Genomic DNA, 576,716 nt, shown 5'->3' with positions numbered 1-576,716 from the left:
TGCAGCAAAACCCAAATAAGCAGCTGAAAAAGGAGAAACTAAATTTCATTTTAGCCAACATTATTCTTAATTGCCTAAAACCCCACTCCAAGTTCATCCAACCGCTTAGCATACTGAAAAGACAGCTCCGAGAAGTGTTGCAATCCATAGGACCAAGTCATCAATATCCAGACCCTTTTTTTTTGGCCTGCCTTCTGTTCTGGCCAGAAAGTCAAGAACTAGATGAAGATTCCAAACTCATGGAAAAGTATGTTTCTTCCTTAAACAGAACCTTCAGGAGGCAATACAGGAGCATGTGCAGGTCCAAGCAGGCAAGCACTCTGTTTTATCTGGGAAAGAGGAAGGGGCTCCACAGTCTTGTTTGTAAGACTGAGATAGAGCAGTACTTCAATAAAGCACAAAATGTAAATTCCCTCTCGCCAAGTGGAGACCTGTGGAAAAAAAAAGAAGTCAAAGACCTTCTGTGTCGTCTAACTGGTCAAGCTGAAGGCAAGCTGATCTCTATAGAGTACGGAACAGAGAACAAAATTAGAATACCAGTGATACCTGTTTATTCAGGTCCACTCAGAAGTGGTGGGAATATAGAAAGAGTGTCCTTCTACCTGGGATTTTCCATTGAAGGCCCCCAAGCATATGACATAGAAATAATTTAAGAAGCTACATTAACTCAAATATTTTATTCATAATCTATGATTTTCTTCCCTCTCTCTATTCTTATGGCATTTTGATAATATTGGCTTACCTGTAAATCACAGGTTCTGCTTTTGTGAACTATAAGGTTTTTGATGGCATGAAATGTGTCTACACACGGAGTTTGGCACACAGTAGAGTTGATTGTTCAATGTTTTAAAATGCATTTTCAGACTAACATATTCAGCTGGTATCCACTGGTCATATCATAACTGGTTGTAGATCAATAAAATCTGTTTTAATTCTATCACCCTCTTGAATATTCTGAATTGTGAATTATTTTATTCAATGTGAAAGTAGAGATTTAAACAAGATGATTATGGAAGGAAATCTCCTCCTCAGTTTTTGGAAATCAAACCAAGGGAGCCACACCAGTGTTCTACTTACCTCATCTTGGTATCAATAAAAATGTATGGGAAGTAAATATTTCATTCTCTTCCTCCATCGACCCCTCCCTATGTACATATACATACACAATTCCTGGACTCCTTGCCCTTCTCCCAACTTCTTGCTTCAGGGAGGGGGAAGAGAAGAGAAAACAAAGTAGTCACAAGCTTGGACTCCCTCTGTCCTCTTCCTCCCATTTACAGATAAAACTCTCTTTGGCCACTCTTGCTTCCTGTCAACATGGTCTTATCTTCACCTGTTCTTTAGAGCCCATCCCTCCTATCTTCTGTTTTACACTGCCATCTTTTCCTTTTTTATTTCTCAACCTATGCTATGTGCTGTTCTCTCTGTCAAATATTCCCTTATTTTCATCCAACACTTTCCATTTGATTCTTCTGCTTTGTCCATCATAACTCGGTTTGAATCAGCTCCACCAGAAAATTTTCCCTGGCCTTTATAACCTATGCCTGACTTCTAAGATAACTTCCTCATGGCAGTATGCATTCCCAACTTTCCAATGCCAGGACTGCCATCCCAGAACCTTGCCCCTAGACTTAAACCAGCCAGAAGGGCATCAAACAGTGTTCCAGAGCTTGGATTTTAAGAGCTATCTATTGCTTATAAAGCGAAACACATGCCAATGTAGATTAAGTCAAATACTTAACAAATAGATGTTTATTTATCTACTTCTTCATATCTCCTTATAAGTAACTTAGGTATTTCAGGTTTCAAACCCAATTCCTCTTGTCATCAAGATGCCTATTCCCTATCAGTGTTCTTCTCACCAGTATTTCTATGACTCTCTGGGGAATGCTCATATGGCCCACGAACATGTCCCATTGCTAGAAGCCATATCTGCTGCTGCCCTTGCTCCAAACTGCAGCCTCCTTTTACCATGGCCCACCTGTCCATCTGGTAGCAGCCTGTCCCCCATGGCCACATCCCCCCGGACACAGGCCCAGCCCTTAAACCTTCCCAACTCAGCTAAGACTGAGCTATAGCATTTAGCAAGACTAAACTAACAGTTTGACATAAAAGAAAAAAGTTAAAATAGAAGGGGAAAATTGTTAAATATCCCTGTTATTCGTAACTATCCTCCTAGTTCACAGACCCAGCTCCTCTACGAGACTTTTTAGGGGCCTTCTCTCTTTTCAGTCTTCTTTCAACAGTTATATCATAGGATGGCTCTTGCTCAGCTCTTCCACATGAGACAACCCCTAAACATGAATCATTGACTTGGAGATTAGGATGCCAACCATCTCAGTCTCCAGAAAGAATTATTTTTTTTCTGAAAAGAACTATAATATGCAGAGATGTCACCCACCCACAAAGAGGACAGAGTTTTACATGATTATATAGAGCAGTTCAGCTCTCTATTTTAGAACAGATTCTTTGCTTTACAATTCTAGAATCAAAGAGCCCATTAAAATGTGTTTTTCCTCCCCAGAATAAATGCCTAGTCTTCCTTCAAAGGTGAACTTGTGTTCTACCTATAGAAAATTATGAAAATTTATAGTATCCTGGCACAAAAACAGACACATAGATCAATGAAACAGAATAGAGATCCCAGAAATAGACCCTCAACTCTATGGTCAACTAATCTTTGACAAAGCCGGAAAGAATGTCCAGTGGAAAAAAGACAGTCTCTTCAACAAATGGTATGGGGAGGGGCACCTAGGTGGCTCAGTGGATTAAGCCTCTGCCTTCGGCTCAGGTCATGATCTCAGGGTCCTGAGATCGAGCCCTGTATCAGGCTCTCCACTCAGCAGGGAGCCTGCCTCCCCCCCCACCCCCCACCCCCGTCTCTGCCTGTCTCTCTCCTACTTGTGATCTCTGTCTGTCAAATAAATAAATAGAACCTTTAAAAAAATGGCATGGGGAAATTGGACAGCCACATGCAGAATAATGGAACTGGACCATAGCCTTACACCACACACAAAAATAGACTCAAAACGGATGAAAGACCTCAATGGGAAACAGGAATCCATCAAAATCCTTGAGGAGAACACAGGCAGCAACCTCTTTGACCTCAGCCACAGCAACTTCTTTCTAGAAACATTGCCAAAGGCAATTTTGGCAACATTGCCAAAAGCAAGGGCAAAAATAAACTATTGGAACTTTATCAAGATAAAAAACCTTTGCACAGCAAAGGAAACAGTCAACAACACCAAAAGATAAACGACAGAATGGGAGAAGATACTTGCAAATGACATAACAGATAAAGGGCTAATACCCAAAATCTAAAAAGAATTTATCAAACTCAACACCCAAAGAACAAATAATCCAGTCAAGAAATGGGCAGAAGACATGAACAGACATTTCTGCAAAGAAGACATCCAGATGGCCAACAGACACATGAAAAAAGTGCTCAACATCACTTGGCACCAGGGAAATACAAATCAGAACCACAGTGAGATACCACCTTACACCAGTCAGAATGGCTAAAAATTTTTTTTTAAGATTTTTTTTATTTATTTGACAGAGAGAGATCACAAGTAGGCAGAGAGGCAGGCAGAGAGAGAGAGGAGGAAGCAGGCTCCCTGCTGAGCAGAGAGCCTGATGCGGGACTCAATCCCAGGACCCCAAGATCATGACCTGAGCCGAAGGCAGCGGCCTAACCCACTGAGCCACCCAGGCGCCCCCAGAATGGCTAAAATTAACAAGTCAGGAAACCACGGTGTTGGCCAAGATTTGGAGAAAGGGGAACTCTCCTACACTTGATAATGGGAATGCAAGCTGGTGCAACCACTCTGGAAAACAGTATGGAGGTTCCTCAAAAAGTTGAAAATAGAGTTACCCTAAGAACCAGGAATTGCACTACTGGGAATTTGCCAGACAGATACAAATACAGTGATCCAAAGGGGCATGTGCACCTGAATGTTTATAGCAGCAATGTCCACAATAGCCAAATATGGAAAGAGCCTAGACATCCTTCAACAGCTGAATGGATAATGAAGATTTTATATATATATATATATATATATATATATATATATATATATACACACACACACACACACATACACACACACACACAAACATACATACATACGTAGATATGGAATATTATGCAGCTATCAAAAACCTGAAATCTGGGGCACCTGGGTGGCTCAGTGGGTTAAGCCTCTGCCTTCGGCTCAGGTAATGATCTCAGGGTCCTGGGATCAAGCCCTGCTTTGGGCTCTCTACTCAGCAGGGAGCCTGCTTCCTCCTCTCTCTCTGCCTACTTGTGATCTCTCTCTATCAAATAAAAAAAAAAAAAAACCCTGAAATCTTGCCATTTGCAACACCATGAATGAAACTAGAGGGTATTATGCTAAGCAAAATAAGTAAGTCAGAGAAAGACAATTATCATATGATCTCACTAACATGAGGAATTTGAGAAACAAGACAGAGGATCATAGGGGAAGCAGGGAAAAATGAAACAAGACAAAACCAGAGAGGAAGACAACTATAATAGATGCTTATTTTCAGGAAACTAACTGAGGGTTGCTGGAGTGGAGAGGGGTCGGAAGAATAAGGTGGCTGGGTGATGGACATTGGGGAGGGTATGTGCTCTGGTGAGTGCTATGAATTGTATGAGACTGATCAATCACAGACTGGTACCCCTGAAACAAATAATACATTATATATTAATAAAACACACACACACAAATTTATAGTAGCCTTAAATTCCAGTTTACCCCATATCTACCATCTATGTTTCAAATATATTGGGATTCAATTTCTGCTCAGGGAAGTCTGTTGAAAAATAAAAGCAATAACTTTAAGCATTTTTAGAAATCAAACATCCTTTGTTTGTTGGTTTGTTTGCCTCTCTTTCCACATTGTCATCAGGGAAAACTGTTTGATGTCAGGGAAAACAGTTTGACATACAAGAAAAAGGTTACAGTAGAAGGAGGAAAATTGTTAAACATTTTTAACAAAAATATTTGTTAAAAACATTGTTGGATGGAGCACTTATCAGTTCATGATACTGCGTGTTTCCTTGGCTCCCTACTTTCGAGGACTCAGTGCCCTCATGTCTTCTCCTGCCTGTTCAGGGTCCCACCTACTTCATAAATCACTAACTCTACCCACATAAGTAAATTAACTCACCACTAATAGCAGTGCAACAAATGATTGCCCAATAGGTCTTATCACTTGGAAGGATGATACCAAGACAGCTACTGATGAATCAAGACCACCAACAGGAAAATCTCATACTTAGAAAGTAGACAGGCTTTCAATGCAAGCCCTGTGGTGCCAGTCATTCCTCAAGTTAGTGTATACAGGTGACTCAGAACCTGATTTGTCCTTTGTTTGTTTTTTACAGTTGATATAGATACACTTAATTAAAATGAAGCAGAATTTTATTATTATTATTTTTAAAATCTATCCATTTATTTTAGAGGGAGAGCATGCAAGTGGGGGAAAGGGCAAAGGGAAGGGAAAGGAAGAGAGAATCTCAAGCAGATTCCCCACTGAGCATAGAGACAGCCATGGGCTCAATCCCAGGACCCTGAGATCATGACCTGAGCTGAAATCAAGAGCCAGCCGCTCAACCAACTGAGCCACCCAAGTGCCTCTAAGTGAAGCAGAATTTTAAACAAGGTAAAGAAAATTCTGAGTTACTAAGTTTAGGCTCCTGGGTTTATATCTATTTTTTCTATGAATTTGTGGTTGATCTAAATCAAGTTATCTGCTGTTTTTAATCTCAATATACCAAATAACAAGTTTGTTAGCCCCAGGGGTACAGGTCTGTGGAATGCCAGGTTTACACAATTCACAGCACTCACCATAGCACATACCTTCCCCAACGTCCATAACCCAACCACACCCTCTCTCTCCCCCGCCCCCCGGGCAACCCTCCATTTGTTTTGTGAGATTAAGAGTCTCTTATGGGGGTGCCTGGGTGACTCAGTGGGTTGGGCCTCTGCCTTCTGCTCAGATCATGATCTCAGGAGCCATCAGGCATTCTGCTCAGCAGGGAGCCTGCTTCCTTCTCTCTCTCTGCCTGCCTCTCTGCCTACTTGTGATCTCTGTCTGTCAAATGAATAAATAAAATCTTTTTTTAAAAAAAGAGTCTCTTATGGTTTGTCAGGGAGAGAGAACCTTATTTTAACTTTAATTTTTTTTTATTAACATATAATGTATTATTAGCCCCCGGGGTGCAGGTCTGTGAATTGCCAGGTTTACACACTTCACAGCACTCACCATAGCACATACCTTCCCCAATGACCATAACCCCACCACCCTCTCCCTACCCCTACCCAGGAAACTCTCAGTTTGTTTTGTGAGATTAAGAGTCTCTTATGGTTTGTCTCCCTCCCGACCCCATCTTGTTTCATTTATCCTTTTCCTACCCCCCAAATTCCCCACTTTGCCTCTCAACTTCCTCATAGCAGGGAGATCATATGATAATTGTCTTTCTCTGACTGACTTATTTCACTAAACATAATACCCTCTAGTTCCATCCACATTGTTGTGAATGGCAAGATTTCATTTTTTTTGATGGCTGCATAGTATTCCATTATATATATAAAAAAGTGGTGTATATACACCACTTCTTCTTTATCCATTCTTCTGTTGATGGACATCTAGGTTCTTTCCATAGTCTGGCTATTGTGGACATTGCTGCTGTAAACATTCAGGTGCACGTGCCCCTTCGGATCACTACATTTGTATCTTTAGGGTAAATACCCAGTAGTGCAATTGCTGGGTCATAGGGTAGCTCTATTTCAACTTTTTTTTTTTTTTTTTTTTTTTTTTTTTTTTTTTTTAATTTATCAGAGAGAGAGAGGGGGAGAGAGCGAACACAGGCAGACAGAATGGCAGGCAGAGGCAGAGGGAGAAGCAGGCTCCCCGCTGAGCAAGGAGCCCGATGTGGGACTCAATCCCAGGATGCTGGGATCATGACCTGAGCCGAAGGCAGCTGCTTAACCAACTGAGCCACCCAGGCGTCCCAGCTCTATTTCAACTTTTTGAGGAACCTTCATACTGTTTTCCAGAGTGGTTGCACCAGCTTGCATTCCCATTAACAGTGTAGGAGGGTTTCCCTTTCTCGCATCCTCACCAGCATCTGTCATTTCCTGACTTGTTAATTTTAGCCATTCTGACCGGTGTGAGGTGGTATCTCACTGTGGTTTTGATTTGTATTTCCCTGATGCCAAGTGATGTGGAGCACTTTTTCATGTGTCTGTTGGCCATCTGGATGTCTTCTTTGCATAAGTGTCTGTTCATGTCTTCTGCCCATTTCTTGATTGGATTATTTATTCTTTGGGTGTTGAGTTTGATAAGTTCTTTATAGATTTTGGATACCAGCCCTTTTTCTGATATGTCATTTTCAAATATCTTCAGGGAGAGAGAATCTTAAGCAGGTTCCATACCCAGCATGAATCCCAATGCAGGACTTGATCTCACAACCCTGAGATCATGACCTGAACCAAAACCAAGAGTTAGGTGCTTAATAGATTGAGCCACCCAGAGGCCCCAGCCCATCTTGAGTTTAAATACTAGCCATCTTTGTCACTCTGTGTCTGTCTTTGGTTAATGGAGCTTATCCAAGGACACTCTAATCTGAGCCCTTTCCCCTAATCATAAAACCCGTGTATTTTCACATTGTATTGTTTACCTCTTTTCCAATACTCACCTTCACAAGTAGGTACGTTGCAGGATATTAGTTGATATAATTTTAAATAAAAACATTTCCCCAATAGTGGAAAGGCTGTCACATTGGGAACAAAGAACTGAGTAGTTAGATGAAAACAAAACAGAAAAAAAAAGCCTATAGTTCATTACCCATACCCAGGTTAAGTATGAACGAAAAAAAAAATTATACATCAGATGTTTCTTCAGACTATTTAAAATGTTGGGGTTTTTAAAAAGATTTTATTTATTCATTTGACAGAGACAAAGCAAGAGAGGGAACACAAGTAGGGTGAGTGGGAGAGGGAGAAGCAGGTTTCCTGCTGAGCAGGGAGAACTGTGTGGGGCTTGATCCCAGGACCCTGGGATCCTGACCTGAGCTGAAGGCAGATGCTTAACGACCGAGCCACCCAGGTGCTCCTGGACTATTTAAAATGTTTTATTTTTTCATTTTTATTTGAGAGAGAAAATACTATTCCTGAGTATCAAAAACATATGAGTAATCTGAGAGGCAGAATGTCTTTAAACATGGTTGGCTTGGCTTGTACTGAGCACTGTGAAGCCACACTACACTATCTCACGAGGGGCCAATAAATGCTGACCCTTCAGATCACTAAATCCCTTGGGGTACAATCATTCTATTCTCCAGTAACATGGAAAGCAATAATATGAAAAGCAATACTTTTCATATTTCCTCAGGACACATGACTTGATAAACAAAGAGGCTGGATTAGAGAAAATTAAACTTGCACTAAGCTTGGTATCACTCTGAAGGGATTACTGGTATATTAGCTTGGAAACACCTATGCTATGAAATACACAACCAACATGGGATTTATAATCATGTGAATAGTACTTAAAGTTACCAAACTGACTCTTAACAAAGAGAAATGTTATAAGCAGGAGGAAATTTTTAAAGCAATGTCACAGGTTGAAGTTTTCTGCTTAAAGCTGAGTAGCCTTTGGACAAATAAAACCATACCTATATGCTCTGGTCTAACTAATATTTTTTTTCTTTTAACATTATGTAAAATAAAGACTCTGTTGTCCAAAAATGCCTGTTCCCATGGCTTCCAAGGTGGACAGTTGGCAAAGTTGGCAAGGTGGACAGTTCCCAATGACTCTTGGGAGTTCTGACTCTCACAGGGCACAAGCCAGTTCCCAAAAGGAGTCAGCTCCTCAAGGAGCCTCATGTGTCTGAAAGACTGAAGGTGTCTCTTGGCCATAAATAGCTACCAGGAAATTCAACTTGTTCTTACAGTCTTAGAAAAGTGGAAAGCATTACAAATGAGTCATGGCATACAATTTATAGTTCCATCTAGAAAGACTAATTAGTAATAGATAGAGAATGAATGGGCACTATCCGTGTCGTCTGCTATTATTTAAAAAGTATCAACTGTGTGTAAAGGAATAATATCTGCTTGGTAGGATACCAAGCATATAAAGATCATATAAGGATATATATATATATATATATAGTCATATAAGGATGCCATATATGACCCTCATAACATCACTTTACCTTGTTCTTTCAACCAATTATATTAAATTTCTAACTGCCCACTCAACATGTTTAAAACACATTCGTTTCACTGGCTCATCTTGGGAGTTCTGAAATGATGTTCACTACAGATACTGTAAAAATATAAACATTTGCTACTGGGTGCCGGATCTTACTACTCGTAAGATGGTAAGAATGTAAGAGACAATTCTAACACCAGGCCAGGTATTATGAGTACCAATTAAACTAAAACATCTGTTACTCACAGATGTGGTGGGGTAAAATTGTGATGTTTGGCAGCTTTAGATTCTTGGTGTAGATGTGCCGAATATCATTATTTCTTTATTTCTAAATTTGTCAGGTGAGATGACCTCAGTTCATTTTGACTTATACAAAAGACTGACACAAAGAAACCATGTCTTAAAGAGTCTTGTTCCTGGTACAAATTTAGACAAAGGCTTGACAGTTTCTTATAAAGTTAAACCTTTGCCTATTTTGTCCAGCAATCCCATGCCAAAGTATTTACATAAGAGAAGGAAGAAACATCCACAAAGAGACTCATACAAAAATAGTCACAGCTTGTTTATGCATGACTGCCAAAAATGGAAATAATTCAAATGTCTATTCAAAGACAATTGGATAAACAAATTGTGATATATTGATAAAACACAATAATACTCAACAGTAAAAAGAAGCAAACTACTGATTCATGCAATAGTAGGCCCAATCACAGGAACATTATATTGAGTAAAAGAAGCCAGTCACAGAAGTCATACTATGTGCTTCCATGTATATGAACACCTGGAAACTAAACTATGGTGGGGAAAAAAAAATCAGAAGAGTGGTTTCTTCTGCAGGGGGTTAGTAGTAACTGGGGAGGGGCATGCTAATACAGAAATGTTCTATGAAATCAGAGAAGGAGACTCTAAGAGACTAAGAGACTCTGAATCATAGGAAACAAACTGAGGGCTGCTGGAGAGTAAGGGGGTGGAGGGATGGGGTAACTGGGTGATGGACATTAAGGAGGGAATGTGATGTAATGAGCCCTGGGTGTTACATGAGACTGGTGAATCACTACTTCTGAAACTTATAATACATTATATGTTAATTAATTGAATTTAAACTTAAAAAAAATTTTTTTAAAAAGAGGAGAGTGCTCTGGTAAGGGAACATTTGGTGTAGGTTACATACATTTTTACATTAAAGGTTGCAAATAATAAGAAAAGGACATTTCAGAAAGTTGCAGTTCATATCTGAAGTTTCTAGCATATTCAGAGCTGTATGAATTTAATCTTATGGGAAGGAGGGATGTTTATCCCTTTTTCTTATCTTTTGTTTTCAGAATAATCCTTTTTGGTTATTTTCTTTAATAAAGCAGATGTTCAATGTGTGCTGGGGGCAGAATTAAGAGCCCATGCTTTGAGGCTTTGCTGGGTCATCCCAACCTTGGTAAATGTTAAAGTATAGCTTCCCTGGAAGCCCAAGGACAGGGCCCACAAACATTAAAAGTTGAACATGTCTTTTATCACTGGTTTCCATATTCTGCAGGATTGTTTCAGGAAACAATTTCCCAAAAGAAATTTATATGCAATAGCAGGACTGAGCCAACAGGGTGGGTGAAATAATAAGAAATCCCAACAGTTGATATATGCAAGTCTAGATCATCCATTCTCAACTGGGGTACCATTACCTTCAAGGGGGTTAAAATTGGTTCTTGGGAGCAAAAAAATATTGTACCTTTCTTCATAGACTTTTTAAAAAAAGATTTTATGTATTTGACAGAGAGACTACAAGTAGGCAGAAAGGCAGGCAGAGAGAGAAGGGGAAACAGGTCTCCTGCCGAGCAGAGAGCCCAATGTGGGGCTCAATCCCAGGACCCTGAGATCATGACCTGAGCCAAAGGCAGAGGATTAACCGTCTGAGCCACCCAGGGATCCCACTATTTTTTAAATATAGTTGACACACAGTGTTACATTAGTTTCAGGTATACAGCATAGTGATTCAACAACTATAGCTTATGCCATACTCACAAGCAGAGCCACCATCTGCTACCATGCAATGAATGCTATTATAATACCACTGACTACATTCTCTATGTTCTGCCTTTTATTCCAGTGACTTATTAATTCCATAATTGAAGCCTGATCTCCCACACCCCTTTGCCCATTTTCACATTCTCTCACCCCCACCCCACCCCGCCTTTGGCAACCATCAGTTTGTTCTCTGTATTTATAAGTCTGACTCTGCTTTTTGTTTGTTTATTGAAAAATGGGCAGAGGACTTGAACAGACATTTTTCCAAAAAAGTCATACAGAGGGCCAACAGACACATGAAAAGATACTCAACATCACTAGTCATCAGGGAAACGCAAATCAAACCATAGTGAGAATCCTCTTACACCCGTGAGAACTGCTAGTACCAAAAACACGAGAAACAACAAGTGTTGACAAGAATGTGGGGGAAAAAAAGAACCCACATGTTGGTGGAATGTAAATTAGTACAGCTACTGTGGAAAATAATATAAAGTTTAATCAAAAAATTAAAAATATAAATATGATATGATCCAATAATTCCACGACTGGGTATCTTCCCAAAGAAAACAGAAACACAAATTCAAAAAGACATATGCACTCCTATGTTTATGGCAGCATTATTTATAATAGCCAAGATGTAGAAACAGCCAAATGTCCATCAATAGACAAATGGATAAAGGAGACATCATGTACACACACACACACACACACACACAAAGGAATATCACTCAGTCATAATAAAGGAAATACTTACTTCTTAGAGCAGTTTTATATCCACAGCAAAACTGAAAGGCAGGTACAGAGATTTCATATACCCTCTGTCTGCCCACCCCCACCACCCCCACACACAACCTTCTCCATTATCAACATCCAGCACCAGAGCAGCATGCTTGTTATAGCTGAGGAACATCCACGGCACATTATCAACACCCAACGTCCATATTTTACATTAGGGTTCACTGTCAGTGTTGTATATTCGATGGGTTTGGCAAATATATACCATACATATATGTATATATGTATGTGTGTGTATGTACAGACGGGCATCCACCATTATAGTATCACACAGGATAATCTCATTATCTTAAAAATCCTCTGTGTTCCATCAATACATCCTTCCCTTTCCCCCTAACTCCTGGGAACAGCTTTTTGCTGTACATTAGTTCCGTCTTTTCCAGAATACCATATAATTGGAATCATATAGTAAGCAGCCTTTTCAGATTGGCTTCTTCCACTTAATAATATGCACTTGGTATCCTTCCATGTCTTTTCATGGCTTGACAGATCAATTTTTCTCAGTACTGAATAATGTCTCGTGGTCTGGCTGCACCACATTTTATTTATTACTTCATTCACCTACTGAAGGACACCTTGGTTGCTCCCAGGTTTGGGCACTTATAAATAAAGCTGCTATACACATCAGTGTGCAGGTTTTGTGTGGACATAAGTTTTCAACTTTTCTGGCTAAATACTGAGAAGTACAATTACTGGGTTTTATGGTTAAGAGTACATTTAGTTTTGTAAGAAACCACGAAACTGCCTTCCCAAGTGTCTGTACCAGTTTGCTTTCCCACCAGCAATGAATGAGATTTCCCATTGCCACACATACTTGTCATCATTTGGTGTTTTCAGTGTTCTGGATTTTGGCCATTTTAATAATGTGTAGTGGTATCTTGTTTTAATTTGCTATTCTCTGGTGACATATGTTGTTGCCCTTTCATATGTATAAAGCACAGATATATAGTGTATCTGTAGCATTAAAATTTCAAGGGAGTAGGGGAACCACTAGATTGTTCCTTAAAGGGGCACTAATGGAATTTTTAAGAAATTGAGAACTAGTTGGGGCACCTGGGGTGGATCAGTTGGTTACAAGACTGCCTTCGGCTCAGGTCATGATCCTGGGGTCCTGGGATGGAGTCCTACATCCGACTCCCCCTGCTCTTTGGGGAGCCTGCTTCTCCCTCTCCCTCTGCCTGCTACCCCCCTGCTTGTGCTCTCTCTTTCTGTGTCAAATAAATAAATAAAATCTTTAAAAAAAATAAAAAAGAAAAAGAAATTGAGAACTGGTCTGGTGGTCAGAGAGGAAGCATCGGGAAAGAGATCACAGGACAGAAGAAGTGGCTCACTCGTAATGAAGGTCTACGATCTGGCCTCACAGGGAGCCTGAGCCACTAAATAAGCTACTGGAATAAACCTCAGTATGGAGAGCAGAGCAGATGTTAATTTTTATAATTTTGATTGTATTAGGGTTCTTCAGAGAAACAGAACCCATAGGATACATAAATATAAATATATGTGTATATACACACACAAATAGATAAACATTTAAACATATATATATAGAGAGAGAGAGAGAGAGAGAATCACATTACTTAACATCTCCGCGCCTCAGTTTCCTCTGCTCTAAAATGGAGATAAAAGTAGCTCCTACCTCAGAGAACTGTTACAGCGAATAAGGTAATATAAAACACCTGGAACAGTACCTGGTACATAGTAAGTGCAAGATAAATGTTTAAAAACCATATAAAACCAGTATGAATCAACAGTGGAAGGTGGAAATCAAAAGACTATTCTCAATAAACACTAGCACCTGATGTTAGTCTTTAAAACACTGACTAGTTTTATCACTCTCTCTCAGGCCATTCTCTACCTGGCCTGAGACTGACCTTAAAAAGAGAAATCCCGGGGCGCCTGGGTGGCTCAATGGGTTAAAGCCTCTGCCTTCGGCTCGGGTCATGATCTCAGGGTCCTGGGATCGAGCCTGGCATCGGTCTCTCTGCTCGGCAGGGAGCCTGCTTCCTCCTCTCTTTGCTTGCCTCTCTGCCTACCTGTGGATCTCTGTCTGTCAAATAAATAAATAAAATCTTTAAAAAAAAAAAAAAGAGAGAGAGAGAGAGAGAGAGAGAAATCCCTGCAGTGTGGACATCTGACCCTGGTCTGCCCAACAGAACTAACCCAGAGGCCTCCAGCACGTACATGGACCTCGAAGAGTCCCCAAAGCCTCTACATTTACATTCCTTTACACTTGAAAATGGAGATGAATGATGAGTCCAGTCTGGAAGGCCAATGATAAACCAACATCTACTGTTCCCTACCCAGAGCTCTGCAGGCTCCCAACAGCAAGGAAAATCACCATCTGCAAAGGGATCCACTCAGAATATCTGGGAGTTTGTCTGCAGGCAAGGCAATATGGCTCTCTGTGATCCTGAGAACTCTCACACAAAGAACAGATTTTTAAACTTTAGGATGTTGACCAAACAGACCGGACTGTGACAGAGTAATTAATGACTTACTAAAAAAGCATTTCATAGAGAAAAGTCACTTCCGTAAACTCAGATCTAGGAAACCAAAACTGAAATCAGATGCAGGCTTCCTTTCCCCCACCTGCCAGTTTTCAGCACACTCACTTCTGAGACACACCCTCTAGTTTCTAAGCCAACTGACGTAGGAGCAGAGGATAAATAAACTTTCGCAGAAACTCAAATGAAGAAAATATTTTCCTCTAACATTGTAGGAGGAAGAAAACACAGATGTGGTATGTTTTCTGCACTGACATACATAGTTTTCCCCTTACGTATGCAGAAGAAATTAATGACAATTTGGATGAGTATAATGTCTACTATTAATATTATTGTTATTATTATAGCATTTCATTGAATATGAAGGTGTTCACTTCTCAACTAGAAGATTGAAAGACAACCCAAAACAAAAAATAGTATTTTAAGCCTCGAAATTCTAGACTATTCATTACTGTGACAGGAGTCTGTTTTGCATTAGCTGAAAAATGAGTCATAACATTCCATAAAAGATGTCATTGAAAACTAGAGACACTTTTATTGATGAAATCTCCCAAGGATTAACAGCATCTTCAGAAAAAAACATATGATGAAAATTTAAAGATGTACTTCACATTGATCAAATGTATCTTCCACCATCTACTCTAAGGAGTAGGCAGCTACCAGAAAATAAAACTCCCCAATAGCTTCTCAGATGTTAGGATCAGACAATATATAGAGAAGGACAGACAGGCAGAAGCAGAGACAGACAGATTACTACAGCAAGTCCTTGAAATTATGGCAGCTTCCTCTTTCCGGCTTAAAAAAAAAAAAAAAAATCCTAGGTTTCTGCCTAACTTCCCCCAAAGCAAGGAACAAGGTAATGCAAGGGGGTGAAAAGATTACATTTCTGAATAAAGGCCCAATCTACAACTGTCTTTAGAAAAGCCAGCAAACCCTACAAATAACACTAGAATTAAGAAATGTATGTGGGTTCAGTTGTGTAACATATTTTGTTTCCTGTTTTGATACTGTTTGCTGAGTTCAGACCCAAGATTTCAGTCCCCTTCTAGTAAAGTATATAGAATTGAAAACAGTTATTTTAGGCACTCACTTTACTCCATGGCTTTCTTTCCTTTCCTACTTTCCCCCTTTAGCTTTCCCCTGATCTCATTACCCAAGGGTTTTCATATATGCGCAATCCCATATGACTTCCTAAATTACATAAAAACTCCTTTTGGGACAAGGGAGGGGATAAAGAGATCACGACTCTGTGAAATACCTATGAACTGTGGCATAAATGGAGAAAACCCAGATGTTAGAAAGCAGCCATTCTTCTAGGGTCAACAATTTTTTTGAAAACAATTTTTTGAAAAGTTAAATTATTGAAACATACGGCTATCAAGACTCTGACAAAGGCTATAGGGGAAGCAGCGTGAGCGTGAAAGCTGCTCGATCAGAATATAAAGATCCTTAATCTGGTAGAGAAAATTGTAGAAAGCCATTCCTTTTTCATTTGCTCACATTCCCAACCAAACATTCAGGCCTAGCTCCCCATCGCCCAACCCTTATTTGAGAACCTGGCTTTTTATTTTTCCATGTGGGTGGTATGCTGCTCCTGCATAAGGGCTGAGCTCATATTATTTCTCGTGCAAGAAACTTGGGGAAACTCCATGAGATGTGCACTGGTGGGATGGGTCAAGAGGAGCCTGATCAGGCAGCAGAGGGGTCAGGCCCCTGGTTTAGGTGTTACCGTGAGTGGTGTGAGTGCAACTGAAGTGAGCTGTGCTTGATGGGCTGGAGGAGAAGGCACTTCGCAGATGGACCCATGAAAACGACTTAGATAGAGCAACTGGAGGAGGGCTGGGTAAAAAGACAACTGTAAGACTGGTATGAATCAACAGTGGCATGTGAAACCAAAATCTTTCTGCAATTATATCTGCGTATAATCTGAGGCTGCGATTACAAATCTCCAGGGAAACCTTTAACCTTCAGATGCCCAGAATTGCATTAATCATGATCCTTGATTGCTAATACACAAGCATTTTTTTTCTACGCAAACATCTCTTGTAATTTATTCAGCTGTTTATTTTATCATGTATTTTGGAGGTATTATTGCAATGAAGTATAATGTGTATGAAAAGAACAAATCTGAAGGGTACTGCTCTACAAAACTTGTATGTCTTCATGAGTGTTGACCCGATCAAGACAAATATTTTTATATCAATTTTCCTTGTGTCCCTTCCCAGAAAGTATCTCCCTCCTAATAGGTAGCCACTATTCTGATTTCTGCTACAATAGACTTATTTTGCCTATTCTTGATCTTCATATAACTGGAGTCCTACAGTATGTTTTCTATTGTTACTGGCTTCTTTCGCTCAACATCATTTGTGTGAGATGTTGTAGTGCTCTAACCTTTTTCTTTTTAATTGCTGGTAGGGTCAGGATACATTGCAGATAGGGTCAGTGTACGTTTAACTTTATTAAAACTGCCAACTCATTTCCCAGATTGGCTGAAACAATTTATATTCCCACCAGCAATGTGACAGTTCCACTGACTCATATTGTCACCAACATTTGGTACTGTCAGTCTATAATTTCAGCTATTCTTCTGGGTATGTGGTATTACCTCATTATAGTTTTACTCTGCATTCCCATAGTAATTAAAGATTCTGGAGCACTTTTAGATTCCAATCCATTATATCCACTCGTGTGACTGTCTAACCCCCACTGGTTTCTCTCTCTCCCAGTATGCCAAGTCCAGTCCTGAACACTAGCCCAGAGTCAACAAAAGCTCTGAAGCTTATCTAGGAGGAGATCTCCCCTCCCTGGAATTTTAGCTCATGCAGTCCTTGTCATCAAGTCCAGCTACAACTTATGATAACTTCAAAAATAAGTAATTTATCTAATTTTTTTCTAGTTTTTGCAGTGGGAGTGTTGGTGCCCTGCTGTGACCTATGATATCACAAAGGGAAGTGGGAACTTCTCCGTTTCTTCTTTGGTCAGTTTTGGTAAGTTCTGTTTTTCAAGGAATGTTTTCAGTTCATCCTCGGTCTTCAAATTTGTTTTTAAAGTTGTTTGCAATATCCTCTAACCCTTGGAATTTTTGCAGCATGTGATACTGGTTAGCTGTGTCATTTATATTTTTTGGTTACTCTTTCCACAGATGTGCCAATTTTATTAGACTTTATCAAGAACTACTTTTGGGCTTCTTTTGATTCTATTGTAACTTTTCTTTTTATAGATTTCTACTCTAATCTTTATTTTCTCTTTACTCTACTTCCTTCGGGTTTATTCTATTCTTCTCTGAATTTATTCAGAGAATAAATTTATTTATTCAACTAAATTGACATTTAGTTCATTCAGTTGAATGGCTTTTCAGTCATTCTTCTAAATTTATAAAAGCATTTAGACCATAAATTCTCTTCAAGTATTGTTGACACTGTAGCTTACAAGTTTTCAAATGCATCATTTTAAATAAAAGCTGTAGGGGCACCTGGGTAGCTCAGTGGGTTCTCTGCCTTTGGCTCTGGTCATGATCTCAGAGTCCTGGGATAGAGCCCCACACTGGGCTCTCTGCTCAGCAGGGAGCCTGCTCCCCGGCCCCTATCTGCCTACTTATGATCTCTCTCTCTCTCTCTCTCTCTCAAGTAAATAAATAAATAAATATTGTATATATTTAAAGTGATCAACATGATGAGTTGATGAATATATACATAGTGAAATGATTATGATAGTCAAGCTAATAACATAGCATCTTTTCATGGTTACCATTTATTGTGTGTGATAAATGTAATTAAAATCTACTCTCAGCATATTTCCAGTGTTTAACACAGTATTATTAGATACAGTTGTCATGCTCGTACATTAGATCTCTAGCTTATTCCTCCTACAGAACCACAAATTTATACTCTTTGACCTACCTCTGTCCATCCCTTCCTCCTCCAGCCTCTGACATCCACTGTTTTATGAGTTTAACTTTGTTTTGTTTTGTTTTTAGATTCCACACAAAGGTGAGATCATATAGTACTTGAGTTTCTCTTTCTGGTTTATTTCTCCTAGCATAATGTCTTCCAGGGTCATCCATGTTGTCACAAAGGCAGGATTTTCTTCTCAGAAATGGCTGGGTAGTATATAGCATATGCTCTGTATGATCTGTCGATTGTTGAAAGTGATGTGTTGAAGTCCCTTACTATCATTGTATTATTTCTCCCTTCAAATCTATTAGTATTTGCTTAGTATCTTTAGGTGTTCTGATGGTAGGTGCATATTTAGAAAAATGAATTTCAAAATAATAAAAATGTTTGTAAAAAATTATGAGGGTAAAGTGATTTTAGGGGGAAAAATCTTAAGACAGGAAACTAGAAGCTAAAAAAGAAAAATGTGTATACATTTGCCTGTATAAAAGCAACGTATTTTTAATTTACTCATTCTAAGGTTGTTGTGTTCCTACTCTACATTACTGCTAGATGCTAGGAATATAACAGTGAACAAAACACAAAATTATCAGATGAGTAGAATAGAGAACCCAGAAATGGACCCTCAACTCTACGGTCAACTTATCTTTGATAAAACAGGAAAGAATATCCAATGGAAGGGAGTCCTGAGTGGCTCAGTTGGTTAAGTTCCTGCCTTCAGCTCAGGTCATGATCCCAGGGTCTTGGGATCAAGTCTCACATCGGGCTCCTTGCTCACTGGGGAGCCTGCTTCTCCCTTTGCCTGCTGCTCTCCCTGTTTGTATTCCTCCCCCCCTCTCTCTGACAAATAAAATCTTTTTAGGGGCGCCTGGGTGGCTCAGTGGGTTAAGCCTCTGCCTTTGGTTCAGGTCATGATCTCAGGGTCCTGGGATCGAGCCCCGCATCAGGCTCTCTGCTCAGTGGGGAGCCTGCTTCTCCCTCTCTCTCTGCCTGCCTGTCTGTCTACTTGTGATTTCTCTCTCTGCCAAATAAATAAAATAAAAAATCTTTTTTAAAAATCCTTTTAAAAAAGAAGAAGAAGAAAGAATATCCAATGGAAAAGACAAATGGTTTTGGGAAAATTGGACAGCCACATGCAGAAGAATGGAACTGGATCATTTCCTTACACCACACACAAAAATAGACACTGAATGGATGAAAGACCTCAATGTGAGACAGGAATCCATCAAAATCCTAGAGAAGAAAGCAAGCAGCAACCTCTTCGACCTCAGCCACAGCAACTTCTTCCTAGATACATCTCCAAAGGCAAGGGAAACAGAGGCAAAAATGAACTATTGGGACTTCATCAATATAAAAAGTTCTTGCACAGCAAAGGAAACAGTTGACAAACCCAAAAGTCAGCAAACAGAATGGGAGAAGATATCTGCAAATGACAAGTTAGATAAAGGGCTAATATCCAAAATCTATAAAGAACTTATCAAACTCAACACCCAAAGAACAAATAATCCAATCAAGAAATGTGCAGCCACTTTGAAAAACAGTGTGGAGATTCCTCAAGAAATTAAAAATAGAGCTTCCCTATGACCCTGCAATTGCACTCCTGGGTATTTACCCCAAAGATACAGATGTAGTGAAAAGAAGGGCCATCTGTACCCCAATGTTTATAGCAGCAATGGCCATGGTCGCCAAACTGTGGAAAGAACCAAGATGCCCTTCAACGGATGAATGGATAAGGAAGATGTGGTCCATATACACTATGGAGTATTATGCCTCCAACAGAAAGGACGAATACTCAACTTTGTAGCAACATGGATGGGACTGGAAGAGATTATGTTGAGTGAAATAAGTCAGGCAGAGAGAGTCAATTATCATATGGTTTCACTTATTTGTGGAGCATAACAAATAGCATGGAGGACAAGGGAAGATGGAGGGAAGAAGGGAGTTGAGGGAAATTGGAAGGGGAAGTGAACCATGAGAGACTATGGACTCTGAAAAACAATCTGAGGGTTTTGAAGGGGTGGGAGAGGGGAGGTTTGGTGAACCAGGTGGTGGGTATTAGAGAGGGCATGGATTGCATGGAGCACTGGGTGTGGTGCAAAAACAATGAATATTGTTACGCTGGAAAAAATAAATTAAAATTTAAAAAAAAGAAAAGAAATGTACATAAGATATGAACAGACATTTCTCTAAAGAAAAATCCAAATGGCCAACAGACTCATGAAAAAATGCTCAGCATCACTGGGCATCAGGGAAATATAAATCAAAACTGTAATGAGATACCACCTCACACTGGTCAGAATGGCTAAAATTAACAAGTCAGGAGATGACAGATGTTGGCAAGGATGCAGAGGAAGGGGAAACCCTTACACTGTTGGTGGGAATCCAAGCTGGTGCAGTCACTCTGGAAAACAGTATGGAGGTTCCTCAAAAAGTTGAAAATAGAGCTACCCTACAACCCAGCAATTGCACTACTAGGGATTTACCCCAAAGATAAAAATGTAGTGACCCAAAGGGGCACCTGCTCTCCAGTGTTTATAGCAGCAATGTTCATAATAGCCAAACTGTGGAAAGAGCCCAGATATCCATTGATAAACTAGTGGATAAAGAAGATGTGGTATATATAGAATGGAATATTACTCAACCGCCAAAAAGATGACATCTTTCCTTTTGCAACAGCATGAATGGAACTAGATGGTATTATGCTAAGCAAAATAAGTCAGTCAGAGAAAGACAGTCATCATATGATCTCACTCATAAGTGGAATTTAAGAAACAAAAAGGCAGATCACAGAGGAAGGGAGGAAAAAATAAAACAAAATGAAATCAGAGAGGGGAACAAACCATAAGGGACTCCTAGTCATAGGGAACAAACTGAGCGTTTCTAGAGGGCAAGGTGGTTGGAGAGATGGGGTAACTGGGTGATGGGCATTAAGGAGGGCACATGATATAAGGAGCACTGGATACTATATAAGACTGATGAATCATTAAACTCTACATCTGAAACTAATAATACATTATATGTTAACTAATTGAATTTAAATTTTAAAATATAAATAAATCTTTTAAAAAAGAACCAAGTTGGAGAAAAAATTTTTAAAAAACACTTAAAAAACAAAGATTTTATTTTTTGTTATTATGGTTTATAGTTTGCTATATATATAATCTAACTTATTTATTATATTTTAGTCTTTTTATAGCTTTTTGAAGCATAATTAGTACATGAAACACTACATTGATTTAATGTATACAATTTGATGAATTTGGATATATGCATACACTTGTGATACCACTACCACTGTCATCTCCAAAAAAAAAAAAAAAAAACCAAAAAACAAAAAACCAACAAAACAAACAAAAAAACCCTCACAAACTTGTCTACCCACTTAGTGACTGGGTTTTAGTAGAAGAAGTCTGAAAAAAAACAAGTTAATTGTTTAGTATTACCTAATGTAAGCCTAAGGAGAAAACTAAAGCAGAGAAAGGAGATAAGGAATGGCAGGCCAGGGAGTGTGGGTGGAAGGTTTATTACAATTTAAAACAAGGTGTCCAGGAAAGGCATCCCTGAGAAGGTCATTAACATAAACTGAACCCAAGCTTTGAGGGAAGTAAGAGAGCAGGTCATGTGGAATCTACCAAGCAGAAGAGACAATAAGTGCAAAGGCCATGAAGTGGGAAGAGACTAGGCATATTTGAAGAACAAAAAGGGAGCCAGCATATTTGAAGCAGAACAAGCAAGTGGGAAAGTGACAGGGCATGATGTTGGATGGTAGACAGAGGCCAGACCTGAGGAGTTTGCATAAGCCACAACAGGACATTGGATTTTACTCTGGGTAAGATGGAAACCATTGAGAGTCTCTGGTTGCTTTTAGCAAAAATTATCATATTAGGGGCACCTGGGTGGCTCAGTGGGTTAAGCCGCTGCCTTCGGCTCAGGTCATGATCTCAGGGTCCTGGGATCGAGTCCCATATCGGGCTCTCCGCTCAGTGGGAAGCCTGCTTCCCTCTCTCTCTCTCTCTGCCTACTTCTCTACTTACTTGTGATCTTTCTCTGTAAAATAAATAAATAAAATCTTTTTTAAAAAATTAGCATATTAGCAAACCTTTGTTGAAATTAGCCATCTTTGTTATTTCCACAAACCTTTATTTGGAGAGTAGACAGGAATTAGAGGAGAGGGTGTGCAGGAACAAGGAGGGAGAGAGACAGGAGACAAGCTATGGCCTATGGGCTATTGTGATCATCCAGGCCAGAGATGATGGCAACTAAATGTAGTCAGATTCTGGTTTTTTTTTTTTAAAGTATAATTAAGAGAATTTGCTGCCAGATACAATACAGGTTGGGAGAAAATAAGAACAGTAAATGATGATTCTTAGAGTTTCAGCCAAATTGGAAAGATGGAGCTTCCAGGAACTGAAATGGGAAAGACTGCAGATGGAGGTGATATTGAAGGAAGACCAGGGATTCCATGTTGGCCATAGAAGGTCTAAGATGCATATAAAAGAAAGACATCCAAGTGAAGATGCTGGTAAGCAGGAGATAAATGAGCCATATATAAGTTTGTATGAATGTAAAGGTATAACACAAGAATATTTTACACACTGACAAGAAAAAAGACCCCCTCCCCCAAAAAAATCCAGGAGAAAAAGAGACAAAAGAAACAATTTACAGAAGAAATCTGAATGTCCAACAAACACATGAATAGATGCTCCAAATGGGTAGCAAGGAGAAAAATGTGAATCTTCCTATAACAAAGAGAGAATAAATCACACCTATCAGATTGGCAGAAATTTTGAAAGGCTGCCAAGATTAGGTGTTGGCAGGCATGTAGGACAAAGGGAACACTGGTTCACTGCCAATGGAAGTGAAAATTGGAACAAACACTAGTGCAATCATTTAGCAATATACTACAAAGTTGAAGATGTGCCTGTTCTAATCCAGCAATTCCATGTCTAATTATATTCCCTTGAACGGTAGACCTTCAATCCAGGGTACTTGTGTTTTTTGAGGGTATATGGAAGCCTTTCAATGCCTACCAGGGCATGGGAAAAGAAATTAGGTTTAGACTTTCAATTTCATATCTATTCTTTCCTAAAAGTGATCTACCTAAAAACAATGCCCATTTCATTCACTCTAAGGCTCCTTTAATTTTTCCTGTTCTTCCAACCCTTTTACAAAACCCTTCCCATTTTAAAATGCCTGGAGCATTGACTCACCAGAGTAAACCACTCCAGAGCAATTTTTCCTTTGCAGCAATAACTGGTAACACTCCAGAAGGAAGCAGCTCTATCAGCCTGGGGCCCAGACTGGGGATAATAAGGAGCAGAGCCCAACAAACCTTCAACATGGAATGTGGGAGGAGAAATAATGAAACTTTGTTGTTCTAAGCCACTGAAATATGGGGGTTGTTTGTTACTGCAACATAGATTGACTATCCTGACTGATACAGAGGCATGCCTCTTCTCATTCTAAACTTTATTATGGTGTCTGGCCCCCAGTGTAAAAACCTCAGGGACACCAAACAAAGAAGCAATTTGAATTACAGTTTTCTTCTTTAATGATTGACTAATGTACCATAACCCAAAGGTCTTTCAGTGCTTTATAAATATTTGTCTTAAGATAGAGAAGTGGAGTGTAAAGAACAGGATATTTTGGCCCATGCTGGGTTATTGTGAACTTAAATTGTGGTGGAGGAAGATAGGAGAAATGACATTCATTTGACCACTTCATCTCTTCAGTCACGCTCTCCTTACCACACAAACCTTCTTGAGGGAAGTCCCACAAGAGCAGTGCCAGGAGAACGTTAGTAAGAAATAGTGAATGCCGAGAGGGGTTTTCTCACATATTTACATGAAGTTAACTTTCTTTTTTAAAAGATTTTATTTATTTTATTTGAGAGAGCATGCATGCACATGTGTACATGTGGGAGGGTGGGGGGGGTAGAAGGAGAGGGAGAGAATCTTAAGCAGATTGCATGCTGACCAAAGTAGGGCTCCATCTCAGGACCCTGGGAGCATGACCTGAGCAGAAACCAAGAGTCAGATGTTTAATGGACTGAGCCACCAGGAGCCTCGCATATTAACTCTCATCAGCTGGTCTCAAAATCCTCAAAATCCTCAAATCCTTAAAATGCCTTCATCTGAAAAGAAATAAGTCTTCGAATAACTAAAGCAGAACAAGTTAGTGATGTTGCTTCATTTACAAGAAACTGGAAAGTTATTTAAACTACCTAATATTTCAAAATATACTGCATGGAATGAGGAATGACAATTGAATGGCTATCTTTCAGATTCAGTGTACATTGTTCAATATAAACTTACTGTGACTCTCACTACGTGTAAGTGTTCAAAGTATTCTCTGTGTCTTAGTCTCCTTGGCTATAAAATGGTGATAAATACAAGAGCTCTCTCATAAGATTGTTATGAGAGATCGATCAGTTATCATTTACAGAGCACTTGGAACAGAATAAACACTATTTTCTATTAAACAACAAATAAATTAGTAAATAATTATTCCATAAGATAGTTAAAGCATATTTGCCAAATCATATTATGAAGTATGTATACCACTTACATAATTATGGAATAATTATGTAAGATTATATAAAATGATCTGATTTCACCCTATAAAATGTTTTTTACTCCTATTAAATTATGGTTCAATGTATTTACAGCAAATATACTCTTTTTTTAAAAAAAATGATTTTATTTATTTGAGAGGGAGCGAGCAGGGGGAGAGGCAGAAGGAGAGGGAAAGAATCTTAAACAGGCTCTCTGCTGAGTGTGGAGATGAAACCAAGAATCAGACACTTAACCAACTAAGCCGTCCAGGCACCCCAACCCTTATTTTTTAAATAGAGAGAAAAGATATGATGTCTATTGGAAGTATTAAAATTATTTCTAATTTTTCACGATTCCTAATTATTTCTAGAAGATAAAAATGGGAGTTTCAATACACACACAAACACAATATACACATACTTTCTTACCTAAAGAAGTCTCATGTCTTTGCTTACTCCTTTTCACATATATCATGTTATTTTGCCTACACATATATTGTGTTATTTCAAATTAAATAATGAGAAACATACTGTCCTACTTTATATTATGACTTATGAAAAGAATAATTTATATTAGAACTCTCTCTCTCTATATATATATATCACATTAACCTCCTTTTCTTCTATTAGTCTATTTTATGAGATGAATTTTTAGTTCTCATTGGCTGTTATAATATACCTTGAAAAGTGTATTAACACACATATAAATTTTTAAAAATGAAGTCACATTTTTTCTAACAGAAACTTTAATGGACTGATTAGCTTTGCAAATTATATTTCAGGTTGTCATTTTCAATGAATTGAATTAGATAAATCTACATTTCTAAGATTTTGATGAAAATTTCTTTAAAACATGAAATTATAGCTGTTTATAAAAAGTTATCATATTAGTGAAGCTGTATTGAAATTAACAATGTATTTATTTTCTCCAAACTTTCTGATTATATTGGTTTAAACAAGATGTCTCTAGGTAAAACAGCAACAGGTATGACTTTTCCGTAGGATCACTGAAGTCTTGCTTGTATATTTCTTGGGATCTGAGAATATAAATGACTATAATATCTGTATGACAAAATGTTTTGTAAGTCAGGGTATTTCCAAATCTTTGCTTTCAATAAAATTGAAGGCAAATCTAATTGAGTTGTCAGCTGACATGACATTAACATTTATGACAGATAATTATATTCATTTTTACAGTATAACTCATCAGAAGTTCACATAATTGAAATAGTTTTAGCAAAATACTCCATTCTCCCCCACTTTTTTATATGAACAAGATTCTTAGCAGCTTCAGCTATAAAAATAAAAATCATGAATAGGATTGATGCTGAACTCATAACTTCCTAGCAATAATAATTATTTTTTCATAGATACATAAATTAATTGAAAAACCACTCAAATATATTTTATCAAATATGCTTTTAATAAAATTATAATATTTATGCTTCATAACCATTGACCAAAATAATTATTATGTTGCCTTGACCAATTTTGTACTGCTTATAATGGTCCTAATAACTCAACTCAGAGTCAAATGTTTTAATATTCAGAGTCTTTCAGTCACAGAGAAAAAAATTTAAAAGTTTTTGATGTATATTTTTGTTGTAGAGAAATATGATAGAGCAATAGAGAAAATATTTTCAAACATCAAAAAATGTATTAGAATAAGACTCTGTAGAGTGCATTGGACACCTGAGTTGAAGTTGGAAAAGGAGCAATGTGAAATTTCAGATTATATATACAGCTTCTTATGTTTCTTTATTTTGGTGGTGATGATGCTTATCAACCTGCTTTGACATCTGAATGTTTTGAACGGTTTTATTTTAAAATATTGATATTTACAGTAAACTGAAAATCACATCATTTGCCACTATTCAAATTTTGAATGAAAATGTATAATACTATCTTTAAAATGAGTAAGAAGGGCGCCTGGGTGGCTCAGTCGTTAGGCATCTGCCTTCAGCTCAGGTGTGATCCTGGGGTCCTGGGATCGAGCCCCACATCAGGCCCCCTGCTCAGCAGGAAGTCTGTTTCTCCCTCTCCTACTCCCTCTGCTTGTGTTCTCTCTCTTACTCTATCTCTCTCACTGTCAAATAAATAAAATATTTAGAAAAAAATAAAATAAAATGTGCAAAAAATTACATAGTTTGCTAAAACTATTTTAGGGGTAAATAGACCAAAAAAGTTGCTTTAAAGAAATTCTCACACATGTGCACATGGAGAAAGGTGAAAAAACATCATTCTAACATTGCTCCAAATAAGAAAAACTTAGGGCAAAACTATCCATCAAAAGGAGAATAGGTAGAACAAAAATGTGTATATAACAAATGAAATACTACTACATAGGAATTAAAAGGGTGAAACAGATGCATATCAATGAACACAACGGATGTCCAAACAATAATGTTGATAAGAAAGATACTCATATAGATGCTTAAACGAGATTTTAAAAAAACATTTAAAACTAGAAAATACAAAATAAAATTTTAAAGCAAACGTGAAATTAATAAACATCAAATTCATAATAGAGGTGAATCCCTGAAAGAGAAGGAAAAATGAGATTGAAGAGGGATACACAAAGATTTTAACTGAATCTGTAATTTTTTTCTTATTTAATAAACCTGATGCAGTTACAATCAAATGCTAGGGTTATTAAAACTTCTTAAACCCTGGGGTACCTGGGTGGCTCAGCGGGTTAAAGCCTTTGCTTTCGGCTCAGGTCATGATCCCAGGGTCCTGGGATGGAGCCCCTCATCCAGCTTTATGCTCGGTAGTGAGCCTGCTTCCCCTTCCCCGCCTCTCTGCCTGCATGTGATCTCTGTCTGTCAAATAAATAAATAAAATCTTAAAAAAAAAAAAACTTATTAAACCTGGGAGGAGAGCATGTGGGGTGTCATATACTTATCTTTATAGTTGAACGATTTCATGATAAAAGGAGCTAAAAGAGGGGCACCTGAGTGGCTCAGTCAGTTCAGTGCCTGACTCTTGATCTCAGCTCAGGTCCCGATCTTAGAGTTATGAGTTCATGCCCCAAACTGGGTTACACGGTGGGGATGAAGCCTACTTAAAAAAAGAAAGAAAGAAAGAAAGATGGGTGCTTGGGTGGCTCAGTCATTGAGCAGTGTCTTCAGCTCAGGTCATGATTCTGGGGTCCTGGGATGGAGCCCCAAGTTGGGCTTCCTGCTAGGCGGGAAGCCTGCTTCTCCTTCCCCCACTTCCCCTGCTTGTATTCCCTCTCTCACTGTCTCTCTCTGTCAAATAAATAAATAAAATCTTTAAAAAAAGAAAAGAAAGAAAGCTAGCTAAAAGAAAACTAATAGTACAATGTATCCTAAAGGGTAGAGAAAATAAAAAATAGATAGATAGATAGATAGATAGATAATATCTAATATATATATATATATATATATATATCATTGGAAAAAGAAAAATAAAGTACAAAGAAAAAACAGTGAATTAGAAAAATACAAAATAAGGTGGTGGAAGTAAGTTAAAATGTATCAGTGATCAGTATTCATAAAGAGAAGAAACTCACTATTGAAATCACAGTATTTATAAAGAGAATAAGGTCACTGTTGAAAGACAAAAATCCTCAGATTTTTTTTTTTTAAAGCCAGCCACGTAAGGCTTGCAAGAGACACGACTTAGATAAAAGGACATGGAAAGGTCAATAATGATAAAAAGGACTTAAGAAATACCAAAAAAATTATTTCCCTTTCCCAAGGGAAGCTATTGTAGCAATACTAACAATATATAAAGTGGAATTTAAGGCAAAAGGCAATAATGGGGATAAAGAAAGACACTACATAATTTAAAAGACCACCTCACTAAGGTTTAAAAGCCATGAATTTATTGTGCACTTAACAATGTACATACAAAAAGCAAAAAACCTGACAAAAGTGTAATGAGCTTTGGATAAACCACAATCGTGGAGGAAGATTTTTATCTTATTTGTATCACAATAAAATAATTTGAGTAACTTCCCTCACCTCCCCCCATACCTCATCCTTTTGGTATAGAAAACATGGACAATCAAATTAGTATATAGACTGCATGGTTATATATAAGAACTCCCAGAAAACGCAAACAAACAAAATAAAAGTATATTTTCTTTCAAGGGCACACAGAGCAATGACAAAAAGCTAGCACAGGTTAGCTTTCAAAAGAAGTCTCAACAGATTCCAAGTCACCATCACACAGATCACATTTTGTTCCCACAATAAAATTAAGTTACAAATTAATAAAATAACACTTCTTAAGTACTAATATGTTTGGAAACTTTTAAAAAAGATTTTATTTATTTATTTGACACAGGGAGAGAGATCACAAGGAGGCAGAGGGGCAGGGAGAGAGGTGTGGCTTGGCCAGGCGGGATGCAGGCTCCCTACTGAGCAGAGAGCCTGATGCGGGGCTAGATCCCAGCACCCTGACATTATGATCTGAGCTGAAGACAGAGGCTTAGCCCGCTGAGCCACCCAGGCACCCCTAAACTTTCTTTTTAATGTAGTCTTAAAATAAGGAGAAAGAAGTCTCCGCTCCTACCCAGTCCAGTTTCCAAGAGCTAAATTGGAGTTTAAGCTCTACCTCGAACAATGGCAGTAACACGAGGAGCCCACTAGATGTCAGTGTTACTTTATATTTGTTTTCATTTGCCCTCATGGGGGCGTCAAATTTCAAGCTAGACCACCCAGTCCAAAGATTTATGTTTCAGACCCAGCCTAAAGCCCTTCAAGGTTTCATTCAAATATCTATAAATAATAATATTTATAGTAAATAATTCTAATGTTCCATACGAAAGTAAATTTTTATCACACAACACCTTCCTAAATCCCTGTGTATTTCCCATGGATTATTTTTTGGCTTGCTAAAGCTGTTTTGTATAATTTTAAGGCCTTTAAAGAGACAAAGTCAAGACAAAAAGTATTTCCTATTGCTTTGGGAACAAACATGCCTCTCTATAGTCTTTCATTCATAGATGTGCAGAAAATGAGTCCCTCTGAGAAATAACCTGTGGCAAAACTAATATTAATATTAAAAGAGATTTTGAAAAACCATCTATTCTAACTGCCTGCATCTTAAAAACTGAAAAAAAAATGGTCAACTATTCTATTTTTAAGGACTGTGGGGAAGGAAATCATCAGTCAGGAAGTTCTTCTTCCGTCTAATCTAAATCCCTCCTGGTGAAAATCATCCCATTTCCTTTAGCGTGAACCTTTCTAATGAGGTTGAAGGAATAAACTGCCCACCATCCTCATGGGGAGAATAACCCTTTACATTCTGGAACATGTGTACATTAGTTCTCCCACTCCTTAACCATGCAGGATACGTTCTAAGACACACACCCCCACCCCCGCCACCACAAACTGGGGATACCACTGAACCTTTATACAGTTTTTTCCTGTAGGTACATTTCCATGGTAACGCTTAATTTATAAATTAGGCACAGTAAAAGATTTAAAAGAATAACTAAGGGGCGTCTGGGTGGCTCAGTGGGTTAAGCCTCTGCCTTCAGCTCAGGTCATGATCTCAGGGTCCTGGGATCGAGTCCCGCATCAGGCTGTCTGCTAGGCAGGGAGCCTGCTTCCTCCTCTCTCTTTCTCTCTCTCTCTCTCTGCCTGCCTCTTTGCCTACTTGTGATCTCTCTCTGTCAAATTTTTTAAAAATCTTTAAAAAAGAATAACTAATAATAAAATAGAACAATCATAACAATTCATTGTCATAAAAGTTAAGTAAATGTGTCCCTTTCTCAAAATATCTCATCATACCGTCCTTGCCCTTCTGCTCCGGATGACGTGAGATGGTAAAACGCCTACGTAAGGAGATGAAGCGGGGGGAATGACGTAGGCACCGCGACGCGGCGACTCAGACGGAGGATGGTTTGCTTCCCCTCCGTGGTCGCGGGGATTCCTGGGGAAACGAAGCACAGAAGCCAAGCGGCGGAGACGCCAGGACTCCTGTGTGTAAGGCTTTCCTGAACGACGGAGTGGATGTCCAGACGGCAGGCTGCAGAGAGCGGCCGGCAGGTAAGGTAGAAGTAGCCGGAAAGTTACGCGGTCCAAAGACGCTACCAGAAACCGTGTCCTGAGGAGACCTATCCTCGACCTCCAGAGATGTGTGCTTCTATCTCCACTCGACTCCGTCAGCCGTCTCGGTTCCCTTAGAGGGCTGGATTCGATATAACCCTGATTGAGCACCTCCTGCGAGCGAGAGGCTTTCATTAATTCTGGTAGTTCTCACAACGGGCCTGTGCGGTAGGAGGGATTATGATCGCCATCCCCGGTACCATGATGAGTATAGCCGCTTCCACGTGAGGAGACTGGGGTTTAGGAAGGTTGATTACTTTGCCCAAGGGCACGCAGGTAGTAAGAGAAGGAGTGCGGACTTTCCGTTGTGGGGGACTCCAAGGCAGTGCCTCGGCAAGGCACGTCCATTCTTTTTTTTTTTTTTTTAAAGATTTTATTTATTTATTTGACAGAGATCACAAGTAGGCAAAGAGAGAGAGGGGGAAGCAGGCTCCCCGCTGAGCAGAGAGCCCAATGCGGGACTCGATCCGAGGACCCTGAGATCATGACCTGAGCTGAAGGCAGCGGCCTAATCCACTGAGCCACCCAGGCGCCCTGCACGTCCATTCTTAAAGACCTTACACTTTACAGTGTTGGGCTCTTAAAAAGGATGCATGAAAATAGGAAATGGAGGTGCGGTTCCTTATCCGAGTCCCTGCTCCTCCCATGACCTGAATATGGGTAATCGAAAATTAACAGTGTGTGTTAATATGTGATGATCGGCTGTTCTGTTTCTATATCAGGGACAGCGGTATCAGATATAAGAAAGTAATTTCTCATTATAAAGATCATTACAAATGAAAATGGGGAGCAGGGCGCCTGGGTGGCTCAGTCAGTTAGGCATCTGATTCTTGGTTTCGGCTCAGGTCATGATCTCAGGCTTGCGAGATCAAGCTGTGCTCCCTGCTCAGCAGAGTCTGCTGAAAGATTCTTTCCCTCTGTCCTCCTGTCCCATCTCTCTCTCATTCTGAAATAAATATGTGAAATTTTTTTAAAAAATGAAAATGGTTAGCAAGTGAAGTTGTGGGATCTACCATTCTGTCTTTAAAAATAAGAAATATTTGCAATTGGGATTGAATCTGCCCCTACCTGAAATCATTCTTTCCAAGTCCTGGTCAGTCATGAGCACTGACCATCGGGATCCTTTGGCTCTCAGATAACTGTTGTGTCCCTCCCTCCACTCCCTCCTCCCTCATTCCCTTCTTTCCTTTCTTCCTTCCTTTCCTTTTCCTCTTTTCTTTTTGAAACAACCAGAGGTGAGGTGGGGCCAGGAAGAGGAGGGGGTGATAGAGAAATGAATGAAAGTGGCCAAAAGGTATGAACTTCTAGTTATAAGATAAATTAAGTTCTGGGGATATAATGTACGATGTGGTGACTATAGTAAATAATACTGTGTTGTATATGTGTTAAGTTCCTAAAAGAACAGATCTTAAAAGTTCTCATCAGGAGGGGAAAAAAGTTTGTAACTATGTGAGTTGATGGGTGTTAACTAAGCTTACTGTGGGAATCATTTTGCAGTCCATACATATATCAAATCATTATGTTCTACACCTTAAACTAATACAATGTTATATGTCAATTACATCTCAAGAAATTAGAAAAAAATGTTAATTACAAAACAACCATATATTCATTGAGAAGAAAAATTAAGCTATGTAGGCATACAGAAAGCAAAAAAAGATTAAAGATCTCACCTGCCATCTTTCCACTCCCTTTCTCCAGGTGGTAACCACTGATAATAGTTTGATGGGTATCCTTTATGGCATTTCCTATGCATTTAAAAAGAAAAAGGAAGGAGAAAAGAAAAAGAAAGAAGGGAGTTATTTTTACAAAACCGAGATAATATTATTCATGTCATTCTATAGCCTGGTTCTTTCTCATGAAACTATCTCATACACATCTAATAGTTATACTTTCTTGTAGCAGCTGCACAGTATTTATTAACCTAGATGGCCATAATTTGTTAACCATAGCCCTACTGGTAGACATTTAACTGTCTCCAATTTGTTCTTATTTCAAGCCATGCTACGGTGAGGTCATTGCCCATATATCATTTTGCACTTGATATGACTATTTCTAGGGACAGGTTTTTACAAGGGGAATAGCTGATTCAAAGGTACAGCAGTTTCAGTTTTGACAGACCCTGCCAAAGTGTCCTCCCAAGTCTCTAAGAAGTTATGGGTCCACCAATTACTAGCTTAGGAGTTTTTATCTTTTTAATTCTTTCTGTGTAATAGAAACAATTCTTCCACAAAACAAGCAAATAGAAGTGATGAATAGAGAATATATTCTTTCTCTCTCTCTCTCTCTCTCTCTATATATATATATATAAGGCTTAAGGATCATCATTTAAGAATCCTTTTACATCCTTCTTTCAATATTTTATGAAATTGTTACGTTATCTCATAGAAAAAGAGTGGCAAGAATGAAATTGGTTTGTTTCTTGGCTTTTTAAAAAAATACTTTTTCCCCCCAGAGCAATTTCAGGTTCTCTGCAAAATCAAGGGGAAAGTACATAGATTTCCTATATATTCCAGGCTCTATAGATTCCTGCATTATATATATTTGTTAAAATTGATAAACCCACATTGACACATTATAATTACCCAAAGTCCATAGTTGACATTGGGGTTCACTCTTAGTATTGTATATTCTATGGGCTTCAGCAAATGATAAATAGCCACCATTATCATTTCCCCCCTCCCCAATCTCTGGCAACCAGCAATCTTTTTATTGCCTGCATAGTTTTGCCCTTTCCAGAATACCATCTGGTCGGAATCGTATAGTGTGCAGTCGATTGCAGACTTTCTTTCACTGAGGAGTATATGTTCAAGGTTCTTCGGTGTCTTTTCATGGCTTGATAGCTCATTTATTTTTAGTGCTGAGTAATTCTCTATTATCTGGGTGTACCATAGTTTATTTATCCATCCACCTACTGAAAGACACCTCGGTTTCTTCTAGGTTCGAGCACTTATGAATAAAACATCTTTGTGCAGGATTTTGTGTGAGAATAAGTTTTCAGCTCCTTTGGGTAACTACCAAGGAGTGCAACAGCTGGATCATAGGCTAAGAGTATGTTTAGTTTCTTAAGAGAGCACCAAACTGTCTTCCGCAGTACCTGGATCATTTTGCATTCCCACCAGTGATCAGTGAGAGTTCCTGCTGTTCCACATCCTCGTTTGCATTTGGTGTTGTCCATGTTCTGGATTTTAGCCATTCTAATAGGTGTGTAATGCTAGCTCGTTGTTTCAATTTGCAGTTCCCTAATGACAAGTGATGTAGAGCATCTTTTCATGTGCCTCTTTGCCATCTGTATGTCTTCTCTGGTGAGGTGTCAAGTATTATCCCATCTTTTAATCAGGTTATTTCGTTATTATTGAGTTTTAAGTGTTCTTTGCACATTTTGCATATATGTTATATATAATGCATATTTTGCATTTCTTTATCAGATGTGTCTTTTGCAAATATTTTCTCCCCATCTCTGGCTGGTCTTCTCATTCTCTTGACATTATTTTTCAATAAAATGAAATAATTTGAAATAAATGTGAAATTTTTCAATAAAATTCAATTTTTCAGAGCAAAAGTTTTTAATTTTTATAAAGTTTAGCTTATCTATTATTTCTCTCATAGATTATGCTTTTGGTATTGTATCTAAAAATTCATCATCATACCCAAGGTCATCCAGGTTTTCTCCTGTTATTATCTTTTATAATTTCAGTTTTACAGTTTCACATTTTACATTTAGGTTTTTGACCCATTTTGAGTTAATTTTTGTGAAGGGTGTATCTAGATTCTTTTTTGTTTTTTAAATGTGGATGTCCAGTTGTCCTAACACCATTGGTTGAGGAGATTATTTTTTCTACATTGTATTGCCTTTGCTCCTGTATCAAAAATCAGTTCACTCTGTTTTTTTTGTTGTTGTTGTTGTTTTGTTTTGTTTTGTTTTGTTTTTGTCAGAGAGAGTGAGCACAGGCAGACAGAGAGGCAGGCAGAGGCAGAGGAAGAAGCAGGCTTCCCGCTGAGCAAGGAGCCGGATGTGGGACTCGATCCCAGGACACTGGGATCATGACCTGAGCCGAAGGCAGCCGCCCAACCAACTGAGCCACATAGGCGTCCCCAGTTCACTCTGTTTATGTGAATTTACTCCTGGCCTCTCCTTCTGTTCCAGAGGTCTGTATGTTTTCTCACTAATAGTACGCTATGGTGATTACTATAGTTTTTACAGTAAGTATTAAAGCCATGTAGTGTCCATCCTCCAATTTGTTCTTCCATGTTGTGTGGGCTATTCTGGATCTTATGCATCTCCATAAAAACTTTGTAATCAGTTTTTCAGTGTCCACAAAATAACTTGCTGGAGTCTTTAGGGATTACACAGTATCTGTAGATCAAGTTGGGGAAGAACTGACATTTTGACAATGTTGTTGGCTTTTTAAAAAAAGTTTTGAAGTAAAATTCATATACAATGAAGCTCATACATCTAAAGTGTACAATTCAATGAATTTTGATAATTGTAATAGAGAATATTTGTATCACCTCAGAAAATTCCATGTTGGCCACTTCTAGTAAATCCCAAACTCCATGAATATTCTCATAACATCTTTTTGTAGACATATTTTCAATTCCTTTGAGTAAGTACCTAGGAATAGAATTACTGAATGATGTGGTGTTGTATATTCAACTTCTTAAAATAATACCGTATAGATGGTACTAATTTATATTCCCACTAACACAGTCTGAGAGTTGTAGGTATTCCACAGTCTCACCAAGATTGAATATGAAATTATATATTATTATGGCTTTAGTATGCAATTCTCTGACAATGAATGTTATTTGAGTATTTAGTCTTACACATATCTTTTCTTTTGTGAAGTATCTGTTCTAGTATTTTATCAGTTTTTAAATTCTTGTTTGGTTTTTGATTGTTGACTTGTAAGAGCTCTTTATGTGCTTCCTATATAAGTCTTTTCTCAGGTATGTGCATTATATTTTCTCATAGTCTGTGTCATATTGTTTTATTTTATTAATGGCTCTTCTAGATAAGCAGAGGTTTAAACATTCTGACAAAGTTCAATTTATAAATTACCCTTTTATGTTTAATGTTTTTGTCTCCTCATAAGAAATCTTTGCCAACTCATGGTCTCAGGGATATCTTCCTATGTTTTCTTCTAGAAACTTTCAAGTTTTAGATTTTAGGTTTAGATCTAAAATCCATATCAATTCATTTCTGTGTGAGGTGGGAGCTGAGATTCCTATGGTTTCAATGTTTATCCAGTTGTTCCAGTACTACTCATTGGCATAAAGGCATAAAACTCCCTTACTTTGTTTTATTATAATTTTAATATCTATAGGATCAATAGTTTTCTTTTCTATTCCATTCGCAATATTGGTCATTTGAGTTTCTCTTTTTTTCTTGATCAGCTTTTCTAGGAGTTTATAAATTTTATTTAATCTTTTCAAAGTATCATCTTTTGTCTTTTGTTAACATTTCTCTATTGTTTTCTACTTTATCGATTTTTGCTCTTTTAAAAAATTTTTATATATGGAAATTATATATATGTCTTAATTTCTTTCAGAGCAATTTAAAGTGAAATCTTGCATCATTGGTTTATCTCTTTTATTAAAATATAATCATTTAATGTTTATTTATAACATTTATGTATAACATTTATACATGTTATAAATGTAATGTTTATTACATTTAATGTAATGAACACGGATTTAGCTACATTCCACACATTTCGATGTATGTTCACTATCATTTATTTTGAAATAGTTTCTATTTTCCTTTTTTATTTCTCCTTTGACCCACAGTTCCTTTTGCAGTCTACAGGGTATCTTACTTGTTAAGTTCAACTTAACTCCACTGTGTAAGAAAATAATTTGGAAAAAATTTCAATCCTTTGAAATTTGACTTACTTTATGGCCTAGCATATGGTCTATCCTGATGAATATTCTATGTGTACTTGAAAAGAACATGTACTCTGAAGTTTTAGGGTGTAACATTTTTAAATGTCCATTAGGTTAAACTGGTTGATAATGTTCAAATCTTCTATACTCTTGACTTTTCACCTAGTTTTTCTATCAGTTACTGAAACCATGAAGTTCAGGTCTCTAACTGTGATTGTGGATTTGTTTATTTCTTCTTAGTTCTGTCAGTTTTTGCTTTGTATATTTTAAAGCTATATTATTAACTGAATAAACATTTATGATTATTATTTCTTCCCATTGATTTGAGCATATTATCATTATGGAATGCCTTTAAATTCTAATAATACCCTTTGTGCAAAGTCCACATTTGCTTGGGTTAACATAGCCACACCATATTTCTTTTGCTTACAGTTTGCATGAATGTCTTCAATTTTATTCTCAACCTGCTGGTCTTCTTATGGCTCTTATAGACTGCATATGGTTGAATCTTGCTTTTTTATGCTATTTGGCAATATCTATCTTTTAATTGGTGTTGAGTTTATTTATATTTAATATTGATATAGTTGAATTTAGGCTTACCATTTTTCTATTTGTTTTCTATTTGCCTCATCTTTTTCCCTTTGTTTCTCCTTCCTTACACTACTTGGGTTAATCACATTTTTAGAATATTCATTTTAATTTCTCTATGGATTTAAACTTTTTGTGTTGTTTAAGTTATTGCTCTAGGAATTATACTATGCAATCTTAACTTACCATGGCCTTAGAATGAGTATTTTACTCTTACATGTAAAATGTAAAAATCCAGCAACAGTAAAATTCCATTAATGCCAAGTTATATCTTACATATGCATGTACTATAAATACCAAAATACAAAATTCCAAACTTTGCTTTAAACAGTGAGCTCTTTTTTTTAATTGGAAAACAAAATATTTTACATTTATCCGCTTTTGTGTAACTATTTCTGGTATTCTTTCTTGCTTCCATTGATCTGAGTTTGTACCTGCTATAATTTCCATTGAGCCTGAAAAGTTTTCTTCATTGTATCTTCAGGAAGTCAAATATTCAGGTGCCTGGGTGGCTCAGTTGTTAAGCCTCTGCCTTCGGCTCAGGTCACGATCCTAGGGTTCTGGGATCGAGTCCACATCCTGCTTCCTGCTCAGTGGGGAGCCTGCTTCTCCTTCTCCCTCTCCCCTGCCTGTGTTCCCTCTCTCACTGTCTCTCTCTCTATGTATGTGTCAACTAAATAAATTAGTATCTTAAAAAAAGAGAGAGAGAAGCCAGACATTATCTTCATTTCTGAAGTTTTGCTGGATGTAAAATTTACATTTTATCATTCAGCACTTTAAAGACGTTTGTTTCTGTTGAAAAGTCAGTGATCATCTCTATCGCTGTCCCTTTATATGATGTCTTTTTCCTCTGACAGCTTTTCAGGATTTTCTCTTTATCGTTGGTTTTCAGAAAGTTGGCTAAATGCACCTAGATGTGGGTTTTGTTTTTTTTTTTTTAACTTACTTGCATGGGTTTCCCTAGCTGCTTGGATCTATAACCTGATGTTTTCTACCAAATTTGGGTGATTTTCCTCTATTTCTCTTTTTTTTTCTCTTTTTTCTCTTCTTTTGGGAACCCAGTGAAAATGATTTTTAGACTGATATTTTCCCACAGGACCCTGAACTTCTTTCCATATACTTAAAAAACATGTTTTTCTCTAATCATCAGATTGGATAGTTTCTATTGATATCTTCATATTTTCTGACCCTTTTTATTACTCTTAAGCCTATCTGTTGAATTTTATTTTAAATATTATCTTTTCAGTTATAGAATTTCCATTTGGTTCATTTTTATAGTTTTCATATCTTTACTGTAATTTCCAATATGTCTGGCCATTTTTATTATCCTATTCTTTAAGTCCTTTTACAAATATATAATAGCTACATTGAAGTCTTTGTAACATCTTGTGTCATTTACTATTTGACCACATTTTTTTGTTTGTTTCTTGATATGTCTAGTAATTTTTTTATTATATACTGGACTTTGTAGAGGATGCATTATAGACTCTGGTTTCCGTTATTTTCCTCTGGACAGTACTGAATTTTGTTCTAGTTGGTAATTACATTACTGGCTGATCATCCTGAACTTGGAGAGACTTGGTTTGAGGCTTTGATGGGTTCTGTTTCAGTTTTGTCATTACGCTTAGTGCAAATCCCCTAAATATAATATCTAGTCTTTTTATCTAGGGTATGACTTTCTATGGTTTTAAGTAAAAATCTTGAAAAATTACGAAGCTCCTCAAACTTGGCATGATTCAGATTCTACTCTGTCTCCATGCGGTAGACAGGAGCTGAAATCTCTGTTCTATTTTTTCAGCCTCCCAGCTGTAGTTTTTCATGCGGCAACTTGGAATCTCCCCTGCATGTGTGTAGTTCAAGGGTCAGCCAAGGATTTGAGAGGATGCTGTAAGTAGCTTTGGGGCCTACTCCTTCTGTGGTCTCTCCTTCTGGGATTTTCACATCCTCAATTTCCAGTCACTGTGATAGCTCCCAAACTGTATTCTCCAAATCTTCAGGCCAATAAGACTATGACTTTCTGCGTGAGCTTTAGTTGTCTTGTACAAAGTGGGCTCTAGAGCATCCTCAGGGAAATCCATAAACATATCAATCTTATCCAGTATGGTTTCTTACTTCAAGGATCAAATTCTCTCCAGTTTCTGCCTGTTTTGGTGTCTATCTAATACATTTAAATAGCTGTTCTTCCATATTTTTGTCTAGCCTTTCTAATTGCTATCTGTAGGAAGGATAGTCTAGTACATGGTACTCATTATGACCAGAGCCAGAACATACACCCATAACTTTTTCATTTGATTTCACCCAAGTAAGAGCTGCCTTCTTCACTTGCATCAAAGATTGCAGCAGTTTGAAATTTGGGATGAGCCTTTCATTTTTCCGTCAGTGATTTCCGCCTGTATATCATCATTGCTTTATTAAAAGGTAGGTAGATGCTCCAAACAGAGAAACAAATGCTTGCCTTCCTCGAGACACTCTCAAAAGAAATACCAAGTCTGCTTTTGTTTAATTTAGTATTTGTAATAGGGAGAAGTTGAGGACAATAGCCTTCTAAAACTCCTCAGCCTGGAAGTTGGGTGTTTAACTGTCCATGTGGCCTCTCCGTTTTACAAATAATCCTTTGAAAACATCTCTATCACTGACCATTTATGTAAATAAGGAAAGCCTTTGTTTTAATTTGTTTTACTGGGTATACTAGTCAAATTAGAGGAAGGAGAGCCAGGAAAAAGAATTTAGTAAGCTGGGAAATGTCGGGTGTTTCTTTTGTAGGATGTAGTTTAGAGATTCCTGGTTGGAATGGCCCATACCATAAGAGTTCCGGGTGGGTGCCATGCCACACAGGAAACAATTGTACCCTGGCCCTGGGAGTAAGCCAGAGAGCTAACAAATTCAGTGTGCATTGAAATGCTTCATCAACAGGCCTTCTGTAGGGCCTGCCCTCTCTGCTGGGTCACTGACCTTTATAAGTGCACAGTCATGGCCACCGCCTGACAGGCATGAAAAGAAGACAGACAATGGACGAGAAGGAGACATGCACAGAGGGGGAAAATGCACTCATTCAAGGGATTTACTGGTCAGAGATGTCATGTCCTATGTCCAATTCCAGAATGCAAGTGACGGTGTTTAAACTGTGCACCCCAGGCCAAAGAAATATAAGAAATGATTATTATTAATATAAATAGATCTCTGAGAATCATGATCAGCTTTGCGGCAGCAAAGAAAAATGTAGAAAGTTGTTCTTTGCTATAAAATTTTTTTTAGCAACTTCTAAAAGCTGTAGATCATTAAAATTGATTAGAGTGTCATAGAGCCTGATTTCAAAGACATTCCAGACTCCAAAGACAGCATCATACGGTGGCTTGCAAGTGGAAGAAAAAAAATGAATTTGGTTCCTGAGCTTGTCACAAAGTAGTTGTGTAACCTTTGGTGACTTGCTACAAACCCTCATTCTCCATCTCTGTATTAAGTTCTCTTACAGTACAATGACGACATTTCCCTAATATTTGAAGACATCTGTTTGCTACTGTCCTTTTGCATTCTAGGTGATTTGTACAGCTTCCTGTTCAGAAACTTTGAAAACCATGTTAACATGGTGGTTTTTGAAACAAGCTTCGGGAATGCTAAAGTTTTCCTCATTCAATAAGATGCCCTGGTGTTACTTTACATATTAGAATTCCATGTAGGCCTGCATTTATTTTTATCTTTTTTTTTAAGATTTTATTTATTTATTTGACAGACAAAGATCACAAGCAGGCAGAGAGGCAGGCAGAGAGAGAGGAGGAAGCGGACTCCCCGCTGAGCAGAGAGCCCGATGTGGGGCTTGATCCCAGGACCCTGGGATCATGACCTGAGCCAAAGGCAGAGGCTTTAACCCACTGAGCCACCCAGGCACCCCTTTTTATCTTATTTTTTAAAGGAGTCTCCTGGTAGGGGAAAAAGCATCTAAAAACCCATTCTCAAGGATGTTCTTTCTATTTCCAAAGGCCTGTAATTCCTGTAGTAAAAAAGGAATGCAGAAATGTGTACCTTTTATTGATAAGCATTTTTTGGAGGCATTTATCAGTGATAATAAATTATTTGGCTCTACTAGTCTTCTACTATTCTTGGGCAAAATACTACTCTGATAGAAAAATGATGTATTATAGATGCATATGGAGAGAGATGTGCATTCTGAGAAGCCCAGTCTAGCATAGGAGCCCTGTCCTAGATGGCTTTTACACCACTCCCCACTACAGAGACCGGTCCCATCCAATGGTGGTCTCAGTTGCTCAACATTCCCGGTACTCTAGGTCTCACCACCCTCATCTGGTTACATTAGCCTAAGAGCATCTCAAAAATGGCATCTTGCCTGGGCTTCCACCCATGAGTGCCTAACATCCCATCTTGCTACTTGGAGAACGTCTCTCCATGATCAGTTATTCGGGGAAAGTAATCTACTTTTAACACTAACTGAACCCAGACTTTATGTGCCGGGGCCTGCAGAAAAGATAAGCATGTGATGCGTTTCAAAGCCAAATATAAGTGATTTCTATTGCTAATCAAGAAGTTATCTTTCTTACTACTCCCTTTAACAAATACAAGGTAACTAAGGAGGTAAAGCATTTGAGCAATCTGCAAGTGGGTTCCCAAATCCAAAGCACGTAGCTAATATTTACAGCAGCTTTCACCCGAGAACCTGCTCCCATATGAGGTAGAAATTCTTTTTATTCCCAATGTGCAAAAGTAAAGAAATTTAGTTCTGGAAAGGGTGACATCAAAGTTCCTTTTAAGATGCAGGCAATCATCCTCCTGCTGAAGAGACTTGAATTATCTATGACAGAAGTGTCTGATTAAGGGTTAAGGTGAAAGCCTTGTTCATCTTCTGGAAGAAGAGGATGATACTTCCTTGTTAGTCTCTAAGCCTTTGTGACTGGAATAACCATTCCCGGGGCTTCATGAGAAATGCTGGAAGGGCAATCCTTGTGTTTAATATCTTTACTCCCCAGATACAAAGGTGCTGGACCACCCTCTAGGAGCTTTTATTCTATTGCATGAAGACGCGTAACATTCACGTAACCTAAAATACCACAGTCATATCCTGAACATTTTGCACAGTTAGGTTTTTTAGATACGTTTTTGGTTTGTTCTTAATTTTTCCATTCCTTTTTTGATTTCTCTATTCCTAAAGTTTTTCTTTCTGGGGCAAATGGGGAGCCACATTTAAACGTAATAGAGAGGACTGTTAGGCAGAATTCTGAGGGACTTGAGAATGCTAACTCCACCCACATCATCAGGAGAAGCTTCCTGTGTGAGGTGGGATTTAAGTCATATTAATTTGTCCCAGACCACACCAAAATTAAGCTGTTCACATCCAAAACATTCCATGAATTCAGTTGCGAGGAGGAATTTGTTCAGCCATGTTACGGATTCATATTTCTCTCCTCTCCCAAGAAGGTCTGGGTGTCCTTATAAGGGAGAACGCCCCTGTTTCCCACAGTGTGGAGAGCTAAATAAATACTCTCTCACAGTCATTGCAGAGGTAACTTTTTTTTTTAATGGATTAAAAAAAAAAAAAGCAGTTCTGAGAGCCCATCACTGTTTCAGCATCCCCATTCAGAGAGGGGGCTTTTGTCTCTCTCTCAGTGGGAGCTGCCATTTTAATGGGGCCTCCAGCGGGGGCCTAGTTTGATGATGTGAAGTAGGTCTGGAAGAATCGAGGAATTTTTTTTTTTTTTATTTAGATTTTGGTTAGTTTAACTATACCAGCTTTCAAGTGAACTGAAATTTTAAAAGTAAATACATGGTAAATGTCCCTCAAAAGCTGATACCAGATAATTTCAACAATTTCTCATTTCTGAAACTCTCTTGTTTGAAAACCAACCCCCTTGAAGTTCCAACAGACATTAGGACATCCCCCTCCATCTGTTTGTAAAAATGAAAATCAAGAGAGTTCATTCTTAAAAATAGGCCTACAGTGTACACACGTCCTTGGACACAAACATGCACTCCTAAGAGCTAGATGAACGCTTCTTCCAAAAATTGCTTTGAGCTTATTGGTGATGCCAAGCCAGAATTGGGATGGCTTTGTGGTAATTCTGGGGTTTCCCTTTGGCGTGAGTCAAGAGCACAGAGATACGTGGAGTCCTCCCCCGCTCCACAGCCCCAGGCCTGCCAAAGTTACTCCCTATGCCCTTGTCCTACTGGGGGGATTCCAGCCTCCCACAACACACTTTCTAGATAAAACTATCGCTCTCAGTAACAAGGCGGGAGCCTGCAGGGTCAAACTGGCCCACAGGCAGCTTTCTGCAGGCCTTGGTCTGGGACCTGCCCTCCCCCGTCCCAACCCCGGCCCACCCCAAGGCCGCAAGGCCACAACTGGCTGTTTCTGGCAGCTGTGCTCCCAGATGCCAACCACTGGAATGTGTTTTAGGTTCCTGAGCCTCTGCCTGACTAGCTTCGGGGGGAGGGCACTTCCCTGGCCTCACTGGCTCCAGGGCTGGGCTGCGGTTGCAAGAGGACTGTGGGGGGGAGATCAGTTTACAGATGGGCCTTTCACTCTCACAGAGCAGTTTGCCTGCACAGATTCTGAGCAGGGGCACACTGAGCTCCTCCATAGATCTACAGGATCATGGTTCTCCTTGGCGAGGTGTCTTTAATAAGTGGCTAACTGCCTGGCCTGTCGCACCATCCCAGTACCGGAGAGAGAGAATGTGTGTGCGTGTGTGTGTGTGTGAGTGTGCGTGTGTGCATGTGCCCAGTTGTGTGTGCTTGCACATACATGTGTGCATATGTGAGCTCATGTGTATACATACATAAAGGGGCTCATTCTTGGCAGAAATGAATGAATGGATGAATTAATGAATTTTTTTAAGTACAGTGGACACGTAATGTTACATCAGCTTCAGGTGTGCGACCATGATTGACCAACTGTGTTTGATACGGTGCTGGTCACAGGCATCACTGCAACTGTCCCATGCACACTACTACCACATCAACTCTCTTCCCTGTGCTGTGCCTCTCATTCCTGGGAGTGAGTGAATTTTTCAAAAGAGGGTGGAAGAATGGACGCGTTTCTGAAAAAGGCAAGTATCTGGGGAAGTGCAGCAGCCCCAGATGTGTTTTTATAAGCTGACTGTCCATGATTGCATTCTTGGGGAATTCACATAAAGATATCTTGCTGTCGAGCCACCTGTAAACCCAAAAGCTCTCCTTGATGGGCTTGAAAGTGGGGAGAGAAAAAAAAAGGAGAAAAATTGTCCCTGTGAAATAATTTTAAATTCAGCTTTGCATGTTTCTTTGTAACTGGGTTCCCAGTAACTGGGGGATGAGAGTGACGGTGGAAAAACCCACTGGTCTTAGTGCTGCACCTCTCAGAAGTGACCCTGAAGTCTGGCTGGTGGTCTGTAGTACGTGCCTGTGTCCCACATGAGGTCCTGGCTCTTCATATGTAATAATGTTTGCTATCATGTCATTGCATCACATCATCCATTGGCAAGTTAGTCCAAAGCTACTCCTGCCTGCCAGCGTAGCCCTTTGGAATATTGAAGTATGAACAAGAGCTTGGATGATGATTTTAAAAAATCATTCTACTCTTTTTTGCCTTTTCTACACTTCCCATAGAAATGACAGTGGCAGATTCCAGATGCTAGGACACAGCCGAGCGAGCGATAGAAAGTCAGACATTGCAGACCCAGTTTCACACACAATGTGCTTTTGGAGAAGGCACGTATAGGTGGATATCCACTCATAATGTACTATCTTGCCAGCAGATATGCTCTAACTTTTAAAAGAATTTAAATTATAAATGTATTACTTTCTTGTAAAAAAAAAATACAGTATAGAAATGTTTAAAATAGAAAGTGCACTATTAATTTACCCTCATTCCTTCTCCCCAGAAATGATCATGACAAATCTATGAGTATCCTTCCAGTCTTTTCATACATGAACATATATGATGTACATGTATGCACAATGTATATGTGTTACATCTACATGTAAAGTGAAATAGATATGTAATATGTGTACATAGAGAGGATCTGTTCTCTTCAATGGGATTTTATTAAACATATTGTTCTGTCACTTCCTTCTTTTTACTCAAAAATGTATATCAGGGCAGCTTTTCTTATCAGTAAATACGTTTTTAAATGGGTCTGTAATATTCCAGAAGATCAATGTGCTGTGGTTTATTTAGTCCTTCCTATATTTATGGTTATTTAAGTTATCCCGATTTTTTCAGTAACAAAAAATGCTGTCGTAAGCGTTCTTGCATATACATCATCAGTTTTAAGCATAGCATATTTGGATGCACTTGGGCTGTGCTAGCAAACTGTCAGCTGGGCAGAAGAAACTACAAGAAGTGAAGTATGGGTATCGGGTATCGTATCGGGTTTAAATCTGGACACTGCTAAGCAGTAAGTTGCCTAGGGCTTATAGAAACAGTAGATTCACTGAAAGTTGCATTTGGGTGGGGAAGGTATTATTTTTCATAGTCATGAGACTTTTTGTTCTCACCATATCTTCACAAGATAACGTATGTGTAGGTATGCAGAGCTCTTCTCCAAAGTTATAACTAACAGAGGTGTGGAACCGGCTCCGCCAGAGAACTTTGAGATAATGAGAAGGACGAGAATAGTCGTAGCGTTCTCTGCAGCTGAAAAAACCAGCGTTTTCTAAAACCTGCAGGTGTATTTGTCTCCATTTCTCAAGGCCAGGACTTGAAAATGACAATTTACTTTTCCTCCAGTTTCATATCCTCTCTACTCCACCCTTTTTTAATTTGTATTCTTTTTGAAAGTTCCTCACATGGTTATTAATTGGGCCGAGAGTCATTCCTTTATTCCTTTATTCAGCGATTTGAATTCATTCATTCAATGATTGATATACATCAGGTTATAATAGAGCTCAATAATCTCCAGGAAAAGGCTGTCACCATTCACAATCTGAGCCAATGAATCTTTTTTCCTCATTTATTTTTTTATATTTTTAAATGATTTACAAATAATTTATAGAAATAAAGGGATAGTTTAAAAAAAAAAAGATTTGGGGGGTGCCTGGGTCGTTCAATCTTTAAGGGTCTGCCTCCACCGCAGGTCATGATCCCAGGGTCCTGGGATCAGGCCCCTTGCTCAGTGGAGAGTCTGCTTCTCCCTCTCCCTCGGCCTTCTTGTGCTCTGTCAAATAAATTTTTTAAAAAACCTTTAAAAAAAAGATTTTGTTTGAAATCTTAATAAAAATTTAAACAGAAAAAATTCAATTTTTTATTTAATATTTTTCTCCATTTGAAAGTATGCATGTGCCAAAAGGGTAGTATCTTTAAAATTTAGCTAACTGTCCATCACCTGTCATGCAGGAGTCTGGATCATTTCTATACTATAAATACTGATTCAGGACTTCAAATACCTCCCTAGTAGGTTTTAGCTTATCATTATTCCTGGTTTGTGTTGTGTTTGACATTATCAAAATGCCAAACAGGTCTGTACATATATCTAAGATAAAATTGGTCTGTCACATTAGTTTCTGCACTGGATAGATATGGATATTAACAGGTTAAATAGTTTGCACCTACTAACAGGTTAAATATGTTTCCAGGACTCTTCCAGAATCTTAGTGTGTTTAGCAGTTTTAGTTTGTGTAGGAGTATGAATACAAAGTATTAAATTTCAGCGAGCCTCCTGCTGTGGGAAGTACCTGAATTCTAATGCCACTCTTTCCCCAGTGAAGGGTCCCTGATACTCAGTATAAAAATTTATAGGGTCTTTCGGAGCCTGCACTAGGCCAGTAACCAGGTCCTGAAGGACCAAGCACAGGTCTCTCACTCATTCATTTGGGAATTTCTCATGGGAATCAGAGAACCGTACTCCTTGCTGCTATACCAGAATTCTCCTTACCTGTTGCTCTTTGCCTATGCTTTTCCTCTTTTTTTTCTTACAACCCAAGATTCATATCATAATGGATTTTATGGTTTTGCCATACAGAGGTGGTTCAAACTCCCTTTACAACTGGACTGATTGCTTCCACGGAATAACTTCATCCACATCATTCGCAGATTATAAATCATCAGAGGATAAACTACAAGCCATTTTCAGATAGAAGGGAAAATCTAAACTGCTAGGGTTGTTAGCTACAGAGACTTGTGTACTAGCATTTGATCTAGTGAAAAAACTCTAGGCTAGAGGTCCTGATGCTGGTTCTCCCACCTACTAGGCAGCTGGCCTTGGGCCACTCTCTCTCTCTCTTTTAAAGATTTTATTTAAGAGAGGGGGAAAGAGAGAGAGAGTGAGCAAGCATGAGTTGGGGGAGGAAGAGAGAGAGAATCAGACCCTTCACTGAGTGGGGAGGCCGACATGGGGTCAATCCCAGGACTCTGGGATCATGACCTTAGCCAAAGGCAGATGCTTAATTGACTGAGCCACCCACACACCCCCTTGGGCCATTCTCTTGACCTCTCTAAGCCTCAGTTTCCTATCAGTAAAATGAGCATAAAAATCTATTTCTACTTATAGAGAAACGCTCTATAAATGTTCCTAGCACAGTGCCTGGTCCACTGTGGGAGGGGCCAATAGTGTTTATGAAGTCTAAAACGTTTTAAAAAGCAATCTCATTTGGAGAATAATAAAACTACACATTGCATGAAAATGATTAGCCCTTCCAAAACTCCATGATTTTAATTTCTAATAAAATATTTTGTTCTTATATAATAATACCATTTTAAGTGAAATATGATGGTTTTATATAAAGTAACTGGTAGAGGTTTGAATAATTTTTTGAGTGTTTATATAATTTCATTAGGTTTTTGTATATCCTAATTTAATAATAGAGGGAGGGGTACCTGGGTGACTCAGTCAGTTAAGCATCTGCCTTCAGCTCAGGTCCTGATCCTAGGGTCCTGGGATCAAGCCCCGCATCAGGCTCTCTGCTCAGCGGAGAGTCTGCTTCTCCCTCTCCTACTCCCCTTTGCTCTCCTTCTCATTCTGTCAAATAAATAAATAAATAAATAAAATCTTTTTAAAATATAAGAGATGAAAAAGGAAGTGCATTCATTTGATTACTGACAGAGAAGAGAATTTTTCAGTTAAGTTCTTACAAGCCAATTTCCATTTTTCCAGAAAATTCATTTTTATGGAATGACTCTAGTCTTTAGGCAGGTCATAAAGGTGTGTTTGACTGAATTTGAGACCTACCTACTTTGGGGGAGCTAATGTGCAATCTTGAATCTCGGTCAAGAAAGGATATGAAATTAGTGTGGCTTATTATGTGATTATTTCATCCTGTCAGAATGATCTTTTACTTAGAATTCAAACTGTTCATTTAGTTTTTTTCTTTTAATCCATTATTCACCATCTTTGTTCCTAATTCCCCCTAAAGCTCTCTCCTCCACCATCCCTACCAAACCATGAAATAAAGTGTCGTGATTTGTGAGAGGGGATGCTTTGTACTTCACATCCTGTCCCATCGCCAGTGTTTGAAATCTCACCTGCTTGTTTTTTGGTTTGTTAAATTTGATTTGTTAAATCTCAGCCCTTCTTCTTGTCCTGGGCCGTCCTTACTCTGTCCTTCCCTGATGATGGATGCACTGGGATTCTCCCAATTTGATCTTTCTTTTTCTTGAACACTGTTGACTATGGATTACTCCATCCCTCCCCACGATTACTCTGGCCCCTCTCCAAAGGAACACCATTCCTCTCTCTCACTTCGTCCTGCCTCTCACAAGGGAAATCAGACATATAGAGAAAAACTTCCCATGCTAAGATTTAGTGAAAGCAGACAGCAAGTAATTGAGACCCTCCACATAAAAGCAAAAAAACAGACATCTGTAGTTTACATGATACATGCTTCTAGGTTAAAGGACAGTGTATTACAAACATAAATGACACTTTCAGAAAAGCATATTGTATATATTAGAATTCCTAGCATTGTAAAACAAGAATGTTAAAGTCCCCTAAAGAGAGAAGAGACCATCTGTGGGTTTATGACGTGAAGCAGATGGGACAGTATCTGAGAAGGGCTTAAGTTTCTGTTCTTGATATTGTCATCAAGTCAGTCATAACTTGAGTGGTCTGAGAAGGGTGTTCTCAAATCCCCAGGTGACCTGGTATTGAGGAGGCACTGCAGCAATAATGGAGTACTTCAGGATTCACCCCAGTGGTTGAGCATCAGTTACGTTCCTGGCATACACATCCTCCCATGTGCTGTCAAATGTCACCCTGTACCCAACAGAGGCAAAACAGTTATGAGAACCAAACTTTTCCCTCCTAGTTTTTCCCTGATGTCGCTCTTTCCATTATTGTCTGGCCCAAGATTATTTCAAAGCTTTTGCATTGCGTTCCAAGGTCTTCCCGTGGAAAGAATCAAATAAACGAAGCCCATAATCTCACCCTCTCATCCGAAGGGACTTTGGCCCTATAATACAAACTACAGCTGTCTTAAAGCACAATAGCTACCAACTCTACCGTGGGTCCTCTGAATGGGAGCCCCGAGGGGCTTGGAATCTGCATTTTAACATACTCCATGGGTATTTTTTTGCACACTGGAATTCGAGAACAACTGCCCCAGAATATTCTAGTTCGCTATTAAAATATGAGAAAATGCTCCGCAAACAACATGTTACTATGTTCTTCATAGAATTGTAGAGGTTGAAATGAATAGAATCAGGATATTTGTTGTTTTGTTTGTGAAGTTTTGCTGTTGTTTTTTAAGGAGTGAAAGATATGCAAATAGTTAAAGAGGAAAGTATGTATGACAAAGATCTAAGGAAATGAATTGTACATGTCCTCCAAAGTGGGATTAATACAGTAGGACCTACACATTTTTACAACCCAGATTAAGCCTGTTCTTATGGTGTCATACAATTAGAATTTGTGAGAGAAGGATTACTTCACTGGGAAATCAAAGTAAAACAGCTTTCAAAATATCATATGTCTTTTCCCACAGACATAATACACAAAAAACTATTTAGGCAAATTTACCCAGTGGACACTGTTTATTACAACATACTTTCAGTAAAGCCTCTCTGGACTAGATTAGCTCATAGCAGCTTGACATGGAATGCCCAAACATTGGAACAGCTGCTCTATAAGTAAAATATCTTGTTACATTTTCGTTAACCAACCAACTGTTCAGAATGTCTTGTCAATGTGTCCCACAAACATACAAAGTCCCATGAAACTATTCAAAATCTGCTAACATCCAGTGACCAAGAACCGAAGATGGTTCACATTCAGTCACAAAGCCCTTTCCAGCATACTTTGCTTGGGTTTGCAGAATGAATTAGCTTATTTATTTGTTTGTTTCTTTATTTCACCTTGGACTACAGCTAGCTTCAAAAGTTCTTTGAACATTTTGAGGAACCTCCATGCTGTTTTCCAGAGTGGCTATGATCTCCCTGATATGAGGAAGTGGTGATGCAACATGGGGGCTTAAGTGGGTAGGAGAAGAATAAATGAAACAAGATGGGACTGGGAGGGAGACAAACCATAAGTGACTCTTAATCTCACAAAACAAACTGAGGGTTGCTGGGGGGAGGGGGTTTGGGAGAAGGGGGTGGGATTATGGACATTGGGGAGGGTATGTGCTTTGGTGAGTGCTGTGAAGTGTGTAAACCTGGTGATTCACAGACCTGTACCCCTGGGGATAAAAATATATGTTTATAAAAAATAAAAAAATTTTTTAAAAAAAGTTCTTTGAAGCTCCCTGTAAAGGTCTGACCTTTTCCTTGGTCCTAGGGGGCCTGCTGGGCTTCAGAGTGGCATCTGATTTCTCCTGTACCAGATGGTCTCACCGTCCAGCTCCAACCCCAAAAGATTCAGGTTGCTCTTATAAAAGGTTCCAGGAAAGACCATGACTACCCAGGTGACCCTGTTTACCCCTGAACTTCTCTGAGAAAAAGACTCTGAAGGCACTGGCCATTAGCCAAGCCAGATCTAGTCCCTTCTTTTCTGCCTTTGGAAATAATTGTAACCTAATGCAGAATCCTTAACAAGGGCTTGGTGGATGGGCTTTGCTGATTCCATAAAATGCTTGAGATAGTGTGTGAAGATTTTCTGTGCATATGTACATATGCATTTCCCCAAGGAGATTGTCTACAGCTTCCTACAGTTTCTTGAAAGGGTCTGTGACATTAACGGTTATGACACTTACATCCAAAGGTTGAATGTAATTGCACTGAGAACCTACCCCTTATGTTTACTGACTGACTTTATAGTATGAGCATTCACTTCTTTGTGTTGTGTGTACTACCCATGCACTGAGAAAAAATAAGCAGCCTGCTTTCTCTACCAGTCAGGAGCTGGCTGTGCCTGCTAGTAACAGAGATCCTGTCACAGTGGCTCAAACAAATTAGGGATTTATTCCTTCTTGTAAGAGGGGAAGAGAAACCCAGAATCTTTATGTAACCACTGAGATACCACTAGAGACGCAGGCTTTCCCCCTTCATTCTCTGACATCCTCAGCACCTTGCTTTGTACTTTACAGTGACAAGAGAGCTGCCATCTGTCTGTTTTCCATTTGAGGAACCTTTCTAGAGGTTCCACCAAATAAATTCACTTTACATTCCATTGCCCAGAACTCAGCAACAAGGGAGGTAGAGAAATGAAGCTTCCTAGGCAACTTGCTTCCCCCACACCCCCCCCCAATCAGGTTTTTGTTACTAAGGAAGAAGAGGAAAACATGTTCAGTAGGCAACAAGCAGTCATCTTTATCTCTTATGAGAACAGATGTTAGTGAAGTGCTTATTTTATGCTGAGGTTTCCTTCAGAAGTTTTTTGTAACCCCTATCCATTCAAGAAGGCAGAAGCATGTCTATGAAATACCCTGTTCTACAAGTTTGTGAATCTCTCTGTCCCTCTGCCTCAGTCTCCCTCACAAGCAGGTGCATGCTCACACCCACCGTAGAAAGTACACACATGCACAGGTGCACGACACTGCCGAGGCACCTGAAGCTAATTCAGGAACTGCAGACAGAACCCAGCTCCCACATTCACCTACCCCAAGCACACCTGCCTTCACACAGCATTCCACCTGCTGCCCCACACCACTGAAGGAAGAAGGGAGACTCCCTTCCTCCTGCAGCTCCATTTCTCTGTCTCGGAGAATTCCTTTGCTTTCACCCCCTACCCAGTCCCTACCCCTGCCCTGCCTCTAGGCCTGGCTGTGCTCAGCCTTCACTTGGATCCACCTGAGCTTCCTGGGTTGGGATCAGCCGTCTGAAGCCCGTTCAGCCATTTGGTGGGATGGAATTGGAATCCCAAACTCTGGGTCTCTCTCCACATTCTGCCTCACTTACTGGGATTTACATGGTAGACCAGATGGGCTGCTTTCCTGTCTTCTGTGAGAAAATGCCCAGAACCCCATTTATCTTTCTTCCCCTCAAAGGCTTCTGATTTATTACCCAGAATGAGTTCTCAAGATGACATCAGCCAGTCCGTGGGAGCAGGTGCGTGTGGCCTCCAGGGGTCAGATGGGATAGGAGTGTTCTAAGGCCAAACAGTTCTGTGTCCTTGAGCAAATCACTGCTGCTCACTAAGCCCCTGTTTTCTTGTGAGGAAAATGGCAGTGATGGTACCTGCTCCAAAGGTGGGGAGATGGCGCTCTTTCACCTGAAAGGTAGTGGCTCCATCAGTGTGCAGAGAGCATCCCATTGAGTACAGACCCTGGTGCTGTGGAATTTGCCCTGTAGAGTTTTGCTTCCAGTCCTTGGAAGTCAGGAGGGCTTTGAGTTCCTCTGGGGAAACAGGGAGAGCCCAGCCTCCAGTCCACTGGGCAAAGGACAGACAGTGTTCTGAGCTCCCTGGATGGTCTGTCATGTCCTCTCCGCCCAGAAACTGATGGCCGTTAGGATGAGCCCTGAGGCCCACCCACTCCCATTCCCACCCCCCCAACTCCCGTTCCAGAGGAGCAGTTAGGGGAGGAAGTGGTACCCCCAGGAATTGATGTGGTCATCCTGGGGAAAAATGGGAACAGCTTTCATCCAGAATGGTTTCTCTATTTGGTTTTCTGCCTCGAGAACTGCATGTGTAAGGGTCATGAGTGCTGCATGGAAGGGGCCTCTTTAAAAACAATTAAAGTCCGTAGATGCTGCCGGCTGAGCAGTCTCTCTTCTCTGTCTGCCAGAGAACACAAGCCCTGTCTGACTTCCTGTGAAGCTAGTCAGGGCAGAACATCTTTTCTCCGGATCCTCTTCTCAGCAGCGGCCACAGCAGTAAATCTTCAGAGAGGCCTCATTAGGCAAGTTCCTTTTTGAACTGCCTCCACCCTCCAGACCTCTCGAAACCACCACTGCCATTCTAGCATGTTATTATTTTTTCCTCCTAAGCTTGCATTTTCCTCGATCCTGGCACCTAGGCCTCCCCACGCAGCTCTCACTTTCCTACAAGGACGCTTCTCTAGCGGGAATCTCTCCAAAGGGTGTGTTCGTGCAATCAAAAACTTCCCTTTTTGTTTTATCGCATCACTGAACATACCAGATAAGGCCCGGGAAGGGAGGGGGTGAGGGAGAGAGGGAGGGGTCTGGCTGATTTGCCCTGGGGAGGGGGGCGCAGGTGAAGGGGACACAGGAAGAAGGCAGAGGAGATCTTCACATCAGCTCTTAGGTCCATGTAGGGACAACAAACAGACACTTGTGTGTCTTGCGTGGCCTCTCCCCACCCAACCCCAGCTGCCTTTCACGAAGCCACACACCGCCTTCAAACCTGCACCCAATGACTGTCCACAACTTGAAATAGCCTATAGCACAAAAGATACGGTGAGACACAGACACCAGGGCATTAAATAGTTAATTTTTAGCAAACGCAAAATTGCATTTCCATCATGTGCAAGCAGTCAGCTGCTATTGTAGGTCACCGAGATACAACGCATTATTTCTACAGTTTGTGGAAAACATTAGGCAGCTGTAATAAAGTCAATGGTATTTCCTTCCTTACTGAAACATGACTTCAGTAAATCCCTGTTTAAATTTTTTTTCCCTTTCTAAACATTTCTCTCCATCTGCACGATAAGTCAATAAAAGAAATTAAAAGTTAAAATGCCTAATGAAATTTTATCAGGCATGAAATGGCATTTAAACCAGAGTTGCCACCCGGGCTTAGATGCATGAAAGCTGACCCGAACTTGAGGGGTTTGTAGAAGGCAGGGGGAGGGTAACAGCAAGTTTCAGTGGCCTTTATGTATTGCAGCCACCGAAAAAGAAAATCATTCCAGAGAGGCATTCCATGAAACCGAGCCTCGCAGAGCAGTTAAGATTTTTACAGGAGGTACATCATTTCTGTAAACCTCCCAGTTCTCTCAGGCCGCCATTCGGTTTTTCTTTATTCGCATCTTGGTGCCCACTTGCTTATTTTGAAATCAGCCAGCATCTGTGTACCTCTGTCACGAGCCTAGTAAGAGTGGCAGGAAGAAAGCCTGAGAACTTTTTTAAGAAGAAGAACCAGATGGGAAGGGTAGGGGACTTAATTCTTAACCTTTCTTGGAGAACAGCCTTGGGATATGCCTTGTAGGTTCAGAAAGGGTTTTAAATAGATGGGCATGGGGGGGGGGATATCATTCTTCCTTATATAAAATTGTTTAGTAATTACTTATCACCCCATACTTAGGGCATAACAGACATCTCATTTTCATGGGAGTCTGAAAAGGAGCCATTCAGTGGGTGTGAGGATGGTTCTCAGACTTCACTTGAAAACCTTTAACTCCTTTAAAAGCAAATCCTGTAGTCTTCCTTCATGCAGAACACCTACTGAAGTCAAGGGGCATTCTGTCTAAGAAAGGACAGCAGTGGCAGACTCAAATTGGAAAGCTTATTCAGAACTTTCGAGAAACTTCAGTAGTTTGTAGCCAGAGGGCTGTGTTTCAAAGTGGTTGTCCTTACTGACTGTCTTGGCAGAAGGAAGCTGTTGTCCCGCCCGCAGGGCTGGGAGAGGCACTCTGTCCATTTCTAATGGCTCGGGATAGTGGTTTTCTCACACTGAGTTCCATTCAGCTGCACTTGAAAAGCCAGCTGTCGGAGTCCTGAGTCCAAGCAATGGAGAAGAGAAGAATCCCTTGCCTCTATCCAGACACTGACCATCAGGTAGATAGGGAAGTATGTTTGTAAATTGCTGGCAGCATCACAGCCCCACCAGGATTAGGTATAGATCTTACCAGTACCCACCTAAATGAAGTATTAAAATTCCCTTAATTCAGACAAGGTGATACAGTTTTCAAATATTTGCATTTCAGTGTCTCCCAAGTTTTCTAAATCATAAAAGAAAGCTGGGTCTGTAAGTCCAGAAAGAATGTGTTCACTTTTATTTGGAAAAAAAAAAAAATCCTGGCTTCCCATCATAACAAAAACAATTTGCCCTAAATATTCAAACTTTTGCCTTCCCAGTCTAACCCCAGAAATCCTGTAGTATTATTAGAATGGTTCTATGACACCAAAACACAAAAACACTTCCAACAATGTGCTTGGTAGTATTTGGAGGGACAGATGATTCAGAGAAAAACAGTCGTAAATTCTGTGCAATAGAAATGTACAGCTCCAATAATGGGGAGCACTGGAGATTTGCAGATCTGCACAGTCTCCCACATTTAACAGCCCAGCCACCAAACCCCTCACAAGGCCGTCACCCCTCGGCACCAGACCAGTGTGAGCACAATGTCTGAGCTGTTGCCTGCTCTGGGGGAGATTCAGGACTTACCTGAAATCTAAGAGGCAGAGAGACAGGTGTGATACAGTGAAACTCTGACTTCGGGAAATGCATTTCGGATGGTGTGAAGGTAGTTGCAGACCAGGAGGCAGAAGTAGAGGCAGAAACAAAACCAAGTCAGACAAACAGTGGAAACAGAAGGGTAACATTTAGACATGCGTGGTGTGGGGAAGACTACTGCTCACAAATCTGCCATTTCTGTCACATCCGCCACAGGTAGAAACCCCATTAGTAGCAGCTGGGTGACACCATGTCTTGTGGACCAGATTCTTGTATAATATTGGGGCCTTCTTTCAGGAAAAAAAAAATTTTTTTAATAACAAATACAATATTATGTACTGATGGGAAGAATTATTTAGAAGGGGCCCTAACAGGGGAAGGGCTGTGAGGTTTAAGCTTCTTTGGTTTACCAATCCATCCACCACTGGTAACAGTACCTTCCTCCTACAAGATGAAGGCTGTGTGGACACAGTTTGCGTCTGTTGTGGGACGCCAGGACTAATGAGGGGCTAGGTCTCTGCAGGAGGAGGTCTGCTGCGGTTTTACAAAGATTCAGGTCCTGTTAACATTTCCATATCATAAGGTGATCTCTTTAGCATGTCTTTCCAACTGACAGGGTGAGATTGAGAGCACCTAATCTCTAAGTCAGAGCAGATACCTCAACCTCGGGATTATTTTGATTAGAAGGACATGCAGATTTGGGCTGTTGAGGGCTAGATCAACCAAGCACACAAAGAGATCCTCCGAGAGGTTTCGAGGTGGAGTCTTTCATGAGATGCTGTATTCTTTTGTGTTCTCCCTCCTTGTAATCTTTTCCCCAGGCATCCCAGTATGATCCAGGGGGTCATTTGGCCGCTGATAGAACTTGTTGTCAGTGAAGTAAGGCGATTCAAAATTAGAGTCAACGTCAAGCAATTTGGAAACCTAAACAAGTCATTTTAAGCATCAAGGTACATTAGTATAATTTAGAAGAGGATGTGAATGCAAAACCAATCTAATAAATATTAAAAGGAGAAGTACTACAGATACTATTGGAAATAACTGGCCCTCCATGCTAAGACCCCAGATGTCATGAAAAAGGATTAAAAAATAATGGAAATAATTTTTAAGCAAGACTCTATCAAATCAAATATCTTATTCCATAGTAGAGACAGACTAATTTTATTAGTCTTAATTTTGTTATTTATCTCTGATGAAATCGGTGGGAAGTGGGGCCCCAGATCCTTCTCCACTCTCAGACCAATTGTGTTTTACTGAGTGATTCCAGGAGGAAAATACAGCTAATTGCTTTTAAATCTTACATTCTACTTTCATTTTTTGATTCAATGCATTAGCAGTTATGAATCCACTCCCCTTCAATCCAGCAGCAGTATGACAATGGTGATGTTGCAGCTGCCTTTGATATTAATACTTTAAGTAACATTTTATTAACTAGAAAGTGGCAAATAAGCTTTTTCTTTTTTGAGGAAAATTAGACCAAAGATGCCCCAGTCCCTAGAGAGGAGTTTTCAGCTGGGTGGGCACGAGTGGAATAGTTCACACTCTTCTACACAAAACTAGTTGCCTGGAAGTTCAGCCCCAAAGCTGGTGTGGCCAGTGGTCATTACAATGCTATCTGAATAACCATCTCTTCCAAAAGGAACTAGGGCATCATTCCAGGGTGACATAACACATTTCCCACATTGCAGAAAGAATTATATAATTGTCAAAGTTGCTATGAGTATTACCCATAAAACATAATAAGTCTATACGTTTTTTCATTAATTCAACTAAAATTTATTGAGGGATTAGTTTATACCAGACACACATATGTAGAGATACTCTTGAGGAACCTAAGATACATATTATGTGTGTATATATCCATGTATTTACCTCTCACATATTTAGCACATAGATACCATGCCAGGCCTTCCTGCACATGTGTGTGCGCACACGCATGCGCACGCACACACCACACACACACACACACACACACACACACAAATTGGTTATTTCCAGAGACTTTCAGTATTACAAAGCCACGAACCTCTGAATCACTTGGGGAGGCAAAACATGTCACAAAGTTTAATGAAAAGAAATCATGAACTCATCATAGGAGAAGCCTTCGGGCGCCACAAGACCCCATGTGCTCTTACTTCTTTCACAATTCCAGCAAGCTCAGTAACCTCATGTCTTTTGCAGTTTGCAAAATAAAAGGCCAAAATCAACAGGAGGGGAGGGAAGCTATTAAATGAACACAGGAAGTAAAAAAGCACAATAATTTCACACGAGGACAAACAACACTACATCCTCAATAGTGCCTGGGTTACCAGGTGAGACTAAATTTGTTCAGCATATTCCATTATGAAGACAGGGAAGGGTACAATTCATTTTAGAAAAAAATGTTTTGTTTTGAGGCTGGTACTTTGTTCCATTTCTTCAATAGTGTTGCTAAACAAATGAGCTGCTATTATGCAAAGACATTTGTTGCATTTGTCAAGTTTTGTCTGTCACTAGTTTGGGGAGAGAAGATTACAGATAGGAAAATAATTACAGAGTGGTAAGTGAGATATAATATACACTTCTTCAACTATGAAAATACTCTAGCCAAAAAAAAAAAAAAAAAGTTTCTATCCAAAAGAATCCTTTGGTGACAGAGGCAAGGTTTCCTGCATTCGAAAGACAAGGCTAGGGCTCTGTCTGCAGTGTAAATCCCTTTGCTTTGTGACATAATAGTTTGCATGACTAATGTTTTTGATTCCTCATTTCCATGGACTGAATTCGTGCAAGTAATTCTACTTTCCCTGGAATTCCTAAGACTTAAAAGTGAGCTCTTTGCTGTTTCAAATGCAACCTGCACAACCTGTTTTCAAAGCCTCTGAAGTGAGGTGCCAGGTTCCCATGCATCAGGAGGCCATGGGAGAGCAAGATAACTTGACAGTCTGAAAAGTAGAGCTGTTCAGTAATGCCGCCCACTTGCCTCCCACAGGGCTGGAGACCTGGTATTTGTGACCTCCATGACAAATCACACACATCATGGACATGAAATGATTCATTTAAAGGGTTCGTTCGCAAGAGAACATGAAAGCAAGAACTTATAATGAATTCTTAGGATACTTAAGGCTTAATAGCAACTGACATAAATTATTATAAGAAGCAAAGGATGTTTCCAGAATGTGTACAAGCGTTCAGAGTAATTATGTGAGAAAAAGTTCTCCTCTCAGTATTTCCAAATTTGACAACTCTATAAAGAGTGTAGTGAAAGCTGGAGGTTGTCCACCATCTGATTTCAAGATTTAGGATAAAGCTATTGTAATTAAGGCAATGTGGTATTTGCATAAGGATGAACAGAAGACAGAAATAGATCAACACATATATAACTGATTAATTTTTTTAAAGATTTTATTTGAGAGAGTGAGAGAGCAAGAGAAAGAGCATGAGCAGGGGTTGTAGCAGGGCGGGAGAGAAGCTGAGAGAAAGAGGGAGAAGCAGGCTCCCCACTGAGCAGAGAGCCTGAGGCAGGCCTCAATCACCAGACTCCGGGATCATGACCTGAGCTGAAGGCAGATGTTCAACCAACTGAGCCACTCAGGCGCCCCTATAACTGATTAATTTTTGACAAGGATTACTCAGTGTGGGAAAATAGTCTTTTCAATAAATGATAAAAGACAAATTGATATCCATATAAAAAAATTATGAACATTGGTCTTTGCCACCATATGCAAAAATTAACTCAAAATGGTTTAATAGAATTAAGCATAGGTGCTAATACTATAAAACTTCTTGGGAAAAAAGCGGATGAAAATCTTTATCTTGGGTTAGGCAAGGATTTCTTAGGACATAGAAATCATGAACCATGAAGGAAAAAAAATGGTAAATTGGACTTCACTAAGTCACTTCATTAAAAATGCCTTCTCTGGGGCGCCTGGGTGGCTCAGTGGGTTAAGCCGCTGCCTTCCGCTCCGGTCATGATTTCGGGGTCCTGGGATCGAGTCCCGCATCGGGCTCTCTGCTCTGCGGGGAGCCTGCTTCCTCCTCTCTCTCTCTGCCTGGCTGTCTGCCTGCTTGTGATCTCTGTCTGTCAAATAAATAAAATCTTTAAAAAAAAAATTAAAAATGCCTTCTCTTAAAAAAACAATGCCTCCTCTTTGAAACACAATGTTAAGGAAATTAAAAAGCAAGACACAGACTGGAAAAAACATTTACAAATTACACATCTGATAAAGAACTTGTATCAGGATGTGTAAGAGAACCCTCAAAACTTGTAAAAAAGCAAACCACCCAATTAAAAAAAACAGGTAAGAGATTTGAATAGACAATTCACTAAAGAAATATGACTATGGCAAAAAAAAAATATGGCAAATAAGCATATGAAAAGATGCTCAGTGTCATTAGTCATGGCGAAAATATAAATAGTATCACAAACCAGGATGTGATATCATCATACAAACATCAGAGTGGCGAACTTATTTTTAAAAGATGTATGTATGTATGTATGTATGTATGTATGTATTTGAGAGAGACAGAGAGCAGGGAGAGGGGCAGAGGTAGAGGAAGAAGGAGAGAAACAGACTCCCAGCTGAGCGAGGAGCCCAATGCAGGGCTCCACACAGGACTTGATCTCACAGCCTTGAGATCATCACCTGAGCCGAAATCAAGAGACCTGTTGCTTAATTGACCGAGCCACCCAGACACCTCTACAGTGTCTAAAATTTTAAAATAAGAAGTGTTGAGGTTTTGGAACAACTGCAATTCTCATACAGTGCTGGTGGGAATGTAAAATGACACAGCCACGTTTAAATGAGTTTAGCAGTTAAACATTAAATTTAAGCATAAACTTACCATACAATATAGGAAATCCATTCCTGGAATTTACCCAAGAGAAATAATGTACCTCCATGCAAAAACCTATATATACAAATGTCTATAACAGGTTTATTCATAGTCACCAAAAGCTGGAAACAGCCTACATGCTCAATAGCTGGTAAATGGATAAACAAATTTTGGTACTGCCATACAATAGAATACTACTCTGTAATAAAAAATATCAAACTACTGATAGGCAGAATGGTGAGTCTCAAGAGCTTTGTGCTGAGTAAAAGCCAGAGGCTTCCTACTATATGGTTTCATGTTTCTGCACTTAACCTCTTTAACATAACTAAAATTGTCACACAACACAGAGGCACATTTCAGACTGCAAGGTTTTTGTGTGCATTTTCTTTTTGGTTAAACTCATAATTGTTGTTTTCTCCTTAATGAAATTGCTTATCAGTGGAATTTAAAGAGCTTCTAATGTCAGCCAAAAGCTTTTTACCATCAGAGGTTCAGAGCTTAAAATTAATTCTTGGCCAGTTCAAACAACCTCTTTCCAATTTGAAAATGCCCTAACTTCTACCTTGCTTCTGTGTCTAATCCCATCAGAGAAGACAAATGGAGAAAATTGACTGTACGATTGATGAGGGTTGGGAAGAAAGAAACTTGAGAATTGAGAAGAGAGATGGTAGCTGGTACCAGATTAATACTTAACAATTTAGAATAGAAAAATCTGGTGCAGTGGTGGTACTTGTCACCCACCAAATTGTCAGTGAACTGTTGATTTCTAGTTAATGTGTTATGCAATTTAACCTTTTTCTGCAAGGCATCTAAGCACTTAGTCCTTCTTCAAAGTGGGAGTAGAGAAAAATGAAGGTCACCTCTATGGTGCAGTCACATGAGATTACAAGAATAATACAATTTACTCCTCTAAATTATTTGAGAATTAAATAAGATATTTAAATAACTTATATAATACCAGGCACTCAATATATGTTTGCCAAATTTTTATTTCCTTTCACTTCTTTTAGAAAAAGAGTATTTTTAGAACTGGAAAAACCTCAGAGGTTATCATGTCCAGTGCTTTAATTTTACAAGTGAGAAAATCAGATTCAATGAGATTAAGCGTATTATTCAAGTTTACACAGTCAGAGTTAAAAGTCCAGCTTCCAGTTCACATAGATCCTTTTCCTAAAGCACCTGCCTTCAACTGTAATGCTCCAAGTAACAGAGCCTGAGGGAGAGCTGAGGGAGAAGAGTTTTGCTCTATATATTATGCTTTGCTTCTGGCTCTGTTTCCTTTAGCTATTTTCCTTTATTTTTCACTTCAAGAATGGGAGACAATGGGAAGCCTTTCTCCTCAGAGATTCCCAGGTTTAGCAAATAAAATACAGTGCACACAATAAGATTTGGATTTCAGATAAGCAATGTATAGTTTTTAGTTCCATGAAATATTTATAACATATTTATACTGACAACTTATCTGTCAGTGCTATTAGGAATCAAACAATATTTTGCTCACAACTGTACTTTTTTTTTTTTGCCTTAAAGCAAATAAACAATGACAAAGTGGTCACCACCCTCATATATAGATCTCGGCTTCCTAATCACTCTTCCCCAGGAACGTTATTCCTCACCTAGGATCAGGACAGCTATGATGAACAGACGCTGTGGCTGAGGCTGAGGCTGATGAGGATGGTGATGGGGCAAGAAAAAGTTGATGATGCACCTGGGGATGCGTGGGGAAGACATGTTTTGCCAGACAGGAAGTACATGGTTATAGTCAGACCAGAATTCAAATCCCTCTCTCTATTATAGGGTGTGTGGCTCTAAGGACTTTGAGCAAGTTACTGAAATGCCACCACATCCACTCATGCACCCTTGGAGTTTACAAAATAAGGATACCTTAAGATTTTGTGAGGATCAAATGAGATAATAGGAAGAAGGCACTGATAACTGTGCCTAGAATAACTACTCATAATCACCATGTCTTAAACTGTGCATTGTGGTTTATATGCTTTTCTATGCATTTAGTATTGTTCACAATAAAAAAAGTTTAAGCAAAATTGCTAGAATAGAGCTAGACTGATGAGGGTCTTGAATGCCAAAATCTAGGGTTTGGATGCTAAATTTTATCCTGTAGTTATAGAGGAACCTTTGCTATCTGCATAGGATTTGGGGTCCTGAGTCCAGGAGCCTCTTTCTAAGTTCTCTTAAAAACCACCTGGAAAAGGTTGTAAGATACATGTTGACCCAAGTACACGTTAACTGACACAGGGTGAACTGACCTGCCTCCTATAAACATCCCCCGCTGTCCCCTTTGCTCCAATCTTGACAGAGAAGAAAATGAGAAGTTGTAACTCTTCCCATAGGTCTACTTTGTGGTATATGAGAAATTGACAGGCATCAGATACAACCAGGAATAATTCCTGTCCATCGCTTATTTATCAGCAGGATGGTCTCATCCAAATCAGTCAACCCTTTCTGAGGTCTATACAGTAGGGATAACATCAGGGTAGGGTCTTAGAATTAAGACTCTAGAGATTACTTGTTACAGGAGAATGCATTATATCTATATTTTTATTTCCACTTTGTTAGAACACTACCCCTAAGTTTTATGAGTCATAGATCCCTGGAGTGTTCTTTCTCACACCTGTCATAAAAGTCTTGTGGGGCACCTGGGTGGCTAAGTCAGTTGAGCTTCCGACTCTTGATTTTGGCTTGGGTCATGATCTTGGGGTCATGAGATTCACCCCTGTGTCTGGCTCCTGCTTGTCAGGGAGTCTGCTTGGGATTCTCTCTCCCTCTGTCCACCCCCAGCTCACATGGGCTCAGAAGGAAGGAAGGAAGGAAGGAAGGAAGGGAAGGAGGGGAAAGAGAGAAAGAAAGGAAAAGAAAGAAAGAAAGAAAGAAAATCTTTAAAAAATGAAAATCTGGTAACTCAGTTTCAGAAGACTGTCCAAAATTGAAGACCAGTTATTTAGGCCAACTTTGTTCAGAAAATATTTTTATCCAGGGGTACCTGGGTGGCTCAGTCGTTAAGTATCCAACTCTTGATTGCAACTCAGGTCTTGATTTCAGGGTCATGAGACTGGGCCCTGTATCAGGCTCTGCCCTGGGTGTGGAGCCTGCTTGGGATTCTCTCTTTCCCTCTCCCTTTACCCGTCCCCCCAACCCTCCACCTCTCCGTTTTACCAAAATACCTTAGACAGTTGATAACCTGAGTCAGTCAGATTCTTTCTCAACCTTCCACGTGTATAGGCTGCAGTCCTAAGGTTCACCCTTCCCTTGCTCCTGCCTTTAGAACCTACAGATGTGTGTTATCTGCTCCTTCTGTTTGGTTAACTTCAAGAGCTTCTAATCTTTTTATAACCAGTTCTGTTGGCTCTTATCTGGATTCCCTGTAGTGCCTTGTCAATTGTACCGTTTAACAGATCTCCACCCTCCTCCCTGGCAATTAGAAGAGCAATATAATTATTTAACAATGTGCTAGAGTCTTCTAGCAGATAAGGTCCTTAATTGGACCTTTACATCCTTTGCTGTGTGTGTGTGTGTGTGTGTGTGTGTGTGTGTAAAATAACCTGAAGGCTTTTCGTAAAGTTGGATTTTTACAAAATTTTCTGGACTAAATACCAAATAAGGGCCCCGAGTGCCCTTTTGTCAATAGTAACCCCCCACCCCACACCATGCTTGGAGAGACAGCTATCGTTTTCTTCAACCTGAAAAAATTAATCAGACCTATTATTTCAGTCTTGAAGCTCTCTGTTATTTTTTCATATAATTTTACATCTTTTTCTATTCTGATGTCTTTATTTGTGTGGCTCAAGAGACACTGAAATCTCCCAATTTCATACCTCATCACAGGATAACATAGGAAAAAGTAAGCTCTGGGTCAAGAGAGGTAAGTGTTCATCCAGGCTCTGCCCCTAACTGTGTGATCTTGCCAAGGCAGTTAACTGCTTTGGCTTTCAAACTCCTTACTTCTAAAATACCTAGAGAACACATTTTCTCCTTCAGCTTTGTACTCTGCACACCTTCACCTCTGAAACATCCTTCCTCACATTTATGGGTTTTCTGATTCATTCCCAGTAACCCAACAGAGAACTGCTTTTTTACTTTAGTTCAGTATTTGACTCTTAATTTTGCCAAATTTCTACTCATGTACTTTCTTGCTAACTCTAAGTCTCAGCTTAAACTTAACATGAAGCATCTAATACATATTTCTGAATATTCACTAGAGATCTGCTAACTATTCTGTCATTTAAAAAATAGTAGTCACAAAAATTTTTCTAAATAAATAAAAATGTTAGTCATTCAAAGTTTGAAGTTTAATTCACATTTTAAAACTGAAATCGTGAATTTCTTGGTTAGCTTGTGAAGTTATTGACAACATATTTTCTAAACAAAAAAGTGGAGTAAGAGAGGAAGGCTAGCTGTTAGTTGCCCTCATTCTATGCAGGATGAATTTGGAGGGCAATAACCAGATGTATTATGTTCATGGAAAGGCAAAAAAATAAATTAAAAATGTGAAATTGAAAACCCTCTCAGTCTTTCTTGGGATTTACAGGGTTCTTTTCTTCTCCAAGCCCATCTCTCCCGGTTGCAATTTCAGGAGAGCTGATTAGAGTAAAGCAATAGAGCTCAATATTCCAGGAAACTCCCCACGGTCTGGGCAGGAGCCTTAAGATAGGAAGTACCTACAACTCAAGTCCAAATCCTTGCTTTATCAGATACCTCCAGCCAGGGTGAGGACCAGGTGACCACAGTGACATGCAGAAATTAGCCCACAAATTTTACTGACCACAAGCTGCATCCCTCTCTGGAAAAACAGCCTCAGCCTCCTAACCCCATTCTGTGGTTATTCTAGGGGAAACAGAAAGGACAGGATCTTAACTTCTAAGACCAATCTGTGTTAAAATTTAGAAGAAGCTAAGTGTGTCCTTGGTGGTGTTTTCCTTTAAATTTAAGTGTATATCACAAGCTAACCCCTGTAAACTTGAGGAGAGGTGCCTCAGAAACTGCTTGTTGCTCTGGTTGATCTTCTCTCCAGCCCTTATTTCTTGGCTAGAGTCAAAACCCCCATCTCAGTAGAGCACCTATTCTGCTTGAAGAGTCACCCTGTCTTCAGCCTCAACTTGCCTACAAGGTCAGAGTGCTCTCCCTAAAAACTAATTCAACTGGGATTTCTCCTAGCCTTCACTTACTCCTGATCACCCTCAGGATTCAGTTAAAGTCTTCACCATTACCTACCCAAAGTCCTCCATAATCTTGACCCTTCATACTTACCTTGGCTCAATCTACATTCTTCTTCTCCCTCTTGCATAGTAAACTCTAGCAGTGTTGAACTTTTCATGTAGCTCTGAACACAAAGTACTACTTCAAATTTCTGGTACTCTCGATCCTTCTCTTGGATCCTTACCCTCTTGTCCACTTCATTAATTCACATTCAACTCATCTGATAGATAGATAGATACAACTTATTTTTTTTTAAAGATTTTATTTATTTATTTGGCAGACAGAGATCACAAGTAGGCAGAGAGGCAGGCAGAGAGAGAGAGGAGGAAGCAGGCTCCCTGCTGAGCAGAGAGCCCGATGCGGGACTCCATCCCAGGACCCTGAGATCATGACCTGAGGCAAAGGCAGCGGCTTAACCCACTGAGCCACCCAGGCACCCGATAGATACAACTTATATGCAACCTTCAAAACCTAATTCATAAAAAGTTAATGGAAAAATAGTATTTTGTTGTTATTTGTGGATGCAAAAATTCTTATTACTAGTAATATTCAAGGTTTTTCATGTTTATCAGCTACATGTTTCTTATTTGAATAGTTTAATTCTTAACTTTTATCCCTTTTTCTATTTTTATAGTATTTTTTTAAAAAAGCAATGCATATGAAAAAATAAAGTAAAATAAAAGCAGGGGTACCTGGGTGGCTCAGTCATTTAAGGGTCTGCCTTCAATTCAGGTCATGATCCTAGAGTCCCAGGATTGAGTCCTGCTTCAGACCTCCTGCTCAGTGGGGAGTCTGCCTCTCCCTGTCCTTCTGCCCCTCCCCGTCTGCTAATGTGCTCTCTCTCTCCAATTAAAAAAAAAAAAAAAAATCTTAAAAAAATAAAAACAGTGCATAGGATATTTATCTACAAAGAAGATCCATTTGTTTGCCATGTATGAACAAAAATTTTCTTCCAACTTACTGTCTTTTAATATCCTATTTCAATGAATACTTTTATTTCACTGTGAAGAAGTTGCTTGTAGTTAGAGCCTATCAAATTCTATTGCTGATGTTAGCTGCCTTGAACTATTAATTATAACAGTAATAAAAGAATTATTTTCTAATGTTTAATAAATTGATACATTGCAATTGACAAGAATAATAACAAAACCCAATTATAAATCACAGCCCTCAACACAGAGTAGGGGTTCAATAAACCATTGCTGAGTGAAATAGTGCACAGAAGGCCAGAATCCAAGTGGTAAAGTTACAACTTTCCTGTTTCTGTTTAAGTCCTATCTTTCTTCTGAATTTAATGGCTTTAGAAGTATCAAATACAAGATGCTAAAACAAGTATCTAAGCAAGTGCCATTTTTACCTCCAGTTCCTAGTATCTCTCAGATGACTATCCCATCCAGAAGAGATCTGAGAACACCAACCAAACCTTAAGTTTTCTCCATTCCAGAAGGACACAGGAAGTATTATTCCAACCTTACCAAGGCTGGTCAGTCAAACTGTATGACATTTTACTTGTTCTTTTGATTACACTTGGCCCAGAACTTCTAAAGCCCTCAGTTACTAGTACCTGCCCCCAGACCTGCTATGATATTCTGGGCTCTTGGCACATTTTCACAGTTAAATTTGGGCTAAGTTGGCCAGAATTTTTAGGGTCATTTCCACCCACACATTATCAGGACCTAGGTCCTGCATTAGGTCATGACTGGTGTCCAGACTGAGTGGGGGAAGGGGGTTCAGTGGTGGCCTCTGGCCTCAGTTTTCCTCATGTGGGTGCTCAAGGTTCTGAATCGTATTTTCCCAATACCTTTTTTTTTTTTTAAAGATTTTATTTATTTATTTGACAGAGAGAAATCACGAGTAGACGGAGAGGCAGGCAGAGAGAGAGAGAGGGAAGCAAGCTCCCTGCTGAGCAGAGAGCCCGATGTGGGGCTCGATCCCAGGACCCCGAGATCATGACCTGAGCCGAAGGCAGCGGCTTAACCCACTGAGCCACCCAGGCGCCCCCCCAATACCTTTCATATAATGTGAGAGGTTAGCTTTTCTAGGAGAAATTAAACATCAAAGATATTCATAAATTATACCAAACAATATAGAAAACCTTTTGGATTCCATTTTATAAAGATGGTACAAAAACATAAAATTCATGCCATTACCGGATGTATTGATCACTTCTCTGGGGATGGAGTAGATCTGGAAATACATAAAGCATAGTTACCTGTAATAAGTCATAGTAAATACATATAAAAGATGAAAATAGGAAAGCTAAAACTTTTAAAGTATAACAGCTGAAGAATCTAAAATTAAAAAGGCAACTCAAAAGGACATAATGTAGTAGTCTTAAAAGTCACCTTTTTATAAGCAATGCCTTCACCAATATTCTACAGCAACATGACTTACCACACTGTTTGGCTCTGATCCAAATTCTTATCTCCAGCCACAGCCTCTCCTCTGCACTCCAGACTCCCTGAGGAATTGAGTCTGTATGCCACCAAATGCTGCATTCTCACCTCAGAGCTTAATAGGTTTCTCGGGCTTAACACATCCAAAGTGAAATCCTAAATCTCCATCTTTACATTTGTTCCTCCAGTGATCTCCTTCATCTCAGTTAAGTGCTACTGTCATTTTAAGTGTACCAAAATCAAAAGCTTATACTCTTGACTCCTTACCCTCTTTCTCTCTAACATCCAATCCATCACCAAATCCACCTCCATTGTTATCATCCTGGTCCAAGTCACATCATCTTTTTCGTGGACTGTTGGAGTCTTGTCTTAACTGATCTTTCTGCTTCTGTCCTTGCCTTCTGTAGTCTGTCCTTAACCCAATAATGAAGGTGGTTGCCTTACAAGAGAAGCTAGGTTATAGCACTCCTCTACTCTGACCCCTTCAGTGGTTTTCCATGTCACTCAAGGTAATATCCAATGTCTACAGCCTACTCATCCCCCACCACCTCCCAAACCTATTTTGCCCCTTCTCTGCTTTCTGAAGAGCTACTATGATCTTGATATGTTACTACTTTCTAAAATATAAAGTTAGTCTTTCAAGTAAGACTAACCATATAGCAGAGAGTTGTATATCAGAACAAGAAACAGATGTCAACTGAAACTAACACTCCTGGTACAGTTGTATCTTGTGTTATCCAGTAACATACATTCTGCCAAATCAAACTTAACAGGGACCTTCAGAGCTAGATGGGAAGAACTCATCAAACTGTACTACAGCTTTTTGGGGGAAGAAGGGACAGAGTCATCCACTAATTTACACACACACACACACATTTCTTTTTTGTGGTAGAAACACGTGAAATATAGTCTTTTAGCAATTTTAAAGTATGTAATACAGCATTGTCTATAATAAGTATGCTATGTGTTAGATCTTCAAAATTTATTCATCTTTTAGTTGCAAGTTTGTATCTTTAAACAACATTTACCCAGTTCCCCAGCCCCTAGTGTGTGTGTGTGTGTGTGTGTGTGTGTGTGTGTGTGTGTGGGGACACAGGCTTTTTAAAGGGGTTTTCCAGTATTTACTTTATGAAAAAATTTTTTAAGTTTTTCTCTAACTTTTAATGAAAGCCAAATGTTATAAGTAGTAATTAAAATGTTTACATTGAAGTAAATTGCTAGATCTGTAGTGTAGCCAAGACTGGCAGCTTTTGATAAATTAGAATGAGCTACATAGGCTGGTCTTTTTTTTTTTTTTTCCCTAAAATGCCACAGTGTCCAGAAAGCAGTTCCACCCCACACACCATCCTTGTTTCAGATCAGATGAACTGAGCAAAGAACATGCTTCCCAACGTGGCAAATTACCCACTGTATCAAAAGAAACTAGAAGATATTACCCGTGGGAGGGTTGGCTTTGGAGAACATGAACATCAGGATTTTGATGTTAAGTGTGATCTCTGGGCTTTTCCCAAACTGCCCTTCATTAGGGGATATATCATTTCCAGGTCGTTCATGTGCCTGTCATTATATCTTAATCAGTCCAGATATCACTGACACATTTCAGAAAATAAAAACAGAAAGAGAGGGAGCAAACTTTCCTAGCTTCATCTCCACTAAATGCCCTTATGTGAAAAGATTTCCTAGACCCCCAGAAGCACTCGTTTCACACACCCCTGAGTGAAGAAACCTTCTTTAGTCTGGAAACATATCATTTTGAAAAGTTTCCACACTTTCTGGTGCCACAGATGTCTGGCAAAACATCTAGGGAGCCTTCACTTAACCCCGCATGCAGCACTGCCTTAATGAAATTGCCAGTGAGCAAACCTTGCTGATTGCCTTCCATATTTAAATCAGACCTTCTGATGAAGGAATAAATCATTTCACACTTCCCCAGAATTTGCAGCGTGTTGAGAAATTATCATGTAGATCTGTGGTGCTTAACACTGGCCACACACAGATTCTCTGGAGAGCTTTTAAAAAATATTGTTGCCTGCGATTCACTCCGAAAGACCTAGGAAGGACAGGTCATCAGTGTTTACTGAAAGCATTCACACACATACTTCCTCCCACTAATTCTGATAGATAGCTGGGCTAAGAACCACTGGTGGTTGAGAGATTTCTGGTATTTAGAACTCCTTGTTTTCATTGTTGGGAGATCTTCTTTACTAATGCCCACTAACTTAACTAACTTAAGCCTCTCATTTGGCCAAATCACTTTCATGAAGTATGGTAGGGTCAGAAACGTGAAACTGTTGTTTTTCAAGGGATTTTTAGGTATACATGTTATTACTGTGTCTGGAGAATGTTCTAAGTTTCTCTAGTGGTAGCCAGGTTCTCCAAAAGATAGATGTGTAACTTGATTGTTTTGGAAATATTCAGTAAGTCCAGGTGTTAGTATATAGTTTTCAAGTCCATGTTTAGCACCTTAAAAATCTATCATTAGTTGCATTAAAAAAAAAAAAAAGCCAAAGACTTATTCTTAGATATTAGAGGCCTTCTTCTCTCAAGTAAACTCAGTGAGAAAAACACAGGTTTTAGTTTACTTTACATAAGCGTGTGTATATTTGTGTGTGACTTAGATTTTGTGAAAAAGAAAAAAAAAGGAATATCAACAACATCCACACTTATACAAACATGAAAAAATATATAGCCTTATGAAAGTGTGAGTCACACAAAATGTGTCTTTATGCTGCTTCTGCTGCATTTGTGGCAGAGTAATTAAACGGTGCCGATCCATTAATGCTTAACCAAACCAAAAATCATTCTCTCCTCCACCATAATCATAATCCCTTTCAAATTCCATCTGAAAAGCTAGAAGAGACAAGTTTTAAAGGCAAATTTTTTAATGAAATAAAAGGGTTCTCTTTTTCATAGGACTGCTACTAAACAAGAAACTCTGTCGTTTTTTTTTTTTTTTTTTTTTTTTTTTTTTTATTTGACGGACAGAGATCATAAGTAGGCAGAGAGGCCGGCAGAGAGAGAGAGGGGGAAGGAGGCTCCCCGGGTGAGCAGAGAGCCCGATGCGGGGCTCGATCCCAGGGCCCTGAGATCTTGACCTGAGCCAAAGGCAGAAGCTTAACCCACTGAGCCACCCAGGCGCCCCTCCATCAAGTTCTTATTCCCCATCTAGGCATATGTATTTCTATGCAATAAATAAACTAGATCGTGCAAATCCCCAGAATAGAAAATTCCCAGCATCAAGTGGGTTTTTTTGCTAAGTGAGGAATAGGTCACATGAAGAATGTTTTTGTTTTTGTTTTTGTTTTACAAGAAGATAAGTATGTTCTCTTTTAGTTTGAGCTTATTTACCATCTCCTAATGTGTCCAAATGTGAAAGGGCTCTGAGAGTGAATATAATATGGGGTCAGTTCTCCTTTAAGTATTCTATTTCTTGATCAATACCTAGCAGTCCAGAAGAAAGGTATTTTCTATTGATTTACCAAGAAATCGACAGTGTATGATCAACACATCAAGCTTCCATTGCATGGTAATAAGAGAAAAGGAAATCATGAACGAAGGGAGGCAGTGCCAGAGGCAGAAAAGGAAAGGTGACAGTTGTCAGGGCAGTTAGGAAGTCTTCTCCAAAATTTGCTTTAATTCGTACGATTCAAATGTAATTTTATCTATTTGCCATGACAGTTGTGCTTTCCACTTGTGACAGAACGGACAGCCGCACCCAAAACATTATCTTCACAGTAGATCTTAAAGCTCATACGACTACTCAAGTCCAGTGTCGTACATCATCATGAGGTTAATTTAGAAAGTGGCACTTTAACGATATACTGAAAACCTCCATGTTGTAGGCCAATATTCAATCAACACATCTTATAGTGAAAAAGAGCAAATTCTGGAGCCAGAAGTGTATGGATTCAATCTGGTTTTCAGAAGTAACTATCCGTATGACTTTGACCAATCATCTTACCCTTCAGGACTTCACATTTCTTTTCAGTAAAATAGAGACAATGATAGCTACTTTGTAGAGATGAGATGTCCCTTTTAGGATTAGGAGTGGAGTATGTAAACTGCCTAGCACATAAATGATACTCCAAAAATAGTAGCTACTATTTTTTAATAACTTCTATAAAGAAAAGCAGCCTGGTGAATGGCTTCTAGAAGGTGCTCAACAAAAGTAGTTGCTTCTTAAACACCTTTGTCTAATATATTTATTCATCCTTTTGAGTGTACCATTGAAATCTAAGTTACATTTACCAAAAAATGATAAGATAAACCACATTTTTAAAAAAATATGAAATCATGTACCAAATACACAGTGGGAAGCACAATGCAACATGAGCTCTGATGAAATTGAGTTTACATGGCAGAGCTTGAAAATCAGGGAAAAGAAGTGAGTTTCTGACTCTCTCTTCCCTTCCCAGCTGTACCACTTGGCTGTGACATTAGCTTGGCACAGGCAGTCTTCAAAACCAACAAGCAGACAAGAGCTTCTAAAAAAGCCACATGACGGAGCTTGGTGTTGAGAGCCGGGAACTAGGAAGAGTAATCAAGATGATAATCAGAGAGACCGAGAAAGAGAAGAGCGGGAGAGAAATGTAGGAAGCAGGGAGAAGGGGGACAGACTAAGCAGCTGATAGCAGTCCTTCTCATTCTGGATGCCTATTTCAAAAACTTGTTATGATAAAATAAAACACAGAAGCCAAATACCATACCAAAATTCATACCTTAGTGAATTATTATAAGGTGAGTACCCTGTAACCACCACCTGTCCCATTCCAATCTGAATACCTTGTCTCATCCCAGAAGCAAGTACCAACCTGACTAGCATTGTAACCAGCCCTCTCTGTTTCCTATTTTTATTATCCAAGAGTGCACCTCAAACACTCTGGTTAAGATGTGCTCTTTTAAAAAAATGATATCTCTTTTAAGTCATTCTCATTCTAGAGATTTCCTCTCTACCCATTTCTTTTCTTTGCAATTTATCTACTGAAGAACCTGGGGCATTTGACCAGTAAAGATTCCCACAGTCTGAGTTTTGCTGATTGTACACTCATGATGTAGTTGACCATTTCCTCTGCCCTCCATATTTCCTGCATATTGGCAGCTGGGTCCAGAGGCTTGATCAGATTCAGGTTGTACACCTTTGGCAAGTTCAGAGGTGGTGATGTATTCTTTTATCAGGAGGCACATGACCTAGCTCTTTCTGTGATATTGAGTAGCTTCAATCCTTGATGCCTAGATACATGAATTGATTAGGGATTGATTAGGGCACCTGGGTGGCTCAGTTGGTTAAGCAACTGCCTTTGGCTCAGGTCATGATCCTGGAGTCCCGGGATCAAGTCCCACATTGGGCTCCCAGCTCCATGGGGAGTCTACTTCTCCCTTTGACCTTCTCCCTTCTCATGCTCTCTCTCACTTTCTCTCTCTCTCTCAAATAAATAAATAAAATCTTTTTTTAAAAAAAAGGTGGTGATAGTATAACTTTATCTTTCTCTTATAGTTATTGGCTGGAATACTTACTTATAGAAAGAAATACTTCTTTCATCTACTTCAGATTACTTAGTAGTATAATTCATACAAAGAAGACAGGATAGTTGCTTTATTCTTTCCTATTTACCAGTGTTCAAAATAATTAATTGATTCTTTATCATCATTTAAAGGTGACTGATTTGGGGTTTTGTTCAGATTATTATGAACCCATGAATTTAAACATACTTGATGAATTCTGGCTGTTTTTATCAGACTGCTCCCATGTGTACCAAGCTACCAGTGTTTTAAAGGCAAAGGTTGATACGTATGCCAGATAAGTATTTATTTCTTGGGTCTTTACTTGTATGTACCAGCAGAAGGTTGGAGTTGGATAGAATTGCTAATCCTTGATAACACAACTTTGATAAAACCTCGTTATGAACCTGTCCTTCTCATTTGTGCTAAATAAAATAAGTCTTCCAAGTCCTTGGAAAACATACTGTATCACAAATTCATTCTAAGTTGGTCATTCCCTAAAAAAAATATGCATAATTTTTAACCTCCCTGAAGTAAATAAGTCAATTATTAATTAATCAATTAATCACTCTTAGAGCCTGGGAGTCATGGAAAGAGAAATATGAGCCATTCAACCAGCAGAGGGAGTACAAGTTAGCTGACAAATGCAACCTCCCAGACTCTGCTTTCCTATTGGTGAAATCACTGATAATGTTTTAGAGAGAAGGAAGATACCAGGAACAAGACAGGACATATCTGTGCTTCTCTGTTGTCTGTTGGATGCAAAGAAAAACACTGATTCTTACTGAAGGGAAAATAAAACAGTAAGGGGAAAAGTATTCCCCTACATTGCATCAGATCTTTCTTTGCTCAGAGTTCGATACATCATTGCCTATAGTCTGATTGATAACTGTCTTGGTAGATTAGAAAGGAGGAAGATACGATTACCTCGCTCTTTGTATATTCAAAAAATAGAGGCATCCAGAAGTGATATGAGTTCTTTATAGTTAGATCAATTTAGAAGTAGAGGCAGAATTTAATAGAAATCATCCAAGTCCCTTCCCAGCTTTTCACATGGGGCATTAGTCAATGACAACTATTTTAAAGGGAAAGAAGTTACAAAAGTATTTTGCAGGTTTTCTACTTGCCTCTGCTAATAATGATCCAGTCAAGGCAAAAATAAGAACTTAAGAGTATAGAGCACACGAGCGCTCCCTGATTTCTTTGCAAATTCTCCTCTGGGGTTGGTGCTTTAATTTCTAATCAGTCTGAATCAATAACGTATGGTTGTCAGTACCATTGTTGACTCTCACAATTTCTTGTTTCAATCCCATAGTTCCTAAAGCTTGGGGGTTGGGGTCACTGGCAGGGGTTTTGATTTGGGGCTTTCTATGTTTACACAATAGGGCAAGTCAATATCTCTCCTGTATCAGTGAATTCTGGACTAAACTGATCTATCAAGCATTGTAGACAAATGAAGACCTTTAGGGACAGAAAGAAGGCTCTCTGGAAGTCTCCTCTGCTTTTACATTTCATTGAATCCACAGACTCTCGCTTGCTCCCCACAGAGATCTGAATGCAGCTGAATAAGAAAGGAAGAAAAGTCTCATGAGAAGAATGGAATGCTCTTACAATATTTTTAGGCTGCAATGTATACTGAATTCCATTCACACAGTCCTGCAGGAGGTTTGGCCCATCTTCACAGAGCATGCCACAACTCCTGCTTATTGCAACAGATATGTACATTTCTCAAGGACTGACAATAATTAAAGAAAAAACAAACTGGGAGGTTCTTTGCATAGGATTGTTGAGGCAGGCTTTCCCTTTTTCTTTTGTTGATGCCTGTTTTATAAAAAAGGATGATAAACTGGTGTTGGAAAGTTTAAATCTCTCTCCAACTTGATGGACTCTAATTGTGTACCTAATTCAAACCAATTTTGGAGATAATGGGACTCCTTCTAACTTCCAAGAAGCTAAAAAAGACTAAGAAGTTTTTGAAAAACCTGCTATCATTTTTAAAGAAATAACATTAATGTGGAAGTAACTTTTTAATGAAAAAAATGAAAATTTTTCCTTGGAGACAGACAATAAATAAATGAGGACTTCTTGGTGGTGGCCATAAATGAAAGAGTTCCATTCTCACTTTCACTGACCTCAAAAGGTACAGGTTTCTACTTGCATGTTCGTTTGCCTTTATTCTGTGCATCTAATTTGTCTATCCCACATCAACAGACAGCAGGGCCTCCTGAAGTCCTTTCCTTCCCAGCCCAGGAGACTTCAACCTAGAGGCAAGACTTTAATCACTTCCAAGTGTTCTAAGATACCAAAGTCTGTGCTAAGCTCGTTTAGCTGTGTGAAGTACTGTTAATGAAGTCAGGGTCATTGGCTCAGATATATGTAAGATGATTCTGCTAATCTTGTCCTCCTGTGTGTGAAATAAACACATTATTACCAAACATATATATCTCCACTGGCACTGTATATCCAGTACTCACTAAGAGAAGAGGACAGGTAGATATGGAAGGAGACAGATTGTATTAAACTGTCTCAGTCATATCATAGCTGTGTGAACTTAAGTACATTTCTTAGTACTTCTGTTTCATCACCATAACATAGGGATAATAATAGCAACTACCTCATAATGCTGTTTTAAGGAATCAGTAGATTATTCATGTTATGTGTTTAACACAAAGGTAGGTACATAGAAAATGCTCAATAAATGTTACTTTAATTTCAATTTAATGCTGTTGGTATTGTTGTTATTATTGCTGCTATTCTTGCTGGACATTTTAAAGCCCAAGTTCCATGATGCTAATTGCCCATAAGTGTCTTATAGCTTCCGTTTCTTTAGCATTGTTACATACTGGCTTTAAAACTCAGATCCACAAGGTACATAGAATTCAGAGAAGGCAATACACATTCATGAAAGCACAAGAGAGGCAATAAACCTCTACTCTCAGAGCCACTTCACGTATCACACACTTAAATCAACTAACAAAGCTGACCAGCAAGTAACTCACTTGTGCTATGACTTTTCAATCTACTGTTTAAGCTTCATGAGATGTTCAAGAAGCTTAAACAGGTGTTTAGTAATAAGGAGTGTGGGTATAATTATAGACATGAAATATATGGTCTTTCCTCCTAAGAAATCCAGAATACAGCCATTTATCTATTTTATCTTTTAGGAGGAAAAAAAGAAATGAAACCTGGTGATTCACAGACCTGTACCCCTGGGGATAAAAATATATGTTTATAAAAAATAAAAAATTAAAAAAAAAAAAAAAGAAATGAATTAGTAGAGTTTTCTGTTTTGTTTTCTCTTTTCCTCTTTTAAAAATAAAACATGTCATTAGTTCTAGACCACAGAAGTCAAACAAAGGAATTAATGATTTTCTGATGGTTTAGAGAGGTATCAATATCTATTCCAGATCATCCCCATACCAATTTCAAGTGCACATCTACAGAACTTAAATGCAGTCAAAAACTGTTCACTCTTCTTTAGCTTAAGTGTGTATCCCAGCTGTGAAGTTTATGTTTAAGATAGATGGAAAGAAAATGTTCCAAGTACTTGTTTACATTGTAGTAGAAGCAGTGACAAAAGGGGAGCAGTCATGAATTCTCTTAAAAATACCAATTTCTAGACAACTCCTCTAAGTGATTCTGATTCAGTAAGAATGGGGTAGCCCCCAGGAATCTCTGTTTTTGACACTTGTTCTGGTGATTGTTATGATCTTACACGTCAGGGACATCGATCATCTGTTGCTTCTGCTGGCGTGACATCTCTTCTTTCTTCTGATAAAAAGCACCTCAATTTTCTTTTGAGAAAGCCCTCCTTCCCAGCTCTCAGCTCCTGTGGGTGGTCTAGCTTCATAGGAGGTCTCAGTACCAGGCCTGTTCAATCATTGTAATCATCAATATCTCTGCTCACACTGATGGGTCCAGAGATAGGTGTAAAAGTGAATCCTGGAATGTTGAAACCATTGAAAAGAGGAGCTCTCTTTCCTCTGGCTTTAAAAAAAAATTATCCACCTGAAAAAGAAGCCAACAACAAGATGGAATAAGTGGAAAAAGGAAAGACAGAGAGATTCACACATGCACACACACACACACAGACAGAGAATGAAAATGAGTATCAAGATGACTTTGTTTAGATTCTAAAATTCAGGCAATGTTTTGTTCATGTTCTGGAAAACACAACCTGTAATGACAGCAGTCAAAGAAATAAAATGGAAACATAACTCAAAGTTTACAAATTCAGATGGAAATGTAAAAGAGTTAAGCTATATGACTCAAGAATGACTATCTTCTAAGAGTTTATTAAATAAGACATAGGAAACTGGTGATCAGATATACAACAGAAGAATAAATATGTTGTGGATTTTTTCTTAAAATATTTTTAAAGTTTATTTATTTAAGTAATAAATGAACCAATGTAGGCCTTGAACTCATGACCCAGAGATCAAGAACCACATGCTCCTCCGACTGAGCTAGTCAGGCACCCCAAGAGTGTACTGTGGTTCTTACAGAGTTTTTCAAACAAGAAAATTTCATTTAAAATGAAATGGTATAAGTCAGATAGAGTTATGTCAAAAATATATATTATATATATTTATTTCCAATAATGGAGCTCCTAAATACATGAAGTAAAAACAGATAGAAATGAAAAAAGAAAAACACAGTTTAGGATTAATAATTGGAGATTCCCATATTCCACTTTAAATAATAGAACAAATAGAAGATCAACAAGGAAATAGAAGACTTAATGCTATACATTAAGTAGAACTAACATATATCCATAGAACAATCTATACAACAATAGAATACACATTCTTCTCAAGTACATGTGAAATTTTCATTATTATGAAAATCATAATCATGTATTAGGGCACAAAACAAATCTAAGTAAATTTAAAAGACTGAAGTCATACAAAGGATGATCTCTAACCAAAGTAAATTGAAATTAGAAATTAGTAACAGAAGAAAATTTGGGAGATTCACTAATATGTGGAAATTAAGCAACTCACTGCTAAAGAATCAATAGGTAAAAGACTAAACCAAAAGCAAAATTAAAAATACTTTGAAGTAGATGAAAATTAAAATAGAACATGCCAAAATTTATGACATGTAACTAAAGCAATGCTTAGAGAAAAATTTATAGCAATAAATACTGGTTAAAAAAGAAGAAAAATCTCAAATCAGTAAACTAATTTGGAAACTATATGCAAAGAAAACAGAAGGAAGAAAATAATAATGATTAGAGCAAAAATAAATGACCTAAGAATAGAAAAAATAAAATCAATGAAAATTTGTTCTTTGAAAACATCAGCAAAACTGGCAAACCTTTAGTCAGAAACCAAAAAAAAGAGAAGACTCAGATAACTAAAATAATATTTTTTAAAGACTTATTTATTTATTTTATTTTATTATTTTTTATAAGAATTCATTTATTTATTTGACACAGAGAGAGAGAGAGAGAGATCACAAGTAGGCAGAGCAACACAGGGAGAGAGAAAGGGGAAAGCAGGCTCCCTGCTCAGCAGAGCTCTGGATGCAGGGCTTGATCCCAGGACCCTGAGATCATGACCTGAGCCTAAGGCAGAGGCTTAACCCACTGAGCCACTCAGGCACCCCATATTTATTTATTTTAGAGAGAAAGAAAGAGTGCAGGGATGAGGGGCAGAGAAAGGGGGAGAGAGTCTTAAGTAGAGTATGGAGCTTAATGCACAGCTCAGTCTCACAACCCTGATATCACGATGTAAGCTGAAACCAAGAGTCAGAGGCTTAACTCACTACACCACCCAGGCCCCTCTAAAAATAAGATTTTAAAATAATAATTGTTTCTTATCTACAGAAATAGGATGAATTATAAGGGAATACTATGAATTATTGTATGTCAACAAATTAGATAACCTAGTTGAGATGATCGCCAATCTTTTCACAAATTTTTTCAAAAAATCAGGAGGAAATACTTCCAAATTCAATCTATGAGGTCACTTTTACTCTGCTACCAGAACCAGACAAAGACATCATGAGAAAACAAAAAATTCCTCAATAAAAATACCAGCAAACTGAATCCAGCAACATGTAAGGATTATATACCATAACCAAGTAAAATGTATCCCAGTGATGGAAGGTTGGCTCAACATACAAAAATCAGTCAATCTAATATGTCATAATAATAGAAGAAAGCACAAAACCACATGATTATCTTAAATGATGCAGAAAAAGTATTTCACAAAATTCAACACTCTTTCAGGATTAAAACAAACAAATGAACAACCCCCCCCCATAAAAAACCCACCTCAACAAATTAAAAATAGAAGGCAGCTTCCCCAACCTGCTGAAGAACATCTATGAAAAATTCACAGCTAATATCATTCTTTGTGGTGAAATCATTTTGCAGACCATAATTCCATCAAAGAATACATGGAAAAATGCTGCAAACCCTGGAGTTTCCTAGGTCAAGATTTTAGATTTTATTCCTATCTTGATGAGAAGTCATCACAGAAATTTCAATCAAGGGAGGGTTATGATTTGGTTTTTATTTTTAAAAAGTACTCTGGTTACCACATACCCATTTCACTTGGATTCTGTTTGTCCTAGGGGTAGGGAAATAGGAGAGAGCCCTGGTATGGTTAGCAGATTATGGAAATAGTCCAGAAGAGAGATTCTGGTGGGTGGGATGGAAGGATACGTTGGAAACAGAGAAAAATGGAAGTTTTCAGAATACTTTTAGAGGTAAAGTTAGTGGGACTTACAGTGGGTTCAGATATGAGGATGAATGAAGGAGGAGAGGAATCAATGTTGACTCCTAGAATTTTGACTTCAACAACTAGATAGATGGTGATGCCATATACTAAAAAAGAAAAAGAAAAAAGACTCAGTAGGGTTGTACTTGAGAAAGAAAAATAAAAGCTTTATTTGGTCCACATTAAATTGAGGATAACCATTTAAAATTAATGTGAAGATGTCTAATAGGGACCTAGATATGTAATTTGGAGCTCAGAAGAGAAATCAGAGCTGACCATGAAGATTTGGAAATCATCAGCGTACAGTATTTAAAGCCATGGGATTAATGAGGTTTATTTGAAAAACTGCATAAAGAGAGCAAAGAAGGAAGACCAAGATAGAGTCCTAGATTGCTCATACCTATAGCATTCAGACACAGAAGGTGGAGCTCACAAAGGAGACTAAGAAAAGTAGCCAGTGAAATAGAAGGAAACCAGGAGAGAGTGGTGTCATGGACTCCAAGAAAAGTAACTGTTTCAAGAAGGAAGATGAATACATTCTAGGGATCTGCTCTACAACATTGTGCCTATAGATAAAAATACCGTATCATATCCTTTAAAAACTGGTTAAGAGGGTAGATCTTCAGTTAAGTGTTCTTTCCACAATGAATTTTTTAAAAGATTTTATTTATTTATTTGAGAGAGAGCATAAGAGAGAGAGCGCGTGCGCACAAGCAGCAGGGAGGGGCAAAGGAGGGAAGGAGAAGCGGACTTCCCACTGAGCAGGGAGCCCCATGCAAGTCTCCGGCTCCATCCTGAGATTCCCAGATCATGACCAGAGCCAAAGGCAGATGCTTCACCAACTGAGCCACCCAGGTGCCAGCGCAATAAATTTTTTTAATAAATACTTGTTTAGAAAAAAGGAAGGAAGTGGTGATCAACTTTGTTGAATACTGCTGAGAGGGCAAGCAAAAAAGGAATGGTGGAGTGGCCACTAATGTTTAAATTCCAGTGGTTATCAATAATCCCAACAAGCACAGAGTCAATGAAATTACAGAGACAGATGTCCAATTGAGGTCAGTTAGGAGAGAATGTGAGTTGAAAAAGTAAATGCAGCGGCTTTAGATAACTCTGAAGAAAATTTTAACAAAGAGTAGCAGAAAAATGGAACAAATTCAAAGTACAGAATCTGAGAGCAAATTATTCTAGAAACTAAGTCACTGGCAAGGATCTGGAACACCATGGAAGTCTTTGCCCAGGATGTCTTGGGCCAAGACACATCATCCAAAGCAAAAACCAGGAAGTTGTAGGAGTGATGAGGCAAGTTTTCATAGGAGAAGATGAGAGAGTTCCTATCTAAATGTTTCTACTTTCCTAAAAACTATAAGCTTATAGTCAGCAGGAAGGTAATGGAGAGACTGAGTGATATAAATAGTTTCAAAGAGAAGGAGTGAAATGATCAGTTGGGAATGGCTATGGACTGAATTGGGTCTCCCCCCAAAATTGTTATGTTGAAGCCCTAACCATCAGTATGACTGTCTCTGGAGATAGGGTCTTTAGAGCTAACTAAGGTGAAATGAGGCCATAAAGGTGGGACCCTGACATGATAGGACTATGACTTTGAAAGAAGAGAGACAGAAAAAGAGGAAGGGGGCATGGGTGTCTGTGGTTTTTTCCCCAGTCATTTCAGCTGCTCATATGCCAGCACAGCATCAGCAGACAGATGGGTTTAACCCAGATCATGACTTTGGAAAAAAGTCCGGCCAAGAGAAGACAAAGACTTAAGAGTATTCATAAGACAGTGTTTAGGTGAGATGACACAAAAATATTGATGATGACAACTTTAGAAATAAGTTCCTCTGCCTTCTTTCCGATATAAAGATTAGCTTTCTTAAGAAAGATTAGGCCAGATATTCTTTACCCCCATATTTGCAGTGAAATATATTAAATTTTGAACCCATTGCCATATCAATATCAAATAATACCATTATGACTCATAGTGCATCACTTTTAAATAATTATTGATGCAATTCATGTGTAATTTGCACTGCAGACTCCCAAATAGACTGGAGATCCAGGTAGACAAAAATCAAGTGAGTACATATTTGTTAAGAAACTTTTTCAGGGGCACCTGGGTGGCTCAGTGGGTTAAGCCTCTGCCTTCAGCTCAGGTCATGATCTCAGGGTCCTGGGATCGGTCCCGCATCAGGCTCTCTGCTCTGCAGGGAGCCTGCCAGAGAGCCTGCTTCCTCCTCCTCTCACTCTCTGCCTGCCTCTCTGCCTACTTGTGATCTCTCTGTCAAATGAATAAATTTTAAAAATCTGTTAAAAAAAAAAAAAGAAACTTTTTCAGAATAGAACTTTGGGTAACTCTCTCCTCACCCATTAGATTTTTCATTTCTAACAACTTTTTTTTCTTTAGAGTTTAATATGATTGATCTCAGACTGGTATCGTTATGCATAAAAGGAAGCAAAATTTTACAGATGAAATTTTGCCTTGGAAATTAAACTACATTCCAGTCCTTCCTGTCCAAATTTTGAGCTAAAATCCTGAAAATGAAAATCATTTCTAGACTCCATGAATGCTCTAATCCTAAATTCTTCCTGAATTGTGAAGTGGAAAATTAAATCATTTTTGTTGGAAAACTCTCTGTTCAATGGGTCCAGATCAGCACTCAGATGATGTCAGCAAATGTTACATTTTTTTCCAATTATGAAGTGAATTATGGGGCGCTAGCTAACCACAGTCAGTCATTAAATAAAGCTATTTTTGCTGATGCATTGTTGTCCTGCCAGAAAACACAGGTGTTTTGTTTTTAAAGAAGTTTTTAAAATTTGCTTTAAGAAAAGATTGCATTAATAATCCTTCAGCACAAGCAATATAGAAGCATAAATAAGAAGGTGCCATTTATAGAGAATTTGTGTGGCAAGGGCAGAGATTGTATTTTCACACACAAAATAAAGAGTTGCTTTATGTCCATGGAATTGAAACATTTGGGCTGTGATGTATGAAGACAGTGATATATGACCATGCATATTTAAACACATCTATACACAGAGTCTTAAGAGTTGAATGAAAGGCACCTTATAAACATGAATTATTATTGTGGATAAACTTTCTCGGATTGGTATTTTCAAAGAACTTTAGTTCACTCATTCTATGATGATTCCCAAGGGTTTCAAATTCATAGTCTTAAAATGATGGCATGTACATCTGTCAATATCAAACATGTACTTGTTAATAGTGGAACTAGAGCCATACTTTCATTTGGAGGCAGTTCTTTGAAAGATGAATGAGCATAACATTTTTTAATTGACCTAACAGTCATAATGATGATTTTTAATCATTTTGCATTTTTGGTAATAACCTTACACTTAACTCATTTTTTCTTTCAATCAACTGTCTTCAGTTTCATATCTCTAAATCGTTTCTAAACTAAGCAGCTGCTTTCAGTTGATTCATCTAGGAATTTGATTATCTCATCCAAACTATGACATCTTGGATCATGCATTAATGGCATGCTTATGGAATGAAGCAATTTTCTGTTCCAAATTGACTTTTTTCCCCCTCTGTGTGTGCAAGAAAGTATTAATGGCACATATCTATAGTCCTCAGAACTCAAAAACTTACGCAATAATGAACTTCTCATCTGGGTTAGAGCTATGTTTAAAAAGAACATTGATCTATTGACAAGCATACCTTAATAAACTGTTGTAGGAAATAAACCCTGGGTTTAAGTGTTGAAAATGCCATTTTAAGTGTTTTCTAAAATCCATTTCCAAGAACTAAAGTGACCATGTTTTATTTCAGAGTTCCTAAATTCGTTTATTGCAGACTTTAGAAAAATCTCCTCCTCGAAGTAATTATGGACATCTCCTTTTTGAATACTGACACATACCAAGATTCTTCAAATTTTCAAGAGTGTTTTAAAAACATTTTAAATCAATATTACATTCAGAATTTCACTAATTATTTATTCACAAATGTGTGGAGTTCACCTGAGGTACAAAAATATTTTTTTAAATACTGAAAAAACTTAACATTATTTGTGAAACACTATTGCTCATACAAAATTGAATGATTCAGTAACAGCCTGGTAGAGAGAACCACGAGTTAGCTGTTGTTCAGCTAAATGTTAAGGACAATTTGTAAAATGAGAAAACTCAGATCAATGACCAGATTTTACACCATGGAGACATGATTTAAAAAATTATTTTTCTCTGAACATGTAACTCCTACATCCCTTCATTCTTTCTGTTTTAGATGTGGCAAACCCTGGCATCAAGTGTAATTGGCAATATGTTGTTCTTAATCAAAGGTTCAGGTAAAATGATCATTCAACAAAAGCTTTATATAAAAATATAGCATATAACTAGATACATAATAGATATATAACATATATGCACATGTACATAACAACTTTCAGAGAAGTTCAGTGCCCAGGTGAGCCACTAAAACAAATAGTGGTTAAGTACTGTCATCCTAGGATTCTAGAACTTAATTTACATGTATGACAATGTTCCCAGGGAAAAAACACATATATAATAATTCTTGTCTGTGGTGACTAAAACTTTGTTCTTAGATAGAAGACTTTCCTTACTCCCTTTTTCACTTGCTGCCCCTGACCATAGGCTGGCAATGGGGACTGCCTTCCCGTAGTTTCCCAATGATAGTAGCCTCTATGTCCTGATGATCTAGTTGAGGAGGTACAAAGCCTGAGGGTAAATTTCAGAAGGCTAAAGAACTATGATGGAGTGACCAGTGGTTTTCCTCAAACTTCTAGGGAACTTTGAGGGGAGGAAGGCACACACAGAATACTTAATTACCTAAAGATAACTTTGCAGGCTAATAGATTAAAAGGTGAGATTGTTCCCCCATAGCAAAAGACTGACAGTGTGTCCCAGGAACATTTGAAGAAATACATTTTCAAACATTTGCTTAAACTCTAAATAATTAACAAAAGAGGACATTAAGCTAAAATGTTAGAAACTACTGATGATTTTCAAAAGTAAGGTTCACGGATTAGTTTTTTTTTCACATATTCATTTTTTAAAAATATAAAACTATTAACCACTGTTCACCATTATTGATAATAAACAATACACAGTTGGATAGCATTTTCATTACTGCGAAGTTATGTTTTTTCAGGCTTCTGCTGAACCAGCACCCCAAGTACCAAAAAGACTGAGCCCACATGTAAAGAATGAGTTGTGAGTAAAGAAAAACATGAGGATCAATGGTTTAGATTACAAAAGTGAATTCACTCACTCATTCCAGCAGATCCAAAATTGCCAGCATCTCTAACCATCCTATTATGTTTCCGTGAACAAAGTCTTATACACTAACCTTTTAGTTGATATAGCATAGGATTTCAACTCCTTGGAAAGTTTTGCTGGAAAGAACCTTTATTTTTTTTAATCAATCTATCTATTTATTTATTTATTTATTTATTTTTATTGTGTTATGTTAGTTGCCATAAAATACATCATTAGTTTTTTTTTTTTTTTTTTTTTTTTTAAAGATTTTATTTATTTATTTGACAGAGAGAGATCACAAGCAGGCAGAGAGGCAGGCAGAGAGAGAGAGAGGAGGAAGCAGGCTCCCTGCTGAGCAGAGAGCCCGATGCGGGACTCGATCCCAGGACCCTGAGATCATGACCTGAGCCGAAGGCAGCGGCCTAACCCACTGAGCCACCCAGGCGCCCACATCATTAGTTTTTGATGCAGTGTTCCAAGATTCATTATGTACAACACCCAGTGGTGGTGTACACCATACATTTTTTTTTTCATTTTATTTTATATCTTTTCAGTGTTCCAGCAGCATTCATTTTTTATGCAGCACAGCCAGTGCTCCATGCAGTACGTGCCCTCCATAATACCACCACCAGGCTCACCCAAACCCCTACCTCCCTCCCCTCCAAAACCCTCAGTTTGTTTCTCAGAGTCCATGGTCTCTCATGCTTCATCTCCCCTTCCAATTTCCCCCAACTCACTTCTCCTCTCCATCTCCCAATGTCTTCCATGTTATTCCTTGTGCTCCACAAGTAAATGAAACCATATGATAATTGACTCTCTCTGCTTGACTTATTTCACTCAGCGTAATCTCCTCCAGTTCCATCCATGCTGATACAAAAGTGGGGTATTCATCCTTTCTGATGGAGGCATAGTACTCCATTGAATATATGGTCCATATCTTCTTTATCCATTGTCCGTTGAAGGGCATCTTGGTTCTACACGGTTTGGTGACTGTGGCCATTGCTGCTATGAACATTGGGGTACAGATGGCCCTTCTTTTTACTAATCAGTGTCTTCAGGGTAAATACCCAGTAGTGCAATTGCAGCATCATAGGGAAGCTCTATTTTTAATTTCTTAAGAAAACTCTACACTGTTTTCCAAAGTGGCTGCACCAATTTGCATTCCCACCAACAGTGTAAGAGGGTTCCCCCTTCTTCACATCCTCTCCAACACATGTTGTTTACTGTCTTGTTAATCTTGGCCATTCTAACTGGTGTAAGGTGGTATCTCAATGTGGTTTTGATTTGAATCTCCCTGATGGCTAATGATGATGAACATATTTTTGTGTGTCTGTTAGCCATTTGTATGTCTTCTTTGGAGAAGTGTCTGTTCATGTCTTTTGCCCATTTTTTGAAGTGATTATCTGTTTTCTGTGTGTTGAGTTTGAGGAGTTCTTTATAGATCTTGGATATCAGCCCTTTGTCTGTGGTGTCATTTGCAAATATGTTCTCCCATTCCTTGGGTTGCCTTTGTTTTGTTGACTGTTTCCTTTGCTGTGCAGAAGCTTTTGATTTTAATGATGTCCCAAAAGTTCATTTTCACTTTTGTTTCCTTTGCCTTTGGAGACATATCTTGAAAGAAGTTGCTTGTCAAAGAGATTACTGCCTATGTTCTTCTGTAGGATTTTGATAGATTCCTACCTCACATGGAGGTCTTTTATCCATTTCAAGTTTATCTATGTGTATGGTGTAAGAGAATGGATGAGTTTTATTCTTCTACATGTAGCTGTCCAATTTTCCCAGCACCGTTTATTGAGGAGACTGTCTTTTTTCCACTGTATATTTTTTCCTGCTTTGTCGAAGATTATCTGACCAGAGAGTGGAAGGTCCATATTTGGGCTCTCTACTCTGTTCCACTGGTCTATGTATCTGTTTTTGTGCCAGTACCATGCTGTCTTGGTGATCACAGCTTTGTAGTAAAGTTAAAATCAGGCAACATGATGCTCCCAGTTTTGTTGTCCATTTAACTAAGTCTTGCTTGGCTAATTAAAACACACCAGGATGTGTCTGTTTTTTCTCTTCTTCAGGTGAGGGAAAGTTGTTGGAACTGATCAAATTTTCCTGTTAGAGGTTTTGCAAATAAACGTGCATTTATGTGACTGTAGATATAACTATGAATTCTAATAAGGCCATTTTAAAATTGTCTAATTTGAGTCATCTGCAATACATTTAAATTGTCCAATGAATGACAGAATCTCCTAATTTGAAATACTAAGACGTCAGGAAAAATTTTCAATGTAGCTCGGAGTGGTTTGTTTCTCAGGTTGCTTAGAGGGATGGCATTCCAAGAACATGGGCTTGTCCCTGGTTGTGAAAGGGTGTTTTTGTTTTGGCGTTGGTGAGAGTTAAAAAAACGAAAACCATCTATATGTGTATTTTATGTGTGTGCCCACAAAAAGACAAATAAACAAAAAATCTCCTTAGGCATATATGAGTTGAACACAAATCTTGATTGAGAAAGGACTATGGAGATCTTCTCAAACATTTAGAAAAAGCTGTTTTCTGATGCAGAGGAAATAGTATACCATGGTATCAAATGTTCTTTCCTGATAAGAAAGCAAGTAAGAAAGCTTTATTTATTTATTCAAAGCAACCAGTGCTACAGATAAAACTCCAGTTCCCACAACACTACTTCACAACAAAAATATCAAATTTGGTTTTCATTAGAATGTAGTTATTTCCTCACACTAATAAAATCAAGACCCAGATTTTATGTATAAACAAATAAATAATTATATAATATAATTACATATATAGTTGTGAACAATTATTGAGCTTCATTTTCTGGACAAGAATGCCAAGTTAATTTTTTCATGAAAAAGGATTGCAGTTTTTTTTTTTGTTTTTTACAATAATGTTACTTTTTTTTTTTTTTAAGATTTTATTTATTTGAGAGAGAGCAAGAGCATGAGAGGGAGTGAGAGAGATAGAGAGAAAAAGCATGAGCAGGGGAGGCAGAGGGAGAAGCAAGCTCCCCACTGAGCAGGGAGCCCTAATGCGAGACTCCATCCCAGGACCCTGGGATCATGACCTGAGCCCAAGGCAGATGATTAACTGACTGAGCCACCCAGGCGCCCTAAAAAAAGAATTGCACTTTGACAACACTTCATATTTGCCTCTTTTACTGATACTAAGTCGGCCCATCTGAATATTCCCATTTCATAGGAAACATTAAGTCTCCACTGCAGTCCGTGGCCCCCGTTATTCATCTGTGATCCTGAGCTCTGGCAAAGCCTCTTGTTTGGTCAGCAATAGCTCTTTCTCTGATTTGCTATCATCAGATTCACTGACAGATAAAGATGTTCTTTTTGCACCTCTTTTTTCTTTACCCAGTTCTTTGAGAACTGAGAAGTATTTTTGACAAACCCTGGACAATCTGTTTCTTCAGGTTGCCCATATTGTCAGCATGTGTATCACCTTCCACATCAGGAAATTTGCCTCTCCGTTCCCAGCCACTACCCACCGGTCCTGTGCTTTTTTCCACCACAAGTACTTCAGGACTTTTTACTGTTTCCATTTTGGTTCTTTCCCATTTTTGGTAGCGTGGTTTTGTTTTGTCTTGTTTTGTTACAAACCTGAAAAGCTATTATTTGCCTTCTCCAAGATGCCCTGAGGTCTAACACTTCTCCAGCCCATTTGGAACTCAAGCTCCATTTTATTTTTAATTTTCATGCTACTGAACATCTTTTTTTTTTTAAGATTTATTTAAATCTTAAAAATCTTAAAATTATTTAAATCTTTAAAAATTTATTTAATGACTCAGTCGTTAAGCATCTGCCTTTGGCTCAGGTCATGATACCAGGGTCATGGGATCAAGACCCACATCAGGCTCTCTGCTCTGCAGGAAGCCTGCTTCTCCCTCTCCCGCTCCCCCGCTTGTGTTCCCTCTCTCACTGTGCCTCTCTCTGTGTCAAATAAATAATAAAATCTTTAAAAAAAAAAAAAAAGAGAGAGAGAGAGATTTATTTACTTGAGAGAGAGAGAGGGTGGGGAAGGGCAGAGGGAGAGTCTCAAGTCTCCACTCAGGGCAGAACTTGATGCAGGGCTCAATGTCACAACTCTAAGATTACAACCTGATCCAAAGCCAAGAGTCGATGCTCAACCAACTGTGCCATCCAGGTGCCTCTGGGCATCTTTTTTTTAAGATGTGTGGCTTGGCTTTTTCAAGGTTGCTTGGGCTACTCAGAGTCTTTTGTGGTTCCATACAAATTTTAGGATTGTTTGTTCCAGCTCAGGGAAAAATGCTCTTGGTATTTTGATTGGGATTACATTAAATATGTAGATTGCTTTGGTTAGTATGGACGTTTTAACGATATTGTTTCTTCCGGTCCATGAGCATGGAACGTCTTTGTGCCCTCTTCAGCTTCTTTCATCGGTGTGTTATAGTTTTCAGAGTACAGGGCTTGCATCTCCTCGTTTGGGTGTATTCCTAGGTTTCGTATGGCTGTTGGTGCAATTGTAAATAGGGCATTCTTTAATTTCCCTTTCTGCTGCTTCATTATAAGGAAGCATTTCTAGTCCATGTATCATAGGCTGGCTTCAGGCTGGAGCTGCTCTAACTTGAGAGCCTTTCTTTCCAGCATATCCAGCATCCCAGTGTCAGGTACATGTTAGTGTGCAAGAAGGGCAAGAAAAGGCTCAGTGGGTTAAGCCACTGCCTTCGGCTCAGGTCATGATCTCGGGGCCCTGGGATGAGTCCTGCATCGGGCTCTCTGCTCAGCAGGGGGCCTGCTTCTCTCTCTCTCTGCCTGCCTCTCTGTCTACTTGTGATCTCTCTCTGTAAAATAAATACATAAAATCTTAAAAAAGGGGGGGGGGCAAGAAAAGATGCAATGTGGTTCAGTTAGATGATATATTTTCTAAATATGTTTTTACCAATGAGTTCCGTGTGTGGGAAAGAGTATTTATTAGGTTTTTGTCTGTTCGCAAAAGCAATGGAAGCTCAACTTTAGAAAATCCCCAAAAGCATAAGAAGGAAAATAAAAATCATATGTTATTTCACCTCACAGAGACAACTAATGTTAACATTTTGAAGTATTTCCGTTCAGCTCTGAGAGACAAGAAAGAGAGTTACCACAATTGGGATCATGTTAAATTATAAATGCATTTTTCATAGCTTGTTTTTAAAAATTTAACACTGCAGCACTCATTTAACATTCAACAAACATGAATGGTCCATTATAAATCAAAAATGTACTTGCATCTAAAAATTATGACCATTTTCTGATGACATTAACTACTCTTCAAAAGCATGATTTTTAAAAGCTAGTGTTCAAAAATTTACTTTTATATAACATAATTATATTCTTCTCTGACTTTTGAACATACATGTTCTTTTTTTTGTTGTATCAGCTTTATTAAAGTATAATAAACTGCACATATTTAAGGTATACAGTTTGTAAGTTATAACCTATGAATGTACCTGAGAAACTATCATCACACTCAAGACAATGAACATGTGCCTCACCCAGAAAATAAGAGTTTTTTTATGCTCTTTTGTAATCCCTCCCTCCTGCATGTTCCCACCCCATCACTGTCTCCAGGCAACTTCATATCTGCTTTCTGTTGTGCTAAATAGGTTTGAATTTTCTAGACTATTTTATGAATGAATCGATACACTGGGTGCCCTCTTTTGTCTGACTTCTTTCACTCATTATAAGTATTTTGAGATTCATCTATGCTGCTGTGCAATGAGTAGTTTATTCCCTTTTCTTTCTGAGCAGTATTCCATTGTATGGATGTACCATGTTGTATTTCTCTGTTCACCTGTTAATAAGCTTTGTTGTTTCCAGTTGTTGATTATTACGAATAAAACTGCTATGAACGTTGTGTGTGTCTTTGTGTAGCCATATATATGTTTTTCTTTTAGATAGTCTACACAAAGACTTATGAACAAATGTTTAGCATCCAAGGATGAAATGTCTTGGTCATGTGATGTGCATATGTGTGTATGTGTTTTTAAGATTTGTTTATTTGAGAGAGAGAGCAAGAGGAGAGGCAGAGGGAGAGCGAGAAAGAGAATCTCAAGTAGACTCCCCGCTGAGCACAGAGCCGCACGCAGGACTCAATCCCATGACCCTGGGATCACAACCCAAGTAGAAATCAAGAGTAGACATCCAACCAACTGAGCTACCCAGGCGCTCTGGGTGTGTGTGTCTAAGAAACTACCAAACTGTTTTCCAAAGTATTTGAATCATTTCCATCCCCACCAGCAGTTCAAGAGAGTTCCAGTTGCTCCACATCCTTGCCAGCAACTGGTATGTTCGGTCTTTTAAATTTTAGATATTCTAATTGGTATATGGTGGTATCTCATTGTGGTTTCTTTTTTTATATCCCTGATGACTAATAATATTCAGTATCCTTTCATGTCCTTAACTCAATCTGTTGGACAGATTTCTCAAATCTTAAATCAGGTTTAACCTAAAGCAATGACTTTCAGTTCCAGAAGAATACTTCAAAATGTAAGTTGTCAGAAAATTCTTTCTTTAATGATACACTTCTGCCATTTTGTCTCATTCCTATTCAAAGCATTTAAGGATGCAGTAGAAATAAAAGATCAATGTTATTAATAGGTGATTATCGGGTGATCATGGTGATGATTTAAAAGTCTTACCTAAGTCATCAAGTGGACAGCTCCAAAACAAATATATTTTAAGGAAGAACATCTCCATTTTGAGTACTGACTACCACTTTCTAAAAGACCAAAGATCCTTTGGGGCACCTGGGTGGCTCAGTGGTTAAGCCTCTGCCTTCGGCTTGGGTCATGATCTCAGGGTCTTGTGATTGAGCCCCACATCGGGCTCTCTGCTCAGCAGGGAGCCTGCTTCCCCCTCTCTCTGCCTGCCTCTCTGACTACCTGTGATCTCTGTAAAATAAATAAATAAAATCTTAAAAAAAAAAAAAAAAAAGACCAAAGATCCCAAGGTTATGGCAGTTATGATATTATTTTATATCTTTCCTCAGAAAGCTTCGCATTTCTTCAAGGTGAATTTTACTTAGCAATTCTGATATGGGTCTCTGATCACTTCTGGCTCATTTTCCTAAATGTATTTCTTTTTTTTCTTTTTTTTTTTTTTTTTTTTAATTTATTTGACAGAGATCACAAGTAGGCAGACAGGCAGGCAGAGAGAGACAGAGAGAGACAGAGAGGAGGAAGCGGGCTCCCTGCTGAGCAGAAAGCCTGATGCGGGGGCTGGATCCCAGGACCCTGTGACCATGACCTGAGCTGAAGGCAGAGGCTTTAACCCACTGAGCCCACCCAGGCGCCCCTCCCTCAATGTATTTCTTCTTCTCAAACTTCTTAACCCCCACCCTATTTTACCCCCCAACCCAATCTCCCTTCTCTGAATAGATGATCCGCTTCTTCTATCATCAAGAAAATCATCCGACTATGATTTCTACTTCCTTCTTTTCCTCAATTTACAAACACATCTACTTCTTCACTCATGCTTTCCTCCTTTGCCTTTTGTAAGAAACACATACTTCTTTATCTAAGGCCAGCACTGCCTCTAAGACTCTGGATCTTTCGCCTCCAAATCTGTAGGCATCAGTATTGAGTATCTGTCTTTTTCTTGTATTTTTAAGTCTTGCCTAACGATTGACTCCTTTCCTTTTGCATCCAAACCTCCTTAAGAGTCTTGCAGCTTAAGCGCCTATTTGGAGGGATCATGAGTTAATCAAGATATTAACTTATCTCATAAGATGTAATAAAGCACTGTGCAAATGCAGGAAATTAAAAAAAAAAAAAAAAAAAAAAAAAGAACCTTGCAGCTTAAGATCCAAATCTCCCTCTGTTTTGTGTTCTTTAGATAATACCTTCCTTCTCTTCAGAGCCAGACTCCCCGAAAACAAAATTACCCTCCACTGCAGTATGGCCCCAGTTCACCCCTGGGCCCATTTTTGCTAAGGACCTCAAAGGTCTCCTAGTAGTCAGAACCACTGGACATGCCTCAGCACTGATCTTACTTGACATTATAGCTGCTTTTGATCCTGTTGAGTAACTCCCTTCATTTAGTTTCTCTCCACATTTCTCCACAATTCTGTGCCACAATTCTCTTAAAATTGCTAAAGTGATTTCTGTTACATGCATCTGAATTCTAAATGATCCCACCTCCTTCTACACTTTATACTGCGGGAGGACTAAACAAACTCTACTCTACTGCCTCCACACATCACACTCATACTCCACAAGCTCTGTTTGTGGTCCTTCCACCTGGGAGGCCTTTCCCTCCTGATTTGCCAAAGTTACTTAAGTGAAATGGGAAACTTTGCACACAATTAAGGAGCTGTCAAAGAACTATGGTAGGGGGCACCTGGGTGGATAAGCCATTAAGCGGCTGCCTTCCGCTGAAGTCATTTTCCAGGGTCCTGGGATCAAGCCCCATATCAGGCTCCCTGCTCAGCCGGAAGCCTCCTTCTCCCCCTTCCACTCCCCCAGGAGTTCCTTCTCTTGCTGTGTCTCTCTCTGTCAAATAAATAAATAAAATCTTTTTTAAAAAAAAAAAGAGGAACTATGGTAGGTAAATCTGTCCTTGGGTTTGGAAAGCTTAAAGTTTCCCTGTACGTTTCTCCTAAATCTTTCTCCTGTTCCTGACTTACTAATGACAGTATGTCATGTCAGTTTCATATACATCCATAACATTCTGGCTGATTTCCTGTAGCTAGCTACCATCTAATTACTATCTCTTAAAAAAAAAATGTGTTTTTAATTCCATTTCTGTTTGTCTACCTCAAATTCCTAGGAGCAAACCAAAAATAAAAATCTCTGAAAAATACCTATTTTGCTCCCAGGAATACATTTTCTATGGTATTCATGGAAACCTTCCATAGCACAAAGAGAAATAGAAGTATTTACAGGCTTATTGGAAAATTCAGAATGAATTCTTTCCTTTGCTTCCCTGTGACATCAACCTTGAGAGCTAGAGCTCTAAGATCATGACATGACCTTTTTTGTATGCGGAATTAAAATTGATTTTTCACTGAGTAGTAGAACATTAATGCTAGAAGAAATTTTAGCAACCCTCCCTCTCCCTCTATGAATGAGAAGACAGAGACCGAGAAGAGAGAAATACCATACCTGTAAAGGTGTAGCACACTTATGGTAGAGTTGTGTCCTGTAATGCCAATTAAAGTATCATTTTCACTATTTTTCAGTGTCTTTCTTCTTCAACATTTGCAATACTGATTAATGGTCTGTAAGATTCAGTTGATAAATTTCATTTTGGAGCAACTGAGAAATGGAGAATTTTACACAATGCAAGCAAAAGCAAAGAACAACATATTCAAAACCAGGAAACCAGATGAATCTTTTCAGGTAATCACTTATTCTATCCTAGGCTGTGAGGGAGCAGGCCTTGGAGAATTTGTACATGATATAGGACAGTTTAATTCAATCTCGTCTTCTGTTTCTGCTGAGCTGGAAAAGGCAGACTTTCCGGTGACTGCTTAGATTCAAAGCTATCCTTTGTATGTACTAAAACATGAGTCTCTGATTTCTCTCATTTCAAGTGTATTTTTTGGGCTTTCCACACAGGGATTTCCAAATCTGTATTATTCTCAACTGAATTAACATAGCCATCAGTTTGTGAGGACTCTTGCTTAACTAAGTAAAAAGTAAATCTCTTTCAGCCAGACCTGTTCTATGACCATTCCCATTGCCTGATTTTGGAGCTTCCTAACTACCTAGGTATAGAGACAAGATCGATAGTAATTTGTGAACCTCCTCAAGTTAAGAAACTGGAAAAGAGCCGGGAAAGTAACTTGGCACTGTCCCAGATGCTCATGTGCAATCTCATATGTCTTTATCCCTTAGAGGATCAAGCCTGAATTGCCACCCCAAATGCTGATGGGTAGGTCACCATCAGACTCCAACTCAGATAGCAGTTTTTACAGATCTAACGACTGTTGCTCAACTGGGTGTCCATGGAAACTAAAAAAATTGGTTTGTTGCCTAGAGAAGTGGAAAGAAAACCAAGTCATTTGGTTTCTATGTGGTTTCTATGAAGCTAAGGAAATTTTTTGGCAGATGATAAAAACAAGGATAGCTAAAGCTACATGATTCCCTTGGTCAATTCTTGATCTTATCAGGAAATATTCCATATGTTTATTATTCAAAAATATGAAAATATTCTAAATGAAGGAGTACCAGATTTTCAGAATATTGGATTTTTCATTGAATTCGAAACAATTCCTTAAAAGCTTGACCAATGCATTCAACAAAATCTAATAGGTTAAAAAGTCCTTGGATTCACTACATATGGAAAATGTTTCTCATCCACAAATTCAACAGAGTTCCAAGAATGAAAGAAAAAGCTAGTATTTAATAAGGGTGGAGGAGACTGAAACACCTATTCATTAATCCTATGGAAATATTTGTCACTCATGTGTGGTTTAGGGAATTGGGTAAAAATAGCACCTTCCTAAGAATTTGTTCATCTGGTCATAGACCTGTATTATCTGAACAAGTAAATATGACATAACAGTAGATGGGACTTGTGCGATGAAGTCCCAGATAAAACAGGGATGCAGAGATGACAACTTAGCATATGTGGGCATGATTTGACAGCATCTGTTGGCTTCTCATCAGATCAGAAAGAATCCCTGAAATCTCCATTCTCAATGAATGCACAAAACTAGCCAGGCCGAGAAAGGTGGTATACATGAGTTACAACCGAGAGTTGGCCTGACCTTAATTGTTCAGAATTTAGGATAATCAATGCTATTTTTTAACTTGTCTAGAATACTTAGAATACCTATAAAAATTCAACGTCAGACAAGAAAAATAGAAATTGGTTTTATCCATGAGTCATGAGCTAAAAGGCCCACAGGGCCAAGTTAGGAATGGAAATCAATATATGGAACTGAGTAGGAACAAAACAATAGCACGAGTGTGACGATAAACATTGACCCAGAGGCTCAGGGTTGGAGAATAGCAGGAAGTCATGATGACAACTATAGCCAAGTATGGAACACATTTCTTCTTGGAAGGGAACAGTCACTGTTCCAGTCTAGGTATTTGATGCCATGTCTTCACATGGAGGCTAGGTTTCTCTTGCCCACATCTTGCTGGAGTCCCCACAATGATCTATTTATTTAAGGAAAGAATAGTAAAAGGGATGTGAACCCCACCAACTATTACAAATTCAAAAATCATTAAAATTTCTGTATAATTTTGTACAAAGAGCAAATTTATGTGAAACAATATAAGTTTGCATAAACTTATATACTGCTAAAAATATATACATATGTATGTATGTATACAAACACAGAATAAGCATACACACTGGTTCATGGCCTAGAGATAAAGGAAAGCTGACTTGGTTAAAACACCAAAAACTGAAACATGGGCTCTCCATCCAGTGGGGAGGAAGATGTTCTCTGGCTTCACTTTCCTCCTTCATGCTCCTGGGCCTTCTCCTGTGTGTGTTTTGGCTTTATGTCATCAAGAGGCTATAGTAAAGGATCACCTGGGATGATGGCTTATTCTCCTCTGCCTATAGAAGAGTTATTCATTATAAGCCATCCCACCTCATTCACATTATTTCCCAATCCAAGATTTTCCCTGATTTCTCAGTTCCTTTGAGACAAAGTCCCAGCTTGTTGGTTCAGGTCTCAGTGAGATTTCCATATGGGCTCCATTACCGCACACCACCTTTCGCCTGACCCTCCTCTTCACAATCCCTGGTAGTCTGTAGCCATGGTGCTCTCTTCTACCTCAGTGTCATGCTTTTACTCTTTCCTCTGACTCAAACAACTTGTCCTTTAAGATCTACTTAAAATCTTATGTAGGAATCCCTCCTAGACCAGACCAATCCAAGATGATATCTCTCTCCTCTAAATTTCACATGGAATTATAGTAACAGTGATGGTGGTCCCAACTGGAATGTGTGTTAAAAGCTCTAGTTGCTTTACCTTGTGCACTCCTAGCCCCTGCTTCTCTATGAAACAGATACTATTACTTATCCCTATTTTGTAGGTGAATAATAGGTGAGGATTCTGGGAACCAGGGATATGTAAGCCAGTGATATCTTTACTGATAGAAAAATAGGGGCACCTGGATGGTTTAGTCAGTTAAGTGTCTGCCTTGAACTCAGGTCATGGTCCCGGGGTCCTGCGATGGAGCTCTGTGTCTAATTCCCTGCTCAGCAGAGAGTCTGCTTCTCCCTCTTTCTCTCCCTTTGCCCTTCCCCTTGCCCATGCTCTCTCTCTTACTATATCCTGATAAAGCTGTATTAAAAAATGTTTCTAAAACCCAGAAAGTTGGCTTAGATATTTTTAATTTGAAATCTTCCTTTAAATGAAAAAATTTTAAGTGTAATAAGAACATTTATTGAGATGATTTCAATGACCAGCCTAAAACAACCACCAGGAAGTGTTAGGTCCCATGCTCCATTCTTGTTTACAGTCTCATTCTCACCACGTGAAAAGGCAAAAGGCTCAAAGTAAATAGCATAAATTAAAGGTTCAGAGTCATTTCAGTAGCAAAACATGGTGGGAAAACCCAGCCATCAGTATTGGTAATACCATACCACAGTGTATGGTAATAAAGGGAGACCAGACTCACAGAACCCACCCACAGGAGCCAGGATCAAGCTTTCCCTGGTGTAGATCTATTGTGGGGTCCTGGTCTGTCCTTATCCTCTCATTAGGTATTAACAGTGAGAGTAATAATAAACCTACTGTGAAGGATTTGTCATAAAGCAACTGTTCACTATTGTTTTGGGGGTATATTCAAATGATTGGGATTCAGATGATCTTGTGAAAAACAAGATCATTAAGGGAAAACTAATGACATTGATAATGATAATAATAATGATTCAGACCATGGTTTTTAGTGCTCAAAATGAAAAGAATCAAGTTAACATAAATATTTCTTTCCCATACTGAACCCAAAGTTCGAACAGACCATCCATCACATCACTGCTATGTGAATTTATTTGTAGTAGATTCTTAAATTTGTCTTTGTTGTGTTATTTGAATAAGAGCTCTAAGTATTATGAGTTTAAATCTAGCTTGATCGTTGTACCTATTATGAAAGTATGATATTAAAAATAATTGACCTCGACATTAGAAGTCCATGTAAATTATTTTCCCCTACAAAGGTTCTATGCATTTCTTTGTTGTGAGTATTCAGTGAGGCAGTCTGTAAAGAGCTAAGGCAAGAAATGCAGATTTTAGGGGCACGTGTGTGGCTCAGTTAGTTGGATGTCAGACTCTTGATTTTCAGTTCAGCTTGTGACCTCAGGGTCATAGGATCAAGCCCTGCATCGGGCTCTGTGCTCAGTGGGGAGTCAACCTCAATTAACTAGAATGATGGAGACTGATGTGTTTTGAATAACCAGAAATTCAATTTTCAGTTTCAAGTCCCCTTGGAAACATTTGTTAAGGTATTTGGGATGCTTTTCCCATTGTAGAAGATAATTTTACCTTTATTTTATGACCTAGAAAGAGTGCCTCAGTATTATCTTCCAATAATAAATTTCTACAGATCCTTAATTACAGGAAACAAAAAAATTACTCTTTAAAAAATACAGGCTATAAGGATTTTTTATGCAATTCCCCTCCCCCCATTTTTTTTTCAAGCAGTAGAGTGTATAACATGAGATTTCTTAAGTTCTAGTCCAGTTAATTGAAGTTTTATTGTGCATGTATGGCTACTTTGATGTAGGATAGATAGGCCTAACTGTGGGGGGAAGGAAAGGAGGTGAGTCATTTGTCCCTATGAGCAAAGCAGCCAGGAAAGTTTATATTCCATTTTATGCACTTAAATTGAATGCCTTCTATGGAAGAAACTGGGGGAGGGATGAAGAGAGACATAAAGAGATGAGTGAGATACTATCACCAATTTCTTAGAAATTTATAGCCAGAGGAGAAATCGAAACTTTGTAATCCTGTTGCTTCAGTGGACCTGAACACAGAGTTGCGGTGATTAATCCTAAAGCCAAGAGAACTCTGGATTCCGACATTACCCACAGTGGTGGTGACAGCTCTCTCTACTAGAAAGTAATACTGTAAACCCATCTAATTAATGGACTGATGTCAAGACAGGGCCAGTTCCTGAGGGGCTGCTGTGGGCTCTGCACAGAGCCCTGTCCTGCTCACACTTTTTGCAAACATGAGAATAAAAAGCTATTTTGTGAAGTTATCAGATTTGCAGTTAAAAACAAACCAGGACAGCAAACACAGGATGAGACTCAGGATCCAAAAAGCTGAAACATTTGGCTGAATTTAACAAGATGATTACAAAGGGGAAAATGTAAGTTCCTACACTCTGGCCCATAAAAAAAAAAAAAAAAAAAAAAAAAAAAAAAAAAAAAAAAAAACACTGCACAAATGCAGGATGGGAGAGGCATGGAACAGTGTGTGTGTGAGTGCATGCATGTGTGTGTGTGTATGTGTGTGTGTGTGTTTTAGAGTCAGACTTGAACTAGCTTGAACTGACAACCATACAAAAAAGATATATAAGTGATTAAAAAATAAAGAAAACTGTTTATCTCCATTATTAATCAAAGAAATTAAAATCAAAACAGGAACCCTCAATCTACCAAATGGATAAAGATGATAAAGAAAGAATAGTAGTCTTCATAAGTCCTTCTGCAACAGTTTGGCAGCATGTATTAAAAATCATAATACAAGCACCTGGGTGGCTCAGTCTGTAAGGCACCCAGGTCCTGGTTTTGTCTCAGTCATGATCGCAGGCTCGTGGGATCATGAACAGATGCTCAGCGGGGAGTCTGCTCCAGATTCTCTCCTTCTCTCTCTATGCCTCCCCTGCTTGTGCTCTCTCTCTCTCAAATAAGTAAATAAATCTTAAAAAAAGAAAGAAAGAAAATCACAATACTGTGCAAACCTTTGATCCTAATAATTACACTTCCAGGAATTTTCTTAAATAATTCAGAATGCATATAGTATTTAGCTACTAGAATATTAATCTCAGCATTTATTTTTTCCAGCTTCATTGAGATATTATTGATACATACCATGTGAGTTTAAGGTATGCAACACACACACACACACATATATAATTACACATATATATGTTGTGAAATGATTACCTCAGTAAGGTTAATTAACACATCCATCCCCTCATATAATTGCCTTTTTTTTTGTGGTGGTAACATTTAAGATTTACTCCCTTAACCACTTAAACTTACAAGTATATAATACAGTGTTGGTAACTATAGTCATCATGATGTACATTAGGTCCCCAGAATTTATTCATCTACAAACTGGAAGTTTGTATCCTTTGACAACATCTCCCCATTCCTCCCAACCCCTAGCCTTTTGCATCCACCATTCTACTCTGTATTTCTATAAGCTTGGCTTTTTAGATTCCACATATAAGTGAAAACATACATTATTTGTCTTTCTCTGACTGACTGATTACATTTAGCATAATCTCCTCAAGGCCCATTCCTTTTGTCACAAAGAGCAGGATTTCCTTCTTTTTTAGGACTGAATAATATACCATTGTGTGTGTGTGTGTGTGTGTGTGTGTGTGTGTGTACACCACGTTTACTTCATCCATCTGTTGATGGACACTTAGGTTGTTTCTATATCTTTGCTATTATGCATAATGCTGCAATGAACATGGGCATACACATTTCTCTTTGAGATCCTGTTTTCATGTCCTTTGTATATAAACCCAGAAGTGAGGTTGTGTATATACTGGATCATGTGGTAGTTGTATTTTTAATTTTTGAGGAACCTTCATAGTGTTTTCCATTGTAGCTGTACAATTTATATTCCCAACAGTGCATAAAGTTTCCCTTTTCTCCACATCCTCACCAACACTTATCTATTTATTGTCTTTTTTAAAAATACCTACCCTAACGGGTATGATAAGATATTTCACTGTGATTTTGATTTGCATATCTTTGATGATTGGTGATGTTGAGTGTGTACCTGTTGGCCATTTGGATATCTTCTTTGGAAATTGTGTATTCAGATCTTCTGCCCATTTTTAAGTGGATTATTTGGGTTCTTCTGTTACTGAGTTGCATGAGTTCCTTGTATATTTTGGATATTAATTCTTTATCAGCATATAGTTTTAAAATATTTTCATAGGTTGCCTCTTCATTTTGTTGATTGTTGCATTTTAGTTTGATATAGTACCACTTTTTTATTTTTGCTTGTGTTGCTTGAAATTTTGGTGTCATATTCAAAATTCCTAGCTAAGACCAGAAGCTTTTCCCCCATGTTTTCCTCTAGGAGTTTTACAGTTTCAGGTCTTATATATAAGTCTTTAATCCATTTCAGGTTAATTTTTGTAAGTGTGTAAGATAAAGGTCCATTTTCATTCTTTTTCTTGGGAATATACAGTTTCCTAGCACATGAAGAGACTATCACAGCATTGTTAGGAATGGCAGCACATACAGACACATAGACAGTTGTATGCACACAAATGTCCCAAGGTGGGAATGGGTACATATATGGTGTTTTTTTAATATATGCAATAATTTCAAATGAATTTGTAGAAATAAATGCATTGAAACTGTGAAATGCAAATAAGATCTACAGTCTAGTTAATGGTATTCTAATATAAATTTTCTAACTTGGATAGTGTAGAATCCTAGGTAAGATGTTACTGTTGGGGGAGCTAACTGAAGGATACTCAGGACCTCTCTGCAATATTTTTGCAACTTCTTGTGAGTTGTTAATAATTTCCAAATCAAAAATAGAAAAATAGACTTATCAAAACAGAAAGCTGTTCACAATATACCTTTGAAGAAAAGCAATAAATCAGAAATAATAATTCTTTTTATAAAATATACATACAATTCATGTAATTATGACAATGACAACAGAGTGCCATTTTCTGAAGTCATGTTTGTACTTTACAGACTATCTCATTTAAATCTCCCAACAATAAGGTAAATGTTATTATTTTTACTTTCCCAGTGAGGAATGGGATTAGGAGATATTATACAACTTTTTGAATGTCAAACAGCTAGCCAGTATTTCAGAATGTATGCTCCTACATGATTTTCTTTTCGCAGTCTAGGAAGGTACATACTAAAATTTTTATCATAATTCTCTCTATAATGAATATCAGTAGCATTATTTTTCTTTTTTCTTATCAGATATGTGCCGTTTGTGTAATTAAAAATAATAGGTATTTTGAGAGACAGTATTTTAGTTGAAAGCAAGGTCAGCATTAGTTCATAGACTGAAACAAGTTTCAAAATTCCTAAGTTTGGCTCTGTTGACAGAAAACTAGCATCTAAAATAGAGAGGCCATGTAGTGTTCTACAATGCAGAGATAAGATGTGATCTGGCTTGTAGAGCCCCTCTCTGATAAGGACTTTGATGTAGAGACTGAAGTTTATTTATAGAAAAGCAGTCAGAATGGTGAGAGCATCCCGAATCACATCATAATATAGATGGTGGAGAGAGCGAGGACCTCTGGTTTAGAAAGAGACAGACTCAGAGATACCATGATAGCTGTATGAAGGAGCTGAAGCTCTCAGAGGTCAGATGAGCTGTCCAAAGTCACACATACAATAATGATAAAGTCTCCATTCAAGCCCAGAACCTGTCTGCGCTGTTGACCATCACTGAGGGCTATCTCCTCCCAAAACCAAAAAGGGCCTGGGCTTGTTTGCATGACTCCTCATGGGACCACAAGAGAGGACCACAGAAGAGAGATTCAGAGATGCAGATATCAGCTTAATACTTGAAAGATTTATCTCAGAAAAATCAAAGCTATCCAACTATGGGTTGGGTTGCCTTGAAAGATGATGAATGCCTCTGTGCACATTTCATGTAGGTTCAGTGACTCAGCAGTGATGTCAGAGAGATCTCAAACTTCACTATGTATCAGAATCACCAGGGAGAACTTTCTGAAACACAGATTGCCAGGCTCTATCTCTGGAAATGCTGATGTAAATCTCCTGAGGTGGTGATATTTGTCAATTTACAGTTCTCTCAAGCTCCCAGGCAATGCCAGTGCTGCCGGTCCAGGTCACCCACTGAGATCCCTTCAAACCCACAATGTCTATGACTTTTTAAAAAGCATACTGTAGGGACACCTGGGTGGCTCAGTCAGTTAAGCATCTGCCTTCAGCTCAGGTCATGATCCCGGGGTCTCCACGTCAGGCTTCTTGCTTAGCAGGTAGCCTGTCTCTCCCTCCTCCTGCCACTCCCCCTGCTTGTGTGTGCCCTCGCACTCACTCCCTCACTCTCTCGCTCTCTGGAAAATAAATAAAATCTTTAAAAAATAAAAATAAATAAAAAGCATACTCTATAGCTGGGATACATTTTGTGTCCTTCACAACCTCTCTCATACAATGGCAGCCATAATGTCCCTAAGCCAGACAACAAGGTTTGTTTTTTTGCTTTTTTCTATTCAAGTTCCCAGTCAATAGAGTGTCCTGCATATTTTTTTTAATATTTTATTTATTTATTTCAGAGAGAGAGAGAGCATGAGAGGGGGAAGGTCAGAGGGGAAAGCAGACCCCACACTGAGCAGGAAGCCCGATGTAGGACTTGATCCTGGGACTCCAGGATCATGACCTGAGCTGAAGGCAGTCACTCAACCAATTGAGCAAATAAACATTATAGCTGTTGGTTTTTTGGTTGTTTTTTTTTTAAATAGTTTATTTATTTATTTGACAGAGAGAGATACAGTGGGAGAGGGAATACAAGCATGGGGAGTGGGAGAGGGAGAAGCAGAGTTCCTGCTGAGCAGAGAGCCTGATGTGGGACTCGGTCCCAGGACCACAGGATCATGACCTGAGCGGAAGGCAGAAGCCCAACTACTGGGCCACCCAGGTGCCCCTATTTTTTTTTTTAAGATTTTATTTATTTACTTGACAGACAGAGACCACAAGTGGGCAGAGAGGCAGGCAGAGAGAGAGGAGGAAGCAGCCTCCCCGTTGAGCAGGGAGCCCGATGCAGGGCTTGATCCCAGGACCCTGAGATCATGATCTGAGCCGAAGGCAGAGGCTTTAACCCACTGAGCCACCCAGGCTTTCCCCCTATTGTTTTTTTTTTTAAGGCCCAAAGTTTACTAATATATCAGAGACCAGGCCTTTTGGGGTTTTGTTGTCATTGTTTTAGAAATCCATCTAGATTTCTGATAAAGAATGGATAAAACCAAGCCTCATTAAATTATTAGGACTCTGATAAATTTGAGCATGTTCAGATAGTCCAAGAGGAAATGTACTTTTCTAATATGATTCACTCTTCAGCTGTCTAGTTCAATTTGGAATGGGAAGTAGAAATGCTATTGTTTGCCAAGAAATAAGGAGGATGGCCATATGTTATAAACTGTGTTTTATTATTTTCAACATTGGCAAACTGAGCATTAAATAGCGTTAATTTTTCAGAACTTCTGGACTCTATTTCTGTCTACCTTAAGGGCAACTTCCCCCCACCTCCCTACTTTTCAATGAAGTTAAAATTTGCCAAGTGTTTTTAGGGTAGGCCAAAACACTCCAAAATCAAATATTCTGAAGAAAGATTAGCTGCCTGTGGACCACACCACTGGCCCTCTGCTTTCTGGAAGGCAGCTGATATAGGGCCCACAGCTGCTCCTTGACACAGGGACTTGCCCCCGCCAACCCAAACAGCCAGCGTCATATAAGAACCACAAGTGGCTTTTAAGGCGATAAGAGAGTTTAGCTGCTGTATTTTATGACAGAATTCAGTCGGTGTTCCTTTATAGAGTGCCACTGGCTGCCTGACTTTAAACAGTCATAAACCTTTGATTGTAGAGTAATTTAATTTAATGATTTATTTGATCTTCAAATCACAAGAGACTGTTTTCAAAACACTTTGTTGCCACGTTGATCCTCGTTTAACCTACGAGATTAATAATTTATGTTGAAATACGGTTGGGAAAAAAATTGACAATGGACTTCTTTCTGAAGGAAATGACACCTGCATGAAATAGCAGATTTATACAATGACTCCCCAAGATAAGGGACACCTTAAAATGAACACACTTTCAAAATCACAGGCATTTTGGATTGAAACCTTTCTAAAATATCTTATTGCTTTCTTACCATCTTAAACAGAATAATGGAACATGCTTCTACATCCTCTGAGGGACCAACATAGTCCTTATGAATAAGTATAATTCTATGGTATGACTGAATAGTGTTATCAGAGAGCATAGTCAAGATTTAATGAACTCTTTGCCTTTAAAATGCCTTTAGAACCTGACACAATCTGAGTCCTGTCTCAAATTTTTATAGTATTACACTCTGCATTTCACTTAAATGTATGGACCACTGTTAATTTTTCCTTCCGTTTGATTTTCTATTAAATTTATTATTCGTTAGAAATCGAGCTTACTAAATTTACCAGAAGTGTGTATGAAGGAGTAGGGGAGTATTTCTGAGAATTGTTGGTGGCACCAAGTGCGTAGGGAACTTAGCTTCTCAAGGAGTTTAATTATTCCTCCTTCTTATCTATTGGCCTATAAATCAGGTTGTGTGATATGTGACTCCCTACTTAAGGAAAGTCTAGGGGCATGTGGGTGGCCGAGTGGGTTAAGCATCTGACTCTTGATTTCAGCTAGGGTCATGACCGCGGGGTCCTAAGATCGAGCCCTGCGTCCTTGGGCTCTGTGCTCAGCTTGGAGTCTGCTTTCGATTCTTTCCCCCTCCCTCCCCCACTTCTCTGCTCCTCCTCCCACTCACTCTCTCCCTAAAATACATACATACATACATATATACATACATAATTTTTTTTTAAGTCTGTCATCAAGCAATGATAATAACTGATACTTGTTTCATCACCATGCTTCTCTAGCCAGGCCAACTCTTTCTATCGAAATCTACATCTTAGAATGTAGCACCCACAATAGCAAGTAGAATCAAAAGGACTTTTCTTTTAAAAACCTGTCATTCCTCCATCCCTTTATCCTTTAGAACTCAGAAATGAAACCAGAGTAAGAGAAGAAGACATGACTTCAGATAGTGGTTTTACCACTCAGCCCTTAATACCTCATGAACTGAAGAAAGTCCCTAAATTGTAGTTTTTCATCCCTCCTAATTTCAGAGATTAAAAAAGGAATAGGAATAGGAAAACAAGGAAAAATATACCATTTTAGCTTCCTGAAAGTTTTTCAAAATTCTTTTCAAGATATAGGCACTTATTCTGGTGCCACTGTATGATCATGGCTTTCATCAAGTTAAAAAAAGAAAAAAGGTCTCAGTCTGGCCCTCAAAGGCCATATCATATGGCTCAATCCATCTTTCTAATAAGTCTGTCTTCCACTGTTGTCTTTATGCCAGAACAAACCCTCCTTGGATCCCACCGCTCTCACTTCTCTGCTTTTGTAGCACTTATTAGGGGCTAATATGTGCTCCTCGAAGGGGGGAGAGAGGGAGGGTGTTCCATGGTCACATGAATTTGGGAAATGCAGGATTTACCAGTATAAAACAGGTTTCTTTCACTAGAGTACTTCTCAGAACCTTTTAAAATCCTGATGTTCATTTAAATCTCCAAAAGGAGATTACGGTATAAAATAAGAGGAACCACTTACCCCACTTTGCTTGGGACACTCCCAATGTAGACCTGTTGTCCAGTGTCATGAATAGTGTCTCTTCAGCTTTGAAAGTACTTTCGTGCTGTACAATATGGCTTTCCTACCATAAGAACTACCACATGATCCAGCAATTCCACTTCTAAGTATACACCCAAAGGAATTGAAAGCAAGGACAAACACATACTGGTACACTGATGTTCGTGGTAGCAGTCACAAGAGCCAAAAGGTAGACATGACACAAATAGACTTCAACGATCGTCAAAATGCAGTATGTACATACAACGGAATATTTATTCAGCCTAAAAAGGAATGGAGGTCTAATACATGCTATAATGTGGGGTGAACCTTGAAGATCTTATATTTAATGTCTTATTTTGCTCACAAAAAAGGACAAATCGTGTATGATTCCACTTATATGACGTACCTTAAAAAGGCAAATCATTGAGACAGAAAATAGAGGTTTCCAGGGGCCAGGCGGAGGAGCTGTTGTTAAATGGATATAGAGTTTCTCTTTGAGTTGACGAAAAAGTTCTGGAAATGAATAGTGGTAATGGTTGCACAATATCGTGAAGTATTTAATGCCAGGTAATTGGACACTTTAAAAATGGCTAAAATGATCAATTTTATGTCATGTATATTGCATCAAAGTGGGGAAAAGGAAGAAAGAAAGAGAGGGAGGGAGAGAGAGGGAAAGAAAAGGAAAAGGGGAAGGGAAGGGAAGGGGAAAGAGAAGGGAACAGAACGGAGAAGGGTAGGGAGGGGAAGGGAATCCTTAAAGTATTGAAGTCCCTGAAATTAAAACGTTTGCAGTAAATAGAGAAAAATCAGTTTCATAACTCCCTTCTGTTCAACTAGACTCTCATTCTGGGGGAAAACCTACAATGGGGAAATCCCAACCCAGGTAGGCGTCCTGAGTAGGCATCTTGGAAAGAGCTTTCCACTTAACCTTATCTCTAGCCTTTCCGGTTGCACGGCCACACCTCATTCCACCAGCTAAAGCCTATTTTCCCAATAACTTAACGTTATATAGTCAAAGAGGTTTTATGTCATTTATAATTGCTCTTTGGGTGGCATTGCTTGAGTAGTTTTCCCTTAGGGTTTCTTGAGTACTCTCTTACCTTTCCCCAAGGTCTCCCTCTCCAGGAGGCAGTGATTTGTAAAGGAATAGATAGGCAGGGGGAGAATCAGCCCCTTGCAAAGTGAAGTAAAGAGGTACGGGTGATGTGAACGGTCATGGGTGGTTGGGAAAAAGCGTTTAAGGGTCCACTCCTGCATGCAATGCACAGATGAACTCTCACTGAGCATTAAGTTATCAAGGCTCAAGTTGTCTGCTCCTGGGCCAGTCTGCCTTCGGCTCAAGTCATGATCTGAGGGTCCTGGGATTGAGTCCCGCATGGGGCTCCCTGCTCCACGGGGAGCCCGCTTCTCCCTCTCCCCCTCCCCCTGCTTGTGTTCCCTCTCACATAAATAAATAAACAAAATCTTTTTTAAAAATTGTCTGCTCCTGGGATATTCTCTATTTGTATAATATTCTCTGGGGGCAATGAATGGCCTTTTTCCTATGTCTAGATTTTCTGAAACACCAGGGAGCCAAATCCATAAAGATGATTTCTCTGGCTTTGCAGAGGTAACCCCTTAATTGTTAGTATTTGTTAATGACATACCCATTGCCTGATAAGAAAGTCCTTATTCCCAAATCCCGAGTAAAGCACCTTACCCTCTCACAAAGTTTGCTGTCACAGGAGAAAGCCCCTAGTGTTTCAAAGTGTGAGCTTCTATTTGGTTTGGTAGCACTTGGGAGCTCCTTGTAAAATTTTCACTGAAGGGTAAGTGAGACGTCCAAAATCCTGCCGAGGTGGTTTTTACTGTTGAGAATTCGGTAGATTTGAGGGAGGAGGGATAAAGGCTCTGAGGCTTTTCAGTACTCCCAACTTCCTAGGGCCTGAACGTGGGCTGTGGTAGTGGAAGAGGAATGATTCCAAAACTATTAAAGACGTGAGAAAGGAGGGTACTCAGTATCTCAAACATTCGTTTCTCTGAGCATCTTACCCTTAGCTTTTCCGATCTACCTGATTCCACAGGAGAGAGCTCCCTGTTAGAATAAAGTTACAGGAAGCCTTCTCTCCCTTTTTTGATCCTTTAAAAAAAAATGCCACAAGAGTTCTTTACTCCCAGGGAATTTTGAGGTGATCCCATGAAACTGTGCGTGAATTGTGCCTCCTCCAAGGACACTCCCTCCTGCGCACGATGCTGGCCGGATTTTGTAACTGCATTTATGACTGATTTACGGAACTTTTACTTGGCAGGCCCTGCTGTTACTGTTAGCTGGTTACTATGGATCTTTCAACATGCCACTCTGGCATGTTGCATTAAAAATAACCTCCCAAGACTGTACAGAATACATAGAACAAGGGGAGTACAGTCAGAGCCGTGGACTCCAGGCTCTGCTTTGGTGCCTATGTATTCACACGTGCTCCCATGCGAAGCAACTGCAGGGAAAAGAAAAAAAAAAAAAACCTCACACACCTTCTAAAATGTCTGGTTGCACTGTAATTTTTCTAAGCTTCCCCAGAGCAGAGGTTCTCCAGGATCAGCAACATCCCAAAAAGCTGCCGGCCAAAAGAATATAAAACACCAATTAGGAGTATCTATTAAGGGCGCAGATCCAAAGGCAGACTGTCTGGGTCTGAATCCTGACTGCAGTACTAACTAGCTCTGGGATCTTAGCAAGTTCTGCCATAGCCACAGCTATCTCCTCTGCAAATCGGGGTGATAACATCGTGAATCCCAAAGGGTCCTTCTGAGGATGAAGGGAGATGCTCAGGCAAAAGTTCTTGGTTTAGTAGCAGCACATAGAAGGTGCTCAGTAAATAGAGATTAGTACCCTTTGAAGGCCATCCTTGTAGCGTGTCATCTTCATAACATTCATCAACGTGCAACTTAGGTCATAGTGTCTGGCACTGACTAGGTTCTTAACAGACCTCTGTTGACTGCAGGAGTGATGCCCAGGTTACTTACAAACATGTCTGACACCCTTTTGTAGATTAGACACTTCTTCAAATAAGAGCTGCATTTGATTCATCTTCGTATTCTCCACAGCTCCAGTAAAATAAATTTAATAAATTAATTTAATAAATAAATTTAGTAAATTTAGTAAATAAATTTACTGAAGTCAATGGAAAGAGCAAAGCTGTTACAATGTAAGAGGCCACAGTTAGTATGGAAACTGGTAGTAGAAAAGTTTTTGTTGTTTTTTTAAATCACAGGCTTCAAGAGCAAGTAGCATCCAGTGCCAAGAAAACACTGACGTTCCCTGAAACTAAATGACTATATCAAGCTACATATGAATACGGTATTTGTAATGCTGGATCTGGTTCAGTGAGGGTTCTAGCTGGTACTGCAGGGAGGAGGAAATCTTTTATCTCTAGCCCACCCCTGGCCTTGGCCCATGACTTTAGGGAAGAATTGCTCTTCCAGAGCCAGACACCACAGTCACCGCAAACGAAGTCGTTTCCTTATGCCACTTCAAGCATCACTGGATTTGGTGGCAGCAGCTTAAGTAGAAGACTTGAGCTGAGAGACATGGGGTCAGGAGTGTATAGACTCTGCCCCAGTTCTCACCACTGAGGCTTGAACTAGCATGAACAGAGCCATGCCCAAGTAGAGGTGAGAGAAGGATATTTCCTCCTGATTGGAGAGCCAGTGGGCCATTCTGGATCCTTGCAGGGAAAATAGTAATAGCATTTGGTGACTGTGGACTCCTGTCTGATATTCAGAGCAAAAATGAAAATAATACATGGGGAGGGTGTCCGTTTGCATACACACACAAACGTGTTAAGAATACCTTCTTTTCTGGCAGTGTGTGAACATCCTCCAGCCAAAGGCCACCAGGAACATACCTGTAGTTGACAATGCTGGGTTTATCACTTGTTACAGCAAGGGATAGCATTCCCTAGGGGAAACAATGGGGCATGTTAGTAAGAGGATGTTAGAAAGAACCTTTACAGAATTTATGCTTTGAATAGGTGACTTAGGCAAGGCTCTCTATTATCAGAGAGCAGGGATATTTCTATGATTAAGTATCTCAATAAATCGTATCTATAGAAAGGACAGACTAGGGTGAGGATAAAGCTATCATGGCCAAAGAAGCAGCAGTCACATTAGCTGGAAAAGGGCAATGTTTGGTAATCTATGGCTTGGACAGTGTTCATGTCTTGTTTGTGTTCAGACATAATTACAGAGTCATTATCTTGATCCACCATGGTCAGAGAGTGGCCTAGTCTGATGTTGATGTTTTGTGACATTGCTTACGCCCAACAGGTGAACACCAAGACCTGCCTATGACTGCCAGGCCAGTTGGCAATGTCTAGACTAGCTGATTACACCTAGTTGGATGTCCATTAATAATGTGGTAGATGAGAACAGTGGTAAACCAAGGGGAAATGTATTTCAGTGGTATTCCAATAAAGTCTCCTGGAGTTTGGTACAATCGTATAGAACTGACTGATAATGGTACCCCAATGAGAATTGATTAACTGGATGCGATCAACCTGGGCTATCTCTTGGCTTGTCACAGGCACCATCCTGGTTCAACCTTGTCAATTTGCTTATTGTTGAAGACATGTGATCAAAATCTAAACATATAGTAAATACATTAGGTGGCAGGGTTTTTTTTAAGATTTTATTTATTTAGAGGGAGAACAAGCAGGGGGAAAAGCAGGCTTCCCACTGAGCAGGGAATCCGATGCAGGACTCAATCCTAGGACTCTGGGATCATGACCCAAGCCTAAGGCAGACGCTTAACCAACTGAGCCACTCAGTTGGCAGATTTTTGAATAATAATAATAAAAAAAAAAAGTCTTCACGGGCCTTAATAATGGCCTGAGTCAGATAAGATGAAGTTTAGTAACAGTGAAAGGCCTTTAATTTGGGTTCAAAAAAAATCAGTACCAAGCGCAGAATGGGAAAGACCTGCCTGAGAAACAAAAGAAAGGGGCAAAAAACTAATGGTTGGCTGACTCTAAGTTTTATTACGAACAACAGTTAAATAAATAAATAACAGCATAGTTTTAGACTACATTAGTGGAAGTATGGAATCGTTACTGAGGGAATTGACAATCTGATCTATTCTGGACTGACCTGACAATACCTAAAATACTGTGTCCAGCTTTGGGCACCACAGTTTTGAAGGATATAATTCCTCAATCAGAGAAAGTAAGCGACTGTCCCCTTCACTTAGAAACTAAATATGGACCATGTCAAACAAAACTAAAACACAGAATCCTAGAAGGTAGGATGGATGATGTAGTAGACATTCAGCCTGGAGCACAGGAGATCCAGGGGAAACATGAAAACTATCTCAAGCATTTTAAGGACCATCATGTGGAAAAGGGATTAGACCATTCTTAGCTGGTTTAGGGACCTAAGATCAGTTCAGTTTAAAGGCAGGCAGATTTTGCTTTTAAAACACACACACATGCACTCACATACGATGACGTCAGAAAACATTGGTTGAATTTTTCAATGACTAGAATTCTGCAAACAGAAGCTGAAGGACCACTGGTAAGGATAGCGTAGGACAGTATAAGGTGTAGAAAACTAAATTTTTAACTCCTCCATTAGAGATTTTATATCGTAAACACATATAGTATGATATGCTCTTATATATTTCCAGATTTTGAATCTGCTTGACATTTCTAGCAGAAGTTATTTTTTTCTAGGCACACATTCCATTCAGAACCTTGTAGAACAGTCTGCGTGTTTTATCAAATTGCTGTATAACTCAGCAAGAATCTTAACAGGAACTTAAGTTTGTTCTCAGACAGTCCAGTGATTTTGGACTTGGTTAACTGATTTGGCTCTATTCCATCTGACTCCTATCTATTTGTATCTTAAATTATTTGCTTTATATCTGAATATGACATATTCCGAGTTACAAATTCTACTTATTGTTTTCATAGTTGCACTGATTGTGCTACCTCCTGCTCTTGTGTAGTGACTGGATTTACCTTCACTGCAATATAGTTCTAGTTCTGTTTATATGATCTGAAAGTCCCTAAAACTCTGTATCCCTCTCAAGTTAACAGTGAAAGATCTCCAAATACAAAAAGGAATCCTTTCTGAATTTACACAGTTGTCTCTACTTATAACCAACTGCACTGTTATTCTGTAAGTTTTCTTAGTGTAAATCTCACATGCAGCTGGTATTTTAAAACCATAAGTAAGCTTGTGTATATTTTTTAAGTAGGCCCCACACCCAGGGTCTGGGTTGAGCTCCTGACCCTGAGATCAAGAGTCACGTGTTCTACTGACTGAGCCAGCCAGGCACCTAAGCTTGTATAATGTTAACTCATTTTACATGAAGGCTTCTTTTAGTCTGGGATCTCTAGAAAGCAGAGCCTAATTGCTGATGTGTTGGTGTTTGTTATATTGTGATATAATGATATATATATATATATATATATATATATATATATATATATTATATTTGAGGTTTTGTCCCTGGCTCCTGGCCAGAGCTCCTAAAACCATTGTAATTCCTGAAGCAGTAATCGTGCTAGGGGCATCTTTTGTTCTAATATTTGGTCTTTAACAAAGCTTTAACAAACCTCCTAAACCCCTTGAAATTTCCTGGGTGGTAGGAAAATCTGTTGTTGTTATTGTTTTAAGATTTATTTGAGAGCAAGAAAGAGCATGAGCAGTAGGAAGGGCAGAGGAGAGGGAGAAGCAGACTCCCTGCAGAGCAAGGACCCTGATGCAGGACTCAATCCCAGGACTCTGGGACCATGACCTGAGCTGAAGGCAGATGCTTAACCAACTAAGCCACCCAGGTGCCCAAGAATCTTTTGTTTTAATGGGTAACTCTTGGTAGGTTACTGGATAGCTTCAGAATAGCTTAGTCACCACAAAGACTAAGCCATGATTCCAAAATTTGGAATTTTCAGCTCAATCCCCCATCCTCTGAGGAGAGGAGAGGGCTGGAGATTGAGTTAATAATTAATCACATTTTTATGTGAGGAAGCCTCCATAAAAATCCCTAGTCTATGGGATCAAAGAGGTTCTGGCTTGGTGAACACATCCATGTGCCAAAACAGTGACACATCCCAACTCAATGGGGATGGAAGCCCCAGCTCTCAGGACACTTCTGAACCTTGCACTGCATATCTCTTCACCTGGCTATTTATCAACACCCTTTATCACAGTCTTCATTATATAATAAACCAGTAAATGAAAGAAGTTCCCTGAATTCTGTGAGCTGTTCCAGCAAATTACTGAACTGAAAAAGAGGGTCATGGGAACCCTGAATGATAGCCAGTGGGCCGGAAGTGCAGGTGACAACCTGGAACTTTTAATTGGCCCCTAAAGTGGTGACAGTCTTGTGGGACTGAGCCCTAACCTTGTGGGATCTGATGATAACTCAAGGTAGATAGTGTCAGAACTGAATAAAACTGTAGGACATTCAGCAGGGGTCCACCAAGAATTGGGGAAATGCTTAATGTGTGGGGAGAAACCCCCACACATTTGGTGATCAGAAGTGTAAGTATGGTAGTACTAGAAAGTAAAGTAATAGCAGAGGACACGGAGGTTTTTCTTACAAGGTTTTATTTGGGAATACAATCCCAAACCAGCCAGAGTATAGAGAAAAGAAAATGAAACAGGAAAAGATGGTCATAGAACATGAAGGATTTCCATGGGGGGGGGGCATACTTTACAATGAGGCAGATACAGCAGGTCTCCTGTCTGACCTTCTGGAAAAACTGTGGGGAAGGAGGAATAAGAGGAAATGTGTCTGCCTTCTTCCTTCCTGACTCCTGGTTTCCATCAGCCAAAGTGGGACCCACAGGCAGTTAGCCTGCCAGCCCTTCCAGGTTGCCACACTCAGCCCCTCTGGCATCCTCTTGGAAAGCCAGACTACACACCCTGCCAGCTCAGCATTTCATTCAAGTCCAGAAGAGACAAGAGAAGCTCCGCAGCCCCGCCCTGCCAGTGACTGGTCAACACCTTAGATTCTAGCCAAGGCTGAGGCAGAGCAAGCGGCTAAGGGACCAGGAGACCCTGGTCCAGAGTAAGTCTGAGGAAGCACTGACTGTTGCGGATCTCCTTTCTCCGCCTCTCTAAGCCTCTCTCACTTTCCCCTGCTAGTGAACTTCTAGCCACTCAGTCTTATTAACTCTCCATGGCACAGACATCCAGTGTCTCCACACGCAATCTCCTCTCCCTCCTCAATACACAGGAAGATGACACTTCCTGCCTCCTTGCTGTCGGGTGGGGCCGTGTGACGGGTTCTGGCTAATGGTCAGGAGAGGAAGTGCTGTGTGTGCTCCTGAGCCAAGGCATGCGAGAGAGCGGAAGCTCTCACATTCTTCCCTGCTGCAGCGCCTTGGACATCAAGCTCACTTAGCGGAGCCGCAAGATGGAGACAGACTGAAGGCCTGAGACAGCATGTGTGGAAAGAAGCCGTGTTTGTACTTCATTAATCAGACTTAGCTGAGAAGCAACAGAAAACTTGCTCTAACCAACTCAGACAACATATAAAGGGAGGCCTGAGAGGCAGAGTCAGAAAGCAGACAGGAACCAGAGATGCAATCATAAGAATCACAGTCAAGTTCAGGCCATAGGAACTGTCTGGCTAAGATACTGCTACAGGTCACACCATCCCTGCCTCGACAGACACCACGGCTGCTGGACTCTCTGTGCTGCCATATATAATATCTAACCAATCCCAGTGTCTTTGTATTACTGCTGGCGGGGCGAAAGCCCCAAAGGGAGAAATGATCTCAGTCTACATCATTATGCCTACACGGTAGCTACAGGAAGGACAGGGAAAAGGGACATCTGTCCCACTCTTCTTCCATCCCACCAATACCACACACTAGTGCGTTCCCACAAGGAGGAAGGGGCTTGAACACTGAGCAGCCAATAAAAAAGAAAAAAATTCTTAAATCCTTCAAAGGTCCACTGTGGTCATATCCTGCTTTATTTGTGTTGTAGCAGTCATTGCAGTGGTCAGTGAATAAATATTTGTGATTGATAAAGAATGGAGTAGTTTAAATTTAACTATATAGAAAATAATTGGGAAGCCACAGAATTCAGCATCTCAGCCCTATCTTTATTTCTGAGGAGCACAAATCACGATTCAAAAAGAGAATGACACTCAGGGACAGAAGGCTCTAAGTCAATAGTACCTATTGAGATAGTTACTATGACCCTCCCTCATGGGCAGGGCTTTATCATATCTTTGTGGGCCCAGATATGTCCTTACTTTTTCCTTCTGAAGTCCCATTTTATGGGAGAAGTAGAAATCACCAGATCAGCATTTTTCTCCTCACTTCTTCATTGAAATAAACACATGATCTCAGGTATCACCGACCCCAGCTCTAGCTACCATGCTTTAGGTGATCATTTCCCATTCTCTACAGAGACCTTGAGATTAACCAAAAAAAAAAAAAAAAAAAAAAAGATTCATGTCCTTTCTCTTGTGGGACCCTCTCTGCCACACAGTAATTGACTATATCAAGAAACCAATCCTAAAGAAACATAGACATTCTAGCTATATTAGGCAGTATGTTATTAGGAAGTTGTTGGGAGATAACTAAGGTATTTTCATAACCTCTTTAGACTCCCCATATAATTTTCCTTGATGTAGAAAAAAAAAATACTGATACAGTTGGGCCCATAATCTGACAGGTTAGCACATCTTACCTCTTAAATTCTTGAAAGGGGTAATTAAACCCTGAACTCATTATTTGAAGAAGATTTTCCTGGTTATTTTTATGGAAAGAACTGGAACAAGGTCTGTGTAGGTAGATGATAAAGACCAAGATGTAGGCTGTGGAGATTTAAAAAGGACAGCATAGATCGATGAAAATTCTGGGGTCTGCTCCCGCAGGATCTGTGTGATAAATACCAGGGGAAAATAGCACCAGTGGAAGCAAGATGGCTTCAGCTGGACAAAAGTTGCATGCAGCTCCCCTGTTGCAACACGTTGGCAATCATCAGGAGGGCAACGGTCAAAGAAACATACCCCAAGGAAACAATGTGAAATGTGCTCACTGCCTTCGTACTACCCTAAAAATGTATGGAATGGTTGATTGCAAGTGTCCTAATTAAGAACAATTGGATCTTTGCCCCGAATAGTAACTAGCCTTGAGCAGCCACCATAGGAGGACCACTGTATTATTAGGTACTTGACATACACTACCTGCTATGCTGTTTCTGTCTTTCTTACAGATGAGGAACTGAGGCTCAGAAAGGTTCTATAATTTTTCCAGGATCTCATAGCAGTACGTGGCTGAACTAGGAAATGAAGCTAAGGACGCCTGATTCCAAGTGCATCCTCTCTACTGAACCACAATGTCTCAAAACAAATACAGTGGAAGAGAGGGAACTCGGCATATTGTTAAAAAAATAATGCCATTGTCCATTACATTGATGGGTGATTAAAATGGTATTTCCTTTGGTGGCATCATAACTCACCAATGACAAAGCAAAAAACACTTTCATGGTAATAGTGTCATAATCTTTTAATAAATGTAGGGATCTTTTGTCAATGGTACTGGGAATCCCTAGTCATAATTCTTTGACAAGCCAATCATTGTTTTGTAGATATGTATTCTTTATTTAACATAAATCTTTTGCTTGGAAAATTAATTTATAACTTATTAAATGCCCCCCAAAGGTAATTAGGCATTTTTTTTTTAAGATTTTACTTATTTATTTGAAAGAGAGTGGGTGAGAGAGAGAGCATGAGCAGGGGGAGGGGGAGAAGCCGATTCCTCTGCTGAGCAGGGAGCCCAATGCAGGGCTCTTTCCCAGGACTCCAGGATCATGACCTGAGCCAAAGGCAATCCGCTTAACTGACTGAGCCACCCCAGCACTCCAGTTAGAATAAACACTGCTTCTCCAAGAATGGTTTGCCTTTTCCTTTTGTTAATGATAATGTGATTTTCTGTTTCTCTTTAGTTTAGAATACTTGCTTTCTTTTTTTCTTTGATTCAAATTTAATCATTTATTTATTCAATAACTATTTGAGTACCTAACATGTGTCAGATACTTTGCAAAGTACAGTGCACACAAAGATGAACACAACTTGATTCCTACCTTCAAGGACTTCATAGTCTAGTAAGAAAGCTTGCATGAAACGGCTAACTATAAGACCATATGATAAATGCTATAATAAAATTAAGTGCATGGAACAGCAGTAGGACAAGATAGAAGGACCAGATCGATAAGGAATTTTAAGTTGGGTCTTTAAGTATGAGATTGAGTTAGTAGGTGGTTGACTGGGGGTAAGGAGTTATATATATATATATAATTATATATATATAATATATATATATAAAATAAGGAGTTATATATATAATTATATATATATAATTTATAATCTATAGTTATAAATTTATAATTATTTCACTTTTATGAACATTATTGGGCAGATATACTTTATTCAAAGTTGCTTTAATGCTTTTGGAAAAGAAATGGGAAATGATAGGCAAATTTCCATGCCAATGGATTCCTGTGCAGTTGGGGCAAAAAAGAGGCAGGCAGCCAATACAGCCTAATCATAGATTCATGAATGAAAGGTCCATCCATATTGTCTTAAATGGCAAGATCTCACTCATTTTTATGGCAGAGTAATGTTCCACTGTATATATATACTGCAGTTTCTTTATTCACTCATCTATGGTGGACATTTAGGTTTCTTCCATATCTCAGCTATTGTAAATAATGCTGCCATGAATATAGGGGTGCATATGTCTTTTTAAGTTAGTGTTTCCATTTTCTCTGGGTAAATACCCAATAGTGGATTTACTGGATTGTATGGTTATTTCTGTTTTTAATTTTTTGAGGACCCTCCATGCTATTTTCCAACAATGGTTGCACCAATTTATATTCTTACCAACAGGGTTCCTTTTCCTCTGCATTCTTGCCCACGTTTGTTATTTCTTGTCTCTCTGATACTAGCCATTCTGACAGCATAAAATGATATCTCATTGTGGTTTTGATTTGCATTCCCTTGTTGATGAATGATGTTGAGCATTTTTATGTATCTTTTGGCCACCTGTAATAGCATTGTATGGTTACAGAAGGTAGCTATCCCTGTGGTGAGCATAACATAATGTATAGAGTTGTCCAATCACTATGTCGCACACCTGAAAATAATGAAACATTGTGTGTCAACTATACTTCAATAATTAAAAAAAGAATGAAAGGTACATTTACTTGCAAATCCAGGGCTCTTAAATGTCCACTAGTTTGGGAGATGTTTTTGTTTTGTTCTGGTTTTTCAGTTGTTGTTTATTTGTTTGTTTTGTTTTGTTCTTGTTTTTTTATGGAGAGAGTGTATGTGTGAGAGGAAACGGGCAGAGAGATAAGGAGAGAGAGAGAATCTCAAAGAGACTCCATGTCCAGCACAGAGCCCAACTTGATCATAGGCTTGATCTCACAACCCTGAGATCATGACTTGAGCTGAAATCAAGAGTGGGACACAAACCACTGAGCCACCCAGGTGCCCCATGTTCACTTCTTGAGGAAGTTTGAAGAGTTTCCTGTTCATCTTTCCTCATTGCTCTTTTTCTCCATGGCCACACCATATGTTTCTACTCTCTGACTGCTCTACCTGTCCATTAGCATAAATCTCAACAGATTCTTCTGTCTTAATATACTAGTGATAAATGCAGTTCAGTTCAGTCATTGAACTTACTAGCAGTGGCTCACTTTTTTCTCACATAAGGAAATTTGTTCCCTTCGATGCTGTGGTGATTGCCCTGTATTGTTGCTAAGGGTGTACAGTTAGCCTGTGTTCTAATCCTCCTGTCTATTTCTCATTTCTTGACATTCTCTTTGCTTTGTGGGGAATGTAGAGTAAAAAGCATAGACTTTGGAGTCAAATATGACTTGAATTCAGGCTCATCCACTTATGAGCTGTGACATCCTAGACAAGATACTTAACCTCTCTGAACCTCAGTTTCCACATATGGAGTGTGTTGACACTAAAATCAGCTTTTTGGACTCTGTGACATGATAGACATGAGGAGTCCAGTCCATCACATACAATTGGTGCAGTACATGGTGGCAGCTCCCCAGGTACTAACGTTTCCACATTATTCAGCTTCTTGTCACAATCTTGACCTTTACCCTTGCTCTCATCAAGGTTTTTCAAGGACATTATACTGACTCAACATCATGCTTATTTTTAAAGGCTTTCTTTTAAAGTCCTCCATTCCCTTCGCATGCCCATCCCCACTTTTCCGGAGATTTCAGCTTCCCTTCTCTCCGACCTAGGCAGTCTCTCCCTAGCTGCCAAGCCTTCCCCAAGTCAAGATCCTACCCCTCTGTTCTATTTGTGCACACTGGAACATAAACTCCCCAGGGCAGGAAACTTGTCTTTCTACATATTTGTCAAGTATCATGTACGTTTAGAGAGATAAATAAATAACAAATATTACACAGTCAGAATGAACGTGTTCGATAAATACCTCAGGTATCATCTCTGGGCTCTAATTACACAAAATCTGTGGACACGTGATGTACAAACTGAGGGCTGGCTACAAAATAATATGATTACATTTTTTTGGTTGCTTTACATTGGTAACAGGCTGTCCATGTAGATGGGCGGCCGAGGTGTTTCCTATCCTCCACTCCTGAAGAGCAGAGCCTCTGCTGTCACTCACACCGGAGATCACACTTAAAGGGCCAGTCATCGCTCAAAGACTAGCCCTGCACAGTGTCCTTCTCCTGCGACATCGCCCAGAGCCAAGCTGCTGAAACCACTCCAGTGGGATTCCTCGGGCAGGAATAGACTGCCCTTCACAATTCCTTGCCTGCGCCTGTGTTATTTCTGAATTGTTGTATAGGTCTGGCTCTGTCTCCTTAACTAATCTCCAGGCTTCTAGAAAGTACCTTTCCTTCCCTTTATTCCCTCACAATATTGAGCCTTTAATCCATTCTCTAGTAATTCTAGAGAATTACTTTGTTTTACTTGAAAAGCCCCCAGAATGATGGTCCCTCCCTGTAAGGTTTTTGGCTAATTTCTCATTTCTTTGGAATGTTTTCAAATTGTGTGTATAAAAAATTTCCCACATGTAGACAAGAATGAAAACATAACATGATACTTACAGAGCCAGTACCTGGTTTAAACAAATATTCATATTTTGCCATATTTTCATCCATCCTCTCCTTTGTGCTTAAATGTGACAAACCCGGAGAAAATCACCTTCATTCCTTCTCTTTCCCTCCATCCCTTGAGATGTCTTTCAACAGATCTAGTTCATGGACATCTAAGATTTTTAACTACTACAGGAATAGCTACCTAGAAACTATGTGCTATTGTTACATGCATTTTAAAGTTTTACATCCCTGGTGTTATTGTATAGATCTTACTGCACCTTGCTTTTTTTTTTTTTTTTTTTTTTTTTTTTTTTTTTTACTACAAGAGTCTATTTCTTGATATTCATGGAGCCAGTTCATTCCTTTGGGCTCCTGAACAGTAGCCCACGGATCCATCCACCCGTTCCCCTATGGAGGGGCAGTATGGTCATTCACCCCTTCTGGCATTCTCAGCGCTATTGTGAACATTTGTAGATGTCACTTCTGGGGTATGAGCTTCTCTAGGAAGTTTGGTGGATGACAGCTTAGGCTCTGAAGCCCAATTGCCCCCTCCTGATCCAAGCTCCACCACAAAGTCCCAACAGTGTGATCTTGGACATGTTTCTTTGTTTCTCTGTGCCTCCTTCAGTAAAATTAGGATAACGGAAGCACCTCCTTCAAGAGAACAAAGCAGTGAGATCAGCGTCTTAACCAAGTAAGACTCCATGTATGACAATTACTATCAGGGCGACCACCTAGGAAGGAAAAGAGTCTGAGCATCTCTGGCTTTATAAAGTGTTGCCAAATTGATTTCCAGTTGGTCATACCAATTTACACTCTCACCAGCACTATGTGGCTTTCTTCCGTTCCCCACATTCTCACCAGGGATTGGCATCAGCAGAGTGGCTTCCTCATCCTTTCAACAGCAAGAAGATCCAGTGAGTCATCAGAGAGATCAGGTGACCAGCAGGAGGGAAAGGAGTCAGTGGGGAGGTTTGCAAAAGTGGAGGAAAGTGAATTCTTTTAGGTAAGAAATGTTAAAAAATCATGTAGAATTAGACTCCCTGGAAATTGGAGAGTTACGGAAAATAAGGACGCATGGTACTAAAGAATAATGTCACAGACAGAGTGTGTCATTTGAGTAAAGGAGAAGCCCAGTAGACCACAGGTCTTTGGGGAATGTGTTGGTGACTTCTCAGAAAGGGTCTGTTAGGTGGTTTAAGTTGGGACAGGATAACTCTGAAGAGGGATGAGGCAAGAGAGAGAGTAGCAAAATGTCAAGGTTTGTAGAGTAGCCAAGGAGGGGAGACTGAGTTCCAGGGAAAGAAGTCGGCTGGCAGGACTGTTATTTCTGGAGTCCAGAGGACCAGAGTCATCTGTATGATGCAGCGTTGGCCTCTGCAACATTTCTCTGTTCACTTTCTTCCCCTCGGTTCCTGTAGGCACTGCTGCACTCCAGATGCCAAGTTCATCATGCTCATGTGTCTGCAGTGGCTATCAGTGGTGTGCCAAGCCATTCCCACTTACCAGTGCAAGAGCTCAGGGCTCACATGATTCACTCACTTGCTCAAGATCGTATGTCTTCAAAGTGGTGAAACCAAGACGGGAGCCTAGGTGTTCTGATTCCAAGTCTAGGGCCCTTTGCATCAAAAAGAATTCATAGTCATCTTAAATCTTTCATTCTCGACCCGAAAGAGGGTCCCATTTTTCTCCCAAGACCATCACAACCATTCTGTTTGACCTGCGAGGACTTCCACTGGTTGGCACTTATCTCTTAGTCCTATTTCCCAAAACGTTCTTAGCCATCCTCTCATGTCCCACCGAAAGCATGTATTGGCTGATTCGTGAGGCCACCAAGTTCATTCTCACCTCTGCCTGTGTTCACACTATTCCCCTCTCTCAAAGACACATCCCTTCTTCCTCTGTCATTTCTCTGGTCCCTGTTCGAGACTTCTGCATTCTGTGATGGCTTCAGTGTACACTCTTTGGAGTGTCATACTGGCTCTTTCATCATGAAACAAAATTCCATTGTACATTCTCTTGAATTGTCCTCAAATTGTTACCCTGTGCAACAAAACACTGTCTGCAATGATTTGCTTGCTCTTTATTTTCTTACCAACCCATTCTTGTTATATAGGAGTTTTTCCAATTACCCTTAGCCTTACACTGAGCACATATCAGGTCCTCCATAAATATTTTTTTTAAAGATTTTATTTATTTATTAGACAGACAGAGATCACAAGTAGGCAGAGAGGCAGGCAGAGAGAGAGGAGGAGCAGGCTTCCTGTGGAGCAGAGAGCCAGATGCGGGGCTCAATCCCAACACCCTGGGATCATGACCTGAGCCAAAGGTAGAGGCTTTAAACCACTGAGCCACCCAGGTGCCCCCTCCATAAATACTTGATGACTGATGAAATATGGTAGAATCAGAATTAAGAGGAAATACAAAGTATGGAGACTTTGGAAGTTAGGATAAAATTGGGAATCAAGATAAAAGTCTATTGGACATGGTAGGAAATTTAATCAACAAAGCTATATGGCCAACTAGTTAAAAAGTTGCAGAGACAGAAATCAGCACCAGACCAAACCATGGTGTTTTTCTGTTCCCTCTCTTATGATCCTGGTTTTCTGGCACTCTGCAAAACCAGGAAAGTGACTTCTAATCACTTACTTAGCAAACAGGCTCACCCATGCTCGGAAATAATCAGTATTATCTGTAAATGAGGCTCACACTGTGTGTTCATGCAGCCAAAGTTATATTTAACATTTTATGAAATGGGGCAAAAGATTTTGTGTGTGTGTGTTCAGTTCTAATTTAATGGGCACCTTGTTGGTGATGAGCTATCAAGAAGACCATGCTGTCTCCTGGAGAGCTGAAAATGTGTGCAAATCGGGGGAGATACTCTCATCTATGCACAAGTAAGTGGGTCCTTTGCAGAACAACATGTAGGCAAATCCCAGTTCATATAACTCTGTACGTATTTCCAGGTTGAGATGATACTGATAAAAAGGAATGAAAAGAATGGTGTGGAAGATTTCCAAAACACAGACTGTAAAAAAGATGAACTTAATTTCACTGAGAGGAAAGGGGAAACATTCTTGTGTGTACAAGGCCTGCGAAGTGGAAGCAAATACTTTGTTGCATTGTACCTGGCAAGAGAAAGCCTGGTGGTGGTGGTGGTAGTAATATTCCCATTTAATAATAGGAGATGGGTGGCTGGGCACTTACTTAACTTGCCCTAAGTCATACGGCGAGTTACTGGCACAGCTAAAACCGGTGGTGTTTTGGAAAATGTTTACATCATGAAACACTGAGGCTTCATGAAACACCAGTCTTCCTAGGTACTTCTTGGAAAACAATGAGTAGAAACTAAAATACATGCTTAAAATGCCCGCTTCATGAATATTGCAAATGACAGGACAAGGAGCCTTCTTACTCCCCTACTGCAGGAAAGCGGAGTATTTAAAAAAAAAAAAAAAAAGAATCATTAGCAGTATTTCTCAAGGGAGAATATAGACTTGCAGCCTGTGCAGGAATTCCACATTATTACCTGAATTCAGAGCTTATGGGTGTGTTTTGTCCACACCCTACATTTTTGGAAATACAGGGCCTGCCATTATGTAAGGTCCACTGAGATGATAACCTAATTCATCTCTTCACGACAGAGCCCTTCTTCTGATCCATCATATATATATATATATATATATATATTTTTTTTTTTTTTTTTTAAATGTGCTCCCATGAGCCAAGCTGACAGGCTACCACCCAGACTGACACACATCTATTCATCTCTATGGCTGCCCACTCCCGTCGGTGGGAACCCTGACACATGACAGAAGAATCTCTTGGAATGACCGCTATACTTGTTTTAATCATCTACAGAACCATAAAATGGGGACGACTCAGAACAGAGGAGAAGCTGGTTTAAAATACAGTCTAATTCTCCTCCAAGATCTGAGCGCCCAGCACCCTCCTCTATAGTATGGGCCTTTGTTGAGACTTATATTTCCCACCTGTATTTCTTTTACTTTTTCCAGCAACAGTCTGTCTTTGTACCGGCTCCTAAATAACCATAAATTTTATTCTTATAAACCTTAATGAATGCCTGGCCAAGATGCTGTAACTATTGGCTTCTACATTGGAGCATAAATGGAAAAGAGAAAAAAAAAAGTGTGCGCAGTGAAAAACTGGATAAAATGGAAAAAAGATCACAGCAAACCCAAAGTCGCCATTTGCCTTTAATGTGAAGGAGGCCTTGTTTTCACGGTGTGGCAGCTTTCAGGGGTTTTAATCTCAAAGTGGCTGATCAATTTAAGGTAAGTGGCAGGCATTTGGCCTGGTTCCCAGGCTTGGCTTTGCTGCTCTGAGAAAAGAAAGGATTCAGTCAGACACACAGACAACAGGCATCATCGGCGGCTCCCACATTCCAAGCATTTTAACACAGATTAGGTTGGCATGATTCTACTGTTTACTGAAATCTCCTAGGTGTTGCATTTTTCCCTCTCCTTGCGTGGTTATCCAAGATGGTTTTCTCAGGTCAGGACCTTCATATGCCAAATAGCTTGCAGAGCTGTTAAGGGAGAAAGAAGAGCATGGGTCAAGACTCCCGATTAAAATGCTATTTCACTTGCTCCCTGCAAAATAGGAGACTTCACACAGCAGGTAACTGAGCGCTGAACTTTTTGCCTTAGGCATACATGGAGACAGGAACTGTTTTACATGCATTCCTGAGTGGGGAAAAAACGGAGATAATTTCTTTAACAAGGACAAACTTAATTCAGCTATAAATGCCCACTGGATTAACAGGGTGATTTGTAGTTATTTTCTCTTCAGATTTTATAAGCATGAGCCTTTCACATAGGTGGAGCGATATTGCAACCGATGCAGTCTGTTTGTTAACATTTTCACATTATTCTTTAGTTTTTCAAAGCAGTTAATATTAAAAGAGCTCAGCAGATCCCTTGCCGCTATCTTATTTTCTATTTTAGCAAAAGGGAGTTTTCTTAATTCATTTGACCTACGTTAAATAAAATATGCATTCAGTTGATCTCATCAAAAAAATGTGTTAGTTGTCTTTCTTGTGCTTTTGGCCGTATTATGCCTTATGGAAATTCTATATTTTTAAATACATTTCACAGTTTTTAAAAATACTTTATCTCACTTTAATATATTCAGCCCTTTTCCTTTAGTCATCCTCATGACAGAGTTCCTCATTTTTTTCCTAAGAAATTTTATTAAAATAAATAATGTGTATTTTAAAAAACAATTTCCAGCTATTAAACTTTTCAAAAGCTGTGTCCAAATTATTATATTTAGCTATACCCAGAAATGTCTTCTTAACATTAATAAATTTACATTAACAAAATTAACATTGTTGCAACTGAGTAATTATATTAAGACTGTGCCTGTGAGGGTTGCATTTATTTTATGCATCTGTTCTGATTTCTGTTGTTATATATGCAAGCGTGGTCTTTAAAAAATCAGTATAGGGTTCCTCATTGATTAGAGAAAAAAAAGACATAAATGGGATGAAACTATCCAACTCAGGATTTCATCTTATATGAGAAAATAAATTCCCTTTCATTTACTCAGCAATATTTGTTGAGCACCTACCCTGTGGGGTGCTGTCAGTGCCCTGTTCTAGGAGCTTGAATTTCTCAGTGAACAAAATACATAAGGACCCTACCCTTGTGGAACTAACATTCTAGCCAAGAGAGATAATAAACTAAAAACATAAATAAAGAAATAATACAGTATGTTAAGAAGTAGTAAGTGGATAAAGTGTATAAGTCAAGCACGGTAAAAAGGAGACAGGTGTTGAATAAAGTGAAGGTTGGTCAGCCTCACTGAGGAAGTGAGATTTGAACAAACACTTGAAGGAAATGAAGAAATTATTCTTTAAGCCAGTAAGAAGTAGGTTTTTTGGTTTTTAATTTTTCTTTTTTTTAAAGATTTTATTTATTTACTTGACAGAGATCACAAGTAGGCAGAGAGACAGGCAGGGGGTGGTGGGTGCAGGCTCCCTACTGAGCGAGCCCGATGTGGAGCTCGATCCCAGGACCCTGAGATCATGACCTGAGCTGGAGGCAGAGGCTTTAACCCACTGAGTCACCCAGGTGCCCCTTATTTTTTCTTCTTATTAAAAATCCTCTAAATAAGAAGGTGAGCAGAAAGAGACAGATATTTGGAATGTATGTGATGCCAGTTCCACTCAGTTCTTCCTAGTTCCTGTGAGCTAAAACATTTCTTTCTTTAAGTTTGAGTTGGGTTTCTATCTCTTGCCACTGAAAGAGACAGACTAGTACATTTTAAGCTGGTCACAAATAAACTAGTTCTGGATCCATGGACAATAAGCCCAAATAGATACTGAGCCATAATTCCATCCTCTATATAATGAGCTTGATTTTCCACACTGGGGATGTCTAGGCATCCATAAGAATGTGACTTAGCAGTCCAGACAATGGTATTACCAGACAGTGGTATTGATGAAATAAGAAATATAAGTCAGTGGAAGATAACAGAGAGCTTGGAAATAACTCCAATAAATGAAGTTAACTGATCTTTGACAAGGGAGCAAAGGCAATACAATAGAGAAAAGACAGTCTCTTCAACAAATGGTGCTGGAACAGTGGACATCCATATACAAGAAGAGTAAATCTAGACATAGACCTTATACTCTTTACAAAAATCAACAGAAAATGAATCACAGAGCTAAATATAGAACAAAAACTATAAAATTCCTAGAAGAGGCCATAGGAGAAAACCTACATGACCTTGGGTATGTCTTTGGCTTTTTACAGAGTCATTACCCATGAAAAAAATCATGGTTAATGCAGACTTCATTAAATTTAAAAACTTCTGCTCTGTGAGGGACAATATCAAGAGAATGAGAAAACCAGCCACAGACTGGAAGAAAATATTTGCAAAACACACAACTGATAAAGAACTGTTATCAAAACAAAACAAAACCCAAAACCAAAAAAACCTCTTAAAAGTCGACAATAGGGGCGCCTGGGTGGCTCAGTGGATTAAAGCCTCTGCCTTCAGCTCAGGTCATGATCCCAGGGTCCTTGGATCGAGCCCCACATCGGACTTTCTGCTCGGCGGGGAGCCTGGTTCCTCCTCTCTCTCTCTCTCTGCCTGCCTCTCTGTCTACTTGTGATCTCTATCTGTCAAATAAATAAATAAAATCTTAAAAAAAAAAGTCAACAATAAGAAAACAAACAACCTAATTTTAAAAAGAGCTAAGGGTACCTGAGTGGTTCAGTCAGTTAAGTGTCCACCTCATGGTTTCAGCTCAAAGCGTGATCTCAGGATTGTGAGATGGAGCCCCGTGCTGGGCTCTCACTCACACATGCACATGCTCTCTCCCTCTCTCTCAAACAAACAATGAGCCAAAGATCCTAACAGACACCTTGCCAAAGAATATATATGGCTGAACAATGAACATATGAGAAGATGTTCCACAGCATGTGTCATCAAGAAGATGCAAATTAAAATAGCAATGAGCTTCCACACAACAATTAGAATGGTCAATATTCAGAATATGGATGATACCAAATGCTGGCAAAGATATGGAGCAACAGGAACTCTCTATCTTTGCTGGTGGGAATACAAAATAGTACAGAAAACAATCTAGTGATTTCATGCAAAACTAAGTATACTCTTGGAATATGATCCAGCTATCACAAAAGAATTGAAAACTTATGACTACACAAAAACCTATACACAAATGTTCACAGAAACTTTGTTCATAACTGCCAAAACTTGGAAGCCACCAAGTTGTCTTTCAGTAGGTGAATGGTTAAATACACTACAGTACGCCCAGTCAATGGAATACTATTGAGTGCTAAAAAGAAATGAAGAGACATGGAAGAACCTTCAGTGCATATCACTGAGTGAAAGAAGTAAGTCTGAAAAGACTACACACCATATGATTCCACCAATATAACATTCTGGAAAAGGCAAAACTGTGGAGACAGTAAAATGATCAGCAGTTGTCAGGAGCTGGGAAAGAATGAAGAGGTGGAGCACAGGGGAATTTTAGGGCAGTGAAAATTCTATGTGGCACTGTAACAGTTGATAAATAACATTATGCATTTGTCAGAGCCAAAAAGAAAGTGTACAACACTTTCACAAAGTGTTCACACTTTTTCACAGTGATGAGCCCTTATGTAAACTATGGACTTTAGTTAATGGTAATGTATTAATATTGGTTTATCAGTTGTAACAAATGAACCACACCAATGCATGATGTTAGTAATAGGGGAATCTGGGGAGGGGAGAGAAATATATGGGAATCTCTGTTCTTTCTGCTCATGTTTCTGTAAACCTGAAACTTCTTTTTAAAAATAAAGTCTCTTGGGGGTGCCTGGTTAGCTCAGTTGGTAGAGCATGCAACTCTTGATCTTAGGGTTGCAAGTTCAAGCCCCAAAGTGAGTATAGTGATTACTTAAAAAAATAATTTCAAAAAATTAAGACTCTTTAAAAAAAAAAAAGCACTAAACATAATAGGAAAGATTGATCATTCAGACTCATTACAATTTAAAACCTCTGTTCATCATGGGATGCCTAGGTGGCTCAGTCAGTTGGGCATCTGACTCTTGATTTTGGTTCGGGTAATGATCTTGGGGTCATGGGATCGACCCGCATGAGATTGAGCCCCACTGAACACAAAGTCTGCTTGTTCTCCCATTGCTCCTCCCCAACTCACTCACCCATTCTCTCTCAAATGAGTCAATAAAATCTTCTAAAAAAAAAAAAAAAAACCTCTATTCATCAAAAGACACCATTAAGAGAATGAAAAGACAAGAAGCAATGTGGGAGAAGATATTTTACATGGATAAATCACACAAAGAACTATTTCTAGGCCATATAAATATCTCTTATAAATCAGTAAGAAAAAATGGACGACTCAATTATTTTTAAGAAAGGATAAAAGATATGAATACATTTCTTACACAAGAGAGTATCCAAATGGCCAATGACCATTAGAAGGTGCTCAACATCATTAGTTACCAGGAAAAGGCAAATTGAAAACAAAACAAGATATCACACCTCAGAATGGCTAAATTTTAATGGGTTGACAATAGTGAGGATATAGACTGCGACAAACTCTTAAAATGCTGTGGGACTGCAAATTGGCAAAACTACTTTGGGAATTTTGTTGCCAGTAAAGTTAAGCATATACCTACTCTGTAACTCAGCAATTCAGCCCCTAGGAGTAAATGCAAAAGAAATGCCTACATATGAGCACAAAAACATAGTAACAAAAATATTCTTAGTACATTATTCTTAATAGAATCAAGAGGCATCTAGGTGGCTCAGTTAGTTAAGCATCTGCCTTTGACTCAGGTCATGTTTTCCGTGTCCTGTGATGGAGTGGGGCATCAAGCTCCCTGCTTGGCAGGGAGTCTGCTTCTCCCTCTCCCTCTGCCTGCCACTCCCCCTGCTTATTCTCTCTCTCTCTCTCTGTCAAATTAAATAAAATCTTCTAAAAAAAAAAAAAAGAATCAAACTAGAAGCCACACAAATGTCGATTAACAATGGAATGGATAAATAAAGTATATGCATAATGCAATACTGTACATCTGTGAAGAAAACTATTTGTATGCGTAGCAACATGATTGAATTTTTAAAATGTAACATTTAGCAACAAAAAGTGTACCTACTATATAATCCGGTTTAAAGTTCAAAAATAGGCAAATCCAATTTATGGCAAGAGAAATCTGTGTAGTGGTTAACTTTGGAGGATGAGAGCACAAAGTAAACCTTTGTAATGTTAGTATTGAGCAGTAATTTGTTTTGTATGATAATCAAGCTACAAACTTAAGATTTGTGCCCTTTCCAGTCGATATGTTACATTTAAATAAGTAAAACTAAAAATATATGGTTACCTAAATCAACCAAACATAAATTAAAGCCATGGGCCGTAAAAATTCCTAGTTCCTATCATTGCAATAAAGAGAATTATTTCTTCTATATAACCCTTCAGATGGGGTCACCATATGTGAATCTTGAAACTAACATGTAATAATCTTCAATTTCTAAGACTCCAAACTGTCATTCCTGGCTCCAAGGTAAATGGCAAGAACCTCCTCATACTAAAATTCATTCTTACTGTAGACACTCCGTTATCATTCTGATGCCCAACAAATTATTAATAATAATAGCTAATATTTTAGGCACTCTTACTGCGGGCCAGTACCATACTGAGTGCTGGATATGCATATATTTGCATACGTAAGTCTGCCATTACCCCTAAGAGAGAGGTATTACTAAGCTACTTCACAGATGAAAAAATAGGTTGAGAAAAATGTAATAAATGCTCCTCAGGTCATTGAATCAGTAAATATCCTTACTTACATTTTTTTTTTAAGATTTTATTTATTCATTTGACAGAGAGAGAGAGAGAGAGAGAAAGGAAGAGGGAGAAGCAGACTCCCAGCTGAGCAGGGAGCCCGATGCGGTACTCCATCCCAGGACCCTGGGGCTCATGACTTGAGTCTAAGGCAGACGCTTAACCCACTGAATCCCCCCACCAGGCGCCCTATCCTTAGTTACATCCAAAAACAACCAAAAGTTTGGTTTAAGCATTTAAAGGTCACTGTGTAACTCCCAGAATTGCCAGCATGGTGAGTTGAGGCCTCTGCAATCAAGAACAGTGTCCCAAATGAGGTCACAGAAAGTTAATGCCCAGCCTGGGACAATGTGATCCAGTCTGCCAGTCAGGAACCCAGACACGGCCATCAACAGAACCACCGCTGCTCTGCCGGAACTCTCTGGGACCTCTGCCACTGTTGCACCAACGAGGATGACTTTTAGTTTCCACTGCACCGATCCCATTAAGGGCACACAATTCATGCTGAAGGGCAAAAAAGAATGATATGTGCACACTTCTGAAATGAGAAATCCAAGGGTGGCAAGCGGGGATTTGAACCCGGTGAGCTTGGCCCCAGCACCCAAGTTCTCATCTACTAGGTTAGGCTGCCTGCAGATATGTGATATTACTTTACCATTTGAAGAACCAGGTGAGGCAAGCAAGTCTAAAAACACCCCACAGCACTTCACGCCACCATATCATGTCCATCAGAAAGCTTCAACAATTTCTTGCTTGACTGATTTAGAAAGAAAGAATAAAAGTACTCATCTGTAAATTGGGCTTCCAAAATCACCCAACTGCTTTAATAAAGGCAAGTATAGAAGGTCTGGTATGACAGCTCAAGAGCCACCATGTGGGGCCATGTGGCCGCATGCTGACTCAGATGGGTGGTGAAGGGGGGCCACTAATGAATCACCAAGACCACATCCTGCCCCTCCCTCAGTTTTTCCCCTGGAAGCTGCCCATCAGTCTTCCTGCTGAGATCTCCACCCAGGCATGAGGCTCAGGTATTTGCAGCAAATGTCTGTGAGGCTCAGAAGTCCCATTTTCCAGGAACATTTGGCCCTGGTTCTTTCAGTGGCGTCTGTGTGTGAAGTTGGCTATGACTAAGTGTGAAAACTGATAGTCTGTGCATGAGAACTCTGGGCTCAATCTTGTCATTTTGTATTTCTCATGTGTTGTGTTGGGCACAACAGAACATCTAACATCACATACCCTCACTTTGACAAAGTTTTTGAGCTTATTTAAGCTAAAAAGAAAGTCATAATGTGAACACGTGATGCTAACTAGATAATGACTTGGGAGAAATGTGCTCTTCCTGAAAATTGTGCCGTGGATACATTTTCATTATAGCCAAAGACCAAGCAGGCATTTCATCCTGCTCTGATTCATCTTAGAAAAATGTGTGGTAAGCTATTCAAAATTCTCCCCCATTTACTTTCAAATAAAGAACAAGAGAAAAAGTCTTTTTTTTTTTTTTTTTTTTTTTTTTTTAAAGGCAATTTGGTAAAATTAGTATCTGTTGGGGCTTTTTTTTTTGGGTTTGGTTTTGTTTGGGGGTTTTTTTGGCTTCCAGTGAAGACAGGAGTAGGAGTAGGATTACAAAGGCTGAGATAGCCAGTATATGGAGGAATTTGAAAGTGAAGAAGTCTGACCTTTATTCTGTAGGCAGGAAGTAATTCATAATGGTCTTTTTCATCTAATTTATTTTTAACAATTTTTAAGTCATTACAATAAACAGAAAAGTAAATTTAATTTAGAAAATGATAAGGCAAAATGTGTTGCAACCACTACAGGTGACAGGTTGGAGGTAGTGGCTAATGCTGGGGTTGACCCTCCAACAATGCTGGGCTTCGGGTACTGACTACCTTTCCCCAAACCCCCACTCCCTGCACAGCCAAAAATCCAAGTATGACTTTTGACTCCCCCAAACATTAACTACTACTAACCTGCTGTTGACCAGAAGCCTTACCAGTAACAGTCAATTAACACCTATTTTGTATGTTATAGGTATTATATAGTGTATGCTTACAACAAAGTAAGCTAGAGAAAACACATTATAGGAATGTACTGTATTGAAAAAACATCCACATATAAGAGGACCCATGAAGTTTAAACCTGTGTTGTTCAAGGGTCAATGATACTATGGTGGTAATCATTTTGCAGTGTGTAAGTATATTGAATCAACACATTGTACACTTTAAACTATACAGTGTTACACATTAGTTATATCTCAGTAAAGCCGGGGGAGAATAGAAATAGGAGACTGCCAGTTCCTCAGAAAGTACCCTAGTGGCATTTTTAAAAATTATGATAATAGAGACAAAGCATAAAGCATGTATGTTCAGCTTAACATGTTATCCTCATCAAAGTCAAAAAGTCCAAGATCAGCAGCATCCCAGAAGTCTCCTGAATTCACATCCCTAATCAAAACTCCCTTCTTCACTGAGCTAAGGAAATCTCTACCCTGACATCTGGAATTGTCATTTATTTCATTTTTCTTTATGATTTTACTACCTACCTATGCATCTCTAAATAACACACTTTAATTTAGCTTTTCCTGAATTTTGTCTAAATGGAATCATACTGTATTTTCTTTGATCTTTGCTTCTTTTGCCCAAGAATATTTTTGAGAATCATCCATGTCAGTGTTTGTAATCTATAGTCCATTCACTTTCTTTATTGTAAATATTCCATAATATATCACAAATTGTTTATCCATGCTATGTTAGACATTTGGGTCATTTCCAGCTTGAGGCTGTTACAAACAATGCTGTGGTATGTGTGTGTGTGTGCACGCACGTGTGTGTAAGAGAAAAAAAGAGGATTAGGGAGATCTATCTAGCAGTAGTGTGTAAGTTGAACTCAGATACAAAGAGAAGGATCAGAGAATTCAGCTGGGCTCATCAGTCATACAAGACTAATACTGGAAGTCGGTGATTAACAGAAGGAATAAGGCAATTGATTCATGGCAATAGTTCACCAAGTAAAAGTTATACTTATTTAAAATTTTCATAGGTACTGCTACATTTCCTTTTTAAAGGCTTTATCCAAAAAAAAAAAAAAAAAAGTCTTTAGGAATGTACACTCTCACCAGAGGATTGTGTATGAATGAGAATGCCCGTTCTTCTGCATTTTTGCCAACTTTAGATATTATCCACCTTTTTAAACATTTGCCAAGGGGCACCTGGGTGTCTCAGTTAGTTAAGCAACTGACTCTTAATTTTGACTCATGATCTCAGGGTCATGAAATCAGACCCCTTGTCAGGCTGCATGTTCAGTGTGGAGCCTGCTTGAGATTCTCTCTCTCTCTTTCCCTTTGCCTCTCCCACTGCTCATATACCCCCCACACACACACTCTGTCTCTCTCTCTCTCTCTCTAAAATAAATAAATAAATAAATAAATAATCTTAAAAAAATGTTTGCCAAAATTACCAGGGAAATTTAAAATTTTATTTTTTTAATTTTGAAAATTCAAATAATTTTATTTTCTTAATTCTTAGTGAGTTTAAGCATTTTCTTACATTTTTCCATCAGACTATCATATTTTATATATGAATTTCCTGTTCATATCTTTTGCCCATATTTCTATCAGCTGCGCCCTGGCTTTCTTTTTGATTTGGGGGAACTCAATAAATTTTGAATATTAATATTTTTATTACCTATATTGTAAATATATTTACCTATCTGTTGTCTTTTTGTTTATAGTGTCTTTTGCTATCCATAAATTTTTAATTTTTGATGTGTCACCTTGGCTAGGCTATAGTATCCAGTTATTCGATCAAATGCTAATCTTGGTTTTGCTGTAAAGGTATTTTGCAAATGTAAATAAAACCCCTAATCAGTTGACTTTAGGTAAGGTGCATTATCTTGAATAATCTGGGTGAGCCTGATTCAATCAGCTGAAAAGCCTTAAAAATAGAACAGAGGCTTTTTCCAAAAGAAGATACAGTTCCAAGCTACCTATGATTCTTGCTTCCTGAGGACCTGCCCTGCTCATTTCAGACTTCCTTAATCAGCCCCAATATCACATCAATCTATCTATCAATCTACCTAATATTTTTATTTATTTATTTTCCTTATTGGCTCTGCTTCTCAGGTTGAACCCTGACTGATACAGTATAGTATTTTTACATAGTCTACCATTCTTCTCATTTGTAGCATCCCGGTTTCCTGTCTTGCTGATGTAGCTTTTATACAAAGATGTATGCAAATCTTGTTCATGCAACATTGACAGTAATGGCTAAAAACTGAAAAGTTCTCCTTCATTCCCCTTTACTGAACTTTCTCCATCTAAAGGCTCCTATTGTCAATAAGATAGGGATATATTTGTCCAGCCTACATTTTATTTTATTTTATTTACATTCAATTAATTAACATACAGTGTATTATCAGTGTCAGAAGTAAAGTTCAGTGATTCTTCTGTTGTATATAACACCCAGTGCTCATTACATCTTGTGCCCTCCCTAATGCGTATCACCCAGTTACCCCATCCAAGCCACTTCCCTCCCCTCCAGCAACCCTCAGTTTGTTTCCTATGGTCAAGAATCTCTTATGGTGGGGCGCCTGGGTGGCTCAGTGGGTTAAGACCTCTGCTCAGGTCATGATCCCAGAGTCCTGGGATCGAGCTCCGTATTGGGCTCTCTGCTCAGCAGGGAGCCTGATTCCCTTCCTCTCTCTCTGCCTGCCTCTCTGTCTACTTGTAATCTCTGTCTGCCAAATAAATGAATAAAATAAAATTTAAAAAAAGAATCTCTTATGGTTTTTCTCCCTTTCTGATTTCATCATGTTTTATCTTTCCCTTCCTTCCTCTATGCTCCTCCATTTTGTTTCTTAAATTCCACCTATGAGTGAAATCATATGATAATTGTCTTTTTCTGGTTGACTTATTTCACTCAGATAATACCCTCTAGTTCCATCCATGTCATTGCAAATGGCAAGATTTCATTTTTTGATGGCTGCATAGTATTCCATTGTGTGTGTGTGTGTGTGTGTGTGTGTGTGTGTGTATATATATATATATATATATATATATATATACCATATCTTCTCTATCCATTCATCTGTCAATGAACATCTGGGCTCTTTCTAGTTTGGCTACTAGTTTGGCTATTGTGAACATTGCTGCTATAAACATTGGGGTGCAGGTGTCCTTTTGGATCACTATATTTGTATCTTTGCGGTAAATACCCAGTAGTGCAATTGCTGGGTCATAGAGTAGCTCTGTTTTTAACTTTTTAAGGAAACTCCATGATATTATCCCAGCCTACTTTTTATGTAAAAAACTAATAGCCATGTGTGTGTGTGTAAAAGTCTCTAAGTGAACCAAAAAAATCATACTCCAATTTAGTGACAATAATTATCTGTAAAAGGGGAAGGGTTGCAAGAGAGAAGTGAAGGAGGACTTGCAGAGCTTTTGTACTTTTGATTGTCTAAATCATATACAATAAGAATCTATTTGTATTTAATTTGGGTGATTTTTTTTAACGATCTTAACCATTTTTAAGTACAGTTCAGTGCTGTTAAATACATAGGGTGATGATTTTAAAGGGTAAAAAAAACTTTACAAAAGTTATCAACAATGACTGCAAGATTTCAAAGTTCAGAGACCAGGAAATTACTCCATTGAGATAAATAAATATGCCAAAAGAAAGCTGGTTTATTGCAAGCATTACCATCTTCAAAGCCTTTAAATACCCGGCTTAACTGCAGAATAGAAGATATACACAGAATATAAATATATAAACATAAATGTATAAATGTAAAAAATGCAGAATAAAAAGTTTGAATGTGATGTCTGTCTAGAGAGCACACTCTTGGCCTAAATTTCAAGAACGTATATACCTACAGGCCAAATTTGGCTTTTAAGTCAAATATATATCACCCTGGCAATTGTATAAGAAAAAATGACCATATAAAGGTAGAAAACACAGAAGCAGTAAAAATGAATGTTACTGTAAAAAAAAAATCAAAGTACTCACAAAATAAAGGGATGTAAAATATAAAAACATAAACCTAATAATGTGGGGAGGAGAGGAGTAAAGAATGGGTTCAAACTCAATGACCATCAAATTAATATAGACTGCTATATGCAGGAGGGGTTATATACAACTTAATGGTAACCATATATACAAAGAATAAAGAGAAAGAAATCCAAATATATCACTAAAGAAAATCAGCAAACCATGAAAGAGAGAAAAATAAGAAGGGATCAGAGAAAATCTTTGGAAACAACAACAAAACAAATAACAAAATGACAATAAATACGTATCTTATCAGTTAATTACTTTGAATGTAAATGGACTACATGCTTCAATCAAAAGACACAGCATGACAGAATGGATAAAAAAAGACCCATCTATGTGCTTCCTACAAGACACTCATTTTAGACCTAAAGACACCTGCAGATTGAACGTGAGAGGATGGAGAACACTTATTAAGAAAATGACAAAGGAAAGCCAGAGTAAAAATACTTATATTCGATAAAATAAACTTTAAAACAAAGACTGTAACAAAAGACAAAGAAAGTCACTATATAATAATAATTAAGTCACTCTAACAAGATTTTAAATATTTTAAATTTTAACCCTATGTTGGGTTAATAACAAACATAAGGAACTAATTGATAATAATAATAGTATGAGACTTTAGCATCCCACTTATATCAATGGAGAGATTAAACAAAAAATCAACACTGAAACAATGGCTTTGAATGACACACTGAACCAGATGGATTTAACAGATATATTCAGAACAATCCATCCTAAAACAACAGAATACACATTCTTTTCCAGTACACATGAAATGTTCTCCAGAACAGATCACATATTAGCCCACAAAAAAAAAAAAAAAAACCTTAACACATTTAAGAAGATCGAAGTTATGCCATGCATCTTTTCTGATCATCAACCCTAGGAAATTAGGATACAGTCACACACAAAAAATCTGGAAGGATTACAAATGCATGAAGGTTTAATCACCTGCTACTGAACAAGGATTGGGCTAGCCAGAAAATAAAAGAAGAAATAAAAAATTATGTGGAAACAATCAAAATGAAAACACAACAGTCCCAAACCTTTGGGATAAAGCAAAAGTGATTCTAAGAGGAAAATATATTGAATACAGGTCTACTTTAAGAAGAGGAAAAAAATCTCAAAAAAATTAATTAATCTTACTCCTAAAGGAGCTGGAAAAAGAACAACAAAACCTAAAGCCACCAAAAGGAAAGAAATAGTAAGGATTAGAGCAGAAATAAATGACATCAAAACTAAAAAAAAAAAAAAAAAAAAAAAAAAAATTTAAAATAAAACAGATCAATGAAACCAGGAGCTGGTTCTTTGAAAAAAATCACTAAAATTGATAAATCTCTAACCAGACTTATCAAGAAAAAAAGAGAAAAGATCAAAAAAATAAAATCACAAGTGAGAGAGGAGAAATAATAACCAACACCACAGAAGTACAATTATAAGAGAATATTGTGAAAAACTATATGCCAACTAATTGGACAACCTGGAAAAAATGGATAAATTCCTAGAAATATATTAACTACCAAAACTGAAACAGAAAAAAATAGAAAATTTGAACAGACTAATAACCAGTAAAGATACTGAATCAGTAATCAAAAAAACTGCCAACAAACAAAATTCCAGGGCCAGATGGTTTCACAGGAAAATTCTACCAAACATTTAAAGCAGAGTTAATACCTATTCTTCTCAAACTATTTCAAAAAGTAGTAAAGGAAGGAAACTTCCAAATTCATTCTATGAGCCTGGCATTACCTTGATACCCAAAACCAGATAAAGACATGACTAAAAAAAGAGAACTACAGGCCAATACCCCTGATGAACATAGTTGCAAAAATCCTCAACAAAGTACTAGCAAAATAAATTCAACAATACATTAAAAAAAAAAATCGGGGCACCTGGGTGGCTCAGTGGGTTAAGCCTCTGCCTTCGGCTTAGGTCATGATCTCAGGGTCCTGGGGTCGAGTCCCATATCTGGCGCTCTGCTCAGCAGGGAACCTGCTCCCCACGCCCCCCGCCTGCCTCTCTGCCTACTTGTGATCTCTCTCTGTCAAATAAATAAATAAAATCTTAAAAAAAAAACCACTCATGGGGCTCCTGGGTGGATTAGTCTGTTAAGCGTCTGACTCATGATTTTGGCTCAGGTCATGATCTCAGGGTAGTGGGATCAAACGCACAGTGAGGAGTCTGCATGAGAGTCTCTCTCCTTCTCCCTTTGCCCCCCTCCCCTGGCTCATGCTCGTTCTCCTCAAATAAATAAATAAACATTCACCATGATCAAGTAGGATTTATTCCTAGGTTGCCAGAGTGGTTCAATATTTGCAAATCAATCAACGTGATACACCACATTAATAAAAGAAAGTGTTAAGAACCTTATGATCATTTAAATAGTGGAGAAAAAACATTTGACGAAGTGCAATAGCCATTCATGATAAACTTTCAACAAAGTAGGTTTAGAAGGAACATACCTCAACATAATAAAGGTCATATATGAAAAACCCACAACTAGTATTATCCTTAATGGGGCAAAACAGAGCTTTTCTCCCAAGGTCAGGAACAAGACAATGATGTCCACTGTCATCACTTTTATTCAGCATAGTACTGGAAGTCCTAGATGCAGCATCAAACAACAAAATAAATAGAAGGCATCCAAATTGGTAAGGAAGAATTAAAACTTTCACTTTTTGCGTAATGACCACATACCAAATGTAGAAAATCCTAATGACTCCACCAAAAAACTGCTAGAACTGATAAAAGAATTCAGTAAAGCCACAGGATACAAAATCAGTGTACAGAAATCTGTTGCATTTCTATACATCAAATGAAGGAGCAGAAAGAGAAATTAAGAAAACAACCCCATTTACAATTGCACCAAAAATAATAGTATCTTATTAGGAATAAACCTACCAAAGGGGTGAGGGGACCTGTACTCTAAAAACTATAGAACACTGATGACAGAAATTGAAGACAACAAAAAGAAATGGAAAGACATTCCTCGCTCATAGGTTGGAAGAAGAAATATTGTTAAAATGTCTATACTACCCAAAGTGATCTGCACATTTAATGGAATACAATTTTTCACAGAACTAGAACAAACAATTCTAAAATGGAGTCACAAAAGACCCTGAACAGCCAAAGAAATGTTGGAGGGAAAAAAAAAAAAAAAGCAAAGCTGTAGGCATCACAAAAAAAAAAAAAAAACAGCACTATCTGGGGCACCTGGTGGCTCAGTCATTAAGTGTCTGCTTTGCACTCAGGTCATGATCCCAGGGTCCTGTGATAGAGGCCCCACATCAGGTTCTCTGCTTGGCAGGAAGCCTGTGTCTCCCTCTCCCACTCCCCCTGCTTGTGTTCCCTCTCTTGCTCTCTCTCTCTCTCTCTCTCTGTCAAATAAATAAATAAATAAATACAGCTCCATCTACTATAGCATCAAAAGAATAAAACACTTAGAAATAAACTTAACAAAGGAAATGTAAAATTTCTATTGAGGAAACTACGAAACATCATGAAACAATAGACAATGTAAACAAATAAAAAGATGTGTATTTTTCATGGATTAGATACAATGGACACACTTGTGTTCATTGGCAATACCCCCCAAGTTGACTTACAGAATCAATTCAATCTTTATCAAAACCCCAAGTGGCTTCTTTACAGATATTAAAAAACTGATCCTGAAATTCATAAGGAAATCCTAGCAACCCAGAATAGGTTAAAAATAAAAAGTAATCTTGATATAGAAGAACAAAGTTGGACGACTCACACTTCCCAATTTTAAAACTTACTATAAGCTACAATAATAAAATAAGTATGATGTTGGCATAAAGACAGACATTTAGATCAACGGAATAGAATTTAGAGTCCAGAAATAAAGCCTTGCATTCACAGTCAATTAATTGTCAATACAGTTCAGTGAGAGAAAGAACAATGTTTGTAATAAATGGGTCTGGGCCAACTGGATATCCATAGGCAAAATAATAAAGTTGGGCTTTTACCTCACATTGTATAAAAAATTAACTCAAAATAGATTTTTAAAAACTAAATATAAGGCTAAAACTATAAAATTCTTTATCAAAAAGGCCTAAATTTTCATGACCTTAGAGAAGACCGTGGTTTCTTAGGTTTGAAACCAAAAGCACAAGCAATAACAGAAAATAAAAATAGATAAGTTGAATTACATCAAAATGAAAAACTTTTGTGTTGCAAAAGTTACCATCAAACAAAAGTGAAAAGAAAACCCACAAAATGAGAGAAAATATTTGCAAATTGTATACCTGTTAAGGGACTTACTATACCTAGAATATATAAAGAACTCTTACAACTCAATAATAATATAACTTAATTTTAAAATGTGCAAAATATCTGAGTAGATATTTCTCCAGAGACTATATACAAATGGCCCATAAGCACATGAAAAAATGTTCAACATCATCAGCCATGATAAATAAAACTCAAAACCACAATGAGATACCACTTTACAACACACTAGATTAGCTATAATCAAAAAGACAGACAACAGCAACTATTGTGGGGATGTGGGAAAACTGGAAGTCTCATAATTGCCAGTGGCAGTCTAAAATGGTGTACCCATTTTTAAAAACAGAATGGCAGGGACGCCTGGGTGACTCAGTGGGTTAAGCATTTTCCTCAGCTCTGATCATGATCCCAGAGTCCTGGAATGAAGTCTCGTTTCGGGCTCCTTGCTCAGTGGGGAGACCAGTTCTCCATCTGCCTGCTGCTCCCCCTGCTTGTGCTCTCTCCCTCCGACATGTAAGAATGTAAAATCTTAAGGGCGCCTGGGTGGCTCAGTGGGTTAAGCCGCTGCCTTCAGCTCAGGTCATGATCTCAGGGTCCTGGGATCGAGCCCCACGTCAGGCTCTCTGCTCGGCGGGGAGCCTGCTTCCTCCTCTCTCTCTCTGCCTGCTTCTCTGCCTACTTGTGATCTCTGTCTGTCAAATAAATAAATAAAATCTTTAAAAAAAAAAAAAAAAAAAAAAATGTAAAATCTTAAGAAAGAAAGAAAGAAAGAGAGAGAGAGAGAGAGAGAGAGAAAGAAAGAAAGAAAAGAAGGAAGGAAGGAAGGGAAGAAAAGAAAAGAAAAACAGATCAGCAGCTCCTCAAAATGTTAAACATAGAGTTACCCTGTAACCCAACATTCCACACCTTGGTATACATTCAAGAGAAATGAAAACATATGTCCACATAAAAACTTACACAGGAATGTTCATAGCAGCACTATTCGTAACAACTAACAAGTGAAAACAACCCAAATATCCATTGACTAATGAATGGATAAATGAAATGTGGTACATAGAAGTAATGGAATATTATTCAGCAGTAAAAAGGGGAGGGGGGTTGGGAGAAGGGGGTGGGATTATGGACATTGGGGAGGGTATGTGCTTTGGTGAGTGCTGTGAAGTGTGTAAACCTGGTGATTCACAGACCTGTACCCCTGGGGATAAAAATATATGTTTATAAAAAAATAAAAAATTTATTAAAAAAAAAAGGGATAAAGTAATGATCCATGTATAACACAGATGACCTTTGAAAACTCTGTATGAAAGAAGCCCAACACAAAAGACCAGGTATTATATGATTCCATTTATCTGAAATGTCCATAATAGGCAAATTTATAAAAACAGAAAAGAAATTAGTGATTGCCTAGGGCTAGGGGGGTAGGTGGTTGGTGACCAATTGGTTCAGATTTTTGGGGGGGATGATGAAAATGTTCTGGAATTAGTAGTATTGGCTGCACAATTCTATGAATATACTGAAAACCATTGAATTGTACACTTTAAAGAGGTGTCGAATATAGATATAAATTACATCTCAATAAAGTGTTTGTTTTTTAAAACACAATAAATTAAGTTAAATTAAAGACCGGATAGCAGTCATATCCATACAGAGAGTGAGATGAGATAACGCTAAAGGGGCACTGCCCTAGAGTTGGGTAGGTGGGAACTGAATTTTCTTCTACAGTGCCCTAACTGCAAATTGAGCTCAGTATTATACAATTTAGAACAACCAAAGTGTTGGACACGCTAGAGTTTAGGCACACTAGAAGACTCAATAAGATTCATACCTAAAAAATCAAGGTTTCAGGGTGCCTGGGTAGCTCAGTCAAGCATCTGACCCTTGGTTCCCACTCAGGTCGTGATCTCAGGGTCCTGAATGAGATGGAGCCCTTGTGATGGGCTCTTGTTCCACGTGAGACTCTGCTTGTCCCTCTCCTTCCCCTGTTCCCCTATCTCCTCTCACTTAGATGTGCACGCGCATACTTGATCTCTTGCTTGCTCTCACTCTCTCAAATTAATTAATTAACAATAATAATAATTAAAAAAATCAAGGTTGGGTGGACTTTTGGACAGAGGTACCAGGCAAGTTCAAAGGCAAAAAAGAAGTCTCAGACAATGTCAGCGTGTGGATAGCTGTATCTGCAAGCCTCCCGTAGTTTCTACCTTTACTTCCCATTGAAAAGACCATGGGTCAGTGGTAATGATGGTGTGCCTACTGTATGCCATACACAGTGCCAGGTGTGGACACAGAATCACGAGTAAAGCAAGTTCTCTGCTTCTGAGCTTAAATGGAAGCAAATAATTACATTAAAGTAATAGCTATGTGCTCTGGTGGAGGTCTGGACTAAGAGCTATGGGAGCAGAGAAAAGGGAACAGTTAACTTTGTCCCAGTAAAGCAGAGAGAGCTTCCTGGGATGGTGACCTTCCAGCTAGGTCTTGGAGAATGAACAAAAAAAATGCCTGCAATGCCCTCTTGGCATTTTTTCTCCACATATAAAATCTTGTTATGCTATTGAGCCTATATATATACATACATACATACATACATACATATATATATAAAATATTGTATATATATGGATATCCTTATCTATATCTACATCTATATCTATATATAGATATCCTTATTTAAAAATGAAGCAGAATTAAATAAATACCTAAAAGGCACTAAATATGCTATAAAGCTATTCAGAGAATAAGACATAGGTATGTGGTTTGAGACATTTATGGGCAATTTTTATTCTGCATTTATATAAGAACACAATTCGTTAAGAAAATAATCAATCGTCAACCATAATTTATCCACTAATAGTTAAGAACTTTCTGTTCTATTTTGCTTTATCAAACAATAGACTCATTTCTGAATGAAAGTCTAAGCTGAACCACGGAATCACTTAACTATAAGGCTAGAGATGATGACTCTACTAGGTAGTCTGGGCATCTTGACTTTAGTTCCTGCTGGGTTTAATTACTCCTGATTTAAAATCTTTCCTTTCTTCAAATAGTTTAGAAGGATTTTCTACCACTTCCCTTGATAATCTGTCTTTGTCACCTATGGTCTCACATGCCATCTGTTAAGCGAAACAAAGTGGAATTTTAATGTGTAATTACTAGTAAAAACAAACTGGCAACCCAAAATAATACTAGCATGGGACTTTTCAAAAGCTTGAATTTCTCTGACATACAATTTTATCAGCAAATGGCCCCCAAATATTTGGCTGCATCTCCAAATAAGCCAAGTGCTTATATCTTAATATGATTTGTCAAGCAATTTCAACTGCACCCTACTCTTTGATTTTCAGGATGACCATCTCCTCCTGTGAAAAAATTGAATTTTTTTCTGTAAGTTTAGTGGGAAAGGGGCAAAAATATGATAACAGGATGAAAAGTTTTCTTTCAGGAAACAGTAAGAAACTACCCCCTTATAGAAGAGCGTTTTCTTGCCTTCCATCCTTGGACTTGGCTGCTAACGTTTTAGGAACAGACAAGTATGCTCTCTCAGCGCCTATGTCTGGTTATACCCCCAAATTAGCCAAATAGATTTACTACTTATATTTGTAAGTTCCCTTTGGTTGTTGGGTTTTTTTTTTTTGTAATTAACAGTGTTATATATGGTTTTGTTAAAACTATGTTTGCCAGTCAAAGGTATGACTTTAATTTCAACTCCTCTCTACCAACTTTCTTTTAGTTCTTGCTTTAATTTCTTTAAATTCGATGTTTTAGTCGCCCCTTCCCACCCCAAGGGGATTGGCTTTGGCATTCTTAAAAAACAAAACAAAACAAAAACCTTGATTATGACTGAAACACAGGATGAACTTTGAAGATATCCAGAGGTATTTGGAAGTGTTTTTCCCAATATAATTTGGCCACAAAACAGGGGAGCAGAACAATCTTGAACTTAAATTAGTACTGAATGCTTACAGACCTTTACTGGTGGCAAATAATTGTTTCAGGGGAGGACAACTGAGTCACTGGTTTTATGTGAGCGGTTTCTTAACAAGCACAAAAGCAGAATGTTATTTTTCTCAAATGAAAGGTTAATTGCAGTCTGAGAATTCAACAGAGAACTGGGGAGGTGGCCCAATTAGGTGTCAGCAGTCCTCTGTCCTCCCTCACACCAGCTCTGCCCAATACCCCAGTCTCAGCCACTAGCCAGCACTAATCTAACCACTTCCCAGAAGCCTTTGTGACAAGAGCCTTGAAACCAGAGCCTCTCCCAGAGTAAATCCTGACCAAGATATCAGTCCATCCTGGCCAACTTCTTCCAGAGAGACTAGAGATAGGCTCTCTCCCTGAGTCCCTGGTTCCTTAGAAGTGTGGTCAGTCCCTACCTTTGTGACTCCTTTCAAAGAGAATTTACCCTGGGCCCTTATTATTTCCAAAGTCTGTGGAAAGTTCATGATGTCTTGTGGTGGGACCAAGCTTGAGAAACAGTCAATCTTGATCAGGTAAACCCTTGCTGAATAGTGTCAGAGCACCTCAATCCACCATTCATTCTTTTTTTTTTTTTTTTTAAGATTTTATTTATCTATTTGACGGACAGAGATCACAAGTAGTCAGAGAGGCAGGCAGAGAGAGAGAGAGGAAGTAGTCTCCCTGCTAAGCAGAGAGCCCGATGCGGGGCTCGATCTCAGAATCCTGCGATCATGACCTGAGCTGAAGGCAGAGGTTTTAACCCACTGAGCCACCCAAGTGCTCCCACCATTCATTCTTTAGGCAAGTTTATAGGTGGCCAGTCCAGCCATGCAGCCATGAATTCACTTTTGGCGACTCTGCCAGCTATAAGGAACCTGTGAGAAAGCAACACAGCAGAGTGACCAAAGGCTTGAGCTCTGGACCAAACTGCATGATTTTGGACAAGCGACATAATCCCTCTGTGGCTTAGTAACTTCATTCATAAAATGGGGATAATTATAATACCTTGTAGGCAGTTTCAAAGAATGAATGAGTTAACACGTCTGAAAGTGTTTAGAATAGTGCCCAAAACATGGTAAATGCCACATATATATTTGCTATTGTTATTTTTGAGCATGGCCAACAGACAGAGGTATGTAAAAATCAGTATGATATAATTTTTTTAAAAATTTTATTTATTTATTTGACAGGCAGAGATCACAAGTAGGCAGAGAGGCAGGCAGATAGAGAGAGAGGTGGAAGCAGGTTCCCTGCTGAGCAGAGAGCAGGACCCTGGGATCGTGACCTGAGCTGAAGGCAGAGACTTTAACCCACTGAGCCATCCAGGTGCCCCAGTATGATATAATTTTTTAAAAATTAAATTGTACTTCAATAGGCTTCAGCTTTGATTGGATTTCCTATATATAGCATGGAGATACATTTTTAATTACTATTCAAGAGCAACCATTCAAACACTTCTTGAACTGGTCTTCACAGAAGATTATTCCAGGAGACATTAATTAGATGTGCCAGACAACAAAATTAGTTGTGTAGCAAACAAATTTGTTTGTTCACCCATTAAACAAAATTTAATTGATTTCTTGACTCCAAGATTTCTTAGTCTTTCATGTGATATGTACATTACAAAACACAGGAGAAAGATTTGGTATGCAAGGCTTACCAAGTGTAAGTGAATGCAGAATCCTTTGTTCTTAGAGTTCTCATACATCCACTAGCTCCCCCAAACTGTGTTCCAGAGGGAATGCTATGGATGCTACTTGGCAGCTGACAAAAAGACTATCATGTCAAGTAACATTTAAGTCCCATCTTCCTAATTCTTAATTGGTATGAATAAATTATATCACACTGGAAAAAAAATATTCTCAAGGGTAGAAACCAATGAACAGTTTCCAGATTTAGAGTTTTCAAAAACCAATAAAATTAATTGGTTTCCACTCTTTTATCTTACCAAAAAAGATCATTTAGATAAATTGTCTTTTATTATTACCATCGTTTCATAAAAAAAACCAGTTTTAACAACCAAAAATTGAAGGAATAATATAACTTAAGGGTAAAGAACTGTTATTAAAATTGAATCTATTTGGCCATTATTGAATTGAAATAATAATTATTAATATTATTGAAAAATTCATTACATTATTTGCATTTTTGTCACTTTGCCTCAAATCAGGAAACATTTCTTCTCTGTTATTTGGGAATCACTGATATATACAGCAGCTTATGGAGCTTATCAAACTAAACCTATGTATTCCAGATTTGTTTTATTTTGCAAAATATTGCTTCTTACTTATTGGCCCCATTGGTCACTACCATGGAGTCCTGCATGTCTGGTGGACTATCACCCATATGTCTGGATATTATTATTCAGAGAGATGGTGCTTTTGTCTTGCTGGTATGTTAAGAACACTGCGGTGGTGGAAGGAGAAATGGACCCTACAAACACATCTTCATGCCTCTCAGGGCATTTTGTCCAAACCTCCAACCACATCTTCTAGAAATCCCTTCTGTAATATAGGAACACTCTCTTTTCTCAGAATGTGCACCACCTTGCCTCAATTAAGACATAGTTCTCCCATAAGGAGGCTATACTTCTGCTGTCTTTCACATAGAAGTTACACATTTCCCCCACTCTGTCCAGGTTCGAAGGAGGGAGCGATGTCTTCCTCATTCCCTAGTGCAATTTCCAGACCCTTCTTATTCTTTTATACAAAAATTGCCTGAAATGCTTTCTTCTCACATTTCAAAAGATTCCCCTTCTCATTTTTTTTTCCCCTCTCTCCTGCTTTTCAGACTCCTTCGTAAGATCCTTTCTTTACGATCCATCCAAATATGGCATTCCTTGCTTTGGTCTGTGACCCTACTCTTTCTCACTTTATATTCTTTCCCTAAGATTTCTCAGTCAATCCCATAGGATTGATGATCATCTACTTACTAATGAATCTCAGATTTTTATTTCTTGTCTAAAACTCTCTTCCGGGCTTCAGGCCTGTACATCCTGCTCCTCATCCCACACCCCCCCCCACATTACTCACAGGCTCCACAAATTGAACGTGTTCATAACTCACCTCATTCTCTTCTCCTGACACCTGTGTTTCCTAGCCCAGGCACTGTTCCATCAGTCATCCAGCCAACACTGAAAACGAAGGGACATTTTTACTCTTCTTTTTCCTTCACCTTCCCCATCCCTCAGAGCCCAAATCCCATTTCTCCTTGAGATCAGTAAAATCTACTTACTAAGCATCTCTCGAAAACTACCATTTTCTCTTTTGCCTGCATCACTAGGACTCTAGTCTCACCCCTTCAGTATTTTTTTCTGCACTTTGGAGTGATCTTTCTGATTACAGCATCCCCAGGCCTGAAACCCTTTTTTAACCTGAAAGCAAGGTCCTTCCTGATCTGGCTGCCCCTTGCTTCTGCAACCTGCACTGTCTCCCCTCTTATTCCCAGTGACCTTCGGAGTCTTAAAGAAGCCATGCCCTCTTGGGACTCTAGGCCTTTGCACATGTTACTCCCTTTTCAGAAACACTTCTCCCCACCAGACACAGGTACCATTTACCCCACACCTCCCTTTGCTTGGCTCATTTTTTCTTCTGACTTCAGGCCTAGCTTGGATTATCTCTTCCTGCATAAAGATTTCACAGATGCCTCAACTCAGTATTGGCTTAGGAGCCCCTTCTCTGCACTCTTATTGTGTACTGTCCTTTCCCTACTGTAGAATATCCTACAAAAACAATTGTTATTTGTTGAGCTGTCTACTTCCCCCTCCAAACTATAATCTCATGAAGACACAGACAATGTTATTCTATTAATCGTCATATTTCTTGAGCTTTGCACTTGGCCAGCTCCTAAGAAGCACTCAATAATATCTAAAAAAAAAAAAAAAAAAAAAAAAAAAAGAATTAGTGCATTTGATGATGGTTTTCTAAATTAAGTGTTCTTATTAATGGATGTATCACTTAGGTCCCAAGAGGAAATAACACACTCAAAATAGGTTGATTTGGGGACAAGTGACTTACATAGGGATTATGTACAAACGTGGGGTATGCAAACTTGTAGTAACGACTCAGTAATTCAGGCTCTTGCCACCCTTAGCCCAGAAGCAGTTGCAGAACAGGAAGGAGAGAGAGTCATATAGAGCTGGTCACTTGACAGGAGCATTGGCCTTTGGTTAAGAGACAGAGCCAGCATGAAGCTACTGTATCAGTCAGGAATCAACCAGAGAAACAGAACTAGTAGGAGATAAACAGTAAGGCATTTAGTGCAAGGAACTGGCATATGTAATTGTGGAGACTAGCAAGGCCAGGCCACAATGTGATAATAGGCCTTCGGGAGGGACTGGCTGAAACTCTCAGACACAGGATGAACCTCCTGTCCATTGATAGAATTTGGTCTTCTAAAAGTGAGAAGCCTCACTTCTGCTCTTAAGGGCTCAAGTGACTGAGTCAGGCCTGCCCAGATGACCTAGGAGAATCTTCCTTACATAGAGTCAATTAATTATAGACTTCAGTCATATCTAAAAAATACTTTCACAGCAATACCTGAGTTCGTGTTTGATTAAATGACTGAGAAATTCAGCTGAACAGACACATAAAACTGACCATCTCAGCCAACTTGAAGGAAGGGAGCCAGGGAAGGCACATCCTGTCCTCACTCTCCAGGCTCTCCATTGGCCAAGCCCTATTGGCTCTCGAGTCAGAAGGCAGAACCTATTGATGGAATCCTGACAGGTCACTGGATTCCTCACACCTCCGGAGTGCCAGACTGGGAGAGGGAACCAAGCTCCAGATGGCGCTCTGTGGGTGCAGTGTGAAATTTCTCAAAAAAAAAAAAAAGTGAATGAGGATTCAGACTGAACAGTTTTGAAGAAAGAAACTCCTTAAAGAGAAGAGAAGTCTCAAAATTAGGGACCAAAGTGAAAAACTAGGGTGTTCCTAATCCATGGCTCCCATGTAAAAGGTTTGTCCTTTTGTTAATGCTTTTCCTTTGGGCTATAGGGACAGACTGTGTAGTATATACACAGTTCCACATACTGCCCCCTTAAGTCAGAAATCCCATTACTCACACCAAGACTTCCTGACAATTTGAATGCACCTCTGCAAGCTCGTGTGGCATGTTGTAAGGAACCGAGCCGGGGCAGCACCCAGGAATGTGGCCTGACCCGCATCCTTTTTCCTGTGCTGGGGAAACTGCAGTCTGGTGAACTAGGATCAACCAGTTTCCAAGTGGGAGTAAAGCAGCAGGGTGGGCAATTCAGGAACTCTGAAGTAAGCCCACCTGCCAGTCTTTGCCCACTGCCAAATAATAAGGTGATACTGGAAAAGGGTTCACTATCTCCTGGGTAATATTTACTTTTCACAGTTAAAAGTTCAGACTCTCAAGTTAAACTGTTAAGATGCAAATTTCTGCTTCACCACCTGCTGAGTATGAGCTTGTAGACAGGTTAGTTAAGCTATAGAAAGACAATCAGTATGGAGATTAAATGAATCATGAGCATTTCAGAATGGTACAGGGCATGTAGTGTCCGTAGTGTCCCATGAATGCTAGCTATTATTCTCATTGAAAGCAAATTGGTATTTTCAATTTCCTAAATATTACAACCTTCAAGAACTCTAGTGTAGGGGTCTGCTAACAAAGCCAAATCCAGTCTGTCACTCGTTTTTGTAAAGTTTTATTGGAATGTAGCCATGCTCAATCATTTACATACTGGCCATGGTTACATTTACTCTGCACAGTTACATAGTTGCCATAGAGGTAGTATGACTCACAAAAACCAAAGTATTTGTTCTCTGACCCATCATAGAAGCCCCAGATTTAGAAAATGGAAGTGCTAACTTGAAAGTGATTAAATGGGATTGCTTTATAAACACAAAAATTGATACCCTATTATAATACATAAAGCTTGATTTTTCCCAAAGAAATCTTACCACTCATTACACAATACTCAGGAACAAGTATAAAGGATGTTCCCTCCACCCTCCTCTTATTTTATTTTATTTTATTTTTTGCCTCGACTAAAAAAAAAAAAAAAGCCTGAATAATGCTATTATTTGGCACTAGGCAAGTAATATTTTGAAACTGAATTTTAAGAATGAAGACCCAGAAAATTCTCTTTCCCTTGGTTCTGTATGCACAACTTTAGCCAGAATCTGTCTATGGCAAGTTAGTTCCGTAGATTAGAGAAGGGTGCTACTGAAGCCCAAGTCAAGATTTTGACCTACAACTAGTCAAAGCTGATGTTTTATTCTGTCCGATGACCTTGAATACAGACCAATAGCTAATGCTGTTCCACTCTTCTACCAAGCCATGTACCAGGTGCTCACAATGTTATCCCAAGTGACAATTTATCCCTTCAAATGTGTCATCACTACTGATACAGTCAGTCAAGAAATATACCTTCATATGGTGGCTCAAAAACATTCTGTTTGCTTGCAAGAGATGACTGGTTTTCATGGATCATACTGCTATGAGTATTCAGAGAAACACATGGGTTGACCATATAAGGGCTTATCTGATAGGTGAGGTCAGTTGGGAGATAGAAGAATTATTAAACTCCCTAAAACCCTCTCTTCCTGCAATCTGCCTATCCTTTGTTGCAGTGTTTCCCTTAACTCGTCCTACTTTACTAATTACTACATGCTCCTGACCTTGACTTGGCAAATCTGGTTTTGTTTTCTAGGTCCTGATTTAAACATAGCAACTGCTTCTGCTCTCCATCTTTCCTAGACTCTCCCCTTCATGACTTTATTCAAGCCTGGTGATTTGACCCTTAATCTCTGTTATTTTCTTTGTTATTTGGTTTAGGAGAGAGGGATAAGCCCCTCCACACACATAAAATAGTCCCCCCATTGAAAAGAGCTTATCAGTGCAAAATAGGATTGAATGTGGAGAAGGTTAAATACTGGCTATTGTTTTTCTTCACTTCCTATTGTACTTGGTATCACATCCCTGATCACTCTGCAATAAAATCTACACATGGATTACATGTATGAAAAGTAGACATTTGGGAAACTGCTTTATTTTTTAAAACACAATGTTCTGTCTCTTAGCCAAGCATACTTATTTTATTTTAAAGAGTTGGTATGCAATTAATGTATTTGGAACACATGACTGATTAAAAATAGCAGCACTGTTAAGTTCTAACTTTGTTCTTTTGCCAGTTTTGAAGTTCCATGAGAGCAAAGGATTTAACGATCATAGTAACTAGATAAAACTGAAGCTTATGTAAGTTTGCCTGCTTTGTCTCACTGAACGTGTCCAAATCTGCGTATGTAATCCAAATCAGGTAATGCTACAAGCATACATTTTTTCAGTTCAGTAGATCATTTGCAACACTGACATCACTTAAAGTTTTCTAATGTGTTTTACATATTAGCTTACTATATTAGATACACTTGTTTTCAGTGGAACTAGGTATTTTTATTATTGAAGTATAATTGACCCACAATGTTATGTTATTTTCAGGTGTTCAACATATTGATTCTACAATTCTATATATTACTAATGCTCTCTACAGTAAGCATAATCACCATCTGTCATCACACAGCATTATTATGATTATTTATTATTTTTTTCAAGAGAGGGAGAGAGAGAGAGAATATAAACAGGGTGGGAACAGGGGTGAGGTAGAGAGAGAGTCTTAAGCAGGCTCTACACCTAGCATGGAGCCCCACTAAGGGCTCAATCTCAGGATCCTGAGATCATGACCTGAGCCAAAATCAAGAGTCGGCCACTTAACCAACTAAGCCACTCAGGCACCCCACATTGTTCTAGTTATTATTGATTATATTTCCTATGCTGTACTTTCCATCTTTGTGACTTTTTATTTTATAACTAGAACTTTGTATTTTTAATCTCCTTTATCTGTTTCACCCATTTCCCCACCCATCTCCCCTCTAGCGACCACTAGTTTGTTCTCTGTATTGAAGAATCTGTTTTAGGGATGCCTGGGTGGCTTAGTGGGTTAAGCATCTGACTCTGGATTTCCCCTTAGGTCATGCTCTCAGGGGCATGGGGTCAACCTGCTTAGGATTCTCTCTCTCCTCTCTCTGCCCCTCCCCTCCCCTGTTAACTCTCTCTTTCTAAAAAAAAAAAAAAAAAAAAAAAAAAGAAAGAAAGAAAGAAAAAGACTGTTTCATTGTTTGTTCATGTTTTTGTCTCTTAGATTCCACATATAAATGAAATCATATAGTATTTGTCTTTTTCTCTGACATTTCACTTAGCATAATACTATCCTTTAGATCCAGCCATGTTGCAGCAAATGATAAGATTTTATGCTTTTTGATGCCTCAGTAATATTTCAGTGTGTGTGTGTTGAGAATTCTTTATCCATTCATCTTTCAATAGATGGTTAGGTTGCTTCCATATCTTGGTTATTGTAAATAATGCTGCAATAAACATAAAGGTGCAGATATCTTTTCAAATTAGTGTTTGTTTTCTTTGGGTAAATATCCAGTAGTAGAATTACTAGATCAGATGGTCTATTTTTAGTTTTATGAGGAACCTCTACACTGTTTTTCTAAGTGGCTGCACTGATTTACATTCCCATCAACAGTGCTTGAGAGCTCCCCTTTCTCCACATCCTCACCAACACTTGTTATTCCTTGTCTCTCTGATCCTAGCCATTCTGACAGATGTAAGATGATACTTCACTGTGGTTTTGATTTGCATTTTCCTGATGATTAGTGATGTTGAGCATCTTTTCCTGTATCTGTTGGCCATCTGCATGTCCTCTTTGAAAAAAATGTCTCTTCAGATCTTCTGCACAATTTTTAATTGGATTTTGTTTTTTGTGTTGAGTTATGTAAGTTTTAAAATATATATTTTGTATATTAACCCCTTATTGGATGTATCATTTGCAATTTTCTTCTCCCATTCACTAGGTTACCTTTTAGTTTTGTTGATGGTTTCCTTTCCTGTGCAAAATCTTTTTATTTTGGTTTTAGTTTGTTTTTGCTTGTGCTTCTTTTGCCATAAAAAGTGTTGCTAAGGGCAATGTCCAAGAGACCACTGCCTATGTTTTCTTTTAGGAGTTTTATGGCTTTTGGTCTCACATTTACGTTTTTAATCCATTTTGGGTTTAAACTTGTATATGGTGTAAAAGTGGTCCAGTTTCATTCTTTTGGATGTAGTTGTCCAGTTTTCCCCACACCATTTATTGAAAAGATTGCCTTTTCCTCATTGTATAATCTTGCCTTCTTTGTCATAGATTAATTGACCATATAGACATGGAGTTCTTTCTGCAAATAGGATAGAGATATTCTGTTCCACTGATCTATGTCTATATATTTGCACCAGTACCACATACTGTTTTGATTACTATAGCTTCTCAATGTATCTTGAAATCTGGGATTGTGATGCTTCCAGCCTTGTTCTTTCTCAAGATTGCTTTGGCTGGTGAGGGCTTTTGTGGCTCCACACAAATTTTAGGATTATTTGTTCTAGTTCTGTGAAAAATACTGTTGGCATTTTTATAGGGCTTGCTTTGAATCTGTAGAATGCTTGGGGTAGTATGGGCATTTTAACTATATCAATCCTTCCAATCCATGAGCATGGTATAGCTTTCCATTTTTTTTTTTGTGTTGTCTTCAATTTTCTTCATCAGTGTCTTGCAGTGTTCAAAATACAAGTCTTTCATCTGCTTGGTTACATTTATTCCTGGATATTTTGTTTCTTTTGGTGCAGTTGTAAATGGATTATTTTCTTAATTTCTCCTTATTTGTTACTAGTGTATAGAAACAGAACAGATTTCTGTATAATTTGTATCCTGCAACTTGGCTGTATTTATTTATTAATTCTAATAGGGGTGTTTTGGTTCTTTGGAGTCTTTAGGGTTTTCTGCACATAGTATCACAGCATCTGCAAATAGTGGCAGTTTTCTTTCTTCTTTATCTTTCTTTTTCTTGTCTGATTGCTGTAGTACTATGTTGAAAAAAGTGGTGAGAATGGACATCCTTGTCCTGTTCCTGAACTTACAGGAAAAGTTTTCAGTTTTGCATCACTGAGTCTGATTTAGCTTTGGGTTTTTCATGTATGACCTTTGTTATATTGAGGTATGTTCCCTCAAAACCCAGTTTGTTGAGAGTTTCTATCATGAACAGTTGTTATATTTTATAAAATTCTTTTTCTGCATCTATTGAGATTATTATATGGTTTTTATCCATCCTCTTGTTAATGTGATATATCACATGGATTGATGGCAAATACTGAACCATGCTTGCATCCCTGGAATAAATCCCACTTTATTGTGGTGAATGATCCTTTTATTATATTGTTGAATTTGATTTGCTAATATTTGTTGAGGACTTTTGTATCTAATGTTCATTAGAGATATTGGGCTGCAGGGTTTTTGTTTGTTTGTTTGTTTTGTTTTGTTTTTATTTTTTGTCATGTCTTTGGTTTTGGTATCTAATAATGCCAGTCTCAGGATAAATTTGGAAGTTTTTCTTCCACTTCTATTTTTTAGTATAGTTTAGTATAGTTTGAAAAGAATAGCATTAGCTCTTCAGTAGAACTCACCTGTGAAGTCATCTGGTCTTGGACTTTTGTTTTTTGGTTTGTTTGGTTTTTTTTTAATTACCAGTTCAATTTCATTACTAGTAATCAGTTTGTTCAAATATTCTTTTTCTTCCTGATTCAGTTTTGGAAGATTGTATGTTTCTAGGAAATTTATACATTTCTTCTAGGTTGTCCAATTTGTTGGCATGTAATTTTTCATAATATTCTCTTATAATCCTCTGTATCTTTGTGACATTCAGTTGTCATTTCTTCTCCTTCATTTCTGATTTTTTTTACTTCAGTGCCCTCTATTTTTTGTTGACAACTCTGGCTAGATGTTTATCGATTTTGTTTATCTTTCTAAAGAACAAGTTCTTGGTTTCATGGTATTTTATATTATTTGCTTGTTTTTTAGTCTGTTTCATTTATATTCACTCTTGACTCTATGATTTCCTTTCTACTACTAGCTTTGCGCTTTGTTTGTTCTTCATTTTCTAATTCCTTTAGATGTAAGTTTAGGTTGTTTCATTGAGATTTTTCTTATTGCTATATGTTTCTTCTTTCTATAAATTTCTCTCTAGAACTGCTTTTGCTACATTCCAAATATTTTGGACCACTGTATCTTCATTTTCTTTTTTCTTCATGTATTTTTGGATTTCCTCTTTGATTTCTTTGTTAACCCATTGATTGTTTAGTAGCATGTTGTTTAGCTTCCATGTGTTTGCATTTTTTTCTAGTGTTTTCTTATAATTAATTTCTAGTCTTATACCATTATGATCAAAAAAGATGCTTGATATGATTTCCATTTTCTTAAGTTTATTGAGACATGTTTCATGGCCTGACATTGGAGAATATGGAACTAGACTTTGGTAGTAGCAATCAGGCATAATTTAGAAGTTTGCTCAACAAAATAAAACTTCATTTTTCAAGTTTACCAAGCCATAAGCCTTGTGCTTCCCAAAATTCCTTTTGAATTTTACCCTCTAAAACAGGTTTCTGTTCAGAAAATAACTTTATCTGTTAATTTTAAAAAATTTTTTTTAAAGGTTCATTTATTTATTTTAGAGAGACAGTGTGTACACAAGCAGGGCGAGCCACAGAGGAAGATAGGGAGAGAGAATCCTTGAGCTGACTCCCCACTGAGCACAAGCCCCATGTGGAGCCTCATCCTAGGACCCTGAGATCATGACCTTAGCTGCTTAACCAACTGAGTCACCTGGGCACCCCTATCTACATTTTATTTATTTTATTTGTTTGTGTGCTTTTGCCCAATCCTCTGCTGCTATATATTATTATCTTGGAGGGCTTTTTTCCTGTTTAATGTAAGACAGCTGGCGGCATGTACTCTCAATTTTTATTGGTCTGAAAATGACTTACTTCGCTTTTATTTTTAAAGGGTATTTTCACTTGGCATAGAATTCTAGACTGGCATCTTCTCCCCAACACTTTGAAGACATCATTCCATATATTTTTGCTAGTCCAGTGTTTCTGTTGAGAATTCAGCTATCATTATAATTGTTGTTCCTTTAAAGGTAATATGTACTTTGGCCCACTTCTGACTGCTGAGTTTTTTTAAATTGCCTCTTATTTTCAACTTTTTACTGAGATGGACCTAGGTACAGTTTTCTAAGCATTTACCATGCTGTCATTCCAATAACTTCCTGAATAATGTGCATTGGTTTTTAACATTTCCAGACATGAGTTCTTCCTGGTTGCTTCCCTTGTAACCAGGTTGCTTCTCCTGCCCAGTTGTCTTGCTAGTCTCCTTCCAAAGTTAGACATTTTCACTTTGCCTCCTTTATTTTTTATTCCATTCTTTTTTATATTTCATTTTTTTTTTACTCCATGCTATTTTTTATTTTTTCCCCACCTACCTTATAGTCCTTTATTACTTACTTCAACTATATCCAATCTAAGATTATTAATAAAAATAAATACATAAATAAAATGAATAGAAGAGATCCCACAGAGCTCCCTAGCCTCTTTCAACCCTGGGAAAATACAAGGAGAAATGTGTGACCCAGAAGAAAGCCCTCACCTAACCATGCTGGTACCCTGATGTTGGACTTTCAGCCTCCAGCACTGTCAGTAGTAGATTTCTATTGTTTAGAAGCTACTCAGTCTCTGGTATTTTGTAATAGCAGCCCAAAATAGACTAACACAGAAAATTCATCCCAAAATGGAGCTGCTGCTGTGACAAATACCTAAAAATGTGCAAGCAGCTTTGGAACTGGATAATGGGCAAAAGGCTGAAAGAGTTTTGAAGTGTGTACTAGAGAAAGCCTACATTGCTATGAATGGACTGCAAAGAGCAAGTCTGGCAAGAGCTCAGAAGAGGAAAGCTGTAGGATTGCCTGGCTGGCTCAGTCAGTAGAGCTTGCTACTCTTGATCTCAGGGTTGTGAGTTTGAATGCCACATTGGGTGTAGAGATAACTTACAGATAAAAATGGTTAAAAAAGAAAGGAAGGAAGGAAGGAAAGAAAGAGAGAGAGAAAGAAAGAAAGAAAAGAAAAAAGAGGAAAGGTGTAGAGAAAACCTTTGTCTTAGAGAACACCCAAGTGGTTGTTAGCAGAACCTTGGTAGAAGCATGGATAATAAATGTCATCCTATTGAGGTCTCAGATAGAAATGAGGAAAAGGCAATCTTTGTTATAATGTGAATAAGAACTAAATTGTGTTCTTGTCTTAGTGTTAGTGTTTTGTGGAAGGTAGAACTTGTAAGCAATAAAAAGTAGGGGTGCCTATGCGGCTCGGATGGTTAAGCCTCTGCCTTCGGCTCAGGTCATGATCCCAGGGTCCTGGAATCGAATTCTGCATTGGGCTCCCTGCTCAGCTGAGAGCCTGCTTTGCCCTGTCCCTCTGCTGCTCCCCCTGCTTGTGCTCTCTCGCTCTCTCTGTCAAATAAATAAAATCTTTAAATAAAAAAGAAAGAAAAGTAGATCTGAAGAAATTCCTAAGCAAAGTCTTGGAGGAACAATCTGGTTTCTTTTGAATATTTTTAGTAAAATTTGAAAAGAAATGATTTAAAGGTGAAATTGTTACTCAAAAAGAATGCAGAATTTTAAAATTTGGAAAATTCTCAGCCTATCCATTTTGAAAGAAATAAGAAGGCTTGTTTGGTAGAAAGCACCAAGAGTGTGGCCAAATTTGATAAAGGAAATTGGTATAGATTGACCATTCTGACTAAAGATAGGAGCTATTCCTTAAGACAATTGGCAGATTAGTGGGCCTTCCAAACAGAAGCCAGCACTTATTGTTCAAGACAGTAGATGAATGACCTAAAGGCAGTTCCGGACTGGCCCTACCTCCGCAGGTCTGTAGTTCAAGGGCCTCTGGGGCAGATCTCTTTCAAAGGAGTGCCTGTTGTCTGCCTCACAGTGCGGGCTGTGCTCCCCCAAAAGTCTGTGCTGCACCCCTCAATCTCCAGATGTTGTGGAAGGGGACTAAGGGGGCCAGAGGGGCTCTCTGCCTACCAGAGAGTATAGGTAGTAAACCTGGCAGAGCCCCTACAGAGATCAGAGTGCACTTGCCTGAAGCAGGGGTGAATGGCAATGCCAGGTAAGAATCATAGGACTGAGGGCGCCTGGGTGGCTCAGTGTGTTAAGCCGCTGCCATTGGCTCAGGTAGTGATCTCAGGGTCCTGGGATCAAGTTCCGCATCGGACTTTCTGCTCAGCAGGAAGCCTGCTTTCCTCTCTCTCTCTCTCTCTCTCTCTCTGCCTACTTGTGATCTCTCTCTGTCAAATAAAAAAAAAAAAGAAAAGAAAAGAAAGAAAGAAAGAATCATAGGACTGAGACATGTTTCGAATAGCCAGGTAGCATCAACATTAAATACATGAATCATACAGTTTATTGTACAACTTATCACACAAGTTAGTCATACAAGAAAGTTAGAGGGGATTAATGAACCACGTCAAAGATGATCTGGGAAGGAGGAATCACAACGTGAGAGGGAAGACACCAGCCGCATCATAGGTCCTGCAGTAAGTGTTAGCTAGACCTTGGTGGAGTGAACTTCTATGCCTTCAGAGCCTCTGGCAGTGCCTGTGTGGAGCAGCTGTGGACACATAGAGCATGGGAGGCCAGTCAACCTTCCCGCCACTGCTAGACAGCCCCTTCTTTTAAGGGTCCTCTGAGTTGGGTGTAACGGTTCTGCCCCATGGAGTTTGCCGTATCAGCTCAGCCCACTAGGTCTCACCCGTCTCTCTGTGGACCTTTCCTAACAAGGTTTACTTATCTATCAGTCACACGGCTTATCTATAGAGGCACACTTGAAGTCCTATATCCCACATTGACAACTAATATGGGAGTTCGCATTGGCCACTGTGATTCCATCTTGTCTTACTCTAACTTAGCTTATTCTCCATCTTCTATGACTAGGAATCATATACAAAATATCACATACCATGGCATAGCCACTAGCCATTAACCAGTGGGAGAATGGGTATCGCCCCTAGATCTGAATGGATGGAGCCTTCCAGAGCATGGGCTCAGGAGGGGGAGGGGCCACTGCAGAGAAATCTGACTAGGGCAGTGCCCATCTGGTCCTAGGACAATGACCCCACCCCCAGAGAGGGAGGGGCAGACATGAGGATTCCAACCTATGAGAGCTGCTGAGTGAGCTACCCCAGCAAAGCTGTGGGGCAGAACCACTGGAGCCTTGGGAACCCAAATTCCACCCCAGTGTGTTTGGAAGGTGGGACCACTACCCCATTGTGCTTTAAGGATTTGGACGAACTGAGAAATTACTACCCATTTCATCTTTCCTATTTCTCCCTTTTGGAATGGAAAAGTTCATCCCATGCTTGTCCCTTCCAAATACGTTGGAAGCACATATTATTTGATTTCACAGGCTCAGAGCTGGAGAGAAATTTGGGGAGAAAAGAGAAAAGAGGAGTGTCTCACATATCTCACATATCTAATTCAGATGATATGCAGAAGCCAGACGTTTGACCTACCAAGCCACGCAGGTGCCCCTGGGGTCGGTAATCTTAGCAAAGTTCTGTTCAAGTCTCAGCAGCCCACAGTACCATCCTGGCTTCCCATTGGAACTACATCCTGGTTCTGCACTCAAGCCACTATCTCCACTCCAGTGTCACCTCCTCAGCAACTTCTAAGACATATGTTCATCCTTCCCCTAAAAGTCAACAGAAATATGGCTCTTCTTCCTGGGTTAGGTTGTCTTAGGGGGTTCCTAAAACAGGGTGGCTTAGGCCCTAAGGTTTATAGCTCTTTTTAGCCCTACACATACACATCCCTTCTCTCACCAGGGTACACCTCAGAGAGGATAGCTAGGTGGTCACTTTCAAATTAACGAAAGCCACTAAAGGCTCAGAAATACTTTTAGAGGAACTTATCGTGCAGATAATTCATGCACAGGTGAGAAATGACTTTGATACAAAGTTATTCACTGTAGCACCGTTTGTAATAGCTAAAGATTAAAAACAACCCAACTAGTTGAAATGGTAAATACATGATAATATATCTATAGCATAGAGCATTAAACAACTGTAAAAAAGAGTCAGGAAGCTTTTTTTACACCGACAGGAAAAGAAGCCCAAGCTAAACATACAAACAAAAAACAAGATCCAGAATGATATTAAAACATGCCATCTTTGTAAGCAAATGAAGAGAAGCAAAATCCTATTTATTTGTGCTTGTATATGCTTAAAGAAACTATGGAAATTTATGTAGGAAATTAAGGACAGAGTTACCAATCGTAGAGACTGGGTAAGTATTGCTCAAATGAGGGGTGCCTGGGTGGCTCAGTCGTTGAGTATCTGCTTTTGGCTCAGGTCATGATCCCAAGGTCCTGGGATAGAGCCCCACTCCCCCTGCTTGTGTTCCCTCTCTTGCTGTGTCTCACTCTATCAAATAAATAAATAAAACCTTAAAAAAAATTGGTCAAATGAATGACAAGAATGATAGGGAGACATTGTATTATCTTTTAATAGTCTTCGGTTTTTAAGCCATATCTATATTTCTCTATTCAGCCTTCAGATTTTCTTAAAGTCAAGGCCTTGCCATGGACCCGTGTCAGTAAAATCCTTCCAAGTTGGGTTCCTGGCCCCAATCCTTGTTATGTTTTTGCTTTGTTTTTCTTCTCCCAGGAGATTCCTCTAGGAATTTTTTAAAATTTAATCAGTGTAAATGGGTATGGAACAGATAGAGCACAGGCCTTTTCAATCTGATCCCCTCTTGCCTAGGATATACTCTTGTTTTACAAACCCATAATGACATCTGCGTACCTAATAACATGTATAATGTTTACATAAATGAATACTCCTTGGGTTACAAATACCAGAAATTCAACTTAAACTCTTAGATTAATCCTGAAATTTCCTTGCACACCAAGGGCAAGAAAGCACTTAATAAAATTCTTAACTTCTAGGACTGATGGAAAGATGAAATAAATCAATGCACATGAAGAACTTGGTCATACACCCACTTCCTAGAAAATAGAAAATAAATGTTAGTTGTTATTATCATTTGTGGACGTTTTAAAGCATAATATTTGCTTTTCTGTGCCATATGTCTGAATAGTGTTTATAAATGTGCAGGCACTATTATACAAGTTATAAAATAAGCCTTAGGTTTTAAGGTTAGTCTTTTATTTACACACAGTAATTTCTATAGGGAAAGACAAAAAAAAGTCCACAATAAATTTTGAACTCAACATTTTTAAATGGTTAAACAAACTTAATTCAAACTTCCAAGTGTAATTGAGACCAAGGATATATGAAAATGCCAAACAAGAGAAAATAGGGGGTTCCAAATGGTGCTTCATAAACACTCATTCAAGATCTCAAATACTCACACAGGGGGAAAAGATGAATGATTTGATTGGGCAGCAGTTATTGTTAAAGGAAAATAAAGTGGAAGAAACTGAAATATTTAGGTACCTATCAAGAAGTGATGAAAGCCAGCTGTGGAAAAGATTCTGTAAGGGAGTTTATGTATTACAAAAGGAAATAGCTGTACAGTGTCAAGAAGGGAATCGGTGAGACAGAAAGTAAGGAAAACCACCACAATTTAATATGCCATCTTCTCAAAAGCATTATTCACACATAATCTCAACATTTTCTACCTACTGTACCATGGCTTAAAATTTGCTTTGTCATTCATGAATTTACCTCAAAACATTTGCGGTTATCTCATTAATTTTAATATTTGTCTTCTAAAATATTTTAATATTTGTCTCTTGGGGTCCCAGGAATGTACTGTGGTATGTCTCTTGTTCCACAGGTTGTATTTATTAGTTGAGAAGGGAACGGAGAGCAGAATGTCTACGGTGATTTTCAGAAGGTAATATGTCAGTGCTAAAAGCTGAATGTCTAGATTCCTACACGTTTGTGACAAAATAAATTAATGATTCGGGATTATTCTGGACATATCTTTAAATACTCAACAGCATTTACAGACTGGCAAATAGACCTGTTGGCATCACCTTTCTTAGACTAAATACAGTAACAGTGAGGTTGTTGATGATAGCAACTAACTATTGTTACCAAAAGTTTTCTGTTTTTACAAGAATATTTTGAGTTTTAGCTATAAGTAGTCCACTGACATGTTTTTCCATAAGAAGTGTGACAGCTAGAATATGAAACTAACTATATACATAACCACAGTTGATGTTCATGCTCCTTGAAACTTCAAGTGTTTCAAAGCGGCAACGCGGACTGGAAAACCATGGTAAGCACACGGAAACAAGCTCACTTCACACATCCATCCACAACGTTTTGATGGTTAATTTTATATGCCAACTTCATCAGGCCTCAGGGTGCCCAGATATTTGGTTAAACATTACTTCCAGGTGTGTCTGTGAGGGGATCTCGGGATAAGACTAACGTTTGAATTGGGAAACTGAGTAAAGCTGTTGTCTTCCCCATTGTGGGTAGATCTTGTCCAGTCTTTTGAAGACATAAACAGAATAAAAAATTAAGAAGGAATTCTTTCTCTCTGCTTGTCTTTGAACTAAAACATTGGTCTTCCCCTGCCTTTGGAGTCAGACTTGGAATGGATCTTATACCATTGGCTCTGCTGGTTCTCAGACTCAGACTAGAACTATACCGTGGTTATAATAACTTACAATCTACAAGTAACTCTGTTTGTGTGTGTGTGTGTGTTTGTGTGTGTGTAAATTTTTTCTCCAGTTGGATCTGTTTCTCTGGAGAACTCTGAGAAATACAAACCTAAAATACTCTTTGGGGTCTTAAAAATCAGGCTAGACATCATGAAGGAACAGACAGTCTTGCAAGATTTCCAGGACTTCCTGTGTTCAGTTAAGGCAGCAATGCCACGAGATGAGCCTTTCTTGTTTATTTTTGTACTTCCACTTCCTGTCAAGTGCTCTAAACCAGCAAATTCAGAGGTGCTTGAATGTTTAAATAAACTCTAAGTGTGCGTAATTATGTGTTTGGTATCCCCCCCCCCATAAGTTCAATTTCTTTAGAGATTTCTGTAATCAATCGACAGGCAGAATTTCTACTTTAATTCAAAAGTGATTACCATGAATTACCTCTCTCACGTCTCCAAGGACACATGTGAAGGTAGTGTTCTTTCTTGGGTAATAACTGTAGTGACAAAAACTGTAACACCACCTACCAGTTCTTAATAACTTATACCAGTGTTTCTCAAAATTATGGTCCCTAGACTAGCAGCATCAGCATTACATGAGAATTTATCAGAAATGTAAATTATCAAGGTCTACTCCAGACTGTCTGAACCAGAAACTCTAAAGTTTGAGAACCACTGGTTTGTAGACTCACTTCAGAAGCATTATTTCATTAAATCTATGAAACACAAGGTTGGTACAATTACTTCCATTTTATAGAAGAAGAAAATAAGACTTGGAGAGACTAAAAGGATTTCAATGATCACACCAATAAAAGGCAGAGTTGAAGCTTGAACCAAGTTCTTATGACCCAAAACAATGTTCTTTCCACAATATTGTAGTTCTCTCCTTAAATAACTCAGGTATATTCCTAATACATACCCCCACTACCATATAAGACGTGGGATATTTTACATAATAACTCCACATAATGGAAATGTGTCGACCTCATGGCGGTTTTGTAGAGCTCCTGTATGTTTCCCCCAATGTATGCATGGCAATGAGGTACACAGAGAATCAGAACCTTAAAATGTTTGGTTCATGTGAGAACAACAGTTCATTCTGTCCTGCCCTGCCTCCAACCTTCCCAACAGGAGGTTTTCATGTTGTTCTTTCTGCTCAACTGTGATGCAGTATAGTTTTATAACAGCAGAAGGATGCAAACTACCTAAGTGTCCATCAGAAGGGAATAGTTAATTAAATTTTGCTGTGGTTGTAAAGCATAAGGCAGCTCTATCTGGACTCCGAAGGAAAAGATCTCTAAGACACAGCAATCAGAGGAAAAAGTAAGGTGCAGACAAGTGCATATAGTATGCTATCATTCATGGGGCGAAATAAAGAACAACTCACACTCATGTATGTTTGTGAATGCATAGACTTCCTCCAGAAGGATAAATAACAATGAGACAATTGTGGTTTTGTGAAGCAAATGGAACTAGGGGGAGCAGGGGAGAAGGTAGAGGGGAAAGTAAACTGTGCTTTGGAAGGGAAAGAGGGGGACTTACTTTTCATTGTAAACCCTTTCATACTGTTTGGATTTTATTAAAGCCATAATTAAAATTACCTATTAAATCTATATTTATTAAACATATTTATTTTTTTTATAGACTGGAAAGGACAATTATGAACTCCCAAGCGTTCCATCTACCCTTTATAATCCACTATATTTTCATTCCCAGGAAGCTTCTTATATTTTTAATCTAAACTACCTCTTTATGTAAATTCCCAAATCTCATCTCATTGGGTGAAGCTGAATTTATTCTTCTTAAATGTGAAGCATTGCCTCCTAATTCTAGCATAGTAGAGGTGCTTTCTTCATCTTTCAAAAGCTGTTAAAAACTCCCAAATCTAAAATCCTCTTGCAACCCTGAGACATCTCTGAGCCTAGGGCTCTCCATCTTGATTCTTTTCTAATGCGGACAAATTGCTTTCCACCCTGGTTCCTCCAATCTCAAATCCCAACCTGCCTAAGACTCTTTAAATGAACCAATGCCCCATAGACAATGAGCTGTGAAATGCCCTCACCGCCAGGTGGCTTCTCCCCATGAGGGAAGTCCCCCCAACCCTTCACCCTGCACAAAAAAATAAAAAGGATGAGCAAGAGAAAAGGAGAGAGAAAAAGGCTTGATAATTACTTATAAGAGCCAACTATAATTATGCAAACCAGGATGAGCCATGGTGAGTTCATTTAGAACGAATGTTAAAAAAAGTATTTCAAACATGGGAGGAAGAATAGCTGTTATATACTGAAAAGTAAATGTGTAATTTCTGGAATGTGTAAAATTTTGAGTGATTCATGAATAAAACTTAGAAGAGTGTAGGAAGCAAGATATGGGCTAAGTAAAAATGCATGTACAGGGGCTGGTAATTTATTGGGAAATACCCATAACATACCACAGCCTGACTCAAAGTGGGGGAGAAAGAAAAAGGGAAAAATACAGTGAGGGTAGATGTACTAGGTTGGCTGAAACAGCCCTATATTTTGAGAGGACTCACCATGCTAAAAGGAAATGTGGAGTTACCTTATTAACTAAACTACTAATTTCTATTACTAGTGATTTAAATCACCTAACTGAAGAGGTACTAGAGAATTCACAAAATAACTCAGTTTGTTAGCGCTTAGAAAATGAGAGCACTGAAGCCAGAGTCACTCAGATCAAGATTCCAATTTATGGCCCAGGGACTTCGCCATGTTGACTGATTGTTATAGAGTGGATTCACTGTGCAAACCCACAAGGGTAAGGTAATGCAGGGGGAAAGAGAAGAGCTGGGTTTCCTGATAGTTTCCTCGTTTTCCCAGCTCACCCCCACACCAACCTCAGCTGTTTTCTTCTGTCCCATTACTTGACAATTATGGGGAAAACTCTAATGGGAAGAACCCTCCAGATACACTATGGTTCTGGGACTAAGGGGATTTTTAGTACAGCTTTTAAGTTGGTTTTTAGCATAAATTTGTTAAGTAACTACAGTTATCTTCCATTTGATTTTCTCTTTTCTAATTGATGAGGTTAATAATTATTATAAAAAATAATAAATAATAACTCTAGGCTGTGGGATGTTTCATATTTACTGGCATTCCAATGCCATGAGTAAGCACTGTATATCACTCTCTGTGCTCACTCTTTTCCTTCTAATTCAGAACTCTCTGCAGCTCAGTTTCCCACAAATCGAGGTTGTTTTCTACCAATTTAATGTGATCCTTGTCTAGCAGTCGAGATTTTTCAATGATCTACTATGCAGGTGGTGGTCATTGTAGACGAAATATTCATAGTAAAATTAATAGGCATGTAAAACATATTCTATGTAGGTGTTCAAAACAAGAGCACCAATTCACATCTAAAAATAACTCCAATAGGGGTGCCTGGGTGGCTCAGTGGGTTAAAGCCTCTGCCTTCAGCTCAGGTCATGATCCCAGAGTCCTGGGATCGAGCCCCACATGGGGCTCTCTGCTCTGCAGGGAGCCTGCTTCCTCCTCTCTCTCTCTCTTTTTCTCTCTCTCTCTGCCAGCCTCTCTGCCTACTTGTGATCTCTGTCTGTCAAATAAATAAATAAAATATTTTTAAAAAATAACTCCAATAAATAATAAAGACTTGCGGGGGGCGGGGGGACAGTTGATTTAACAAACATTTACATTTACTTGGTACCTTTTGTGTTCTGGGCACCATTTGGATGGCAGTGATGAACAGGATGAGGTCCCTGCTTTGAGATACTCTCAGTCTGATGGAAGAAATGGGAAAGTAAACATATAACTTCAATATAGCAAGTGCTGTAAGAAAGTACATGAATACAAAATCACGGCAGGACAGAGGACCACTACTGCTGCCCAAGGCAGTCAGCTAAGGTTTTCTTTTCTTTTCTTCTCTTCTCTTTCCTTCCCTTTTCCTTTCTTTTCTTTTCTTCCTTCTTTCTTTCCTTCTTTTCTTCTTTTTTAGTTTATTTATTTGAGAGAGAGAGTTTAGGTGCGCAAGTGGGGGGAGGGGTAGAGGGAGAGAGAATCTCCAGCTGACTGCCTGCTGAGCACAGTGCCCCACATGGGGCTTGATCCCAGGACCTAGAGATCATGTCTCGAGCAGAAATCAAAAGCCAGATGCATGGGGTGCCTGGGTGGCTCAGGGGGTTAAGCACCTGCCTTCCAGCTCAGGTCATGATCTCTGGGTGCTGGGATCAACCCCAGCATCAGGCTCCCTGCTCAACAAGGGAGTCTACTTCTCTCTGTCCCTCTGTGCCTACTCACTGCTTGTTCCCTCTCTCTTTCAAATAAATAAATAACATCTTAAAAAAAAAAAAAAAGCCAGACACTTAGACTGAACCACCCAGGTGCCCCTCTTAGGCTTTCTATTTCATCTTGAAAATGTAGTTGGAGTTTGGTGAGCATCTTTGGCATAGTGGAAAAGGTTAACATGGCTTTAGAAGAGCTGGTGGTCTGATAGGGTAGACAGGGCAGCAGAAAAATAGCTGTAAGACAATGAGACAAGGACTTTAAGTGGAAGCCTGCATAAAATGCTCTGGAACAGCAAAGGCATAAAAATTGATTTTGTGAAAGAGGCAGGTATGGGGTGGAAGCAGGCTGTGGTCAGCAAAGACTGGTGGAATAGAAAGGAGGCCACATGGTAACTTCACATAAAAGGAGGAATCAGGATTTTCCAGGCAGAAGGAGGAGAGAAGAAACCAGGATCACTTCATGGAAAAGGAACTCCTTGATCTTAGCTATGAAGGCACAAATGGGGAATATTCTGGAGCGTGTAAAGGCATATGTGGGTGGGAGACCAGAGAGTAAATAGAAAAATCAGACTTGGCTACTACATTCTGAAGGAGATCTTACACTGCACTAAAGAGTTTGGGCTAAAGTATACCCTGTTGGCAGATGGAAATTGAAGAAAGTCCTTAATCCTGGTAGTGACGTGATCGGATCTGGTTGTAGAAATATGACTAAGGAAAAGCCTAGGTGCAACCTTCAAAGTGTGAGTCTGACCTCACTGAAGAGCTCTGACCTAGACTGGAGCAGTGGAATGAAGAACGAAGGGGCAGGAGATGGCTTCTAAAGAGGTAGAACTGAAAGGATGTAAGGAGGTTAGGAGAGGGGCATGGTTCACTCTTGGGCGTCTGGGAGAATGATGGGGTCCTGGCTGGGCAAGGGAAAAAGGGAGATGAAATTTATGTGAACAATTTGTAGGGAAAATGCCATGTCAGTTCACTACTGTGTGCTGAATTTTGAGGTGCCTCAAGGGGAATTCCTATGAGTAGCTAGAGATCCAGATCTTGGGCTGGAGAAGAAATCAGGCCAAAGCACGAGATCGCCTCAGGGTGAGGGGGATGAGGAGGGAAAGGAGGAGAAAAAGGTAAGAAACAAACCCTAGGAACTCCAACTTCTCAAGGATGGACAGAGAAACAAAAAATAATTGAAGAGGCAGAACACTTGGAGGGAGGAGCGTCTGGGTGGCTCAGTGGTTAAGCCCCTGTCTTCGGCTTAGGTCATGATCTCAGGGTCCTGGGATTGAACCCTGCATTGGGCTCTTGGCTCAACAGGGATCCTGCTCCCCTTCCTCTCTCTCTGCCTGTCTCTCTGCCTACTTGTGATCTCTATCAAATAAATTAATTTAATTTAATTAAGTTAAAAACACACACACACACACACACACACACACACACACACACACACACTTGGAAGGATACACGAGGGGGACCAGAAGAAGAAAGAGAAGCAGAGCTCCGAAGAGAAGAGGACTTCCCTGCCAGAAATACTAACCATTACTGGCAAATGGACAAGAGAGGCGAGTAGGACAGTGTCCACTGAATGGTAACTCCATGTCCTTCCCCATGCTGGTGAGAGCAGCAGTGGGCGCTGAATCAGACAGCAGTGGATTAGAAGGAGAATGGGACCGTGCTCCTTTCAGTAGTCCATACACTCACATCGGAACAATACAGAGAAGATCCCCGTGCAAGGATGGGAAGCAAATCCGCAGAGCGTTCCTGGTTTTTGTCTTCTGGAGGAGCATCTCCAGCCAGGAGAGCTTCTTGCATGCATCGGTTCAAGACCCGGCCAGTGTGACTGAGTCAATGGCTCCACCCTAGAAGGCAAGGAGCTAGAGTCCTCTCTGAGGAAAATCAAAGCCCAGGAAGGCAAATAAATCTTCCTCCTCTTATCTTCAGTCATGTAATAAGGGTGTTTATTGTTTAAAAAAGAGAGAGAGTGAAAGAGAGAAAGGACCTAATGAATAGAATAAGTCATGTAGTCTTTCTCGAGAATTTGATGATGAAAAGGTGAAATGTAAGGCATTAGCCCAGAAAAAAAGGAAGTTGAGCTAAAGAAAGAGTGGTTGTTTTTGTCACTGTTTTTTATTCTTTAACGTCTGGTGGAGTCTCGAGCACATGTGTACCCAGAAGAGAAAGGATGGGTCACAAACATGAGAGGAGGGAAGATACTGAGGAAGCCAGATCTTGAAGGCTCAGGGTGAAGGCCAAGACTGGGAAAGTGGTAGAAGTTTTTCTTCTGGGCTAAGAGGGAAGAAGGAAGAATAGGTTTAAGCCTAGAGAAGTCTGAAGGTGGTTAAGGAAGACCAAGTCGGTGAGTTGATGCCTGACGACTTCTTTTTTTTTTCTTGACGATGCGGCTGGTGAGGAAATCTCTGAAAGTAAAGACAGAGTGACCAGGTGGAGAGAGGATGTTGTTAATAAAACCAGTGTCTCCTTTACTCCTTTAAACACATTGCTTCACTTTCTCCAGGGAAATCATTAAATTCTTATCTCAAGAAGGGTGGTTAAGGGGCGATTGGGTGGTGCAGTCGGTTAAGCATCTGTCTTCAGGGGCACCTGGGTGGCTCAGTGGGTTGGGCCACTGCCTTCGGCTCGGGTCATGATCTCGGGGTCCTGGGATCGAGTCCCGCATCGGGCTCTCTGCTCAGCGGGGAGCCTGCTTCCTCCTCTCTCTCTCTCTGCCTGCCTCTCTGCCTACTTGTGATCTCTCTCTGTCAAATAAATAAATAAAATCTTTAAAAAAAAAAAAAAACATCTGTCTTCAGGTCAGGTAATGATCCCAGGGTTCGGGGATTGAGCCCCACATTGGGCTCCCTGCTCAGTGGAGAGTCTGCTTCTCCCTCTGCCCCTCCCCACTGCTCATTCTCACTCTCTCTCAAATAAATAAATAAAATCTTAAAAAAAAAAAAAAGGTGGTTAAATACGAGAGTGGAAAATGCAGACCACAAAATTCTAGATACAAAAGAATCTCTGTACATAGCAGGACTAACACTGGGTTTCCACAGCTTTGCCTGGGGCTAAACAAATCTTTTGATAATGCTTCCTTTAAGCAACTTTGAGGTAAATTTGGGGGTATGAGATTTAGAATTTATTTAGAGTAAAATATTCTGGTACTTGGTATCCTACAAAAAAAAAAAAATTCAAAGAAACAACCACAGAAAACTGGACTTTGCCTTAGTAGGGGAAATCTCTTAAGCCTGCAAGAGGATTGATGTGTCTTTCCAGCCTTTTTAGAAACTCAAACCACTGATTATCAGGTCTGGTGTGTGCTGCATGGTTGCCCTGAACAAATGAGCCTCACACACAACCATAAAAGAAAGACATCAGACTAGACAAACTATCATTTAGAAGAATTAAGACAGCCATATTGTATGCTAACCATCAGCTCATCTCTGGCTGTTCTGGTGTCACTCCTCTCCAGAGGCTACTTAATCTCATTGAGACAAGACAGCCCGCCTAATTGATACAGAAAATGAAAGCCCTTTGATCTCATATCAAACAGAGTCAGACTAAGAGAAGGATCCAGCAGGCAAGATGACTGTCTTCCAAAGGAGAATTAACACGCCAGGCAGGAAAGTAGGAAAGTGGTAATACCTTATTTTGGAATTCCGTGGACCTGATTACTTAAATAAGGATTGAAAAGTAATAAATTCATCTCAATTACCAACATTTTCAGGTAAGTGTTATAGTTGTGATGAAAAGCACGATAGAAGCATAACAAATGTAAGAACACCTGCCTTTTAGCATGTAACTGTAAAGGACAGGTGCTTGTCAACAACAACCTTGACTGCTATGATCTGCTGTCCCTGTTAAGAAGTTCCTTGCAAAAGGGTATTATATTGTGATTTAAATAGCATTTGTTATGCTTTGTAAACAATTTAGGTAGCTACCCATGCAAAAAAACTAGCTTTGCGATAATCAGAATATCTGTGAATATACTGATATGTCTGTAAGCTTATCAGAGCACTTCTTCATATGTCAGGAAACTCATCAAAATTTGTGTTCTCCATTCTAATGCAAAAAGTACACACTTCAATAATCATATCAGTTGTATTTTACATACTTAATATAATGGTGGTTTTGAAAACCAGTCCAAGACTATGATTATGTAAGTAAGAGTAAATAAATTATGGTATTTAGAAAGAAAAAAAGGATTAATACAGTGTTTTCCTTTCAGATAAAGAGGATTACTCTGAAAAATAACATACTCTCTAGTTTAGTTGGTTCCACCAATGGGATCTCTTTCTTGGTATATCTGATATTTGGGAAAGTGTATCCTCCCTCCCAGTATTTGACATTTTTAAAGCTGAGAGACCACGAAAAAAAATAAAAATACAACCAAAAAGGTGTTAGAAAGGAATTAAGGCAGAATATAAAATAACATCTTTTGGGTCACCTGGGTGGCTCAGTCATTAAGCATCTGACTTCGGCTCAGGTCATAATCCCAGGGTCCTACATCATCGAGTCCCACATCAAGTTCCACATCAAGCCAGACCTGTAGCCAACCCCCATCGGGCTCCCGGCTTGGCAGTAAGCCTGCTTCTCCCTTTCCCACTCCCCCTGCTTGTGTTCCGGCTCTTCGGTCTCTCTCTGTCTCTCTGTCAAATAAATAAATAAAATCTTTCTTAAAAAATAACATCTTTTTCTTTTTCTTACCCAAGGCAGTATTCATAATAATGAATAATCAAATCAACAACTAATAAATTAATATGTATTTGAATGAACCTAGAAAAAAAATGTGGCTGATTGTATATAGCACGTGGATATCTTCAAAATAAACTCTGGCCCTCTTGGGATTTTTCTTCCAATAGTTTACAAGCCCAGACTTTCAACTATTGGACTACTCAACGGTCCACTTCTTTCCCTCTTCATTTAAAATTGACACCAGTTCTCTGTTTCCCCATTTTAGAGGCACCACAGCTGTTGTTTACTGAACTTTCATGAGACCCACTTCCATCTTTCTAAAGGAATAGAGCACCTGGCTTCTGATCTTCCTCCATGTGCTCATTCCTCATCACCACTTTCTGACACCTTTCCGTCACCTCAGCTTGTAGAGTCCCGTGATCGTGTTTCCTGCAGTCCTCCAACTCCAGCCTCCGTCCTCCAGCACGATCATTCCCAGAATTTAACCATGGCAGGCACCTGGAATGTTTGTTTTTTGACAGCCAGCCCCCAAGTGTACCACTGCCCTCCTCCCCTTTCCAACCTCCTCCCTGCTTCAAGAAATGCAAAATCCTTCATAGTTTAATCCATTCATGAGCCCTCTTCTCAGTCCGTCATTGCCCTCTCCACCAAAGCCCCTGCCACATCCTTGTGAGCCATGATATCAGCAGGCACAAGCACATCATACATGCTACCCAGTGTTTCCATGTATGCCCAGGAGCATTGCTGGGGGAAAGCCGGGACTACTCCAACTCCCGATTCCACACTCATTCTTGCCTCCATTGTGCCACAATGCCCACAACAGTCCCCTGACTCGGTGCTGGGAACGTTCTCCCCAACAGTTCTACACACATAATTCTCTATCCTCAAACTCTCCTGTATCTTCCCTGTAGCAGAGACTTTCCAAAGCAACTGAACGTAACCGGTCTCGTATCTCCTCCACGTCTCAACACACACCTGTCTCTTCATTTAACTTCCCTCGGTTTTCATCTGCTTCAAAGGCACTTCTTACACCATTTATCTGACTTCCCGTTCTGGGTTTTGAACTTCAAGCTCTCTCCAGAAGCCTCATGTCACTTTAACCACTTTGTATAACCTGTCCCCATGCTGAGCACCGAGCTGGCACATGGTGGGCGCTCAGTAGGTATTTATTGAATGAATGAGGAAATAGATAAAGCTACACCTGGATGTTTTACTTGTGATTTGACTCTAGATAAGGGGGCATTAACTGGGGGAGAAAAGGATCATCAAAGACGAAAACAGCTTTCTGCTTCTTCCACTCCAGCTGTTGCTACTACCTCCAACTCTAGTCTTTGGGGCTCAGTTGATTTTTCAACAGAGGTGGGTTTTGGGGGGAAGTAATTGGAGCAGGGAACCAGGCCCACCTATGATTACTCTAAATGAAATAAAACAACTTGATTGTACACACAGTGTTTTAAAAGACAATGGTTAAATGTATATTAATTCAGTACACAGTATGCATAAAGTAACCTACCTATAAAATCAAAAGGGCTTCACAGGGGCACCTGGGTGGCTCAGTGGGTTAAGCCTTTGCCTTTGGCTCAGGTCATGATCTCAGGGTCCTGGGGTTGAGCCCCGCAGTGGGAAATCTCTGCTAGGCAGGGAGCCTGCTTCCCACCCGCCCCCTGCCCCCGCCTGCCTCTCTGCCTACTTGTGATCTCTCTCTCTCTCAATCTGTCAAATAAATAAAATCGTAAAAAAAAAAAAGGCATCATATCACCTCCAAACCATCTGATCACTAGCATTCCTTTGCTACATTCAAATTCTTATAACCTGATGACTACTGTTTTTGTGTTCTTCAAATGCGTAGTTTATCTATGATAGTGTAAAAATAGTCACCCACCACATCATTCTGTATGTTTTCCTACATGCTGTTTCTATTGTGTATGCTATTTAAAATTTCTTATGATCTTGTTAAAAATATGTGTTTATAAATTATAAATTCTGTTTTTTTGGTTTCTTCAGTTATGATTTCACCCCCCTCAATATGGTTGGATTCCAGAAAACCCAGAAACAGTATCTAACAAGATCAGAGCAGAGGAAGGAGAGGAATGGCAAATAAACGTTTTCCAGTGTCGAGTTAGAAAGATATTCGATCTTTCAATGTGCTCAACAAATGGGTTTAATAATGCACATTTCAGTATAAAACAGTTCACAACAGAAATATTTGCTACTCAGCCCATTTATCCTGGGAATTACACAACATGGACCATTTTCAATAACTCTTTTTATTATAATGATTTCCTCCTGCTCAAGCAACAGAGATGTACAAACCATTTTGGTCTAGAAATGTAATATGTCGAGATACAAATGTATTAAAGACTGAAATATAATCATTTTCATCACTTTGGTTCAATGTTACATTGTCTTTCTCAAGGTACTTTAGCTTTCTAAAATCTTTCCGAGCAGAATATAAAATCGCTTTTTATTCAGGATCCATACAACTAGACAACTTGACAAAGCAGATTTATTTAAAAGTCATGGTAAACTACTGGTAGACCAAAACAAGAGATGAAGATATATTTTTAGGAAACCGTTGGTTTCTTTTAATTTTGTAAGTTAAAGGTCTTGAAGTGCCTTTTGTATCATAAAAAATAATATATCATTTGGTATAATTTTGCCTTGTAGAATTTTATATTTTGGTGTCAATCCATATATATTAAATAGATAGTAACTTTTTACTTAATAAGTCCATTGAATTATGTGAAACCTCTTTGAACATTCTGAATGAGTGGAAATAAAACATCATGCATTTCATCATTCATTTATTCAGCAAACAGGTATTAGAAGTGTATGATGTGTATAACACAACAGAAACTAGTTCCTGAAGGAGTTTAACAATAGAGAGAATTAAGATATATTTCTATATCACTATAATTTACAGTACAGTAGATCCCCCCTCTGCCCATTATCCACCCAGATACTTTCCAAGAATGCCCCATGGGTGCCTAAAACCGTGGATAGAACCAAACCCCATATATACTGGTTTTTCCTGTACATACATACCTATGGTAAAGTTTAACTTCTAAAGTAGGCACAGTAAGAGATGAACAACAGTAACTCATAATACAATAGAAAAATAATAACAATATACTGTAATAAAAGTTATGTGAATGTGCTCTCTCTAAATACCTTATTGTACGGTACCCATCTTCCATTTCGTGATGATGTGAGATGATGAAATATCTATGTGATGAGATGAAGTGAGGTGAATGACGAAGGCATTGTGACCTAGCGTTAGGCTACTATTGAACTTCTGAGGATAGGTCAGAAGGAAGTTCATCTGCTTCCTGACAATGGCCCACTGAAGGTAATTAAAACTGAGGAAAGTGAAACCATGAATAAGGGGTCTACTATAATAATTGCCACAAAAGATATGCTGTAAAAGTGTATGGGGCTATTGAGATTTGTGTTTTTTTTTTTTTTAAACTGGTCTGACAATTTAGTGCTTAGAATTGTCTATTTTACAAAGCCACCTGAATGACAGTCACATAAAGCATTACACTCATTCTTTTTAGCTTTTGTGTATTCAGAATGTTTTACCACGTTTGTCCTGTACTTGGAAAGCAAAAATTCCGGGAGTGTTGAATTACTGAGCACATATTGTGAATAGGGCACTAAGCGGGGCACTGGTCCTAAACATTACAAATGAAGACAGCAGACATGGTCCCTTTGCTCGAGGAGTTCCTAATCTAATAGGGCAATGAGGGGAAAAAAAAAAACACATTTGCACTGAACATGTCTTTCATTCCTTTCTACATTCTCACCATCACTGGACTTGAACTTTATTAGGCATCAAAGAAACCACATTATTTCATCCATGTCCCCCAGGAGCAGGAAGCAATACAATTGGTTATGGTTGATTTTATGGTTCGCCCGTGATTGTTGATCAGACAGGTCCGTGTTTTCTTTTCTTTTCTTTTTTTTTTTAAGATTTTATTTATTTATTTGTCAGAGAGAGAGAGGAGCGAGAGTGAGCACAGGCAGAGTGGCAGGCAGAGGCAGAGCGAGAAGCAGGCTCCCTGCCAAGCAAGGAGCCTGATGTGGGACTCGATCCCAGGATTCTGGGATCATGACCTGAGCTGAAGGCAGCTGCTTAACCAACTGAGCCACCCAGGCGTCCCAGGTCCGTGTTTTCTAAAGCCCTGGGTGCTGGGCTGGTGTAACCCACACACCGGTGAAGAGCACTGAGATGGCATTTCTGATCCACTCGAGTCGCAAGCAGTCTTTGATGAAGGGCTTCAGATCTCAGAAGCAGAGGTCCCTTGAAAGAGGAGAATTCTACCCAGGAAGTGAGAGCTCTGAAAGACTTGTTTCTGGGGACTCTTCGTGGTGACATGACAGCTCCTTGTCGTTCAGAACCCTTCCTTTATGAATGAGAACAGAAACAGCGCAAGAATGGAGGAGAAAACAGGGAGAGCTAATCCAGAGCAGACTGTACAATGTATGAGAGAGAAAGTGTAGAAGAAAGTAAGAAAAGGCAAGATTTATGAGGAGAAAGGGAGGGAAGAGGGGGAAGGAAGGAAGGAGGGAGGAGAGGGAAAGAGGGGGAGAAAAGTCGAAGGGAGAAGACGGAGCCTATAACACTAGTAGCAACGGATCCAAGGGTGTGGTGGCTGAGTACTGTGCAGTAAATCCTGGGCCAGGTGCCCAGGAAAGAGGACAGTAAAACTCTAAGAAGTGACAGCTGTTTTATCAGGAGGAATATTAGCAATAATCATAGCTAACATGTACTTTCTGTGTGCCAATCCTATAAGTGCTTTGCATGGATTAACTCATTAAATCCTCAGGATGACCCTGGAGGAGGAGAGTCTTAACCCTGATACAGAAATGGAGTTTCAGAGACCTTAAGTAACTTACCCAAGGACACAAAGCCACTGAGCAGCAGGGCCCAGATTTGAATCACCAAAGCCTGTCTCCAGTGTTGCAACTCCTTAAGCACTGCGTTCCCCCTCACTGGCTCTCACCAGGCATGCAAGAACCTGGAGTAGGAATATGGCAGAAAAAAAGCAGGATGGATTGAGACATGAATCTGGCCACCCCTGGCTTCCAAATCACTTCCCACTCTTTATATGAGGAGAGACAGATATTTGGAACAAAACTCACATTTGTTACCTACACATTCCAGTGTAAGAGATACATTCCAGCATAATTTCAATTAACTGAATATACTTACTTTATAGTTTTAATGATTTTAGATAAAATCTTATCTGTGGTGTGTTGAATCAGATTATCTTTAAGGAGCACCTTTGTGGGGAACCCTCCCACACCATTGTTGGGAATGCAAGCTGGTACAGCCAGTCTGGAAAACAGTATGGATGTTCCTCAGAAAGTTGAAAATAGAGCTACCCTATGACCTAGCAATCGCACTACTGCATATTTACCCTAAAGATACAAATGTAGTGATCCGAAGGGGCATGTGCACCCCAATATTTATAGCAGCAATGTCCACAATAGCCAAACTATGGAAAGAGCCTAGATGTTCATCAACAGGTGAATGGGTAAAGAAGATGTGATGTGTACACACACACACACACACACACACACACACACAGTGGAGTATTATGCAGCCATCAAAAAATTGAAATCTTGCCATTTGCAATGACGTGGATGGAACTAGAAGGTATTATGCTGAGTGAAATAAGTCAATCAGAGAAAGACAGTTATCATATGATCTCACTGATATGAGGAATTCGAGAAACAAGACAGAGGATCATAGGGGAAGCAGGGAGAAATGAAACAAGACAAAACCAGAGAGGAAGACAAACTCTGAGAGACTCTTAATCTCAGGAAACCAACTGAGGGTTCCTGGAGGGGAGGAGGGTGGGAAGGATGGGGTGGCTGTGTGACAGACGCTGGGGAGGGTATGATGAACACTCTTAATTACGTAAGACTGGTGAATCACAGACCGGTACCCCTGAAACAAATAATATATTATATGTTAATAACAATAAAAATAAATAAATTTTTAAAAGAGTAGTAAATACAGAAAAAAAACCCAAATGACTAATGTCATTATGGAAAAAAGTTCACTCTAAGTAGTAATTAAATAAATGTAAATAAAACCAATAATGAGAAACCATTACCCCTTAAAAAAAAGGGGGAGGGGGCATCTGGGTGGCTCAGTTGGTTAAGCAGCTGCCTTCGGGCTCAGGTCCTGATCCCAGCGTCCTGGGATCCAGTCCCGCTTCAGGATCCTTGCTCAGCGGGGAGCCTGCTTCTCCCTCTGCCTCTGCCTGCCACTCTGTCTGTCTGTGCTCACTCTCTCTGACAAATAAATAAATAAAATCTTAAAAAAAAAAAAAAGAACACCTTTGTGAACAATCCCAGCTGAAGCCCCTTAGCAGAATATTGGTTGCATGTAAAATACCTAAATTTAGACAGATTGTACTAAGATATGTATTATAGATAGATAGGTAGATAGATAGCAGGGGCTCTTGCCAAACAGATAGTTATTCTTAATTAATAAACCATCAGTTAGCTAAAGACTGACTGGTTGTAAGCCTAGGCAAGAGGAGAGCTCATTTACTCATTCGTTTGACAAATATTTATTGCTCACTCTGTGCCACGGATTATTTTAGTGATACAAGAGAATATGGAAGAAAATTCAAGCTCTTCTGTAGATTCCATTCTGGAGGTTGGGGGATACAGACACTGAGCAAATAAACAAATAAAGCTTTAATGTGTCAGATGGAAATAAGTGCTAAGAAAAAGAAAAACAAAATGAAATAAGATGGATAGAGATGGGACTAGATGCAATTCATGTAGGGTGCTCAAAGTAGGTCTCTTTGGTGACTGTGGAGTGAGACCCGAAGGAAGTGAGGAAGACAGCCACGCCGATGAGTCGGTGGAAGAGCATTTCAGCTAGAGGGAACAGCAAACACAAACCTCAGAGATGTGAATGTGCTCTGTGGGTTTGTGGAACACTGAGGAGGCCAGTGTGGCTGCCATAGAGGGAGCAACGGGGAGGGCACTTGGAAGAATCAGAAAGAGGCAGTGTCGGGCAAGACTGAGATTTTATTCTGAGAGAAATGGGGTGACACTGGAGGGTCTGACACTGGAGAGCGGTGATATAAACTGTGGAAGTATCCCTGGGAAATTAAAAAAAAAGAAAAAGAAAAAAGAGGGTAAGAGAGATGGGGGAGTGCCCCCCATGTGTTCCTGCGAAAGAGTATGGGATAGGAAATACAATGCCATCTAAAGCCAAGTAAACTTCTGCTAAGCTAAGAAGACAAGGTCAAAAGGTAGAGAAGGGATCACTAGGATGACAAAAAGCTCTTTTTTTTTTTTAAGATTTTATTTATTTATTTGAGAGAGAGAGAGATCACAAGTAGGCAGAAAGGCAGGCAGAGAGAGAGGAGGAAGCAGGCTCCCTGCCAAGCAGAGAGCCCAATGTGGGGCTCCATCCCAGGACCCTGAGATCATGACCTGAGCCCAAGGCAGAGACTTAACCCACTGAGCCACCCAGGCGTCCCCCAACAAACAGCTCTTAAAGCAAGAAAAGTGGGAGCCAGAGACTGTGGGAGAGTGATGGGAGTAGGGGCGCTCTTGTAAGGAAGCAACATAGTACATGGCTTTTAATACCAATGTCAGCACACATGGGCCACACGCAAGCAGCGGGAAGGAAGAAGAGAGAGCCAAACGGAAGGAAGAGGGTGAGGAAGACGGAGAGGTAGAGACTAAAAGGTTGAGCAGTACTGGTGTAAGGTTTCAGGTGAGACAACTCACTCTCTCCTCCATCCCTCACAGACCCAGAGACTGCTGTGGTTTGGTCAAAGCCTAGGATAATTTTGAGTTTGCACTGTTTCTGATGGTGTTCTTCCTGCCATAGGTAGAGGTTTCAGTCCAGCTGACAAAGGGTTAGCTGCCTTTAAAAAGAGATAGGAGATGTAATTTCATGAAAGGTATGTTGATTGTGTATTTATATTTATAAAAGTTCTGTTAAATGCAAAATACAGTTCGCACTGACTGAATTCTCACCCCAGCTTATTATGGTGGATAATTGCATCCTTACTGTAAGGGTGAGGGAAACTGGGGATCTGAAAATTTAAGCACCTACTGCAAGGTCACATGGTGGCCAAGCTTCTTATCCAGGACCATCAGTTCCAGCTGTGTAAATGTCCCTACATCTGGGGGAGACCTTAAAACCAACCATGCACAGGGCGAATGTTATACAAAACAAGAACACAGAGGCAATAGCCTGTCCCCTGACACATTTGAATAACGGCTTTGGGTCAGCAGTACTTGGGATTTCTGATATCTCTGGAGAGCCTCAGATTCACAGCATATTGTCTCTTACGCACCCCCCCTATACAGTGACACCCCCCCCCAACTTCCCACTGCCTCACAGGAGGTTGGCTGCCAACGTTTTCAATGGGTTACAGCTATGTCACATCGCCCAGAGTTATGCTTCATGTCATCTTCGAGGAATTTCTGTGATCACCCAAGATTTCTGCTCTTTAGTATCCTGGTGTGGTGAGCACTACAGTCATGTATTTATCATATTTTATTAATGGGGGTTGATTAATTTAATCCATCACCTTTCATTTTAGCCAAGTAATTAAAAACTCGGCTTCTCTCTCCTCATCTAGTGAATTTTTCTGATGTTTTCCTAGAAGTCTTCATTTCTATTCAGTCTTGAATGTCCAGAGGTTCATCTTAGAGAGACCCCAATACATTTCACATTTGAGGTCCAGAACCTCTGGGTTGCTAAATCCGAGTCCCATCCGCTGACCCTATTACTGTTTAGGGGATTTATAATAGATATATAATGGCGGGGCCAGACGGCAGCATTTTCACGCTACCTCGGCAACAGCTATACCCATTGTTGAGTCTAATCATCTTTTTTATTGACAAAGACCTTAAGGTCCAGGGGCTGAAGTGTGTTGCCCAAGGTCACACAGGTGGTGTGTGGGCAACTTCAGTTTAAATTTCAGGTCTTCTGACCCAAAGACCAGCAACTTCAATTACCTTTCCGTATCTTCTCTTGTGAAAGTAAAACTCTCTGCTGCATCTCTCCAAACTATTTTCGTAACATCTCACTGAACGGTTAACAACTCCGTTAAAGAGGTAAGACCCTGAAGGTCAGAAAGATTAAATGACTGGTAACTGAGGGTACAGTGAGCATTGCTTTAGAGGAAGAACTGGGAATAAAACACAAGTTCTTGGCTTAGAAATAAAGGATTCTCTCCTTTAAAATGCACTCACATAGCTGATAAGGATATTGCTCAACAAAATTAGCAATCTTTCTCAGTTCTGGGTTATGGAGTGTCTCATTTACCTCAGAGTTTAGTACTTGCTCTTTTTAAAGAGAAATTGTTTAATTGGAATTGGGGAAGACAATGCAGAAAATTACCTAAGCACATTTTTTTGCAGGTCAGATTTTAGAATGTGCCTTCCAGACAAATTTAGAAATTTATCTGAACACATTTTCTTTCAGAAAAAATGTTTTTAGTGACCAATATCTGCAACACAAGAAAAAACAAATCCACACCAAGTAACAGGATGACTGGTTCTTTCCTGTTTAAGCAAAGTGGAACACTGTCCTCAACTTCTCAAATGTTATTCTAGTTATGCCACGCCGTTCCAGTCTGTCTGTGCCTGCTTGATTCCGTAATGCTCATGTGGAGAGACAAGAGCCTCTGTTGCATTCATTGACCACCTACTATGGCCAGATGACACAGCCAGGAGCTGGATCATGGCCAAGGGGAGCAAGGCACGGTGCACACACTTGAGGAGCTCAGGGTAGTGGAGAGCAGAGCATCGGGCTTTTAAGGGCGGAGAAAGCAGATGGCCTCAAGAAGTGGGAGCCAAGAGGGGTGTCGGTCAGCTGAGGGACTCTCCTGGGTTTTAAGAGCAGGGCCTTAAAAAGATAATCGGATTTGGAGGAGAGGCTAAGAGGAAGGGAACTGAGGGTAGAGGAGACACGGTTCTGAAGTCCGGACATCAGCACACGGATCCTTAAACTTTGCTGGCATTATATAAAACATGATTATCATATATCTCCCTGAGGGGAATAGGAAGAAGTAGTCCCAAAGGGGATGCAGGATCTAAAGCCAACTTTCCCATTGACTAACATTCATTGGACATAAAATACTTGCCAGTTGCTGTATTAGGTATTGAGGACACTAAGATCTGAGTAACTGAACAAATCTATAGCAGGGTTTAAAAATCAGACTCTCTCTCCAATTTGTGGAAAACTGTTTGATCCATAGAGCTACACAATTATATAATTTCTTCTAGAAATCTAAAGAACCCTGCCAAGAATACCATTTACCATTCTGTATTATTTTGAGGAAAAATCCCTAATGAGACAAGGTAAGTTACATGAATATAGACCCAGACATTATATAATCTCATTTAAGAAGACAGATTTCAATGCACAATAGGATTGACCTAGAGCACCATTCGTTCTAGAAGAATTAGGTTGCACAGACACTCCATACTTAGAGCCCAGAGGCTACATCCCTTGGTCCCAGGACTTGGGCAAGTATTTCCTTCACTTGCTCCTGCCGCCAGACCATTCACAGAAGTTTCTCCCAGGTGCCTTTCTTTGCCCCTTCCTCCTACCTCCCAGACCCCACTTTATCATGATTCCCCCCGACTGTGTTGTACCTTCTCTGCTTCATCTGAACGGTCTCTCTAAAACGTGGACACACCTTTTAGCTCAACAGAAGGCAGCTATGGCAACACAATAACAATTGTTAGGCCACGTGTATGGTTGAAATGCTAGAAATCAGTGAAGTAGAACACTAGAAATCAAAAGGAAATGTAGGTCTTTCAATGTGATTATCACCATCTTTTATAAATATCTGTCTAGTTATTTTTCTGATTACTCATAATACTAATATAGATGAAAGGGTCTTAAGAACACGTTTTGAACATGTCATGACAATATGCTAAGAACGTACAAGTATTCACACACACACACACAAACACGCTAAGCAAATAGAAGATAGGAGTAACTATCAAAAGAGAAAAATATGACAATTACACAAATGTGAACATAGTACTGACATGTTGTAGAGGGAGCACAGGGATAATTATAGAGCAATAGAACCCATGAAAACGGAAAATCTCAAAAAAAAATATTATGTTTGGTTTTTTTCTTCTTAAGTTTCTAAGCTACTACCTGATATATTTCTTTCCCCCTCCGGGCAAATATCAAAACCTTCGTAAGTTTCTTCAATGCACTACTCTAGATCACATGCAACAAGAAAAGAGAAAACCCCAGGTCATTTCCAAATTGACAGGAAGTAATGTATTTAGAAGATTGAATTTATAAATCATTTAAAATTCAGAATTGGTGGTGTAATTGAGTTTTCCTAGGATGTTTAGTAAATTTTCAGTATTTTAAGGGAAAACCTAAGAAAACATTTTGGAAAAGCCTGGGTAAGAAAGAATGCACGAAAATGCACTGTATTACATTCTACTATTTCTGTTAAAATTATAGTTTTTCATAGTAATTATTCAATAAAAATAACATGTACATACTCATATAAATCTAGTTAAAGATAAGAGTAACTGTTTTGAAAGTTATTAAGCCAGAAAAGTTTTTTATTTAACTAAAAACAATAAACAGAAGACCTTTATAGGCTAAAAGTATACATTTAGATGGACCTCCAATTAAAAAAATTGTGTAGTAGGTTATAGCAAAACCTTATTTCCAAGTTTCTGAAAAATACATTTTATACATTCAAATAGCCAATATAAATCAGAGATGATTTAGAATTAGATGTACATCATCAAATTACTCATTTTAAATAAATTACTCATTCCTTAAACAAGATTACAAGTTATAGACCAGAACTTTAAATTTTATTTTTATTTTAGGTAAAAACAAAAGTTTACAGATATTTGATATAAAGTGTTCACACAGAGAAAGCATCTCTTATGTGACACTAGGAAAATTTTCAGTATAAACTACATCATATCTGAAGATAAATCCATGAGTTCTAATTTTTAAAAACCTGTAAGTTGATTTGCAACTTTAGGATATTAGATACATGGCATGTAAATCATTATTCTTGAATCCCATATATTCATTCACAAAAGGCTTCTAAACAAAGGAGTCGGAATTTTGTTCACAGTTTATAAACTTTGCCCAAATTTTGTTATGATAACCTGTTACCTACAGAGGAAGTTATCCATAAACAAAAACAATCTGGTATTTAGTAATTTTACACAATCCATTATAAAACTTCCTGGTCTAAGGCTGTAACCAACTGGGATTTCATATGAACCATAACCAGAGAGAGTGAACAATGATAAATTAACAGTATCAGAGAAAACAGATAACATAGAGTTAACACTCAGTGTATTTAATTAAAGTTTCTTTCTTCCTGCCTCATACAAGTGATCTAGTAATCTCAATCATAGAATTTCGAATCCATCTATGGTTGTTGTCAAATTCAGTAATTAAAAATGCAACCCAGTTTAGAAAGGACATTTTTCTCTTAATTTTAAAGATATTTATGGCTTACTATTTTTAAAACAAATTATTTACCCAAATAAATTTTTACCATCACTTGCTGGTTCCTGACTATTTATTGACAATTATTTCTAAATTACATAAATGTGTTAGTCACCAGCAAGTAAATCTTGTTTTAAAAATCATTGATGAGCATAACAATTTTTAAAATGTAAGGTTCTCATTTGTATCTCTAGTTTAAAGTCTAATTAGTGATTTGTACTGATCCAATATTTTATATAAATATAAAATCTAACCATTTGTTTTCTTCAGTCTCTATGAGGTTATAGATATCTTTACAAATTTTGTTCAAAAACTGAATTTTAGAAGACACACTCCTAAACACAAAATCTATTTTATGAATTTTCTTAAGCATAAGGAAACACAAATACCCACTTTTATCATTCAAGAACAAATTACTATAATGCATTGCAAAATATTTGCTAATGAAAATACAACAATTTTTATTTACCTAACCTGTTACTTCTCACTGTAGTATATAATAAATTTTATAAGGGCAAAATTTTGATTCACTCTGACATTAGCAACATGGTTTAATTCAAAAAGTCAAAAGATTTATAGAGGTAATATTTCCAACACAAACTATTTTGCTGGATTTCAATTTTTCCATAGAGCTCTGAAATAAATACATGTTTTTAAACTTTGCTTTAAGATGTGTAAAGGGGTTTCAAGTATTCTACAGATACAGACTTTAGAGAACACTGAATTCTTAAGAAAAAAAGGAGCTTTTTGTTGTTGTTGTTTTACTCCATTGTAGGATCTTGAAGACTTTTTTTTAGTCCAAAATCATTTTCACCTGCAATAATTGTGTTCAGGTTTTCTTAGCAGGTGAAGTATACATTCTTACAAGGTTTCAAGTTTCAGAATTCCAACAATGCATTTAAACTGAGTACCCACTGAATCACATTCTCTCCTCTTTGTTGTGTGTATGTGTGCCTATTATCTTCCAATTCGAATATTTATATTAGATCTTAGTCTTTTTAGCTCCCCAGAAATACCTTAGTGAACCCTCAGCAATTGCTAACCACTGAATAATTGTGAGCCGGCGAGCCCCTTCAAGTAGATCGTTAACCACAGAGTGCCTGACAATTTCCAAATCCTATCCTCTGTCCAAAAGAAAAAGATAGGGCTTTGTGAGGCCGAAAGGAAGCGAAGGAAAACAAAACAAATGTAGCTCATGCTGAAAGTGAAAAGTGCTTGGACAGATTAGTATTTTCTTTTCTGCAAGGCGCCCTGCCAGACTTTTTTTTTTTTTTTTTTTAGAGAGAAGAGTTATTTTTTTGTCTGATTTTTCAGTTTCTTGGAAAGTGTTGGTATTTACCATCCCCACCGGCCCCTCATAATTATGGTTGGTTGTTTTGTGTTTTTTCCATCCGTCCACATCACAGACTGCTGATCACTCCCCCACCCCCACCCCCTGCCTCACTGTCAAAACCCCCAACTCTGGGCGACCCTGGGTTTGGAAACTCCGCGGACTCCCGACGACACATCCCACTCTTCCTCTCACGCCTCCTATTTTAGTTGCAAGATCCCTCAGTCCAGTTGCAGTCAAAGCCGGAAATTTTCATTTAACTACACCCCCCCCCCTCGCCCCCTACTCGGAGCCGAGAGCTGGGGAGCTGAGAGCCTCAGAGCACAGCCGGGTCTCGGCCGCCTCCCCTCTCTCCGGAAGGCTTTAATTTGCACACTTGCTTGCCACTGCGCAGCGAGCCCCTAACCCCCGAAGCCGCCGCCGGGTGGGTCTCCGGCAGAGTCGGCCTCCGGGGCCCCCGCCCTCACCCCCGCTGCTTCCCCGGCTCGGCCCCGAGCCCCAGTCGGAGCCCCGCAGCCCCCGTCCGCCCCCAGCGAGCGGCGCGGGCGGCGCCCTCCGCCTTCCCTCCGCCCTCCGCCGCTGTGCCCACCCCTTCGCTGGAGAGAGTGCTGGTAACTCCTTCCTCCGAGCTGGTTACCTGCTTTGCGCCGGGGTGGACACGTGCGAAGTTCCAACAGACACTCGCAGCCCCCTCGGGAGGCCCGAAGCTGCGGGGCCCCTCAGGTAAAGGCTGTGCGTTCGGGTGGGTGGGCTGCGGGGTGGGGTGGGGGTCCCCGTGGGAGATTTGGGAGCCTGGCCGGGGTCGGAAGCGAGAGTGTGGGTAGGGGTGACTGTGGTGTGTGTGTGTGGGGGGGGTGTATGTCTTCCGAATCGACTTTAGTTAACCCCTTACGAGCCGAGGCAGGCTAGTTACGGGCACCAGTTTTGGGGAGTTAGAGGAGTCTCCCCTAATCTGGCAAGAGGACATCCCACAGCAGGGACACCCCCAATACTAAGAGCCTGTGCCCGCTCCCAAGTAGCCATGCGCACAAACACCCACACACTCGTGAAGCTTCCTAAAGAGGAATATAAACTCTACTCGGACACTCATACAATAATCCACACTTTAAAATGCACTGCCTCTGGGGACTCCATGCGGGACTTTGTGTTAACGTGCCCCACATTTATTTCCCCACTAAAGCTCACTCTTCAGCTCGCGGAGGTGTGGGTGTGGCCTCCACCTACTCCACCAAGAGATAAATGTTAACGCAGGCTTCTTGCTGCCACCCCCTGCGGGGGTGTTATGCACACTGAGGAGGGCAGAGGCGGCCCGTGCACAGGCTTGAAGCCCCACAAGGACGCACGTTTGCTTTAGCTTCCCAGTTTACTTTTATAATTTAAAATATCCCAGTTAAAACGCACACCCTGCGGTGAGCAGCTCCGGGCCCCGCAGCGCGCCCCGCAGTGTGCACGTGGGGCGCATCTGCGTGTGCGCACACGCGGGAGTCGTGGTCCCAGTGCGGCCTCTTGTCGCTGCGCTGGTGGCGACCCTTGCGGTGCTTGGCAGGCTTCGGGAGAGGCACATGAAGGATTTCATTGAGTGTGAAGACAGAGAGCAGAGACAGAAAGCAGAAGGAGGCGGCTGCAGCCTTTGTAGTCGCGGAGGAATGCGGAAATGTTGAAGCACTATGTCAAACTTTTTTGAAATGGGGTCAAGTCACATTCAGCCAGCGTGGGAAAGCAACAACAACAACAAAAAAAAGTGGAGGAGAGGGGGGAAAAAGGCACTGTTGCTCCCGTTTCTCTACTCCGGAGCCGACCGTCCGGTGAACGAGGGGGGAGAGCCAGGGCGGGCGGTGCGGGGCCGGGCCGGGGCCTCGGGCGCAGCTCCCTGCGGGGGTGGGACGTCCGCGACGCAGCTTTAGCTGCTGAGCCTCGGGTTGGACTGGGGCGGGAGGGGGATGCGGGAGGGGCGGGCTGCGCAGGCGGCGGCGGCTCCTCGGCTACCTGTGTGGCCCTAGGCCTGGCTCAGACCCTCGTGCAGGCTCGGGGGGGCTCGGTCCTTGGCTCCCCCAGGATTTGCCTTCACCTTTTAAGGAGAGCTTTGAATGGAGTGTGTGTGAGGGTCTCTGCGCTCGCTGCGGTCCCTTCTGCCAGCACACCGTGGGGATCGCGCCATTTGTTTCTTTAATTCCTGGCAGCCGGCGAGCGGGCCAGCGGTTGCGGGGCAGGTAATTCCGAGGTGTCCCGGGAATTCCAGGCACGCGGCCGGCGTGGCGAATGTCCTACTGAGGCCGCGGCGGCCTTGGGTTGGACGCTCGCTAGGTCCTGGATTTCAACTGTATGGTGAAGGGAAGCGTGCCCCTACCCTACCTCCCCACCCCCGCACTTTGTTGTGCGGCGGGCTCCGGGGCGGGGGTCGGAGGGGTTGGCGCGTTTGGCTTTTGATGAGACCAGGCCTTAAGCCGAAAGAGGAATGGAGCCACCACCTCTGCTATTTAAGATCCAGAAGATCTGGAGAAGATCCAGGGAGTGGGAAAAGGTTCGCGAGTGCTGGCCCCGAGGGCGCAGTCCCCTCTTTCTCACCCCCGAGTCTTGGCATTTACTCCTCCCATTCCCAGACTTTTTAAGACGAGGGTGAGTTTTGATGAGGTTGAAATTAGCTGAGAATTTCAGGGCGAGACGGTTATGCTACCTTCCTCCCGAAGTTATTCTTTAAGGAGATGATAAGGTAGAGTGCGACGATACCCCTTTCTCCCACCCTTATGGTCTCGTGGGCGACTCCCACACCCCCTCCAACCCCCCCGCTCCAGGGCCCCACCGTTCCTCCTCTCCCGAGTAGCGGGAGCCCCAGCCCTCCCGACCTCATGGGTTTCCACCAGGGAGGTCCTCCGAGTCGGAGGAAGAATTCCGTTTCCAATCCAGACTTCTTTACCCCAAAAAGACCATTTGTGTGTGCAAGTCGTTTTTTAATGTCTCCTCGTAGAAAAACTGAAAGTAGAAAGAAAGGAAGCAATTTCCTAGCAGATGTCTGACCACCCCTTCTCGCACACTCCCAGCATCGGGTTACAGGGTCCTGGGAGCCCCCACCCACATTCTGCAGCCCCACAAGGGTGGACCCACAGTCCCTCCACGGCCGCTTGTGCACAATACCTGAAAGCCCCAGGGCACCCCGGGAGCCCCTCTCCCTGCACGTCCAGGCCCGGGGAGGAGGGGTGGGTAGCAGTGCAACACAATGATGTAGGGATAAATATTAAGCCGTGACATTGACGTGCCCGGCACCTCCCCTCCCCCGCGCTCCCGGCACACTCTGGGCTGCTCGGCACGCCCCCTCCCGTTCCACTGCGTCCCGCGCGGAGCGCTCGTCCCCGAGGGGCCCCTGCAACCTCTCCGCGCTAAGACGGCTCCAGCTCTGCAGGGAAAGAAAAGTAACTTCGCTTTTCTCGGAGGAACCAGGAAGGATTAAGCAGCCTGGGAGAGGGCAGGAGCGCGCCGAGGGTAGCGTTGGGGTCTTTATGAAGTAGGAGGAGGGGAGTCTGCGGGAACCCGGAGGAAGGCGCCTGGGATGTCTGATTGCACTTTTTCTTGTCCTCCCGTCTCTTTTTTTAGGTGGAAGGATTGTGGACTGAGACGCGCTCGGGCAGAGACTATGTAATCGCTTCGGTGTCTGTGCAGAGGACTGCGCTTCAGGGAGGGCAGAGGAGGGATCGGCTCGCTCCTTGGCGACTCGGCAGGCGGAGTTTCGCGGCGGCACCGGCGTTGCGCCCGCCCGCGGGGAGGTCGCTCCATCCAGCCCCAGCGGCCGCGAGAACCCGAGCGCCTGAACGTGGTAGTCAGCGGGGGCGAGGGAGAGCGAGACCGAGCTCCGGGGCGTGAGGGAGCGGGCCGGGGAGTCCGGGAAGAGGCGAGCGGCGGTCGCGAGCGAGCCAAGCGCGCCCCCCGCCCGTGCCAGCGGTGCCGCGCCGGGCGGCGTCTGGGCGGCATGGAGAAGGACGGCCTGAGCCGCGCGGACCAGCAGTACGAGTGCGTGGCGGAGATCGGGGAGGGCGCCTATGGGAAGGTGTTCAAGGCCCGGGACCTGAAGAACGGAGGCCGTTTCGTGGCGCTGAAGCGCGTGCGGGTGCAGACGGGCGAGGAGGGCATGCCGCTCTCTACGATCCGCGAGGTGGCGGTGCTGAGGCACCTGGAGACCTTCGAGCACCCCAACGTGGTCAGGTGAGGGGGGGAGCGGCGCCCGCGCCGTCGGAGGCCGAGCGCGCGGGGGAAGGGCCGGGGACCCTTGAGGCCGGAGGGCGGCTGGGGAGGCACGGCCTGTTGCCCTTACAGAGTGAGCGTAAGTTTGGTTGACCCAGCCGCAAGCCAGAGCCGGCGACCTTCCCACGCAGCGAGCAGAAAGACGAGTCAGGAAATGGGACCTGCGCAGGCTTCCCCGCGGCGGTGCCAAGTGCTCTGTTTTCTCCCTGCTGTCCCTGAAAAGGGGGTCCAGGAAGTTGGGTGCCTTTTAGGGAACGAGCCAACCTGAGACGTGCCCTGCCAGCCCCCGCATATTTTCCCTGGCCTTTGGGGAATTTTTGAGAGCCTGAGAATAAGAGAAGTGGCAGGGTGCGGTGAAAATCAGTAGGATGAGAACTTTTCTCATGGAGCCGAGTATAAATAAAGGTTTTTTTGTTTTGTTTTGTTTTGTTTTGTTTTTTTAAAATAGCAACTTAAGAATATTATTGCCAGTCACGTCTAGTTTTTCTTATTGAAGTTATATAGGGATAAATAAGTGTCAAGCAAGAGCGCCTGAACATTTTCTTCCACAAATATTGCTTGTTTGTATGTATTACTAAATGTCTCTAGTCTAGCATGGTTCTCACACTACTTCTTAGAATTAGTGATGTGTGAATCTAAGATGTGGAATCTTCAGAGGGTCAGAGGGTAAACGTTCTGCTTTTGCGTCTTCTGGAGGAGATGTGGAAAGTGGATGGAGAGACAGCATTTCTTAAAGCCTCTCCTGTGTTGTAACCAGTAATTAAACTGAAGTGTGTGTGACTAGGATAATGGTGTTTTCTTAGTGATCCTGGAATTTCCCCATTGTGTGGTTGAGATTGTGTGGTGTGTCATGCTTTTCTTTTTTTGAACAGATACGCTTAGTTTTAAGCAGAAAAGGAATGCATAGAAGGGTCTACAAATTTGGGTGTGATTTTTTACCTATCTCAGCCCTTAGGAAAGTGTTTGAAAAAGGAAGTCGTGGGGTGTTCTTCCTGTCCTCTCATCTATCTGGGGATTCTTTTCAACAAATACATGCCTACTGTGTGTGCTGTAGATGAAATTATGTAAATAAGCACAGCTAAATATTTTTGTAAAAAGTCAAACAATTTAAGATTAGTCATCAAAGTCAAGAGACCTGAGACTGACCTTTGAAATACCAAGACCTACAGAGACTCAGAGAGCCCAAGTGTCTACCAATCTTCCTGGGAGGTTTTGACTTGTCTCCCCTTAACCGATGTGATTTGTGTGGTGCTTTGTTACCAACACAGTTAGACTAAGGCTAGAAGGCTGCAAAGAATCATAAATACGTAAATAAGGTAGTAAATGGCTATGAAAATAGGACCCCCATTATAAACTTCTGCTTGAGCCAGTAAAAAAGAAGGTGTGAAGGATAATGAGGCCAGGAGAATGAGTGTTTTAAGGAAGATGGGGTCATATGTAACAGCAATAGATTACCTTTTGTGTGTGTTTTCTTTGTTAAAAACCAAGAGAAACTGTTCCTGTGAGTCTTTGTGATATTGGAGGAGAAAAGGGAGTATACATTTTGTCCCCTGTAACTTAGTTATCTTCCTGGAGGAATCACCTAGGTACTTCCCAAAAGATAAATTCTACCCCTGTAATTTTAGGATCCAAGTTTTTGTTCTCTTGTCTGTTGCCTGTGCAGTGTGTCCAGTTAAGGACCCTTACTTGTAAATAGATAAAATACTATCCTTCCAACCTAGAGGTGTTATAGAAGCACCCCTATGTAATGCTGTCTCCTACAAAGCACTGCTCCTGTAACAGGATGGTTTTTTCCATTGTGTTGGTAGATTTGGGCTAAACCATTCTTATTCTCTTGATTTATCCTCTTGAAATTGATTTGTGTTTAAAGATTTCTAACTGACCCATGACTTGGATTCTGTACTGAGAAATTTCAGGAGACAATACTTAATAAATTCAAGATGAAATTATCTAAAGGTTTTTAAAAACCTTATTTTGACAGATTAAGTGCTGATGATGACGCCTACCTCTTAGGAGTTGCGAGGAAGAGCTGAGATAGTGTAGATGAGAGCACTATGTAACTTTAAAAATGCTTTTAATGTCCAAGTATTATTTGTTTTCGTACTAATTAGTGGGGCCCTCATCTCGATCCAAGTTCCCAGTAAAGCATCTATTCCCCTTACCTTTTTAGTGTAACAAATCATACTCAAACCCAGACCCTACAGGCTCTGAAACCAAGAAACTACTTGGATATAATGGTCAGAAAAGACCATCAGTCATGTCATGAAATTCAGTGACTTGATGATGTCATCTTCACGAGCTACATATCTCTGTTCCATTTTGTTTCCTTCCTTTTCTCTTCCACCTCTGCATTGGGGCAATCATTGGTCCCCATGACTTGCCTAATTAGATGAGGAACTCAAGATTTTGCAGGTTGCTAATATTTATTGAGGTAGGGTCAAAAATCAAGGACAGAAAACAATACTTCTTTTCTTTCCAGGGGAGAGTTGTCAAAGTTGGACCACCCTCCCCATACCTGGCTTATTGGTGCCCCACAGGACCAGTAGACAGTGCTATGGCTGGTTCTTTAAAGACTTCTGAAAAGGACAGATGTCTTTGTAAGTGCCTTCAAGTCTTAAGTAATTGGTCATAATTATAGGCCCTTCCCACAGGTAGTTAAGCCTGTAAGCTTGAAGGAACATGATAAACATACTAGATTTTTCAAAAGTTGAGATTTGATTTTGATGGATTTGCCAGAAAGGCTGACTTGTTACTGCTGTACTGCCTTTATGCACAGGGGTAATGACTTGAAATTCTTGTTTCCCTGTGCTTGATGTATCCCAGGCCTGGGCTTGATCAGCCAGTCAATGTCTAGGATGTAAATTTACTCTTATTTTATTGTCAGTAATCCCAAATCCTAGAGCCTTTGCCAGAATTCTGTGTGAACCTGTGTTAGAGCTTCTGCACTCCACAAAAGACTCCTCTGTTTTACCTTCTGAACTCAATTTGTATATGGGTAGATAAAATAATATGTTCTATCAGCAGTCTCTTGATTCACCAAATATGTAATGATGGCTTGTTGTGTACCAGACACTGCTAGAATCTGGGGAATTCATCAGTGAACAGGTCAGAAAAAGTCTCCATACTTTTAGAACTTACTTCGTAGTTTGTCGTTCTTTTTCCTCTTTTGAAATTCACTTCTCTTTATTTCCAAGCACTTGTGCCATATTTAGCCTCACTAGTTGTGTAGAGCAACTAATACTTACAATAATTTGGTTACCAGGAATTTAGTGATTGAGTAACTAATATAACCAAAACACTAATCAGAATCAAATGCTTTTTAAAGCATTAGGAAGAGACATAGAGATAGATGTCTACAAGACATTATTGACATGTAACTAATAGATATGAACATTTGGGCTCCATGCATCTAAGAGGGATTGAGGAAGGACCTACTGGTTACCAGGAGGTTAGGTGCTGGGAATGATACTTGGGTAAATCACGCCTACTTCCCTCAAATAATTCCCCCCTTGTTTGAAGGAGTAAGATGATCGCCAAACCCTGATTCGTGAAATAATATTGTGTCATTACAAAGATCCTGGTAAGCACCACCAGCATTGTCCCCAGGGATTAAATTTATTAGCGTAATTCAGATCAAGTCCTGGTTCAGAAATTGAAACTAATGGCTTTTATCAGTGGATAAACTTAGGATATCTGAATATGTTAAATTATTATTGTTGGCATATTTAATATGGCTTTAAGAAAACACGTCAGAAAAATCCATGCACCTCAGTGATAAGTATTCAAGGAGAGTTTTCCAATTTTCTCTTTTTAAAGAGCTCAGTAACTTACAGTATAAAAGGAAAATAATAATGTGATTTTCTCTAGGGAAACCAAATCATTAAGAGGGTAGAAGAAACATGGCATACTATTTGGTACAGCATAAAGCTGAATTCTCAGGTGGGTTAGTTCATGGGAATCCTGAATCAAAGTATTACTTTGTGGGTGATTAATAATGTCTGTTAAGGGCTTGTTCTAGTGAAAGCAGGAAAAACAGGGGTTTAATTTGCTTTTTTTTAAGTCTCAGTATGTTAGAAGTATGTTTGCCCCTTCATTCTTTAAGAGTCCCTTGAAAAGTTTCCAATTTATCAAGGTTCTTTAAGAAATAAACATTTTCACAATTACGTTCTGCCCATTCCTTGTTCCTGCTGAAGAACTTGGTAATGTTGAATTGTTGGCTTTGCACTTGTATCCTTTTTACATAACTGTTAACACCTTGGAATTATTAGAATTTCTCTATTAAGGAGGAAAATGGCTTATAGAAGGAAATTTGTATAAATTTGAATATCTCTTGGTATATTTCTCCTATATTTAAGATTTGAACAAGTGAATATCTGAAAACAGACTCCCTGTTAAAAGTAAATTATCTGTTGTTGTTTTTTTAATGCCTCACTATCAGTGATTCCTTAGGAATGTTCTTTCAGATTGAAACCTCTAATACTTAAATTGTGTCATTGTAAACTCATGGACATTATTAGAGTTGGAAGGACTTTGGAAATCTTTCAGCCCTTTTATGTTTTAGGTAAAGAAATAAGGTCAGAGGTCAAGAAGCTTGTCCATCGTGCAGTTTATAAGCTGGTGACTTGTTCTAAGATCTGAGTACCAATTTTTTTAAAAAAATTCTTTTTGTTTGTTTGATGGAAGAAGCTAAAAGAGTGAGTACATTTCTAGTTTGGAAAAAATGAGCTATATGTAGACAAAGGTGCTGGTTTGCCAGGAATAAATGACATATCAATTCAGGAAATTCCTGAATTCTGCAGTATGCAGAATAAAAGTATGATGATTATCCATTAAATTCTGCCTTTAAAGAATTTAAGTAATAAGTATGATCATATAAACAGCTGTAGTTAAAAAATAACACAGGTTAAAAATACACTTGAGTAATAATAGTGAATTAATTTTAGACAAAACAGTAGGAAAGATCAAAATGCTTGTCTGATGAATGAACTGTTACATAATGTGGGCTCTGGTATCTACTACCCATATAATGAAACAAACATCAGAATACTTGAAAATTAGGCAGCATAACAACCTCTTCATACAGAAGCAAATACAGTGCTAATGCTTCCTGAAGAACTATCCTCACTGTTGCTCTATTTGTAGGAAGGTTCAGATGAGCTTGTCTTCCTCGGAAGGATATTGTGAGCTTCTTGGTGTAATAGAACATGGCAGACACGAAATCTGGGTGCAGGAGGTTTGGTGACAGGACAGGGTGGTGTGCTTAGTGTTGGTCTTTGTCCAAGGGCCAAGAAGCACCATTGAAAGTGGCTACTGGAAGTGATTGGTAACAAGCATGCCTACATGAAGGTCACCTTCATGAATTCATCATGTTTGTGTGATGAATTGTGGATTCCAAGCCTGCTGGGGCAGGTAAGGCAGCAATCAGTTTTGTAAGAGACACTGAGCAGTTGTTTTGAATATCACCAGCTTGCTGCCACACTTGATTTCGTTTCACCATCTGCACAGGCAGCTCTCTGCCGAGAGGTGAAGTCAGAACCTTAAGGCACGTGGCAGAATCCATGTGAGTGTGCATCAGTGGCCTGGAGGTCCATGTGGGGTAGGGTTATTACTAAACATTTTAGTAATTTCCTATGCTTGACCAACTGTTGGCTTTGTCATTTAAGTAGCTCTTTTAATTTCTTAGTACTTATTATCTGGCCTTCCTAAAGGACTTTAATGCAGTAGAATTAGAATCACAGTTATGGATTTCTGAATTGGAAGGGATCTTCAATAGAGCCTAGTCTAAACTCCCTTTGGTCTTTGTAGGAATTGTTTTGTAAATATGTAAAACACTTGTCTTATTTTTCAACTCTTTTATTCCACCATTGCATGCATTGTTGATAGAAAGTGACGATGGCCAAGGTTCAGATGCAGGTTTAGAGCCAATGTTAGCAGGACAGGATGTTAGTGGTCATGACGTATCAGAAAACACACTCTTAGGACATAAAAATTATTTTCAGTTTAAGGATTGTATGTTTCTGACTTGAGTCCAGGATTATATCTCTTATATCTATAAGTAACAACAGCATCTATAACTGTTAGTTCCCAGTGTATATTTTCTGAATGAATGAGGTCGAATAAATTAAATTATGAACCCCTGAGATGAGAACTTTTCATCCTTTTAGAGCTGCGTACAGTGTTAGCAGGTACCTCCAGCTAAACATGGGGAAATTACTGGAGATTAACTGCAATGCATCTGCACACCAAGACTATTTAGTAAGAACTTTCAAATACTTATATCCATTTTTAAATGAGACAGATACCCATTTTTTGGTCTTCACTGCTAGCATTGGTTTTGGAAGGTCTTCCTCTGCGTTTGCTCCGGGTAGCCTACAGGTACGCAGACGACTTCTTTTATCCTGACTTTGCTCCTTGCAAATCCACCTCTGGGACTTCAGCTGGGGCTGATTTCAGAATGTGCGCTCTGTGCCCTCCCCTGTACTGCTGTTTCTACCTGTTGAAATGCTACCCATGCTTCAGAGCCAAGCCCTAATGCTACCTTCTTTGTGTGTGGTCTGCTCCTGAATACCTACATTTGAATAAAATTTCTGTTTCTTTTGAACCCTGATGTCTTTGGACCTCCTTTGTGACACTCCGTATATGTCTGCCCCTTTATATTATTATGTCGGTTATGTAAGATATACTGTTAATCTTCTCCCAACCACCCTCTACCTTTTCACACCCTAGTTGTGTAAGCTCCTTAAGACAGAGAGTATCTTGTGGTCATGTCCACTTGCATCGTTTATCCAGTGGAAATAAAATGAATAAATGAACAAATGAACAAAATAATGGAAAAGAGGTTCATTTATTAAGGAGGGGACCAAATGGATTATTTCTGTCACATGAAGGTTAATACTAAGGAGTGTCAAATAAAAAGGGAAAAGGGATCTGTTTGTAGGATTATACTTACTTGGTTTCATGGGAATAATAAAAAAAATACTGAAAAAAAGAGAACATTTCATTTTTGTTTTACTCCAACCTGTATAGCTTAGATTGAAGTGAGTTTCAAGATTTAAGTAATTCCCATCATTAACTGTACAGTCTTGGACTTGATTTCTATACTGTAGTAAAGACATGAACATTAGGAAATGTACACACATTTAGTAAAAGATGAAAATGTTTGGAACATCTTTAAATATAAGAGTGGAAGATATTCTGAATACATTTTAATCAATTGCTTGAATTATTTTGTTTTTTTCCCCTACTAATCTTAATATTGTTGGCTTTCTTTACTGGAAAAACTGAGGAGGAGCAAAATTAAGCAAGACCTTCCTGATAGTTTCTAAAAGAATATCAAGACTCGGAATTCTGTTAAAACAGTCTTCTACTCCATTTCATAATTTGTGTACAGAGAATTTGGATTCCACCTTGACAAACTGGTAGGTTTAGTTAAGTAGTCTTCCAGCCAAACTAATTCCAGTTCCTCAAGACGCATGTGGGTGTGGTGTGTGTGTGTGCGCGTGCGCGCACGTGCATATCCAGAACAGTTGAATGCAAGATCTCTGAAAGAAGGAATGGTATTTTCTTGTTGCATTCCCTGTATGCCAAGCATTTAGTGTGGTGACTGGCATCTTGTATCCCAGAATAAATATTTGTCAATGAATGAATGAATGATTATATACTGTCTAGGAATTCAGATTTTACTTTTTTAGTCAGAATTGGATAATATGTCTGAAAGCATATGTGAGATTCATAGCATTAAACAAGTAATTATTGGTTATCTGTCATTCAGCATTTTATTCAATATGATCGACCTACATCTTGAAATATTTACCCAAAAAGTGGTATTAGATTGGGAAGCTGTTTGAAAATGGAGTCTAGCTGAAACAAGTCGACCGTTGTTGAAGTTGTAGAAGTTCATTGTACTCTTCTCTCTTCATTTGTGTATGGTTGAAATTTTTCATCATAAGCTTCAAAAATTTTCCTAGTCAGTGAATAGTGGTCAGAATACTTTGCTTTTCTTTTTGACTTCCTTCACCTATTAGCTGAGTGACCTGGAGTAAATTCCTCATGTCTCTTCATGATGGGTTTCCCACCATAAAATCTGGAGTTAGTTGCTACTCTTTTGAGCTTAGAGAGTTCCTGTGATCAAATGAAGTAGTGTATGTGAAGATCAGATGTTACGCCGATAGAAGGTGTTACTAACAAAATGAATTCCTGCCCTCAAGAAGTTTGTAATTTTGTGGAGGACACGAGCATGTACACAGATCTCTGTATGACAGATGGGGAGTATGTACTTTCATTTTTTTCATCTTACGGGTTGAAAGTATGATGAGAGCTAGTCATTTCTGAAAAGATGTACATTGGATTTATAGTAATTTTAGTAAAATACAGTCTTTAATCTGGGTATTGGTAATTGGTATCAAGTTTACCCAGTGCTGTATCCTTTTTATTAATGGATTATTGTAGAAGGATCTGAGGACAAAGTGCTCCTGGGAACATGCTATCAGACTGGTGGCAGTTTGATGATTTCTTCTGTATTTCACTGTTCAGATTAACAAGAAGTTGAATTCTTTGTTTTTTTTTTCTCTCTCTCTCACTCTTTTTTTTTTTTAAGGTTTTATTTATGTATTTGAGAGAGAGACAATGAGAGAGGGAGAGCATGAGAGGGGAGAGGGTCAGAGAAAGAACCAGGCTCCCCACTGAGCAGGGAGCCCAATGCAGAACTTGATTCTGGGACTACAGGACCATGACCTGAGCTGAAGGCAGTTGCTTGAACAATTGAGCCACCCAGGTGCCCTCTTTCACTCTTTTCTAAAGATTTTATTTTTAAGTAATCTGTATACCCAACATGGGGTTTGAACTTACAACCCCAATGTCAAGAGTTGTGTACTCTTCCGTCTGATTCAGCCAGGTTCCCCTTTCCTCTCTTTAAATTTCAAATCTCAAACAAAATTATTCCTTTTTATGTCACACATTGGCTTTTTAAAAAAATATGTATTTATTTGAGGGTGAGGGGCGAGGGGAGAGAGAATCCCAAGAAGACTTCCTGCTGAGTGCAGATCTGTCATGGGGCTCCATTTCACAACCCTGAGATCATGATCCAAAGCCAAGAGTGAGTCGCTTAACTGACTGAGCCACTCCTGTACCCCTAAAACTTTTTCTTTTGAAGATTGATTTATTGTTTGAGAGGGAGAGAGAGCAGGGATAGGAAGAGGGACAGAGGAGATGAAGGGAGAATCTCAAGCAGACTCCCCACTGAGTGTGGAGCCCAGCTGGAGGCTGGATCTCGCAACCCTGAGATCACAGTCTGAGCAGAAATCAGGAGTCAAACACTCAACTGACTGAGCCACCCAAGCACCCCCATTTTTAAAACTTTTTAGTGGAAATCAAGAAATTATCTGAGTGGTTTCGAGCTTTTAAATAATGTTGTCTACATTCCAACTACGTAGAATCGTTTAAATGTGGTTATTAAGTAGCCTTGGGTAAAAATGGGGTGTTTTCTTATTGAGCCCTGAGAAACCAAGAGATAGATTGAAAGATTGGGCTAGAGGGGGCTCCCAGTGCTAATCATGAATGAACTGTATTTAACTGTATTTAAATTATGGAAGTCCACTTACAGAACTAGGAAAGAAAGCATCCTTTCTTTGAAATAACACACCTATTACACATTAAGACACAAATGAAAAGCCTGCTAGTCATTACAAATTATTTTAAACCCATGGGATTTAATCAGTTTTAATTTAGCCAACTACTAGTACATTAGACTAGAGATTGGGGTTGTTGCTGCTATTTGGGTTTTTAGCTAAAACAGTTAGTATTGCAAAGAGAAAAAAAATTCTGTTTCAGAGGCATTACTCTCTATCCTTTAAATGTCAGCTAACTCAGAATGATGGGATTCATCTCAAGAAGAACCATATAAGAGCATGGTTGAGGCTTGCCTGGGTGGCTCAGTTGGTTAAATGTCTGCCTTCAGCTCAGGTCATGATCCCAGGGTCCTGGGATTAGGAGGACCCTGCTCAATGAGGAACCTGCTGCTCCCTCTCCCTCTGCCCTTCCCCTCCCCACTTGTATTCTCACACACTGCTCGCTCTCTCGCTCTCAAATAAATAAATAGAAAAATCTGGGGGAGAATAAAAAAGCATGCTTGACACAGTGGTAATCATTCTGAATCCAAGAAAAACAGGACTTTTGAAATTAGTTAAGAGTAGCATCATTGTTTATGGAAAGGGTACTTTTCCTTAGTTGGTAAAATAAAATTGGGAGGTGAATCCATCATTAGGCACATAGAGAACGGTCTGGAGCTGTATCTTGTGATCAGAAAAGACCTCATGCTTTCAAGGTGTGGCAGAAGATGAGGTAAGATGGGGTTGAGGTAGAAGTGAGAGAGTGAGGGGAAGATGTAATATGGTCATAGAACCTGGGATAGCTTAGGTAAATCCGGTCTTTTAGACTTCAGAATCTAAAACCCAGTGATCTGAAAGTAGAGTTCTGCCATATATGGGAAAGCCTCCAGCAGTTATTTGCTCAAATCTTTCATTCCATAATAATAAAATGGAATTTTATATTCTGATGACTTTTTCTTGGGAACTTTATTTCCGCCATCTTCACATTGTCCTTGTGCTTAGCACTCAGATATTTGTGAATGTGATGGGTGACGTAACAGAACACATGCTTCCCATTAGAACACAAGCTTCATATGGGCAGAAATAATTTGTTTTGTTCACTGCTTTATTCCCAATGTCTAGAACAGTGCTTGGCACATTGTTCAGTAAATGTCTGCTGAAGATCCAACTGAATGAATAGTTAAGCTATGACTAAAGATTACTCTTTTCCCAGTAATTTTATGGATAGCAAAAGTGTAAATTAGCACCAAAATTTAGCAGATACATCATTTTTCTATTCACTCATTAGTATTGCACTTAAAACTCTTCAGCATTAGATGGTCTCTAATAATTATAGTAGTAAATTGGATTTTGACTTAGGAAGTGGGAGTTACTTAAATAATTTAATGGTTAGCAAGTAGATTGAATACTAAGATAATATTCCTTTTAAACTAATTTTTCCACTGTTTTCATTAGTTATGAGTTACAGTTTTATGTGAAATTCTGAGTTACAATTTTATATAAAAATATAATTTTACATGAAAATTTTAAGTGATACCTCAAATGGTTATATCATTTGTCGCAGAATTGATTTAGATGTTTTGGTGGAAGTTTTAAGACATGGTTTCAGATTCTCTGAGTTACGAAGCTTTATAAAAAGGGTTGTTACATGCTCTTCTGAAGAATTTGACGTAGCTGGCAAGCCTTTGTATAAGTGGCTATTGCTGTCCTCGCAAGTAGTGAAGCCCAAGTGGCCAGTCCCAACTTGAACATCCCCCAGCCCTCCTATTTGGTATTAGCATTACAAGCACCTTCCTTCTCTGCTTAAATCAGTTGATGGTGATCGTGTAAGGAATCTGACATTACTTGGTCAAGACCAGCTATAAAGAATAACAGTGATAATGACAAGAAGAAAAGGGAGAAGGATAAGGAGAAGGCTGGGGGGAGGGCGGTGGGGCTAGGGAAGGAAGGAAAAAAGGAAAGAAGGAAGGAAAAGGAAGAGGAGTAGAATAGAATATCCGGTATATTGCTGGGAGTTGTTACTAAAGTAGAATACTTAGGGGACTTGTTAGCAGTTTTTGTTTCAAGTAATTAAAATTTTCTGTTAATTGTTCTGGTTCTTATTGCTGTGTAATAAATTGGCCCAAAATTCAGGGGCTGGAAGCAGCCATTTTCTTACGCTCAAAGATTCAGTGGGTGGGGAATTTTGACAGAGCACAGTGAGAATGTTACATCTCTTGCTTCGTGATGTCTAAATGCTTGAAGTGGGGATAAAGAAGCAGGTAGGGGGTTTAGTCAGCTGGAGATGTCTTTATCCTCAAATCTGTTGTTTCCTATCAGACTGGGTGATGTAGAACAGGACCTGAGCCGGGACTGTAGTCCCACCTTACTGCTCCTTCTGGTCTGGGCTCCCTCTCGGCATCAAGGCTTCAGAGTAGTTGGACTTAGGGATGGCTCATGGCACTGAAAGCCAGTCAGGGTCCCTAGGAACAGGCAGTGTTATTTCTGCCACATTCTGTTGGTGACAAGTGAGTTCAAAGCCTTACAGATACAAAGGAATGGGGCATATATTGTCTTTTATTGGAAAGAGTGTTAAAGAATTTGTGTCTTCCTCTTTCTCTTTTTTTTTTTTTTCTGTCATCATGACATTCGTACTTGGTGATTAGTACAGAAGGATTATGATTTAAAAAAAAAAAAAAAGGCAAGGCTCCTACCCCAATTATCTGTATTTCCCATACTCAAATACAGCTTCTTTTAACTCTGTTTTTGGTGCTTCTGGTAGTTGGATCTGTTAATCTAGATAAAATACTATGCTCCATTTCTTGATACTTAAACTTCCATTTCTTGATATTTAAACTGTTGGCTTCCTGCTCTGAAAAATGAGGATTTAGCTCATTAATACTACTCCCTGTTCATTTTCTTCACCTTTTGTTAGGGCTGTTTTTATTTCATATAATAACTTAAGATAATTTATCCTTAAACGTCAGTTTTTTGTTCGTTTTTGGCAGTAAACAATTGATTCTCCATTTAATAAGAGAAGGATATTTTATCCTCCTATCCTTTGTATTCGTTTTAACATTACAACTTTTATCATCTACTTTATTGAAGTTAAAGATTTCCATTCTGTTCTGCAACCACAACTGCGGGTCCAGTGTTTTAATTCCATGAGGTCAGAGGAGTCTTTCTTAAACATGGACATCTGGATTCCCATTTCTTACTCTGCATCACTTTTTAAAAGTTGTACCCTATTTTAGTAGACTTCTTGTTTAGACCAGGGTGTTTTTATACTGTTTTGTTTTTCCTGGAGTTTACAATTGCCTTTCTATTTTTTCATGCACTGTTCGCCTTTATCACAGCCTAAACTTTTTTTTCAAACACTTTATCATACCACCCATTTCTGTTGAATTGCCCATTTCCTGAAGTTTCTCTGAAGTTTTGGTTTATTCTGGACTGGTTATTTACTGGGCCTGATGAACAGTTCTCTTCCTGAGACTTTTTCACTGCCCTCTGGGTTAGAGCCACTTATTCCTGCATCCTGGCCTTTCCTCTTTAATGGTTCACACCCTTGTTTTGCAAGTTTATGTTTGCAAGTAACTTCCTAAGAAATTGTGTATTGAAGATAAGCTTTCTGAATCCTCACCAATTTGAAAACATTTTTATTGTTCCTCATATTTGATTATAGTTTGACTGTTTTTAGAAGTCTAGGATGAAAAATTTTACCGTTGAACTTGAAAGCCATTGTTCTCTCTCTGATGAAGTTTGCCAATGAGAAATTATCTGCCAGTATGATTTTCTAACTAGTTTTTAGTAACTTTTCTCTCTGGGAACTACTAGATGTGTTCTCCAGAAATATGTTTCTCTGTGTGGTGCTTTCTTAAATTAAATTTGCTGGGGGTGGGGTGCCTGGGTGGCTCAGTGGGTTAAGCCTCTGACTTTGGCTCAGGTCATGGTCTCAGGGTCCTGGGATCAAGCCCCAAATTGGGCTCTCTGCTTAGCAGGGAGCCTGCTTCCCCCTCTCTCTGTGCCTGCCTCTCTGCCTACTTGTGATCTCTCTCTCTGTCTGTCAAATATATAAATAAAATCTTAAAAAAAAAAATTTGCTGGGGGGTGCCTGGGTGGCACAGTCAGTTGACCATTCAGCTCCTGGTTTTGGCTCTGGTCGGAGCCTCAGGATCATTGGATCAAAGCCTGCATTGGGCTCCACACTCCGTGGGGAGTCTCCTTGGGACTCTCTCTCCCTTTCTCTCTGCCCCTTCCACTTGTGCTCTCTGAGATGAATAAATAAATCTTCAAAAATAAAAAAATGAGGGGCACCTGGGTGGCTCAGTGGGTTAAAACCTCTGCCTTTGTCTCGGGTCATGATCCCGTAGTCCTGAGATTGCCCCTGCTTTAGGCTCTCTGCTCGACGGGGGACCTGCTTCCCCCCACCCCCTCTGCCTGCTTGTGAGGTCTGTCAAGTAAATAAATAAAATATTTAAAAAATAAAAAAATTAATTGATGAATTTAACTTGCTGGGCATTCTGTGAGATCTATATGCAGATTTGTTTCATTTTACTTTTAAAAATTACTTCTGTATTTATTCTGTTCTTTCTTTCTGAGGTTCTCCTGCTAGTCAGATACTTGATATTTCAGTTGGGACCTTGAAAGTCTCTTAAAGTTCAGTTTTACAGATTGGATCTCTGTGTGTGTCTTGCCTTCTTTTCCTCTATTTTCTAACTATTCTGTTTGCTTTGGTTTTGTTTTGCTCTGTATTCTAAAGAAATCTTCTCTATTATTTTCCCAACTGTCTATTGAATTTACTCTTGGCAATTATATTTTAACCTCAGAGTATCTTTTTTTTATTGTTTTGTTCTCAGCTTGCTTTTTTTTAAAAAGTATTTCATTCTGGTTTCATGGATGTAATATGTCCTTGAATAGTTCTAAATGTTTAAAAACTTCTCCACATTATCTTTGTTTTAGTAAATGTTTAGTTTTTAACTTTGTTTTCCTATTGCTGGATTGTTTCAATGCCTGGTGATGTTTGGATATCCTTTGGTTTTTAAAAAATCAAGTTTATTGAAATGGAGTTTATATACAGTAAAAGACATCCATTTTAAGAGTATATTTTTATGAGTCCTGAAAAATATATATGCCCACATAACCACCATCAAAATCAAGATCTAAAACAATTCCATTACCCTGAAAGTTCCCGCAGACCCCTTTGCAGTCTCCTCTCTCTACCTGGACCCCTGGCAACCAACCACTAAACTTCTTTCTGTCATTACAGATTATATTTGTCCTTTCTAGGGTTCTGTATACGTGGCATTAAACAGCATTGTGTTCTTTTGTATCTGGCTTTCATCACTAATTCCGAAATTCTTTCATATTTATTGTGTCAGCAGTTCATTCTTTCTCAGTATGTGGCTTTGCCACAATTTGTATATCCTTCCGCATGTTGGTAGTTATTTGTATTGCTTCCAGTTTGGGGCTATTATGAATAACGCTGCTGTAAACATTCATATACAGGTCTTTATGTTGATATGATATATGCATTCATTTCGTTTGCATGAATACCTAGATGTGGTCTTCTGGCTTGTATGGCAAATGTGTTTAATTTTTAAAGAAATGGCCAAACTTTTCCAAACTGGTTGTACCAGTCTGTATTTTCACCAGTAATGTGTGAAGATTTCATTTGATTTGCATTCTGTTCAACACTTTATGTTGTCAGTCTTTTTAATTTTAACCATTCTGTATTGGGTGTGAACTGATACTACATTGTGGTTTTAATTTGCATTTACCTAATGACTGATGTTGTTGAACATCATTCCATTTGCTTATTGGCAGGTGTCTTAACTTCCTTTGGGAAATAATCTATTCAAATATTTGACCATTATTTAAAACTGGGTTATCTTACTGTATTGTGAAAGATATTTATATATTCTGGAAAAGACTTACAAATTACAAAAAGTAATTCTACCTACATGGTAGAATAAGACTTTTAGAAAAAGACTTTTCCAGAATATATAAATATCTTTCATTTTTCAGGCGTATAGCTTGCCTTTTTCTTTTTCTTTTTTTTAATGATGTCTCTCAAACAGAAGATTTTAATTTTTTCAAAAGTCTGACTTACCATTTTTTTCTCTGATGGTTTGTCCTTCTTTTATATGCCATCTAAGAAATCTTTGCATACCCCAAAAGCACATACATATATTTTTTTTCTTATGTTTACTTCTGGAATTTTAAGTTTTTTGCTTTTATGTTAAGTCTGTGATACATTCAAGTTAAATCTTTGTGTGTGGCTTGAGGTAAGAGTTCATTTTTCTCCTTGTGTAGAACCCAGCTGCTGTAGGACCATTTGTTGAAAAGTCTGTGCTTTCTTCAATTTGGATTACATTGGCAACTTTGTAAAAAATCAGTTGACCATATTCATTTGGGTCTATTTCTGGACTCCATTCTGTTCCATTGATTTGTGTATCTGTCTTTTTGCCACTGCCATAATGTTTTATTTACTGTAGTTTCACAGTAGGTCTTGAAATTAGGTAGTGTTAGTTTTCCAACTTTGTTCTTGTTTTTAAAATTTTTTTTTTGCAATTTTGCCTTTTGAAATTTTGCTAAGAATTTTTACATCTGTGTTTATGAAGGATATTCTGTAATTTTCTTTTTTCATGATGTTTTAGATTTTGGTTTTGTGGTAATACTGGCCTTATAAAATGGGTTGGTAAGTGTTTACAGCTCCTCTGACAGATTTTCTGTAGCATTAATATTAATTCCTTCTTATACCTTTAATAGAATTTACTGGGAAGTTATCTGGGCTTAGTATTTCATTATGGGAAGGTTTTAACTACAATTTCTATTTCCTTAATGAACATCAGGCCATGTAGGTAGAATTACTTTTTGTAATTTGTATTTTTCAAGGTATGTGTGTGTTTCATGGTTTTTTTAGTTTATTGGTATAAATTCTTTATCCTCTTTTATCTTTAATGTCTGCAGAATCTTTTCATTCTTGATATTGGTAATTTGTATGTCTCTCCCCCCCCCCTTTTTTTTCTTAACCATACAGGTAGAGTTTTGGCAGTTTTATTGATGATAAATCAGTTTTTGGTTTCATTAATTTCCTTTATCATTTGTCTTTTGTCCAGTTTATATTTACTTTTATTTTTATTTTCTTTTCCTATTTACTTTGGGTTTAATTTGCTCTTTTTACATCCTAAAATAGAAACTTTTAGTTCATTCATTTAGTATTTTCTTCTTTTCTAATGTAACCATTTATGTTGCTTTATTTTCCTCCCATAAATTTTGGTATATTTTGGTTCCATTTTCATGCAGTTCAAAATATTTCAACTTTATTTTGGTGATTTTTCTTTGACCCATGGGTTACTTAGATTTGTGTTCTTTAATTTCCAAACACAACAGGATTTTTCAAATTCCTTTCTGTCTAAAATTCTGTTGTGATCAGAGAACAACTCTGTATGATTTTAATCCTTTTTCAATTTATTAAGACTTCTTTTGGTCTGTGTAGTTGATCTTGATACATTTTACATTTGATTCTTTTTAAGCATCTTTCTTTTCCTCCCTCATTGTGTTCACATTTTCCTTTAGGTCTTCTAGCATATTTATAATATTTATAAGGGTTGCTTTGATTCCTTTGGTATTCTGTAATCTCAGTCTTTTCTGTGTCCATTTCTGTTGATTGAATTTTCTCTTGGTTATGGGCTACATTTTCCTCTATGTCTGCATGTTTAATACTTTTTATTGGATGCCAAACATGAATGTTACGTTGTTGACTGCTGGGTTTTGTTCTCTTCTTTTAAAGGGTTTTGGACTTTGTTCTGGTGGACAGTAAAGTTACTTGTGGTTCAGTTTGATCTTTCAACCCTTATTTGTAGTTTTTGTTTTTGTTCCTTTTATGGGGAGAGGATCTAGTGTAGGCTTTACTTTAGGGCTAGTGTAGGCTGACTACCAAGGCATTAGCCTTTTGTATTCTTTTCTTCTCTGGCTGATGGGAACAAACTGATTTCTTGCCCTTTGTGAGCTCTAGGAATCATTCAGTTTACAACTTCCTAGTCATCGTTCTTTCCTCAGAAGTAGTTTTTGCCTGGTCTTGTCCTGTTTATGCAGGTTGATATACAGGAAAGGACTCAGTAGACATGTAGATTTCTGAAGCTCTTCTTCTGGGTGGCTTTTTGTTCAGTACTTTGTCTTAGAAATTTTAGTCACCTTAACCTCCTTGTCGTCTTAGCTTCTTGATATCTTCCTACTCAACTCAGTGATACTATAATCCTCACTTTGGTTCCTCCTCCATGTGCCTGTGGTCTGGAAATGGCATCCGTACAGAAAGCCGCAAGGGCAGTTTAGGGCTTCCCTCATTGATTTCCCTGCTCTCAGGGATCACTGTTCTGTACTACCTAGAATCTGGTGTTTGAAAACAGTTGTTTTATATATTTTTCTAGTTTTGATGTTTGTGGCAGGTAAGTCTGAACTCTCTTGCTCTCTTACTGCCTTGTGTATCTGTTAGTGTTTTTTTATTCTTTTTTATAAAAACTGGGTAGCTGATATGGCTGTTAAATAAGACTTTTCCTCCCTGCTAAATCTCATTTCTTTTTCTTTTTCTTTTTTAAAATTCATTTATTTGAGAGAGCGTGAGAGAGAGAGAGAGCACAAGCAGGGGGAGGAGCAGAGGGAGGAGTAGAAGCAGACTCCCAGCTGAGCAGGGAGCCTGATGTGGGGATCAGTCTGATTCCAGGACTCCGCGATCATGACCTGAGCTGAGGGCAGATGCCTAATCGACTGAGCCACCCTGGTGCCTCAAGATCTCATTTCTGAGTAGAAAATCTGGGAGGCCCACTTGGAGCAGGGATAGAGTATCTTCAATCACACTCACTTAGAGTAGGGGTGAGTGAATGGCTTTACTTTTGAATGAATAGGAAAACTGGCTGTCAGGATGAGGAAGAGCCTCCAAATACCATAATAAGAACAGTTTTATCCCAGTGTCCTTGGTATTGGGATGACAGTGGGGATGCTGACCAGTGCAGTTACCTGTTACAGACCTTCCTTCAATTGACTCCCCTGCTTGGGCTGCCTCTCTCTCTCTCTCTTTGTCCATCACATCTGCTGGCTCAGTCCTGCTCCTGCTTCCTCCACAGTGCCCTTATAGCTTGTTCTAGGGCACTGGCCTTCCCTTCAGTAGAAATATTCGAGCCCCTGATACTCACTGACTTACAAAAGTTACCTCTGTATACAGATATATATACACACACAATGCATATATAATATATAAATAATATATATGTTATATATAATATATAATATGTATATGTTAAAATGCACAAAAATGATTTTGAAATGAAAAAAAAAAGCCTGTAATTAAAAGGTATTTTCTTAATATGGTTCCTGAATTACATATTCACCAATCTAAGGACCAGTATCTTATTGGTGACTTTCTCAATCAGCTTGCTTCTGTTTATTTTGTCATCCAGAAAATCTACTAAACTCTCAATTTTTTGATGGCATCTTTCTTTACGTAATGGGTTTTTCTTTTTCTTTAGCAGTATATTGAGAAAGACTGGAGGCAAGTATTTGCAATGGGTCTGCCATTTTTGTTGTTGTTTTTAGAGAGGGAGTGGGCAGGGGCAGAGGGAGAGAGTGAATCTTAATCAGGCTCCAATGCCCAGCACGGAGCCCTAGGCAGGCCTTCATCCCCTAACCCTGAGATCATGACCTGAGCCAAAATCAAGAGTTTGGACACTTAGAAGATTGACCCACCCAGGTGCCCTTGCAGCTGCCATTTTGAAGTGGAAGTCCCATCCAATCTATTTCTTCAAATAAAACATTAAATAACTAAAATGTCATTATTTCTTGCAGTTCATTTTGCTTTCCTGAGTGGGAGCAGCAGGGTGTCGCCAAAGATAGTGGCCTGAAAATTGCTTATAACCTATAGGAAGTTTTATTTATGTAGCAATCTTCACATTCGGATAGATCAGTAGTAGTGTGACTCAAGGAATAGCCCATACATTTCACCAGGAGCAAAAAACATAGAACATATACTCTGGAGACATATGGAAATCATGTGAGATGGATTTTCCCCTGATTTTTGTGGCATGCCTTAATTTTGCTGACATTCTGGAAAAGAGCTGTGTATGTAGAAAGAACATTGTCACTGTCTTCCAGTTGCCTGTTGCACCTGGTGATCTACAATCGTGGTCGTTCTTGGTTTTCATACTATCATTTCTAGGTTTTCATGTAGCATCCCAACAGCTGGTGCAAACCCGTAACATGCAGTAAACTAATTTGACATCACAGTGGGAATGTTAGCCAATTGATTTTTCTTCAGAGAAACCAACTGAAAAAAATAAGCCCACTATGAATTAATTCTTTGCAGGAATTTCCCATGTCTGATGACTTAAAAGAATAAATTCTGCATGTAAATGAATCATTACAAGCTTAATTGAAGCTTGTTGGATACTCAAGATTACTCACTGTGGTGTGTTTCTGATGGAGACAGGAAGTGAAAAAGCAAGGTCTATGAGATTTTTTTTGTGCATGAAGTCTCAGCCAGTCTTTTAATGTTTCTCATTGAGGCTTTGGTCGCTAGGGTAAATGACTCAAGGTATCTCTTGCCGCTTAGCTGTTTTTTAGGGGGAATTTCCCCCCATGCTCCTCCCTTCCCCAAAATAGCTAATTATGTACTGAAGTTTCAGGACATTGTTCACAGTTTGTGAAGTCAGCATATTTCTGGAAGCTCACTGTGAATGTAATTCTTAGCTGTACTGATGCTTTTGTTTCTCCGTCTCTGCGACCAGCGCTGTACTGTAAGGACACAATTCTATCGCTATTTTTTCCCTCACATTTGATGTGGTAGTTTGCATACAGCTGCAGAGTAGACAGTTACCTTTGAAAGGAACATTTGGCTGCTCTAATTTGATTAAAGAAAACCACCTCAATCATTTCTAGACTGAGAACGTTTTCATTTTAACTTGGCAGTAGGAGTTGGGAATGTACTCACTGCACTTAGATATGTGGGGGAGCAGTCAGGGAACAAAACCAACGGCTCAAATGGAGACCGCTTTGGTGCAGTTGTTTTTGTTTTTTTGTTTTGTTTTGTTTTGTTGGTTTTTTTTGCCTTTTTTTTTTTTTTTAAGCCTAACTGTTCTATATGATTTATTCTCTTTCTCTCTCTCTCCCAAATTTTCTACAACCTTGATTTTCACCTCTGTCCCCCTTTCACGGGCTTTTCCTTAGCATTTCCAATAAACTGACTGTGGTAGAGTTAGAATTCTACCCTAATGTGATTTGAAGGACTTGGAGGTCCTCAAAAAATTCTCTCATTTTTATATAAAAAGAAAACCCCAAGCATAAATGACTGTGAATTGGACATGCTTTCTTGGCCACCATTGAGTGGCTGAAAAAGTTTTTTGACCATGTGTGCACAGACCAAGGTTGGGAATTGAGTCAAAAGTTGCGCATTCTGTCAGAAGCCTGCAGTCCTAGTGCTAGACGGTTATTAATTATCTCACATGTATATCTTTCTGCGATGGAAGAAAGTCTTCATCACCCAGTCAGTATGACAGTTGAAAATACATTCTGCTCATTGTGGGTTGGCATCCACTTTATTCATGTTATTGGAAATGATTGAGCAGGGGCTTAGTAGGGTAAAACCATGTCATGAACCACAGTTCAGCAGTGTAATATATGGTGTTCTTGGGAAGGTCCTTTGGTGGCATCCTAAAAAGTTTGACTGTGAAATTTTAAATAAAAAAGGGTGCACCTGGAGTCTTGGAACTACAATCAAGTTATTATTAATTGAGCCTTGGATATTATTGATAACTCAAGAGTCAAGGTCAGATGTGTGCTCACATTCACATTCTCCCACCTGACCATGTGACTTGGCGACATTGTCCTTCTCACCTGTCTGAGCTTTAGTTTCTTCATTTGTAAAATTAGGACACATACTAAATGATGTTTCTGAATTTAGGTTCCTGTTACATGTTTGACACTTGGCAAATACTTAATTACCTCACTGCCTCTGCCTCTCCTTCTTGGTATCACCATTCTTGGTGTTTGGTGTTTGGCTACTTGGAATGTTTGAAGGGAGAGTGGGTTTTGTTCATGCAGTATGTGGCCAAAGTCAGCAGAGTCCCCTTGAATTTCTGGTATAATGTGCAGCTCTCATTCTCTTGGACAGAAATTATTAAGTCCAGCAAGACTCCATTAAGTCCATCCAGCTTTCCTATGGATAAGCAGCCCTAGGCAGACCTTGTATCAGGTACTAGTTAAGATATGAGCACAGCGGATATGGAAATTAATTGTTCAGCAAATGTTAGCTGGTTGGTAGAGTTATGTTGTCATCTTGAATTCTTTTCCATCTTGTGTCCTCTCTGGGTGCTAAAATCATTTCCACATTTAATCTCAAGATTCAATGAAGTCACCCTGGTCTGTTCTTCCTTTTGAGAGTTAAGGCCAAGAGACAATCTTCCTGTTTTGTTTTCACACATAGTCGGGAGAATGTAAATCTTTTTTCAGTCATGTCTGGGTCATCTAAGTGGACAGAGACTGCAGAAGGGCTGCAAAGATAATTGTCCAAAGGCCACTGCTATATCTGGGATTTGGCGATCCAAGATACCGAGTAGATTCAACTTGGTACATGTAGTTGAATCCCTGGCTAGCTCACAATGCTGTTTTGTTCCATAATATAACTGAAAAAAAAATTACCTCAGTGCAATAAAATAGTGCAAAAAGTGATGCCTGCTGTGTTTGTTTTGTTCAGTTACCAAAATTACAACGTTAAACAAGATTTTAAAAGTTAATTACCAGTGATTGAGGAAAAGTTGATTTAATTTGAATATGTTTTTGGAGACCTGAAGAGATTCTGCAGAGAAATGCTGAGTGCTGGGGCGCCTGGGTGGCTCAGTTGTTAAGCGTCTGCCTTCGGCTCAGGTCATGATGCCAGGGTCCTGGGATGGAGCCCCCATGTTGGGCTCCCTGCTGTGTGGGAGGCCTGCTTCTCCCTCTCCCACTCCCACTCCCTGTGCTTGGGTTCCCTCTCTCTCTGTCAAATAAATAAAATCTTTTTTAAAAAATGCTGAGTGCTAATTTTTTATGTCACTTCAAATTTTCTTTTTCTTTAGTAAAGTATTATTGTGGTATTTCTCATATAAAATCACCTTTTTAAAAATGCACTTTTATATAGCCCAGTACTACTGAATACTGTCCGTGTTCTACTGTTAGTGTTTCCATATTTACTTCTTTTTTTTTTTTTAAAAGATTTTATTTATTTATTTGACAGAGAAATCACAAGTAGATGGAGAGACAGGCAGAGAGAGAGAGAGGGAAGCAGGCTCTCTGCCGAGCAGAGAGCCCAATGCGGGACCCAATCCTAGGACCCTGAGATCATGACCTGAGCCGAAGGCAACGGCTTAAACCACTGAGCCACCCAGGCGCCCCTCCATATTTACTTCTTGTGTGGACTCTAATTTGGGTGACAATGTAAACATTCAATCCAGTGAAATTATTGTACGCATCTAATGAATTGCTTGGAGCCTGAGACCAAGATTTGGTTTTATTCCGTTTTTTATTTTTTATTTTTATTCAACTTTTTTTTTTTTTAAGATTTTTTATTCATTTATTTGACAGAGATAGAACACAAGTAGGCAGAGTGGCAGGCAGAGGGAGAGGGAAAAGCAGACTTCCCGCTGAGCAGGGATTCTGACATGGGGCTTGATCCCAGGACCCTGGGATCATACCTGAGCCCAAAGCAGATGCTTAACCGCTTAACCAGTTGAGCCACCCAGGTGCCCCTTGTTCCGTTTTTTCAATAATGAAAGTCTCATTCCTTTTTTGCCTGGTGATTGCTTAAGTGCTACTAATTCAGTTATCCTCACAGCTGGTAGGGATTGTTACTCCCATTTTATAGATAATGAAACTGACACAGAGAATTGAAATGGCCTATTCAAGGTCACCTTGGCTCCAGGTGTTATTTCCCACATCTTAGGGTTTTCTCTCTAGTCCTCCAGATGATCTAGTCCTGCTGGGATCATTTGGATATGACTTAATTTGGGAACTGGATGCAAATAAACTGGATGCTGGCAAGGGAACACTGATTATTTAAGGAGGAAACTGGCTTCCATTACCAAGAGCTGAGGGTATAATCATTTATTTTGACATATTAAATGCCACCTATATTTTGATTTTTCTAATAATTGGTTTTAATAATAGTCCAACATAGAGACAGATGCTTATGGAATTGGGACTGTTAAATAAGAGTTATTTGTTAGGGTTCCTGCTGCTCAACATGGGAGCAGTCCGCTTTCCATGGCCTTGCCTCCCCTGAGAAAAGGAAGAGTGTGGCAGGTCAAAGGAAGTACACTCACCTCTGAACCTGGCACCAGAAGTGCTGACGAGCTTGTCACTTGTGCTCCTGATGACTCAGCACTTCCTGGTTTCTCTCTGTTGCTGTGCTAGGGCTAATAATACCATATGACCTTGGTCCAGACTAAGTGTTTCAGGGAACCTTTGGTTTCCTCATCATCAGACATTTGAGATCAGAAATCATTCTTTCCTTTCTGTTGCACATTAATTAATGGGACTAGGGATGAGCCATTGTATTTTGTGCCGGATTACCTGCTTTTTGTTCTTAAGATCAGAAGTAGCTTTGGCTTTGGAGTATAATAAATAAATACATCCTTACCTCTCAATGTAAGGCTGTCCTGTTATATATAGAATTCTCTTGGTCTCTGTATTGTTTCTGTGCAGTCCGATGACTGGGGCAGAGGAGGGAGGAAATGAAGTTCCAACTACATTTTGTAGTGTCTTCGCTACATTGATTGTAGGCAAGGCTTAGGGACCCAGGGTGTGGAGCAGGCAGGGAAACTGTGATCTGTTCCATTGTCCCCCTCATTGCTCTCTGAATAGTCCAGCACAGCCCCCTCTGTGAGATCAAATTGTATTTACTAATTAGCTTTATATTTAGAATTAGCCAAAATTACTAGACTAAAAAGCTGTTAGTTCTGAGACATCTGGAGGCCGAAGCCTTTCAGAAAGCCTTGAAAATTTTAGAAAACTTGAAATTTTTTTACCTGTTTTCCTGGGCTGTTATAACATTAACTATAGGACACAGTTCAGAGTTTACCCATGTCAACTGCCAAATCGTTTAAAAATTTATGAAGCAGTTTTAAAGTTACTTTATATATTATCCAGACATAAACTTTCCCTAGAAATAAATTTTTATTATTGAAGACAATTTTAAAACAGTAGTTTACAGTGAAGAGGTACTTACAGCAAAAACAATGCTGTATTTAACACAGACTTTTATTATTAAATGCTTCTTTATGTGTTTTTATCTTTACAGAGGCCCCTAAATAGCAAGAACTTAACTGCTTCCAAGTAAGCAAAAGTAAAAATTCCTACAGAAAACATAGCCCTGACCTTTTTGCACATGTAATCCAAATGAAAAGTTAGCTTTGAAGTGGTGTCTTGTTACATAATCATACTGAAAATATGCTGGAATATGTATTCCTTTGAATGTCTTTCATTCAGAAACATATTTTTGTTTATTTGACTCTCCTACCAGCTGAAAATGAATTATGCTCTGGTTGTTTCATCTAACCACCCAACCTCAAAATACTTGACAAATTACATGAAGAGCTTCATTCCAAAGCCTAACATTTTCAGAGAGAGTCAGACCATTGCAAAATTGAACATGGAATTTCACCCCATAGTTGACTAAAATAAAAAACAGATAATGGGAGAAAATAAGCAGAATTTAGAAACCCAGGTTTTGCCAGACAGAACACCTGTCCAGTCAGCAGTAAATCATTTTAAAGAGCATTTACTTTCTAGAAGGTACTTGGTGTGGGGGTAATTTGTTTCAGACAGATCTACAAGCATCTCTACCAGATTCTTTGGGCAGCTCAGCATTAGGGAATAGAGCATTCAGAAGCATCACGAATCATTACAAAGAGTATGAGAATTATGACCAGTACGGGCAAAAACTAATGAAACCGCTTCTTTTCTTGGGTGTTCTCGGAGATGCTGCTGTGGGAATCTGAGGGTTGGTAGCATTTGCTTAGACTCTAGCCTCTGGTGCTGCCCACGGTACAGAAACTGACATTTCGATTGCTTTTGCATTTTCTCATCTGCTGATTTAGTAAGCATTCTGCATATTGGGTACTTATCACTAAAGAAGAAAACTACTATATGAGATTTCTTTTTTTTAGATTTTATTTATTTATTCGAGAGAGGAAGAGCACAAATAGGGGGGGGTGAGGGAGAAGCAGAGGGAGAGTGTTGGGCTAAAGCCCAGTGTTGGGCTCGATCCCAGGAGCCTGGGTCAGGACCAGGCTGAAGGCAGACACTTAAGACGGAGCCACCCAGGCACCCACCAGATGAGATTTCTAATTTTTGTAATTTTTTACATTTACAGGAAAGTCTTTTTGTTTAGTTGCCTAATTAGGAATTGCGTGCTCCAGTTAATAGGAAAACCTAGTTAATTGAAAGTTGTGACCGTTAAGACCTATTTTCAAAGAATAAGAGTATGACAAATACACTGAACACTAAAACTTGTAATTTAATACTTCATCGATCATTGAGAGAATACTTTAAGATTTACTCTCTATTAGAATCCTTCCCAACTACAGTTACGGTCTATGTGCCTATTCCTACTATTTAGAGAATTACAGTTGATAAAATGTTAACTTGGTTATGTGACTTGGCTCTCCATGAAAGAGGAGAGGCCTTACGTCTTGTCTGTTGAAGAAACAAAACCTATTGCATTATGTTTTGGTTAGATAGAAAATTTCATTCTTGTTTTCTAGAGAGGGAGGGGAGGGGCTGAGGGAGAGAGAATCTTAAGCTAATTCCACACTGAGCTTGGAACTCGACGTGGTGCTCTATCTCACCACCCTGAGATCATGACCTGAGCCTAGATATGAGAGCCGGATGCTTGTCTGACTGAGCCACTCGGATACCCCTAAGACTCTTTTAAGTCTAGAGATGGAGATGGAGGGAAAGGCTGAGATGGGAGTAGTGAAGAGCAAGCAGAGAGTTTAAGTAGAGAATAGCCTGGAAGACAAATGTGTAAGAAAATTCTGGGTGTATAGAGGTAAATAAAATAGAGAATGACCAAAAAATTTAGAAGAGATTGAATTAAATAAATTATTTCTTAAAGTTTTGAAATGTCACGAGAAATTCAAACTTAGGATGGCAGATTCTGAGAGAGTATCCCTAGACTAGACAGACAGAAATGATGTTAAAGAAAAAAGTGGAAGGAAAGTAAAAAACACCTAAATGTACAAGAAAGTAATTAAAAATTAAAATGAGTTTGGATCCAGAATTGGTAAGAGCTACAACTTCAGTGTGGTTTATCTTAAATTGTCGACGTCTTACCCAAAACCTACATTTGTTTGTTCTTTTCATGTTATGTTTTTGGTGGGGAAACATAAAGTAAATTCATCTTGCATTCATCAGCTTTTGGTCTTAGAGTAGGAAAATATGGATAAAAATGTTGTTCTACTTGACATGCAAATAAGAGTTTTTGGTCTGTTCTACATGTTGTAAAATTCCTGTGGCATTATTATATGTGGTATCTTGTGCCTGTTATGGAGTTACAGAGAAACTCTTGTCATATGATGTTAAAATGTGAACTGACTCCTTTTAAACATACATACAAGTGGTAATCAGTTTAGGATGTTGGATTCCTCATTTTTCCTTCCCATCCCTGCCACTCTTCCTGTGGGAATGTGTGCATATCCATTTTGCACTTAATAAAGACACTAATCAAGTAGTAAGTAGTGATAAAGATAAAGGAATAATGGTGGTGGAGAATCACTAAAAAACAGTCACTAATGAGTCTACAATTGTAGGGGCACCTGGATGGCTCAGCTGGTTAAGCATCTGCCTGCAGCTGTTGTCATGATCCTGGAGTCCTGGGATCAAGCCCCGAATGGGGCTCCCTGCTCAGTGGGGCACCTGCTTCTCCCTCTCCCTCTGCCTGCTGCTCCCCCTGCTCATGCTCTCTCACATGCCCACGCCCACTCACTCTCTCTCAAATAATAAATAGGTAAAAATTTGTTTTAAAAGAAGAGTTTACAGTTGTTTATTTTTTACAAGGGATATATTTTTAACAGTGCTAGATATATTCTCAAAATACATTGCTAAATTTGGTGGGAGTTTGGAAGATATATATATATATACACACACACACACACACATATATATATATATATACATACATACACATATATACACACACATACATATTTTAAAGGTTTATTTATTTGAGAGAGAGCGAGGAAACACATGTGGGCAAGCAGGGGCAGAAGGAGGGAAGCTCAAGAAGACCCAGTGCTGAGTGCAGAGCTCAGTGCAGGGCTCTCTCCCAGTACCCTGAGATCATGACCTGAGCTGAAATTCAGAGTCTGATGCTCAACTGACTGAGCCACCCAGGCGCCCCTGGAAGATATATTTTATATATATTTTGTAAGGGGAAAATCTCCAGCTACCTAGTTTTACTTGATGTCAAGGATAAGAAGCTTCTATGGATAGGATATTGTGATCATACCTTTTTCAAGAAGGTAGGTTTTTAAATTTTTTTTTCTTTTTAGTAAAATATGCATTACATAAAAGTTAACATTTTAACCATTTCCAGGTGTACAATTCAGTGACATTCAATACATCCACATTATTGTGGACCCATGACCTCCATCCAGCCCCAGAATTTTATTTCCCCCTCTCTCACAGGAAGATAGATTTTTATTTGTTTATTTTATTTTATTTTTTATTTATTTAAAGGTTTTATTTATTTGACTGAGAGAGAGACAGCAAGGAGCATGAACAAGGGGAGGGGCAGAGGGAGAAGCAGACTCCCCACTGAGCAGGGAGCCTGACTCAGGGCTCCATCCCAGGACCCTGGGATCATGACCTGAGCCGAAGACAGATGCTTAATCTACTGAGCCACCCAGGCACCCCAAGAAGATAGATTTGTAAATGACATTTTGTGACCAGATGAGAACCAGGCAGTAAGTAGTTCATTATCTAGCCAATAGGCTTGGTGTTAGGAATAGAGATATTAGAGACCCACTAAAGCTAGCTCAAGAAAGAAGGATGTTACTGTAAATGCACAGGCCCTTCTTGAGAATCTTTACACGTTGGTCATCTTGGGACAGGGCTTCTGGACTGAAGAACCCTATAAGGAGTGCTTGTGGTCTGTCTTGCACCAGGGAGTTGCCTCTAAGTGTTTGTCCGCACTACTTCCTGTGTGTCTTCATACCCAGGGCTTCCTCATAACCTCCACATCCAGGGGCCTGTGGTGGTCTTCACAGCTCTGGATCTGTGTGATGTTTTTGGTGTGGTGCCCCCACACCAGCTTGCAGACACTGGTTCTTCGTTCATATTTCAGAGCGTCTGAGGCACCATGTGGGGGAAGCAAGCCCCAGTCTAGGAAGGACTGGATTTTCACCCTTTTTTTACATGGTGAAGAAAATTGGTTGACATTTGATTCTTTGTTGTTCTAGAGAACACCTGAGTCTTTAAGAAGCAAATGTCATGAAAATGCAGCTTTAGGATAATTCTTATATCACTTTGATGTTTGACTAAGCATTTCAAAGCCATTTGTGTGTTCCTAAAGAGGTTTAAAATTGCATGCCAACACTTGACAGTAGTTTTTAGCCTTGAAGAAGTTTCGCCTTGAGAACACTGAAGTTGTTCAGGAAGACTCAGTTGCACCGGTGAGCGTAACCTGTTCCTGGCCACAGCTATGCATACAGCTTACTCATTTTGGCAGGAAAGTCCTGCTCTTCAGATTGAAAAATTAGAACATCATTACAGAAAATGGATTTTTTATTTTAAACCTTGGAGCAGAAATGCTGCGTGGCATCATGCTGGCTAGGAGACACCTTATGTATTATTAACTCACTGGCCAATGGCCTTTGTCAACACACCCAAATGAGCAGTGTCTCTTCTGATCCTGGACGACTGGAGCCCAGAGAAGGAGCAACATGGCAATGATGCTGGAGGGGCAGGCAACCCCTCCCAGGTTTAGCCCTGCCACTCCGTGTGTGCCTGCTTTGGGGGCACTGGTTATGTGATGAGCTCTCTTCCATTGGAGTTTCAAGCACCCTTGAATTGAGAGAAGGGGCCATATGTTTAGAGTTGGAGAAGTTATAGACTTTCGGAGCTACTTGTACTCATTTGTTCCGTCTTTGAACTGGGATTATCTGTACAAGCACTGCTTGACCGGTAGTTCTCTCCCAAGATCACATTACAGTAGTGGTCTTCTTCTGGGAGTGGTTTTACCTCTCGGAGGGATATTCGGCAGTCTGGATGCATTTTCTTTGTCATCGCTGGGGAAGGGTGTTGCTCCTGGCATCTAATAGGTGAAGGTCATGATGCTGTTAAATATCCTACAAGGCACAGGACAGCTCCCTACTGCAAAGACAACACAGAATGTTGATGGTGCTGAGGTTCTGAAGGCCCTGCATTACAGAAAGGCACTGGCTAACATTTGTAGGAGGCAGAAGATGGCAAAAGTCTGGTATGAATTGGGGAAAGCACAGAGGCCCAATACTATCTAGCATTAATAAGGTTAACATTCACACAATCTGCACTGTGACGTTAGTACTTTCTCTTACCATCCATGGGTGAGAAGAGGAAAACCCAGAGTAGGAATAACCTTCTTCCTAAATTGTTTAATTGGAAGCAAGGTGAGACGGCTGAGATAGATGGAACTAAGGTCAACTGGAAAAATTGGGATTTCCTTAAGGGTGTAGTTTGGGACTAGATAGAATCCAGGATGAAGGGCAGAAAGTTAAAGGTCAGTGCATTTGTCTGTTTAGTGAATTTTCATTGGTTTTATTTTATCCCTGCTAGGGAATCTGAGATTTTTTTTTAAAAAGATTTTATTTATTTATTTGACAGATAGAGATTATAAGTAGGCAAGAGAGGCAGGCATGAAGAGAGAGGAGGAAGCAGGCTCAGAGAGCCTGATGTGGGTCTCGATCCCAGGACCCTGGGATCATGACCTAGGCCGAAAGCAGCAGGCTTTAACCCACTGAGCCATCCAGGCGCCCCGGGAATCTGAGATTTTTGAAAAAGGACTAAGGACATATACACTTCTTTACAGGAGGATACACTCATACACTCATCCTCAAGTCAAGAAATCCTAAGATCGTTCCAGACAATTGACACCTCTGATTAGAGCCCCCCCTCCAGCTTCTGGGTTCATTGCCTGCTGTATTGTCTTTATGTTTACCACAGTGGCTGGTCTATCAGGTTTTATGGTTTTCCTTCCAATGCCTTTCCTTCCTTCCAATGCCTCCATTTATAAAATGTTATTAACCCATATTTGGGGATTAAGTTAAATAACTGGCAGAGAAGAACTCATAAGATGAATTGAGTGATTCTGAAGTTTATGAATGTAGTAGATGGCATCGATAGCTTGAGGCTTCCCCTGTTTTTATACTCATCTAGACTTGATCTAGAGGATTAGGTTCCCTTCTGCTTGACGTGGTCTGATATTCACCAAGCCCAAGAGGTTTACCTGTTTGATATGTACTGGTCTTCAAAGGTTAGGCTCTGATCTCATCAGCTCCGTTAAGAGCATTTCTGGAAATGTGAGTGCTTCCACTGGTCATTAAGTTTGCTCCCCCTGGTTTAACTCTGTATTATGTCTTGTGCTGTGGGGCCCGTGCTTGTGTCATGTATGCATGTCGTCTTCCCTTCATCTGTAATGAAAGATCTTTGTGGATAGAGCTCCCGACTTCCTTTGGTGGTTAGCATGCTGCAGGTGCTTAATAAGTGCTTATTGTTTAATGGATTGTGTGAGATATTCTATTTCTTTAGAAATTACATCAAAATAATATGCACAAAGGCAGTCACAATAATGGGATAGTTAAGAAAAAAAAAAAAAAAACTTGAGAAGGTTAATTACTACTGGCCGTCCTAACATGGGGTTACATGGAAATGGTAGGTTTTAAAAATAGTATCAGAACATATGCAGAAGTGAACGCTATCCCTGAATAGCAGTAGTTTCTCAACTGAGGGACATTTTGCCCCCAGAGGACATTTGGCAATGTCTGCAGATACTCTTTGGTTGACAGTTGGTGGGATACTACTGGTATCTAGTGGGTAGAGGCCAAGTATGCGTCTAAACACCCAAAATGCCCACAGCAGTTCCCCACAACAGTGTGGTCTGGCCTCAAATGTGAATAGTGCCACATTTGAGACACCCCTATCCATAGACTTGTGAGGACACCACCATGAGCGTCCTTCACCACCTAAAGGAATGAGAACAAGCAAAAAAGCAGTGCCTATTTTTATACGGAAGAAACAGTTCTGTGTTACAAACTCCGGAACAGTGGGAACTGCAGCTTTATACATAAACCAGCATGGTCCGACAGTTAAAAAGCTGTGTGATAGCTAGCTGCTTGTGTAATAAACGGATTTGGCCATGACTTTAGGAGGAGAGGACAATAAATTGAGAGAATTCTTTGAAGTCGGAATGCACCTTTCCATGATTTTAGAAAATGAGAGGACTTTGCTAACCCAGAAAGATGTATTTGGATATTGCATTTTGAAAGTTACGTTTTTAATAGGCTGGAATTCATCTGAGGGTTTTGATAATGTTAGAATGCCGAAGCATGCATCTTTGTTTTTTCAAATATTTTTAAAGCTTCCTTGAAGAATACTTGATAATTTTTAAGGTATAAGTATAGTATGCTTTCCCTCCTGAAATTAACTTTGCCAAGTATTTTTGCTGCATTTAGTGGCAGAATGATACAGTGGGCAGTTAGTTCACAGAGGGATCCTAGGCAGGTTGCCTTGACCTTGCCTCCCCACTCCCCCCACCCCCACCATTTCCTCATTTTCAAAAAGGAGGACTAAGACTTGATGACCTTTGGCTTTAAAATTCTGTGTTCCTATAGTTTTAGTATCAGATAGTAAAAAAAAAAAAAAAAAAAAAAAGAGAGAGATTGTTTGTGCAAACAATCTCTTTTATGAGAGAAATTTTGAAGGCATCAATTATTCCAGTTTGTTTCTTAGAAACTAAAGAAATAATCCTTTCTACAAAGGCTCACTCCCAATGTTTGAAGAAAGAAAGGAATTCCTGTTATAAATAAAAGTTGTCCCCACCTCCAAACAAAATAAAAAGTGTCGAATAAGATTTACAGCTGATTTTAAGATGGCATTGTTAGCTAATTTTGAAAATTTTGCCCATTTTCTTTGATTTTTTTATACTTAAGTATAAAGAAAACATTTTAATAGTACTTAATACTGAGTTTTTCACACAATTATGCTTCCAGAAATTTGCTATTTGTAGAGGTAAAACACATTTGAAAGCTTTATTATGGTTTTTAGTCTACCATTTAGTAGGTTATTGAGCTCTGGATGAAAGGATGAAGCTTTCCTATTTGTTGCATGGAAAATGAAATGGAACCTTGAAGTTTCCTCCTTTTTCCTAAAGTGGCAATTCAGGTACTCACAAAATTGGGGATGTTGTAATATCCCAAGAAATGAAGCTTGCTTTTGTGGTGTCTCTTTATTCTGAAGAGACTGGGAAGTTGGTTCTGGCATATTCCAGTTTCCACAGGGGCATATTCTAGAGCTTGGGTGTCAGGATTGCCTGATTTGAAGATGCTTTGTGGATGGACCCAAAAAATGCTAAGGCTTCCAGCTACGGTTTGGATCTCATTCCCAGAGTTAACATTGCCTACAGGGAATAGCACTATGTAACATCGGATACAGTCATAAAATAGTGCCTTATATGACTTTCCACCTCGCAGAGGTTAACGAAACACCTCCTGAGTGCGAGGCACTTACCGTAAGCACCGTAAGTAATATGTACACTGGAGAGTCAGAAGGTGAATTAATGGTTCCTATTTTCAGTGAGTTCAGGACCTAGTAAGAAGAAAGAGATGGGACCCCTTCAAATTACTGTAATACAAAGAATAAAGTAATATGGGTCATTCGCAATCACATATACAATTCTAGGCTACCACAGAAGGCAGAATTATTTAACTTGTGGCAACAGGAAAGTTAGACTCCACAGAAGAGGTAGACAATGAGCAGAATCACAAAAGTGGAGATGAACAGCGTACCATGCATGCCAGTTGAGTCTGAGGTGTTGAGTTGACCCAAGCAGTGGTAGGAATAATAATAGAATAATAGAATAAATCAGGTTGAAATAGAATCTAGAGACAAGCAAGCTAGTTAGGAGATAGAGCATTTCTGGGGGAGAGAGAAAGAAAATGAACATGTTGATTTATATGTGCTCTCAAGAAGTAGCCAAGGCAGAGTTAGAGTTGAAGTACAGGAAATTGCAAGCTCCAGAGAGGAGTCCAAAAAGCCTGTGACATTCTTAAAGGAGACCTAGATCTTTTTAAAATTTTTAATTAACATATAATGTATTATTTACTTCAGGGGTACAGGTCTGTGAATCTTCTGTGTTACACAATTCACAGCACTCACCATAGCCCATACCCTCTCTGATGTCCATAACCCAGCCACCCTATCCCCCCTCCCCAACTCACCCCCAACAGCCCTCAGTTTGTTTCCTGAGATTCTAGATCTTTTTGAGTCCCACATTTAGAATACCACATTGCACATAATGTGTCCACCTGCAGGGAGCAACCCACATACGCCCCATGTGGAAACTGAGCACACGAGTAGGCTTGTGTCGCCAACTTGTTAAACGACTTGTTAACACCCATCAGTTTTCACAGGCACAGGTGTTTTCAAATCATGCCTCAAAACAGTTGCTCTCTATAGTAGATCCTTAAGGTCACTGTCAAATCAGATACCCCAGATTAAATCAGTGACTGAGCAAGAGCACCCATATGTTGAAGGGAAAAATAAGACTGAGAATGGAACCTTGAGATTACATGCATTTAGGACTGAGGGAGGAAGAAGGTCAGAGAGGGCAGAGACCAAAGAAGTAGAGGAAGAAATGCAAGAAGGCGCAGGGAAGTCTTGGGAGGGGAGAGTTTCGAGGCGAAGGAGGCATTACCTTCAGGTATCTCAGCACTGTCCAGAGGTTGAAGAGATTGCATTTAGTAGTAGGAAGTTACCAGTATGTCTTTGAGAGACATACTGGAAGAGCAGGGTTGTGGGCGGGGGGGGGGGGGGGGCGCAGATAACAAAGGAATAAGGACGTGTACCACAGAATGTAGACCATGATTAAATAAACTGAAGGGGTGGAATGTTGGTAGAAAGACAACCAGGTTGAAATAAAAGTGGTTTAACATTTTTAGCATCCTTATACAAATATGAGTGTGTTTATAGATGCAGAGGAGAGATTGGAGAGAGCTATGATAAAGAGTACAAATTGAGGGGCACCTGGGTGGCTTAGAGAGTTAAGCATTTGCCTTCAGTTCAGGTCATGATCCCAGGGTCCTGGGATTGAGTCCCACATGGGGCTCTCTGCTTGATGGGGAGTCTGCTTCTCCGTTAACTTCTCTGTGTGCTCTCTCTCTCTCTCTCCCTCTCAAATAAATAAATCTTTTTAGAAAAGAGTAAAAATTGATGAAATGAGGACTTAGCAGAGGGTGGAGGGCACAGTTGGTGGGGGATACATACCTCTTCTTGACGAGGAGGATACTTTGCTGTGAAACATGAGAGACAGAAGACCCAGGGATGAGGCAAATGGCTTTGATTTTCTTCTGTTATAAGGAAGCACCATATGCAGAGAGCAGAGAGGAATTGGGAGCCCTAAGTGAAGGCTGAAGGAAGTATCTGGAATTGGTAGAGATGATGGAGGAAGAAAAGCCACATGTTGAAGACAAGGAAGTGGAGAAATTGGCTGTCCTAAGGGGACCTGCACAGGTGGAGGAATCGAAAGTGATTAACATCCCTGAAGTCCCTACTAAGCCTTAGAGAGAGTGTCCTTCATTCACCTAGAAATGAAGGCTTTATAATGTGCTAAATGTATGCATCAAGAGAAGCCTTATGCTTAAAAACAATTGTTCTAATAAATGAAATAAAAACTAAAATTCTAAGAATAAGTCATGTTCATCATCATCATTACCATCCCACAACTAATCTTTAACTAAACACTTAACATGTCCGAAACCCGATTTTGCCTGTTGTGAATGGTTTCATTTTTGCAGCAACTCTGCTATGTGGGTGAATTTACCTTAAAGTAAGTAGTTTCTTGTTTTGTGGACTTTGTTTATTGTACATATATGTATACATTGTATACAATATTGTATAAATTGTGTATACACACACAGAGACACACACAGATAATTTTTTGGCCTACACTAAGAGTAGATTAATTAACTTACGTGTAGATACTTAAAAATTGCGTGGGATGTTTGTAAAAATCAGGGTGACATATTTTATAAAAAATATAAAGTATTTAAAGAGCTCTTGCATAGCCAGTCTGTGAAAATTTATGCTCATTCAGCAGCACATATACTATAATCAGAATGATACAAAGATTAGCATGGCCCTGCACAAGGATGACATGTAGATTTGCGAAGCGATCCATATTAAAAAAGAAATTAATCCTCTCGATTGGGCTTAGTAAGAAGTGGGTGAGCCTTCCATAAAACAGCTACTATTTGTTGAATTCCTTTTTCCTCAAAATGTTAACTTAAGTGCGGAAATGCAAAAGAAGAGATTTAATACAGCATTTTGACATTTGACACTTTAGAATAATTTCATTAGATCATCAAGCTCTGAATTATTGAAGATTGTTCTGCTGTAAACAGTTCTTTCCATTATCTTTCTTTGAATTAGAAAAAGTTGTCTGCCATTTGCCTAGAAAAAGATAAATGTATTATGTTCTAAAATATACAAAGATTTTGGCATTATGTCTTCTCTGCTTTTTATTAATGAATGCTTTTGTTTAGTCTTACATCAGACGAATAGAACAGATTTGTGTTTTGAATAGTTTAAAGCCAGGAACAAAATTCTCTGTAACTGCATTGGCAGAAATTCACTTGAAAAGTCAAATCTCACCCAGGAAGAGTCATTTTCAATCTTCCTTCTACCCCAGCATACCTAGGCAAGGAAGTAGGCTCTTAAGGTATAGTGGCTGCCGGAGATAGTGAACCCAATAATGCGGGGACAGTTTTGCTAATTGGCATATCTCCAGTGTTGGCACATCCAAGGTGCTCAGGAACCTACTCTTGATGAATTGGTTGATTCTCAGTGGAGGGAAAGGAAGAATGTTCGACAAGGCCCACAAGGGATTCTATAGTGTTTGGTCCTCACCGTTCAGAACTTCCCACCCCATGAGGCAGTTCATTCAGTATTTGCCTTCTCAGAAGTGCTCCTATGTGCTGCCCAAAGAGATGGTCGCTTTCAATGTTTTTCCAGCAAACCTGGGTGAATATGTGCGAGGTACTGTCTTACGGTTCAAAAGTTGCATGAATTAGAAGTCAAAATGCAGAAACATTCTGTTAACAGTGTGAAGAAAAAGTATGTCTCAAGGTCAAGGTAACCACGGTTGCCTTTTCAGGAGTCAGTGAGAATGATGGCTGGCTGCCCAGAGACAGCGAGCCAATTCTGTGGTGTGGTTGCCATGTTCCAGGATCTGCCTGGCATTAAAGGCTGGAAGCCCAATTTTATTAGTAAACCTAGAGGGATTGAGAGCCCAGGGATGACAGATTCATGCCAGCCTCATAAGAAACTGAGGCTTGAACCAAAGTGTTAATTTACTCTTTTCCAATAAAAGCTGTACTTCTCAAGTGTGCTCCGATCTGCCAGCCGAGGCACTGCCTTTCCTTGTACGCTTATCGGGTGGCGGAGCCAGAGGACGGCGGGGCAGTCGGACCTGGTGTGTGGCGCCCCTGCTGGGAGGTGGCTGAGGATCTTAATGTCTTGGGGGCCTTCCAGCCCTGCGCTCAGCGCAGCCATCGTGACTAGAGGGGAGGAAGTGCTGTTAGTCACACAAACTCCCTCACCTGTGACAGGGTCCGAGCCACACTGCCAACTTGGGTCTTTCCCAGAGTTGGCTTTTGTAAAGATGAAATACCAGCTTTCTGTAGATGTAAGTTGGATTGAGTAACTGTGCTCTGTTAGTTGCCATCACAGCCCTGTCCCTTAGATTTGAGGTGCTCCTCATCTATTGGTCTTGGCTGTTGGCAATCTCATCCTCGTCACTTACATTTGGATTTTCCCGGCTTCTCAGAGTTGTTCCTTCGTTTGACTCGGGGGCTAACTTGTTTTCTGGCCCCTTACGCACACTGTTGTGTCTCTTCATTCACCTGAGATCCCTGACTGAAAACTAACCTCCAACAGATAACTTTACGGCATATCCTTTAACAGTGGCATTTGAAAAATGTTTAGCTGGTATGTAAGTGAAGTATTTTAGAGGTCTCTAGTATTTTATTTACCTCTGTGGTTAACAGGTACTAAAGTATAAATTCTGTACTTTGCTGTTCTAGAATTTCCATGGGTGATTTTCTTCCGAGTATCTAAAAACTAAGATGTATCTATTGAAGGGGGAATGTCCTACTCTTACCAACTGAGTTTTTCTTTAAGAAACTGCTGTTCTAATTCTGAAAGGGAAATATATGCTGTATTTGAAAAATGTAGAAAAGAGAAGTGAAATATCAAAGAAGGAGGTCAGGATCAATAAAATACAGTAAATAAACAGTATTTATACATTTAACCACTTGCAAAACAGGATTATCTCTCAGGTTATTCAATAAGGATGACTAGAAGGACTGAGAAGAGACTGTATGAACTCTCATGTATTAATTACCCTTCTAGGATGTCAGATCAGGTCAGTAAAAACTGTGATGTCCTAGAGCAACTTGTTACCTGCTCATTTCTCTGTTACATAAAGGGGGCTGTATAGCCAGTTTTGCTTTTTGGCTTTACTTTTAACAAAGAAATAGAAGCTAAGAGGGCAGTGATTAACTAACTACATGTCTGCAACCTTTTAGAAGTTGTGTAAGTATTGTCTACTCCCAAGGTCCTAGTTTTCAAAACTATTGTTCATTATCCAGCAAAATGGAAATATTTTAAGTGATATCCTATTAACAGCCAGGAAATGCTTACACTGACGTTAGCAGGTTCGTGTTCAGTCAGCCAGTGCTGAGCTCTAACCTTTGTGTATACTGCTTCCATAGGCATAATGTAAAAATCCATAAAATTCTGACATAAGAGAAACTGGTTACATTAAAATACATGGGTAGGTGTGCTTAGAGAAGTGGACAGAATCATGGATGGGTTTATTGGTGTGTCAGGATTGACACTTGGAAGAAGCAGAAAGATCAGATGTGTGCTGTGGTGTAGGTTAGCTATCTTTTGTTGTTCTCATAGTGCTCTGAACCCACATTGGGGCAGGGATTATCTTGGATGTGATCTAGGATATTGAGGTTGTTTGTTTCCGGAAGCTCTCATTCTGTAGTTCCTTGGAAATTTCTCAAAATGTTGGAAGAGTGAAACATGCTGTCACGTTAAAACATTTTGTGACCTAGTTTAGGCTTAAGTATACTTTTGTACTGGCAAACACACAGGGGATTTAGGCTTTGCTCTAATAGCTACGTGAACTCAGATATATGCCGAACGTGGATTGCTCTGAAGGCGATGGATCACAGGTTAGTAGGTTCTAGACCTTGAGCAAGACATTCCTTGGAGTTAAGGGGAGATTTATATTAAAGAGTAGCAAATTGTTTCCCTCTTTTGGAAATAAACAGAATCACCCTCTGATGATAAAATATTTCTTTAGCATGTCAAGATAGTTACTAAGAAAAGAAAGGAGGGGGAAATGGGGATAACTTATAAGCCCCAGAGGGGCTTACTGTTTAGGAAATGAAATGTATTTAATAAAAGCGCAATAGCCTTATATACCGTGTGACGCGAAAATAATGAGGCATAGAAAAAAATGAAAAACACCAGACTAGAGCTTATATGGCCAAATAAATCTTGTCCCACAGGAGGCAGTCCAGTGTTTCTAGCTCTGTTCTAATTGAGCAAAACGTTTTCAGACTCTTTTGAAAGTGTCTTCAGAACTGTTTTATGAGCCAAACCCCAAAATCAACATCTTTACTTTATTATCACACCTCTTTTTGGACCCAAAAGAATGTTACTCAGCCTGATCCCCCACTTAATTTATCAGACTTGGCTCAGTCTACTTCCAGAATACAGTGTGCTTTTTGATAGGACAATTGAATAATTTTATTCATTTATTTATTCACTCAGTGAAGGAGGCTGAGTGCCTTCATTGAGTCAGGTGTGCTGGGATGACACATGAGAGTCTGACCCTGGAAATGGGAGGGGAGAAGGAAGATCAGCGAGGACCAGAGAAGATACCTTGAGTAGTCTTTGCACAGGAGCAGGAGGTTACCAGATGGACAGAGATACCAGTTCGTGCTAGAATCTAGTTAAAAGATGAAAATGAGGGGCGCCTGGGCAGCTCAGTCAGTTAAGCAGCTGCCTTCAGCTCAGGTCATGATCCCAGGGTGCTGGGATGGAGCCCTCTGTTGGGCTCCCAGCTCAGCGGGGAGTCTGCTTTTCCCTGTCTCTCTTCTCCTCTCTCCACACCCCCGCCCCCACTCATGCGTGTTCCCTCTCTTGCTCTGCTCTTCCTCTCAAATAAATAAAAGTTTTTAAATGATGAGAATGGATTGGTAATTAGGGTGAGATCGTGAAGGCCTTAGTAAGCCGTGGAATGGAAGGTATAGTGGTTAAGAGTGAGGGTTCTCATGCCTGATTATCTGAGTTCAAATTCTGGCTCCTTCCTTTATAAGCTTTATGACACTGGGCAATCTCTGAATCTTCCAGCCTTAGTTCTTTTCATCTGTAAAAGAGATGATGCCCACTTTATAGGGTTAAGAGGTTTAAATACATAGACACAGATAAAGTTCTTTTTTTAGGGGCCCTGGGTGACTCAGTCGGTTGAGCGTCTGCCTTCTGCTCAGATCATGATCCCAGGGTCCTGAGATGGAGCCCTGGGTCGGACTCCCTGCTGAGTGGGGAGCCTGCTTCCCCCTCTGCCTGCTGCTCCCCCTGCTTGTGCACTCTTTCTCTCACTCTCTATCTCAAATAAATAAAATCCTTTTTTTTAAGTTCTTTTTTAAATTTTTATTTAATTTTTTTTTCAGATAAAGTTCTTAATCATGTCTAACATATATAGTAAATACTCAGTAAATGTTAGATTTTTGTCCTGCTGCTTTGTCCTGTGGGCAGGAAACAATAATGGAAGTATTTTAAAGAGCGTAATATACTTTTTTGCCTTGTGTAGCATTAACTCCTCCTCTCTTCTTGAGGTAGTCTCTTCCCTCATTTTTTCTTTTTCAAATAGCTTTTTGACACATAGTTGACATGCCATACAGTTCCCCCATTGGAAGTGGGTGATTCAGTGATTTTAGTGTATTCACAGGGTTGTGCAACCTATCACCATAATCTAATTTTAGAACATTTTCATTCCCCCTAAAAGAAACACCATCCCCATTAGCAGTCAATCCCTGTTTCTTCCATCCACCTGCTACCACTCACCCTAGGCAACCTCTGATTTACTTTCTGTTCTTAAAGATTCGCCTACTCTGGCCATTTCATATACATGGAATCATTCAATACATAGTCTTTTAGGACTGTCTTCTTTCACTTAACATACGGTTTTCAGGAGTTACCCACATTGTAGCATGTATTGGTCCCTCTTTTTTGGAATGGAATGGTACCCCACTATATGTGTATTGCACATTTTATTTATTTATCACATTTTATTATTTATCATCCACTGATAGACCATTTGGGTTGTTTCTAGTTGTTGGTTATTATGAGTCTTGGAGCTGTGAACTTTCCTGTGCTAGTCGTTGTGCAGACATGTGTTTTCATTTCTCTTAGGCATATATCGGGGAATAGAATTAATGCAGCAACTCTATGCCTAAGAGTTTGAGGAACTGCCAGACTGTTTCTGCAGAGTGGCTGCACCTAATTACATCGCTGGTGTAGAACCGTATGAGGGTTCCACTTTCTCTCCATCTTTGCCAATATTTTTATTATCTTTTTAATTTTAGTGGTCTTGGTATATATGAGGTGGTATCTTGTGGTTCTGCTTTGCATTTGTCTAGTGACTAATGATGTGTGAACAATCTTCTCCTGTGCTTTTTGGCCCTTATTGAAATGTCTATTCAAATCCTTTCCCTGTTTTTTTTTTTTTTTTAATTTCACTTTATTTTCAGCTTTATTGAGGTATAACCTTGGCCCATTTTTAAGTTGGGTTGTCTTTTGATTATTGAGTTGCAAGGAGTTTTTAATGTATTCTGGTTCCAAGACTCTTACCAGATACATGATTTGCAAATAGTTTGTCCCCATCTTTGGGTTGGCACCTCATTTTCTTGATGATGTCCTTTTATAGCACCAAGGACATCATCTGACGAATCCAGTTTACCTATTCTTTCTTTTGTTGTTTTTGCCTTTGGTGTCCTATCCAAGATAACCATAGCCTAACTCAAGGTCATGAAGCTTTACTCTTAACGTTGTTTTCTAAGAGTTTTATAGCTTTAGCTCTCACAGTTAGGTTTGTGATCCATTTTGAGTTAATTTTTATGTTTGTTTTAAGGTACGGATCCAACTTCAGTATTTGGTGTGTGACTGTCCAGTTATTATGGCATTGTTCCTCAAAGAGTCTATCCTTTCCCCCATCTTTTTTGGGCACGCTTGTTGGAAATCAGTTGAGCACACACACTAGAGTTAATTTCTGGACTCTTCATTCTCTTCTGTTGCTCTATATGTGTGTCTTTACAGCAGTACCACCCTGTCTTGAGTTCTATAGTGTCTAGTAGTTCTATAGTAGTTCTGTAGTGTCCAGCTTTTTCTTTCTCAAGATTATTTTGGCTATTCTGGGTCCCTCGCATTTCTGTATGAGCTTTCGGGTCAGCTTGTTGTCAGTTTCTGCTAACAGTCTGGGATTCTGATACAGATTGCATGGAAGCCACAGATCAATTTTGGGAGTACTGCCCCTTAACACCAAGTCCCTCCCTCTCGTGAATACATATGTCTTTCCACTTAAGTAGATCCTCTTTAATTTCTCTTAACATTGTTAGTTTTCAGCGTGCAGTGAACTTCTTTTCTTAAATTTATTCTTATTTTGTTCTTTTTTTGATGCTCTTGTAAGTGAAATTATTTTCTTAATTACCTTGTTTTCTTGGTGACAACATTTTCTCAGCTGCGTTCTTGCTCGTCTCTGATTTGCTCAGGGGTGCTGCTCTTTCTGTTGCATCTTAACAGTCCCCAGGATTCTGACTTTCCAAACTGTTACTGGACCCGTATCCAAAGCTCCAAGTGTGTGTTTACAGTTCTTCCTTGGATTCCTAGGGATTCTACCTCCTAGATGTTACCATAGGAATATAAATTACTGGGCATAGAACCTAGCATGGGGCTTGATCCCAGGACACCAAGATCACTACATGGGCAGAAACCAAGCATCAGACACTTAACTGACTTTGCCACCCAGGCGTCCCTGGATCAAGAACTTTATTAAAGTACATGCATTTTGATTCAGAAAAGTATGTAAGTTTTGATTTTTGCAATGTCACGTACATTACCATCAGGTAATGAGCCAATGTTACAAGAATAGGGGAATGGTTGAATAAGTCACATAAATTTAGTGCAATTTAAAAGTGGCTTTATCATATGTAAGCATGCATATAGAGAGACTTGTGAAAGCATCTGATAGTTGGTGAAATATTTTAATTATACAAAACATTTATGTAAAGTGTGATTCTCTTTTTGTTAGCAACAATAGAAAATAAGCTCCAAGGGAGCAGGGATCTTGTCTCACTGACATTGATACCCCAAGAAGAGAGTAGGAGCTCAGTGAATATTTGTTCGTGGTATTGGTCTCTCTCTCTTTACTGCTTCTCTTGCTTTAATCTGTCTGTATTTCTTAACTTGGGCTTCTGCAGACACTTCCAACTTGTTTTCCTCGCCTCCAGTTTTATCCCCTACCGTCCAACTTCTGCTCTACAGTCAGAGTGTATTTCCAAGTGGTAAATGTGGCCATGGCATTGCCCACTGTAAGTAACATCCTTTGGTTCTTCCCCAGTGCTCCTAAGATAATTTCCAGACTTCTAGCCTGGATTACCAACCCCTTTGTAATTTCACTTCTGTGTACTTTTCCAGCTCTTCTCTTGCCATTTTCCAAGATAATCACCATGTCATGCCAAACTATCCACAATTCCCCAAATATGAATTTTCCTGCATACCTACCTACCTTTGGACATGCTGTTCCTTCTGCTCAGACCATGCCAAACTTTCCTTGTTTATCTGGCAAATTCCAGATCATCCTTTGAGATCCTGTGCCCCAGCTACACCCCTCTCTAGCGGCATAGGAGTGCCTCTTCTGCAGGGCTTCCATAACTCCTGAACTCTTTTGTAACCCTTAATGTACAGGAGATAGACATCTCTTTAGGGCTAGTGAGTTATTGAGGGCAGGGACTCTATATTCTAATGCCTTTAACTCATCATCTTACTGCTGAACGGACTTCTGCTTTATCTCCCTCTCAGGGCTTCCCAGTTTGGGTCTGAGGCCTGGTACCAATTTCCTTTCATCTGTGATGAAATTAGAAAAATAAGGGCCCTGTGGTGAATTTTTCAGAAAGCTAAATCTGTTTACATTTTGGGTGTTAAAATGTGCTTTTTCTAATGAAATGATGTTGGTAGTAGATGGTAGGGTACATTTATGTCTTCAGTTGACAACATTCTGTCAGAGCCCAAAATTTGTTGGAAATTTTACAGTTCCCTGAAAACCAAAGGTCTGGGAACAGTGCTGTATCTCATGGGGTGGCACCAAGTCCCCAAAGTCAAAAGCCTATGAGTCATCCTTGGCTTCTCCTCCTTCCTCATCCCTCCACCCCCGCCACATTCAGACACTTAGCAAGTCCTGCCAACTCAACCTCCTAAATATTTCTGGAATCTGCACTCTCCTCTCCGTCCTTGCTGCCAATTCCTTAGGACAGGCCCTCTTTATTTTCTCTGTACAACTGCAACAGTCTCCTGACTGGTCTTCCTGCCACTGTTCCCCTCTTACCCATGCCCATCAGAATGAGCCGTTTAAAAAATCAGAAGCAGGTAATCTGTTTTCCACAGGATGAAAGTTCCTTATGGCATGCAAGGTTTTTCTCTAGTGGGACTTCTTGCTATCCTCTGTTCACACTGTCTCCTGCCCTTTCTTTACCACTTTTCTTGGGCAACTCCTGGGTAGGTTCAGTTGTCACTTCCTCTGTGAACTCTTTCCTGCAAGTCTGAGTTAGGTGCTCTTTATTACTCTTAAAATACCTTGTATATCTCTCTACCTCAGCATTTCCACATTAGTTGATAATTCATCTTTTCATGTCTGCCTGCCCACTAGACTCTGAACAGCTTAAGAAAATGTCTTTCTTCCTTTCATCTTTCTATCCCTAGCACACCCCGTACAATGCTAGAAAATAACAAATACTAAGTAAACATTTGTTGGCCAAAAGCATTTGTTTGGTCTTACAATTGGGTGTACAATGTGGAAGGTTTATGGACCAGAGTGAGGGGCTGAGTACAGAAGTCTCCACAAGGCAGCGAACGGGATAAAGGCCTTCTATGGAGGTTTAGGCAAGAGTGATGGGTACCTGAACTCAGGAAGTAGCAGTGGATAGAGAAACATTTAGGTGGTGGAATTGGTGCTTGGTTAGATGTATGAGGTCATGGAAGAACCTAGGATTACTTGAAGGTTTCTGGGCTTAGAAAATTGGTTGGTTGGTGGTGTGGTTCACCAACAGGAGTAAGTTCTGTTCTAGACACTATGAAATTGATGTTGAGAATATTGGTTCAAGTTGTCCAAGAGGTGACTGACGGACTGTGGCATTTGTGGAAAGAACTGTTTTGGAGAGAGAGGCTGGGGATTCTGCAACCTGTAGGTACTATATAAAGTCTTGGCCACAGGGGAGATAATTATCATTTGCTGTTGGCTATGTCGCAGAGGTGGTGGTGCACTGGGTGGGAAAAGAATGGGACCATGAGCTTCTAGATACTGGAGGTCCAGATCAAGGAGAAAGAAGCATGTGAAGGTTTTAATTGAAATCCAGGTTAAGTGTCTTACAGTTTCCATCTATCAGATGAAAGTAATAATAACCACTTCATTGGGATATTAAAGGAATTCAATGAGTTTGCATGTGAAAAGTCTCAGGTATGGTCCTAGGCTCACTCTAGGGGCTCATAAATGATAGAGAAAAGATTCATGAAAATATTTCTCAGGACCTGGATAGTTTCAAAACAAGTTTTCTTAGTGATTACATTGGAGATTATAGTTAATATCTTAAACCAAAACAATTTAGTTTTAAATAACACAAACTTAGCTTGTATAGTGTATGGAAACCATTTTTCCTATACAGCTCCATCTACCCCCTTTTATGCTATTATTGTCACACGTTCCATCTTTATACATTGTACGACCATAGATTAATACTTATTGTCATATGCGTTTGTCTTTTTAATCATATTAGGGAAAAAAATAGTTCCAAAAAGAAACTACAATAATACTGGTTTTTAAAATTTTTACCTATGTAGCTAGTTACCTTTGCCATTGTTCTTTCTTTCTTCATGCAGCTTTGAGTTACTCTCCTGTCCTTTCATTTCAATCTGAGGGACTCCCTATAACATTTCTTTGAGGGAAATCTACTGGCAACAGACTCCCTCAGTTTTTGTTCATCTGAGCATGTCTTAATTTCACCTCATTTTTGAGGGATAGTTTGTCTGGATATAGAATGCTTGGTTAACAGCTTTTTCTCTCAGCCTTTAAATGTGTCATCCACTGCCCTCTGTCTTCCATGGTTCTTTTTTTTTTTTAATTTATTTGACCAGGGCAGGGGTGGTGCATTGGGGCAAGCCAGAAAGTACAAGCAGGGAAAGGGTGGGCAGAGGGAACATCTGGTAGAGTAAGGATCCTGATGCAGAGCTCCATTCCAGAACTCTGGGATCATGACCTGAGCCAAAGGCAGACCCTTAACAAACTGAGCCACCCAGGCCCCTATCTTCCGTGGTTCTGATGAGGTGTTGGCTCGTAAACAATGTACTGAATTTCCTTTGTAGGTGGTGAGTAGCTTATCCTTGCTGTTTCCACATTCTTTTTTTTTTTTTGCTTTTTGGCAGCTTGATGTATAATGTCTCTCAGTGTGGCTCTCCTGGCCTCACATTAATGTGCCTAGAAAGCACTCAAAGGATCATAATAATGTAGCAAATTAAATAAATGATTGTACTTCATAATAACAGTAATGACTACAAATGATCCATCGGTAGAACACAATCAGTATATTGTGCTTAAAAAGCCAAGAAAATGTTCAATGCATGCTACAGAGAATCCCATTAAAAACTTTGATTTTTAAAAATTGTTTGAGGGCTGTGCTCGCTTCGGCAGCACATATACTAAAAATTGTTTGAGGGCTTACAGTGGGTAAGAATCAGGTATGAAAAATTCTCACTTAATGTGGGTAATTCCCTTACAGAGTCTAAATATGAGTTGTTCCTATGTCTTTGCAAAAGAAATATTGTTCCTTAGGGAACATGTAGTTGGAGCTACATGTACAAATTCTTCTTTAGTTTTTAACTGCTCTCAACATGAAATATTTACCTTACTAGATGAAATATTCCTAGAACAAAGATTAAACTTTTAAAACTTTAAAATTAAAATTTTAAAATAAAATTTATATGTAAGCATACTAAATCATAACTTAATATTACACATTCTTACATCTGAACAAAACAACCTAATTTCAGATGCCTAAGTTTGGCAGTTGATAGAGTTGTCAGTTCTTTTAACTTTTCCAACTATGTTCTGTTTTCTTACCTTTTAATATAGTTTCCTGATGGTGTCCTTTATAGACTTTTTCCCGTTTTTTTTTTTTTTTAAAGACTTTATTTATTTATTTGACAGAGAGAGAGTACAAGTAGCCAGAGCGGCAGGCAGAGGTAGAAGGAGAAGCAGGCTGCCCAATGAGGAGGGTGTCCGATAAGGGGCTCAATCCCAGGACTCTGGGATAACGACCTAAGCCAAGGGAATATACTTCACTGACTGAGCCCACAGGTGCCTCTTTTTTTCAGTTCTTAGCACAGTAGTTTTTGGAAATTTGGCTTTAAGAGATCTAATTTTAGAATGTAATATGTTAGAGGGGCCTGGTTTAGTCGGTTGGGGGGGCCAGCTCTTGATTTCAGCTCAGGTCATGCATGATCTCAGAGTCCTGGGATCGAGCTCCACATCAGCTCCGTATGTGCTCACTGGGGTGTCTGTTTGAGGATTCTCCCCCCTTTTCCTCTGCCTGTGTGCACATGTGCATGCTCGCTCTCTCTAATAAATAAATAAAATCTTAAGAAAAATAAAATAGAATGTAAGATGTTAGGTGTTAATTTTTATAATGGATTTTTTTTTTTTTTTTAAGAAAAAACATGCTTTTGTTATTTTGGTTGCTTATACCTTGTTCTGTTAGAAAGGGCGCTGAATTCTTATCTTAGTCATGAGACCCAGGTTTCTTACTCCTTCTGTTGCTTTGCCCATCTGCATTCTCTTAGCCTGTGCTTCTTTCTCTGTAAAACAATTGTATGGAGCCGGATAGTCTGTGAAGTTCCCCATACTTTCAAAATTCCATAATTCTCTCATGTAGGACTTTTCTCTGGCTTCTATGATAAACATTAGAGTAATTTAAAGAATTTATGGGCTGTCATTGTTTCTCTTTTATATCATGATAATTCTGTTACTTTTGCTCTAACATTTAGCCAGGGATCAGAAAATAGTTTTATTTTTCCTACAAGCTCTTTTATGGAGTTGCTACATATTGGAGAAAGATTAAAATCTCATCCCTTCACTGAGGCAGTAATACATCCATAGTATTTTTTTCTCCTAGAACGAATTTAAGAACTTAACGTTGTTAACATAATTTAATTTTAAAAACTTGCCATTTCAGGATTGAGGAGCAGGATTTTGTCAGTAACTCAGAGGAGCAGGTTGAAGAAAAGTATGTGAGTGATGGGAGAAAGAAAACTTAAATGAGAAAAGAAGCTTTTATAATTCTTGTTTTTAAAATGATGATTCTTTTTTATTATTTACAATTGATACACTCTGATTGTAGAAAATCTGGATAAATAACAGGAAACACAGCTCAGTAAGCTCATCACCCAGAGATAACCACTGTTAGCATCTTGATTCATCTTTCAACCATTGTGTATACATACATGCAGAATCAAGCTGTACATATTCTTCTGAAACCCTCATTTTCTTTTAATATATTATGAACACCTTTCCATGTTCAGTAAATATGAATCTGAATCACTTTTTTAAAGGCCATATGATCTATAGGTATCTATTTACATATCCATCTATCTTCCTAGATTACTCTCCAGAAAGGTTTTTGTTTGGTTGGTTGGTTGGTTGTGGTTTTTTGTGTTGTTTTTGCCAATTTGTACTCCCACAGTGATGTGGATCCATTTCACAAACCCTTCCAGATGCTATGCCATTTTATCATTAAAAATTCCTTACCCAGTTTGAGGAACTTAAATAGTGTATTGCTGATGTTTTCATTTATGTTTCATTAAGTTATTACTATAGTTTAACATTTTCTCATATGTTTACAGTCCTTTATGTTTCCTTAAAAGGAACTCACTTTGGTGGTGGTTTTATTAGATAAGAACCTAATCCTAAAAGTACCTGCGTGACTTAGTGCTGGGATAAATTTACTCACCTCATAAGGATGTGATTATGAAAGATTTTTGGCTTATGGTGTTGGTAAAGTTTGGTTAGCTTTCTTCTAAGACCCAGCAGACAGCCTTCAGCACAGACAGCTGCCTAGTTTGGGCTGATTCGTCGTTTTTCCTCAAGAGAGGCCCAAAGCTGGAGAACGGGGCTTTTACAGGTCAGAAATGGAGACAGAACTGAATGTTGAAAGTTTTCCAGAATCCAGCACTCTCTCTGACTCAAGCCAGAGCTGTTGACTTTACTTTCAAAAAGATCATTTAACTCTTGTATTTTTGAGATCAGAATATCTTTTTCTGGCTCTGTTGGGGGAACTGAAGTGGGTCATTTTTCTAACTAGTTAAGGGAAGGATGTAAGAGGGCCTGGGGGATCAATAGTCTTCCACTTTATTTTTCCTGTGAATTTTCTGAACATGTATTGTTTTCAGTCCAGCATGAAAAGCATATACTACTATGTCCAGGTTTACCAGAGGCCTCTGGGGGGTTGGCATGAAGCCAGCTCCCATCAGCCAGTGTGCCTCCTGTGCCATAGAGAGGTCTCTGACCCAAGTGCTGCAGAGGCAGGATTGCACAGTGGTTAGGAAATCCCACTCTGGAACCAGACAGCCTGACTTCAGATCCTGTCTCCACCACTTACGGTCCTATGCTTTAGGCAACGTACTGAACCTCATTCTGGCTGTTTCTTTCCTCCTTTTGTTTCTCAACAGCTTTATTAAGATACACTTTACTACCTACATCAAATTTATCTGTATAAACAATTCAGTGGTTTTTGGTCCATTTACTGAGTTGTCCAGCCATCACCATGATCTAATTTTAGACCATTTTATCACCCTGAAAATACCCTGGTACCCATTTGTGGTTATTTTCTGTTCCTCTCCCTGCCCCAGCACCTTCAGGCCTAGGCAACCACCAACCCACTTTCAGTCTCCATGGACCTGCCTACTCCGGACCTTTCATATAAAAGAAATCATGCAATATATGGCCTTCTGTCACCAGCTCTTTTCACTTAGTGTAATCTTTTCAAGATTTATCCATGCCGTACCATGTATCTGTACTTCATTCCTTTTTTTTTTTTTAAAGATTTTATTTATTTATTTGTCAGAGAGAGAGCGAGCGAGAGCGAGCATAGGCAGACAGAGTGGAAGGCAGAGTCAGAGGGAGAAGCAGGCTCCCTGCGGAGCAAGGAGCCCGATGTGGGACTCGATCCCAGGACACTGGGACCATGACCTGAGCCGAAGGCAGCTGCTTAACCAACTGAGCCACCCAGGCGTCCCTTCATTCCTTTTTATTGTCAAATGATACTCTGTTACATGGATATACCGCTTTCTCGTTATCCATGCACCCATTGATGGACACGTGGGTGGTTTCTACGTTTTTCGCTATTATGAATGAGGCTGTGGTGAACATTTGTTTATGTACGTCTGTTTCTTTATTTGTAAAGTGGGCACCATTTCATAGAATTGTTGTGAGGACTGAAAAAGTCCAAATAATGTAGTAGTAGCGAGTAGATAGGGAGCAAACTATCAGTGTTAGTTAATAAATGCAATTTATGAGTGTATGTCCTCGCTTCACCTCAGTGACAGGATTTGGCTTACTCAGGATGCCATGCTTTCTTTCCTGTGGACATCTCCAAAGATCCTCTGTTTTACTTCACTGCTGACTTCTCCCTGAGTTACAGTTTTCTGAGAAGTTTAATTCATTTAGTAAACATTTCTTGAACACCTGCTGTCCCAGGTGCCGTGGAGAATTAAAAGAACAGGGTAAACCAAAGTGTGAAGAAGCTTTTCCAGTTAAAGGCTGTCTTTAGTTTGCTAATCTGCAACCTCTGACCTGCCAGGAAGGTTTAGGACTTAGGGCCCCTGAACCCCATTTCTCACCAAATGCTACACGTTTGGGCGTCTCTTAATCCTTTCACTTTTGTCATGCCTTTGTTTTAACCAACATATCTATGTTTGTCAAGAGGCAAATGGAAGCTGACTGTTGTGGAAATAAGGCGACTGAGTCTCAGTGTAGAACCCAACAGGTAATAGTAGTTAGTAGCTCATTCCTGCGCTGTTGTGGGGGTGATCAATGATGTCTATTCTAATCCCTATGGAGAAGTTCCTGATTTTTTCAATTTGTAGGTTTCTTCTTTTTGGTAGAGTCAACTTTATGTTCTTTTTGAACGTACGGAACTATTTTTTGTTGGTACTGGACTCCGCAAAAATAATCAGCTCAGCATCATCTGGCTGCCTGTGTTTTCTGTCTCTTGACTTCGTGTGGATAGTGATTTGCATGGTGACTTAGAATACACGTGTTGACTATTTTGCCTCTGCCACCATTCTTTGCCCTGTAAGAGAACAAATATGTTTTTATGATTTCCTCATTTGTTTGAGCTCTGAAGTAGTGTTCCCTTTTTCCTATAATAGCATAGTTAGCCTAACAGAGTGATGCTACTACCTCATTCTTCTCTCTGCCTTTCATTCAGACAAAATGCCTTAGCAGTTCAAAGAACTGTTAGATAACGGAAGAGTGCCTTTGGTGCTTGCTGTAGGATTAGGGAAGAAGTTTGGATTCTGTTGCTTAATGTCCATTTCAGGAATTCATCTTGAAAATGAGCAGAGTCGTCTGCAGGCCCCCCTATATGCCCATTAGGACTTCCACAGAGCTTATTTGGGGCCTCACTAATAGTATACCAGTTTTGTCCTGTCATCTGCCGTCATATGGTAGCAGTGTGTTTCCATATATAGGAGTTTTACTGTTTGCTCTGTTTTAAATATTTACTGTCATGCGAGCCTGTATTTTGTGAGCTTGCCCAATTTGGGGGATTCCTATTGAACTTGTAAAACATTTTTTGGTTCACCAGAACCAAATTAGTAGAAACTCTGAATTAGTAGAAACTCAGATTAGTAGAAACTCTGAAGATGAACTAGAAGAAGATGAATCACGAAACTTTCTTATGAACACACTCTTTTTTTTTTTTTTAATTTTTTATTTTTGATAAACATATATTTTTATCCCCAGGGGTACAGGTCTGTGAATCACCAGGTTTACACACTTCACAGCACTCACCAAATCACATACCCTCCCCAATGTCCATAATCCCACCCCCTTCTCCCAAACCCCCTGCCTCCGGCAACCCTCAGTTTGTTTTGTGAGATTAAGAGTCACTTATGGTTTGTCTCCCTCCCAATCCCATCTTGTTTCATTTATTCTTCTTCTACCCACTTAAGCCTCCATGTTGTATCACCACTTCCTCATATCAGGGAGATCATATGATAGTTGTCTTTCTCTGCTTGACTTATTTCGCTAAGCATGATACGCTCTAGTTCCATCCACGTTGTTGCAAATGGCAAGATTTCATTTCTTTTGATGGCTGCATAGTATTCCATTATGTATATATACCACATCTTATTGATCCATTCATCTGTTGATGGACATCTAGGTTCTTTCCATAGTTTGGCTATTGTGGACATTGCTGCTATAAACATTCGGGTGCATGTGCCCCTTTGGATCACTACATTTGTATCTTTAGGGTAAATACCCAATAGTGCAATTGCTGGGTCATAGGGCAGTTCTATTTTCAACTTTTTGAGGAACCTCCATGCTGTTTTCCAGAGTGGCTGCACCAGCTTGCATTCCCACCAACAGTGTAGGAGGGTTCCCCTTTCTCCGCATCCTCGCCAGTGAACACACTCTTTAAGGCTATAAAGAACCGAGTGATTTAGTAAATCAGAGATGCTGACTTTGCATTCCCTCATAAGATGATGGTAGCCTTGAAATTAGCAGCATGACCAGAGATTTCCCTGCTTTGGAGTTAACGATCTGACATTTCACTTGACCCTTGGATTAACATAGGTTTGAATGCTTTCACCCACATATATGCAGATTTTTCCCTGTAAATACAGTAATTTTTCCCTGTAAATACAGTACAGTAAATGTATTTCCTCTTCCTTATCATTTTCCTAATAACATTTTCTTTGCTATCTTTTTTTTTTTTTTTTTTTTAAATATGGACCATTTCATAGATTTGCCTGTCATCCTTGCATGGGGGCCGATTTTAGTATATGTGCTGCGGAAGCGAACGCCAGCTTACTTTACTTAAAAAAATTCAGTATGTAATACATATAACACACATAATATGTGTTACTCCACTGTGTTCTCAGTAAGGCATCCAGTCAGCAGTAGACTATTAGAAGTTGAGTTTTGGGGGAATCAAAAGTTACACATGAAATGGGGCGCCTGGGTGGCTCAGTGAATTAAGCCTCTGCCTTTACCCCAGGTCAAGGTCTCAGGTTCCTGGGATCAAGCCCCCATTGGGCTCTCTGCTCAGCAGGGAGCCTGCTTCCCCCTCTCTCTCTGCCTGCCTCTCTGCCTACTTGTGATCTGTCTGTCAAATAAATAAATAAAATCTAAAAATAAAATAAAAAAAAAGTTACACGTGGATTTTTGACTACGGGGAGGTCAGCCCCCCTAAGCTCTGCATTGCCCAAGGGTCACCTTCCCTGGGCATGTCCCCTTTTCAGCAGTAGGTAGTGAGGTTGCGTAAATCAGGGTTCTAAGAGACCATAGCTCATTGAGATGCAGCCTTTATTTTATTTTATTTAAGATTTTATTTATTTATTTGACAGAGAGAAATCACAAGTAGACCGAGAGGCAGGCAGAGAGAGAGAGGGAAGCAGGCTCCCTGCTGAGCAGAGAGCCCAATTCGGGGCTTGATCCCAGGACCCTGAGATCATGACCTGAGCCAAAGGCAGTGGCTTAACCCACTGAGCCACCCAGGCGCCCGGGATGCAGCCTTTAAATTAAACTTTAAATTAAAACTTTATGTTGTTTTTAAATACTACTTCTTGCCTCCTCACTTCCTCTTACCCCACTGAGTCCTTTCCTGCTCTAGGTTATATATTCCTAATATGCTGTGAACTCATCCGTATGTTGTCTTCTGCCTTTCTCTGCTTTTTCTCCACAAAAAGCTTCTGCAGTCAGACCAGAAACCTCAAATAGGAATCCTTAGGAGAGATGAATTCGTCTTCTTTGGAGCTGTCAGTGGACATGTGCCTAGAGGGACAATATAAGGGGAATTGTCCCAGCCAGTCAGGACTAGTTCAGTCACCTAGAGGAAACCACTGCTGTTTATATGCTTGTCCTTAATTCATTTTGTCTAATATGTAAGACATATTTGAGGTCAGATATTGATGTTTCAAAATAATTTTAATCACTTCAAGATACGTATAAATGTTTTAGGACTATTTTTTTTTTTTTGTAAGTAAGAGAAGCGCAACTCAAAAGTGGGTAAGTGTGAAAGTGATGTTACTAGCTAACATAATGAATAAATCCCGGGTTGTATCGGCACAAGTGGGGCCGGTGCTTAACCACTGTTCTCCAGAATCTCTTGCCTATCATTTCTCCTCGCTGGCTGTCTGCCCTGTTGGCTGCAGTCCATGGTATGCTCACTAAAGTGGTGGCAAAGACAGCCATCGGCAGCTGCAGGCTTAGATGTTGCCAGTTTGGTAATCCCAGAATAAAGAGAGCTCTACTCTCCCAGAAGTTTTAGTAAAAATCCTGGGACTGATTCACATGATCCTGTCCATCCCTGAATCAGCCCATATCACTCACTCTCTACAGGGGAGGTTAAATGCCATGACACACTCTTGTCCCCACAACCGTATTAACTAAGTCAGGAAGGGTTCGTCAAAAACAAATGAGGATATGGTTTACAGAAGAGGGAATAGGTGTCGGAAAGGCAGACATCACAGATGTCTACTGAATATTAGAATGCAGAATGAATTTACTTTGATGTTTCATGTTACGTTTATAGATTTTGTTTGGAACTGATACACAGCCATACACCATTACTTATGGTTTTATGTATCAGTCTTCTTTCCCCTCTCCCCCAGCTAGATGGTAAAGATCTTAAAGACCGTACCCATCATAGATCTTTTGGAATCTCTAAAATGTACAGTACTACACCTGCACGTGGTAGGTACTCATAAAGGTTTATGGACGCTGTGGAAATGGCTGGTTCCTTCTAGGAGCATTTTCATTATTGTTGGTGGCAAATACCTCTGGAGTTAACACCATTCAGTGTTGGTTTAAAACAAGTGCACACACAGCCCATTTAATGAGCAAGTAGAGAACACCCTGGCCAATATCCAGTTGCATAGGGCAAGCAGGATGCGTGAACGTAACCTTGAGTGCGTGCAAGCTATAGGCACAGAATGTGCTCCATGGACTATAGAGAAAGATAAAAAAGAATTCTTCTCAATTCCAAAGACTGGCTGTAGTTCAAATAAAATTTTGTTTAGCGCCCTTAGGCAGCTGTGCCAGACATCTCTCAGCTCTTGAACTATTTGATGTCCAAACATTCAAGACTATGAAAAAAAAGGTGACAGGAAAAAAATCCTCATAGAACTTCCTGTGACAGGTCAAAGTTTAATCACAGCAAATAATGCAGATTTCCCTTTTATTATAACCACAGCAGAAAGGCAGGTCTTGTGTTTACAAAGCATGTTGTTTGGGAGACCTCTGTAAATTGTAATCTTTGGAAATCCCAAACCTATTGGATGTAATCCCGTCCATTAGATGAAGGCAGCTTGCCTATGCCACAAAGATCCAGAACAGCAAGTTAAATGGAAAATATGAACAGGAAGCAGTCATTAAGAATTACAATGGGTAGGATGCAGAGCTAATTCATGGAGATATTTTGTTATGAGATAATGACATCACTAGGACAGCTGGAAAGCTGAGGGCTATAAGGGGTCAGGACTATAGAGACAGGGAGAGAACTCAACTTTATGGGAGAGTTAGGGGCTTGGCTGGCTTAATTGTGAGACGGTAATGACCTAGCTGACTTTTTTGGATTGCGTTTTTCATAGCTCAGCTGGGTTTGGAGACTTAGTGAATGCTGAGAACCACTTTTCACTTCTGAACATTTCCTTGGATTACAGAAAGCTAAGCTCTCATGGTTGCATATCGAATGGTGGTTTTGATTTCCTCTGAAAGTCATCTGAGATATTTTGTTCACATTCAACACAGTGCGAATGTATTTTGCTTATGGAACTGCAATCATATAATCACTGAAATGGTATTTTTGTCAATTTACTGAATAGCAAAAAAAAAAAAAAAAGTTTTCAGAAAGTCTCAAGATGTTGGTCAACACAAGGAATCATAGTTAAAGTTACTTTCCAGTCTTTCTGTTCAGATGTTCAGACCTGTCTGGCTCTTTGTTCTGCAAGTGTAGGGGTTCTAGGCAGCCTGGCCACATTCCTCATTGATTTTATATAAATATATTACAGATTGTTAACCTCCTGCCAAATACCAGGGATTTCAGTTCTTGCTTTAGCTCAGTTGCTTTATGTGAGTCTTATTTAAATATCTATGTCCTCTTTATTGCCCACCACATTGACTGTTATTTATTTGATTTGGGATAATTCCAGAGGGAGTCATTGTAGACAATAAAGCACCATAAATATTATGTTCTAAAATTCCTCAGATGAATACAGGCCTTTCCTGCTATTTGAAAGTAGAATGTTCCTGTGAAAGCTTTTGTAGGCTGAAATGGTGTAAAGTGAAGAATCAATTACCATTAATTTGTATGGAAAGTCTTTTGAGTGTTCCCAGAACCTCTCTTAAGGTTTTCTGATACCTTAAGACACATCTTGCTAACGGGTGCACAAAATAAATCAAGATAAAGCACAGATGCTCCGAGAGAGCCTCCAAGCTAATGCGACTTGATGCCCTGAGGCTGAGTATCCTTGTGTAGAAGGAGTCTGAGGGTATCCCCTGTTCACTGTTTGCGGTGCGCGCTGCCTCTGTAAAGGCTCACGTATTGAGTGCTGTTTTCAATTTTCTCCTTTTTTCCTAAAAGGAAAAACCCTCTGAGATTTCTTCAGTTAGCGAGAACAGGTGTACTAATGTAGGACTTTGGTAAAAAAGTAAAAGGGTAGTGGCGTGCACTTTCAAAGACTTGGGGGATACCTGTATTTATAATCGTTGACTCAGAATGCATTTCATCATACACATTATATAGTGTAAACTATATATAATATAAATATATATAATATATATATCTATATATAATATAACTTTTTTTTTTTTTAACAGTGATAGTATTCACTAAACATGTCAGACTGGATTTTGTACATTAGTGTAGAGCGGTATTTCCCAAAATGTTTTCGGTGGAGTCGTGGCTCTGTAAGGGGTTAACCATCAGCACTGGAGCCAAAAAAGACAGGTGTCCTACGGGTCCTCCCAGGACCTCTCCTTCCCTTGATGTCACTTGGGGATTTCTAAGGAGAAAGTAGTACGCTGCATTTTCCTAATGAAATTCATACCAGCATCCTAACCAGCTGGAAAGGCAACCCTGCAGGGCCACCGGCTCCAGACACTGATGACTCTGGCCCTGCTGTGGCCCGTCTCTCAAGACCTGATAGAGGAAGGAGGCTCAGGATTTGTTCTGGGGGGAGCGGTGGCTGTGGGGCCCCGGAGGCAGTAGGGTGGGAGGCCCGCAGGAGCGGCAGAGACCTGGGAGCACTTTCCCAGGGTTCAGCGCTGGGAGAGCCGTGGCCAGGTTCCCAGCCATGGCTGAGTCTGGGGAGCAAGTGGTCGCAGCAGTGGACCCAGGAGCTGGAGTGGGAACCCACCTGGGAGAGAAGTCGGTGGGCTGTGGGCGGCCTTATCATCAATAAGCTGGGCCCAGAGGTGGTGGACTCCAACCCCTACAGGGTTCCTGATGGCGCTGAGCCAAATGGGAATTGAAATGGACTGCAGGGAGGAAATCTGTACCCTTGCTGTAGCAATAGTAGGTGTTGGCGGAGTGGTGTGACTGCTGAGGTGGCCTCACTACGTTGCTACTCTTTGGCCACGACAAGGAGGAGCTGGCCAGTATGAATAGACCTTTCTTCCAACCTGTCCTTCCAATCAAGCAGGATTAAGTGAAGTTCAAGCAGCAGTATATGCTTTGAGGAACATTAACCCTGGTGTTCTTTAGGAAGTACACAACTACAGTATAACTCTAGTAGAAGACTTTCAGCATTGCATGGGTAAGAATAAGTAATGGCAGATGAGAAGAGGGAAAACCCCTTGACCCAGTTTTTAGCTGTGCGGACGGTTTGGAAGCTTGGATGACAATAAACATGGCTTGTGGTGATCTTGGGCAAACGTGGCTGGAGTCTGGGGTCAGTGAAAATGCAGCTTCAGGGCATATACAGCTCATAATTCTTGGAGAATCTGCTTGTTTGGCATGGGCTCCACCAAATTGCTGTAAATACCAATGAAAAGACCTTCAAATGAGATGGTGCTGTGCAGCCAGTCTTCCCGCCACTGTCGGCATGGTTGCTGGGATCTTGGTGCAAAATGTGTTAAAAGTTTCTGTTAAAAGTTTGGTACTGTGAGTTTTTACCTTGGATATAATGCAGTGAATGATTCTTTTCCCTTCTGGGTCCGTGAAGCCAAATCCTTAGTGTATTGACAGAAATTGCAGGAAGCAACAGGAAGACTACAAGAACAGAAGGTTGTTCAACAAGAGGAAGAGATAATAGGTGAAGACAAGGGTTGAGGTATTGAGTTGGTATCTGAGGTTTCAGAAGACGAATTGCTCAATTCTTTCAGGCCCAGTTCCTGACTTACCTGAAGGATTGACCTTGCCATATACAATTCCCAAAAAGTAAGAAGGTTCTATGCCTCAGGTAACTGTGGAAGATTCTGGTGAAAGCTTGAAAGACATCGTGGCCAAGATGAAGAATATGTAGATAATGGACTGACCTGTATTTTACTTCCCAAGTTTAAGCCCATTCCCTTGCCATTTAAAAATTTCATTTAAAAACTGGCAAAGCTTAGAGCAACATGAACTGAAACATAGTCTTCACAAAATTGTTACACTTTCCCAAAATACTGTGTTACTTGTTGCTTTCTCCCTTCAACTAAATCAGTAATTCCCCTAAAACTCATGTTTCATTCTAGTTAAGAACACTTGAAAACTTCGCCATTGAAATGTCTGTGCCTTTTGGAAGGGGTGGGAAGAAATGACCAATTTGATCCCATATTCCTTTTCCTTCCAATAATCCCTTTGTGGCCTGGTACCTGAGGCATGGGCAATAAAGTAGTATGTGGTTCTCAAATATAGGGAAAGGACAGGAGCTACAGCCTGTTGATGAGAGCTACCAGGCATCTATTCAGTGTATGTAGAATCACTCTTTACGAGAAAACTGTCTACTACTATTAACTTAGTTAGCAGTGAATTTAAAATAGTTAACCTGTAAAATAAAAATACCCTCTCAAATGTTACCTGATGAAGTAAATGCTGAAGTAAAGTCACTGGAAAAGTTTATAAACCTGTGAATTATATCAAAATAAGACAAAGGCAAACAAAAGGAAGCTCTCTTCACAAAAAAATGGAGAAAGGTACTTTTGGGAAGTACAAATTACATTTCTGCACCGGCAGAAGAAAAGAAATCATTGCTCCTGTGGAATATGTATCTGGAGTCACTGTACTTTATTGAGGAGCAAGGAATAAATTTAGTAAGATCATTTAGTTTATACCCATCATGTGAGCTATCTTTAGGATATTTCATTTAAATTTGATTCCTAGATAATTCGATAGTACTTTAGTGGAGACATAGAAGAGACCTAAATTACCTATGCAGTGAGTGACATGCCCCAACATTCCACATTTTATTTTTTTTTATTTTTTAGATTAAAAAATAATTAGATTTTATTTATTTATTTGACAGAGAGAGAGAGATCACAAATAGTCAGAGAGACAGACAGAGAGAGAGATGAGGAGAAGCAGGCTCCCTGCTGAGCAGAGAGCCCAATGCGGGTCTCGATCCCAGGTCCCTGGGATCATGACCTGAGCTGAAGGCAGAGGCTTAACCTACTGAGCCACCCAGGTGCCCCAACATTCCACATTTTAAAAATTGCCGGTGAGGGGCACCTGAGCCACCCAGGTGCCCCAACATTCCACATTTTAAAAATTGCCGGTGAGGGGCACCTGGGTGGCTCAGTCAGTTAAGCATCTGCCTTCAGCTCAGGTCATGATTCCAGGGTTCTGGGATAGAGCCCCGCATCGGGCTCCCTGCTAGGAGGGAGTTTTCCCTTTCTGTCACCCCTCCCTGTGCTCCTGTATGCACTCTCTCTTGTTCACTCTCTCAAATAATAAAATCTTTAAAAAAAATTGCCCGTTAAAATTAGTGCCTTTTCTCCATAGCTTATAATCGAGAGCAGTGGGCAGTGGCTTCCATGAGCTCACCTCTGCCTGTCTCATGTGTGGAGTCCAGTGGCCTTAGGTACCATCAGTGAGTCTTCATATTTTGAAGAGAATAATACAACTTTGAGGAAAGTAACTTGGGTGGGTTAGATGTTATTCTTGAATTGTGTCACACAAACAGTAAAATGAAGCAACAGAGGCTGCTGCCACGGCAGTTAGGTAACAACAACGGTTTGGAAGCAGGCGACCTTTTGGTTCAGCAGCGTTTTATGATTATTTTATATTCCAGTTATGTCCCCATTCAACTTTTTCTTTTCTTCTGGAAATTACTGAAATGTCATCTATTCAAAACTGTAACTGCAGGAATAACTGGAGTTGCTAAAATCAGTGTTGCCCTGAGGCAGTGGTAAAAAACAATATTTTTTTCATGAAGGAAATACATTAATTATAGTGGAAACATTTTAAAAGTAACATTTAAGAAGCACTACTGTAGTGCTGCAGTTCCGCGTTTGTGTTTGAATTTAGTACATGTCATTTTTGATTCATTGTGGTTTTATCTCATTTACAAAAATAGAAGTAACCTATAGAAAGAAGCTTGGTGATTGTGGAACTGCTTTTTCTTCTGCAAAAGGAAGGAAAAAGGTGAAGCTCGCAAAGTATGTGGCTTTACAATGGAAAGAAGATGGTTCAAAGGAGCCATGAATAAATGGTAGTTGCCTCACTTTACCAAACTGATGGAGTTATTTTGATAAACTTCCCAAATGGCGAATTCATCCGTGACTTCAGTCATCACTATCACAGTATGGCACTCACATGATTAATGGCATTATCGTCAATAAATTTAGTAGAGTTTTTGCTTTATCAGAATAGTTTTCCAGAATAAGTCACATTAGTGACATCAGAAGACTCTGGGATTTCAAAAAAAATCAAGTTTAGAAGTAGATGAATAAAACTTGGAAATAAGGGTGCTTGGGTGGCTCAGTCTGTTAAGCATCTGCCTTTCACTCAGGTCATGAATGCAGGGTCCTGGGATCAGTCCCCACATCGGGCTCTCTGATCACCAGGCAGTCTGCTTCTCCCTCTGCCCACATAAAGTCTTTAAAAAAAAAAAAAAAATTTTTTTATTTATTTTTTTTATTATTTTTTTTTTAAATAAAACTTAGAAATCAAGCACCTGGATGAGTCAGTCAGTTGGGCAGCCAACTCTTGGTTTTAGTTCAGGTCATCATCTTCCAGTCCTGGGATCCACCCCAGTTAGGCTTGACTCTGCTTAAGAGTCTCTCTCCCTCTATTTCCCCCTGTCCCTCTCCCCCTGCTCCCAGGCCTATGTGCACACTTGCTCTCTCCCTCTCAAATAAATATTAAAATGAAATCTTTAAAACTTAGAAATGAGGGCACCTGGGTGGCTCAGTTGGCTAAGCAGCTGCCTTTGGTTCAGGTCATAGTCCTGGGGGTACTGGGAACCAGCCCTGCGTCGGGCTCCTAGCTCAACAGGGAATCTGCCTCTCTCATTCCCCGCCCCTCCACGCAGCTTGTGCTCTCTCAAATAAATATCTAAAACAAAAACAAAAACTTAGAAATCAGAGTTTTTTTTTTTTTAAGATTTTATGTATTTATTTGTCAGAGAGAAAGAGAGAGCACAAACAAGGGAGCGGCAGGCAGAGGGAGAGGAAGAAGCAGCCTCCCCACTGAGCAAGGAGCCCAATGTAGGATTCGATCCCAGAACCCTGGGATCATGACCTGAGCTGAAGGCAGCCAAAATCAGAATATTTAGAAGTAAATAAAAGTGAGAAGAAATTCAGTTGATCTTGATTGATTTTAGTGGAGTCGTAGAACTCTTCCCAACTGCCCGTCATTAAAGAGTAGCATGGATCTGGCTGTGAAGTGTGTGTGGTCGGTTGTGGTGTTCATCCCACCAGACTTAATGATAGTGTTCTTTAGTTTATTTTACAGTTTAATTTAAATTCACAGAGAAGTACCAAATGTTGTGGGGCCCCATTTAGCCCAGAAATGCAGTGGGGTGACATGGTGAACCAGCTTGGCATGAAGAATTCAACAGAGGTAATATACAAAGTACATAATTGAGAGTCAACCCTGCATTCTAGTGGCAGGTTATGTGCACATTTATGGTTAGTTTCTTTGAAGAGAAAGAGTGTTTATTCGGTTTTTAAAAATGAAAGAAAAGACTAAGAATAGCATTTTATTAGCCTTAGTATTTATATTACATTCTTGTCAAATTTACTTACAGCTTGTTTACGGGTGGTTTGTTTAATTATTCAAACATGGTGAGCGTCTCATGTGCTGGATAGTGTACTGTCTGTGGTTCAAAGTAAAGAAGAATTTGTCCTTGGGCTTGAAAATGCTCTCGACTACTGACGGCTTTGCTTTTAAATACTTCAGTTTTGACTTAGTCGTGGAATTGTATGGAAGACATTAGATTCGCCCATCCAAACTTAATTATAAAGTCTGTTAATCAGTCTTTATTATTTAAGGGTAATTTAGTTTGTTAATGCATTTTCAAATACCGCCTCTCACCCACAGAAAATGTTATAATTTCAGTTTTCATTAGCATGCTATTTGGAATTTTTTAAACCAAGTATTTATGCGCTTTCCAGGGAAATGATTTGATTCACCAGAATGAGAAGTCTCTCTTAGAAATAATCCAAATTTCTCTGTATTTCATCATCCTCATTTTCATAGGCCTGATAGTGACACCTTAAATTCCAGAAAAATCTTCATCTCAGAGCCCAGCATCTCCGAAGAATGCTTAATCTGCCCCTTTAATAATTCTTGAACTGTGTGCAAAAAAGAACCCTATTTTTCCTAGGCTGCAGTTTTTTAAGCTATCTCCATTGGCAAGTTGTACGTAAGTAAGGTCTTAACTAAGGAAACTCTCCAGGCAAACATTCCTATGCTCCAGTCATGTTGTTTTCTCTTTGCTGCTATGGATTTTGTCATCCCTTAACCAAGTACTTTTCTCCTGAATCTCAGATTACTTTTAGAGTATCAGATCCCATTAGGTACCCTTACATATCATAGTGATCAACACTGCCGTTTTTTTTTTTTTTTTTCGTATTGTATGATCGAATTACAGGATATATGTAAGATGTACAAATTACTTCTTTGCCTATTGTTACTGACTTAATATCTCTTTCTTTTCTTCTTTTAGGTTGTTTGATGTATGCACAGTGTCACGAACAGACAGAGAAACCAAACTGACATTAGTGTTTGAACACGTCGATCAAGACTTGACCACTTACTTGGATAAAGTCCCGGAGCCTGGTGTGCCCACTGAAACCATAAAGGTACCAAGAATCGTCTCTCTGCTTGATTAAATAGTCACATTATTATAGTCTGTTACTCGGTCGTATTTCTTTCCTATGAAAATTGCCAGGGGGTGCCTAGCTGGTTCGGTCAGTGGAGCATGTGACTCTTGATCTCAGGGTCTCAGGGTGTAGAGCTTACTTTAAAAAAATATATATTGCGAGAATTAGAGCTTTTGGAACTCTGTAGATAATTAAAATGTACCAGCTAAGTGAGATGTTCAAAGAATGAGATATATTCTAGCTCATTAATTATAGAGCTGAGTGAAAAAACCTTTGTAGTGTTCATACATATTAAAATTTTTGAAAAGTATCTCTATGTACATTATCTGGCCCTAATCTTAGAAGGTATAGTGTCATAAATACAGCTCAGTCTTTTTCTGATCACAGACTCTGAGGGACGTAATTTGAAACTTCGCCTTGAGCATGTTGCATATTGTAATTGTATAATGACTCCAGAACATAAGGTATACTGTGTAAATCTGAAATACTGGTTCTTAGACCCTTCATTCTCCATTTTTTTTTTTCTCACTCATGAAACACTTAGAGGAAGCCTCAGTGCCAGGTACGGTCCTAAACCCTTGGGATGCAGGAATGACTTAAGACTCCTTAGAGATCATCCAGAAGTCCTTTCTTCCTTCAACCCTTCCTTCAATCCTTTCCCTATAGCGGGAAAACCTACTTAGGAAGTTTTATTGGTCATACTTCCGTCCTGCTTAATGGAACTTCTCAGTATATCTCTTCGATCAGTGAGTGTGGTGGGTGGGCGGGTCTTCAAGATGACCTTTTCATTTATATCTATTAGGTGACTTAATGAAACCGGCTCCTAACCTCACCAGTCCTTGTTTAGAAATGGTTTCTAAAATTCAGCATCATTTTAGATAAGAGGTAATAGCTGGAAATACTTTATGTGGAAATATTTTAATGGAAATACTTGACTTCTAGTGATAGCAAGGTGGTGTTTTCAGATGCTGACACATTCAGAACTTGATGCTGAATGATTTGTTCCTTTGATTTTACATTGATAAAGGATTTATTCCCATCTGCCTTTCATGAAAGAATGTGATGCTCAGTAGTGTGCACTCACTCGTCTCTTTCTGAGCAGTTTTAGGGACTTAAAGGCCCTTTAAATGTAGGAATTCCTGGAGTGCCTGGGTGGCTCAGTTGGTTAAGTGTCTGATTCTTGATTTCCGCTCAGGTCATGATATCAGGGTCATGAGATCAAGCCCTGCGCTCAGCGTGGAAACCACTTGAGATTAGTCTGCTCCTCACCACCCCCAGCCGCGCCCCTTGCCGGCTCTCTCTCTCTCTCTCAATGAATAAAATCTTAAAAAAAAAAGTAGGTATTCCTACTTTTCCTGCTTCCTCCTCTTCTCCTCTCTCCCTGCCTCCCTCGTTCCTCTCACTTTCTTTCCAGTGTGGCTTCAGTGCTTTCCTCTGTGAGTTTGTCTGAAACCCTATGTTCATCCCACAGAGCAGAGCCCCTTCTCATGGACTCTGTTACTTGCCAAGTTAGACTCTGTGTGGTTCACGATTTCTTACCTATGTCATTCATCCTCCTCCTCATAATCATTTCTTTGCTCCCCCCCACACACCAGTAAATCTGCTGAACTACCAGGCTCACCCCAGATAGTTTTTGATCAACTTTCACAGCTGTATGTAATCTCATTGGTCTTAACAGTGCTTGTTCTACACATCTCCCCCTTTTGGTCCTATTTTCTACCTTTTTTTTTTTTTTTTTTTAAAGATTTTATGTATTTGACAGAGAGAGAGAAATCACAAGTAGGCAGAGAGGCAGGCAGAGAGAGAGAGGAGGAAGCAGGCTCCCAGAGGAGCAGAGATCCCGATGCGGGGATCGATCCCAGGACCCTGGGATCATGACCCAAGCCGAAGGCAAAGGCTTTAACCCACTGAGCCACTCAGGTGCCCCCTATTTTCTACCTTTAATTGTGATTATTTATGTCCATATTCATTCATCTTTGTATCCTGACAGTCACTACACGATGATTTTTACACATAGGTACTCAGTAAATAAGACACATTGACAGCCTTTCTTCAGATGTAATTACTTCACAATTTTTTTTAGGAGGGCAAGAGGGGGAAGTAATGCTGGTTATCAGAAGGTTTTGATAAAATGAACTGTTAAAAGTATTTCTAAGTTTTTCATCCATCTCCTGAGAAAGGAAATATCACTCATTCTGTATTGAACAGGAAATTCTCCCGGAGTCTCTTAATTTTCTTCAGCCTTTAGGGGTAATACCCCCACTGATCATATAGGGACCAAGTTTGCTGGTAGAGGTGGAGGCAAGGGGGTCTGGTTATCTAAGGTTAGTGTTTAATGGTATATTGATGCTTTCATAGTAAATTATGAAATACTTTAGGCAATTAATGTAGATGTCAGTGGTTAATTGAACATTTTCCTAACTTAAAGGCTAATCAAAAGATCTCTTTTGTCTTCATCTTTAACTTTTAAAAATTTTCTGAACTATACTATGCTAATCTGCTTTTCTTCCTTATCAAATGTAAGAGTTTTTAAGTAATTTGACTGTGATCTGGTAAGGCCATTATTTAAAACATGAATAATCATGGTAAAAGCACTATAAAACCATCAGATGTATAGTTTTAGGCCTTATATGGAAATGATACAAAATTATTTTTAGTAAAAACTTGTACTTTTGTTCTTGTGATTGATTTCTTTTTTAAAGAGTTGGTATATAGGGGCGCCTGGGTAGCTCAGTCAGCAGTTAAGCATCTGCCTTTGGCTCAGGTCATGATCCCAGGGTCCTGAGACTGAGCCCTACATCAGGCTCCCTGCTCAGTGGGGAGTCTGCTTCTCCCCCTGCTTGTGCTTGCTCTCCCTGACAAATAAATAAAATCTTAAAAAAAAAAAAAAAAGAGTTGGTATGCAGGATAAACATCTGCTAAGGAGGAGGTTCTGGTTAGTTGGGGTTCTGGTTAATTGAATTTGGTAAGGACTCAGAAAACAGAAAATATTTTGTTATATAGACTTATTTATGGGCAGTCTCAATAACTAGATAACTAGATCAAGAGAATATCGCTTTTATGAACAACCTATTGGGAACACAGTCGGATTCTTACATAGAATTTTTTGTTGTAGTAAGAGTTTTTCTGAGTATATTGGTACAAATATTTATTGAATATTTACAGAGAGTTTTGTGTCAGCCTTTGGGGAACAACAAAAATGAATTAGCCAAGAAGCTTACTCTACACCCAGAAACATGCAGTACACATTTTCTTATGGTTATTTCAATAGTTTAGGGAGTGTTTACAGGTAAAAAGAAAAAAAAAACATGACTCGCTCACGAATGAGCACCGTCTACAGCTAATTCTTTGTATTACGGTACCAAAATATTTTGTAAAATGTTCTTAAAAAATGTAGATATTAGTACTGACATAGTCTTACAAGTGTCAGAACATGGCATACTGTAAAATAATCATAAATATGCAAGAAAATCTTAACATGAAATAAATACAAAACAGAAATCAAGAAAAGACCTCCTATAAGATCTTTTAGGGTAAGGAGTCTTCCTCAACAGCCTGTCCTCTACCACGTTTTCTGGGGCACTGTTTACCTGTTACCCACTTAAGTTCAGGATACTCTGGTGCCCACTCAGGACATAAATTACAGGAGGTGAGCAGTACTTGGATAAAACCGGAATGTTCCGTGGTCTCTGACTTGGTATGATAGAGGTCACATCTTTTTGTTTAGTATTTTCATGAACATATTTGTTAGAAAAGAACCCAGGATGGGCTAATGTGATGTGCTTATTACATTGATCACATAACAATTTTTCAAATTCTTTTAAATACCATTTGCTAACAACAACAACAACAAAAAGGGAAAAACACCCTGGAGCCCTACGTATTTCTGAAGGTTGATAGTTGGGTGAACTCACTGGGAAAAGCCTGTGATGACTACGTGGTATTCACGTTTGGCTTTGATAAAGTAAGTGAAGTGTGGTAGAGGCCTGAATGGGAACTTGCCATTGAGAGGCTCATGAGAATAAAATAAAATCATGGGTGGTTCTTCCCATTTTAAAATACACTATATTATAAAAATAAATAAATGCATACATACATCTAGTGCATACTTCATCTTGAGGTCTTCATCACCTCTTCTTTTTTTTTTTTTTTTATTAAGATTTTTATTTATTTATTTATTTGAGAGACAGAGATCATAAGCAGGCAGAGGCAGGCAGGGAGAGAGAGAGGAGGAAGCAGGCTCCCCGCAGAGCAGAGAGTCCGATGTGGGGCTCGATCCCAGGACTCTGGGATCATAACCTGAGCCGAAGGCAGAGGCTTTAACCCACGGAGCCACACAGGCACCCCTTCATCACCTCTTCTTGACGTTGTAAGGCGCATGCGTTGGTGATCACAATGACATTTGCTTTGAGGAGCCTGTTGCCTGTTGTACTTTAAAGTCAGCAAATATTCATTGGCTTGTCATTGCCCTATCTTGTTTTCCTCTTTTTAATTCTGAATGTTATCTTTCAACGTACTTGATTATAGGGAGAGTCAGTGCCATCTTTATTTTTCTTTGAGATTTGACATTGTCTTCGTAGACTTCCATGCTTAAACTTTAGGAAACAATAATTGACATCTTAATGATTATTATTTTTTTTAGGGTTCAAGATAAATTTAGAGTCTCTGTGCTTAGATAGCACTTTTCATTTATGAGGACTTTATGAGGAAAAGGAGCTTCCAGATTTTTTTTTTCTCTTTCATGCCTTTGTCAGCTGCCCTGTAAGAGGGAATCAGAAAGCACCTGTAAATAAAATCTGTCTTCTTGTTCTTTAACCATTGTAACTGCTACCCAGAAAATGAACTATATGGCAGGTTTTGTATCAGGAGAGACTTCCATGTAAAGTCTTCTGTTTTATAAGGTTTTAAAATGAAATGCCCTGTTTTACTGAACTACTCATTTGGTGCTTAGGCTTGCCTGTAATAGTACAGTGTATTTCCTAGTATATGGAATGGCTTCTCAACATCTTATAAACTCCTTCTTTGGACATTCTGTGCCTATAACATGTTTGTTGAAATTGGCAGTATAATTTCACAAGTAGAAATCCAAGGCACTGAAAGATCAGTCGGAAAAGATTAGCTGCCTCTCCAAAACAGGACAGGGGTCTTTTAGCTCGGGACCATATGGCCCCTTTGTATGACTCAATCTTGGAATAAAAATTACATTTTACTTATGTATTTCTATGATAAATGAATTCTATAGGGCTTGAGAAGGCCCAAAAGCTCAAAGTTTATGTGTCTGTTTGGGTCATTTTCCCTGTGAATTAGATTTCGTTTTATCTTCAATTGAATGTTTCTTACAGATTTCTGTTGGTTGTAATCTCTTCCCTAGGAGATAAAATATACTATTTGGTTTATTTTACAAAACCCAGACTTCAGAGACTGACACACAGTCTTAATAGCACCTGTTTTCTGCCTCTGGGAAATATCTGTTTTCATGAATAATATCTGCTTGCAGTAAACAGTGGCTCTGGTGTCAGTATGGGATGCCCGGGGCTGCGCCTTCTTTCTCCATCTGACATAACGCAGAGTGACTGATGGGTCCCCTGCCACTCCAGATGAGGAAAAGTCCCCCAGACCCTTCTCTCCTCTCACCCCTAAAGGAATCAAGCCGTTGCCCCTTCTCGGCTCCTGGTGGTCTCCACTTTGCCTGAATTATGAGCAGGTGATTTGTCTCATCTTTGCAGGACACAGAGCAAATTAACATGAAAATATCGCTTCTCAGAAAACAAGGCAGGCTTGAATGCCCCGTCGCTGCTGGTCATTAGCCATCTGCCACCGACACTCATACTCTGTTTATCACATTGGAAATTCAGAGCAGATGTTGCATAATAAGGTGATCCCAAAAACAAGGCAAGAAATTCAAAGAACACATACTCCACAATAACGATAAGGATCCTGGAAGGACAGTTTTTTTCCATCTAGTGTCATGGCTGGACTAATTGAATAGACCATGTTTTTAAAAACATACATGTACGTACACACATCTGTCCTTGTGTTTAATACTGCTTTTTGTAGTAACGTGAAATAATTTTGAAAGAAAACGCCCAGGGGAAAGCTGTCTGAGAGGACTGTTTAATAAAATTAATTTTAATAAGCAAAGTAGAATGTCCTAATAACACTGGTTCCAGGGCAAAGGAGCTCATAGGGCAGTCACGCCAGTGTTGATTTTTACTCTGTGATGGACCCAGCAATTTAACTTCAGATAGTTCACTCCTGTCGTACAGTTGGATCGCTCAGGGCTCATTGCTCACCAGTGCTGTTTCCCAGACCATTAATTTTCTTCTTAGTACTCAAGATCCTATGTTCCCTATACCCTTTCCCTCCACTGCTTCTCCCACCTGTTGCTTTCTCCACCACCACCACTGTCACCACACCCCCCACTCTCCACATGCTTAGCTTTACTGGGCTCTGCATAGCTCTGCACCAGCCCTCTCTTCTGTCCCCGGCTTTGGGCTCTCTCCAGCCTGCGTCCTAGGAGTCTTCATTTTAGTTCTGCTACCCGTCCACATTGAGGTAACAATACTTGATAGGACCCGCTGTTATAGTGTTTTATCTAATCTATGTATGCACGTTCTAGACCCTTATGATGCCCTATAAGAAGCATATCATTCAGGGTGCCTGGGTGGCTCAGTTGGTTAAGCGTCCAACTCTTGATTTCGGCTCAGGTCGTGATCTTGGGGTTGTGAGATGGAGCCTGTGTGCGGCTTCCTGCTCAGCAGGAAGTCTGCTTGGAATTCTCTCTCTCTCCCTCTGCCCCCCACCCTGTGTTTACACATGTGCGGTCACTCACTCTCTCTTCTCTCTCTCTAAAAAAAAAATACATAAATCTTAAAAAGGCACATCATTCACAGTGTATTAACCATTGTGCTTGGAAGTATTCTTTAAAAAAAAAAAAAAAAGGCATCTGGACTTTCCATCAGGAATGCAACCTAGATGGTAGATTTTTTTCCTGTGGAAAGTCTGCTCCAAATACAGTCTTTTGACTCAACAGCAGTATTTTCTGCACACAGACCACACCCTTCACTATGTATGTGTTCTCCTGACACATACACATAGAATTGGAAGGGGATATCTTTAAGAGGAACATCAGCTCTATTGCTCTGAGGAAGACGTAAGCAGCCAGTCTAAGAACAGCCAGCAGTGTAGCACCCACAGTTGGCCATTGACTCCAGGAGGAGAGATCCTCAGAAGGAAGTGAGTCAACTCTGAGTTTTCCCCAAATTTGGGGGGAAATATAGAGTATATGAGCTAAACTTGTGGTAACTTTCAGTGAATCAAGAAACTTCTTCAGGAAGAACATACTTAGATAATCTAGATTTTGAGGACTCCCCCAGAAGGAAATCCTTAGACAGTTTCCCAAGCCCTGGAGTAAGCTGAAAACATCAGGAGACAAAGGACAGAATTATGCAAATACATGATTATCTAAAAGTAGATAATAACAATTATAACAGTTACTTGCTGGTTTGGATTTTTCTTTTCCTAACAGGAAATAGGGGTTAAAAAAAAAAAAGCTAGTGTCTTTCTAAAGGTGTACTGTAAGACTGACTCACTTAAAATAAATACTGACTCACTAAAGTAAGCAAACGACACTTTGATCAAGCTAGTAACAGGTAAGTTGGAATCGCTTTAGAAAATGTTTCTTCACCTTAGGCATTGAATCTGTTTATAGAGCCCATTAAAAAGTCACAGGCAGTGTATACCCAGTGTGTTTCACCGTGGTGACACACAGCAGAGAGAGGCTCTGCATAGAACAGGGATATTCCTCATCTAAATTTAGCATGTGCCCAAGCTCCCTGGTTATAGTCTTTTTTCTGACTCTTTTCCTCTCAGTGTTGGAACATTCAAGGCCTCACCCTCCGCCCTCTTTTCTTTGCTGTCTATACTTTCTGGCCAGGTGATGTCATTCCATCCAGAATCTTCAGATATCATATGATATTCAGATACCATATATCCTCCAGGCTGAGCTCTTCCCCATGCTATCACCATATGATATCTCATAACCAAAACATTGCCCAAGGATCCTCTTACCAGTTGAAGCCTTCCCCAGGCCCCCATTGTTTGAGCCCCACTCTTAGGCATTATTCTTGGTTTCTTGCTTTCCTTCACAGTCTTCATCCAGTCCATGAGAAAGTACTTCTTTTTTTCTTTTCTTTAAATAAACATACAATGTATTTTTATCCCCAGGGGTACAGGTCTGTGAATCACCAGGTTTACACACTTCACGGCACTCACCGTAGCACATACCCTCCCCAATGTCCATCACCCCACCACCCTCTCCCTCCCCCCTACCCCCAGCAACCCTCAGTTTGTTTTGTGACATTAAGAGTCTCTTATGGTTTGTCTCCCTCCTGATCCCATCTTGTTTCATTTATTCTTCTCCTACCCAAGAAAGTACTTTGGGCTTTATTCCCCCAAAGATATCCCCAGTCCAACTACTTTTCAGTATCTTTATTGCTAAAGCTCTAGTCTTAATCCATCAGACCAGCTTTGTAACCCAGTATGCTGTCTTCCATTCCTGCGCCTTTTATTCATCATCCTCGGTATAACAACCAGTGGGACCTTACTAAAACATAAAGTGTTACTCCCCCATTGAAAACTTTTCTCCAGTGGTTTCCCATGACCTGTAGAATAAAATCAGGAGTCCTACATGACGGAGGGCTCTTTCTTCCTCCACCCTTCGAATTCCAGTGTGCCTCCACCCTTCTCTGGTCCACTGTTCCCCGGCCACACCTGCTTTCTTTCTGTTCTCCTGCCATGCTTCCAGCTTGGAGTGTAATGTACTGACTGTTAGTGCTGTTTGGAATGTTCCACACCTCTCCCTCCCCTGTTGTTCTGTTTTATCTTCTTCATAACTCTGAGCTGAAGTTATCTCATTCATTTTCTTGTATGTGTTTGTCTTTCCCAACTGGAAGGTAAGAGCTTTGGGGTTAGGACTGCAGTTGATTACACTTACGCCAATACTAGTGTGCTGTCTGGAATGTAAGGGACACTCCTAGGTTGATGAACAGAGGTTGGTCACTATACTAAGGTGCTTACCTCACTAATCCTCGAATTTATTCTGAAATGTAGGAATCAGTGGACCCATGGTACAAGTTAGTAAGTTGTACTTTTTCAAGGTTAGATTGTGTATGTAATTATGCATCCACACACGTAGAAGAATAAGTCCATGTGGTACGTCCTGTCTCAACACATCCACTTTGTGCCTGCACATTCTTTACAGTGGGCAGGGCGTTGGGATTATCCACATTGTAACTAAGGATTCACCTCTTTGGCTTGGTTTAGATGTAGTCTAAAGCCAATAACTGATCTCCACTAGAACTATAAAGTGTTGCCTCTGTTCGTGTACTACTGACTTACCAAAATTCCAGAAATTACCATCTTTCCATGTTGGATTCTGTTAAATAGGTTTTATACTAAGGATCGGAAACCAAGTCCAATGAAGAGAATGATTGACGCTATGAAGGGCAGACCCTCTTCTCGTCTCTGCGGGATATATATGTAAAAAATAATTCAGTAGTTACACATTTTTTAAAATCTGAAGCTAAGTTTGCCGTAAGGATACGTTCAGCATTGTGTCCAAAGTTCCTCCTCACCCCCCCCAGGAGAAGTCACAGTTTTGAAGTTAAGTGACTTTACAAAATCTAACTGAAAATACTGTCCTCTATTTATTCATTTGCATTTTGATCCTTCTTACCCCCAAATTACAGATACTTCTATGCACTGGGGAGTTTGGAAGTTAAGATAGCACCGTTCCGCTGGAACAGTTGTTAACAATTTACAGTCACTACATTTTAAATTAGTGAAAGGTCTATAAAGATGGTATCCACCAGTTATCTAAAATAGCATTTTATTCCTCATTCCTAAGCAAGGTGGAAAGGATTAATCAGTTCTTTCATTGCAGTTAAGAAAATCGTTCTTGGTTCTAGTAAATATTTGTCAAATGAATAATGCTTTCACAAACACTTGTGTAACGAGCCCTTGAAAACCCGACAGCAGCAGTCGTGAGACTCAAATACCTCCAATGTATGAACTGTTGTTGCGATTCCTCTCATTCTGCTCTTCCTCTTTCTCATCATCATTCTAAAAGAAAAAAATTCTCCAAAAAGATCGACTCCAGTGGAATATGAAATGAGGAGAACTTGACCTGAATTTGGACTTCTGTATCTACATCAGGGACTGATGCCAAGCATCTGGATACTGTGACACTTGAAGTCTTAGGAAGTAAAAGATAATTCTGGACTGTTAGAAATAATCAAGTATAAATCTAATCTCTAAAAAGTCTCACTACTGCCATGCAATAGTAAGCTTAATTGAGATGCCTGGAAAATAGACTAAACCCAACACATTTTGCAAAAAAGGAGTTCCATGGAATAAAGGGTTAATGAGGGTAGGTAAACATGATGTTTCTCCAGGTGTGGTCGTTAATCAGCTACATAACCACTGCCTCGAGTGCTCCTTTAAAACAGTCGTCCTGCCCTAACCAATTCTCCAACCTGCTCTCGGAAGGAGTGTCTAGTAAGTACCCTCTGGTGATGCTTATAGACACCGCAGTTTATTTATTTATTTTTTAAAAGATTTTATTTATTTATTTGACAGAGAGAGAGAGAGAGATCAGAAGTAGGCAGAGAGGCAGATAGAGAGAGATAGAGCAGAGAGCCTGGAGCAGAGAGCCTGATGCGGGACTCAATCCCAGGATCCTGGGATCATGACCTGAGCCGAAGGCATAGGCTTAACCCACTGAGCCACCCAGGCACTCCTAAACACCGCGGTTTAAAAAATATTCTCCTTCAGTATCTTTATGTGTGACTTATGGCAGGACTGGCATGGGGAATGGAATACATTCTGAGATGACTCAACCCTCTGAAATACTTGCTTGTTGTGCCTGAATAATGCCAGCCACCAGAAGGGTCAGATCTCAGCCCAGGTGAAGTCCGGTGTGGCATTTTAACTAAAGTCACCCATACGTACAACACCTGTTTAATAACACCCAGGTTTTAGGGGTGTCTGGGTGGCTCAGTCAGTTAAGTATGTGCCTTCTGCCCAGATTGTGATCCCAGGGTCCTGAGATTGAGCCCCACATCCGGCTCCCTGGCAGGGAGCCTGCTTCTCCCTCTCCCTCTTGCTGCTCCCCCTGCTTGGGCTTGCTCTTGTCTTTCTCTCTCTCTCTCTCTCTGTCAAATAAATAAAAAAGTCTTAAAAAAAAGAGAGAGAGAGAACACTGAGGTTGTATTCCTTAAGATGTTCTAATGTAACTCACTAATAAAAATTAAAAAAGAAAACACTTGGGAATATGAGAATTCTAACTAAAAATTCTTCTTCTTTTTTTTTTTTTTTAGATTTTATTTAATTGTTTGATAGATAGAGATCACAAGTAGGCAGAGAGGCAGGCAGAGAGAGAGAGAGGTGGAAGTAGGCTCCCCATAAGCAGAGAGCCCGATGCAGAGATCGATCCCAGGACCCCAAGATCATGACCTGAGCTGAAGGCAGAGGCTTTAACCCACTGAGCTACCCAGGCGCCCCTCTAACTAGAAATTCTTAAGCCACTCTGAAATCTTATTCTTTAAAAAAAATTCTTAATGACGCATCACAATTTGACCTTTGGAAGACGCTTTTTGTTTCATTTCACTTATGTTTTCATAGTTCTCTGTGGTCTTGAATTAATAAACTGTTACCAGACTTGCAAATGTAACTGGTCCAGAATTCTTAACCTGTTTTACAGGTAAAGAACCAAATCCATGTGAAAGTTAGGTGGGTGATAGCTTTTTTAGCATTGACAGCAGTGCCAAACATAGTATTCAGGTACTCCCATATTAGAAGCAATGAGTGCTCAAATTTCTTCCAGCTGTCATTATAAACTTTCTTTTTTAAAAAGATTTATTTAGAGAGAAGAAAAGAGAGGGCACGTGAGCAGGGGTGGGGGGCAGAGGGAAATGGAGAGAGGGAATCTCTAACAGACTCCCCACTGAGCACGGCGCCAACATGGGACTCGATCCCAGAACCCTGAGATCATGTCATTAGAAGCTTTTAACAAATACAAGCTGGTAGCTTTGTTGATTTTTATATTTACCATTGCTCTCTGCTGTCCTTAACCATACTTGTTCATTTTTCCTTTCTTGGACAAACCAAAGAAATATTTATCATTCTATTCCAGTAGAGTCATACCACTTTTAGATTGGAAGGCTAAAATAGAACTTAGCAGGAAATTGGGGACCACAGGGCATAGGAGCTTTCACTATGAATTAAGTTTGGGAACTGCGACATTACCGGTTAATTAAGTCTGCATTGAGCAGTCAGATTTTGATTGATATGGAAACAGTTACCCTCAGTCTAAGATGTTCTTTGGCTATGTCTAGTATGGAATGAATGCTTGAAGTGCTCTTTGTTGACATTTTAATTTCACTTATATATGACGTTTTAATGTTCAAATCTGGAACTGAGAAATTCACATCACCCATAGCTGAAGACCTGATGTGTTTGTTGAGACTAATTTGGTGTAAAGGCCATAAGAAAGGGCCCTGCTTCCCTCTACCGCCTCCTATGAAAATATGTTCCTCTCAGCAGGACAGGGTACAAGAAAGGGAAGAAATGAGTTGGTGGTAACAAGACGATTAATTGTATCGGCCCAAGGGAAAAAGAAGATATTTATAACCCACAATAACCCCCCAAAAGTAGCTTTTTTAAAAAGCGTGTGATTATGTCAAATGTAAATATCTGAAACATTATATGACTCTTATTCCCGCATTATGAGTATTACCCCAGTCACAGCAATTTATCTTGTAAACCTAGTAAGTTCTCTGATATTTTCCACCAGATATTAAGGATTGGTTGATGCATGTCTTCAGTGCAAAAACTATATAATGCCAATAAATGACATGAAAGGACAAAAATACCAGTTAAGTTCTGTCTTTAACATCATCTGTTCTAAACGTGGCTCCTGTACTACTGGTCCTTGGTAATCAACTCATCATTACTGTTAAGGCCTTGATGGAAAACACTTAGGAACCGGAAGAAAGTGAAATATAAATTACATTAGAATGAATTAAGAAAAGAGTTGCATTTTGGTATCCTCCCAAGCAGAGAGATTTATGAAAGCATCACCCACCGAGAGAAAGGACTTCTTTCCTTTTCTGTTTCAATACTACCATCACTTTCACCAGCAAGGTTTCTCAGGACCTTCTTACTTTATTTATCACTAAGTTCCATAATTAACATATGGTTCATGTTATTGATTTCTCAGGTTTCAAAGTAAAATAAATTGAGCTTTCTTCCACATTTAGAATATACAGTTTTTTTAAGGAACTCTAAACAAAGACACGCATTATTTGTAAGTCAGAGAGCAGCTGCCAGAAAACAGAAAATTAGGAATGGAGTCATGGGTGAAATAATGGAGATACTGTTCAGAGGTAACCCTTTGTACAGCAGGAAATTTTCCTTAGAAAAGAGACAGCTGAGTTTGCTTGTAAATTTTGCTAGAAACAGGCCTGATTTAGTAACATTTAGTGCTGGTTAGGAGACTGAAGACAGCACTTTCAGCTTTGGATACCAAGCAAGTGCCCTCTTTTATGGTTTTGTACAAAGTCTAATAAACACTCTATAGTTTCAAAAGGCAAGTGTGTATGGGGGGGTCACTGTTAATTTTTTTAATGAATAGAATAACATATAAGCAAATATCAGATCTGAGAGTCAAGTTTTCTAAGCAAAACACTATAGATATTATCACAAAGGAAACAATTCATGGACTAGACTATAAAAATCTTAAATTATTATTAAAAAAACTAAAAGGCAAATAAAACGACTTTTAAAATATGACAAGTTTAGTATCCTTAACATATAAAAAGCTTTTATAATCCAATAAGAAATTACCCAATTTAGATATAGAGAAGGAATGTGCAGTCAGGAAAAAACACATGTACATGGAATGGTTGAAAGATAGGGGAAATCCTCAGCCTTACAGATAATCAGAGAAATACACATGAAAAAGGAGGATGTACTAAGATTAAATAAATTACAAAAATTCATCTAACAATGATTTTTGCAAAAAAAAAATTTTGAAGAATAATTGCATAAAGAAAGACAAGCTTCAAACTGTTTATACAATATGATCGTAAGTTTGAAGTCCATCTCAAGTTCATATATTGAAAACCAGAAGGAAATATACTGAAACATTAAAAACATGTATCTCTGTGGAGATATTATAGGTTGTTTATATATATAAACAAAAAAAGTCTAAAGTCTAGAGTGAGCATGTACTATTACTACACAAAGCCATATGAATGGTCAGTAGTTGACTGCTTTTGTCCTACAAAAATAGAAATTTCCTATAATTCAGCCTAATAGTCTTAACATCTGACAAGGGTGTTTCAACATCGTTTTATTTTTATGGGGAATACACTCTGTTACAGAGAAGTTTGAGTTCTTACATCTGAATCTTTTCTTCATGGCTAAGCATAAGAATTATCAACATAATATCATTTCCTTTGCTGTTAGGAACACCGTAAGACTGATTTTGTAAAATAATCAATGTATATACATTAAAAGCATTTAGTACATGCCTATTGATGCTAATAATGATAAAACAACAAACATTGAAAGAGTCGAAAAAAAATGATTGGTTTTCTAATAAGATTTACTGACACCATTGTTGTCTCCTTTAATCTTATTGTCATATTACCATTAAATGGAATAATTGGGCTATGGGGGAATTTCACTTGATTGTAAACGGAGGTAATTACTACTGAGTAGTAAACTCTATAGAATGAATTTACAAGTCTATTTTTACTACAGTGGCAGGCATAGGCGTGGATTTCTTTAGTGCGCATGGAATGTTTTCACTGTTTTTTACCTCAGATCAGCTTTTCATCCTCTTACTAAAATGAGCTCCTAACAGTTAACATTGTATAGTTAAGGAAAGGCTTTTTTGGATATTTGTGTTTATTCTGTACCTGCAAAAAATTTTTAAAAATAAAAATGGAACATTTCTTTCAAACCCTGGATTGGTCTGTACAGGGAGATTACCTATACAGGCCAAATAGATGAGATAGATAGATAAATGGATAAGATATAATGAATGCAAAATTGATTTAATGAAGGGTTGTCAGACGTCTTTCCAATTTTTCCTGAAGAATATCTGAGACTCAAAACGCTAACAGTGATCTTTGGAACATGTACTTGCCCTCACGAGAACAGGAATAACGCTTAGGACAACCTGTATTTCTTCAAAGTTAAAGCGGAGGAAGTGCTGCCAAAAAAAATTTGAATGTATGTTTGTTTGTTATTTTCTGAATGTTGGGTGGGGAGGGGAACCTTCCTTTAAAGTCTGTCATCCTTTTCCATTGTAGTCCTTTTGAACATATGAAGATGAACATAGACCAGTGCGGGTGATAGTAAATGAAAATTGTTAAGGATACGTCGTTTTCAGAACAAGAAATCCCTACAGCTTTGGTAGTCCCCTTGTTGGATTCGGAAAACTGGCATCACCAAGCAAGCTGTTCCAAAACCACTTTAATCCCAGCCTGAATCAGCAGTAGATGTCAGTCAGTAGTCATTGCTGTGTTCCCGCCGAGCCCTGTGAGCCACAAGCCATCAGAGCCAAATACTCTTAAGGTAGAGGCAACACACCCTTGATAGTAACCTAAAGCATTGCATAGGAGAGAGCCTCATTCCACTGGGATAGAAACCACTGAGCTCTCTTTCCTCCAGCCCAAATAACAAAGTCCTAGCCTCCGGTGATTGATGAGCATGTTACCAGGGGAAATGGACTGGAAAATCATCGCCTTGTCTTTTCCTTGCCACAGGAAAGCCATAACAGAGATCTCTATTCTTCTTCTTCTTCTGATAAGAGGCCTAACGAAGCATCCAGAAGGGCTGGGAAGCCTGGAAATGTTATATCCAGCTGCTTGCTGCATTGCCTTTTAAAATACGGTTTGTAGTTTCCTAACTCACAAATCAAACGTGTGCAAGCCAGTAACCTTTAACAAGCTGTGCAACTTTTTGACCACTGCAACGTGGCATTTGAGCTGAGAGGGGCTGTTTTAATAAGTACAGGTATCCCCCATTTAACTTAAAAATACTCATTTCTAGAACATGTCTCTGTGATGAAATTAGACATGCAGAGTTCTTTTACTCCGTCTGGCATTGTTAAATTGGGTATTTATAGTCTGGAAAAACTTGGGAGTTCAGAAATGTAAGCTGGAGCTAAACTCATCAATGCAAATATTATTGTAGTTAATGGGAAACAAGGTGAGAAGCAGCCCCCCACCCACCTATAGCACCCCTCCTGACAGAGCTGTAGCAGAGACTGTGGGCATCACACCTTGAGCTCAGGTCCTGCACGGGTCTTAGTAACATTTGCGGAAGGGATTCTGAGAGATTCCAATTCATTCCACCCACTTGTCACATAAGAGGGAATGTCCGAAGTTGAATGGGATTCCTGTCTGTTAACATTTCGGCATTGGTCTTGGCCGTAAAGACCTATTATTTAGATAGTATGTTCTCAGCATCCTTCGGATTCAGAATGTTTGAATTTGAATTAAAATTACCACTTATTGATGAGAAAGCAGGGGTCCTTAAAGACTATGCCCGCAGTGACTATTTTAAAAAGGTTCAGTGTAGTACTCTGGGGGCGTCTGGACAGCACAGTAGGTTAAGCGTTTGACTTGATTTGACTTGACTTTGACTCAAGTCCTTATCTCAAGGTCCTGGCTTGAGCCCTGCATCGGTTTCTGTACTCAGAGGGGAGTCTGCTTATCCCTCTTCCTCTGCTCCTCCCTCCTGCTTGCACTCTCTCTCTCTCTAAAATAAATAAATCTTTAAAAAAATTATAAGGCTCAGTATATTTATATATAGTATAGTATATAGCATTATATAGTATATTTTGGAAATGTGCTTGTTTAAGAAATTAGCATTTCCATTTCCATAACCTCTTCCTCTGTGTTTTTTCCAGGCCTGCGGTCCAGTCTGAGTTAGAAACATTTTACACCTTTCATAAATGCAGTGGATCTCTCACAGATTATATTTACAGAAATAACAGCCAATCCGCTATTTGGTGGGTGGGTGCACGCATACTATTTCATTTTCTCTCTGGTCTTGTGCTCCTTGTCAGGGTGAGTTGGAGAATTTTATTAATCCCATTTGCTGGTGGAAAGGTAGGATGCCTCTTCCCTGCAGCTAACTCTTTATAGCCAAGGAATGACCATCCTGAGGACCCCACTCTCATGTTGGCTTTGAGAGGTCCTCTTGTAATGGAAACCACGTCCTCTTAATCTGCAGGGTCAGCTTGGTAATGCTGTAGGCTCTTGTGTTCTCTCCCCCCTTAATTCCTGCCCCCCGCAAAAACAAGAGGCCGCTCTAACTTAGATCAGAATCTGCACATCGTTCATTTTGCTGGATGTCCTGGCTGCTGTGAGTGTTCCTTGATTTCTTAGAACCTGGCTCCATCTTTGTATCTAATACGCTTTAAAACTTGGGATGGAAGAAAAAAGTGAGTTGAATAGATTCTTGTTTATGTGAGAGTATCCTCTACTTCAGAGCACCAGAATTTCACCCCAAGCCATGTCCAGACATAAAATGGAGGAGCCTCTTTCTTGTGCCTTTTTGAAATGCCCTTAGGGCTTTCCAAGTATATTATAAAACGCGAAGTAGTCTAATTTTCCTATTACAACTTCCCGTGTCTCTCCCTCAACTTGACTTTTGAGTTGTACCCAAGATCATGGTTAGGTGACTTTTCTACCATGCCGGTTTTTGTTTTGCTTTTTAAATTTATGAGCCTTGATTTGTTTGAGCTGAAATCAGCGGGGCCTGATTGCTAAGGGAGCCACCATTTTAAGTGACCACCGGCAGAGTTTGGTTTCTGATTATATTAAGAGGAGAAAGTGGATCTTGCCAAGGTTGGGGCAGATTCCCCAACCTTGTAAAACGTTGCAGACACATAATGGGCTTGAACTCGAGATCCTTTTGTATGTGTGCCTGTGTGTGTGAGAAAGAGTGAAAGAGACCCCCATGCCTAGAATTTTTAAACTGGACAGCAGCATGGTAGTTAGCTAGAGGCAAGAGATACCCTGTTGGCGCCTAGGCCTTCCTGGAAGCCGTCTGCTGGAAAAGCCTCCTTGGAGATGAATCTCGGATGGCTTCCCTTTGCCCAGATGATGTTCCGGCCCCAAACCTGAGAAGAGCTTGGGAGAGGAATACTTCTTCTGTTGAAAGTACTTTGTCCATGGGAGCCTTGCGGTTTGTCACTCAGGAAAATAAACCGGCGTATGAACTCCCAGCAAACGCTACCTCCTTGGTGTGAAGCGGTTTGTAAAGCATTTTCTTCCTGGTTTGTGCGCCCTACATTGTTGTGGCTCCTCTCATCACTGACCAGCTGGCTGGTTGGTGAATAGAGCTGTGGGCCCCTCGCCATGTTTCATGTGAGGTCTTGGCTGGGTGGCAAACAGGCAGCCTGTAGCCAGTGTCAGCAATTCAGGAGGAATTGGCACAGCAGTGTCCCCATTAATTTCTGCTTGTCACATACTGTCATGCAAGTTACACCAGAGAGGAAATGACCGTTAAAAAAAAAAAGGTACCCTTGTGGCACTGGGTCCCCTCCAGACGTTCCCCGAGGTTAAACAAGTGGATACAATTAGCTCTACACAGACAGCTGCAGGGACGGGAAAGCCTAGAAGTGGGCCCCACAGCAATGTGTCTTTCCTGTTAGCAAGGAGTGTCAGCTATCAACATCTGCCAGATTTTAACCCTTCAAAGGGACCGGTAAATTGAGGGGAGCTATTATCCCACTGCTCTGCTGATCATTATCAATCATAATGCCTTGGGAAATTACCACAGTGCTGCTGCCTTGGTGGCAGGTTTTGTCCTTTGGGGAGGGTTTTTTATGCCTCTGCCGGGAGCAGAGGAGAGTGATGGAGGTGAGGAGGGTGAGGGGAAACTGGCCCTTTAATCGTGGGTGATTTAGTGCCCCAGGGACAGGGGCCGGAGGGCAATAAACTCCTCTTCAGTTCAAACCAAAGTCGTTAAAGTTGGTGGACTCCAGACAGCCGCCATTTCCAGAGAGATCCATCTTGCTGACTGACTTTTGTCAGGCCGTCTTCACCAAGAGCTGTGGCGGCTTTGAGAACACAGACCAGCACATTGGGGAAGGAGAGCCAGTTTTAGAGGAGGCAGGCCATCCAAGATGAGAAACAGTGAGATAATTTAGAAGCTTTCAAAAACTGTTTTTAGTTCTTGAAAGATGGAAATGCTTAAGGTGCTCTTAATCCAGATTGAGTCCCGTGACTGACCTTTTTGTAAGCACATACTTTGCGTTGGGGTAGATTTTTCTCTCGTGAAGATCTGATTGCCGGTATGGAAGGATGGATAATGAGATGGTTCCCTGTGGACCTATGTTTGTGGAAACTTATTTGTCTGAACTCATCATTAGAAGTGGTTTAGAGAGAAATAGAGAAGGTTTATTACAGTTTTGAACCTCCCAACAGGTGACTGAGTTCATATTTGTGTCCTTGGAAGGTTTCTCTTCTGAAAAGATACCGTTTTGCTCGAGGGGAATGAGCGTTTATCAGACAGGTGTTCTGAAAGTGACCAGCAGTGATGATCTATGACTATGAGCTCATGGTCATCTGTGTGATTGCACCGAGGACAAAACACTGGAGGGAATAATCATACTTTGGTTTTCACGGAGTTCTTACTTCGTGTTCCTCAGGAAAATCCTAGCATAACTTTAAGTGAGGGCTAGCAGCAACCAGTAGGATAATTGAGTAGAAAAAGCACTGTGTCATTTTTTTTTTAAGATTTTATTTATTTATTTGACAGAGAGAGAAATCACAAGTAGGCAGAGAGGCAGGCAGAGATGGGGGGGGGAGCATGCTCCCTGCTGAGCAGAGAGCTGATGCAGGGCTCAATCCCAGGACCCTGAGATCATGACCTGAGCCAAAGGCAGAGGCTTAACCCACTGAGCCACCCAGGCACCCCAACACTGTGTCATTTTTATCTGAACTTCATCTCTTCTGTGGAAGAAGTAGTGGCATGATCACTAAGGACAGCTTGGAGATGTCACTGATGAATGTTAGAGCTGTTCCAATTCTATTGCATCATCTAGTTGGGAGACCCTCCTTTTACAGATTAAAAACCAGAAGCTCAGAGAGGTTAGGGACTTGTCTGAGAGCTCACAGTGAAGCAGAGAGCACTCATGGCTCTCCTTCACAGGTGAACTGTTCGTATCATTCTATAGGCTGAGTCAGTACGACAGGACTCCTAGCCAACCTCAGCTGCAACAGAGGGGTCTCCCTGCCCTGTTGACAGCAGGGAGTGAGAGGGAACCACAAATCTGGGGTAGAGGTGACTGTCTTCAGCAAGGGCACAGTCAACTTGTGCCATAATGTCAGGCTGTATATTTCATGTACCCATTTTAAGTTGGCCTTGTTGGCACAAGAGACACTAATTTTAAAAGATGGCCTTCCTGTACAATTTTAAGTGTATCTAGTAACACATAAAAATATTTCTTAGTGTTTTTTTTAAGATTTTTTTAAAGTTTATTTATTGTCAGAGAGAGAGCACAAGCAGGCAGAGTCGCAGGCAGAGGCAGAGAGAGAAGCAGGCTCCCCACTGGACAAGGAGCCCAACGTGGGACTCAATCCCAGGACCCTGGGATCATGACCCGAACTGAAGGCAGTGGCCTAACCGACTGAGCCACCCAGGCGTCCCTATTTCTTAGTTTTAGTGTCAAAAGAATATATAGACCTAGGGAAATTTGCCTCTTTAGGTATTCGTAATATTTTACAAAGTAGATTGCAAAGGAGAATCAGTGAAGTATATGTAAATGTGAGTTCACATGAATATATGTTCAGTCCCTAACTATGGGATCTCTTGTCTTGTACATGAGTAGATTGTATATGAGTTTTTCTGTTATTCATGTTATTGATCTCTGATTTTAGGGATGATTGGTAATTGACTTCTGCTTGAGCTCAGGTGAATATAGAAGCATATAATTTAATAAACTAATAAATGTCCCATATTGGTGTTCAAAAGTGGATTTGTTCACTACAAAGTAGATTTTTATTTCAGTTAAAAAGGAAAACATGTAGAAACTAAGTTATACTTATTCATGTTTACTTTATTTTTTTTAAAGATTTTATTTATTTCTTTGACAGAGAACACAAGTAGTGGGAGTGGGAGACAGAGGGAGAGGGAGAAGTAGGCTCCCCACTTAGCAGGGAGCCCAATGTGGGGCTAGATCCTAGGACCTTGGGATCATAGCCTGAGCCGAAGGCCAACACTTAACCAACTCAGCCACCCATGTGCCCCTAGTTACTCATGTTGAAAATAGCATTGTTTTGTCAAAATTGTTCCTTAGGCCTGATTTCAGGGTCTGTCATACAATATCAGGCTTTAATTAAAGCCCATACCTGAAGATTGTGTAGGCTCCAGAGGAATACCAGATGATTGGAAACAGGATAGCAGAGAAAATACCAATTTGGTGAACAATGATGAGCCAATTTGACCAAAAAAAACACTGGGTTGAATTTCATGGGAAGTCACCGAATCATTACTAACTCCCGTGGTATTCAGAATCATAACATCAATCATGATGAACCACTTTGGTAGTCATGGATCTGTAATATGTAATTCCATAAAAATTCTCTGGCTTTTGGAACTAATTAATAGTGCTGTATTTTATAAAATGGCAGATTTCATTGAAAATGCTGATATTTACATGTCAGCCAAGAACTTGAAAACCTTTCCTAGCACTCATTACAATTATAATTACTGAGTTCTCATGGGAAAAAGTTATTTCTCACTTTAAGCTCTAAAGTTTTGACAGGATTTGGTATAACTTTTCATTTCACTTCTAGTCCTAATGATTCACTGCATTCTTTTCCCCAGAACATATCCCCTGTTTTCCCTCAGCCTTCTCAAGTAGACATGAGCCTAGGGAATCAATAAGTGTGACTATTTTCATCAACAGTTGAAGAGCTCAACTTCAGTAATGCCATTGGAAGACATTAGCTAGTCTGCAAATACAAGGACAATTAATATTTCCTGTACATTAATATCTTAATTGGATTTGGCTTTTTGAAAGGATTAAATTCTGGGGGAAGCTTCTTGAAGCTGAGCCTGCGACATTTTCGTGCAGCTGAGAAGTAGCACTGTCCTCATTTTGCAGATGGAATAACCAGCTAATTAATGACTTGCCCAAGTTCACACAAGTAAAAAGCCAGGAGCTAGATTTGTGACTCTTGCACAATCCACTAGATGGTTTTAATCTAAGTCGCCATGGTAGAATTAAATATAATTTATATAGCTTTGTCAGTGCTATTTAATGAGTAAGTCCTATTTACATAAATGTTTTAGTATTTCTATGCCCTCTGGGTCATTGAGGCAGTTTATTTTTATGATTTTAATTATTATAAGCCTCTATGTGTATAAAATAAATTCGTAAAAAAGTGAAGACAGATATATTTAATTTTATTAATATTATTAAACCCAGTGGTGTCAGTGATAGAATTCCAAAATAAAAGCTTTTCAGTAGATACTGGCTGTTCATTTCATAGATTGTGTTTTGTTTAACACCTTGAAAAGTAGATGCAAAGTTAAGGAGAACATCCCCTTACTTCTGCAAATTTACTATTAAACCATTAAGGAATATGTAGCATGTTTTCAGAGATACAGCTCGTTTCTGTAACATAAGAATCCTGTAGAAATTTAGCAGAACTGCCTACCTGATCACTACTTGTATGAGCTTCCTCAGAAATCTGTAAATTGTCACTCATTTGTGGTTACTGTTGCTGTATTGCTGTCCAGAGAAGAGTCCACATGAAGATAATCTCTAGTGAAGTTTTCTACTCTACAGTAAAAGAATCCTGCCCTATTCTTTTTTTTTTTTTTTAAATTCTAGGAGAATGACAAGGGAACTTTAACACAGTTATGAATTAGAGCCCAACTTAGTTCAAGACAAAAATTTATCCCACTCCCACCCCTTTTCTCCTTAAAATATCAGTCATAATGTAGCATCTGAAAAAGAACATTCATTATCACATGAAGAGTTCTTAGCAGTTTTTCTTGTGTGACTTAGTATTTATTTAATGCCTTTATTTGAGAACAAATGAAGATTTTGAGAGACCACTGAAAATGGAGTCTTAGTATTCTGAGGGAATTATTGTATTGCACTGTTCCCCCTGCAAGCAGTTCAGAAACCACTCCTGGGATTTCTTTGTTTATTTAGTGTCTTGTAGGTAGTAGAATCTGTGTCTGCTTCCTTTGTTAAAAATAGGAAGGCCTCACAGGTTGTAATTTTTACTATCAACTTTTGTAAGGAGCAAATACAGTGCTCTTATAGAAGATAGATCTTACAGTTCTTTTGCTGGTGATCCAAAATTTAGGAGTTATTTTAACAAGACATTGTAAAATCTGTCAGTAAATATCAGTAAATCCTTCTTTAAAAATTTAATTTATGCCAGGTAAATTCTTTTATGATGATGATGATGATGATGATGATGATGATGTTATGTTAGTCACCATATAGTACATCATAGTTTTTGTTGTTGTTTTTTTGACAGGAAGAGATCGCAAGTAGGCAGAGAGGCAGGCAGAGAGAGAGGGGTAAGCAGCTCCCTGCTGAGCTGAGAGACTGATGTGGGGCTCGATGCCAAGACCCTGGGATCATGACCTGAGCTGAAGGCAGGGGCTTTAACCCACTGAGCCACCCAGGCACCCCCATCATTAGTTTTTGTTGTAGTGTTCCAGGATTCATTGTTTGTGTATAATGCCCAGTGCTCCGTGCAATACATGCCCTCCTTAATACCCATCACCGGGCTCAATTCTTACATGGTTATAGCGGTGCTAAACCAAAGCACACTTTGTAAAAATCTGTTAGAATGCACCTGAAATTTCCATCGCAAATGTTAACAGGACAGATTTTCTAGGCAGCAATCTAGTTGGTCCGTCAGGTCCCTGAAGGCAGCTAGAATGTTGAAAAAGGTCCACCTTCTACCCTGTGACTAATTCCACTTCTTTGTTCTACTTTTCTTCAGAAATGGCTTCTTGTAGTACGGAATTGTCATCGGGACTCTGTGTTACTCTTTAAAGAGGGTGTACCTTCAAACCATTCCCATCTTACTCCTCCTGATAATTTTCTAAATATGGTATAGTACCAACTCAACTTGAAATTTCAAGAAGTTGATCAGGTTTCTCTAGTAGGATCTTCAACAAAACTGGAGGAATCATCTTAAATCTACTCAGGAGGGTCTTTTTAGGAGTTTGAAGACATCATTTACACACAAATTAATGAAATTATAAAATTTTCAAATTGGAAAATGCCTTGGAATGTATTTAGTCCAGTTTCCACACAATACATTTAAGGAAATGTGTCCCAAAGAGGTAGGGTGAGCTGCCCAAAGTCATATAGTTAGATAAACTAGTACTAGAATAGTAACCCAAGTCCTATTATTCTAGCCCGGTAGACTTCGCAAGGGCTCTCTGAATGTGGTTTTATTCTCATTTATATAGAATTACTTGCTGTAATAACCTATCCTTGAAACATTTTATTATTGGTTGGAATGAATTACCATACTTAGTTGCACATTCTTCTAAAAACAATGTTAGTTTGAACTTTACCCTTGTTTTTACTGACCTAACCTCAAAATTTGTAATGTTTCCTTTGCCAGCACTTTCATTCTTAGCATTTTTAGTCTCTTCAACTAGAAACTCATTCTAAATGTGCTTCTTTTTGGTCCATGAAGAGTTGTAGTGATTTCTGTATTACCTATTTCATTTCAATCATGCTCATGCAGAAGTTATTCTTACTCTTTCCCTGGTAGCTTCTAGCACAGCCACCACCACATTTGTCAAGTAAGAATATATGTCAGATTAACACATGGCTTTTATTCAATTCAAGAAACCTTTATTGTGCATCTACTATACGCGAAACACTGCGCCGTCAAAGGACTAGGACTAGAGATGTCTGAAATAAGTAAAGCAAAATGCCCTCAATCTCACAGGGCGCCCAGGACAAGTGCTGCCGAGCATCACATAGTCCCCGTGGAATACGTAAAGGAGGGAAAGGAAGTGCAATAGAAGCTAGAAGGTTCAAAAATGCCATGTAGGGCACCTGAGTGGCTCAGTCAGTTAAGTGTCCGACTCTTGGTTTCCGCTCAGGTCATGAGCTCAGGGTTGTGAGATCAAGGCCCGCATCAGACTCAGTAATCAGCACAGTTTGCTTGTCCCTTTCCCTCTGTTCCCCTCTCTCTCTAATAAGTAATCTTTCTTTAAAAAGTGCACACGTGGCTAAAAGAATGAAAATTTAGCATGCCTGCCTTGAGGAATTTCAGGTTTTGTGTTTGGACAAAGACATATATTTTATTTCTCAGTTGACTTTTTTTTTTTTTTAAACCTTTGTTAAGGACATGTTCATTACAGCACCTTCGAAAGGCTTCAACTACATACATTATGGAATTTGTATCACTTCCATTCACTGAAAAACACTGTGCTGTGAGCAGCTGCAAGTAGCTTGTTAGAATCAGTTGACTTTAAGTTGCAAAAATCACCTTGCAAACTTTGCATGAACATTCATTAATTCTACAGGTGTGGTCAGGGAAGTAGGGGAGGGGAGTAGAAGTAGTTATATATTTTTGCCTTCTGTGGAGTCTCAGAAAGCAACGCCTCAACTAGATTTGGGGAAGTACTACAATACTTGAAGGTCTTAAGGCCCAGGAAACACTGCTTATTTCTTTTTATTTATTTGATGTGGAGAAAGAGGGTCCCATGGCAACAAGATGGTTACCGGCCATGTGACCTGAGCAAGTTACTTAACTTCTCCAAACCTCCGGTTTTCATATCTATAAATAAGGATTAAAATGTGCAAGTCAAATTAGTTACAAATGTATAAAATATTGTTAAAGGGTGCAGCCTCTTACTCATAGAAGGGGTGGTGATTTATCACCTAGGGAACTTTCTAGTTACCTGTGTGTATTTTTCAAACGTAGGGACCCAAATGGATCATAGCACTACACCAAGATCTGAGCAGCAGTTACAGTGGCTTCTCCAAAATGATACCAAGCAGATGATGCATGGAGGCCTTAGTGACCCACAAAGATCACTTGATCTATGTGGTATTGCTAATGGTCTTTCTTGCCTCGGTTTGGGCCTTCACTGATTATGAAATGCCTTTTTGCATGTCCTTGCGTGTATTTTTTACTGCTACTATAACAGTTACCTCCTGAATTGCTACCAAAAAACCAATCTTCAGATTCTCTGGAACATGAAATCCTATAAACTTACTTCCGAAATTTCTAAGTACAGAACACACAGTGTGCCCTCATGATACTGGGGAGTTGGTTTTCAGAGTTCTGTCTTGTGTTCTGGCACACTTAAAAGGTAAAGGCTTGCAAATAGTATATTTTACATCTGTGCATTTTCCCTCAGTTTTTAATTATGTTTTCCTGATAGCAGCTGACCAGATGGAGATGCAGGTGCCTGGGTGGCTCAGTCAGTTGGGCGTCCGACTCTTGGTTTTGGCTCAGGTCATGATCTCACGGTCCTGGGATCAAGCCCTCTGTCGGGCTCTGTGATCCGTGCTCAGTGCAGAGTCCGCTTCCGATTCCCGTTTCCTCCCCCTGCTTGCTCACACCCTCTCTCTCTCTCTCTGAAATAAATAAATAAAATCTTTAAAAATATATATATATTCTAATACTGGATATACCTCAGATGCACCTTTTACTTTATAGTTGAAACAAAAACAAGGAAGCCTTCCTAGCCAGAAGATACATTCCAGTTGTGTATCTAATTTATTCTATAAGCTCTTGTGTAGCAGAACATCAAGCCACTGGGCTAAATAATATGAATATGTCATATGAACACAATTTATACGTGGTTTGAAATCCAGAAAGGGAGAGTAAACTAGAGAAAGAACTAGCCAGCACAGAAAGCAGCAGTGCATGACAAATGCCACATGAGGGTTACAGATGAGAAGTGCTGCAGGAACTCCCAAGTAGGGAAGAACAAAGACGGGCTTCAGGAAGAAGCTCGCACTGGTCTGGTACGTTGGCCATGTTGCTCTAAGGCACCAGTGACACAGACCGGAAGCCAGGACTGGGGAGTCTGTCTCAAGAATGGCCCGTTTCTGCTTGAGGAAAGACAGCATGAGGCTGGGCACATCGCGAGAGATAAGGACAAGAAGTGAGTTAAGCAAGAGAGAGACAAATGTGATCGTGTAGGCACTGGGAAATAGTGACAGGCATTTGGGTGGATGGCTGACTCTGTCGCTGTCGCGTTTTAAACAGATTGATTTGGTGGTGATGTACTCATTTAGGAGCAGATAAAGCAGGGGTTCAGTCAAAGTTGCTCCAGTGGTTTAGGAAGGAGACGATCAAGGTCTCTGCTAGCAGGGTAGCAAGTGGTGTACTGTTGGTGGGAATATGAACGGATACAGAATTTTGGAGGCAATGTGACAGTATCTATTAAAACTAAAAATGAATATCTATTCAGTGACCAAGCAGTTTCACCTCTCAGAGATACCCTGACACTAGGGCCAAAGGCGGTATGAATAAGAGAGTTTGCTGTAACATTAACTATAAGGGAAAAACATAGAAATAACCTAAGGGCTCATCAGTAATGTAATGGCCAAATAGACTGTGATACCAAATGGAATTCTGGGTGAAAATTTAAAAAGCATGTTGTTAATCTGTAAGGAATTACCTTTAAAGCATAGTGTTGAGTGTGGTAAGGGAGAAAAGAGCCAGTTTTAGAACTGTAAGGACAGCTTGGTTCCATTTTTCTGAAATACTTATGTATCTCATATAATTATAAAACCAAGTCTGGAAGAGTGTGCAACAAACTGATGATAAGTGGCCATCTCTTTAGAAGGCACTAAGGTTAGAATAGGTGGTAAATTGGACAGATGTAGCAAATTTAAAGAACAAAAAAAGGTAACTGGTTAAGTTCTAGTATCAGATAAACAGCAACAGAAATGTTTAGTATAGGAGTGCCTGGGTGGCTCAGTTGGTGAAGCAGAGGTTAAGCATCTGCATTTGGCTCAGGTCATGATCCCAGGGTCCGGGGATCGAGTCCTCCATCATGGCTCCTTGCTCAGCGGGGATTCTGCTTCTCCTTCCCCCTGCTTGTGCTGTCTCTCTCTCTCTCTTTCTGAAAAATAAGTAATTCTGTGAGGATGACTCTTGTTTTATTAAAGAGGAAACTGGGGTTCAAAGAGGGTAACTGTCACATTTCATCACTTCTAAAATGTCCATTTGGAGCGCACTGTACAGTCACTGCCAACAGGCTCCAGTCACAACCGAGTTGGTACTGACTGCGCACGTGCTGGAGAACTTGCCGAATTAGTCCGTGACTTGGATGAAAATCCTGCCGATACAGGGGGAATCATGTGGGAAAACACAGACATCAAAAACTCTTGAATGGAAAAGTGATGTGAGAGAACAGAACTATGAGGGAGAAGAATTTTAATCCAATTATTTCACTCAAATGTTAATTGTGGTGTATGTTCAAGAATGATACATAATAAAAATCCAAACCTGAAAAGTCTAAGGAGTCCTTTTACTAAGTGTAACTAAAGCTTCTATGTGATAAGAAAGAGTTGTGTCACAGTTTAATTGGCAGTTGTTTTTCTTCTTTAGTGGTCCATTAAAATAATAGTAAATCTTAAAATAGATGGTAGTGTTTTAGATTTGGTGAAATACACAAAGATACCTAGTTTCACCTAGTGGGAAAGGTACAGTCAGAACCTCATAAGCCCATCCCGTGAGGCACTGTGGTGAGCCATGTAGGGAATAGGATTGGACACTTTTTAAACTTACTCATAATTAATGTTTTGCATTTCAAGAATTTGAGAATTGTCAGGGAAATGGCAGTGATAAAAAATCTCATGTCTTTAAAACAAAACAAAACAAAATATCGTGTCTTTAACGTAATTTGGAGAAACCTTGAGTCCTCCAAATGCCAGATAAACAGTGGTTAATATTACATCTATATAACACGTATGGTACTTTCCAGTGCACTTACATACATGCACATTACCTGATTATGTAACAGGATGTGTCACCCCGTGTCCTCCTCCCATTGACCAGTGAAGACACTGATACAAGTGGAAATTAGGCAAAATAATTATACTGCTAAGAAGGAAGAATGAACAGATCCCAAAGGAAAACCGAGAGTTGTAGTCCACAAAGCCTCTAACGTTCAGCCTGCCAGACAGGTCCTGAAAAGCATGAGTGCGCTGGATAATATCCCAGATTTGGATGGATATTGGAAAGTCAGGGATTTGTTTTCTAATTGAGGTTAAAGAAGCATACAATAAAGAAATACACTCATCTCAAGCATGTATTCAACCTGAATGCCACCACCACCCAGATCAAGAATGAGAAAATTTCCAAAGGCTTCTTCATGCCCCTTCCCTCTCCCTAGAGGTAATGACAACACTGGCTTTTTCGTATAAAAGTGTGCACCTTCTTGTGTACAGCTTTAATTACTCAACATCATATCTGTGAGAGAAGTTTTTATTTTTCTGTGTACCGGTAGTTGTACCAGTTTCCTAGTGGTTTAAACTAATTTGTATTTCTCCATCAGTGCCGTGAGAGGGTCAGTTGCTCCAAAGCTTTGTCAACACTTGGTGTTGTCAACTTAAGCCATTGTAATGGTGTCTAGTTATGCTTTTGATTTTCAATTCCATGGTGACTAATAAGGGTAAGCACCTCTTAATAAGCTTCTGGACATTTGGATTTCCTCTTTTGTGAAGTGCCTAGTCATGTCTTCCACCACTTTTAAAGATTGTGTTGTATGCCTTTTTTCTGATTGATTTCTAGGAGTTCTTTGTGTATTGAGGGTTCTTTGTATATTTGTAAGTCCTTAATCAGATAATGTATAGCACTAAAGTCTTCACCCAGTGTGTAGGAATTTTTTAATGGGATCCTTCTCCTCTCCACTCCGCGCATCAAACATGATTTGATCATCACTGGCATCCCTCTTATCCAAACACTTTAAAATATAGAGAGGCAGGACATTTCCCTAATGCTTTTTAAGCCTATTTTGACAATTTTAAGTATGTAGTAAAATATTTTAAACTACAAACTAAACATATGTGACATAGTGAAACCTCATAACTAGACATTTATGTTAGAAACTTTTCCATTGTGCATTTTACATACCCCCAAAATGCTGAAAATACAATGCCAGATGAGAAGAGTTTTAAGAACTTTAAGTATGAGGAACAATTCTTTCGGCTTACCCATTGCTCTGCTTTATAAATACATTGTGTGTGTGTGTGTGTGTGCGCGCGTGTGTTAGGGGGTGTAAATACCGTATTGTTCTTAGATGTGTAATAGTATAAGATAAAAGTAAATCCCCTTCAAGTATAAGGTATTAAGGAAACACCAGTAAGCACTGGCAGACCTAGTACCTCTTGGCAAACCCCAACACGTGTCGTGCCTGACAGATTGTAATGACTAGAAAATCTGTGCTGAAAGTTGCCTGGTGCCCCTAATTTTTATATTTTCCAAAGATTGCTGCCTATTAACTTAAACGTGGTTGGCAGAAGGGACATTTATATGTATATTCATATTAAATTGTATTAAATATTAAAATTATACATCATTATATTATATAAAGTGATATTAAAATGTATTTTTATAAATAAATAAATATATATATATATATATATAAAATTTCAACTGGCAACTCAGAAGAACATCAAAAAGTAAAAATCAGGCTTAGTTGGTTGAGTATCCCAACTCTTCACCTCCGCTCAGGTCTTGATCCCAGGGTCATGAGTTCAAACACTGCATTGGGCTCCATACTGGGTATGAAGCCTACTTAAGGAAAAAGGTCTGGGGGTATCTGAGTGGCTCAGTGGTTTAAGTGTGGACTCTTGATTTTGGCTGGGGTCATGATCTCAGGGTCTTGAGTTTGAGCCCCAGGTGGAGCTCTGCTTAAGATTCTCTCTCCTTCTCTCTCTACCCCTCCCCCATGGTCATGTGCATGGTCTCTCTCTCTCTCTCTCAAAAAAAAAAAAAAAAAATCACCCACAATCCTACCAATTTAAACACTTGACAGAAAAAAGCAGAAGTCTCTCCTATTGTTCCTCCTTCCTACCCTCACCTCCAGTGGAACAACTTTTAACTGTAGCTCCTTCCCAAAATTTTCATATGTGTTCAGATAAGGTTACCACATTTAGCAGATGAAGACACTCGGTTGAATTTGAATTTCAGATGAACAACTTCTTCTCCATATAAATAATCTCACATATTGCATGGGACATAGTTAAACTCAAAAAGTCTTTGTTGTTCATCTGAAATTACAATCTAACTGAGTGTTCTGTGTTTTATCTGGCCACCCAGATGCAGACATAGCCACATGTACATTAACATGTACACTTGCCTTTTATCAGACTCAGATCAAGCTGTATGTAATCCCTGAGGCTTATGCCTTGTACTGTTGATTTAGCTAGCTTACAGAATTACCAAGGTTCTTCCTAATGGCTGCTTCATATGGCAGCGTAGACTCACCACTTATCTCTCTCTCTCCTCCTATTGGTAGACATCTTAGGTATTTCCTTTTTTATTTAATTCTTTGAAACAACCTACCATTGATCCTCTGCGTATTCACTTATTATAGACTCATGTTGCTGCTTCTGTAGGGTGAATTCCTAGAAGTCCTAGCATGTTTTAAAAAACATTGTTCAGTTCCTTTATACTTATTCACCGGGGCCCACGGTGTGGGCAGCTGAGGGCCAGGTGCACCTGAAGCGCAGGTCAGGAGGAGCCCGGGCGGAGCTGATGGTTCGGTGTAGACACCGCGCTGGACCTCTCAGAACCAGCCTCCCCTCCATTGTCCAAGTCATGATACCAAGCACTGTTGTTCCCCATCGTGGCCCAGTGCCTGCCAGGAAAGGTGACTTGTGACACGAATTTAGAATGAATGACTCTGGATTTACTGAAGGGCTTATTGTGAGGGGGGTTAAATGAAACAACATCTGCACAGTGCCTGGGATGCTAATTTTTGTCATCCACCGCCATTTCCAGTTCCTCCCTTAGCATTAAGGGCCTCTAACTTAGTGAGGGAGACAGCATGGTACAGTGAAGTAGGGTAAGTTCTGTAATAGAACTGTACTTAGAGGGCTCTGGGATGACAGAAGAGGGCGCCTAACTTAGCCTGAGGGTGTGAGTAGAATTGCCCAGGACTTGGACAAGATCTACTTAAAGTATGTCTTCAAAGATAAATTGGAAAGAGCCAGACAGACCAATGTGTGTGTGTTAGGGAAAAAAGGCAATGGAGGGAACATCCCAGGCAGAGGAAACAGCTTTGAGAAGGGGCAAGATATTGGGGCACCTGTGGCTCAATTGCTTAAGCATCTGCCTTCAGCTCAGGTCACGATCTCAGGATCCTGGATCAAGCCCCCTGTCAAGCTCCCTGCTCAGTGAGGAGCCTGCTTCTCCCTCTGCCCCGCCCCCCTGCGCATGTTCTCTCTTTTACGCTCTTTGTCTCTCTTTCAAATAAGTAAATAAAATCTTTTTTAAAAAAGATATAATAGAGTCTATCACCTTTGGACCATAGAAACAACCATAAATAAAACCAGAGGTGGTTAGAGATCAGACATTAAAGTGCTTTAGGTCGCAAGCTAAGTTCTGCCTTTTTCTTATAGTGAACAGTAGAGGACTTCTGTATGATTCAGACTTATATTTTAGATCTATATTTGAGTCGACACTGTGAAGAAAAGATTAAAGGTGCTTCTGTCCAGAGATAGATAGCTTACTTGTGTTGGAACATTATTACAACCAACCAGGCAAGAGATACTGGCAACTTGACAACGACCATGGAAATGGGAGAGAAGGACTGATTTGAAATGTAATTTAGGAACTATAATTACCAGGATTTGGTGACTGATTAGCTGTGTGGTCAGAAGAAGAGAAGGAATCTAAAATGTCAGATTTTGACTAGATCATTTAGGTGGAGGGTGATATCATTTATAAGGTAAGAAATACAGAGGCTGAAGAACAGAGTTTGATGAAGATGAAAAAAATTGTTACTTTTTAGGGACATACTGAGATTGCAGTTGCTGTGGAATATTCTAGAAAACATGAATAGGAAGCTTTGAAATCTGCATGTCTGAAGCTCAAGAGAGCAGTCCCCGCCGCCATTATGACTTGCGATACCTCAGAATATGTCCAAATGTTGGAGCCATAAATGAATACGGTGAGGAGGTTAAGGCAGAATTTAGAATTTAAGAAACTTTTGAGACACATAATTGGGAACACAAACAAATGGCGAATGTAGTAACCACTGTAGGTAAAAGAACAGGGAGCTTACTAGAAACCCAGAGAAGGCAATAGTGAAAGCCCAGATGAAAGTGGAGACCGTGATATGGTGGTTTTCTCTCAGCAGCTTTAATTGTAGGAGTAGGGATGGGCAGACAGTTAATTAGGGTGAGGCCTTGGAGGATCGGTGTGAGAAGTGCGAGATGATTTTGTGGTGCCTGGAAAGAGAATGATCAGAAATACTGACTGGGAATTTCGGGTGGGCCAGGAAAGGACTTGAGGGCAAGAGGGGCCTGTTTAAGACAACGATCAGTCCAAGAAGTTTGGGGGAGGAACATTCTTAAATCAGAGCAGCACTCAGTGTCTTTATGTACCTACACCTGGATACTCTTAATATTAACGTTTTCTAGCCAATAGGGCCGCCCACCTTTCCCTGGACAATTCCTGTTGCACTGCCTATTTTAATGTGAACTTGCTGAATTCTTCTAAGACGGTCATTAGATTCTTAACCTCTTGTTCAGTTTTGCCTTGGTGCATAGCTCTTCGGTTCCATTTAGCTTAAAGATCCCCTCTGCTCTTGACCTCCGTGCTTTTCCTGACAAGATCCGACCACCCAGAGCCTCTTCTTCCTGTAAATGGAAGGAGTTACTAGTGAGGAGCAAGCATATGGTTCTCCTCCCCCTGGAGATGCATTTGCTCTCTCCCAACAGGCTCAGCTTAAAAATTCAGTCCTTGCAACAACACGGAATAAAAAATGTTGAGCCCGCATAAACAGCTGTGCATGCAGCTTTACCCAAAACAGATAATATGCACAGATGTGTTTATGGGAAGGAGGCATGAATACACAGTGTGGTGTTTTCAGCTTCTCACCACTGCAAGGATATCTTTTCTTTTTCAAGGAAAGAGGTACGTTGTGGTAAGCAGTGTTTTAGGACCTATAATAAAAACCCTTGTAAAGACCATTTTTTGACCAAATGAAGCTAAGTGTTCTTTTTTTTTTTTTTAAAGATTTTATTTATTTATTTGACAGAGAGAGATCACAGGTAGGAAGAGAGGCAGGCAGAGAGAGAGGAGGAAGCAGGCTCCCTGCTGAGCAGAGAGCCCGATGTGGGACTTGACCCCAGGACCCTGAGATCATGAGATCATGACCTGAGCCGAAGGCAGCGGCTTAACCCACTGAGCCACCCAGGCGCCCCGAAGCTAAGTGTTCTTTTCAGAGTCCCCATTTGCTCCTCTCCCCCTCTCTGTATTGGAATGCACAGAGCTCAGCATTAATGGAAACATAAGGAAATAACATCACAAATTCTAGTTCTCATTTGTTAAACTGGGGAAGCAACCAAAGTTAATTATGTAATAAAATTCATTAGTAATGTTTTTCCCTACTCAGGAGTAGCTTCTGAATATATATGTTGATGAAGTTAAAATTTATGTTGCGTTCTTAGAGTAAATGGTTAAGAGCACATGAAAGAACCCATCAGACTGAGGGAACCTCCCCAGTTGGGGGCCTCGTAGATAAATCAGTTCAGGTACAAGGTAAAAAGCAACTTAAAACCCCCTTCGAAAGTTGGGTTATTTACAAAAAGAGGCCTGTCATGCATTCAGTGAATAATAACAGTTAATTTCTAAGGATGCTTCTAGATCTAAGATGCTTGTAGTCTTTAGGCTTTCAAAATAAGGAAAAGGCAGCATAACATTTGATTTAATTAAAATAAATATTTTAAGGTTTGTGCCATCTAATATGCACACCATAGTGTTTGTTGATCTTAATGATGACTGTTTGGAAAGATGGGAGGCTGTCCATGTACTAACAGGAGAAAACTAGATGGCTCTGAACTTAGCCAGATGCCATTGTTGATGATGGGTCCTCTTCTTGACTAAGTGGCACCAGTCCGGAGACTGTTACCCAAGCTGGGAGGCTCACACACGAGTTTGAATCTTCACAACCAACCTACCAGAAAATGTTATCCCCATTTCTCGGATGAGGAGACTGAGGCTGGATGCTAGGGGAGGGGAACTTAAATAACGGGCCCAAGGCCCCCCAGCATGTAACCTAGAGATGTAGCGGAGCCCTCAGAAGATGGCCTGTTAAGGCTGACCCATGAAAACATGCACACACTGCATTTGGCTCTTGACTTTCCTCTTGTTTCCCCCTTCTGGTTCTAGTGCAGACACTACTGTCTTAGGTCTAGAGTAGAATAATAGCTTCCTTATAGTGCCTCCCATCTATTCTGTGTGCTAAAGCATCCGTAAGAACACACCATTCTTTTAAAGTTTCACTAGTTTCCTGCTGACTACAAGATAAGTCTAAACTCTCTACACAGGCCCAGCCGTAAACCCCTTTGCAAGGTGGTCTCGTTTAGCAGTCCAGAGGTGTTGCTGGTCCTTGAATGTACATAGGCACTTGTTCTCTGAAGCCTCTGTTACTGAGGTCTTCCAGGCAGATGCTTCCCCAGCATCAAACCTGATAGTACTCCAAGGTCAGTGTGCACACTGCTTCTTCCTTGGTGCTTAAAGTCAGTGCCTATGGCACCTATGCCATTTATAGTCCTTGCCCCGTACTGACTTGAAACTCGTGGGTGTAGATTTCTATCTTCTCTTCCCAGACAACAGTGCCCTGAGTCTCTGTCTTAGGGGTGTGTGTGTGTGTGTGTATGTGTGTATAATGTCACCTACACAATGCCTGACACAGTAGGGACGTCATACTTCTTTGGAATAAGTGGTAGCAATGCGTTGTGTGCACTTTACACCATATAAAGTACTTAAATATTTCATGTCCTGCTTATTATACATAATTATGTATTATTACAATATACATAATTATATATAAGTATATAATATCTTATTAAGTCTCCTCAAGGTTATTTCCATTTTTATAGTTGTGAAAACTGGGGCCCACAACTGTTGCAAATGACTTGCCTTAAACTATGTAACTAGTAAGCAGAAATTCAGATGCAAGCTTTTAGCTCTAAATTCAGTGGCCTTTCTTTTTAAGTCATACTGCCCTCAAATTTCTATTTCTCAAGAAATTTACAATGTTGCTCAGTAGCACTTGACAATTTAAAAAACAAATCAAATATCTAATATCTATTAATAATAACAATGTCTCTGGAGGCAGGGCAGAATTCACCCTTATTTTTTTTTTTTTAAGATTTTATTCATTTTATTAGAGAGAGAGAGAATAGGAGCACAAGCAGAGGGAGAAGAAAACTCCTCACTGAATGTGGAGCCCAATGTGGGCTTGATCCCAGGACCCTGAGGTCATAACCTGAGCTGAAGGCAGACGCTTAACTGATTGAGCCATCCAGGCACCCCATCCTGATTTTTATGAATAAAAAACTAGGTTCAGAATAGGTGGGCCTTGGTTAGTCAGTTTGAAATGGAACTCAGTAGTACTGGATTAAGAAACCACACTTAGAGAAACATTGATGTGGTGATATGAAATTAAGGTATTAGGAGATTTAGCCAGTGGTCTAATTTTGCACCTAAGTGATATGTTAAGCAAAGTGCTTTGATCCATAGAATGTTACTCTTAGGGATGAGAAAAGGTAAGTGATTGACTTCGAGTCATACCTCTGACTGTGGAACAGTGCTAAAATCTATGTCAGGTGGCAGGAATTTTGGATAGAGGTGGTAAGATAGGAAGAAAACATCTTCCCCTGTTTTTACTCCATGCTTCAGTGTTCATTATAGACCTAGGGGTATTGTATTTCTGAAATAATGAACCAAAAGTCTTAACACTCGTAGGAAGGTGCTCTAATGGCTAGCAGGTAGGAATACTGATTTCTGCTATGCCTCTTTGTTCCCTGTGCCCTAATCCAAAACTACTTTTTCTGATTTCCCTAGAGTTTTATCATCTGCTAAACTATTCCTCGTTGGGAAGAGTCAGTGAGTTCTTTTTAAGCTCATGGTTTTTATAGATTTCGTAGTCATTTCGAGTTGAGTTTGGGTCTCACTCCTCCGTGAAAAGCCATTAAACGTTTATAGAGGCCTGTTAATACAGTGTCCTAGGAAGTCTAGTACATCTGAAGGAAGAGTGATTAAAGCAGAGCCTTCTTTAAGAAGATGGGGCCATAGAGCAGTGAGTGAGTAAAGATGGAGGGACGGCCCCAGGAGTCCAAGACCAGAGAGCCAGGTGGGTTTTGTCTGAAGGCATTCAAGCATGAGAATGATGGGGTGGGATCAGGTGTGCATGTTAAAAAGATCAGGCTAAGGGCACCTGGGTGGCTTAGTCTGTTAAAAAGCCAACTCTTGATTTCCGCTCAGGTCATGACCTCAGGGTCAGGAAATGGAGCCCAGCTTTGGGCTCCACACTCAGCAGGGAGTCTGCTCCAGATTCCACGCCCCCCCCAACAACTCTCTCTCACCCTATCCCTCTCTCTAAAAATAAATAAATAAATCTTCTTTAAAAAGCCTTTTAGCTAGCGATAGTGTGCAAATAAAAGTAGAATAGCACACAACCATTAAAAATTGAGCAATAGATCTGTATTCCTTGACATGCAAATGACTTCAGTATACATTGTAATGTGAAAAAGGCAGTTACAAAATCACATACACTAATACACCATTTATAAAACAGAAAATAACTTTTTATATGAAAATATATAGAGAGAAATATTTGGGGAGGATACACCAGTATGTTAATTTTGGTTATCCTTGGATAGGAGAATTGTGGGTGATATTTATGTTTTCCCTTGTGTTTTGATTTTTTTTTTTTTTATGTTAACAGTGAATATGTGTTAACATTTCTAATCAGAAACATAGAAGTTCTTTTTCTTTCGGAGAACAGTGAGGCTGGGAGAGGGACCCAGTATGAAATGCCATGGCAAGATTAAGTTTGGAGTAGAATGTCCCATTGGTTGTGGCAGACGAGGGGTCATTGGTGATCTTGCATGAGCTGCTGCCTCTCCACTCACTGTAGTGATGTGATGTGGATGAGAAATAGGAAAATGTGCATTACTGTGTAAAGATCATTGTCTGAAAAAAGAAGGGGAGAGATACCTGGCTGCCTCAGTTGGTGGAGCATGTGACTCTTGATCTCGAGATGGTAAGTTCAAGCCCCATGTTAGGTATAGAGATTTCTTAAAAAAGGAAGGGAGTTGCTTGGGTCATTTATTGGTCAAGGGACAATAGAGAGGGAAGAAGGCTTGGTAGGGGAATGGCTAGTAGAGCAATGGTGACTTGAATAAGCTGAATTGAATAAGACCCAGAGCATAGCGGGAAGGGTGAATACTGGGTAGAAGGCAGGAAATCCTTCCTATCAGAAGATAAAGGACAGGGCAAGATGCCAGTGCTTATAAATTTATAGGTGGACGCAAGGGATGTAATAGCATTCCCTTGATGGTCTGCGTTTCTCCCTATAGTGGAGTGTAGGCCAGAGTGCTAAGAGAAGAAAGGGAGATAAGGTAGGGAGACAGCCGTAAAAATTCAGACTGGCCTATAAGGACAGCAGGAGGGTTTATTAGGGACCAGTAGGATTGCCTGGTGGCACTGTGATAATCAGGATTGAAGGCTCACTTCATATTGATGATGGACACATACATGATCATTTCTCCCTACCCGCAAATAGTGCTCTGCAACATAGGTATAACAGCCAAGAAAGAAAGAGTGGTTGGGCTAATGGAGGATTAAGCTTTGTATAGAAGATAAGATAAAATGACCAACAAGAGAGATGAGCAAATTGGCAGATCTAGCAAATGGTGTATGAAGAAGTTGCTCCCCAAATTTAATTAGATATGCTGTCTAATAAGCTTATGTAAATTTAAGTGATGTGTTGATATCCCAATAAATGTAATTAAAGTAATATAAACATTTTTTAATTTAAAATATTTTACATCAGACTTGAGTGATCACACATTCCTGGTTTTTAGCCATGGAAATAAATGGCAAATAATGGAATGGGGTCAAAGAAGCCAAAGGTCTCTGAAGTTAAGGTGCTCCCTAGAGCATCCTAGCTGCATAATGTTGAAGTCCTGCCGGAGAATGGTGAGTGTAGGTTAGAGAGGATGAGCCACAGACCCTGAGGAATATGGAGGACTGATAGCAAATGATAGCAGTAAGGAAGAGGATGTGGTGACACAAACTTGAAGGAGGTATAAGTCTCAAAGAGAGAAAGATAACCACCTGGAAGTGATAATTGGGCAACAAGAAAAGAATATTGGGACAAGCCCCTTTGGGGGGGCTGGGGGGAGGTGTTAGGCAAAGAGGGCTGTAAATGAGAGATAGTGACCTTAACAGGTTTTAGTTAATATAATTTTAGTTAAGTGTGATGTGTTAGAATAGTTTTCTTTCTCTCTCTCTTTTTTAAAGATTTTATTTATTTATTTGAGACAGAGAGAGAGCATGAGCAGGGGGAGTGGAAGAGGGAGAAGCAGACTCTGCGCTGAGCAGGGAGCCCAATGGGGCTCGATCCTGGGACTCCAGGATCATGACTTGAGCCGAAGGCAGACTCTTAACCGACTAAGCCACCCAGGCACTCCTGTTAGAATAATTTTCAACTGCAAAATAGCTTTAAATACGGGCATTATTGCTGTAACAGGGCCAGAGGTGGGCAGCCCCAAAGTTGATTCAGCTATTCCACAATATCATCAAAAACCCAGACCCTTAACCTCATTACACTCAGGCATTTTATGAGTGCGATGATGTCTCTCTTTCTGTTTCAAGATGGTTATTACAGCTGCAAGTTAATATCCTCAAACAGTAGCACTTAGTGTAAGATGCACGGATGGTGGGGTGGAGGCTGGGAGGTGAGGAGGGAGTACAGCAAGAATTTTCTACTGTGGTCCTCTTATAAAGGGGAAGACACTTCCTGAAACTCTAGAGCAAATTTGCCCATACGTCTCATTGGCCAGGTCTCATGTCCATCCCTGGGTCAGTTCCTAACAAATGGGAATATGATTACCTTGGACCAGTTCATCATGGCTGACAACCAACAATGTCTACTACAGTAGGCAAATAATAATATGCTCCGCTTTGGAGCAGAAAACCAACTTTTGTAACACATTACCTCATTCGGAGAGGAGGGAAGTACTAAGTGAGGGGAAAATTCTCAAAAGATGGAAATGAGAAGGAAGAATGGGGAAAGATAAGAAGGTATTATTCCAGATGCAGCCATTAAAAAGCATATTGTTTTAAAAAATTATTATGAAGAATATGTGTTGAAATGGGGAAATATCCACAGTGTGTTGTTAAATGTTTTTAAAAAGATCACAAAACAGTGTGCATAGGGACAAAAATCATTTAGATCATTAGTCAATAACCTCTAGGCACTTGTGCTTTGTATTTTCTTATTTATGCAATGCTGATTTTTATATCCTGCTCTGAAAAAAAGTTATAATTCACATTGCTATTTGTAGTTTCAATTCCCGATGACTTTTCACTGTGGGTTAATAATAGCCATCCTTGTGGCGTAATGATTCCTTCTTTCAGACTGTCCATTTAATCATGACATTCTCCTTCACATACCAACATTTCCAGGCTTGGTGAAAATTAGTTGTTCTTTTCTTATTTCTAGTTAGTTGAGACTGATTCTTTTCTTACTTTGGCATTATCATCACTTCCAGGAATGAATAATATATGGATTCTTTTCATTCCCTCTTTAGAATACATATTTTATTAATAAAATTGGCATACAAAGCCACTTCTATTATGCTTTTATCCAGTTGCCTAGAAGCAGTAAAAATAGAAAGTCAGCACTTGCAATTAGAGGCCTTGCCTTTGTTGCTGCTGAAGAGTCCCACAGTGATGTGTTGCCCTTACTCAGTTATCCTGTATCCCCCACCCCACCCTGGCCCGGCCGGTGCACGGTGTGATGAAGTGACAGGAAGACCAGACAGCTTGACTGGAACAGAGCTCACATGGGAATCTTGTAGCTCCTCTCCAGATCTTCCCATTTATTGCTTGCTTTGAATTCATGAATTACAACTTTCCAGTTCATCTGAAGTTTTAAGGAACCTCCTTTAACCACCTCCCCCACTTTGCTTTGTCAGAATTTGTTTTGCCATTTGTGATTTTGGATGGCCATTCTTTGGGTACTTCTGATCAAAATGAGAAGCGGGGGGAACCTATTTATAAAGCAGTCTTTGCAGTCCATTGTTCTTGTCGGGGAATTAATCAGTGGAAGCATGAAGGAACTTCTATCAAGTTTTGAAGTAGGATAAAGGTGTGTGCCACACAGTAAGCTTCATGTGGAGACAGCAGATTCTGCCTGACACAGAGATAGGAGTGAGTGAAATGACCTGCCAACCGACCCAGACATGGCTTTGTTAGTCTCTACTCCATTGCTTTATGTAGTAACACTGTACCACACTTTACGGGAGAACTGTGATTTTAAAAGATGCTGGGACTAGATCTGGCAGTTCCACTTCTGGATGGAGAGAGAGAGAGAGAGAGAGAGAGAGAGTGTGTGTGTGTGTGTGTGTGTGTGTGTTATCCCAAATAATTCAAAGCAGGGTTACAAAGATCTTTGGACACCCACGCTCATGGCAGCATTATTCACAGTAGCCAAAAGGTGGAAACGACCCATAGGTCCATCAGCAGATAAATGGATAAGCAAAATGTGGAAAATACATACAGTGGAATATCATTCAGCCTTAAAAAGGATGGACATTCTGGCGTACGCTACCACATGGTTGAATCTTGAGGATATTATACTAGGTGAAGTAAGCAAGTCACAAAAAGACAAATACAGTATGATTCCAGTTACATTGAGGTAACTGGAGTAGTCAAATTCATGGAGACAGAGAGTTAGGAGAGTGGTTGCCAGGGTCCGGAGAGGAGGGAGAAATGGAGAATTGTTCAATGGGTATAGTTTAAGTTTTGCAAGATGGAAAAATTCTGGAGCTTGGTTGCACTACCGTGTGGATATACTTAGTACTAAACTCTGCACTCAAGAACAGTTAAGCTGGTCAGTTAAATGTTTATGTGTATTTTACCATGATTAAGAATTTTAAAATATATACTCTTGATCCACAAAAACAAAAAAGATTCTAGGACCAGCCCTCATTATTATTAAAGAGCTCTTCTTTTCTTTACGGCTTTTACCATCACCTTTTATGTGTAGATGATCGTGATCTTTTATTTCTATTCCTAAACATAACCTCTACCTTAAATCAATGTGTTACCAGTTTAATGTACAGTACCTTTGTTGTATATGATCCATTTTTTATTGTTTTTTTAAAGATTTTATTTATTTATTTGACAGACAGAGATTATAAGTAGACAGAGGCAAGGCAGAGAGAGAGAGAGGGAGGTAGGCTCCCTGCTGAGCAGAGAGCCTGATGCAGGGCTGGATCCCAGGACCCTGGGATCATGACCTGAGCCAAAGGCAGAGGCTTTAACCCACTGAGCCACCCAGGTGCCCCTAGAACATGATTTTTTTTTTTAAAGATTTTATTTATTTGTCAGAGAGAGGGGGGGAGCGAGAGCAAGTACAGGCAGATAGAATGGCAGGCAGAGACAGAGGGAGAAGCAGGCTCCCTGCCGAGCAAGGAGCCCGATGTGGGACTCGATCCCAGGACGCTGGGATCATGACCTGAGCCGAAGGCAGCTGCTTAACCAACTGAGCCACCCAGGCGTCCCTAGAACATGATTTTTAATGGCTGCATGGTTTTCTTCCCTGGGATATGCCATAATCATTATTTGGTTTTAGTTATATTATTTTGGAACTTCTACCAAGAGTCTAGTCCCCCTTCATTTAAAGGCTGGGGTACATGAGAATGGCTTGTTACCTTTATAACTATTACAACCAGCACAGTTTAAGTAGTGTCAACCCATGTAATGCTGATTCCATGTAAATGATGCTTATAGATTTATGGTAAGTTGATTTTATGTATTCAGATTTTACTAGGCTATTAAATCTTTTTTTTTTTGGTGAGCATACAGGGTTTTCTTTTAATCCTACAATATTCAGCTGCAAAAGAGTTTTGAACTCTGTGAGCTTTGAATTAAATGATTTAAAATTTTTCGCTCAAGTCTCATGATCTTCAGTAATTCAACTGTGAGGCAGTTTGAGGCATGTTATAGACTTATAGTAAGTGTGATATGGAAACCCTCCTCAATCTTTAGTGTCTTTCACTGGAACACCTAATCTCAAAGGGAAAATACACTCAGCTATGTCAGGGACTCCAATCACAAAGAAGAGTAAGACATGGTCCCAATTCCTGAGAATGATATGTACGAATAAAACTGTTACACTAAACATGGCAGGAAAAAACACCTTTCCTTCAGAATCAGAAGAAGTGCTTGGATCAAAGACATTTCAAAGGACTCTTAAGCTTATTACCTGTTCGATCTCAGTTTACAGTATTGTGAGACATACTTTTAAATTAGCTCCTCAAGATTTTAATCTAAATTAATCTATTTTATATGAAACACATATTTCACAGTAATCCTGGTGATATAAGGCAATGAAACTACAGATACTGCCAATTAAGGCTCTTTAAGTTAAATACAGATTTAAACCTTTTAACATTATAATGCATAATTCCGGTAGAAAAGGTTTAAACATCTAGTCCTGCTTACGATAAATAGTCACTTGGGGCCCTCAATCCATCTTTCTGAAGCAGGTGTCGTGGAAGTATGTTTCAACAGGACACCATCATGGAATGAAGTCTGGCTCCCAGTGACTTTGGGTGGGGTTTTGTCCTTGGTGACATACTCTGAGAAGATTCTGGACTTCACTCTGAATACTAGAAATCTGTAAAGCTGTGTAATCATTTCTTAAAGGTGTTCTAGAGGTTCAGTCCTGTCATTTCTTTAAAAACAAAACAAACAAGCAAACTGAAAACTTAGATCAAGCTTTTCTAATGGGAGAAACTTATATTATTGGGTCTTTTTCCAACTACAAGGTGTAATCAGTACCAAAAGATACGAAACACATAATTTATACCATACAGTAAATCACAGAAATGACAACTTTCAACGGACAATTCTGGATTTTTGGCTTTATCTATGTTGACAAAGTCATGGCCTCAAGGTTTAAGTGACAAAAATATACATCAACAATCTAACTACTTAAAAACAAAAAATAAGCCATAAACAACCACAGTCAATGATAATCATTTTTGTCCTCCTTATAATGTGTAAATTACAATATTTTCAAATTTGTTATTCAAGTTTCAAGTATCTTCGTAATGATTTGTCGTTTCTTCCAAAGTCCTCCTCTCTGCCTGCCTCTCTGCCTACTTGTGATCTCTGTCAAATAAATAAAATCTTAAAAAAAATAATGTTCTATTAAAAAAAAAATATATATATATATAGTAGAATTTTGTTGACATGGCAAAAATATTCATATTGAATTGTTAAATGCCTTTAAAACAACCCCAAAATAACGTGTACAGAATAATAATTTTTATTTATAAATACATGTGTATATTAATATTTTTATATGTGCTGTATGTTGTATATAGATGTAAATACTATATATTTATTCCTATAACTATAGCAACATCTGTAATTTTTGAAAGACCAGAAAGACAAAATTGTTTAATGGTAAAGTTTTCTCTGTTCTCTAAATGGTAGGATTTTGAGTGATTTATGTTCTTCCTCTGGATTTTTACAAAAATATTTGTTTATTTATTTATTTGAGAGAGAAACAGAGAGAGAACAGGGAGAGGAACAGAGAGGGACAAACAGACTGCATGCTGAGCATGGAGCCCCACATGGGACTCCATCTCATGACCCTGAGATCATGACCTGAGCAGAAATCTAGAGTTAGATGCTTAGGGTACCTGGGTGGCTCAGTGGGTTAAGCCTCTGCCTTTGGCTCAGGACATAATCTCAGGGTCCTGGGATCAAGGCCCACATCAGGCTCTCTGCTCAGCAGGGAGCCTGCTTCCCCCTCTCTCTCTGCCTGCCTCTCTGCCTACTTGTGATCTCTCTCTCTCTCTCTCTCTCTCTGTCAAATAAATAAATAAAATCTTTAAAAAAAAAAAAAGAGTTAGATGCTTAACCAACTGAGCCATCCAGGTTCCCCCATCCTCTGGATTTTTAAAACAATTTCTGCATTAAGCATGTACCAATTTAGTAGTTAAGAAAGATGTACATCTTGTATAAATAAATAGACAAATAAAAGCCATACACACTTTTTGTTTTTTAACTCTGTGGTTCAGGCTTTTTTTAAACTTTAGATGGGCTTTACTGTTAATTAACTAGTTCAAATTTTAAAATTTTTATTCTGTTAATGGCCTGCTTAAACTATCTGAGCACTGAAAAATGAACCAAACCGATTTATTCTTTGTGCAGTGTTAAATGGGTGGTGTTGAGGGTAGAAGAAGGGAAAGATGGTAGGCTAGCATGGCATTACTTTAGGTTAATCATGCTGTTTAAAATCCAGGCCTTACAAGTCATGTGCATACATTTCCGGTAATGACTGATCTACCCCACTACTTTTGTAAACATCACATGCTTCATTTTCACACCAGAAGTGTGTGCATTGTGAGGTGTGTGACCTGCAGTGGTTCCCAGGTCTTAAAGGACTGACCCTCAACAGTGCAGTTTTCTCTAAAGAGTTCTGCCTTTGAAAACCTAGAAGGTAAACCCTCCTAGTTCAGAATGTCCATAGACGGGCATCTCCGAGGGATTCTAGTACACCTGTGACATTGAATTTCCAATGCTAAGGATTCAGCAGATTCGCTGACCTTGTCATTGGCCACATTTTCTTAGAGTTGTTTGTGTCTGTCTCCCTGGGGAAACAGGACACTTGAGTGATGGTCACTGACTGAATGCTTACCATGTTCCACAAAGCTCCCCCCCGCCCTTGGCAGATGTTACTTCATGTAATTTCATAATATTATAAAAAGTGAGCACTGTCTTCTCTTCGCTTTCTGGAAAACTGAGGCTTTGGTTTTCAACAAGACCTCACAATAAAGACAGAACTCCCAGCTCTGAAGGAAAAACCAGTATTGTCAACCAGTAACCAAATAAGGTCCATCTGATGAACAAGGATGTCCGCACAGCCTCTGCCAGCTCTGAAGCCCATGATGCTGCCTTCCCATTTGTCTAATCCTTATATGAACAAAATAATTCCATCCTCCCTTGTATACACCATTTGTACAATATTTGGGAGGGTAGGTCAGTCTGGTTAACCCAAGATTTCAAAGGATCAAATAGTCAGTATCTTGAATTCCTACTTTCACACACTGTTTCTGGGGTTTAAAACTTCTCATTTTACCAGTTCCAAAGTTAGAGAAAGATGGGACATTGGTTTATTTTTTGGAAGTCCCCCCTGCTGCCGGATCCATGCTGGTTGGTAGTGATAGCATTAAGAGCTTCCATTTATTGAATGCTTACTACTTTGCTAAATGCTTTACAAACAATGATCCTGTGAAGTAAGTTTTGTTGCTTTCCCGTTTTACAGATGGGAATGGAGGCTTGGGGGACGTTAAATGGCTTACTTGGCTTTATGTACTCATTCTGTCATTGATCTAATAAAGGAGTTCTTTGGGGATTTGAACCCACTTTTTCTAGACTGTGGTTTGAATCACGACTGACTTCTTGGCTAGTGTTGTTACTTTGAGATAATTGTATATACCTGTGAATCAGTTTCTTGGCCTATAAAATAAGGGTAATGCTATCATTAACCCAGTGTTGGGTTGTATATTGAGTTCCTAAACAGAATGTGTTTAGAACAGTGCTTGACATGTAGTGATTGCTTAGTGTTAGGTGTTATAAAAATAATAGGGATTCCCATTATATTACTACCGTTTACTTGGTTTTAATTGTGTAAGTAACGTATTAAACCGTATAAAAATTCATGAAATAAAAAGTATCTCGGTCTTACTGCTTACTTCCTCCCCCGAGTTTACTATAGACACCAGTTTGATATTCTTCCTCCAGAATATTTCCAGTGCCACCTGAAACTATTTTTAAATTTTCCTTTCATAGAATACAGGTCATTGTGAAATTTTTTGTTAGTGACCTTGAGACTGGGAGACTGGAGAGGTGGGAAGGGAGACAGATGGATTTCTTCCGTAAACACTTGTCAAATGCTTTCCAATGCTAATGATTCCGCATGTTGAATTCTGTTTTGACAGTTTCTTGATTTTCTTTTTTCATTTTATTTAGGACATGATGTTTCAGCTTCTCCGAGGTCTAGATTTTCTTCATTCTCACCGAGTAGTGCATCGTGACCTAAAACCGCAGAACATTCTGGTGACCAGCAGCGGACAAATAAAGCTGGCTGACTTCGGCCTTGCCCGCATCTACAGTTTCCAGATGGCTCTTACCTCAGTGGTGAGTGGGAATGTGCTGTTGTTTCATTAAGCTTATATTTCCTCTATTAAATGATGTACTGCCCCCATACCATGCCCCTGAGATTATCACTGCCTCTGGTCGGGTTGGGGTACAAAATGTCTTTGCGCCCTTTAAAAAGCAGGGCTAGAAAGAAAGGGTTTTGCTTACAACTACAGGCACATCCAGACTTGGCTCGTCACGGACAGGATCCATTGCAGAAATAGTCTGTTATGTTGTCGCCACTAGAAAGGAATCAGTTAAAAATTTCTAAATGCTTTTTCTCATAACCACTGTTTTCAGAGCTGCATACAGAGAGTCTGGGGAAACACAGCTCAAGGGTTTAGGGAGGAAGAGCTCCAGGAATGTTGATCTGTCTGTTCGTGAAAGCTCTCTTCTGAAGCTCTGGTGCTGACTATGAAGAAGAAATTAAATTTACAGTGAACCAGGATGCCCCATGAACAAGCAGCACCCATCCCTCCCACCCCGCCAAGCGCACTGCTGCCTATCAGTAGGCACTGATAATATTTATCTTTGAAAGACCTGTTTTACATGTAGTGAATTCATGTGGAAATACAAAAAGCCAAGGAATGTCCCTCTACTGTCCTACTTCCTTGGGGTAGGAGGTTGATGCTGAGAATCCCCTTGGGTCCATGAAGACTATAAAAATTGTCCTCAAAGCATTAGATTAAACCTTAAGAGAAAGACTCTTCTTGGGTCAGTATGCCATTTTTTACATAGTCCATCTCTAGCCTTGAAGCGATTCTCAATGAGGGGCCACACGGTCCTGGGTGGAGGGCACTGTTGAGAAATTTATAGCGGCATCTTTGGTCATCCTAATGACTTGAGGGATGGCAGTGGCTACAAGGAGGCTGATACTCTGCCCACCAAAGAATTGTTTACCCAAATTCCAGTAATGCCTCAGCTGAGAAATAGACAGAAGGGCAGTTAGACATTCGCTGAGGTAACTTGTCTTAGGAAAATGTCTAGTTTACAAAAATGTTCCATTTCCCCACCCCCAGAATATGGAGACTACATCTTGGACATGTAAGACCACATACTTTCTCAGCATTTTATGCTTTACCTGGGGCATCAGAATTTTTACAGAAGCTTCCTTGGAGTGTGTCACCATTGTTGAAAGATAAATCATACTTTTCAGAAGACAAGACAGTAGATTGTATTTAAAGGATACGCCTCAGCTTTGGGCTGGGTTGAGTGAGCCCTTGTATTCATATAAGATCACAGCCGAACTGCTGAGTCTGTGGGTTTCCCTGGTGGGAAGGGTTAGGTAGGCTGTGGGCTTCCCTAGAATATAGTTGTGCATGGTGTTTGGAGTCCCTGAGGAAAAGCTTAAAATAGGCTTTGTCATTCCAGTGGTTATCAGGGGAGCAAATGGAAGGAGCTGAGCTCCTTGAGTACTTTCATTGAGGGAAGCATGGGCACAAAAAACCATAAATAAAAACAGGAAACCCAGTTGGTTTTGTTTGGGGATTTTTTGTTTGTTTTCTGGGTGTTTTTTTTTTTTTTTTCTTACTAAATTTGAGGAATGATAGCCCAGCTTGTGCGTAACATCAATTAACATTCCATTCTTGCGGAAAGTTGATATGTTCAGGCAGGAAAATGTAGACAGATTATTTCATAGAGAAAAGGGAAGGGGTTGTCATAAATACCTGATTTTTCAATGTCTGATTTGTACTCTATATTCTGTATTTCCTGTGGTGATAGAAAGTAAAAAATACTAGCAGCTGGGAAAGACACTGCAACAAATTGGACGTTATTTGCAAGAATGATAGCTGGAATTTAATGTCGGTAATAAAGGTTATGATTCCTAAAGGGTACTGCATTTAAAATTTTTCCCATTGTTTTCTGTTTTTCTATTTAAGGAAAAGTCCATTTAGTTTAGTGATGCATTAGTTAACATAGACGTGGTGATATATAAAGACTTAAAATCAGTTTTTCAGACTGAACTGGTATTTATTTTTAGAATTTCTTGAAGAGAAAAGACTGCACTCCACTTCCTGGAAATAAACATTTTTTAGTGGGTTATGTCATACAGGATCTGGGAATCAACTTAATCTGTGGAATGTTAAAGGAATTACAAGTTAACTGATTCGAAACTCCCATCTTAGGGCCATGAGAAATGCTACTACCTTCGTTCTCTTCCAAAGCCAGACTCAGATGTCCCCTTCGGGTACTCCCTGCAGAAATCAGTCCCTCAGTGTTTCCAGAGGGACATCTTACTCATGTCTTTCATAATACTGTTTTCTAGCTTGTTTGTAATTATTTTTAGGGTCCTCTGTATCAGGCTGTATGCTCCTTGAAGGAATTGGTCTTTTGAGAAAAAATTGAGGGCAGTTCTTATAAGAGTGGACCATAGTCATAGCTGTGGGTGATGCGTGACTTAGGCTGTGTAACAGTAACCTGTTTATTTAAAGATAGTAGAATGAAGATGCGAATGGCTACCATGAATGCCTTAGACTCAGGCAGGCAGGGCCCCTGGCCTGGATCTCGTACTTGTGGGGAGCCCACACTGGCCCTGTGCCAGCTGGGCCTCTGTCCGTGGAGCATCAAATCCAGCTGGAGATACTCTGACTGGAGTCCAAGACCCCTACCCTCACCCCACCACACTCAGGGCATTGCAGTTCCCTGACCGAATGGGTCCTTCCTCCGGACGGTAGATTGTACCACCTATGTGTTCACCCAAGTCTGAGGGCAGCAGTTTGCAGGCACATTGGGCTTGGGACGCACATAACTGTGTGTGTGAGATCTTGTGCTGCAGGAAGGAGCTGGGGCTGTGAAGTGCGGTGGGACCCCCGTTACATCTAATACCTGCCGTGGGCTCTTTTTATCAGAAATGTCTCTGAAACCGTGAGCATCAATTCCTATGACCAGTATTGAAATACTACGACGTTTGTGGATGAAGAGAGTAGGTTACAGGGAGGTTCTTTCCATTACATGGAAGTGACGTGTATAAGAATCATGACTCATGGGTTATATAATCTCGGTGACAGAAGTGTTTGAGTAATACATGCTTATTCAGTGGAATGACTGCAAGGCTAGCTAAAATGATATTTAGAGTCGTTCTAAAGTCGACATTTCTAAGTACTTTCCATGTCTTATGCAGTGTATGGTGCAACTCATTTTCGTCTGTCAGGATAAAAGAGAGAAAGAGCAACCGACCACTCGGCCAGCAGTTTTGGTCACACGTGGTTGTGCTCGCAGGTCTGCCACGGAGAGTCTGAGGAGCAGGACCTGGGACATCACCAGCAGTGTGATGATGACTCTGATCATCATGAAGCACTGTGACCCGCAGCCCAAGGAGGGAGCAGTCTTCATAGTTCTGTGTTGTCAAATGTTTATTACTGTTTTCCTGAATTGGTCTACGCAGCACGCAGGGTGACACGGTACTATTGCCGTTGGATGCAGTGTTTGGAGAACTCTCTACCAACTGCCTCGTTTGGCAGGTGGGGAAACTGAGACTCGGATAAGCAGTTTGTGACCAGGTTGAGTCTGAACTCACCAAACAGATTGTAAACAGCTTGGGGAAATGTAACTAATTTAAATTGAACTAATATTCTGGCTCTCACCTCCCGCCCTCACTCCCTTCCTCCTCCCCACACCGTAGGCCAGTACCTCAGAGGACGTGAGACTGTGTTCTGTGGAGTTACTGGGTCCTACAAAGGGCAACCAGAAAGTCCACAAAAGTTCCAACAGTGTATTTTTTAAAATATATTTTAAGTCTTATTAAAAGCAACTAGCTCATGCCACATTTTTGACACAGTAGAGAACATGGAGGCATGAACTTGTACCTCCTGGCTAAATTACCTTTGTTGGTAGTGGTGGTCATGTTGTTTAAGAGAAAGAAATAGAGAGCAGAGAGAGGGGAAAGGGAGAGGGACAGAGGATCTCAAGCAGGCTCCATGCCCAGCACAGATCCCAGTATAGGCTCAATCTCAGGACCCTGACTGAGTTCAAGACCTGAGTCGCAATCAGGAGTCGGATGCTCAAGGGACTGAGTCACCCAGGCTTCCCCTGGCTCAATGATTTTTTTATGTAGACCTCAGAATAAAACTTCTGCCACACGTGTGCAGACTTGAACATCTTATAAATGGATTGTTGCTTAGGAAAACCCAAGCATTCTCTTGATTCACTCCTGTGTGTGTCTGCCCCCTTAAAAATCACCAAGAGTATAATCCCAGCCATGCACACACCATGCTACACTCACCAAACATGGAACTTTTCAAGGACCGTCCAGAGCAATGCCAGTGTTAATGGTTTTATATCTAGATGTCATTGCCAGAAGACCCAGACGCTCTCCCAGGACAGTCATCAGAAAGCTGCCTGTGGAGAGAGAGGATTCTACACCTTAAAGTGAGGTTGTGCCTGTTAGTGTTTCTGTAACTTCACATGCAGAGGTCAAGTTCAGGAATGGCCTGCCATATACCTATCTCTGCTCTGCAGTGAACAAGCCTTACAGTGACTTTTCAGGGCAATTGGAGGGCCTTTCTACAACCATTAGACAAAAGGTACAATTAGCATTTTCCCTCCAGTGTTTGTGTGTAATACACAGTTTGGAGGAGAATTCCACTTTGTACCATAATGGAAGAGTAAGAAATTCTCCCGTTTTTGTAATGACTTAATGAAATTTTCACTAAATGAATTAAATTCCCCTCTCCAAGGGTCTCCCCCCCCCCATATCATCTATTCTATTAAGAGATACTTGTGGGGCTGCCTGGGTGGCTCAGTCTGTTAAGCATCCAGCTCTTGATTTCAGCTTGGATTGTGATCTCAGGGTCATGGGATCCAGCCCTGCGACCGGGTCCCTGATCCGCGCTGAGTCAGCTTGGAATTTTCTCTCTGCCCCTCCCCATGCTTGCGCTAGCTCGCTCTCTCCCTCTCTCAAATAAACAAAATCTTAAAAAGAGAGAGAGACTTGTTCTGAAAACATCTTCCTCTCTGTAGAAATCACCAAAAAACAACAAATAAACAGTAAACATGGAATACTTCATTTGACAGCCCTACAAATTAGAAGGATTCACTTGGAGAGTAATTCCCCAAATTATTTAAGATCATTCATTTATTTAAAACCTCAAGTATTATAAAAACTCCAATTCCTCACATCCCACTCTCACGCCTTCAGCAATGGGTGGTTTCCTACTCTAACCCTAGTTTGGTAGCATTTAGTAAACACTAGAGAACCAGTGCATATTCAAAAACTTGATGATAAACCTAAGGGAGGAGAGTCATGAAATGGACTGAGCATTCAGTCAGCAGATAATTGCTGCTGCCTTTCCGTGTGCCGACCACTGTCAGTGAACCTGAGGGATGATGTGGACTAGAAGTGGACACAGTCTTTGCTTTCATGGAGTTCATGATCTCATCACAATGATCACAAAAAGAAATGAATAGATAGAAACTGACATCCAGTAAAGGGAAGGGACACAGTCTGATTGGGTCCTGTGTCTGAGGAACCCTTGTAGGCTGGGGATCAGGGAAGCTCTCCTCGCGCACCCTTGCAGGGCAGTGAGATGCTGAGAGAGGTCAGCAGCATTGTCCTGAGGGAACCTGCTGGAACACAGCAGCCCCCAGCCTGCACTCGCTTTCTGTTTGTGTTTGAAATAGTTCACTTCACAGTACCCTGCCAGCACCACCAAGTTGACAAAGTGAAGTGGGACCAGAGATGGCAGAACAATGTCATCTTTTACAGGAGCAAATAAATTGTTGATGCTTGTTTCCTCTTCGTGTGTGTTGTATTTCCTACGGAGACCTGGCAAGGTCTGTGCCTCAGCTCAGGCAGCCGAGCTGCTCCCACAGAAGCCTGCAGACGCTGCCAGTGCATACTGAGTAAATCAGACCAGGAGCCTGAGTCAAGTATAATGGAAAAAACCCAAAGGTCTGTCGCCTCAGCACCTCAGCGAAAGTGCAGGACACACCTCTGAAGCCGGAAAGGCTCCTGTAACTCCCTCCCCACTCCACATCCCCTTGCCATGACACAACCAGGTCTGTTTTGTGAACATTTCCAGTTGCCAGTACATATTTCATAGTGAACAATGGAGTGTTTGTGCTGGTTTCGTTTTCACTTTCACCAGTGAGGGAAGTGGAACACAATGGGGCAGTGCACAGAGCTGGGAACAGGACACGTTTTCTTTAGGATTCCCAGGGCTGGGTACGTGGAAAATGCCAGAGCCAACACAAACATGAGAACCCATCCAGATCCTTCAGCGCACATTCTCAGTGGCAGTAAAACCCATTTTGAGTTGCCATCTGATAGGTGAACTCTGCCTCCCCAGTGAAGGCAAGCATTGAAGACTGCGGTGAGAATTTCTCCTGTGTCGGAAGCTGAGCATCTCCATGCTGTACGGAAGGCTGCTGTGTGGGTGTATGTCTGTTCACGTGGGTGTATAGCTGAACCATGTATACTTGTGAAGTTAATGAAATGACTGCTTTCCTTGTTTATAAACAATAGTCATTCATTTGACTCACCTAATTCTAACTTCTTCCTAAGTGATCACTGTTGCCAGTTAATTCTGGATGAAAACAGTTTAACTGTAATGCTATTGCCTGAAGGGTGTTTTACTCGAAGAAAGGACAGGATGTTCTCTGATTCCATGTATCCATTTGGCCACCATGTCCTGTCAAGGTACCATATAGACATGGTCTGGTTGTCACCTGATTTTTCAGATACTGTTATGGAAACACCCTGTGTGAAGCCATTCAAATCTCAGAACCGGAGGCCCAGTCTGAGTGTCCAGACCAAGCACTAACTTAAGGTTGACAAGACCAAGTACTATAGAAAGGTTTTGCAGGCAAAGTTTTCTCAGGGATCCAGAAGATGGAAGAAGTTTTGTTGGGTCTTATGTTTAACCCATAACTCTTACGGGAATGTGCCTTCTTTGCTTGGTCAGGGGCTGGTCAGAATAGCCTATTTAATGAGATCTTTTAATTCATCTCCCCAAAATTTGCCTAACTCAGATATGTTCATGTTCATCCAGAGGAGTAGAAGGCACAGTCCTTGGAACTGAATGTAAAACAATGTTTCTGTAACTTGTACTTTTACCTCCTCTTTCACATATTCTTAGGATATGTGAGCTTCTGTGGTTTTATAAATGTCATTACTTACATCCAGGTGAGGAGAGGTGGCAGTGTCATCACTTTGCTTTGGTTTTGACAGACTCCTGGTGTACGTTCCTTTGTTGAGATATGTTACTGAACTTCTGTTACATTGGATATATCCATTTTTATTCCTTCAATCCACATCTTATGCTATTCTAGTGTTTCCCACAGCACCTTCCTGACACATGGTGGGCACTTGATAAATACGTGATGAGTTAATAAAATGAATCTTCACGATTCTTCAGTGTCTGAAGAGTGAACGCCAACCCTGTAAGCATGCCGTACGAAGGCTTTTTGTAGTGTAGCCCCAACCCTACCCTCCTGCCCTCCCACTCAGAGACCAGCCCCATTCACATCAACACCTATTCCCTGTTGTCTAACCGCACTAAATTTCTCACTACTCCTTGAACTTCATTAAGTTCTTCCCCAGCTCCCGGCTTTCACCAGTGAATCAGTGAATGAATTTCCAACCACATTTTCCATGTTGCTGCTGGGGTCACAGCATCATCAGTTATAAGCATCTAAAGTGTTTGTGTTTTTGTGTGTGTGGTTGTTTTTTGGGTTTTTATTTGGGGTTTTTTTGCTTTATTTTCTGTTTGTTTTAGTTTTGGGTTAGGGTTTTTTTGTTGTTGTTTTTGTTTTTTGTTTGTTTTATTTGTTTTTTATTTTTTTGTTTGGGGTTTGGTTTTTTGGGGGGTCTTTAGGAGGTTTTGTTTTTTTTTTGTGTTGTTTTTGTTTTAGACGTGACTTTTATTAGCCTATCTTCCCAATTGCGTGCTTCACTTCCTCATAGCAACTTGAGCCCTGAGAAGTAGCATTTGCGCTTTGAATGTCTGTCTGGGCAGCCATTCCTAACTTTCAGATAATCATTGTCCTTCATCCTCCTTCAAGATCACAAACCTTCATACACCTCCCCCGCTTGTACACTTAATATTTTCTGTATGGTATGTTTTAATTAAAAATTAAGATGTCTAGGGATCTTTGGAACAACCATGATGTTACAGGAAAAGGTTGAGAATGTCTGCGTTGTAGTTTCTTATTTAGTTGACTTGGGTTCTTAGGGAGATGAGGTAGATTAGGTACATGTTTGTGTTCATCTGTGAAGGTCTTTCTAAAAGTAAAGCTCAGATTTTTATATGATTGCTTTGTGATGATGAATTATCTTTCCTATTTCATCGACCTTCTTGCTAAGATGGCACGTTTGTTTCTGAGTGATGCTCTTTGGGTGGCTGAGCTATTCCTCTTGTTGCTCCCGCTTTCTGTTTTCCTTTCCTCCAGTGCATGAAGCACAGAATTTGAGTGACATTGTTGCCCCGGGTGTCTGTAAGGATACTGATGATTTTTAAATCCCTCATAAATTTGAATGTTAAATTTTACAGTTGGCTGTGGAGGAATAATCTACCTTCAGGTCTCAGGGAAACATCCAAAAGAAAGAAGGGGAAAGCGTAGGAGAATTTACTTTAGCGCTGCTCATATATTTATTTTGAAGGTTGGCAGAATCTAAAAGTGGGGCTGTAAATTTAACAACTTGGCCATAAAAGCCCCAAAATAAGGGAGAAAAAGTCTCTACTACTTCTAGGTTTGGATACTTATATAAAGCTACAAGGTTTCTATTCTTCTGCCATCTTAAAAAAAAAATTTTTTTTTTAATATTCTAAAGTCACCCTTCCCTTTCTTCTTTCTTCTTTTTGTTTTGATTACTTTTGAAAGGTTACGATGATTTGAAACGCATGGAAAGATGTGTTTTCTGAATGCTTGCTGGTAGACTTTGGTTGATAGATTTCACAGTGACGTTGAATACTATCTGTACCTTATGTAACGCCGGGTGATTTCAGTGAGGTGGGGACCGCACATGGTATCAGTTCTTGTGGGAAAATATGCTTCAGTGGCTTACTGGCACCGCTCTTGGAATGTGGCATTTAAAAGTACCTTTTTACAGTGGGAAAGAATTCTGTCAAGAATAAACAGTCTGACCTTGTTAAATGGGCCAAAGTCTGTCTGTAACCTAGTTCCAGAAAACTAGCTTTTACTAGTTTAGGAAAAGCAGATTAGAAAAATTACAATTAAAACTTTCTGAAGAATGGAAAAAGTTACTGTGAAGAAGATGAGATACATTCCAAAAAAGATGGTCTTCACATATGTGCATGAACATTTCCTTAGATGACTGTAAAGTCCCACCCTTCCAGAGTGGATGAAAGAGCAGGATTACAGTCAGTCAGGAAAGCAGAGCTGCTTTTTCCTGGAAAGCCAAGACTGGCTTATAGAAAAAAGCTGTGGGAGGGGCCGCGGAGCGTAGACCCGCTATGGGAATCCAGTAAGCTTGGGGAGAAAGAAAGAGTGAAAATTGCCACGGACTCCCCGTTGCCCACAGGTTAGAAAGTCTAGATACTCTGCAGCAGTTTGTTCCTAAGTTTCCTCTCCATCCCTGCTGCCCCACCACCCCAAACCCGTCCGAACGCCCTGTGCTCTCGCCACTCCAGACCTCTGTCCTCCTGCTTGAAACAGCATGCGATTAGATGCTGTGCCTCGTGCCTTAGGCATTCTCTCTCCACTTAGATTGTTGTCGCCTTTCCCCCCTTCTCAGTCTCACAGATACCTACTCATTCCTCAAGACAGTGCAGATGCCGTCTCCTCCCTGAAGTCAGCCAGACTCTCTAGGATAAAGCTGGGCATTCATTTCCTGTGCACTTTTAATTTGCCTCTAATAGAAGTAGATGTCATATCCGTTTAAGCACTTGGGGTAACAACACACAGGCACACTGTGCTGCTCTGTGAGTGTAAAAGGGGGAGCCCGTGTGTGTGTGTGTGTGTGTGTGTGTGTGTGTGTCTGTGTGTGTGTGTGTGTGTTCTGAAATAAGAGGTTTCAGAGTCGGGGAGGTGGAGGGAGGATGCACTGGGGGATACAGAGTGCATTGGGGAAGCAATGCTTCTCCTAAACGTCAGCTTCCCTGAAAGGTGTCATTACAACTTGTATCTGCATCCATTTTGAAATTATAGCACCAGGAATCAAACTTATTTTATGGATCACTCTCAATTGCTAAAACCTTGTGACTATATTTCAGTGGCATTCTGGAAAACCAAGACTTGATTGCTTTTGCTCAGGTGCATGACTGGTAGTTAGTTGGTTAGGTATTATCAGAGTATGCTAGGTCTCAATGATGCTTTATCTAGCCATAACTGTTTTTAACATTAAATAGTTAACGTATCAATAATAACCTAAATTGGGGAGATATTTTTTTAATTTTTTTAAAATTTTATTTATTTATTTGACAGACAGAGATCACAAGTAGGCAGAGAGGCAGGCAGAGAGAAAGAGAGGAGGAAGCAGGCTCTCTGCGGAGCAGACAGCCCGATGCGGGGCTCGATCCCAGGACCCTGGGATCATGACCTGAGCCGAAGGCAGAGGCTTAACCCACTGAGCCACCCAGGCGACCCTGGGGAAATATTTTTAGTGGAGTTACAGTAATGACTAAATCTTGTGTTCTAAAACATAATATAGCTTTAAGAGAACTGTGTTAAGTTTTAAAAAAAAAAAAAACCCTCATGTGTAAAATAGATAAATAATCAAGTACTTTGCAGATGGGGTCGTGGCAAAGGTTTTTCAAAAAGAGCCTGTGCAAAATTAAAATATAATTTAATAGGGGCTCCTGGACAGCTCACTCTGTGAAGTGACTAACTCTTGATTTTGGCTCAGGGTCATGAGATCCAGCCCCCCAGCCCCAACAGGGAGTCTGCTGTGGACACTCTCTGCCCCTCCCCACTGATCCCCTTGCTCTCCCTCAAATAAATAAGCAAATCTTTTAAAAATATATAATAAACTTAATAGATAAAGATGCATTTCCTTAAACCATTTCAGGATTATATATATTATGTAAAGCTTCTTATTCTGTCTGGCCACTCACTTTCTTACTGCATGTGCAGCGGTAGTTAACAATAGCTAAAAAGTCTATTGGGAGTTTAAAGGTGTTAAATGGGGGTGGGGGGGCAGTTGTCTAGGTGGCTAAGTCGATCCGACTCTTGATTTCCGCTCAGGTCATGATCTCAGGGTCATGAGATCAAGCCCCATGTCAGGCTCTGTGCTGGGCTTGGAGCCTGCTTGAGAATCTCTCTCTCCCTCTACCCTTCCCCACCAAAAAATGAATAAATAAAATGAAATAAAAGTGTTAAGACTCACATGTTCTTCTTTTACCCAAACACAAATTGGCCACAGTCGTCCCTTTTACTGGCAAGTTAAGATTAAAAATGTAGTAGAACATTTAAGATTTGGGGGCTAGGTGGCTCAGTCATTAAGCATCTGCCTTTGGCTCAGGTCATGATCCCAGGGTCCTGGGGTCGACCCCGACGTTGGGCTCCTTGCTTAGTGGGAAGCCTGCTTCACCCTCTCCCACTCCCCCGCTTATATTCCCTCTGTAGCTCTGTCTCTCTCTTTCAAATAAGCAAAATCTAAAAAAGAGAAAAAAGAAAGAAAAGAACATTGAAGATTTTTTACAAGGTTGAATAATCCGCTTGAGGTGAGTAAAGCTTCTTCAGGTGTGAACTTTCTTTACCAGTTTTATAGCGAGTCAGTCTATATATATATATATATATCTTTTATATCTTTATATCTTTTGTTCTACTTTTGTATCTAAAAGAACTCTTTGATTTTAGGACATGGAGCTAAATGGCATGTTGCTGCTACCATACCTAGAGTATCAGAAAATTTGTATTTTCTGTCAGGTTTCTTTTTCATTGGTGGTTTATGTGCTCCTGTTTTTAAAGGCATCAGATTTTCCCAGTATTTAATTATAGTTCACAAGTATTGTTAGTCATATGATATTCATCAATCACTTTAAACATCTGATATTTAAAGCATTCATTTTCTGTGTAATTTTATGTTTAGAAACTTGGTATCAGGAGACTTTCTAAAGAATTTAGTTTGGACTATTTATTTATTCGAGAGAGGGAGAGAACATGCATATGAAAGGGGGGACAGGAGACATTTTTGAGAGAGAAACAGCATTAGAATTAGCCCTGCCTTATCCACAGGGGATACGTTTCAAGACTCCCAGCGGATCCTGAAACTGCCGACAGTTGGCAGCCCCATTTATGTTATTGTTTCTTCCTATACATACAGATCTATGATAAAGTTTAATTTATAAATCAGGCACCCTAAGAGATTAGCAGCAATAACTAATAAAAATAAAACGGTAATAATAAATGTGTAGAAGTTCTGTGAATGTGGTCTCCCTCACCATATCTTGTACTGTATGTTCGTCTTTCCTCCCCTTGTTGGTGATGATGTGAGGGCACAAAATGCCTGTGTGATGCAGTGACATGAGGGGAATGACTGTGACGTAGCTTTAGGCTTCTGTTGACCTTCTGATGATACCTCAGAATGATCATCTGCTTCCAGACCACAGTTGACCACTGGTAACTGAAACCACAGAAGACAAAACCACAGATAAGGGGGGCCCACTCTATTTGTAAGATACAATTCACCAAATCCAGAGACATGTTCTTCCATTTCCTCTGTGGCATGTGTATGCATGAGTCAGAACCCTCCTCTAAACCCTTTTCCTTCCTCAGTCAATTTTTTAAATCTACATTCTTTTTTAATTGCTGCAGTTATTGTAAAATTCAAACAACCCAGGTAGTTTAAAAAAAAAAAAAAAGTAAAGAAAAGCTTCTCAATAATGTTTCCTCCCAGAAAAAGCCACTGTTAACCATTTGGTGAATGAACATTTACCCCTTTTTATATTTTTATGCAATTCTCTGCATGTGGAGACAGTTTGCTTATAGTATAAATGTACATTATTTTTGTTTGTTCAGAATCTTTTGTGGACTTTTTACAATTTATCTTGCACATTTTTCCATATCTAACATTGTAGCTTATTTATTATTCCCTTACCTTCACTGTGTGAATATGCCTGACATTTTTCACCTGGTCTCCTAGGATGAACCTTGCAGTAGTTTCTCCTTGTTTGGCTGCATTGGGCATCCTTGGGCTTACAGGTTCTCACTCAAATACCAATATTTTTGTAGGCTAATTTTCAAGAAATTGCATTACCAAAAGATGAAGAATATGCACATTTTCCCCTTTTTTAAATGTTTTGTTTATAAGAAACTGCCAGATGCCTTTTTTGTTTTTTAAAGTAGGTTCCATGCCCAGCATAGAGCCCAACATAGGGCTTGAACTCATGACCCTGAGATCAAGAGTCAGAGGCTTAGCAGACTGAGCCACCCAGGTGCCCCCAGGAAACTGCCAAACTGTCTTTTAAAGTAGCTGTAACATTTTCCATGCCCTGCCCCAGCAGGAACAAGAGTTCCTGTTGCTCCACATCTTCATCAGCATTTGGTGGTGTCAGTGTTTTGAATCTTGGCCCTTCTAATAGGTACTTGGTAGTATTTCATTGTTGCTTTAATGAATATGGCCATTTCAGAATCTGATAGTGCCAAGCCATTAATATTAAAGCTTATTTTTAAAAACTTTTATAGCAATTCAGCTTTAGGCAGCTTGGTTACACCAAGTAAAATCCTTTCTCTCTTCTTTCTTTCCCTTGCCAACTTTCTATACCATTCTGTCCCTTACTCTCCTCTTCCCCATTCTGAAACAACCCACTTTTATTTTTAGGACAAATTTACTTTCTTTTCTCTCACAAACTAATCTCCATACCTTGTATGCTTTTTTTTTTTTTAAGCCAAAAACACATGCTACTTTCCTTACAGACAGAGGTGTCGCTTATTATTTCTAGTAGCTTTAATTACATGTATTAATTAAAATTTTAGACCTTTAGAAGCCTTAATTTTCTAGTGAAAACTAGTGAGTGAGCAGTTATGAACTCTCACAGCAGCGTTCTTTAGATTGGGAGATTTATTATACATTTCATGATTTCTAGAAGCATATGCTTTTCAATAGTATAGTCTTTCAAGGGTGCTTGAGTAGTTCGATTGATTAAGTATCTGACTTTGTCTCAGGTCATGATCTCAGAGGCCCTGGGATCAGGATAGAGCCCTGCATCCAGCTTCTGCTGGTCAGGGAGGGAGTCTGCTTCTGCCTCTTCCTCTGCCCCTCCGATTCCACCTTCCCACTCTTGCTCACTCAAATAAATGATATTTTTAAAAAAGAATACTAGTCTTTCATTATGATACAAGACATGTTTACAAATGGACCCAAATTTATCTTTAGTCCCTCTATAATAAAAAAACAAAAGTAGATAAACTAATATTCCATAATTAGTGTTCAGTATTTTATTTTATTTTATTTGGAAATGATCTAGATGTTCATTGAGCTTCCCATCATTTAATTTAACTTAGCAGAACTTGAAAGTTTCAAGTTAACAAAGAGATTTGGGAAGCTATTTTTAAGTATACATAACGTAAAACGTAACTATTGGTAAAAAGTTCACCTAAAAAAACTCGTTATCTCACTTACCTCTGTCTAAATCACTTGCTCCCAAGAGTTGTTTCAACTCCCCACAAAAACTTCATGAGACATTAGACAAAGTTTCTGCCATCACCCCAAGCTATTTCTCTTGCTTTCAGATTTTTGTCAGCCCTTTAACATGAACTTACTCTTCCTGAGTTTACTAGTCAAGTAAAAGTTAAATGCCTGCATTATATTCAGTATTGATAACTCTAAAGACATGTCTATTTTAATTGAATCAACTTAAACTAGCTTTAATAGTATTTTCAGATCACATAAACCTAAAAAATATTTGGGTTAGTTTCTGTTATATTTCTGAGAACATTAGGGAATATTCAGTTTATTTATAAGTGCTTAATTTTAAGTCCATTAACTAAAGCTCTTTACAGTATTAATTTTGGCAATAACATCCAGAGACAGAAATATATCACACATCTATAATACACATACACATATAAGCATACAAGCAGATGCAAACAGAGACTTAACAGCTTTTGTTTTAAAATTTTAGCCACGGGGCGTGCCTGGGTGGCTCAGGTGATTAAGCGACTGCCTTTGGCTCAGGTCATGATCCTGGAGTCTTGGGATGGAGTCCTGGATCAACCTCTCTGCTCAGCAGGGAGTCTGCTTCTCCCTCTGACCCTCCCCTTCTTGTGTTCTCTCTTTCTCTCTCTCAAATAAATAAATAAAATCTTTTAAAAAATTTTTTTTTAGCCATGGGACACCTGGGTGGCTGAGTTGTGTCTGCCTTTGGCTCACGTCACGAGCCCAGTCTTGGGATGGGGCCCTGAGTTAGACTCCCTGCTCAGCTGGAGTCTGTTTCTCCCTCTGCCCCTCTTCCTCAACTCCCCACCTCTCTCTCTCTCTCTCTCTCTCTCTCTTTCTCTCTCAAATAGATGAAATCTTTTAAATAAATAAATAAAATTTTAGCCATGAGACAGGTACAATACAAAACTCACTAGTTTATAGAACAGTTGAATTCAGTTATTTTTTGGCAGTTGGAATGATTTTAGTTCACCTGAGATAGCTAAAGCTCTTAAAAATATTTGTAGAGAGGACATAGAGGATTTTTTTTCCTTTGCCCAATATCCAAATACTTACTCCCACCTTTTTGTTTCTTCCGAAGCATAAAATTTGCCTTTTAAAGAATGGCTGTTAGGTCCTCGAGAAAATGAGGGTGGAAAATCTACATCACAAAGACACAAAGAAGATACCCAGGTTTTCTCCTGGATGGGTTTTTTGAGAGTATATTTGCCTTTTATCAGAAGTCTAGGGTAATTACTATTTAAATTTTTCCTTTGCTTAAGTGCTGGACAGTTCTGTTTAATGTTTACAATACCTGTATTTTGCATGAAAGAAGAGGTTTGGTGATTCATAAGGATAGGTCGGCTTTGAATGGCTTCTTAGAGCCCTATTTCTGGCTGTGTCGAAATTTGCAAGATGAGAGGTTCTAATTCCTCAAAAAACTGGGTTGTATCCTAAATATCAAGGGATTGACCGGGCCATCCACTTAAACTTGCTTCTTTGTATCGGGGGAATTTCCAGCCCAGAAGTAAGAGATTTCTAGAGCTTCAGGGTTTAATGCAGTACATCTCAAAAAGTCTGTGTAAAGTGTTTAACGGAGGCCTCCTTTCCGAGTGCACGGTTCAGCGTTGAACCAATTCCTTTAAGGGAAAAGACTTTTACTGTTGCTTCGATCAGCCCCTGAACATTGGCCTTGGCTGTTCCATGTCTGGGATCATTTGTAGGAGGGCCTGGGAGAAATTCCGGATATCTATTTCCTCTGTGAAGGGGAGGTTTTCCCTAGGAGGCCATCGCTTGTCCAGTACCTGCAGTATAATCATGGGTGACAAGAGCACCCCTTCACAGTAAATCAAGGACCCTGTGAGCAGGGTTGTGAATGGCCACTCATCTCTCCAGTTCCTCTATGAATTTGCTAGGATCTTCTGAAAGAAGTGGTTAAAAGGGCTTTGTAATTTCAAAGATTTACTCTTTCACAAAGGACATGAATTCTTTGAGGTGAGGGTCCAGGGTACCTTTGCAGACGACATTGCATGGGAAGGCCCAAAGCTGGCAGAGCCTGATTGCAGAGCCCTGGAAGAATCATTACCCCTACCACCCCTTTCTGGTACTTCTGCTTAATTATCTCCTGGCTTTTATTGTTTACATGAGTAACCTGTATACCCCACATCTGAAGATCAGGCTGGAATGCTTTCTGCAAATCTTATTTAAAAAAAAAGAAAAAAGACAAGAAAGTCAGATGGGAAGCGGGGTGTTTGAGGGATTTTCTGTGGAAGTGAGAGGAGTTTGAGGGACCAAGAGACTTGGCCGAAGCAGTGGGGCTGTATTTTGAGAAGGGGGTTCTTAGAGTAGGGGCCAAGAGATCCAGAGGTCAGGGAAAGGGAATTGGGGATAAAGGCTTGTATTAAGAGGGTAGAGAATGGGAATTTACATTAGATGGTGGGTTTTAATTTTTGTTCTTCCATCTTATTAAGGAAGTCCCTACAGCTAGCCTTTATATTCCTGTATTCACCCTTCAACTTAGTCTTTCTGTAGGTACCAATGAAACAATTGTTTAGGATGAGAGCTCTCTTAAAAAAAAAAAAAAAAAAATTATTTCAAATGTAGCCAAGTCAGAGGATCCATTGTCCAGTTTCCACCAATGACAAGTAGGATCTTAGGTTAATCTAAATAGCACCTTAAATCAATTAAGCCTTCTTAAGGCTTAATCGTGGGCACAAGAGGCAACCCAAAGGAGATTAGAAAAGATACAGCCCTCCAGGATCCAGAATGAGACTGTGAAGGCTGAGACCATATGGGCCCTTTACGGATCAGGACACCTTATGACAGACAAAGAGATGGAGTTGGGAGGCCAGGTTACCTGTGATTCTGACTCACCGGCTGTCGCTACATTGACTCTATCATGGGAGTCTCACAGTTGGGTGGCAAGCACTTTAACAGCTAAGTGCTCAGCCTGTGCCCACCTGTTTTGTGGCTTTTTGCTTCTAGTTAGAAATAGCCTTTACCTCTTGTGCCATTAAACAGTGAAGTCTGTCTCAGCAGTGCCTGTCTGCTAAGAACCGTGAACTCACCGGTCTGTGAGGCCAGCTCCGACAGTGGGCTCATAGGACCTGTGCCTGCTGTGATAGACCCTGTCATTTTCCTCCTCAATGACAAGCAACACAAAAGACAAAAATGGTGGCCAGCTCTGGAAGTAAACGTGTCAGTAGGAAGCTAGTACTCCTGACAAATTTTTGCCAGAGTCGGTAGACTCAAGGAACAAGTTCACCCAAGTATTTTCTCTTGTTAATCTGAGCTGAGAAAAAAGCAGAGGTCTCTCCCCCACTCTCACTTCTGTCAGACCCTGCATGCAAGGTTCCAGAGACTGACTTGGTCAAGGATTCTCACCTTCTGCCAGTCTTGTCAGAGGTCCCAGGATCTCTCAGCTGTAAGCAAACCCAGAGCCGGCCTTGTCCAGCCACTGAAGGTCCATCCCTTTGTGGTCACCAACCGTAGGGGTGAAAGAATTTTCCCTGCCCACCCCCCCTTCTAGGTTCTTTGGCTGGTCTAATAATTTAAATTGATAAAAGATTAACAGCAGAAAAACAAATTTTGTACATACAGGAACTCCATAAAAATATGAAACCCAAAAGGCACTAGCAGGATCATTGAGGCTAAAATAATTACTGTGCACTGAGGAAAGGGGTAGGGGTCTGGGGAGACAGAGGAGAGGAAGGCCATTCCCAGGAAGGCAGAGGAGATCTTTAGAAAGCAAAGGTAGCCCCTATTATGCAGAAAGTTTCTCCAGTAAAGGTATCTCTGGTAATAATTCTCTTCCTGATGCAGGCCCCTTCTCCAGTGTAAATGTAGGCAGTGGAGGGGAAAGTAAAGAGCTTTTCCTGAATCTGCTGGGTTTAAATACTTTCATTTCCAAGTAACATGCTTTTGGTCACGTTAGCCAAAGTGACGTGTTTTGTGGTGACGAATTCTGCTTCCCTTCACTTTACATCTCCGCTTGGTGTCCACCAGTGACAGAAACAAGACTATGACCAAAATGTCAGTCACGGTCCCAGGCTATTCTGCTTCATTTTCCTTTCCTTATTCCTAGTTATCACCAAAGCTAGAATGCTCAGGGTTTCTTCTGGACCCATTTGTGTCAGCATTTCATTTGGGTTACAAGTGCAGAATTACTCAGTCAAATCTGTGTTGAGTAATAATAATTTAAAAATAAGGTATCTTGAAATAATTTAAAAATCTGACCTAAGTGGTGTCCATTTGACTCCTGTAACCACAGTGGGAAAGTTCCATCCTTCCCTCCTCGGTGAATCATGTTTTCTCTCAAGGTGTCAGGATGCTGCTGCCTCTGGTATCACCTCCTCATAGAGCTGTAGTCTAAGCAGTGAGTAAGGAAGGAGGCGCCAGAGAGGGTTGATGGGGGAAGAAAGTCTTGTCCAAAGGCTCTTTTCAGATTCTGCCTTACATTTCCTCTCCCAGAACTGGATCATTTACCTACCCGTAGACCACTTGCACTGCAGGTAAGCATACTGCTACCCAAAGAAAATCAGGTTAGGTTTGACAGGAAGAGGAGGAATGGCTGTTGGTAGACAACCCACCAAGACAGGCCTTCATTGATCCAGAAAATTCCCCAAGGCATTGAGGCCACTACATAGGTAGGAGCTTGTACTGTTGGTTCCTTTCAGAGGTACACAGATATATTCAGTGACCCCTAATAAAATATTTTATGACATACAGTGCTCTTTCCCTTCGTGCTCCGCATATGTTAGTAAGCAGAAAATTCAGAATTTTATGGGAATGTTAATGAGGCTAAGAGTGAATGCTTAACTGTGCCCACCAGGACTGTGATTGCTTGCTCTTCAGTAACAGCAATTAATGTATGCTTAGGGAACATTAATAACCTACAAGTAATCTGCAGGTTAATATCTTCACATGCAAATTCGGTAAGGTATATCAGAAGCCAAAGGTGGTTTTTAGAACAGCAAAGCAGCAAGAAATATTTTGTTAAACCAATTACTTTCTAAAAGATTGTACTTTCACTAATATATTATTTAAGTACATTACTATATTACTATTTCTCTTACTCAACTAATATATTAATATATGTTTTAAAAGTAAGGCTATTTGGAGGATGCCTGGGTATCTCGGTTGGTTAAGCAGCTGCCTTCGGCTCAAGTCATGATCTCGGGGTCCTGGGATTGAGTCTCACATCAAGTTCCTTGCTCAGCGGGGAGCCTGCTTCTCCCTCTGCCTCTGCCTCTGCCTCTGCCTGCTCCTCCCCCTCCTGTACTCTCGCTCTCCTCTGGCAAATAAATACAATCTTTTTAAAAATAAATAATAAAGTAAGAGTGTTTATTAAAACATATGAATGTATGAGTCTGAAGTTGCCTGACCATCTTCTGTCTGGCCACATAAACCCAGTGAATGAGGAGGCAAGTGTTGTTACACCTGAGAGGTCAGGGAATGCCTCACAGGGGAGGTGACTGTTGAGCCACATTCTCAAGAATGAGGAGTCTGCCCAGCAAAGGAGCAATGTGGCACCTGGGAAGAGAATTGAGAAAGGGCAGAGCGTATTCACAAAGCAGAATTGTGTGAGTTGGTGAGCAAGGTATCTTGGGAGATAATACGATCAGACTCTTCCTTTCTTTCTCGGTTTTTTTCTTTCCAGAAAGATCACTCTAATGCAGTGTGATGTGTGAATCGATAAGGAGGGTTTGGTGTAAATTAAGAAATCGCAAGCAGGAGGAGCAGCGTGGAGACTGTTTGAAGAGAGATATAGGATGAGGGTCGAAATGAAGGCAGGAAAGAGGAGATAGAAATTGAACATATTTCAGTGTAGATACGGAGAAAAGGAGGGAAACGCTTCACATGCCAAAGTCTGATAGGAATTTACCTTATAAAAAAAGAAATAATTCATAGCTTTAAGTCGGGTAAGTATGGTCATAATTCTCTTTGTATTACCCTACCATGGATAATCACATAGACAGCATGCTCAGGACACAGTGGCAACAAATTGACGTAATCATTACTGTTTTGTTATTGGCAGTTGTATAAATAAACATAGTAATGTCTCAGTATGATGAACAGGTCCATTCAAAATAGATTGTATAATGTGGAGTCTGCATAAGACCCCTAACCAGTAGCATCAATCAGAAATTTTCTAATGGTTTAACATTTAATCCCAATTATAGTTAGCATGAGTCTATCAGAAAATTACTTTTTTTCCAATTATAAACACAAACTTTTCCTAAAAATACATCTTTTCCTTAGGACTTAGATCCTCTAGGGGCTCCTGGGTGGCTCAGTAATTAAGCGTCTGCCTTCCGCTGAGGTCATGATCCCGGGTCCTGGGATCAGGAGCCCCAAATCAGGCTCCCTGCTCAGGGAGGATCCTGCTCCCCATCTCCCACTCCCCCGCTTGTGTTCCCTCTCTCGCTGTCTTTCTCTGTCAAATAAATAAAATCTTAAAAAAAAAAAAAAGACTTAGATGCTTTAGCTTATTAGAACTAAAGACTCTGTAACACATTTATGTTCTAGCTCATTAGCCACCTGTCTTTCTGTTTCTCCGTTTTCATCCTCATAATCCAGATTTTCCTGAAGTTGGCAAATTACGTACCTCACATGTGATCATTATATGTCTAAGCCCTGATGAGGTTATGCAATGTAAACAGCCTCAAAATGCCACAACTTACTCTCTTTCTTAGACAACAAGCACCTTGTGGGCATCCCGTATATTGTGCTCACCAAACAGCAATTGGTAATGATGATGTACTTTTCAGATGTTTATGTCTATATCAGAGTAATATACACTCATTATAGGCAAATTTGTATAGTCTTGGGTCATCCCCTTCTCCATCCTATTGGTTCAGTTTGCCCATTTTTTTGAAAATGGTAAGGTGGATTTGTTTTTCAGTTTTCGAAGTCAGAAAGCCAAAGTGAAGTCTGAAAGAAAGATGTCAGTAAATAAAAGTATAAAATATTTTTCCAGCCCTCTGTTAGACTTGGGGCTGCTTACCTTCATTTTTCTTCCTTCCCTGTTCCTAAGGAGTATCAAGTTTAGAAACTAGATATTGGATAGAATTCCAGTAAGAGTCCGTTGAATTTGAGAATTTTTTAAAAACTAAGAGGTTTCACCGTCAACACCTCCCCCGCCCAACTCTCCCAAATAGCCTACACTCGATAGTAGCCATTTCTCTTAAAAGAACAATGTTACTTTCTTGGGGCCAGATGTTGTTAAATTGGAGAAGTTTGGGAAGATATCAGAATTTAAAACATTACATATGCCTGGTGTTTTTTCTGATATTGCAGTGGTTTACCTGTGTGTGTGTGTGTGTGTGTGTGTGTGTGTGTGTTTTATATCTCATGAGGTTATTGTTGAATACACACCCTCCCAAGAGAATAAGTTCTTTCTTTTCTTTGAACAGTGATTCCATTGATAGTGTTTTCGAATTTCTTCCCTTGTTTCTCTTTTCCTTCTTGGCAGCATTGTTTTTGAAGTCTTAAATTTTTTCATGTGTTCTTGGAATACTCCTTTTTCTCTTCTACCATTTTCAACTATCAGCAAAGAGGTTCCCCTCCCCAAAAATCTTGCTTCATTCAAGAGGCAATACAGCGCAGTATTGTACACAGCACAGTCCAGGAGATTGGTTAAGAGGACAGATTCTGGAACCAGACTTGTTATTGGAAGTTTATCTTGTTATTTGAAAAGCTGAGTGAGGGGGCTCCTGGTGGCTCAGTGGGTTAAGCCTATGCCTTCGGCTCAGGTCATGATCTCAGGGTCCTGGGATCGAGTCCTGCATTGGGCTCTCTGCTTGGCAGGGAGCCTGCTTCCTTCTCTCTCTCTCTCTCTCTGCCTGCCGTTCTGCCTGCTTGGTCTCTCTCTGTCAAATAAATAAATAAAATCTTAAAAAAAAAAAAAAAGCTGAGCGAGCTTGAGTCAATTCTTTAGCCTCTCTGTATTCTGGGTTTCTTGTTTGTTAAAATGGGGAAGATAATTGAACTTACATTATAGCATCATTATGGGAATTAAGTAAGTTAATACATAAAAAGAATAAGCACCCAGTACAGCGTTATAACTGAATTACGTAATGGTGGTATTCTTCTTTGTACCTGAACATGAAGAAAGATACAGATAAATCACTTTCCTCCTACTAGCTAGTTACTTGGGACCACTCATATTAGAGTTGAGATGACTAGCATCCCAGGGAGACCATCTCTCCTTTTTCATTATTACCTAAGTGTCTCTCAAAAGGGAGACTTTCTAGTATTTCTGAAATGAGTGTGCTGAGGAAAGCTTTCCACTATTAGTATTCTTTAAACAGTGCTAAGTTTAGGAAAAATAAAATATATTCTTTCCAAGAGTGTAAATACAGCCATGTCTTCAGGGATCGAAAATCAAATATGCAAATCCAAATAGGTGTAGAATTTTACTAACAAGACTGAGAATGGGTGAGTGTGTTACGGTGGGTGAATTTCATGGACAGTATAAACTAATTTTCAGGCACCATTTCTGTGTGAGACCCAAGTCCCAGAAACACAGTGCTTCAACCCAGTAACAGAAGGTAGGAAAAGAGAAACCAAGTTTGACCCTATATAGCAAAAACCTTCATGAGTCTACTTTCTTCTTTACCACCTACAGGACAGACTCTAGAAAGATAAGAAAAACTTTTTTCAGGAAGGACATGTTCTGTATTTAATCTCTATAGAGAGGAAGGTAGGTGACAGAAAAGTAACTTTTTTTTTCTTTTCCTTTTTTTTTTTTTTTTTTTTTTTTTTTTTTTTTTTTGAGAGAGAGTGCCCTCTCTGGGTTAGTTGGGGAGGGGAAGAAAGAGAGGGAGAAGCAATCTTAAGTAGGCTCCATACTCAGTGCAGAGCCCAGTGCAGGGCTCAATCTCAGAACCCTGAGATCATGACCTGAGCCAAAATCAAGAGTTCCTGATGTCCAAGCAGCTGAGCCACGCAGATGCCCTGAACAGTAACAATTGTAAAGTTACCAAAGTTAATTTCTTTCCTTACAGTAGTCGAAATGGGCTTAAATCTGGACTAAATAAAACCATTTTGTACTCTGGTGACCACTTGCTCTTGGGAGTAGGTGCTCAGTAGTTAATATTCAGAAAGTTTCATTTCCCAGAGAGGTTAGATTCTTCTCTGGTCAATAAGTGACTCATTGTACCAATCCCGGATTAGGAATTAATGTCACAAATAACATACGCTTCCTTCCCATAGTCTGCTTAAGATGCATGCCAGTAGAACTCTTCAGCTATTACCCTTTCAGAAAAATTAGTTAAAAGAAATTCCTGAGGCTCTCAGCCCAGCCCTTAGGTAACCTGCACTGTCTTGTTTTGTTTTACAAAGCCATTCAAGAATGCCCCCCCCCATTCACAAAAGGAGTTGGTACTAATCTAATAACTCAGTGGCATATCCAGCCGGCCATTCAGGGAATGTGCGTGCGGAATTTTGTACAGCTGCTTGCGAACATTTGTCTCAGTATTGCTGTTACCTATCAAGGGCCCAGTTCAGGATTCAGATGAAAGCATGATACTGTCTCTGAAGAAAATGTACTCTGGGCTTTTCTTCGATTCAAGGGAAAGGTGTGGCTTGGCCACAGAAACAGTGTTGTGTGGAAATGTAATTCAGGAGCTTCTGCAACATGACCTGACTGGAATCCAGCTCTCTCCAGACACTTCCTGCTCTGAACTCGTGGAGCCCTTCTTAAGTTCTTAAGCCACCCAGTTCAGCCTTGACATGAAGCTTTGCCCTCTGCTTAACTTTCCTGTAACAACTTCTTCTTTTTTAAAAAAAATCATTTATTTATTTATTTATTTATTTATTTATTTATTTATTTATTTATATTTCCATGCTGCTCAAAGCTCCTTTAGCTCAGGAACGATGACTTGTGTTTGCTATGCAGGCTTAGCATCATTAGTGTGAGCCTGAGGCGGAGGAGAAAGTTGATTGCTTGGTAAATAACGACTTCTCTATACTCTTCTTCTCTTGGTGCCTGTAGGACATTGTAGTGGAAATACCACCACTATTCCAGATATTCTGTTACTCTTACCATGTATATGTAGAATTCCAAGTACAGAATACACTCACAGGATAGATATGTTAAGATAACCTGAAACCTAGGGAGTTTACCACCAACTTTTCACTAAAGGAACTTCTAAGGGACATTCTTTGAAAAGAATGAAACTAATCCCAAAAGGAGTATCTGAGATGCAAGAAAGAATGGTGAGGATATAAAGTGGTAAAAATGTCCAAATAAATTGTCGTTTATCCCGTTAAGTGTAAAATGTACAGAACTCACCAGTTAAAAGATAGAGAAGGTTGGAGGCACGGGTGTGACTCAACTGGTTGAGCATCTGACTCTTGATCTCTGCTCAGGTCATGATTTCAGGGTCTTGGGATGGAGCCCTGTCTTGGGGCTCCGTGCTCAGCGGAACTCTGCTTCTCTCCTCCTCCCTTCCCCTCACCCCTCTCCCCCTCGCCCTGCTCGATCTCTCTGTCTCTCTCTCAAATAAATAAATAAATCTTTTTTAAAAAGGAAAAAAGGTAGAGAATATTAGATTGGATTTTTTTTTTTTAAGTATTTACCCAACCCCAACTTTGTGCTTTTTCAAGCAATACCTACAGCTTTTGGTCTAATGCTGGCAGGAATGTGAAGTAATACACTGCCTTGGTAAGTAATTTGATATTAACTATGTAGTTGAACATGCACATAGCATGAAACCCTGCAGTTCCGTGCACAGTTCCGTATGTCATGAAAGTTTGCACAGATGTACACCAAGAGTCACACCGAAGAATATGCAGAGCACTGTTGTTCTTAACAGAAGAAAACGGAAACCACCCCAGGCTTCGAGGACAGAAGAATGATTAAGTCAACTCTGGTTTCTTCACACAGTAGAATTATACAGCAGTGAAAATGAGCATGAGGGGGCGCCTGGGTGGCTCAGTGGGTTAAAGCCTCTGCCTTCGGCTCAGGTCATGATCCCAGGGTCCTGGGATCGAGCCCCGCATCGGGCTCTCCGCTCAGCAGGGAGCCTGCTTCCCTTCCTCTCTCTCTCTGCCTACTTCTCTGACTATTTGTGATCTCTGTCTGTCAAACAAATAAAAAAGACCTTTTAAAAATAAATAAATAAATAAAAATTACCCCCCCCCAAAGAAAGAAAATGAGAATGAGCTATAGCTATAGGCAGCAACATGGGTGAATGTTGGGGCGGGGGGAAAGAAGCAGGGGAGGAAGGGAGGAGAGCAGAGTGTACACCAACAGAAGGGAGAAGGGCTCTCAGCACCCAGGAGCTGCTCCAGTGTGAAAGGCTTACACTTACTTACCCCTTGGGCTTTTACTTAGATTCCTCCATATAACGTGATTTTTTTAAAGTTCTCCTCTATGGTTTCAGCCAGCCAGGCACTGAATTGAGAGTGTCAGTTGAGGACACAGATAAAAATCGCCCCTCTGTCTGGTGGGGAAGGTGGATTGGATAAACAGAGAAACAAACTAGCGTGTCATTTCAGGCAGTGATAAATTCTCGGATAATTTCTGATGGGATGGAATATGAGAGACCAGGAATCTCTTTTAAAGAGGGAGAGTGGTCAGAGAACAGGTCTCTCACGATGGAACTGAGGGGCAGATGCACGGTTAGGTCCAGCAAAGAACATTGCAGTAGGAGGGAGTTTGGACTTCCCAAGGAAAGCAAGGTCAGAATGGCTGAGGTGGAGGGAATGAGAGGGCCAGTGGTCAAGGCTGAGGTCAGGGAGGTAGTTGGGGTTCCTGCTCTGGAGGGGGAGAGGGACTACTGAAAGTGTTTGAATTGATTTTAAGTATTATAGGAAGCCTCCTGAGGGCTTTGGATAGCATCCTAGTCCAAAAACACAGGCAGCCTAACAGCAGGAGAGAAGATAATTGATAATAGGAAATAAGCAAGAAAAAATGTAAACGATTACAACAATACCTTTTCAGAGCTTAAAAAAAGAAACTGAAGTATTCTGGGGAATTTCGTTGTATCCAGTTCTTTATTCATCTTCCACGAAAGTAAGACATTAAAGTACCAGTTACAGGCGTGTTTGTACTCACTTGCATGCGCACAAACACTATATAGTCTTGTCATGACACATCTATGTCCTGAAAATGTGACATTTTTATCCAGAGAATCGAGGCTACTCATTTTGTGCTTTCATTACTTAACCGGAAATGATACGGTAATGATGAGGCAGGACATTTGAAATGTGTTTTTGCCGATCCTGAGATTTGCAGTATGTGTGTGAAATGCGTAGTAGTATCATTAATTATTATACAGTATAAAAAGAACTTCAAAAGAAGTCATTACTCATAACTCAGTAGAGTTTGGCTGGTCTGGATGATCAGAAGTGGATGTCCTGTGCCTAACGGGTTTTCAGTTCAGAGCCCCTCACTTCCAGCCATAGCCCACACCAAGGCCACAGGGAAGGCCCCAATAGTGTGTTCATACAGTCTCTATTTTAATTGCAGATTATTGCATTTTTTAAATGCAGCGGGTCCCCCACACATACCTCCACCCATCCCATTTCCCCTTACGTCAGGTTGCACTTAGTGGCCCTCACCCAAGATATCGTTACCCCTTTGGTTTCATGCAGACAGCCTTCTGCTCCCACCGTGTTAGTACAGTAAACACTCTGAGGTCCTCATCTAGCTTAGCATCTACAGCTGGTACATGTCAACTTCTCTGTTCTTTATTTCTTATAAAAATGCGCCTTGGCTTCTTTGACACCATAGTTTCCTGCTTTTGCTCCTACCTATCTCACACTTTTCGCAGAATGCCCTCCTTTTTTGTCCTCATGGGTTCTGTCCTAGATGTGCTCTCTCCCTCAGGAGTCTCCTCTGCTTCCTGGAGATGATCCTGAAGGAAGAGAGCTCATCTTCTGTCCAACTCCCAACTCACCCCTCTCCCTTGAACCCCAGACCCTCATCTCCGACTTGTGATGTCATCACAAGCAGCAAGCCAGCCCGCATTCTCCTTCTGGATTCCCATTCAGGTCTTGACCGTGACACCCCCGGCCTCCCGCCATCCACTCTGACACCAGGCCAAAAATCTGGGGCTTATCCTAGATTTCTTTTCTCTCCCCTTCTGCTTCATTTGACTCATTTCAGATGATTTCTCTTGCCTTTGCTGTCCTCACTGTTACAGGTCTGTAGGTCTTCTTCCCGGGGCACCTGGATCGTCACAGTCTTTTAATGACGCTCCCTGCCTCTAGGGTCGCCTCCTGCTTCATCCCGTGTAGTTACCAGAATGTGGATTCTGAAGTGCAAACGTGACATCCATCCTCTGCATAAAACTGCGTAAAACTCTTCAGTGCTTCCCTTCCTTTCAGTACAAAGTCTCTGTTCTGTCATCTGACCCTTTGTGATCTGGTCCACATTGGTCAGGCTCCTGAACTTTGTGCTCAAGTTTCTCCCCCTGCCGGAGGGCTTGGCATCTCCTCTCTTGAGGCCTCTACCATGGTTAGGTGAAACAGGTACTATGGTTCTCCATTTTGCAGATGACAAAACAGAGGCACAGAGAGGCTGTGATATTTGGCCAAGGTGATGCAGTTCATGAAAAAGGAGCCAGGACCTGAACCCGCTCTCCTAAGTCATACACTTCTACCTGGCACAGGAGCTTCTGCAGTTGGTAGTTACACGTGTGCCTCCGCCGCTAAGCTTTGAGCTTTTGAGTGCAGATACCGTGCCTTCTGTCCTCTTGTATCGTCTCCGTAACTGGGGTCTCGACCGCATCACTCAGCAGGCACATTAGTATGGGTGTATGAATGAGAGAATGAATGAATGAATGAATGAATCATTGAAGTGTCACTGTAAATGTCTCATCAACTGCAGGAGAAGTGATACTAAGAGTGTGTAGGGGTAGTACAGCCATTCGTGTGCTTCCCCTACCATGTATTTTGTCCATGAGGGCCTAACAGAAGTAAAAGTGTTGTTACTGCCTTGGAGGAGAGTATGGTTTAAACAGTGGAAAGAACTTATATTGTGCTTTATATGAAAGTCGTTTTTATTCCTGTTAGCAACAAAAATTGTTAATATTTACAGGACACAACTTATCTTTTAAAGGGTTCGTCCTGTGCTAATAGCTAACAGCGTTAGCAGTTTAATTACTGATCTAATTGAGATCTAGAGCAGACAGACTTCCCTGTACTTTGAGAACTGCCGGTCACTTTACATATTGGCTCTGTTTTGTAAGGGATCTTAAGCAAGTGTAAGCTTTCCATCTTCCAGGGGTAAATTCGTTTATCAGTTAAAATAGAAAGGATGCTTCCCAGTTAAAGTTAGCAACATTATTCATCTTGCATAGGTCAAATGTATATATCAGAAGGATTTCAGCTACTATTTTACATGTAAGAATAATATGCTTAAAATATAGGTAGGGGCCTCTGGTGGTTTCTGGAACTGTCCTTGCTTGTGGAGAATCCCTGAAACATGGCCTCCGATGTTCTTCGTAATAGTAGCATGCTTATTTCATAAACCAGAGCCCATATAGGAAAGAGCTTTTTTGTTTTTTTCCCTCCCCATGCAAAGGCTTATAACTGAATGAGAAAAAAATTAATTAATTACATGAATATTAAGAGGTTACTTATCTATTATAACATTGGGCCACAAGTTGACTAATTAAAAGGAATGCAGGTTGGAAAGCTGCCACAAATCTGCTCCTTTCATTTAGAGGACCACAGGCTGAAGCCGGTGATTGTGCGTGACAGACTCTGGGAACAATGGTGCCGCGCACAGACCGTCCAGATGAAGCATGCTCGTCTGAATTACACCGACGACGGGGTGGCCTACAGGCAAACAAAATGGTTAAACAATACATAATCAAGTTTTTATTTGGTATTTCCTGCGAGGCTGTACCAGTTGCCAGGGAGCGTACTGTATTTTTTCTTCGGCTGTATTAATTGTTGACCATAGTTGGCAGAGCACCAAACAGGGACAGATAAGGGGGAAAATGGCATCTGGACATTAAAGCCCCAAGCGTACTGGGGGGATAAAAAGCACAAAAAATTACAGCATATATCAGGAATTTTCCAACTAACGATGTGCGGATGTGGTAGCGCAAGGGAAAAAGAGCCAAACTGAGCTTGCTTTGTTCACTAAGAGAGGCCCCCCTGTAACATTCCTTTTAGCTGTGCATATTTTGGCTTCATTTGTACAGTTTTAACTTTATACTGTGTGTGGAGAAGCTCAGTTGTAACTAGCTGTTCCTGATAATTATATTGCAATAATTAAAGTTCATGGTTGGCTGTTACGCTCTTCGTTATTTAGAAGCTGCTTCAAAAACGAAGTCTTAAGTCGACAACCCTTTTTAAGTGACATGTCGTTACTGTATAAAAGATGGCAACAATTATTTTCTTCGATTTCACAAGTTGTTGGTTTTTGTTTTTGTTTTTTTAAAGTTGATTGATTTGTGGAGACAAATAAAAAACAATCTTGGGATAGGAGTAGCAGGTTCAGACTGAAAGTGATGAGATTTTGTAGCCCGCACGTAAAATATTGCCCAACTGGTTTATAAAACATAAAAATTTGTGATAGGGATAATCCCCTTTGCTACTTTGAGATTCCATTTGAAATGCAAACGTAATGTACATATATTAGCAGATCTCTTGCAGAAACCAAGCTCAGTGAGAAATCGTATGTTACTGTTTTAACACAGTAATAGAATGAGAAAACTCCGGCTACACCCAGCTGTCTTCTTGATAGATCGATAAGCCTTGGAGTCGCCAATAATAATAATAATCATGTAGTACCACAGTGTTAGAGCTGTGAAGCATGTCTGCCGGGGGTTTCTCTTGCATGGGTGGTTATCTGTCTGCCTGTGTGCTTCCACCTGCAGCCGTGGAGTTATACTGGGTTTGGTTCTAGCTCCAACACATGGCCGGCCATGGGGCTTTGCTACAGTTCTTAGCATGTTCTGAGCATCAGTGTCTTAATCTCGAATACAGGTAAAAAATGCAGTGCCCACCTCCCACGTTATTGCAGGATTTAAATGACTTAAAGTTTATGAAGTCTTGGGTGAATTGGCAGACATATGGAAAAGCCACAGTAAACTTCAGCTGTTATTATTTACATCTTCTCTGGGGGTTCTTATGGACCCTCAAAACATTATTTCTATTTGAGTTGAATATATGTACTTCATTGCCATTGACTTTTGCGGGGACAGCAAGGAACATGTTCAGTGGGTAATGAAAACTGGGGCAGTATTTTGATGATTCCTAAGCCTTCTTGCTGAAGCTGAAATTTTTAGTGACTTTACAGAAGACCTTATTATGACCCAGTTATTAGTTGAGGAAACTGAAAAGCTGTATTCTCAAATAGCGTCATTCTTCTGGGAATGGACTTCTAACTACAGGATACGCATACTTTCTGATGTTAGAGGCAGCTGCCTGCTAGTACAAAGGCCATGACTTCATCTCCAAACGTTAAGGGAAAATCCTCTCTTATTACTGTCTCATATTTGATTAAATGATTTTCATAGGGCTTATTTTAATGACTTTCGTGCAGGGCAATTACACTGGTGTTTGCTGTTGGTCATTTGCATCCCCAGAAGTCTTAACCCTTAACCTTAAACCTGTGTGAGGGGGTTTGTCGACTCAGAACGTTAGGGTTGCGTGATTCATTCCCATACCCCAGGAATTCAGGGCACTGTCCCTTCAGTAAAGGGACGACAGTATTAATGATGAACGTATGGGCACCAGACATTTTTAAATCCATAAAACATCTCACAGGCTGGAGCGTTTGTTAAAAGGGATCTGAATGCATGCCACTTAACTTTTCTCAAAGTAAATCTTAATATCCTGAAAATGTTTTGAGGCCTTAAATAATATTCCTGTTGAATCACATCTTTTGAGTCATTTAGTAAAGACTGCAATAAAACATGCACATATGTAGCAAGTTGTTTTTTTTTTTAATGGGATCTTTACTTCTCAGCATTAGGAATGAAAGATGATTAATTCTCCCTCACCAAAACTATAACAGCTACTATAATAATAAGGCGAATGTGGTCAGCTTTAACTTAAGAACTGGAAAACTCCCTTTCCATTTCTACAATTGGCTTTTTCTCTTCCGCTGCTTTTTAAGTTGGGCTGTTAGCAATTTCGCCTGTCCTTAATTTTAAGCACCATTCTTCCAGTCCCGAGATCCCTATAGGAAGCCCCCCTCTCATAGCCTTGCCTCTCATTGGCTAGCTGGGAAAAGAGCATTTCTGCATAAATTGGATGCTTCCTTCTCCCCTGGAGACCGAATATGCTCATGTTTCACAGTCCCCTGGTTTGTAAGCTTGAGTCCATTGCCTGAAGCTGGAAACTTTCACTTTGTAGCACAAGGCACACATCGAAATCCAGATCCAGTGCCCCTGACGTGCCCGTGGGTCCGATCGCAGATTGAATACATGCCTCTCGAGCCAGTGTTTCTGAGCTGCCCCGACTGAAATCAGAAACCGATGTGCGTGAGAGAGGTGTCCTTCCAAGAAAGGTATTTCCTTTGTGCAGCCCCAGTGCACACAGAACCCAAGGGGTTAACCTGAGAGCTGCTTTGAAAACAGAGGCGAAGGTCACTGGCGGCAACAGCAAAGACTTTTTAAAGCCTGCCGTCCTGAGCCTTTCACCCTGCCTTTCCCACCCAGGGGATTGTAAACATTGGCTCCCAGCCACCCCGTCCCACAGCACAAAACTTCTCTGTGCTTTCAGCATATACATTTATGCTTTTTTATGGAAGCTGAAGCAAAGGCGCGTTATTGCTGTGAGCACAGAGAACGTGTTTCTGTTCAGTGCAAAGGGGAGGAATCCTGTCCTGCTGGAATGTGAAAGCACACAGATAGGCTTATTCAGCGGTGTTTCCCGTGTAACTGAGCTGCCGCTCTCTCTCGGTCTGACTTTCTCAAGTCAAAAGAATGTGTAGAATGCTGTCACTTAATCAGAACCCAGAAGAGCTCTTTTATCTGCCATTTGTTAGTAACTAGCAATATTGCCCTTATCTCTTTGTCCTTTCGCTTGATCCAGTGCCCTTGGATATGGGAACTAGTAACATGAAAGCACTCATTACCTTGAGCATTGCTTCTTATTTTTGTTCTTTAAAACAGAGTTCTCCAGCGGCCAACAAAAAGTTGTGGGGGTTCTTTAAAATTTCCATATAGATGTCTTAGTACTCGCTTCATGATGTTTAAAAGAAACCAAGAGGGGATTCATAGGTTTATGCTCTCATTTATATTTGATTCCTCAAAAGTCTGTTATCCATGCAACTGACTGTAATAACCTTCATTGATTGAGTTGCATGGAAACAGAATGGAACTTCCAGAACTCTCATGGGCAGCTTAAATTTCTCCCTGCTGATCTTAATAATATGTTGTGTGTGGGTTCATACCCTTCCATCTAGCAGTAATTTCACTCACTTGATCTAATAACTTTTCAGTAATTTCTAAAGACACAAATGGAGAATTCATGTTGAGAGATCCATATGTTACAGCAGGTAGGGGAGGGAAAAGTACACACTATCCTACTCCTTTCTCCTATGGCCTTTTTTTAGAAGGGACTGTACTTCACAGGCAGACCTATAAAATCTTACCCCTTTCTTCTGAAATGGCTGTTATGAGCGTATTTTTTTTAACAAATGTGAATGCTTGCCTGCCTGAATTGCAGCCAGTCACCATGCATTCCTATGCGAATAACGATGCTGGATTCTAAAAAGAATCCAGGACAGACAACAGCCCCTGCCGCACTGCACAGACATGCAGACATGACTACTGTCTGGCCTATGACTGCAGTTGACAAGAGGTAACCTTTCAGTGTAATAACTCATTATGGTTCTTCACAGTCTCTTTCGGAATTCCAGTTTTGCTTTATGGAGTCAAAAATTCTATTGGGAGGTGCCTGGGTGGCTCAGTCGGTTAAGCGTCTGCCTTTGGCTCAGGCCATGATGCCAGGGTCCTGGGATGGAGCCCCGTGTGGGGTGGGGATCCCCTGCTCAGTGGGGAGTCTACTTTTCCCTTTCCCTCTGCGCCTTCCACCTGCTCAGGCTCACACTTGCATTCTCTCTCTATCAAATAAATAAACAAAATCTTTAACAAAAAAACAAAAAACCAAACCTCTATTTGGTACTAATTAATGTGCTTTAAATGTTCATCTTGATCCACAGTCCATTTCTTTAAATGTAGAGTTTTCTCTGAATAGCGTCATTGACCTGGATGAATGGGTACACAGTACAATGTCCAGAGAGTGTCACTGAGCATGTAGAAATTCTTCGTTCTTGATTTTAGGATTCTAGGGTTGAAGACTTCAGAAATAATCTTACGTGGGGCTCCTGGGTGGCTCAGTGAATTAGGCCTCTGCCTTCAGCTTGGGTCATGGTCTCGGGGTCCTGGGATTGAGCCCCACGTCAGGCTCTCTGCTCAGCGGGGAGCCTGCTTTCCCGGCTCTCTCTGCCTGCTGCTCTGCCTACTTGTGATCTCTGTCTCTGTCGAGTAGGTGAATAAAATCTTTAAAAAATTAAAACCTGCCAGACAAAAAAAAAAGAAAGAAAGAATCTTATGTGACCCCTTGATTTTATAGTTGGGGCACCTGGGGGCCCAGTGGTATAAAATTACTTCTTTTTTTTTTTTTTTGCAAGCTAATTAATTCACAGAGGTTATTTAGTGGTGTGTCTGAGACTAAAACCCAGGGCTCCAGATCTCGATGCAGGAGTCTTTCCTGTATTCCCTCCAGTCCTGGACCCCCTGTTCTGTATGCGGAGTTCATGGATGACCAAAGACGAGATGAGTAGACATCTGATATTTGCATCTGGGGTGTACCTCAGCAGGAAGAAGTACGCCTAAGTGATTGTGAGCAGATGTTACGTACACTGAGCAGGTGGTAACATGAAGTCTCGGTCTTTACTTGTTTCCGAGGCATTTGGTAACTGGCGTTTCCACTGTTCAGCTCATCAGCTTGTCATATCTCAATTTCACTGCGATGAGTTTCTCAAGATCTCTGTAGGCTCTTCTTTTTCTCTTGCCTGTTTAACTTGTCCTCAAGTGCTAGTGACTTCACAGTGTAGCAGTGAGCTCCATGTCAAAACTGACACTATCACCAGAGCCGTGCACACAGGCTAATTGAGAGTGCTAAATGCTTTTATGACTAGATAAGAAGGATTGAACATGAAGATAAAAGCCTTCAATCCAAGGACCATAAAAGAAAAAGAATTCTTTTCCGCAAGCGACTATTCAGCAGAATTGTTTTCTAAAGATGAATGTTATATATACTCATTATGAAACATCATGATAAATTAGAGAAGTACCTTTATATATCAGGAGACAGGAGTAAAGTTTTAAATATAAATGAATGAGGGGCCCCTGGGTGGCTCAGTCGGTTAAGTGTCATGATCCAGGGTCCTGGGGCCAAGTCCCACATCGGCCTCCCTGCTCAGAGAGAAGCCTGCTTCTTCCTCTGCCTGCTCTGCCTGCTGCTTTCTCTGCTTGTACTCTCTGACAAATAAATAAATAAAATCTTTTAAACAAATAAATAAAAATGAACGATGGGAGCCTAGGTTGGCTCCGTCCATCAGGCTGACCTTTGACTCAGGTCATGATCCAGGGGTCCTGGAATTGAGTCCCACCTTGGGCTCCCTGCTCACTGGGGAGTCTGCTTCTCCCTCTGCCCCTCCTCCCCACCACACCCCCACCCCCCGATGCCCATTCATACATGTGCTCTCTCTCAAAAATAAATCTTTTAAAATTATATAAATAGGGGCACCTGGGTAGCTCAGTGGGTTAAAGCCTCTGCCTTTGGCTCAGGTCATGATCTCAGGGTCCTGGGATTGAGCCCCACATTGGGCTCTCTGCTCAGCAGGGAGCCTGCTTCCTCCCTCTCTCTCTGCCGGCCTCTCTGCCTACTTGTGATCTCTCTCTGTCAAATAAATAAAATCTGTCAAATAAATAAATAAAAATGTATAAATAAATATAAATGAGTGAATTAGAAAATAAAATAAGAGTAGAATGGAAAAATAAACCTAAGAATTGGTCCCTCATGAAGATTAATAGCAAAGGCAATTCTTGATTAGACAAAGCTAATCAAGAAAAAAGGGAATACAGTTAGGGAGCATATCACTCAGCTCTTCTGCTGGGTAGCAGAGCCCTGGAAAGAACTGGCCACCTACAAGACTGAATCAAATAGAATAGGAAGGCATGCTTATCAGAGTAACCTGGAGCCTCAGGGCTTCTCCTGTGAACTCAGCCTGTCACCAGTCCTCAAACTCGGTGCCCCCATTTCTCCCTCTGTGTCCCTTTCCATTAACGGGGGTAACAAAAGAGGATCGTCATGCAGCGTTCATTCTCACACAAGCAAGAGAATGGAGAAAATTTAGCCTACCGAAAAGAGTTTGGGACTGAGCAAAACAGATACTGGTTAGAACTTTCCAAACTCCTTCTCGTCCAATACTGACCGCACGTCACCTTTGTGTAAGGCATGAGGAGCTAACTCAGTCGTGGGGGTATGTGGTGTTAGGAGACACAGGATATACTTGAGAAGTTCGTAGTTTGGTGGGTGAGCCAAATGTGGGAAAGATACCAGCTGGAGAGGTACAAGAGGTGCCCTGTAAAGGTTGACGATGATAAAAATATTACCTGTCTACCGGAGGTGAGTGGCTAAAAATGCCTGCTCTTCGTTAATAAAACTTTTTTGTCACAGTACTCCCCATTAGGAAAATCCTAGAAAGGGTTAGTCCCATGTAGTTGTGTTTTAAAATGAATCTGTTCTAACAGTCACAAAGGATTTGGGAATGCTACGGTGAAAGCTTCCATTCTCTTCACAGGTGGCAGCTTCTCAGTCTTGGAAATTGAGGCAGAAATGTACTGTTGTGATTGGTGTATATGGACTTGTCTTGAGAGTGACCCTGGCATTCTGCAGACGGTAGCTCTTGCTAATTAGTGACTGCACGATTGAAGTTCCTTCCTATTAATGCCAATTAGTTAGATTTTGCGGCGGGATGCGTTTTACAGAAATTGGTGATTGCTATCACTTTCAGACGGCAGAGTTCATACGTTTAGTTCTATGGGTCTCATTAGAGTAGTAAGATGACATCCTTAGTTTATTTCAGGGATGGCTTATGACTCTCCGGCATTATGTTTCAGGAATTTTAAAAATGTAGTTAAATTATTTGCCTACTCTTGAAATATGTGTCTCTGCGCCCTCCTTTTCTTTTATGTCAAATGTTTACTTTGCATCTGAAGTCTTAAATTTCGCCTTATATACTTGAGGCTTTTCTTCTACAAGGTTGACTCCCTCTGCTGGCTCTGACTGCAAAATGATTACACATCCCAGGGATTGCTTGCGTATGATGTCCTTTGCCTTAGACTTTTTCCGAAGTGTAAAATTAAACTTTAGTTTGGCTCCCTCTGATTCTGGATATAAAATCGCCCGAGAATCTGAGAAATATTTTACATTCCTTTTGAGAACAATATGAAATTCTATGAGACTTAGTAGTAATTTGACATTTGAGAAAGTCTGGCATGCAGATTTATAGTATATAATAGGTGCTCAATAAATATTTATTAATTTCTTGATTGCAATCATATTTTTATTGTATACAGTTTGTGTGCACTTTATTGTAGGAGAAATAAATCACCCATTCTCTTTAATGAAGTCATCTGTGTTTTCATGGCACTTTCTCCATGCCTTAATCGAGTTCCAACCATGCTGTATTAGTTATTTCTTTTTATATTTGCCTCACTAGACTATGAACTCCTCCAGAACAGGCATTATCTATTATTTGTCTTTATAGTCTCAATCCCTTTCATGCTAGGATGCCCTGTAAATGTTGGTTAACTTCAACATTATATTACAATAAACTTCTTCCCAAATGGGGTGCATACAGACAGAAAGTTGAAGCAAGGAGAATTTTTTCTGCATTGTACTTTTACCCTAAAGAGGTGATTGAAAGTAAATGAGGTGTTTATTCAGAACAGCCGCTTCCTAAATGTGAGCCTGTCTGTACTAATACAGACATAGCAAGACTTCTTCATAATGTACATCCATAGTATTATATAGTGATAAAAGATGAGGGGCACCTGGGTGGCTCAGTGGGTTAAGCCGCTGCCTTTGGCTCAGGTCATGATCTCAGGGTCCTGGGATCGAGTCCCGCATCGGGCTCTCTGCTCAGCGGGGAGCCTGCTTCCCTCTCTCTCTCTCTCTGCCTGCCTCTCCGACTACTTGTGATTTCTCTCTGTCAAATAAATAAATAAAATCTTAAAAAAAAAAAAAAGATGTTACAGTGGTTATACCATTAGCCCTGACGGGTACCGTTGTAACTTTTATTTACATTCTATACTTCATTTTCAGTGCAAAACCAGATTTTCCTAAATGTTGCTTGCCTAAAGCAAGATATCCCAGCTCTTTTTTTTCCCAGCTCTTAATTTTTAAATTGATGTTGGGATATAGGATATTGAATTGCATGCATGCATACATTCCAGAATTTATTTTGGATTATTTGTGCTCCTAACTCAGTACAGTGTCATAGACTCTTGCTTTTCAAAGCATTTTCCAAGGGAAGTCTAATTCTATAGGATGGTAATAGGTGTTTGGGGGGACGGTTGGGAATCATTCCGTGGACATTGCTTGGCAGATGTTACATTACGTAGGTTTCTGTTTTGACTGTAGAATTTCTCAGAGCCTTTAATGTGTCAGGGTGAAAATGTGAATTTCGTGAGTGGATTCAGCATATTCCCAAATGGGTTTGATTGAGAACTGTTTCTCATGAAACATCTCTGGGCATTATTGTCCTCAGTGGGACAATGAAGACTTAATGGTATAACCAAATGGCTTCCTCCCACATCTTTTCCAAGATACTGTCAATATTTGCCTCTTCCCGGGAATGTCTTTGTTAATAGAAAATATTGGTGGGATTCCTTTGTATCCATTTATTTTTTAAGTTGGATGTAGAATCTCACAGATTCTGTAGGTTTACCTCAATAAACTTCACGTTCGGGGCTGAGTCAAAGTATTCCTTCCTGTCTTCCCACTCCACTTATGCGGTCAGACAGGCTAGAAGCCCCATCAGGGCAGGAACCATGGTTCATTCACTAGCACTGGGGGCCAGACACCAGCCAGCATTCTGCAAATGTTTATCCACTAAATGAAGAAAAGTAATTTCTACAGTCAGTTGAAGTTTCTAAACAAGGGAGAATGGTGCCACATGTACACTGATTAAGGTCCCGCAGCCCTCCCCACCCCTGATATTGTCCCTGCGGTTCCCCATGTTTAAATTTCATGCCTGGGTGAATGTGAACGCAGGCTCACCACAAATGGAAACGTGACTGCGTGATCTCTGCAGAAGGAAGTGAGGCAACACGGGCTAATAGCTTTGGGTTTGCCTCTTAACTAAACCACAGGACTATATACTGACAGGTATGGTCCTGTCATTTCATTCATAATGATGTGTCCAAACTTTGACCATGGAGGAAATCTAGTAAAAACCACCATCCAGCAGCTTCTAAAATGTTTACATTATTAATATTGTAACTTAGAATCTGGGCACCAACATTCCAAAATACTTTACAGTATAGTTCCCCTGTTTTGTGCACAGATTGTCTAAGAATTCTGTGTAAATATATAGTCTGTACACCTCAGGAAGAGTACAAGCAGATGCTTAAAGGGTTGGGAATTTGCTTCAAGTCAGATGTAGCAAGGGCAAAAGTGAGAAGAGAAACCTGACATTTTAAAAATTATCTTCAACTATTGAGTCATGCATCTATACAGAAATGATAGGTACCACTATTTAGTCTGTCACTACAAAGAGAACCTGATTAGTGCTTTAATAAATCCAGACTCTATTACCATTTCTTTAGAACCGTATATTCTTATAAATTCGCTAATCAGAAGTACATAAAGTGACACTACACACTAACCTGAATGGTTGTGCCTATCAACCTAGAAGTGTCCTATGTTCCTAATGGGACTGTTAAATGGTTCAACTCTTGGAAAAACTATTTTACGGTATCTGCCAAACATATGCCTACTCCCTCTTCTTTTCTCTCAGATGGATGGATGGGGAGAGAGAGAGATAACCAAGAGAAATTAGCGAATATGTCCAACATAGTGGACGTACACAGAAATGTTCATGGCGGAATGGTCATTCAGCATAGCCAAGAACTAGAAACACCCATCAACAGAAGACAAAAATGGCTAAATAAATTCTGGCATGTTGACACGATGGAACCCTACATAACAGTGAAAGGCAACAAACTACTGATATGTAAAATATCAGTATACAGGATTCCTCCTATTGACTAGGAAAGGTGTAAGAGGGCCTCCTGTGCCTATCTTTCATGTAAGTGGTGATACATAAATGTGTGCATACGTAAAAATACATTGTACACTTTAGGATTTGTGTATACCTTACTATAAATAAATGAATGAATGCATTAAGCAATAGATAGGTATGTAGGTGGATGGATACATACACGTATCTGTATGTATAGAAGCCAGTAAGTAGCTACAACTTACTTGCTCTTTACAAGGAATTTCCTCTAGGGTATTATGTCTAAATTGGATTCTCTTGCCATATTTATGAATCCACAACACCTTTTGTATCCATGGAATAATTCAAAGATGTATGGATTCTTTTTTTCCTTTCTGCTTTTGTTTTGATTTTGTAGCTTGGGAGCAAATTTGAACTTCTGGTCATGCATTTAACAGTCATTGAATGCCTGATGTGTACCAGACACTGTGCCAAGCTTTGGAGATCCAAGGATAGTTAAGTCTCAGTCCCTGTCATTCAGTCTCATGGGGATGATAGAGATGGAAGCAGCTTCTTGTGGTCACACCACACATCCTCAGAGGCTGTAAGAGCTGTGTTCCATGGAAGTGTAGAACAGGGAACAGATTCTCCCTGGCTGAGAATGTTCTGGAAGCCTTTCACAGAAGGGTCGCTGGGCCCTGCTTTTTTTTTTTACCATAAATTAGGGTCTTCTCTATTTTAACCATCTACAGTGATGACTTAAGACTACTTTTCAGTTATTAAAGGCTCATCAAAATATGTTGAATGATGTACATGTTTTCTTAGATATCACCATAATCACTTTAGACAAGTTCAAAGTCCTAGCAGTTTCAAGGATAAAAGAATCTTCCTGCCACGGATTTCTAGAAAGCAGCAACATTCTTTGAAATGTTTATAAGTGGGAAAGTAGTATTTCTTTGAGTTAGTTCTGAGGTAAAAGCCAAGTTTTACTCAAACTGGAGGGTTACTTTTCCTTTCAAGTCATGTTCGCATGCAGCAACCACACTGCCCCAAACACATGTGCAGCATGAGCCCCAAGCCTAGGTGAGAAACCTTCCGCTGGTTTTTATGTTCACACATGTATTTCTCCTAATAGCGGATGTACCTAGAAATACTCTGTAAGGTCCTTGGTATTAGTGTGGTTCTTCCTAGAAACTGAGACAATTTTAAGACAAGCATTGCAGCTTATCAAGAGAAGATGAATTTGTATGTCTTATAATTACCTATTTAATTAACAGAGCTGCATGCTTTTAAAGTGATCCTTCCCCTTGGCTCAGAGAAGATATAAAGTTATTAAAAATCCTAGAAGTGTAGAAAAGTGCTTTATAAGAGAAAGGAGGGGGGAAATTACATAAAATAAGAAAATATTAAAAGAATAAAACTTATAGAAGAAAGAAGGAAAATCGAGAGCTAGAACACGTGTTTGCTTGTAACTTTTCTTGTTTTTAGTAACTTTGAAATCAGATAGTAAAATCTAGAGTGATGTTGTCACATCCATACAATTGCACAGCATGGTCAAACCTGAAAATTTCTTGGGTCAGGTGAGGGGAATTTTTTCTTTGACTTGGGGACAGTGTTTTAAAATGGGTGATGAAAGTGAGGAGGTTCTCCAAACGGTATTTTCCAGGCCCTGTTTCCACAACTCTAGTCAAATGTGTGTTTTGCTCTCTTAAAGAGATGAGAAAGCACCCTCTTCACACTGGGTCTTCATTGACCATGAGGGGTGAGTTTGAGGAAGAGCCTGACTTGAGGAACTGGTTAGATGGTACCGTCATTTGCAGAGATAGGGAATACAAAAGAAGAACAACTTCGGGAGGAAGGACATTGTTGTGGTCTCCAGGGAAGGAATGTTCTGAGCGGACAGCCATGAAAGCGTTTGTCAGCAGAAACACTGTGCATACTGCACCAGACCAGATCCCTGTGCAGAGCATGTAGGTTAGGGAGACTTTCCCTGCCCTGCGCCCAGCCCCTACCATTTGCACATCCTTGACCTTGATGCCTCAAATGGGGGCCATCTGGGTGAAATCCTTTGGGACACCATTGTTCTAGAAAGATGATTTCTTTTGTTCTTGTCAGCTTTTCTGTCAAACCTACACTGCTGTGGAAATGATTGTTCTGGAAATACGGACTTTAAAAAATTTTCATTAGGCCTAAGACAAACAAGAAAAAGACCTGAGGTCATTCAGTCTGCTCTGTGAGAACCATCCTGAGTTGGATAAGCCCTGCTTCACTTCTCTGAGTCTCAACTTCCCCATCTCTAAAGACAGATTCATTGGTACTCACCCCATACCATTAAAGTGAGACCGTGTAAGGCAACAGAGGAAGTCAGTCCAACACAGTACTTCCATCTCTTCTGTACCCCATCACTGTGTTCTTCCCCTCCTTCCCTAGCGCACTTCTTTGCGCCCAGGTGGGATGAAAGTAAAAAGGTTTTAGAGGAAGGATCACAAAATCCCACAATCCTCCATCTGCCATTTAACAGTTCTTGTCAGAAAATAACTTCCTTCTGTCTAACTACCCTGTTCCTAATGCTGCAAGCCCACTGCTTCTCTCAGTCAAGCCCTTCTTCTTTTCTGTTTGCATTGTACTCTTGCTAAATGCACAGCATGAGACAACCTCGTCTTCAGAAGTGTATTTTCTTTCATTCTTGTCTTTAATAGCTGAAAGCACAAAATACAGTGGGAGCTCCAGAATCCTTGGTAGTTCTTTTCTGGTGGCCCAGATTAGGTGGAAATTGCATGGCTGGTTTTCTTTGCCTGCATGCATCTTAGTGAGCCTTTGTAGATGGAGATGTGCAGCTGAGATGGCGGGACCAGGAAGACTGCAGAAGGAAACATTACCTTTTTAGCTCCTTCCTGCTAAGGAGCTCCAAATTCTTCTCATTTAAGGAAGGCAGCCTCCCCCTCCCCCACTAAATTTTAAAATGTTGGGGAATGTTTGAGGCTGAACTTAAATTTCAAAACTGTGCTTTTCCATTTCCGTGGTGACTCGTACTGACCATATAACTTTCCCAGTGCTCATTCAGTAGGTTTACAGGGGAGGTATGGACTTCGGAGACATTTGACTCTTTTCATGGTAAGAAGTCAGGTTTTAAATTCTCTTACAAATCTGAGTGATTAGGTCACCTCCCGGAGCATATAGATTTTCTTGAGTTAAAACTCAACGTTCAGAAGGAAATGATGAGCTCCATAGCCTGCCGTATCCTGTGCGCAGAATAATTTCATTTCTACTTATCTGTGAAGGTTGAAGGAATGTCTACAAATATTTGCTTGGTTTCTATGGTGAAGGCAGAGAGAGATCAAGTGTGTGATTGTATAGTGTCAAAATCAAAACTACACTATACTGTACTTCGAGAAAGAGAGTCGGTTTGTTGCTTGAAACATAATAGACATTTAGCAAGGGCTAACTATTTTAAGTTTCATAAGTTCAGGATGAAATTTAAACAGTACAGCCTGAAGGAAAACATGGGCCCTTTGGGCATTTTGAAACGTTACTTCACGAAACTAAAATGGTCTTCAGCTTCATTAAAAAGTCGTGTGTTGACCGAAGGTGGTGTTGGTGGACGCTCAGAATACCTGGTGTAGGTGTGGGGTCATGACCATGATTTATAAGTTTGTGGTGTAATAGAAGCCCTATAATAGAAGCCTGACCTCCTACCCCCGTAATCCTCCATTCGGCTGTGTTCTGGCTACCCACACGTTGGTTGGAATATACATTTATTTTGTGCCTGCTAGACACAGTGCTCTGGGAGGTGCTGTGGGTGGAAAGTGCACTTAGAAATGGTCTCTACCCTCCAAGGACTGGCTTTGGGTCTTGTAGGCAGTAAGTACACAGCAAATGGGATACACTGTGATAAGTGCTGGGATTACGTGTCACTAAGGAAGGACTAGGTGGGGCATGGTTCACAAGAATCAAGCACGGTATTATGAGAAAACATTCCAGAGAAAGATCTCAGCATATGGCAAGGCCAGAGGCATGACACAGCACGTATATTGAACAACCATAAAGCCTCTGAGCAGGTTGAGGAAAGCCTTCGTGTGAAGGAGGAGCAGGCGATAAAACCGGAGAGGGTGAGAGCCAGATCATAAGGGCATTGTGGGTAAACTGGACTTGAACTTGACCCTAAAAGCTCTGGAGAGTGGATGGATTTTACACAGAAGTGTCGTGAGCATGGCTTCAGATGCAGTAGAGAGGGCAGAGTGGAAGGAGGTCGACTGGTAGGGGAAGATCCCAGAGGAAGTTGTTGTGGCCCTCAGGAGAGGACATAGGTGTGCACAGTGGAACTGCCAGATCTGGCAGCGCAAGTTTTAGGGGGAAGACAGCACATGCACTTTGAAGTTGAAATACCCCTGGGAGACCTAAGTGGGGATGTCCAGGAGGCCGTTGGATCTGTGGGTCTGCAGAGTTCTGGCTACCGTGTGGTCATGCTGAAGGGCTTCCACCTATCATGCTCCCCAGGGGGTTTGCATCACAGAAGAAGAGTAATGGCCTGAGGGTCTTAACCTTAAAGGAAAGAATTATTTTAAGGGACTGATGGGGGATGAGACCTTCAAGTGGAAGGGACTCTAGGACAGGACCCTTGCGTTCTTCATTTAAATCACTACAGCGTTCCCCACTCCCATTGTTCTTCACCCAACTCCTTTGACTTGCTGTTTGTGACCTCCCACCCCCGTCGAGGACTGACCGGTGGCACTAGTGTGATGACTTGGATTGAAGCTCACTTGGACTTTGAAGCCTTCAAGTCTGGAGTAAAACCTTTTTTTAGGTTGATCTGTTGAAACAGCGAAAGTCGTAAGAGACGTGTAAGACTCAGAAAGAGATGGTAAGGACCGCTGGTATCATGAAAATTCAGAAGCCTGGATCCCTGAACACCCTTCTCTGTCCTTCCGTGGGTCATCGTCATTGCCCTGTAAGCATAGTACGCAGGCCTCTGACTGCTGAGTGACTGGCTCCCAAAGATTCCTTTCATCTCCACGTGGACAGACACCCATGTCATTGCCCTTCAAATCTTCTTACACGTCCCCCGAATCGAATTGGGTTTGGCCTCACCTTCCTCCACAGATCCCCTTTCTTTTTGAAAGACGTGATTACTCTAAAGTACCCAGTGATAATTAGACATTATTGTCTCCATATTCTCCAGGCTAGCCGGGTGCCTCTGTCCACCATCAGCCCTCCCCAGAGAGTGCTTCGTTCATACACCCAGCCATCAGATGATTACTGAGCACCTTTCAGGCAGGACACTGATTTTACACTGTAACCAATAAGTCGAATGACTAAAATGGAAAATAGAAGGTTCAAGTGCTATAGAAATGCGGGGAGGTTGGGGCGCCTGGGTGGCCCAGTCGGTTAAGCATCTGACTCTGTTTCGGCTCAGGTCATGATCTCAGTGTTGTGGGATAGAGCCCCATCTCGGGCTCCACACTCAGCAAAGAGTCTGCTTGAGATTCTCTCTCTCCTCTCCCTCTGCCCCTTCCCCCTTGTGCACGCACAAACTCCCCCCACCTCTCTGTCTAAAAATAAACAAACTATATATTTTTTTAATTTAAAAATAAGAAATGTGGTTGAAGTTGAGGAGACAGCAGTCATTTCCAGAGGGGAGAGCAGGAAGGGCTTCATGAAAGAAGCGATATGTAAAGATTCAGACTTCAGATGTGCAGAGACTCAGGGAAAGAATATCCCACAGAGAGAAGCACAGAAGCAGTGGCCAGGTGGTTGGAAATCGGCACATCTTGATGGGAGCCAGAAGCTCCACTTGTGAGCCAGGGGGGATAACTCTAGGTTCTGGAAAGGACAGACGGCTTTGCTCCTGATAATGGGTACATGAGAGCACAGGCCAAGATCATTATTAGCACAGTGCTCAGTGCTGAGAATCTCATTTTTGTGTATACCTTTACAATTTTTTGTCACCTTATCTATCAAAACATCTTGTGCTGGCCCTTAGATTATAAATGAGTCTATTGGAGATGACTCCTTGATTATTTGCTAAAAAGTACTTTGTGTGTTAACTCTTACTGGTATTTAATTCTTAATAGTTTTCCATTGAACTGGCTTGACAGAATTAGAATTCTGATTATGATATTAATTTAAATATATAACTTTAAAGGACTGAATTTTGAGACCCTTTATGAAAAGTCCATGAAATTGCCACTAATTTTTATTTTCATTTGGCAAAACCATAGTGGCCTTCCAGAAGGAAAAAACATATATACCAGAGAGTTTTATATTGGTTTGAAGCAAGTAAACAGCTGAGAGCATAGTTCGGAAAGCCTTCACCCTTGGCATTGTACCCATATTCCTCAGAAATCCTTATCCGTGTTTGCATTTAAGACATGATGTTGTAGCTGACCCCAAAAGGAGAAGATCACTGTACTGATATCCGCCCCAAGTAATTCCTAACCCAAAAGACAGGCAAGGATGTCCAAAGATAAGCGTTCTTGGGTCTATACTATATGTACCTTGCTAAGGCTTCATGACCATTGCCACATTATGTAGGGATTTTTCGAATTCTACCAGAAGTCACCTTACAGATCATCTAGTCCAAATGCCCTCACTGACAGAGAGGAAAATGAGGCCTACACAAGAATTTGCCATCCATGCTCCTTTCTTCATTTGCAAACTGAATGTATTAGTCAAGGTCCCACCGGGAGATGGGTCCCGGTGCACAACTCAAAATAATTCAAGGAAGTTTTGTTTACAGAGACAAGATTTACAAAGGGGGTTTAGAGGAAGTGCAGTGGATGGTCCTGGAATTTGGGTCTCATTGCAGCCAAGCTTTTACCATTCCCAAGCTTGACAGGAAAGAGGGGGAGCAGTTCCTGGAATCAGGTAGTGCCCAGGATGGACAGAGACTTCGCAATGGCGGTACGCAATGGCGGTACAGCCAACTCTAGACAATGAGGAAACCAGGGAAACTCTGCCTCGCCCTTCTCCCTCTGCCTGAACTCCTGCTTAGGCTTCCTATTGGCCAAACCCAGTAAGAAGCAGGAGGCACATGGGTGGGAAGAGATCCACCCCCACCCCCCAGGGCAGACACCATCCAGAGTGGCAAAGGAAAGAGGACCCGCACAGTGTTCATTATGTGCTTTTCTACTCTTCATGTACCAGCTGTATGGTGAGGATGCTTCAGATAACATCTACAGATATTTTCAGGATCTTGGTGAAAAAAAAATGAATAAAAGACTGTTGAACCTAATATTAAGTGAGAGTGGTTTACTCTTACATATTTTGAGTCAGAGTTGGCTTTGGCTCTACTTGATCTCACACTGTTATTGGACTGGCTTAAAAAAACGGTGAATAGAGATCAAAGCAGTTTAAACAGATACATCCACTTGGGTAAATATCCTTGAAGTCCCCCTCCCCCCATCTTCCGCTCCCCGTCCTGTTGCCAGATCCATTCAGCACCTCTAGAGGCTGTTAATACATGTAGTGATTGTACTAAACATCATATTTGCTTTGGTTCCAGCTGGCTCCAACCACTAAACTCTGTCCAGAGTTCCTATTGTCTTTGCTTAGTAGACAACTGCATTGTTATCATGTATCAAAGAGGCTACCTTTGTGATAGATTTCTAAATGTTGATCTTCATACATTGCATTCACAGATTCTCTCTACATGTTTTTAAATTCAAGCTCCCAGTGATATTTTATTTTTAAGAATATATAGAATTATTAAACACAGAGAACTTTCAGGCAGCATTGATTACATTGTTGAGAACTTTCCTTACTTCATGCACTAAGACCTTGAAATATTTTTTTCAGTTTTGTCCATTCCTTAAAAAGCTTTGGAGTAAAAAAATTAATAAATCTGCTTACGTGTGACAAACTGATTTTAAGTTAGGCAGTCTTCCATAAGAAAATTATAGAGGCACAGAAGTGTAATAATTCCAAAGCAAATAGAATTTTTATTTTACTGTCAGGAAAAATTGTTACAATTTATTCTCAAAAACTTGGAATTTACATATCTTAAATCCCATGAAATTGTAGAAATTGTCATCATTTGAGATATTTTTAAAATTATGGTCATGTAAAGTGAGGACTGAAGGACTCTAAATCAGAGAATGTGGAACAGCCACATAAATTAGCAAATTAAAACTGGGGACGCAGCTGACATACGAGATAATATTGCACAAACTAGGGAACAACTATTAGATTTGTATCTATTGGAAAAAGTGTAATTTGTTATTTTTAAATAACAAACATTAAACATTGTTGGGTTTTGGTTGTTGTTTTTTTTTTTTTTTTTTTTTGAATTTAAATAGAAATGTAAGTCTTACACAGTTCATACTTTCTTTTGGAATTCAAGCATGTTGAATTCCACAAAAATTAAACCAAAAAGTGTCTCTGTAGTCAAATGCTAATAGTTCAAATAGAGTATAAGCACACACCTAATTAATAAATCTGATTCCTCCCACTGTTAAAATGATTTACACATAGACCAACCAAAAATCTTAGGATTACCAAAGAACTTTTTAAATATTTTTTAATTGAAATTATTAAATGGGAATTTGACAAATAGATGTCTTACCATCAGAGCACTGGTGTTCTTCAGAACTATATTTTGAAACCTTTTTCTTAAGCCTTTTTAAAGGAAATCATTTAACCCCAAAGGATAACTGAATTTTGAGATCTGTAACTGTCAAGTCTTTTGAAGTTCCTGGTAAAATATCTCTATGTAAATTTAAAATATTTTCCTCTCGGTTATCTGCGTACAACCTGCATGCTTGCCTGTTGATTTGTGGATGTTTGGAATCCTGAAATGAAATGTGTTGGATGCTGAGTACTGAGTTGAAAGCAGACAGTCCTGGTGAGAATCCCAGCTCCTCCACATCTCAGCTCAGTGTTTCTGGCCAAATGACTCAGCCCCTCTGAAATTCAGTGTTCTCAGCTATAAAATGTGCTTACTGACAGCAACTGCCTGATCTTGTGCCCTGAAATCATCCTCCCGCCCCTTTTCCTTTCCACGTTTCACCTCCTGCTTTGCCATGTTTTTGTGGCAACCGTTCATTGAAAGCTTCATGTCCACATAGAGAGCCCTGGCCCACATTCCTATATGCAGATACGATTATTGTATTACACCCACACATAATCTGTTGATAAAAACTTGACTGAATATTTAAGATACATTCCTGCAAGTGGAACTCTGGTTCGGTGACATCGGTGCTATTCATCTTGTGAAAATCAAGCTGTCCTCTAAAGAAGTTGAGCCGGTTTGTGGTTGGGAACAGTTTCCCCATACCATGGCCAGCCGGGAATGGTGTTGTTCTGTTCACTTTTGCTCATCAGACAAAAAGGATAGCCCTTTATTCTGATGACTTTCTGCCTTTATTCTCCTTGCTTTCTTTTAATGAGGTGACGTATCTTTGATAGTGTGCTTTGTTTTGGTCAACTACCGTTATATTCTTCATCCGTTTTTCTGTTGTTTTATTTATGTAATTTGTTTTAGGTGTTTCATCCCAGGTTGTTATTTGTCTTTGTCTTTGTTTTATAGTGTTTGCCAAAGAGAATTGCAGTCTGAACTAGTGGGATCCGTTAATCTTCTCATCTCAAGCTTCTAGATTTCCCTTCCTGCTGAAAAAGGCTTCCGTATCCCAAGGTTCTCTTCTGTTTTCCTGTAATACATTTTTTCTAGCTCTGCTTTGTACACGTAGATTATTTATGAATATACAGTGTCTCTTTATACATGGTATAAAGTAAGGCTCAAACTTACTTTCTTCCCAATAGAAGGCCAGTTGTCTGGGCCTGACGTACATTTTTTCTCTCATCAAGATGACATTCAGCGCCTAGAAGAATGTTAAATCCCATAAATAGATCATTCTCTTTCTGTACTTTCTGTTTAACCTGCTGGCATCTACTATTTTGCTTTCTGTACCTTAGAGTGTGTTTTGGTAACAGAGCAGAGTCTCTTCATCCTTACTTCTCAAACTATTTTTGGCTCTTCTTAAAGCATTATTCTGCCAGAAGCCCCATATTGTCAGAAGTTAAATTCCTCCCCCCAAATCATTGCATTGTCTTAAACTTTGTTAATATAGGAATGACAATTATCTTTATGTTTTTCCCATCTTAGTCATAGTCTGTCTCATTTATTTAGTTTTTAAATTTTTCAACAATAGTATGTCATTTTATTTATATAGATTTTGCTTTTTTAAATCGTTCAATATTTTTGTGAATGGTAACCTTTTTACATTATATTTCATAACCGACTTACATAGGATTTGTGTATTTATATCTTATGTCCATCATCATCTAAATTATTATACCTTAATAATATTTTTGCTGTCTTAAGTTTTATTTACCCAAATAAGGCCAATGTATATAGGGCAGAAACCCTTAGAAATACTGAGATTCTGGGAGAAGGAAAACAAAAATTCAGTTCTCTTCCAGAGTTCGACAAAGCATAGAGAAATAATAAGGAAGTAAAAATTAGAGCCCAGAACTGGATGCTCTTTTTAGCGAATGTAGTAAGTACCTTCTTTCTGGGGGATGACTGATAACTGAATTTTGTCTGGTTATCTTCTAGCAGTGATTGCCTTAAAATTGTCAATTTGGTGTTTGCTAAAACCCAGTTGTTATGTGAGCGATATTGTATTGGGTATTTACAGACGTAGCCTTGGATAAAATTGGGTCCATGCAGCCTGGAACGATCCATATTATGAACTGTGTTACAGGATATGATTTTCAGATGTCAGTGAGTTCAGGGAGGTGATAGCATTAGAGCTAGGCTTTGTAGGATAAGTAGAATTTCCAAATGTGGAGAGGAGAAGGAAGAGCTTCTCATCTGATGAGAACAGTGCCAACCAAAGCATGGAGGCAGGAGCTGGAGGGTTTATTTATATCATTGAGTGGTGTTCAGACCTAGCCAAGGGTTAGTGTTACCTGAAGAACTTTGTTTAAAAAAAAGAAAAGAGAGAGAGAAAAGAAATAAAAAAGTAAAGGAAGAACTCCAGGCCCCCCATCATGGAGATCTAATTCAGTGAGGGAGAGATAAGGCCAAGACACATGTTCGTCTGTTCGTTCTTTCTTTTTTTCTTTCTAGATTGATTGATTTATTTTAGAGAGAGGAAAGCAAGAGCAGGGAGAGGGAGAGAATCTCAAGTAGGCCCCCTATTGAGCGGGGAGCCCAGTGCGGGGCTCGATCCGTGACCCTGAGATCATTACCTGAGCCAAAATCAAGAGTCAGTTGCTTAACCAACTGATCCACCCAAGTGCCCCTAGACACATATTTTTCTACAATCCCAGTGGATGATTCTGATGCAGAGTCAGAGTGGACATCCAGTGCTGTGGTCTAGTATGTAACAAGGCTGGAAGGGTTATAGAGATACTGCGGGATATGCTTTTGGAAAGATATATTGGAACCAGTGATAACTGAGTGAAACTGTTCAGTTATTTGGGTTTTGTTTGCTTCTTTTTTTTACATTTCTGTTACATCACCACCATTCCTCTATTAGATGTCAACCAGATAGATATCCATTACACAAAATTTGACCGTGTGAATTCAAAACAAAACCTATTAAATGAGATGAAGAGGAGGAACCAGTCAAGAATCTTCTTTCAGTTAGATATTGCTATATAATCTCACCCAAACTTAAAACAGCAATCACTTTATTGCCATTTATAATCCTATGAGTTGACTGGACTCAGCTGGGCCCTTCTGCTCCTTGTGACATTGGCAGGGGCGGGCGGACCACAGTCGTGTGGGGGATCAGTCCAACTTGAATGTCCAAGATGGCTCACTTGCCTGGCTTTCAGCTGAGAATTAGCTGGGGCTGTCCTCTGGACCATCTTTGTGGGCTTCTCACCACATGATATTTGGATTCCAGAGGAAGCGTTTCAAAAGCAAGACTATGGGGCACCTGGCTGGCTCAGTCAGTGGCGCGTGCGGCTCTTGGTCTCGGGGTTGTGAGTTCAAGCCCCACATTGTATGTAGAGAGTACTTAAAAATAAAATCTTAAAGAAGACAACCCAGACTACTAGGCTTCTGCTGACCTAGTTTTGGTGGTCTCAGAAAAATTCTGTTAGTTTAGACAACCAACTCACTAAGACCAACTCATTTTCAACAGAAGGTGACTTAAATTCTCTCTCTTCTTTTTTTTTTTTTAACACGATTTTAAAAATTTATTTATTTGAGAGAGGGGGGAGGGGGAGGGAGAGGGAATCTGAAGCAGACTCCACGCTGAGCACAGAGCCCAACTTGGGGTTCAGTCTCATAACCATGAGATTATGATCTGGCCAAAACCAAGAACCTAGCTCTTACCTCAGCTGAGCCCCCAAGGCGCCCCAGCCTCTGTCTCTTGCTGGGAGGGGTAGCGTGTGTCTGTAAGGAAGGAAGGAAACAGATGGCAATCATGTTCTGGAGAATTGCAACTGCGATCTGAATGCACCAAGTACTACAGCGTCAAAATACATAAAGGAGAATTGTAGGAAATTTTGATAGATGTCCACAAAAGTGCAATTAGACCAAATAGTAAGTAAGGATAAAGGGAATCTGAATAATATAAAATGCTTATATAGTAGATTTATGTATTGAATTCCTTGTGTGACAGCAAAGAATATTCCTTTATTTCAGCCATCTGTAGAATCTCTGTGCCCCCCAAAAGAGAAGCACTTGAACCTTTTATAGGCGTTCTGCCTTGAGACCTCTCAGCCTTGCAGATAGAGCCACAGCATGGACACTACTCTTGTATTAAGTGAGATTCTTCCTATTGAGGAATCCTATCCTCTGGATGACTTTTTTACACATTGGTGTAGACAGTTGAGTTACACATTCTCAAGTTCTTGGTTTCTTAATTTGTTTTCTGAAAAGAGTGGCATTGAAGGGGGCTTTATTTTGATTCCCCACAGTCTCATGATAAGAGTAGTTTTGACTTGTCCTGGGTGCTCTTTATACTTCAAGGTCAACACCCAGCAATCACTGGAATCCTCTTCTGATTTCCCAATAATGCTGACGTAGGAACTGAGCTGGAATCCTTGCTGACACCTGTTCTCCATGTATTGTTTTTTTTAAGCCTCTTCAGAAAAAAAATAACAGTGTTAAGATCCGTGGGTTTTGTTTTTTTTTTTTTTTAAGTCTTTGCTTTGCTTCCTAAAACTCAGTTGTTTAACCATCCTCTTAAGAAACAGCGTCTGAGCTGGGAACCCAGGTTGTGGGGATGACGTCATTTCCTGGCCTGTCAGCAATGAATCTGAATTACTTACTGCTTCTATCTCAGTGTCCCCATATGATGCCAGGCACCTTGCTGAGCTGGCATTAAACCGGCTGAGATGAGAAGTTGAAGCAACCAGCCGTCTCCCTCAGTAACACTCCAATCCATTTGCCTTTGCAGGTCGTCACGCTGTGGTACAGAGCTCCAGAAGTCCTGCTTCAGTCCAGCTACGCCACCCCCGTGGACCTCTGGAGTGTTGGCTGCATATTTGCAGAAATGTTTCGTAGAAAGTAAGAAATGCCTTTCGTTTTATTCTGTCTTCCTTGGAAAGACTTTTTGGGTCTTCGATAATTTAAGTGTCAGCATAGCATTTCTTTTGCAAGTAAGGTCATGATATATACAGATACACAGATATTCCGATCCCCCTGCTTTGGGCTGCCACGTCCAAGCCTGTCCTGGAAACGCTTTCTCAGTCCTGAACAGTGTAGTTTTGTAGGACTCTAGCTTCCAGCTCTTGGAAACTCTGTTTGGAAAGAAACATGCCATTGTTCTTACAACTTATTTTTGTTGCTGATGATAGGATCTAGAAATATCCTCAAGGTGGACCTTGTCCACAGGAGAAGGACCGGGGCTATTACGTATATGGAAATTTTGATGGTGAGAATAGTGGCTTACACAGAATGTTCAGGATGAAAAGGACAAGGCGAGGAAGATGTTAGCACTACTTCAGAATACTGAAAGTGCTGTTGGAATGAGGAGAGATTAGACATATTTAGGCACGACAGAGCAAAACCGGGACCAGGGATAGGGAAATGATAGAAGTAAAGTTTTTTGCTCAGACCTAGGAAAAATCTAACATTGGACAGTTATCTAAAGAGAAGATAGGGGTTCTCATTGGGTGTTCCAAGAAGAAACTGGACTACCACACATGGGAGGTGTCTCAGTGGCATTAATAGGTTAGAGGACCTCCAGGAACCTCTGACTCTGAGAGCTGTGATTCATTTGTTTTATTTTCAGGTCACAAGAAATAGGCAAAACAATATAATAAAGATCTGCCCGGAAAATAATCCATACATGGGTACTAAATTCAGCAAATCAGAAATGAAGCAGAGAACCTAATTGTAATCTATTAGCTCCTTGTTTTCTATTTTTGTTTCCACGGGAAATGTGAGCTGGAAAGCTGAGTATATTCCTGTTGTACCTGTTACATTCAAAATGTTAGTTACATGGTAGCTCCCAAGGAAAAGAACCTGTGCTTTGTTTTAACCAAATGAAGTTTGGTGCATGTCATAAATTTTGGGACTTATTTTTAGAACTCAGCATTTTCATAAATGCAGCTCACAGGAGGGGATCATGCCCAAGAAATCAGAGTACATAGATGTTTGATGCTGGCCTACTCTGTGCCAAGTACAGTACCAAACCTCTTCGCTTCTGTTACTTTTTATGCCTCACCATGAAAGATTACAGAGGTGCAGGGACAGATTTATTTGTCCAACATCAAGCAGCTAAAAAGGAGCAGGGGCATTGCCCCAAATGAAGCTTGTGCATTTTAATTCAGTGTTGTTTCTGTACCAAGCAGGGAAGGAAAAAGTAATGTTGATTTCAGCTTTAGTGTTTTCCAAACAGGTTGAATAAGTGTTTTAGAGCATCCCTAAGGACCTTGGTAGAAATCAAATTCCCACCTCCCCCAGCCCACCCACCTGATCAGAACTTCTTGGGCTGGAGCTCAGCAACCTGTGTTTGAACAAGCCCTTAAGGTGATGCTAATTCACCCTCCAGGGCAAGAACCACTGGGTTGGATGACAGGATCACCAGGGATGAGCAGACTTTGAATGTGCAACTCCAGACCTCTTCTTTAGAGATTCTGATTCATTACTGGGATGGGGCCAGGCATTCTTGTTTTTAAAAAAGCACGTCATGTAATTCTTTTCATCAGACAAGTGTAGAAAACATGAGTTTACAGGATTATGGTCAGGAGTGCCTGGGCGGCTCGGTCAGTTGAGCATCCAACTCTTATTTGGACTCAGGTGATGACTTTAAGCTCCGTGCCCGGCTCCCCCCTTGGCTGGGAGTCTGCTTATCCCTCTCCCTCTGCTCCCCCCCCCCACCTGCCTGCTCAAGGGCATGTACCTGTGTGTGCTCTCTCAAATAAGTAAATAAATAAAACCTTTTAAAAAAATTAAGGATTATGGTCAGAACAGGAAATAAGCAGGGTGGAAGTCAGAGGAGATTCATTCTAGTTCATCCCATAAATAAGTTCATTTAGCTGAGAACTGATGAGAGAAATGTCTATTAGAATTACCTTTATATGAAAAAAATAAAAGAATTACCTTTATATGTCTAGAAGTGTCTTCAAAAACAACGATTGAGCCCTTTTGTAATGGGAGGAGAGTGGTCCGTTATTTTTCAGTAGGATAAGACTTGAGCACAGCCACTCTTGATGAAACAACCAGTATTTTCCTGAAAGATGTTAAAAGTAAAATTTAAGATATATAGTATTAAGCATTCACTAGTAAGGAATTTGCGGTATTTCTAAGTATAGCTGGTCAGTACTTACAGAACAATTACAACCTGAGTTTTCATTTTATAGCATTGAAACATTTTCCCACTGAAGTGGCTCCATCTAGCTTGCAGAATTCTATATAACCTGGAATATATATGAAATGTTATTTGTGCTAATCCATCAAAACCTGTTGTCTCCGGATGACATTTTTTTCTATGGGAAAATTCATTCTCTGTTCCAATCCAGGATGACAGGGATACCCTTCCCTTCACCCAGCACCAGAAGGGGGAACCTAAGGTTGGAGGCTCAGAGAAAGGCTCCTTTCATGATGGCAGCAACAGCTGGCTTCAGTTTGCTTAGAAAGGGAGATGGTTGGTGGAGACCCATTGGCTCTTTAGATGTGCACAAAAGAAAGCTATCCTCTCTCTTGGAACCTTGTGTAGAGGTACTAAATTGAGAATTAACTGCCTGAAGGTGGAAGCAGTATCAGAATCCAGGCCCATATGCCTTTATGGCTGAAGGAGAGTGAATCCAGACCTACCACACATAGTTCCTGGGCTAGGTGCTTTCTCTCCTAGGTAGTTCCTGCTGGTTTGGTTTTGACCTTGAATCTGGCCATGGGATCTGACCCTTGTTCCTGCTCTCTTCATGTTTGGTATTTCTTATAATTACACCAAGATATCTGAATGTGCATGCTTCTTACTCATGCCAGATGAGTTTTGGGGGTCCAACCGCCAGCTTGATCTAACTCTAGCTTGACTCCTGGGTCAGCGCTGACACGCCTATTACATTGTCCTGCGGAGAATTTGCGAGCCAGAGATTCTGAAAGCAGTCTTCCTCATTACCTTAGGCTATAACCCTAAATCAGAGAATCGTGGCATGTGTCCACTCTGGGTTCCCACCTGTTACAATGGCAGTTTTCCCACATGTTGTCATCTTTCTTAATACCTTCATGGTTTTTGCCATATTCTTAAAATAACTATACTTACATAATTGTTTACCCTACACAATTTACTTTTTTAAATTGAAGTATAATTGACATACAATAATATGTTAGTTTCAGGTGTACAATCTAGTGATTGAACATTCATGTGTATTACAAATCAATCACCACGTTAAATCTAGCTACTATTTGTCACCATTCAAACTTGTTATATATTACTAACTACAGCCATACCTCATTTGATTGTGCTTTGCAGATACTGCATTTTTTTTACAAATGCTTTGTGGCAATCCTGACTCAGGCAAGTCTGTCCACAACATTTTTCCAACAGTATTTGCTTATGACTTCGTGTGTCTGTCACACTTTGGTAATCCTTGCAATATTTCAGACTTGTTCATTATTATGTTTGTTATGGTGATCTATGACCAGTGATTATAACTCATTAAACACGATGGCCATCATTTTTTAGCAATAAAGTATTTTTAATTAAGGTATATACATTGGATTTTTTTAAGACATAATGCTATTACACACTTAATGGACAACAGCGTATGTAAAAACATGATTTTTATATGCCCTAGGAAACCAAAAATATTCATTTGATTCACTTTATTGATACTCACTCTATTAGAGTGGTCTAGAAACAAACCCACGATACCTTAGATTTGGCTGTATTTCATTTATTTCTGCTCTCATCTTTATTATTATTTTCCTTCCACTAACTTTAGACTATTCTTTTTCTGTTCTTTTAGGGGTGAGGGTGGATGCTTGCTTCTTGTGGTAGACCTGTCTCATTCTAAAATTTTGGCTTTTGCTGTGTCTTTTAGATTTTGGACTATTGTGTTTACCTTTCATTTCTCAAGGCATATTTTGATTTCCTCTTCGATTTTTTTCATTGACCTGTGGGTTGTTAGGTAGCTTTTTTAGCTTCCATGTGTTTGTGTTTCTTCCAGTTTTCTTCTTATGATTGATTTATAGTTTCATACCATTGGGATTTGAAAGATGTTTTTATATGCTTTTAATCCTTAAATTTATAAAGACTTGGTTTGTGGCTTAACGTGTGATCTATCCTGGAAAATGTTCCATGTGGACTTGAAAAGAATGTATACTCTGCTGCCTTGGGATGTTATATCCTATAAATATCTGTGAAGTTCATCTGGTCTAATGGGTCATTTAGGCCAGTGTTTCCTTACTGATATTTCTGTCTAAATGATCTATCCATTGGTGTAAGTGGAGTGTTAAAGTCCCCTGCTGTTACTATATTACTGTCAGTTTCTCCCTTTATTTTTGCTAATATTTGCTTTATATGTTTAGAAGCCCCATGTTGGGTGTGTAGATATTTATCTTGTTGGATTGATCCTTTATGAATATATAATGTTTTTGTTTCTTATTAAACTTTGCTTTTTAAAAAAGATTTTATTTATTTATTTTTAATTTATTTATTGGGATGGGCAGAAGCAGGGGGAGGGGCAGAGGTAGGAGAGAAGCAGGCTTCCCATGGAACAGGGAGCCTGATGCAGGGCTCCATCCCAAGATCAGAGATTATGACCTGAGCCAAAGAAAGCAGACACTTAACTGACTGAGCTACCCAGGTGCCCCTACAGTCTTTATTTTAAAATCCGTTTTGTGTGATGTGAGTATTGCTACTTTAGCTTTCTTTTCATTTCCACTTGCATGGAATATCTTTTTCCATCCCTTTATTTTCAGTATGTGCATGTCTTTAGATCTGAAGTGAGTCTCTTGTAGGCAACATATAGATAGGTCTTGGGTTTTTTATCCATTCAACCACTCTGTGTCTTTTGATTGGAGCATTTAGTCCATTTACTTTTAAAGTAAATTGTCGATAGATATGTACTTATTGCCATTTTGTTGATTGTTTTCTGGTTGTTTTTATAGTTCTGGTTCCTTCTTTTGTTCTCTTCCCTTGTGACTTGGTGACTTTCCTTAATGTTATGTTTATATTTCTTTCTCCTTATGTTTTGCGTATCTATCAGAGCTATTTGGTTTGTGGTTACCATGAGATTCATATACAAGATCCTGTCCTATATATTATAGGAGTCTATTTTAAGTTGACAGTTGCTGAAGTTCAAGCACATTCTAAAAGCAGGGATTAAAAATCCATGTTTTATGTTTTTGACATTATATTCTACATATTATTTTTTGTATTCCTTGCCTGATTATTTATAACTCTAGATGATTTTACTACTTAGCCATTTTGTTTTGCGCTTAAAGAAATCTCTTTAACATTGCTTGTAAGGCCAATTTGGTGTTGATAAACTCTTTTAGCTTTTGCTTATCTGCAAAACTCTATCTCTCCTTCTATACTGAATAATAATCTTGCTGGGTAGAATAGTCTTGGTTGCAAATATTTCCCTTTTAGCACTCTCAATATATTCTGCCACTCTCTTCTGGCCTATAAAGTTTCTGCTGAAAAATCAGCTCATGGTCTTATGGGGGTTCCCATAAGTTGTTTCTCTCTTGTTGCTTTTAAGATTCTCTTTTTAACTGTTGACACATTGAATATAATGTGTCTTGGTGTGGATATCTTTGAGTTCCTTTTATTTGGGGCTCTCTGTGTGCTTCCTGGAGTTGGATGTCTTTTCCTTCATCAGGTTAGGGAAGTTTTTAGCCATTATTTTTTTCAAATGGGTTTTTTGTCCTTTTCTGTCTCTTTTCTCTTTTTAGGAGCCCCATAATATGAATGTTAGTATACTTAATGGTGCCCCAGAGGCCCCTTAAACTATCTTGATTTTTTTCACTCCTTTTTCTTTTTGCTATTCCAGTTGGGTAATTTCCACTTACCTTGACGCTATCACTGATTGATTCTTCTGTACCCTCAAATCCTGCTGTTGATTCCCTCTAATGTATTTTTCATTTTGGTTATTGTATTCTTCAGCCCCATTTGGTTCCTTTTTATATTTTCTAGACAGTTTACTATTTTTTATTCTCATCCAAAGCAAAAATATATAAAATCACAGATTTGATGAGCCAGTTATTTGTCTAGTACACACAAATAAATATATAACCATTAAAATTCTTGAGAAACTTAGTCCATGTTCAAGCCCTAAAATCATCTTTCTCACATACTACCAGTGGTAAATGTCACATGCTGGAAACCTTGTAACAGGTGTTTCATTTAGTCTACAAATAACTTACTGCGTGGCCACTATATGCAAGACCCATTTTAGAGAGAAAAATTAAATCCTAGTGGGGAAGAGAGGCATTGCATGCACAATTTAGTTGATTAACCTCAGCCAGGGTAAGTCCTGTGAAGAAGCAAAGGGTTCTGTGAATAGGTATAAGGAGAATATTGTTTCCGGAGAGGGAAAGAGGTTTTTCAGTGGAAGGCCAGAAGTCAGTATTAACCTTCCTTAGAGGTCACATCCTAGTTGTTTATGTAAAATCGTTAAGGAATGGTCATTTCTGCATTAGTTAAGGCTCACCATTCTCTATAACCTGGGGAGAAAAATAAGAAACAAAGGGAGGTAACACTTGTCTGTCATATGACAGACCCAGGGCCAGGCCCTTCACGTGTGTTACCTCAGTAAACCCACGTTCTGAGGACTATCCTCCAGAGTTTCCAGATAACGAACGAAAGTCTTCAGCAAGGAGAGTAGATAACTTGACCATGGGCACACGGCTCTTAAATACCAGAGCCAAATTTGAACTCAGGTTTGCCTGACTCTGTATGCTTTGACGTTTTTCCCCCCTCTGTCATGTTTCTGCTCTTGCTGTTTTACCTGCTAGGTCATATTTTTATCTGCAATGTTTTCTGCATTATTGCAGTGTGGCAGCCGTGACATTTTAGAAAGGTCAAGAAGCAAACCATATGCTTAATAGTTTTGATTTCCAGTTTTTCCTATATTAGAAAGGTTGAATGATGCTCTGTGATATTAAGGGTTGCCAGGGAGTTTGAATACTCTCTGTCTCTATGATCTGGGTTTAGTGATTGCCACCAAAGACTTGGTGCAGCAGCTATGAATTGAATAAAGAGTCGAAGCCTTTTATCTTCGTCCATTAGCTCTTTGTCTGTAGGTGGCCCGTCTGAACTCCACATTGAGTTACATTTTAATACCAAAAAACACTAGTCAGGTTAAGGATGACATGCAGTGGGATAGGAGAGAGTGATAGAGGGATGAGGGATGGGTAGGATAGATTGGTTTTAACTTCATAGCAAATTAAGTTCACAGTTGTTAGCTATCCAGGCTATCTTGTGCTCCTGCTCGGACTTCTTGTTAGTGGTTTGAAAATGATGGGGTTTTCCAGGTTATAGCAAACTCATAAAAAGAAAATGCACGTTTAAACATTAAAACATGCTAATTCTTTGGAAAAAAAAAAACTAATTCTCAAACTAGTTCTTTGAATATGGAGATTGTGGTAAGCAGATAGTAATTCTTAGAAGTTCTGAGTTGCCTGCTCTACTGATCCCTAGCTAAGAAATGCCAAATGCCGCCAGGAACAATATAATAAATACGGTCACTGTTGGAAGGAAACAAACAAGGCTTCATGGTTATATTATCCCATGTATGGTGGCCTCTCTCGACTTGTTGTCATTGATTTCTATGAATTAAACACCCAGTAGCTGAGAAACTGACAGTGAAACCATCCTTTGTGGCTGAATGGTCTGTGAACAAATGTCTTTAAAATGTCATTCACTGAGTGTCTTGCCAATTTTCCCATTGGTTATTCTGTTGGTGTTTCCCCTTCTTTGAGTGCTCTCTAAAATGACATCAGTAAAATGAGGTCTTTAATAGAGTGACCTGAACACCAAGGCACCCAAGCTCTAGCCTGTGAGTGGAAACCCGTCACCACAGGTTAGGTCAGAACACGTGTATGGAAACCAGGGCACTTCGCTGGGCCTTGAGATTTCTTACCTCTTCTTGGTTGCTTTCCTAGGCCTTTTTTTTTTTTTTTTTTTTTCCTTTAAAGAACCAACCAGGGGCTCTTGGGTGGCTCAGTGGGTTAAAGCCTCTGCCTTCAGCTCAGGTCATGATCTCAGGGTCCTGGGATGAGCCCTGCATCAGGCTCTATGCTTCGCAGGGAGCCTGCTTCCTCCTCTCTCTCTTTCTGTCTGCCTCCCTGACTACTTCTGATCTCTGTCAAAAAAATAAATAAAATCTTAAAAAAAAAAAAAAAAAAGAACCAAGCAAATAGGAATAGCTTTACAGAAGCATTTTCTTATGTAAGGAAATACCCAGGATGGTACTAAGGAAAAGAACTGATCTTGGTTGAATAATGCATGAGGGTAGTTCTGAGAATGAATGAGTGCTTTTTAAGGTAATCGATGTTGATTTCTCTTATCCTTTCTTTTTTTTGATATTTTAAAAGATTTTATTTATTTATTTATTTGTCAGAGAGAGAGAGAGAAGCAAGGGGAGCCACAGGTAGAGGAAGAAGCAGGCTCCCCACCAAGCAAGGAGCCCCATGTGGGAGTTGATCCCTAGGACCCTGAGATCCTGACCCCAACAGAAGGCATATGCTTAACCAACTGTGCCACCCAGTTGTACCATTATTTCTCTTATTATTTTTGTTTTTTTTTTTAAGATTTTATTTATTTATTTGAGAGAGAGAGAGATCACAAGTAGGCACAGAGATGGGGAAGCAGGCTCACCGCTGAGCTGAGAGCCAATGTGGTGCTCAATCCCAGGACCCTGGGATCATCACCTGAGCCTAAGGCAGAGGCTTTAACCCACTGAGCCACCCAGGCGCCCCTCTCTTATTCTTAATACATATCTTACTTTAACACGAATTTGAAAAATGCATTTGTTTTTGTGATGTGTACTGAGAAGCCAGGGTCAGGCATGGCCCTTGCCTGTCAGGACAGCTCTGCGGGACTCCAGCATCCCAACCCAGGGCCACTCCAGTCTAGCACCCTGGGGCTGCCTGTTTTGTGGTCTTCTCTGCAAACTAGATTTTATCTTAATAGGACCCTTCCTGCCAGTTCTGCCAGTTCTTCCCTCCAGCTACCTAAGTCATCGCTTCCCTTTTACTGACAGTTACTGGTCTGTGACTTCTCCCCATGGTCTTATCCCTATTCTGAGCAACCTCCTTCCCCCTCTCTGGCTCCCCCAACTTCTGTTAGTCCTTTCAACTCTGTCCTTTGGAATCCCTGTTCTGAGCCACAGGTGGCCCCACTTCACTGAACTTTTCCTCGAAGTCTCCTTCAGGCCCTTTTCTGTCAATGTTCTATTCCCTTGAGAAGAGAACTGGGATTTTCTTGGCCACCTGGTGCTGAGGGCACTGTTCTGCCAAAGCCTCCTGGCTCCTTTTTGCCATCCTCTCTCCCTTCTGTCTCCCCTGTCTTCATTACCTCACCTGTCACATAGAGAACTAGTGATTTTGGTTTTGTTTTGTGTTGTTGTTGTTTTTTTTTAAGATTTTTTAATTTATTTATTTGATAAACAGACAGAGATCACAAGTAGGCAGAGAGGCAGGCAGAGGGGGGCGGGGAAGCAGGCTCCCCGCTGAGCAGAGAGCCCGACACAGGGCTCGATCCCAGGACCCTGAGATCACGACCTGAGCAGAAGGCAGAGGCTTAAACCACTGAGCCACCCAGGCGCCCCTGTTGTTTTGTTTTTTGAAACATAGAGCTTTTGTGTAAGCATAGCCACTTTCTTAAACTACTCCAGAGTAAGAACTGTTGTTGATGGAAATGCTTTTCACGGAGGAGGAAATAGCAGATTGGGGGTCCTGACTGGCTTCGCTGCATTGTTCAGCTTACCATTTCCCTATCCCCTAGCCTGTGCTGAAGCACTCGGGACCTTCTGACGGACTTGTGTCCTCTGCTCGCTCCTCGGGGGCACTCACTGCATCTTAGGGCTCATCGTTTCACTAGTGTTTCACCATTAAAAATAAAGCTCCACTCATAGGCAGAAGTAAGGGCAACAGGAGCCCACAAGCTTTTCAATACTTGCCATCTGGGTTCCTGTCCTCTCCTCTGGGTCCTCTCTCTCTTGGTCTCAGACCTGGTCCCATGCATAGTTCCTTCCCCTTCTATCCCCCGCAGTCCTTAAGCCCAGTCTGTTCCCATTCTCCCAACCCAACATTCAGCCACATCTCCACTTGATTGAGTTGAGTGAAGCTATTCAAAGTGAGTTCCTCTGTGCCTTCGTTCGGCTCAGAAATCTCTCTTTATCTCACCCTCTCTCTTCCTTCTCTCCGCTTTTCTTTTCTTTTCTTTTCTTTTTTTTTTTTTTTTAAGATTTATTTATATGAGAGAGAGAGAGCACAAGTGAGGGAGGGGAGGGAAGGCAAGAGAGAGAATCCGGGCTCAAGACCCTGAGATGGTGACCTGAGCAGAAATCAAGAGCTGGATGCTTGACAGACCGAACCACCCAGGGACCCTCTTTCTCTCCCCTTTCTCTCCCTTTTCAAAGAAGGCTGCATTCTCCCCTTACAAGACAGGTCCTTTGACTTGTGTTCTTGATGCACCTGCTTCTGGACTCCCCCACCATGTGTTTTCTTCTGATTTGCCATTTCAGAATCTCCCTGTCCACTGGCTTTCATGACTCCAGCCTAGAAAAGACTTCACTCCCCCTTTTATGCCCTCAGTCTTTCGCCTTCCCTTCATGACCAAACTTCTAAAAACAACAGGGTCTCTACACACAGCCTCCACTTCTTCACCATGTGCCATTCCTTAAATTGAAAAAATGACCAATAATATTTACCAGGCACTTGCTATGAGCTATGTTGAATGCCTTAAAATACATAATTTCGGGGCACCTGGGTGTCTCAGTTCTTAAGCGTCTGCCTTCAGCTCAGGTCATGATCTTGGAGTCCTGGGATTGAGCCCCACATAGGGCTCTCTGCTCAGCAGGAAGCCTGCTTCTCCCTCTCCCACTCCCTCTGCTTCTGTTCCCTCTCTCTTGCTGTGTCTCTCTCTGTTAAGTAAATAAGTAAAATCTTAAAATTATATATATATATATGAATATATATATATAATTTCACTTAAATCTCAGAATAACCTTAAGGGATACTGTTGTCCCCCATTTTACAGGTAAGAAAACTGAGGTCTGAAAAGGTTAAGTAGTACAGAGTACCACAGCTAATGAGTAATGAGAAGAGGCTCTGAACACAGGCATATTTGACCACACCATCCTCCTGGCATCCATCTGCTGCCTTCTGAGCAGATAAGGACCATTTCTCCATTCTCTTCTTGCTCAGTGTCTTCGGTATCTGAATCTCGTGACCACCGGTTCCATTACACCCTCCCTGCCCTTGCTGTCGGTGAAGAGCACACTGCCTTTATCTCTGTTACCGCTCTTCTTCCTTATCTCCCAAACCTGGATGTTCCCAAAGACTTTCTGTCTAGATCAGATGCAGATGGGCTCCAGAGCCCCATTTCAGTTCTCTGAGGGAATGACACTCCACCAACCGTCTCACAGACACCCCGCCTTCATCAGACCTCCAAACCAGCAATTCCTCTCACCATCTTTTTCCCCGTTAATGGAACCCACATACCCCAGTTACCCAGCTAGGTCCCTAAAGTCATTTGGGATCCTCCTTATCCTTCTCATACATCCAAGTCCTGTAGACCCTTGTCTCCACAGGATCCCTCAGACCTGGACTTCTATCGCCTCAGTTTGGTCCTTAACAGTCAGCCTACAGCGGTAACGTGGCAGCCTGCTTTCCTGCCTCCTACCTGTTCATGGATTTAGCATAAGTTCATCTTCCTATTCTCAACCCTTTGCAAAAACTTGTGAAAGCTGGTGTAGGATCCTTGGCTCTCAGGACCTTTTAAAGAAGCCCCATCTCTCTTCTGGCCTCAGCATATATTCTGCTCTAAGATGTAACTGTATGTTCATGAAAATGACCTACCTTTGGACCCCAAAATTGGCCTCGGGGTTTTCTCCCATAGAACCCACAAGCTTCTCTTGACCTGGGGGCCCACCTGCCCTCTTTTTCTAGAACTGCACCTTGAAACTGGTTCCTCAGAGAGAGACCTGCCGCCCTCCCCCACACCTCCATAGCCCCTCCGCATTCCGGCTGCCCCTGTCTTGTGGCGCTTTCCTCAGCCACTTCCTGTGCGTGCAGGTTGCCCACACTGGGGGCAGGAACCATGTGATGCAGCACAGTGTTCTTTCTTAGCAATCTGCTGCTTTGCTCTGCTTCAGCCCTATCTCCTTGCCAGCTCTGTGACTGAAGGCAAGTCATCAGCCTGGAGCTTCATGTCTTTATCCAGCAAAGGGAGAGGCCAGATTAAGATAGCACATCCGTGGCCTTCACCCACACCCAGAGACTTCAGGAGTTACCATCGTTTCTTGCTCCCACGCTGAGCTTCATTCAAAGCAACTTGATTTCCTCTTTTTTATATATCGGGCTGCTGAGATTTGTAAGAATTTTAACACACACCAGTGGATACCGTCCAAGATTCATTCTAACTCTGGTATTGTTTGCTTCTGGTAGAGGCATGATTTGGTGATTTCTGGAACTCTTCCCCACGTCTAATACAACTAATGCTTGTCAACAGACAAAGGGTTATTACATATCCTTGTATATGGTCCTGAACACTTGACATGCATTATTCAGTTTAAATCTCCCTAAGTGACGTCCCAGGATCCCACATCTGCTCCTTGGCAAACCGTGAACTCAGAGCTATAACAGGTATATATAATAGGTACCTATGTACCAGCTATAATACAACTCAGACCTGTAGCAGGTACCCTGAACTGAATTTGTAGTAAGCAACACTAAAAATTAGAGAGGCATCAAGATCATAGAGAGTAGCATTATAACAGTCAGGGTGTGTTTGGGTGTATGTTTGTTCATACCTGCCTCTCCACCCTGCTGTTCCCTTTTATAAACATTTAAATATATAGATACTCCATCCAAGAAGGTCTAAAGCAGCTCTGTCCAACAGAAATATAACCTGAGGGCGCCCGGGTGGCTCAGTTGGTTAAGCGACTGCCTTTGGCTCAGGTGATGATCCCGGAGTCTCAGGATCAAGTCCCACATTAGACTCCCTACTGGGCAGGGAGTCTACTTCTCCCACTGACATCTCTCATCTCATGCTCTCTCTTTTATTCTCTCTCTCTCTCTCTCAAATAAATAAATAAATAATCTTTCAAAAAGAAAAAAACATAACATGAGCCACAGTGTAACTTAGAATTTTCTAGTAGCCCCCTTTAAAAAGGTGACAAGAAACAGGTAAAATTAGATTTAATCATATATTTTATTTAATACAATATATCCAAAATATTACTTCAACATGTAATGAATATTTAAAAATGTGAATGAGATATTTTACATTCTTCATAATCAGTCTTCAGAGCCCCTGTGTGTTTGCACTTAACAGCCCATGTCAGTTCAGACTCACCAAATTCAAATGCTCAGTAGCCTCGTGGACGGACTAGACTGCACAGGTCTAAACCATCAAACAGAAGGAAAAGAAAGAAAAACCAGACTGCTGTTTATTGGAAAGGGGAGGAAAAGTGAGTCAGCGCCCTTCTATCCGAGGCTCGCTGAACCTCGGTGAGGTTCCTCATTCTCTCTCCTGCATCTTTTCTAGTTTGGCAGAGGCTGTAACAGTTGGGGTCCTTGTATGTAGAACTGAGAGAGTTGGTGTAGAACAGCTGCTTGGCCTTTGTCCCCAAATTGGTGGCACTTAAACACCAGCCTTCAAGAGGGTTTGTCAGACCCTCATATCCTCCCCACTGCGTCCTCCTCTAAAATTGCTTGCCCCTGGAACCTCGACTGCTCTGTGATCTCTCCACGTGCCACTTGTGGAATTGAGGATTGCTAAGGGCAGGAACAAATGAGATTTAGACACCAATTAGCTTTCTTTTTTTTTTTTTTAAAGAAAAACTTTTAGCCACAAGGTAGAAGAGTCTGGTTGCGAAAAAAATGCCAAATGGCACAGAAGTATAAAAGGGAATATTATCTTTTCTGTACTCTCATCCAAAATCCACTTCCCAAAGAGAACCCTCTGGCTATACTTCCAGATCTTCCAGATTTCCAGTTTATTACAAATTCAAAAGTGTGTGTTTGTGTTTATAAATAAATATATACATACACATATACATACACATGCACACCTACAAATTTATCTCACAGAAGTGGGCTTACTCTATATACCATACTCTGTACCTTGCCTTATTTGCTTTATTTTATTATAATGTATTATATCAGTTCATAGAGATCTAAGTCATGATTAAACTGCTGAATAATTGTCAGTTCATTTATTTCATAATTTCCCATTGATGGACATTTAGGGGCTATTTGGTTTTGGTCTTATTGCAAATAATTCTGCATTAAAATCCTTGTGCTTGTTTTGTGGAACATTTGTCTAAGTATTTCTGTATGGTGAATTCCAGAAGCAAAATTACAGGGTCAGATAACATGCATATTTAAAATTCTGCTAGCTAAACCAAACTGCCCTCTAAAGAGCCTGCATTAAACTCTGTTTTAAGTTTAAAGTGAGAGATAGGATTGAGGTTCTCAAAGATTAAGAAGCATTGTCAAGAGTAAAACAGGACAGGGGCACCTAGATGGCTCAGTCAGTTAAGCATCTGCCTTCAGCTCAGGTCAGGATCCCAGGGTCCTGGGCTCAAGCCCTGCATCATGCTCCCTGCTCAGTGAGGAGTCTGCACCTCCCTCTCCCTCTGCCCCTCACCACCACCACCTCCACCCCCACCCCCACCCCCACCCCCATGCTTATGTGTACGCTTTGTCTCTCTCTCTCAAATAAATCAATAAAATCTTTTTTTAAAAAAAAGAAAGAAAGAAAAATTTAAAAAGACAAGGACTCATGTAAGCCCTGGCTATCTCCGTCATCTGTATTTAAAAATAATATCAAGAGGGGAATATGGTAATTTTATAAAAGCTGTGTTAAGCTTGGCTTGAAGCATAAGAGACTTCCTTCAACTGTAAAATTCACTGTGGGTTTCCTTTTTATCAGTTGTGTAGCGATAGGGAAGGAATCAACCTCCTTTTGTCAGTTAAAAAAAAAAAATTATCTTAAAATTCAAGCCCCAAGCAGTTTTTCAGACTCGTTTTTTTTTCCAGTGCACAGAGAGCATGAAGGTTATTCTGCAGAGCTCCAGAGTACCTGGGCTTAGAGAATAATGTGTCCTGAGCTGTGATCTTCCTTCCAGGCAGGACTTGGAACGTAGCCCTGTCTTCACCTTGCCCGCTCTTCTTAGTCTTCTTCTCCAGACCTCAGGCATCTTTGCTTCAGATTTTGCCTTCTGGGTCTACTCATTGGGTCTGTTTTGGAAGCACTTGCATTGACTCTCACAGTGTGTGTCTTACCTTGGTCATAAAGGCTCAGGTCTTCCAGGTCACATCTTTGAACCATTGCTTTGGATGAAAATACTTGGTTTGAGACAAGACGCCATCCCCTTTTTATTATAAAACATCAGCAGAGAAAATAGCTATTTTTTACAGTGAGAGACAACGCATACAGTCTAATCTGATCAGTCCGTGGCAAACTTGTCTTCGTTGTCCCCTGGCTCCCATGAGCAGGAGGTACCTCCCAGCCCTGCAAGATGGAAAGTACTGGGCCTGTGCAGAATTACTTTAGCTGGAGTTTGGACCGCTGGTCTGAGTTGCGTCTGGCCTTGGTAATTTCTTTGAAGTATAATGTTTACATTCATTGCTTTATAATGTTCATGCAAATTTACTAGACAGGACAATAGACACCATTATGAAGAAGATAAGATATTTGAGATAAATATAAATTCAGGAGATTTTATTGTATACCTGGATAGTTTTCCACAGAACAGTATTAAGGCACCACATTACAACAAATGTAAGATGTGACAAATGATGTCATTTTGTCTTAGTCCTAAAAAGATAGAGTGTAGTGACAATCTGTCAGTAACTCCATGGGGCCCAGTGCTGTGGGGTGGTCTGGTCTGTCTGAGACCCATGCTCCATTGTTTCACACTGGGCTTCTGCCTCCCATCTGGCCTTCTCCTGGTGACTGGAGGAGGTCGTTGTCTGATAAGACCCAGCATTTGGCTTTGCTGAGAAGCACTGGACATTTTTCCTTATAAAAATTTAAGAAGTGTCCTAGTTTTTCTTCTTTCTCTCCTTTCACCCTTTCGCCTCTTGTCTGCCTTCAGACTCCTCTCCTCTTCTGCCCCTCTCTCTCTTTCTTCCTTCCACTCTCCCTGAGTCACTCCGGCTTCCCTTCTCCCCAGTTTAACCATGGGAGACAGAGGGCATTTAACATGGCTTCCCTGATAATATATGGTAGTACTTAGTTTCTGGTTTATTGTTCCAGTTTTCTAGCTAAGTTAAATTTTCAAGATTAGAATCTATTCCGGGATAGGCCTGAGAGCTGCTTGGGGGGTGTACCTATGTGTACACATGTGTGTTGTCTATGTGCCTATGTACTTCTATAGAAGCAGGAAACTGGTTTATTATTTCTGGGTCTTGTTTTCTTATGACATGTCACAAAAGCATGATATGTGAAAGAACGGTGGGACAGAGACAGCTGTAGACACATGGGCTACATTTATTTGCTAATTCAAGTATTGCAAAGGACAATTCAGAATGGCAGGTTTTCGTCAGAAATAAGATTTTTACTACGAGTTGAATTGGATACTACTAGCTCTTCTATCGCTGGCACAGTTCGAGTTCGCTGGACATTCTCAATCCGTGACTTGGGAGAAGATCCAAAACCTTGGAAGTCAGGCATCGGGAGCCTGCCAAATGTGTTTGCGCTATGTTGCCCCACCATTTAATAATCATACGACATAGTAATATTTTGATACTTGGAAATAACTTGAAAGCCAGTTGTTGCGTGTTTTCTGGTCAGTCATGTATTGAATTCTACAGGTGTCAGCATGAAGTAAAGTTAATTTGAAAGGCACTCAGTTTAGCAGTATATGGTCCTGGTTAAAAATGGAAGTGAACTGAATATGTGGACATTTTGCACTTTTTTTCTCTAAACTGGTACCTCTTTTTAAAGATTGCGCACTAACAGCTACTTGTATTGCGTCTCTAAGCCCTCAGTGAGAAGTCATTAAACATGTTTAGAGCTTTTGGTTTAAAATGATAACCGCTGCCCCTCTCTCAGTTCCTACTAAAAAGACAAACCCTCCAACACCAGAATTCAGACTGGCCATGAAATAATTATCAAAATTATTTGGAAAAATTCTCATTTAGCCAGAACTAGATCTAAAATCCATTTGGTGACGCAGTGTTGTTCATGGTCACTTAAAAATAGATCTTTATCCCCCCTCCCTCCTTTCCTTGTATCAGAAAGACAAAGTTGACTCCAGTTCAAAAAAATGGTGAATCTGTTCCCAAGCACTGTTCCTGTTGAGATCTCCACAGTGCCTTGCCTCCCTTCTCCTATCAGCATTATATCTGTTTCATATGAGTATATATCCCAGAAAAACAGGTGCAAAAAGGAAGCAAGGGAGCTAAGAAGAATGGGGCATTCAGGAGGTAGACCTGTGAGAGCAATATTAAATGAAACATGGTAGCTGTTAAAATTGATCTAAGAGCTACTCAAAGAGTATTTCCGTGTTTACAAAATGAGTTTAAAGTAATGTCTACATTTTGTTGACTACAACTTGTCCAGGTTGATCGCCCCTCTCAGAATGAGAACACCAACTAAAAGAACACAATCCTTGCAGCTTTCAAAAAAAAAAAAAAATTACTGCTGATCAAGGCAAGTAACATTATCCAGAAGCCCAAGAAACAGATATAAAATTGGAAAAGGATTAGTAAAATCAAAAGAAAATTTCTAAAAATTAGTAGACTAACTCAAAAGAACACTAGAAGACATGCTCCTAAAACAGAAACAAAGGCCACAAGTGCTGAGCATTCTGAAATGTAAACTGAGATGGGAAGGGAGGTGGATGCTATGTGCAGTTGTAAGGAAACCCCCTACACGGGCGTGACTAAAATCTGGTTGGAGGGAGGGGCGTACTAGTGGCTCAGTCAGTTAATCGTGGCACTCTTGGTTTCTGGCCGGTCATGATCTCAAGGTTGTGGTATCAAGCCCCAAGTTGGGCTCCATACTGAGGGTAAAGTCTGCTTAGGAGTCTCCTGCTGCCTCTGCCCCTCCCCCCCACACACACAACTTGAGCTCTCAAAAAAAATAAAGAAAAGCTGGTCGGAAGGAGTAAAAAGTAGGATTAATACTACAGGACACAGAATCACTGATTTAAAGGACAGTATTGAGACGTTCTCACACAATGCTTAGAAAAAGAACAAGAAGTTTGCAATGGTGAGAAAATGACAAATAGGAAGGATAAAGAATGGAAACGTGGCTTAAGAAATTGATGACCTTGGGGCACCTGGGTGGCTCAGTGGGTTAAGCCGCTGCCTTCGGCTCAGGTCATGATCTCAGGGTCCTGGGATCGAGTCCCGCTGCCTTCGGCTCAGGTCATGATCTCAGGGTCCTGGGATCGAGTCTCGCATCGGGCTCTCTGCTCTGCAGGGAGCCTGCTTCCTCCTCTCCCTCTCTCTGCCTGCCTGTCTGCCTGCTTGTGAACTCTGTCTGTCAAATAAATAAATAAAATCTTTAAAAAAAAAAAAAAAGAAATTGATGACCTTGAAATGCAGTAATCAGAAACATAATTACAGAAACACATTCCTGAAGAGAGACAAGATTTGAATATGTGGATTAAAAGATCTCGCAACATTTGGGGAGAAATCATTGAAAAAGAGAACGTAGTAGTTGGGGTGCTCAGGGCTGTGAGTACAGAAAATTCAGTTTGGATGGACTAAAGAATAAGGAATTTGCTAGCTCACATGAACAATGATTCCAGAGATAAGCAAGCTTCAGGATTGGCTTAATCCAGAAACTACAACTCCATTTCTCTAAGATTCCCTTGGCTATGTCTTAGCATCTTGGAAGACTCTCTTCCCTCATGACAAAGTGGTTACAGCGGTTCCAAGTGTCACATCTGCAACACCAGGACACTCAGACAAAGAACACATTCTTCTTTACCTGGGCTTCCAAGGCAGGTGCCAAAATTCATCCTTAGGAGAATCTGCCACACGGAACACATCTGGCAAATGGTTGAACTTCATGGAGAAAGAGAAAAGCCTACAAGGAACAAACACATTTATTTGAAAGCTATACGAAAAAGTAGGGAAATCAGGCTGGCCTCAGACTTCTCTTTTATTTAACTAAAAGGCACAAAATAATAAAGAAACAGCTTTAGCTTTGGGGCAGTAGGGAGTCTGTGCTCAAGACCTTTGTACTCAGGTGAATTGTCTTAAACAGATGAAGGCAACAGAAAAGTTCCTGTGTGCAAGGATGCAGTTAATTGTTTGTTTATTAAATACAGTTTGGGCAAACTTGAACTAACTGAAAGAGGTATCAAAATTAGCACATCAAGAAATGGAAGGCCACAGTATGAAAGGACTGGTGGCATTCCCTGAGGAGCTGTCTAGATCCAACACCCAACCCTTCACACATTCTGAGGAGAACTGTGACTTCAGCAGACCTCACCTGTTTGTACTGGCCATACTAATGACCCTATAGGAATGTGGTTGGGTTAGTATATTTTTCACAACAGGATCTGGATGAAGCTTAAAAGCAAATAATTTCATTATGAATTAATAGTCCTTATTAGGAGATGAGCCCTATAATTGGACTTCAGAAATTCCCCTGAAAAAGCTTCAGGCAGAGTGTACCATCAGATTTAAAAGTCTAATTAAATATGACTAAAATTATGTTTCATTTTAGCCCATCTATAACTAGAAAGAAATGGTCTCTAAAGACCTTTAAAAAATAAGAGAAGAGTAGGTCAAAGTGAAAAACTAAAGATGAAATAGAAACGGAGATGAATGGGATAAGGAACAATTATAAAGACATAAAATGGTATACCCAAATTACAATCCCCTCGAGGAGACACAGAGAGCTGAACTGACACTTAAGAATTGCTGAAATGATACAAAAGGCAGACTGGGTTAAATTTTCAGGTGGGTGATTTGTTCCTTCTGATATCATAATTTCCGGCATCTTCTCATTCTTCCTAAACACTGACTTTTTCTGTTTAAAGATTATCTACATTAATACAAAAAGTGGAATCTATCAAAATGTTCAGCTTTGGTGGAATTGCTTAGTAAAATAATACTGTTATCAGTATAATTTACAAGGAATATAATAGGAGTCGCATTGTTGGATATCTTAGGGTTGTTAATATTACTGTATCGCATACCCGTTGCTAAAATGTTGGCATATGTCCATACCCATTGGTGCAGAATCCACTACCCAGAGTATTCTAGCTTCCTAAATGCCCTTGCCACTCTTCCAAGATCCCCTGGGCCTCCATAGGATCCAAATAAAGGGTCACCGTCTGGCATGTCAGCGTTGGTCCAGATTCTTCCTCCTGCCCTTCCATGTTAATCCTTTTTGTTGTTGTTGTTGTTGTTCGTTTGTTTGTTTTTTACTATTATATCAGTTTGTGGCGATGCGCTCCTAGGAATATACATTTGCAGCAATCCCTCTATTCTCTTTAAGTCCCTGAAAGTTATCCTTTGCTTCTGGCCGTCATTTCTTCCCGCTGCCATTTGAACAACTACTGATCTCGGGCAATTCGTTATGCAGTTTATGTCAGAGACCTTCCACCCATCCTGAACTGGCTGTTGATCTTGACCCCATTTCCAGGACCTAAAGATTTCTGGAAACCGTAAAACTTGGAATTTAGCATGAAGCTGTGAAATTCTTCCTTTGTTTCATTTGTTTTTTGAATCAGGGGTAGCATTATCATTCACCACTGTTAGCAATCTTGGTGCAGAAATAGTCACCAAAAGTTGTACCTGCAGTGGTCCATAAATATGTCTACACCCTAATCCCTATGAATTTGGCAGATGTAATTAAGGTTATGAACCTAAAAATAGGGAGATTATTCTGGATTATCTGGGTGGGCCTCATCAAATCACAGGAGCCCTTTCTCAGGCTAGAGGTAAAAGATGGGGCAAACCGGGAAGTCATGAGAAGGATTGAGCCCAGTGTTGCTGCCTCTGCAATGTAGAGGCCACATTAAGAACCAGAGTGAAGTCTCCAGGAGCTAAGAGTGACCTCCACTAGACAGTCAGCAAAAAAGCAGGAACCTCAGTACATCAACTATTTGGAACTGAATTCAGCCAATTCCCTGAATGAGACAGGAAGCCAGGTCCTCCCAGAAGCTTCTGAAGGGATTATAGCCAGGCCAACACCTCAGTTTCAGCTTTGTAAGATTCCTAACAGAACCAACCAGCTGAGCGAAGCCATCCCTAAACACTTGATCTACAGAACTCAGTGATGAATCGTGGGTGTTGTTTTAAGCCATGAAAGTTATGGCAATAGAAATATTAATTAATTATATTAATCAACATTAAGTAATGTAATTAATTTTCCAATTAATTAATTAGGAATATTAAGCAGCAATAGAAAATTAACAAACACACCAACATATAAAAGAATAGCAACACAACAACAATAAAGCCAGTGGAATAAACAGTAAATGTAGAGTTTTCTAGACTACTTACCTAAGGCTTTGACCCAACTGGAAGTTACGATGAATTACAGTGTGATATGAATTGCACTTGTAATATGGAAGTTTGCGGATAGAGCATATGGATTGACCCTCTGGAGCCAGGCAGCCTGGGTTGAAATCTCAGTTCTTTCACTTACCAGCTGTTAAGTGGTAAGTGTGGTAAGCTGTTAAGTGTGGGCCAGTTACTTAACCTCCCTGTGCCTCAGTTTCCTTTTCTGTGGAAGTGGATAATAAGAGAACCTCTCCTAATTTATTGTGAGAATTTAATGTAAAGTGTTCAGAATAGTACGTAGCATATTGATAGGCCGCAATAAATGTTAGCTATCATTATGATTGTTACACTTTGCTGAAAAATAGAAATATTCCTGAAATTGGGGGTATCTGACTTCTGGACCCAAGAAGCAAAAGATCCCCAGGATTCCCCCCAAGTAGAGATGACCCTACCATCCTGTATTAGCTATCCAAACCAGGAAATCTTTTCTGTCCTTGTCCACTGTTACTTTCCACTTCAAATTAGTAAGATTTTATAGATAATTTGCCATTATAGTGCATTACTTACCCTAAAAATCTTTATTTTTTAACACCTTTAAAGGACATCTCTCTCCCTGCTCTTTCGAAGAATACTGTTTCATAAGATGGGATATATAAGGCGTGCTGTGAAATGGTAGGATAATCCTGAAATAATAGGATAAATTCCAGGGTAAACATAAGCTTCCTTACTCAGGACTCCTCAGAGCTCTTAATGTAGATATTAGAATTTCCAGGATATATAGTGCAAGGCTCTTCAAACATATTTTATGTTAATTTAATTTTATTTTAATGCCTGTTAAAATTTCCTAGAAGTGTTCTAGCACCTCATTTGAGAGAAAACTGCTCTAAAATATGGGCATATTTTACCAGGATTATTTCGGATTTATGAATTAAGATTTTTACAAATTGCATCTTGTTCTAAAGGAGATTTCGTAGTTAAACATTTCAGATATGTCTCTCTGCATATATATCCAAATTAGACTGGCATAAAGCAGTGAAGAGTTCTAATCCTTATTTTGTAGATCAAAAGTGGCCCTAGCTAGGTCAGATTATCTTTCCCAGTAGTCCTACCCTGACAGATAATGAGAATCCATGTTCTAGAGGGACATGCTCCACCACTTGACCAAGACTGAGTCATCACATACATACGGAATTGGGCATTCTGTTCTAGGTCTATCATCTCTAAGTTGAGTGAGGCCTTTTTAAAATAGTTTGTATTTTCAGCCAGTGCCATTTATTGGGATGGTATCTATAAAGTCAGTTTCCTCTATGTAAAGAAATTCCTTTCCTTTGTCCCCTACTTAACCTCTCCCACATGTTAGGGATTGACCCCTTAATTTGATGTTCAGAATTGGTGAACAGAACCAAGTTTCCTCTGATTGATTTTATAGACTTGAGCCTTATCCCCTCTTTTGGGTTTTGCCTTTCTAAACTAACAAGTCCCCATTCTTCACTCTGTCCGTTGACTGATCACAAGAACTGTGAAGCATCTGAGATTTTACTGTCCTTGCAAGCTAACAGATTACCCCGCCCCAGTTTCATGGATGTTTGCAGAAGACAGGAGACTCCTGGGTCAGAGACAAGACAGTTTAATACTCACAGCAATAGCAGCAGCCAGAGGACCAGCATGTGCACCAGCTCCCGTAGGGAAATGAGAAGAGGGCTGAGTGATGCCTGTACACACAACAGGTTGTGTTACACAAATCAAGCTCCAGTCTTCGGGAACTTGGCGCTTCTGATCTTTGCCCCAACGGGATGCATTCTGTTAAAGAGTAAACAGACCTGCTCGTACTCCAGAAGGACACACCATCTCTATCTTCCAAGACTGCCCACTTGAAAATCTAGTCCAGGACCAAAGCTAACTCAAAAGATCTAGAATTCTAACAGCTGTCTCCTCCATCCCTTGTATCAGGGTTCTTTGCTCTGCTTTCATTATATACCAAGGTCTGTGGCCAGCCCTGCAGTATTAAATGTGTGCTTTAGTTAATGCTTTTATGTCTTGTCACAGAACGTGAAACTCCACAGGGTAGGGACATTTGCTTTGTTTACATGGATAGCCCAAGAGCATAGAACTGTATCTCGCTCATAGTCGGCGTTCCATAAGTATCTGTTGAAGGCACCCATGGATGTCCTTGCTCCTTTTTCCTGGGATCCATGTGTGTCTTGGTTCTGCCCTGCAGATGCACCAGTTACATCAGTGCCTTGGAGAGATTGCTCGCTATGATTCCTGAAGTCCTTGCCTGAACCCTTCCCCGCCAACTCCCCAGTTCACCTCCTCACTGCTCCATTTCATCCTTCAAGTCTCATCTTAAATGTTATTTCCTCAAACAGGCCTTCTCTCATGCAGAATAAAATCGGAACCCTGTGATATCTTCACTGCAGTAGCACCTTGGTTTTTTTCCTTTGTAGCACTTAACCCAGCAAAGACCTATTTATTACAGTGTCTTCTGCTTTGAAACCTATTTATCCCATCACTCATGAATCTGGGGGGGGCGTCTGTTTTGCTCACCGCCATACACCTAGCATCTAATGGCATGGCATAAGGCAGGCCCTACGCAAACAAGGAATGAATGCATGAGTGCACTGAACGAGAAGTCTGCAGCTCAGAGCCTGTCATTCTGAGTAGTTTGGGCGTAAAGCGGACCAAATGCAGTATTCGGTCCTTGCCTTCCTCAAAATAGTTTTGCCATATTCTTCCCAGTCAAACGATCTCAGAATTTTTCTTCAGTGAAGTTTGGATTTTATTTTGTGTTCTCAGAAAGCACTTCATTTTAAATTTAGGAATGTTACATCATTTTACTAACCAAAATGATGTAAGCATATTAAATAGTTACTGGTTCTAGCATTCTTTCCTCTGGGTAAGTCTGATGTTTACACTTACATATATATATTCAACCCACGTACATCATAAGGAAATGCAACTTCCCAAAACCAGGGATTCCTATGGCTTTTCTTCGAAAAGCCTAGCAGGTAGTTAAGATTATTCTCAGCACTATGGGAGATAGCAAAGTCGTGAAAGACCACTTCTCATTAACATATACAAAGGTCTGTGGCAAGGACCTTAAGGAGGTCATAACCTACATGAGCAAATAGGAAAAGTGGACGTGACGTGTTAGCATGTAATGATTAGTAGGCAGTACATGACTCCATGCGTGCATAAGTGCTGAGCTATGTGGGCATTTTTTTAAATTTCTTTTCAGTGTACCAGAATTCATTATTTATGTACCACACCCAGTGTTCCGTGCAATTCGTGCCCTCCATAATACCCACCACCAGGCTCACCCAACCTCCCACCCAATATGGGGACAATTAAATATTACAAGAGCTTAGAAAAATTAAGCACTGCTCTCAACTGGACTAGAAAAATGGAGGCTTCGTGAAGTTAGTCCGGAACTGGATTTTGGAGCTGAGCAATTGGATCTTTAACAGGAAACATGTTACAAGCCAGAGAAATAACTGTGTGTTCTGGGAAAAGCACGTCCTGGCCGGTGCGTCAGGTGTAAGCTGGGAAAGAGTGTAATTATGCACAATCACTGTGGGACTAGAAGAACTGCACACACCATCTTTATGACTTCTTTCCAGTCCGTTTAACAGTGCATGGCGACAAAGCCACACCTTTGGGCAAATACAGCTGGGACAAGAGAGGCCAAAAGATGGAGAACCCTTCTAAGGAGTATCCACGAAGTAAATAAACTCTAAAGGAAAGACTTGGAAGGTCATCCAGCGTCCTCATAAATTCCAGCTATTACCAGAGATGAAAGGGAAGTGAGAGGCATGAAGAACAATAGGAAAGAGTGTTCCCCTGTTCCCCGGGCCCCTCCAACTGCCTGTTTACAGTAGGGGAGGAGCAGCAGGGCTGCCCAGATGGCAGAGCCGAAGTTAGAATGACGCTTCCTTGCCCTAAGACCTCTTTAGGAAATCCTGTTTGTGACAGTGGCTTCCCTGCAAAGTAATCAGAAACCCTCCCCGTGTCACAGAAGCCTGCTTCTGGATGGAACAGCATTTTCTAATGAGTTTGAAGTCTTATTATCAAGTGCACACAGCGAGATGGAAACTGCCTGTCAGGTGAGGCTTGGGCCAGACCTTATTTTGCAAGCATTTACTTATCTTCCTTGTGCCATTGAAATGCTGGTAACACGATACCTTAAAAACTAGATAAGCCTCCTCTTTCTTCCGGAATGGGTCTGGGAGGGGAATGATGGTTTTGATGGCCTTTAAAAAGCAGGAAAGGTCAAAGCCCTGTGATGCCATTTCTCTGGCTTTGAGTGACTTCACTGAGAGAACTTTCTTAAAGAAGGACAGTTTCAGGTGAAAAAGAGCGGAGTTGAAAACACTGTGGAGTCCAAACCAAATTAACCAGAAGGTTCATCTCCAGAGAGATCCACTCTGATATTGGCACCTGGGGTCTGTGCTTGTCTCCTCCTTCGCTTCTGCCACTCAAGTGCTTTTGGAAACGGAGGCAGACAGTTTGCTTTCTGTGCCAGACCTCGTAAAATCGGATTTGTCTTCCCCCGCAGACAGGAGGCCAGGCCGAGGCAGAAAGGGCTCTGCCTGGCTGCTGGCCCCTTCGGAGACGCAGCCCTGCCCCGGCGCAGCGCCAGGCCACATATCAGACCCTGTGGCCTCGCAGTCTGGGGGCCCACGTTGGCAGCCACGGGTGCTGACAGCTTCGGTCCGTTGGTGTGGAGTTCCGCAGACAAAGAGAGCGGGACCACATGCCACTCCATGTCATTTCTGTGGGACGGAAGAAACCTTGAAGGCCCTGGACGTGTGTGGAACAAAATGGCTGCTCCAGTCGTTGGAGTGCAGGCTTTCCTCCCTCTTTTTGTGGGGGGGTGTTGGGTGGAGGCGGTGGGGCAGGCCTTGGGAAAGGAATTTTGGCCTTCTCAGGCTGCACACACCACTTGATGGGTAATTCTGCGCTTAATCTGCCTCAGGAGCAGATTTCACAAGCCTTTGTTTTATGAGACTGGATTAGTCCTTAGGGTTAATTATTCGTCATAGAGGAAGTAGTATAATGGAGTTTAAAATAGACTTCTGGAAGCCAGGGAGGAGAGGGTCCCAGAATATCGAATTGCTTCACGAAAAGAGCGCGTGGCCATTTTTATTACAGGCTTGGAATACAAGGAAATAATCGTGATTTGAATTCTGTAAACATCAAAAAATACTCTCTTCTTAGGAATGGCTTCTGGTCAGGTGAGGTGTTCCCCTATCTGTAGGGAGCGTCCCTTCTCCCAGAGAAAATACAGCCAGATTCTAGTAAAGAATGACCCTGTGTCTTCAGTGCTGTTGCCTTCAGCAGACTCTCTAGAATCTCCACTTGTGAAATGATAAAATGACCACTTTAAGAAATAGGAAGAAGCTGGATCAGGACTCAGCAGTTCTGACTGAAAAAGCCTCTGGGTTCTGAGTGCCGCATCTGACCACTGCACAGACAGCACTGATGGCCAAAAAACTGGCTCCCTCTCCCTGCTTTTCTGCCTTCTCCTGTCCCCCTCAGGGCCCACGTGAATAGCACACTTGGCCTTGTTTTTTTAGGACCCTCCGGAGCCATTTCTTTGCTTTCATCATCTTTCCTAGAACTGATATGACCATTCCGCAGGGAAGAAACAAATGGTACACTTGGATGAACTCTGCAAAGCACAAAGAGCTTCTCTCTTACCCCTGCTTCTGAAGTGACTTTCTGTATTAAAAAAAAAAAAAAAGACAGTCCTAGGCTGAATGGTAAAACCTCGGTTGTATCTTTTTTTTTTTTTTAAAGATTTTATTTATTTATTTGACAGAGATCACAAGTAGGCAGAGAGGCAGGCAGAGAGAAAGGAGGAAGCAGGCTCCCTGCTGAGCAGAGAGCCCTATGTGGGACTCGATCCCAGGACCCTGGGATCATGACCTGAGCCAAAAGCAGAGGCTTTAACCCACTGAGCCACCCAGGCACCCCACCTCAGTTGTATCTTATGTGGGATGTTTTGAACTGTGGAGAAAGCACTGGTGATAAAGCACATGGACTGTAAGTAATGGTTGACCTGCTTAACAGAACCCAAGGAAGGCATTCTTGAAAAGCACTTGAGAACTCCAGTTACCACTGCAGATGAAAGGGACGCGAATAGACCTCATCAGCTCTGCCTCTTTGGGGTCATCCTCCAGGTTAAATGGCAGCTCCTCAGGTGGCCGTTCCTCGCTGCTCTGTTCTTCGTCACCAGAAGCCTCTTACTTTCTTCACAGCACTCATTGCTTACGTAAGGGTTCTTTTCCTTTCTCCCTCCCTGAACTGCCAGCCCCACGAGGTCAGGGACCACGTAGTCCCTGTGCTCAACACAGTGAGGAGTTCGTCCCAGTTCTACAAATGTGCAGAAGGAGCAGATGGGCTACTGAAGGCCGGGGTGGCCGACTGGCCCCAAGTTCCCCACAGACTTGTAGTGCCTCAGGATCTCCTCTCTTCTTAGCTTCAACTGAAGACCATGACTTGGTCTCAACAGGCTCACCAGGGTGGTTTCCATTCACTCATTTTTCTTTTTTAAAAAAAAGTAGACTTTTTCTTCAGGCAGAGACTCATGTCCACTAAGTGCTTCATAGTCATCTCTGAAGGACACGGTATCGTGACAGCGTCGCAAGAACGGGCTTTGGAGCATTGGGTTCTGCCTCTGCCACTACTTGGTTGGGTGACACTGACTCATTGTTAACCATAATCTCTCAACCTTCATTTCCTCAGCTGTAAAATGAGGGTATTAATATAGACTTCCCACTTCAGGTTGATCTGAGGTCAAATGAAAGAGTGCGTATAAGCACTGAGCTTTCGGTCCTTCCTTGCATCTATGGTGGAAAACTTAAGCCACTGTTACTATGGTTCGTGTTATTAAAGAACCTTGGTGTATCATTTTTCTAGAACAGGATAAGTGGTGGCTTCTTGTCAAAAGTAACATCGGACATGAGGAGAAGTCAGTCAAAAAGCCCGGATAGGACCTGGAGTTCGGGGATTCTAGGCAGAACCTCACACCTAGGACACAAAGCATGAACTTAGGTCACAGCTGACTGGGTGGTATGGCCAGATGACTCAATACTGAAGTAATGACTAATATGTCACAGGGCTCCCTGTGTCCCCTCCGCCCCACCAGAGTCACCACAAAGGCTAAAACTGATCCTGGCGTCTGGCAGAACAGGTACATAGCATACCATGAGTTGCAGTAAACCCATCTAATAAGGTGAGAGAAACCAGGCAGGGCTGTCTTTGGTGAGAGGTCTCCTCACTCCTTGAAAGGGAGGATGGGGGATGGGAGGGGAGGCTCGGTTTTATTTTCCTTGGTGCCTCACAGAATCCAGAGTGCAGTCCTCAAGGCCTGTCAGCCCTCATGGAGACTTGTTCTGAGCCCCAGGAAGCAGTGCCTCATGCCGGCTCATAGGGAAACTCCAAACAGTCAGCAGGAAGAAACGCAATCACAGATGAAAATGATTTTGGCTCACTGTTTCTTCAATGCAGTTTTCTGAGGCGGGGTGTGGGGGGTGGGTGACGAAGAGACATTTGGCTATGAGAAGTTCATTGAACAGAATGTACTTTAACTGTTTCCTTTCATATCTGGGGTTGTGTGGCTGCCTCACTGTTTTCAATCAAGAAAAGAGCCATGATTTAGGTATTTAAGGATCTCACTGGATATAATTGCCTTTTAGACTGGTTTGTAAGGCAGATGCTCCCCTCTCCCATCTCAGCTGGAACTCAGAGAGGAGCCCCATTTGTTTTGTTTTGTTTTAAGATTTATTTATTTGAGAGAGAGAGAGAGAACACGAGCAGTGGTAGGAACAGAGGGAAAGGGACAGAATCCTCAACCAGCCTCCCCAGTGGCACGGAGCTCAACGAGCGGCTTAATCCCAGGACCCCAGATCATGATCTGAGCCAAAGGCAGACACTTAACAGACTGAGCCACCCAGGGATTCCTTGACTTTTTAAATAATCTTACATCCTATGTAAGTTTTAGTTTTAAATAATACATATGCTTTCATTTAACAAAAGTAATACATTGTTGTATAACAGTTTTTAAATATGAGTAAAGAATGTAAGAGAAGCCTAGAGCATCTTGCTGTACTAGAAGGTAAGAAAATGTTTTCAAAATAATAACAACAATGGAGGGCGCCTGGGTGGCTCAGTCAATTGAGCATCTGACTCTTGATTTTGGCTCAGGTCATGGGGCTCGTGGTCTCAAGGCCATGAGACCAAATGCCACTCAGGCTCTGTGCTGAGCACGGAGTCTGCCTGTCCCTCTCCTTGCTCCTCTGCCCCTTCCCCTGCTCTCTTGCTTGCTCTCAAGTAAATAAGTAAATAAATAAAATAATAATAGAGAAGTTGGCTTGAAGAGACTCCTGGACAAATCTGAGACCATTTGAACATAAAAATGCATGATTATTACAATGGATTATGACCCATTAAAATAATGAATTCTTTTACTGAATAGAACAAAATCCATGAGTCCATACTGATGCAAATAGATAAACAAAAGGGAAGAAAAAACTTTCTTAATAGTGGAATGCTAACTAATAAATACAGAAGGAATTGATAGGAAGTCATCAGTGAATGCTAAGACTCAGAGTGAACATTTGATACAGATCAGAAGATTTACATAATTTCAAAATTGCTCTCCACAAAATACTTTTTTTTTTAGGAAGGTAAGAAGAAAGTAGAAGAAAGAAAAACCATAAACCGCTGACCCGAAGATTATCATTATTAATGGTTTAACAAATATCTTTTGACTGTTCTCCTATGCATTATAACGTTTCAGTTTTCTTCAAAAAGTGAGCTCATGCTTTTTTGTAACCTGCTTATCTCATGTAAAAATATATCCTGATCTTATTTATGTGTATTTAAATTCTCCCCAACACACAGTAAGCATGTAGCGAATAGTTACTAGCAGTTTGCTAGGATTTTCAAAGCAAGATTGTGGTATCTGTTCTGGTAACTTACGTTTTCCACATTCCCATGACTATTTGCTCAAGACTAATTCCTGGAAGTGGAATAGTGAGGTAAAGAATATTCAAAAACCTAATTGATAGGGTGCCCAGGTGGCTTAATCGGTTAACTGTCTGCTTCTCTCAAGTCACAATCCCAGGGTCCTGGGGTGGAGCCCCTTGCTCAGCAGGAAGTTTACTTCTCTCTCTGCCTCCCTGCCATTCGTGGGTACTTTCTCTTTCTTTCTCTCTCTCTGTTTCTCTATCAAATAAATAAAAATCTTAAAAGTAAAAAACAAAAACCTAACTGATGCATGGAACCAGTTTGCCCTCCAGAAAGATTGTTCTACTCTGTTTTCCCACCAGTGGTATATAAAGCACATGCCTTTTACTACAGTTTTAAGGAGAAAGATTGGGATTAATGTGTGTGAAACGCCATCCAGAGTAGGACCTCACAGTTGTCAGTTAGAAAATAATAGCTGTCAAGTCCTCTTCTCTCTGTATGCAAATAGATTCTGTTCGGGCCAAAAGATGAGGACCACTGACAGTTTCCCAAAGGCTTGACACATATAATGGCATTTCTATTCATGCAACAAGCTCCAAGGTGGGATAGAATCTGATTTTTGTTGACCCAGTCATATACCCTGTCATATACCATATAGTCCTCTCTTAGTATCTGTTGGAAAACCCGGTCACCCTTCCTGGAGCTGGAGTCTGCCACACCAAGGTAAATGATGGAGAAAAAAACCAGGTTCCTGATTGTGATGAGCTAGCATTGAACAGCTTTACAGTCAACACAGAACCTCCAGGACGGCTTCCTTCACTTGAACTTAACATGCTTGAACACCAGCACCCAGTGCAGTTTCCAGAGATGGACAGTGCAAGATGCAGGATAGAGAGGTACCCCGTGGGCCGCTGAGCAGTTTGTCCTCTCATGCAGGCTGGTGCCCGAGGCAGCCCTGACCAGCCGACTTCAGCCTCCAGCTCGTTGGAACAGGAGGCTGTTACGACCTGATCCATATGTGATACAGATCGTAAAGGAGAACCAAGAAGAAGATATTCAGAGAGCTACGCTGGCATCCAAAAGATGAGAAATCAGTAGAACTATACCATGATGTGGATTTGCTTCTACTTTCCCTTTTGGCTTCACTGGCTTTCATGTTCTCCCGTGATGACAGTTGGGCTGAGTGAGAGCCGTTAGTCAGATCCAGTAATAGAATTAATCTGTGGTTGGAAATGACTGTTAAAGCAAGTGCCAGCCTATTCAGTTGTGGTTTTTCTTCCAGCTTCCAATTGTGCCAGCCTTCCAGCAGAAGGAATAGAGGCTGTGGTAAAGGAAACCGTTGATAAAGGAAAGAAACCAGAAACTGTCACTACCCATAACAATAAAACAACAACAACAAAAAAAAAAATCAGAGAAAAGGTGGGGGAGTCAAAGGAAATTGTACAAAGCAGTTTAGGCTTGCACAGTCCAGTGTGATCTCTAGGCAGGAGGCTTAGCATGGTAGTTGCTCAGGCACGGACTCCCGATTTTCCAGTGAGAACAGGAAGGCTTTAAGTACCAAACCCCAGCTCTCTGGTAATACTGAGCAAGAAAGCTTCTCTTGAGGGAAGAGAATGACTAGGGCTTAACTGAAGTTATTTTAATCAGCTTCCTAATGTGCTCCTCAGATCACTAGTATGCAAAGGCAGCTGGAGGTCTGGTCACCTAATTGTGTTAAGAGTTTATACCATTTTCCTCGTTACTGAATTTTGTATAACAAATACTCAGTGAAGTTGCTACCATTGATCAGTGATCAAGAAATGCTTATTGTGGGGTGCCTGGTGGCTCAGTCGGTTAAATGCCAGACTCTTGGTTTCAGTTCAGGTCATCATCTCAGGGTCCTGAGTTCGAGCCCCACATCAGGCTCTGTCTCGGCGGGGAACCTGCTTAGAATGCCCTCTCCCTCTCCTTCTCTGCCCCCTCTCCCTAGCTCTTTCTCTCTCTCTCTAAAAGAAACAGATATTTTTTTTAAAAGGGCAGGGGAGGAAGAAAATGAAATGTGTATTGTAACTGAGAAGTGCTTAGCAGTCAGCGTCCTCATTTGCTGTTTTATTTTAAGAACTTTAGACTGTTGGTTTTCCATGTGTTTTCACCAGAGAGTCAAATTTTTTTAATACTTTAAAAAGAAAAAAAAAAAAACCTTAAGTATATCTGTACTCGGTGAACCAGAAAATTAAGTGGCTCTATAAAAAAACAGAAAACATAAGTTCCGGAGTTATATTGGAGAGAATCTGGAACACAGACACGTGGAACATTTTACTACATTCGAGTGACAAAATTAACTATTTTATAAGCTATGCTACCATAGTTCAGTGTTTCTGAGATGTTCATTTTTCTCATATTTGAATGTTTTTTGGATCAGTGTGCAACTTGGCAATCAATTCAGTAGCATCTTCCATTTGATGAGATATGGTAGTTCTGCTTGAAACACAGAAGTTAGTCATTTTCTTCATATCATTGGTATCTAAGAGCTGGTTAACTTTGGGGGTCAAAGACATTTTCGGGCATTAGTGGCAAAATTTCATTTGTGGACATTTTTATTGTAAGTTAGGATGTAAGTGACGTTCCCTGGGACATTCAGGGAGTACACTAAGCAAACTGAGGCTCAGAATTTAGGTCATCCCCTTGGGTCATAGCTGGCTGGCGACAGAGTAAGGCTGGAGTCCTGGCTGGCCTGGAGGGACCTCACAGGGTGAGTTGTCCTGCCACCTGTCAGAGCCCACGCTTTGCAAAGCAAGACTCCCAAACAAGTGGGGAGAGGTACCAGGGAAATTCAGCCTGAAGTGAGGGGATTGGTGAAACCTGACACAGTAGGACGTTCTGTGACAGGGCTGTGGGATTGGTGTGGCCGTGTTGCTCCATGGCTCCAAGCCCAGCCTGCAGACTCTTGCCTGGTACTGGGGGCTTCTCTCAGGGACCAGTTTATCTTTTGAAATTAATTATGTATAAAAGAAATAGTACTCATGCTAATAAAAAATGACATCAGAGATATACTGAAGATATATTTAGGTAAATTGAAGGAGAGCCATTCCGTTACCACATAAAGGAAAACGTAAATGCCCTTTAGACTTCTCAGCATGCAAAACCAAAGTAATCAAAGGGGTGTGTGTGTGTGTGTGTGTGTGTGTGTGTGTGTATGTGTTCATAGGCACTAAATTTGACACAACCTGAAAGTGCTTTTTTTAACCAAATGTTTCATTTCTAAGGCTGACCTAAAACCTCCTGTCCATTTACCCCAGTAGAGAATGTGCAGTGCAAACATCATAAGAGTCATATGCCCTCAACCTCCTCATTCTTTTTTTTTTTTAAGATTTTATTTATTTGTCAGAGAGAGAGAGAGCGAGAGAGCAGGCACAGGCAGACAGAGTGGCAGGCAGAGGCAGAGGGAGAAGCAGGCTCCCTGCCAAGCAAGGAGCCCGATATGGGACTCGATCCCAGGACGCTGGGATCATGACCTGAGCCGAAGGCAGCCGCTTAACCAACTGAGCCACCCAGGCGTCCCCAACCTCCTCGTTCTTAAAAATTCATTTGTTTCGTAAATAAAACAAAGACTTCATGCTGAGGCCAAAGGTTGACTTTAATATTTGTTCAGTAACGTTAATGCTGCGGTAGGTTGCACTGAATATATGATAAAATAGTATCAATAGGCAATCATGATTAGCAATATTGATTCCAGCCCCTACACTTACCACATACATGACTGTGTCTGTTTAAGGTACAAAACTCTCCCCAGCCCCAGCTTCCTCCTCTATAAAATTAGGCTAGTAATGACTGCTTCAGTAAGCATTAGCAAAATAGGTCTTACCTATAGTTCTTACCCCATTTCATCACGCAAAATGCATATGGCTGTGTTAGAATTGAGAAGTAGAAATTCTCAGAAGTGTTGCGAATGATAAATAAACATAAGAAATAAAATGTTCAGACTCACTGCTAGTTGGGGAAACATGCATTCTAACAATAATTTATTAATGCGTTCAGAAAGAGAGAGTGTATTTCATTTACTACCTTATTGAAGGGGAGAGAGGAAATGGTCTAACTAATTAGCTTTACTGCTCTGGATACTGGGTAAGAAAACACATTTCCCCCCATATTTGTGATTTTCCTGACTGCATCATCTCTAAATTTTCTGAGCCAGTGACCTTTGTGAATAGCCCAGCAGAATATCACAGGTAAATTAAATTCAGAGATTTTGCCCAGAGATATGGCCTGAACAACAGCATTGAATCTTTGCACATTTAGACACAGTGAGAAAAAGAAGAGAAACCATGGATGGGTGCAGATGGGGGTTAGGTAACATAGAATTAAGCAAAAATGAATGACTCTGGAGTGAGAGTTCATTCTGTTTGCTCCTTGATTGATTCTCTGCTGAGAAGCCGAGTTTACCTCCCAGCCGTTCTAACTGCTGCATCCACATAGTTGATTATTTCTGTGGCGTGTCTGGGGTATAGAGTGGGCCAGAGGCCCTGGTTATCTGTCCTTTACCAGAGGAGCGGAGGTGAAGCGGCCCCCTGCCTGCACTCCCTGATTCGTTAATCAGTTACAGAGCCAGCCTTGGAGCCAGCGTCCTTTCCATTCCACGTGGCTAAGTGCCGCTATCTTGTTCTAAAGAAGTCTCTACTGGTAGCACAACCCGACCCTGTTCTAGAAATAGCCTTGTTACCTGACAGGAGCGTCTGCCAGGATGACCGTTTAAAAGTGTTCTGGGGAGCTGGGATTTAATAAGTTTTGTTTTCCCCCAAGAGGAAGTAGTGATGAATCCTGCACCAAAAATAACACTGTAACTGCTAATTCTGCTTAGTAGGTGGTTTCCCAGGGATGATCCAATGCAATGAGTCATCACTCTGATTGCTTATTAGCACATTATTTCTCTTTTTTACCAACCCCCAGTGCTTTGGGTTACATGTTTTTGTTTTTTTTTTTAACCTTTTTTAGCCTTTCTGGGAGCCTTACAGTCTTCATACTACTGAGTATAAACCCCCCAACATGCCCCTCTTTTCCTTCGTCTTCCATTCTTCAAATCTGAAATAATCCATGACTCGGGACAGCAGTCAGGATTATGGCCTCAGACAGCAGAGGGACAGTTTCTCCAGTTGGTAGCAGCTCCATTTCATGCCCAGTAAAATTTAAAAATGTAGACTAATGTAAACAAATGTGTGGGACCTATATTGAGAAAACTGTTAAGTTTGAGAGGGATAAAATACCTGCATAGATGTGGAGAATAGTTAAATGATAGGAAGATGATATATTTTCCTGAATAAGAAGATTGGATATTGAAAAGATACAGGATCTCTCCAAATTCACTCATGGGTTTGCAACTCCAATCAGAATCCCAGTGGGATTTTCTAAAATGTATTTGAAGAGTTAAATTGGTGAAAATAGCAAAGAATTAAAAAATATATATATGAAGGGATATGAAGGGAGGTTTTCCACCCCGAAGCCCTAAATTGCAGCTATAATAATAAAAACAATCTAGGGGCACTTGGGTGGCTTAGTTGGTTGTGCATCTGCATTTGGCTCAGGTCACAATGTCAGGATCTTGGGATTGAGCTCTGCATCAGGCTTCCTACTCCCTCTCCCTCTGACCCTCCCCACTCTCATACTCTCTCTCTCTCACACAAATAAATAAAATCTTTAAAAAACACATATATAGGTTTTTTAAAAAAGCAGTCTAGTACTAGCAGAAGAAATCATAGCAAAAGACCCCAATTTAGAAAGTGATGTGATTTATCAAAATCATAAAACCTGTAGGACAGAATGGCTTGTTTAACAAATAAGATAGGGTAACTAGTCAACTTTTTGGGGTGGGGGAGGGAAATGATAATCTCATTGGAGTCTTTATTCCTTATGGAGGAGCAAATGAAGAGGTAGTTAAGAGAGTTTAGTGTTAAAAATGAAACCATAAAAGGATAAAGAAACTATAGGAAATCCTTCTGACCCTAGAATGGACTAGACTTTCAATGCATTAAAAAGTCACAGAGGGGGGCGCCTGGGTGGCTCAATGGGTTAAGCTGCTGCCTTTGGCTCGGGTCATGATCCCAGAGTCCTGACCCAGAGTCCTGGAATCGAGTCCCAGATCTCCCAGATCTGGCTCTCTGCTCAGCAGGGAGCCTGCTTCCCTCTCTCTTTCTCTCTGCCTGCCTCTCTACCTGCTTGTGATCTCTCTCTGTCAAATCTTAAAAAAAAAAAAGTCACAGGGGGTGCTCCTGGGTGGCACAGACAGTTAAGCATCCGACTCTTGGTTTCAGCTCTAGTCATGATCTCAGGGTCCTGCAGCGCAGAGCCTGAGTGAGACTTTCTCTGCCTCTCCCTGTTCCCCTCCCCTGCCTCAAATAAAATAAATCTTCTTTTTTCTAAGTCAGGAAGAAAAATATTAATATACCTGACTGTATAAAAATTGAAAACTTCATCAAAAAATTAAAATACCTCGAATTTAAAAAGGACTGGGTCATCTTGGAGAAAAATATATGTATGCAATGAAGAAGGGAAAGTCATGATTTCCTTAATGAATAAAGAGCTCTTAAAATGTATTGGGAAACGCACAGCATACCTCAGTGTAGCTGTACCACTTTCTTGTCCCATTATGCCCAAGTCACAGTGCTAAGGTTTTATAAACAGAATGCAATTCAGACAACCCAAGAGAATGAGAGAAAGGTCAATCTTATTTTTCATTCACATATTCTTTGTTCAAAGACAGTTTAAGGAAACTACACGTTATGCTATAAATACTTGAGGACAGTTTGTCCACACTGACACTTCCATTTCCTAAAATGAAACCCTCACTGGCCCACAGGGAGAAAAAAGGCTGGCTTTGTTAACCAGCTTTATTTCAGCAAGCACATCCATATGGTAAGAACTTCCTCTGATGAGTCACCCACAGTTGTCAAACACCAACTTTCCTTTGTTTGACCCGTGCAGAAATAAGGTCTGTGGAAACACAACGCAAGAGTCTGAATCATTTAATTGTGTTTTTTTTTTCATATCTGAATTTGTATCCGTCACAAACCCAGGGTGTCCACCCTGAAAAATGGCATTCTTCAAATATCACTGAAACAATCCCATTCAGATGGGTCTGTTCTGTCCAGATAGTCTGTGAAATTTCTAAGGAATGTTGTGGGCTTTGCTTCCTGTGTTAAATTGTTGAGTTATCACACATTATTGGATTCTGCCCAAAAATGGGCTAGATAGGAATATTATATTCATACAGGATACCAGTTGTCTGTACCATTCAGAAACAAACAAACAAACAAAGATTATTATTGCTTCTTGTCATAAGATAAAACTCTGTCTAAAAGGGTAGGTAGAAATGTGTGTGCAGATAATTTTTTTTTTTTAAATATGTCCTTGATTCTTGTCTTCATAGAGGTTTGAATCGTATTCAGTCACAGCTTTGTTATGACTGCTGGCCACTTTCTTGTCTCTTTGTTCTGGTTCAAACCAAGGACTCTGGAGCCCAGATTCGGATCCTGCTCTGAGGGAGGGTGCCTTCCTTTGTCTGGCAAAAGAGGGGAGATCTGTAGAGATACCATTTTATCCATTTGTTTATAAAAAGAGAAAAGAATTGAGGTAATGCTTGTGATTTTTTTTTAAGTACCCACCCATCATTAAAAATATAAATGTACTAAATAAGTCTTAAAAAAAATTAAGGTGGCTTTTGGGTCAGAAAAATTTTATCCTGAGACAATAAATGCTAACTTTTGCTGATCACGGCACTACTCTCTCAATACTAGTGTCACATGGGGACGGCATCACAGGGCCAGTACCCATATTTGTATGCTAAGAAGAAATTTTTTTTCTTTTTTTTTTTAAGGAAAAATGAGAAAATCAGTCTTCTGCTATTTGGAATATTTTTAACCAAAGATTGAATCCAATTTGAGGATATTTTTGGATCATTTGTAAGACTCTCTGAGTTGATACTTTTGGTTCTTTTTTGAGCAAAACTGCTTTTTTTTTTTTTTTTTTAAGTAAGCCACTTCAACGAACAGACACTTCTACTTGAGAAAATTTCTAGTGATTATTTTCCCCCAGAATCAACATTAAAACCGTCAGCCCTGGATTATGTCATTTCGATGACAGATGGTTGATGTCAATATTGGAGTGTTTGCAAGAGAAAGCATGTGTGCATGAGCACAGAGGTGCTCAGAATTATATACTAAAAGGCATACCCACGGTAGAGCTTGTAAGACTCTCCGTGGTGAACATGTTGTGTCGTAGACAAAGCCTAGTGGATTCCTAGAATATATGTAAGAAGTGGCTTTGAAAGCCACATTTTTGTACCGCTATTATATGTAATATTTGCTCTTGGGGTGTGTGTCATCAGATGGGCTGACTTTTACATTTGCTAACTTTTATTCCTTGGAGGGCAGTGCATCAGAGAGAGAAAACTTGATTCGCTTGCATCACCTGAAGTCTGCGTGGCTATTTTGTTTTCCCTTTGTGTTGCTGATTAATCTCAGCACTCTGTTCTGCTACACCTAGGCAGCATTTAGAATCCTTTCTCAGCCCAGCTTGAAGCCTCTTGCTACCAGTGAATTAGATTAGACAACGTAAAGATACTTCTTGTGGTCTTTGATAAGTAGCTCCGCCCCATTTCTCTTGGTGGCTGACTCTGTAGCAGATGCACTTGCCTTAGAACTGTTTCTCCATGTCAATTGGTGGTGCTCTTTCCTTAGGCTACAGTTGACCCTTGAACAACACAAGGGTTAATTGAGGGCACAAACCCCTCCCCAGAGCAGTTGAAAATGGATGTATACCTTTTAGCTCCCCTTGAACTTAACTACTAATAGCCTGCTGTTGACAGAAAGCCTTATTGACAACATGGGTCTCAAAACATGTTTGTATGTTACGTGTGTTAGACACTGTATCCTTCCAATGAAGGTAGAAAAGAGAGAATGTTACTAAGAAAATCACAAGAGAAAATATGTTTACAGTACTGTTAAAACACAAGCCCACATATAAGTGAGCCTATGTAGTTCAAACCTGTGTTGCTCAAGGGTCAACTATATATATTTTTCACAGTCATTTGCTGAGAGAGAGTCATAGCATCTTGAATTATGGTATGAGGAGGGAGCTTACCAATAATCTAGTCCCTTATCACATAATGGCAGTGAGTTGTTAGGAAAAAAAAAAAAAAAAGAATGAAACCTGTCTGGACCACCTTCATTCATACTGTTTTGAAAGAAGCTCATCTGATTTTTCAAAACAGCCCTTAGAAATAACGATGGTATTTTTTTTTTTTTTTTTTTTTTAGATTTCTCTGTCTTGGGGCGCCTGGGTGGCTCAGTGGGTTAAAAGCCTCTGCCTTCGGCTCGGGTTATGATCTCAGGGTCCTGGGATTGAGCCCCGCATCCGGCTCTCTGCTCAGCGGGGAGCCTGCTTCCTCCTCTCTCTCTCTCTCTCTCTCTCTCTCTCTGCCTGCCTCTCTGTCTACTTGTGATCTCTGTCTGTCAAATAAATAAATAAAATAAAAGATTTCTCTGTCTCTCTCTTTTTAATTTCTTTTTCTATAGCCTCTTGTTCTGGGTTTCCTGTAGAGGGTAGCCAACAATCCCCTTCTCCCTAGAACAGAGAAGCTTCCTGGGATAGTGCTAACACTAGGGCCATCATGGGCAGACTGCGCTGGTTGGTCACACTCTTCCTGGGTGCCCTACCCAAATGGCCAAGTACAGAGAGGAACATGGGTCCCAAGGTTCTCACCCATGGACTAACTAACTCCCAGTTAACAGCTTTTCTTTCCCTCCTAGGAAGGCACAATATAAAGAAAGAGGTAGGGATGGTAGACAGATGATTTTATGATGGAGTCTGATGATAGAAATGCTTCACCCTTGCGAGTTACTCAGATTTCTTTTCCCTCCGCTAAAACTTTCTTTCAAATGCAAAGTATTCTTGGTCTGATATTAGGGTAAGAGTGAGGATGAAAATGTAATAATACGACGAGGAACCCAGCCTGTACAAAACACTTGATGTATGACGTTTCTTTCCTGCCTTAACTTCCCTGAGCAGGGCACCTGGGTGGCTCAGTTGATTAGGTGTCTGCCTTTGGCTCAGGTCAGGATCCCTGAGTCCTGCAATCGAGCGTCATGCCAGGCTCCCTGCTCTGTGAAGAGTCTGCATCTCCCTCTCTCCCTGATGTTCTCCCTGCTTGTACTCTTCTCTCTCCCTGTGTTAAATAAATAAAAAACTCAGCTGACAATTCACAGAACTGTACCCCTGGGGCTAATAATACATTATATGTTAAAAAAAAAAAAAAAAAAAAAAAAAACTGAGCAGTGTGAACAGAGAACAAGAGATAAGGAAGGCACTGTGAGAGTACTGAACATATAATTGGGGGTGGGGAGGGACTTACCACAAAGTATATAAAATGAGCACTTGGATCGCAGACACAGAATGAGATAGATCATGTTTGTTTGTTGCTCGTCTTGGACAAGAACATTTTCAGAGAGAGAAGACTTGATTCATTTGGGTCAGCTTGAGTCCAGGTGGCTAATTTGTTTCTAATTTTAAAGGTTGGAAAGATACTGTATTTAGTAACATGAGGAGGAAAGTGTGTCTTACCACCGCAGCCACCAAACTCATTGTTGAAGCCCTATCCCCCAACTTTGATGTTATTTGGGATTAGTTAGGGTTCTTTATGTCAGGAGGATGAGAACCCCATGATGACATTAGTGCCCTTATTAGAGACCCAAGGGAGCTTGGTCTCCCTCTACCATGTGAGTACACAGCAAACAACTGGCTGGCTGCAAAGGGAGACAGTCCTCCCAGACACCAATCTTATTGGCACCTTCATCCAAGACATCCAGCCTCCAGAACTAGAGGAAATAAATTTCTGTTGTTTAAGCCACCCAGCCTGTGGTTTTTTGTTAGAGCAGCCCAAGTCCACTGAAACAAGAAAAGATAGCACTGCAACAACAGAAAGGCAATTCTTTAATTAAATAAGTATTTAGAGCATAATTATTTCTGGCATACAACAGATAATACTTGTTGAGGTGGTTAGAAATCATTTTTTTTTTATCTTAATGACCAGTTGGGCTTCTTGAGTCATCTGTAAAATTGACTAAGTCAGTAAGTATATTAATTTGTAAGATTTGTGAGTGTTTCAGGAGTCTCCAGTGGTTTGGTGAGGTCTGGTTTAATTTTAATTCTCAATTTTGAATTGAAAAACTGGTAGGGTTTTCCTGTCTGCCTCTCTTAGTGCTCGCTCGCTCTCAAGGAAGTCACTCACACATAGCCCAGTAAAATACGAGCCCTCTGTGGAGAAATAAATTATTCACAGCTGGTAACAAGGAAAAATTAATCCAGCTATTTATTTGTAAGGAAACGACCAGACTCCGAGTCCCCTACTGTGGGCAGATAGGGCAGCAGCATCTCCCTTCCCTGGTAAGGGTTTTTTCCTGTCAGTCTCTGTCTCTGTGGACAGAACTTCATCTCAGATTCTTCTTTTTGCTCCCATCCTCGCCATGTATGACTTGGGCTTTAAATTTTTTTTATCCCTGCCCTTTCCCACCTTTATTTATTTGTCAAAGAGAGAGAGCGCACCCCTTCCTTTCTGGGCTGGTTTCCTTTTGGAACCTCTCTCCCCTCCACACCCTCTTTAATCCCTCACGCTGTTTGGCCTCCTTCTACCCTTCTTCTCAACCCTTCTCTTTCTTTGTCTTCCAAGAAGCCCATCCCTGACCTGCATACCTGGGTGATCTAAAAGCACCTGAGGGCAGAGTGCCTCTCTTGTGTGCCTCTTGCTACTTCTCTGATGGTTTTAGTGAGATTTTAGATTTCAGAGACTAATTGTCAACCAGCCTCCCCCCCCCCTTTTTAAATACCCCTTATTTGGGGTGCCTGGGTGGCTCAGTGGGTTAAAGCCTCTGCCTTCAGCTCAGGTCATGATCTCAGGGTCCTGGGATCGAGCCCCGCATCGGGCTCTTTGTTCGGCAGGGAGCCTTCTTCCTCCTCTCTCTCTGCCTGCCTCTCTGCCTACTTGTGATCTGTCTCTGCCGAAGAAAGAAATAAAATATTCATTTAAAAAATAAATAAATAAATACCCCTTATTTGCGGGACAGTACTGTCTAGTGCCACAGACCAGTTAAAACATAAACGGATACAACAATATCAGTCAAATAGGTTTGGGCTCTAAATGAGTATGCATCTGTTCGTGTGTAGATATCTAAGCAAATACACAGGCTCGCACTTGAATTACCCACAGGCGAGCCAAGGGTGCGAATTTTGAGATGGGAGGGGTGGAAGTAGATGGGAAGAAGGGAGAGAAGGCCTTCTCAGTGGGGGGGACAGTAACCATTCCTGTTCCTTAAAGGAGTGCCCTCCTGAACAGAGTTGGCAGTTAATCGCGTGCTCTGGATACAGAAGCAAGTAAGGGCTGGCCCTGTCCACAGCGAACTTTCAGTTTGGTGGGACAGACCAACAGGGAACTGAGGAATAGAAGTGAGTTAGCATACGACTAGGGGATACAGAGCTGAGGTGAACAGAAGGCATACAAGTGGTACTATCTAGCAAGTCACAGAGCTGGGGGGGGGGTTACTTCTGATTATAAAAGTTTTTAGTGCTCATAAAGATGCTGAGGAAAAAATTATAGAAAAATGCAGAAGACAAACAAATCACCCATAATCTTGCCATCCAGAGGAAAGCAGAAGATAGTTCTGTTAAAACCCTTGTTTATACAGAGACTTTTTTAGCTTATTATTTTTGGCTTATTATATTTTTTGGCTTATCAGATTAGTTCTAATCTGATAGAGTCAGGTGTTGGGGGTAAATTGAGATCTTCTTAGTAGGTTACTCAGAAATTACAGAGCAAGTCTCCAAATGGGTGCTTGACTGAATATATGGTAAAATAAATGTCACTGCACTCTAATACCATGTACTTATACCTTTTTTATGTATTTGGGCTTAGAGCAGTTTTTGATTTTTTTTTTTTTAAGATTTTTATTATTTGTCAAAGAGAGAGAGAGCACAAGCAGAGAGGGAGCAACAGGCAGTGGGAGAAGCAGGCTCCCGGCTGAGCAGGGAGCACTATCCCAGAACCCTGGGATCAAGACCTGAGCCGAAGGCAGACACTTAACTGACTGAACCACCCAGGTGTCCCCTAAAGCAGTTTTTTACCATCCTTCTGAATCCGTTGCTTCGAAATACATTTTCTTAACTGTTTTTTTAAACCACTTTATTGACTTACAGTGCATATACTGTACAATTCACCAATAAAAATTCGGTGGTTTTTAATTCAGTATATCCACAGAGTTGGGCACCTGTTACCACAATCAAGTTTAGAATGTTTTCATCAACCCAGCAAGACACTCTATTCCTTTAACAGGCACAGGCACATCTCATTCCCCTCAAGCCTCGCAGGCTTAGGCAGCTCCATTAATCTACTTTCCTAGCTTTGCCCCTTCTGTATGAATGGAATCATGCAGTAAATACATGGTATTTTGTGACCAGCTGCTTCTTTAGCCTGCTGTTTTCAAGTGTTGTTCATGTCATAGTACTGCTTCATTCCTTTTTTGTTTGTTTAAAGATTATATATATTTCTTAGAGAAAGAGAGAGAGAAAGCATGAGCAGGGGGTGGGGCGGAGGAAGAGGGAGAAGCAGACTCCCCTATGAGCAGGGATCCTGATGCCATGTGAGGTAGATCCTAGGACCCTGGGATCATGACCTGAGCCAAAGGCAGATGCTTAACCTACTGAGCCACTGGCACCCCTGCTTCATTGCTGGTTATGGCTGAACGACACTCCATTGTATGCCTATAGGACGTTCTGTTATCCCGTTGTCAGCTGACGGACCTTGGGGTTGTTTCCACTTTGGGGCTGTTATGAAGAGTGCTACCACACGCATCCACGTCCAAGTGTTTGCGTGCACATACGTTACCAGTATTTATCTTGGTATGCTTAACTAATCTTTTGCATGTTTTTCATTCTCGGATTTCAAAGCACTGTTCTATACATTATTTTTTATTATAAAGGAACATGTGTAAAATTAAGTCAGTTACCTTCTGGTCTTCCCACACCACCCTCTCGTCACCTTGCTCATTCAGCCTGGAAGCTTAAAACCATGCTGCTTCTAACCCCCCAAGACATGTTGAGTTTTTTACCAAATTCAGATCACCTTCCCTTATATGTCTTTGGGTCCTTTCCCATCTGCTCTCTCCCTCTGAGTTAGGTCCTTGTGATCTCTCTGATTCATTCTCTGACCTCCCCATTGGCCTCCCTGGCTCTGTCTTCATCCCCTCTGAGTGACTCAGGAAACCTCTGCCATAATCAATCTTTCTAAAACACTGCTTCTGTTTGCTGTCCGTTGGAGTCAGGCAGACCAACTCTGCCACTCACTGAGCAGAGCTTCCTTGATTAAGTTTCTTTACTTCGCATCTGTAAAAGACAGTCAGTCAGACTATCTCCCAACATTTTAGTAAAGATTAAATGATTGTCTTGAGCTTTTGTCTCCCAAAGTAACATGAGATAAACTTCTTTATTTCAAGATCCCACGTTTGTATCTCATGTCTCCCACAGAAGCAAGGATCATTATGGTAGTTTGTTATATATATATACATACATACACAAACACACATATACATATATATTTATAGATATTATAAATTTATATTTTATATATTTGTATTAAAATGTGTAACTGAAATATATGTATATTATATAGTAAGACCATATATTATATAATATTTATATTTAATATATATTTGGGGGGAAGGGTTATCTCCCAGCATCTAATGCAGTCTTGTGTGCTTAGTGGGTGATCACTCAATTAGTGTTTACGAAGCAAATCAGTTAATTGATTTTCTGCTTAATCTGGTTATTTGAATAGGTGGTAATTGTAAAGTGATAAGTTAACATTTTTAATTTAACAGATAACGGCTCTCTCTGTACCTGAACACAGGAGCAAGCGTAAAATAGTAAGCAATATATTTCCAAAGGTCATGTTATGGACATGGAAAATCCCTCTGCCAGCTTTGCGCAGTGGCAGTATAGTAGCCAATGAGGTTTATCTGAGGCACGATTATTACTAATTGAAAATTCCTCTGCTAATCAAGAAAGATAGCAGCTACAGCACAAGTGCAGGTCAAATGCAGGTTACTGAGGTGTTCTATAGGGTGATCCATGACTTCCTCGTCTTTTCAGTACAATGAAAGTACTGTAACTGAACGAAACCTTTCATCTTCCCTTCTGCATGAATCATTTCCTTCCCATAACAGACATATCAGCATACACGTCTCATCTGCTAGACAACATACCCTACTTCTAAATGTTTTCCACTGTTTATTGAGCTTATGAATGATAGTTACATGTTCTTTTAGTTTGTTTAAAAAGGCATGTGATCTGAAACTTGATGTTCTTTGTCATTTGACCCAAGAAAAATCACTTCATGCTTAAAAAAGATGCGGTGAGTGTTGCTAAAACTACGTACAGAGGAAGAAATGATCTTGCCAATTCCAAGTCAATCAAACCTTATTTGAAAACCTGACATTCATTCTTTTTTTTTTTTTAAAGATTTTATTTATTTATTTGTCAGAGAGAGATCACAAGTAGATGGAGAGGCAGGCAGAGAGAGAGAGAGAGAGGGAAGCAGGCTCCCTGCTGAGCAGAGAGCCCGATGCGGGACTCGATCCCAGGACCCTGAGACCATGACCTGAGCCGAAGGCAGTGGCCTAACCCACTGAGCCACCCAGGCGCCCACATTCATTCTTTGTTTTCCTGATGGTAAAGGTATAAGAGTTGGAACAAAGTAGAGAATAGTGACCCCAGAGGAGGAATTATTAGCCTTTACTATGATTTGGGCTTCCACTGTATGGTGACAAGTGTTCCTTTCCTTTCTTATTCACTATGTGAAACACTTTGTTGTCATTTGTGTATAGCAGTGGCCAGGAACAAGAGAGATGTCTACCATGTATGAGTGTGAGAAAGTATTTGTGTGTTTAGTTGCCACTTACTGTAGGTCTCCTATAACCTGGACATTTTACAGATAAAGCAAATAAGCTTCAAAGAGGCTAAGTGACTTTCCTAAGATCATTCAGAGAGAAATGACTGAGTAGCGATTCACACCTAGGACAGTTCATCACCAAAGCCTATGCCCTTTCCCCGGTTGACAAATACCTGGAAAAATCAACATGTGGGGGGGATGGGAGTGGTGTGCATTAAGGGCTGAAATTCACAAAAAGCTTTGGGAAAAATCCTTGCTACAGAAAACCCCAGGAACCATTTTGTTGTGGCATGCAGCACCTATGGTCATATGAGAAGAAAATTTACTTTGCTCTGGTTTGAAATGAATGCAATTAGTCATTGTATTTTGCAATAATCCCCTTTTAGTTAAAAAAAATGCTTATATTTATAAATTAAAATTTATTGTTTGTAGTAAGTTTATCTTATCAGCATTAACTATTATCAAGCATAATAGTGAAGAAAGGTATTTGAAGAAAATACTTGGAAATAACCTAAAATTCTCTTTCATAAAAACATAACAATGTTCAGTTTCAGATATTTTCCCCCAAATATTATTTATCTTGTCAAATAAATTGACTTCAAAGAGTAGAATGGCCAAGTCTTCCAGTAGGGTCCAGTTCTGTTTATATGGGAATTTGAAATAGAAAAGAAATTGAGGGCCGTGAGAGATGGGAGGAGGCTTATGCAAAAGAAGCTCATCATCCCAAGAAGTGAGTGTGGAGAAAATCAGAGGAAAAAGGAGGATCATAGCTCAGGTGAAGAGAAAGGAAATGTATAAAATTAGAAATGGATCCGTGAAATGTAGATTGAACAAAAGACTTTTACCGATAATGTTTGTGCACCGTTACCCAAACATTTGGTTAAATTACTGAAAGAAGTCACCTGAAGTAATTAATTAATTATAGTTTTTGATATAGTAAAATACATAAAAGTTACTGTCCTTCAGTAATGCCGTGTATAATAAAGGGATTTTTTAGTCTATTAATCCAATAAAATAATTGCACAGTTTTTATTTGGGGATGTTCTTGGTAGGTATAATCTTTCCCATTTTGCTAGTTAACCTCCCCTCCCCCAAAATTTATATATAAAAAAGAAGTGTTTTTTAAAAAATATAAAACCAGGCTTCAGATTTACTGCTTTCAGTAGAATATCTCTTTTGTTAATTTTATTTTTAAGTAATTAGTTTAAAAGAATTAGTAAGGGGTGCCTGGGTGGCTCAGTGGGTTAAGCCGCTGCCTTCGGCTCAGGTCATGATCTCAGCGTCCTGGGATCGAGTCCCGCATCGGGCTCGCTGCTCAGCAGGGAGCCTGCTTCCTCCTCTCTCTCTGCCTGCCTCTCTGCCTACTTGTGATCTCTCTCTATCAAATAAATAAATAAAATCTTTAAAATAAAAAAAATTTAAAAAATAAAAGAATTAGTAAGTATGTCACCTGGGACAGGAGGCTTCTAGGATAGCTTAGTGGTTCCTCTCCCTGCAGTGACTGAAAAATGTATGACTTTTTCATTTTATGAGCCTCTGTCTCATGATACAGAGTAAAATATTCCCTCATATCTTCAGTCATCGTGAAGGGCCCATATAAATATGCCCTGAGATTTCCAGGAAAGGTAGGTGTTTAGGCAGTAGGAAGAAACAGAGTTCAGAGTTATTTGGGACCTCCTCACATTGTCTCTGTCTGGCCATCTCTAGTTCAGCTGTCTTTCATTCTTTCTGTGTCTTGCTCTCCCCCATGTTGGTCCTTCAGCCTTCTATTTCCTTCCAGCTCGGCCTTATGTCATGGTAATAAAGAACCAGCCAAGTTTGACTCATGTATGTGTGTGTTTTAGCTGAATCATTCCTACAATTATAAAATTATTCAAGGCAGTAAAATTAAACTCTCCCTTGCCACTAAATCAAAGAATATAGTCAAAGATGTCCATCATTGTCCACCTGAAATATGCCATAAATTACATGAGTTGAAGAGTATTTAACTCAGCCTATCTGAGGAAGGAAGAAATAGCAAAGTAACCTTAGTAAAAATACAGTCCTCAGTACCTAGTGCATCCAGGTCACAGACCTGATACAGCCAAGACTTTTGACCAAAGAGCCTTATTTAAAGACAAATTGTATCATAGAATTGAGACAATCTTATTCTTACATTTTGGGATTCCACTATAGCACCCCAAAGAGGTAATCATGATGAAAGCTTTCATCTTTCCTCTAAATCCATTGTCAATTCTGCATGTGTCTAATGAACATAGCATCTTCTATCACATACAAACTTAAACTTTCTCAGCCCCAAACTGAATGGATGGTCCTAAGAATTTGATCACATTCATGACCACCTTTTGGTCAACTAAGAGTACCAGTTCCAGGTAGACTTGCCCTCCACCTTCATGTGGCTCATTGCCATTACCTTGTGACTGTGTCTTTGCACCCAACTGTTTTAGAGGAGTTAACTGCATACGGTCAGGATGTAGTGGTTCTATATAACTCAAGCCAATCCATATCCATCATCAAGCCCAATTAATAGACCTCACAGTCCCATGTCAGCTCTTCCTATGTGGCAAAAGTCATTCTGAGCCATACAGTGAATTGTTGCTTTGGAGTTTCTACTATTCCCCACAGAAGGTCACAGAGAAGTGGTTAGGATTCAGACCTTTCTGCTTCTTGCACTCATGAAAGCAGGCCAAACTCATGAGCGAGTTCTAACTCAAGGATGTAAACGCACATTTCATTGTGTGTGGCCAGGTCCAGCCAAGAGAGACAAGACTTCAGGCTTTGGAAGTATGGTGGACTACATGATCTGAAAGCCCTCTGCTAAAACATAGCAAATGTAAGATAAAATATAGCAAGCATTTGCTTCAGTGCATAGTGGAGCTAGCAAAAATGTTACAATATTGCCAAGGGAGAAAAACAAAAAGGGAGCCACAAAGCAAACCAGTGAGAGCATGAGCCCCACCAGAGCTGAGCTTCAGGCTGGGGTCCCAGAACCCACCTCAGGAAAGAGGAGGGCTAGTGCTTCTGCCTGGAAACAAATCCACTCAAGGTAGCCTGCCTTGTTTGTGTCCCAATAGCCATGGCCAGTTTCTTTTAAGGGGCTCCATGATCCTGTGGGTACCAGCCTTCTTCACGCAAGGTGAGGGGCTTGCTATGTTTACAAAGCTGCCTCATCAGCTCCTCCGATTAAAGGCGTGTCCTCGGTTCCCTCTGTGCCTGCTGACCCAGCGTGCCCATCCGTCAAGCCATCCAAGATACGTGTGATACATGCGACACAAAGAGGGGTCGTTTGTGTTTGTCCAAACCTCAGAATGCTGGTCATACGTAGTTTTGTAATTTTATACCTTAATACTAAGGAAACAGGAGTGTGAAAAGAAAGGACACTGTTGTTTCTGTGCAAGCCAAGTTCTGTGCTTTGGAAAGGAAAAGAAAAATGGTGTTATCCATTAAGATGGGAGCAAAACAGTTGTAAAACAGTTGCACTGGGGGAAGAATGTAAAAATCTAGAAGGGCCTAACACTGTGTGTCGACTATACCAGAATTAAAATCAAAAACCTAATTAAGGGGCATCTAGCTGACTCAGTCAGTTGAGTATGCAACTCTTGATCTCAGGGCTGTAAACTCGAGCCCTGTGTTGGGTATAGAAATTCCTTAAAAATAAAATCTTCAAAAAAACCCAAAACTTAAATTTAAAAAATTTAGAAAGGCCATAATACAGAAAGTATATGGAAAGAATAGAGAACTTCCATCAGTCTGGTGACTTGCTTTGTTCCTTGTTAGAGCAGGGGAAGAATTTAAAGACACTTGGACATTGGCAAAGCAGTCCAAGTACAGAAGACCATAGGCACCTGCTTGCGAGACGCCGGGTTCTCTATAAAGTGCTCTTCACACTGTCTCTGCACTGTTTCACCCCAGAGGCTCAGCTGTAGGGGCTGTCTGTGAGTGTGGAGAACACTAGTAACCAAAAGAAACGTATTACGATATAATGATGAAGCAGATAGGCTTTGGGGCAAGGCGGACCTGGTTTGAATTTTAAGTCTGCATTTTATTTGTCCTTCACTAAGTCATGAAACACCTCCAATCCTATATGCTCATCAGAAAATAGGGGTGATAATAATACTACCTTCCCCCTGAAATTTTTGTGAGAATTAAATGAGATAATGTTTGGGAAGCTCATGGCATCACGTCAGGTTCAACATTAGTGTTCTAGAAATAACAGCTGTTAAGACTCCATTGTTTGGCTTTTCTAAAATTGATATATAATATTTATACTTATAATTGATACATAACATTTTAAAAACATGGTTTCTGGTCATAGGCTACAGACATTTTTTAAAGCACATTATTGTTGAAAAATATCGGTCAGTCATTGAGCAGGGGATTAGGAAACATTTCCACATGTGCCATAGGAATATATTAAATAAAATATTTATTAACCAAGCACTAGGCCAAAGATTAGGGCAAAGCACTAGGTAAAGCACAAGGCCAAAGGCTAAGGGCAATTAGAGAAAGAGAAATTCTTGCCCTCCAGGGGTATTGATCCACTTGGGAAAATGCCAAAAACATCACCAAGTGAGCTCATTTAATTACCAGTTAAATGTTCAATGTAGACACTGAGGGCTGTGTGTTCATGGTCGCCTCTGAAGCCCGGAGTGATGGCTAAGTTCCGCAATGCTGTGAGAAAGGAAGGTGACAAAATTAGAAAAATGGGTCCTGAGGTCATGTCACACTGCAGGATCAGGACCCGTAGAGAGAGAGGTTCGCCCTGAGGAAGTCCTGCGATAGCAGAGAGGTGAGGAAAGGGTGCTCAAAGAAGTTTCCAAGTTTCCTAGAAGTTTCCAAGGTTCCAAGAAGCCCACGTTACCCCACGCTCCAGACCAGAACAGTGATGTGTTCTACACTATCGGAAAGTTGGGTAGGGCTTTGAAACCGAGGCCTGTATCTCCCCAAAGGCACTGCCGTTGCAGTGAGTGTGAATAGAATGCCCACCATGGTGATAAAACCGGGGAGTCAGGGACCCGCAAATACTGATGAGAGATCCTTACCGTGAAGTGAAATGCAAGAAAAACCTTCACTGTCCAAAGGAGAGGTGTCTCGCTTCTTTACACCTTCCTCACCCTTGAAGAATGTTTTTGCTTCCTGTGACCAGTGGTATCATGACCAATATGACTGAATGGTAACTTGAGAAAATTCTCTGTTTAATATGTATCTTTATTCTTGTAGGCCTCTTTTTCGGGGAAGTTCGGATGTCGATCAGCTTGGAAAAATCTTGGAGTAAGTAGTAACTGTAAATTTACATCAACATCCGTAGCCTTAAAGCAATCGCAGTGCCTTTCGTCTGACATTCATAATAAACGTTTATCTCTTGTCTTTCCTTCCCCACACTGCCCCCTCAGTTGGTCTTACTATTTGTGTGGTGAGTGGGGACATGGCAGACATGCTGTTTTACGCAGAGCCCATCATGATGTATGGCCTAACATAGAAGCTCTGGAAGGTTCTATGTTGCTCCTGTCAATCTTTTCCAGGATCCTCCTTCTCCACTTGACTGAGCTCCATTTCTTGTGTTCAGATGTATTGTCTGCTTGAGGCCATTTCACGTGCATCCACCATCTGAGGTGAGGTGCTTGGTTGCCTGGTAACCCATCCTTGCCCTCTGGGCCTCCTGTCCCCATTGAGTATCCCCATTGAGTCATCTAGATTGGTTTTGCATTGTTTTGTTTCGGTTGGTTGGTAAGCTCCGCAAGCCATTTTTCTTTGGAGCACCGACACAGAAAATGAGACTTCCAGGTTCTAACTGTATGTTTGTGGCTAAATTCTGTGCAATCTTGAGAAAGTCATTTAAAATGCTGTGTAAAGTGTATACACGATGCCTGGTACATAGTGAATGCTTTTAAAACGGTAGCTGTGGTTATAATTCATCATTAATTGTTTAACCTTTTTGTTCGTTAACTTCTTCACCTGAATAATGAAACTTTGGATGTAAATTCTAAGATCCTTTCTTGCACTCAAATTCTTTGGATCTAATTGTTACTTGGCTCAATGATTTGCAGAGTTCTATTCATGTCTACATGTTTGTGCCTGTGGGAGTATGGATGCTTTCATGTTTCTAGAATGTTAAGAAGGGGCTTTTCCTCTCAGAAAGCATGAAGTATGTGCACTTCTCAAGCCCCATCAGAATCAGGGTGAAGTAAGAAAAAAAAAGTGGGAGTTCCAGAGCCAGAAGTAGCCCCCCCCCATCATTGGTCTGTAACATTTTTGTAGGAATTTCAGTGATCTTTATGAAATTTTCAGTCCATAAAACTGGTGAAAAATACCCGTAAAGAAACTAATTATATGTTAATGCTATCCCCTGGAGCATGACTGCTTAAAACAGTTAGAATAAACCTGGAACTTCAATTTGTTCTTCTAGTGACTGGAAAGCTCCACTAGACTTATGATGCCAGTCCACTGCTGATTCACACCCCATGGCTTTAAGGCCTGAAACATATTTGTTGGTGTTACTGTGTGGGGGCTTCCCTGGCCCAGGGTTGCTGCCAAGACTCCTGCGCCTCCCCCTCCTCCTCCTCCGGGTCACCTTCCTCCCGCTCCTCCCCCTCCTCCTCCTGCCACTTCATAAGATGGACAGATTCAGGACAAAACTCATGTTCTCTCTTCTTCTGGATGTCAGCTTCTTTGCTCATAAAGTGATGAACCCCCCTCTAGTCTTCCGCATCACTGTTGAATGTAGCTTGTGTGCAGTGAGAACTTGAAGCAGGAACCGGGAAAGTCAGACACACCAGTGACTCTGTTAAAAGGAAAAGTGATCTTGACAGCACCCAGCTTGCCAGACCTTAAACCCGTCACCGCCTTTCCCTTATGGACATCACCTGGGCGTTCTGTCCACCTCTAGCTCTGGGCTCTGTGGACTTGTTAGCCTTGTTAGTGCCCCTTCATATTTGAAGCCAGGGAGATGGACCCGAAAGAACTTCTGACAAACATGTTTGACCTTGCACCCAAGGGAAAGCCAGTCCCCGCTGCGGCAAAGGCCTGAGACCCTAGGTTTCCAGCAAATAAGAAGCTGTGAAGTTCTGTAGGCCTTATGCCTTCAGCATTTCCTTCTTGGTTTCTAGCACTGTTTGCTGAGATTATGTTCTGTTTACTCTGCATTTGTTACTTTGGCATAAAGAAAAGGGACAATGCTGCACCCTAGTGTCATTTCTAAAGGACTTGAAAAATGATTTCTGTCCCTTCTGCCATTTATAGATTTTGTGCTGTCAGTCTTTATAGTACAAATGTCAACTTTTAAGGCTTATATTCAGCTGTCCAAATACTGAAATTTGATGCAAGCACTTTTTAATGGACCTATCAGAGTCTCAGAACATTCGTATATGGGCCATTAGAGTTCATACTCTGTATTAAAGAGAATTTTTTTTTTTTTTAGGAAAGCCACATTTACATTCTCTTACAGGGAGAACTGTTTCTGCATTTAGAAAGATTTATACTTCAAAGAACAGCAAGTACTTTGAAGGTGAAACTGAATGCTGTTAGCTCGTGACATTTTAGAGCATTCTTTAGAGCAGAGTCATAGTTAAATGGAAACAAAATATTGGCTTTGGAATAAGGAGAGCTGGGTTCCCTCCCATTCCTGATCTGTGGCTGAACTTTCACTGTGTGATTGATAAATTTCACTCATCCCTTCCTTTCCACATCTATAAAAAGGAAGTAATAATGACCTTTGTGTCTCAGGAGGTCATTATAGGATCAGAGGAGGCAACAGATTTAGAAATACTTTTGAAAGTTATTATATAGCTAGCTAGCTGGACATGTAACCACACATACATGTACACACAGAGGCACTCTGCTTTGCTCTTGGCCTACAGCTGCTCATACTACCCAGTTTATTTCAATATATTTGAAAAGATTTTAAATTATTACTAAGAATTTTTATAATTGATTTCTAGATGATTGGCGATGATATGCAAAAAATATATAAAAATAGCTGAAAGGCTAAAAATGAAGCAAATAAAGTTCTTTCATAAGCAATCTCTTCTTCCTCTACCTATCCCATTCTTTCCAAGCATATATATATATATATATATATATATATATATATATATATTTATGTCCTTTCATAATTAATAGTGGTATCTTTTTTCTTTCTATTCTTACTCTAGATCTTGCTATTAAGCAAATTTGTGTATTGCCCAAGTTGTCATTTCCCTTCACTTGTTCTGGTAGCTGTGTCCATGAGTCTGTCTTTATTTGCTTCAACACTGTAGCTCTCCCAGCATGTCCAACAGAGGTAGGATTACAGTGTCTTTTCCCGGGCACCTAGTGACAGGTGCAATTACAATACAGGTGTCTGCTCTTCCTAGGTGAGGTCTATAACCTGGGCTGTGTTGAGGGAAGGCAGGGGGAAAGAGAGCCTTACAGAGAGCCTGTGATGTTCACAGCCACATCTTCCTGAAACCTGGAAATCCATTCAGGAGGACCTATCTTCTCGACCTTTGTCCCAGTGAGTGCAGGCCAAGGAGAGGGCTCTGATGCAGGCTGGCACCATTTCTAACTGTAGTTAAAATAATTTGGTCAGGGGCATCTGGCTGGCTCAGTTGGTAGAGCATGCAACTCTTGATCTCAGGGTTGTAAGTTCGAGCCCCACATGGGGTGTAGAGATTACTTAAAAATAAAAGCTTAGGGACGCCTGGGTGGCTCAGTTGGTTAAGCAGCTGCCTTCGACTCAGTTCATGGTCCCAGCATCCTGGGATCGAGTCCCACATCGGGCTCCTTGCTCAGCAGGGAGCCTGCTTCTCCCTCTGTCTCTGACTGCCATTCTGTCTGCCTGTGCTCGCTCTCTCCCTCTCTCTCTGATAAATAAGTAAAATCTTTAAAATAAAAAAAATAAAAGCTTAAAAAAAAAAGTGTGGTCAATTTGAATAGCCGTATATTCTGTCCACTACACTATAACTTCTCAGTTTGGAGTTAGAGTCTATAAGTGAGATACCTAAGTTCTTGCACCCCCTGATTTCCCTTGTTCAAACCTAATTACTATCTATACATAGACTTTATTTTTTTTTAAGATTTTATTTATTTATTTGAGAGAGAGTGAAAGTCAGAGAGATCACAGAGGGAGAGGGAGAAGCAGACTTGCCAATGAGGAGGGAGCTCGACTCAGGGCTGGATCCCAGGACCCTGAGATCATGACCTGAGCCAAAGGCAAACGTTCAACCAAGTGACTTACCCAGGCACCCCTATATACATACACTTTAAATAATATCTCCATGGTGCAGGGGCACGTGGGTGGCTCAGTCCGTTGAGCATCCCACTCTTGGTTTCCGGTGGGTCGTGATCTTGGAGTGGTGGATGTGGCCCCCTTTGTCCCCCATCAGGCTCTGTGCTAAACATGGACTCTGCTTGTCACCGCCCCCCAATTCACGTGAGCTATCTCTTTCAAATAAGTAAATAAAATCTTTTTAAAAAATCTCCATAGTGTATAAGTTGTATAAAGCCACTGACCTAATAACATTTCTGAAGAACCTCAAGTCACATATCAATAGAACTCAATAGTTTGTATTTTTAGTGTGGTAGTGATACATTGTGCATTTTAGATTAATAACATTATTTGCCTCTTACAATAATAATAATGGGTGGGGCATCTGGATGCCTCATTTGGTTGGGCATCTGCCTTCATCTCAGGTTATGATCTTGGAGTCCTGGGATCCAGCCCCATGTCGGGCTCCTTGCTCATTGGGGGATTCTGCTTCTCCTTCTTCCACTGCCCCTCCCCTCTCTAATGCTCGCTCTCTCTGTCTCAAATCAGTAAAATCTTTAAAATAATAATGGGTAATGTATTGATATTGACAAGTACTGTGTGTCAGGCACTGTGCTATGCATTTCATATAAATTATCACTGTAAATTATGATTGTTAATAAATAAGGAAGGCTATGAGGCTCACAGAAGTTAAGTAATTTGTCCTTATCTGCCAATTAGTGAAACCCAGAATTTGAACCCAATTCTGCCTTTTCCAAAACCTATGCTTTTTTTTTTTAATTTATTTTTCGTATTTAAATATAGTTGACATACAATGCCTGTACTGTTTCTGTATCACTTGACCCTCTCTCCATGTTTCTGACCCCAGAATAATTTTGGGGGGAAACATAAATGATATTGCCTTTATTTATTGCTTGCTCACTTTGGAATACCATAAAATAGTTTTGTAGGGGCGCCTGGGTGGCTCAGTCAGTTAATCATCCGGCTCTTGATTTTGGCTCAGGTCATGATCTCAAGGTTGCGAAACCAAGCCCTGTGTCAGGCTGTGCTCAGCCCAGAGTCTGCTTGTCTCTCTCCCTCTGTTCCTCCCCCCACTTGCTCGCTTGCTCTCTAAAATAAATAAATAAAATCTTTTAAAACACAAAAATTACTTATTTTTAATATAAAATATATATAAACTAAATTAATTTGATTTGAAATTAAATGATAAAATAGTGTTTGCCTAGCACAGGATTAGCATACCTTTTTAGCCTCTTTTTGGTCTGATTCTGACGTATGTAATTACTGTTTGGAGAATTATTCTTTAGCCCAAAGTGCAACCAAATTTATTTGTTAATGAGTCATGCTCGATGAGCATCATAAAAGCATGTCAATATGATCAGAATACAAAAAGCAGTCTTGGGCATAAAGGAAAATAATGCCTGTGTGGGCCTGCTACTCTGTCAGTATGTCAGGACTTACTGGTAATAATACTGTTTTCTCTTTCCGCATCCCCTCATACGTTTACTATGTGCCACCAGAGGATTCTCTTACCGCTTCCGGTGAATTTTACAATGCTCCTGTGAGACGGCCCTCTACTCTGTGATCTCTGTATCACAGGAGGACAGAGATGACCGACTGGCCAGTAACATCAGTGAGGGGCCCCCAGTATGCTGTGTACCCCATGCCTGCCTCTCAGACTTCACCATCATCTGGATTTCGATGGGGAAATAGCTTCAGCATGGCAGCTAATGATGCTAACGTTCACACCTGGTTCTTTTGTAGCGTAATTGGACTCCCAGGAGAAGAAGACTGGCCTAGAGATGTCGCCCTTCCCAGGCAGGCATTTCACGCAAAAGCTCCTCAGCCGATTGAGAAGTTTGTAACAGATATTGATGAACAAGGCAAAGACCTACTTCTGGTAAGTTCACCAGAGTCGGTCTATATGGTGCTGTTGAGGGACGTAACCTGTCCGCCAGGTGGTCCCCGGGGAGGTGGACGCAGCATTTGGCATCACATACCATAACCACATAGAGCAAGAGGCCACAACCTCTCTTCAGCTTTCATTCCCACATCTGCGGGAGCTGGTGGCCTCTGACTCTGGAATACCTTCGCTTCCTGCAGAAAGAGAAAGAGTCTGATCCACACGCTTTCAGTTGGTCGTCTTTCAATGTTCATTTGAACGCAGCCACAGAAGCCTCTTGATTGATCTAGACACATGCTTTCCATAGGCAGTGAAGGTGGCGTGCAGGTAGAAAGTACCTCACCGAACATAAGGACTCGTGTTCTGTTTGAGACTCAGACTTGTAATACTTGGCCTTCCACATCCTTCCCTACACTCAGGGGACAGACCAAAGGTAGAGGAGTGGACCTGTTGAGCTACCCTTGGTGTTCAGAACCCAGTGAGTAATGAGTGTATCCTTTCCCTACTACTGACAACCTTTGATATCTCACGAAGAAAGCGCTCCTGGACCTGGAGGCACCAGGGCTCCGTTCTGCCGAAACAGTCTACATTTCCGACGCAGACCAACAAGTCTGTAGGCTGTGGTAGAAATGTTCTTCTTTAGCTCTTCGTGGACACAGCCATTCATGGGTATGTTCGCAGAGCCATGGGGTCTCCCAGCGAAAGCCCTAATTCCATCTTCACCTGATGGTGGCTCGTTTTCCGGCTTACTCAGATTCCCTGCGCCGCCACGATACGGAGGACGGCTTTATTCCCTAAGACACTCACTAAGGACTTTGACTCAGATCCTTGGAAATCAGTTATTATCATTAGAAAGGAGAATATAGTCTCCTGTACAGAGGCTCACTGTGCCGACACACTTGCTGACTCACCTGCTGTTCAGGAAAATTTTTCCCGGGTTTCAGATAACAGACAAGTACTTGCATTACCTTAGGAAAAGGGGGTTTGATGGAATGTTTCATGTGGCCTGGCAGTGGAAAGCCACCCGGAGTGTGAATGCTCTCATCACCGGGTGTCTGCTTGTCTCTGCCCCGCAGGCCTTTTCTCCCCCTCGCTGCCTCTTTTCGGTAGTACTTTCTGCCCCCCTTAGCTGTGCCGGGCCCTTTGACTTCAGAACTTCAGCCAACTCATGGATGCTTTGAGCTCTAACCTCCACTGCTCACATTTGTTCTGTTAGTATTTCCTACATCGGATTCCTAAAAGGAAGAATGTGGCCAACACACCTCACCTTTTTGGCCAAGCCATGATAGGAGTTGCTGCCTAGAGCCCAGTCACCATTCCTGGTCCAGTCAGCTGTGCCAGGAAGGGACGATGTGTTTAAAAAAAAAAAAAAAAACGGCCGCCATGGGCTTTCCTTTTCAGCAAGAACTTTGAATGGAATGCTCCTCTTAGAAGATTCTGGACACAGAATCACAATGATAGCCAATTTTAGTAGTGAAGCATCCCACTCCTTTAGCTACTGGGATACCCAGAGACGGCTCAGGGTATCTGTTAATTCCAACATCAGGAGGAATCACCTTAAAATGTAAAGATAGCAGACAATGCCCCAGGCTCATTCAGTGTCTCCCACTAGTGGTGACTTTCCAAGTCATACAACACAACGCGTGCTCAACTAGAGAAGTAGCAGACAGAGAAGAAAAAGGCACAAAGAGACTACCAGAGACACAAAGCAGAGGGTGACAGTGTCAGCAGAGATTAGAAAAAACAAAGGAACAAGAAGCAGCCCCAGTGACATCAGGACTAGAAGAAGCATAAGGATAAAACATAATAATTCACGGGCATTCCAGGAGAGGACAGCCCAGGACCTCAAAGCTTAGAACCCCTGAAAGATCTTACTGTTTCCTGCTAGAGGGACACAGGGGAGGACTATGGAGCAGAAGAAAGAGAGCCGTCCAGTACCAGAGAAGCAGCTGAAACCCCAGCCATATTTGTTGCCTCTTTTCAAAGTGATTTAGTAAAGATGAAAGAGGGAAAGGTATTTCCGAAAGTTGTTTCATTTAAGAAACAGCATTTGAGTTTTAGCACTCTGAGAATTGTCCTTTATTTTATTTGAAAACAAGGCTGACACTCTAGTGTCTCAGCCGTGTACGGATGGATGTCTACCTTGGTGTTTACAAATGTTCTCACACATGTAAGTCGTGCACAGTCATAAGACCATTCAGGGGGATGATTATTTTTAACATCCAAAGCCTACCCATCTTTATAAGTTTTGTCCCCTTCATCGTAGTTAACTTGAGAGGCTGGGTACTTATTCCAAGTATGAAGTTCTTGCTAAAAAAAGTTTCTGCTGTCGAACTGTTTTCAGAGTCTTGAGGCACATACTAGGAGACAAGGGATTTCCTTGGATTAGTATGCTTTTGTTGCATAACGTACAACCCAAAAATCTCCCTGGCATACAGCAGTAAGCATTTATTTCTTGCTCACGGGTCTGCAGATTGGCAGAGACCACTGTGCTGCGGCCTGTGAGTCAAGGACAAGTGTTCTCCGTGTGTCCCATTCTGGGCCCCAGAACAAGAGGCCCTTTGGGTCCCTGGGGCATGTTTTTCTCATAATAGAAGGTGGATGCTCCCAGAAGGGCAAGCAGAAACACATGATGGCCCCAATGGCCTAGGCTTGGAAGGTACCCTGCTGCTTCTGTCCACGTTCCATTGGCCAAAGTAAGTTACATGGCCAAGGCCAACTCTAATAGAAGAAAGAATATTTCTTCCGTGAAGGGAGGGGTGGGAAGGAGGAGGATACGTGTTGAAAAATGATCCAGTCCATCACAGTAGTCAATTCTTGACTAAATAGCAGTTCTGGAAGTTCATTTTATCAGTTATTTGGCAAGTAAATTAGATTTTCTTGGAGAAACAAGATTCTTACACAAGACTTTGAATTAATTCTCAAGTCATCTAATTTCTCTGTTGAGGTAGAACACTGATGGGACTTAGCCACCATGTCTATCAATGTTTCTGTAGGATTTAAGTATTAAGACTTCCAATTTGGGGCACCTGGGTGGCTCGGTCAGTTGAGCGTCCTGCCTTCGGCTCAGGTCATGATTCCAGGGTCCTGGGATGGAGCCCCAAAATGGGCTCACTACTTGGCAGGGAGTCTGCCTCTCCCTCTCCTTCTGCCCCTCCCAGGCCATTGAGCGCAGGTGTGCGGGTGCGCACTCTCTCTCTGTGTCTCTCCCTCCCTCTCAAATAAATAAATAAAATCGTTAAAAAAAGAAAGAGACGTCCAACCTGAGATTCTCACACACTCACATTAGGCTAAGGAGTTCTCCTCTCCACCCTCTTCCCAGCTCTAAGCCATCAGGATAGCTGTGGGGATGGGCTTCCTCCCTCACAGTCCTCTAGGGACATGTCTCTCTATCTTGAACATGTTCCCACAACTTTTTTTTTCTTTGTCCCTCTGTCCTGGGGATTAAACTGGCTGCTTCCTTTTCTAATGTCACTACCTAATTTTCTCCTTCCTGGACTCTGGGGAAGAGAAAACTCAGGCTCAAGGATTTTGCCCCTGCTCTACTGTCATGAGGGAATCCAGCCCATGTAAAACTTCTCTTAGATGTTTATTGCTATTAGAGACAGTAGGACCATTCTAGCAATAAGCTCCTTCCTCTGCTTGCCCTTTGGCGCTTTTGTTTTCAGGAGACGTGAGAAACCGCCATCCACAGACTGGTGGGGAGCCCAGCTTAATTAAGATTTCAGGAGACCCAAAAATTTGCCTGGAATTATATATAGAATTTTCCAGGTCAGTAGTGTTCAACAGAATGTTAGAGAGGGTCCTAATCTAGTCAGGACCTGACTGAGACTCTGAGCTCCTCGAGAGCAAAAACCCAGGTTAAATGGACAAGGTCAGCGTAACCATGGTAATGTGAAGTCTTTAGATGACAGATAGGACTGAAACTGATAGACATTTCAGGTCCCCAGCTCACTGCAGTGTGCACTGCATTACACGGATGGGGAAGCCGGTAGGGTTTTTCTGCTCCTTGTGTGTCCTGGGTGATGGGTGGGTCTGACTCATCCTTCACTAGTGCTGGCCACCTGCTAGGTACTGTGGAGGTGTTGGTGGAAAGACAGGAAGAGGATTTGAAGGACACCCAGGATTGGAGTGGAAAAGGAGCTGAGGTTAGGGAAGCGCTCCGCCTGCTTGATGGTGAATCGGCAGTTGGGGAGTAGAGATTGCTGCTCCAGAGGTTGGCGTTCCCCCGCTTTGACCTTCTGCCTGCACTTGGGCTGACAGCCCGGAATAGAGTTCAGTACCAGAACTGAACCTGGAGGATGGTCCAGCCCTGGGGCAGAGTCCGTGGCTGGCTGGTGGATTGAGAAAAGTTGGTCCTAGGTGTTGGCCCTTACTTGCCCCCTCCGTAATAGAGAACATCTTTATTTCCTGGTTTAAAATGTATTTCCTTTTTTGTTTCTTCTGTTGTTGGTTTGGTTTAGTTTTGATTATAGAAATATGTCAGAAACTGTTAATGATTAATTAGCCTTTTACCCCTGAGCAAGGTAACCCCCCTTCCACTCCTGACTCATCAGTAAACCTTGGGGAGGGTAAAAAGTTTAAAAGCTTAGTCCTGACTGTAGCACTAAGTTGGCTAGCATTAGAAAAATCACTATCTAAATAAAGTTGTATACATACTACAATAATAATAGTATATTTTAAAGGATACGGCGTGGGTTGAAGGGAAAGCCTGGGGAGGTAACAGTCCACAGGCAACCTAAAAGCTGTTGCCTTTTCCTGAAGGGCAGTTTATACCTTGAGGTCATATATAAGACGGCTGTATCTATACATTTTGTTTAGTGACCTATTTTTTTTAGTTTTTTTTTTTTTTTTTAAGACTTTATCTGAGAGAGCGCAAAAGCAGGAGAGATCACAGAGGGAGAAGGAGAATCAGACTCACCGCTGAGCAGGGAGCCCAATATGGGACTCAATCCCAAAACCCTGAGATCATGACCTGAGCCAAAGGCAGACACTTAAACCAACTGAGCCACCCGGGCACCCCCTTATTTATTTTAGAGAGAGAAAGAGAGAGCGAGCAGGAGCAGGAGGCGGGGGGGAGAGAATCCCAAGCAGACTCCCTCCTACACATGAAGTCCAATGAAGGGCTCCGTCTCACCACCATGAGATCATGACCTAAGCCGAAACCAAGAGTTGTCCGTTCAACCAACTGAGCCCCCCAGGCGCCCTGTAGTGTCCCTTGAAGTAGATGCTCGTTCTCTTTCTAGACACACTTAATTCATGTAGTGAATACATGTGTAACTGTCTAAACATATTATTTAGATGGACATGTTTTACATCAATCGATGATTCTTTCTTTATCACAGAAGTGCTTAACATTCAATCCAGCCAAAAGAATATCAGCCTACAGTGCCCTGTCTCACCCATACTTCCATGACCTGGAGAGACGCAAGGAGAACCTGGACGCCCGTCTGCCACCCAACCAGAACAGCTCAGACATGAACACAGCCTAAGGCCCCCGCCGCTGCCTTGTGCTGATCACCCGGAGAACACCCTTGGTGGCTGATGCCACCCCTCCCTCACCCTGAGTAAGCCCCAGCAGAGCTGCTGAGGATCACTGACTGGGGACCTTCTAGTTGCCGTCTTCTGGACGGGCTCTGCTTCTCCATGGAAACCGCTTAGTTTATTGTTTTGAAATCATCAATGCAAGAGTGATTGCAGCTTTATGTTCATTCGTTTGTTTGTCTGTCTGTTTGTTTCGAGAACCTGGAAAAATTCCAGAAGAAGAGAAGCTGCTGACCAATTGTGCTGCCATTTCATTTTTCTAACCTTGAATGCTGCCAGTGTGAAGTGAGCAATCCAGGCACAGCTGAGTTATGATGTAATCTCTCTGCAGCTGCCCCAGCCTGATTCGGTACTTTTGAGTGAGAGTGTGTGTGTGTGCGTGCATGTGTGTGTGTGTGTGTGATTCTTGTTCTCTTAAAGTGTTACTTTCTGTAAACAACAAGAAGAATTGAATTTGAAAGACTCAAAGCGACCTATAAATAACAGGTTTCTGTTGACTACAGGTGATTTATCAGAATGGGCTTCTTGAATTAGAAAGTTGAGCCCATGTCCTCAGAATTTCATGGTCAAAAGCAGTAAGTTTGCTAGCATTAAAAGGTTCACTATCTAGATGAGGTTTTATACACACAACAAAAGGAAAAAAAAAATACTGGTATCTTTTAAGAGACCTGTTTTTTTAAAGCATACATTCTAGTTACTCTTCCAAAAAAGCTGAATTTACTCAGTATAAGTCCATTTTAACTTGTTTTATATGCTTTTATTGTTTATTTTGAAAAATACCCTTATAAGCTTTTTCTTACTTGCTATAGATTTAGGGAGTATACCTCAAATAGGTAAAATTTGTCAAAAAAAAAAAATTAGAGAAAGCCTTTATTTCCTGATTTGAAATCTATTTCCTTCTTTGGTTTTGTTGTTACTTTATTTTGCTTTTGATTTTAGGAATTTGTCAGAAACTGTTTGCTGTCTTGGTGTGGAGAATAGTTCTCTCTGACCAGAGACAGGAATACCATTTAAGTTTTCCCATTACACTGTACATTTTCTACCATGCACTGCCTTGTTTGCAAAGTGTCCATCATATCTATCCCCCAAGACCTCCAATATATAGTACTACCATTACATAACTGATAACAGATTGCCCACACTTTTCACAAACACCTCCTGCTTGCTTGCTTTCAGTGGCCCTTTTGTGAATACTTAGATTCAGATTGTGTTTTGTGGCTCCGATTTCGCGATCCTAACAGGGCCCCCCCAGTAGGTCCTCGTTCTCATGCAATCTTCCTACCTGGCATTCATTGTTGTTATCTAGGCAGTGAGTAGAGGACTGGTTCTTCTCTTATCACCAGCACATAGATTGCTTTAAACAGTTACTTAGTGTTTTACAATTTTTGTAGAATATATTGTCAGAATCAGAGGGAATGTCTTTAACTGTTGTTTAACTGTTGTTTAGAAATCTATATTTACTCTCTAAAATGATCTTTTCTCCATCCCCCAGGCTGTGCTCGTTCCTAGTGCCTTGTGCCTACTCCTCCTCTCTGCAGAGCCAGCCTGACCTGGGCATTGTGAACAGCTTTACTTTTTTCTCTTGCCGTTTTCTCTACTGTTCTTGATGTCCCAGTGTCATCTCTGCCTTATATGTGATTAGTGCTCAAAGACACAGAGATTAAGCATCTTTCTGGAAGTTTAGCTGTCTTTGCTTTCTGACTCGTGATTTGAGTGCGTGCAACAGTTAGACTATGTTTAGAGTTAGGGTTTTCAAAAAATGAACATTGCTTCCCTCAGTAGAAAATGTTCCAGATGATGTTTATATGTTGTCAAGCCTTCCTGAATTCTTCACAGCTCAGTATTTCTATACTACCATCTTGAGCAAGAAAAAAATTAGGAGACTTTTCTCCTGGAAAGCTTTTTTGGGGTGGGAATTACTCTTTTTTAATATATACGTTGTTTAACATTTTTCTAACTCAGTAACTTGAAGGGCAGGAAGATTTGTCTAAAACCGGATACAAAATGAGAAGATGGGCCATATGACTGTTTTACGCTTTCTTCGTTGTTCACAATATTGATTATGCTTTGTTATCCCTTATAAATGCTTGAGATATAACGAATCCAGAGCATGGGGGTTAGGAGGCGATGTCTCTCTTGGAACAGTGAGCTCTGCTTTTCCTTTGACGGCAGGTCAGAATACCAAGACATTTTTGCTGGGGCCTAGACATTTGAGTTTTAAAACTCACTGCACTGATTCGTCATATGCTTTTTGTTTCACATTCATGATCAGAGTGTATATAATTTGACTCTGCTTTTTTAAGTTTTTCCTAAGTTCTCTCGAGAAAAATGCAGCTGTTCTAAACTGGAATTTTTCAGCATTCTTGAGAATTTTAAACAAGTAGAGAGCCCCACTTTATTTCTAGCATATACTTTTGGTTCATTTCTTGGTAGTGTTTATTTAAAAAAAAAAAAAAGGCACAAACAGTTTCAGCATTGGATACTTGCAGATTATCCTCGGAGAGGCAGGAGGAGGCACCTCAGCCTTTCTGAACTTTCAAGAGTCTGACCCCAGCTCTTCCATGCGTACTGCTTGGGAGTTGAGTGATTACCCTCTGCTTTATGTCTTGTATATCTGGCCTACCCGTTCTCGAATGCAGATCCCACAGAAGCACCCTTAGCATTAGGTCACCTGGACAAGTATAGCACCATAGGACGTGACTGAATACAGCTTATTCTTCTGTGGACATATGGTTTCAAAGGTCTTTGCCAAAAGTGAAGGCATGGTTAGCTGCAAAGGCCACACTGCCCCAGAGGTATACTGAAGCCTCTTATAACAGGAAAAATCTGGGGTCAGATTGAAAATCACGTTCACATTTCATAAGAGAACTGGTGCTGGCCTGTGGCTGCTGGTTTCTACGTGACAGTTGTTCTGGTGGTCCAGGCACTGTGGGAACTGTGGTGTGGGCTGGAATTCTAACAGTCCCACTGAAGAATAAAAGAGACACCTGTCCGTTTCAGCATCATAAGCTATCATGTGGCAAAGGAAATAAGGCCTTAATCTTCTAACCTTAAAAACATAGCTTCCAAGAGCTTTTAAGAACCCAGTGCCTTGGCACCTCCCACTTTTGTCTCTCCTTTAAAGTGGACAGGAACCTAAGAAGCAAAGAACCTGTTTTGGACAAGAGCTCCGAGCCATTTTATCCCTCTGTATTCTCATGATTTTGTCTCAGGAAATCGCACACTAGGAATGGCACACTTTTCATTTAGCCCATTGTGTCTTATGGAAAAATTGTTCAAAGTATTTACCTCAGAGTAGAATCTCTACCTTTTTGTTTTAAGTAAAAATGAAAATTTCAGAATGCACGGGATATCATAAAGAGAATCTGTACCCCTTACTAAAGATTTTATCTTTATTTTTTGATGACTCCAGAATGCGGTACTCTCCATCTTGGAAAAAAAACTAAATAGTACCAAACATTGTGAACCTTCAATTATGTATTAAAATTGAGCTTTTAACTACAGCTGCTTCTCTTAAAAGTGGTGCCTATTAAAGTCAGTAATGTAATCCTCATTCCTTTATGGAAATTAAAATCATGTAAGCTTCTAATACAAACATTAAAATTCTGCTCTTCAAATAATTGCTTCTTATAAGTGACAACTGGACTATTTGTATGATAAGCACACAAGAGAGTGTCTAACATTTTCCAAAAGCAGGCTTTTGTTGCATCATCAGGTCTAAGAAAGAGTAAAAGTTAACAAGCCACTGTAATTACTTAATTGTGTTAGTACAGAAACTATAGAATATTTACCTTGGAAAGAAAATGTTGAAACATTATAAATTCTGAGGTATTGATAGAATTCAGAAGAATGCATGTTTTACATTGTGACATGTTAAAACAGTGTCTTTATTTTATAAAAATAAAGATGTGACATGATTTCAAAATCTTAAAAGTCCTAAAACAGTGGACAATGGATAGAGGAAATTCAGAAAAAAAGTGAAGGTTTTCAAAAAAGGGTAGTTTCAAAGTTAGATATATTTTGAAGGATAGATATTAACAAATATATTGTAAGAATTTATATTACAGTCCCCTGGCAACTATGAAATCGATATGTTCTAAAACATGTCTTACAGAAAAGCTATTCCAAAGCAGTTGCCATTTCAGTTATCAGCCTGAAGAAACTAAACTACCTGTACTCCTTTCTTAGTTTGTGGGAGGAAGCAGCTATGAGAAGCTACACTTGTTATACAAGCCTAAGAGTGTTCGTTGTAAGAAATACATATACATACTGAATTTTTAAAAGGCACATTTCCTGTGCCACCAGGATTTTTTTGAAAAACTGAAGCCCAAATCATGTGCATCCAGTACAATTCAGATGTATAACTAGAAACATAGCTATGTGCTCCTTCCCCACCGTGGAGAAACTTCTCGAGGCTACCCAAAAGCCTGTCCAGCAATGTGAGCCCCCAGCCAATTAACAGTGGTGTTTTCCTCCACAAGCACAAGAAAACAGCATTTTCATTTCTTATCCATGCAGTTTTCAACCTCTTTGTGTTACATACCTATATCTCAAGCATTTCTAACTTGTACTTTTTCAGAAAATAAACCACAAGCTTCCTCTGGCCTTTTCTATCTTCTGATGTTTGTATACAGCAGATATGTGAAAGAGGAGGGGTCTGATTTTAAGTGTTTTTTTTTTTTCTCAGTTGTTTGTTTGTCTTAATGAAGTATGAATCAGCTTTTTCAATATGTTTTCTATTTCTTAGCATTCCCAGGGAGTTTAGATAAATGCATGAACTTCCATCAACATATTTATGTTTCCTTTGATACTGGTGCTCGGGCCTTCAGGAAGAAAACAAGAGCCTCTTGAAAACTTATACAGGCTTTTTTTTTTTTTTTTTCCCCAAGCATCTACTTAAAGACTATTACAGCAATTTGAAGGTTGTAAGGTAGGAAAGGGAAACGATTTTTCTTGCAAATATCTGTTTTAAATTTCACACTGACCTAAGACATGGGCTTTCTTGTTTCATTCCAATATATTCCACAAGGTGGCACTTTCGGGGGGAGGGTGGAATCTGAGTAAGGCTAAAGAGGTACTTCGCAAGACTTCATTCTAACTTTATTTTTCTGCACATATTTTACTCTTGCTTAGCACTTGTTTTTTGGGGATGATTGACCTTGATATTTTAGTTATTCGCTAGGTTCTGAACAATTGTCTGAAGGGGAGTTGTACTTGAGAGTGAATAATACACCCATTTTGATCATTTAAGTGCATAAAGAGAGCCAAGACCTATTTTCCAAGAAGCATTTTTTTTGAGGTACCTAATTACCTCACTCTTCTAGGTGCAGAAGTTACAAAGATAGATAGACTTAATAGTTAAAAGGCAACACTCACCTGTGACCTGGATAGTTTCCTTAGGAGTGGAAAACTCCTGTGGCCTCAGCCAAAGTACCTGTACCCCCGTCTGGTGTTTTCCCATTTCGTACCATGATGTCTTTATACATTGATTAAAATTTTAAATCCTCATTTAGAAATCAGGTGAGTAAAATAAGTAACATTGGTATTTAAATAGACAAAATGATTTTTTTCTGAAGAATTGGCCATGCTGAAACAGAGCCCTTATACACTAAAAGGCATGGTAATTTCATCACAAGTGTAAATTCACAAGAAGTGCAATTTTGTAAAAATCCTGTCCAAGCATGTGAGCATAATAAATCTTTCATTTCTCCACTTGGGAATTTCTTTGACAACTTTCTCTCTGTGTCTATATAGAGATATACCCATATACTGCTATGTTTTAATTCACAGGTCTACTCAGAGACTGATCATCCCCCAGATGATTTTAGGTAATTTTAGAAATCCTTTTCCTCAGTAAGTGTTAATTTAGGAGGAAGACAGTTATAGTACTTTTCAGAGTTGCCTTAGCACGGTAAAACAAAGGCAGTTTACTCCTCCTGCGGGGCGGAAACTCCATAGTGCTTGCTTAACTTGCCTGCAGAGTAGCCGGCAGGCAAGTCTCACTAATGCATTCTAAATCGAAACACCACACACACTAGGGGCTGGCCAGAGCTCTGTGGAGACTCCTCGGCCTTATCTGTCTGCTCAAAACCCCACCAAAGTAGAGTCCAATTTAAGCCTCTAAATGGAAAGCCAAATTCAGACCTCGAATTTGTTACCAGTTGGGCCAGTCTGAACTCAACTTGCTCGTGGTCAGCACTAGACGCCCACCTGAACCCCACCCCCACCCCCACCCCCACCCCAGGGTACGCCGCGCGGTCACCCCGCCCCTTTGGCAGTGGAGTGGTAGTGGGCGGAGCTGGCTGGGACCTGAAACCTAGTACACACCGGGCGGGGTACGGTCGGCGGTCCATGTGCCCTGCTGCTGTCTCAGAGGCATCTGTTCTGCAGTCCTAGGAAGTAGAATGTCCCTAGAAGCAAACGGGTGTCTTCTGTGCATAAATAAAGTACAACACAATTCTTTGAAAGTTCGGGTATAGTAATAATAGTATAATAAAGAGATGCCGCTCTGTATGAAGCATGTACCGGGCATCTCTCAGGCGCTAAGCTCAGCTTTTTTTTTTTTTTTTTTTTTTTTTTTTTTTTTTTTTTTTTAAGAGAAGATGTATAATTACAAGAAAGATTTTTTTATTTTTTTATTTTCTATCATTCTACATATATGGTGGCAAAAGATATGCGTGGAAAAGTTTTGTTTTGAAAATTTGTTTATTTTCTGTCTTGGCGAAAGCTCCTCACTCTCTAGTTTCTACTTTCTACTTTCCCCTTTTTTGGAGGGGGGGTGTCAAATAGCTAAGGGTAAATAAACCAATTATCTCACATAGTAGGAGATTTTCCTGTTTAGAGGACCTTGTGTATGAATTGTTTCATCAAGCAAGTAACTCCTCTACCTTAGGACTTTGGATTGTCAAATACAGGTTTCCTTGATAAAGGGGGCATATAACTACATATTGCATTTAAGGGCCTATTACTGTAGCACTAAGGAGTGAGCATAGAGCCACACACAGTTACTTAATTTCTAAGGCTCTGTGGTTTCTGGCCAAATTCTGCTGACATGCTTAGGTTATAGTCCTGAAGATACCCATCGTACTTGAAAGTTTCTAATCTTAAGTTTTTTTGAAATGCAATAATATGTATTAGTTAGCAATACTTCTGTGATCACCAGCAACTTCTAATTTAACCTTGAAGTCTGCATAATGAAAATAGTTCCCAGCAGTAATACAGTTCTTGAACTGCCCTCCCCCATTACCAAGTACATTATACAGCTTCTCAGTTTGGTCCTGTGTTTGCAACAACATCCACGTGAATATTACAGTTTCTCACTTATTTTGTATTCATGTGTTTTACTATGACCAATAGTAAATATATTAGTTAGTACTCGGGATGAATAGCAGCAACTACCCCTAAAATCAGCACTTATCAAGGTGGAGAATTTCTATTTCAAGTTGTTCTACACTTGCATAAATTATTTCTATTATTATTCATGTATGTTATTTATTTCTGAATCACACTAGTCCTGTGAGAATACAGCTGAAAGGAAATGGCATTAGGTTTCACATCTAATGTTCATTATCAGGTCTTGATGGAGCTAAGTAAATTAAAATTAGCCGAAGCCCCGAAAGCACTGCATGCATTTTAACATGATGAGTAGAATTCAAGTCTGTAGGGGTAGTATTTTTGTGTCTAGGTGTTTTACCATTATGTAAAGGAATAAAGCAAATGACTTTGTAGTTCTTTTGTCAGAGACGTATAGTATAGTGTGAAAATACAGCAAAAAAATTAAAACCAGATAGAAAAGCATCCAATACTGCCTTAATCTGGGAACTAGGCCAGACGGCCATCAGAGTAAGATGCCAGGCAGAGACAGGTGCCTGGCTGGTGCCTTCTCATATCTGGCCTTGAGAAGCTTCCTCCCTGCGAGCTTGTGCCCTCAATGGTTGTCCTGTGCAGTAGTGGGAACAGGTAGTAGCTGTTACAGGGAGAACAGTGTGAGAGTTTCCTGTAGAAGCAAACTGTCAACTTGTGCCTTGGGGCTTCCAGAATGTGTCAGATGGAGAAATTCAAGTTTCTGCGCTGCAAGCAACTTGGTTTTGTACAGAAGCAGTTCAGTCTGGTAACAAACCCAAGGACTGCACTGACAGTCGTCAGCAGTGGGTGTTAACAACCAACAGTCCCCAACACCTCAGAAGCTTGTGGCATTTCTGGTTATTTTAGGTTTTGATCTGAAGGTTCATTGGCAAGTGTTTGGCATAGAAGAGCAGTATGTGTTAAGAAAAGCACAATATTGGTTCCCGTAGAGTGCAGATTAGATCTAGAGGGTTTTATAGGATTACCATGTCAGAGATGTGTCAGTGCATGTTTTCACTGTAAAGTGTATTAGTGTAGTGTTTCTGCATTCCCATAGGGCTTAGTTAAAGCTTTAGTCTAGGTTTTCAGCAAGGCTGTCCTACCCAGTAAGCTTTTTTTTTTTAACTTTTATAATAGAAAATGTGTTAAATGTAGAAAAAAAAATCTTAATTTGGACATTTGACCTGTTGGTTTCTGTGTTTGAAATCACGGTTCTGGAGATGTAGAGATTGTGCATGCGCATGTCAGATACTAATCTAGGCTGTGTGAACCAGCCCAGGATAACCAGTGCCCTCCCGTCCCCTGCATCCTCCCTCCCTCCCGCTGAGGTGCTCCCTGCCCCCATCTGGCCTGTCTGTGTGGTGCTCTTTATCCTCTTCTGCCGCTCTTTGGGCGGCCGGGACACGATGAGAGGGAGGCTTCAGGCATCACAGGTGTGCCTGCTCGGGCTTGGCCACCACTATTACTTGACCTTTGGCTGGGCACGAAGTGTGCTCACAGCACCAATCCCAAATGCCCTCTGGCATGTTTGTGTGCATCTTAACTTCAAAACCAAGTCATCCTACAGAGCATTCAACTTTGGCTGTGGTACAAAGAAACGAAACAAGACTATAAACCACATTCCAGGCTGCTGTTTTCTGTCCATCTATAGGCTGTAGTTTTACCGTATTTCTTCGTACTTGAAACTCATTCTGCTATTTTAATATCAGGGTACAAACTTACAAGGGTGCAAAATGACTCTCATTCCGTTTGCTCAGATCGCTACAGAATGCTGTTTTGGTGCTTTGTATTGAGCAGGTCAAAGGAGCGGTATGGAAATCACTGGAACACAGTCTTACGAGAATGTTGGCCGATGGCTTGGTATAGATAGTGCTTCTGCTCTTCTCTCTGTAGGTAAGGTTGAGAGTTACCACACTGGCCTGTTGGGTTCACGTGGGTATCCTTTCTCACAGGGTACAGAAACCCTGTGCTCTCCCCATATGGGGGTATGCACAGCTCTTTGAAAGCAGAGACCTTCCTATGTACCAGATCATTTAGCCCCCAAAGAGAAGTGGCCATGGGTGTAGATAGGAGCAGAATGGGAGGGGCTCTATTGCTCTGGCAAGCGACCCTCCATACAAAAAGCTCTCCAGGGACAAAAAAAAAAAAAGCTTATATGTAAAGTTACCCCCTTCATAGCACCCTGAGCTAAATGATCTTGCTTTTTTCCCTTTAGGTAGATAAAAATACAGGTCAGTTTATCTAGACTCTTCCCACCTGAAGAGGAAAATAGAAAAGTAGATTGTTTGTATCATGTAAGATATATAATCCAAGGACTACCCAAACTTACATTAAATCCCCCATCACTAGCAATCTGTTCTAAAAAGTAGCTCAAGTCAAAGATGCTTAAATGACCTGGACTGCCCGAGGTCAGGGGCAGTCATTCTAGCATGCGCCTTACTCTAGGACTCACTTGGAGAGGGACAGCTGCCAATGTTGACTCTGTTGCAATAGCAAAGGTAACATGTCAGAAAATCTAGAGGGTTGCAGATCACAAATCCTTTGGAAACTGGATGTCTTACTGGGTGCTAGAATGCAAATTTAGGTATTTATTGTTGGGTAATCGAATTCATTGTTTTTTAAGAATTAGTGTTGAAACATCACTGTCCAGTTCATTGTTTTCACATATGCACAAGCTAAATTGAAGCAAAAAGAGAATGGTTTGTATATTTGTCATACCTTTTGTATTTCCTACAATAAAAATATTGGTAGCAAATAAAAATCATAAAAACAGCCATCTTAGACTGCTTTCTTGGGAATGAATTATTGTCACTGCTCTTTTTACTTAATGTAAAATGAATATAATTACAGTAAGTAAAGTAACTTATAATTAAATAGCAAGTTTTAGAAGAATGTGTTTAAAACTTTCATTGTAAGAGACTCGATTTCAGGTTTCAGATGTTTTTAAAAACTAAATAGCGGCTCATTGAGCTTAAAGCCGCAGTAACAAAGTTGATCATGCTGAACGCTGACAGCATAAAACCGAGTAAAGCATGGCAGGCCTTTCCAAAGCTTCCAGATGAGGACCATGAAAAGGTTTGTGTAACCAGCTGCTGATAACCTGGAGATGAGCAAAGGGTTCACACTGGAAGTGGTACTTGAGTGCACTCAGCCGAAAATCAATGTCTCCCAAGCATACAAGTGGAAATACTGTGCGTGTGCAATGCATGCAATGATGTAAGCACAAGCAGTAAGATTGGTGAGGCCACCCCTGGGGCCGTGGTTGTTAACATCCAGGTCATAACCTACAGAGAGAAATCCAATCTCACCACAGGATCTGGTAGCCACATGCACGAGCTGATGCACACATGTATATACTGGGAACTTAGATCTCACGAAATGATGCTGAGTGCCTCACTTCTCTTTTCTCTTTTATTATCCTCCACTCTGAAAACACTGGTGGCAACCCACTAAACTGATTTCACAACCCCACTAATAGGCAGTGACTTAATGTTTGAGAACAATTAGTAAGGGGAGGTAGGTATGTGTAGGCATCTTGAGGTGATGTTGGAAAGGTTGAATATATAAAGGGATTTTGGAATTCATATAAAGGGATTTGGAACCAGTGAAAGGTGTTAAAGAGGAATACCGGTTCTATTAATGTGTGTTCCTCTTCGTTCAACTGCTTATATACTGACACAGGGTGATAAGCTGATATAGTATACAATGAATCAGAAGTGTTGCCGTCTGATATGGCCCTGTCTTCGTGTATATCAGGTACCCTTTTAAGATTTGTTTTAGAGAGCACATGCAAGTGTGGTGGGGGAGGGGGTGGTGGGACAGTGGGAGAGAGAGAGTCTTGGGCAGACTCCCCTCTGAGCGCGGAGCCTAACGCAGGCCTCCATCCCAGGACCCTGAGCTGAAATCAGAAGTCAGCCGTTTCATTGATGGAGCTACCCAGGTGCCCTGATACCAGGTATTTTTTAACTAGTCCTCCAGAATTCCCTGGAGGAGCTCTCATTAGGACTTACCTTAATTATGTTTAACAGGCCCTAAATTACATTTTAAAATTTGCGTGAAATATTCAGGGGGGGATAATACAGAAAATCAAGATGATGATGGCTGGCTCAGTTGGAAAAGCAGGTGACTCTTGATCCTGGGGTCATGAGTTCAAGCCCAACATGGGAATGTAGAGATTTCTTCAATAAATAAAACCTCAAAACGTTTTTTAAAAAAACGTTAGATTAAGGCATAACTACACATATTTCCACAAACCGTGGGCATCTGCAGTCAGGTTTGACTAGACCATTTACATCAAAGCAGCGTACAGAACGATCCTTCACTTGATCCCTAGCTATCTCTGCTATTCTAACTTAGAACATTCTATTAAAAGGCCAAAGGCCTTTGCCACTGATTTGCCCTTGTATCGACCCAGTTTACCTGCTCTCTAGGGAAGAACTCATGTCAGGGATGGGCCCCAAGAGGTCCTATCTGTTCTACAAATGCCCCCTTTTTTTGGATGTAGCAAATGGAACAACCATCATATCCCATCATATCCCATGGAATGTGGGACCAAGAGATAGTGCGTCCATCTCTTAGATGTCTGCAAGTGCTACCTGTAAACTCAGAGCCGCAGATAGCTGTTTTTCTTGCTGTGTGCACAGGGGACCCTGAGGTGCTGGCCTAGGGAGGGGGCTGGTAATGTGCAGAGGCTGAAGCCAGACAGCTTTCTGACTCATCTTCCCCAGGCTTGGGAACTCTTCATATCCTTATAATGAAGTCTGTCTCTAGCTTCTTTTTTTTTTTCCTCCATTGAACTTAGGTAGCTTGGGGAAATTTCTGTCAATTGCTGCGGAAGTCCTAGTACAGCTCCCTCTCCCCTCTACCAGTACTATAGCTTGAGGCCGCTGCTCTGCACTGTAATTTCAAGCTATTGGAAAGCTAAGTATAGGGGCGCCTGGGTGGCTCAGTAGTTGGGTGTCTGCCTTTGGCTCAGGTTGTGTTCCTGGGGTCCTGGGATTGAGGCTTGCATGGGCTCCCTGCTCATCGGGAAGCCTGCTTCTCCCTCTCCTACTCCCCCTGCTTGTGTTCCTTCTCTCATTGTCCCTCTGTCAGATAAATAAATAAAATCTTAAGAAGAAAAAAGAGAGAGGGGCGCCTGGGTGGCTCAGTGGTTTAAGCCGCTGCCTTCGGCTCGGGTCACGATCTCAGGGTCCTGGGATCAAGTCCCATATCGGGCTCTCTGCTCAGCAGGGAGCCTGCTTCCCTCTCTCTCTCTCTGCCTGCCTCTCTCTCCATCTACTTGTCATCTCTCTCTGTCAAATAAATAAATAAAATCTTTAAAAAAAAAAAAAAAGAGAGAGAAAGGAAAGCAAATCTAAACTAAGTGCAAGAGTAGTGTCCTTATTTAAGTGTGGGTAAAAGCAATGCTAGGGGAGCCTGCGCTTTTCAAATGGGAATTCCCAGAAACCTGGAGTATACAGTGGGGAGAGTATACAAAGCCACAGATAAAAAGATCTACTTTCTTCAAGCATCAATTTTGCTTAAAAGAGAAAAATGGTTTTCATTGAAGAAAGATGCTTTTTTAAGTATATAAATGGTGGAATAAATGCAAAATTCAAATTTTTTAAGTAATATAGAGGACTTCAAAGACATTCTGTGACTTCAATAACTGCACAGAACCACCACATCACCAAACACCACCCCCGTTACAATTCACTCCTGCAGAACATCTTCGAGAAGTACTGCATCAGCATAGAGGAGACATGAGCACTGGGAATGGGGTCTGGTGTTCTAAATCCTGTACTTCTGTGATCTCCAGGATTCCTCCTTGTAAAATGATATTTATTATGACAGTGTATTCAGAAAGCTGATAAAGTCAAGTTTACTTATATTCACTCAACACCTACTGGCCTCAGCTTTCAAACAGCACCTGATGCAAAGAGGCAAAAGTATCCAGAGTGACAGTTTGTGACAATAGACCTTCCCTCCTGCCTGTAGGATGCCTCTGTGATACAGTGTTATTTAGCTGTGGGGCAGCAAAAGTGGTTCTCTGAAGAGGAGATGGGAGGCAATTAATATTCAAAGAGCCATCCCCCAAGTGCTAGATACTCGGACATGCCCTTCAAATACAAACTATCTTATTTCTTCAAGTCGTTCTCTCCAAGTCAGAAGTAGATGGTGGTGTCAACTTCAAACAGTCCTAAAATAAGGTTGCACACAACAGATAAGAAAGAAATGGGATTGGGGCACCTGGGTGGCTCAGTCGGTTAAGCAGCCCACTCTTGGTTTCAGCTCAGGTCATGATCTCAAGGTCATGAGATTGAGCCCTGCCTGGGGCTCTGTGCTCAAAGGGGAGTCTGCTTGAGATTCTCTCCCTTCCTCTCTCTCTTCCCCTCCTCCTGCTCATGGTTGATCTCTCTTAAACAAGTCTTTTTAAAAAATGTGATTGGATGTTCTAGGGTCTAGGGAGTCTAAAACTGAGTGGAGGTTCAATAGTGTTGAATAAATGAGTGACTGAGACAATTTATGTGTAACTTACATGTTGACTATAAAATATCTAAAAATATAAAAACCAAAGAAGACGTGTTATTTGAAATCCTACCACCTAGATAAAACTATGGTTAATATATTGATAAATAATTCCTACATATCTAGCTTTAGAAAGACACGTTAGATACATGAATATAATTTTATACCACAGAAATGAACTGTGCCCACCCTTCAATAAGTTATGCTTTGGGGGTCATTTATTTGCTTTACATAATATCCTGGATGATTTGTCACTTCAGTAAATACAAATTTATATCACTACGTAGTATGGCTGCATAGTATGTATGTCATTGTGTAAATGAACTATAATTTACTTAGCAGATCCCCTGCTGATAGACATTTCTCCCCAGCCCACCCTGTTTGTTCAGTATATGAAATACTGTTTCCAGGAGCAGTAGTCTGTGAATGCATCTATTTGAGCATGTCAGTTAGATGTATGTCCTCTATCAGTCATTGGAAACTCACTCACTCACTCAGCATTTACTGAACCTTTACTCTGTTCCAGGCAATGAGAGAGAAGCTGCTAAAACATCTCTAAGGATTTTGATTTGAGCAATTGGAAAGATCAAATTATCATTGACTGAGAGGAGAAGAATCAGAACCAGGCCCTGATGTTTATAGAGAAGGAGATAAAGAAAAATAAGCAGCAAAGACTAAATGGCCTTTACTTTTTTTTAAGATTTTATTTGTTTATTTACTTATTTGAGAGGGAAAGAGAGCAGGGGGAAGACTGGAAGGAGGGGGACAAGCAGACTCCACACTCAGCACAGTGCCTGTTGTGGAGCTTGATCTCAAGACCCTAAGATCATGACCTGAGCTGAAATCAAGAGTCAGACGCTTAACTGACTGAGCCACCACCGTAGCCTGCCCTAAATGGCCTTAAGAATGAACATGTGATGTCAGATGAACATGAAGTCTGGAGAATGATGAAATTTTTTTGAGGAAAATACAGTGATCATTGTGACAAATGCCACTGGTAGGTCCAAAAAAAAAAAAAAAAAAAAAAAGAGGGCTGAGAAATGACCATTGATTAAGCAATATGGAAAATATGAGTGACCTTGAACAGAAGTCCTGATGAAATGGTGCAGGGGTAAAAATTCCCTTCAGAGTGGATTCAGGAAGAATTGGTTGGTACATGGATGAGGAAAGTGTTAGATGTAAAATGAGAGGTACTCTCATTTTGTGTATTGTAAAAGGTGTGAGGTACAAAGTAGACCTGGTACAGTGTTGAACCTAAATAGAATTTAAATTCAACTTACTTTCCTCTTAGGTTCAAGAATAAGCCAAGATGTCAGTTTTCAGCACTTCTATTCAATATTGTGTTAGGGATCCTAGTAGTACAATAGTCAAAAAGACAGAAGGCATAAGATTGGAAAGAAAGCCAAGTTGTCCTTATTCACAGACAACATGAGAGTCTGTGGAGATACTCCTAAAAACCCTACAAAACAAAAAGCTACCAGAACAGGAGCACTGGGGTGGCTCAGTTGATTAAGCATCAGTCTTGTGGTTTCAGCTCAGGTCATGATTTCAGTTTCCTGGGATGGAGCCCTGCATCAGGCTCCATGCTCAGTGGGAAGTCTGCTTGGGATTCTCTCACTCCCTCTCCCTCTTCCCCTTCCCCCAACCCCCTGCTCATGTTCTCTTTCTCTCTCAAATAAATAAATAAAACTTTTAAAAAAAAATTTAAACTTTGTTCTTGGAAAGAAATCATTAATAAAATGAAAAGACAGACCACAGATTGGGGTGGGGGCATATTGCAAAACATTCTGGCAAAGGATTGGTATTCAGACAAATAATCCAATTTTTTAAATAAGCAAAAGATTTGAAATAAAACTTCACCAAAGAAGATAAATAAAATAAGTGCCTGAAAAGATGGACAACTACATTAGTCATTCAGGAAACACAAATATAAACCACAATGAGATATCACTACATACCTCCTGGAATGGCTAAATTTTTTTAATTTGACAACACCAAGTGTTGGTGAGGACATGGGACAACTGAAACTCTCACCATTGATCTCAGTAATTAATGCAAAACAATACAGGATGCCATTTTGGAAAGAGTTGGGAGTTAAACATACAATTCAATCCAGCAACCCCACTGGTAGGTATTTACTCAGAGAAAATGAAAACATATGTGCACACAAACATTTTAATATGAATGTTCATAGCAGCTTTATTCATAATAGGCAAAAACTATAAACAATCCAAATGGCCATCACTGTGTCCATGAAGATGGGAACTGTGATTTATAAATGAGTGGAATATTACATAGCAATAAAAAGGAACAACTGTTGCTACGCACAGAACAGGAGAATCTCAAAAAGTATCATGATAAGTGGAAGAAATCAGACATGAAAGGATACTTCTTATTTGATTGCATTTATATGAAATTCTAAAAAACACAAAGCTAAGTGTAAGGGAACTTTTTTTAGAGAAATGAAAATGTTCTATATTTTGACTGTAGTGGTACTTACATGACTATGCATTTATCAAAACTCAACAAACTATACATTTTAAACTGGTGAATTCTATTGCATGTAAGCTATACCTCAAGCAAGTTAATTTTTTTAATTAAAGCTGTTCTCTTTCATTGCTAACAAAAGCCAACCTGAAATAATTGGAGAAGAACTTTTATAGCTTGTGAGTCACCTCGATAGAGATGGAACAAGAGGAGAGTTACAGTAAAATTATCATGCATTGATTTGGTTGAAGGTCTAATGAACATCAGGAATTTTCCTTTCTGACTCACAGTACTTGGTAACTTCCACTGCCTCTGCCCTAATAATAGCACTGAGCAACAGGTTTATAAAAGGAAATGTAATTTAAGTGAATGGCTCCCTTTCGCCCGGAACCGTCATCTTCCAGTAATTTGCCAAAATGACCAACACAAAGGGAAAGAGGAAAGGCACCCACTTTATGTTCTCTAGGCCTTTTAAGAAGACACAGAGTGGTTCCTTGGGCCACATACATGCCAATCTATTAGAAAGGTGATATTGTAGACATCAGGAGAATGGCACTGTTCAAAAAGGAATGCCCCACAAATGTTATCAATGGCAAGACTTGAAGAGTCTGCAGTGTTACCCAGCATGGCTATTGACATGGTTGTAAACAAACAAGGGCAAGACTCTTGCCTTGAGAATTAATGTACATATTGAGCATATTAAGTACTCCAAGAACCAAAATGGCCTCCTGAAGTGTGTGATCTGGAAAAGAAGGAACCCCAAGAGAAAGGTCCTTGGGTTTGTCTAGAGTGCTAAGCCTGCTCCACACTTTGTGAGAACCAGGGGAGAGGATACTGAGCTGCTGGAGCCCATTCCCAATGAATTCATGGTTGATAAGTGTAAAAAAATAAAAGAACTCAAGACTATTAAGTAAGTAGGTAAGTAAATAAAGTGAATGGCTACTTGGTTTTCATGATTCAAAATCTTTAAAAATATATATATCCTCTTTATATTTTTTACAGTGAGACATATACCTGTTTGGAGCACAAGATAATCATGGTCACTCTTTTCTCTCTGTGTAGGTAAAATTATATCCAGAACTGAATGGCGAGTGTGGAATCAGAGAAAGGGGAGTTGATTAGTTGAGCAGTTTTATAATCAAATAAATCAGAAAACAAGGCTATCTGGTGAAAAATAATTCTTATGCCCCCCGCTTCAACTCACTAATACTATTATAAAGTAACCACCAGGAAGAGTTTAGTGTGTAAACTTTTCAGAAATTTCCCTAGACATATTCAAGCATATATATGTAGTAAGTTAAATCACTTGAAATTGCCATTCTTATAGGTTAGAAATTGCTGAATATCAACAATTTCATGTGGTTCAGCCAATATATCTTCTTGTTAATGCTCATGCTCTCACATTCTATATATTCTTCTAAAATTCTCTTAATATTGTATAGTGGCCATTTTTCTAGATCAGTACATACAGCTGTATATCACTTTCTAAATATCTGGATAGTTGGCCATTGCCTGGATGTGCCATACTTTATTTAACCAGCTCCCTTATAATGGATATTTACCCTCTTCCCTATCTTTTCCTGTTTTGCTTACTATAGTTGGATAATCACAATGACTATGTCTTCAAACATGAAAGCTCTATGCTTCCATTTCCAGTCTAGGGTTATGCCCACTCCAACAACAAACACTTGAGTTTGTGGATTGGGTTTCTGTTGTCTCTTTTGCTGATGTTCTCACATACAATGTGAAATTCTTGGTTTTTCTCACAACAACAATGAAAAGTATAGAACATTTATACTACTAAATTTGGATACAGATCAAGTCGGTCCAAGTGTACCTAAAGATGACCTTTTTTTGAAGATTTTATTGATTCATTTGAGAGGGAGAGAGCGAGAGAAATAGCAGGTGGGTGAGGGAGAATCAAGGAGCCCAACATGGGGTTCAATCCTCGGATTTCGAGATCATGACCTGAGCCAAAGGCAGATGCTTAAGCAATGTAGTCACCCAGGTGCACCAAAGATGCCTTTCGAATTAAAGTCTTTGAATGCTATTCAAGTTAAAAATCCTTCCTCTAGTGAATCATTATTAGTAGTATTAATATTAAATACTGTTACTGTTATTATTAGACCATCATTATTTAAAGCTTTGTCTTTTATCATGCTCATGTTATTCCTTTGTTCAAAAACTTTGCCTGTAGGGGGTGCCTGAGTGTCTCAGTTGGTTGAGTGTCTGACTTTTGGTTTCAGCTCAGGTCATGATCTCATGGATCCTGAGATCGAACCCCATTCGGCTCCATGCTCAGCCAGGAAGTCTATTTGAAGATTCTGTCCCTCTCCCACTCTCTCTCTCTCTCTCAACAAATTCATCTTAAAAAAAGAAGAAAGAGGGAGGAGGGGAGAAAGAGAGGAAGGAATGGAGGAGGGAGGGAGAGAAGAAAAAAGAAAAAACTTTGCCTGCAGAATAATATAAAACTTCTTTCCTTGGCATTCAAGGCCCTTTGCCTCCAGCTCCAGTGTACGTTTCTAGCCTTGTTTTCCCTCTGTCACAGGTGGTCTATGCTGCCATATCTGATCACCTTTCCTTTTACTCAGGCTGTTCCCTCTGTCTGGAATGTTCTTCCTCTTCAGCTCCTCTGTGGGGGTCTGTCCACTTTCCAAATCCAACTGTAATGCCACTTCTCAATTATCCCTCATTCCCCCAAAAGCTGTGTGATATTTTAAGTAAATCAAAGGCTCTCAAGTTTGTAACACCTGTGTTTGAAGCCCCAGCTTCTACTTTTTCTAACTATGGGACCTGAGGCAAATTTCCTGGCTTATCTTAGCCTCAGTTTTTTCTCATCTGGAAAATGGGATGTAATTGCTTAGTCATGTCTAAGAAATTTGGCAGAAGGTATAGGTCCATAGCTAGAAAGCAAATGTATTTATTAGCAGATCACACTTGTATAGAGGATGGATAAAGCATTTAGTTATTCTTCCGATTGAGTTACTGTAAGTTATATTCTGAGAAGGCCAGGACCGATCCAGTCTTTCTGGAATCCATTCAGATGAGCTCCCAATAGCTCTGGCCTTCTTCATTAGTTTTACAGGTCATTTTCCTGTTTCTCTGTCCTCCCACGGGATCCCATGTGCCATCTGGAAAGTGCCTTGTACATTGCCAGTGGGGGAGATATCTACAGGACACAAGAAATTTCCTGTTGAATTATAGCAGTATTATATTTTTAAAATCTCTGTACTCTGTATAACATGCCAAAGGAACTCAAAGGTAAGAAGGAGCTAAAAAACAACAACAACACTATATTCTTTCACCGATCGCTATCATGTTTATGGTGGAGCATTGGAAATAATATATATTAAATTCCTGGAATATTAAAAACACTATAAATGAGCCATTAGAAAAACCACCTTACTGTTCACAGATTCTCATCTTCCTCTTGTCCATACAAAGAAGCCTTTCCTTGGTCAGAGAGTCCCCAGCTTCAATTAGGAGTAATGGAGGAGGAAGAGAAACGAGACTAGAGGACAGATTCAAAGTAAAAAGCAGAGTGGGTTACTCAAGAGAATGAGGAGTAGAACCATAAATGGGCTACATTTGAGAGAGTTCATGGAAATTTTTTGAGAGAAAATGGGAGCCAGCAGCAACTGTTGTGCAATGCAGTGTGAGCAAGGGAAAGAGAGAGAAATTGGGAAAGATGATGTTAAGGAGTTTTTATGTATGTAATGAGTGTAAGTCTGTTTTGCTTTTTTCCAAGAATCCAAAAAAGATTCAGGTTGATTTTCAATTACTTTCTTTTTCTTTTTTTTTTTTTTTAAAGATTTTATTTATTTACTTGAGAGAGAAACAGTGAGAGAGAGCATGAACGAGGAGAAGGTCAGAGAGAGACGCAGACTCACCATGGAGCTGGGAGTCCGATGCGGGACTCGTTCCCGGGACTCCAGGATCATGACCTGAGCGGAAGGCAGTCGTCTAACCAACTGAGCCACCCAGGCGTCCCTTCAATTACTTTCTAATAACATCATGCTTAGATGGGCCCACAGTGGCCCAACATTAGCCATGTCTACAAACAGTAAATATAATGACTCCCTCTTTGGAGCCCAGATCACCTCCCTTGAAGTTTAGTACTGTACTTCCATTATTATGAAAAATCATGTAATAAAATTGGCCCTCTGTCTGTATAACTCCCCTACCAGGTTGTAGACACGCCCTTTGAAGGAAGGGCTGGTATCTTCATGGTCTTTGGGTCCTGCATCGTATCCAGCTTCCCAGTCACCTCCTCAGCGAATTGCACAAAATAGAAGTTCAACAATTAGTGTGAAATAAATGCATGTTTATGCATGTTATGTTCAATAATTGAACATAAAGTCCCATTTCTCTAGCGACATCTGTGACAGTACTGTCTTCTCCCCCACCACTTGATGATGGACTCTGTTGAGGGACCCAGTCTGTCCTGGCGGTCACTTTACTGCCAGCACTTGCGCTATGTTAAGCCCATAGTAAGTACTGGAATCATCTTCGTATCCCCTAGAATGAGGATTTCGGCGCATCAGAAATGGAAGAGAGTAAAACAGTCCAACGCCGAACGGGTGTGTGTCGCCTTGGTGAGCCCGCTGTAGGAGAAGAGCAGTACCCGCCTGTCCTGGGCTGGGATCCGCCGGGAGAAGCCTGGGAACCGCGGGTGATCGCAGACGCCCGCCTCTCCTCCGCAGCGGTAGGTGGCGCTGTGGCCGTGTGCGGCCGCTAGGGCCGCGAGGCGCCTCTCTCTGGGCAGGGTAGAGAGTCGGCAGAAGGACCTCCGGCGGGCCCTTTTCGGCCGCTTTCTGGCCTCTTCTCCCTCGGCGTTTGTGGGCTCAGTCCTGCACCATGGGGAAGCGGGACAATCGGGTGGTGAGTACCCGGTGGGAAAAACAGTGGGGCGACGCGGGAGCCGGCGGCAGGAGAGCGGAGCCCCTTGCTTTTCCCGACGGGGCCTGAGGGTCAGCGGCGGCGCTTGGACCTCGAGCCGGGCGACCCAGCTCCCCCCATCCCCGCCGGCCCCAGACGCGCGTGCGCCGCGCACGCAGTTGGCGCTTTGGGGCCCCCCACTCTCTCCTCTCTTCTCCTCTCTCGTGTCACCCTTTTTTCTCAACCCCGCCGCTCCTTGGGTCGGTGCTTCCTGGCTCCTTTCCCTCGTCCCGCACTCGGGCTGGCAGTGCCCAGTTTTTGGAGCCACAGCGGCTCAAGGAATTCGTCTCCTCTTGGGTGTACGTCCGGAGTCGGAGGCCCCTGGCGGCGCGGGGACTCGCCCTCTTGTGGGGATCGCCCACCCTGGCTCCAGGCCCCTGCGGGGCGCACGCAGGTGGGATGGAGGCGTGGAGGCCTCGGGCGCGGCTCCTTTCCGTGGGCCTGCTGCGCGCCCAGTTCTGGCCGGAGACAGCCTCCCGTTTGAGGACCAGCATGGAAGCATTGGGCTTCGTGTTCTCAGCACTTACCACGACCTGGCACCTAGGAGGCCCTGTGTAAGAATGAAGGGTGCAGACGGTTGTCTTTGGAATCAGGCGTGGACTGGCGTGTCAGTTTTGGACCCTCGGGAGTTGAGTGACCAAGACGAGTTGCTTTTCTTCTCCGAGCTTCAGTTTCTTCGTCTCTAAAGGGGTATCAGTGTTCTCCACAACTTTGCAAAATAGTTAAAACCGCAGAAGGCAGATAGCCAGGGAATGCTTGGCTTGAAAGTTGTTGTAGTAAATGAGATAAAGGAGACACAGGAATAAGTAATAGCAGAAAGAGTAAGAAATACTTGATGATGGAGATTCGTGGTTCTGAAGGCATTCAGAAGAGAAGGTGCTTTTGACAAGAGGGGGAAGGAGGCGTTCTTCATGGCTGCTAGTTTGGTCTGGAAAGTCCAGATTATAAATCAGACTGGATGGATGGTAAACATAATAGGTTGCAGCCTTACAGTTCCTGGAATTTATCTGTGACAGAGTTATAGCCACTGAGCAGCAAAACATAAATAAATGCATTACATACATACATGCAGTTATTAAAGTTAATATACTAAATTTAATGAACTTTTGTGTTCAGTGATTATTGCATTTTCAGGCGGGGGGGAGCTGCTAAAAGAGCATTACTTTTATGAAATGAGAGCATTTCTTATGTTCAAAACGTGTGTTTTAATTTTATATAGCCTTCATAATCAAAGATGTCTAGGAACCACAGTGGTTAGCCTTACAAGGTTAAGGAATGACTGTAGGTCAGACCTTTTTCTGATATCCTGATTCTCGTAGAGTTGAAATGGTGTTCTGCTGGAGCATCCTTAGGTTTGAGGCGTTAAGAGTGGTTTGATTCTTTAATGACTGAGGGTTTGAATGTTTAGAAATCACCAGACCTTGGATACCATTTCATACAGAGACCTAAGATGTTTTTGTTTTCTTTTACTGGGGAAAAGTGTTGGTTTACATATCCCTTTGAAGCATTTGAAACTTTTCAAATTAGCTTCATTTACTAGAACGTTTTGATAATAACTCTGGGCTCTGCTTATTATTTGGTATGCTGTCATGGCACAGAGTGTTCTGGTAAGATTTTTTATTTGCACTTGAAAGGCTGTGGGAATGAAAACATGAAATCAAGAGTTAGAAGACAGATTGTCTAGTTTAGTCTCCTCGTTGCATGGAGCAAAACTTGGGTCATCTGATACTAAGTTCAGTACGTCGTAACTCTTGGTTTAAATAAAAGGATTGTTTGCCTCTGAAAATAATGGTATTTTTAATTCTTACATTGATAGTAAAATCATAGTCCTAAAGATGATAGAATTGCTTTCTAAAAAAAACTCATAGGGGTGCCTGGGTGGCTCAGTGGGTTAAGCCTCTACCTTCAGCTCAGATTATGATCTCGGGGTCCTGGGATCGAGCCCCACATCGGGCTCTCTTCTCAGGGAGCCTGCTTCCCCCTCTCTGCCTGCCTCTCTGCCTACTTGTGATCTCCTTCTCTGTCAAATAAATAAATAAAACCTTTAAAAAAATAAAAATAAATTTAAAAAACTCATGAAGTCTACGTCGAAGGTTTTGTTTTGTTTTCAAAAAAGACTGCTTTGGGGCGCCTGGCCGGCTTAGTCGGCAGAACATGCTACTCTTGAGCTCAGGGTTTTAAGTTCAAGCCTCACGTTGCCTGTAGAGATTACTTAAGATCTTTTTTTTTTTTTCTTTAAAGTAGACTTTAGGGCGCCTGGGTGGCCCATTGGGTTAAAGCCTCTGCCTTTGGCTCGGGTCATGATCTCAGGGCCCTGAGATCAAGTCCCGCATAGGGCTCTCTGCTCAGTGGGGAGCCTGCTTCCTCCTCTCTCTGCCTACTTGTGATCTGTCTGTCAAATAAATAAATAAATAAATAAATATCTTCTTAAAAAAAATAAAATAAAGTAGACTTTACTTTTTAGAGCAGTTTTGGATTCATAGGAAAATTGAGCCTTGCGTACTGAGAGCTCCCATGTATTCCAGGACCAGTCATGCACAGCCTCACCTACTTTGAAAGCTATTGGAGAGTCGTGCATTGTTAAAATTGATGAACCTGTCTTGACACATTATTTTCACCTGTAGTCCATGCTTGACATCAGGGGTCACGATAGGTGTTGTACATTCTTGAACAGTTTTTTTTTTTAACTGAACATTTTAGTTCTCAAGATTTGTAAAGTGTTCATAAATTCATGATGGCCACCGGTTGTCCCCATTATTTTCAGAAGTTTCCCTCATATTCTTGATACTTTTTGCCCTCTAAAACAGATGTATCCTCTAGATAAAAATAGGTAATCAAAGTAACAAATGAAGGTCTGCACATTTTGTTCTTGCATCCTTTTTAGTACCTGCCCACTATGTATTCCCTTGAGCCCAGTTTGCCATCCTGGGTTTCTTTTTTAAGATTTTATTTTTAAGGGGTGCCTAGGTGGCTCAGTGTATTTGGGCCTCTGTCTTCAGCTGAGGTCCTGGGACCAAGCCCTGCATCGGGCTTTCTACTCAGCAGGGAGCGTGCTCCCTCCCCACCCCTTCTACCTGCCTCTCTGCCTACTTGTGATCTCTGTCAAATAAATAAATAGAATCTTTAAGAAAAAAAAAGATTTTATTTTATTTTTTAAAGATTTTTTTATTTATTTGACAGATCACAAGTAGGCAGAGAGGCGGGCAGAGAGAGAGAGGAGGAGGCAGGCTCCCTGCTGAGCAGAGAGCCGGATGTGACAGGACCTGAGCCAAAGGCAGAGGCTTTAACCACTGAGCCACCCAGGCGCTCCTAAAAAGATTTTATTTTTAAGTACTCTCTGCATCTTCGTGGGGCTCGATCTGGCAGCCCCTGAGATCAAGAGTTGTGTGCTCCACCGACTGAGCCTGCTGGGTGCCCCAATATCCTGAGTTTCAAAAAGAGATTGTTTTCTGTTACCCAAACTCATGCAGCAATTTGGAGCCACAGACATTTCTAATTACATATGAATACAAGTGTTTGATTTATAAGATCACAGTATTTAAAGTGATTAAGTCATAGACAGTTTAGGAAATTGCATACTTTCTATATTTTAACCGATGCCTAACCAATCACCCCCTTAGTGTTAAGAATATTGTTTTTTGGGGCCCTGGGTGGCTCAGTGGGTTACAGCCTCTGCCTTCAGCTCAGGTCATGATCCCAGAGTCCTTGGATCGAGCCCTGCATCAGGCTCTCTGCTCAACAGGGAGCCTGCTTCCCCCTCTCTCTCTGCCTGCCTCTATGCCTACTTGTGATCTCTGTCTGTCAAATAAATAAATAAATAATCTTAATTTTTTAAAAAAAGCATTGTTGCTTAATGTTTATGAGCATAGACCATCAAGTGTTTTTGCAAAGGAGCCTAACACGTAAGATGCACTTAATAAATACTGCTGTTACAATTAAAGTAAATAATTGAGATATGTGGAATGTACTTATGCAGACTAAGGGTAGTGTTTATGGTCAAAAGCTTGAAAGTTAAACCTTATTGCATAGACAGATAGCTCATGTGATAGTACCATAAGTTGTCTATAATTAAGAGTCTTAGCATGTGAATATATTACTTTACTATTTAATTTTCCCTTGAAAAGTAAACCCTAAGACAAACTGGTATGTACTTTGGGGAAGCAGTTTCACAATAGACATTAAGGCACATAGAAATGTTAATTAATGTGATTTTAAGATACATGCTAGAATATTTGAAGACTGTCAAATGTGGTAAATGTGTTACGATTCTTTTTTTTTTTTTTTTTTTTTTAGTAGGCTCTATGCCCCAAATTAGGCTAACACACTGAACCACCCAGGCACCCCTGAAAGCAGATGCTTAACCAACTAAGCCACCCAGCCACCCCTGGTTTTCGAAATTTAACCCAATCCAATAAGCATTTACAAAAACTCTTATTTATTTACTTATTTTTAAGATTTCATTTATTTGTTTGAGAGAGAGTGCGTGAGCTGGGGAGGAGCAGAGGTAGAGGGACAAGCAGACTCTGCACTGCGCACGAAGCTCCACACAGGGCTGGATCCCACAATGCCAAGATATGACCTCAGCTTAAATGAAAAGTTGGATGCTTAACTCACTGAGCCACCCAGGTGCCCCAAAACTCTTCCAGTTTTTAAAAAATTTTATTCTTTTCTTCCATTTTTTAAATAAAAAGAATAGTGGTAGAAAATGACTACTACCAAAGTTGATTTTAAGGCTTTAAACAAAACCATTACTTAATGTTCACAAGGAAGTGAAAGGATGTTAATGTATTTGTTGCATTTTATTTAGCAAAACCTGTGAAAATAACCAATATTTGCCAAATAACAAATATGGGTTATAGGGGCACCTGGGTGGCTCAGTGGGTTAAGCCACTGCCTTCGGCTCAGGTCATGATTTCAGGGTCCTGGGATCAAGCCCCGCATCGGGCTCTCTGCTCAGCGGGGAGCCTGCTTCCTCCTCTCTCTCTGCCTGTCTCTGCCTACATGTGATCTCTGTCAAATAAATAAATAAAATCTTTTAAAAAAAAAACTGTAAACATTTAAAAAAAATGGGTTATATATTTCCAGATTTCTCTGGCAGAGCAAACAATATAAAACCATTATAAACAACACATACTGAAAACTACTTCCATTCAGCTGGATACTGCCTAACTAATTACTTGGGATGAAAAATCCATTAACATAATTTTCTTATAGGCAGGAACTAATTCTAGAGCTCTTAATGTCAGGGATGTTTACAGGACCAGGGCTAGATGTGACTATCAAATTCAACTCTCTTTACAGAGAGGCATGTAGTGTGTTTTACATCAACTGTTATGTTCTCAAATATTTCATTCAACTGCCTCTGCTAAGAATTTCACTCAGTTCATGTGGAAATACAACAATCAATGGAGGCTGCAACAGAAGAGTTGCTAGCCCTACTAATGACCCTGACAATCCTAACCAGAAGCAGGTACAATGTGCAAAGCCAAGCTCATCATTTTTACAATAGGAGATTATCTATCTGTCCATCTAACATCGTCTCATTCCTTTGGTACCATGACATAATTTTAGTAGCAGTTAAGAAAAATGTATCTTAAGCTTAAAATTGTAAAAACTGTTCATTTCCAAAGAATGCAAACATATACAAGGATGTTCAAAACTAAATTACAAAAATAGGGAAAATGGAAAGTACACAAAGAGCTATCAAACTGAGATGCATTATAAAGTATACCCTCAAAATCAATTCTATGCAGCCACTAAAGAGTAGATCTATAGTTATTGATATGGAAAGGTGTCCAAGATTTCTCAAAAGCAAAAGCAAGTTACCAAAAACCAAGATACCATCTTAATAAACAGCTATAAAATGTTTTAAAATTAAAAAAAAAATTTTTTTTTTTTAAGTGGGGGACAGAGGGAAAGAAAGAATCTTAAAAAGGCTCCAGGTCCAGTACAAAGCCAGATGCAGGGCTCAATCTCATGACCCTGAGTTCGGGACCTGAGCTGAAATCAGCAGTCACATGCTTAACTGACTGAGCCACTCAGGCTCACAAATGTCATTTCTTTCTGAGGCTGAGTAATACTCCATTTTCTGTATGTGCCACATTTTGTTTATCCATTTATCAGTAGATGGATATTTGGATTGTTCTCACTTTCGGCTGTCTTGTATAATGCTGCTGTGAACAGGAGTGTACAAGTATCTGTTTGAGTCCCTGCTTTCAGTTATTGTTTAGTTCCACTTAAGAGTTGGAATCATCGGATCATCTGGTCATTCTCTATTGAACTTTTTGAGGAAACCCAACTTTTCCATGACAGCTGCACCCTTTTATATTCTCACCAGCAATGTGTAAAGATTGCAGTTTCTCCCTCTTTTTGACAGCATGTGTTATTTTCTGGTTTTGGTAGTAGTCATCCTAATGGGTACAGGGTGGCATCTCATTGTAGTTTGATTTGCATTTCCCCAGTGACTGGTGAGTTGAACATCTCTTCATGTGCTCTTGGACATTTGAATATCTTCTTCGGAGAAATGTTTATTCAGGTCCTTTGCACATTTAATGGGATCGTTTGGGTTTTTTGCTGTTGAGTTGTAGGATTTCTTTATGCATTCTGGATATTAATTGCCTATTAAATGTATGAGTTGCAAATATTTTCTTTCATTCTGTGGATTGTCTTTTCACTCTTTTGGTAGTGTTCTTTGATACACAAATGTTTTAATTTTTATAAAGTCCTCTCTATCTGGTTTTTTTTTCTTTTGTTGTCTATGCATAATTTAATTTTTTGGTGTCAAAAGTTGGCAAGACAAATTGCCATCAGTATGGCATATACTTTCTGAGATAAAAGATACAGTAGAGGGGCGCCTGGGTGGCTCAGAGGGTTAAAGCCTCTGCTTTTGGCTCAGGTCATGATCCCAGGGTCCTGGGATGGAGCCCCACATCGGGCTCTGCTCAGCAGGGAGCCTGCTTCCTCCTCTCTCTCTGCCTGCCTCTCTGCCTACTTGTGATCTCTGTCTGTCAAATAAATAAATAATATCTTTGAAAAAAAAGTTACATCTTCAACTTCTTCACATCTAAGTTTCTTCATTTGCCAGTGAGCATAGTGTTACAGTCTTACAGGGTTATCGGGCTTTAGGAGAAGACATTATAAAGTAATCTTACAGTAAGAAAGAGGTATCACTATTATTTTCATTAAATCTCTGGTGAAAAACATTTTTTTTTCCTGTGAAATAGCGATATTACTCACCTCTCAAACTTGTGAGACTTAGTAGACCATTAAATTTATTTTTTATAACAAAAATTTGGTTAGTCAGATTATTCATGCTTAGTTAGACATAGTATGCATTTATAATAAAGCATGCTTGGTGAGTAAGTGAGCATTTGCATTTTTATTTTTTTAATTGAGTTAATTTTTATTCTTTCCTCAAGGCCTATATGAACCCAATAGCAATGGCCAGATCAAGGGGTCCAATCCAGTCTTCGGGGCCAACGATCCAAGATTATCTGAATCGACCAAGGCCTACCTGGTATTTGTAAAACAATTTAGACATTTATAAGGTTTTTGTAAATTTTTTAAAGGTTACTGTTACAACTCTTACTGCTTGCAAATCAGTTGTCACACATAATTTTTGAAGTGATACTCATAGGTGCTTTCTTGTCAGTGTATGAAACACATGCATCATGCATAACTGTAAAGCAAGTATTTGAGAACCCACCATCCTGTATAGCTACCAGATAACCTTTCATACCGTTCTCTTCTCTACCTCTAAAGAGGTAGAAGGACTCCCAGATAGATGTACTTTTGGATAAGATTTATTACAGAGTGTACCAGCCACAGTAAGGGAAAAGGATCATGGGGTGAAGTCTCGGGGAGACTAGGCTCAGATTTGTACGGCTTCTTCTCTTGTGGAATCACATAGGATGAATTTATAACCTCAGCAATGAGTTGTCTTAACACATCTGAGGTGTTGCCAACCAGGGGAGTCTGTGAGAGACTCCATGTGCCCAGGGCTTTTATTGGGGACTGGTCAGCCTCTGCCTATCAGGTGTCAAAATCCCAGACTCCCAGAAGAAATGCAGGTGATCACCCTCAACAGTAGTATTCGTAGTATTCGTACAGTGAGCTACTCTTATGAGGGAATGGTAAGCACCTTTCCAGAATCCAAATTCCCAGATGCCAGCCAGGGCTAAACTCATAAATGGGCCTTTCTAGGAATAAGCTGTCAGGCATGCTGTATCAACTCTTCTGTCCCATATGTGAGGTGCATTATAAAATTAATGTTTAGTATAAAAATAGTAGTTTAAATAGACTTTAGCGCACCCTAACACTGAAACTACTAGCTTTGGGACTTGAGGAAGAATTTATACCGTCCTCAAGCTTCCCTTCTTTTTCTGTAAAATAGGAGTAATAATACTGTATTTTCTCACAGGATTATTAGGATTAAAGTAGCATGTATTAAAAACAGTGCCACTTGTATATAAGTGCTCAGATGTTTGGTGTATTAGCTCTTATAATCCATACTTAGAAAAGGAATGATCAGTGGTATCTGACAGAGTGTATTCATAATATTTGATTAAGGAGGATGTGAGCAAAATAATTTAAACCTATCAACACTGAAATGGAGGTTTATTAGGATATTAAGAAATTTTTATTTATGAAAATTTTGTTCTGTTTGTAAGCATCCACCTCTAATAGGAATTGCTTGAAAACTTACTTGTTTCCTATTTTTTAAGGGAAGAAGTGAAAGAACAATTAGAAAAGAAAAAGAAAGGCTCCAAGGCATTGGCTGAATTTGAAGAAAAAATGAATGAGGTTTGTAAATAGTACTTGTTTGAAAAAATAGGCACCCTAAATGTATGATTTCTTTAAAATAAAAAGAGGAATACCATATTACAGTAATTTATGTCATCTTGGGTTTTCTAAAATTGACTTCTCTTTAGCTTCCCATGCCCCTGTGTACTTGTGTGCTATATATTACCCTGAGATTTCCATGATATTTGCCTGTTTTGGTTACAAACGTGTGTAGTATTTCAGCTACAATGTAGATTAATTCAGGGTTGCCTAGCTAGCTCATTCAGTAGAGTGAGCAACTCTTGAACTCAGGATTGTGAGTTTGAACCCCCATGTTGGGTAGAGAGATTACTTAAAATCTTTTAAAAATATACATGGATGGATGGATAGATAAATTCAGCTTTGGAAATAGAATCTAACCATCTTCGTTAAAAAGAAAAGGTTCTCAGCCTCACTGATAATACTGACTATTCCTCTCAATATACAGTGTAGAACTCCCACTCTTTAATACCCTCTTTGAAAAGGGCTAGTGGGGCCGGGTGCCTGGGTGGCTCAGTCAGTTAGGTGGCCAACTCTTGATTTCAGCTCAGGTCATGATCTCAGGGTCTAGGGATTGAGCCCCATATCAGGCTTCAGGCTCAGCTGGGAGTCTGCTTATCCATCTCCCTTCCCCTCTCTTCCTCTCCCTGCTTGCATGCACAAGCACGCTCTCTGTCTCTCTCTCTCTCTCTCTCTCTCTCTCTAATAAATAAATAAAATATTTTTTTTTTTTTTTTTTTTTAAAGAAAAGAACTAGTGTGGCTGGTGCCTGCTTGGCTCAGTGGCTTAAGTGGCTGACTTGATTTTGGCTCAGGTCACGATCTCAGGGTTGTAAGATTGAGCCCCACCTCAGACTCTATGCAGAGTCTGCTTAAGGGTCTCTCTCCCTCTCCTTCCCACTCCCCACCCCACCCCCACTCACGCTGTCGAAGGAAGGAAGGAAGGAAGGAAGGAAGGAGCTAGTAAAGGGTCTTTTGGTGACAGGGTTCTGGCACCTGTATTTTTCCCTGTACTTAGAGGCCAAGATGGTGAGAGGTAGTAGAGGACAGAGGAAAGGAAGTAGTGGCTGTCTATATCAGGTGTATTACAAGGGGATATATAGCCTCTGATGGTGTTCATAACCTTTTTGCAGAACTGGAAGAAAGAACTAGAAAAACACAGGGAGAAATTGCTAAGTGGAAGTGAGAGCTCATCCAAAAAAAGACAGGTAATGCCATTTTGAGCTTAATGCTGTTTTTAATGTCCTATTTGGGTTTTCATAATCTGTGTCCTACTGCCAATAGATAATTTTAAAAACTCACATCAACATATTTAGATTTGTACTTTTATTTGTTTGCTTTTAGAGAAAGAAAAAAGAAAAGAAGAAATCTGGTAGGGTGAGCAAAAGTTTTCCATTTTTCTAAATGTTACAATTAAGAGTCTACAAGAAAAGTAAGAATAATTTTTATGATCTGTATGTTAACTGTAAATGAGTCAAGGAGTCTTGAAGTCCTTTAGTAGTTATGGGTGGGTTTTATTGTATTAGCAGTATAAAGAAAAGCACTTACCTCCTTATATCCTGGTAACTCTGTTGTTGTCAGGGAGAGAAAGAGAGAACATTGATTACCATTGGCATATCTGTTGTTACTTTGTTGAGCCTTTTTCGTGTATGTGAGGGAGTGTGGGGAGTGTGATATTTGACATTTTAATATTTAAGGCATCTGTGTAGATCTCTCAGACCACTAGATTGATTTTGTTAAGTATTTGAGAGACTTAGTGATAAGAAAGAAAAATAATTCCTGCATCTCACAAGCTTTAATTATTTTGTGCTTGGTCAAGTATTCATCTTCTTCTTCATCAAGCTCTGATTCTTCCAGCAGTTCCTCAGATTCTGAAGATGAGGTAAGACTTGCCTGTAATGGTTTATGAAATAATAATCTCTAGTTTGTTTTTTTGTTTTTGTTTTTTTAATGACAAGAGGATATCCATTATGAAATACCTGTTAGAAACTTTGGCTTCCAGGTTTTGGTTAATTATCCATAACTGAGAGCACTGATATGAATAAATAACTAGGTATTTAAGTATATATTTAGATATAAATATATATATTAATTCCTAAATTTGTCTTATTCTCTTTAAAAACATCAGTAAAAGAAATGGAGTCTAAAAATCTAAAATGCTATTTGACTAGATGCTAGAGGTTACATGTGATTTAAATTACTTGACTTTTTTTTATAAAGCAGGAAGATTAATATAAGTTACATTTTAAGCATTACTTATGAATGGGGCACCTGGCTGGCTCAGTCAGTAGAGCACATGACTCTTGATCTTGGGTTTGTGAGCTCAAGCCCCACATGGGCATAGAGTTTGCTTAAAAAATTATTATGTAAAACATGCACTTGCAAACTGGTTCTTTCATTTAAGTTTGTTCATTGATAAAGTTTTGGTATTAATAAAATGCATCGATTATATTTTTGAAAGAGAAAGCAAATATTTCTAAAAATGTTTTATATAGGACAAAAAACAAGGAAAAAGGAAAAAGAAAAAGAAGAATCGTTCACATAAATCTTCTGAAAGCTCCATGTCAGAAACTGAATCGGACAGTAAGGTAAAATCAGCAACATTTTAGATAACAAACACATTTTTTTTTCCTTTTAGGTCATCCTATCTTAAATTGCTGTCAGTTTACAGATGAGATGCTATTTTTTGTACTTTGATGGACTGTGCCACTCAATTGATAAACTTAATATCTTTCTTACATATGGGATTTTATTGTTCTCTAAATATTTCCACATATGCCTTCATGTCTCAGCATTTCCATGACAGCTTTTATAATAAACATGGCAGACATTGTTTTTCCCATTTTCATACAGAAGTGAGAGTTCAGAAGAAAAAACATACTCCACTATCTAATCCAGTGTCCTTTCCATTATACCTAAATCTGTTCTGTATGTCCAGAACTGTGAAACATAATTGGCTCTCAAACATATGTGGTAATAAGAAATACATGCAGGTTGCAATAGCAATGTAGATTCCTAGGCCTCATGTCGAGAGAGTCTGATTTAGTAAGTCTGCCTTAGGCTCAGAAGTCTACATTTTTAACATTTGTCCCCTGTGATTCTGATACAGGCCTATCTTTGGGCCACAGTTTTACAAACACTGTTCTAGAACCCCAGGAGAACAAAACAGCTCATTTGGGGGCAGATCTCTACTTGTCCTAGTATGATTTCTTCTGACAAAATGCCTGGCATCTAGAAAATTGTTAGTAAATGTTGGTTTTCTTTTTGTCTTCTAAGACAGAAGAGTCAGTCTAATATGGATAGTTAATCTTTTTCAGATGCCTAGTATGTGTTAGGCACAGTTCTGAGCAATGGACATGTTAGCTTAATTCTCTCAACAAGCCTCATCCATATGGATGAGGAAGGCTCAGGGATGTTAATGGCTAAAACTAAAAGAATCAGAAGCAGAAATTCTCACCTTTCTTCCTTATAGGGAGAGTAGAAAAATCAGTTTGGGGATTTCTGAGGACAGTGTGAATGAGAACCTCAGTGCGGGGGCGCCTAGGTAGCTCAGTGGGTTAAAGCCTCTGCCTTCAGCTCAGGTCGTGATCCCAGGGTCCTGGGATCGAGCCCCACATCGGGCTCTCTGCTCCGCAGGGAGCGTGCTTCCTCCTCTCTCTCTACCTGCCTCTCTACCTACCTGTGATCTCTGTCTGTCAAATAAATAAATAAAATCTTTAAAAAAAAAAAAAAAGAGAACCTCAGTGCGTATGACCACCACAGGCAAAAATAAGCAAATGGCATTAAGTCTTATTTTAAAAGAAACCCTGTGGTTATTACAATGTCTATCATTTTTGGTATGCATAGATTTGATATACAGCCAGATAAAGAAAGAAGCCTTGGGACACCTGGGTGGCTCAGTGGGTTAAGCCTCTGCCTTTGGCTGGGGTCATGACCTCAGGGTCCTGGGATTGTGCCCCGCATCGGGCCTGCTCAGCGGGGAGCTTGCTTCCTCCTCTCTCTCTGCCTGCCTCTCTGTCTACTTGTGATCTCTCTCTCTCTCTCTGTTAAATAAACAAAATCTTTAAAAAAAAAAAAAAAAAAAGCCTTATTGCCATACAAGCACATACATATATATGTGACATACATGTCCCTTATTTTCAGAATGAAGTTCTGGTATTGAAATAAACTTTTTTTAGTCCTAGAGCAAATCACCTTTTTGCTGTTTTTGTCCTTACGCGCTCTCTTACATTTCAAATTGATATGTATATATATGTTTGTTTGTTTAGGACAGTTTAAAAAAGAAGAAAAGGTCAAAGGATGCAACTGAGAAAGAAAAGGTAATTATAATTTTATTTTAATCTATCATAAAATACTTCATTTATGTCTAGAAATTAACAGTAATGTATTCTTCCTTTTAATTTAAGAAATTTATTTCTTTTGCTTTTATAGCATTTTGTTTTGACTTAAGGAAATTATTTGTTGAATTCATTATCAAAGGTTAAAAATTCAGAAAAGTGGGGCACCTGGGTAGCTCATTTGGTTAAGCCTTTGCCTTCGGCTCAGGTTATGATCCCAGGATCCTGGGATCAGGCTCCCTGCTCAGTCGGGCTCAATACCCTCTCCCTCTGCCATTCCCCCTTCTCTCTCTCTCTCAAATAAATAAAATAAGCAAAATCTTAGAGAAAAATCTTTTTCTGGTTCTTAAAAACCTAAAGAAAGCAATTATTGATGAAAAAAACTGTAGACCAGAGTCACTATATTTTACTCAGTATTTTTATATGTTTTTTTTAAATTGAGGTATAATTTACATAATATGCTATTAACCATTTTAAAATTACAATTTGGAGGAAGGAATATTGTGTATGTACAGTGTTGTGCAGTGACCAGCTCTCTAGTTTAAAAACTTCGTCACCCCCTTAAAAACAACCCATACTCTAATTCTTGGGTGGGGTTGTAGATTCGAGCCCCTTGTTGGGTGTAGAGATTACTTAAAAATGCACTTATTTATATTAAAACAAATGGAATTTATTGGAATTAAAACAATCCTGCTTGCTATTTATGAATCGGGTATAGGAGGCAAATTATCCTTTGTGTTTTTTACAAATAGAATTGTATTAATAGTATCACTTTGGAAAGCCAGTTGCTTTTTGCTAACTGTAAGACAAATGAAAGGTAGCATTAACATTGCATATTCAGCAGATTTAAGGACTAGATAAATAAAAGCTTACCACGAAACTCTCACACTACTTCTTCCCCCACCTCTTTTTTAAATTTTAACTTTACTTTAGCCACAAATACTTAGTATTTATCTTTAAAATATAAGACCATGTTTAAAAATTAAACAGTACTATTGCATATTAACATTTTCACAATAATTTCAAATATAATAATAGTGTTTCAAAATGTCCTCCTTTTTCATAAAAATTTTTATAGTTGATTTATGTCATGATCCAGGCAAATTCTAAGATGGCATTTGATTATTAAATCTCATAAGTCCCCTTTAATTTATAACTCTCCCCCTTTTTTTAAATTTTCCTCTTGAAATGTATTTTTTAAGAAAACAGTAGAAGTTTCCTATATTCTAGATTTTGCTGATTGCTTCCCTTCCCTCACCTTTTTAGACTAGAACACTGACGTCCTTTTATAGACTGTTCAGCTTAGGTCTGATTTTTTTAGTAAGAACCACCCAACAAGTAGGTGGTTTTGGTTCTACATGGAAGAGCTTCAGTAGAAGCTTTCACATAGCGCCAAGAGCTGGCCAGGCTAATCCCTTTGTAGCTGTGCTGGGCAATGGGTGTGCAGCTGGGGTGAGGCTTGCCTTATGGAGGGCAAGTTGAAGAATGATTCTTTCCTGGGTAGTCTTGACCAGGACACTGTGGACCACAGAGAGAGATGGAGATTTGGGATAGGTCTGGGTTCCCCCTCCCAGTATCATTTAAAGGCAGTCATATAATATGTCACTTGGACATAGTAGACTTGGGGGAGGTAAGGGAGAGAATCTTAAGCAGACTCCATGCCAAACATGGACCCAGAGCCAGGCTTGATCTCATGACCCTAAGATCACGACCTGAGCCAAAACCAAGAATGGGACATTTAAACGACTATGATACTAGGCGACCCAGGAGTTTCATATTTTGGATACTACTCATCTTTTATACACATAATGAACATTTTTTTGGCCCATGGCTTCTCTTAATCTTGTTTAGAATGTCTGTTACGATTTTAAAAGGGTGTAATTGTTCTTCCTGGGTAATATATATATATTTTTAAGTTTTTTATTTTAATTCTGGTATAGTTAATGTAGAGTGTTACCAAAATGGTGTAATTTTAAGGGGATCAGGGTGGCTCAGTCCTAAGCATCTGACTCTCAGCTCTGGTTCAGGTCATACCTCAGGATCCTGGGATTGAGCCCCGCCCTGGGCTCTGCACTCGGCAGGGAGTCCGCTTGAGGATTTTTCTCTCTTCTTCTCCCACTGCCCCTCCTCCAGCCCATGCTCGTGTGCTTTCTCTGTCTCTAAAATAAATCTTTTTTTAAGAGGGTGTAATTGTAAGTCATATATCAGTCATTGTTTTCGACTCATTTTTAAATTGTGAAAATTTAGTGTAATAACTAACAGTGGATGAAACTATCCCATTTCTTTTTTTTTTTTTAAGATTTTATTTATTTATTTGACAGAGAGAGAGATCACAAGTAGGCAGAGAGGCAGGCAGAGAGAGAGAGGAGGAAGCAGGCTCCCCGCTGAGCAGAGAGCCGGATGAGGGGCTGGATCCCAGGCCCCTGGGATCATGACCTGAGCTGAAGGCAGAGGCTTAACCACCAGGGCGCCACCCAGGTGCCCCAAAATATCCCATTCTAATAGTAACAAAGAATATATAGGAAAAATTTGAAGAACTGATCAGGAGACAGAGAAGCACATGAAGATTTAATAAATGTTCCTGGGTATGACTTACCCTAACTAGACATTAAGTATTTTTTAAGCATCAGACAGTGTGGTATGGGACAGGAATGGGACGGGAAGGAAGCAGTGGAGCAGTGTAGAGCCCAAGTAAAAACTTGTAAGTATTTGTGGGTTTAATGAATGATAAAAGTGGCTTTTCTTGGGATGCCTGAGTGGCTCAGTCGTTAGGCATCTGCCTTCAGCTCAGGTTACGATACTGGGGTCCTGGAATTGAGCCCTGTGTCCAGCTCCCTGCTCAGTGGGAAGCCTGCTTCTCCCTTTCCCACTCCCCCGCTTATGTTCCCTCTCTCGCTGTGTCTCTCTCTGTCAAATAAATAAAATCTTTAAAAAAAAAGAAAAAGAAAAAGACTTTTCTTAGGACAAAATGACTAGCCAGCTGGAAAGTATAAAACTGGTCCCTCCTTAAGGCCAAATAAATCACTGATAAGTCAGTTTTAAATGTATGAAAGTATAACTAGAGAAAGACAGGGGTGACTGTAATATTGGGATAGGGAAGGCCTATGCCTCAAAACGCAAAACACTTCTGACCACATAATTTTAATACTTAATGACAAAAAGAGATCACAAAAAAAATAAATAAATCATGAACAAAATTTAAATATAATGAACAGATTTAGGAAAAACTATTAGAAATACATAATTAAAAACTAATCTTTATTAATTTGAAAATTGATACTTCACGTACACAGAAGAAGTGGTAAAATCCATGTTTAGGCAGTTCTAAAAGAAAATATGGACTGTATTCCAGTAATCTTGAGATTTATAGGATTGATAAAAGCCTGAAACAGAGGTTTCTTGGTAAAGTATGATTCCTAAAGGAGTGACATAAACCATTAGGGGTGGGGGGTGGGAGACATTTGGGTGAAAGCTACTTTGGTCTTTGATTTAGACATTATTAGGTAAAGATTTTTGCATTCATGTATCCTTCATTCCACTTCAACTTTTTTTAATAGCAAATAGCCCATATATATAGCTGCCATCCAGAAAAACATGGGTTAAGTAAATTGTGGCATATGCTTTCAGTGAATGTCAGAGGCAGCCGTAAATGATGATGTAGTTGGCATGGAAGGATTGGATGACAAGAGCAGGTTCCAAATAGCAAGTATCTATATAAAGTTATAAATGTACACATAGCGAGATGTTTCTAAAAATCTTCATGTTTTTTAATCTCTGGTAGCAGGATTCGGATGAATTTGCTTACAGTTAGCATTTATCATTTCTAACAAAATTATAAATGTATTTGTAGAAATAAAATTAAATCACCTGTAATACAGATCACTGTTAGTTTATTTTCTATGTGATTTTTTGTTTAATCTTTAAAATTGGCTTCCTGGTATATAAAGTTTATATATTTTTTCTGTACAATTGGGTAGTGAGCATTTTTTTTCTCATTGTGTGGGGGTTTTTTTTTTTTGGTCTTGTTGTATAAACTGTTCAGACATACAGAAAAAGTATATGGAAAATAACAAAATGACAACCAGCACATCCACTGTGAAGTTTTAATACATCTTAACATTGGGGTGCCTGGGCTCAGTTGAGCGTCCGACTCTTGGTTTTATTTCGGCTGAGGTCATGATCTCAGATCTGGGATCAAGCCCCACCTCTGGCTCCAGTCTAATTGGGGAGTTTGCTGCCCCCTTTCTCTCTCTCCCTCTTCCCCTCCCCACCGCTTGTTCTCTGTCACTCTCTTTCTTTCTCTCTCAAGCAAATAAATCTTTTTTAAAAAAACCTTAACGTTTTGCCATACTTCCCTCAGGTGTTTTGAAATGTTTATTCCTCAGTACGTATGTATGTATATATATATATTTTTTAATATTTTATTTATTTATCCAACAGACAGAGATCACAAGTAGGCAGAGAGGCAGGCAGTGAGAGAGAGGAAGGGAAGCAGGCTCCCTGCTGAGCAGAGAGCCCGATGCGGGGCTCGATCCCAGGACCCTGAGATCATGACCTGAGCCGAAGGCAGCGGCTTAACCCACTGAGCCACCCAGGCGCCCCTCCTCAGTATATATATTTAAGTCCCTAAGTACTCCTCTAGGCTCTCTTCCCCAGAATTATATATTTTCTCATCATTAAAAATATTTAGAGATGAACATTATTTTAATGTGAATTTAACACTCATAATGCATGAAAGGAATTATTACTGTGTAGAGATCTTTTTAGATCACAAATAATTACCCATTGTTTTTCTTTTTTGCAGCACTAGGCTTGTCTGATCCAACACTGGGTAGAAACCAAACAGAATACAGGGGACTCAAATCTTAAACCATCTGCAGGGTCTCTTAAGACATGTTAGATTTTACTTAAAATGAGAGGGCACTTGGCTGGCTCAGTTGGAAGAGCATGCGACTCTTGATCTCATGGTCATGAGTTCAGATCCCACATTGTGTATATGCATTACTTAAATAAATAAACTTTGTTTTTTTTTTTTAAAGAAAATAAGGATATTACATCTCAATTTACATGTAATTATCTCTTCAGGCTATTTAATAAAAATTACTTTGTTGGAATTAAAGACTGAAAATTGGTAAATGTCATCAATTTAAGACATTTCTAAAATGCTGTAATAAGAGATGAGGAAGGACCCTATATCACACTGTCCAACAAGAAGATCTAACAATTTTAAATAACTATGCCCCTAATATGGGAGCAGCCAACTATAAGACATTTCTAAAATGCAAATGGTTTTTGTGATAAGTGGAAAATTATTAATTAGAAACAAAACTTGCGTGGCATAGCCTTAAATCTTTTTGAGTCAAGGTACATGTATTTATTTTCCTTAGGACATTAAAGGACAGAGCAAAAAGAGAAAGATATATTCTGAAGATAAGCCTTTATCATCTGAGTCCTTATCAGAATCAGATCATATTGAGGAGGTAAGTATAAGATCAAATTCACTTTCTTCACTTTAAAATGTTTGTTTTTAATAAATACAAATGAATAAAAAAGAAATACTTCATGAATATTCCATTTACTCACTTCTCTAGTATGTGCAGTGTGAAAAAGAAATGGAAGTTCCATTTCAGAATGATTTTTGCATTTTCTAGAAGTTGATTATATAGCTAATATGGTAATTAACCATATTTACAAATCTCTATTCTGAGCTATTTTATTTTTCTTCTAATAGTTACTTTTTCCTATACTAGTATTTTGATTACATGACAGATGTTGTTTGATATGTACTGTATTGAAACCCAGCATTCCCTTGTTTTTATTTGGAACTATTACTAGTGAGGGAATAGAAGAGTGCTGAGGTAGAACAGAAATGTTGGCATGATCTTTTTCCCTATCTATAAAGTGAGGAAGTAGAATTAGTTTCCGTAGTCTCTATAGTCCTTTTCAGCTCTGATATGCCTATCTTAGATTTTATTTGTACTCTATTCTTAGTTAATTTTAGTTCTGCAAGTTATCATCTTTAAAGTATTTCTCTCTTTGACTTAGTTTCCTCATTTGGAAAATAGGGGCTATTGCCCACCTTTTGTAGCAATATTTTGTAATGCCCCCTGAAATGAAATTGAAATGAATTGAAACTTGTAGTGTGTGTGTATGTGTGTGTATATCTCTTCACATTTTATATTAATATCCCCTAACGAATTTTAAAAAGAAATATAAAAAAATACTAGTGTATAGATTTACTAAACTATTTCAGTACATAAATGTTTGAGTGATAACTAGAAGACTTCAAATCTTAAGACAAAATTCAGGCTGTTGCCCTTCAAAAACTGTTCAGTGGCATTGTCATCAATGACATTTTCCAAAATGGTAAACAATTCTCAATAAAGCTCTGAATGAATGAAACAAACTATAGTCTTTTCTATATTACAAGTAGGTTTATTATATGACTGGCAAGCTGTCTAAAAGTCATGTTAGAGCGTCCGGCTGTCTTGGACATCACATGACAGCATCCCCGGTCTTGGTCTTGCTAAACGTGGATTCAGCACAGCTACCACCATCTCCAGTCATTGTTATGACAAGAATAACAGTAAATAATAATTTCCCAAGTGTTTTCTAGAGCACTTAATATATCGTACACTTAGACTTTAAATATACATGAGCTTTAGCAACTTTCAATTTAGTCTTAAATTCACACTTCTAAAGGTTAAAATTCTAATGGTGTAATGAGTGTTACTTAAAAGGGTTTTAATCATTTGGTTTATACTGAGTACACTATGTGTATAGCTACCATTTATGGAACACCATACAGTAAGAGAAATACATAACTTTATTCCAGGCACTTACACTAGAGGGTGGATATTACCTCGATTTTACAGATGGTGAAACTGAGGGTAGTACATAGCAGAGGTAGGATTCAGAGCGTGGTCTCTTTTATTTCAAAACTCATGCTTTTTATCCACTGTACCTCGTTGGGGTTTTTTAGGTGCTGGAAGGGAATATAAGCAAGCCCTCTAGATATTAAAAAGTCTGAATTTTCTTTCCTTTGAATGTTTCTCATTGACTTGTCATATGAAATAAGAGGTTTGCAGTATCATCAAAATGTTTTTTACACATAAATTCTAAAGCTGTAAGGTACATTAGGGGATGAAAAAATGCCTTGAGTACAAGTTACATATTTGTCTTCTCAACAAAAATTCGAACTTTTTAGGTACGAGCAAAAAAGAAGAAAAGCAGTGAAGAACGAGAAAAAGTAATAGCAAGTATCACTTATTTTTTTACATGACAATAGTGGTAGCTCTTTTTGTTTAATATAAAATGAATCATGGTAAAACAGGACTTCATTTACTGGGGCCAAATAAATATTTATTTGGGAAAAGTGTGGTGTTCAGCTTTACTTAGTGCATTGGAGCAAGTTAAATTGACTCCGGAAAAAAGAATATCCTGGTAGCAAACATCTCTGTTTCTATTTCAGTATTTTATTCAGTATTTCATTTTATTTTGTTCCATATTTGGTACTGTTAGAAATGGAAAATTGAACTTTAATTTGACCTTTTTAAGCTGTAGTATGAAATACTAGGTATGGTGATTGCCTCCATCCTTAATAGTAGTGACTTCCAGGTGGGCCAAACCTGGTAACATTTAGCAGAAAAAGCCTCTCTAAGCCCAGGTTGCAATGAAAAAGCAGGAATGTGACAACATAAATATTTCAATAATAAAGATGATTGTTTCACCATTTCTAAAGCCAGCTCTGCTGTTATGCAGACGAAGAAGTAGAAAAGGAGAAAGAAGGAAGAGGAGAATAAGAAAAATGGCAGTGATAACCAAATGAGAAGTGGACCAACCTAGGGAAAGTGAGATAATAGGTTATCAAAGAGTAATTTCAGACTGTATCATTAGTCATTTAGGAGCACTCAGTGTAAGCATGGGTGATGGCCTTTGAAGGTATTTTCTTAGGGATAGGTAAAAGAAAAATAAGAACAGGGGTGCCTGGGTGGCTCAGTGGGTTGGGCCTCTGCCTTCAGCTCAGGTCATGATCTCAGGGTCCTGGAATCAAGCCCCGCATCGGGCTCTCTGCTCAGCAGGGAGCCTGCTTCCCCCTCTTTCTCTGCCTACTTGTGATCTCTCTCTCTGTCAAATAAATAAATAATTTCTTTAAAAAAGAAAGAAAAATAAGAACAGCATCTTTTGTAAGTTTGAGGGTAACTTCCCCTTCCCAGAATTTCCCCTCACTCTTAAAATGAGGGTCCTTCTCTGGTAACGTATGACTCAGAAGTAGCATTTTATATACTTCAAGACCAAGGTGACATTTAAGAGACTTTTTTTCTGAATGGAAAGATAATTTGAGTGAAGACTGCTTTGGTCTTTGGTTCAGATTAATTAAGGCATAATATTAATTAATTTTGGACCATTCTGATTTGTACTTGCGTACTCCACTGCTTCATGCATTCAGCTCATGTGTTTATTAAGGATCTCTCTGCAGGCGCCATTGATGTTGGTAGTGCTGTTCTAATGGAATACAAGATAAATGAGAGGGTGACTTGTGAGAGTGGCTTTGGGGAGGGAAGGATTTATCAGAAAGAGCTAACCATGTGAATTTCCAAAAAACTATATCCTGGGGCGCCTGGGTGGCTCAGTGGGTTGAGCCGCTGCCTTCGGCTCAGGTCATGATCTCAGGGTCCTGGGATCGAGTCCCGCATCGGGCTCTCTGCTCGGCAGGGAGCCTGCTTCCTCCTCTCTCTCTCTGCCTGCCTCTCTGCCTACTTGTGATCTCTCTGTCAAATAAATAAATAAAATCTTAAAAAAAAAAAAAAAACTATCCTAAACAGAAGAGCTAAGGACCTATGGTAGGGATGAGCTTGATTTGTTTGAGGAACTGAAGGGTAAGCGTGGCTTATATCTAGTAAATAAAGAGGAGTACCATACAGTGAGGTGGGGAAGTAAGCAGAGGCCATTTCACAAGCAAGGTGTTTGGGTTTTAATCAGAATGCTTTGGGAAGCTGTTTTGAGTGTTTTAAACAAAGAAGTGACCTGAACCAACTTTTTTAGAATGCTTTGACAGAGGAGGTGGAGTGGACAGAGGCGAGGAATGGTGGTGTTTGTATCACGGTGGTCATGATGGAGATGGACTAACCTGATGGATTTGAGATGCATTGTGGACTTAGATGGGCTTGCTTGCTGCTTTGGATGTAGAGAGTGGAGTTAAGGCAGAAAGTGGAGTCAAACGTAGCTTGGATTCTTCGCCTTAAGTAAGAGGACCAATTAGAGATGCTGTTTACTAAGATGGTTAAGAGGGTTTGGAGAAAAAAATTAAGCATTGTTTGTTTATTTGTTTTTAAACAGAATTTTTGTTTGATTTTTTTTTTTTTAAGATTTTATTTATTTATTTGACAGACAGAGATCACAAGTAGGCAGAGAGGCAGGCAGAGAGAGAGGAGGAAGCAGGCTCCCCACTGAGCAGAGAACCCGATGCGGGGCTCGATCCCAGGACCCTGGGATCATGACCTGAGCCGAAGGCAGAGGCTTTAACCCACTGAGCCACCCAGGCACCCTAAAATTAAGCATTGTTTATGGTAATTTTAGATATACTTGTTAGATATCCAGGTGGAACTCACAGTCTTGACTTCAAACCATAGGACTAGATACAAAGATTTGGTATGTAAGTGGTTTTTATAGCATGGGAGATAGAGAGCCATGTGGAAAAGAAAGGAAACCCTGAAAGGTCAAGCAGAGGAAGATGAACAGCACAGGAGTTGAAGGGCTCTTTGTGATAGAAGAAAGCAGGAGGTGGAGGTGTCGTGGAAGCCAAGAAAAAAAGTTTTTTTGTTTTTTTTTTTTAAAGATTATTTATTTGACAGACGGATCACAAGTGGGCAGAGAGGCAGGCAGAGAGAGAGGAGGAAGTAGGCTCCCTGCCGCACAGAGAGCCGGATGCAGGGCTCGATCCCAGGACCCTGGGCTCATGACCTAAGCCGAAAGCAGAGGCTTTAACCCACTGAGCCACCCAGGTACCCCAAGAATAGTAATTTAAAAAGAGGGTAGTCAACTGTCCTTTTATGAAAAAGTAACCTATACCCGAAACTTACTTTTAAAAGACCCAAATACAAGATTTGGGACTCTTGGTAAGATTCCCTGTGTACTTGAGCTTCTCGTGACAAGAATGATGAAAGTTCGCTTAGAGCCACTAAGTGATAGAGACGTTTGAGAGGGATGGAGGAATGTTGAAAGTTGTAATTGATAAGGAAATGGATAGGAAACTCTGCTATCTTTACATGTCTCTTTTCTTGGTGATATCAACAAATCAGTCATTTGATACCACCTTTCTAAATATCTGTTTCTAAAAGTTTTGCCTTCTCTTCTACATTGGTTATAGTCACAAGAGTCAGAGTTCAGCAAAATTTTAGCTCTCTATCCAGTCACAATTTGATTGCTTTTCCTAGGCTTCTAAAAATTAAGCATCTGAGTGCCAGGCTGGCTCAGTTGGTGTAGCATACAACTTTTGGTGTTGGGGTTGTGAGTTTAAGCCCCACAATGGGCATAGAGCTTACATAAAAGTTAAAAAAAAAAAAAAAAGCATCTGTTTTACTTAAAAGCTAAGTAGACTTTTCAACTGTACATCCATATTTTTTTTACCACTTTTTTAGTTAGTTTCATAATTAATATAGTGCTACCAGGACATAATAATTTGTTTCTGTTTACTTTAAAAAATATCAGATTTAATATATCTGTCCCCCAAAACTGTCATTTTACAAAAACAGTTGTGTTTTGCTGTGATATGAGGATTTTTTCTAGTAACTACCAATTTCTTTGCCTTTAGAAACGATACAATATGAAATACAGCAGTTGATATCACTATTCTTAGAATTTATTCTCTGTAGGAAATTTTGTTTAAAAGCTACATTTGCATGCTAATGACTTAGAGTTTTTCCATATCTTTTTGAAAATCAACTAACACTCTTAAGTCCTCATATGATATCGATTATTGAGACTTTTCAGGAAATGTTCTGAGTAGTTTCCTTGGTTGTTGGATTGTTTGAAATAATTATATAGTAACTTAGGAGGACCATGGTAACATTGTTGTCTTAATTTTAATATTTTCCTGTAGAAATGTCTAACAGGGAACTCTTTTTACAGGAAAAAACAAAAAAGAAAAAGAAGCATAAGAAACACAGTAAGAAGAAGAAAAAGAAGGCTGCTAGTTCAAGTCCTGACTTGCCATAACATTAAGAAAAATCAGGATTCCCTTATAAAGAAAGTGCAATGTCTAAGGAAATTTCAACTGTGAAAATTATGACATAATTACTAAAATGCATGAATTTTCTTGTTTTTAGAATTATTCCTGGACTATTCAGTAGCCACTCGGATGCCGCTGTGTGAAAGGGCCATAATTGTTGCCTGCTGCTTGAACATCTGTTTTTTTTTCTTCCAGTGCTTAACAACTCTGGGAGATAATACACTGCAGTTGTACTAGTGGTTAAGATATTTGGGGATAAAGTTAATATTTTGACTAGAAGTATCTAATGATAAATCAACAGAAATCAAATCTGGATACATCATTAAGATGTAATTAGCAATTACCAGATGATTCTAGTTAACATTTTTGGAATAGGCATTACATTGATATTTCAAAGTCCTTACTCTGTAGATAAGTGTATTTTAATTTTTTCCCCTGATATACTTTTATTTACCTGGGGAAGGAGCTTTTCGGTTTGGGGTGGGTGGTTTGCTATCTCTTTAGCTAGCAGAATAGCGTGCCTTTTATCCTCACACATCCTATTTTTGTGGACATAGTAGCCATGCTTCATGGGGAGGTCAGAGCTGGGTATAGCAGTCTTGCCCCTAGATATCCTTGGACTCTGTTGTTTGCTGCTTTAAGTGAACCAGAGAAATAGCCCTTTGCAGCATGACAGCCCCAGAAGCTCTGGGATTCACCTCCACTTCAATAATACTGAATGTTTTTTAGCATTAGAATGTGTTATAACATTTGAATTAATTTTGACTATACTTTAGCTTTGGAGAAGAATCATTTCAAATAGACACTGGTACTTTTTGAACTTGATAGCTAAAGATTTAAAATGCATGTTTTATACTGTTAAGTTTTAACCGGTCAGGAAAATTTTATGTAACCAGTAATAGTTATTTTATTTTTGTATGAATTTTGTTTAGGCTGCAATGTTTAGCTTTTATTAACTCCTTATTCTTGCTATATTAAATTCCTTATTGTGTTTAATGGCATACTTGCCAAGATACTTAGCATGTAAACAAAGCAGGCTTTTGATTTTTTTTTTTTTTTTTTTAAACAGCTTCATATTGAAGCTTGAGACTTACTATAAACAAGTTGAGTGGCAGGCCTGGTATGCTGTGTCTTGTTACATAAAGCTATTGCCAGAATCTTAGTAAATATAACATTTTAGAAATTTGTCTTTGTATATTCATAACAAATTATGACAAGTTAAGTGAAAATTACGTTATTGCTCTTCCTGTGTCATATTTTACTAAGATTTTGTGCCTCATATCTACTGCTGAATTGTTTACTAGTAATGTTAAAAAGAATTGATAAATCATTTTCACTTTACATTTTTATATAATCAGGTAACATGAAAAATAATTTGATGTACAATTTTGCCTGTTACAGAGGGTGTGCTAATTATAGTGGTATATGCACAAAACATTTTGGCATGAAAAGAGGCTGAATAAATAGCTATTTTACTTAAAAATAGCTGCGTTCGTACCAACTCCCTTTGAGTCCCAACTAAAGTTCCAAAGATCAAGAAGCACTACTGGGATCAAGAAGTGGATAAGACATGTCCCCAAGTTTTTAGCTGTAAAAATAATATATTTCTTGCTAAGCTTCCTTAAATTTTATGCTTAAAACTTCATACTCTTTTTCCTAATAAAATATATCTATATGTTCTTGAGTATGCAGCAAGTTTGAGGGACATTTTTTTTTTAATCTGAAAGGAAGTTTCTTAGGATTGTTGTTCACGAAAATGCTAAAAGTTAAGTTTATCAGGTTATTTGGTGATTGTTTTTGGTATGAACATAACAGTGTTCCTTTGTACACTGGTCCAGTACATGATGACTATGTCCCACAAGAAGCAACTGTTAGTAGATTGAGGAAGAAGATGACTTGGCAAAAAAATTGTATTTGTTTCCAAACTCTGTTGACGGTCTAGGAAACACTTTTCTCATTGTTCCTCTACTGGTAGCCTTTTTTTTTTAATTTACATAACTAACATACAGTATATTATTAATTTCAGAGGTGAAGTTCAGTGATTCATCAGTTGCATATAACACCCAGTGCTCATCACATCATGTACACTCCTTAATGCCCATCACCCAGTTACTCCATTCCCCCAGCAACCCTTAGTTTGTTTCCTATGGTTAAGAGTTATGGTTTGTCTCCCTCTCTGATATCATCTTGTTTTATTTTTCCCTTAAATTCCACATGTGAGTGAGATCATATGATACTGTCTTTCTCTGATTTATTTCCCTTAGCATAATACCCTCTAGTTCCATTCACGTCTTTGGAAATGGCAAGATTTCGTTCTTTGATGGCTGAGTACTATCCTATTGTGTGTGTGTGTGTGTGTGTGTGTGTGTGTGTTACACACACATACCACATCTTCATCCATTTGTCTGTCGATGGACATCTGGGCTTTTTACATAGTTTGGTTATTGTGGATATTGCTGCTATAAACATTGGGGTGCAGTTGCCCCTTTGGATCACTCCATTAGTATCTTTGGGGTAAATACCTACCAACATAATTGATGAGTTGTCGGGTAGCTCTATTTTTAACTTTTGTAGGAGCCACCATACTGTTTTCCAGAGTGGCTGCACCAGCTTGCATTCCCACCAACAGTGTTAGGGAGTTCCCCTTTCTTCCTCTGCTGGTAGCCTTAACAGTCTTCTTTCTAATAAGGTACGGGAAGATTTGACCAGGTAATGTTATATGTAAATTACTAACATCTCTTAACTTTCTCCCTCCAGCAGACCATGCTTTTTCTTGAATAATTTTCCTCCAGTTTTATAAACACAGGACATGTTATTTGGATAATGATGCCAAGGTAGCTGGAACAAAGTTGATGAGTATCTGAATCAAAAAACTGAATTTATACCAGTACTTTATCTGGTTGTTTTGGATTTATTTGGTTGCCCTTAGTATATTTAGCTGCTTTAAATATCATAAGAGTATGGGGACCTGGGTGGCTTAGTCATTAAGTGTCTACCTTCGGCTCAGGTCATGATCCTAAGGTCCTGGGATTGAGCCCCGCATCAGGTTCCCTGCTCAGCCGGAGGCCTACTCCTCCCCCTGGTTGTGTTATCTCTCACTCTGTCTGTCTCTCTCAAATAAATTAAATTTAAAAAACAAATAAATACCATAAGAATATCCTGAACTTTTTTTATCCTGGGTATAGGCCCATAGTCCTTCAGTCCTGATGTTGTTAAATCCTGTTGCCTAACACTCTCATGAAGAACAGTAGACTAACCTCCAAGAAGTTGAGCACACTCTTTAGACTTAAGTGACAGATTTCACACTTTTAAAACATTGCCAGTTTTCAACCTAAAATCAGTGAACCCTCGTCTGGTTATTTCCTAAAGAAAAGTTCTGGGAAAGCTTTTTTTTTTTTTTTTTTTTTTTTTTTAAGATTTTATTTACTTATTTGATAGAGAGATCACAAGCAGGCAGAGAGGAAGGCAGGTTGGGGGGGAAGCAGGCTCTCCGCTGAGCAGAGAGCCCAAAGTGGGGCTGGATCCCAGGACCCTGAAATCATGACAGGAGCCAAAGGCAGAGGCTTGGGAAAGCTTTTTTGTTCCAGATGTATTTGTCTTAATTTTAAAATTCCTTCTTAAATTTTATTTAAAATGTATAAGAATGTAGTGTACTAAATTCTAAAAATCATTTTAGTACATTTTCTTCCTTGCCATAGTGAAAGCCAGCAAACATAGACCAGGAGTTGTTTGTTCTCTGTTAGGATTTGACAGTAGGCAGGAGTTAGCACAGTTGTCATTTTGGCCGGCATTGGCATGATCACAGCATGCTTTTTTACAGTCAGATACAAGTTAGAGGGGTCAAGTGGGATTTTACATTTCTCTAGGAGCTCCCAGATTACAGTCTCTCTTTGGAGATCATGAGAGGGTGCTTAGAGTTTTTGTTCTCTAATTTTTTTTTTAATTTATTTATTCATTTTAGAGCACACACAAGCAGGGGGAGGGATATCAGAAGAATCTCAAGCAGACTCCCTGATGAAAGAGGATCACATTTTAGGGCTCCCTCCTATATCCCCAAGATCATGACCTGAGCTGAAACCAAGAGCCAGATGCCCAACTGACTGAGCCACCCAGGCACCCCTTAGAGTTTTTAAAGGAGCTTATACTCTTTGGAGGAGCAATTATTTGTAGCCTAGAAAAATATTTTATTTCAGTGTAAAAATAAAGTTTTTATTATCTTATTTCTCAGTTATGTGTTGAGATATGAAGGAAACGTTTTCAACTGTACAGTTTGTGCTGAGGAAAAATAAATGACAGTAATATCAAGTACTGATCTAAGTGGTATTTAGCCCTAAAAAAAATAAATGTTTGAATTGCTATATATTTCAGATCACAATAACATTAATAACATCCCTGCATTTGTATTGAGTGGTAACAACCATTGCTGCATATTTTCCAATCACTTGAGAACCTTCTGTGTTTGGTTCTGGAATGTTGCCGTGGTCACATTCTGTTGGGCAGAGAGTAGTGAACTGTGGAACCAGTGGCAATCCAGGACACATAGGCCTGGAACTAGGGTATCTGAGAATTGTGCAGTGTGTTGAAGCCACACTTGGCATGGACCAGAAGACTCTGAAGAAGCTGGTAGAGTCCATCAGTAATACTGTCAAGAACTGTAAGTACTGACCAGACACCCAACACTGTCTGAACATCTTTATTCCATCAAATAGAAACATTGATTGACCTATTTGACAACAAGTTCTTGGTAACCTTCAAAATAGAGTTTCTCTAATTTCAATATTTTGGCCATTAAAAAAAATAGATCATAAATGAACTTACAAGATCCCTGCACTTACACTGAAAATATTTAATATTTTAATCCTAAAATGTATATGTGGAAAAGTTTAAGAACTTAAATGATAGCGTACGTGTGAAAGGACTATCTGCCAACCATGTACTGATTCTGTTTCAGTCTGAAATTTGATAAGAGATTTCAGACTCTAAAGGTTTACTCTAAAGGTTTTCCCTAAGTTTTCTGGCACAAAACCTGTAGAGGTATTGGATTGACAGAGCTACAGAAGATATTTTAGATGCTGAAGAAATATAGTACATGGCAAGTGCTTATTAAAATTAATGTAACAGATTTGGGGGGATTCCTTGCCCTGATTGCCCTGATAGACCTTAGAAAGTAATCGTCTGTATTTTGTCTCTCGGGCAATGCAACAAACAGTCCTGACTCAGAATTCTGAGAATGGCCTCAGTGGGACAGTCACCACCTTAAGATCTCCTTGTAGACTTAATTGAGTTTTCTTTTACACCAGGTGTGTTTTTTTTTTTTTTTTAAGATTTTGTTTATTTATTTATTTGACAGATAGAGATCACAAGTAGGCAGAGAGGCAGGCAGAGAGAGAGGAGGAAGCAGGCTCCCCACCGAGCAGAGAGCCCGATGCGGGGCTCGATCCCAAGACCCCGGGATCATGACCTGAGCCGAAGGCAGAGGCTTTAACCCACTGAGCCACCCAGGCGCCCCTACACCAGGTGTGTTTTAAATAACTTGCGTTCCTCAGGCACTTCTAGGGCCTGTTTTTCCAATCCTGCTGTCAGACAGCCCTTAAAGTCCATCTGGCAGATTTAACCAATGTTGAATATGCTATCTTCTGTTTGCTGTTTTCTGAACAGCCTGAGTTTCATAACATTCAAAAGGCGATTTTGCAGACTTTAAAAATCTAATCTCTCCCCATCCTAAAGACTATTTTCATTAATATCTGCTACTCAAATGTGTGTTCAATACCTAATTTGTTACTTAAAAACAACTCTCTGAAAGTCTGTAGGTTATGAGTATGTAATACTAGACCAGACTGATATTCATATAGTCTCCTACTAAGAGGATACTTAACAGTTATATGAAAAGAGGAATGAGTGGCATTCCTTTTCAAAGTGTTGATGCTAAGTTACAATCAAAAGTTCAAGATGTAGGGGTGCCTGGGTGGCTCAGTGGGTTAAGCCTCTGCCTTTGGCTCGGGTCATGATCCCAGGGTCCTGGGATCGAGCCCTGCATCAGGGTCTCTGCTCAGTGGGGAGCCTGCTTCCCCCTCTCTCTTACTGCCTCTCTGCCTACTTGTGATCTCTGTCTGTCAAATAAATTAAATGAAATCTTTAAAGAAAAAAAAAAAACCTCAGGCTGTAGCTATTCAGCGGTGTAACCAGATTACTATTTCACACTGCAGTTATTTAACTCATGTTTATTGAGCTCTTTATTGGGAAGATGCTGTGCTGAACAGTTTATGTTCATCTTCAATTCTCAAACCCAATGAGGGAGGTGACATTTTCCATGTTTTCAGATGAGGAAACCCAAGTCTTAGATTGTCTGGAATTAAAGTGGACTTTTCTAGTGGAGGCAAAAATAGAACTCAGGTAAGTCTGAGCCAGAACCTGCTCTCAATTTTTCTCAAATTAATGCTACTGATAAGCATTCTAGACTCATATGGTCATTCTGTATAGTACTGTCCCATAGAAAGTGCAGAATGAAAGTTGAATTTGGCTCACTTCTTGGGTCTTTCCGTTGAGACCAGGACAGACATTGGCCTTTCAGGACTGGAATTTAGTTTTGTTGCAGTTGTTGTCTTAAGGTTTTATTTTTAAGTAATTTCTACAACCCAACATGGGCCTCCAGTTCACAACCCCAAGATCAAGAGTCTCATGCTCTCCCAACTGAAAGCCAGGTGCCCCTGGAATGTAGTTCTTAATAGGTAGGTGTGGGGAGGGCTAATAACTAGTGCCATCTTGGCCTCCTTTCAAGAAAGGACTGTCTTGGGGCAGCTGGCTGGAATAAAACATTCAAGAGCTAGAGCTGCATTGTCCAGTACAGTAACCATTAGCTATGGGTGGCTATTATCTAAAAAAATATTTTAAGTAATCTCTAAACCCAAGATGCAGCTTGAACTCACAATGCTGAGATGAAGAGTCATTGCATGCTTTAGCAACCAAGCCAGCCAGGTGCCTCATTTTGTTTAAGTATATGTGTGACTATTTAAATGTGAATTAAAATTAAGTAGGATTTTTTTAAACCTTTAATCTAGTGGGGGTGGCAGATCATTACCTCAGGACATAATAAATGGCTTCATGGGTATGCAACCTGTGCATTGTCACAGGGCCCCATGCTTAGTTTAATGCTCTGCTAACACTGACTTAATGTTTTGAGTTTTGCCTTGGGCCCACAAATTCTGTAGTTTATCTTGGCTAGGTACTTCTTCCTCATAATATGGTAGGAGTATCTCCACCATCAGAATTACCTAAAGAGTCATATTGAAAATGCAGATTCCTGGATATCACCCTACGTATGTTTAAAAATCTGTAAGTGGGGGCCAAGCATCCAGATCATTGACTCCATGTATTAGACACACTTAAGCTTAAGAATTCCTGATCAAAATTATCTTTTCCAAGTGAAACTTCAGTTCCTTTTTTAAATTTATGAGTTTCTTTTTTTTTTTTAATTATTCTAAATTTACACATTAAGTTGCATATTTACACATCCTTGGCAATCTGGCTTTGTGTGTGTGCATGTATGTGTGTGTATGTATATTAAATCTTTTTTTGGTCTCTGTGGAATTTGAAACCTAGCTGATTTATTGTCTTGGTATTATTTCTCACATTGATAATTAATTTTTTCCCTTAAGCCTTCAAAACTGTCATTTAGAAACAACTAATAGGCAGGGGTTTCCACTACCTACTGCCTTATTTTGTGCTTTAAACACAGAAAATTGTACTTTTTTCTTCCTTCTTCAGAATCGTAAATAATATTACTAACTACATGGTGTCTGTCTTCCCGTAGAATTTTTTTTTTAATTTAAAATTCAATTAGCCAACATATATCTTAAGTTTCATGAAACTTCAGTTCTATCACCCTAATAATCCCAATCTGACTGATAGGAGCTGACCCAGTCTTTTTCACAGTGTTGTTTAGCCACAATTTTTACACTTACATAGATAAAAAAAAATTTTTTTTTAAAGCTAACTGAAGAATTTTAAAACTTCCCAATAATTTCTTGTTTGATTCAAGTGATTATCTTGCCATCAAGAAGTTACTTTGAACCCTGACTCATCCAGTATATCCCTTTACCTCTCCTGTTTATAAGGGGTTATCCTTTATTTCAGCAAACATTTGAGAACCTACTATGGTGCTTGGCACTACTGGATACTGCGTAGACAATTAATTCAAGGGTAAGAGGTTTTTCTCAAATGCCTTGCTAAAATCCATATACTTCGCGAGCTGCATTTCTCCGATCCACTCCTACCAAGAGGAGGAAATAGGTTACATCTAGTATGATAAACTCTTGTGAATTCAAGAGCCCCTGAGTATTCATGAATCTTTTAATTCAGTTGATAATCTCTTCTGGACTTAGCCCAGGACCACCTAGATACCCAGTAGCCCAATATTTACCTTTCACTTTGTGAGACATAACATGGGCCAATATGTATGCATATATAGGTTAGTATGCATACGTATTTTCCAGCTGTGTCTGCTGAGAGGGCTTGGAAATATTCTGCCTCCCCCCATTATTTTTTAAGAATATAACCCAATATTTATTAATACATCACATTATGTTTTTTCATGGACAATGGTGATTTTTAAGGGAAGGGATATCAAGATACATAAGTCTTAGATAATACATTATTTGATCATGTTGACACAGTTTCTTTGAGAACGCATCACTTTGTGAATATTCCTAAGTTTTTGTTTTTGTTTTTTTTAGGTGGAGAGTATCAATAAAGTCTTAAAAGGAGGCAAACATTCAACCTCCCCATTTCTCAATTTTGTCACATTCCGTTTAGGCCATATTATGTATTGGGCTTAGAAATATTAATACCCCAATAATAACCAGCACACCCAGTGCCTAGGCCTTGGTGTCTAAATGCCAGTCTCCAATAAAAAGAACCAGGATTCCTTGAAGAAGTAGCTGCACAGAGTGTAGAAGGAAACCCTACACCACACCTGTATGTTTCTGTTTTACTCTGACATTACTACCAAATACCACATTTACACTTCTGACATTTCTGGTCTCCAACAACTCTGTGGTTTTTTTCCCAGCAAGGAATTTTCTGGGACATCCCAGCGATTTTTTATTAAAATCTCACTAACTGAGATGGCATCAGATCCCGTAAGTTGAGTTCAGTTCCATAAGACTGTCTCCCACTTCAGATGACCATCACAAGTCCAGGTTGTTTTATGTTCATTTCTGACTGACTGGCTATAAATTGGAAGTCCAATTAATTTGCTAGAGCAGCTCACAGAACTAAGAAAAATAGTTTAATAAATTACTGATTTATTATAAAGGGATATAATCGGGAAGAGCTAGATGGAAGAGATGCATAGGGCAAGGTATGTGGGAAAGGGCATGGAGCTTCCATTCTCTCTGCCAGGACATTCATATGTTCACCAACCTAGAAGCTCCCTGAACACTATTTTGGGGGCTTCATGAAGGTTTCATCACATAGGCTTCATAGATAATTAACTCAAGAGCCAACCCTTCTGAGAACAGGGGATGGGGCTGAAAGTTCCAAGCTTTCAATCAACACTTTGGTCTTTCTGGTGACCGGCTCCCATCCAGAAGTCACTAGCAATCACTTCATTAGAACAAAAGATTCCTATTACCCCTCCACCCCGATGTTCTAAGAGATTTAGGAGCTTTGTGTTGAGAACCAGGGTCAATGACTAAATTTAACAAAAGATACTCCTACTGTTCACATCATTTAGGAAATCCCAAGAGTTTGGGGAGCTATGTGTTAGGAACCAGGGGCAGGGACCAATATATATATATATATATATATTCCCTGTTATCTCACACAGAGGTGATATGAGATTAGCCCAACAAATAGTACCAGGAAGCAAAGAGGTGAAAAAGCCAGTGGGTTGTGCTATGTGAAATATACAAGAGCCAACTCAAACTCCTAATGGCCAAAACTAGAACAATTTCAGTAAGAAGATTAACAATTGTTACAAATAAGTCTTCTTTGTCTCTCTGCCTCCCCCCACCCCATAGTGACATAAATAATTGAGTAAGTAAATGGGGAAAAGATCTCTTTCTTTCAGGAGAACTCCAAATAATAGTATAGATGCTCCTTTCCAAGTAGTGGGATTCCATTTTACTTGAATAGTTGGCTTCTAAAGAATAAATTGTGGGTGGGGGGAGAATAGATTGTGGAAAGGGAAAACAATAACTAGAGTGGAGAACCCTGTAGACTAGCTTAACCAAGTGATCAAAGTTATCAGCCGTTAACCTTCTTAATATGTATCACCCTGACATGTGAGAAGAACAGCAATTTATCTCTGGTAGTCTTCACCAAAACACCTAACCATGGTCTAATTGTGAGAAAAACATTAGGCAAACACAAACTGAGGAACGTTATGCAAAATAAAATACCAAGATCACAAAGACTGAAAACTATCACAGATTTGAAGAGACATGACAACCAAGTTTATCCTAGCTTGGATTCTGGAACCCCTTAAGAGGACTTAAGTAGGAAAAGTGGTAAAATCTTTAGTTTAGTTAATAATAATGTGCCAATGTTAGCATATTTGTTTTGACAACTGTATCATGGTTCTGTAAGGTGTTAACAGGGAGAGAGTGAAGATTTTATGCAAACTTTATCATCATTGCTTCTCTTTCGTGAATCTAAAATTATTCCAAAATAAATAGCATGGGCCAATCTCTAGGACCTCACCATCCTCATTCACATGTGATCTTTCACATATAATTTACCATGGTTCCTTGACCTCATGAGTAAGGTTTTAAGATGTAATGAAATATGAGCTTACGTAGATAAAACCCAGAGGAAGTACCTGCTAAAGACTGGGCCTAAAATCCTTGATAGCTGTGTTGAATGACTTCTTAGTATTTGACTCAGAGCCGCTCCTGACTCAAAACCTCCCTTTCCTCAGGGACCCATTTTCACATTGTTGTGCTAACATTTCCATTCGTTGATAATTCTCTCCCTCAGAACCAAGCAAGACTATCAGGCAATCATTAACATACTCTGGACTCCATATAGTGCATCCACACCTGAGCTTCCTTTTTCTTCATATTCAAGAAGGGGGAGGAGGAGGCAGCAGTTTTCAAGTTTTCAGCCTCAGAGCAGCTGCATCCCCTTCTGTGACCTGGCCTTGAAAAGTCACCTTCCTTGCCTTATTTCCACTGAGCTCTACTGGTTGAAACAGTCTCACACACAGACACACACACACACACACACACACACACCCTGCTCCCTCCTAGTTTCAAGTAAAGGAGAGACCCCCATCTCTCAGAGGAATATCAAAATAATTGTACAAAGAGCATATGGCATGGGAAGGACTGTTAAAATTGTTTTTGGGAAGACAGTCTTGTCATATCTCAACTCCTCATTCATCAGGTAGTTTCAAGAATCTACTGCCAGAATGTTCTCCCTTAAAGATTTTTATTTATCAGAGAGCAAAAGAGCTTAAGCAGGGGGAGCAGGAGGCAGAACAGGCAGAGGGAAAAGCAGACTCCCTGATGAGCAAGGAGCCGAATGCAGTATTCAATCCCAGGACCCCGGGGTCATGACCTGAGCTGAAGGCAGACCCCTTATTATTATTATTTTTTCTTTTGAAAGATGTTTTATTATTTTATTTATTTATTTTTTTGGAAGCTATTTTATTTTATTTATTTTATTAATTTATTTATTTTCAGCATAACAGTATTCATTATTTTTTCACCAAACCCAGTGCTCCATGCAATCTGTGCCCTCTATAATACCCACCACCTGGTACCCCAACCTCCCACCCCCCCCCGCCACTTCAAACCCCTCAGATTGTTTTTCAGAGTCCATAGTCTCTCATGATTCACCTCCCCTTCCAATTTACCCCAACTCCTTTCTCTAACACCCCTTGTCCTCCATGCTATTTGTTATGCTCCACAAATAAGTGAAGCCATATGATAATTGACTCTGCTTGACTTACTTCACTCAGCATAATCTCTTCCAATCCCGTCCATGTTGCTACAAAAGTTGGGTATTCATCCTTTCTGATGGAGGCATAATACTCCATAGTGTATATGGACCACATTTTCCTTACCCATTTGTCCGTTGAAGGACATCTTGGTTCTTTCCACAGTTTGGCAACCGTGGCCATTGCTGCTATAAATATTGGGGTACAGATGGCCCTTCTTTTCACGACATCTGTATCTTTGGGGTAAATACCCAGGAGTGCAATTGCAGGGTCATAGGGAAGTTCTATTTTTGATTTCTTGAGGAATCTCCACACTGTTCTCCAAAGAGGCTGCACCAACTTGCATTCCCACCAACAGTGTAAGAGGGTTCCCCTTTCTCCACATCCCCTCCAGCACATGTTGTTTCCTGTCTTGTTAACTTTGGCCATTCTAACTGGTGTAAGGTGATATCTCAGTGTGGTTTTAATTTGAATCTTCCTGAGGGCTAGTGATGATGAACATTTTTTCATGTGTCTGATAGCCATTTGTATGTCTTGATTGGAGAAGTGTCTGTTTATATCTTCTGCCCATTTTTTGATATGATTGCCTGTTTTGTGTATTGAGTTTGAGGAGTTCATTATAGATCCTGGACATCAACCTTTTGTCTGTACTGTCATTTGCAAATATCTTCTCCCATTCCGTGGGTTGCCTCTTTGTTTTTTTGACTGTTTCCTTTGCTGTGCAGAAGCTTTTGATTTTGATGAAGTCCCAAAAGTTTATTTTCATTTTTGTTTCCTTTGCCTTTGGAGACATATCTTGAAAGAAGTTGCTGGGGCTGATATTCGAAGAGATTAGTGCCTATGTTCTCCTCTAGGATTCTGATGGATTCCTGTCTCACGTTGAGGTCTTTTTTATCCATTTTGAGTTTATCTTTGTGTACGGTGTAAGAGAATGGTCGAATTTCATTCTTCTACATATAGCTGCCCAGTTTTCCCAGCACCATTTATTTCCACTGTATATTTTTTCCACTGTATATTTTTTCCTGTTTTGTCGAAGATTAATTGACCATAGAGTTGAGGGTCCATATCTGGGCTCTCTACTCTGTTCCACTGGTCTATGTGTCTGTTTTTATGCCAGTACCTTGCTGTTTGGTGATCACAGCTTTGTAGTAAAGCTTGAAATCAGGTAACGTGATGCCCCCAGCTTTATTTTTGTTTTTCAACATTTCCTTAGTGATTCAGGGTCTCTTCTGATTCCATACAAATTTTTGGATTATTTGCTCCAGCTCTTTGAAGAATACCGGTGGAATTTTGATCGGAATGGCATTAAAAGTATAGATTGCTCTAGGCAGTATAGACATTTTAACAATGTTTATTCTTCCGATCCAAGAACATGGAATGGTCTTCCATCTTTTTGTGTCTTCTTCAATTTCTTTCTTTTTTTTTTTTTTTTAAGATTTTATTTATTTATTTTGACAGAAATCACAAGTAGACAGAGAGGCAGGCAGAGAGAGAGGGAAGCAGGCTCCCTGCTGAGCAGAGAGCCCGATGCGGGACTCTATCCCAGGACCCTGAGATCATGACCCGAGCCGAAGGCAGCGGCTTAACCCACTGAGCCACCCAGGCGCCCCTTCTTCAATTTCTTTCATGAGTATTCTGTAGTTCCTCGAGTACAGATCCTTTACCTCTTTGGTTAGGTTTATTCCCAGGTATCTTATGGTTCTTGGTGCTATAGTAAATGGAATTGATTCTCTAATTTCCCTTTCTGTATTTTCATTGTTAGTGTATAAGAAGGCCACTGATTTCTGCACATTGACTTTGTATCCTGCCACGTTGCTGAATTGCTGTATGAGTTCTAGTAGTTTGGGGGTGGAGTCTTTTGGGTTTTCCATATAAAGAATCATGTCATCTGCAAAGAGAGAGAGTTTAACTTCTTCATTGCCAATTTGGATACCTTTTATTTCTCTTTGTTGTCTGATTGCTGTTGCTAGGACTTCTAATACTATGTTGAACAAGAGTGGTGAGAGTGGGCATCCTTGTCTTGTTCCTGATCTCAACGGGAAGGCTGCAAGCTTTTTCCCATTGAGGATGATATTTGCTGTGGGTCTTTCATAGATAGATTTGATGAGGCTCAGGAATGTTCCCTCTATCCCTAAACTTTGAAGCATTTTAATCAGGAATGGATGCTGGATTTTGTCAAATGCTTTTTCTGCATCAATTGAGAGGACCATGTGGTTCTTCTCTCTTCTCATATTAATTTGTTGTATCACATTGATTGATTTGCAAATGTTGAACCATCCTTGTAGCCCAGGGATAAATCCCACCTGGTCATGGTGGATAATCTTTTTCTTTTTATTTTAAAGATTTTATTTATTCCTTTAACAAAGAGAGAAATCACAAGTAGGCAGAGAGGCAGAGAGAGAGAAGGGGGAAGCAGGCTCCCTGCTGAGCAGAGAGCCCGATATGGGACTCCATCCCAGGACCATGAGATCATGACCTGAGCCGAAGGCAGAGGCTTAACCCACTGAGCCACCCAGGTGCCCCGGTGGATAATCTTTTTAATGTGCTGTTGGATCCTGTTTGCTAGATCTTGTTGAGAATCTTAGCATCCATATTCATCAGTGATATTGGTCTGAAATTCTCCTTTTTGGTAGGGTCTTTGCCTGGTTTGGGGATCAGGGTAATGCTGGCTTCATAGAAAGAGTCTGGAAGTTTTCCTTCTGCTTCAATTTTTTGAAATAGCTTCAGGAGAATAGGTGTTATTTCTTCTTTGAAAGTTTGGTAGAATTCCCCAGGGAATCTGTCAGGTCCTGGGCTCTTGTTTTTTGGGAGGTTTTTGATCACTGCTTCAATCTTGTTACTAGATATCGGTCTATTCAGATTGTCGATTTCTTCCTGGTTCAATTTGGGGAGTTTATAGTTTTCCAGGAATGCATCGATTTCATCTAGGTTGCTAAGCTTATTGGCATATAACTGTTGATAATAACTTCTGATGATTGTTTCTACTTCCTTGGTGTTAGTTGTGATCTCTCCCTTTTCATTCATAATTTTATAAATTGGGCTTTCTCTCTTTTCTTTTGGATTAGTGCGGCCAATGGTTTATCAATCTTATTGATTCTTTCAAAAAACCAGCTTCTAGTTTCATTGATATGTTCTACTGTATCTCTGGTTTCTACCTCATTGATCTCAGCTCTAATCTTGATGATTTCCCTTATGTGTGGAGTTGGTTTGATTTGTTGTTGATTCTCCAGTTCTTTAAGGTGTAGAGACAGCTGGTGTATTCTGGATTTTTCAATTTTTTTGAGGGAGGCTTGGATGGCTATGTATTTCCCCCTTAGGACCGCCTTTGCTGTATCCCATAGGTTTTGGAGCAAAGTGTCTTCATTCTCATTGGTTTCCATGAATTGTTTCAGTTCTTCTTTGATCTCCTGGTTGATCCAAGCATTCTTAAGCAAGGTGGCCTTTAGCTTCCAGGTGTTTGAGTCCCTTCTGAACTTTTCTTTGTGATTGAGAGGCAGACCCCTTATTGACTGAGCCACCCAGGCATCCCACGTGTTCTCCCTGAAGTGCAAATACGATCCTGTTAACTTGCCAGTGAAAATTTTCCAGAAACTCCTCATTGTCTGTAAAGTCAAGTCTGCCATCTAGCTGCACAACACCATTTGCAGCTAGTTCTCAGAACATACCTCCAAGCTGCCTCCTCTGACAAATGCTTGCTTTGGCAGGCTTTAGCTCAAATGACACCTCCTTGGGACTTTTAATTTCCTCCTGCCTACTCCAATTGATTATTCCTTCCTTTGGGTCACCATCAAACACCATCAATCGTAGTGCTTGTCATACTTGCAGCACTTTTTTTTTTTTTAATCTTAGCCAAAGGGTAACAACTTGGTGAGCAGCAAGCATGGTGTATGCATTGCCTGGTTCACAAGAGGCTCTTAATAAATGGTTATTGGAGGGCGCCTGGGTGGCTCAGTGGGTTAAGCCACTGCCTTCCGCTCAGGTCATGATCTCAGGGTCCTGGGATCAAGTTCTGCATCGGGCTCTCTGCTCAGCAGGGAGCCTGCTTCCCTCTATCTCTCTCTCTCTCTGCCTGCCTCTCCATCTACTTGTGATCTCTCTTTGTCAAATAAATAAATAAAATCTTTAAAAAAAATAAATGGTTATTGGATGGATAAAAATGACCTGTATGTCATATTTCAGTTATACTGTGGAGCTTGAGAATCTAACTCAGTTCATAAAACAGTATTAGTAGGTACCTTTGTAATTCCTTATTCTTCAGATTTTGTCAACCATTCCCCTAAGAACCAAACCACTCTGACCATCATAGAAACCCTAATGTTGTAAACTGTGTATGTGCTGTGTGTTGTCATTGATTTCAGTTGGGGGACATGAAATCATCTCAGACAGCATCTAAAATTTCTCCCCAAATTCTCTATAAAAAGAAAGTAGGAGGCAGGGGTTGGAGAAGAAAAAAGAAATAATAACCAGCTTTCCTTCCTAGCTTTTCTGGTTCTTTCAAATAATCTTTGATTCATAGAATTGGGTTTTCGGGAACTGAAAAGAATCTCAAAGATCATTTAGGACAATACCCAATTTTATAGGTGAGGACTCTGACCATTAAGAAGCTATATGACTTGTCTAAGTCCCCTGTTTAGGTAAGAAATGAAGGGGAATCTAGGCACTTTAGTACCCCCCAACCCACTAAATCTAATTCCCTAATTCTAAGTCCTGAAAATGCATTAGAATATCCACACACTTCTTTAAAAAAAATACCCTTTTCCTAAGTCTAGACTGAAATCTAGGCATATGGATGTTGGAATATTGGAAATTTCTATTTGAAAATTAGTCACCAAGTCCTACTGATTTTCTCTAACTTCTCAGGCCCTTTCCCAGTTTCTGATCTTATTTCCACCTCCCTAACCAAAGCCCTATCACTCCAAGCCTGGCTTCTATGCTTCCAGTTTTCCCCTTAAATATAATTTTGCTACATGAATTTTCCTAAACCACTTCTCCACCTTAGGTCCTAGAAGAATCAACCCAGCTCTTCTTTAAAAGCTAATTCCAGGAAGCCTGGGTGGCTCAGTGGGTGAAGCATCTGCCTTTGGCTCAGGTCATGATCCTGGGTTCCTGGGTTGGAGCCATGTGTTGGGCCCCCTGCTCAGTGGTGAGTCTGCTCCTCCCACTCCCTTTACTCCTCCTCCCTGCTCTCTCTCTCTCTCTCTCTCAAATAAACAAATAAAACTTTTTTTTTTAATTTATTTGACAGAGAGAGAGAGCACAAGCAGGGGAGTGTCAGGCGGAAAGGGAGAAGCAGACTCCCCACTGAGCGGGGAGCCTGATGTGGGGCTCAATCCCAGGACCCCCTGAGCTGTAGGCAGACACTTAAACAACTGAGCCACCCAGATGCCCCAATAAATAAAACTCTTTAAGTAAATAAAAAAATAAAAGCTAATTTGTGGGCCTGATGTTAGCGATCCTGACTTGGTAGTTTTGGGGCAAGACATGGGACTCTGGATTAAATAAACAGTGGAGAGGGGGTTGATTCTCTCTTATAGATGGTCCATGAGAAAAATCATTGCTCCAGTAAAATGCAGTTGATGCTTGAACAACCTGGAGGATAAAAGCACCAACACCCATACAGTTGAAAATCCATGTTTGACTACCCCAAACCTTAACTACCAATAGCCTATTACTGACCTTGCTTATAAAGTCAATTAACATATTTCATATATTTTATGTATTATATACTACTTGCATAAAGTAAGTAAAATGTTATTAAGAAAGTCATAAGAGAATGGGGCACCTTGCTGGCTCAGTTGGTTGAGCCTTCAACTCTTGATTTCAGCTCAGGTCGTGATCACAGGGTCATGAGATTGGGCTCTGGGCATGGAGACTTAAGATTCTTCCCCTCTCTCTCAACCCCTCCCCACTCTCTCTCTTAAAGAAAGAAAGGGAGAAAATCATAACAGAAAATATATTTACAGTACTGTACTATGTTTATTTTTTTTTAAGTCACATTTAAGTGGACCCGCAGTTTGAACGTATGTGGTTCAAGTCAACTGTAAATGGTAATTTTCTGACTAGGCTTTCAAGGCCCTCTGCCATTAACCCATCCTCTTCAATCTTGTATTTTCACTTCTCAACTTGCTGTGCTCCCAGTAAAGCATGTTCAAACCTGACAGCAGTTCTAAGTCTTTCCTTTACCCATGTTTTCTCTCCCTGGAATTCTCTGTTGTACTTCCCTGAACACATTCCTTCCCGTATAAATACTACGCATATCTATAATGGTGAGTGTTAGTATTACATAATTTTTCATTTACATACTCTCTTATGAGACTTCTTGGTGACTCCCAGAAAGGTAAGCTCTCAAGTAACAAGTCATGTCCTACTTTCTAATCGCTAGAGCATCTAGCAGCACGGGGACAAAAGAGCTGCTTAGTAAAATATTTTTTATTAGATTGGAGTACTCAAGGACTAAGTCTAAGCTGTATTTATTTGTATTTTTATTTTGCAGTCAAAAAAAGTGAAGTAGAGTGTCTCCTACGACTTTTTCACAGCTTGGTGGAAAGAGCTAATGTAAGACTTAATAACTTCGGACTAGACCGTAACGCGTTTCGAGTGATCCTGCACAACATATTTGGGATGACTGATGATATGCTAATGAACAGGGGTAAGAGTCTTAAGAAACTGAAATGGGCCAAGCCGAGATGGCAATATATATGCTGTACATATATATATTTGTAATGTGGCAAATATATATTTGTAATGACAAATTTATAGATGCCAAATTTATATATATATATGTATATATATATATGTATGTATTCAGTTGTCATCAAAGACTCTGAATTTCTTTAAAAAGATTTATTTATTTATTTATTTATTTAGAGGGATCATGCATGTTGGGGGAGAGACAGAGGAAAGGGAAAGGGACAAGCAGATTCTATGCTCAGCAGAAACCCATCACAGAGCACAAAGCCCCTCCGGGAGCTTGGGGGTTGATCCCACAACCCCCAGATCATGACCTGAGCCAAAATCAAGAGTTGGGTGCTCAGCTGACTAAACCACACAGATGCCTCTTGAATTTTTCAGTGTCAAACTAGAAAGACTTAATTGTGGTAAGACAAAACAAAGGTTGATTTGATTATACGATAGTTTTTAATAAAAACTCACTCAGAGGGATGGATGCCTGGGTGGCTCAGTTGGTTAAGCAGCTGCCTTCAGCTCAGGTCATGATCCCAGTGTCCTGGGATCGAGTCCCACATCGGGCTCCTTGCTCGGCAGGGAGCCTGCTTCTCCCTCTGCCTCTGCCTGCCTCTCTGTCTGCCTGTGCTCGCTCGCTCTATCTCCCTCTATCCCTGACAAATAAATAAAATCTTAAAAAAAAAAAAAGCAAAAAAAGAAAACTCACTCAGAATTTCTTATCTTGTAGCTGTACCACTTTGAGAAATAACCAGCAATGAACTAAATAAGCTGACAGGTATTTTTTTTTTTTTTTTTTAGTTAAGCATATGGCTTTTTATTCATGATGTCTTTGGATTCATATGCTATAGACATGTAAACTATTAAATGACTTCTTCCTCTTCTTAAAAATACTGTATCAGGGGATGCCTGGGTGGCTCTGTCATTACGTTTCTGCCTTTGGCTCAGGTCATGATCCCAGGGTTCTGGGATCGAGCCCTGCATAGGCTCCCTGCTTGGCGGGAAGTCTGCTTCTAACTCTCCCATTCCCCCTGCCTGTGTTCCCTCTCTTGCTGAGTCTCTCTCTGTCAAATAAATAAATAAAATCTTTAAAATAAAAAAATACTGAATCAGTGGGGCGCCTGGGTGGTTCAATTGGTTAAGCAACTGTCTTTGGCTTAGGTCATGATCCTGGAGTCCTGGAATCGAGTCCCGCATTGGGCTCCATGCTCTACAGGAAGTCTGCTTCTCCCTCTGACCCTCTCCCCTCTCATGTTCTGTCTCACTTTCTCTCTCTCAAATAAATAAGTAAAATCTTAATAAAAAAAAAAAAACCTGTATCAGTACCAAAAAATGCTAATTACTCATTATACTGAAAAAAAATAAAAGACAAGATTTTTTTTTTAAGATTTTATTTATTTATTTGACAGACAGAGATCACAAGTAGGTAGAGAGGCAGGCAGAGAGAGAGAGAGGAGGAAGCAGGCTCCCTGCTGAGCAGAGAGCCCGATATGGGACTCTATCCCAGGACCCTGAGATCATGACCTGAGCCGAAGGCAGAGGCTTAACCCACTGAGCCACCCAGGCGTCCCAAAAGACAAGATCTTATATTTAAAATAGAAAATTATTTAATGTGATCTAGTTTCACTAGCAAATTTTTCATGTTCAGTTTGGTAAGTTTGACCTAGGTATGTACCTTGAGACCATAATCATAATGAAAATAATTAACATCACCGCTAAAAGAGTCAATAACACTTTGCTTTCTATAGCATACTAAGATTTCTCTAGTAATTTTAAAAATAGCATGTTATTTGGGGTGCCTGGGTGGCTCAGTGGGTTAAAGCCTCTGCCTTTGGCTCAGGTTATGATCCCAAAGGTCCTGGGATCAAGCCCCGCATGGGGCTCTCTGCTCAGCAGGGATCCTGCTTCCCTTCCTCTCTCTCTGCCTGCCTCTTTGTCTGCTTGTGATCTCTGTCTGTCAAATAAATAAATAAATAAAATCTTTTTAAAAAATTATGTTATTTTAGTAATTTATCTTTAGGTATTATATACTTAAATATAAATTCTGTTATATTCAGAACAGAATTTTGCCACTCTTTTAAAATGCATTTTTATTTATATTATTATTATTTTTAAAAGTAATCTCTAGGGGCACCTGGGTGGCTCAGTGGGTTAAGCCTCTGCCTTCAGCTCAGGTCATGATCCCAGAGTCCTGGGATGGAGCCCTGCATCAGGCTTTCTGCTCAGCAGGGGGCCTCCTTCCTCCTCTCCCACTGCCTCTCTGCCTACTTGTGATCTCTCTCTCTCTGTCAAATAAATAAATAAAATCTTCTAAAAAAAAAAGTAATCTCTACATTCAGTGTGGGGTTTGAATTCATGACCCCAAGATCAAGAGTCACATGCTAGCCAACTCAGCTAGCCAGGTTTCCCCGTTGCTACTCTTTTTATTTATTAAGTTTTTACAGATTTATTTATATATTTTAGAGAGAAACACACAGAGAGAGACAGAGCACGAGCTGGGAGAAGTGCAGAGGGAGAGGAAAGAGAGAAACTCAAGCAGACTCCCCACTGAACACGAAGCTGATGTGGGGCTCGATCCCAGGACCCTGAGATCATGACCTGAGCCAAAATCAAGAGCCAGCTGCTCAACTGAGCCACCCAGGCGCCCCTGCCATTCCTTTTAGAATAAAAATTATCCTCATCTTGATTAGCTCCACTGTTGTTCTTCTTGGCTCATAGTAACTGTACAAAACATCACAAGTGAAGTTCATCATTGATCATGGAGAAGAATTAATTTTTTTCTTTCTATAAAAATCTGGAAGGAACATATTTCTAATAATTTTGATTTTTTTAAAGATTTTATTTATTTATTTGACAGAGAGAGAGATCACAAGCAGGCAGAGAGAGAGAGGGGGAAGCAGGCTCCCTGCTGAGCAGAGCCCAATGTGGGGCTTGATCCCAGGACCCTGAGATCATGACCTGAGCCAAAGGCAGTGGCTTAACCCACTGAGCCACCCAGGGGACTCTAATTTTGATTCTTTTAAGAAAGACTGTGCCAAAACCTTTTTTTCCCCTCAGTTTGGGAGAAAAGTCTCTCAGTGTGTTTTTTGTTTTTATTTTGGAAGAAAGTTTTAAAAATCTTTCCATATATACATACTTACGAATTATAAAATAGCTATAAATTGCAATATGCTTCTACGGTGTTTTTCTTTCAGTATTTTTTGCATTTGACAAAGACAATGATAACTGCATAAATGCGAAAGAGTGGGTTAAAGGATTATCAGTGTTTCTTCGAGGAACTTTTGAAGAAAAGCTTAAGTGTAAGATTTCTATATGTGATTACTGACTTAGTAATAATATACATTGTCAATTTTGTATTTAATGAATGTTTAAACGTTTTTTTTTTTTTTTAAAGATTTTATTTATTTATTTGACAGAGGGAGATCACAAGTAGGCAGAGAGGCAGGCAGAGAGAGAGAGGAGGAAGCAGGCTCCCCACTGAGCAGAGAGCCCGATGCGGGACTCGATCCCAGGACCCTGAGATCATGACCTGAGCTGAAGGCAGCAGCTTAACCCACTGAGCCACCCAGGCGCCCTGTTTAAACGTTTTTTAAAAATATGAAATCCATGTTCTCTGTAGCAACCTTTCAAAAATAGCTCATAGCAGTTAAAAAAAAATCAAAATATGTATGAAATGGGTAGCCTATTTCATGGGAGAGTCTCTAGTCCCAGGAACCCCGAACACTTCCTTCACTGGTTTTATAATGCCTAAATGTCAGCAGGACCACTCTTCGGCTTAAGGCCCAGGCCAAGACCAGCAAGTCAACTTGTTTTTCAACTAGAGTTTGCCAACTCTAATCAGCCAGCAAGGTTAGTCAATGATTTTGTGGCTGCCTGTGGTCTCAGCAGGAAATGGGTCTTGATATAAGGCAGTGCATAAGTGACAATGAGGCCATTCCTTGTCTCTTGATCAAAGAAAATAAATGGGAGGGATTGACACAAAACAAGATAAAATGCACATTAACCATCAGACATCAATACTCTAGTGTTAGAATTTGTGTGGATGAGTGAAAAGAGGGAAGAAGCTTGAGGACAAAGAACGGCCACAGGGAGAAGGATTACAGGAGTTTCCTATAGGACCGGAATGTTAGGAATTCCAAAGACAAAAATTTCCCCATTCACAATTTTGCCAAAAAATAACTAGCTCTGACCTCACTTCACTTGTACCAATGGTGTGTGTATATTTTCTATGTTTTATACCTCTGAGGCCAGGTTTTTGGGGAAAATCCCAGGAAAGAAAATAGGAACAATTTTAAATGGCACTCTTCAAGGGAAAATTGCTTACGGTGTCAAATTGCTTAAGAAAAGGCTGTGAAGTTCTCAATCAGTAAGCAAATCTTAGTCCCTTGTTCTTCCACTTGAATTTGGATTTGGCTTGTGGAAAAGGTCCCTTATTAAACACACATTTTTTAAACAACAGCAACATTTTTAAAAACCACCAACTTTCTCTGACATTTATGATTTTTTGTTTCTTTGTTTTGTGAGGGTCTTTTCTTAATTATTTTTGTTAAGGTGAAGTTGACATACAACATTATATGGGGTTTCTTTCTGAAGACTTTAAGTAATCACTACACCCAGCATGGAGCTTGAACCCACAACCCCGAGACCTAGAGTCACATGCCCTACTGAGTCAGCCAGGTGACCCTGTGGGGCTTTATTTCCCCTTTTCTCCAGCCTAATTTTTCATGGGGATAAATTTAAAGATAGTTGCCACTTAGGTTTGTTACAGTTTTCTTATACAAAAATCTCACTGTCGGGGCGCCTGGGTGGCTCAGTGGGTTAAGCCGCTGCCTTCTGCTCGGGTCATGATCTCAGGGTCCTGGGATCGAGTCCCACATCAAGCCTGCTTCCCTCTCTCTCTCTGCCTGCCTCTCCATCTACTTGTGATTTCTCTCTGTCAAATAAATACATTTAAAAAATCTTAAAAAAAATAAATAAAAAACCAAAAATCTCACTGAGAAATGAAAAGCTAAGTTTTCATTCATGGATGTAGATTCTTGTGGTGATACATAGGGAAAATGGAGGTGGCACTGAAAGCAATTATACATGAGTGAATAGTATCACACTGTCAAAGAATTTTCCTCCTCTAATCCCTCTTCCTAAAAATGTTTCACTTACACTTCAGGATATGTTAACTTGGGGAAAATACTACTTCTTACAGGGTGGCGCTGCATGTGTGCTAGGGATTGAAGAAACTCAACAGAAAGACACAGCTAATCTGATACTCCGGAATTTTATATCCAGTTCTATTGTTTTTGCTGATACATTTGACTAGATTACAAAAGCTCCTTCTCTACTGCATATTTAGCACCCAAGGAAGGTCCTCTGTGGCATGAGTGAATGGAGGAGTCATGGAAGTCACTCTCCAAGGAAAGAGTGATCCTTTTGGATAGCGGAGATGGTAGGCTCCAAGGGGATGACAGACTCACTACCCAAATATATTTAAAAAAATGTTCTGTCAGTAATATGATGAAGTTTGTACTTAGTTTTTATACTCCATGTAAGAAAATCATAATATGGAGATACACACACATACATGTATATGTACACATGTGTATATGTATTCAATGACCATAGGTTTAAATATTTATCTCCAGGGGCACTTGGCTGGCTCAATCAGTAGAGCATACAACTCTTGATTTCTGGGTTGAGTTTGAGCCCCATATTGAGTGTAGAGTTTACTTAGAAAACATTTATACATATCTCCTTTATTGCAGTTGCAATCGTATTTTTTTGAAGTCTATGAAACTCTTCTTTTTTTACTTCTGTTTTACCTAAGACCCAGGAACTCATTCTACTACCAGAGATGCTCAGTTCTGGGTCATATAATATAAATATAAACTAATAACCACAATATAATGTGATTACTTAGAAATCTATGTATTTTCAACATACTATATGGGAATGATGAGAAAGTTCCCTTCTGATGGATTTGGTGGATCAGAAGACACTCTCACAGAATAACGAGCCTTTCAGTTGGTTCTTGTAAACCTTGAGCAGAAAGAAACTAGAAAGAAGACCATGCTAGACAGTAGGAACAGTATGAATAACTAACTGAGCTAGTTCAGGTGGGAAAATTGATGTTGAGACATGGGGCTAATAAGGTAAGTTGAATATATATCATTAAGGTTGATTCTTAGCAAAAAGGATCAGTTTCCTCTCCCCAACACTCCCTAAGAGGACAATTGTGAATCAACTATAATAAATAATGAAATATTGGATGGAGGCAGGGGAGTCTTTTAGGAGATTGTTGAAGTTATCTAGAAATAACAGTGGGGACCAAGAAGAGGAAAAGGACTATTAATATTTACAAGTTGGAATTGACTGTAACTCTTTGAATATAGAAGGTATTATTTGTTTTTAAATAGGTTTTTTAGTTTGCTCGTTTTTTATTTTTAAATAGTTTTAAGTACCTAAATTAAGCTCGTTGATTTCAAAGTATTCCAGAAACAAGAAGTTACCAATTAAGGTAATGTATTTAAACATACTTATAAATGCCAAGACAGATGGCAAAATCTTAGGTATGTAAATTTTCAGTGAGCTGCATTTTAAAATAGTTAGTTGTAAAGTACCTATAGTACTGATTCTCCAGCATGGATTGAGGAATGGTTTCAACTGGCTACATCAGTTTCACCTAAGGAACATTTTATTTATTTATTTATTAAATTTTATTTATTTATTAGAGAGAGATCACAAGTAGGCAGAGAGAGAGAGAGAGAAGCAGGCTTCCCGCTGAGCAGAGAGCCCAATGCGGGACTTAATCCCAGGACCTCGAGATCACCACCCGAGCTGAAGGCAGCGGCTTAATCCACTGAACCACCCAGGTGCCCCTAAGGAACATTTTATAATACAGTTTTACCTGTGAAACAGTTTAAAGTACAATTTTATTTATTTGTTTATTTGACAGACAGAGATCACAAGTAGGCAGAGGGGCAGGCAGAGGGCAGGGGAAGCAGGCTCCCTCCTTAGCAGAGAGTCTGATGCAGCCTAATCCCAGGACCCTGAGATCATGACCTGAGTTGAAGGCAGAGGCTTTAACCTCCCTGAGCCACCCAGGCGCCCCCCTGTGCAACATTTTAAAATAGCATTTCCTGAGCTGCTACAACCAAGGAATCTGGACTCTTTGTGCTTTATCAGTGTGGAGTTCTGTTTTTTAATTATGAAGACTTAATATCAAATGTTCCTTACAAAGTTCATTCTGATATCCTGTCTGCAAACTGTTTCCTCTCCAATCTAGGTACACATGAAAAGAACCTGCATCTTTGTCAATCACCCCCCCCCATTCTTTTATTTCTCTGCTTTTATTGAGAAATAATTGATACACATCCCTGTATAAATTCAAGGCAATACAGATTGGTTTGATTTACATATATTGTGAAATGATTACCCCAATGGGTTCAGCTAACATGTTTTCTCATATAGACATAATAAGAAGACAAGAATAAAGGGAAAAAATTCTTATGAGAAAACTCTAAGGATTCACTCTCTTAACAACTTTTCTGTATATCATACATCAGTGTTAGCTCTAGTCATCATGTTGTACACTATTTCCCCAGTATTTATTTAATTTATGCTGGAAGTTTGTACCTTTTTACCATCTTCCTCTAATTCCCTCTCCCTCAACCCTCTTAACCTCTGATCACCTCAAGGCTGAGCTCCTTTTCTGAGCTTATTGTCAGATTTTTTGTTTCTTTGTTTTGTTTTGTTTGGATTCCACATATAAGGAAGATTGTAGAGTATTGTCTTTCCCTGTCTTAATTATTTTACTTAGCATACTACCTTCAAGGCCCATCCTGTGTTGTTGAAAATTATAGGATTCCCTCATCGATCTTTAGAAACTTAGATTATTTTCAAACCTTGGCTATTGTACATAATGCTGCTATGAACATTGGGGTGCAGGTATTTTTTTGAGTTAGTGTTTTCATTACCTTTGGATATATTCCCAGAAGTAGAATTGCTGGAGAATACAGTACTTCTATTTTCAATTTTTTGAGGATACTCCATATGATGTTTCAGAGTGGCTGCACCAGTTTATAATCCTACTAAAAGTGAACTGGGATTCCCTTTTCTCCACATCCCCACAGAAGCTGTAATCTCTCTCTCCCCCACCCCCTTTTTTTTTTTTTATGATGGCTATTCTCACAGGCATGAGATGATATCTCATTGTGGTTTTAATTGGGATTTCCCTAATGACTAGTGATATGGAGCATCTCTTCTTGTACCTGTTGGCTTTTCATTTATCTTCTTTGGAAGACTGTCTATTGAAGTCCTTTACCCACTTTTTAATCGGGTTGGTTTTGGTTCTTTGTTTTGTTTTTGTTTTTTTGCTATTGAATTTTAGGAATTCTTTATATATTTGCGATATTAACACCTTATCTGATACAGTTTTGCAAGTATTATTTTCCCATTCCACAGGTTGTCTTTTCATTTCCTGATGCTTTGTTTTACTGTGCAGAAGCTTTCTAGTTTGATGTAGTCCCCTTTGTTTTTTATTTTATTGTTTGTGCTTTTGGTGTCAGAGTCATGAAATCATAACCAAGACTCATGTGAAGGAGCTTTGTTCCTATATTCTCTTTTAGGAATTTCATGATTTCAGGTTTCATAACATTTTTAAACTCTCAATTTCAAAATCCACATCCCAAGAGGGATTTAATAACATGGAAAGAAGTATAATAAAGGGTGTTTTATTTTAAAATCTCTATCATATGGACCAATAATTGTAGACTGTATAAATTGTATATATATATATTTTTTAAAAACTATATATTGAAATAACTGCAGAGAAGGCTAGTGATATTTTAACTGTTCTTTTCCAAATCTTTAAACTACTTGTGCTTTGGATAGTCTGTTTTGAAGTTTACTATTTGAATGGTGATGGTTACATTTCTCGAGAAGAGATATTTGACATGTTGAAGAACAGTCTACACCAACAGTCATCTGAAGAAGAGACGGATGAAGGAATAAAAGAGTTGGTAGATATAACACTGAAGAAAATGGTAAGAATAAAAACCTGTAACTTATTATATCCAATCAAGCAGATGTTGGAGAAAGCTAAAGACAAAGAAATGATTTATTTTCCTTCATATTGATAGTAATCTTTATGAGGGCAGGAGATTTTTGTTTGTTTTCTGCTCTATCCATTGCTTAGAACAGTGCCTGGCTGATAATGGGTGCTCAGTAAATACTCAGGGAATGGCTGGGTGGTTAAATGAATCACTGCACAACATGAATGTTAGTTTAAAATATTTCACTATCTGTGAAACTTCATTAATGTGTTGGTGGTAGTGCGGCAGATTCGATTTGTGTAAAATAGATGCTACTCTCATCGGTCTTCACAGCCCTCACCCTCCAATCCATCGAAACACTCATTATAACAAGATAACATAATAGTTAAAATAGTTGTCCCTAATGGCGTATACTGACTATATGCCAGATCCCTCACAGAACTTTAATATATGAACTCACTTTAACCTCAAAACAACCGTATGTAGTAGAAATTACTATCTCTATTTTACAGATAAGAAAACTGAGGTACAATTAGGTTGACCCAAGGTCACACTAGAAAATGGGGCACAGAATTCTCTCAATGAAACAAATAGTACCACTTTATTATAGACATAGTAATTTCTCTCCTTTCTTACTATGACCCTATCCTGGATACCGTTGAAAATGTGTGACTCTAGGGGTGCCTGGGTGGCTCAGTCGGTTAAAGCCTCTGCCTTCAGCTCAGGTCATGATCTCGGGGTCCTGGGATTGAGCTCCGCATCGGGCTCTCTGCTCAGCTGGGAGCCTGCCTCCCCCCCTTTCTCTGCCTGCCTCTCTGCCTGCCTTTCTGTGTACTTGTGATTTCTCTCTCTGTCAAATAAATAAATAAAATCTTTAAAAAAATTTTTTTTTTAAAAATTTGCGACTCTAAGGCACCCTGGATGCAGCTCACCTCCATTACTCTGCTGATCAGGAAGGAAAGAGATGATGGGGGTTGCGGAGTCTCACATTCAACTAACACAGGCTCCACATTATCTTCTTCCATTAGAAATACTTTCACCAGCTGCTGCTAAGGCTTAGGGCAGACTTCTTGAGAGATAGTGTGTTCCCGGTACTAAATGCACTCCCTTGTTTTTTGAAAGGAAATATTATGGAGTGAGATTTTTCCTTTCTTTTTTTTACTATGTTCTGTTAGCCAACATATAGTTCATCGTTTGTTTTTGATACAGTGGTCAGTGATTCCTTAGTTGTGTGTAACACCCAGTGCCCATTACAGCATGTGCCCTCCTTAATACCCAGAGCCAGGTGGAGGGTATTATGGAGTGAGTTTTTTCTGATAATTACTCAAATGTCTCTCTAAGTTAGACTCTCAGCAACCCTGAATTAGCCATGCCCAGAGGTGAAAAAACGAGAGTTCATCAAATCAAACCCAAATTCAATTAAATAGTTAAAGGCATTTATAATCTACCTACATAGTCTCCCCATGTTTAGTCTCCCATAGTCCCTGTCATTAATGCTCCAGACAGGTCTGTCTTCCTGACGTACACTCCTTCATATTGTCAGAGTTCAGGGTGAGCCATTCTTCTGCATTTCCTCCCCACACCTCTCCAGCTACCTAAAGGCCATCTCAACCATCTTGAAAGACCTCCCAGTGGTCTGCAAGCATCTTCTCATGATTCTAGTCCATCCTGAACTGTTACTGCTCTCAGTGCCTTGCTCCTTACCTGAGCAAGTTCACTTTTATCCTGAACACAATGGGCTCCCAAGTCAGAGGTCCTTTGAAAAACAAGCTCGACTTAAATTACTATAAATTAAACTTGAAAATCTTTGCCCTATGGCACTGTTTTTATCACAAAAGTTGCAATATGATAATACATGTCCTCTAATTTTTTGGTCTTATTCCACCGATTAGAGTATGAGTCTTTGGGGACAGGGCTGTATTTTATACATCTAAGGTAACTCAGGTGTCTTTGTCCACTTGGACTGCTATAACAGAATACCAAACTGGGTAACTATAACAGGAACTTACTTCCTAAAATCCTGAGACTGGGGGGCATCTGGCTGGCTCAGTTGGTAGCGTGTGTAACTCTTGATCTCACAGTTGTAAGTTCGAGTGTTGTGTTGGGTGTAGAGAATACTTAAAAATAAAATTGTTTAAAAAGTCAAGAGACTAGGAAATCCAAGCTAAGGTGCACCTCATTCACTTCTACGGTGAGGGCTCTCTTCCTGGCTTATAGACAGCTACCACTTCAGTGTGTCCTCACATGGCAGAAAGAGGGAACTCTGGTCTCTCTCCACTTAAAGGGACACTAATTTTATCTTGGGGGCTCCACCTTCAAGACATCCAAACCTAATTACCTCCCAAAGAGCCCACCTCCAAAACCATCACACTGCAGGCCCTAACATGTGAATTTGGAGGCAGGAGGGACACTAACATTCAGCTAGGTATTGATACCTGTAATACCAGGTATTACAAACAGATTTACGGGAATAAAGTAAGTAGTCTTGATAAATAAGTAGTGCCCACAGAATTGCAAACTAATAGTTTCACTTGGCAAAGTGTTATTTTCTATGCAAAATTAAAAACCACCATTTATCGAGAATTCACTGTCCTCTCTAGGATTATGACAACGATGGCAAGATATCTTTTGCAGACTTTGAAAAAGCAGTAAAAGAAGAAAGACTTTTGTTGGAAGTGTTTGGACCGTGTTTACCAGAAGCAAAGGTACAGTGTCAACAGCTCAAAATTAAGAGAAAATTCTAAGGGATCAGAACATAATACTTTCTAGACAACTCACCTCTGTAGGGGCTTTGGCCCACTGTTGAAATTCAGGCAACCATGAGGGTCTCGGCTTCATCCTCATGTTTTGGGGCCCAACAATGGTGGCTATTTATTTTATTCAACAGACTTTTTGAGCTTGTAACTTCTTTAGCTATACACAATTCCTGGTTTCTTGTATGTTGTTATTATCCCAAAGAAAACTAGGGCATATTGGCTTGCTTAACGGATAGAACACTGAATAGTGTATTCAGTAACTGATAGGACAAAACTTGGTCTATTTCAACCCAAATGTTGTCAAACAATGAGAATAATTACGTTTTAAAAATCTTGGACATATTTAAAGTACTTGACAGAATTTGTGCTCATGAAGGTTTTTCATGTATGAATTTGACAAAAATTTTCTGAGCCAGAAAAGCCAGCCTAATAATTTATTTGACACATTAATATTCCCTTTAATTCTTCCTCTGATCAACTTCTTTGCAACCTGTAGATATATTCTTTTTTTTTTTTTTTTAAGATTTTATTTATTTATTTGCCAGAGACAGAGGGAGAGAGAGCGAGCACAGGCAGACAAAGAGGCAGGCAGAGGCAGAGGCAGGCTCCCTGCCGAGCAAGGAGCCCGATGTGGGACTCGATCCCAGGACCCTGGGATCATGACCTGAGCCGAAGGCAGCTGCTTAACCAACTGAGCCACCCAGGCGTCCCTAGATATATTCTTTTGGTAGTAATTTGGATGGCAATTTTGAGGATGAATTTGCATAATGTTAAGCTCTCCTGAGCTATCTCAGCATATTTCTCTAACTTGTCCCATTTATGCCCACATTTTAACTCTGCCTAGAAATATGTAGTAAAATGCAATGTGTGAAAGGCAGACCTCTCATTTGGGGACTGATGGGACAAACAGTATAGAGTGGACCGGAATGGAGTGACTACTTAAGTCAGATGGAACACCAACAGTTCGTCGGTTGCTCCCAGAATTCAGCAGCCCAGTTATCAAGAGCCTTGCTACTCAGTGTAATCTGTGTATGAGCAACAATGGTATCACCTACTAACTTGTGAGAAATCTAGACTCTCAGGCCACACCCCATACCAAATTCCTCAGAATCTTGTCTTGTCTTTTCTTCCTTCCCCTCTCCTTTCCCCTTTTCTTCCCTCTTTTTCCTTTCCCTCTTCTTTTCCTTTTTCCTTCCTTCCTTCCTTCCTCTTTCATTCTTTCAATGCTTGACACAGCAAAGGCTCTTCTTTCTTTCCCCTTCTGTGGTCAAATACTGTGCACGTTGGTGGGGATGGGGAGGCATGCTAGCCTCCACAGTCATGAAAAGATCCTGAAAAGATCCGAAATCCATTCAACAACACAGAACCCATTGAGCAGCTCCTCCCTTGAAGAATTTAAACATTCTCCCCCAGAGGGTTTTTTTTTTCAATTGTGGTAAAATATAGCCAACATAAAATATATCATTTTAACCCATTACAAACACTGAGTTCAGTAATGTCAGGTACATTCACAATGTCATACAATCTCCAGAACTCATCTTGCAAAAAATGAAATTCTATACCTATAAACAATTCTGCATTCCTACCATCCACCAGCTCCTGGCCACTACCATCAGAATCTGCATTTTAATAAGACCCTGAAGTAGAGAGTCATACCATCTTAATGTCTGAGAAGTGTGTTCTAGACAGTAACTTGCTCTTTCCAATTCTGTGCTTGGGTATCTAATGTGTCTTTTACCTGTGAGTTCAGCAGAGAAAAGTATCTAATTACCTTACAAGAAGTAAGGCCAAAACCCTTGCCTGCAGCTTCTTTTAATACCATCTAGCACTTGGAGCTATCCCAGCAAGTTTATATCAGTAGGTCATAGCTGGTGATGAGCCTTCTTAACTGGTATATTCAAATTCAATCCAACAGGCAAGAAGTCTTTAGGTATAGAGAGAAAAGAAAAACAGACCGCCATTTGGTATGGGTCTTCTCAAGTTATTTTTATCGGTTAAAAAACAAACAAACAAACAAACAAACAAACAAAAAACGGAAACAGCCTGAACACACTTGTTCCAATTTCCAATTATGTGGTTCACTGCCAGGAAAAGCCATGTGGGTATGCTAAAAGTAGTGGTTAGTGACCTAGTATTTACAAATACAGTGATTCACTTCTGCCATAGATAGGCACATTCTTCTTAGACATTAACTGAAGACTGTAGGCTTCTAATTTCAGCTTTGTTCTAATAGTTTATCTTTTTTACTTTACAGAATTGTATTGATTTTGAAGCCCTGGCATTCAGACACATCCTGACTTCTAGTTTTTGAATGTGAATCACTCAATACTTGTATTAAAATCAGAAACAGATCCCGACTGCCTATCCTTATTTGCATTGTAAAGTTTTTATCTTTCACTTCATTTACATAGAACTACTGCCACGTGGGAAGTAATACTAAAAGAATGGTTCCTGTAATTTTTTTTTTTTTTTAAGATTTATTTGTCAGAAAGAAAGAGCACAGGCAGGGGCAGTGGCAGGCAGAGGGAGAAGCAGGCTCCCCACTGAGCAGGGAGCCCGATGTGGGACTCAATCCTGGGACCCCGAGATCATGACCTGGGCCAAAGGCAGAACCTTAATCAGCTGAGCTGCCCAGGTAGCCTCAGTTTCTGTAATATTAAGTGTGATCAAAATGACACCTATAATAAGTAATGATAAACTAATTTTCTTCTTTTAAGTTAGCCAACAAGCTTGGTTCCTGTGGCAAATACTGTGAATAATCCTTTCACAATCCTCTTTTCTCTTTCTTCCTCATCCACAGAAGCTGGAAACCAAAACATTTATCACGCCAGACCTCCCGAGTTAGGAATGGCCAGGAGCCCACTTCTAGCCAATAAGATGCAACCAAAGCCACTGGGTGGAGCTCCTGGAAAAGTTTAGTTTTGTTTTTTTAAGGAACATATTTGGCTGGCATGTACTTTGTCTGTAACAACCTAACTTTAAAAGATGAAATTTTATTAGATAAGTAGCTTGAATGATATTATAAAGAGAAGTGCATTAAAAAATACTAGCAGTACAATCTTTTCAACAATTAAAGTGACAGGCCAAAAGTAAAAAGTTAATAGTCCCACAGAAACATAATTGGCTGCCAGCAGTCTATATTCTTCTTCTTTGCTTTAATGAACGACTTGTACACACATCTTCCAGCTTGTCTTCTGGAGGTTTGGGCACAGATGAAATGACCTAGTTTAAAAAAAGAGAACCACCAAAACTTAGTTTTTGTAGTACAAGAATAAGTAAACTATTAGAAGAGGTAGGATATACATCTAATAGTCCAATTCTTGCCATCAGGTTTGAGGCAGAGTGTGCCTAATTTCAGGATACAGCCTATGATCTAGGCACAGTGCAAGGTTTTCTGTCGGAATACTGATGGGAGTAAAACTTCTAAAGCCATTTAAAAAGAAAAAAAATGGGAGAAAAGTAAATACATACTCTAACAATCCTTTATAGATCTGAAGTCATTTGCTTTCTTATAGATACAGACAGACATCCTGATTCTGCATAACTTGAAACACTAATAACATCTGATGTATTTAAAGACATGGAACCTTGAGGGGGGAGATAAGAAATTTGAATAAGCAGAAAATGGTATAATCCTCAATTTCCTAGGGAAGTGAAACCAAACACACCATTAGAAAAAGAGTGACAATGTGTTAAAACAGTATAACAGTCTTGATTTAAATACACAATTATTAGAAACTGTAGTAAGTTGTAGTTAGTATTTCTCAATTTTGTTGTCCTACTGTTTCCTTACCTAGGATATGGACCTACCAACTTTTTTTTTTTTTTTTTAGATTTTATTTATTTGTCAGAAAGAGAGTATGCATGAGCGAGACAGGATGGGCATGTGTGCAGGCAGAGAGAAAAGCAGGCTCCGCTGAGCAGGGAGCCCCATACGAGACTCATCCCAGGACCCTGGGACCTGAGCTAAAGGCAGATGCTAACCAACTGAACCACCCAGGCATCCCCTAACAACTTTTTCCTTGAAAATACAGTCAGCTCTGGCTGAGAGAGTTATGTATCTGTATCAATGCCCCAGATCAACTCTATCTGAAGGAAAGAGGGGCGCTAGCAAAACTAAAAAATTTTAAGAGGCTTAAGCATGGAAATTGTGTTCATAGATTTTTATTATTTTAAAATAAGCCCTCACTCTTAGTCAGATAATAATTTTCAGGTAAAACAAATAGACATAAATTAAGCCACCTTATATTCCATTCATCACATGGTAAAATACATATACAACTGCATGAAAAGCACTTTCTGAACCCCAGGCTTAAAGTTTAGGACAATACTTTCTCCCTTAGTTAGATTTCTAAAGGGTTTGCCCCATGAAAAGGGGCAAAAGCTAATTCAAATGTTAGCTTTCTTTCATTTGTGTTCAGAAAGTGGCAAATGATTAAATAACAGGTAAAGAAATTACTACTTAAGTAGCACAGTCAAGTTGTACTCTACTTAAGAAGCTGACATTTTCAAATGCAGACCTTAGGGCCTGGTCTTTAGAAATCTGGCCCTAGGGCGCCTGGGTGGCTCAGTGGGTTGAGCCGCTGCCTTCGGCTCAGGTCATGATCTCAGGGTCCTGGGATCAAGTCCCACATCGGGCTCTCTGCTCAGCATGGAGCCTGCTTCCTTCTCTCTCTCTCTCTCTCTGCCTGCCTCTCAGTGTACTTGTAATTTCTCTCTGTCAAATAAATAAATCTTTGAAAAAAAAAAAAAAAAAGAAAGAAATCTGGCCCTATTCTATGGCTACTTTTATCAAAGAAGCAAAAAGCATTTTAATTTGATGTAATTTGTATTAACTTTGAAGTTGAGGAAAATACGTTGTAATAATTTTCCTTCAACACAACAGTTCTGTACTTTGGCTTATAACAGAACCATCTGGGGACCTTTAAAAAGGGAGGGCCTGGGCTCCCCTCTCACAGGCTGACCTCACTGACTGAAACCACTGCTTTTATATTTTAGATCTGTATGTTCTGTTCATCGTTTAAAGCAAGGATTAATGACATCAAAGCACGTACATTTCTGTTAGATTCAGTTAATGTAGAAAAACACATCAAAAAGCTGAAAATGAAAAAAATAAATGACAATATTTTAGTCGCCACAAATCTCCATTTAGTTGTTAGTCCTATGATCAAATGGTCTCTCTTTTTTTTTGTTGTTAATTTTTTTTGTTAATTTTTAAAAATTTTTTTAAAAGATTTATTTATTCATTTATTTGACAGAGAGATCACAAGTAGACAAAGAGGCAGGCAGAGAGAGAGAGAGAGAGAGAGGAGGAAGCAGCCTCCCCGCTGAGCAGAGAGCCCGATGTAGGGCTCAATCCCAGGACCCCGGGATAATGACCGGAGCTGAAGGCAGAGGCTTTAACCCACTGAGCCACCCAGGCGCCCCTTAAAACAGTTTCTAAAAATGATCTTACCTCTTGAAGTTTATTCCGAATTAAATTCGCTGTTGTATTCAATGAGTCGTCATGCATGTCCACTTTAGGTATGTGAGGTAACAGAGGCCCAATCATAACCGCATTGCTACTCGTACTTGTTCCGAGAAAAGTTCCAACTTTACGATCATCTTCTCTTCTTCTTTTCCGCTCCTGCAGCTGTGTCGTCCTAGGCATAAATCTGTCAACTGCCTCTGAAGAAGTAGTAGCCTTCTGTGCACCAGGGCAGGCCAATGAATTTTTAAAAGGTTTCATTTGTATCTTCTGTGAAGAGTCATTGTGCATACAATGCTCCACTGTTCCAGCACGGTTTCTACCACTCCAAGAGGAGTCCGATGCCCAGCCCATATGTTCCCCTGACGAACATGGACATTTTGAGGAAAAATAACATAAAGGCAATTCACAAGAATAAGGAAGACAAGGATCGGAGTTGCCAGTAGAAGTGTTCAGTGTGGCTGCACAAGGTCCAGATGTCCTTGAGTGGAAGTCCTGTCTAAAATCTTTTGTGTCTTTAAGCTCTGTAACCAGTTTCTTCTTCGTCATGTGATGATCTTAATATTGCAATTTAAAAGGTGAGAGAAGAGGAAAAAGAAATGGTTCATTTGTTTTCATCATTTGCAAATGTCCACTTTTAAAAACAAACATCACTTTAAAAGGTTAACAAATGCTACCCTGAAAAATTTATTTCTTGAGCAGGCAATACCGTCATGTGTTTAAAAGCTAAGAAGGATAAAAGGTATATTAGTGTCAAGCTTCACTCTCTCTTTGCTCCCCATATGCCTGGTTTCCACTCCTCCATAAGTGATCCCTATTCCCAATTTCTTATTTATCTGTCCAATATATCTTATTCTTCCTCCTCCCACTTACTCCTCTTTTTCCCCCATAATACCCACTTCTCTGTACCTTTGCATTTTCCACTTAACTGTGGATCTTAGAGGCTTTTTCTAGGTCATCATATAGAATGCTTTCTTCCCCCAGCTTCGGAGTATTCTGCTATATGAATGTATCATGCTGCTTAGCTTGTTTGTTTTTTTAAAGATGGCAATATGCGGGACCCATATTCTATCATTTTATTTGCCACACAACCCTAGAAGTTTTCTGGGAGCTATTCACATGCACCATAGGTCAATGTTCAGTGTCTACTAGTGACCAGGGACTCTCAATAGCTCTCCTGCCAAATTTTCAGGTGAGTTTTTCCAAGAGTCTTCCCACCTTATTTCTCTCTTCACCTCTGCCACATGTCACCTCCCCAGTCAAAAACTCCTCATATTCAGTAACTGTATGGACATGGACTTTGTCTTTTATTTTTATTTATTTTTTAAAGATTTTATTTATTTATTTGACAGAAAGAGATCACAAGTAGGCAGAGAGGCAGGCAGAGAGAGAGAGGAGGAAGCAGGCTCTCCACGGAGCAGAGAGCCCTACGTGGGGCTCGATCCCAGGACCCTGGGATCATGACCCGAGCTGAAGGCAGCGGCTTAACCCACTGAGCCACCCAGACGCTCCTGACTTTGTCTTTTAATTGAAGGGTGGAAACTTGGCAATATGAGCCTCCAGTATCATTCAGATTTCAGACCACACACATTATTTTAGTCCAATTCTGAGTGCTTTGTTCCTACAATCCTTGTACCAGATCTCATGACTCTATTCCAGGCACCTGGAATTTGTGTCTAGGGAAACCCAGTTGGGAATATGGGCCACGTGGCCAGCTGCTGGTCAAAAAGTGGAACTTTTCCACGTTCAGCAGTTTTAGATTAGCAGTTGGTAACTAGTCTGCAAATCATAATTGTTTCTCACTGCCTTTGGTCAAGCCTTAATTCCTTAGCATGGGATATAAAGCCCTACATGATTCAGTTCCTGTTCTCTTCTCTAATCTTTATTTCTCACTGTAGCCCTGTGCTGTGGTTACCCTTCCTTCCGAAGCACGATGCTCATTTATTCATGCTCCTTGGCCTACCCTCCCATCGCTTCCTTTCCCCTTCTGAGTAATGTCTACTTATCATCCTTCAAAACTCAGCCACCTCTCTCAACCTGTAGGAACTCTTCCACATGCCAATATCTCTCCTTTTCCAGCCCAGATTACTTAAGAGTGCTGCCCAGAATCCCGCAGTTTACAGTTACTGAATATTGTGATCATTTATCTGCCTCTCTTCCCACTGGACTGGGAGCTCCATGGTGATATAATACACCTAGCAAGAGTGCCTGACACATAGGAGGTGTTCAGTAACTGGCTTTTCATACCTTTATTTTTAGTAGTTCTTGTTATATAAGCCTTTCTCTCCTGTAATTTTTTTCTAGTTTCTTCAACTGTTTCAAATTCTGGAGCATAGCACACATGAAGCAATCCACCAAAGAAGCTCTGTTCATCCATTTTTCTCTTGGCTGTCCTGAATAGAAAACAGCATGGTTTCTTAATCTCAATTCACTTAGGATGAAAGCCGAACTAGTATACAATGCACTGATCTAAAGAGCAACGTTCAGGTTTTGCTATGTGTACACACATCCTCTTGTGCGGGAGTTAAGATGTGCTGCTTGTGGATGGTATTGACTCTACTGATCTGGTGCATACTTTTCAAGCCTTTCATCCCCTCTCCCTACAGTGCTAACAGGTTTTGAGCTATGTCATCCACACATAACCTGACTCCCTTTAATTAACTAAGGAGCCACCAGTTAACCTGAGGTACACAATCTGTGGTCGTGAAACAGATTTCTCTGTGTTAAGTGGCCCTTAAGAGTCAGCTCATACCAAATTTAGCCCTTTTGGCACAATGGGATTCATACATAAAAATTAATAAATATAATATTGTAATCGTAAAAATCTTCAATAATTAAATATTGAATACATAACTAATCCATGAAAAAGTAGAGGATAATATTCAATAAATACTTACTAAATATATACAAGGGGCCAGGACTTAAGCTACAATAAATATTTAAGTACTTCTATGCCCAGGGATAATGATAAAAATACTTACTGAGATTTTACCATGCACCAGGTAGTATCCTAAGTGAATGAACACTTCATAAAAATCATATGATGACATGAGGCCTGGGGACATTTATAACAGCCATGCTCACACTAGTTTGTGGAGCTACGATTCAAACTGAGATGTTAAACTTCACAGCCTATTGTACTATGTGCTCTGGAAGATGCAAAAGCTCTAGAAAATATGCTTCCCTAACCGTGAGGGGCAAGCAAGTTGATTAGGGAAAGTGAGATTACATATGAGAGCAAACAGAGAACAACATAAACAAGTGCTTTTGTGGCAGACTGCAAATCCTATTCATAGTACAGAAAGACAAGATCAATGGTGGGGTGCCTGGTTAGCTAAGCTGGTAGGCCATATGAGTCTTGATCTCGGGTTTATAAGTTTGAGCCCCACACTGGGTGTAGAGATTACTCAAAAATAAAATTTTTTTTAAAAAGAGAGAGAGAGAAAAGAAAAAATGAATGGTAATAGCCAAAGAAGGAAGGGTCTTGGAGAGAATTAATGACAAGACTGGGGTCAACAGAAAACTAGTAAGTCATTTCATACTTCAGCCTTACTGAAGCAGAGTTTCTGTTAACAGAAAGCTGGAAAAGGTTGAGTCAATTCACAAAGGTACATAACATTAAAAACTTAAACGTCTAAGGTTTACTGCATTCTGAACACAGGAGGCACTACATTTAGCCCCTTTACATCGATTATCTTATACCATCCTCACACAACCCCCAAGGTAGGTCCTTTTACCATACATATTTCGCAGAATAAAAAAAAACAGCCTTACTGAGATTAAATAACTTGTCCAAAGTCATGATGCTAGTAAGCAGTGGAGTTCGAAAATTTACCCCAAACCCAGTTTTTAATCTACGACAATACATGATCAAAGGCTGTTAAGCATGGGAATGACATTTAAGACTGGAGTAAGATAAAAATAATATAGGGCCATGTTAGATTATTCAGTAATTCAGGTATGAATGAGGGACAACTGGGGCCAAAGTGACAGCAGTGGGAATGGAGGAAATGAAACTTATGCTTAACTTGCACATTACCTTGCACTTTGTAAGTTCATAAATTTGATAAGATAAACTTCCGTAAAGTCTTCTGCTGGGTATTCATCTAGAGGATTATACTGTTCAATTGCACCATATAGAGCAAATCGCTCAACTAATTCCTTCATTGCTCCCACTGCAGGAACTCCTTGTATTAACAAGTACCGAGATTCCAAATTGATTGTATATACCTAAAAGAAAACACATAAAGATATATCTTCCAAATAAGCCTAAGACATATCTTCTATTTTAAAAAAAAAAAAGCTCGGGGTACTTCACTTACCATGCTGAGCACCAAGTAATGTGCTCAGATAGAATTGCTGAATCATTATATTGTACACCTGCAACTAATATATAACACTACGTTAACTATACTGGAATTAAAATTAAAAACTTAAAAGTGCTCTGAAAAGAAGAAACATTCTGTTCAGCCAGTCTGGAAAATAAAAAAAAAAGGATAAAGAATTCACCCCTTCCGGTGACGGCCTCTAATTAAAACACAGACTCTCTTCAATCGACATATTTTACAGAAGTTGGCTCAGAAGAAGTTACTAGAGAGAGAGAGAACAAAAATTGAGTGCTTACCATGCGCCAAGCGCTACTGTAAACACGGAAGATACAATGACTAAAATAAAGCCCTGTCCTTCCGGAGCTGACGTTACAGCATTTGACCAAAGGGGGTTCGTGAGAATTTTTGGCCACCGAGTACCAGTTTCTCAAACCCATCTCTAATGACTGATGAAGAGGACCGCAGCCCTTCAAGCCTTTATTACATAAAGTGGGCATGTGGAGCTAGAGCTAAGATAAAGCTATCAGCAATAATGAATGAAACCAAAATCACTTTACCCTGACAGCACGAGGCCGCCGCCCCTCCCGATACTTGGCCCGCGTGTCGCATACAGCCCTCTGAACGTGGTGATCAAATACACCTCCAAGTTCGCCGCCACTCGACGCCATCTTGCCTATTCCGGCCCTTGCAAAAACGACAACATCCGTCTCGCCGCATGCCTGTTCACCCAATAAGAGAGGAAGATGGGTCAAGGCGTGCCAGGACTGGCTGGAGAATCGACAGCGTCTGGCATCGTTTCCTGTGAGTGAGACTTCGGCGAACGAGGTGCCGCCCTCCAGCGGCCTGGCGGAGAGACCGCGGAGAGCTCGAGCCCTTTGCCTGTCCCTCCTCGTCCCGGCGCGCGCGGCGAGAGGGGCGTGGCCGCAGGGGGCGGGGTCGATCGATCTTCTCTGGCTCCGACGCCCTCGGTCTGCTCAGTGGCCAGCGTCTGCTTAAGTGGACGGCTGGGGCGTGATCCTCGCTTGTCTACGATGTGGGGCACCGATCGCCTAGCGGGTGCAGAGGGTGGTGGGGTAGCGGTGACTGTAGTCTTCACCAACGCCCGCGACTGCTTCCTCCACTTGCCCCGGCGCCTCGTGGCCCAGATGCACCTGCTACAGGTAACGCGCCAGCCCTGGACGGCGGCTCGCAACCCGGACTCGCGACACCCGGTTGGCTGCCTGGGGTCGGACTGGGCCAAGACCTTTTAGGGACGCGGCGGCCCTCAAGCCTGCCCGGGCTGGGTGGCACGGGCTGCCTTTAGTCGCCACCGAGCCGTTCAGAGGACAGACTGAGGGCCCCTCGAGGGCAAGGCCGGGGAGGGCAGGTTGTGCAGCCCATACCACGTCTAGTGCAGCCCTGGGCCTTTAACGTGCCCTGTTTCAGGTGTTTTCACTTGGTGAGACTGGGCTTTTAAAACATCCTGATATTTACGTCTGCATTCAGAAATATGTCTCCAGTTTGGAAAAGCTTCTGGAAGTCGCTAATTTTTATTTTTATTAAAAAAAAAATGTTTTTCTTGCTAGTGATTTTCAGGTGCCTGCATGGCTGCGGTCCCGGCCTCCAGAGGGAGGGCCAGATTTGGCTTGCAGAGTCCCTGTAGGTTAACAGGGTATGTTAACAGGAACTGAGCACCGTGTCCCGTGCGCGGGGTAGTTTAATAAAATAAGGTTCTTCCCTGTGTCGCCGATGCTCGGAACAGTTCTGAGGTGTGCCAGAAATAGGCAGTAGAATTATGCATATTTGGAAGTACATAGGTAGGATTATTTGAACCTCTCCGGTCAGTTACCCTTTTAATTATTAATTAAAGGGGGTACAACATCCTCATTTTCTTACTAGAAATAGAGGCATATAGTCTTATGAATTTCATATGCTTATGCTGGCAAAGGGACAGAATATTTGAAATCCTGGATGCATAGTACCCACTACTGGCTAATCATGCAGGAAATATTTAAGAATTTACAGTAATTTTAAGTATCCTACCTTTCCACTTTACTTTTCCGGAACCGTTTTTCTAGATATTTTTTATCCTAGAATTATTGGCTTAGAGGGCATAGGTAATTGTTAAAGCAGGGAATCATAAGTTGGCAGTTAATGTGCTGAATTACTTTATTTGGGCTGAAGCATAGAGGACATAATGCCCTCAATGCTATAATGGGAAGAGGGTCAGAAGAATAGTTTCCTGGCCTGTGTCAGATTTACCTTTAAGTTTTTCAAAATACCAGTGTTCTGGTCCTTCCTCAGACTTCTTGGATCAGAATCCTGGGGAGTGAGCTTTAGGCATCTGTAATTTAAAAATATGTATGTATCTTTGGGCTACTTGGATACACAAGAACTGAGCCCTATTATTATTGAATCACAATGTTGATGGCGAAAGGGACCTGGGACATCTCGGTCATTTCTGTACTTTCACATGTTAGGAAACTAGCACTCCTAGGCAGGTACCATTTCCAGGTAATTCGTCCTCTTGTCTCTCACGTACTATGCAGCATCCACATCGGCCTTCTCACTGTTTCTTTCATAACTCGGCAACTTCCTACTTCTGTACTCTTACTCTTGCTATTCTTTCTCCCCAAAACGTTTTTCTTCATTTCATGCCTTCAAAAGCTGAGCATAATCTTACCTCCTCCGCCGAGCTTTTAAATTCTCGGTTGCTCACATTTGTCTCCTTTTCGAAACTTCACTTTTGTGTTTATGTGACACATCTTGCTTGTACTCTGTGTCTCAGGCCCCTGTCTCCAAGCCCCTATTTCAGGACTGGATACCCAGTAGATGCTTTAACTCGGGATTTATTTATTTATTTATTTATTTGACAGAGATCATAAGCAGAGAGGCAGGCGGGGGGCGGGGGGAAAGCAGGCTCCCCACTGAGCAGAGAGCCCGATGTGGGGCTCGATCCCAGGATCCTGAGACCATGACCTGAGCTGAAAGCAGAGGCTTAACCCACTGAGCCATGCAGGAGCCCCTAACTCGGGATTTTTTAACCTTGGTGCTCTAGACTGGATAATTTTTTGTTGTGGGTGGCTGTGGCTGGTATTATGAAATAGTTAACAGTATCTTTGACCTTTAGCCACTAGATGCCAGTAGCACACCTCCTTTTCAGTAGCGATAGTCCAAAAAAGTCTCCATGTGTCCCCACACGTTGCCAGATGTCTCCTGGGGAACAGAAATCACCCCCAGTTGAGGACTGTTGCTTTAACTCCGTTATTTTGTCTGGATACTGGGCTCCGTGCTTGCTGCGATTGCTGAAATGAGGGAAAGGATTCCCGTCCACCCTGGATGCAGACAAACAAACCTAAATCGCCATCCAGAAATGGCCAGATAAGGACTTGTCATTTCTTTTGTGTTAGCAAGGGAGAACCCAAGCCTTGGATCTGGCCAGTTCTAAGGCCTGACCACCCATGATTTCACCTGAAAGTTCTCTCCAGGTGATACTGGTACCACAGGTATAGGCAAAAGCACGTGGTCAGTCATTTGCTGATTGACTGGAGAAGCGGGCTCCTTTCTCTCCAGTCTGCTGGTTTCTTCTTTTTACCTGAGGTTCTGTGGTTCAGGTGGACAAGGTTTTACGTGCAAATGGACTCCGATTAGTCTGCAGGGTTTACCAAATCCACCTGAATGTATATTATGACTATGGCGCTGGTTGCTACATTTTGACGGAATGAGTAATTGAAGTACTTTTCCTGTTTGATGAAGTTGATTTTCCCCTTGCCCAGTGAGTTGGTAGAATCCACCTCTTTGATATTTCAGGGTGTATTTTGGATTTCCTTATTGAACATCTCTGGTTTGGAAAGCTTCTTCTTGTGAAATAGGAGGTGATCTGGATTATATGCCACAGACTCTTATGAAAGAAGTGTGGAAAGCACCTGGTGGGGGTTGGTCATTTTCACTCTTGTAACCTCAGCTGACTCAATTACAGCTGACAGTAATTTGGAATTTGACTCCAAATCCAGGGCTCTGTATACTTTATCACACGGTGCTTGGTGGAAAGGTCTTGTCATTGTGAGCAGTTGTCCTATTCTTTGAATTGTGGGAAAAATTACACAACTAAGTGGTACATAATAACTTTCTTCTATACAAAATTTTAATAACATTTTAATAACATAGCTAATTTAAAGTACATTATATTGCTTCAGAAGTGGCTCCAACATCCTTTAAAAGTTTCCTATTCAAAGAAACAGTAAGTGGCCTATAACAAGTTTTGAGGTAGTAAAATTTGATGTAAATGAATGAATTTAATAATTGAATTTATTTTGATATAAATAAATGACTTTAGGGGCGCCTGGGTGGCTCAGTGGGTTAAGCCGCTGCCTTCGGCTCAGGTCATGATCTCAGGGTCCTGGGATCGAGCCCCGCATCGGGCTCTCTGCTCAGCAGGGAGCCTGCTTCCTCCTCTCTCTCTCTCTGCCTGCCTCTCTGCCTACTTGTGATCTCTCTCTGTCAAATAAATAAATAAAATCTTTAAAAAAAAATAAATAAATGACTTTAATAATACTAAAACTTCCTGAGATGGTAAGTTTTGATTTATGAAGTCTTTACTTTTTATTGAAAAAATGATATATGTTTACAAGTGCTGATGATACAATGTTAAGTGGGGAAAAGGATACCAAATCCTGACTATAATATACAACTATTTAAAAAATTTTGCAAAGAAAACAGATTAGCTAGAAATAGACCAAATTGTTCATGTGGTTGTCTTGTGGAGAGAATACCAGAAATTCCTTTTTTCCTTCCACGTTTATATATTTTTTAAGGTTTCAATAATGAGTTTGTAGTTCTTTAATCATAGAAAACATTGTTTTTTAGTGCTTAGCCACAAACTTATGTATTTTATAAAATTGTTCTTAATGGGAACACATTTCATATTTTTTTTTGTTCTTAGAATTCCATAGTGGTAAAACTTTCAAAATTATTTAAGAAGCTGTGTAGTATAAAATTTCTGGAAGTGTACGTAAGAAACTATAAACCATAATTACCTCTGGGAACAGGAACCTAGCTTCTTTTATTATTATTATTTTTTTGTAACATTTGTGCTTTTACCAGGCACATTTATTGTCTTCTAATAAACAAATAGTTAAGGTTTTAATGATCATGATATATTTCTACTTACTGACTCATGCTCTACTAAAATAGTAAATTTGTAGCTTATTGAATAATTTCACCGTTGATAGATATTTAAGACAGTCATATGTTTCGCTATTACAGAAAATACTGCAGAGATATGTTCTGGTGTGGTTTTCTTCTTCTTTGAATCATTAATCCAGAATAAGTACTCAAATACATATATGTCTCAAAGTTTAGGTAAATTCATTGGCTACCTAGTGCCATTTTGAATTTTGGAATGGTTGAATGAATTTATAATGCCATCATAAGAGAACAAAGGTATTGGTTTCACCCATAGCATCACCAGCTTTGGTTATCAGAAATGATTATAGCTTTTTAAAATGCTCTAATGTGCACAACAGAGAGTTATCACCTATCTGTAGAACTCTTTTTGTATGTGTGGGTTGCGATCATAGTTTATTTTTTTATGTGAATCCATAAAAGCCCATAAAGACTCTCACCCCTCCTTTCTTATTTCTTCTCCCCACCCTCTTTCTCCTTGAATAAATAGAATCAAGCTATAGAAGTAGCCTGGGGTCACCAGCCTGCGTTCTTGAGTTGGGTGGAAGGTAGGCATTTTAGTGATCAAGGCGAAAATGTGGCTGAAATTAACAGACAAGTTGGTCAGAAACTTGGACTCTCAAATGGGGACCAGGTAAGTACAAATGACTTTCTCCTAATGTCATACAATATGGCAATGGGAAGAAAAAGTTCAGATTAATATTTTTTTTCAGATTGATTTTTTTAAGGAGGCGAAATGACACCTAACTTGTGTGCTGCTATAAGCAGTCCAGCATACTCAAGTTAACTATATACTGTTGTTAAGTCTGCTCCCTACTTGACTTTGTGTTGTATATTACTCACTTTCCAAGTTCTCTAATTTTGTGTGTAATGATTTTTGCTTTATGAATTAATGAGTTTTACTTATTGTTATTTTTTAAAAATATTTTATTTATTTATTTATTTGACAGAGAGAGAGAGAGAGAGATCACAAGTAGGCAGAGAGTCAGGCAGAGAGAGGGGTAAGTAGGCTTCCCCCTGAGCAGAGAGCCCGATGCGGGGCTGGATCCCAGGACCCTCAGATCATGACCTGAGCTGAAGGCAGAGGCTTAATCCACTGCACCACCCAGACGCCCCTACTTATTGTTACTGAACTTAATTTGTTTGTGGCAAATCTTCTAACCTTCCAGGGTCATACTTAATTTTAAAAACTATCCAACAAAAGAGTTGTTATTTTTCTATTTTTGTCTTGACTATGGATTTAATGTGCTTAGGTTATAAACCCTAAAGCTAAAGGACTTCTGTGTTTTCATTTAATTGTATTCACCAATTTATTCCTTTTTAAACTGCATAAGTAATACATACTCATTACGAGTATTTTACAATTGAAAGTAAAAATTGTTTTTCTGGGGTGCCTGGGTGGCTCAGTGGGTTAAAACCTCTGCCTTCAGCTCCGGTCATGATCCCAGGGTCCTGGGATCGAGCCCTACATCAGGCTCTCTGCTCAGCAGGGAGCCTGCTTCCCCCTCTCTCTCTGCCTGCCTCTCTGCTACTTGTGATCTCTGTCAAATAAATAAATAAAATCTTTAAAAAAAAAATGTTTTTCTCTTTCTTTAATCCCAGCCTCGGAACACTGGGATCTCAGTATACCTTTAGGATTTAAAGAATCGGATCATACACATTTTCTGCAGTTTCCCTCCCCCCACAAACTATATATTATATATGTATTACACAATATACATTGAACATCTTTGTATGCATATGTGGAATAAAATACTACACATTGCATTGCAGAGTCTTGGGGGCTGTACATTTAAAATTTTGATAAACAGGGCTAAACTGCATTCTATTACCAGTTCCCACAACAGGATCCCACAGTGTCACATATTTTTAACTTGTTTTGAACACAGACTAATTTTGTTCATGTGTGTTTTTGATAAGGAGAATAATCCACTAATGAGAAATCCATAGGCCTCATATTAGTCCTTTGCTTACCCTAAATCTTTGGTAGAATCTGAAAAGTTCAGCACCACAGCGACCCTAGATATCACTAACTTTGGTGCTTTGCTCTACAAACCTAGGGAGATAGAACATTTTGCCCAGGATTGTATAGCAAGTTAAAGTTCTACTCTCTTCGAGGATGTAGTCCTTCCCTGTGAGAGACACCAGCTTCCTGTTCCCAACCTTGATGTCTTCATTAGCCTCTAAACAGTCTTGTGTGTATGTGTGTTTTTTTTCCAAAGATTTTTAGTTTGTCAGAGAGAGAGGGAGAGCACAAGCAGGGGGAGCGGCAGGCAGAGTAGGCAGAGAGAGATGCAGGCTCCCCGCTGAGCAGGAAGCCCCATAGGGAAGTCAATCCCAGGACCCTGGGATCATGACCTGAGAGCCAAAGGCAGCGGCTTAACTGACTGAGCCACCCAGGCGTCCCTGTCTTGCGTGTTTTTAATGCCTCTTTACTTCAAAGTGAACTTTTACCTGATTTCCTGCAGATCCTCTGTGTATTGTGCCTAAGGCACTGTCTCCCAAAGAATATGAACAAAGTGGACTGGCTCACCCAGGATTCCAGCTTCGTGGTGGGTGGGAGCTGCTTTGTGCTTTCCCACAATCACTCTTTTCATATAGAGCCTGTGGGAGATGCTGAAGGAAGATTCACGGACAATGGCTTTTGGGGAAATTCAGCTCCAGTCCACGAAGCAGAGAAGGAAGGGCTGCTTCACTGGCGCGTGTAATGCTTGGTGGCTTTGGGTTTTACTCCTCCATCCTCAGAAATGCGTACAGAAAGTGGGAAGAAAGTAAGGTGGGAGAGTCCAACTTCTTGAGACCCGCTAGCATTTCATATATATCCATGGACTGGAATGAGGACACATTTGTTTTACTTTACTTCTAGCTGTGAATGTTTATACTTGTAAGTAATTGGCTCTGATCTCCATCTCTACATTTTTTTCTTACTTTTCTTGAAGCACCATGGCTTGAGGTTAGTTATAAAACTAAGTCATAAAACTTTTAGAAATAATAAAGTATGTATATATTAGATCTAGCCATGACCTGATGTCATTGTTGTATCTTCTTACATTTTAAAATTATTTTTCTTTTGTTAATGGTTGTATTTATTTATTTGTTACTTATTATTTTTAAAGATTTTATTTATTTATTTATTTTTTAAAGATTTATTTATTTGACAGACAGATCACAAGTAGGCAGAGAGAGAGAGGAGGAAACAGGCTCCCCACTGAGTAGAGAGCCCGATGTGGGGCTCTATCCCAGGACCCTGGGATCATGACCTGAGCCGAAGGGAGAGGCTTTAACCCACTGAGCCACCCAGGTGGCCCAAGATTTTATTTATTTCTTTGACAGAGAGATCACAACTAGTCAGACAGGCAGAGAGAGAGAGGGGGAAGCAGGCTTCCCACTGAGCAGAGAGCCCGAAGCAGGACTTGATCCCAGGACCCTGAGATCATAACCTGAGTCGAAGATAGAGGCCTAACCCACTGAGCCACCCAGGCGACCCAGTTATTATTATTATTTTTTAAAGTAGTTGCCACATCCAGTGGGGAGCCCAACATGGGGCCTGAACTCACAGCCCTGAGATTGAGACTGGAGTTGAAATCAAGAGTCAGATGTTTAACTGACTGAGCCACCCAGGCACCCCATTTATCTTTAAATCTTTTAATTATTCTTTAAAATTTTTTTTTAATTTTATTTATTTATTTGACAGAGAGAGATCACAAGTAGGCAGAGAGGCAGGCAGAGAGAGAGGAAGGGAAGCAGGCTCCCTGCTGAGCAGAGAGCCCGATGTGGGGCTCTATCCCAGGACCCTGGGATCATGACCTGAGCCGAAGGCAGAGGCTTTAATCCACTGAGCCACCCAGGCGCCCCATAATTATTCTTTAAATTTTGTAAAAGATTTTATTTATTTATTTGACAAGAGAGAGTGAGAGCACATGCTAGGGGAGCAGCAGGCAGAGGGAGAGGAAGGCTCCCCACTGAGCAGGGAGCCAGATACAGGGCTTGATCCCAGGATGCTGGGATCATGACCTGAGCTAACGGCAGATGTTTAATGGATTGAGCCACCCAGACACCCCTTATCTTTAATTTTTAAATTTAATTTTTAAAACATATGTTGTGCTAGGATATATTTTCTTTTTCCTAGAATTAGTTGTGAGATAGTTTTTTCCCTAAATGTTGAGTATATCAAGGCGTAGCGAAGAATAAGTGCTTAATAATTATTTGTCCCGTGGAGATCTACACAATACATAGAGGCACACATGCTCACTCATTCACTCGCTCACACCTAATTACTTACCTACAAAGAACTTCTCATTTCCTAGGGATACGAAAAGTCTTTTAAAAGTAGTTTCACATTTTCCATTTTTTCCAGGTGTTTCTCAAGCTGTGCTCCCGTGTGGTATCTTGTCAACAAGTTGAGGTGGAACCCCTCTCAGCCGATGACTGGGAGATACTGGTAAAGAAAATAGATTGGGAACTAGCCCAGTTTAACGTTGAACTACTTCAGCATAGTTGTTGGTTTGTATGGAAGTCTAGTTGACACACAGTGTTACGTTAGATTCAGGTGTACAACATAGTGATTCACCATACGTCACGCCATGCTCCCAAGTGTAGCAGCCACCTGTCACCACACAATGCCATTTTGATACCATGGACTACATTTCCCATGCTGTGCCTCTTATCCCTGTGGTTTAATCATTCCGTAAGTGGAAGGCAAAACATCAGTGTCTTTAAAGTTTTCTTTTCTGAGCTACATTATATAGTCTGAGTTGGTTCGAGTTAGAAGAGTGAATTATGATTTCCTTACTAGACCTGGAATGACAAAAGGTGAAGTGAATAGAGCTTTCTGTTTGTTGGTTGTAGGAGCTGCACACTGCTTCCCTTGAACTGCATCTTCTGGATCAGATTCGAATAGTTTTTCCAAAAGCTGTTTTTCCTGTTTGGGTTGATCAACAAACTTATGTATTTATCCGAATTGGTAGGTGCTATTACATTTTCCATTGTGTTCGACACCATAGCATCGAGTTCATAGCAGAGGTGAACATGTACTAAGAAGCTTTCTTTTCCACACAGTTGCACTCATGCCAGCTGCTGCTTATGGAAGGCTGGAAACTGACACTAAACTCCTTATTCAGCCAAAGAACCGCCAAGCCAAGGAGAATACATTTTCAAAAGCAGATAACGCACATGGGAAGTTTCATAATTATGGAGGAGACCAAAAAGGATTGACAGGCTCTGGGTCTAGTAAGACGGATTCCGAGGTGACAGCTGACTCCCCATCCATGCCAAGCTTATGGACTATGATAGGAAGCATTTTTTCTTTTGGGTCTGAGAAGAAGCCGGAGCTATCCTGGGGTTTAACTGAAATGAATGCATTCAAAATTATGCAATCCAAAGTCGTTCCTCTAGACAACATTTTCAGAGTGTGTAAATCGCAGCCTCCCAGTGTGTGTAACACGACAGCAACTTCGGAATTTCACAGACACTGTGCCATTCATGTATTTCCATGGGACCAGGAGTATTTTGATTTGGAGCCCAGCTTTACTGTGACCTACGGAAAGCTAATTAAGCTATTTTCTCCAAAGCAACAGCAAAGTAAAACCAAACAAAATGTCCTGTCACCTGAAAAAGAGAAGCAGACCTTAGAACCACTAGATCAAAAACCGATCAGCTCGGGCCGCAGTCAGGAAGCGGCTAAGTCCTGTGTGCTGCGAGTGGTCTGGAATGGACTTGAGGAATTGAAGAATGCCACCAAATACACCAAAACTGTAGAAGCTCTTCATCTTGGGAAAGTCTGGGTTAGTAAAAAATGTACTATTAGGGAGAAAGCAATTTCCTATTGCTTGAAATTCTCCAAATTACAAATTAGAAAAATGTTTTATATACAATGTGAAAGTCAGTATAGTAAGAAAGAGTGTCTAAAGTCCCTGCAGGGACCCATTTCTGAGTGCAAGGTAAAGTCCTTGTTCGGGGGAAGGTTGCGTATTTCCTGGTTAAGGAAACTTGGACAGCTATAAGATGCGGGCCCAGAGAGGTCAAAATTGCTTGCCTGAGGTCACACAGTAAGTACAACTAGGAGTCACGCCCAGGTGGGCTGACTCTCCAGTTCACACTTAGCATGGGGTGCCTTACGAAGCCTCACATCTTTAGTACCTCGGAAGGTTTGTTCCCCAGTTCCCGAAAGCCAAGGCAGGACTTGCTGTGTGTTGGGGCAGTACCCAGTTAAGGAGAGACTCATAGCGTGAGGAGGCACCTGGTTTGGAGTGTAGCCAGAAGCTGCTTACCCTGCTGGAATCCGCTCTTTGACTGGGTCTGAAGGGGAGGAGGGCAACCAGTGTCCACCTTCCCACCCTGGCCTCAGGTAGTAATGCCTAGTTTATGTGGAACGTGTCGCCAGCCCCTTTTGTTTGTTTCTTAATCTGAGCCATTGTGAAGGCAGACCTCATGGTGATAAAGGGAGGAAATTGTTTGGACAGGGAAGAAAAATAGGAGAGCAAGGGGGTCTCCTTTGTAGATTTCTTTTATTGCCAGTTTCACCTCTGACCTCTGTGCTGGCAACTTACAAAGTTTTTTTTTTTTTTTTTTTTTTTTTTTTTTTTTTTTTTTTTTTTTTTTTTTAAAGATTTTATTTATTTATTTGACAGAGAGAGTTCACAGTAGACAGATAGGCAGGCAGAGAGAGAGAGGGAAGCAGGCTCCCTGCTGAGCAGAGATCCCGATGCGGGACTCGATCCCAGGATCCTGAGATCATGACCTGAGCCGAAGGCAGCGGCTTAACCCACTGAGCCACCCAGGCGCCCACTTACAAAGTTTTTATTTCTTTAGTTTACATCGTTTTCTAAAATTCTGGGCCATAAAATTCGGGCCCATTATTTTCCGTTAGCTCTAAACTTCTAGTTTAGGAGATCTTGCTGCATCTTCAGCCCTACACTTCAACATCTAACACTGAACTTGTTAGCACTTCTCTTTTCTGTTAATGGTTCTGCCATTTGGTGGCGATACCGTTGTTTTCCTTGAATACGTGGTGAGGACATGGAGAAGTGCCAGGTAGGGGCCTAGGGACCACGTAAGACGGCAGTGAGGAGTCCGTGCTTACCGCTGCACTTGAGAGGTTGGCAGCCATGGGCACCGAGGAGTGGCAGTCCCCAAGCAGGCTTGACTTGAGAGAGGCAGATTGATGCATCTCATTCTGAAGAGGATGTGGGAAGAAAGAAACGAAGTGGGGAGATGGAAATGTTTGTGATACAATAGTGGCTGAATATCCATCTGGTTACTCTTATGAATCGTGACAACTTCCATCAATTTACCTGAATTCATAGAAGTTAATAACAATGTGTATGCTGTGGACTATTTTTTAAAGCAAGTTTTGCACATATTTATATTTTTATTTATTTTTAAATTTCAGATTCCAGATGACCTGAGAAAGAGACTAGATATAGAAATGCATGCAGTAGTCAGAATAACTCCAGTGGAAATTACCCCTAAAATCCCAGGATCTCTAAAACTACAACCTAGAGAAAATATAGTGAGTTCAAATTTATGTTACATCACAGTTGTTTTAAATGTCATGTAAAATTTCTAGTTTCTTCAGCCATGTAATAAATATGTTGTTTTCCTTTTTGCTAGAAGGGCAAAGAAGTCTTTGTTTTATTATGTTGTGGTAAAATATGTCTAATGAAATGCTATTTTAACCATTTTTAAGTGTGTACAGTTCAGCATTAATTACATTCATTATATGCAATCATCGCCACCCCCATTTCCAAAACTTTCCCAGCCCCCAAACAGAAACTGTGCCCATTAAGCAATAATGCCCTATCCCCTCCTCTCCTAGCTCCTGGTAACTTGTAATCTATATTCTGTGTATGAATTTGCTTATTCTAGATATTTCATATAAGTGGAATCCTATAATATTTGTCCCATGCATCTGGCTTATTTCACTTAACATATTCATTCCTATTTATGGCGAAATAATATTCCATTGTATACATATACCACATTTTGTTTCTCCATTCATCTGTTGATAGACCCGTGGATTGCTTCCATTTTTTTGTCTATTGTGAATGGACATGAGTGTACAAGTATCTGTTGAGTCCCTGCTTTGAGTTCTTTCGGGTATATACCTAGGAGTTGAGTTGCTATATCTTTTTTTTTTTCTTAAAGAGAAAGAGAGTTGGGTGGCGGGGGTGGGTGTGGGGAGGAAATCTTAAGCAGGCTCCACGCCCAGCATGGAGCCCGATGTAGGACTCGATCTCACTACCCTATGATCATGACTTCAACCAAAATCAAGAGATGGACACTTAACCAACTGAGCCACTCAGGCAGCTGAGTTGCTGGATCTTTGCATAATTCTGTTTAACTTTTTGAGAAACCGAGAAGTCTTTAATAAACAACACACATATTACGTATATTGTGCGAATGCAAGTATAGATAATTTGGCTTTTTTTTTTTTTTTCATTAAGCTCTGTGCCCAAAGTGTGGCTTGAGCTCATGACCCCAAGATCAAGACTTGGCATGTCCCACTGACTGAGCCACCAGGTACCCCGATAATTTGGCTTTTAAAAGATAGATATTTTTGCTACATCCATGTAATTTAAAAAAATTTTCCCTGTGTTGTTTCAGTATTAATAGTGCAGCCGGAAAGTGCCAGACTATGCATTGACAGGCAATTGTCACCTGTGCCAGTTTAGTTTACCAGTTCCCAGAGAGCTACAATACAGAAAAACTATTGTGTTACAGGTTTTAAAACTTTCAGACACAATTTTATCCTTCTGATTATTTAGATGATACTTTAAAAAAAAAAGATTTTATTTATTTGACAGAGAGAGATCACAAGTAGGCAGAGAGTCAGGCAGAGAGAGAGGGGGAAGCAGGCTCCCTGCTGAGCAGAGAGCCTGATGCAGGGCTCTATCCCAGGACCCTGGGATCATGACCTGAGCTGAAGGCAGAGGCTTAACCCACTGAGCCCCCCAGGTGCCCCTCAGATGATACTGTAAATCTTTTGGATCATGATGATCATTATAACATGGAAGCACCATTTTAACAGAACTTTCTAGTTGATGAAACCCCAGATAAAACAACTTATATGATGTACTAGAGAAGAGGAAAACAAATAGAATAAATGCCATTTCTATAATAGTATGTAACTGAACATTTAACGCCTTAGCAGAATGGAGCACAGTGGTTTCTAGTTTTAACTTTTTAGTTAATCTTGATATTTTTCAAAAGTTAGGTCTTGTTTTTTTTTGTTTTGTTTTGTTTTTTTTTTTTGGTCTCAGTAATAAGATATTACTACAGAATTCCTTTCTCAATCCCAAGGTGCTTATTTCAGTGGAAGCTTAGGACATTGGTAGGTTTTGTTTTGTTTTTTTTTTTTTGGTCTCAGTAATAAGATATTACTACAGAATTCCTTTCTCAATCCCAAGGTGCTTATTTCAGTGGAAGCTTAGGACATTGGTAGGTCTCTCTGAGCTGATTATACCTCTTAGGATCTAAGGATTTTGATTCTAGAGGAAGTGTGAGTTGCTTTCTGATTCTTCAAGTCTTGATTTTAGGTATTTTTAAATTTATTTATTTTACAGAGAGAGAGAGATCACAAGTAGGAGGAGAGGCAGGCAGAGAGAGAGAGAGGAGAAGTAGGCTCCCCACTGAGCAGAGAGCCTGATGTGGGGCTTGATCCCAGGACCCGGGGATCATGACCTGGGCCGAAGGCAGAGGCTTTAACTCACTGAGCCACCCAGGTGCCCCTTCATTTTACGTATATTTTTTGTTAAGTAAACTCTACCCTGCACGTGGGGCTCAAACTCAGGACCCAGAGATCAAGAGCCACTTGCTCTACTGACTGAGAACACCAGATGCCCTTCCTTTAGGTCTTTAATCCCATTGCCCAGTAATATCCAAATGGACTATTTCTGTGATCTTTGAGAGTGCAAAAGCAATGGCTATACTTAGTTTAACCCGGCTTTTGTAGTGATCAGGTTCTAAACTGAGCTCAGTCAGCAGAGCTAAGCTTGACTCTGGATGATGACAGAACAGAAATGGACCAGCTAAGAAATGGTGGAATAAATAGAGGTTTATTTTCCTAGGCAGATATTAATGATCTTTCCTACATGAATTTTCGGGTATTTGGGTGTTTTTAGCTTCAATAAGGTTTTAAAAACTTAATTCTAATTTAAGAACTTCAAAAACTTTAAAAATTATTATTTTTCTTAGAATTTCTTCATACCTTTTGAACAGTTTATTAACATTGTACTTATTGAGCATATCAGCACTGTAGCCTGCTTAACAGAAAAAAAAAGTGACGTCAGCATATAAAGAGCCTATTTTTCTTACATACAAAGAAGTTTGGAGGAGCTCAGAGGCAGTTAAACTATGCCATCAGGGTCTTTGGTCTTTGGTCTTTCTGCCATCCTTTTTTTTTTTTTTTTTTTTTTTTTTTTTTTTTTTTTTTTTTTTTTTTTTTTTTTAAATCTGTATTCTTTTTTTTTTTTTTTTTTTTTTTTTAAGATTTTATTTATTTATTTGACAGAGAGAAATCACAAGTAGATGGAGAGGCAGGCAGAGAGAGAGAGAGGGAAGCAGGCTCCCTGCTGAGCAGAGAGCCTGATGCGGGCCTCGATCCCAGGACCCTGAGATCATGACCTGAGCCGAAGGCAGCGGCTTAACCCACTGAGCCACCCAGGCGCCCTCTTTCTGCCATCCTTGGCCTGCAAGTTTCCTCCTCTTAGATGCAAGGCGTTTGCTGTACTAATAGGCATCACATCTGCATTTTTGGCAGCAGAAGAAAAGGCTGAAAGCAAAAGCCTTCTCTTTGCAAAGTTGCCTTACGTTTCAGTTAGGAGGAGAAGCCCTTCCTAAAGATTGGTGATCGCACACCATTGGTCAGAATGCAGGCATGTACTCACAGCTCAGGCTGGGAATGGAGTTTTCTTTCCCCACTCTCTCACAGAGGGAGGCAAGGGAGAATGGGGTTGGAATGGTTATCCAGGGAGCCAAATCGTGGTACCAGAATCACTGGTCATAGGGCTAAGGAGTGTTTAAAATGTCACCACTTCCGTAAATTTTTGTTTGTTTGTTTTTGCCCTGCCCCCCACTTTTTTTAGAGAGGGAGAGAGGGAGGTGGAGGGACAGAAGGAAAGAGAGAGAAAGAGAGAATCTTAAGTAGGCTCCATGCTCAGTGCAGAGCCCAATGTGGGGCTCAGTCTCACGACCCTGAGATCATGACCTGAGCCAAAATCAAGAGTCAGATGCTTAGCAAACTGAGCCACCCAGGTGCCCCTGTAAATGTTTCTTCAGGCTCCACTATCCTTAATGTTAAATCCCAAATCTGTGCCTATAAATATGAACATCCTTCCTGGTTTTGTTTGGTAAGGTCTGCTTTTTTTTTTTTAACTTTTAAAAAATTATTTATTTTTCATAGTTTCCATTTAATAGATTATAAAACTGAAGTTCAGAGAGTTTTCTTCATTTGCCCACAGTCACACAGATAATAAATGGTCATGCCAGGCTGGTTGCATCTCAAACTAGCACATGTAATCACTTGTGCCAAAGGTTTGCCGAATGGGTAAATAATGTGATTGATGCAATTGACCCGTCTCCTCCCTAAGGGACACCAGCTTACAGCTCTCACCTGAGCAGAGCAAGGCTCAAAGAGGTTAAGAGGCTTGTTTTAGGTGCATCAGCTGTAACAAGGTTTGGATATTATTAGCAAGATAAGGTGTTAAGCTAACGATGTTAGCGTTCATGTAGGCATCTGGATAATTCGTTACTGTTCTTCTCTTTACTCTGGCAGCCTAAAGATGTAAGTGAAGAAGATGTAAAAACTGCGTTCTCTTCATGGCTACAGCAGGCTACTACTACCACACTTCCTGTGATACTATCAGAGGAAGAATACATTAAGCTGAGATTTAAAGATGGTGGGTAAATTTTATTCTTTTACTATTTTTCCTACTGAGGAAGTTTTTGTTGTTTTTCCAAACTGATATATGGGGGAACAGGAAACATAATGATGAGTAAATGGCTTTACATATCAAAGAATGCCTTTATTGAAATTTAAGTAAATTTAAATCTTTAATTGTTTCATCTCCACTTCAGTGCTAACTCTACATATATTACTTTTTTTTTGATAGGGTTGAAGGAGTTTTCTCTAAATATAGTTAATTCTTGGGAAAAAGAAAAAGAAAGCATTTTTTTGTTGAGCACCAATCTGCTGCAGAAGACCACAATACAAGTAATCACATATTATTGAATATTTAATGAACTAATATTTGTTGTGTGGGATCGATAACAAAGTATGAGTTTACCTGTAAGACTTTGTATTTTGAAGTGTGTTAGAAATGTGAATGATAAGAGTAAGGAATAACTTGATTTAAAATATTTTATTATATACTCTCTTTAACTTATCTAAACAAATTGTTTTATCCTATACTTAAAAGTCGAGGCACAGTTAAGTTTCAAGGATAGAATTGATTGTGTTAACTGGCAAATGGATCGTGATTTCAAGTTATTCTAGTATTGAAACAAAGGAAAACTAGCTCTAGGGGTTTGGTTTTTTTTAAGTTCATATTTTTACTTGTAGGTCTGCTGTAACCGATGTTTGCAGTAACCCGCATTATTTTGGCAGTTTTAAAATTCTCAACTTTTCACAAATATCAGATCACTTTCTTCCTAGAAGGATTTTATAAGTGGACTTTTTAGAATACTAGGTTTTCGTTAGGATAGTCACTCTTGTTATAGAGTTGAAGATACTCTAGTCATACAGAATTTGAATGGTTGAGAACCAGACATTGTCTCTCTACTTTTGAGATGAAATTGAAGGAATACCATTCAGAGGAGATAGAAATGTAAGAATTGTGAAGAGTAAATATGACACAAATCAAAATTGCAGATAAAAAGATGTGTCCGTAAAATGTATGAAGGAGATGACATCCTTTACTGTTTGTTCACCATAAATATTTTTGTTCCTTGGTTGAATAAATTACCGTCGGGAAGGCTGTTTTGAGTAATAATCTTGCATGCACCATGTGTCTTTTCTTTCTGTGTAACAGAATCAGTAATTCCGTTTCCTGGGACCTGAGAAAAACAGACCAAAGATATAACTTTGAAATGTAAAACTGATTTTTCCTTGCTACTATAGGTCCTTCTAGATCCTATGGTAAAAGAAGAAAACAGTGAGGAAATTGACTTTATTCTTCCTTTTTTAAAGCTGAACTGCTTGGGGTAAGAAGTTCTGGCCAAACTAGTATGTTTTCAGCCATGTTTGACATTATGTCTGGCAGGGTTTTTATGTATAAACATTAAAGTACATGTTAATGTCATTGAATAATCTTAATAAAGCAGTAATAGGTATTTTTTCAGGGATTGTTTCAATTGTCACACCTTGCTTAGTAATTTGCCTTGTTTTCCTAGGGAACTATATAAAAGGCTGAAGCTTATTAGCAATTTTGCTTTGAGATTTGATTTGTGAGAAGGAAGCAACTGGATATGACTTGGATCATATGTGCTTGAATAAAGCAATAATTCTTAGAGCTAGTACATTTATTTTAAACATTAAATCCAAAAACATCTGAGTGTTTAAAAATATTTCAAATTAAGTTATTCCTTCAATTATCTTATTAATGTACTAATGGGGATTATTTGTGTTTTCCACAACTTTTAAAATAAAACAAGTCTGAAAAGAACTTCCTCTTAATTTCTTTATCTCTTATAGAATATAAGAATCTCCTGTAAACATTACATCTTCGAATTCTTCACGGCTTTTTGTAGTTGTAGTAGTAGTGATTTGGTTTCCTATAATAGTATAATCTGTAAATGTTCTAGTAAAAGGATTAAACCATAAAATAACAATGTGGTTTTTAAAATATTTTTATTTTTTTTTAAATTTTACTTTATTAATTTGACAGACAGAGACCACAAGTAGGCAGAGAGGCAGGCAGAGAGAGAGAGGGAGAAGCAGGCTTCCCGCTGAGCGGAAAGCCCGACGCGGGGCTCGATCCTAGGACCCTGGGATCATGACCTGAGCCGAAGGCAGAGGCTTTAACCCACTGAGCCACCCAGGCGCCCCAAAATAACAATGTTTAAATACAGCATAATACTCATCTTGAAAGTAAAATCTCTTCAGACTCTGGTTTTAGGAATTTGTGTTTATTATCAGAAAGTGCTAGAGTCAGGAAGTGGGTTGAAGTTCGTGCTTGTATAATCTACAAATTGAAACTGGACTTCAAAGGCTAAGTTTAGGAGGAAATAAGTCTTCCATTATCCCAATGCTTCAGATGCACTCATTAATGATCATGTGGATCACCAAACCAAAAATCATTTGAGAGGGGTGTTGGTGTGTGTTAAGACACATTCCTTAAGATGTCCTATTCAGACAAAACTTCTGGTTACTGTACGTGTTTGAAAGTAATAAAGCTAATTTTAAAAGCTGTTAACTCAGATTTGGCATTGATTTAATATGCTTTTAAGTAAGGGAAAATTTTCCCCATTTTACTCTTTTAAAAATCATTAACTAGCCTGGGAAGGAAAGTTTCAGAATTTTTTACGGCTGGATTTGACCCTGCTTCAGTGTGTTACCATGCAACAATGTGTGTGTTTTGCAGAGGAGTGAATTCCTTAGGTGTGTCCTCCATGGAACACATCACTCATAGCCTCCTGGGACGCCCCTTGTCTCGACAGCTGATGTCCCTAGTGGCAGGACTTAGGAATGGAGCCCTTTTATTCACAGGAGGAAAGGTATGTGGTTAAAATGTGCCCATTGCACTAATCACTTCTATTTTTCTCTCTTTGGGTTTTGATCATTTGTTATACGGGGTTGTTAAGATATGGGAAGGCTACATTTGCTTTGGAAATTTAGAAAGTGGTGATGAATAAGATGAATAAGGGAACATCCGCTCTGCCTTTTTTCTGTACCAATTTCTGTATATGATTTTTGCTTTTCAGAGTGTTTACAGGGGTGATTGGTTTTCAAATATTGAACCAGCCTTACATATCTGTAATAAATCCCACTTGGTTTTGGTGTATTATTCTTTGTATACCTTGCCGAGTTTGTTTGCTAATACTTTCTCTCTTTTTTTTTTTAAGGTTTTTTTTGCTTTTTTAAAAAAGATTATTTATTTGAGAGAGAGAGAGTATGCACTTGCATGAATGGGGGGAGGCCAGAGGGAAAGGGAGAGCTCAGTAGGGAGCCCAACACAGGGATTGATCTCACAACCCTGAGATCATGACCTGAGAGCCCAAACCAAGAGTTGGCCGCTTAACCATCTGAGTCACCCAAGCACCCTATTTTATTTTATTTATTTATTTTTTTAATTTACACCCAGCATGGGGCTCAAACTCATGACCCCGAGATCAAGAGCTCTATGCTCTTCTGACGGAGCCAGCCAGGCGCTCCATTGTTTGCTAATACTCTGTTGAGGATTTTTGCATCTAAATTTATGAGCGATATTAGCCTATAGCTTTCTGTTTTCATACTGTCTTTGTCTAGTTTTGCTGTAAGGGTAATAGTGACCTCATGAAATGAGTTCAGAAGTGTTCTTCCCATTCCATTTTCTGGAAGAGATTATCTAAAGTCAGTGTTCATTCTTCCTTAAATGTTTGGTAAAATCTCCAGTGATACAATCTGGTTTCTTCACCTTTAACTTTTTTTTTTTTTTTAAGATTTTATTTATTTATTTGACAGAGAGAGATCACAAGCAGGTAGAGAGGCAGGCAGAGAGAGAGAGAAGGAAGCAGGCTCCCGGCTGAGCGGAGAGCCCGATGTGAGTGGAGAGCCCGATGCAGGGCTTGATCCCAGGACCCTGCGATCATGACCTGAGCCGAAGGCAGCAGCTTAACCCACTGTGCCACCCAGGCGTCCCTCACCTTTAACTTTTTAATTATAAATTAAATTCCTTAATTGTCTATTTCACCTTGGCAGACATTTGGTAGTTTGTAATTTCAAGGAGTTGGTCCATTTCTCCTAAGTTGTCAAATTCTTGAGCATAAAGTTGTTGGTAGTATTCCTTTTATTATCGTTTGAATGACTGGAATCTGTGATGGGCCATTTCCTGATCTTGGTGGTTTGTGTCTTCTACTTTACTCTTGATCCGTTTTGCTAGAGTTTCCATGCCCTTTTAAGAGCTTTATTCTCTATCAAGGCAATATTGTTTTCAGGGGTACAGTGCGGTTTTTCCAAGTCCTTTTCTTTCATTCATTTCAAAATTTTTAAGGCTTTTTCAATTCCATTCACTTTTAACTCCAGTAAAATAGCTTTTTTCCCCTGTTACTGACCCAGTTGCTTTCTTCTGATTCTTATTTAAAATGTAGCAACTACTCCAGTAACCTAAGTTCCCCCCACCATAGGAAACCAGAAAAAGAGCAAGTTAAATCAAACGTAAGCAAAAGTAAAGAAATAGTAAGAATTAGAGCAGAATTCAGTGAACTGAAAACAGTGAATTGAAATCAAGAAAGAAAATCAGCGAAACCAAAAGCTGCTTCTTTGAAAAGATGATAAAATTGATAAGCTTCTAGCCAGTCTAAGAAAAAAAAAGGCACAAATTAGTAATACCAGAAATCAAAGAGGGTCCATCAGTACAGTTTCCATAAACATTAAAAGGATAATAAAGTAGTGGGGCACCTGGGTGGCTCAGTGGGTTAAGCCACTGCCTTCAGCTCAGGTCATGATCTCAGGGTCCTGGGATCGAGTCCCACATCGGGCTCTCTGCTTAGCAGGGAGCCTGCTTCCTCCTCTCTCTCTCTGCCTGCCTCTCTGCCTACTTGTGATCTCTCTCTGTCAAATAAATAAAATCTTTAAAAAAAAAAAAGGATAATAAAGTAGTAATAGTCATGGACAACTCTATGCTCACATATTTGATAACCATCTTAGATGAATGGGCCAATTCCTTGAAAGACAAAAGTTCCCAAAACTCACACAAGAAGAAATAGACAATGTAAAAAGATCTATATCTAGTAAAGAAATTGAATTAATAATTAATAGTCTCATAAAACAGAAAACATCAGGCCCAGATAGGTTCACTGGTATATTCTATCAAACTCATAAGGAAGAAATGACACCAGTTTTCTACAGTCTCTCTCAGAGGATAGAAGCAAAAGGAATACTTCCTAACTCATTCTATGAGGCCAGCATCACCCGAATACCAAAACCAGACAAAGGCATTAGAGGAAAACTACAGACCAGTATCTCTCATGAACATAGATGCAGAAATCGTCAACAAAATATTAGTAAATCAAATCAACCAGTGTATGTAAAGAACTGTATACGATGATCAAGTGGGATTTATCCTAGGTATGCAAGGCTGGTGACCTATAGCAGCTCTTCTATGCGGTTTCTAGATTTTCTGTGTCAGATTCCAAAATGCATCGTCATTGTAAATGATTTATTTTGAAAAAGCAATATTCCATTGCCTCAGAAACCAGACATCCCCATCTTACCTAGGGGTAGCATGGTTGATAGGAAGAACAAACAGAGAAGACCTGGATTTGAGTCCCACCTCTGTCATGTACTTCCTGGCTGTGATTTCAGGCAGGTTTTCAGTTTCTTAGGATTTAACTTGACTTAAGTGAAATAATATATGTGAAAGCACTTTGTAGACTGAAAAGTGCTGTTGTACAAATGTGAGTGGGGCACCTGGGTGGCTCAGCTGTTAAGCATCTGCCTTCGGTTCAGGTCATGATCCCCAGGGTCCTGAAATTGAGCCCCATATCCAGCTTCCCGCTCAGTAGGAAGCCTGCTTCTCCCTCTTCCACTCCCCTGCTTGTGTTTCCTCTCTCACTGTGTCTCTCTCTGTCAAATAAATAAATAAATAAATCTTTAAAAAAAAAATGTGAGTTACTTTATGTGAGGAGATGGGCGACTGGGCAAAAGGATTTCAGCACCCCTTATTTCTTTATTCTTTGGAGAGCATTGACTTTTTAAAAAAATATTTTATCTTTTAAAGATTTTTTATTTTATTTATTTAATTTATTTTTATCTTTTAAAGATTTTTTTATTTTTAAGTAGTTTCTACATCCAGTGGGGGCTCGAACTCATGACCCCGAGATCAAGATTTGTGTGCTTTACCAACTGAGGCAGCAAGGCACACCTGAAGTCCATTGACTTAAATGTAAATGTAATTCCGTTAGCTATGATGATGGTTGTATTTGAGTGCCTGCTGAATTTCAGACTTTGTATAACAAACTTCACTGTTTTTCCAGCCCATGGTGCTGAAAAACAAAATATTAGAGCTGGTGTGGGCTCTTACAGCTAGACAAAGCAACAAGGGTAAGAAATAATAGCAGATTGAGGGAGAAAACCTATATTAAAAGAACTGTAAAAAGCTACCAATGTTCAGCCTTTCTTGGAAGCACTATAACAATGTTCAGCAAAATTTTAAATGTGTACCTTATGATATAGTAATTCCACTCCTTAGAAATGTATTCTGAAGGTATAATCTGACAAATAAGTAAATAGGCATATCAATATTTATTTTAGCTTTACTTAGAATAGTTAAAAATTGGAAGCAGCATTAAGATACATTAAGAATTGGCTTCTGGAACCTCTTACTGTCTAGTATATCTCAGAGTGGCCATGAGCTAGGGAGCTGATGTGGCTCCATATTTGTCCATAAAGAGGACAATGATTTGTCATGAACCCACATAAATAATCCCATCTCCATAAATTTACATCAAGTGTGTGGGGAGTGTCTGGAAGGATGAAACATCAGAACAATTGACTGTGGTTGCTTCAGTGAGGTAGGATGATTACAGAACATTTTTTACCTTTCTCTCGTAAGTATTTATAGTTACTTTGTATTTTTTGCATATTATTTTATAAACCAGGATCAAACCCTCCATAGTCTGGGAGTCACTTAATATAAAAATAAACAGTTCTGCCCACCATAAGAGTCTCTGAGGGCTACATGGAACACTAATTGGTGGTCACAGTTATACTATATGTAAATGACCAAGAAACTGAATTAAAATTACAGTTGATTTAAGATAATAGGGAAGTGGGTAATTAGTGCTTTCCATTAAAAATAGTGAGGGGCACCTGGATGTCTCAGTGGGTTAAGCCTCTGCCTTCGGCTCGGGTCATGATCTGAGGGTCCTGGGATCGTGCCCCATGTCGGGCTCTTTGCTCAACAGGGAGCCTGCTTCCCCCTCTCTCTGCCTCTGCCTACTTGTGATCTCTCTCTCTCTCTGTCAAATAAATAAATAAAATCTTCAAAAAAAAAAAGTTGAAATTAGGGACACCTGGGTGGCTCACTCATTAAGCGTCTGCCTTCATCTCAGATCATAGTCCTGGGGTTCTGGGGTCCTGGGATCCCAAGCCCCACATCAGGCTCCCTGCTCTATGGGAAGCCTGCTTCTCCCTCTCCCACTCCTGTTTGTGTTCCCTCTCTCGCTCTTTGTCAATTAAATAAAAAAATAAAATCCTTTTTTTTTTTTAAAGATTCTCTTTATTTATCTATTTGACAGATTGAGATCACAAGTAGACAGGCAGGCAGAGAAAGAGAGAGAGAGAGGAGGAGGAGGAGGAAGCAGGCTCCTTGCTGAGCAGAGAGCCCAATGTGGGGCTTGATCCCAGGTCCTAGGATCTTGACCTGACCCAAAGGCAGAGGCTTTACCCACTGAGCCACCCAGGTGCCCCAAAAACCAAATCTTTTTTAAAAAATAGTTGAAATTAAATGGAAATAGGATTCATTTCTCTAGAAAAATTATTTAATGTCCACATTATTCCCTTCTAGTAAATAACAAAGCATTGCCTGTTTTTAAAGGTAAGTGAAACTAAGTATTAGTGATTGTTTTAACAAATGGTAAAAACAAATTAGATGTTTATTTTCCTCCTATGCCCTATAATGAACATAGGATACATCCAGCTTCTAACAGCTTGAAACAAAAGTCATTTAATAACACCTGTCTTTCTCACACAGCAACTAGACTGGTATATACATTTTTTACTTTTTCAAAGCAATTATTTTTTGTGTCAGTACCAATCGAGGTTGGAACTGGGGTGGGAAATGCCCTTTTCTGGGGAGGGGGGGGCTTATATTCCTGAGATTGGGTTGTCCTCTGTTAACCTTGCCTGTGGTTCTATACTACTTGAAACCTTCTGTGAATCCTGGGAAGCTGAGCCTCCTGGTTTCTTTGAGGAATATTACATATTTTTCTTTGATAGATTTGAATTTATATTTAGGAAATAATTCTTTCCCACTTACCCTGCAGGACTTTTAAAACTTCATGAATCCAGATTTTCACTCCTTCCTGTTAGATTACTTTTTTTTTTTTAAGATTTTATTTATTTGATAGACATCTCTGTCAAGTGAGAGAGGGCACACAAGCAGGGAGAGTGGAAGAGGGAGAAGCGGGCTTCCTGCCAGTCAAGGAGCCCGATGCAGGGCTAGACCCCAGGAACCCCAGGGTCATGACCTGAGCTGAAGGCAGATGCTCAATGATTGAGCCATCCAGGCACACCCCTGTTAGTTTACTTTACGCTAAATGTCACCCACCATAATGTGGTCCCAGAGCTCCAGGGATGTGGGGTTTCTTTCTTTTTTTTTTTTTTTTTTTTTAACCCCTAGCTTTATTGGGCTCTAACAGGCATATAACGTTGTGTAGTGATCACTTGATCAGTGAGGCTTGAGTCTTGGTGGTTGCCACAGTAACAGAAGCTATTTCTGTGATTGAATAGTTTGCTTATGAGGCAATTATCTTCTAGGGTACTGGCAAATCAACTTTAGCCAAGGCAGTCTGTAAAGAAACTTCTGACAGATTGGATGCCCATGTGGAGATAGTTGACTGTAAAGCTTTACGAGGTATGACTATGATAACACTCAATATAAAACTCTTTTTTTGCTAAAAAGACAGAAATGTTATTTAATGCTGTTAATCTAACAACTGTGAATATCTGATCTTTAATTTTTCTTTTAGTCATTGAAATTCCTTGAAAATGTAAAACCTTTGGCTTTCTAATATTTTCAGCAAAATTTTTAGAAGTCTCTGTACTCGATGGACGCCTGGCCCCCTCCTTTTTTTTTCCCAGCCAAAAACTCTTTGTAGACTCTATTCCTGGAAATGCCAACTTAGACCATTCTGAGAAAGTTAGTATCTAAGATATACTCTGATGGGTATAAATTATCCCTGAATTGCTAGAGAAATGCTGGGTGAGGCAGGGAAGGCTGGCTGTGGACAGTAAGGAGGGAAGTTACAATTTACCGTGTGTGCTTTTATACTTACAAAGTGTTTACTGCTTCTTACCTTTAAAAAAAAAAAAAAAAAAAAAAAAAACAAGATTGGAAAGATTTTATTTTGAGTACCTTTTTTTCCCCCTTGGCTACCTCTATCATGTCATCCCAATTAGTCCCAGGCTCTGTATGTGTTTGTGTATTTTAAGTATATGGTAAGAAACTAAGAAATAACCTTCGAAAACCCATTACTTCATATGCTACAAAGGTGGTTTTAGAGGGACTGTCCATCTCTCAGAGTCCTACTTGAAGCTTCATGTGAAAGCTTTGTTGTAGACCTAAGTAACAGGATCTCTGTATCAGCTTATGACTTTGTATATTTTCTGTTGTTTGAAAGTTGGCACTTGACGAGGAAGTTTGAAAAAATGTATGATTCAAATAGAGTAACTCTAAAATCTCTGGACAGCTACATGTATGTTTGATTTTATGAGAGTCTTGATCCCCTACTCTTATTTGTGTTTTTCCATATCCTCCTTTTATTTTACTGTTTTGTTGTATGCCATCTGACATTTGCTGTGGAATAAGGCCAGGTAAGAATACATACATACAGGACTTACAGTAGCATATTCCTTTTTTCCATTTTATAAAATTCAGTTCTTTAGTGAGTCCTTTGATGCTGTATTAATTAAAACCAAGTTAATGACTAACAAATTTTAGTGATTGGTATATTAACAAAATATGGCTGAAAGTTTCATAGTTAAATCAATATTGAATTTTCTAATGCTCTCAGAAGTGCAGCTGGAACTTACCAGCCCTAAAGTAACATTAAAACCATTTTATATCTTCCATATTAAGGAAAAAGGCTTGAAAACGTACAAAAAACCCTGGAGCTGGCTTTCTCAGAGGCAGCATGGAGGCAGCCTTCTGTGATTCTGCTGGACGACCTTGACCTCATCGTTGGCCTGCCTGCTGTCCCGGCACATGAGCATAGCCCTGAGGCCGCACAGAGCCAGCGGCTGGCACATGGTAATGGCACCACACCCACTGTGGCCGTGGGTCTTTTTCTTTGGCTAGCCGACAGTTTCAGTCTTAGTGACAAATCTGCTCTCTTCAGAAAATGCCATGTTATATGTTGCTTTTGAGGCTTCTGTATTAGTAAAATTGGTAGACAAGTGCTGTGTGAAAATTCTGCAACTTCGTGATTAGTCTTGTGGGGTTTTTGCATTCTCCTATGCTTATTAGAAATTGCTTTGTTCATTTGACAAATACTTGTGTAATGCTTGTGCACAGTCTGTATTCTCAAAGTCTAGGAGTGGAAAGAAAAGTAAACGGACCATTTTCATACGGAATACAAATAGTGATAATGATAGCTACCATGCGTTGAGTGCCTTTTCTGGGCTAGGGACTGTTTTGTACTCTACCTGCCACTATCCTGCAACTGTTCTATAGGGGAATTCATGGAAATTCAGAGATTAAGTCGTTTGACCAGGGCGACACAGCTCGGAGGTGTCGGGGTCTCTGCTAGAGGCGTATGCGGGGCCCTGGAGGAGCCTGCACGCTCAGCTGGGACTGGGAGGGTGGTAAGGAGTTAGCAGAGAAGGCTGCTGGGGGAGTTGATAACTGTGATTAACGGCATTTTGATGGAGGAGTAGACGTTAGCGTGAAGCAGCTTCATGCTAGTGAGGAAGCAAAGGAAGTGTGATCCACAGGCAAAGGCACAGAGGTATGTGAACTGGTGGGAAGTTAGTGACTGTCGCACTGGAGCTTAGAATTCACCGAGGGAGCTGTGGGGGTTGTGCCGGAGGATTTGGCAGCATGTAGGTACCTCAGGGTTCTTGAGGAAACAGATAGAAAATGCAACCTCAGTGCTTTGGCTTCTTACAAACTCCTGTTAATCTTAAAGTTTGAATCCTATAGGAGTACTTACTGGAATGCTGCAAATTTCTAGATCAGGACTTCGATACACATTATTAATGCCTCTTTCAGTTCTGACCGCCTAACCACCAAACCTGGCAAGAGCTGGTGTGGAGATTGTTCAGGAAGTCATAGGAATAGGAACTGTATGTTGCCTGATCAACAGAGTACAATATGGAAATTGATCATCTTTCTGTATTTATCTCAGACTCCTGTTCATTTACTTTCTAAAACCCCGAAGTAAGGAACCACCTAGGCATTATTTTGCATATACAGACTAAGTTTACAGTACTTCCTCTGCCTCCATTAGATTGGTTGGAGTGGGGCTGATACTAGGTCCTCAATAAATCCATCAATGAATGAATGACAGATTTAATTTAATTTTCATCAGTTTCTTCTCTGTAGTTAGGAGTGTTCCTTGATTTGTCTTTCTTTTTTCCTTTGCTCATTTGTTTCTTAAATTCCACATATGAATGAAATTACATGATACTTGCCTTTCTCTGATGTATTTTGCTTAGCATTAGATTCTTTAGCTCTGTCCATGTTGTTGCAAATGGCAAGCTCTCATTCCTTCTCATGGCTGAGTAATGTTCTATTGTATATATGGACCACATACATATATGGTATGTATATGGTATGTATAAGGTATGACGGATTCATACTCTCTGTACTCCATCTAAAAGCTCAACTTCAGATTATTTTTAATGACTATAATTTTCAAATTTCATGTTTATATTTACTAAGCTTTTATCCTACATTGCTTTATTATTCTAGCTTTGAGTGATATGATGAAAGAGTTGATTTCCACGGGAAGTTTGGTTGCACTGATTGCCACAAGCCAGTCTCAACATTCTCTGCATCCTTTGCTTGTCTCTGCTCAAGGAATTCACATTTTTCAGTGTGTCCAACATATTCAGCCTCCTGATCAGGTAATACTGCTTGTGAAGGTTGTTGAAATATGTCCTTCTTTATATAAAGCATTTTTCAATTTTACTTTGTTTATGTATTTAATTAATTAAATTTATTTACCTTAGGCTCCATGCCCAGTGCAGGGCTTGAACTCATGACAATGAGATCAAGACCTGAGCTGAGATCAAGAGTCAGATGCTTAACTGACTGAGCCACCCAGGTGTACCTCATTTTTTAATGCTATTAATAATTTATGGCTTTAAACTTATGCTTAAGGATATTTAAAAGGTGCATGTTGTGCTTAGATTCACAGTTTCCATTTATAACCATCTGAAATGTTATTATGTACTTTCCAAGGCTTTTTGGAAAACATTTTTTTTTTACTTATTAAAATTTTGTTATTCTATTTAAAAGAAAACAAAAAGCCTACAAATTCTGAACTGCTTCATTTTTCCATTGGTAAAATCTGTAAATACATCCTGGACATTAGAATTCTTTTCAGTTTATTGAGTTATAGTTAGCAAAGTTGTATATATTTAAAGTGTACAATATGATTTACATATACATTATAAAATATTTACCACAATCAAGTTAATTGAACATATCCATTATGTTACATAGTTACCTTTTGTAAAGATTTCTTTTTAAAAAGAAAGAGCATTTAGTGAGAAATGCAAATAAAATTATGAATATGTGTATATATATATTTTTTCATCGTACGTGTACTCTTTAATCCCCATCATGTTTTTTGCCCATCCCCCTACCCACCATCCCGCTGGTAATCATCAGTTTCTTCTCTGTAGTTAGGAGTGTTCCTTGATTTGTCGCTTTCTTTTTTCCTTTGCTCATTTGTTTCTTAAATTCCACATATGAATGAAATTACATGATACTTGCCTTTCTCTGATGTATTTTGCTTAGCATTAGATTCTTTAGCTCTGTCCATGTTGTTGCAAATGGCAAGCTCTCATTCCTTCTCATGGCTGAGTAATGTTCTATTGTATATATGGACCACATCTTCTTTATCTCTTCATATATTGATGGGCACTTGGGCTGCTTCCATAATTTGGCTATTGTAAATAATGCTGCTGTAAACCTAAGGGTGCATGTATCCCTTTGAATTAGTGTTTTTGTGTTTTGGGGGGTAAATATCCAGTAGTATGATCACTGGATCATAAGGTAGTTCTAGTTTTAATTTCTTGAGGAACCTCCTCAGTTTTCCACTGTTTTCCACAGTGGTTGCACCAGTTGCATTCTCACCAACAATGCAAGAGTATTCTTTTTTTCTTCAAATCCTTGTCAATACTTACTGTTTTTTGTGTTTTTGACTAGTCATTCTGACAGGCGTGAGGTGATCTCTAGATCATTGTAGTTTTGATCGGCATCTCCCTGATAATTAGTGGTGTTGGGAATCTTTTCATGTCTTTTGGCCATGTGTTTGTCTTCTTTGGAGAAATGTGTTTTCATGTCTTCTGCCCATATTTTAATTGGATTGTTTTTGGGGTACTGAGTTATATCGGTTCTTTATATATTTTGGATACTAACCCTTTATCAATATGACATTTGCAGCTATCTTCTCCCACTCAGTCAGTTGCCTTTTCATTTTGTTGATTGTTTCCTTCATTGTGCAAAAGCTTTTTATTTTGATGTAGTTCAAATAATTTATTTTTGCTTTTATTTCCCTGGCTTTGGGAGATATATGTAGAAGAATATTGCATTGACCGATGTTAGAGAAATTACTGCCTGTGCTCTCTTTAAGGATTTTTATGGTTTTAGGTCTCACATTTAGGCAATCAATCCATTTGAGTTTATTTTTTTTAAATCGATATTCATTAGTTTATTTAGCAATCCCCACACTATTAACAAATAATATTGAAGTTGTTCTTTTCTGAAACTTCACGTAAAAGGTGTTTGGGTTTTGTGTTTCTTTTTCTTTCTTTCTTTCTTTTTTTTTTAACATACAATGTATTATTTGCCCCAGGGGTATAGGTCTGTGAATCGTCAGGCTTACACACTTCACAGCACTCTTCATAGCAAATACCCTCCCCTATGTCCATAACCCAACCACCCTTTCCATACCCTCCTTCCCCCAGTTTGTTTTGTAAGATTAAGAGACTCCTATGGTTTGTCTCCCTCTTGATCCCATCTTGTTTTATTTTTTCCTTCCTTACTCCCTAAACCCCCCACTTTGCCTCTCAAATTCCTTATATCAGGGAGATCATATGATAGTTGTCTTTCTCCAATTGACTTCTTTCTCTGAGCACAATACCTTCTAGTTCCAGTCACATCGTTGCAAATGGCAAGATTTCATTTCTTTTGATGACTGCATAGTATTCCATTCTATATATATATATCATATATATATGGTATATATGTGGTATATATATACCACATCTTCTTTGTCCATTCATCTGTTGATGGACATGTAGGTTCTTTCCATAGTTTGGCTATTGTGGACATTGCTGCTATAAACATTTGGGTGCACGTGCCCCTTCGGATCACTACATTTGTATCTTTAGGGTAAATACCTAGTAGTGTGATTGCTGGGTCATAGGGTAGCTCTATTTTCAACTTTTTGAGGAACTTCCATGCTGTTTTCCAGAGTGGCTGCACCAGCTTGCATTCCCACCAACAGTGTAGGAGGGTTCCCCTCTGCATCTTTGCCAGCATCTGTCGTTTCCTGACTTGTTAATTTTAGCCATTCTGATTGGTGTGAGGTGGTATCTCATTGTGGTTTTAATTTGTATTTCCCTGATGCCAAGTAATGTGGAGCACTTTTTCCATGTGCCTGTTGGCCATCTGGATGTCTTCTTCGCTGAAATGTCTGTTCATGTCCTCTGTCCATTTCATGATTGGATTATTTGTTCTTTGGGTGTTGAGTTCGATGAGTTCTTTATAGATTTTGGATATTGGCCCTTTATTTGATATGCTGTTTGCAAATATCTTCTCCCATTCTGTCAGTTGTCTTTTGGTTTTGTTGACTGTTTCCTTTGCTGTGCAGAAGGTTTTGATCTTGATGAAGTCCCAGTAGTTCATTTTTGCCCTTGTTTCCCTTGCCTTTGGTGATGTTTCTTAGAAGTTGCTGTGGCTGCGGTTGAAGTGGCTCCTGCCTGTGTTCTTCTGAAGGATTTTGATGGATTCCTTTCTCACATTGAGGTCTTTCATCCATTTTGAGTTTTTGTGTATGGTGTAAGGAAATGGTCCAGTTTCATTTTTCTGCATGTGGCTGTCCAGTTTTCCCAACACCATTTGTTGAAAAGACTGTCTTTTTCCCACTGGACATTCTTTCCTGGTTTGTCAAAGATAAGTTCACCATAGAGTTGAGAGTCTATTTCTGGGCTCTCTATTCTGTTCCATTGACCTATGTGTCTGTTTTTGTGCCAGTACCATACTGTCTTGATGATATCAGCTTTGTAATAAAGCTTGAAGCCTGGAATTGTGATTCCACCAACTTTGGCTTTCTTTTTCAAGATTCCTCTGGCTATTCAAAGTCTTTTCTGGTTCCATATAAATTTTAGAATTATTTGTTCCATTTCTTTGAAAAAAATGGATGGTATTTTGATAGGGATTGCATTAAACGTGTAGATTGCTTGAGGTAGCATAGACGTTTTCACAATATTTGTTCCTTCCAATCCATGAGCATGAATGTTTTTCCATTTCTTTGTGTCTTCCTCAGTTTCTTTCATGAGTACTTTATAGTTTTCTGAGTACAGATTCTTCACCTCTTTGATTAGGATTATTCCTGGGTATCTTGTGCTTTGGGGCACAACTGTAAATGGGATCAACTCCTTAATATCTCTTTCTTCTGTCTTGCTGTTGGTGTATAGAAATGCAACTGATTTCTGGCATTGGTTTTATATCCTGACACTTTACTGAATTCCTGTACAAGCTCTAGCAGATTTGGAGTGGAGTCTTTTGGGTTTTCCACATAAAGTATCATATCATCTGCAAAGAGTGATAGTTTGACTTCTTTGCCAATTTGGATGCCTTTAATTCCTTTTTGTTGTCTGGTTGCTAAGGGTAGGATTTCTAGTACTATGTTGAATAGCAGTGGTGATAGTGGACATCCCTGCTGTGTTCCTAACCCTTAGGGGAAAAGCTTTCAGTTTTTCTCCATTGAGAATGATATTTGCAGTGGGTTTTTCATAGATGGCTTTGATGGTATTGAGGTATGTACCCTCTATCCCTACACTTTGAAGAGTTTTGATCATGAAAGGATGCTGTACTTTGTCAAATGCTTTTCAGCATCTATTGATAGTATTATATGGTTCTTGTTCTTTCTTTTATTAATGTGTTGTATCACATTGATTTGCAGATGTTGAAACAACCTGCAACCCTGGGATAAATCCCACTTGGTCGTGGTGAATAATCCTTTTAATGTACTGTTGGATCCTACTGACTATTATTTTGGTGAGAATTTTCACATCTGTGTTCATCAGGGATATTGGTCTGTAATTCTCTTTTTTGATGGAGTCTTTGTCTGGTTTGGGGATCAAGGTAATGCTGGCCTCTTTAAATGAGTTTGGAAGTTTTCCTTCCATTTCTATTTTTTGGAACAGTTTCAGGAGATAGGTATTAATTCTTCTTTAAATGTTTGATAGAATTCCCCTGGGAAGCCATCTGGCCCTGGGTTCTTGTTTGTTGGGAGATTTTTGATGACTGCTTCAATCTCCTTACTGGTTATGGGTCTGTTCAGGTTTTCTATTTCCTCATGGTTCAGTTTTGGTAGTTTATAGGAATGCATCCATTTCTTCCAGATTGTCAGATTTGCTGCATATAGTTGTTCATAATATGGTCTTATAATTGTTTGTTTTTCTTTGGTGTTGGTTGTGATCTCTCCTTTTTCATTCATGATTTTATTTATTTGGGTTCATTCTCTTTTCTTTTTGATAAGTCTGGCCAGGCTTATCAATCTTATTAATTCTTTCAAAGAACCATCTCCTAATTTCGTTGATTTGTTCTACTGTTTTTTTGGTTTCTATTTCATTGATTTCTGCTCTGATTTTTATTATTTCTTTTTTCCTGCTGGGTTTAGGCTTTCTTTGCTGTTCTTTCTCCAGCTCCTTTAGGTATAGGGTTAGGTTGTGTATTTGAGACCTTTCTTGTTTCTTGAGAAAGCCTTGTATTGCTATGTATTTTCCTCTCAGGACAGCCTTTGCTGTGCCCCACAGATTTTGAACAGTTGTGTTTTCATTATCATTTGTTTCCATGAATTTTTTCAATTCTTCTTTAATTTCCTGGTTGACCCATTCATTCTTTAGTAGGATGCTCTTTAGCCTCCATGTATTTGGGTTCTTTTCAAATTTCCTCTTGTGATTGAGTTCTAGCTTCAGAACTCAATGAACCCAGAAAGGAATAGAGACAATATACAGTAACGGTACAGTAACAGTTGGTACCAGTTGAGACCTGATTTGTGAGCCAGGATGTGATCTATTCTGGAGAATGTTCCATGTGCACTAGAGAAGAATGTGTATTCTGTTGCTTTGCAATGGAATGTTTTGAATACATCTGTGATGTCCATCTGGTCCAGTGTGTCATTTAAGACCTTTATTTCCTTGTTGATCTTTTGCTTGGATGATCTGTCCACTTGAGTGAGGGGGGTATTAAAGTCCCATACTATTATTGTATTATTGTTGATGTGTTTCTTTGATTTTGTTATTAATTGGTTTATATAGTTGGCTGCTCCCATGTTAGGAGCTTAGATATTTAAAATTGTTAGAGCTTCTTGTTGGAGAGACTCTTTGAATATGATGATCTGGTTTCCTTCTTATCTGATACAAGGATTGCCACTTCAGCTTTCTTTTGATGTCCATTAGCGTGGTAAATTGTTTCCCACCCCCTCACTTTAAATCTGGAGGTGTCTTTGGATATAAAATGAGTTTCTTGTAGACAGCATATTGATGGGGTTTGTTTTTTTTTTATCCACTCTGAGACCCTGTGTCTTTTGATTGGGGCATTTAGTCCATTTACATTCTGGGTAACTATGGAAGATATTAATTTAGTGCCATTATATTGCCTGTAAGGTGACTTACTGTATGTTGTCTCTATTCCTTTCTGGTCTACTAGTATTGGGCTCTCTCTTTGCTTAGAGGACCCCCTTCAATATTTCCTGTAGGGCTGGTTTGGTGTTTACAAACTTAGTTTTTGTTTGTCCTGGAAGCTTTCAATGACAGTGTAGCTGGATATAGTATTCTTGGCTGCATGTTTTTCTCATTTAGTGCTCTGAATATATCATGCCAGTTCTTTCTGGCCTGCCAGATCTCTGTGGACAAGTCTGCTGCCAATCTAATATTTTTACCATTGTATTTTATAGACTTCTTGTCCCGAGCTGCTTTCAGGATTTTCTCTTTGTCATTAAGACATGTAAGTTTTACTATTAGATAACAGCATGTGGACCTATTTTTATTGATTTTGAGGGGGGTTCTCTGGGCCTCCTGGATTTTGATGCTTGTTCCCTTTGCCATATTAGGGAAATTCTCTACAATAATTTGCTCCACTATACCTTCTGCTCCCTTCTGTCTTTCTTCTTCTGGAATCCCAATTATTCTTATATTGTTTTGTCTTTGAGTATCACTTATCTCTCGAATCCTCCCTTCCTGGTCCAGTAGTTGTTTGTCTCTCTTTTGCTCAGCTTCTTTATTCTCCATCATTTGGTCTTCTGTATTACTAATTCTCTCTTCTACTTCATTTATCCTAGCAGTAAGAGCCTCCATTTTTTATGGCAACTCATTAATAACTTTTTTTTATTTCAGCTTGGTCTGATTTTAGTTCTTTTATTTCTCCAGAAAGGGCTTGTATTTCTCCAGATAGGGTTTCTCGAATATCATCCATGCCTTTTTCGATCCCAGCTAGCACCTTGAGAATCACCATTCTGAACTCCAGTTCTGACATATTACCAATGTCCATATTGATTAGGTACCTAGCCTTTGGTACTGCCTCTTGTTTTGGTTTTTTTTTTTTTTATGGTAAGTTTTTCTGCCTTGTCATTCTGTCCAGATAAGAACATATGAATGAGAGAATAAAATACTAAAAGGGTGGCAAAGAGCCCCCGAAAATGTACGCAAACCATATCAGAAGAGACCCCCAAATTGGGGGGATGAGAAAGGGGGTAGAAACTTAAAAAAAAAAAAAAAAATATATATATATATATATATATATATATATATATATATATGACTGGTGAATAGAACAGATCCACCCACTTGATTTGGGGTGTATTTTGGTCTCTTAGAAGAAACTACCTCCCAAAATTTTAAAGAAAGGAAACGTTTTAGATATACAAAAATAAGGGTAAACACGATGAAGGGATGGAATATGACTAGAAAGATGAAAATTTTAAAAATTCTTAAAAAGGAATTGATAAGTTGGTTGGAAAAAGAAAGTGAAGAGAATTTGCTCAGGCTGGAGACTAGAACAAAGCCCTGTGCTAGATTTAGGGTACATTTTGATTTATTAGAAGAAAGTGTATCCCAAAATTTTTTAGAAGAAAAAACCCTGTATGTATACAAAAAATAAAGTTAGATACAATGAAGGATAAAATATGACTATAATAATGAAGGTTTAAAAAGATTTTTTTTTTTAGGAAAGATATTGTTAAGGTAAACTAGTTAAAAAAACATTAAAAGAGGAAAAAGGAAAAGTTTAAAAAATTAGAATAAGAAAAAAATAAAATTAAAAATATTTAATTAACTTGGGAAACTGAAGAGTCATGGGGAGAAAGCCATGAATTCCATGCTTTGCTTTCCCCTCTGGAATTCCGCTGTTCTCCTTGATGTGAACTTGGTCTTGGCTACATGTTCTTGCTGATCTTCTTGGGGAGGGGCCTGTTGTCATGATTCTCAAATGTCTTTGTCCAGGTGGAATTGCACCACCCTTGCCAGGGGCTGGGCTAAGTAATCTGCTTGGGTTTGCTCTTGGGAGTTTTGTTCCCTGAACGCTTTCCATAGAGCTCTGGAAGACCGGAATGAAAAATGGCATCCTCCCAATCTCTAGCCCCAGAGAGCCGAGAGCTTGGGACCCCACTCCTCAATGCACCCTCTGGAAAAGTACTCAATCACTCCCATCTCCCTTGTCCCCGCCCGCGCTCTGTGCTTACCTGGCCTGTGACCAAGTGTTTTCATCTGGCGCACAGCCCCGTTTGGAGTCTCCAAACTCAGCAGATTCCTGCTGCTCTACTCTTGGATGGAGGAAGGTGGGTCTCCCCTGATCTGCCACTTGTGGGGTCCCTGCTCAAGGAGCAATGGCCCAGCTGTGCTGCAGATCATGGTTTAAGGTAACCCGGAGCTGAGAGCTCCCTCCTTGGTTCTGTCTCTGTAGCCAGCTTCCCCGCTCTAATACCTGCAAGCTCTGCTACACTTGAACACCCACATCTTTTTATGACCCTGCGGGACCTGAGACCACACTGTCCCCACTAGGGCTTCACCCCCACTTAGCCTCTGGAGTGATGTCCCCCAGTGGAGCAGAATTCTAAACATTTTGATTTTCTGCTCCACTGCTCTGCGGCGTGCCAGGAGCCGGCCCCTCCCCCCATGGTCTATCTTCACATGGCTTCAGATTCACTTCTCCGCTGGTCCTATCTTTCAGAAAGTGGTCGGTTTTCTGTTTTTAGAATTGCTGCTCTTCTCTTCGATCTCCTGTTCGGTTTTTCCATTTGAGTTTATTTTTGTGTATGGTGAAAGAAAGTGGTCCAGTTTCATTCTTTGCATGTTGCTGTCCAGTTTTCCCCACATTCCCTGTTTGTTGAAGAGACTGTGTTTTTTTCCCATTGTATATTCATTCTTCCTTTGTCAAAGATTAATTGTCCATATAATCCTGGGTTTATTTCTGAGTTTTCTGTTATATTCCATTGAACTCTGCCTATTTTTATGCCAGTACCATACTTTTTAAATTACTCCCAGTTTGTAATATAACTTGAGGGCTGGAATTGTGATGCCTCCAGCTTTGCTTTTCTTTTTCAAGATTGCTTTGGCCATGTGGCATCTTTTGTGGATCCATACACATTTTAGAATTATTTGTTTTAGTTCTGTGAAAAATGCTGATGGCATTTTGATAGGGATGCATTAAATGTGTAGATCACTTTGGGTAGTATAGACATTTTTAACAGTATTTGCTCTTCCAACCCATGAATGTGGAATGTCTTTCCATTTCATTTTTTTAAATCAGTATTTTATAGTTTTCAGAGTACAGGTGTTTCACCTCTTTGGTTAAGTTTATTCATGGATATTTTATTGGTTTGGGTGCAACTGTAAATGGGATCATTTTCTTAATTTCACTTTCTGCTGCTTCATTGTTACTGTATAGGAATGCAGCAGATTTCCATACATCAATTTTGTATCCTATAACTTTAGTGAATTCATTTATCAATTCTAGTAGTTTTTTGCTGGAGTCTTTGGGGTTTTCTATATATAGTATCACATAATCTGCAAATAGTGAAATTTTTTCTACTTTATCAATTTGGATACCTTTTATTTCTTTTTGTTGTCTAATTGCTATGGCTGGAACTTGCCGTGCTATGTTGAATTAAAGTGGTGTGAGAGAAAACAAGACATCCTTATTTCTGATTGTAGAGGAAAAACTCTCAGTTTTTCACCATTGAGTATGATGTTCACTTGGGTTTTTCATAAATGCCTTTATTATGTTGAGATATGTTCTCTGTTAGATGTACTTTGCAGAGTGCTTTTATCATGAATGGATGTTGTACTTTGTCAAATGCTTTTTGTATGTCTGTTGAAATGATCACATGGTGGTGTTTTTTTTTTTAAAGATTTTATTTATTTATTTATTAGAGATCACAAATAGGCAGAGAGGCAGGCAGGGAGGAGGAAGCAGGCTCCCCGCTGAGCAGAGAGCTCGATCCCAGGACCCTGGGGCTCGATCCCAGGACCCTGGGATCATGACCTGAGCTGAAGGCAGAAGCTTTAACCCACTGAGCCACCCAGGTGCCCCAATCACATGGTTTTTTCCCTTTTTTATCCCAATAGCTGTTTTTAAAAATTTGATTAAACATTTGTTTCTTTACCAGCACCAATATTCCTGACCCACTATGATTTTATTACTCAGTTCTAATGTGTGGGTTTTTCCTTCACATCACCAAGCAATTCTCAGACACCAGATGGGTGTTGTAGAATTCAGCTTAATTCTGCTGTCTACTCAGCATCAGCTTCCATGGATGAAGGGCTCAATCCTGCAGACTGCTTTCCACTTCAATGCCAATTGCAAATCAAGCTTGTTACAGTGCTTCTGACCAACTAGCTATAAATCACAGGTTCCTAAGACGCCCCGCCTGGCTTTGATTCATTTGCTAGTCAACTCACAGAACTATGAAAGATAGTTTACTCAGTAGATTACTAGATTATTACAGGGGGTCTTAAAAGATACAAATCAATAGCCAGATGAAGAGCTACATAGGGTGAGGTTCTGTTCTCACAAAGCTGCTTCTGTCCTTGTGAAGTTAGGGCCCGGCAAGATGGCACACAGAAGCTTTCTGGATCTCCAGTGTGGAGGCTCTCTGAATCCTCTCCTTTTGGGTTTTCATGGAAGTTTCATTACATAAGCATGATTGATTAAATCTTTGGCCTTTTGTAATTGACTCAACCTTTAGCTGCTTTCCCCTTCCTGGAAATCAAAGTGTGGTCCTGCAGGTTTCAGCCTTCTATCATGGTTGCCTAGCGGCCAGCCTGAAGCCTTAGGTGCTTTCTGAAAGTCCCCTCATTAACATAAGATCTGGTGTTTTGGAAAGGGTGTGAATATCAGGATGCTGTTATCACTCTTATCACTTAAGAAATTCTAAGGGTTTTAGGAGAGCTAGGCCAGAAACAAGGACAAAAACCAAATACCTATTTCTTACCATAAATCACAAGCACATATGGCCCATCATCCGCTTTGGGGACTCATGTTCATGAATGTTTTAGAGGAAATGAGCTCAAAGAAGTATGTTCCAGGACTGGCAAGCACATCTTAACATCTTCTTTAAAATTCTTATTTTTTTTTTTAAAGATTTTATGTATTTATTTTGAGAGCAAGAATGAGCACATGTGAGCCAGGGGAGGGGAAAAGGAAGAGGGAGAGAGAATCTGAAGTAGACTCCATGCTGAGCACAGAGCCCAACATGGGATTCATTCTCAAAACCGTGAGATCATGACCTGTACCAAACTCAAGAGTTGAACGCTTAACAGACTGAGCATCCAGGCGTCCCTTTAAAATTCTTATCCTAAATATTCAGACCCTGTGCTTCTTACCTGTTATTGAAGAATGAAACTATTAAACCTAGCAGTAAGCCTAACAGAATGGTAGTGATATTGGTCTCTGAATATCTATCTCTTTTTTAAGTTGGCTCCATGCTGAGCCCAACACAGGGCTTGAACTCATGACCCTGACATCAAAACTTGAGCTGAGATCAAGAATCGGGCGCCCAGGGGCACCTGGGTGGCTCAGTCAGTTAGGTGTCTGCCTTCAGCACAGGTCATGATCCTGGAGTCCTGGGGTGGAGCCTTGCTTCTCGCTCTTCCTCTGCTGCTCCTCCTGCTTGTGCTCTCGCTCTTGCTTTCTCTCTCTCTCTCTCTCAAAAAAAAAAAAAAAAAATCTTAAAAAAAAAGAGACAACATCCAACCGACTGAGCCACCCCAGTGCCCCTGGATATCTTTTTAGAAATAAGTTTTTTAGAAAAAACAACAAAAACCACTCCTAAAGGAAACAAATGTTACTAAAAAGGCTTCTTACTGATGAAATAGCATCATTTATCAAATTTTTTTTACAGCTTTATTGAGGCATAACTGAAGACAACAAAGTCTTTAAAGTGTACGATTTAATCGGTTTTAACAAGTATCTGTTATATACTGTACATACCATGTAACATGTGCATACCATGAAACCATCACAATTAAGGTAGCAGTTCTTTGCATCACTCCCAAAAACTTCCTGGTGCCCCCTTTACAATCTGTCTGTCCCCCACTGCATCTGCAGGCAACTGTCCGTCTCTTTCTGTCACAATAGAGATTATGTCAACCTGATTTTTCTGAAGATATATGTACTGAAGTTTACATTTGAGTAAAATTAGAAATTGAATTTTGTGTTTTTGTCTTTAGGAGCAGAGGTGTGAAATTTTGCAAAATGTAATAAAAAATAAACTGGACTGTGAAATAAGCAGGTTCACTAATCTTGACCTGAAACGTTTAGCTAAAGAAACTGAAGGGTTTGTGGCTAGAGATTTTACAGTGCTTGTGGATCGAGCCATCCATTCTCATCTCTCTCATCAGAGCATATCCACCAAGGAAGGTACGTGTTCCTATTATATCCAAAATTTGAGATCTTCCCACTGCAGAGAAAGTCAATATAGTAAGAATTAAATATATTCTATTTTAACATTCAGATAAGCAGGTGAGTAGGAAATCAGCATCTCCAGCTGAGATGATAGCATATTTTGAAGATTCGTATATAGATATGACTACCAAAAGAAGTTGTGTTTATTTTTAAACAGAATTAGCTTTAACAACATTGGACTTCCAAAAGGCTCTCCAAGGATTTATTCCTGCATCTCTGCGAAATGTCAACTTGCATAAACCTAGGGACCTGGGCTGGGATAAGATTGGTGGATTACATGAAGTTCGGCAGATACTCACGGATACTATCCAGTTACCAGCCAAGGTACTTATATATGAGAGAAAGAACAAGCACTTACTTCCAGAAGAACCACTGAATGGCTTTTTGTGTTGGCTTGCCTAATCTCAGTTCGATTCAAGAAGTATTTGTGGAGTTACCAAATAAATGCCAGCACTATTTTTGGTACTCTAACAGGTTTTTAAAAATATTGGGTATACTCCTTGCCTATACATAACTTAAAAAGGAAGTTGGGGTGATATTTACAGTATGTGTATTTTGATGTGAATTGTGTGATTCTCATGTTTTGCTTGAGTCATTCAGATTGTACTAAAGCAAAATGAACTGTTAACTGGGATTTTAACAGGAACAGGTAAGAATGAGCTGGAAGAATCACTTAGGTCCACAGAACTGAGGGATTGAGTCACATTCCAGACTCCGGGTCTCAGTCCTAGAAAGACAGAGTTAGCAGGCAGCAGAGACCAGGCGGGTGGCAAGATAAAGTGGGCAGAGGTAGATTGTTCAGAAGATCGAATGTACAATCTAGGTGGTCATGCATTTGAGTCGCAAACCTCCAAGGTGAAGATCCTTGCATGAGATCAGTGACCCACGCAATCAGCTGCGACAGGGGTGAATAAGGACGTCAGTTACATGTGACTGCATGGCAAGTCCTGGAAACCGTGGCCAGTGGGCCCCAGACAAACTGAGTGCAGCCAGGACTGCAGGTTAAAGCCTGTTGGAGAAGGCAGGTATGGAAGCACTTGCCGGCAGGCTCATGCCCCCAAATGCTGGGTCGGGGCATGGGAACTCAGCTCCGAGGCTCTCTGCATAATGGCTGACTCTGAGGCCTCTTCAGATTAGAATGGAGAGGCAGGGTGGGGGTTAGAATTTTGTCAGCAGGGGGAACTGAATAGACATACCTAACAGAGGAGACCAGGAGACTGCTGACGTTAGCCTCGTGTTTGGCTCACCCGTCACAAAGCCTTCCTGCTCTCCAGTAATTTAGAAGCAGCCAGTCATCTGCGCAGCTCAGAGGCCCTTGGGAGAGCTTACTGTTGGCAGTATACATGCTTCTCCCTTATTTTTCTTTTTTCAGTTTGGTATATTTGAATATATGTAGCTATCATAACTTTCCTTATGAACCATACAAAGGGAAGACCGTATGCTTGTTAAAAGATTGCTTTTTATTTCCTAAATGTAGTACTTGTATATTTTTAAAAACAGGACAAAATGGAAAGCAGATCAGAGGCAGTTACACACACTTCATGAGGAGTGTATGCTGTGGTCCAGTTGCTAAAAAAAATTGGTGGTAGATCCTTTGAACTCATGTACTGAGTAGGCACTTTATTTTCTGTCTTTACACGGCTAGTAAACCCGGCAGTTACTCCCTTCTGAATCCCTCTTTCTGTACATTGACTTTGCTGCTTAGTCCTTTTTTTGGATTTGAGCCCTTTGTCATGTTTTTGTATTTTTCAGTACCCAGAACTGTTTGCAAACTTGCCTATACGACAAAGAACAGGAATTCTGTTGTATGGTCCTCCCGGGACAGGAAAAACCTTACTAGCTGGAGTAATTGCACGGGAGAGTGGAATGAATTTCATTAGTATCAAGGTATGCCTCTCTCCTTTTTTTAAATGGAAGTAAATTTACATAACAAAGCGGACAAGTCAGTGGCGTGTGATGCATTTGCAACGCTATGTGACCACCACCTCTCTCTTATTTCAAAACTTCTTCATCCTATTCCCTGTCCCCCCAGCCCCTGAGAGCCACTAATGTGCTATCTAGGGATTTTCCTGTTCTGGACATTTCATATGAAAGAAATCATGTGGTGTGTCATCTTTTTGTGACTGGCTTCTTTTACTGAGCATGTTTTCAAGGTTCAGCCACATGGTAGCAGGTATCAATACTTCAGTTTTTAATTTTTTTGGTATTTTTTAAGGTATGTATTTTTTAGATTTTGTTAGAGTGTGTGTGCGCACAGGGGAGAAGAGACAAAGGGAGAGCGAGATAATCACAAGCGGACTCCATGCTGAGCGTAGAATCCAGTGTGGGTCTTGATCTCACAACCCTGAGACCAGACCAAAATCAAGAGTCAGACCCTTAACCGACAGAGCCACCCAGGTGCTCTAGTACTAAAGTTCTTTTTAAAGCTGAATGATATTTCATTGTGTGGGTGTCAGGCTTTTTTTACCCATTCATCATTGGTGGATATTTGGGTTATTTCTACCTTTTGGATCTTACGCATAATGTTGCTGTAAATATTTGTGTGCACATTTCTGTGTGGACATGTTTTCATTTCTCTTGAATAAGTATGTAGAAATGTAGTTGCTGGGGCATATGATAATCCTGTGTGTGACTTCTTGAGGCACTGCTGATCTGTTTTTCACAGTGACTGTGTCATTTCATACCCCCACCAGCAATGATGAGTGTGCCTATTTCTCCATATCCTTGCCCGTGTCATTTATAGCTCTCGACTGTGGGTTAGTCTCATATTTGGAAAACTAGCAGCAGCGATCCATCTATTAGTTAAAGCTGTGCAGGAGGGGGCGCCTGGGTGGCTCAGTTGGTTAAGCTCCAGTCTCTTGATCTCAGCTCAGGTCTTGATCTCAGGCTCACAAGTTCAAGACCCACACTGGGCTCCACACTGGGCTATGTGGGAAACTGAATAAGGAGCCACCTCCCTTTTGTGGGGCTTAAGCTGTTTTTGCTTAAGGTAAATCTCCATGCATTATCAAGTAGACTTATGCATAAATACTCAGATAAAAGAGCAAACTACACCTGAATGGGAAAGAAAAGCTAGAAGACTAGGGGTCAGAGGTCACACTGAGGTGGAAGCTGGGTTTTTTGGCTCTGTTCCTTGGTGGCTGTTTCACGCCTGTGTGTGCCACACTGTGCCCAATTGTCCTCGGAAGATGCCTGCGGGGATGACTGGACATACCGGCAGACAACTTTGGGGAGTGCCGCAGTCTGCCACTGGCATGTCCTTACAGCCTGAGGTCCCATATCTTACTTGTATGCTTTCAGAAACCCCACAATAGTAATTTAGTCATTAGATTTCAAGGGGGAAGAAATCAATATATAGTGTAGCCTTCTTCAAAATGGATTTATAATCTGGAAGCCAGTTTAGTAATTTGCAGTTGGGTTATGCCTATCCTTCTTGTGATGACGTGATTTTTGTGTGTGTGAATTTGTTATATGGTTACCAGCTACCCTGGCCGTGATGGAGAAAGAGTGTAACTTAAAATTTCCTGCCTTTTTCTGGATTTTGGAGTGACTGTAGTTATATATACACTTCTTTTTTTGTCACTAAAATGTACTTTCACTATATGAAGGAAAGCAATCTTCAGGATTAAAGTTTATACATGTTGTTGTAGTTTAGATTGTTCCATTAAGGAGGCCATCTTTGCCTTTTAGTAAACCTTCAAATCATGGTTTGGGATGAATTCCCAACAGAAAGGTTTCAGTAAAGAAATTCTCTCTGGGTGGGTCAGGGTAGATGCGGGGAGACATGAATCCAAGACAAGGGCCTTCACTGACACCAGTATGTTGCCTTGTTCATAATATTTTGCCTTAGTCATTTCTTGTTCCATCCTCTGTGGTTCTGTTTAGACTAGGAACTTTCATTAAATACTAGTATATCAATAGATATCTATCTAGCTGAGTATTAGACTTTTTATTGGGGTTACATATTCTGATCAGTATTTGGTCTTTTTGAGGTAACGATTTTTCACTGGAGATCACTTTAGGGCCTATTCAGTTTTCTTTGCTTTTTTTTTTTTTTTTTACAATTTTATTTATTTTACGGAGAGAAAGATCACAAGTAGGCAGAGAGGCAGGCAGAGAGAGGAGGAAGCAGGCTCCCTGCTGAGCAGAGAGCCAATGCGGGGCTTGATCCCACGACCCTGAGATCATGACCTGAGCTGAAGGCAGAGGCTTAACCCACTGAGCCACCCAGGTGCTCCTGGTTTTGTTTTTTAAAAGATTTTATTTATTTGAGAGAGAGCAAGCATGCAAGCAGGGGAAGGGGCAGCAGGAAAGGGACAAGCAGACTCCCTGCTGAGCATGGAGCCCAGCACAAGGCTCGATCTCATGGATGCTCGACTGCCTGAGCCATCAGGTGCCCCTGGGCCTATTCAGGTTTGATTTTTTTTTTCTCCCTTTTAAAAAAATTTATTATATTCAATTAGGGGATTCTGTAGTGAACAAAACTGCCTTTTTGGAGCTTACATTTGGAGCTTACATTCTACTGGTGGAGAAAGACCCATTCACTACAGAATATAGCAGGAAGACAAGCAGGAAGACAAGCAGGACTGAGAGGGTCGGCAGCCAGGCCTTTCTAGGATGTGGCATTCTGTCAGAGAGCTGAGCCCTGATACTGGGGACAGAAGTACTAGGCAGAGATGACCCAAGGTGTAGAACCTGTGACAGGATAGTTATTTCAACCACGTAATTTTTAAAATGTATTTGACATACCTGTTTAAGTCAAAATTCTTTAAAAACAATATTTTTGTTTATCTCAATTCTAATTTATTTTACCCAATAGGGGCCAGAGTTACTCAGCAAATACATTGGAGCAAGTGAACAAGCAGTTCGGGATATTTTTATTAGGTAGGTTTCCTATGACTATTTTTTAAGTAACATGAAATGCTGAAAGAAAATTATAAGTAGTTATTCAAAGAATCTCCAAGTAATATGAAGCACATCATTACTCTAGATGAAGTTGGCCATATGCAATGTTAATTTTTTTAAGAGAGAAACTATTTATTATAGTATTAAAGAGTAAAAGTAAGATTTTAAATTCAAAAACTACTTTGTGTCATTTTAATATTTCTTTATAAAATAGCAGGAGAATATAAGTTTATATATTTTTTAAATGAAATGAACTCTTGTATATCCACCACCCAGTTTAAGCAACGGAACATTCTCCAGAAAGTATTATTACAGATAAAGGCAGTCACCACATGGTGACAAATTTGCCAGGAAGATAATACAATTCTAAAATTGTGTGTATTCAATAAGATATCTTCAAAATATTTAAGGTAAAAATTGATAGAACTACACGGATAAATCTACCTTCATAGTAAAAGATTTTCATAAGTGTCAGAATATTTAAACAACAGACTCAAGATTGATCTAAGCGTATATAAAACACGTACCCAACAACTAGAGAATGCAGTCTTTTTAAGCAAACTGGTATATTTTCTGAAAATTGGCCCCGTGGTTCCATACCTAGCAACGGTAAGCTTCAAAGACCCAGTTTACTGAAAACAAGGATAGTTAATATATACACTTTGCCTTCCTTAAGGATTTGCTATAAAGATTTAAATCAATACATATATGTACATATATATATATATATATATACACACACACACACACACAGTTATTACTTTGCCTTATTTAAATATGAAATACTGTTTTTCCCAGAGCGCAGGCGGCGAAGCCCTGCATTCTTTTCTTTGATGAATTTGAATCCATTGCTCCCCGGCGAGGCCATGATAACACAGGGGTTACAGACCGTGTGGTTAACCAGTTGCTGACTCAATTGGACGGAGTGGAAGGCTTACAGGGTAATAACTGTAAAAATAGAAATAGCTTATTGTAACAGTAATTTCACCAGGATTTAAGTAAAGAGTATCTTCCCCCCCAGGTGTTTATGTATTGGCTGCTACGAGTCGCCCTGACTTGATTGACCCTGCCCTGCTGAGGCCTGGCCGACTCGACAGATGTGTCTACTGCCCTCCTCCGGATCAGGTGACAATTGCATACCCAGTCTAAACCCCAACAAGTGCTACGCTCTAGCCTTGTGAGCTTTACTTCTGCCTGGTAATAGTTGTCCGTAGAAGAGCAGCTTTAGGCAGGGCCTTAGTCACAGATTCCGAAATAGATACAAAGCCCAGGCGTTTCTGTGCAAGTCTGGAAACTCTGTAGCCTCTCACTGTTGGCCAGTTGGAAAAAAAGGGACAGAAACTTTAAGTTTCACATGTCCACATTCCCTGTGTCCAAAGGTCACACACTTCCTTATCCTGGCAAGACTTTTTAAGAATCAAGCATATGACTAGTGAGCGTCCAAGCAGGTTACAGAGAGTTGTAAGATTTTAACTGTTCCTAGTCTGTTGTCCCACCTCCTGTCCCCAAATTTACAAACCAATGTGTTTGTCACTTGTAGGTATTACTTAAAATTTCTTTTGAAACACTTTCTTGGCTCATTTGCCGAAACCTAGAAAAGAAGCATGATCTGAATAAGGATTTACACTGTGATTTTCATTCATTTTCCTTGGTCTCTTCTGGTAGGGAAAAAGCTCCAGAGGAGAGAGAGTAGATTAGTGGTACATTTTTCAGCTTGTAATGATTATTAGAACTACAGTTAATTTGTAAAAAATCATAATACAGTTTAAAATAAAATTTAACTTCATTTTATTTGTTAAGTCAATTAGTTTTTCTCCCTTCAGGTGTCACGTCTTGAAATTTTAAACGTTCTCAGTGACTCTCTACCTCTGGCAGATGACGTGGACCTTCAGCACGTGGCCTCAGTGACGGACTCCTTCACGGGGGCTGATCTGAAAGCTTTACTTTACAACGCGCAGCTGGAGGCCTTACACGGACGGCTGCTGTCCTCTGGGCTCCAAGTCAGTCACGGCAGGAGGGCGGGGCTGTGGCGTTTTAAGAGAATAAGAGCAGTTTAGTGTCAGCAGGGCAACCTTAAGAAATCCTATTTTTTAACAGCCTTAGTAAAACTGAAGAGAAATTTACCTGTAGTCAGATGGTCCATCGTTCTGCAGAGAATCTGTAATTAGGAAGTGTCCAGTATCTATTTCTTTACTGTTACTTTTAATGTTACCTTACTACTAGTAAAAATGGTGCATGGAAGGATATTAGTTCAATTGGGCTATCATGAATTAGATAATATAACCAGAAATATTTTTTTAATTTAAAGTATAAAACAAAGCCAAGTGTTTCTATTGAAGCTCAAATTGTCCCAGAACTGGCCCACAGGAGCCACGTGTAGATGGCTTCTGTGTCCTTTCAGTATGTCCCCATCATTCTTTGATCATGGACTTGATTCCTGATGGAACAGGGTATTCTAGGTTTAACTTATACTTTCTGTACCCCATATCTGTCCTCTCAGGATAGTATTTTAATTTTTGCAGCAGATAATCTGACTTCTGCTACATTATAGACTTGACATTTTCTAGGCAGGGTTTCCCTGTGTACTCCCCCCAACCCCATTTGGTTGGAGGGTCTCACAGGGCCTGACGTTCCTAAGTCAGATACTATCAAGTTTTTGCTGTTTCTTTTGGCAGGCCACTGAAGCTCTCCGCCCTCTTCATTAACAGAAACAGGTTTATTTCTAAAACACTGCAGTGATAAAGCACTGTATCACAGAGTTGCTTCATCATTTCAGAGTTGGAAGACAGATTCATACAAATAAAACGCAGAGGCTTGAATCCTAGCTTTGTTACAGAGATTTTGGGGAGATGGTAAATTATGTACATATTCTGTTTTTTAAAGATTTATTTATTAAAGCGAGAGAGAGGGAGAAGCAGGCTTCCTGCCGAGCAGGGAGCTCAATGAGGGGCTTGATCCCAGGATTCTGGGATTGTGACCTGAGACGAAGGCTGATGCTTAATGACTGAGCAACCCAGGTGCCCCTATTTTAATAATTCAAGTTTTATTATGTGCCTCAGAATCATTAGAAGATTAGTAAGAGCCCAAGTTTGGCTCAATGCATGTTTCCTGAGGGCTGGTTGTTTTCTTTCTCTAAGTGCCCGGTGCTGCTCCTAGGCCATGCCGCTGGTGAGTGTAGGCAGTGCTTTCTAGATGCGTCACAGTCTAGCAGCCGACAGCATTCGTCCCTGAGTCCTAGCAACAACGGCTCGTACAGCGAGTGCACAGAAAGAGTGCAGCTGGGACCTGACTTGTGGGACCGTTGTGTGGTTTTGGGAGAACTGTGACCCCTTTGCCATTTGCACCCTACAGTCTGGTCTGAGGGGATCACAGAGGACACAGGGAGGACGAGAACCCTGTTGAACAAAATTTTAGAGAAATGCCTCTTGTACTGGTCTCAGTGTAGTTTATTTCACAGTTGTAGATTATTTAGATCTTTACAACTGTTGTCCTTTTTGTGTGTTTCAGGATGGGAGTTCCAGCTCCGATAGTGACCTGAGTCTGTCATCAATGGTTTTTCTTAACCACAGCAGTGGCTCGGACGATTCGGCTGGAGATGGGGAATGTGGCTTGGAGCAGTCCCTTGTTTCTCTAGAGATGTCCGAGATGCTTCCGGATGAATCCAGATTCAACATGTACCGGCTCTACTTTGGAAGCTCTTATGAATCAGAACTTGGAAACGGAACGTCTTCTGACCTGGTATCTCGGGCGGTAGCCTGTGTACAGTTGTGATGCGTAAAGGCATAGGTTGGTGTAGAAGCTCCTACCCAGCCCCGCCTGTGCTTTGCGGTGGGTCTTCCGGAAAGTAGCCTGGCTTTTCCTTACACAAGTTAGTCATTTCATCCTCAGTGTAAGGACTGTGAGGCAGAGATGGCAGCGAGAGGAAGCCAAGGAGCTGGGGCGGTTGCTTGGGGGTTTATCTCCCTTCCTGAGTGGTTTTAAAACATCTTTAGTAGCAGATTCATTGTATATGACACTGTTATCATTAAGACAGTTGAAGATAATGAGAAATTTGATGTAGTGCTGCAACAAGGAAAACGTTTAGATTTCATGGGGCAGTATCTTAAAATAGCATTTAATACCTGTCCTCCCAAAATTAACAGTGGTTCACTGTACTTTGAGTATACCTAAAAATGTTATGTATACCGATAGTTATATTTTTGGGTTTTGCACATCTGCTTTATTCAAGTTTTTAATCTAAAAGTGAGCCATTTTTATTCCCAAGAATAATAAGCTCTTGATTTAACTCTAGTCATTGTTGTCTGTTTCTTAACTTACCTGCAGCTGATCCAGAACCTTATAGTATAACTCACTCTGCTGAAAACAGATAAGGCACATTTGGAACCTTCCTCAGGGCATTAGTATGGTGGATTTAGTAACAGAGCATTAAAAACACCCCTGTGGCAGTTTTCACCCAGTGGTTTCACAGCATGAGAAAGATGAACAGATTTTGAAAGGCTTAATTTCAGTTAATCAGATGTAAGCTTGTCCATGTTAAGGTTTGAGTACTTCATATTTTTAATTTGATCCTTGATACACATATATCCTTTTCTCCCGCTCTTTTCCTCCCTTCTCTCCTAACCACACTTAACCCACGCAGAGCTCACAGTGCCTGTCTGCGCCAAGCTCCATGACGCAGGATTTTTCTGGAGGTCCTGGGAAAGAGCAGTCGTTTTCACGCCCTCCGGTGTTGCGAACAGCCTCACAGGAGGGTTACCAAGAACTCACCCAGGAACAGAGAGAGCAGCTACGGGCAGAGATCAGTGTCATCAAAGGCAGATACCGGAGCCAAAGTGGAGTATGGCTTGTCTCCCCCCACCCCCATGACCACTGTAAAGACTGTCTGAATTGTTCTTCCTTTTGTGATGAGTATTTCTGTCAAGAAATGAGCTCTATTTATAAAGAGACTGAAACACATTGATCAAATAGTTATGTGCATCCTGCTTTGAAACAGTTTAGTAATCTTAGGAGAAAGGGAATGTACAGTCTCCCGAAAAATGGGCTGTGGCTTTGCCCATCACAGCCCTAAGTTAACGTTGTGTTTTTTTATTTAAGGAGGATGACTCTTTTCACCAACCAGGACCAGTCAAAACCAGTCTGGCCATTAGCCAGTCGCATTTACTGTCTGCGCTCAGTCACACGAGGCCATCCATTAGTGAAGACGACTGGAAGAATTTTGCTGAACTGTAAGTACCTGATTCTGGTTCGGAAGTAGGGAGATGAAAAGTTTAAGTGACCAATCAGCTGTAAAGTTACTAATTTTGAATAAGTAACGGCCCCATCAAAACAACAGCTATGCATTTAAACACTCCAAAACTTCGAGTATTGAAGTATAAAATGAGTTTTCATTATCTAGTTCACTTGATATTTGTTTTATAATGAACTGATTTAATTTTAAAAGCTTTGTTAAAAGCTCAACTAGTTTGCCAAAAATGCCTTCAAATTCATTGACTTGTGGACCGTGGTTCACACACTTTTGGATTTATAGGCTTCTTGAAGTTGTCTCTAGACCCACAGATTGGGGACCATTTTGGGTCAGGGATTTAACTTAATTCAGTGCAAGAAATTCTTATTCCTGGTCTTTAGAAGTTATAGCTCTTTTTTGAGGTGGACAGGTATGTGTATATTGTAAGGGCATAAAAATTTTCCCTTCCCTCTGTTCTTTGGCCTAATAATTGACAAAAGACAGTAACAAGAAAAATTTCATACATACAGGAGCTCCACTAAGGTAGAAAACTCAAAGGCAGTCCGGCCACTAAGGTTTACATACCATCCTGAGCTAAGGGGGCTTAGAAAGGGAGGAAGGAATTCACAGAAGATGAAAAGAGCAGATATTTGCCCTGCTCTGCAGTAAAAAAGAAGTCCTCTCTGGTAAATAGGGAGTCTGTACCAGAAAGCAGGCCACTTTAATTCATCAGATAGTTAATGGAGATTAAAAAGCTTTACCCGGGGGCGCCTGGGTGGCTCAGTGGGTTAAAACCTCTGCCTTCAGCTCAGGTCCTGATCCCGGGGTCCTGGGATCGAGCCCCATGTCGGGCTCTCTGCTCACCAGAGAGCCTGCTTCCCTTCCTCTCTCTCTGCCTGCTTGTGATCTCTGTCAAATACATAAATAAATAAATAATCTTCAAAAAAAAAAAAAAAAAAAAAAAAAAAAAAGCTTTACCCGAATCTGCGGGGTCTTAATTTCCTTCAGCTCAACATAGTCCACGTGCCAAAGAGGCCCATTTTGGGGTGGCATATTCCACTCCCAGTAAGTACATATTCTTATGTGTTTATCGTAGAGAAATTAGAAAACAATAAGAAAATAAATTTCCCTTATCCCCCCCACCCAAAGCATATATTTGTGCCTTTTTTTCCACTAAGCCACTTTGCACCTGGTGCTCTATAGTCTTCCCTAGACATCTTGAACATTCTTTCACATTTATCTTTTTTTTTTTTTTTTTAAAGATTTTACCTATTTATTTGACAGAGAGAGACCACAAGCAGACAGAGAGGCAGGCAGAGAGAGAGGAGGAAGCAGGCTCCCTGCCGAGCAGAGAGCCCAATGTGGAACTCGATCCCAGGACCCTGAGATCATGACCTGAGCCGAAGGCAGTGGCCTAACCCACTGAGCCACCCAGGCGCCCCTCTTTTTTTTTTTTTAAAGATTTTATTTATTTGAAAGACAGAGGTCACAAGCAGGCAGAGAGAGAGGAGGAAACAGGCTCCCTGCTGAGCAGAGAGCCCGATGTGGGGCTTGATCCCAGGGTCCTGGGATCATGACCTGAGCTGAAGGCAGAGGCTTTTACCCACTGAGACACCTAGGCGCCCCCTCTTTCACATTTTAAATGTTACTTTGTTCTTTTTTTTTTTTTTTTAATATTTGTTTATCTGACAGAGGGATCACAAGTAGGCAGAGAGGCAGGCAGAGGGGGGGAAAGCAGGCTCTCCACTGAGCGGGGAGCCCTACGTGGGGCTTGATCTCAGGACCCTGAGATCATGACCCGAGCCAAAGGCAGAGGCTTAACCCACTGAGCCACCCAGGCGCCCCAAATGTTACTTTGTTCTTAATGTCACTTCATAGGATGGCTCTGCCACAGTTTCCAATATTGCTTCCAGGGTTTCACCATTACACATTACACCATTACACAGTGTGCTAATGAAATCCTTGGAGCTGAAGGTTTGCACACAGCCTCAGCTGTCTCACTGAGGCTGAGGTTGAATTGTTACCCTGCAGGATACACACATTTTTAAAGTCTGCTTGCCTTCCAGACATACCTACAATACCATATGTGGAGAGGCCAGCTTCCCTAACACCGGGCATAATTCTCTCTCTGATCTTGGCCAGCATGCTTGGAGAAAAATCTTGTTTAAAAATTTACATCTTGGGGGGCGCCTGGGTGGCTCAGTGGGTTGAGCCGCTGCCTTCGGCTCAGGTCATGATCTCAGGGTCCTGGGATCGAGCCCCATATCGGGCTCTCTGCTCAGCAGGGAGCCTGCTTCTCTCTCTCTCTGCCTGCCTCTCTGTCTACTTGTGATCTCTCTGTCAAATAAATAAATAAATCTTTAAAAAAAAAAAAAAATTTACATCTTGGGACGCCTGGGTGGCTCAGTTGGTTATGCAGCTGCCTTCGGCTCAGGTCATGATCCCAGCATCCTGGGATCAAGTCCCACGTCGGGCTTCTTGCTCGGCAGGGAGCCTGCTTCTCCCTCTGCCTGCCATTCTGTCTGCCTGTGCCCTCTCTCCGCTCCCCTTTTCTGATAAATATGTAAATTTTTTTTTTTTTTTTAAGATTTTATTTCTTTTGGGGCGCCTGGGTGGCTCAGTGGGTTAAGCCGCTGCCTTTGGCTCAGGTCATGATCTCAGGGTCCTGGGATCGAGTCCTGCTTTGGGCTCTCTGCTCAGCAGGGAGCCTGCTTCCCTCTCTCTCTCTCTGCCTGCCTCTCCATCTACTTGTGATTTCTCTCTGTCAAATAAATACATAAAATCTTAAAAAAAAAAAATTTACCTCTTTCTAACTTGTCTTTTTATCCCCTTTGTTCTTTTGATTGGAAGGTCCAACTTTCAAAAATAAAGCACTCTAATTTGTTTTTTCCTTTTGGCTAAAATATAATCTGTTTGCAAATAATTCCCCTCTTTTGTAATTTTAGCATTTACATGCATTAAATATTATCTCATTCTTTTTAAGGTATGAAAACTTTCAAAATCCGAAGAAGAGAAAAAATCAAAGTGGAACAATGTTTCGACCTGGACAGAAAGTAACACTAGCATAAAAGTTGCTTGTGATTTTGTTTTTGCTGGCTTGTTCCTATGTTGTAACAGTAAAAATGGTATCTTAAAATTCCCTTTTTTTAACAAATTAAGCTATAAAATCTGGTTATATAATAATCAGGATTACATGAAATTAAATGGTAGAATTGGGGTATTTATAGCAGAATCTGTATCTTATTTCCTATAAATCTAAATTAAATCCTTAGTGAAATACTATGGTCCAAATAGTGTAATTTTTTTCTTCACCTGAAGAAAATACATTTCTTAGAACTCACATATTCACCATCTTCCTTGCATTTGACAAAACTTGGGCTTAGCAGCTGTGACCACTTGGAAATAAAATATCCTGTTGTTCTGTCAGAATATACAGAATTCACCCACAATTCAAATAAATGTCATTATTCCCTCCACAAGAAATGAGATCACGTCCCCCTAATCTCCGACCTGCAGCTCCCAGGCCAGGGCGTGGAGTGCTGCCCATTCCTCCCCTGCTCCGTCATGACCTTATCTGGATGTTCTCTAGTCTACGAACCCAAGGTAAAATCAGCCACCATCAGCACAAACCACATCTAGTAATGCAGTAAGTGAAGAGAATAATTAAGGGACAAAGTTAGGTGAAATACAGAACAATAAAGAACAGCAAAGAAAAAAATGTACAGGCAGCACCTGGTGTCTCCCTGCCGCTGAGCTTGAGGCTGGGGCTCGTAGTTCTGGCTTCTCTCTTCTGTCACCTTGAGGGCAGGCTGGATTATAGAGTCTGTTACCAGGTGGGATGGTCTAAATCTTCCATGAACTCTTACTAGATTCAGTACCACCTGCAGGTCCCATCCAGATCCAAGAACAGCAAGGCTGTGCTCACTCAGCCAGCACCACAGTGCCCCTCACCACCACCTTACGAGCCACTGGCCTCACCCAGGTTCCTCTTGTATTTCTCCTTGGCTTCCCTCTCAGTGAGCAAAGCCCAGAATCACAGGGGATAGAGACAAAGACTTGGTACTCTGGTATTAACTAAGTGCGATCCCCCTTACTCTTCGTTCCCAGATGCTTACACCGAGGTCATGGTCCCTGAGTCCCTGCCTATACTGGACAGACTGTGTCTGCTGCAAGCCCACCAAGAGCTGTGGCCCTAAAAGGCCAGCTGCTGCAGGGCGAGGGGTATTTACAGAAGGTCCAGTGAATCCCACTCGAAGCCCACCACCTTTTCTGCAGGGTGAGTTTGGTGATCAGAAAGCAAGGGCCCTGTGGGACAGCAGAATAGCATAAAACCCTGTCAGTAAGTCCTTGAAAGATGGTACCGGCAGATGTGTGGAGGACAAAGCAAATCTAGATCCAGAATGTGTCCCTTCCAGGGAGGACAGATCACTGCCTCCTCTCAGAAGAGAGACCTTCAACCACATCAACCTTCAACCACACATGGCTTGGGCTGGTGTCGCCGGCTCATACACCCACACGGCTGGTCACTGCTGCAGATGAGGGGGCCTCAGGACAGAAGCTGGGTCAGCCTCGGTGTTGTAGAGAGGACACAGAGACACCCCTGTCCCTGCCACTGCAGCCACTTAGTTTATGAATCTATTGAGCAAGCACTGCAGGGTGGGAGGAAAAAGCTGACATCTGGAGAGTGCGCGTCTGGAACTCCTGCCGATTAAAAGCACTGACTTAACATTCACCTTGATAGTGCACATTCTTATTCTGAGTGCATTCCGAGAACTCCAGCCCTAGTTTCCCCCAGGCTTCCTGGCCAGTTCTCTGGTCCTGCTCTGTAAATCTCTCATCACCCAGTTGTTAGCCACTGACTATGGCTCTGCATGGATTTTTTTTTTTTTTTTAAAGATTTTATTTATCCATTTGACAGACAGAGATCCCAAGTAGGCAGAGAGGCAGGCAGAGAGAGAGGGGGAAGCAGGCTCCCTGCTGAGCAGAGCCTACCTCAGGGCTTGATCCTAGGATCCTGAGATCATGACCTGAGCCAAAGGCAGAGGCTTTAACCCACTGAGCCACCCAGGCGCCCCCCGCATGGATTTTTATATCAGACATCTCTACCTCCTGGCAAAATCAAAGAGACATGCTGCTCAAAAAAAAAAAAAAAAAAAAAAAAAAATCTGCTGCCTTGGAGGATTTTCTCTCTACTGATTGTCAGGGCTAACCCCCGGAGATAGCAGTGCTGCCCTCACTCTGACAGGCAGGTCGTGGTGCAGCGCTGGGTCTCTAGGAATTAACGTTAGTGCAGATCCAGTGTCTCTCATAATCCCTGGAAAGTCTCGGACACTGGAAAATGGTCTGCCAAGTGGCTTTGGGTCTTTTGGGGAAGACTTCAAAGAAACAAGAGACCCAACAAGTACTTACGGTGTTATATCAGGGCTCTTGCCCTACGCACCTGTCTTCCTGCTTTGTCGGACCTGAACAAGAGAACTGGGTGAGGGGCCCTGAAGAAGCTGTGATGACTCACATCACCCCTTTGTTTATTAACAGGGAAATTTTTAAATTATAAAAAAATCAAGTAGGGGATGCCTGGGTGGCTCAGTTGGTTAAGCAGCTGCCTTCGGCTCAGGTCATGATCCCAGCGTCCTGGGATGGAGTCCCGCATGGGGCTCCTTGCTCGGCAGGGAGCCTGCTTCTCCCTCTGCCTCTGCCTGCCATTCTGTCTGCCTGTGCTCACTCTCTCTCCCTCTCTCTCTGACAAATAAATAAATAAAATATTTTTTAAAAAATCAAGTAGGATCTTTGGCCATCTGTTTTGGTCTTAAGGATCCCACAATTAGTTGGGCAGCACGAAAGAACTGTGCGGGTCAGATCCTTGTAACAAATGCACCATTGCTGGCTACGGTGGCCACAGCCGTACCTGTTACACCGGGACCCAGTCACCCACACTGAACCCAGAAAGCCTGTTACTACTGCAGCATCTCCCTGCCAATTGCATCTCCCCTCAGGTGTCGGTGCCTATACACAAGACTCCTTCCAACCATTCCAACACTCTCTCCCTTGCCTTCCTGTGCTCCTTGGAAAGTAAATGACCAAGTCACATGATCTCTGTTATAGCCATGCATGGTATGTGACATAGTTCTGGGCATCGAGCAGAGATAAGTCCCTGGGGTGGGCTTTTTTCCTGAAATGAGAGCACAGCATCTGGAGATGCAACAACCGTCTTGCAAACATGAGGGTAGAAACCAAAGGAGACTGATCACAGAGCAAGAAGACGGAGCCGGTTTCCCTGACGGCATCACTGAGGTACACACCAGCCCTGGGTGGCCTACACCTAGATTTTTTTTTTTATGCAGAAGATAGATAAATCTCTTCTTTACTTCTCTGATTAGGGTTCCTGTTCCTGCCAAGATCAATCCTAACAAATACACCAATGTATTTCTTATGGACTTTTTTTTTTTTAGATTTTATTTATTTGACAGAGGGAACATAAGCAAGGGGAGTGGGAGAGGGAGAAGCAGGCTCCCTGGAGCCTGATGCAGGGCTCAATCCCAGGACCCCAAGATCACGACCCAAGCCAAAGGCAGATGCTCAACCCTTGAGCCATCCAGGAGCCCCTCTTAAGGACTTCTTGAAGGGAGTATGTTGGGACCCCCCGACTATCTCGGGCGACATGGGTGGTGATAAGTTCGTGAGTTATATACATATGATTCGTTCGCTCAGCATGCTGGGGGGAGCTCAACATAAGGAAGACAGAGTGAATCTGAGGCAGACTCCCTGCTGAGTCCCGATGCGGGGCTCCATCTCATGCCCCTGCGCTCATAACCTGAGCCAAAAGCAACAGCTGGACGCTTAACCAACTGCACCACCCAGGTGCTACTCAAGTGCCTTTTAAAACATCTGTTTTGCCAGATCCCTGATTCTGGGCTAGCAAGTCCAACTTCCTCTGCCCACTTATGTTATACAATTAATTTCAGGATAATTATCCAGCAGACTTGATCTAAAATCTTAGCAGAGGGAACTGCTGTTGCTCTCTTGGACTTGGAAAAAAGAGGAAGGCAAGAAAATGAATGGGTGCGGCATCTTAGTCTTAGTCTTGTGCAACTAAGGGAAACCCCAATGCCATTTAAGAATCCCCACATGCAGTAGGGTCCTAAATTGGGGCAGCTGTGGGCATCCCAAAAGACTCTGCCCTAGGGTGTCTTCTAGAGAACTGCACACAATTTAAATTGGGCAATTTAAAGAGAAAGAAATTAACATTGTACTGCAATGAAACTTGAACCTCAGTATCAACTAACAGACCAAGAAGTCTGGTTTAAGAATGAGTCCTTAGGGGACGCCTGGGTGGCTCAGTTGGTTAAGCGGCTGCCTTCGGCTCAGGTCATGATCCCGGCGTCCCGCATCGGGCTCCTTGCTCGGCAGGGAGCCTGCTTCTCCCTCTGCCTCTAGCCTGCCACTCTGTCTGCCTGTGCTTGCGCTCTGTATCTCTCTCTCCTCTCTCTCTCTCTAACAAAAAAAAAAAAAAAAAAAGGAATGGGTCCTTAGGGGCACCTAGGTGGGTCAGTGGGTTAAAGCTTCTGCCTTTGGCTCAGATCATGATCCCAGGGTCCTGGGATCGAGCCCCACATCAGGCTCTCCACTCAACGGGGAGCCTGCTTCCCCCTCTCTCTGCCTGCCTCTCTGCTTACTAGTTATCTCTCTCTGTGTCAAATAAATAAATAAAAATATTTAAAAAGAAAAAAAAAAGAATGGGTCCTTAAATTATAACACCATCTTACAGCTTGATTTGTTTTGTAAACAGGAGAGTAAATGGGAGGAAATACCTTATGTAATGATCTTTATGGCACTATATCAACACCCAAAATTAAAGGAAAATTGTAGAATGTGACCAGCTCATTTTCCAGGATTGGAAAAAAAAAAAAAAATCTGAGATTAGATGACCTTGTAGGCCTGCCCCCCAGTAGGGTCCCTGAATCTAATGAGACCTCAGATGCAAAGACCAGTCCTGCTGAGCCCCTTTCTGATCCAATGACTCCTCCTTCATATTGAGAGGTCCCCCACCTTTATCCACCTTTGTCCCAGGAACAGAATCCTGCTGTTACTCGCAGAGGCACTATTATCAACCCACTGAACCCAAGGCCTCTCAACTTCCACTAAGGTTGCAGATGGAAACAGAGGCACCATTGGGGCACACATGCCATTCTCCACGAGTGATTTATCCTGATGTATGGAAAAGTTTGGACCCAGCCAAATTCTCTGAAAAATATGCTAGGTTAGAGGTGCCTGGGTGGCTCAGTTGGTTAAGCCACTGCCTTCGTGACTCAGGTCATGATACTGGAGTCCTGGAATCAAGTCCCATATCAGGCTTCCCTGCCAGGGAGCCTGCTTCTCTCTCTCCTGCCTGCCACTCCTCCTGCTTGTGCTCACACGTGCTCTCTCTCTCTCTCTCCCTGTCAAATAAATAAATAAAATCTTTACCAAAAAAAATTTAAAAAATGCTAGGTTAGTCCTGACCTTCGCTTTGACCTGGGGAGTTACAAATTTTGTTGTCCCATTGTTGCACGGCAGGAAAGAAAGCTAGCATACTGAATGCTGTCCAGAAATATGCCAGTGAGGTCACAGCTTATAATCTGGGACATGTAACATATCACACTGGAGGAGAAAGAATCCCAGATGAGGCCCCCAGTGGAATTACCAAAGGAGTCCAGAAGACCTAGAGGAGAGAAATCACAGTAACTTTTTTAATTGCAGGAATGAAGGCACATATAGTAAAACCAGCTAACTATGACAAGCGGAGGGACTTAATTCAAGGGAAGGATGAAAATCAAGCTCTCTTCCAAGGGAGATTGGTTGAAACCCTCAGGAAGTACACTAATACTGACTCCAATTCTCCAGAGGGACAATCTTTTTAGCTGTTCATTTTATAGTGTAAGCTGCCCCAGGTATCAGGAGGAAACTATAAAACGCAAACACAGTGCCCCAAACGCCTGTGAACCAACTCTTGGACAAGGCCTCTGCTGTGTTTAATAGGGACAGAGCAGGGGCGCCTGCGTGGCTCAGTCAGTTAAGCATCTGACTTCAGCTCAGGTCATGATCCCAGCGTCCTGGGATGGAGCCCCACTCCCAGTGGGGCATCGGCTTGTCCCTCTCCCTCTGCTCTCCTCCAGTTCATGTGCACATCCTCTCTCAAAGTCTTAAAAAAAAGAAAAGAAAAGAAAAGAACAGAGACAGGGCAGAAGAAGCAGACAAGAACTACTAAAAGCTGGTGGCAGGCCCAGATTTTATATATATAGCAGCTGCCAGGGGCTCTGTACCACCCCACAACACCCACTCCAGGGGATTATGAAGCCAGAGCTTAGTAAAGCCAGGCTAGGACCCCCTGCTTGCAAAGAGCTAGGTCCCAATTATTGTGCTTTATGCAAGCAAGATGGCCACTGGAGACTGTCCTCACCTCTGAAGGGAGACAGGACCAAACCCTAAGGCATTAGTAGTCGAAAAGGCTGAGGCCTGAAGGGGCCTGAGCTCTCCTATGCTTCCTTCTGGACATCTCCAAGTACCATCCCAGGAGCCTCGGGTAATCCTTGATGTGGCCAGTAAGATAGAGGTATTTTGTTTTTTAAATATGTTTTGTTTGTTTGTTTGTTTTTGAGAGAGATAGAGAGAGAGAGAGGGACAGGTTGGGGGGTGGGGTGCAGAGGGAGACAGAATCCCAAGCAAATGCTCTACTGAGCACAGAGCCCCACATGGGGCTCAATCTCATGACCCCGAGATTACTATGGGAGCTGGAACCCAGAGCCAGACACTCAACTGTGCCACCCAGGCACCCCAAAAAGATTGAGGTTTTTATTAGACACAGGAGCCGCTCACTGTCCCAAGCCAGCACAGCAGGCCTTTGTCTTGGCAATCTTGCATTGTAACTGGAGTAACCGGCTCTTCCTTACCTCTACCCAGTTTCCTCCTGGGGCCTGAATGCCCCATCCCCCTGGTGGGAAGAGACTGGTTTTGTAAACTTCAAGCTACACTTCATCTGGGAATGTTAGAGCTGACAGAAGATGAAAACTTGACATGTTAGCCAGTTCGACTTTACAGTTGGGAGGAAAAAGTACTATAACTGATGAATTCCCTCCCCACATCCTCACCAAACTAAAGTCCACTGTATGGGTAATAGAAATCCCTGGAAGGGCTAAAAAGGTCTCCCATAACTACCTCCCTTGAGGCAACTATACAGCAGCCTCTAAGACTGGAGGCTCAAAAAGGCATTTGGCTTCTGATTAAAAAGGTCTTAAAATACAGATTATTAACCCTTTGCCAGGCCCCCTGCCATCTCCCTTGGCAGTAACACTTGAGTATCCCAGGTTGGGCTCACCCGTCTAGAAAACATCTACAGTAATTCCAGCAGGAATCCTCCTTTGCTGCGGATGCTGTTGTTGCTGCATGGTCTCCAAACCTAACTGCACTGCTCTTACGATGTGGCCTCATTTCTTCTGAGCCAGACAGCCTCCACCTAGGAGACCTGCATGTCATCAGATAGCCCAGGATTCTTACGCCTCCCAACAGGCATGCTCTACCATTCTCTTCAGCTTGAAGCTCAAGATGAGACCCCTGCTCTTCAACACCCCCTTAAGAATAAGGAGGATAAAAATCTCCCAGCATGGGGAGATGAGGTAGGAAAGCTGAAGGGACTCCATCTTGGAAACGCTCCGTCTCTGCCATTTTTCAGCTAAGCTCCATTTACTCACATTCCATATTTTGCCTCTGACTAAGCCAAAGAAGCTATGTTCCCACTTCAAGAGGGAAGCAAGGAAGTTAATCCTCCTCTGAGTTTTGTCCAAGGCCCCACACCCCTGATGACCTACCTAAGAGTATCCGGGCCCCAACCATGCTCCAGAACACTAGCTTCAGACACACCACGGCTGATGCTGGCATCAACGCCCCCACCTTGGGTAATTTATGGACCAACACCTGTTGTTCACTTGACACCTATCTGCTTTAGGTTTAACCCTACCCTGGATTCCCAGAGGAACATGCACCCTCGACTTCTTTCCAGTATAAATTCCTAAGCCCAAGTGACAGTCTCATTCTCCTTTCCTTCCCCCGCCAACCCTGACACTCCATATGCCCTTCTCTTCCTGTCACGTACACTACTCAATAAACTCTGCTTTCACTTTCTTTGCCTTTTGGTTGATTTCTGTCCCGTGCAAAGCCAAGGACCCTCTTGGCTAGTCCTGCAGGACCCTCCTCTGGGTCCTAAGACTCAGCCTGCCTGCATCATCAAGTTATGAGTCTGAGTCTGTGTTCCAGTTACCCAACCATGGAATCATCAGATTTTAAAAAAATGATATTTGAATAATAGGGATCCCAAAAGATGAGGTGAGAGAGAAAGGGCCAGAAGGTTTATTTGAACAAATTATAGCTGAGAACTTCCCTAATCTGGGGAAGGAAATAGGCATTCAAGTCCAGAAGGCACAGAGAACCACCTTATTTAAAAAAAAAAAAAAATCAATAAAAATAGGCAACACCTAGATGTATAATAGTGAAGCTTCCAAATCTCAGAGACAAAGAAAATCCTGAAAGCAGCTTGGGCAAGAGGTCTGTAACCTACCAGAGTAGAAACATTAACAGTGGAAGGAGACCTGTTCAGAGAGACCTGGCAGGTCAGAAAGGACTGGCATGATATATTCAACATGCTAAATAGTAAAAATATGCAGTCAAGAATACTTTATCCATGAAGGCTGTCATTTAAAATACAAGAGGGGTGCCTGGGTGGCTCAGTGAGATAAGGCCTCTGCCTTTGGCTCAGGTCATGATCCCAGGGTCCTGGGATTGGGCTCTCTGCTCAGCAGGGAGCCTGCTTCCCCTCTCTCTCTGCCTGCCTTTCTGCTTAGTTGTGATCTCTGTCTGGCAAATGAATAAATAAAATCTTTAAAAAAATAATAATAAAATAGAAGGAGAGATAAAGAGTTTCCAGGTAAAAAAACAAAAACCAAAACAAAATAAACAAAAACCTAAAGGAATTCATGAGCCCTGCAAGAAATATGCAAGGGGATCCTTTGAGTGGATAGAGAGTCCAAAAGCAATGAAGACCAGAAAGGAACAGAGACAATCTACAGAAACAGTGACCTTACAGGTAATACAATAATACTAATTTATCTTTCAATAACTACTCTGAATGTAAAGGGACTAAATGTTCCAGTCAAAGACATCGGGTAGGGGTACCTGGTGGCTCAGGTCATGATCCTGGAGTTCCAGGACTGAGTCCTGTATCAGGCTCCTAGCTCCAGGGGAAATCTGCTTCTTCCTCTGACCTTCTCCCCTCTCATGCTCTCTCTCACTTTCTCTAATTAATAAAATCTTTTAAAAAATACATTAAAAAAAAGACATAGGGTATCAGAATGGATAAAGGGGGGGAAAAAAGACCTGTAGATATACTGTCTACAAGAGACTCATTTTAGACCCAAAGACACCCCCAGATTGAAATTGAGGGGGTGGAGAACAACTTACCATGCTAATGGACATCAAAAAAAAGCTCAAATAGCAATCCTTTATCAAATTACATTTTTAAACCAAAAACTGTAATAAGAGATGAAGAAGGACACTATAAGGGCACCTAGGTGGCTCAGTGGATTGGGGTTTCTGCCTTTGGCTCGGGTCAGGATCCCAGGGTCCTGGGATTGAGCCCCGCATCGGGCTCTCTGCTCAGTAGGAAGCCTGCTTCCCTCTCTCTCTTTCTTTCTGCCTGCCTCTCTACCTACTTGTGATCTCTATCTGTCAGATAAATAAATAAAAATCTTTAAAACAACAACAAAAAAAGGACACTATATAAGAGAAAGTTCTATCCATCAAAAAAAAATCTAACAATTATAAATATTTATGTCCCTAACATGGGAGCAGCCAATTATATAAACAAATTACTAGGAATATTAAGGAAACAAATTGATAATAATACAGTAATTATATGGGCCTTTAACACCCCACTCAACGCAATGAACAGATCATCTAAGCAGAAGATCAACAAGGAAACAAAGGCTTTGAATGACACACTAGACCGGATGGACTTCACAGATTTATTCAGACCATATCTTCCTAAAACAATAGAGTACATATTGCTCTCAAGTGTACATGGAACATTCTCCAGAAGAGATCACATACTGGGTCACAAATCAGGTCTCAACTGGTACTAAAAGGTTGAGGTTATTCTCGCATTTTCAGACCACAATGCTTTAAAAACTGGAATTCAACCATAAGAGGAAATTTGGAAGGAAGACAAATATATGGAGGCTAAAGAGCATTCTACTAAAGAATGAATGGGCCAACCAAGAAATTAAAGAAGAATTTTTAAAAACACATGGAAACAAATGAAAATGAAAACAACAGTTCAGAACCTTTGGGATGCAGCAAAAGCCATCCTCAGAGAGAAGTAACAGCAATACAGCCATTTCTTAAGAAACAAGAAAAGTCAAATACACAACCTAACCTTACACCTAAAGGAGCTGGAGAAACAACAGCAAATAAAGCCTAAACGTAGCAGGAAAAGAGAAAAAAATAAAGACGAGAGCACAAATCAATGACATAGAAATAAAAAGAACAACAGAGCAGATCAATGATACTAGGAGCTGGTTCTTTGAAGGAATTAATAAAATTGACAACCCCCTGGCCAGACTTATCAAAAAGAAAAGAGAAAGGACCCAAATAAATAAAATCATGAATGAAAGAGGAGAGATCACAATGAACACTGAAGAAATACAAACAATTATAAGAACATATTATGAACAACTATATGCCAACAAATTAGGCAATCTGGAAGAAATGGACATATTCCTAGAGATGTATAAACTACCAAAACTGAACCAGGAAGAAACAGAGAACCTGAACACATAACCAGCAAGAAAACTAAAACAGTAATAATAATAAAAAAAATCTCCCAACAAACAAGAATCCAGGGCCAGATGGCTTCCCAGAGGAATTCTTCCAAACATTTAAGGAAGAATGAATACCTATTCTTCTGAAGCTGTTTCAAAAAATAGAAGGGGAGGGGCGCCTGCGTGGCTCAGTGGGTTAAAGCCTCTGCCTTCAGCTCAGGTCATGATCTCAGGGTCCTGGGATCGAGCAGAGAGCCTGCTTCCTCCTCTCTGCCTGTCTCTCCACCTACTTGTGATCTCTCTGTCAAATAAATAAATAAATAAAATCTTAAAAAAAAAAAATAGAAAGGGAAGGAACACTTCCAAACTCTTTCTATGAGGCCAGAATTACCTTGATTCCAAACCAGACAAAGACCTCATCAAAAAAGAGAACTACAGATCAACATCCCTGATGAACATGGATGCAAAAATTCTCACTCTGCTATTAGCCAATAGGATCCAATGGCACATTGAAAGGATTATTCACTATAGCTAAGTGGGATTTATTCCTGGGCTGCAAAGGTGGTTCAACACCCACAAATAAATGTGATACACTACATAAATAAAAGAAAGGACAAGAACCAAATGATCCTTTCAATAGATGCAAAAAAGACATTTGACAAAGTACAGCATCCTTTCTTGATTACAAGTCTTCATACTGTAGGAATAGAGGGTATATACCTTAGTATCATAAAAGCCATATACAAAAAGCCCACAGTGAGTATCATTCTCAATGGGAAAAAACTGAGAGATTTTCCCCTAAAGGTCAGGAACACCGCAGGGATGTTCACTATCACCACTGCTATTTAAGATAGTACCACAAGTCCTAGCCTCAGCAATCAGACAACAAAAAGAATAAAAGGCATCTGAATAGGCAAATAAGAAGTCAAACTCTCACTCTTCCCAGGTGACATGATACTCTATGTGGAAAATCCAAAGTCTCCATTCCAAAATTGCTAGAACTCATACAGGACTTCAGCAATGTGGCAGGATATAAAAAATTAATGCAAAGATATCAGTTACACTAACAACAAGACAGAATAAAGAAATTCAGGAGCACCCGATTGCTCCCAAAACTGTAAGACACCTGGGAATAAACCTAACCACAGAGGCAAAGGATTTGTACTCAGAAAACTATAGAAAACTCATGAAAGAAATTGAGAAAGATACAGAGATATGGAAAAACACTCCATGCTCATGAATTGGAAGAATAAATATTGTTAAAATGCCTATGCGACCTACAGCAATCTATATATTCAGTGCATTCCCTATCAAAACACCATCAACTTTTTTCACAGAGCTGGAACAAATAATCCTAAAACTTCTATGGAACCAGAAAAAACTCCAAATAGCCAGAGGAATGTTGAAAAAGAAAACCAAAGCTGGTGGCATCACAATTCCTTCAAGCTCTGATATAAAGCTACAATGATCAAGCTAGAATGGTACTGGCACAAAAACAGATACAGAGATCAATGGAACAGAATAAGAACCCAGAAATGGACCCTCAACTCTTTGTACGGTCAACCAGTCATTGACAAAGCAGGAAAGAATGTCCAATGGAAAAAAGTCTCCTCAACAAGCAGTGTTAAGAAGATTGGACAGCCACATACAGAAGAATGAAACTGGACCATTTTCTTACACCACACACAAAAACAAACTTGAAAAGGATGAAGGACGTAAATGTGAGACAGGAATCCATCAAAATCCTAGAGAACATAGGGAGCAACCTCTTTAACCTCGGTTGCAGATACTTATTGATAGACATGTTTGCAAAGGCAAGGGAAACAAAAGCAAAAATGAACAACTGGGATTTCATCAAGATAAAAAGCTTTTGCACAGCAAAGAAAATAGTCGACAAAACCAAAAGGCAACCTACAGAACAGAAGATATTTGCAAATGTCTTATCAGATAAAGGGCTAGTATCCAAAAATCTATAAAGAACTTATCAAATTCAACACCCAATGAACAAATAAATCCATCAAGAAAAGGGCAGAAGACATAAACAGACATTTCTCCAAAGAGGACATACAAATGGCCAACAGACCCATGAAAAAATGCTCAATATCACATGGCATCAGGGAAATACAAATCAAAATCACAATGGTGATACCACCTCACACCAGTCAGAATGGCTAAAATTAACAAGCCAGGAAAAAACAGAAGTCAGCGAGGATACAGAGAAAGGGGAACCCTCTTACACTGTTGGTGGGAATGCAAGCTGGTGCAACCACGCTGAAAAACAGTGTGTAGGTTCCTCAAAAAGTTGAAAATAGAGGTACCCTACAACCCAGCAATTGCGCTACTAGGGATTTACCCCAAAGATACAAATGTAGTGATCCGAAGAGGCACCTGCACCCCTATGTTCATAGCAGCGATGTCCGTGATAGTCAAACTATGGCAAGAGTCTAGATGTCCATCAAAGGATGAATGGATCAAGTTGATGTGGTGTGTATGTATATACACACAATGGAATATTACTCAGCTGTCAAAAGAATGAAATCTTGCCATTTGCAACAATGCGGATAGAACTAAGGAGTATTATACTAAGAGAACTAAAAGAAAGACAAATAGATGATTTCACTCATACGTGGAAGAAACAAAACAAAATACAGGGAAGGGAAGAAAAAAAAATAATATGAAGTCAGAGAGGGAGACAAACCATAAGAGACTCTAAACTCTAGGAAACAAACTGAGGGTTGCTGGAGGAGAGGTGGGTGAGGGGATGGGGTAACTGGGTGATGGGCATTAAAGTGGGCACTTGATGTAGTCAGAACTGGGTATTATATTGATGAATCACTAAACTCTACCACTGAAACTAATAATACACTACATGTTATTTGATTTTAAATTTAAAAATTAAAATTAATTAATTAATTAAAAGTAAAAAGATCAGCCATCTGACTAAGGAAGACTGGGTATGACCAGCAGAATACATGGATATAGAGTAAGAAAAATTCAGTTTTGTATTTTCTTATTTCAGATATTAAATGGTGATCTCATCATCCTTTGATATTTCCCTCGTAGGATAGTAATTCATAACCAAAAATCTAGTCATCTATTAAGAGTCTGACTGGGAAAATATGGAATGTGAGCACTATAAATTTATTTTTTATTTTTTTAAAAATTTATTTATTTATTTGACAGAGATCACAAGTAGGCAGAGAGACAGGCAGAAAGAGAGGAAGGGAAGCAGGCTCCCAGCCAAGCAGAGAGCCCAATGCAGGGCTCAATCCCAGGACTGTGGGATCATGACCTGAGCCGAAGGCAGAGGCTTTAACCCACTGAGCCACCCAGGCGCCCCTATAAATTTATTTTTAAATGATACCCAGTTATCACTGCACTATCTTGGAAATTCCACAGAAAATTGGGTTTTTATGCATATTGTTTACTGCTATAAATTTAAAACAGTGCCTTGTGCTGGTCAGTGAATAACAATGAATATGTGTGAATGAATCGTTATTTCTCAACTGAAATTGGGGTAATCCTCCTTCAAATAAATAAAGAGAGAAAAGAAAAAAGTCCAATATTTTAGCCTTTAAATGGACATCTACAATAGTTTCAGGAGATATTAGCAGCACTGATTCTTAAATGGGCATTTTACATTCCCATAGTAAAATACTCAATGTTCATAAGTATAAAGGAAAAAAAAGAAGGAAAAATAAAAATATAAAAGGTAAAACACCAGACAAAGGCCTTATGCCATGAAGTTTACTTTTTCCTAGACAACCCGACATTTTTGGGTACAACTGATTTATGGCTCAACCTCCCAGAAAGTTTCCTAGAATCAAATCAATCAATTAAAAGCCAAGGAATATTCCACGGTAACAATTCCCATCAACCATGTATTGACAGAGAAATTTTGCCTAGGATTGTTTGTTATAGTAAGCTCTATATATGCCCAGCATGGGGATTGAACTCATGACCTGGAGATAAACAGTGTCATGCTCTACTGACTGAGCCAGCCAGGCACCCCTTGCCTACCATTTTAGGCAGAAAATTGAAATTATGCTTTTTGGCCACAGACATTTGTTCTGGCCCATTATTCAGATATGTTGTAGGAATTCATGTCCATTCTATTCCATGTAGGGAATGCTATAGCTTCTTCACAAAGTAAAAATGCTGAGATATTATAAACCATTAATGTGAAAATACTTTAACCACAATCTACATCAAGATCAGGTCCATTTAGGGGTGTCTGGGTGGCTCAGTGGGTTAAGCCTCTGCCTTCGGCTCAGGTCATGATCTCAGGGTCCTGGGATCAAGCCCCACATCAGGCTCTCTGCTCAGCAGGGAGCCTGCTTCCCCCCCCCCCACCCTCTCTCTGCCTGCCTCTCTGCCTACTTGTGATCTCTCTGTCAAATAAATAAATAAGTAAATCTTTAAAAAAAAAAAAAAAGATCAGGTCCATTTATAGTCAATGTTGAATCAATTTACAAAACAATACCTACTCTTAGTACATGTGATGTTCTCTGATACTTCTATTCCCTTTTATTCTATTCTATTTCATACAAATAATGCTAGTTTTGACCCATACATGGGTTAAGATTTGCAAATTGAAAAATATTGCCCCAAAAAGGAAACAAGTATTGGAATATAAAACTGCTTTACATTTTATGATTTTATATATGTACCACACACACAAAAGACCACTTTAGGCCCACTGCTCTTGGCAAAGTACAACCCATCCAAGCAGAAGCACACCTGAGTATTACAAAGGTGTTAGAAAACTTATAATTGGTAGAATATCTTTTGTTTATTATTAAGTAAACTCCACCCCTCACTGTGGGGCTCACACTCATGTCCTGAGATCTAGAGTCACATGTTCTACTGACTGAGCCAGCCAGGCACCCTAGATCTTTTTATCATTGATGCAAATTTATTCAGTAGCACTTGGAAAACTTTCATATTCTTCCATATAGAGAGACAAGTGGGTTCATCATTAAGTCCATTCCACCATAAAATTATTTGGATTATCTAATTAGTTCACGTTTCCCAATTCTGAAGGGATTACATTGTTTTAAAAGCATTCCGCATTTGGGGGACCTGGCAGGCTCAGTCAGTTAAGCATACAACTCTTGATTTCGGCACAATCTCTGGGTCCTGAGGGCCAGCTGCATCAGCTCCACACTCAGTGGGGGAGTCTGCTTCAGATTCTCGCTCTCGCTCTGCCCCAGCCCCCTCCTATGGGGGTGTGCACTCTCTCTCTCTTGCTCTCAAATAAACAAACAAATCTTTTAAAAAATCCTCCCATATATAAATTAAGTAAACAGTCCATAACTTTTCAAGCTGATGTCTTTTCCCTTTCAAGGAAAACTATGACAAACCATACAAGCACAGCCAGGTGACAATGTCTAAAGATGGATCAGTCAGTTCAGCAGATGAGTAAAACATCTCTCAGGTTGACTACAATCTGAGGATAGGGAAAATCTTAACCACATTTCCAAAGATTCAGGGCAGGGCCTGTTGGTTGGCTATAGATCCAACCTGCACCACAGTGTCCGATCACAGCCTCCTCTTGGAAGCTCAGAAACGTGTGCAGTGGTGACTGGCAGTGCCAGGAACCTTGGTTTCAAAAAGGGGATGAGCCCAGAAGCAAATCGTGCAGCACAGCACAAGTGGGGTGTGTTCTCCCACTGTTCTGTTCTCCAGCCCCCTCCCAGCATGTGATGGGGAAGGAGGCCAAAGGCTGTGAGGAAGTCCTCCAGTATCTTATAAGATGATCAATGCACTCTGATCCAAACACGGAGTGGGTAGAAGATGAGAGTGACATTGCAACCCATCAGAAAAAAACCCACAAAACTAACCCA

At 40.1% G+C, this 576,716-nt stretch overlaps 7 protein-coding genes, 1 long non-coding RNA gene, 1 other non-coding gene and 2 pseudogenes across 20 annotated transcripts in view; 9 read left to right on the top strand and 2 right to left on the bottom strand.

Moving 5' to 3' along the window:
- Positions 1 to 937, top strand: part of SAMD9L (sterile alpha motif domain containing 9 like) — a 20,249-nt gene extending 19,312 nt beyond the window's left edge. For all 3 annotated transcript variants that reach the window (XM_004776427.3, XM_045062697.1, XM_004776426.3), the window contains one exon: positions 1 to 937. This exon is cut by the window's left edge. In XM_004776427.3, the coding sequence (XP_004776484.1) occupies positions 1 to 653 (653 nt within the window). In that variant the 3' untranslated portion in view covers positions 654 to 937.
- Positions 938 to 126,142: 125,205 nt separating this feature from the next.
- On the bottom strand, positions 126,143 to 149,446 carry LOC101693196. The gene is made up of 2 exons (XR_201107.3): positions 149,378 to 149,446; positions 126,143 to 126,267 (listed from the first exon to the last, which is right to left on the bottom strand). It is a non-coding gene; the product is annotated as an uncharacterized LOC101693196 (long non-coding RNA).
- Positions 149,447 to 188,226: 38,780 nt separating this feature from the next.
- CDK6 (cyclin dependent kinase 6) lies at positions 188,227 to 429,692 on the top strand. Of its 5 annotated transcripts, none has more exons than XM_004776429.3 (8): positions 188,227 to 188,380; positions 191,246 to 191,851; positions 255,463 to 255,598; positions 302,971 to 303,138; positions 356,240 to 356,349; positions 408,104 to 408,154; positions 413,892 to 414,027; positions 419,376 to 429,692. In XM_004776429.3, exons 2-8 carry the CDS (start codon positions 191,619 to 191,621, stop codon positions 419,520 to 419,522), a joined length of 981 nt encoding a protein of 326 aa, XP_004776486.2. In that variant the 5' UTR covers positions 188,227 to 188,380; positions 191,246 to 191,618; the 3' UTR covers positions 419,523 to 429,692. The 5 variants fall into 5 exon arrangements, with proteins under 5 accessions (XP_004776486.2, XP_012903286.2, XP_004776487.2 ...); XM_013047832.2 differs by lacking the exon at positions 188,227 to 188,380 and adding an exon at positions 189,335 to 189,462; XM_004776430.3 differs by lacking the exon at positions 188,227 to 188,380 and adding an exon at positions 189,626 to 189,867.
- On the top strand, positions 227,834 to 227,935 carry LOC123387095. The gene has a single exon (XR_006601457.1). It is a non-coding gene; the product is annotated as a U6 spliceosomal RNA (small nuclear RNA).
- On the top strand, positions 249,204 to 251,764 carry LOC106004096 (annotated as a pseudogene).
- Positions 401,912 to 401,995, top strand: LOC123387062 (annotated as a pseudogene).
- Positions 429,693 to 440,664: 10,972 nt separating the features above from the next.
- On the top strand, positions 440,665 to 466,923 carry FAM133B (family with sequence similarity 133 member B). The gene is made up of 11 exons (XM_013047851.2): positions 440,665 to 440,796; positions 448,272 to 448,369; positions 449,577 to 449,655; positions 450,806 to 450,880; positions 451,017 to 451,049; positions 451,492 to 451,554; positions 452,168 to 452,260; positions 453,941 to 453,991; positions 459,397 to 459,489; positions 461,217 to 461,258; positions 465,140 to 466,923. Exons 1-11 carry the CDS (start codon positions 440,773 to 440,775, stop codon positions 465,224 to 465,226), a joined length of 738 nt encoding a protein of 245 aa, XP_012903305.1. The 5' UTR covers positions 440,665 to 440,772; the 3' UTR covers positions 465,227 to 466,923.
- A 1,807-nt stretch (positions 466,924 to 468,730) lies between these two features.
- On the top strand, positions 468,731 to 501,417 carry LOC101670130 (EF-hand calcium-binding domain-containing protein 1). 2 transcript variants are annotated; one of them, XM_013047849.2, is made up of 5 exons: positions 468,731 to 469,893; positions 483,674 to 483,829; positions 492,745 to 492,896; positions 495,506 to 495,610; positions 501,294 to 501,417. In XM_013047849.2, exons 1-5 carry the CDS (start codon positions 469,710 to 469,712, stop codon positions 501,330 to 501,332), a joined length of 636 nt encoding a protein of 211 aa, XP_012903303.1. In that variant the 5' UTR covers positions 468,731 to 469,709; the 3' UTR covers positions 501,333 to 501,417. The 2 variants fall into 2 exon arrangements, with proteins under 2 accessions (XP_012903303.1, XP_004776491.1); XM_004776434.3 differs by lacking the exon at positions 501,294 to 501,417 and adding an exon at positions 497,916 to 498,012.
- Positions 497,622 to 506,189, bottom strand: RBM48 (RNA binding motif protein 48). 2 transcript variants are annotated; one of them, XM_004776432.3, is made up of 5 exons: positions 506,014 to 506,189; positions 505,168 to 505,358; positions 503,376 to 503,521; positions 501,117 to 501,685; positions 497,622 to 498,883 (listed from the first exon to the last, which is right to left on the bottom strand). In XM_004776432.3, exons 1-5 carry the CDS (start codon positions 506,122 to 506,124, stop codon positions 498,797 to 498,799), a joined length of 1,104 nt encoding a protein of 367 aa, XP_004776489.1. In that variant the 5' UTR covers positions 506,125 to 506,189; the 3' UTR covers positions 497,622 to 498,796. The 2 variants fall into 2 exon arrangements, with proteins under 2 accessions (XP_004776489.1, XP_044918631.1); XM_045062696.1 differs by having other exon boundaries at positions 497,622 to 498,880; positions 501,115 to 501,685; positions 506,014 to 506,181.
- Positions 506,190 to 506,408: 219 nt separating this feature from the next.
- PEX1 (peroxisomal biogenesis factor 1) lies at positions 506,409 to 560,306 on the top strand. 4 transcript variants are annotated; one of them, XM_004776435.3, is made up of 24 exons: positions 506,410 to 506,616; positions 511,110 to 511,253; positions 514,977 to 515,060; positions 515,468 to 515,582; positions 515,678 to 516,402; positions 518,010 to 518,129; positions 522,393 to 522,516; positions 522,730 to 522,830; positions 523,737 to 523,819; positions 525,199 to 525,331; positions 531,294 to 531,390; positions 532,615 to 532,785; positions 534,448 to 534,602; positions 546,663 to 546,852; positions 547,055 to 547,221; positions 548,650 to 548,784; positions 551,717 to 551,781; positions 552,601 to 552,743; positions 552,824 to 552,927; positions 553,626 to 553,802; positions 555,310 to 555,540; positions 556,442 to 556,639; positions 556,897 to 557,027; positions 560,010 to 560,306. In XM_004776435.3, exons 1-24 carry the CDS (start codon positions 506,488 to 506,490, stop codon positions 560,092 to 560,094), a joined length of 3,807 nt encoding a protein of 1,268 aa, XP_004776492.2. In that variant the 5' UTR covers positions 506,410 to 506,487; the 3' UTR covers positions 560,095 to 560,306. The 4 variants fall into 4 exon arrangements, 3 of the variants coding, with proteins under 3 accessions (XP_012903302.1, XP_004776492.2, XP_012903300.2); XM_013047846.2 differs by lacking the exon at positions 553,626 to 553,802; XR_001176960.2 differs by lacking the exons at positions 556,897 to 557,027; positions 560,010 to 560,306 and having other exon boundaries at positions 555,310 to 555,630; positions 556,442 to 556,557.
- A 3,862-nt stretch (positions 560,307 to 564,168) lies between these two features.
- Positions 564,169 to 564,899, top strand: LOC106004095 (natural cytotoxicity triggering receptor 3 ligand 1-like; the record flags this gene model as incomplete). The annotated part of the gene is made up of 2 exons (XM_045089724.1): positions 564,169 to 564,288; positions 564,756 to 564,899. Coding segments are annotated over 2 exons (264 nt in total), but the record flags the coding sequence as incomplete, so codon positions are not given.
- Between the last annotated feature and the right edge of the window lie 11,817 nt (positions 564,900 to 576,716).

This window comes from Mustela putorius, unplaced genomic scaffold (assembly GCF_011764305.1).
Source record: "Mustela putorius furo isolate JIRA1106 unplaced genomic scaffold, ASM1176430v1.1 tig00003845_pilon_pilon_pilon, whole genome shotgun sequence".
NCBI lineage: Eukaryota > Metazoa > Chordata > Mammalia > Carnivora > Mustelidae > Mustela > Mustela putorius.
This window is presented reverse-complemented; position numbering and strand designations above follow the sequence as displayed.

Excerpts from the sequence above, each read along its gene's own strand:
- CDK6 (XM_004776429.3), top strand. The coding sequence starts at position 191,619 with ATGGAGAAGGACGGCCTGAGCCGCGCGGACCAGCAGTACGAGTGCGTG. Across the intron at positions 191,852-255,462 it reads GAGCACCCCAACGTGGTCAG|GTTGTTTGATGTATGCACAG; the intron begins GTGAGGGGGGGA and ends TTCTTCTTTTAG. Across the intron at positions 414,028-419,375 it reads AAGGCAAAGACCTACTTCTG|AAGTGCTTAACATTCAATCC; the intron begins GTAAGTTCACCA and ends TCTTTATCACAG.
- FAM133B (XM_013047851.2), top strand. The coding sequence starts at position 440,773 with ATGGGGAAGCGGGACAATCGGGTG. Across the intron at positions 450,881-451,016 it reads GCTCATCCAAAAAAAGACAG|AGAAAGAAAAAAGAAAAGAA; the intron begins GTAATGCCATTT and ends GTTTGCTTTTAG. Across the intron at positions 453,992-459,396 it reads ATGCAACTGAGAAAGAAAAG|GACATTAAAGGACAGAGCAA; the intron begins GTAATTATAATT and ends TATTTTCCTTAG.
- LOC101670130 (XM_004776434.3), top strand. The coding sequence starts at position 469,710 with ATGTTGCCGTGGTCACATTCTGTTGGGCAGAGAGTAGTGAACTGTGGA. Across the intron at positions 469,894-483,673 it reads CAGTAATACTGTCAAGAACT|TCAAAAAAAGTGAAGTAGAG; the intron begins GTAAGTACTGAC and ends TTTATTTTGCAG. Across the intron at positions 483,830-492,744 it reads TGATATGCTAATGAACAGGG|TCTGTTTTGAAGTTTACTAT; the intron begins GTAAGAGTCTTA and ends TGCTTTGGATAG.
- RBM48 (XM_004776432.3), bottom strand. The coding sequence starts at position 506,124 with ATGGCGTCGAGTGGCGGCGAACTTGGAGGTGTATTTGATCACCACGTT. Across the intron at positions 505,359-506,013 it reads GGCGGCCTCGTGCTGTCAGG|GTATATACAATCAATTTGGA; the intron begins GTAAAGTGATTT and ends GTTTTCTTTTAG. Across the intron at positions 503,522-505,167 it reads ATGAACTTACAAAGTGCAAG|GACAGCCAAGAGAAAAATGG; the intron begins GTAATGTGCAAG and ends TTTTCTATTCAG.
- PEX1 (XM_004776435.3), top strand. The coding sequence starts at position 506,488 with ATGTGGGGCACCGATCGCCTAGCGGGTGCAGAGGGTGGTGGGGTAGCG. Across the intron at positions 516,403-518,009 it reads TTCATCTTGGGAAAGTCTGG|ATTCCAGATGACCTGAGAAA; the intron begins GTTAGTAAAAAA and ends TTTAAATTTCAG. Across the intron at positions 555,541-556,441 it reads ACGGAACGTCTTCTGACCTG|AGCTCACAGTGCCTGTCTGC; the intron begins GTATCTCGGGCG and ends TAACCCACGCAG.